The sequence below is a fragment of the Xiphophorus hellerii genome, chromosome 5, assembly GCF_003331165.1.
Source record: "Xiphophorus hellerii strain 12219 chromosome 5, Xiphophorus_hellerii-4.1, whole genome shotgun sequence".
NCBI classification, from domain to species: Eukaryota; Metazoa; Chordata; class Actinopteri; order Cyprinodontiformes; family Poeciliidae; genus Xiphophorus; species Xiphophorus hellerii.
Genome location: NC_045676.1, coordinates 26,677,422 through 27,249,861, shown reverse-complemented (window position 1 = coordinate 27,249,861; position 572,440 = coordinate 26,677,422). Strand labels below are relative to the sequence as shown.

Genomic DNA, 572,440 nt, shown 5'->3' with positions numbered 1-572,440 from the left:
TGACCTCAAATTGAAATTCTAGAAATATGTTGTATCTCTTAGGTTTTTGAGCTTGTGTAAATAAAATATATATATTCCGCCTGCATAGAACATCCAGCAGTTATGAGCAGGTTTTGAGCAAGACCAGCATAATGGAACAAAAGGCGACTTTTTATCATTAAAAAAAAAACTACAAAAAAGGTTTGCACATTGCTGCAACAGTTTGACGCTGTGGGTCAGTGTACGCACTGTAGTGCTACAATACGTCAAGCGTCACACATTAACCTAATCCAGGCCTCATTTCCGCAATTTGTTTGAAACATTCACTAAAAACAATGAACTTCAAACTGTCTGCTTCTGGAAGCATCTGAGCCTTTATGGAGCGAGTTATGCACAGCTGCAAAAAATAAACATAGCAATGAACTGATGTGTTGTTCATATCTGATAGATATATGAGAGTACCCACGCATGACTTGCTGCAAGAAACGCTGCTCTTGCAATTGATACGTTGTTGGCAAGCTGGTGTTAATCATAATTAGGTTTCACTTTGCTCTTTTTCTAAATATTATTATTTTTTCCCAATCGGCATCCCAAATCTTGTCGTCTAGTCAAAGTCCCCCACCCATTGAGCTTAAACAGACACACATGTGGGAGAGCCGAGCAGCCAAAGTGTCAAAAGCTAAGACACTGGAAAACGTTTGAGTCATGCTCTCTGAAGCGAAGAGTCAGACGTTACATCAGTTCTTTGTAAGTTCGCAGTCAAAAGTGGAAACAAAAATCCAACTGAAGCTGAAGAAAAAAAATAATAATATGACTATTGTGGATTCACAGTTTGTGTAGTGCAGCTTAAGCATCTTTCTATCTTTATAAGGTCTTCAAAATGGTGCAGCCTACCAGATTTCCCAGTTGTTATGACGTCATAACCATAATTTACAATTTGCAATATTCCATAATGAATGGCTTACTATATGCTGTGGTATTTTCTCTAACTCCTTTCTCTGTTTGCATTGGGGAAAAGCCCTGTTTTATTGTAATCACTATTATTTTCCCTCTGAACTCGGGTTTAAAAAATTAAAAGAACAGAGATTAAATATAATGTCATGAGCACAAAAACCTCACAATGTTGAAATATAGAAATCTTTTCAAGTAACGGTTTCATTCCCTGAAAGTTTAGAAACAGATGTACAGCTAAAGCCCTTTGTAAAAAGTATTGTAAAAAACTTGTCAGTTATCACCAACTGGGTTCACTTAGAAAGGATGCGGTTCATATTTGTCAGAAATGATTTGCTGTGGATCATCATTGTTGTGCCTCAAAACAATAATTTCAACTAAACCATAGAATTACTGCAAATGTTACAACCAAATGTTTCTCAGGACACTCATTCAGCATCGTATGTAAAGGCAGCTTTATTTTTTGCACGTTTTTCACACTACACATCAAATATTGCATATACTAGTGAGTATTTATGTCTCTTATTGGGCAGGTGATAGGCTGTAGTTTGGTCCTCAGGTCTGAATTTTAAAGGGGAAAATGGTCAGAAGAGGCAGGTCAGGTCAATGGCTGTGCTTCCATTACAAATGTGCGCAAACCTATATTTGTCTATATTCTGCTAATGTCAAAAAACACTATTTTGGAATTGTGTTGTTTCTACCAAATTTCTACTAAATGAAATGAAAATCAAGCATGAATAAGCTCGTTCATGCGACCAGTCATTAAAAATCAAGGCAGTGATGGATGTGGACGGTTACACGAGACACATTCATATCTCAGTGTTCATCCTGTATCAGCCATCAGAGGAGTCGTTGTCTGGATTATTTACCTTCCTCTATCTGCCCATTTCCTGTCTGAGTGGTGTGGATGGTTCCACTACGTAGAACCACAGGAAAACAAAGATGTGGCTAAAGCCGATGTTGGCTACTATTAGCATTTTGGCAAATGAGAACGGGTTTCAGAACAGCTAATAGCATTGGCTGTTGGCAAACGTGCTATTAATAGCTTGTTGGCTAATAACATACTAGATAACAGGAACATAAGTCTAACTTCTGCTAGCATTCCCAATAAATGTATTGTTTTTTTCATGGAGTTATTATAATAAAGGTGCATACCAGAGTCCTAATGGACTTTTCGTTGTTGTTTTTTCGGATCAAGAATAATGCTGGTTCCTATTTTCGTGTGTCCAGTGTTGCGGTCATAAATGACTGATGCAATATTTAGTGAATATCCATTAAAAATCTATTTACCAATGTATTTGGCCAGTTGTTTAATTGGTGTACCACTTTTTATGCCAATGTCTGATACAAATGTCAAGAAGAAAGAGAAAAGTGAACAAAATGTATCACAGTTTTATGTTTTCCAAGAACCAAATTGGAGGCTTCAGTTCTCATACTTTGTAGAGCCTCAGCTTTCCCATTTTACCCTCTTGTCAATATCCATTTCAGCATTTTTCTGCATTACTCTACTTCTTTCCTTCATTTATTCAAAGTTGTATTTGTTTTATGCAAAATATGTATTCCATTAGCACACAAAAGACTGTAGTGCAGATGTAATATTGTAGTCTTTCATAAGGTAACTTAAATGTTGTGTATCTTCATTCCAGCTCCCAGTTTTTAATGAGAACCATCAGCCCTCAGTGAGGAAAAAAGTCCACAACCTTTGTGAACATTATACACCAGATTTCTGCTTTGCAAGGCCAAAAGTTAAGTATTCGCCAAACACATTCACATTCATATACTTCTGACACTGAAGTAAAGGGAGGGGGGGGGGGGGAGAACCAAAGCCTTTGCAAAATCAGAAAGAGGACGATTTTTGTCCAAGACAGCAAGACTTCACCAGAGTCAATAAAAGCTAATTAAACTGGCCAGAACAAGCAACTTAAAGACCTCATTTAACCTTGTCTTGCAATTAATGCCAAAAGTTAAACAACCTTTCAGCTATACAAACAGAGAAAAGCTCCTGCCTGCCAATCAAGTGTGACTGACGTATGGTTGCTGGGAGTAACTGGGAAACCTAAAATGGCATCATGGGGAGGTCTAATTGATTTTTTTCCCCCTTGAGCCGTACAAGTAAAGGAACCTCACATCTTCTCACGGTTCAATACAAAAGGTTAAACACAAAGTGTGCTGGGTAATTGGACTTGTAGGGTACTCCTGTGCCACTATGCTACTATTGCACGCTCATAGGCAATTATTTTTGAGAATAAGAGTACATAGAAAGAGAAAAGGAACGAGGCCACACTATATAGCCAGCTATTTATGACAGGAAGCTCTGTCTGCATTTATGTTGATGGACGTTTAGTCTGGAGGACCCCCCAGGCTCAATGGCAACATACTCTTAACAACAAGCCTAGTTTACCAGAGCTGCTACATACCTGCTGTTTTTCCTTATAAATGAATTTTGTTTCACATGGAGTGCATTAAGTCAGGGATTTGTTTGATTTGTTCTCTGTGGGTTCTCATGTGTTTTAATAAAGACTTTTGAAGGTAATGGGTCTTGGTGTCAACCCTGTAAAAACAAAACATAGGTAGGTGACCAGGGCAGGATTTGGTAGACCTTGGCCCCCTGAGCAACAGACGGCTTTGGCCCCACACAAGTTTCGCTAGCACTTTATTTGAAGGGGTGTGCATGACTGACATGACGCTGTCATAAACATGACATAACCCTTTTATGAACGTGAAGGAGTCTTCATGAATGTTTATGACTGTTGTCATGAAGTGTCATTCGGTAAATAATGACACGTTTAATGTAAAGTTGGCACATTTAACGGACTTTTAATGTAAGTCATTAAAATGTTCATTATTTTCCAAAAAATGGAAAGTGGACACTTTTAATAGACTTTTAACCCAACTTTTAGTGCAACCTTGAATTAATTGTGTCATTATTTACCGAATGACAGTTCATGACAGCAGTCATAAACATCCATGAAGACTTCACCGTGTTCATGACAGGGGTTATGTCATGTTTATGGCAGTGTCATGTCAGCCTTATGCAGACCCCCTTCAAATAGTGTTACCCAAGTTTCTTATATTTATACAAGTTACAATTGCAATAAATTAGGTACTTATAAGTTCGTAGGCTTATAGACTTTGACCAAATGACGGTAGTTCTCAAAGCTACCGTTGTGTCTGTCCTTAGAGTCACTACTGTACACCAAAAACAAATTAGTTTGGAGTTTTTTCAGATCCCTGCAGATATTTTCACTCAGATTCAAGTCTGGACTCTGGCTTGGCCACTTCAGGAGATTCACAGAGTGATAAGGATGGTATTAGCCTGATGACGAGTCATGTCTGGTTTCCTCCAAACAAGATGCCTGGCATTCACACTAAAGAGTTCAAATATTGTCTCATTAGTCAAAGATTGAACTCTTTGTCTTGAATTTTGAAATTTGTTTCTCATGGCCTCACATGGCCAGAGATTAAATTGATAGATTTTTTGTACCAAAAGCTGTAGTTAGTGACGAAACAGAGGTTAGCTTCACACCAGCCCAGTTTAGTCTGCTTTAATCGGACTCTACTTCATTTGCCTATAAAGTTAGACTCGTTTTGGGAGACGTGAATGCACAATCAAACTCTAATAAAGATGAAAAAAGAGAACTCTGTCAGGAGGAATGGACCAGAACTTCAGCAAACTATTGTGAGACATTTTTGGGAGGAAACCAAAAATATTTGACAAAGTCATACAGTTCAAAAGCAGTGCTACCAAATACTGAGGAAATATATATATAAACTTCTGATTTTGAAGACGTTCGTAAATAAATCTCTGACATGTTCTTTCTTTCATCATTGTGGCATTTAACAAAAGAAACAATTTTGGTCATCCTAATTAACCTAACCAAGAGACGTTTGGTCTGATTTAACCTTAACTTTAGATTTAGATTTTGTTTTAGAGAAAAAAAAATATCACCATACAAAAACTTCTGGTTTCAAGTGTACCAAAAAATAAGTGTTGGCCTGCGCCAAACTGAAGAGCTAAAATGAGAATATTTTACACAAAAGTAACTTTTTTTTCTAACTAAATATACTTCTTAAGTGAGTTTTCTTTTTGTGCGCGCCCATGTAATCATAGAAAAAACATCCCGGTATTATTGATTTTATTTTATGGTTGTATGGCATCTCATGCATGCAGACAGAGAGTTACCAAAACTCAACTCTGGGTCTCCTATCAAAACACAAAAGTAAACCAGAGCAACATTAATTTTCCTGAGATGCATAAAGGCACCATGCCCAGATCCATGTTTTCGTAGAACTTGGGTTTTGCCATTACCTGAGACAAAAAGACCATTAAACCATTCATCTTGGATTTTGAAGGCCTGACCTTTTCGTTGTTATAAAAGGGAACCTTCCGGGTACTAATCTTAAACAACCACTGCCGATGACTCTTATATGTGTGGTTTAGAAATGCAGATGCAAAGGTAAGAATGAGTAATCCAAATCCAATTAGTCTATGATTCACGCCGTAGTTGCAGCTTCCAAAACGCCCAGAATGGAACCTGTAATCACAAGGGATAAATCTGCTCCAAGCAGCAGGCCAACTCTGATATTTATTTTCAGTTCGGTATGTTTTAGTTGCAGGCTTGTGCATGTGGGGGTGTACAAGTGTAAGGCTAAAGGGTAACTTTGATTTGAGCCTGTTTCCCATTTCCCCTCAATCAGGGGAACCTCTCATCCAATTTCACCCTTTCCCTTCCTTCCACCCCCATTTTCAGCTAATTATGGATCCAGATCACTACCACATGCATGTAGGCTGACACTGATGTGTGTGTGTGGGGGGAGGAGGTGTGTGTGGGCGTGTACATGAATGTGTATTTACTCTCATCTCAAGAGGTCAAGGAGATGTTCTTTACCTCTTCAGCTATTAAAAGGTTGACCCCAGCATCAGTATCAGATCACCAGATTGCCAAATGTTTTCCACATGGTCTTTTCATATCTTTCCACATTTCTTCTCCTCCTCCTCTCACCCTGCCACAGAAACACAATGACACTCAAATGAATGACCTCATGACTGGTAATGCTTTCTCAGAGATCCCTCAGATGTATCACACGGACTGATAGGCTGTTTGCTTTCAGCCAAGCTACCAATTGGCCTTCCTGCATAGAGGTTTGAGGTTTCTTTGGCTGACTTATGGGCCTGGAGCACACAGAATAGGGTATTTGGGGGAAATCAACGCCGGGTGGGTGATTATTGCAGAGGCCAGCGATCTGTTCCAGGAGAAAGAAAGAAGGAGGACCAAAAAGAGCAGAAATGAATTGTAACTTGACCACTGTAATTATGTGGTTTGTCTTTGCATGCAAAACAAATTCTGTTAACAGTTTTGAGCCACTGTAAGTTCTGAAAGCAGCAGATTCTAATAGGGGTTGTCACAATATACATTTCAAACTCGATGCTAAGAAAAATATCGGGTGCCCATTTCAGATGCCAAAGAAGCATTAAATGGCACATCATTATTTATGGAGAGCAAAAAATATAGCAATATGGCAATATTTTAATGTCCATTACTAGGGCTAAACCAATAAGCTGCGTAGAATTCAGCCCTCATTCAGAAAAATATATCATTTAAGAATATGTTTCTCCTTTTTGCCAAAACAATAGACAAGACAGCACTTAGTTTCAATGTTAAATAATGTCAATTACTGTACAGTATATTTTCCTTTTGTTGTAAATTTGCCCCTTATTGTACAGTCTGTGTTATGATGTCAGTGTGTAAGTTATGCTGCCCCTTGTGACGGTTTTCTGTAGCTTCAACTACCGGACCTTTTTTCAGTGAGAGCACAAATATGCTACACCACAGAGTTCAGTTGTCTGACCCGAACCAACTGTGAGTATGAACAAAGTTTATTTTTTTTATCTTAGTTGTTTTATACAACTCTGTGTTATGTTATACTATTTTAATGAGGTTATTTTGAGTTATAAAGCCGTGCTAACGATGCTAGTGCTAATCGCGGAGCTAACCGCTAGCACGCGGCTAGTTAGAATGCTAGAAGGCTAGTTTAGCTCATTGTTGAGCTTCGTTTTTGTTGTATTTGTAAATGTGCATTTTATATTATTCCTGTGAAGACTGTTGTAAATAGTATATGTATCTGAAATATAATATTATATATATATTTAGACATATATATATTTAGACATATATACTGTATATTTAGACATATATATGTATATATATATGTATATACATATATATACATATCAGAGGTGGGGACTCGAGTCACATGACTTGGACTCGAGTCAGACTCGAGTCGTTAAAATCACGACTTGAGACTTGAAAAAATGCTCAAAGACTCGGACTTGACTTTGACTTTCATGCCATTGACTTGGGACTTGACTCGACTTGAAGCTGTTTACTTGAAAAGACTTGATATTTTTTACTCAGTCTTAAAATTTAAAACACATTATTTATAAAGTGGCGTCATTAATTAATGTCACTCATTCCGTATCAATATGCGCAGACCGTCACTATGGTTTTCCTCTCCTTATGTATGTATGTGTACGTAGCTGCAGCACAACCAATCAAATTAACAGGATTTGGACGTTTAAAAAAACGCGGCAAAGTTACAGAGCTCAGGGAACGAAATACGAAATAACCGCTCGAATATGCTTCCGCGAGTAATTTCTTTTGGCTACGTAGGTTATGAACTTTCGACTAAAAAACGAACTGCAACTTGTAAAACATGCAAGAAGAGAATATCGGATGGAGATGCCATGACGTCCAACTTTGTCCGGCATTTGAAGCTTCACAAAGATCGGTAGGTGGCACTTTTCTTTTGCTGTAAGATAGTTGACTTTAGCTAACTTCGTGTTAGCATGTGTACTCCGGGTTAAATTGGTGATGATTTACCATAAATCCGGTCCTTCAAATGCCTCCACAAATAATGTGCACCGTGTTAGCTCAGGAAGCCGGTGGATAGTGAGCGGGGCTCCGGAACAGAAAGCAGATTCTGGACCTGAACACAGGGAACAGAGTCTCTCTGTCCCATCATGATGATGAGCCGGGTCTAGTATCATCTAAGGATGGTTGGTGTATTTGAAGACATCTACGTTGGGAAATTATATTGACAATATATTGTTTTGACAGGTCAGAGAAAAGAGGAAAAAACTGCTGTTCTGGTTCTTTGTATTGTGCTGTGGAAATGTCAGCATTTTCGTCTTTTTTTATTGAATATCAAGTTTAACAGAACTGGGCAATAAAGTGGTCCAATTTAAAGATGTTTTTTACACTTTGTGTTCAGCTACACATGTTCTATCATTTGAGATAAATACATATTTTAAAACGAACAAATGGTCTATTATTTGAATTTTTTGTATAATTGCAAATTATAAAAATAAAATAAAAACGACTCGAAATGACTTGAAATTAAAGGTTCCTGACTTGAGACTTGACTCGACTTTTGCCTGTCTTTACTTGAGACTTGACTCTGACTTGAGGACAAAGACTTGAGACTTACTTGAGACTTGCAACACAGTGACTTGGTCACACCTCTGTTTAGAAATATGTACATTTCTGTCATAAAAACAGCCTTGGGAATTTGACATGTGCGGCAACTGCACCGTCTACAACTGCAACACTGTAAAAATGTTTTTTGCCCAAACACACATTTCTAAGTAGTATTCGGGCCATGGCATATAAAAGAAAAAAAAAAAAGAAGCTGTCAAACAGAAGTAAATTTCTGCCAAAAACTCTGAAATTTAAAGAATATTTTGACACATTCATATAAAAAAACATGGATATTTTCTGGTGTTGAAACCCCAGGATTTTGTCTCACTCTCTCAATTTCTGGATCCAGTTTAACGTATTCACAGGATGCAATACCAAATGTGATTTTGAAACAATAAAAAGAGCGAGACTCTTTTTTCCCCCTCATAAATTCCTGAGTTTACAATGTCAGAGAATATTTTGAGTTTTAGTATTGTGGATTTAGACAATAATCACCTAAAACATTTTTATTTTGGTTCAAATTTATTATTGTGTGAGAATAAAGTTTATCAGGTAAAAATTTTAAAAGTTTTTTTTACCTGTTTAATTTTTTTGTGTTCTCTGTAGGTCCTAAGTTTTAAATGCAGAACTTTTTAATTCATGGGCAGGGTTCCAGTCTGTTGGGTCTCAAGCTATTGCTCCCAGATATTTCTCTAGACTTTGTCCTCGTCACTGAATAAATTACCATTTAAATCTTCATTTTATGAATTAAAATGATTAGTTCTTTCATTTTGGTTGGCCACTGTGTGATTTATTGATGTCAGACTACAGTGCTAATGCAATTCCCAAGGAAAGGTAGCAAAAATTATGCAATATGACCTTTAATTGAGTTTGAGACAGATAATATGACTTAGTGGAGATACATTGTGTGTGTCTGCAAGCGACAAATTTTGCTCTGTTTTAACGGAGCTACACGCGGGCATGCATTAGACTCGGTCAGAGCATTTTGTATTTAAATCAGCACACAGAGTGGGACTGATGATGTCTTGCTGGAGGTATTTTTTTGTTCCCCAACACTCTCTGTGATCTGTAAATGTCCGTCTGTGTGGCGCGTAGACAGGCAGGTGCAGCTCCGTACTACGAGCGACAGATCATGACATGAAAGCTGCCGTCCTGAACAACATGGAGGTCAAATAGCTGAAAAGTAGGAAGATGGGAATGTAGTGGGTTGAGAAAAAAAGGTTAAAAAAAATCAATGAATAAATAGAAACTAGAAAATTTCGGAAGAAATTTAGCCGGGGCCTGCCAAGGCGCGCCCGTCGGGCATGGGCCCGGCGTCGTCACGCTACAAATCGGCATCGACGCTAAAGAACGCCGCGACGTAATCAGTGGCACGCGGAGAATCGCAAGAACGTTAAGTGAGGCGGACGTGCACCATTCAGTATTATAAAGTAAGTATATCAGCTAAAATCAGCAGAAACGCTAATGTTAGCGTCATTGCTTTCATCAGTATGTGGGAAATCACTAGGATATTTTCTGTAATTGATTTACTCCATTCAGTATACTAAACATTGCTAAAAAGTAAAATAAATAGCTAATAGCTTATTGAAGCTAAAATGCTAACGCTAATGAACCTTGCATTGAACTGTTTAGTAACAGTTCAATGCTCATAAACTGCAGGAAGGCAGTTCATTAGCATTTACCTAATGATTGTCACAAATATAAATTTTCAATAACGCACACACACAACATATTACAGTTTAAAAATATATATTGACCTTATGTTAAAGATTTCTACAAACTTTTTACAGGTAAAGTTTACAATGAACCAAAATTACAACATTTAAAGAATACCATAAATTTAAGAATCTAATGTCTTGATATTAACTCTCAACTTCATTCACAAAACTTTTTCGTTATTTATTACACAACGAACATGCATTTCACATAAGAACAAAACAATGAGGTGACGTTGCCTGTCCTTGAACACAACGCTGATCCCTCTTCACCCTGTCACCAACTCACACACATCCTCATTGTGTTGTGTTCTGTAAATAAACAAAACACAAGCAAAATCAATAAACTATATGCATATTCCAGTATACTGAGTTTTGGTTTTACATTCATTCTATTTAAATGTAGTTTGTTTGTGCTTACCAATGTTTTCTGGCCGGATGTCAGGCACCGTTTTCCCCTGGTCAGTTCGTCGATGTCTGGTTTTAGTTCTATTCTGTGGCAATCCGCAAAACGGCGTGTAGGTTTTCGTCAGTAATGCGCGATCTGTGCTTGGTCTTGTTTAAAGTCATTATTGAAAACATCTGTTCGCACAGATAGGTGCTTCCAAACGTGGACAAAACACGAGCTGCATGGAGTCGAAGCTGTGGCATCAAATCAGGGGGCAGTAGACGGTAAAAGTCCTCGATTGAAACATCACGGGACTTCGCTCTTTAGCTTCTTAGCTTGTCGATGTTTCAGTTTTATTCGCTGGGAAAATTAATAATCAGCTTGAGGTGACTCTGCTGCACTCTAGTGGCGAGAAGCCGTAATGTTGGTTGGTAAGAATCGGAAGGCATTATGGGATATGTAGTTTGTAGTCAATTCGTGCTCAAAAACTATTTTAAGTCAATCAATGGGGCTGTAAAACGGTGGTAGGGGGGAGAGTGCCACATAAAATGACGTAGCGGGCCACATGTGGCCCGCGGGCCTTGAGTTTGACACATGTGCAATAGAGGATCTATCTGCTGCTCATGCAAAACAGTCTATTTTAATCCCATGTGTAATAGTCATTGGGTTAAATCAGTTATATAATGCTGAAAACGCAAGTAGTTGATGTAAAAATATTCAAGGCTTTTATTTTGAAATTATTATTATGCTCCATTTTAAAGTTCCAAACTAATCCCATGTGTAACAGTGCTTTGGATGAAAAAGTCATATACGGCCAAAAACAGCAATTACCTGATGTAAAAATATTCAAGGCTTTTATTTTGAAATTTTCATCAAGCTTAATTTTAAATTGCCACACTAATCCCATGTGTAACAATTGCTGGGTTAAATCAGTTATATAAAGCTCAAAAGAGCAATTTTCTGATGTAAAAATATTCAAGGCTTTTATTTTGAAATTTTTGTTAAGCTTCATTTCAAAGGGCCAAACTAATCCCATGTGTAACAGTGCTTTGGATGAAAAAGTCAAATAAAGCCAAAAAGAGCAATTACATGATGTAAAAATATTCAAGGCTTTTATTGTGAAATTTTTGTTAAGCTTCATTTTAAAGTTCAAAACTAATCCCATGTGTAACAGTTACTAAGTTAAATCAGTTATATACAGCCCATAGCAGCACGTAGTTCTAAAGGCCAGTTCAGTCCTGATCTGTTTCAACTGAGGATAGATAGAACTACAATGATGCGTATTTGTAGTCCAAATCAGCAGCCAATAGCCTCTTGAGTTCCGTTGCTATGTTAAATAAGTTTCACACCAAGGTGTGAAGTGTTAGTGAAAGAGCCTGAGAGCCTCAGAAAATCCTGTCGCATGACTTTGCTCTGAAGCACCGTGACAGAAAACCGTACGGTCTAGATAAATTTCGAAAACATTTTACCGGAGCAGACAGGCGTATCAATGTCAGGACCGATTTTGATACTAATCGTGCGATATTTGTGGGCGTGATGGCGATTTCAAAAATGATTTGGGTGGAAAAAGTTGTCTTGATCTCTCACTCTAATCAGCGAGAGAAGCACTCTAACTTTAGGAAAAATGAGAAACTTTGGGTCGCTTAGAGGCAAATTGTGGACAAACCGTAACTGGTATCGACGAGCCGTCTTCACTTTGGAAGAGATCACAGACATATCTACAAAATGAAATTTGAATGGCATTTCTAGGTGAATTTGTGACGACACAGAAAATCCTCAAAAATAGGGTATTTCTAGGATTTTTCCCATTGACTTATAATGGGTTTTTTTTCGCAGTTTTTTGCGAATTATGTCGCCACGTTAAGCCCAAATCCCACCAAAAATAATAGCTCCAATGGCGTGAATTTTCTGCACGTTTTGATACCTCATTTGTAGGTGTGCACCCAGCGGTATGAGCCGCATTAACGGTTACGGAAGAAAAATAAAGAATACTAGAAAAACAAAATTTCTGAAGAAATTTAGCCGGGGCCTGCCAAGGCGCGCCCGTCGGGCTTGGGCCCGGCGTCGTCACGCCACAAATTGGCGTCGAAGCTAAAGAACGCCGCGACGTAATCAGTGGCACGCGGAGAACCGCAAGAACGTTAAGCGAGGCGGACGTGCACCATTCGGTACGATTTAAAATGTTGTCAAGGCTTTTATTTTGGAAGTTTTGTTAAACTTCATTTCAAAGGGCCAAACTAATCCCATGCGTAATAGTCCTTGGGTTAAAATAGTTATATAATGCTCAAAACACAAGTAGCTGATGTAAAAATATTCAAGGCTTTTATTTTGAAATTTTCAGTATGCTTAATTTTAAAGTTCCAAACTAATCCCATGTGTAACAGTGCTTTGGATGAAAAAGTCACATAAAGCCAAAAACAGCAATTACCTGATGTAAAAATATTCAAGGCTTTTATTTTGAAATTATTATTATGCTCCATTTTAAAGTTCCGAACTAATCCCATGTGTAACATTGCTTTGGATGAAAAAGTCATATACGGCCAAAAAGAGCAATTACGTCATGTAAAATATTCAAGGCTTTTATTTTGAAATTTTCAGTATGCTTAATTTTAAAGTTCCAAAATAATCCCATGTGTAACAGTTACTGAGTTAAATCAGTTATATACAGCCCATAGCAGCGGGTAGTTCTAAAGGCCAGTTCTCAGTCCTGATCTGTTTCAACTGAGGATAGATAGAACTACAGCGATGCGTATTTGTAGTCCAAATCAGCAGCCAACAGCCTCTTGAGTTCCGTTGCCATGGTAAATAATGGTCTCAGCAGGTGTGAGCTGTGAGTCATACATGCTCAAACACACAATTGTGTGTTTGAGCCAACACGGTTTACTGAAAAAAAGCATTGGAAACAAATCCTTCTTGTTCGGGAACCGTAATACATATTCGAAAAGCGTTTTGAGCGTATGAGAGGGCAATGTGTCTTCTGCGATAGTCCCGAGATTCATATCTGTACCTCACTCAGAGCATTTACAGTGATGAGAGAAAGAAATGTTGTGCCCAGATCTGAAATTCTATTCAAATACATGGGAGAGAGCCTCAGACAGCCTCAGAAAATCCTGTCGCATGACTTTGCTCTGAAGCACCGTGACAGAAAACCGTACGGTCTAGATAAATTTCGAAAACATTTTACCGGAGCAGACAGGCGTATCAATGTCAGGACCGATTGTGATACTAATCGTGCGATATTTGTGGGCGTGATGGCGATTTCAAAAATGATTTGGGCTGAAAAAGTTGTCTTCATCTCTCACTCTAAGCAGCCAGAGACGCACTCTAACTTTAGGAAAAATGAGAAACTTTGGGTCGCTTAGAGGCAAATTGTGGACAAACCGTAACTGGTATCGACGAGCCGTCTTCACTTTCGAAGAGATCACAGACGTATCTACAAAATGAAATTTGAATGGCATTTCTAGGTGAATTTGTGACGACACAGAAAATCCTCAAAAATAGGGTATTTCTAGGATTTTTCCCATTGACTTATAATGGGGTTTTTTTCGTAGTTTTTTGCGAATTATGTCGCCACGTTAAGCCCAAATCCCACCAGAAGTAATAGCTGGAATGGCGTGAATTTTCTGCACGTTTTGATACCTCATTTGTAGGTGTGCACCCAGCGGTATGAGCCGCATTAACGGTTACGGAAGAAAAATAAAGAATAAAGAAACACTTTCTCCGACAATAGCAATAGGTTCCTGCCATTGCTTTGCATGGCAGGCCCCAATTAAAGAGACGCTTCTCTCCGACAATAGTAATAGGTTCCTGCCATTGCTTTGCATGGCAGGCCCCAAATACACCCCCTATTTTTCTATCGGAGTCGGTCTTGTCTTTTGTCTTTGTTTTTTTCCTGTGTGTGTAGACGTGTTTGTTGTGTGCGTGTGTCTTCTTGCCAGTGGGGGCGCTCTCGCGCCGCTGTGGGTCTAGCGAGGAGAACGAGTTTCCTGGCTCTGCGCATGCGCGGCTCAGAATAAACGAGCTCTGCCAGAGTAACATTGTTTCAACTCGCTTCCTCTGTGATCCACAGGTAAGATAGAAGGCCACTCTCATAAGCCATGTAAAATGATCTGTACATATATAAAGATTAATTTCTGAGTCTATTGTATAACTTACATGTATAATTTGCAAAGTTTTGTATTGCCGTTGATTTGTGTCGGCGTGTAGCTTGCTTTTTGTTGTTGGAGCCTTGGGGATTTTTAAATTTATTTATATCACTTGATCGGTCAGTATTGTTTGGGTAGCATTATAATATTTTTGTTTCTTATAACAGTGTATTTATTTGTGGTGGGCTTGATCTCTTTTGTGGCCGCTGTAACAGTTACAACTGACAGACGTTAAAAAAACAGTTGTAACTGACAAACGTTGGTGTTTACTGTGTGTTGTAGATGGAATGTTTTGTTCAGTTGGGTTATGTTAATTTAGGATTAGATTTTCTTAATTTCTTTTGCTATTATGTTATTTTATTTGAGGATTTTATTTTATTTTACTTTATTTTATTTCTTTGTGGAAACTCCGGATGTTGTTGACTGCATTTGAATTGTATTGTGGTTGTGTTTGTTTAATTGAAAATGCGCGGCTCAGAATAAACGAGCTCTGCCAGAGTAACATTGTTTCAACTCGCTTCCTCTGTGATCCACAGAAATTGGTTGCAAAGGATTCATGTGCCTTTGCACCGCTTGATACTGGCTCAGATTCCCCTAGGTCTGGTGCCAGTAACAGGAACAAGCAGAGGGATGCAGAGGCTTAGCGACTCTGGTAACTATCCATCACCAGGAGCGCCCACACAGGGCTGGAAGCTGGAGACTCCGAGGTTTGCTATCGTGAGGGACTGATAGGGAGTAAAATAAACAGGAATTTTAACGTGAGCAATGGTTTCTTGAATCATAACTCCCATCTTCCCGATTGTTATTTTCAAAAGAGACTTTTAATCTGAAAAACAAGCCTCATCCTAATTTACTAAATGTAAACAAAGTGTTCAATCAATTCGAATGTGATTTGATGAAGGCGATGTTTGACTGGTCACGTTGTGTTTTTTATCGGCATTCAATTCTCATGTTTAAAAGAAACAAAGGCTTTAAAACATCAGTATGTGTGTAAATAATCCACACAATGTGTTTCACTTAGTGAACTAAAATGAAACTTTTTGGTAATGTGAGTGTGATGATGATGTTTCTCTGTCACAAACTACAACTGTCTTTTGATTGTCCTGACGAATACTGCAAACTGAAACAAATTGTTCTTATAGTAATGTCAGTCTCACGTCATTCTGTAGTGAAAATCGGTTTCCTCTGTACTTTTGAAATAAACACGAACATTTTAAAACGTCCTCTTGACAAAAAGTTGAACAATAATAGGTTTAGCTAACTAACATGAAGGATTTATATACATATTGTCACGCCCCACTCATAGGCGATGACAAAAATGGGAGACAGACCAGCGGATCCATAGACACAATGATTTATTTTATCCAAAATATGCGCTGGGAGAACTGCTCAGCCATTCCGAGAGAGGCGTGTACCAATGCTGCTTGTCCCGGTCTGATCCGGAGGCCAACCAAGCAGGCCCAGTACTGACAGGACGTCAGTATTTATCAGCCACCCGGTGCGTTCAATTAACAGACCATCTACCTGTTTTCTGAAAAGAACAAAGAAAACAAATAATGTACTAGAGACACCTACTGGATAGGAGGGGATTGTCACAATATGCACAAAACATAATGTAGAGCAGGGGTCTCAAACTCCAGGCCTCAAGGGCCCCAGTCCTGCAGTTTTTAGATGTGCCACAGGTAGAAAACACTGGAATGAAATGACTTAATGACCTCCTCCTTGTGTAGATCAGTTTTCCAGAGCCTTAATGACCTAATTATTCTGTTCAGGTGTGGTGCAGCTGAGGCACATCTAAAAGTTGCAGGACTGCTTCCCTCTGCATCAGGAGTTTGACACTCCTGATGCAGAGGGAAGCACAGGAGAAAAAAAAAAACAGCCAGGAAGCCAAATAAATATTGTGAGTGAAACTGATTCTATGTGAACACAAACTCAAACTTTAAGGCCGATTTGTACGATTTTCTTTCTTGCAGTTCTGGCAGGTCATTCCCACTTCTGGCCATCGGTGACTAACACAAATTACCTCCTCTGTCTTCTGTAGAGAGAGCTGCATTAGCCGGACACCTGCTGTGTTCATGAAAAATCCGAAGCGTTTCTCAAAACGTCTCAGAAATTTCTTTAAAGATTTATTATATTAGCGGGTCATTATTCCATAATAATGGAATAACACCATCAGGAATGCATGAAATATTTTAAATTGGGCCTTTTTTTTGTTGTCTTTTATTAGGTCTGTATAATTTTATACTGCAGACCCTGAGCAGAAACTGGAATGGGATAACGCTGAAAGTGGGGGTTGTTATGTCATTCAACCAGTGACGGTGTGAAAGAGAATTAGCCCCAGCAGCAAGTCATGTTGGATATGAACATTAAAGGCTTCAGGCAATCAGGACAATAGCTATCTGTGGAAGGCACAAAGTGAAAAATGCATGCAATGGTTGGAGATTTCTCTTCGTTCTCTTTTCCCAACGCTGCTGTAATCCTCTGGTCTTTGTGCCTCCATTTTCGTCACAGCTCAACACTTCACATATCTGTCATGTAAAAAGGTTCCAGGCGAAGGAAATGCTTGAATTTTCTTGCTTATGCCTGTCGTTATTCAAATCAGGACGGAAGGAAGCTCAACCAGAGGAAAAAAAAACAGAAACTGTAACGTAGAACAAACAAGAAGACATCGTAGTGCGTCAATGGGAGTCTCAAAAAAGTCCTGTCGGCTAGGGGTATGAGCATTGGGGTTGAGAGTTGCTAGAATGAAATGTAAATATGAAAACTGAGACACGTCATAAATGTGAAAATATGGCAGATGAAGAAAGAATAAAAGAAAAGAAAAAACAATATCCTATGCAATCCTCAAGAGTGCCTGCATCCTCGGCATCTTTTATAGCACAGTCTTTCCATGTGCCTCTGCTGCACCACACCTGAACAGAATAATTAGGTAATTAAGGCTCTGGAGAACTGATCTACACAAGGAGGAGGTAATTAAGCCATTTCATTCCAGTGTTTTGTACCTGTGGCACATCTAAAAACTGCAGGACTGCGGCCCTCGTGGCCTGGAGTTTGAGACTCCTGAGTTAAGGCATCTCGTGCTGAAATAAAATACTATATTTTACTGTATGTCTGTGAAAGAACAACAAAAAAATTGGAAATACAAAAAAGGATTTTGAAGAAGGATATAAAAACCACAGAGTAAGAAAGTAGCAGCAAAGCTTGAAAAGTTACAAATAGAGGCTATTTATTGCTAAAGGCTTCCAGTCTGTCACTCTTTCGCTCACATGCTGTTTTTTGCTTCAGTCGGTTTTCTTCCCCTTGACTGGCAGCTCAACCAGAGGGAGTCTTCGTGTCATCAATGCCACAGATTCTTTTTGATGGATTACTGGGGAATCTTATTTGTAAAATACTTTTGACAAAAAAAAAAAACAACAACAAAAAAATAAACTATTTGGTATTTCGACACTTCTCCGTGCCTTTCTAGACACTTTTGGCTCTACCTATTGCAATTTTGGTCTTGAAATGAAATAAACACAATTGTGTTCTCTCCGTGGGCTGCCAGCTATTGTGGTGGAGTGGTTTTAGTGTCTCAGTCATGTCTCAGTGGAAAATGGAAGAAACACTGTATTTGCCCTGCAAACATCAAAAGTTATTTTTTTTAAGGTATTCTGTAAACAGAATTTTAATCAAATCAGAAATGGTGTTTTTAGATTTCTTAAACCTTTTGCACAGTCCTTGTTTTAGAGATTATTTCTGGTTTACTTCCCCTGCTCCAGTCATGCCTCTGCTGTTTTTTTGTTGTTGTTGTTTTTAATAAATAACCCCCTTAAAGATTTCCTGAGTGAATTTTCCCCTTTGACGTTGTGGCTGCTCCGAGATGAAGCCCAGCATCCTTCAGCTAACGGGATCTCGATTGTTTCCTCACCCTATCTCAAGTTTGGGGGCCTCGTGCCCCTGGCAGGGTCACCCAAGGCAGATAGATCCTAGGGGAGGAACCAGACAAAGCGTAGCCCGAAGACCCCTTATGATGAATAAGACCTTTGGAAACCGTGACGTGGGTCCCCCTTCCCAATGGGCTCACCACCTGCGGGAGGGGCCAAAGGGGTCGAGTGCAGTGTGGGGTGGGTGGTGGCCGAGGGCGGGTACACTGGCAATCTGATCCTCAGTTGCAGAAGCTAGCTCTTGGGACATGGAATGTCACCTCTCTGATGGGGAAGGAGCCGGAGCTAGTATGTGAGGCTGAGGGACTGCGACTAGAAATAGTCGGTCTCACCTCGACATATGGCTCTGGTACCAGTCTCCTTGAGAGGGGCTGGATGTATTTCCACTCTGGAGTTGCCCACAGTGAGAGGCGCCGGGCAGGAGTGGGCAGGCATGCTTGTTGCCCCACATCTTGGTGCCTGTACGTTGGGGTTTACCCTGTTGAACGAGAGGGTAGCCTCCCTTCGGCTATAAGTGGGGAAATGGGTTCTGACTGTTTGTGCTATACGCGCCGAACAACAGTTCAGATTACCCACCCTTTTTGGAGTCCTTGAAGGGGGTACTGGAGAGTGCCCCTTCTGGGGACTCCCTTGTTCTGCTGGGGGACTTCAACCCTCAGGTGGGTAATGACAATGAGACCTGGAGGGGCTGGTTGGGAGGAACGAACCCCCCATCTGAACTTGAGTGGTGTTCTGTTCATGGACTTCGGTGCTCGTCATGGATTGTCCATAACGAACATCATGCCTCCCTTCTTAGGCTGCTACCCCCACGACCCGACGCCGGATAAGCAGAAGATGGATGAATGGATGTTTCTGTGTTACACAAATCAATCAATTTCACAATTCTAATAGTCTGCTTCTAAAACCTGCAGGTCAAAAATAATTTTGTTTAAATACGTCTGTGCGCCACTTAAAATACAATATATCTAAGTAAGTGGCTGTAAAATACTAGTCTAAACAAGCAATCAAAAAAAAACCCACAAAACATATTTTTAGCAAATAATGAGGTAAATATATAAATATTAAAGCAAGATATAATAAATTCATGTCTTGTGTGAGGAGTTTTAGCTTTGCATGATGGAGACAAAGGAGACGTGGGAAACTAGTTATTTGGGGGCCTTTTAACAAAGTCCTCTCCATGCTATGACCTTTAACACCGGGCCTATCGCCTCCTCCTCTTCCTCGATCAGCGAGTGTGTGTGCGCGCGTTTGTGTGGATTGGCAGGTAAGGAATTGACTCTCATTGTAAGCTCCAGTTTGTTGCAGTTCTATTTGAAACGGTGACTAATTAACTTTTATAGGTCTCCCCATATTTGGACCATTGCTGCTCTGTTGTCTCCCGGATTTCTGCACGTTACTAATCAAAGTCGGACTGTGGTGGCGGCTACACGCCCTGATTAAGATGGTGTTTGGAGTGCGGCATAGGCGCGCCCAGTTCGCCTCCTGCTGCGGCGTGGCCAGAGGGCCACACCTGGTGCTGATGATATTTTAACTTGCATTTTCTATGTTTTCTTTCTTTTGTTTCCAGCCCTTTTTGGTTCTTTATATAACTGTTTATTTATTTGGGCTAATTCTGTTTTTCTTTTGTTGTATTAAGTTTATGGTTGTTGCATTTATTACTTGTCTTTTTCCGCTGGCAGTTGCTGAGGTCCGGTGGCGGTGTTGGTGCGGTGGCGGTGTCTTCCTCTTCTGTGTGCCGTGATTCCTGAGTTTGGGTTGTCTCACTGCGTCTGGTGCTTTAAAGGGTTTTTGTTTGGTGGATGCCGTCCCTATAGTGGCCCTTTCTGCCGGTAACCTCAGCTACTGTAGTTTCTTCTGTTTTCTTCCGTTTTTTTTTTTGTTAGGATTAACTGCTTTTAAAAACAAGAGTATTTTAAAAGAATTTAATAAACAGCTTTTTGCACATTTGAAAATGTCTCAGGTGTCTACATCGATGCATGACCGAACCTGTGTGCCTTAAGAAGAAGGTAATATTCCCTGGGTGAAATTCCCAGGGTGGCGCTGTGGAGCACCTTATTTGGGTCCAGAAATTTAAATTACACAATATTCCTGATTTCAATCTAGTGCCGCCACATCTGCAATAAAGGTTGTGTTTATATATATATATATAGAAAAAAAGCTAAAAAAGAAAAAAAAGCTCCCATCAGTGATAAGCTGCTGTGATCAGAGACTGAGCCTCCCAGGAGGTGCCGGAAGGACCCTCATTGTTTACGCTACAGGGCGGAGTCAGGATGCAGAGCTCAGTCAGAAGAGCAGTGAAATACACTTGAGTCACTATTTGTCCTACTGTACTTTGTATTTTTATTTTCAGAATCATTTTTTATTTTCTCCCGTTCTGATCCAATGACTCGGGTTGCGGTGGGGCGGTGTTGATCTCCGCAATTCGGGCACGGAAATCCGCCTTCAGTTCGTATTGATGATTAAAATTATTTTGCTGTACAGTAGTTATTTGTAAAAAAAAAAAAAAAAAAGTTTATAGAGTACTATTATTTGTTAAACAAATGTTTGGGCCTGTAAAAAGGTTTTGTTCTTTGGTTTCAATGTATTATGGAGTATTTTATTGTATAATAATTATAAAAAAAAAAAGGTCATTACTTTGCGGATTTTGCCTATCTGGGTTCTTTTTAGAATGTAACCCCCTTGAAAAATGAGGGTTCACTGTACTGCTGCAGGAGCAGTGATGTCATGGGGACAAAGATCATGACATCACTCATGACATAGTAATGACATAGACAATGACTTTGACATAGTCAATGACCCTGACTATGTCAAAGTCATTGAGTTCCAAGAGTTCCAAGGTGAGATTACTTTCTGTGATTTAGAGAAGCCAAACGATTGCTATCCAAAACCAAGAAGAAAATGAAGCGTTCAACACAAGATTCGCAGACCAAGGCCAGCTCGGATCAATTAACTGATAATAGTCCCCGATCCCATAAGAAACTTATGAAAAGTGCGGGTGAAAAAGCTAGAGACACAACAAAACGGCAAGAGGACAACCGAACAGAAACTTATCTGTGCAAGGAGAGACTACAACAAACTGAAAAAGATTTACGGAAGCAACTACAGATCACAAGTTTGCAGAAGAAAGAAATAAAACAGCTAGAGGTTAAACAGTTTAAACTTACTAACAAATATGAGGGGATTTTGACTAAACTTGAGGAAAGTGAAACTAGAATTCAGGAACTAGAAGGTCAGTTAAAAAACACGGAACAAACTCTTGCAGATAAGTCATATTCACTCTTTACTGAAATCGGACGGAGGCGCGAACTGGCTGAGCTAGTGCAACCACTGAAGAGGTTCAAAGAACAAGCGCTGGACGCAGAAAAACAGGTGAAGGAGCTTACGGATGACAACCAAAAATTGAAATTACAGTTAGACGCGTCTATCCTAAAAGCAAGCACATTTAAAAATGAATCAGAGACCCTTAAAGTTGAGCTTAAAAAACAGTCAGATGTCATGAGAGCTAAACAGAACACAATTGGCAATCTTAAGACCGCATTGGATGCAAAACAAAAGGTAATCGAAGCTCATAAAGAGGAGATTAAGAGACAACGCAAAGCTGCACAAGACACAGAAGTGGAAGTGAAAAGAAATCGCCAGATTGAAGAAACAACAATGAAGCGAATAAAGCACAAAGATGAAGAAAATTTGAGCCTACGAAAGGAAGTCACGTCACTACACAAGTCTTTGTATGATTTTGAGATGAAGTTGTCAAAACTAGATTTGCAGTACCAAATCCTCCAGGAGAAATCTGAACAGGCTCATACAGACAAAGCAATCCTGGAGAAAAAAAACCACACACTGGAAATTTCTACAGCGAGTCTTGAGAGAGAGGTTGTTGAAACCCAGACACTGCTAGAAAAGTCCCAGCAAGAGAATGAGTTACTTAAGAATCAAGTGGAGCAGGTCAAGATAAAGCTGGCTGAAACGATTCAGAGCTCCAAGGAAAGTAAGATCAAATTTGAAAAAGACCTCCTGCGTATACAGGAGGATTATATGAAACTGAATATGGAGAGAGAAGAAGCTCTGACAAAAACCAAAAGAGCCACAGAAGGAATTTACTCTAATGAGAAAAAAATTGGAATACAGGCTGATTTAATTCGTGAACAGGAATGTAAGATTATAGAGTTAAATAAGGAAGTTCTGCGACACCAGGAGAATGCTCAGAAATTTAAAATGGTTAGAGCAACTTATTCAAAGGTGCAAAGGTTAGGGTTAGATGAAGAGAAAGGAGATATTATACTTCTCCCAGACACCGACAGGAAAACGGAAAAACTCAAAATGTATCGCGCTGAGAACCGCAGAATGTCCAAAACACTGGAAGAGAAAGACATAGAAATTGAGAATCTCAAGGTTCAGGAGAACAATCTGCAGGATGTGGTGAAAAATCTCAAGTCTAAGTTAGACTATCTGCCGGACGATACATTGCATAAAATCCAGGTGAGTAAGACTGACATTAGAGCTCTCAGAAAACAGATAAAAGCCCAAGAAGCAGAGATAAAAACGTATGTAGCAACAATAAAACTGCAAGATGCCAACATCAAAGAATTGACAAATAAGCTTAAAGAGATGTCATTTTCAAAGAAAGATGATCTTCCGCCAATTAAGTCAAGAAATATCAAACTGAAATCTCAGGACACAAACCCAAAGTCTATGAAGAAACCCCAAAATATTGTTTTTCTTCCACCTCTTCTAATCACTCCATATGAAAAAGCGAAAAAGTAAAAGGATGTGGTTGTTAATGTTTGACTGATGGAATGATAGCATCTGAGAAAGACGTAGGCAGGACCTCAGTATGTGGGGGAAGGTCGTGGAGAACATGTGGAGACAAATTTTGCCATATGGGTGGATTTTTGACAGTGGGAGCATTTTATTCACTTTTTAAGAGGGGTGGTCAACTCTCATTATTTGGGGGGGGGGGGGGGTCCTGCACGACATGTGGGGACAAATCAGGTTTTGTGGATGGATTTTTGACAGGAGGAGCATTTTATTGACTTTTCAAGAGGGGTGGTCAACCCTCTGTGTTTGGGGGATTCCTGCAGTACATATAGGGACACATTGGGCCATATGGGTGGATTTTTGACAGGAGGAGCATTTTATTGACTTTTCAAGAGAGGTGGTCAACTCTCATTATTTGGGGGGCAGAGGGTCCTGCAGGACATGTGGGGACAAATCAGGTTTTGTGGATGGATTTTTGAAAGGGGGGAGCATTTTATTGACTTTTCAAGAGGGGTGGAGAGACTCAGACGGAGAAAGACAGCGATTAAAAGGGTTTATTGACATACAGTACAGACCAAAAGTTTGGACACACAGTTGTGTCCAAACCTTTGGTCTGTACTCTACATGAATTAAAGTTCTTTGGCGCTCGGGCCTCGGCTGAGGACATCGGGCTGTGAATTGCAATGAGCTCGGATGAGCATTCCCGATGTAGGTTAGGAAAGTCATCCCCCAAAAAGGGAGCGCTGAGGCCGGGGAATTCCCGACGAGAAAAGTAGGAGCAGGTGGGAGAAGCTACGCTAACTCGGGCTTACGGGCTGGGACTTGAGTCTGTAAAAGGCGACATTGCTGTGAAAAGGGGGAAAGTGATGTGAAGCTGGCAGATAAAGGCCAGCTGGGGATGGCGCTAGGCGTGGAATGGCAGGATGCTGGTAGATTAAGGCCAGCTGGGGTGATGCGGTGATGCAATGAGATGGTGTTTAACAGGTGCAAGGGGCAGGAAGTCCAGTGCAGGGCATAATAAAGTTCAAGAAGGAATATATTGGGGGCTTGGTTACAGTAAATGAGTGCGAGATGCTGTAGAAAAGAGGTTGGTGATCCACCTTGGCTCACTGCTGGGAGGGAGGCTACTATTTATTAATTTATTCATGCATTCATTCAGTTAAAAGCCCTGAAGCATTTGAAACGCATATGAATAGTGCCTGCAAGTTCGGGAAGAGGATAGACTAATAAAAGTTCCTGCGTTTCCTAGCTTTGCACATCATGAATGCTACGTCTTACCCCGAAAGCCCGAGGCGGGCGTAGCGGGAAAAATTCGATGGGAGGTGCTGATGAGCGGGTTCACAGCGGCTATGCGGAAGTGAGAGAAGCTGTTGACGTGGCTGAACCAGAGCGATGAAACGGTGGAAAGGCGATGCGATGAACGGCGGTGGTGAAATGGAGAGATGATGAACGATGAGCTGGGAGGGTGACGTAGATCGGTGCAGCGAGACTTTGGCGGGCCCAGCCAGGGCCTGAGGCGAAGAAAGACGGGCCGGGGATGTAGACGGTGGGATTATGTGTCCGCCCTTACAAAAAAATCACATGTGACCACATGAAAACCACACATGTGGTTCACACAACTTTGTTCATGTGAATGATGTATGAACGATGTGAACCACATGTGAATCACATGTATATGTGTGATTTTGGAACGTTTTGTGGTAAAATCACATGTGTATCACATGTGAATCACATGTGATGCACACATTTCCACATGTGGAAATATGTGTTATAAATATAGATACAGTATATACAATTATAAAATAATGATTATCTTTTTATGGATGGTTCTCCCCCCTTTATTGCTACATTCCTAACTTTACCTGAATTTAATAAAGTCAGAAAACAGTTGTATCAGCTGACATGAACTTTGCATTTTCTCCACTTGATCACAATAACTAGTAAAACTACAGGAACTAGTGAATTCTCCACTTTAAATGGCCTCTAGATGTTTTTCACCCTGTAGTGAAAGCTTATACAAAAGATGAATCATTCTTTTTAACCCATACATGACTTATTTAGAAATGCTTGTTGGATCTGTTGGATTTCTGTTGAATCCACCCTTAGCTTGCGTTAAAATGACATGTTAGCTCAAAACCTAACACAGCATGCGGTGTCAAACTTGTAACCCAACCCCGTTGTGTTAAATGACCCTGAGCTACTCTGGTTGATATAATATCCAGCAGTGGGTGGAACAACAACCTGAAGGGGTTTACTTTAACCCAGCTGTTTTATGGGACGTTATCTCCTCGAGTTTATTTTATCACTGTTGATTTCTCCTATGTTAAAACATTAGGAACTCATTTTGGAAAGCATAGTTAGCTTGTTGCACATACTTGAAGTTTGATTTCCAAAGTTAAAACATACTCAGATGGAGGGATTACTGTAATGAAGAGATGTCATTGGCTTGGCTTCCTTACACTGACAACGTTTTAATATTAAAATGATCAACTGAACTGTATATTACTACAAATGAGCTGAAGTGAATTGTATGTTATTGGATTTGAAGGTGACCACAACTAAGCCAAAAAATATTAATATCTTTGCGATGACTTCCAGGAGATTCTTTTCGTGGTCAGTAATGACCCTCAACCAAGGCTTTAGTCTAATGGTGCTTTCACACCAAACGCGTCCGACGCTTCAAGTTCGATGCGCGTGCACTTTGAATGCAGACGCTTGACATTTTGCTCTACATGTAGCGTTTCACGCGTCTGGTTTACGTTCAACGCCTATGTGGAGGCTCGTCGTGGGGACGTCAGCTCTAGCGGTTGTTTTCCGTTGGACTCTCTTGACGCTTTAAACCAGAGGTCTCAAACTCCAGTCCTCGAGGGACGCAGTCCTGCAACTTTTAAATGTGCCTCTGCTGCACCACACCTGAATAGAATAATTAGGTCATTAACAAGGCTCTGGAGAACTGATCTACACAAGAAGGAGGTAATTAAGCCATTTCATTCCAGTGTTTTGTACCTGTGGCACATCTAAAAACTGTAGGTCTGTGGCCCTCGAGGACTGGAGTTGGAGACCCCTGATTTAAACACTCCAAACGGCCCTAGATGCCTCCACATAAACTGTGAATGTAAACAAAACGCTTTCGGCGTGAACAAACCATAACTTTACCCAATTTCTCACTTTAAGTGACTCCATTTCTTTTATTTTTAGCATTTTAGCAGTCATTCTCCTATTTCCAGGAGACCTTTACTGAAAAAGTCCCTTTCAGATTGTAGTCAAGTAATGAATGAACATCCTGGCTATTCACATCACACCGAGTTGATCCGACACGATTAAGGGCCATGGGCGCTTTCAGATCCCACAACTGGGATCAGGAAACCAAAGAGGCGTGGCTTACAACTCGTAGCATCTGAATGATGCATGCGAGGGTAAATTCTCCACAGGGCTGAGCTCTGTGTCGTGGTCCTTATGCAGGATCATCAGAATGTCATTGTCTGCATAAGACTCTGCTGATCGATGTATCTTGACCATCGGAAGGACCAGAGGTGGGGACTCGAGTCACATGACTTGGACTCGAGTCAGACTCGAGTCGTTAAAATCACGACTTGAGACTTGACTTGAAAAAATGCTCAAAGACTCGGACTTGACTTTGACTTTCATGCCATTGACTTGGGACTTGACTCGACTTGAAGCTGTTTACTTGAAAAGACTTGATATTTTTTACTCAGTCTTAAAATTTAAAACACATTATTTATAAAGTGGCGTCATTAATTAATGTCACTCATTCCGTATCAATATGCGCAGACCGTCACTATGGTTTTCCTCTCTCCTTATGTATGTATGTGTACGTAGCTGCAGCACAACCAATCAAATTAACAGGATTTGGACGTTTAAAAAAACACGGCAAAGCTACAGAGCTCAGGGAACGAAATACAAAATAACCGCTCGAATATGCTTCCGCGAGTAATTTCTTTTGGCTACGTAGGTTATGAACTTTCGACTAAAAAACGAACTGCAACTTGTAAAACATGCAAGAAGAGAATATCGGATGGAGATGCCACGACGTCCAACTTTGTCCGGCATTTGAAGCTTCACAAAGATCGGTAGGTGGCGCTTTTCTTTTGCTGTAAGATAGCTGACTTTAGCTAACTTCGTGTTAGCATGTGTACTCCGGGTTAAATTGGTGATGATTTACCATAAATCCGGTCCTTCAAATGCCTCCACAAATAATGTGCACCGTGTTAGCTCAGGAAGCCGGTGGATAGTGAGCGGGGCTCCGGAACAGAAAGCAGATTCTGGACCTGAACACAGGGAACAGAGTCTCTCTGTCCCATCATGATGATGAGCGGGTCTAGTATCATCTAAGGATGGTTGGTGTATTTGAAGACATCTACGTTGGGAAATTATATTGACAATATATTGTTTTGACAGGTCAGAGAAAAGAGGAAAAAACTGCTGTTATGGTTCTTTGTATTGTGCTGTGGAAATGTCAGCATTTTCGTCTTTTTTTATTGAATATCAAGTTTAACAGAACTGGGCAATAAAGTGGTCCAATTTAAAGATGTTTTTTACACTTTGTGTTCAGCTACACATGTTCTATCATTTGAGATAAATACATATTTTAAAACGAACAAATGGTCTATTATTTGAATTTTTTGTATAATTGCAAATTATAAAAATAAAATAAAATAAAAACGACTCGAAATGACTTGAAATTAAAGGTTCCTGACTTGAGACTTGACTCGACTTTTGCCTGTCTTTACTTGAGACTTGACTCTGACTTGAGGACAAAGACTTGAGACTTACTTGAGACTTGCAACACAGTGACTTGGTCACACCTCTGATATATATATATATATATATATATATATATATATATATATATATATATATATATATAATCCTGACGGACCGCCAGGCTTTATTTGCACCCCCAGAAGGTTAAGTGTTATTTGTTATATTTATATTACGTCTTTTTAATGTTTGCTATTTTTAAGATTTTATAGTTGGTGTTTAGGTTGTAAGTGTATTTTTTCTCACATTCACAGGAATACAAGTTCCATTTAGAGCTACATAACTTTTTTATGCAGATTTTTTAAAATACTGATTGTGTAAAGCTAATTGAATCTACATAAGATTCTCAAAACTAGGAATCAACTGGATATTTTAATAGCAGCAAACGGTAGCCGACGTGGTTTGAATATGAACGGAGAGTACGCTGTACATGGATACTCATGTGCATGAACAGTTCTGCTCTTCCACATCTGTACATGACCTAAGCGCCATGAGGATGACAGGCACTGAGAGAAGCACATCGGGGTCCATTAAACTGCTCCCACTAATCATAAAATCCCCCCTACTGTCTCTCCCACTCACTTTCTCTCACAGTCAGGCTCCGCCGGTCGAGTTTTACTGGCCTCAAGGCAAACAATGCAAGCTGTAAATTACCAGACGTTGACAGCAAAGTCTGCAGTTAACCAAAGCGGAAGATTTTATCGCTAATTGTTGCCACTAATTGTGAATCAAGAGGCTCAAATTGGTGTTCAAAGATGGGGCTGGCTGTAATTACAAGGACATAAATTGATCAGACAACCACCTGCCCAATAATGACATGGTTCAACTTTTGCCTTCGAGCAGCTCCTAGCTGTCAGGTAACTGATAGAGAACATCTGTTTTGCTACTAAAAGGGAGGGATTTTTGCAGTGTTGGGGTGTGATTGGTCTGCAGAACTCTTCAGGAAACATCCATGAGAATATCTGCTTGGAGTTTTTCCCAGCAGGAATCAAGACCGGCCTCTGTCACAGTGTTACTGTTGCTAGCTACATCAACACCATGGGCTGCCGGTGGTTTCATTGTTGCAGTCGTGTTAGCAAATGTATTTAATTTGGACATTGTTTTGACACATTAAGCAAATGGCAGATGTTTTGTCCAGTTTGAGAGGCCAAAACCACATTTTTATGGCTGTTTGTGTTCTGCAAAGCAGACCATTATCAAAATGTCTCTTAGCAAGCAGTTTAGGAAGAAGGTAATGATGTAAGTGTCTGACTGGTTGAGGTGTAAATGATTTCTCACCTCTGTATGAAGCCAAAGCTCGTTCTTTCAGAGTAGAAATTCAACCCCACCCACTCTGATTGTTCCCATGCTTTGGGTGGGGTTTTTTTTTATTGCCGCTAACTGCAGTTTATTTAATTGAAACGATTGATTGAGAGGTGGGTTTTTTTTTAAGTAATGGCAGAAAGTTAAATAGAAGAAAGCCAAAAGCCTGACCTTTAACAGATACAAAGGATGGGAAATTACACAAAGGTAGGAAGAATAATTTGCCATTTAGACACAGAAAACAGAATCAGAAAGAAGAAGCTCCATCCACTTAACAGCAACCCAACACAAAAACCATTGAAGAAGACATTGAGCGCAACTTCCTCATTTAGAAAATGTAACAAAAAATGGAGTTGTGTCAGATTTTAGTGGTTGTAAGATTTCTCTTTTACACCAGCCCTCTGTAGTCCACTTTAATCAAATTCTAGTTTGTTTGCCCAGAAGGTCATTTTTGTGGGGATGTGTGGATGATGCAGACCAAAAAATATCAAACTCTGGACCATCTACAAACATCAGTCTTGGTTTGATTGAAGTGAACTCTGGTGCAGTTTGAATGCGTATGTGGATGCAAGCGGACTACCGTCCGCTCCAAAAGCAGGAAGCAGACTACAGCAGAGGGCATTCTGGGTAAATATAAACAAAACAAACGCGAGAGTCTAACGCTGGTGGGAGAAATGGTTTGTGGTCTTTTACCAAAGACAAGAGAGCAATCCTACGTCCGCTAAAATCTGACGCCACTCCCTTTTTGTTTACATTTTGTGAAGAAGTGACACTGCGCTAATATCTTCTTCGGATGTTTTCCTGTCGTTTCCTTCAGTAATTCTTGGTGCAGCGCCCCCACAGGCTAGGGACGTCACATGGGTCACGTGTAACACCATGGTACTACTGGCGGAAAAGACGAAGAAGACGGCAGGAAGTGGTAGGAGGATGACAGTATGACATGTTTTTTTTTTTTTTTTAATGGGTTACCGAGTGGACAAACTTATTCATGTGCTGTTTTAACTGCGTTTCTTATTTAATGGAAACACATTTGTGAAATTGTTTTTTTTTTTAACATTAGCAGAATATTGACAAAAGTTTTGCAGACATTTGTAACGCAGGGCTTCCACATATCTGTTCAGTCTTTGCGAAGTGCTTTTATTACTCCAACAGCTTCTTTTTTCATACAACTACAGTTTATCATGCAATGGGACATTGAGGCACGCTCCAAAAAAGAATGTATTAGAGAAAAACAAAACAATAATTTTATTACGGTGTAGTACACATAGGCTGTGGAAATGACGATACATTTTAAATGCTAGCTTTTAACATCTTTAATAGCACAGTATTAAAACATTTATTAAGGCTTAGCAATGTTAATTGGTAGTACTTTATGACTACAATATCTGTTATTATTACTGCTATTTATAAATGACTAAGATCTGTCATGTGGCTCTTCGAGATGAGACCAGCAAACCAAGAAGCTGTTGCCAACTTTTCCATGTATCATTATCCCCCATGTGGCTTTTTGCTGCCTCACCGGATGTTTCAAAAGCAAACAAAACATAACAAAAAAAGCTTCGCCGGCCAAATATAACCCCTGCCGTTTCTTCTTTCTTTCTTTGGGAAATAAAGTCTTTGTCTACTTTAGCATGTCCGTCAGTCTGGTTTTGGCTTTTCGTTACTCTCATGTGGAATGTGCCAGTCCACCAGAGGCTTCGCAGCCTCGCTCTCAGAGCGGATGGGAATCTTCCTCAATTTTGCCCCCAAATTGTCTTTAATTACAGGAACCCGCAAGTGCGGAGCAGCAAGTGGCCTGTAATTACTGCAAATGAAAATAGAGCCTGTTTGTGTTACTCTGAACAGATTACTTAAGACAAAAGGTGTCAGGCCTGGAGCATAAAAACAGCCCTGCCGCGTTCTTATTTTGGAGCCCAAGCTCTGTTATTTGGTGGCCAGACATGTATAAATGTTTAAGTTCTTCAGGGCAGCGACATGAATTCGACTTGTAAATGCAGGAAATGAGGGAGAAAATCTAAGAATGTTTCTTTGGTTATATGGAGAGACCATGCCATCACAGGAAGGGATGCAAACTCTCTGCCTTGCGGCGTTCGTCGTCATTTCATGAAAATACATTTTTTTTGACATTTTTGCGTTTGTATTTTATTGCTAGTCTATTTTCATTTTTAAGGAACATGAGTTGTGCCTTCTCTGATTTATGCTGACCTTGCTGACCCTGTCAGTTTTGGCCATTTCTTGGTCGATTTGCAGTGAGATGTTCATAGCTTGTAATATTGTTTGATAGCCTGATCATAACCCTAAGCTTCTCTACAGTTTCATCTCTACATCTGTTCTCTACAGTGACCCGTGTGCCGTGTTCTTAATGTTCTTTAACAAACCTCTGAACTGTGAGTTGAGATTTTTCGGTTTTCACACCTGATAGTCCTGTAGACTTGGTTTGATTGTGGACCAAAGTTGCAACATTTGTTGCGTTTTCATCCGGTGAGGGTCACTTTCACATTTCATTGTGTCAAACCAACCAAACGGTTTGAAAAACCTGTTCACCTTCTCGCCTGTGGGGGCGCTGCACCAAGAACTACTGAAGGAACCTCTCAAGAAGACATGAGCGCAACTTCATTGATTACAAAATGTAAACAAAATTTCAGTAGTGTCAGACTTTAGTGGTTGTAGGATTTCTCTTTTTTCACCCTATGGATGCATTCACACCAGGCCTGTTTAGTCCGTTTTAATCGAACTCTAGTTTGTTTCCCTGGAACGTTTGGGGAAGTGGGAATGCGTTGTCTGACCAATAAAATTGAACTCTGGTCCGCCTAAAAGTCAAGGTTTTGGTTCGGTTGAAGTGAACTTTGGTTCAGTTCGTATGCTTCCACGAATGCCAAGAAACCACAGAAAGCTCCAAAGGCAGGAAGCGGGTTTTAGCGCAGGGCATTCTGGGTAAATACAACCAAAACCCACGCAGGAGTTTTAACACTAGTGGGAGAAATGGCTCGTGGTCTTTTCCCGGAGACAAAAGAGAAATCCTACAGCCTCTAAAATCTGACGGGACTCCATTTTTGTATACATTTTGTGAAGAAGAAAGTTGCGTTCAGTGTCTTCTTCAGAGGTTTTCATGTCATTTTCCTCAATGGTTCTTAGTGCAGCGCCACCCCAGGATCGTTTGACAGTGCAGTGAGAAAGCAAACCATTTTACCATCAATGTCCGTTTCATTTCTTTTGCCTCCCAGTGTGTAGACTAAAGCTAAATTTATGCATCATTTTACTTTAATAGCTATGAATTAGTATTTAAAAGCACGTTTCAAAAGCGCTCCATTCAGTCGGTCTTCTTAATTAACACCCTGTGCCAAACCAACTGTATTTGTAGCATAAATCTCTTCAATCCTGCCTTCAAAGTTTAGACTGTAATGTGACAACCAGAGGAAGTGAGTAACTATGGCCTAAAGTACTGAAGATAGACTTAGACTGCTTGCGGTTTCACTGTACAACATTGTCTGTGCGCATGTTTCTGTCTTGATTTATTTTATTTTTTATTTTCCCCTTGGTGTGCTTTGAAAATCTCTGGCCTGGACGGAGGTTTGAACATGCAGCCGTCCCGCTGCTGACTTCATTTCATACGAGTGGCGTAAGTTGAGGTCAAGAGGGTCCTGCCCTCTTCCTCCTCCTCTGTCATCTCAACAACAGCTGCCTGGCTTCATGTGAGCTCTGCAGCACGTTCTGCGGCACATTTTTGTGTCGGATAAACGTACACAGATGTTTACATCAGTGTAAACACAATGAGGCATGAGGAGCAGAGGTGGGGGGCTTGACGTGGGGATGCGTAGAGAAAAAGGAAAACTGGAAAATTGATTGTGTTCTGATGAGTAAACACAGATGTTGAGATTCTTCTTTAGATTCTCCAACTGTTGTGTGGTGGTGCATGAAGACGTGACTACATCCCAGCGTTTTACAGTTGAGTCATTCTGAGACACAGCTGCTAAAAGAAACACTTTAAATTATTATTTTAAGATGTTTTTCAAAGGAACATGAAGTTGTACTTTCAGCAGAATGAACAGCAGCAACACTTACACTTTACTGTTTGGCTATGTTCACACCGAAGTTGTTGTAGTCAAAATAAAACTAATGAAATGAATACTGAAATTGAGAAAAGTTTTTTTATTAACTGTGGTAAATAAAAACGGTAGTTAATGGGGGGGAAACTATAACTGACTAGAACTGACTAGAACTATATTGTACGTTTACAAAACTAACTAAGACATACAAATCATATATATAATATCCTTAGTTTTCTTGTTTATGAATCTATTTTGAACTGATGTGAAATTGATTTTTTTTCCCCCCACACATGCAGTTTACATCAACTGATGGCAAATTACAGTACTCCATACTCCTCCTGGTGGCGCTTACGGTAGTCTGAAAAATGGCGACAGCAATAGTTGGGTGAAAACACCAGAGTCGGTTGGTTGATCAGCAATAACTTAATACATGTTTTGAAAATAGTATTTTCTGCTGAGTAATCAAGTCAAGTCAGGTTTATTTTTTATACATTTCAGCAGCAAGGCACTTCATGATGCTTCGAATTGAAAACGCCATGCAGTCAATTGAACAGACGTTATATTTTGATGAGTGCCATCACCAAAATCATACACATCAAATATATTGGTCAAGGTTTCATTTATTATGGTTCAAAAGCAACTCTTAACATGTGGGTTTTTAGTCTTGATTTAAAGGAGCTCAGTGTTTCAGCTGTTTTGTAGTTTTCTGGAAGTTTGTCCCAGATTTGTGGAACAAACAATAATAACTAATAGAAACTAGCAAACATTCTCCTTAAAATGAATTAAAACTAACTGAATGAGACAAACAAAAAGTCTCAATGATATAAAACTAAACTACAGTGACAAACCCAAAACTATTACAATCCTGGTTCACACAACAGGTCGTGATGCTCAATTTCGATAATATTTTTTTCTTTCCTGAAATTTGATTTTCATGTTGTTGTTGCGCGGTCGTTTGTGAATGATGTGATCTCGGTCAGACTTGAACAGTTTGTGCTCACAAGAAGTAGGTAGACGTCACACAGCAGTTTATGGAAGTAATAATTGACGCCGCCATCTATGGATCGATTTTAAACTTTATTCAGCTATGGGAGCAGACAGGATTGTCACAAAATGATAACAAGATGAAGGAAGCTAACTCAGTGAAATCACAACTGATACGGATGGCGTCACTGCAGCTCCTGCAGAGAATGTGTAGAATGGTGGGACTCTGATGTGAAGCACAGCGGAACAGACTTCTTTAATCATTTCATAATTATGATTTTTATTTTTCAGCCTATGTTTACGTCTGGTCTCGCCTGGCTATTTTCATGTCCGTGCTTAATATGATCTCTCTGTGTGTAGGGGCGGTATAAATATAGTTATTCTGACATGTGTGCTCACGGATGGGGGTCCGGGAATCTTTTTTTTTTTTAAACCTGACTTACATTTCAACATCTCTTCACCGTTTCTATGTAACAGGGTTTCTGTTGAGTGAAAGCAGAGAGGCCGAACTTTCAGGGGTACAGAAATATAAATATGCAGAGTACGTGAGATTGTGTAACCGTTTGAAATTAATGGCTCAGGAAGGATCCTGAGAGCAAGAAGTATTGTGTTGTTCAGTGAGAACGGTGTTGCATCATTTTTAACAGCCCCTCTGAGAACAGGAAAGAACAAAAAAAACACAATTTGCACCAGCAGAATATATTAGACTGTCTCGACTCTCAGCAAGAGCAATAAAAACCTCTGGTAGGGGAAGTAAAAGAGATGAACATAACTATTTTTCTATTTTTACAATAGAAAAATAGTTATGTTTTCTATTGTTGATAGAAAACATAACTTCTGGTTTATTTGTTTGTCTTACTTTGACATGCGTTGCCATTTCGTAGCCAAAACATTCATGCAAATCATATCTCTACTATTAACTTTTATTTCGCCAAGTAAATCCAGTTGAGATTGAAAATCTTTTAAATTCATTTTCTAATTGATTCGAGCGGTGTATATTCATCAACATGGCAATTCATGGCAACGTAAATATGCAGATATGAGCACAATAGCTAAATTTGACCCATTGTCCTAAAACTTACTTATTTATTTATTTATTTATTTTATAAGAGAATCCTGGAACAGCATGTGCAGTACATGATGCAGATACAGCCATTCTATATTCAGTTCTTTTTATGCATGTAAAGAAAGTAAATCATACAAAAAATGTATTTCTGTGATTAAGAAGACTCATTATTGTATTTTTGTGGAGTTGTTACATTACGGCCTGACTTTACAGTTGACCAGCAGATGGTCTTTGACAGCCTTCACAATGAGGCTAAGGCGCAGGAGAAGGTTATTGTAGCTGTACTCAATCATAGAGTGGAAGAAAAAAGTGCGGCAGAAAAGGCAGAAGACTGTGAACGCAGACTGGGCTCATTTTCACTTGAATTGCAACAGCTGTACATAAACACTAAGATAAGCTCATATTTCTAGATATTAACATATTCCTTCACTGCGTCCGTGCTGGTCGTCCGAACTGCACAGAAGGCGAGGACAGAAACACGCTCACAGGGAGGGTATAAGTTTGTTTTTACACGTTTACGCGCATTCCAGTGGCCGTCAGCGCTGAGTGATTTTAGCTCTTTAAATGGTCAAAGTTAAGAACCGTATTTTCACTGCTTACCAGAAAGAGAGAGACAGACACGGGCTGATTGCAAGCTCGGTCTCCTCCTGTGATGAAAACGTTCTGGCTTACAGTGCGCAGGCTGCTGCCAACCTCTGCGTGGACACAACTTTTGTGAAGTTTTGTTGTTGCAGTCAGGAGCTATGAATGTGAGCTGCTCCTGCTGTGATTACACGTAGCTTTGGGCATGCAGAACATTTTCATACATGGAAGGCAACGAGTCTGTTTTAATCTCCACTTTACTTCAAAGTACTTTTGAAACAGAGGCAGTATTAGTTTTCACATTTTATGGCACAGTTAAGTAACTGATATCTTCAATTGTTTTAACAATACAATATGACCTAAAGGAAATTTGACTTCATAATTTAATGCCTTGAAATTGGGCTTCTGTCTCTTTAAGAAGTTCCTGCTCTTTCTTAAACTCCACCTTCAGGCAGTCATCAAAATATGGTTCTTCTATTAACCCTTTAAAAACATTTTTACCAGCTTTGAACTAAGAAGTAGCTTGTAAAATGAGCTCTAATGGTGTTTGCTAATTGCTGCTGGCTAGTCTGAAGGAGCTGAGTTGGGGATTTGCAGGGGAGGGCTGCTCTGTGAGGCGAATCCATCCAGGAGTTTTGAACAGTTGAATGGTTGCCATGGGAGATTAAAGAGTGCATGAAAGAGTCAAGGCAACACTCCAGGTATGTTTTTGATGAGAGACTAACCATAGAACAGGATATAAAGCTCATATAGTCGATTCAACATAAACCTGCCCCTTTAAATATTTTCATTTTGAACAATGAAAAACCTGCAGTATCCAGAACTATACTGTTTGTGGTCTGAACCTTACACTCTGAAACCTTGGCTGATTTTAAACAAGTCTCAGTGTGTTTGTCTTTTATCTTTTTGTCGAAGTCAAAAATGGTGCACACAAGCAGGTCTGAGAAGTGCTGGTTGCCATAGCGAGCAGTCAAACACGTTTACAACCTGCCTCGTCCCCCTGTTTGCTTCCTCTTTCCCGTGTGCTGTAAACACCGGGATGCAACAGTTCTCACAGCTTTTAACTTCAGCCAGGCATGCTGACAAGTTTACAACACCACCTTTCTCTGTTGACCAGCTTGTCCCTGTTTGCTCTGAGCACATAATTCAGGTTCCATTTAGTTCCAGGCCGCACGCACGTGGGGTTCTCAGCAGAGGCTGCGTCAGGTGTCTGTGTTTGCAGATGACGCTTTATGGTTCTCTTCAGAGCACCTGCAGATGTTTAGCACCAACTTGGGTCGTCTGGCAGACAAAGACGCAAACAGGGAAAAGCAGGCTGGTGGGCCATCGTCTGGTGGGACAGTCGCAGCCTGAAAGAGGAACTAGTTCAAAGAAAACTTCTCCCATCATATCGTTTCGATAACCAGGTTATCCTAGATAAACCTAGAATATGTTTGGGTGCTGTTCATCCACTGAGCATAACGTTTAGAGAAAAAGTACTTCCTCACTTTCACCTTCACCATGCTAGTATCAGCTATTGTACAAAATGACTAAACATGAAAAAGTAGTCTTTCAATGTCCTATAGAGTTCACTTTTTCCTACTAAGGTTGTACCTCTCTTGGCCAATAAAATATATATAATTAAAACTAAACGTTACACCCATCAACTAAAAAGACACACACTTTTTTCCTCACTGTCTGAAATTAAATCAGACCAAACTTGCTAGAATTAGCAAAAACTATTTCTTTTTGCTAAATGCCACATGAATGATTACTATCTTCTTAAACAATGAGGGAAACCATGGGTAATAATGCCATGGCTTTGAAAACTTCTGATGGGCTGTTTGAGTTAATTGGAAGTCCACTTGTGGATGTAGTTTATGGCCGCACCTCAAAGACACTGCTTTCTTGATGGACACGATTGGCTCTAATGAGGTTAGGATCTCTAACCTGGTTAGGTAAAGACTCTAACCAGAAAGTTAAAGAATTTTGTTTGTCTAGAACCTTACCTATGGTAAACACTTCTCCTAATGACAGAGTTGAGCTGCTTATTGAATTCAAAATCCCCATCAAGGTTCACACCAGGGTTTCTGATATATGAGAAGAGAAAACAAGGAACCTAGTCTGGTGAATGACCACCCTATTGTTTTATGTTCGCTTTGTCCAGTGGGTCTGGACCGTTGGCTATTGAGAAACAATTGCTTGGTGGAGGTATGGACTCTGTTGACGTTTTATCGGATTGTATGTAAAGCTCTGGCTCGATCGTTAAGGAAGCTACGCTATGAAGCTTACCTGAAATTGTGTACATTGTAAGCAACCATCCCCCACTGCATTGGGAGTAAGGCAACAACATCTTTTCCCAGCAGTAAAATGTCTTAAACAGTCCTCTTGATCCCCCTTTAACTGCTCAGTATTTGGAAGTGTGGCCAACATGGATGGAACCATTAGGGACACAATTTAATTGCACAAGAAAAGACTGACAGGAATTCATTTATTCATTTTTTTTGAATGTTCATGACTCAAACAGATGTGTCAAGATGTGCCACGCCTCTTCATGGATGAAGCCCACACGGCCCTTCATGGATGACGGGGTAAAAACAATGGTTGGATGAATACAAACAGAAAAGAGATCATGCCGAACTCATCTATGACATAGTGTTTATGTAGGACAGTAATCACGTTGCTTTTACAAATTACTCCAGTTTCTGGTAAACTGATGTGTAATGGATATTTTGGACTTAACTGACAGAAAACTAAATGGTTTTCTAACAAAATGTGGTTTGAGTTTGATGTCTTAACCGTTGGTCTTTTTTTTTTTTTCTTTACACATTCTTTGTGTCAGGGGTGTAACTGACCTTGTGTGCTGTTATTGTTTTTCCATTTTCTTTACAGCAAAGTGTGAGGGCTTGATTTTTTTATGATTTTTTTTTTGGTCTAAGGTTTTAGGGTTAACTCCACATATTGCTTGTTTAGTAATCTACTCCCATCAGTTATCCTTTTCCCCCCGTTTTTGTCTCTTTGAATTTCAATAACGAGAAGGAATGAGCCTCAGGGATACAGTGGGCTTTGGTCACTGAGTCACACCTTAAAGCTGCAGTATGTAACTTTTATTAAACAAACAATATATGTATATATATTTCACATATTTGTTGGAACTGTTACTATGTTGTGACAGTTTAGTATGAGAGAGAAAATCAAGGTCCTCTGCCTTCTCTCAATGCTAACCAGTCAGAGCCAGGAGGATGATCACTGTCAAAACATCTATTTTTTTAGAATAAAAGTTACATACTGCATTCAGCATGGCGTGTTGTCATAGCAGTGTATCTCTTAAGTGACATGGGTCTTTTAAGACCCTAGTCTTGGTAAGGGTTGATAAACTTAATCAAAGATGGAGACACACTCCAAAAAATAGACCAAATAGCCCCCAAAGCTGATAAACCCACCAAATCCAGTCATTACCATTTCATGACCGGACGTGCATTTCAAAGTATTCAGAGCGATAATGACTAGAGAAAATAATTTAAGCTGTAACTTTTGCTATAAAAAGGAAAATGAAGCATAGAATCTTGTTTCTATAACCAAAAACTCTGCCGTGTGTCACAGTTAAAACAATACGATCCACGCTAGCTGTAGTTAGCAAGCACGGCTCGACTCAGCTGTTGGGAAAGAAACGTTTTAAATGTCACATCTGAATGTAGTCTTTTAAAAAAAAAAAAAGCTAGTTTCTGTCTCTGGGAAAGTTTGTTTGTCCTCAGCAGATTAGACAACACTATGAATTAAGACACGATGTATTATGGTCGCAGCTTCAACAAAACAGCCAGTACAGATGAGCCAAATTAGTTTCTGTTGTGCTGTTCACATCCAGCTCATCAGTTGGCGGTTACCTTAACAAAGAGCCGAACATTCACCAGTGAATTTAAATCATTTGAGAGAATGTGGTTCTCGTTGCGGCCATGTTTGGTGGTTTCAAACATGAGACCACCCAATCTTTATTTCTTTCATGTCGGCTTCAGATTAGTTTGAAGTGTTTTCTTGTGCATTTGTTTCATTTTACATCTGGACTCCACCATTGCTTTGCCTTTCTTTTCTTTTTTAAATTTTTAAAAAAAAATTTAGATATTACTTTAGGGAATGTGAGGTTTTTAAGTTGACGTCTTTAGTATGTGAAACCGACAGATCTCTGTCAAAACATGTTTGCAAGGCATTCATTATCACATTTGCACATAAAAATTTACAGCGTGATGAAATATGTATACATTTTAAAAAAAATCTTTTGACAGCACGAGCTCTCAATTAGCTCTTTTTATGCGAAGAACAAATTTTTCCCTGGTGTTCCTTCCAGACAGAACACAGAACTCACACAGGATCTTCATTTCACGCATACTTCTATTATTGGCAACAGATCCACCTTCAGGATAAACCTCGGAAACGTTCCTGCTAAAAGCATAGGAGTGATTCAGCAGTAAGACGCTGACGGCCCGCTGCACTTCTTCGGGCCAACATTTGAAAGACAACACTGGTGAGAAAACAGTCCTGGCTCAGATGGTGTATCTGCAGCACGGACCACCCACCCCAACAGGGTTTCTTTTCTTCTTCTTTAGAAAAGGAAGTAAAAAGAAAGACAGGTAGATCTAGATTAGACTTATCAGATTGCCTAATGTTATTCTCAGAGCTGATAAAGTTGCAGTGTGTGGCTGCTATTTGCTGCTGTTCTCAGCTTAAATGACCCAACACGTAAAATCTATGTAGTTACAAGCTGATACTGATGAAGCTAACCTATTGGGTCAATTTTTAAATAGATTGTCTTAGTTTATCCCTTTTGGTTTAGATGACTTTAAAATGATTTTGCCACACTTTGCCGTGTTTTGGTTTTTGCATTACTTAGCTTGGGTTTTCGTATTTGAATTGACTTTTTTAACTACACAGCAAAAACACCAAGTGTTTTTTGTGTAGTTTCTACGCTGCAAAAACACAAAATCATCTTATTTCAAGTGTGCTGAAATATTTGAACTACACTGCCCAAACACAAAGTCTTACCAAGTAATCTTGGTCTAGTTTCTAGTGCAAATATCTTATTAAGCTTGAAATAAGACAAAACTAAGTGACAAGTAACTCTTTTTAAATCAAGAAATAGGAACTTGTTCTAAGTAAATCAATCCTTAATATTGATGGAAAAGTTCATGTTCCATTGCCAGACATTTCTGCCAGACATTTTCTCCATGTTTTAAGTTAATTTATCTGCCAGTAGAACTAGGGTTAAGGAATTATTTACTTAAAACAAGCTGAAGTGTCTTGCTGAAAAGTTACTTTTAAATTAGTTTAACTTATTTCAAATGTACTAGGATATTTGCACTGGAAACTTGACCAAAATTACTTGGCAGGATTTTATGTTTGGGCAGTGTAGTTCAAATATTTCAGCACACTTGAAATAAGACGAAGCCAGCTTAAAAGAAACTTTTCAACAAGATAAGTCCACTTAAATATAGACCAAAAAAAAATACTAGTTACACTGGCACATTATTTTCCACTTAAAACAAGATGTTTTTCTTGTTTTAAGTGAAAAAATTGTATCTATACTCAAGAATTATTGACTTAAACTTATTTATCTGGCTGAAAAGTTACTTTCAAGCTAGTTTTGTCTTATTTCAAGTTCACTGAAATATTAGAACCAGAAACTAGACAAGAATGCTTGGTAAAATTTTGTGTTACTGCAGTAAACTCCAAAGTGTTGTCCTCTCTCCAGATTTTTTACTTATATAGACATTCAGTGGGAGAAGCAAAGAGGCACTCCGTGCACCACCTCACAGACTGAAACTCATTTTGTTTCTAATCTCTCCAAATTTTCTCTTCCAACAATAACAAGACTCAATCCTTCCTGCCCGTCCTCTTCACCTCCATGTTACGGGACTTTCCTCCTTCACTCTGAATACATTCTGCTACTTCTGGATGTTCACCATACCAAAAACAACTCTTTTTACTCCATGCACACACCTGTATTAGTATCACAGGTTTCTAAGCAATAAAAGCACATTAAATTGTATCTTTTGCTGAGTTTTTAAAAAAATATATTTTTACTTTAAATTTCCATTTTTTAAAGTTATGAAGTGGTGGAGCACTTTAGGGATTTCTTCTCCTTTTGCCTTGTTGGTCACAAAAAGAGTTTTAGACCAAAAATGTTGAATATCAAACTAAAACAACCAAAATAAATATATTTTATAAGGTTCATTTCATGTTTTTTGGGAAAAAGCCTATAGAAACCAACCTGGTCCTTTGTGAAATGCTAATTGACGCTATGCTAATTGGCTGTGCCAACTTTGCTGACAACAACTGCCATTAAAGTGTTTGGGATAACTGAATATGAGTCTGTAGTTCTGTTAATGCTGAATTCCAATTTGTTTGCTGAAATCCGGTATGTTTTACACACTACTAGTTAAATGTGACTGCAATCAGACTTCTGTGTGAACGGTTCACGACCCCAAAGTGTGAGCAGAAGACAGGACGTAAAAGTCAGACACGTCGTGATCTATGGATCGATTTTAAAGTCATTCTGAGCCGACAAGATTGCTACAAGATCGTGGGAAGCTAATATAAAGAAAGCACAACTAGCAACGACGTCCTTTTGTGAAGCGTTGACTGCATCTCCTGGAGAGAAGTCTGTTTGGATGCGTAATCGGAGCTATGAGTGGTGGGATTATGATGTGATGCGCTTCACCCATACACACTTCTTTCATGGTTTCAGACTTTCAGAACTGTAATTTTCAGCCATCGTTTACAACAGATTTACAGCATCCAGTTTCTTCTGGTGCAGAATTATGCACATTTCTCGTCAATTACGTAAAAGTCGGATAAAGTGCGACATGATCTTTCAGTCGAGTCAGATTTAGTGTTTCATATGGACATGGCACAAGTCAGATTTTCGGGGGGGTTGATAGATCGGATTAGGCCTCTCAGACTGCCTTGACAAAGTTAGATAGAAGACAAAAATGATTTAAAAAAAATCTAGTTTGGGTCGCGTTTTTTTCTTTAGCGGCACTGGAGAGTTTCAATTTCATACTTATGTGTTGGGATGGCCTAGTCAAAGTCCAGGCCTAAATCCAACACAACGTTTTGGAAGATTTGAAGCTTAACGTTTTCCCACCCACGCCGTTAAGCTGTTTTACAAAAATGAACATTTTTGTGAACACGAACAATGAAAGACGTGAAACAGAAACGGAAGCAAAAATATAGCTGCAAGTTTTCATTTAGTATCCATATTCATGTCACACCTTTAAATTTATGTGCAAAAAAATTTTGAGTGTTTAAAAATCAGCATCTGGCGCTTGGATGTGTGTCTATTAGCGTCATTACTGATGCTGTGACGACATTTCCCAGCTATAAGGACTCACCTCTGTTTGGGTAGAGAGGCGATTCGTCACGTTGTGAATAAATTGAAAGTTAAGATTGGGGTCAGGCAAGCAGCTGTTATTGGAGACAAATATTAGTGACACTGGTCCTCCCTCCTCCTCAGTCCTCTTGGCTCTGTCCCAGAGAGATCGTGGGAATATACACCCCCCTATAATCTCCCGCCTGGAAGCAAAAGTAAATAGATAAATAAAATGGGATAAAGTAAATAACCAAAACAAAAACACACCACATCTCGAGAAATTCAGCCAGTCAGCATAGAGTCTATCCTTTGACCCAGATAAGAAAATGTTTGACAACTGTGTTATGGTTTACTGTAATTCTTTTTTTTTCCTGGTTTCATGAAACGTTTGAGGCCAGAAAATCTGTTCTGTTGTTAAAACCCATCTACTTTTTAGTGCACATGTGAATTGAGATTTTCCCAAAGTACTTTGCGTGTGGTTTTATGGTTTTGGCTATTTTTATTCCATTCTCTCACTGACTCTTAAGATAAACTATCTCCATGTTGTTTACCCCTTTAGTATTCCATTGAGGCTTCTCTGTCCTACCAAATCTGCAAAGGCATCATTTATGTAACAATTATTCAACAAACAGTTCAAGAATTGGTTCTGATCTGGGGAAGGGGCTGCATTGTTTTAGCATCTCGTCAAAAAAGTGAAATTTGAATAGTTTTAATAGGGTCACTGATCAATACTGAATAATGTAACGTAATATTTCCACTATAAACAAGCAAACAAATGTTGTTGCTCATTTTGCAAATTACGGTCCATAATTACACCATCTCAAAAAATTAAACACAGCTTCGGACTTAATACTTTACAGTATATAGTCATATTCAATAATGTCTTCAAATGAGGCCAGGTTGTCAAATTATAAGCATCTTTTGAAAGATACCTGTTAAAGCTTAGTACCTTTAACAGATACTAAACTTTTCATTAATCCCACATTTTGGATTAAATATATATATTTTTTAACATTCTGACATAATATTCTATGTTTTAAATTTCATGTTTTCATTACCTGCAAATGGAAAATCAATAATATTAACAGAAACGAAGGCTTACAAACATCCATCTGCATGTAATCAATCTACTTAACGTCACTTTGTCATAAAGGTCCTGAAATAAGTGGACGCTTCAGTAATGTTCAAATTTATTCAATAGGTCTGTAAACAGCCAATGTTGAGTTGTCGTTTTTGTGATTATTGTGTATGACTTTGTGAGAGTTGCAAAGCTACGTATATGTCAATTTGTCGCTTTTCAAATAAAAAGCTGTCCTATAGGAGCCAGAACGTCCCTTTGCCACCCACACCGGTTGACTGACAAGTAGTTAACTAATTAGAGGTGCAGGATGAATACAAAAAGAAGAAAGAAGGAAAAAAAAGATGGAATAATAAAAAAATAAGACAACATCGGGCGACCAGTTTAAAAAAAAAAAAAGGTACTCGGTCTTTGCAAAAGGAAAGTCTAATTTATTTTCCTTTTCCACCGTTCATTCACTGCTTTGAATCACACACACATAGGTGTCTGAGAAGACCTGCAAACAAAACACTAATTGGAAACAAATGGTGCCTGTCGTGTGTATGTGCAGAGAGAGAGAGAGAGAGAGAGAGCGTGTGTGGGGAGTTTTCTGTGTGAACCAGCAGTGGGGAAAGTGTGGGCGTCGTAGCTGGAGGGGAGCGGGGCAACTTTCCAGGACTTTGGAGGGAAAGCAGAAAAGGAGGGCGAAAGTGAAGGAGAAGAGGAAGCAGAAGCAAGGGGGAGGGTGAATGAGGGATGAGGAATTAAGGATGTAGGAGGTAAAAAAAAAAGGTGAAAAATGACTCTGTAGATCTAAGTGTAAATATTGAGGCAGCGTATGAACGTACGCGGGGGCCACTGGGGTTAAAACAGGACTACCATCATGGTGGAGGAAATAAAAGCAAGCAGCTTTTAATTATACAAAGGTCATGTCCTCGTTTTCCCTTTGTCCACTCTCCTCTCACAGATGGAGGCATTGATACACAGCGCCGGTATGAAGTGACTGTGTTCCCTTCCACTCCACAGACACATTTCATGCCACACGCCTCCTCTCTCACGCTGCGGCCACATGGGCCGGAAGAATCCAGATCTGGAGCCATCCACCTAGACACACACAACTACAACAAACACTTACATCGCGCAGCCAGAGTCGAACACAAATACCTCGACCATTAAAGAGAGCACCTAAATACACACTGCAGCAGCCAAGCTCAACAAGCGCCACCAGCCTCACACACAAACCGAACAGTCGTGTTTATCTGAGGCCCCGGACTGTGGATGAGGGGATTTCCAGCCTGATGCTGCACAGCTGCAAGACGACACCCAGCGCACCGCCAACCTGACGCAGAGTGATGAGCTCATCAGATCGGGAGCGACTGAGAAAACGCGCCGAAAAGCAGCTTCAGTGTTGATTTCAACAAATACCGCAGGATGTTGTGTGAAAAGACGCGGGGTGTTTCGGTGTATTTTCTGAGTTTGTTTTCAAAATCTGGGCTGACTAAGAGATTCGAGCGCCGCGGTTTGAATGCGGTTGAGTCCAGATGAATCAACTTTTTGAATTTTTGTTTTGTAAAAGGACGACCTCCTCGGTATTTGTAAGTGGCATTTAAAATGTGCCCTTCAACAACAGAGAAAAAGACCCTCCGAAGACGCTGAAAGGAGTGACACTATCCATAAAGAAATGAGTCCTGTCTGTGTACTAAGGTACAAAAACCTTCATTTTTGGATACATCTCTGATTAAAGCACAATTAAAATATTTAACAATATCAACCATTATATATGAGAAAGAATTGTGTGAAAAGAACATCTGGAAAATGTCAAGTCATCAGGAAGAAAGTGAAAGTGTTACGAAGAACACAAGTTGTTCTTATCGTTACTTTATTGCCTGGTGCTTTACTCAGACATGCTCATTAAACTGTAAACAAAGTAAATAACTAAATTGGAAAGCTTCGTTTTGATAATATTCAAGTCAACACGGACTAAAAACACAGATTTAAACCTTAATATTAACTTAATATATAAACTTAATAACAAATTATAAAGCACGTAGTTTAGTCCTTGAACACTTTACAGTGTAATCAACATCAAACCCCACCGTGCTGTAAACAAGAGCACGGTGGTGCTTTTGCTAGCTCTCCGGTTACCATGGAGATCTAGCGTTGTGCTAAATAACTGCTAAAAGACAAAATAACCCATGAAACCGCTAGCATTTTTATTAGCTTAAAGCTAATTTGCCAAAACCCACATGTAGAACAAAAAAAAATCCCATATCCTTCAATACCTTACAACATTCAACATGAAGTCATCACATTCGGAAATAATAAAAAAACGTAAGTAAGAAGCAGTTTTAAAGTTAATTTAGCTTGGTTGCTACAGGCGACGGCGACATAAAAACCACTTCCAGTTCACCGTCAGGTCACTTTAACCCTCCAATCTAGAAGGTGGCGGTAATGCAATTTTAACTTGTTTGACAACTGTCATAAAAATACAAGAAGAAGAAGAAGTCCCTTCAACCACGTGTGAAATAAGGTTTGGAGCTCACTAGTGGGGTAATGAGGCTCAACCAGTTCCTGTTTAGGTTGCCTGTTTCTTAGATTTGCTGGTAAGTATGCAGCATGTAAGTAAGAAACTGCTGGTGTGTTTTTTTTTTTGTCCATTTCCATAGCAACATCTGACTCCAGTTGGATGTCCAAGCAGTATGCAGCTTCTTTTTATGCAAATTGATAAAACAGTAGGTCTGCCTGCACAGGAGGCCTGTCCTGAATCCGTGGCTTACCTCTGAACTAAAGCCCACAGCCGTAATGTAAGGGGTCGGGGCTACCATCATCCATGGAAAGCACAGTGTTCAGTTACCATGGAGACCGTGAATGCTTCCTAGTGGGGAAACTTTGCTGACCACTGACAGTTTACGCTCTGCTGCTGTGTTGGGTGTCACAAAATGCGATTTAGGTGCTCTCTTTAATTGTTGAGGTACATCTCAAGTGCTGAAGGAAGTTATTACTTCAAAAACTATTTAAAAAAACCTAACAAACATCATTGTGTTGTAACATACAGTATCTTTCTCATATATGTGAACTAGAAAAGTAAAGTACTTGTTAAACAAGTAAAGACCATAACATTTCTCGTGGTAGTTTTGAATCTTTCCTTACCCACTTTGCAGATCCTCCCAGGAGGATAATCACAATCTACTTGGATGCTAAATTGCTTCAGTTAGAATTATTGGTGTAAAGGGAGAGTGAGAACAACAAGTTTTCTTTCTTTTTGCCTCCGCTACTGGCTACTGAGTTTTTCTCTTGAAGGACTTGCAGAACGTTCTCACCAGTTTTGCCAGCAGGAGAGCTTAGCGGCCCTATAAATCGCTGGCCGCGCCGTGTGTGCTGAGCTTCCTCCACCTGCAGCCGTTGTTTTGGAGTTGATGAAAATTGGAGTACATGGATTTAAAGATTTGATGCTTCAGTTGGATTTCGGTTGAGGACGCATTGTTCGGTGAAAAGAGTTGGAGGAGAAGGTGAAGCTACTTCGAGCATGTGCTTCTTTGGGAGAACAGGAAAAGAGAAAAGCCTCGTCCCTTTGATATGCAGATAAAGAAGATAAATCTCAAAGCACAGTAAATTTACACAGTAAATTCCAGTGTAATTAAAAATAAAACCCTTGGTCTCTCAGTCTGTGTTTTGTCCAGCCAGTCCCCTTTTCTTCACTTCTCATCTTGCACAATCCAGTATTTTTTGCACTTTCTTACTCAGCATGTTTTTATGAAGTCTTTCATCCGCTGCTGGTGTTTTGTTTTCAGAAACTGCACTCCAGAGCTGCCAGAAAACACTTAAGTACTCACATATGCCTAGCATTGGATCAGCATGTCCGCTGCTTGCTGTGAGTTGCCTAACCGTTTCAGACTGTGCAATTCGAATCTGATTTTCATTTGTTAGAGCTCATTTTACTGGCACAAGCCAGTAAACACAAGCCCCTGATTAATGCCTTTCAGGTTAAATGTAGGTCACAGCAAAGAAAGCAAGCTAAGAAGGTTAGAAAACTGCTCTTAAGTAGATCTTACCTGTCTGTGGATTTTTTTTTTGTCAGGCTCCAAAAAGAAGAGACCTGGAAAAGGCTGTTGGAAGCCATAAAGCAGTATGTAATCGAGCAGTGGTTGCAGAACGAACGTTTATCTACCTGTGCAGCAAGCTTTGGCCAGCTCTGGAGCAACAGCATACGACTTTCCGCCATTTTGTGCCTTTAAAGAATACAGTGGCCACTGCACTGTGGAAGCTAGCTACTGGCTCAGACTACAGGAGTGTTGGACAGCTTTTTGGAGTCAGTATCATGACGACGTGTATTTGTGCGCAGGAGTTTTGTGCTGCAGGAGAGACGTTGTTGGTGCCAGAACAAGTCAGTTTGCCTGATGAAGAGAGGTTTAGAGAAATGGGCATGTATATTGAGAACATGTGAGGGCTCCCACTCTGTGTGGGTGCTATCATAGCCACATGCCCATCACAGCACTATCATACTGAGTATTTTAATTTAAAAGGTTGACGTTGCTGTTGTGGATCAATCAATCAAGTTGATTTGTGTAGCGCATTTCAGCAACAAAGCAGTTCAAAGTGCTTTACATCATAAAAACACAAAAATACAAAATCATACAAGACACCACACAGTCAACAATTGTGAAAACCAGTAAATGTTTTATATTTTGCAAAGTGTCATCATTACACATCACAATGTTGGTCAGTGTTTCATTTATTATGATTCAAAAGAAACTAAACTGGTGGGATTTTAGTCTAGATTTAAAGGAACTCAGTGTTTCAGCTGTTCTGCAGTTTTCTGGAACTTTGTTCCAGATTTTTGGTGCATAGAAGCTGAATGCTGCTTCTCCATGTTTGGTTCTGGTTCTGGAGATGTAGAGCAGAGCCAGAAGATCCTGGAGTTTAGGGAGGCTGACATGTGAGGATGCTGTTGCAATAATCAATGCTACTAAAGGTAAACATTGGTAAGGGGTTGTGCTGGAATGTGTTAGCTGGATTGGGGATTCTGCACACCGCCAAGGTTCTCAGACTGTCCACGCTGTAGAGGCTTGTCAACCAGGCAAACTTATTCCCAGCTCCTATCAGGAACATTGGCACAGTGACTCCCAGCTATTACACCCTGGATGACTCAGTCTTTCCATCCCTATACTGACTCTTAAAACCATTTCCTGACTGGAAGACTGACAGCAGAACAACAGACGTGCAATGAAAACTTTTGCAGCCCAATGGTCGTTGTTGAGAATGCTTTTGGTTGGCTGAAGGGAAGATGGAAGATGGACTCTGATGTCCAACTGGTCAGGATTACGTCGCTGACCTTCCTGCCACAGGAAAACCAGCAACAAGTCACCAGACCAGAAACTGGCGACTAGGTGATAAAGACTCACAAGACAGAAGCTCACAGCCTTACAAGAAAAATGGAATAAAAACGGGAAACTTCTCAAATATATACAGTACAGACCAAAAGTTTGGACACAACTGTGTGTCCAAACTTTTGGTCTGTACTGTATGTATATATATTTGTGTGGTTTCAGGAACTGACGATCTGACCCTTTTCATGGTCAAGCTTTGACCGTGACATCTGCTGTCCTCGTCCTGAGCATCACACCAAGACCATGAGAGGGTTAAATAACAGCTCCTTATGGGATGAACACATATGCACACCACTCTTCAGATTTGTACAAAAACTATGGAAAACTATATACAATTGTCTTTCCATTTATAGTTTGCGCTACCTTGTGTTAATTTATTACCTAAAATCCCAACAAAAACACCTTAGAGTTTGTGGTTATAATGTAACAAACTGAAAAAGTTTAAGAGGTATTAATTCTTTTGGAAGACATGTGGAACCTTGTATGTGTGCGCTGTTTTGTTTCCAGTGTAGTTTCTGACCAGTTTTCATAGGTTTTGAAACGGTAACAAAGTTTCTCTTAATGGCAAGAATTTGTGTCGATTATATGTGAAATAAAAAAATGTAGCTCTCGTTTCCATCTGAGAGCAGGATCATTTCTTTAAGTGCTGACCTCGCTGGTGCTCTTTTGTCAACCACTGAAAGGTTACTTCTTCTGTAAAGCGGAGAAAATGTCCCTCTTCAAGTGGAAATTGGGTACACAAGAAAGGTTAATTGTGCAAACTGTGACAAAGTGGCTGCTAGAGTCAATAATGCATTATGCTTCAAGAGTCTCCAGCGATGGAATATCCCCGCTAACCTCCAGCTTCTCCAAAAAATTAACAATTCAGTGGCCAAGCCTGCGGTTGCTCTGGGGAGCTTCCAAAATGTCAGTTCATTTATGTGCATGCAGCGGGATTCAAAAACACACAGAAAAAATAAACCTATAAAACAGAGCCTCTGAACCACTAATGCTTTGGAATTGGATCAAACTCTTGCCACAAGTTTTCCACACCACTTGATTACTAGCCATTAAGACTTGCCAATGTAATGATGAATGTGATTATTTGGGAAAGTCATGGAGCCCGTTGGTGTCTTTGGCTTGCACTTTTACAGCGGAGAGGGAAGAATAAAACTGGAGAAGTCATCACCAGTGAGCCTCAACAACCTTAGAAGTAATTGAGGCTCAGCTTCACAGAGAAACGTTGAGTTTACAAGTCCAGATTTGTTTTTGTTTTGTTTTTTTGAAAAACGGCATGGTGGGGAAAGCAAAAATGCGCAACAGTGGAAATGCTCAGTTGCTTTTAGTTTGAATTCAATTGAGTCCCTTCAGTCATCTTCTAACAGATGCGGGTCAGGTAGATGGCAGAAGTGACGGTGAAAATTAAACGTTTAGAAAAAGTACTATAGTTGCAAATGATGGAGGTAGCGTATCAACACATTCTCCCCATCTGCAGATTGTCGAAATACAAGAGCGTCTCAATAAATTAGATAATTGAAAAGTAGCTTTTTGGTAGTGATTCACTGCAAAAAGCACATTCATTGCACACAGAGTGGCATATTTCTAGCATTTTGTCCAGCTAATGAAAACCCTAACATCTGTTTCACAGAAAATGTTAACATTACAGAAGACCAACATCTGACTTTTAGAGACAAGGCGTTAAGTTACAAAGTCATGTTTGAAATATACAGCATTTTTATATCAACTGTAGAATAACTTGATTGTGCAAAAAAATGTTTTTATATGGCTGAAAAAAAAAACAGAATACTGCCCCTTTAATGATCGATTCATCTGATTATGTTCACAAAAAATGCATGATGTTCTACTTAAACACAGACCCAGGACGTTTTACAAAGAAAACATCTTTTCAGTTTCAACGTGACGCCTTTTACACACATTGTTAATCTAAACAAAACAGTGAGAAGAACAACAAAAAAAAAAAAAATCCCCAAACACATCAGAAGATGTGCACGTAGTCACTAATTTCATTTTCCTTCACAGGAAATACAAACACAGACAAATACAAGAAAAGCTTCTGTCACGATGAATGAAATCTTAGTCAAACAACACCGGTGGTCTTTTCGTTTTATTCTGCGTGCAGGGAATACATGTTTCAACCCAGTGCCGAGAAAAAAGAAACCTAACCAGTGGCGGTGCCCCCAGGGCTGCATTTTATGTACACATCTTCATGAAAAAGGAAAACAGACTCCATGCGAGATGACAGATAACATTCCTCTCCTGTCAGAAACTCAAACACTTTTCATTTCCCCCGCGTCGCCGAGTGTTGTTGTTTTTTTGTTTTTTTTACACGCACCCAAATCTCAAATCCACTGCATTAAAAGTCAACCTGTGGCATTTAGAGCACTTGGGAGGTTATCCTCTGAGCAGGTTTGAACTTTAGTTTCTATTTCCACTTTTTCCACTGAACCTTTCACTCTGACACAGTTGCACTTCCATGTTATGTCTGCTTTCTTTGTACCACAAGTAAAAAAAACAAATAAGATTTAATTATAGCAGCTTGCATAGCTCTTTCTGCTGGGCTTGCAATGGACTTCCCGTGAGAGTTGGTGAAGATTATATGTTAGGCTTCTTAGCCTGATAATCGTTTTAAAACAGATGCCACTTAATAGACCTAATGCCAGATAAGAGAAAAAGCTTTACAACACCACCACTTAGTATGAACCAACCAACCAATTCGACCCTTTTTTACATTCATCTTAATTCTTTCTGGCATTTATTTTGTAGTGATTTCTTTTGTCTGAGCCATAACAACAAGACATGTTGAACGTTGCTTGTATCCTCCAGCACTTATTCGAATTCTCTCTATTTATACCACACCAAAAGCCGTCCATCCATCTTCCGTATCTGCTTAATCCGTACAGGGGCACAGTTAAATAAACTTCCATCCGTCTTCTATTCCAGTTCAATCTGCTGCTTGGTGCTGCTGCCTATCTCCAGCAGTCAGTGGATGACAGGCAGGATACGCCTGCAAGGGGAGAACATGTACACCAGCGATGTGGAGTCAGGGGAAATATAAGCTTTTAGTCTGGATTTTATACACCTGTACACTGATGTAAACCCCATGCAAAAAAAAGGCCTGAAGCCAGAAGCCTCTTGCTTTATTCTTAATTTTAAATACATTTTTATCCCTGTTGTGACAAAGCCACCGGGATTAGTCTTTCTCCAGATGTTAGCTCTATAGACGTGCTGCATGTTACCGGTTAGCTAACTTAAACACCTGCTCTACTGATGATCTGTCAGAGAGTTGGTGTTTGGGTCGCCTTACGTTTTAAACTGAACAGAAACACAGAATTCCGCAGCACATCTACATGTTAAGGTTGTCAAAGTCAAGCTAGCATAACTGAGCTACGTCCCTCACTATTTTTTTAATCAAACATTTTAACTGACGTTTTAACTCCGACCTTGTTATGCAGTTGTCCTAGTGTTGACAGTTAGTAGCAAAGCAATGCTGACCTCTTTCTTTACGTGTAAATATAAGAGATTTGGCGTGTCATGTTGACAACTTGAGAGCTAAAACCAGTGGTAGTCATGGTCAGCAAGCAATTTTATTGCCCTTCTGATTAATTGATTGTTGGTGTTGTTAATCCCATGTGAATCGGCCATGTCAGTAATGTGTAAAGTAAATATTAACCAGCAAATTACCCACTATATTTTTGCTGAACTCTGAGGTCCTGTGATAATACTGATCCAATGCGTATGGGCATCTCTGAGATTTGGACAGAAATGGGTAATAAAAAACGTAATAAGGTGGTTTTTTTTCTTTTGTCTGGATGTATTTGACGTGTTTTCTGTTCTATTTTTGTGTTGGTTTTTTTTGTTAAGAAAGGAGGCTGAAAACCTTTCGGGACCTGGGGCAACAAAACCCTGTTGACCCGTAAAGTATAGCATCAAAAAGAGTGGGCTGAAGAGAAGGCGCAAAATAAGATGCAAATGGGTTCTCACAACACTCTAGCAGCTTTAATGACCTTTGTAATTTAAAAGTAATATTTTTTGTGCAAAGTTAATAAGAGCCTCTGCGGAGGGCCTACAGAGTCACATGTAGTTATTGTAGCTGCAGATTTCAGATTCCGGTTTAAGCACATTCACAGCATATCACGCTGCACTTCAGTGCTCAAAATGACAGAACCAAGTCTTTGCTTCTCTGTCTCTGCCGTTCAATTCAGTTGATCCTCCACAAGTACAAGAAGTTTGTTATGAAGCCACCACTAACATAAATTACAATAAGTGGTTTTGAAGGTTTTAAATTTGTTTCGACCAAGAATGAGAAAATTGCCATTTGAAGATATGTTATTTTTTTTCTCAACATAATGTTCAGCTTGGTGCCTGTGTGGCTGAGTGTCCTCGCTTCCACCACAACACACAGCTTCATGAATACAGAGAGCCGTTTCTTTGACAGTCAACATAGATGCTTAATCATTGCAGAGCGCTTTCTGTGGAACGCAGGAATCTAGAAAGAGCACTTACTCCGAAAGTTTCGGTTATAGTTTAAGATTTAAACACTGTGACATGTCCAATGTCAGCGCAGAGATATTTGCTTGTTATCCTTGGTCTGCAGTTCTCAGTATTAATCTTGTTTACCGAAAAAGAAAAGCCAGATGAGAAAGACAAGGCTAAAGAGACAGCCTCAAGATTGAAGTCTGGCGACAGTTTATTAGTTTCTACTGAACACGTGGACGCGCAAGAATTTCCTCTCCTCTGATTCTCTTCCAGTTGGTCCGCACAAAGAGAAAAATTCGCCCCCGTAGCAAATGTCATGCCAAACATTCGAGGAGGTCACAAATGCTTTGCATGTCAGTGGCAGCGGGGTGGGGCTGAAGACTTGGTGCAATCATGCAAATATCCTAATGAAAAAAATCACAGCAGTGAGTCACTGAGACTCCTGCTATGAAACTCTTAACACAAATGTTCTTCCTAGAACACTCAGCATTTAATGAGACTGCAGTTAAGCTGTTTTCTGGCACAACGTCCCACTAAAATATTTGAGGCTAAGGTTTAAGGTCAATATTAATGTGTTCACAAATGCCTGTTGGCTTAGAGGAGCTAACTTAATTAGCTTCTCCAAGGTAACATGGTTAGCTTAGAGAAATCAACACAAACCACGTACTGCTTGTACCTACTGCTGCCAGAACTGAAAAGATAATTTATTTCAATAATTCGATCCAAAAGTGAAAATCATATGTCATAAAAATGTATGACACACATGGTGGCTAAGGTTAAGGTCTAATGTTAATATTAATGTGTTAAGAAATTCCAAATACTTAGAAAAGCTAACTTGGCTAGCTTAGAGATGTTTAGAGATTCAATCCCAGTTCCTGTTATCCGGTTAATAAATGAATTTAATACAGATTAATTTCATACAATTTGGAATAAGGCTGTAGCATATCAAAATGTGGAAGAAGTGAAGCGCTTTCAATACACGATATATAAATTTATATATATTTATTTGCTCTGCAAGAGACCGTTTGTTTACACAGCGAGACATTGCTAACGGAGTTCACCCGATGCATCATGGGATCAAGGAATTAGGTGGATACTGACACTAATAATTTTAATAATAAACAAAAAATAACGCACGTCTTTACTAATCATCTCATTTGTCTTAAAGAAGATATCTGATGCTGAAGTTTGAACGGTAGTTTACCTTCCAGAGGAAGGTTGAGCGATGAAACCGATGATGACTGTGGCTACACTGTGCGTGCCGAGGGGAGCGAGAGAGAGCGACCTGTGACCTTTGGTGTGTGGGAAGGGGAGCGCATTGCAGTCTCACCGCGGTGAAATAACATTCAGACGCAGATGAAGCGTGACGGGACTGACAGTGGTGGGATCGGTCGTTATTAGCGACAGCTAATAAAACCGTAGCTTTTATTTCTTTCCTTCCTCGTGGAGAATTCATATTTACAAACCCATGACAAACGAGTCTATAAGGATTTGAGAAAAACTACAGAGAATGCGTGTATAGGTGGAGGGACTGGATGGATTTTATGCAACTGTGGATTTGGAGCTTAATACACAGGATAGTGATGCGAAATATGGGTTTAACTCTATAATGGCCAAGGTCTCTGGCTGGCCGTCCTGTTAGAGAAAGGATGGAGTTGGAGTTAGAGTTGAGTGTTGGCCCGTCTCTCACACTAGCCGCCTGATTAAAGCTGTCAGGGTTGTGTGAAAGCTAAAGCCAGCAGTTTGCTTCGATAGGGTTTACTATTGTTGGACTTTGTCTCGGGAAATGAAAGTGACCACCCAGTTCTCTGCTCACAATCATTTTAAAAACGTTAAAAGGTTTTTGCACATTTGCACTTTATTCTTCGTTCCTCCCAAAATTAGTCCTGTTCAAAGCGGGTGACTTTTATAAAGAATATGTTTTTTTGCAAATTTGTTCAAACTGTCACTGTGTCGTGACAGAATAATATGAGACAGACAGTCCAGGAAAAATTGAGCTCCTCCACCTTTTTATTGTGATATTAAAAAATTTTTTAAAAAGCATTCAAATTACGTGACCAGAACGAAAATGAAAAATGTGAGATAAACAACATAAACACAGTTTAGTTAGGTATTGATAGTACAAAGTACTGAGAAAAAAATAAAAAGGAAACAACCAGTCAGAGCCAGGAGGAGGGTCTTAGCACTGTCAATCATCCTTGTATACACGCTGCTCCTTCTTGCTCTCCGCTAAGCTGCAGCTCTTTCCCCACACCTCAACCTGCCATGAATACACAGGCTAGTTAGCATAGCCACCAATGATGGCAAATAAACATTTTTTCCTGGAACAAGAAGTTGTTTCTCCCCCATTTGGACAGTGAGCAAGCATGATTGACAGCGCTAAGGCCCTCCTCCTGGCTCTGATTGGTTGTTTCTGATTGAGCTGTGTTTTTCTGCAGATGGCAGTAGGACCACAGGAAGGAGGCAGACATCAATTTATTCAAGACAGTAGAAGTTTTAACAAATATGTGAAAATCATGTTGTTCACACTGCAGATTTAAGCATTTCAATGACGACCAATTCAGATCGGTTCTCCTTATCCATTCTTTGGAAATCTGTTTGCATCCTGTTACGTTTGCATTCAAGAAAAACAACAACACACTCCTTCACATGTAGCCAGTTAGAACTAGATTTTCTTTCGCTCTCTCTTCCAATGGCTGGGGAAAACAAATTACAAAGATTCAACTATCACCATCGCTATATTTCTTTAAATAAAACTTTTTCCTAACCTGTGAAATGTAATGTACCATTTGACTTTGTTATCTAATTGTGCTAGTGTTGACAATTAGTATCATAGCACTGTATTACTTTTTTATATATCATGCATACATTTAAGATTTACTGCCTTATGTTGACAACTTGACAGCTAAAAATACAGTCATTATTGACGAGAAGCCTTTTTCCCTCCGGCGGGGATCATGAGCTTGTGACGTAACGTTGAACCATACCTATAAAGTTTTGTATGGAACTGTAAAAATAATCAAACAGACACAGATAATAATTTGTGGCAACAATGCAAATATGGCAATGCTGTTTATTAGCAACATTTAAAAAAAAAAAGCTGTACCAGTAAAAAATATCCATCAAGAACACACCTTCACTACATCTTACTTGGATTCCAAGTTCCTGTATTTAGTCTGGCAGCATCTCCTTCGCTGCGCCGTTCTTCCACGAAACCCCCAGAAAGCATTTCTTAAGACCTGCAACAGAGCGGCTGATGCTGCAGAGGAGGAAAGCTGGACAGGTTTAAAGAACACAGATCTTAGAGACAGAGAGAAAGGGAAGGAAGGATGGGAGGCTTGAAATGTAATTTTCAAAAAGGGAGTTTGATTTCATCTCGCAAGTATTTGGAAAAGAAGAGAGAGTCAGGCTCCAGGGATAAAGGCTTTCCTTTGTGTAAACTTTCCGCTGTTTGAAAAAAAAAAAAAAAAAGAAGGCACTGCTTTAATTCCTCTTCGAGCATGAACGGGAGGAGCCGCGGCGGAAATGTCTGGGGCAAGTCCCCGGCATGGTTTTGATTTTTAAAAAAAAGAAAGTTATGAGGTACTTGCAGGAAAAAGTTGCCAGAGCTTTTGTGCATTCACAATTCCAGCCGTCAGTCAGCTCTCTGCCCGCCTGCCTGCACCTCCGAGGAGGAGGAGGGGAAGGGTCACCAACACGCCAGATGAGAAAAGCAGATCTGAGATTAGGTGCAGAAACACTACGCAGACAGCTGATTAATCTCACTGCTGGATTTAGGAGCAGAAGTTTAGGTTGGAATGAGAAATGCGTATCAATTTCTCGGCCTTGGGTTTGGAGGGAAGTGGGTGGATGTCTTCAAAAACTAAAAGGGGAAGCGAGTTCAGCTGTCTTCTTTTGAGGAGAGTAGGGTTAGGGTGACCTGGAGCGCCGGGCCTGTGCTAGCATAGACGACAGGCAGGTTGGTGGTGTCAGCGAATTCAGACAGAAACCGAGCTGCACAAAAAGAGCGAGAGCTGGTTTTGTTTCCGAGCTGAGCTGTGAGACCGATCTGAAGAGAGGACGGCAACTTAAGGGGCAGGATGACAGCTGCAGCAGTGCAACATTAACGCATGCGACTGATCCGAAAATTTTGACGAGTGACTGTCGCCTCCTCGCACAAGGTCCATAGGAAATGAATGGAGAAGGACATTTCTAAATGAATGTTTTAAAACAAAATGACTTCCTTTAAATCTTCCTGAATAAAAACAACCTGGAAACCTGAGGCTCTTCAGAGATGTTTGGTTTGAAATAACAAGACATTTTTATGTACCAAATGTTTCAAAACTTTGGTACATACAAATGAAATAAAATCTCAAACTGGCACTTGCCCAGGGCGGCATGAGAAAGGGGTGGGCCACCCAAGAGCTAGAAAATAAAATAAGTCTTATCTGTTAGTTGTCTTCTGAACAAGGTTGCTTCTACTTGAATATACTTTAAGAAATCAGGAGCAACTCGTTGCACCTGTTGGGGTTAAATAACTTGTTGCCAGTTGATACAAAAGCACCGGTTCAGTAATTATCCAATTGGAGGCTGATACCTATTTGCTTAGTTAAATCCAGGTGGCGGCCAGGCATTGTATTTTATTGTGTTTTCAAGTGATAAACCAAGAAAATCTGGCATGTAATTGTAAGAAGGAACATGATTCCCAGTTTTCACAGTTTCCCAATAAAAATCGGACAGGCGTGCTGTGATTTTCTACTCCGTCTCCCTTACTTTAAAGATCCCTGAATAAAACCTAACGGGGCCGCCTGCCCTCAGGAGTCACCTCTTAAATAAACAGCCTGCTTTGTTTCACTTGATCCCACTATAAATGCAGCGGTTTATTAGAGAACATTGGAGAACAAACAGCATCATGAAGACTAAAGACAAAGGGAGAATTGGTCAACAGGACAACTAATAGTTGACCTTCATTGAGAAGTGTGACAAGAAAAATAAGAAATGTTATTAGTAGCTTCCCAAAAGTCACGCAGGATAAACAGCAAATATGTGAATAAAGATGGTTAAATTCAACAAAACTCAACTGAACCTAAATGTAAAATGTTATACGTGGTGGAAAACGCACAGTGCAGATCAAGCTCAACACAGAATCCCCGCAGTGAAACACGGTGGTGGCAGCATCTTGCTGTGGGAACCATTTCCTTCAGCTGAAGCAGAGACTCAAAGACGGAGCAATCCTGGAGGAAACCAAACGAGACGAGAGTTTCGTCTTCAAACAGAAAAAGGCCCTAAGAAAATAGTGGAAGTGTTTCGATCGAAGCCTATCACTGTGCTAACAGGCTTAGTCAAAGTCCAGACCTAAATCCAATTAGGACTTTGAGATTTCAAAATATGTTTTTTCCTCCTTCCGGTCTGAGGTTCAGCTGCATGCCAGATGTACTGAAAACGGTTTTAGGTAGATTTGAAAGTTCAACTTTGAATGTAGTAAATGGGGGGGAAACACACTAGAAACACATTTCTAACCACAAAATATTTAATTTGTTTTTGCTTTGCTTCTGAAATAAATCCACAACCAGCTGCGCAGTTGTACACATGATTTTAAAAGCAGCCTGGTCTCACAGTTGGAGATCTTTAGAGGTTTCTCATCTAATTTGCCACCCACTTTTCCTACTGGTGTTATCTCTGAGTCCCTATTAAGAAATTGTATCTGTGTCAGTAATTAACATGCTGACATGTCTGAGCATAAATACATGAAAGGTTTCCTGTCGCTGTCGCATCAAGCTCTCAAACCTTTTAAGGTGGTCTGCCTCAGACTGAGACCAAATCTCTGACTGTGTTTTATTTCCCCAACGTTTCAAGCAATTTACTTCATGAGTGCGTTAAATATTCCAGCACGGAAAGTGAGGGAAGTTCTTTTATTGAAAGGTTTCAGATATTCTCGTCAAATCAATCTTCAGTTGTTTCAAACTAGAGGCATTATTTTGCAGTGTAAGTTATTTTTTTTCTCCCTTTGTCGCAGTTCAAGATACTTTGATAGGATTCTAGCCAAAATGCATCAGTATTGTTGTATCGACACGCCTTTAAAAACACTGTGACATATGATCCAGCTGGCGCCTTTGTTTTTAAGGGGTTCTGTGGATTTGTCGTTAGCAGTCAGTGTCTTACATGAGCATTAGGGAGAACTCAGAAGGATTTGATGAAACAAAAAGAAATTCAACCCGGATAATGGAAGTAGAGGCACAGAGTGTTTCGGAGCAGATTTCTGCCATCTTAAAACATGTCCAACTAAAAGTTGTAACTCACAGCGGCTCATGCGGAAGCCGTTTTACAGACCCGCTTCACACGACGAATGCAGAAGTAAAGCAAAAGCGTAGAAGAAAAACTTTGATTTGTGTATTTTTCTTTTACATTTAAACAGAATCAAAACGGGAAGATCAGCCCGTAGCGACGCCCTGCTGCCTCTTCAAGCAGATTCGTCTCGTTGCCGTGAGTTCGGTGCTGGCAGCGGAAACATCTCTGGCTGGTTTCTGTCGAGACGACTAATAACGGATGTTGCTATTTTCTCAGCAGGAAACTCTTTCATATCTCCTCTCAGCAGGTCCCACATGACCTGAGCTGAGCTCCAATATTCAGTCTCTGACTTTTACATTTTCCCACGGATCATAGCACCGCGTGAATGCGTTTGCTAAAATGTGACTAACATTTAGTAAATAAAACCCTTAAACGGATAAAAGAAATCATTGGTAAGCATGCGTTTAGTCTGTTTTCTTGGATTAGTATTGAATTATTTTGGTGGCTTGTAGGACTTGATTCTTAAAAGCCTAGAAACGTCTATTGAAGGTCATAAAAGGTCAATATTTGACTTTGAAGACATTAGCATGGATTGTTGAGGAACTCGCATATAACGATGGAGAAAAAAGAACAAGATTAAGAAGGAGAAAAAGGTAAATCAGTGTGAGGTTTGTCGTGGAAAAAATACTATTTCCAAGCACTTTGAAATAGTATTTTTGTTCCAAGCCACGGGTTAAATTTTTTTGCTAATAACAATGTGAAAATTGCAGCTTGCGTGATTATTCAAACCTTCAGGTAAATACATTTTACAACCACCTGTTGTTCATTCTTCTATGTAAAAAAAATAAAAATAAATTAAGCTCAAGTCTAGTAAGAACGGATATAAACTGTCTGTGAACATCAAGTTTTCAAGTTTTGACACAAATTTCCCAGCTGGATTCGGGTCTGGACATATTCATGACTGTAACACATCAACATGCTTCGGTCTAATCCGGATCTGGGCTTTTTACATAAACCTTTGACCAGGTTTATGTGAGTTTGTAGTAAGCGTAAATCCCATTAATTCCTTAAGTGCACAACCACAAAGCAGTGTGGAGAACACCCAGGTGTGTTGAAAGGGAGCGCATTATGTATTTTCCAGGCTCTTGATTTAAGCCACGGTCAAGCATCCACGTTGCTTTCAGTTGTAATGAAAACGTGGTACATATCAAAAACAACTTCAAAGAACTTTCCCTTTGCAATTTTGCCGTATCTAATTGGGCCTCTGTCTCTTTAAGAACCTCCTACTCTTTCTGACACTCCCCCCTTCAGAACGTCATCACAGCAGTGTGTCTCCAATGTAATTTACAGCCGCTCTTACGGTCGCTCTGGTTCGTAAAATGAGCTCGGCAGACGTGCAGTTCCACCAGGTGTTTGCTAATTGCTGCTGCCGCTAGTCTGCTGGAGCTGAGGATGAGGGGGCAGTGCTTGACTGGGGACTGCAGTCGCAATTCAAATACTATCTTTTATCCAGAATAATATGATAATTGAAAGGTGAGCCTCTTGTTCAGCCTCTAGCGGTCGATCTTCCAGGATTCCTCTCTGTTTGCTTCCGTCCGTCTTTTCATCAACTCTCACCAGTTTCTCTGTACATCTTACCAGAGTTTTCTCCTTCCGCTTATATATACAGTATGCGGCGTCTCGGACATGGTTTGTGGTAAGCTGATATGGACCTTCCAGTGGCTTTTTATTTTTAACGCTGTAAAATAAAGGCCCTGTGTGTAGACTTTAACTGATAGTTGTCCTGTCAGCAGATTGTTGCAGCTGAGCCGCGGATCAAACCACTAATGTTGCCATGCATGACTCCGTCCTCTTGGAGAGCTTCAGGTTTTATTTGGTTGATTGTTTCCACCGTGGTCAGTCGGTCTTAGTGTTGTTCGTTGTTTTCTGAATTTGATGACTGTTTGGATCAACACTGAATTTGAACCAAACTGAGCATGTAGAAAAACATGGAGCTAGATTGGGCGTTCTGGTGGATCTTCAGCTTTACTTTGAGAGCATGGGAAACGCTAAAGATGGACTGGAAACGCTGCTCAAATTTATAAATATATTTTTCCCGCTGATACCGGTTTGGTGTGTTGACTTCCTTTTTGTTCGGTTTCAAATCTTTATTATTTATAACTTTCAAACTTTTTTTCTGTTTCAAACTTTTTTCAACTTCATTTTCTTCCAGTTTCAAACTTTTTTTTTCTTACATTTTCAATATTTCTTTTCAGTTTCAAGCTTATTTTCAATTTCAAATCTTTTTTTTCCCCCCCAACTATGTTTATGGTTCCAATATAATTTTTCAACTACAAAGCTTTATTTTCAGTTTCAATACCTTTTTCGGGCTCAAATGTTTTCTCACTTTCAAGATAATTTCTCAGCTTCAGACTTTGTAACAAGGCGGCCTTTTGCGGCTGGATTTTACAGTGAGGATGAAAAGTTGAGTCAGAGTCAGGTGGAGCAGCAGTGGTTTATTCTTCTCACGGCATCAATAAAATCATTTCACAGGTGAAGCTGCCGCCTTAAATAGTCCCAGCTGTGAAGGACCAAACCACCTTTAATTCACAGGGGAATCTCAATTCACCAATCTCCACCTATTAAAAACAAAATACCTTTTACTAAATACAAACATTTCCATTTACTTTTTATACATTTTTTATGTCTTATCATTACACCATAAAGAAACACCACAAAACCCATAAACAATTCCCCCCCACACTTTTCAGTGGCCTCTCCTGGAACCTATAAATGGTGTCTTTAAAAGTGCTTTTAAAGTGCTACCCAGTGACTTAAGTAAAAAACTGTTTGTTTTCTCAGTTCCAAACATTATTTCTCTCTCAAACTTTTTTTTTTAGTTTCAAAATAATTCTTCAGTTTCAAATCTCTCTTTTTTTTCAGTTTAATTTTTTTTTCTTCTTTTGAACAAGCTTTTATGGCCCCAATTTGGCTCCATAGAAAAAGAATTATTTCCTAAAACAAATTTGTATTTATTTCTGTATCATTTAATGAGCCTCCAGAGCACAGTAAGCAACGGAGCGGATAAAGAACCAGTTCAACATGAGTCAGTGTTCATTCAGCACTGGAGTGTCTGTGTGTGTCTCTCACATAGCTGACCTTGTGTGTTTGGTCTCCGAGGTAAACTCATTATGCCCTCGGCGGACTGCACCTGCTAGCTGAGTCTCTTCTGCGCAGAGTCTTAACAGGATTAAACATTTCATCACAATCAGTCCCAGGGACACAGATATGAAGTCTTTGTGTCTCTTTGTGGAAAGAAGAAGAAGAAAAAAAAGTCTCATATTTGCGAGGGGCGGCTCCGTCGTCGTTTCGGGGGGCTTTGCAGATCGTTTTATGTCAGGGGAAATTAAACTTGTGTCCGTCAGTCAGCAGGCTTTAAGCAGACGAACAGAACTGAAGTCCAGATGTTTAAAAAAAAAAACAACAAAAAAAAACAAACGGGTGAAGCTGAAGAAAATTACATCCTAATAAAATAAAGGCAACTGTATTAGTGTAATAAAATATCGCAGACACGAGACGGTCTCCACCCTGTATGAAAAATCATACACTTTTCTTTTGGTAAATGCTTAAAGTGGACTTCAAAACAGTCTGCATACAGTCGGAGCTGTGATTCATGGTGAGCTTTTATTCCCCTGAACTTTGCCCAAAATTTTCCTACCCCACCCACTTCCACTCGCCATCAGCAGGGAAAGAGAAGCCCCAAACCATGTTGGGTAGGAAAAGACGGATGGGTTTTGAAAAGACGAGCGGCCAAACCACGGTGAAAACGCAAAAGTCCTCCCCGAGTTCAAAACAAATATGGGTTAGGGTGAATGCCCACTGAAAAAAAACAAAAGAAACACAGCAGGAAAGTCCAGAGTACTTAAAGCAGCCTGACAGCCTCTGGTCTAAACAAGCTAATCATAATGTACGACATATACAGCGAATGGGCGTACATCGTTAAAGGGTAGATTTGACCTTGAGTTTTTAACTTGTTTCAAATTTAAGCTTTATAAACATCCTTCTAACCCATTTTGACATAAAGATCTGGATCCAGCTGTAAGATTAAGGCTTACTTTGTTGTCCGCTACAGTAGAATTGCATCAAATACTTTAAATCGAACCAGAAACCCTGAAACTCTTAGGATACCTAAACAAAAAAACACTCATGATCAGCATTTCCATTGTTTTTTTAAGCTAGTTGAGTAACTCCAGAATGCAAAATACCTAAAAAAAAAAAATTAAGATAACAGAGAAGGACTTCCATTTGGAATAACAATATTAATTGGTGCAGACAGAAAACTGTTGTTGGTTGGGTATGTTTGCACTTTGGATTATTTCCTTGGTTGTTTTATGCTCAGCTTCTTAGTTTATTCTCGCTTTTCCTTCAATCTTTGATTTCCCCCTTGGTTATTTTTTTATCTCCTCGTCAGTTACTGTCATGTTGAAGTCAGGTGTATTCAAGGACAGCACATCAAGCAATGCTACAGGTTGAAAACGTGACGTGAATTATTAGGCCATTGTCGACGTAGCACTGGAGAATGATGTCAAAACAATAATTACCGAGACTGTTCATCATGACAGGATTAATAGCAGGTAAGACTTTGGACAGGAAATCCTTTTGTTTTTTCTTTAACTAGTATTCTTAATAATAACCCCCAAAATGCTACTGTTATACTACTTTTCCACCCTGTAAAGTTACCAACAATTACCAAGGCTTTAAAACAAACAAAAACCTCGTCATAAAAAAGAGCAAACGGGTCCAAATTTCTCCTCATACATTTTCATCTCCTCCTTCCTTCCGGTTTATCCCCTCTTTCCTGTTTTCCCGTCTTGCTGGTCTTTAAGGCCTGCTGCACACGTGCCCTGAAAACAAAGCAAGAACGAAAACAACAATAAAACAGGGCTCTTTGTTGTGGGAAGCAATTCAACAACTCCACCGGCATCAGTTTGACGATGAGAGGGGAAAAAACCCCGGCGGGGACGCTTAAAAGACGTTTGTTCGCTCGGTGGAAGAACGACAGAGGTGGAGCACGGGAAGATAATTTCTATAAATAATTCTGAATAAAATCATGCCAGAAATTCCCCTGGACGCAGCCTCCGGGGCTGCAGTCTGGCTTAAGAGGCAAAGGATATGACTGATTTAGAGAAAGTCTCATAAAATGAAATTGAAACATGCTGACAGGAACGAGCAAATTTAAACCGGCGAAGGCAGAGATGTCTTTGGGAGAATGAGAGGAGCCGCGTAATTAAAGCTGACAACGACGTGAGACGTGGAGCCCGAAACGGAGCAAAGGTCACGTGTCAAAGAGGCGAGAGGTCAGGGGGAAATAACGGGCCCGCAGCAGTCAAGTGTTCGAAGAAGCAGCATTAAGAGTAGATGCGGCGTAAAACCCGCTTATACCGAAAACTAAAAAATGTGGAAATAAGCTACATATGTTTGTCAAAAAGAAATTTAAAACAATTACAGGATGTTTTTATGGAGGAATGAGGGGATTTGTGTGTGTGTGTGTATTTACAACCTAAACTCCATCTCTATTCTAACTCAAAGATATTCTGTCAGCACAGAGGTATCTCTGGTAGAAGTGGCACCACTCCACTGCAAAAACACAAACTCTTACCCAGTAGTTTTGATCTACGTAGTTTCTAGTGCAAATATCTTAGTGATATTAAGGCAAAAGCTAACTTTTCAGCAAGATATAGGAGCTTTCTTTAAGTCAAAAATGATTTTAGATTGTTTTCCCGTGTTATAAGGGAAATAAGGAATTATTGACAAGCTCCCATATCTTGCTGAAAGGTTAATAAACCAAACTATGCACACACTTGAGATTGAACGATGTCTAAAGTTGGTTGACGTGAAGCCTCCGTATTGAAATTGAGTCAGTGTATCCTTCATTCTTTTTAAGCTCTTAAGAATGTTTCTTTGCGCTTTCAATGTAGAAACTTCTAATTAACAACCCGTCTCTTTCCTTTTGCAAATATGTCATGTGGCGGAGTCCCGTTCCTCTTCGCCACTCTTCAAAACGCGAGACAAAAAGAGCTCAACTTAAAACATGTCTTCAGCTACAGTTATAATTAAGATGATTTTCTAAATGAGCAGGACAAATTCCAACACGACACTTTTTTTTAAAAAATAAAGGTGACCCATCTTTTTGACTAAACTGGTCTGAAATCAGATTAGCATCCTCCCCAAATCTACAACAGCGAACCTTTTTGTTGATGATTCAGGCATTTCCCTCGTTTACATCCAAATAATTCCCTCCTGTGTGATCTGGCTGTTTTTACAGTGGAGGACTGAAAATGTCGGCTGATGTAAAATAATCCCCGCTCTGTGCAGTCATCTCCTGTCACAACATGACCCCGCCCGACCCTGAGGCTCTGCTGTTGAGCCGCAAAGACAACAGAGCCAATAAACTGCTCCTCCGCTCACCTCCTCGTTCCATCTTTTCTGTTTTAGGCTTTTACAAGTTTTTGTATATAGAAACTAGAATCAAAAGGAAGCTGGTTGTGAAAAATTATACATGATATTTAATGTAAAGCTGCAGTATGTAACTTTAAAAAAATTGGTTGTTTTTTTTTAACATATTTGTTAAAATTATCACTGCGTCATGACAGTATGAGACAGATGATCTGTGGGGGAAAAAATATCAATCAGGAGAAATAGCTCCCAATACTAACTGCCGAGATAAACCGCTCAGTCAGAAACAACCAATCAGAGACAGGAGGCGGGTCTTAGCGCTGTCAATCACCCTCGTGCTCTGCCAGCTACAGCTGGTTCATCACAGCGTAGCCAGACACGAATGCTGGGGCTAGTTAGGATGGCCACAGATGATGGGAGATGAACAGTTTTCTCTGCTATTAGCATGTTTAGCAGTGAGTACATGGGATTGATTGACAGAATTGAGACCCGCCTCCTGGGTCTGATTGGTTGTTTCTGACCGGGGGGCAGACGTCAACAGTAGCTCAAGGAGGAGGTGGAGGAAATTAATCTATTCACAGAGTATCTGACTGATATTACACTGTGGTAGTGTGGACTGGTGGTAGTTATAAAAAAGGTTAAAAAAAAAATTTTTGTAAAGTAAAAAAGCAGCTTTAAGCCTATAGAAATTAATGACAAAATTGTAAAATTTCTTTTATTTATTTATTTTTTTTACTATTCCCTTTTACGCTTTAAGTGCCATTCAAATTGAATCTTCATTGCTACTTACAACAGAAATGAAACAATTTCTGGTGAGCATACCTAAAAAATAGCAGTCATTATCTGGGAGATAGAAAAAAAAAGAAGAGTGAAATTTTGGGTGGGCTTCCTCTAACTTCTGCCTCACAGAGGATGGAAATCATTAAGGTTTCTGGGTGAGACGACTCCACAGGGCTGCACGACGAGATGAACAGCAATTACAGATCATTTAATTAAACAATGTGCATTTTGGAACGACCGTTTCCAAATGGATTTTTTTCTCCCTCTCATGAAAGTGAGAAGTAAGAGCTGCTAAACGAGACAGCGTGGGAAAACATTTTGCACGGACCTACAAAGTTAACATCAATTGCGTTTTTTTGGGGTCTTTCATTTGGCATAAAAGCAAAGCAAGTCAGTAAGACAAGAAGGACAATTCTGTTTTATTTCTTTTTTTTGTGCTTGTCTTTTATGTGTTTTAGCATAATCGCAATTTAGCACAGTCAGTGAGCCCATCGCTCATAGCAAGTCACCGCACTGACGCATCAGGAAGGCCTGGAAACAGTTTTCCAAAGGTCAAACTGAACCTCAGAATGGGGTGTAGAAGTTTTAAGTGCCTTCATGACAATCTTCTCTTGGTTTTGTTTGAATGGCCCGAAATACAGAAAATATCCAATGATTAGAACAATCGCTTAGTGATGTCTGAGGAGAATGGGAAGACTGGTTTGAGAGAAACAGCAGCAGCTCTCATAAACGGTCTGGAACCAAAACATGAAGAATACCAACTCTGGAAAGCACAACGTATACAGTTCTACAATTACAGTGGTGCATTTCTTCTGAGCAGATGCTTAGGACAGGTAAATGTGTGGATGAGCCATAACTTTCTTCAGCTGAACAGAAACAAAACTGAACTTTTTATCTTTGGACCCAAAGAGGAACAATCTAGGGTCAATGCTCAGCTTCAATTATTACAGATAGAAACCAGCAATCAGGCCCAAAATGGCCCATGATGGACTCTGACCTTTCAGACCCTTCAGAGTCACATAAAGACAGTTACAAAGTCGGCCTTCTATCACCTGAGGAACATTTCCAGACTTAAAGAACTAATGTCCCAGCAAGATCTAGAGAAACTCGTCCAGAGGTTTATTGTTAGTTGCAATGATTAGTCCAAGTTTCCTCACAGGTCTGCTTCATAATGTATAACTGTTTTATATAAAGTACTGATGTATTATGAAAATATCTGATGTAAAGCACTTCGACCTGCCTTGTTGCTGAAATATGCGATACAAATTAACTTGACGTCACATGTCGAACCTTGAAGCAAATTAGAGCAAAGAAAGAAGAAAACCAGCTAGATTTTCTAAAAAGTTACTTGAAGTAGCAACTTTCCTGCAACGTCCGCTCTTAATGGAATGGAATATTGCTGCAATTAATTTCATTCCCTCTCAATTCTTTTTCCTCTTTCGACAGAAGACACATTTGACCCGATTTTTCTTTGTTTAGAGTTTTTAAAAATTTTTATCTTTACAAGCTATTAAGCACAAAATAAACTTCATTTGGACATCTCTCTCCTCTAAAGGAAACCTCAAGCCCTCGGCCTCTTGATCTTTATTGCGTCTTTCTGAACTTCATTGCACTCAAAGGTCGCGCGGGCCTGGAGACGCGTGCGATAAATTAAGCTGGTTTCACAGTGTTTTTGAACATTTTGTTGTTAGAAGCAGCAAAATGTTGCTTTTCTTGATGCAAGTCCATTAAAGCAACGTCACAACAGTAACCAGTAAAATGTTTCTTTGGGGGAAGAAAACTGTGAATGTGTCAAAATAAGTTCTATATTTCACAGTTTTCCAATCTCCCTGGGTAGATTCTTGTCAGTTTTGTGCAAAACTCGCTTCTTGCTGAATAAAAATGTTTTTTGGGTTTTTTTGTACGTTTTAAGTAGTCTTGAGCTTCAAGGATTTATAGTCGTTTTTAATGTGCTTAAAAAACATCCATACTTCTCGTGTTTAGTATTAAAATACGCAGGTAGGCCAACGATGACATATTCCGAGACAAATGCTTCACACGTGGAGGCTATGGATGTATTATAGTATGCTACGTGCTTTGTACGCACGCTAACTCTGAACCGGGGGGGATTTTAGTGGCTTGCAGGGTCCAGTTAAGCCGCCGTCAAGTCCAAGAATCTGTCTGCCGTTGGATTTCAACCCATTCATTTATTCATCTGCGTTCCTCTTTCCAATAATCCATCCATCCACCCATGGCAAGTTTTGACTGCTTCCATTACAAGCAGATTGTTCAAATAAATCAAGCCTCGCTCTCTTTACGTTTTTTTGTGTGTTTTTTTCCCCCCCCCCGACTTCTTTCTCTTTTCTCTCGGCACCCGGCAGCCGTCCAAGTGGAACAACGTCTCTAAATAAAAAGCACATTGAGAGGCTGATGAGGATGACAGACTGTAAACTGGGAATTTGTTCTCCTTAGCAAATAAGATTCACCTTTTGTACAAAGCATCCATTGGGGTCGGGTTGGTAGAGTTAGAAACCCTCTTTTTTTTTTTGATAACATGTACATATTATTGTGATGCAAATTACAAGAAGCACCAATTTGACTACTTTGTATCACAAATAGTGAGTTTGTTCATCGCATTTCAATGCACATAACAGGTCAGATCATTAAGCTGCAGTACGTAAGTTAAAAAAAAATAATTTCTTTTTACATATTTGTTGAAACTGTCACCATGTCGTGACAGTATGGTGAGACAGGTAAACTGTGAAAAAACTCCCCTGCCTTCTCCCATTGCTGACTAACTAGAAACAACCAATCAGAGATAGGAGGCGGGTCTTAGTGGTGTCAATCACTCTTGTATGTGTTTGCCCTTCGTCCATTACAGCAGTGGTCCCCAACCCCCGGTCCGTGGACCAATTGGTACCGATTCCAGAAGAAAATCCAGTAAAACCCCCAACATACCAAATGTGAATTTAGAATAATCAAACACGGATGACGATGTAGAAGCAGCAGTGATAGTTTGTGGAATCATTTTAAGCGATAAAAGACGTAACAAAAAGAAAAGGCGTTTGATAAAAGACGGAAGGATCAGCCGCTCCATTTGCTGCACTATGATTTGGAGGCGAGTTATGTTTTTTCATAGTTAACCATTTTAACTGAATAAACATCCATGTTTATTAAGCCCATGATAGTTTCCACATATCATCTCCGATGTCCACCGGACTCTCGGCTGCGCCATGTCAGCCGTTTGGGATTCCCCTCCGTGCTTATTACGTCACCGTGTTTTCTGATTGGTTCCCTGTCACATTCAACATGTTGGGGAAACCAGGACAAAAAAATGTGAAATTGTGCCATGTGAACTAGGCTTTAGCTTACCCACCAACATGCAGGAGCCTTATCTGATGACTTGCAATAATATCTGCTTTATTTTTTTTTTTTTTTCAGCTTTGAGAACAAAGCACTGTAACAAGACTGGCTTGCTTACAGGGAAATGTGTTGTAATATAGTGAACTCTGTGTGCAAACAGCTCTAATGCTACTGTCTTAATTTGTTATTCACTGTACTAACTAGTCATATTCAATATTCTTAAGTTATCCAGAGAAAAATGTTCAATGTGGGTATATATTCATCAGTCGTCATTTACTGAAATAGCTTTTGATGATTATTACTGAAAAAAAAAAGAATTAATTATAAAATTATAATCAATCAAGACTGATAAAAAATTATAGTTTACAATGAAAAGGGACTAATAATTGATTGTGGAAGTGTATGCTAGATTTGTGCTCTAACCACAAACCAAACAACAATCTCATGTAAACCCGTAAATCCACCACTAAGTCATTAAACGCTTCAGTAAAAATGCATCAATGACCAAACAACACAGATGATAACAATAATAAGTCATTTTAATACTGTCCTGTTCTCAGCATTGGTAAAATATATACAGAAATGCTACAAGTGAAACTAACAAACAAACAAAGAAGACAACGATAAGAAAAGACAAGTTTCCCTAAACAAACTGAGAAGGTACTGTTAAAAAGCATGTGTAAAAAAAACGTATTACAAACAGAACCTGCTATTTTCACTGGCCAAAGAAAAATGGAGAATCTTCTAGTTACAAATTTTGTAAAACTGTTTAAAAGAAAACGGGAAGACAAAACTGGTGATGGATGGTCTTGGTTTATATATACTGTACATGTACAGTATATATATATATCAAGATACAGAAAAATGAACAAATAGACAAAACTTTTAAAAAGTAATGAGGGTTTTTGACAAATTTAACTCCAATGAAGTTGATATTTCAGTTTATCCAGTTTATACAGTGTGGCATGGGGCAAAATAAAAAACCTTTTAGATGTGTACAAAATCACAACGCGACTCTTTAACGTTTTCACAATGACATCGCTTTAAAAACACATAATTGCTCTCATTAATTTTTTTCCCCCGCCATGAAAATTAAATAAATAAGTATGACGGAAACCCCCAAAGTGTGTCACAGTCTCGCTGCACGTCACAGAAGCCCACTCTTGCTGTGTCGGGGTTGTTATTGTTGTTACTCTGTTATGGAGAACAAACACAAACATTATTTTGAGCTGAACATGTTATACATCTTCAATAGAGAAATATTAATAGTATTAATTACAATTCTATTTCGATATTAAATTTGGATTAAAAATGCAAACTTGTGTGCATTTTTAAGTTTGTGTTTTATTGCTACAGGTGTGCTTTGATAAGGTCTCGTGAGAATTAGACTGGTATTTATCTTTACGCAAACTGTAACTTAGGGAACTTTTAAGTGATGTTAACAAAGATGACAAGCAGTAAAAATAACCATGACGATACATCTTTTTTTATAGGGCAAATGTGAGATTTCTGAGCAAAAGACACCCCAAAATCAAACTGTATTTTAATGATTGAAAACATGAACAAAAAATCATTGCTTTTCCAGTGGATAAGTGATTTTAGCGTTACTTTTTGACACATAAAGCTATTGTCTCTCTTAAAACAAGAAGTGACCACCTGGTGCAGTACTGGTGTACACAGGAGGACAGTTACTTTACAATAAAACGATTTGTTTAATGAGAATATGTCAATTTACATATTCCCATTAAATATTGAAATATTCCCATCTGTTTAGTGCCTAATTAACTTGGAAAAACGATATACTCCTGATAAGAACTATAAAGTTAATCTATGCTGAAAGTATGGGTGAGCTACGACAGGTCTAGACGACAACAGGTCTGTTCCACCCCACACTCAAACAGTTTCTCTTTTGGATTATAAAACAATCTGGACTAAAATTTTGGATTTGGAAAGAGGGAGAAAGACACAGTTAATGCCATGGAAGTTTATCAGGTTGGAGAATGTGTTATTTTACAACAGTTTTTTTTTTAAACGTTTGTTGTACCCTGCTGCTACAAAACATGTAAAGCATTCAACCCATTACTGGTCTTTGTAAATGGTCCTTCTGCTGTTTTGCCGCAGTAATTAGCTTCTGATGCTACTCATCTTTCTCCATGTCTGAGCCAAATGAAGGAGTGAGTTTTACTACAACTAGAGTCTGATTTTATACCAACGTTTTACCTTTGTTTCCATCCACCACGTCTTGTATTAGTGTAAAATTACATTTTATGGTCAAAAAGAATATTATGGATAATGGCCTCTTTTCACCAATGCCTACTCAGCGTGGCTCAGCTCGGCTCTACATGGTGATGAAGGTTTTCCACTTGTAATGGTTTGCTGAAAACGCAACGTCAGGGGGACTAGGGAGTCACTAGAGTAACTCCCCTACAATAACTTGACCCACCATTTATAAAAACTCACATTCACTCTATGTGAAGTTTTTAAGTTACCACATTTCTCCTGATTTCTTCCCCTTCACTGGACAAATTACCTTATAAAGGTTTTTGATAAACTTTCATTTGAGCCGGGACATTTTGATAGCATCGCTTATGTCCTGGGTGTACATTGCATTATGCTCTGTAGTCCAAGTTTTCTGTTTCAAACTTAACATGATCATATTTCTGTTCTTTGTTTTTCAAGAACCGATTTTCTTGATTCTGGACATAGAATATAGTGAAGGTGTCTTGAGCTGAACAAAAATAAAGAGGAAAAGTTGACATGATCAGACATAATGACATTATGCCCTTTGAGCAGAAACAACCATTGCTTCATCTCTCAACAATATTAATACTAAATGACTATTTACAAAAAACGCAGTAAAATTTACAAAAAATGCAGAAAACCAACTGGTAAAACAGCCTCTCTGTAACGGCACAGAATAATACAAATAGAGTCCATTTTACTTAATCTTTCACAGTAAATTTAATTCCAGAGAAGCCAAAGGCTCTGCCATGTAGGAAACTGTGGTGGTTCTGGAGAAACTGCAGAATCCCAAATCTGTGTTGGCGAGGTTTGTTTTGTCCTTACATTAGACAATGTCAACGCTTGATCCAGACTTTGAACAGCGGTTATAGTCTGTAACAATTTGCAAAGTTTCCGAACATAACTTTGTTGTTGCTTCTCCAAATCTTCGCTTTGTAGCAGTCATCACAAAAGAAACAAATGCAGTTTTCAGTGCAACTTTTTTTTCCAATCCCTTGCAGGTACTTGAAAGTCCATTGACATTAAAATGTATGATTCAAAAGTCTTCATGTCTTTAAACCTCTGGCACTTCTCCAGTTCAAGGCACTTTTTCAGTTTCAGTATTCCCATATCCAGCAACAAGATTAAAGTCTTTCTCTTTCTTTTAAGCAAAGAAAAAAAGTAGAGTTATAGTAGGTCACTGCTAGCTGGCACTGTCCACTACAAAGACCCTTCTAATTGATTGCACTTGATTTATTGTTTGGATTAGATGTTCCACTGCCATCTTCCATTCGCTGAATTTTAATCACGTCTTCTTCATTGTCCCATAGTGGTTAAGCACATTTTGAATATGCTGTGATCTGAAATCTCATTGTTTTGAGTCTCTTAAATATATAATCTGGTATGTTATTTCATCATATGCACAACAAAGGACAGAAAGTGCCCTATCTCCAATAGTGGACATCTGATATGGGTACGAAAAAAACTAAGAGAGATATAGCAGGTTCAGAAAGTCCCAATGGAAACTCTGCTTAGACTCTGCTCAGCGTTAGAAATAAGACGGCTTCAGTGTTGCTTGATTGTTATTTGATGGACAGTGTCCTTGCATCAAGGGTGCTTCATAGTCCAAACTTCCATTTTGTTGCAGTAATGGAGGGAGTTGTGGGGTCTGGCAACGATCTGCCTCAGGCTGTTTGAGAGGTAGTGTACCATTGACTCCGTTCTCTAGATGAACCTTTTTACCCTCCAAGTCTATTGCCTCAGGATCCGTTGAGCCCAGCTCTAGCTCCATTTCTGAATTTGCCTGCCTTTTCTTCTGTACACAGATGATTGTACCAGCCACCAAAACCAACACCAGGACTAATGCTAGGACCGCCAGCGCTGCAATGAGATTCTTTGTCATAGGGGTGTCTAGATCTATCAAATGTTCTACAAAGACAGTAGGACTAGTGCGAGCCTCTGTACAGGGACCCAGTTCTACAGAGCTGTTACCTTTATAAATGATCTTTTCTCCAAGAGGACTGACACAGACCAAGTAGGTACAGTTTGGGTTCAAACCTCGTAAAGTGTATACAGGGTAGTATGTTGGCAAACTCAGCATTTGAGGGCGACGGTCAGGGCCAGAGAGGTTACGATAGGTTAGCCTGATGCCACGAATGTTAGGCCGTGTCCCGATGAAGCGGTGCAGGTCAAGGAGTATTGATGTGGATGTCACCTCCCGTGAGCTGATCGCATCTAGTTTATCTGGCATTGCTGAAGTCACCAGAGAGACCTCTGTTTCAGATTTCTGCGGGACCTCGGGAATTTCACAGTAGTCTCCAGATGATCCCGAAGAGCACAAACAGTTGAGTAGGCCATTCGGGTCAAAATAGCAAGTCCCTCCATTCAAGCAGATGTTTTGTGGGCAGAAATGTAACTCGTTTTCCACAACAGTAGAGCTAGGAGACACTGGAGGATCTGATCCGAAGGATGGGTTGTCTGTTATGGAGGAAAAAGTTTCATCACTAGGTGGTAGAGGGGGAGGGATAGCATTAGTATGGGCGGTTTCTGGAGAGGTGGTAGGGATTTGGGGAACTGGGGTGTTTTCTACCGGGGAGCCAACAGATTCTGTTGTGGTTAGTGGACATCCAAAGTCGTTGTGCTCTAATGCCGAAAGTGTCTTCCCAGCATTAACGAGAGGAAAATGGCATCTGGTTTCCTCTGGTCGCTTCAAATTGACTTCCTTCTCTTTTAGCCAGACAGGGAACCAGGCTAGTGGACAGAGACAGTTGAAGGGGTTCTCGGCTACGGTCAGTTGTGTCAACTTTGAGAAGCTTTCAAAAAAACCTTCAGGAAATCCCTGGAGATTAACTCCGCTTAGATCCAATTCTTGAAGTGCAACCAGTTGCTGAAAGTCCCTCACCCTCAGCTCAAAAAGTGGGTTAGCAGCCAGGCTTAGTTTCGTAAGCCCCTTGAGGGATTCCTGCTTCAGGGCTTGAGGGACTTCCTTTAACTGATTCATTGACAAGTCAAGTTCATGAAGGTTTCTCAGGGAGGCTACAAGGTTTTCATCCAATGACGGTAGCCCTAATGAGGACAATTTTAGGGCTTCTAGATGGGGAGTATGAAGCTGTGAATGTTCCAAAGATGGGAGTTTATTGTCACTGAGGTCTAAAAGAAGTAGCCTGGGGAAATTGAGAAAAGGCAGGGAGGTGAGCCCGTTTCCTTGCAGCTTCAACTCCAACAGCATCTCTAAACCTTCAAAAGCTTCCCAATGAATGCTCTGAATGAGGTTTCCATGGAGATACAGCCTCTCTAACTGGCCCAACCCTGAGAAGCTGTCTTTGGAAATGTGAGTTATATGGTTAGCAGAAAGGTCTAAGTTCTTCAATTTAGACAGCGACTTAAAAGCCATGTCAGGAATTTCCGCTAACTTATTCTGGCTCAGGTCCAGTGACAGCAACTCGACAATGTCTTTGAAGTCATCTTGGGCCAAGGTTTCAATATCGTTCTGAAAGACGTATAGATGCTGGGTGGAGATGGGGACACGGGGTACAGTGCTGGACCGCCTGTAAATGCAAAACACGGAGTTTGGGGAGTTGCAGGAACAGGATTCTGGGCAATCAGTGGAGAACACCACTTCAGAGGCCAGTAGGAAGCATACGACGTAGAGGAACATGATGACGGCAGCCCAACGCTCTGAAAAACATAAAACAGAAAGAAAAAGGTTAATTTTGATTTGCTGGTTGAGCAGGTCATATTTAAAAGACATTTTGAAATTATGTGTGAATGCTTTCCTGTCCACATTTTTAACTTTAGGTACAGCCGTAGACCCAACAATTGAAATGCAGACTTCTACTCATTGTTGGAAACGTACTAAGCTAATTGTTGGATAAATTTGATCCAAATTTGTTGGCAGGAAATTTTCTGCCAACAAATGTACAATAATTTTCTGGTGAAGCTGTCTGACTTAAGAAATTGCAAGTGTGTGATGCAGCTTATATGGTCTTGTAAAAGTTATTATATTTAGGAGATGTTTGTACTTTTAGTTTGTCCCCAAGCCAAAACCCAAGTCAACTTCATCAAGCACTATACCCTCTGTATAAATTAAACTGGCTCCACCAACTGTGTCACACAGCTATTGTCTGCATATTGATTTTTAAATTATTTCATTTCTTGCCCTTATTTTCCTATTTCTGTAAATGTTGGACATAGCAGCACCTATGCCTTAGGTAATGCAATTATTTCGTCAGTACTTCAAACCATTAGATGTCAACTCATATTTTTCAGCTTTTCTGTTTTGATCCTATTTTTAATCCATTCATTTTTTTGCCAATGGTTTTACTTCGCCTTCTGTGTTTATCCTGGTGTTTTTCTTGCAGTTTCTGAAAAACGCTTAATAAATAAAAACTGATCAATTGATCGCTTGATAATTCCGTCTAAAATGCCATAATTTAGACGTAAAACCAGAAAACCAAAGCGTTTGTACTTTCTTGACCACCACAGCATGCCGTTACTTTCACTTCCTGAATCAAAGTAGCAGCTCTTTGGTTTCAGACCAAATGAGAGCTCTCTGCTGGGATGAAAATACATTTAGATTACTAGACTTTCACTATATGCGGTCACTTACTGTTTATGGAACATTAGAGCCAGTCATTTCAGGATGCCAGAGTACTACTGGCACACACCGAGTAATTTGATGACAGGAAAAGAGAGGAAATATAATTATGTGTTAGTATCAAAACAGGAAGAGCAAGAGGAGAAACTGGGACAGCATGTTATCTTATGAAACTTAGTGGAATATTAAAAAAAAAAATTTTTTTATTTGTTCCTTTACTTATTGTAGTTTTACTTATTGACCTATGACCCTATTTTAAACCAGACATAGTAATTAGACACGCAGCTTTTCATCTACAAAGAAAGTAAATTTCACTTGAGGATTCAATAAGAAGCTTTTCGTTTGTTTTAAGTAAAAACGACACAACCATTATTCTTTGAACACAATGTTAGTTGCCAGTTTCAGGACTCGAACGGTGTGTATGCGGTTTTGAATGTGTCCACGAGACGTCAAGATGGCAACACAAACTTTGACTGACCTCCTCTGACTGACTAGTTATTTCAACTTTGCACTTGATGCTGACCTTCACATGGACAAGTGTGAACCAAAACCCAGCTACACTGCCGAGCCAAAAAGTGTAAATGTAAAGAAATATATAGAATTAGCGTCATGGAAATGATGTGACATTAATAACATGGTTTTAGGTCCATTTTAAGAATGACAGCCAGAGCATTTTGTCTCCAGGACTTGAGTAGGGTCACTACAAACTCTGACTTTTTTTGTTGTTGTTTGTTTGACAGTATTAGAGAGGGATTAATAACAAGAGTATTGACAAACCAATTATTTCAAGGCGTTTACACTGTGTAAGTATTTGAAAATTTATGACAACAGATGCTTAAGTGGAAAATATCATGTATTTTCTAGGAACACCGTGTCATTTAATAACACAAATATAACTTCAAAGAAATTTGACTTTGCGATTTAACGCCTTGAAATTCGGCCTCTGCCTCTTTTTTTTTTTTTTTTTTTTTTTGTAACCCCTCCAGGGGGTCTTTTTGTGGGCTCTAGTGTCCCTTTTCATGAAGTAGGCTGACAGGAAAGGGGGAGGGAGAGGGGGGAAGACATGCGGTAAATGTCGCCGGGTCCGGGAGTCGAACCCGCGACAGCCGCGTCGAGGACTTGAGGCCTCCAAATGTGGGTCGCGCTAACCCCTACGCCACCACGGCACGCCCCGGCCTCTGCCTCTTTAAGAAGCTCCGGCTCTTGCCAACACGTTGCCTTCAGCATGTCATCGCAACAACATTCTCCATGAAGTCATTTTCAACTGTTCTCCTAGTTTCACCAAGTGTTTGCTTATTGCTGCTGTTGCTAGTCTGCAGGAGCTGCCTGAGGAAGGTGAGGGCTGCTCTGTAAGGCGGAAGCTGGGCTTTTAGATTGCAGCTCCAAGGAAGAGCTTTATGGAAACAGGTGGCGCTTTGTGAGCAAGCCACTAAACGGCAACTAGCGATTGAAGGATTTCTCAAAAATGCATGAAAGATTCAACACAACAACCTGGGTATGTTCTTGATGATGGATCAGTTATCCATGGTGCTTTTTACACCACACAAACAGAATTACAGAAATACGTTAACATTTCGATATTTGTCTAAATCATTGATACTTGTACCATAAACCCGCAAATTAAATCTTTTTGTTTTCAACGATCCCAAATTTATTGTGACAAATTTCAAATTCACAAAGAGATCACAGCAGTATAAATAATACACTTTTCATTTGCAACATAAAAGAAGCGTTATCTTCTTAACAACAATAAGGAGACCAATGAACTTCTAAAGCCTGCAAGTCAACGAAAAGATGCACAAAACCACAGGGTACAAACATACATCTCAAGGTGCTGTTTGGACACGTCCCCTGCTTCAGCAGCAGGGGATTTGGGGTCTTTCAACCCATATCCCTCACACACATATTACTGCATATGTTTCCACAAGCGCATGCATAAACTCAGTCCACTACACAGCTGGATTCTGTTACCCACAGTTCACTGCAGCAATCGGTCACTGTGAGACAGAATGAGAGACCCACATAAACCTTCATCCTCCCCTTGTGATAAGACAGAGACAGTGGGAGAACAGAGAATGAAGTCTCCATCTGTGTTTCTCCACTATCTTTCTGCAAAGGAGCAGTATTATGTGTTTTCCAGGCACATAGTGCCTTTTTGTAGCACAATCAAGTAACTATTTTAACTTCAGTTGTTCTAAAAAATGCTGTGCATGTCAAATAGGACTTAAATGAAATTTGACTTGGTAATTTAACGCCTTGTAAGTGGGCTTCTGTCTCTTTAAGAGAATCTTGCTCTTCCTAAAACTCCGCCTTCAGGAAGTCATCACAACATGGCTCCTCCATTAACCCTTTAATGGAGGGTTTCCATTCACCAGCGTTAGACTAAGAAGTAGCTTGTATAATGAGTTCGGCAGATGCACCAGCTGTTTGCTAATTTCTGCTGGCTAGTCTGAAGGAGCTGACAAGGGAAGGTTGCTCTGTGAGGCAGAAGCTCAGTAGATTGGAAACTGTGACTCTGGGGAGGAGCTTCACCTCGAAGGTGGAGCTAGGTCCACCCAACCGTTTCACACAGCTGAATGGTTGCCATGGGAGATTAAGGGATTTCTCAATCATGCATGAAAGAATCAAAGTATGTTTTTGATTAGAGAACAAAATTATAACATAATGTCAAGCTAAAAAAAAAAGAAGTTTATTTTACATAATACTGCCCCTATAATGAAGACTCCCACTGCGCTGTGTGTGATTTGCTACAGGACAGCTAACGGCAGATATCCTGCCAAGAACAGGGCTTTAGGCCAGCTAGCATTACAAAGATTATGAAAGTCACATCAAGCGACTAGGTGAGTAACGTGACTTTACAGCATCTTTAAATCACTAGAGGAAATCTTCAAATCAGACAATAAAAGCTTCACCAGTAAAGGAAGGCAAAAGGTGAAGAACTGAGAGCCAGAGACAAAGAAGCAAAGCTGGGATCATAAATTGTGTTAAGAGAGTTTACTGGGAGGTTACTTCATTTTCTTTCAGAATGAAATGGGGACTTGAGTTATTGGCACCAAATTCCCAAAGTGAAATAAAAGCTTACCAGTCAAATCTGTTTCACAACTTCCAATCTTCCTAAAACTCTTGGTGTGTAAGTGGTGTGTGAGGAGTTAAAGTGCGACCAGGATACGTGTGCTGTTGCATAGGAATGTTTGCAAATAGGCGCACAGACATATGTGTGCGCCACGCATACTCAACCCACAATTATCTTACAATTCTCATATTGTAATCGTATAGCTAAAACAGAGCCATAAATATTAATTTATCATTTAAATATTGGAATATTATGAAGTATGGAGTAACGCTGTGCTTCCCCTCCCCCTTCTGTTGCTGTAAGAAAAAGAAAATCAAATTTCACCATGAAGCTTGACAGTTGGCAGGGATTAGTTCATACATGATACAAGCTAATCTGTGGATTATGTGCTAATCGTCTGACCAGCATTTCCATCTGAATAGATGAGTAGACAGAGCCATTTAGATAATACCTGTCTTGTGGTAGATAACTTGTTAAAACACCAGGTCTTTGAAGTGCTTGTTTACAAGTGGGATGATGTAATACAGCTCAGACATTTAGAGGTGTTGTTGACGTATTCTTTTACAGAGACTTTGGTGTCTAGCAAAGAGCGGTTGTTGGTGTCTTGTCTATCAGAGTTTACTTTCGGATGGCGTCACTGAAACTTTATGTGTTTACACTTGGATACCGGTAAAAATGCAGGAGGAACACTAAAGTGTTGCCCCTCCCCCCACCTGTTTCTGTAAACTGCTGGTCCCTAGCAAGAAATTGAGCTTTTTGGAAATGGTCAAGAAAGACATGAGATGTTATGGTGTAGAACTTAAAGGAGCCCCACCTGTCACTCTTATTAAGCTAGTAATTCATAGCTTCCTTTTTCCCTGTATTGTAAACTCAGAGGCCCATTACACTTGGTTGAATTGGGAAAACCATCAGAACATACCATATTTTCCAGTCTATAAGTTTCTCCGGAGTATAAAACTATTTTATTTACAAATTTGACCATGTTGGTGACAGGTTGTGTTAAGTTAGCTTCTTTTTAACAAACTCTCGAAAACTATCAGCTTTCTCTTGAAAATCTGCTGGAAGTATTAATGTATGTGCTCTAAATCAGGGTGGTCCAGAACGGCTCCACTCTGTCGGTGTTCTGATGCTCTCATCATTGCTCTTCAGATTGTTCTACAGTACCTGGTGAAGTGCGCAGCAGAGCAGAGACGCCTGCAGTAAATTCAGGGATTGAGCAAAAAAAAACACGCTGTCACGACGCTGCACTATAACTCGCAGGACGAGTCAACCTATGAATAAAACTGTGACTCCCAGTCTGGAAAATGCGGTATGCAAGTTGGAAAGTTACAAGAAAATAACAGCAGCATAAGTTTGCTCATATCTGCAGACAGTGTAAAAATCTCTTTCTTCAGAATTATGTCAAATCAATCACAAATAACACAAATCAAAATGGGAAAGTAAAGCAAGACAAGGCAAGTGAAAAAACAACATGTTGATCTTCATATGTCAGAAATTAACTATCTATCGCTGTGTATCGGTACACAGACTATGACGTGTCCCTTGTGGCACAAATTAATGACATGTTGTGTGAGACTCTTTTATTTCTTATTATTTGAAAGTAATCCTGGTATAGTTGTTCCTTCGCCTGATTAATCCTGATCTAATCTGAGTTTCTATTGTGCTTCCTCCAGGCTTTTTACTGTAGGCCTCAGTCACTCTAACGCCCACACGCTTCTACTCTACAACAGGCGAGTTGGGAAAAACAAAGACAGAGAAACCGAATTCACGTTAAACAGGCGGAAATGTAAGAGACGGCACTGATTCTAGACAATGACTCACAGGTACAGTTCTGTTGAAGCCAGAGGTTTGATGCCAACCACCATCAAACCGGATTGGCGACTAATCTGTCATCATTTGGCCGTGGCTCCAGCCACGCACTGGGGATTCCTTTTGTCTGACTGCTTTGCTTCTGCTACTGCTATGATGAAAATGCATTTAGATGCTCTGCTGCTCCTTGTCACACTGCAGTGTGTACCTCTTGGTGTTTGCCGCCAAACCCTTTCACCGCCCTGCTAATAAAGTGAATGTGGTTCACAAATACAGAGCGTTGGGAGGAATGCTTGTGTTCCTGTGGGTTTATTTGTGAGGACTTGTTCATTTTCTCACCTTACATGCGAAGAGGTGAAAGCCCCTCGGGCAAATTTAAGGCCTGCCATCTATTGCCAGTTTGACTCTGTCTTAAATTTCGCCTTGAGAATCACAGATCCTTCATGCGGCAACGTTTTTGGGACAAATCTGATCGACACCAGCTGCATGTTGGTGTTTCTGTCCTCTGAAAATGAGCTTTCTGTGACGACTGCAGGTGTGCGTGTGTGAGTTTTCTCATTTCATCAGTCTGTCAGCAGCTGGATATAAGCATGTCACCTGCAGTTGGCTGCACACAGGTGTGCTGGCAGAAGGTAAAACCCTGTCAAACATGTCCAGCTCTCTCTATGCCTGTTCTTACAGCCTGTGTTAAATCTGTCTGTGTCTTAAAGGGGCTCAGAATGTTTTTGATTGATTTTTTTTTTTTAGCTTTACATCATGTTATAATATTATTCGCTCGTAAAAAAAAACAAAAAACACTGGAGTGTTGCCTTGATTCTTTCATGCAAGTTTGATAAGTCTCTTAATCTCCCATGGCAACCATTCAGCTGTTCAAAACGCCTCATGCCAAAGGTGTTTCCAAGCTTCTGCCTCACAGAGCAGCCCTTCCCACTCAGCTCCTTCAGACTAGCCAGCAGCAATTAGCAAAGACCTGGTGGAACCGAACATCCGCTGAGCTCAATGTAGGAGCCACTTCTCAGTGCAACGCTGGTAAAAACGTTGTTAAAGGGTTAATAGAGGAGCCATGTGAGATTTTCAGCAGAATATTTGGCAATTGCATGTTAGGAAGAGTAACTGTGACAGTTAAATGCGTTGAATTTCCATGTTTCCCATGTGATCACATCTCCAAAAGTGATAACTAAAAAGAAGTAGGACTGCAAGCGGTTATCAACGGGTTCCTCGCCCGACCCAGCAAGTCCAATCCCCGTTGCATCGCCCCTCCACAGGCTTTCCTTTGTTTTTCAAAATCTAAACACCTGGTCCAAATCCACCCGTTATACGCAATATATGTTAAACGTTGGGGCAGCGAGCATGAGTGGATACAATAGTAGGTTTGATTCCAGTTTCCTCCATTCATGTGTTGATGTGCCCCCTGGGCAAGGCACGTCACCTCAAGATGCCGACTGCTCTGCATATCTATGCTGTATAAATTCAGTCTATTTAACATTTCACATATGGATCTGTGTGTCAACATTTTTTTCATGTTTTACATTAACATGTACTGTACTTCCCACATCTGAGCCTTGTGTTAACATGTTACAATGTAATTTTCCCGTGAAAAATATGTCAACATAGTATTAAGGAATATTTTTTTAAAATGTTCAACTTGTAGGAAGATTTTCCCATGTTTTCTATTTTGCTGTAAGATATTATTTTTACCTATGAAAACGGAAAAAGCTTTTTCCCATAACTGTTTTTATTGATCCTCTGGGATCAGTGATCTAAGTTTTGAATTTTGAACTGAATTTGAATTTCTCATGCAGGCAAGTATTCCCACGTTTCCAAAGATACTAGAAGAAATCATTTTCATGAGTTTTACTCATCTCATGTTTAAGTTCAACATTTGGTGGTTGAAACACAAGACATATTTCCTCTTCACTGTATTTGTTTTCGCTTTCCCTCTAATAAAAACTCTTAAAACTGTAACATGGAGACATTGCTCAGCAGTCTGTTGTTGACCCATCTGGCCTCTTTAGGTCCGTCAGTTCCTGACCTGTCATCACTTCTCTTTATAAACTATTCCCATCTGGGAAAGGCATCTTATCTGAAGACCGTTCTACTTAGCGAACCTGCTTGCTTTCATTTCTGTCCTGCTGCACATTACCGTTTTCTTCACATTCAATATATTCAGTTGTCACCACTGCGGATTCATCCGTTACGCCTCTCCGTCTATCTGTCGGTTCCGTCAGTGAGGACTGATCACTCACTGACGATCACCTGCGGGATGCTTGGCCAACAGGGGCCCCTCCATGCTTGTTTAGACCCAGTCTCAGTTTCCAAATTCTGCCCTCTGGCAAGATAGTGAATGGATTGGACTGAGGGGGGGGGGGATGAGCGGGGGTATATGAAACATTCCCTCTGGAATGGTACAAGCCTAGGCAGGCATTGCAATGCTTTTAACACTTGGACAATAACTATGCATTCAAACAACTCGGCTTATTTCAATTAAGACTTAAGCCTCAACATTTAACTTTACTATACAAGATACTGATGCCAGTAGATAGATAGATAGATAGATAGATAGATAGATAGATAGATAGATAGATAGATAGATAGATAGATAGATAGATAGATAGATAGATAGATAGATAGATAGATAGATAGATAGATACAAATTGTGTTTTTTGACATTAGAATATGAACAATGACTTGAGCAGATTTGTAATGGAAATGCAAACTTCATCTAACTGAATAGGCATGCAAAGTGTGGCAACACTTGGATTATACTGTTTCTATTGCTTTTTGTGTGCAGATTTAGGTTTTGGGAGGTGGGAAACGTTACCAAGGCGTATTGTCTTTCTGATGACAGAAAGTCTGTGGAGTTTACTCAGAACTTAACTGACGGCTCAGCCAAAAGAGGCGGGGCTCGCCAAGGTCACGGGTCCGCCGCTGAAATCTGCAGAGTAATTTGCACTGGAAATTTACACGCATGGCAGACCTGCACCGGAAAATCAGGAACAGTCAGAGCTGTTATTCAAAATCACACGTCTCCAGATTCAATTTGTTTGGCTCAAACGAGACTTTACACCATAATGAATGCTGCGCCCGCTGCACTCTCCTAATCTTCTACGCGCGCAGGCACACACACACGCACACCCCCACACGCATGCAAACAGGCTCAGAGATCTTTACCAACCGTCCCCTGCAGCTGGAACACCTCATTAACCCAGTGTGTGGATGGATTTACCGCTGAGAGACCTCGCAGGAACAGACACAAGGTCCACACACACACAAATATGCACATAATCATAATTGGATTACAACTGAAAAAGGAGTTTACTTTCTAAAAATACAAGTGAGAATAGCTCAGAGTAGAGCCATACTCCTGCAGAGGGGTGTTTTGTCGTGTGTGTGTGTGTGTGTGGGACGGCTGTTTACTTTGTCACTTATCTATTTGCTCTGACTCCTGACAGATCCCTTAAAGTAAACACACACACTCACACACATGCTCCTTCTTGTCTCCGCTGGAAGGCGAATCAATTAGCGCAAACTGAACCGCGTTGTGTTTGTTTGGTTCTGTTAAAGCCAGTGACCTTGACTGGTTCATGACCCAGAAACAAAGGCTGCATTATTCACAGCAACAGAAGGAAAAAAAAAAAAAAAAGAATCAGATTTTTAACTCTTTACGCTGAAGCTCGCAGCACCGTGCCGACCCGTATGCGTTGTTGCGTTTACAAGACGGGGCCTGTTCCCTGCCGCTGTAATTCACGGCTCTGAAAAGCGACTGCAGACACGGGAAATGTGTGTTTTGGAGGGCGACTCTGCTGGGGAGCCTTTGTGTTTCTCCCAGAGAGGGAAAATATGGAGCCTATTGAAGTCTGAGGAGAGTCTGTCATCTGATGAGAGATGGGTGACAAGAGAAAAAAAATAATCGCTTGCACAATCGCAGATGCATTTAGGCATACGCGTCTTAAATTTAGATCGATGATGACGCCACAGCTTAAAAACACACACACAACCGTCAGAAGGCTTATCTCTGCTACCTACCATTAGTCATGACAGAAGCCAGGCACTCCCTGTTTGGCACTTAGTTTTCTATCTACTGATAAACTTAGAATGGCTCTTCTTATGTAAAAAAAAAAAAATAAAATTTATATTTCTGAAGTAATGTTAAAGTGACCTTGATACATTTACAGTATCTTTCACAAACACTCCCACACTCTGCTAAAAAGTACAAAAGCTGCCCTGTGAGTGATTTAGATGCTTCAGGTTAAAGGTCAAGTTAACATTGTCTTGCTCACTTTTTTTCTTGTCTTGGGAATGTAACGTTCAGCTGAAACCTATGCAAACAGTAGAGTCACACACACACACGTATACATATATATGTATATATACTGTATATCAATCTGTGTATATATGTATGCTTGCAGTTGACAGACACACGAGTTGCAACAGATTGCACGGTGCATCTATTTCATACTCTGCTCTACCAAAACTGTTCCCTTAACCCTCCAAATTCAGATAATCGCTCCAAGTCTCCAGGAGTAAGAATGCAGCACCCAGGCATGCAGGGCACTTTTACAAACATTAGTGAAAGAATGGGTCACTCTTCGGGACTTGGAGAATTCTAACGTCGGACCATTAAGGGAGGAAAACCATTGCAATAAGTGCACTGGACTTACGGTCAGTAGAGACGAGTTCTCTGCCTTTCTGTCTGCTAATCTGGTAACAGAGCAGTCTAGATTAGGTGTGAATTTTGTTGCAGAGTTGATTATGGTGCCGGGATGTTTGTCAGCAGTCGGGCTCGGCCCCTCCGTTTTTAATGAATGGAACTCTTTATGATGCGGCATACCGAGACGTTTTAGGCAATGTTATGTTTCCCGTTTTATGTGAAGAGTTCAGGAACGGTCCCCATCATGTCCCAACATGAGCAGACAAACTGGCATGAAGGAGGACGTTCTGTGTTGAAGAAGCTGACTGGGCTGAACAGAGTTGATATGCGTTACTGGATTGGACGTCACGTGACTTATTGTGCGCCACACATGCAGCATCGGGATGCATCAAGTGAGGAATTTCGGTGGTCGAGAAAAATGATGCAAAGAATCCGAAGAAGGGACGCAGTGTTCGGCTTTGAATTGTCAACATTACAACAACTAGATAACAAGGTCCAAGCGGATCACATTTCACAGGTCAGGAAAAGGTTTCACTTTAAAAATGTCGAGAAAGTGGGAAGTAGCTCGGTTACGCTAGCTTGACTTTGACAACCTTAGCATGTAAATGTTGGGTTCAGTAAACACTAAAATAAGGCGACCCACATACACACTCTGTGACAGGTCATCACTACAGCAGGTGTGAGCTGTTAATGATCGCCACATAAACATCAAGCCTGAAAACATATAACTCCGATGACCTGAACGTTCAGCTTTGTGGTTTTTACGTCCCCTTTTTGTGTGTGGGAAATGTTTTTGTGCTTTTCAGTGTTGATTTCTGATGCACTTGAACGTCATCTCTGCGCCTGCAGGTGAGCGTTACTAGTTGCCGATGTCCAACCCAGTAACATATATCGGTGGTCCTGACCTCGACTACAGGAGAGACTCACTTATCCAACATCAGTGTTTGTCCTCATATTTCTCTTTTCATTCAGGCCATGACAGCGAGAGAGAGAGAGTTAATCTGTCAGCAGATAACAGGAAGGCTCAACATGTAAAGTTGTTGTTTTATCCTTTTGAGCTTTTAAACTTCTGTTTATCATGAAACAAGTTGGATCCGAAAATGTTGACAGCCTTTTGGAAATAAAATTTAAGGCTCTGTATTCCTTACTTAATACAGAGACTGCTGTTTTAGCAGTCATGCTAACCATGCTAATCGCTAATATAAAATGCTATATTCCGCTTAAGTGGGAAAGTCTGTAGTTATTTTGTTTTCTGCTTTTGAAAAATTGATAAAATCCTGTTTTCTGACACACGGTGCAACATAACCTACCTGGCAGGGCGCCTGCAAAAACATATATAGAAAACTGTATTCAGATCGTGTTATATCATTACTGTTACAGAGAAATTTGAGTAAGCAATAGCTTACACTAGCAGATCAAAACTCAGAAATTGGCCACAACATTCAGATCCATGTATGTCTACAAATTAGAGTTATTAAAGAGTTAAGGAGATACTTTTTTCTGTTTCTTCCCCCCCCCCCCAAGTCAATTTTTGTTCAGAGACTCTTCAGCTGTGGGACTTTCTAAGTCTGCTAGCGGTGAATTTCCAGAAGATCAGCAAAACAAAGTTATTACAATTTAAAATCATTAGTCTGAGCTTAAAATAAGCAAACAGCAGCCAGTCATCACATGAACCCGCAGAGAACAGATCAGGCAACAGACTGACTAATGGACATTGCTGAACTTTTATCCCTTTTTTTTCTTGACTGTCTGAGACAAAGCTTCAACCAGCGCTGACTTCGATGCCAAACACGCCGTTTCATATGCTAGTGGTTAAACCCCGGGCCCCGCCGCGCTCCGTGGGGTGAAACTGGACTCCGAGGTAGAGACACGTGAAGGAATGGCGACGACACGCTCGACTGCAGACCAGGCGCTGAAACGAAGAAAAAAAAAATCCCGGAGGGCTGGGGCGTGGGCTTCAGGGTGATTTTCTTGGAGTAAGGAACGGGGAGAAAACGGTGTTGTGTTTGTATAGATAAGGAGGGCTGCATTCGCAGACAAACGAGAAAAAGAAAAGACGAGCGTAAAAACATTGAACGCAACAAGTTTATATAGCAAGAGAACCCCACATGAACTCCCCAAACTAAACAGAAAAACAAGACTTTATCAAAGGGGTGACGCTTTTTTTTTTTTTTTCAAACAAACCCTGGAGCAAAACAAGTCTTTGATGAACAATGTGTAAGAGTCTCTGTGTACCTGCGGTTCAGCCAGATTTCACTCACACCAGCTTATCTGTGACTAAGCCGGCAGGTACGCCTGGAGAGGTGCAAACACGACGTGAAGCATTTACACAAACACCTCGTTTCCCACCGGGCAGTCGCATTGCTTGCTGTAACCAATCTTTTTTTCTTTTTTTTTCTCACTTTGTTTTTGCCTTTCAGACCAGTCTTGGATCTAAATTTTGCTCCTAGCCTTAACTGGCTGCTTTTGGCAAAGTGCGAGTGCACATCGTTCCTTCCACTCAGGACGACATCTGCTATGGATTTGGTTTGGAAACTGCAAACAGTTACCGTGCATGAACACGGCTGGAACATCTTTGACGACTTGGCCGCTCTTCAAACTGCGAACATCAAGTTGTTGTTTTTTTATTGAGTAAAAGGAATATTATTATCAAATTACGTCAAAGTTTTGGTTCTGCACACACTCTGGTTTGCATGCTCACTTGTGAGCCCAGGTAAAGACGTTTGGGGGTTAATTACCAACAACACAGATGTTAAAATTTTCTTTTAAGTCTTTTCATTTCCTTTTGATGCTCCAATTTGTTCTCTCATTTGTTTTTTTAGAGAGATATTTAAAAAGACATTAACTATGTTAAACTATTCTTCTCTTTTTGATCATTTACAGACATATTTATTTCCAACGATGCTCAAATCTCAGTTTGAATATCTTTAATTGATTTTACATTTCCCCTTTTTTTCCATTGATTGTGTTCCTAATCCTCAGTTGGACTCTTGACCAAGGCTTACATCAAACAATTTGAACATCACGCAATTTAGAGTCACACAAATCATTTTTTCTTACAGTGGACTACGTATAGGTTGGGGAAGGCTAGTTTAATCTTCTAATTTTCAAAGCCGGACATTCAAAGGACACTCAAAACTAAATTTATGAATGATAGGGACAAAATATGTCATGGCTGTCAGTAAAAAAAAACCAACCAAAACTGCAAAATCACAATGGCGTGACGACAAAATGACCAAAACCTGTTTGAAATGTAAACTGTTGAATAGAAACATCAACATCATTGTGTCATTTATTTTCTGTTTAGTATTTCAATGAGTTCAATCATTATTATGATTTTTTAAAATTATGCTTCACCTTGTTTTTTGCCAGGTATATAGTGACTCATTTTTAAATAACATTTCTGCTGTTGTTGCTCATCTGTTTTACTACACTGATCAATATTGGTGGTTGATATTGTGAATAGTTTATCTTTTTCAGTGTTTGATAAACATGCACACTTTGTACACTTTTAGAAAAGTGATCTGACTCAAGTCTACATTACATGATTATTATTAGTAGTACTATTATTGTTGCATGATTGTCAATCTTGTTTTTTATATATCTATTGTTTTTAACACTTTAAGAACTTTTTTGTGTGAATTTTGCAGCTGTTACACCTGAATTTCAATGAAACAATGAAGTCGGTTCCTGTTCTGTTCCATTAACCAATCTTTGATCCGACTCAAGATCCACGTTTTGAAAGCTAGTAAAATGCGTATTTTTCCAGGCAGATCTGAACTCAAAAAGAGTCGACATGTAGCGTAAACTATGATCAGGAATCTCATTCCAGTCACTTTGAAAAATGGCAGCAGTTACGTTTTAACGAGCAGGAAGTTCTGGACCAACGATCAACCCGGTCAAGACCCAAGGCAGATCCTCTGAGTTTATTTTCCGCAGTTGATTGAGGCTGGAAAATTGCTCCGTTAATCTGCGCTGCATTAATTTGTCCAATGCGTCTCATCTGTCATTCTGGGAGCAGCCTGGTGTGTTTTGGCCCTATCAGAGCCACGGAGTAATGTTTCTGCAGCTGACCGACCCGCTGACTGCTTGGTTTGGACCTGCGCTGGTCTGTCTGTGTTTATGGAGAGTCTCGCATTAGCCAAGAGCAGTTACAATGTCCTGATACGGCACACATGACAGGCAGAAACCAACCAATCACGCTCCTCTCATTGGGAAACAGAAATTGGCAGGTATATGAACCTTAAAAATTTTTTTTTTAAATTGGCTTTGATAAGACAGCTTCAGTTTTGCCTGTGGCAATGTTCAAAACTTGCTTTAGATTTCAAGTGAGATCATTGGAAAAAACCTTTGGAACAAAAAAAAGGTTGTGCCAAAGGTTGCGCACAGTTTCTGAGTGGGATCAAGTTATTGGTGTGGGAAGTACAGGTTTACAAGCCCAAAGAGATACAATCGCTTAGAGTGGCAACGAGGTGAAAATTTCTACTTTTGAAGTCGTTTCGACAGATAAAACCTGGTGCTTATATGCTAAACCAAACATGAATGTGGAGGGTTGCAGTCATCTCCTTCTGTTCCGCTAATGTTCCTTCAAGTCAACAAGAATTTCATTATTTTCTATCAAGAAGCAGAAACAGATAACTGGTCTCGAGCCGTTATTTTGCAAGGCAGATATCATTTATACCAAGCCAGGGTTCCAAACAAACAGGTTCTACCAACGTGCATGTGCAAGACTTGTACACTGAGTTGTAATTATTCTGAAATATTAATTATAATGTCATTTGGCATAATGTGGAGTAGATGTCTTACTTTTGTATTTTTAAATGTGGTTTTAAAGGGGCAGTATTATGTAATGTAACATACTTGCAGCGTTGCCTTGATTCCTTCATGCATGTTTGAGAAATCCTTTAATCTCCCATGGCAAGAGATTATGCCATGGGAGTTTTGCACGGTGTGCAAAACAGCTGACCGGTGTGCAAAACGCCGGTGTGCAAAACGCCTGGGTGGAGCTAGCCCCGCCTTCGAGGACGAAGCTCCTCCTCAGAGCTGCAGTTTCCAAAATGTCGCACCTTTCACCTCTCTTTAACTTCCCCATTCAAACTCCTTCAAACTAACCAGCAGCAATTAGCAAGCACCTGCTGAGCTCATTATACCAGCTACAGTACTTCTCAGTGCAGCGCTGGTAACAACGTTGTTAAAGGGTTAATAGAGGAGCCTTGTTGTGATGACTTCCTAAAAGTGGAGTTTCAGAAAGAAGAGTTTTTAAAGAAACAGAGAAGTAAAATTTAATGTAAGTCATATTTTATTAAAGGGACTTTAAACTGTGTGAGTGGTAACAGAAATGTTTAATGCTTTTGAAATTAACATTTTAAAAAGACAGGTAGCAGGCAATATCTAAACTTGATATTGCATTTACTGCATTCATTTCATGTAAACTTCTACGTAGTCGATAGTTCAATTTCAGTTTCGCAAATACATCTAGGACATTTGCAACATTCTGCACTCACACTCCATCCTGAACACATTTAACTTGCGAGTTTATGTTTTCCACTGTCAACACTTGAAATGTTTCATTCTGTTCTGTACTCTATCGTCCTTTAAAGCTGCTGTTGTCCAGCTTTTGATCCACGTGACGGCCCTCTGAAGTGGCATTTGGTTCTCATCTGTGAACAAGACGTTCAAATTAAAAACGCCACAGACATGCCCGCCACCACAGCTCTCCACACTGGTTTCAGACAGAACAATGGTTTCTCTAGCCCGGTCAGATTGAAACGATGCGTCCGACACCACAAATGTAGAGAAAACAGTAATTAAAAGTTGTGTACCATATTTTTTTTCTTCATTTATTACACACAATTGCTTGTAAGCACAGACTTAAAATGTTTTCTTCTTTCTCGGATTTTGCTGAACAAAGTTTTTCGGTCTGCAAATGCTGCATTTGGTAGGAATGATGAAGAAATAATCACAGTTTTGTTGGCACGAAGCAGTGTTTGCATTCAGAAAGTGTCATGCAAAAGTACTCTGGCCTTAAAATGTTTTTTTTTTATAAGGCTCTTACCGCAAGCTTCAAAGTATTGTGTCGCGTTTTAATTTGATTGACCACTGCAAACTGCAGTTCTGATGTAAATGGAGAATGTTATTTGTTTTTTTAATTTTCTGAATTGAAAAGTAAATGTGCAAATGGCAGAGAAACAACTTACAGTTCCAGGAAAGCCATTTGTCCACCCTCATCTGTGGCTATGCTAATTAGCTTTAGCGTTCATGACAGGCTGTGCTATCAGGAAGAAGCTGTAACGTAGCAGAGCGCGAAGGAGAGGGTGTGAGTGGCACGTACACAGGAATGATTGACGGCGCTCGGACCCTCCCCCTGGTTCTGATTGGTTCTTTCTGACTAAGTGATATATTTCCGCAGTTAGCACTTGAAGAAGCCAGAAGAGCTCAATTTTTTTTTTGTCAGATTGTCTCATACCATACTGCTGACATAATGATAGTTTTAACTGATATGTAAAAAACATATATTTTTTTTTATAATAAAAGTTACATGATGTAGCTTTAAATCCTATATTGGTTTCAGATTTTAACATTTTTAACATTACAAGTATCGCTGGCATATCTACTGTCACAGTGTCTTGGCTGCTTCTTGCTCCGTGACCTGCAGGTTTTTGCTTTGATCTGTTTATCTTCCTGCCATCACCACATGTTTGGGCTTCCAGCCAAATCTAAACACGGCAAATCCCCCAAAACGCACACTTTCTGTTACGCAGGCAGAGGGGACGCGTATTTGTTTTCGCCATTCAACTGTAAGTTTGACTGATTGTAAACGTCTTCTGTATCTGCGCTTCTTCGGCTTCACCGGTATTTCTGCGGGTCGACTCGTTCGCCCTTCGACCTCTGACCTTTTAATCCACAACCAGCTGCAGCGAGGCCTCAGAGGAGGACTAAGTGATTCTGCTTGTGAGTGTTTGAGTGTGGCGATGGAATGAGAAAACGTGAGCGCATTCTTCTCGTTGTGAAAAATCGAATGGTTTAGTTAAATAACGAACTGCACAGTGTTTCAACACCCCAAGGCTGAGTGTAATCACTAAACTTAGATAAAAAATATACCTGAAATGACTGGAATTAGTTCAGCACAATTCTGTCACACTGTGATGCAGCTGATACTACAGCTGAGTTAATATTCTTGTCGTAACAGGTCTTGTCAGTCTCTTTAAATGAAATTAGTCTAATTTCACTTGCAAAATTAGTCTTACTCCTTAAACTTCACTTTTTAGGTTACAGCTATTGATTTTAATGTTTTCATTTGGATAAATGAACTCAAAGGAAAATGTTATTTTTTTTATTTTATTTTTTTTTACAAATTTAAATCTTAAAATGTTTGCTCAGTACGATTTAGCATACATTCAGAAATCAACCTTGTAGTAAACACAACTTATCTGTGTTTAATTCCAGTTCTATCAGGAACATTGTTCCTGATAGAACTTGTTGTGAGAGAACATTGGTAAAATAACAGCATCCTGACAACTGAGGAACACAGCAGTCAGATCAAGGATGTTGAGGAAAAATTGAAAGAGTTAGGCTACAAAGAAATATCCAAGAAGAAGGTGCACCGATTGCAGTTTTCTGGTTGATCGCCAAGCTTTAAGAAGCCTGACCTGCCTATTCCGATTTTAGCCGATACTGAAAACAGCTGATACTGTTTATCCGACGTGAGGAATGACTTACATTTGCACGATTTGTCACTGAATAACTAAAAACTCAGTCAAGTGGATGAAGTTGGTTTGGTCAGAAAACACCAAAGGCAACCAGAGTTTAAATGGTATGGGTTAGATCAAGGCGTTAGAATTAGCGTAGTCAAAGTCCGGGTTTAAATCCAATTGAGAATTTGTAGCAAGACTTGAAAATTCGTGTTCACACACACTCTGGATCCAATCCGACAGTGATTGGGTGATGTTCTAAAGAAGAATGAGCAAAAACGTCAATGCCTAGGTGTAAATTACTGCTAGAGACACACCTCAAAAGACCTGGAATGCCACTAGAGCAACAGGTGGCCTGAATGCAGAGTTTGAAACCCATGTCTCCTGTTGTTCCCAGGCTGTGATTAAGTGAAAAAACCCAAAAAGGTTCAGGGGATGTGAATAGTTTTGCAGTGCACTGTATTCTGCTATATAACAGGGTCCTTGTAAAATTGGTTTCATACCTGAAGCTCTGTCTCATTAACATATCACACTTCCTGACAGCAAGAAAGTCCAAAAGATCCAACTCTCTCTTAGTGTTCCTGTCGGACCTTTCCATCAATGCAGGTTATCTTTGGTCACACTGCATCTCACCTTACCGGTCGGGCCTTTTTGGGTTTGTAGGAATATCACAGGAATATCACAGGCACTTTGGAAGACCTCTGTCTTCCAAAGTGCTTTGTCAAAGTCCTACAGCCCCAAGGGAGCTGTCGATTTACAAGCTGAATGGGGGGGCGTGTGCGTGTGTGTGTTTATGCGCTAAAGGGTGCTTCGAAGAACCCAGCCTATTGAATCAGGATGAAAGGGTGCATGTGCATACCACCAAGCTGTCTGCCTCGAGGACAAAAGCATAGTAGGGCTAAGGAGAGGTGGGGTAGGGGGGAGTCTTCCTGTAATCTGTCACACCTCCACCATCCCAGAACCATACGCCCCCAAGAAGTGTTGCTCCTCTTTACAGACTTGAGTGTGATGTGTTTTCTTTAGCACAAAGAAGGATAAATGGCCAGCTCCGATTAATGCTGAATGAACAACTTCTTCTCCTAGCCCTCCTGCGGTCTTAAGAGACGGGGTCATTTAGACCCCACAAGTTTTTTCATCTGTGCGGCGGGGTCTCGCTGAACCCGCGTGCGCTTTTACAAGTTTTTTTTGTGTGTGTGGTTTTGGAAACTGACGTTCTGACGGGACAACACCCCTGCTTTCTGACCGTGACATTTGCCGCTCACAATCAACTTATTGTATTGCCTTAAGTTGTTGTAAAAAAAAACAAAAAAAAAACTGTATAAATCTTAAAAGAAATTTGACTTTTTCATGCCTTGAAAATGGCCTCTGTCTCTTTAAGAAGCTCCTACACTTCAACAATGCTCCCAATGCTAAAAGATTAGCAACCGTTCTTAGTAGTGCTAGCTCATTGCTGCTGCCACTAGTCTGGAGGAATTGAGCAGTGAGACGCCATTTACGTACTCTCAAAATGGCTGCCATTGGAGAGTCAAGGATTCCTAAGACATGCATGAATGAATCAGCACAACACTCCAGGTATGCTTTGATGCGGGGAGAATATTATCACAAGGCTAAATGAAACACCTCCCTAAACTTCATACAAAGTTAAAGAACAATATATGTTGGATATTTTCATCTCTATGATTCAGTAAATGACATTGACTAGAAAAGACGCCAAGGTAATCTCACTACAGATTGAAAGCATCCTTCCCGCCTGTTCCAAATGTTAAGAGATGTTTCTGACTCACCCTCCTGGTCCTCCATGTTTTCAGAAGATGCCATGAGGATAACTTAGAGGAAGGTAGTTAAGGACACGCTTCGTGGGTTAGTAAAGGAGTAACAACCCCTAAACTGTGTCTGCAGAGGCGAGGAGGCAGGGCGTGCGCTCAGACATGACTGCGGTTCCAATCCAGTTAGCACATAAAGCCTCGAAGTTTGAAAGTCTGAAATGCCTTTGGTGTCAGAGGAACTTGTAAAGATGTAATGTGAGACATTTCACGACTCTGAAAACGGACACAAAACTGGCTTACATCCCTGATGATTTAAGACACGCTCTACTAGAGAAAATTCATATTATAATAGGATTTAGTTGAAACAACAATCAGCTGAGGACAGTGGGTAGAAGCAGCACTGCTGCTGTCCACTAAGGCACATGTGTTAAAAAAACAACTCAAATGTTCTTTTCAATTCTTGAAAATTAGAAATTGTAAAGCTGGAGATACTAACTAGTCAATGTTCAGGTTAACCCGCCCTGCACACAGGGCAAATTAGAACTAGATCTTGAGTGGGTAAGCTGCAACGACAACGCTAGACACAAACAAAAAAAATCACAAGGCTGGGTGCTGTGGTGACATAGGGGTTAATCACAACCCACATATGGAGGCCTTAGTCCTTGACGTGGCCGTCGCAGGTTTGATTCCTGCCCTGGCGACCTTTGCCGCATGTCTTCCCCCTTCTCTCAATGCCCATTTTCCTGTCAATAAAGGCCTCTAGAGCCAATAAAACCTAAAAAAAAAAAAAATCATGAGGCTGAAAATGAACCTGCCAATTGATATTAAAATAGTTTTTTATTTTCAATATCAAACTAATGTATCTCCCCTAAACCACATTACCAATGTGACCGTCTGATTTCCCAATTGAAAACAGCACAGAAACATTCAGCACAAGAAATCTTCACGGTTACCAGAGAAAGTTGACTAAAAGCAATTTCTGCTCTGTTGGGAAATATATGAATCTGCAATCATCTTATTTCTAAGGATGGAGAAAAAACAAGAAAGTGATTTACAAAGTTATATTGCAACTTCAGAGCATGCTCAGAAGGAAAATCCCCCTTTTTAAGTGTATGGACGAGGTCTGGTGAATCAGAGGCAGAGGGTTATATAATCGCTGCAGGTCAGCTCATTCTGGGTGATCTAGGTTTGGTGGATTACTCCAGGAACTGGGACAAAACACAAAATGTGTAACCCATTTCATTGTAACCAGATCTTTGATTCATTCTGCTCCACTTAAAGGGGCAGAATTGTGTATTTTCCAGGCACATAGTGCCATTTTATAGCACAATTAAGGAACTGTGTTCTTTCAGTTGTTATAAAAATGCTGTATATATGAAACACGACTCAGAAGAAATTTGAAACGTTGTAATTTAATGCCTAGAAATTAGGCCTCTGTTTCTTTAAGAAACGCCTGTGCTTTCTGAAACTCTGCCATCAGGAACAACATGGCTCCCCTATTAACCCTGTAATATCGTTCTTAGCAGAGTTGAACTGAGAAGCAGCTCCTATGATGACTCCAGCTGATGTGCAGTTCCTCCAGGTATTTGCTAATATTTGCTGGCTAGTCTGAAGGAGTTGAGTGGATGAGTTTAGGGAAGGGCTGCTCTGTGAGGCTGAAGCTCGGAAGCTTGTAAACTGCAGCTCTCAGGAGGAGCTTTGACCTCGAAGGCGGAGCTAGGTCCACCTAGGCGTTTAGCACGGCTGAATGGTTGCCATGGAGATTAAAGGATTTCTCAAACATGTATGAAAGAATCAAGGCAACACTCCAGGTATGTTTTGATAAAGGAAAGGCATAACATGATGTAAAGCTCAAAAAAAGTAGATTTTGTATAATGCTGTCCTTTTAAAGAATAAATAGAGGGGACAGAAACTTAACCAGGACATGAGAGCGAACACTTGAATTATATTTTCCTAATCAAAGTTTAGGAAAAACTTTAATAAAACCTGAAAGCCAAGAAAAACTTTGCACCAAAGATGTAATGGAAACATAAATTACAACACGTATACCGAGGCCAAACGTGAGTTACAGGCATCAGAAAAACAACATCACCCGCATTAGTCACTGATGTTATTTCCTATTGAGAAAAAAATGGTACAGTGACCGAAACCTGACCTAAGCCGAGGAGCCAGCTTGTGTGTATCAATGTGTGTTGAGCACCACAGGGCACACTTAAGCTTACAAAGAGAAGGGATTTTTTTTTTTTTTGTTAATGTGACTGATAGCAAATAAAACCTTACACACACACACACACACACACGCGCGATTCAGCGCATCAGTCCCATCTTCTTCACCTTGTACCTCTTTAACTTCCCTCGTGGGGTTATTAACTCCCTGATTGGTGAGCTTCCCTTTCGGTTCCGTCCTGTTTAGTTGTCATGGCAGCATGACCAGAACACTTATTAGCTGACCCCGTGGGATTAGTCCAACTTTGAAAACCTGGAGGTTGAGGGCTGGGAGGGTGGGTTAAGCCTTCACCTCGAGCTGCTCGCTGCCGCATCTCACAAAAACCTTAATTAAATTGCTGAGGCACCGAGGCAGGAATGTTTGCTCTGCTCTCCGCCTCTACCTTTGCCGTCCCTCTGCCTCCACCTTTCTTTGCTTTTCCCATCCTTGTGCTCCACTTTAGGCCTTCTTTCAGGGCCTCAGACTCCTCACACGTCAGAGAATGAGGGCGACAAGTTGTGATTTAATGTAAAAGCTGCAGCACGAAATGAAAACGGGGCTCTTGAGTCTGATTAAATGCACAATTCAACCATACTGCCAATACATCATAATAAAGTGTAGATCTACAAGCCTATAGACAAACATTAAAAATGTATTTTACTATATAAAACATGAAAATGACACGTTATTGTGAGTGTAATAACAAATTACCGAAAAAAAAGCAAGTATATATCATAATTTATGATTATTTCAATGCTGATTTGCCTGTTTGGTGTTGAAGAACGTAACCTGTAAATTATATCATACAACGTTCAAATTCACAAAAAAAATTTTATGTGTTTAAACTTCTTCTGTTACATGATGAGCTGCTTAAACCAGAGCTGCACAATATCTCAAATTACAGCCATCAGCTCTCATTTTATTGTGTTCAGTGATTTAATTGCAAATGACTGCATAAATGTAATATTTTAATCATGATTAATCACAATTAATCACGATTAATCAGGCTAATCGTGATTAGTGAGATTAATCGTGATTAATCAGATTAATGTCAGTTGATTGGATTAATCCTATCAAGCGTGAAAAGAAAAATCTGCAGAATGTGCCAATTTTTTAAACCTGATTAATCGATTAATCGTCAGAATAATCAGTTACTGAAATAATCGTTAGTTGTGGTCCTACATCAAAGATATTGATGATGACTGTAGAGTCCATCTAACTAGCCAAATATGGGTAACATGGTGAGCAAGAACTACATAACACTGAAGATATCGCATCTTACCAACTATTGCTTGCAAGTAGTCACATCCCAACAGCGATAAATAAATTTATGTTGAAACTTTCCTAAGATATAATTGAGACGCTGACAAAAACAGAAAACAAAAACTACTCTCTTCGGAAGATGATGACACCTGTTGCTTTCACACCTTTTCCCTTCCGTACAACTTTCCATTATGGATGTTTTCCATCAGTTATGAAATCTATACATGTTTTACTTTTAAAACTGAATAAGTGAAATAAATTAGCTCTTTGATAATATTCTAAATTCATTAGGATTCACTTTAAGTTTTAGTTGAAGCCTTAAGATACCAATATTCAGGGAAAACCATAGATAGCTCTAGGTGAAACCAACAACTCTTTTTTTTTCGATTTCATGTTTTATGCATCAAATGTAGGGCCAAACATTAGTCAGAGCCTGCTATAAACAACACATTTACACACAAGACATGACAGAAAGATCAGACCCAGCGCGAGCGTCCGGCAGACAGGCAGGCTGCCTCTGCTGCCTCGCGCGAATCACGAATAAAAGCTTCCCGCACGAGGTGATAAGAGAGCCAGAGGTCAGGCTGGAGCCGCGGAGAAGGGGGCAGATAACAGCCTCTAATCCGCAAAATTCAACACCGCCACGGTCTGAAGAAGCGATAGAGATAAGAACTAATCGTGTTTCCACATTTCTCCGCGGGGAGCCCTCCTCCTCTCGCCTCCTCCCACCAAGAGCGCCCGCTTGACCCGAGATACAGACCCGTCCACCGGGTGCGGAGGAATGTGAGGCGCCGCTGCTCAAGTCCCCCAGCCTGGAAGTCGGTTCTTGACATGTGAGCCGAACAGAGCTTTGTTTTCACACTCTCTTGTAGTTAAAGTTCACCCAGTTGTTGATTCGCTCTAAGTATAATTGATATCACAACATCCTTGTTCGTTTGATGTATTTACTCGGCGTTAAGCGTCATTAATAGTGCAATATTTCTACCGATAAACAAGAAATAGGTCGTTATTGGACTCAGTGTGCGCTCACAGTTTTCCAATCAAGCGGAGGTTTAGAAGAAGCTTACCTTGGGAAAGTATAATCCAGAGCCCCGCTGGAATGCAGCTTCACTTCCAATTCCTTATCCACAGTAAGGGGGTGGTTGGGAGGGTTATCAGTAATAAAAAAAAAACAATAAAAAAACACTGAAGGGAAAACCTTTTTGTTTTTCTCGCAGCACAGCGCAGTTAGCTCCAGCACATCGCTTAAAGTGAGCCGAGAATCACTGCAGCGCTCTGAAGACTCGCATGAGCTCCGCCGGACTTCAACAAAAGCGCTCAGTGAAGTGAAGGAGGCGAGAAGTTAAACAAGCTGCGGGGAAGTGGGAGGTACGGCAGGCCGGGCGCGCGCGTCCGTGGGCGTCCCCGTTTCGCGCTGCACCTGCACGAGGCTTTTCCTCCGTGTTTTATCTTCTTCTCGTTCATTACTGCCTCATTCATTACGGAAGTAATCATTAAAACACGTAGAACATCAGTTTACAACTCATGTCCAATTTTTTGTTTTTATTTTTTATGTATGTTAATAATAGTCTTATTATTTGCATGTGATGTCGGGTGTCTGTGTGTGTTTTTAATATTCTGCAGAACAGCATTTTGCTGTAAAACACCAATTATTCTGAGACAGGCCCAAATCTTTTAATCTTTTCCTGTTTAAAAAAAAACCTAACTAAATAAATACATACATTTACGCATTAATTACAATATATTTTACCATATTTGATATAAAATGGCTTTGAATAAATAGGTAGCTCATATCTAGCTCACACATATCGGTGGCCTGGCTTCAGAATTGTTTTGTCATATTATTTTCTTCCATATAGTGCTTTAAAAGAGGGTCACAAAAATTAATAAATGTTTAAAAAACATTTCATTTGCCTGGTATCTTTTGGCATTTTGTCATGTTTAAAACACAAATTTCAACTGACTTTATTATAATTTTATGAGTGGAAATGTGTGAAGGAATTTGAATGAAAAATACATTAAAGCTGCAGTATGTGACTTTTATAAACAACATCCTTTTACATATGTGTTAAAACTATCACCATGTCGTGACAATATAATATGAGACAAATAATCTGTGAAACGTTGGTGAGAAACAACCAATCAGAGCCAGGAGGAGGGTCTTAGCGCTGTCTATGAAGTTGTGTATGTGTTCTCACACCTTCACCTATCTCTCTGTTGCAGCTAGTTCCTCACAACAAAGCCTGCCATGAATGCTAAGGCTAGTTAGCATAGCCACAGGTGACGGCCCATAACTTCCTGTAACGGTAAGTTGTTTCTCCGCCATTAGCACGTTGGGCAGGGTGTACACGAGCATGATTGAGTCCAAAATAAAATTTAATTGAGAATCTGTGATAAGAGTTTAAAATTGACGTTCACAAACGTTCTTCGTTAAATCTGACTGAGCTCAAACTGAAAGTTTATTCCAAAATTTCCAAACTTGAGATACTAGGATGTCATCAGCATAATAATAATTTGCTAAGTCGCTGTTGGCATCACTCAAATCCCCTCTGTGTTGATATAAATGAAAAAATATTATTTTGTAATAAAACCCACTTGTATTTCACCTGTTTTTACCTTTCAAACATCTTGTGTCAACTGTTCCTCCCTCCCTCCGCTCACTGCTCACATTTCACTTTATTTCCAGTACAGTCTGCAAGTTTGCTTTTCCATTTTAAGCAGGTTTATTTATACACAGTCTTGGGAAAGTTGCTGCAGGTGTGCTGCTAACCAAACATTTCCTTCTGTCAACTAAGGTTGACACGTGCTGAAAAGCGAGACACTAAATACGTGTCCGTGTGTGGTGTGTGTGCGTGTGTGTGGGTGAGTGTGTGTGTGTGTGTGTAACAACAACACACTGAAATCTGAGACTGGCATCGCTTTTCCCCAGCGCTCGGCCTGGCGAAAGGGTTTCATCAGCATATCAAGCGTGTACACACACATGATCACCCCAACACATGGTGTGTATATATGTTTGGGTCTGTTGGCGCACAGCCGCTGACGCACATGAGAACCAACTAAAAGACACAAATTAGACAAGAAGGCCATAGCGTGAGTGGATAGCATCAAGCTTCAGTCCTGTATCGCTTAACAGTATAATGGGCTCAGCTAGATCTGCAGTTCCACCAGGTGATTGCTAATTGCTGCTGGCTAGTCTGAAGGAGCAGAGTTGGGGAGTTTTGTGGGAAGGCTGCTCTGTGAGCTTTGAAACTGTAGCTCCAAGGAGGAGTTTCGTCCTTTAAGGCGGAGCGAGGTCCACCTAGGCGTTTTGTACGGCTGAATGGTTGCCATGGGAGATTAAATAATTTCTCAAACATGCAAGGAAGCAACACTCTAGGCTTGTTTTTTGAGTATACAAAAATGGACTTTTTTGTATACTCAAAAAAGTCAATGTTGCATAACGCTGTCCCTTTAAAACAAAAACAAAGAAACCTCATCGGTTAGCCATCTTTAAATTGGAAACTATAACACAGGGGGCAACCCAAGTATTCGTGAGAATGTAGAGCACGCAACCTTCAAAGTGCGACATTCCACAGTTTTTAATTTCCCTTCAAGTTATGCACATAATGTCATCTTTGTTAGGCTAGTTTGTAGATGAATGAATCTTATCTCCAGACAATGAGATTCTAAGGCCTTGGGTTGTTCCAAGACAAGGTCCAGTGTGTCTGTCTGCCATGCACACACACTCTGTAGCTCTTTTCTAACTGAGAAATCTGCATACTGAGTGGTTTTACACTGCAAAAACACAAAATCTTACAAAGTCATTCGTTTCTAGTACAAGTGTCTTAAGACAAAACTTACTTACAAGTAACTTTTCAGCAAGATACAAAAGCTTGTTTCAAGTCAATATTTCCTTAACATTCATGAAAAACTACAAGTCCCACTGGCAGATTATTTCACGTATGACATGTCTGAGATCTAGAACTTTTTAACCAGTATTAAGAAATTATTTATGTGAAACAAGCTCCTATTTCTTGCAGAAAAGTTACTTATAAATTAGTTTTGTCTTGTTTCAAGTGTACTTAAATATTTGCACCAGAAACTAGACTAAAATCACTACATAAGATTTTGTGTTTTTGCAGTGTAATTATTCATAACGATGGTGTCGCACCTGTGAATGAATGAATTGTCATATTCATTTAACAAAGATTCACTTCTTCTAGTTAAAATTAAAAGTGTTTAACACACTAATATGTTTCCTTTGCCAAGATTTTATTCGTTTTATTTAGCTATTTTTTTTACTTATTCACTCTTCTGTAAGATATGGACAAGTTTAATTTAGCGTCTTTAAAATATATTCAAACTTTTGAAGACCAAAAGACATCTTTCTTGCTTCCTTGAATTAACAATTAAGAATTGAATTTTGATCGTTTCAAACCGTTGAAACAATCTCAACGCTTTGAGATCGGTCCAATCTCCAAATTGAACCAGTTGACCTGCTGCCCGCTGCACAACTCAGCAGCCTTCGGTTTTTGCCTTGCAGGTCCGGCTGACCGGTGGGATCGGAGCAGCCTGGCTGCTGGCTGTTGTCATGGGGACGCGTCAGTGTGAGAAAGAGGAACAGATTCTGATGGGACTGCGAGAAAGCAAACACAGCTATCCGACAGGTATGTTTGGCCTGCTGTTTGCAGTGGAACTCTAAAGTGGGATTTTCTCATGGGAAGAAATCGATACGAAACGCCGACGCGCCTGAAATCAAATTGATTTTTAGATTAAAGGAATCCATAGAAAGACAACAAAAAAGAAAGTTTTTTCAGAAATATCAAATTAACAAAAACATACAAGCCTTTTTAAAGAACCCGAAACACACACATATGTGATTTAACTGTGAGAAACCCCCCCCCCCCCCAACTAAATAAACCAGTGAGATGAACAAAGTTGTGTGTGACAGTTCAGAGGAGGAGGGCTGCTCAGAGCGTTTATGTGATTCACACAGTCAGAGTTGTGGAAGATTTGACCCTTCGCAGGCTTCCCCAACATAACGGAAATGACTTCTTCTACATCTCGCACCGTCTCTTCTTTCTTTCAAGAATTTTTTTTTAAAAAAGCTCAGCATTTAGCTGTGCATTTTCATGGTGCTTTTCACACATCCATGAAACTCAGGATGTTTTTATATATAAGGCCCTCAGATGCCTGGCCACGGATTTTGATGATATTTTTGACATTGGAGGAGTTCCTCTAATGCAAGCTGGTGCACAGAAGGGAGAAAAAATGCTGCAGCAGAAAGTAAACATGAAATAACGCAAAGGAATTTGGGCCTGGAGATACTCTCCCCGAGGGAGGCGGTCAAATTTAGTGTTTGGGCCTGAGCCAGGAGAAATAAAGGGAGGCGAAAACAGCATGCAGAGGGTTTTTTTTCCCTTAAATCCTGTTTCCTCATCTCTGATTTTATTAGATTTTGTGGAAGTTTTGTAAAAGCAGTTGCATAACCCTGGTACCCTCTTATTATATCTTACATGTGATAGTGTAGTAACCTGTCCTTGGACAAAAATAATGAATTTCTGGCCCTGTAGACCTTCACAAACACGTTTATGTTGCTGCTTAGAGCAAGAGACGTTTTGAACTTTGCTAATTTCATCAAAGTGCTCATTCTTTTAGAGTTCTGTTCTTGTCAAGCTTGATTTCTGTCTGTATTCAAACGTATATGAATACTTCTCTGTTACGTGATTTCACACTTCAAGTGGTAAGCTTTAAGAAAATAAATGGAGTCCTGGATGTCATTTAGTACAATAAAATTACCAAATTTCTGGCAGAAGTATGACAAGCAAGGTTCAGGCTAAAGATATTGCCCATACTTATTTAAAAAATAAATATAAACCTTTTTTTTAAAGCAATTTGTTCTTTCATTTCTAACAAACCCCAGAGGCCTTTGCAAAAAACACCCATGTTAATACTAGAGATGTGCGATAATTAATACTTTTGTATCGATCCGATAATGCAGAAAGAGTATCGCCAATACCGATACTGATAACTTCTTTTTAAGTTTGATATGTCAAACCTTTTTTGTTTTTTTGTTTTAATTATTTTGTCCAAACCTGGGACAGAAATTGCCCAAAGTTTGTAGGTGTAGAAAAGATATTTTAACATGATAAACAGTAATAACAACAACTAAAAAACAAACTGCAAAGTACAAATAGTTCTCTTTTGAGAGAAAATCAAAACAAAACTAAATCTTTTTGAAGTGCAGTTGAGAAACTGCGGTGCATAAATAAAACACGAGGGAATCTGGATTATCTGAAGTATGGATCTTACCATGTTAGCTATTATCGATCGGATACTGATACCAACCTAGTATTGATATTATTTTAATAATAAAGTAAAGGGGGTTCAGTATTTTTAGAATCATTCTGTACTGGAAGAAAGAAAGCACAAAGAAGTACAACTTTTTCCCTTTTTTCCCTCTACCTTCTTACCTAAATGGAACATTTTAATTTCCAGTTTTAGAAACTTTTACCAAAAAAAATAAATAAATAAATACATTTTCTGAAACGATCTGCCCTCTTTGAGTACGTTTTTCATTTTAACTGCTTACTATAGCACTGATTGAATGTCAGATGAAAATTAATAACATAAAGACACAAGAACGGATGACAAAGAATGTGCTTATGACCTTAATCGCGTTTGGTTCCTGCAACAGACTCTAAAGTCCCTCTGTGTTGCGTTCACATAGCCTTTAACCTCCCTGTGTGGACCACAAGCAGATGTCAGGGACGTTCCTCTCCGCCATTTTTACTCAGAGCCGAACGACGGCAAGGCGGGAAAACAAAACTCTGCAGAGAAAACACACAGAGAATAAAAAAAAAAAAGTGTATGAAATCTAAAACTTAAAATGACAAAGTGCGACACGTCGCTAAATACGACGCCTGAAACAACAGCTGACAGTCGGTGTGAAAACAGGTGGGAGTAAATTCCTGTCGTGATTATAGGGAGGTGGAAAAGAGCGAAGGATTTGGCTGAAGTGGCGGCTTTTTAAAAGGAGCCAAGCTAACTTTAGAGCCCTTCGCCCTGATTTACTTAATGAGTCATTCCTGTTCGGTTTCAGGTTCCTTCGTTTTCCACTCAGAGAAGATTGTAACCCAAACCATTTTAAAAACATCGTCCAGACCAGGCGGATAGCCGGAATGGTCCGCTAGCTCACGTTAGCTTGCTATGCTAACGTCTCAGTTTCTAAGGTCTCAGAATCTCAATAAAGACTACAAATATTTACTATGGCTGTAATCAGTGCCATCACTCCACCTATGGCACGTACATCGTAAAAAAAAAAAAATCTGTATTTTTAACAGTAATAAGCAGTAAAATTGTGATAGGAAAAATTCATAGACCGTACAAAAAAAATTTTAACTGTTGAATTGATGGGAAGTTGCCGTAAATAAATTAATCAATGAAAACAGTCATTTTGACATTCATTTTATAGATTGTTTTCTTGTTCATTTTAGGGAAAAGCATTGTTTTTTCTCTCTCTCTTACAGTTAAAACATTTTGTTTTTTGTTGCAGTAAAACATTGGCTCTAGCACCTTTTTAACTGCAAAATCAACAGTGACAATGCCATCTAATCGTCTAAATGTGAAAATTTAAAAAATGTTTTACCTGTAATTTGTTTATGGGGTTTTTTTTTTGTTTGTTTCGCTTTGTTTTTACAGTGTAGGGCACCAAATGCCAAGTGAGGCAACAAAAAAAACAGGCTTGTGAAAAATCTTTGTAATTAATCATAATAAAATAAAATACAATAATAGAAGGTCACAATAAAGGTTTGTGTTTTTAAATTTGTGTAGCTAAAATTAAAAGAGACAGTTATTATTTTCCCAAAGTAATAATGAAGTGAGAATCTTCTACTGCCCAAAGCGTAATGCTGACTGTTTCTCCGATGTTTACTGTGAGTTTGAATATTGGGAGTTTTGACGGCTTCCCTTTAAAAGCTCACAATGGGTTCATTATTTACTCAAGAGTTTCTAACAATCCACGGTGGTCTGCATGCGTCTCTGCTTACGTTTAAGCACCTAAACACCTGTCAGGAAGGAAAAATGTGTTTTTCTAATGTTTGAATTCTAAAATAGTTGCATCGGTTTTGACACGTTTTTGTGTTGACAGCACAGATTAGGATGCGTCTTCAGAGCATCTGGACTTTCAGACTTAGACTAAAGAAGACGGATGGTGCTACACATCATTTAGCTCAGAAATGTTAAAGCGAGTAGACGACCCCGGCGTGACAGACCTAATCATTTGGCTGCTGCACAATTTCTAAAATGATTCATTTCCTCACTCTGTGTTTGTTAAAACACCACAGTAAAGGACAAGACAAACGTTTGCACTGTCAAAACACAAAGAGCTATAACTCAGCTAGATGACCACCATTCACCTAAACACCATAAATCCCCCCTTCTTTCTGCCCAGGCATGAATCCTCCTACTCGTACCGCGACCAAGACTGAACTCGCTAATGACCCTGGATGTAATGTTTCTGCAGAAATAACACTACTTCTACCACACTGTTAAAGAAGCAGTTAGTACGACGTAATATTGACTTTTTTGAGCACTAAATCATGTTATAATGTTATTCCCTCATCAAAAACATACCTGGAGTGTTTTTTATATGTTTGAGGAAGCCTTTCATCTCCATGGCAACCGCCAAGCTGTGCAAAGAGCCTGGGTGGAGCTAGCCCCGCCTTTGAGGACGAAGCTCCTCCTAAGAGCTGCAGTTTTGAGGTTTCCGAGCCTCCACCTCACAGAGCCTCACAGAGAAATCGCTCCCCCGGCAACACCCCCGCTCAGCTCCTTAAGACTAGCCAGCAACAATTAGCAAACACCTGGCGAAACTGCACATCTGGGGAAGTCATTATAGGAGCTGCTGCTCAGTGAAACACCAGTAAAAATGTTGTTAAAGGGTTAATAGAGGAGCCATGTTGCGATGACTTCCTGAAGAGCAAGAGTTCCTTAAAGAGACAGAGGCCCAATTTCAAGGCGTTAAATTACCAAGTCAGATTTCTTTAAAGTCATGCAATACAGCGTTATTGCAACAACTGAAGGTAGCATAGCCACTTGATTGTGCTATAAAATGTGGCTGGAAAACACATTAGACTGCCCATTTAACTCTTCAAACAGCTGCTAACCACCCACATTAACTTTAACTACCATAAGTCCCATAATTACATCAACAATTGAAAACACATCAAAAGTAACCAAAATGATTAGCAATTAGACTCATCAGCTCCAAACAATGCCAGCATTTTTTAGAGGGGCAGTATGTTTTCTGACCACATAATGGCATTTTATAGAGCGGTCAAGTAACTATGCTACCTTCAGTTGTTATAAAAATGCCTTATGTGTTGAATTCAACGCCTGGAAATTGGACCTCTGTCTCCTTAAGAAACTCCTGCTCTTTCTGACTCTCCGCCTTCAGCTTATCATCACATCAACATTCCTCAATTATGGGCTGACAAACTTTAGTCCAGAGCGCTGGACTGATCAATAGTTCATATAATGAGCTCAGCAGCTGCGCAGCTCCACCAGGTGTTTGCTAATAGCAGAAAGGGTTCTCTGCAGGCTGTTGGTGAAGAATAAGTGATCAAATACTGATTGCTCTTCTGCTCGTTCCAGCCGCAGAAAGCTTTCAGAAACTAACAGAAATCACTCGTCTGTGGTGACTGATTGAAAAAGAAGCTCTGGGTACAGTTTCTTGTCTCAAGGCCAGTTTAAGTAACATAATTTTCTGAATAATGTATTATATTTTACTTATATCAGTTTTACTTTATTTATGTAACTACAGTGGATTTTGTTTTTAATTTAAGAACAGAATTTTAACAGAATTAAAATTTAAACCGTCCTACTCACAAACGTCTCTGAAAAATCGCTACGTTTAGTTATCAAAGTGTGATTTTGCTCTTATCATAAAATTAATTAGTCAAATAAGTATTCTGATACCGTGGGTTACAAGAGCAAGCTCGTGAATAAAAGAAATAAGCTACCAATATATATATATATATATAAAAAAAAGAAAGATCAAATGATTAATGTTAATTTCAATCAGGCGGGGTTCTTGAGAAATTTAAAATACATTGATTTCACATAATGCTGCCATTTCAGCGTCTGTATGAGAGCCTGAACATCGGGATGCTCTAAATCTGAATTCTTGCACTCCCCGCAGTGTTCTGGCTGAACACTGCGGGGAGCGGGCGGCCCGCAGCGCGGGGCGGGGCTCGGCCGGGCCGCTGCGGGTTCTCACAGCCCGCTCAGCGGCCTCTTTTTGACATGGATCGTGAGAACCTGATTGGCAGGGGTCCGCGTGGCGAAGAGCAATGTGACAAACCTGCTTTCATCGACGTCGGAAGGTCAACGTGATTGGAGAAGCAGCATGTGTGGAAGCTGCTCACGCAAACACAAACGTGTCCTTTTTTTTTGACCCGTTTCTTCACACATGTGGAGCAACTGAATGTTTTCTTACCACATCTAGAGACAGAGAGGAAGATGAGGGAGGTCAAATGCAACTCATGCGGTCTCTATAGCAACAATTTATTTGAAGTCTTTTTTAACACGTTCCTACAAAGGGTGCCATAGTTGTGGAAGATGCTGAATAGATAAAACATAGAATATGATGTGATAGATCAGGGGTCTGTGACTTTTCCAAACCAGACAGGCGGGGGGTTTTTGAGTCCTGCTTGGAAAAAAAAAAAAAAAAAAGTAAATATAGCCGCAAATGTTACATAACATTTTGTGAAAAAGCAGCTTTAAAATTTTTGCCAAACGTATAAGTTTTTTTTTAAAGAACCACCATTTTATTCCTGTTTTTATGCTTTGAGACTAAGAAAAACATAAAGCACTTAAAAGAGGACTGATACATTTTCTTCTTTGTGGGACGACAATAAATAACTGCTAAAATCTGCATTTGTTACATGTGTATTTTTAAAAATGTGTTGGCTCTGCACTTTTTTAGCCAAACATTCAGTTCTAAACATCTAAACCATATTAATGTGTTCGAGGTCCAGTCAAAGGTCAAAGCTAAATCCTGGCGGGAATCTGATGCAAGATTTGAAAACTAATGTTCATAAATTTTTACATCCAATCAGCCTGAACTTCAGGTGTTTTGGAAAGAAGAACGAGTGAGTCTGAGAGCTGCTTGTTGTGCCTCTGATCCAGGAAGTTCTCCCATCTACCGTCTTTCTTTTCTCTCCTTCACCTTTCTGATCGTCATTAGACATTTCATCCTTGCAGCTAAAACCAAATTATAATTAATTTAATTACTTGTAATTGCAAAAGGGAGTGAGGTTGCCTACAAGCGTTATTTAAACCTCCTGCAGTCTTAGCACGACGCTCAGGAGGGGCACAGAAAATGTTACGAGGAAACCGGTGGGTTGTCCCGTCAGACCATCAATTCCCGAAATCACACAGAAATACAAATCTCAAAAGCGCACGTGGGTCAGTGTGAATCTGCTGTATGGTACACAGAGTAAAAACTCATCTCTTAAAGCAGCAAGAAGGTTAAAATACTTAGTTGAAAATAGTATCTTGTGTTTGTTTGACCACCAGGTGGCACTGTTAGCATAATTTAAAATTGAGACAGCACATGGTTATCAAATTACTGCAGGTTTAACGTCACTGGACTATTGCTCTTTGGTTAACAGCACACATAAAACTTAACATTTTTTAGAATTATAGATATTAACCGATGGCCAATATTCCCATTTTGTTTTAAAAGTTTCAGTACCAGCTTTCTGAAAGCGTCACCCTGTCAGATTCTAAGTGCAATAAAGTTATTTCATTTAAACTTGGAGCCTGTGAAATGAGCTTTTTAAGAGTATATTTATATGTAAAAAATAAAAACGATGGAGTGAGTGAGCGAGAGATTGTGCCCGTAGCCCAAACAGAGCCAACTGAAGTTTACGACCCCATGGTGCAGTCTGTTTTCAGACGGTGATGGAGAGGGCAGCCAGTCTGCCGGCCGGAGAAGAAAGAGGTTGGGGTGGGGGGAGGACATTACCGAAACACCTGGTCTGAGCAAAACGGAGCCTTTCCTGTGCACAAATGGGCTTTTAAATGCTCTGATGTGACTTCAACCCTGAGTACTTTCATGATCAGGAAACTCATAAAGAACTGAACTAAGAGTGAGCTGAACGACTGTGTGTAAAAACACGTGTAAAAAAAGTGCAGTGGCAATAATATGGCACTGAATTATGTAGAAAATCCAACCTTCAGGGAGCAAAAAGAAATACTTTAATAAACTCACCAGTGTTACTGTTATTGCCTCCCCTGCTGTTAAGTTACACAATCCACTTTTGCCAAAAGGACTTTCTAATCCAGTTATAAAAGAAAAAAACTTTACATGACTTTCAGTACTTTATCAAAGAAATGTATTTATACCCATACCACAGAAACAATAGTATGCACAGTAGCACCTTGCAGCAACGTCAACGGGAGAGAAGATGAGCAATTTCCTCGGTCGTGTGCACAACTGGAAAAGTCTGCGTAGTGTTCTCTGTGTGTTTATGTCTAACGCTACCTAAAATAGTGAGACAACAAGTGAACCTGAACACTCAGCAGACGCACATCCAAACACAACAGTCTAGTAGACAGAAACAGGATGTGGGAGGAAGACGTAGCCTTCCATATAAAAACAATCTGATGACTGAGCCATATAATATTTAAAAAATTTCAGATAGTACACAAAAAGTCCAAGACATGACAGCAAATCTGTAATCCAGTCATTAACAGAATGCACAGAGGCTATAAATCAAATCATTTGTCATTGTGTTTGGGAATGTTTCTTAAAGTATAGCATTGTCAATTTCATCAACCTCCAATTATTATTGCAAGTCATAAATGAGGTCTTAAAAGGTCCAATATGAACTACTTTTTTATTTTTAGGCTTGGATTTAGTTTCACCTCTTGACCACGTCACAGTATTATTATTATTATTACCACTACTATTCAGAGGTTGGGTTAACGGAATGTTTTCCGTATTTGACCGGTTATTTTTTTTAAACGACGGGAAAATTTGAAGCCCGTCGGTCATTTGACAGGTTATAGTGCGCATGGACAGACATAGACTTCAGGCAAAGATTTCATCGCAGAGGCAACTAAAATCAATCAATTAAAAAAAAAAAAAAAACTTTCTGAATATCATCTCATGGACTCTGAACTAAATGCGTCTTTCTGACCGGGAGCTGACAGCGTGTTGAAGAGTTATGGACCGGACGCTTTGGACCGTCTGGGTTAGGAAGCGCGTTTCAAACCTTTGGTTGAAATGGCGCCTCTAATTCCAGTCGCCATTACAGAGCAGAGAAAACTAAGGAGAATATAATGTTGTGTTAATCTATTTATAGTCTAAACAGAGGAGCCGGCAATTTATCTTGAGGAAATAAATAAAGGTGAAGTTAATTAGACCGTAACATGCGCAGAGCGCTGCACAACCAATGCGGACTGCAAAGAATTAAACTTGACTCACTCTGCAGTTTTAACAAGTGGAGCTGGAAAACGTTCCCCTCCACGCCCAGGAGAGCAGATTTCTCTGCAGAGGAATTTGTGAGGCTGTGCTTTCAGACCCCAGCGGGTGAAGTGCTGGTAATTTAAGTGGAGTCGTTTAATTTCATTCATTATAAGTTATTGGGGCCACAGTCAGTGGTTGTTGTCACTACGGAGAAAAGGTTTATGTGTGATGGAATCTGGATTCACGCTTCAACTAGGCGAATAAAAATAAATAAATTAAAATGCGGCTGAATGGCCTATGGTAATATGATTATAATTTGACGGGTAAAAATAGTACATGACCGATTTTTTTTTTTTTAATGCTGTCGGTCAAAATGACGGAGAACAAAAAGGTCTAGCGTGACCTCTGCTACTATTTCTAAGAGATCTTAAGAAAAAAAAAAGAAAACATGATCATGTCAGCCAAGGCCTGTGTCCCTCTTTCTGTATCGACAGTAACGGAAAAAGTTTGACATGTTTCCTCAGCTGAAGCTGCAGCAACCACTTGCGTGTCGATGTGATTATTCTTCCAAGTGGCTGAAAGGTGTTAAAAGATGTAACGGCTGTTTGTGAAGCAGTCCTGAGAGTTGAAGTCAGTGCAGGGCAGGGTTAAGGCTTTTATGCAGTGCTAGCCTGCCCCCTTCTGGTGTGGTGACAAACTACTGCTGTAACAATAACATTCTTAATTTAGTTAATCCTGTAAACCTTATAGGTTTTTTATTTTATTTTGGAAAAAGAGTTTGCAGGAAAAGATCACAGAGACGTTTATTCATTTTAAAATTCACTACATATTTTTACTCTAACCTTCCAACATGCATCTTCTCCACCTCGAAGTCTAAGTTTTGTTCCTCCAATTCTATCCGTAATCACTACTTTGTGCCTCATAGCTGCCTACATTTCCCTTAAAGATTATCAGAGTAACCTCAGAGTAGGTGCAATTTAATAACGTCCTAGAAAGTCATCTTCAAGGACTCTCTAGTGAGACTCACAGTTAGCTGATTAGCTGGATTAATAGAGAGCTGTAAAAGCAACTGCATATAGTCTCTTGTGAATGACATTTAATACCAGCTAATATTTTGTTGTATATCATGGATTTGAGTTGTTTTAAGCTGCTAAAGTTAGCTACAACTATCAGAGTGACTACCTGTTAGCTAGCTACGTTAGCGATGTCAGCTAGCTAACTCACTGCAAAACGGCAACAACTAGTAGGGAAACTTTTGACCATCTTTCAACCCAATACACAGACCCTATACAAAATGGGAGTGTGTCTTATTTAACAGGCATGCCAAATTTGATGTTTGTCCTAAATGTGCTTCATTTCTTTATTATTTTAATTTTTATTCCTTTATTTAACCAGGTAAACCCCGTTAAGATCTAGATCTCATTTTCAAGAGGGACCTGGGCAAAAAATTTGCAAATACATAGCAACCTGGTTAACAAGATAAAAACAATTAATACATATGCACAAGTATAAAACAATAAACAATTTAAAAACAATGACACTGTTTCATAGAATCTTGTTGCCTATCTTTAAGAACTGCTCGAAATACAGTAAGTCCAGTGAAATCATTTCCGACATCTTAAGTTCAGACTGCAACTGATTCCACGCTGTGGGGGCCAACACACTGAATGCCTGCTTCCCTTTTTCAGTTTGAAAGCGTGGGACATGCAGAAGAATAATGTTATTGGAGCGTAGAGAACGAGAACTGACAGTTCTATGTAGGAGAGTGCATAAATATGCTGGGGTTCGATTTATATATCAGGATCATTAAATGATTGTTTCTCCGTACACTTAAAGGAGGCCATTCAGCTTTTGCGTACAAATCACAGTGATGTGTCAAACGTCGACTACCGGTCATAAATCTTAAAGCGCAATGATGCACAGTATTTAATGATTGAAGGCATTTGTTCGAAGCATTCATATATAAAACATCTCCATAATCCAAAAGTGGCAGGAATGTCGCTGCTACCAATTTTCTTCTAGTGTAAAACAAGATCCATTTCGATAATAAAACCCAATCTTCATTTTCAATGTCCGTAGTAGATTTGCTATGTGATTTTTAAAAGAGAGTTCATTATCTAGAATAAAACCAAGATATTTATAATTACTGACAAACTCGATTTGTGCTCCTGCAGCAGTGGTAAGCAATAGGGAGGTTTCTGGTAGTTTTCTAGCATGTGAGAAAACCATTGCTTTTGTCTTATCCACATCCAAAACCAACTTCAGAGTTTGTAAGTTTATATTTGGGCCTCCATAATCTGTTACTGCAGTTTAACATGCATGGTTTTTAGCAGTGTTGTATAGTAACGAAGTAAAAATACTTCACTACTTTACTTAAGTATATTTTGGAGTACTTCATACTTTCCTCGAGTATGAAAATTTTTGATGACTTTCACTTTTACTTCACTATATTTCCGAACTTAATTGCGTACTTTTACTCCGATACATTTTCAATGTGTGGTTTAGTTACTCGTTACAAAAAAGCGAGAGAGAGAAACGCAAGTGTTTTGACCCCACCTGCTGATTGACTGCAACAAAGTCGGTAGCCTACTTGCCTGGGCTTGTTCATCACCACCAATAGGATACACCTGTTTCGCTTCTCCCATTAAACACAAAGCAAGTCTCGCAATCAGCAGCAGCCACATGGAGGAGGAGACTGAGACCACAACGACTGCAACTACGTCGGACACGGCTCCAGGGGAACCACCAGCTGGTGATGAGAGCCCATGGCCTTATTTAAACACAATATACTCTTTCGTGGGTGTTAAAGATTCGTCGTACCGCATGCAGTGTATGTTATTCCTGGACGAAGATGTGGAAATTCTATCTTACAAAAACTCCCCGTCCAACTTGAAGAAACACATCGAGGTAACGTCTTATGAAATGGTTATAATCCTCCTGTTTCAGTAACTATAGCTTGGTCACTAGGCACTACTGTATTGTGAAACGTTGACCATAAATGAACTTTGTTTGGCATTGTTTCAGTTCCACACGTGGTGTATTTAGCTGAGGCCTAATGTTGACTGTAGCAGGCTACCTAGACTCCTCTGTTCAAGGGGGACAGAAGCCATAGCGATAGCAATTTAGACTAAATTTAACGAATATAGGAAAGGCATGCAAGTTCAAAACCAGGTTTACAGATGCCAATAAGCTGCATTTCCCTCCCAATTCTTTTTTTCTTTTGCATAATGACCAGTTGTGTGCACCACCTACTGACTGTAGCATTGACTGATTCACTGATTTGTGAAGTAGAGTAATCGTAACAGCTCTTTTTCTTCATGTTGGCCGCATTTTCTGTACTATTTATTTTTCTCATTTTCAGCACTGACCTTACTTGAAGGGAAAACTTAAGGCTTACAAAAACTTTGTATTTTCTGTCCTGGAGGGTATACTAAGAAGCTGGTTCAGTTGTAAAGCAGGTTAAGTTAACCTTGTGCTATAGGTAAAGCACCTAATTTTCTTAACTAAATGATGCCTGCAGGTATATCTATTAGCAGGTTTAATTTTGCCTGCACTTGGTTGTGTACATTATTTTAAGTGTATTTGACAAGTTTACCAAAATATAAAAAATGTCATTCAAACTGCATTTGCTTTGTTTTACTTTTTACTTGTACTTTTCATTACATTACTTGAGTACATCCATTTTTACAGTAATTTCCATACTTAAGTACAAGAAGTTTCAGATACTTTAAGACTTTAACTCAAGTAACATTTCAGTCAGTGACTTGGACTTTTACCAAAGTCATATTTTGGAGAGGTACTTATACTTTTACTTGACTCTGAGATTTCAGTACCTTATACAACACTGGTTTTTAGTAACCTGGAATACACTGAAAACAATCTATGCCTCCAAAGGGAAGAAAGTTCAAAACTCTACACAGATAGCAGCCAAATACAAACTGAAGGTAAAAATATTTGTGTGCACAGAAGAATGACTGCTCTCTATACATAAGTTAAAAAAAAAAAAAAAAACTTACTTCAAAGCCTAGTAAAATAATTTAAAACAACATTAAGCCCTTTTCACACGGGATTAGTTTTACTTATGGACCAATGCTATTTGTAATAATTACATGGATTGTCTGCTTTGTTAATCCTGTGCAAATCAACGGGAAAAAAAACATGGACAGAAATGGGTGGGATCCAAAATGTTATTAGACGTTTTTGTTTTCCTGGCTACATTCTTATGGCCATAGGAATGTATTTGGCTAAAAAATGCATTCTTTAGCCAAAAGCTAAGAACCAGCAAATCCCTGTTGACCTGTAACGTACAGCATCAAAAAGAAAAGGCCGAAGAGTAAAATTATTGCAATGGTAAGAATACCATTCCTCTGTTTGTGACCTTCCACATAATGCTTATCCCATGGGGATAGGATAGCTTCCTTCTGTGAACCAGAATGAACCAGAAACTTTGCCAAACCATCCAAAAATAATCAATATTCAAATCAGGCTCAGCAGTGAACTCCCTGCACGATCCTCTGCCAGTAGATTTGCATTTGTGACATGCTCGTCGTAGTCGTGGCGATCACTTTGGAGAGATTGCATCTGCTCAGAGGATGCCTGGGGATGACCTGAAACATCCTCTGATCAGGAGGGTTGGTAGGAGAGACACCCAAACGATTCAGGCACAAGCCCAAGTATGCATCTTCAATGTAGATGGGTTTGATGTGAGGCGAGACACTCAGGATCTTCTTGGGTAGATCCAGAGACATGACGTAAGCCATGCCCAGAGGGTAGGGGGGGTACACCGGCTCGGCGATCACATGGCTTGGCATGTAGAACTTGTTGAAAGGGTTTCTTGAAACTGGGCTGTGCCACCAAACCAAACCCGACACGTAGCTTTCCTTAGGCGTCTCCGGGTCAAGTAACAATGCAACCAAATTATCAACATGCAGTAACATATCCGAGTCAATTTTTATCATAAAGCTGGCCTTGGCGCAGTGCTGAGCCAGCCACTCCAGCATGACCATGGTCTTGATGGTCAAGTTGCGGTAGCTGTCCTGGAAGTTACTCTGGATGAGATCACGATACCGCTCGCTCTCCTGTTTCAGTCTCGCCTGCTGCTGGTTGGCATCAACCCCTCCAGGTAGCCCCACTATGAAGACAGTCTCAACCAGCCGACCGAGGACCATTTTCTTACCCCCCCACGTCCTTCGGATGGTGTCCCGACCTTCCAAATTGGCAGGAGCAACGGGAACCATCAAGATCAGGAACGGAGTGGCGGTCTTGCACGTTGGAGAGTTATCCATGATGAATCTGTACTTCCGTGGGTAGGCCACATGGTACGGGCCTGGGTCCTCCCACTTTGGCTCAGGCAGCGAAGAGGCCGTGGCATTGGACTTTTTGTTTGCTGGTCCATACAAGTGATCAGGCTTGTATTCAAAGGTAAGGTAAATGATGACCACTGTCACTCCTACCAAAACGCAGATGAAGATGTCCTTCAGTCGTCTCTTGTTGTCCATTAGAACTGCATGTATTAAAAAAAAAATGTTATTGCAAAACTTTCAGAGCAAAGCATGTGTTAAAGGACTAAGTTCTGAGTAAAGAACATACTATACTAACACTTCATTCTTTGAAAACACAAAACAGGTTGGCTCAATATTTCCAGGAATTGTCACTATTTTAACATCTTTACATGAAAATACTTTTAAATTGTGTAACCAATGAGCACTATCCTTAAATTCAGGCTGGTCAACGTGAAAAATAAACTAATCAGATGTTAAGTTGACTGACTGTGAAGCATTTCCAGTTGGAAGTGGTTTCTGTTGCCTGGCAACCAAAACTCTAAACCAGCATAATCTGATGGTGGGAACATCAGCAGACAAGTCCATCAGTGGAAAGATTAAAATATGTCCTGAAACTGAATTAACTTAAGATTAGAGGAGCAACATATGCCAAACAAGAGGAAATACATTTTACTGATGTCCATTAGGTTTTAACTCCTGAAGCTTTTCCTGAGTAAATCATCAAAAACGTATTTCTACAAACTCATTTTTGAACATGGAAGTATAAAAGTTAACACGTGAAAATGTGATTAATAATGTTAAAGTTTGATCGTGCTTAACGTAAACCTAAAACAAAAATCTTAATTCATACATGCAAAAGTTTAACAAAATACCCCCACGGCCACTTTATTAGGTACACTTGTTAAATTGGGCCACATAAATAGAACTTCAAACTTCAACATTTGTGGGCTTACATATTATTTTAATCGGTCAAGTTGCACATACCTGTTAATGCAGCTCTCAGCCAATGTCCACGAGCCAAACCACATGAAGAATGTCCCAAATGAGCTAAAAAATAAAGACAAGAATGTCAAATAAAAGAACTAAATTTAGGGTCTTGTTAAAAAAAAGTATTAAATACAAAGAATAATTTAAGGCATTAATCATATGTTTTGAACATATTTATACATTTATAGTTAGAAAACTGGAAGTAAACAGTCCTGACAGCCAACAATATGTAAACTTTCTGTTAGTTATAGCGTTTGATGGCTCGTCTTTAAGGAGACAAAGTTGCAGCACAAAAAACAACAAGTAACTCAGGAACAAAGGGGAAAACTGGTTTTGCTTCAACTGATGTAAATAACTTACTTCACTCATATGGACCTAATTTCTCACTTTCTTAATCTTATCTTTAAACCGTTTCCACTGTACACACACAGTTAGGACACACGCAGTGTCTTCTCACACAGTGACATATTTGTGGTTGATGTCTGTGTGGCGAAAAAGAGATAAAAACCTCTGTGCCACAACAGTGGGAGAAACAAAAAGAAAAACCATCAGAGTCTTTTCTGCACTCGTTTCACTAAACTTCAGTAAAATACGTTTCCAACACCTTTGAAGCATGCTACAACTGATGTGGAAAAATGTTTTCGATTTGAGGAAGCAACACAAGGTTGTGGAAAAAAATTGAAAAATGAAAACAACAGTACCTCTCGGCAAGTTATTTTTTTCCTCCACGTCCCAGACAAGCGGTTCTACAATCTGATTCTGGAATGAACACATCATCTAAAGCACACTGGTTCATAAACAGAACTAGAACCTAGCCTAAGAAGACCTCAAGGAAACAGACGCCTGCCGGCTCAGAAAAACTAAACTCCTCTTGCTTTGACTTCCTGCTTTGCTTGCCACCAGATCATAGGAGAAATATGGCAGCCTGGCGGTTCTGGGTGGGACGCTAACCAACTCTTGAAATGTTCATCGAAACCATTTTCCTGACTGGCACTGAACTCAAGATCTGCTCAAGAGCCAGTGATGCAAATCAGACAAGCTTTCCTGGTTGGCAGGGGATTCAGTTGGTTCCTGTTCATTAAAGGTGCAGTAGTCAACTTTTATAAAAAGTATGTTTTTTTATATATTTGTTGAAACTGTCACCATGTCTTGACAGTATAATATGACACAATCTGTGAAAAGATGAACCTGCTTCACCTCGTCCCTGAGCTACTATTACCGTCTGCAGAAACACCAAAACAACCAATCAGAGCCAGGGGGAGGGCCTTAGAGCTGCCTGTCAATCAAGATTATGTATGAGTAGCTAAATGTGCTAATGGTGAAGAAACAACTCACCGTTACAGGAAAACCGTTTATCCGCTGTCATTGGTGGACATGCTAACTAGCTTTAACATTCACAACAGGCTCTGCCAACAGGGACCAGCGGAGGTGAGTAGCGTGTATACGGGTGTGGTTGACAGCACTAAGTTTTATCTTCATTGTGTTCATGAGTGAAGTTCAATCATCTGCATTCAGTAAATAACCGCAGTATGTTCTTGCAGAATGTTCTTTTACTAAATTTTCCAACAAAATTTCAAAATATGTCAAATACTAATGTAGTTTTTTGTTTTTTTTTTTTTTTACGTGTTGTGTGTATTTTTTTATTTTAGTGCCATTTGTAATACAGAAACAAAAAAGGGAAAATGTAACAAACAGCAGAGGAAAAAAAGTGGACTTGAGTGGATTTGGCAGAAACAAAATTCCTCTCCTGCACCGTTAACTATAACAATTAAGGCAACACAATAAAACTCAACTATGAACCAAGGAGTAACAAGTCCTCGAGTCCTGTCATTCATGGTAAAGAGCTGTTCAAAAGAATCAGATCGGGGCGTGCCGTGGTGGCGTAGGGGTTAGCGCGACCCATGTTTGGTGGCCTTGAGTCCTCGTCGCGGGTTCGACTCCCAGACCCGATGATACTTGTCGCATGTCCTTTCCTGGGACACTAGGGCCCACAAAAGACCCCTTGGAGAGGTAAAAAATAAAAATAAAAATATCCGATCGTTCGTGATTAACTAGTGAAGAAAGTGCAAAGCCAGATATGTGATAATCTCCATTTACCGGTTTGTTAGTGTCACGACCTTCCCCTATCGTTCTGAGCAACAACAAACAAGACAGAGACAGGCAACAGAAACATGTTTCCTCCATAAGGTGGTCAGTGTTAGACAGTACTCTGTTACCTTTAAGTTTGAAATTCCTGTTATGAAGTTGGACTGAAATACAGGTGGTTACACACTTTTAAAGCTGTTGCCAGAAATGTGACCATACAATAAAAACAATCCAGTCAAAATATACCCAGGTGACATTTCAGAGTACAAAAAATGTATACCACCCATAACCTGTGGAGAGCTGCTAGGGGAAACTGATGCTTTTTCTCCATCCAAAAGAGTAACCCAGCTGTTTAAGCATCTCATCAGGAAGCCTCCGTTTGGAGATTTTATACAGGGTTATGAAAAAGTGTTTGTCCCCTTTACTGACTTTTTTTCCATTTTTGTTACATGATTTAGACCAAAGTCATTTTAAGATCAGAAAGAGATAACTTGAAGGTTTTACCCAGTATTCTTTGCAGAGTTGTTTTAATCCCAAAACACTGAAGAGCTCCTAGCATAAATGGCCTGTTTGAGAAGCTGTAGCCTAACTTTAATCAGAATTAAGTTCAGATATTAACCTTCGTTTTTTTTTTTTTTTAAATCAGAACCTAACCAGTGTACTTGCTGGCGGGCTTTTCAACATTGTCCTGGAACCGTAAAGAGCAACATAAAATAACTTACACAGCAATAAAAGTCAGGAGAAAATCATTTTTGACTAAAAAAAAAACTATTTTGACAAAACTTCACATCTATAACCCTATTACATATGTATGGATTTTTTCCCCCTGCACTGGCCGACATCGCACAGCTTTGCACGTAAAACGACATTTGCTGTTTAGGTTCAGTGCAGCAACATAGAAAAATTGTACTTAGAAAAGAAGGAAGTAGGTAATGTATGCTGCATCTAATCGGGTTTTCTCTAAGAACACGACCCCAAACTTGTGTAAATCTGAACACGGTTCCGGTGTTTTATCCTGCACTCCGATAATCGGAAGCTAACCGAGTTATATCGTCAAACAAACCGTCGGTAACTTTGTATTCCGCTCCCGTAGCTTACCTCTGTGTTCCTCGCTTTGTTTTTCAAACACGCTTCCTCTCTTCGACGTCTTCTCCGGGGTACAGAAACGCACCCAGCAGACGGGAAGTCATGTTAAAGTAGATGTGACTCTAACCTGACAAGGTGGAAGAATAAAACAACTGCGAAAGGTGTTGCTACCTGAGAGTTCAAACCCTTGTGAGTGGACAGGACACGCCCCGCCCCGCCCCGCTTCCTTGTCGGCCCCGGAAAACACCAGAGCAGAACCGAACAGCTTTCACAGCAACACGACTCACTGTTCAAAAGGTTTAAGCTTCGACGTAAAACTATGGAAGCCTCTTTCCGCCACTTTGACGGAAAAAAACAAAAAACAACTTTGAGTCGTCTTCGACTAATATCTAGATTGGCTTTGATGTTCTGAAACACCGGAGAGTGACGAACATGTAAAAGAAACAGGAACACTTTTTAACACCACTGTAGACTATATATATACAACTCCTCTAATATACAGGTAGACTATCAACTTCGATTTCAAATCCCAGTCGTGCAATAACCTTTTTATGCCGCTAGGTGTCAGGCTCATCTTGCTGTTTTTACATCTTTGTTTTGATTTGACTTTTTGTCATTTATCCAATGTAATAACGAATGTTCAAGTGAAAAACAAATGAACACCATTTCTTTATATTGTATTCAAGTCAAAGTGGAAAACAGGCATGTTTAGCAGTCACGTGAGCTTTAATAGTCTGCATTTTATTTTGGCAAATTGGTGCGCTCTGTAATAGGAACGCTAATCAGCTTAAATGCAGACTTACTGATATTTTGTTGTGGATCATAAAGAATCATCAGTCGTTTCTTGAATGAATGTGATGGTTCTTGTAGTTATTACAGGGCCATGAACAAAATCCTTTATTTTTTAATGCTTAGTCAGAATTGCTCCCTTCCTGAGGAAGTCTGCACCCTATCAGCCTTCCTGCTCAGTTCTCTCTGGGAACTGGCAGGAAGTTGACCACATTCCAGATCTTCTGGTCAAGATCTAAAAAAAAAAAAAAAATCCAGGAGCTGATAAATATCTGAACAAAAACAATGAATTGTTGGATCAATTTCCAGTTCTGCCAACCATCAAAGTTCCTCTCTCAATACACTTATATGCAAGTCAGTTTTTATACTCGTGATAGTTAAAGTGTGGTAGAATGACAGCTGGATACAGAAAAGGCATTTTTGTGGAACTTTCCAAGCTTGATACAGATATTATACACCAAGACCTTTTCTTTTAACGTGCTACTGCACAACGCTACAACCCACTTGGCGGATTGTAACTTCAGGTAGATGTAAACAGGATCTCCTTACTTCCTTACAGAGGAAGTGATGTAGCAAAGACTTCAAGAGAAAGCTGCTAATTACGATTCCGATTCCAAACTTCGCATGGCGTTTGCTGCATTTGAAGCCGACAGAAAACACAAACTCGACTAGGTTAAACCTTTTGCTACATGCAATAGTTGCAAAAGTTTTTGAGAAACACAAATCTGTCAGGCGGATGAAGAAGTGAAACAAAAAAACACACAAAAAAGAAAGATTATCTTTAGAGTGAATATATTCAAGTGAACTTCAATGCTGCTCAGTGTGACACAAATCTGAAACAAAAGATTCCAGTGTAATAACATTTAAAAAAAATCATTAAAAAGTAATATAAAGTAAATCAGATATCACTATTAAAGTTTGTTTTACGTGTATTTTGATTAGCCAGATTCCTAACAGTGAGGTCCAGGCTTCTTATAGTCTGTCCAATAATGGATCAGTTGTTCTGAAGAATCAAGAATGTATGTAATGACCTTAGAGAATTCACAGCGATCGTATCTTGTGTTATAGTCCCTAAACTGAGAGTAATCTGGAGGAGATGTAAGTGAAAGTCCGAGCTTTTTAATGCACATCCCAATATAAGCATCTTCTATGTTAAAAGGCTTGACAGATTTTGAGACGTCCACTAATTTAGCGGGAAGGTCGTTGGAAAAGACGTACCCCATGCCCAGGGCGTATGTGGGATACAGGGGTTCGGGGTACATCTCCTCTGGAACGTACCACTTGGAGTTCTTGTCCCGGATAACGGGCACATTCCCCTTAAGCATTCCTGTCAGATAGTTCTTTTGGGGGATCCCTGGCTTCTTCAACATAATCACCAGGTTATCGACGTTCAGGAACATGTCGGAGTCCACCTTCATGGCGTAGGCGGCTGCAGGGCAGCGCGTGGCCAGCCAGTCCATGATCACCATGGTTTTAATGGTCAGGTTGAGATACGTGTCCAGGAAGTTACTTTGGATCAGGTCATTGTGCTGCTGGTTCTCCTGTTGGAGCTTCTCAACGTCGTGTGTTTTATCGAGACCCAACACGAACAGAGTGAGCACCGTCTCGCCCTGAACCACTCGGTCTTTGCCCCACGTTGCCCGGATCGCGTCCCGAGCCGCAACGTTGCTTGGCGCCACCGGCACCATCAGGACCAGGAAAGGCGAGTTGACTTTGCAAACCTCGGCGTTCTCCATGACAAACCTGTAGTTGTGTGGATAAGCTTCATGGTACTGAAGGCGTTGTTGCTGTGTAGTGTGTGGCTCTGTGTTTTCATTCATATCATTTAGCGCAAGTCTGTGTTTCGGGTGGACTCGATAAGGCGGTGCATTACCCCGAGGAGTTTGGACAGAAAGCCAGCTGCAGGTATTTTGGAGAGAAACACCTTCCCCACGTGACAGTGTGTTGTTGCACACAGTGTAGAAGAGACAGAGGAGCAGCAGGCAAAAAAGAACCAGGAACTGAAACCAAAAGCGAAGTGACGACTTCTTCTCTTGACACAAAGGTTTTCTGTAGAGAAAAGAATTAAACTGGTTAGCATATTTGGTGAGGAGCTCCAGGTGTTTACAGCTGGAATCCCTCCTTGCCATAATCTTTGTCGCGCCACAGATTCTGGTCTGTCTATCTTATTTTATTGTTGTATGTCCATTTTTGTAAATTGTCAAGAGACCGCAGATGCAAATTAGCTTTTGCTATTATGATCTGGTACAGCACATCAAACTGTGCCATCTGTTTGAGTTGTTCCGTTTCCAATACAGTTCATTATCATAAGTCTAAACTCCTGGGCTCCTTCAAGGCCTTATTATAACCCAATTACAATGAAGTAAAATATAACTACACACACTTTTCATCCTATATTCAACTGAAATTACTACAAACTCAAGATATTTAATGTTCAAATGGACAAACTTTATTTCATTTATTTAAATGTTGATGCCGGGAACACTTGCCAAAAACTTTGTGCCCGGTTCATGTGTACCACTGTGCTACATCACCTTTCCTTTTTGGTATAAAATTGCAAGATTCCTCGCAATTGTACATTGAAGATCATTGTACCTAAATAGTTGGACTCAAAGTGTTGAACCCGTCCCCATCCTTCCTTGTGAATCACTGAGCCTGTTGGAGATGCTCCCCTCTAATACCCAATCACCTGTTTACCCTGTCCTCCAGAGGAGTGTTACAAACAAGTACTTTTTATTGCATCCCTCAACTTTCAGTCTTTTCTTGCCCCTTTCCCAACCTGTCCCAGCAAAATTTGAACTTTTTATCGAACTGAATTTTCTTCCATAAACTAAAGCAACCAATACATACAGTAAGTGTTTCTGATCATACTCATACATATAATCAAGCAAAGGAAACAAAAATAAAACATTTTTCAGGGTAAAAAGTGCTGAACTTCTCTAATTTCTAAATGTTTGTCTTCTGATGACACTTTTCTTAGGGCAACAGGAAACCCCACCCTGACTAAGTTGGTTGTATTTAGCAAATTATGTTCTCTGAAAAGATAAGGCCCATCTGTTATTTGCCACAGCATCAGTACATCTGTCATGCTTCCTGTTATTTGTTCTATTGCTGCGAACAAAATGATAGCCGTGCTTTATCTAAAACCAACGTTTGTCTTTTGTTAATTTATAAAACATATTTTTCAGCATATACAACTTTATTTACTAAGCATTATTTTTGATGATAGGTTATTTTTCTCATAACGCGCCCTCCGCTCATCTCCAAAAAAATGATAGGAACTCAACAGTTTACAGTGTCACGAACCACCTGCAACGGAATGTAAACTCAGAAAGAAATATACAAATTTAAGCATTATCTTACTTATGTAAAGGATTGCGTTCTCGCACGTCACCGAACATTTCCAGACGTTGCCGTGATCCATTCTGAGCGGAAAACATGAACAAGATGACACCGACTTCGGCGGAGAGCCACACCGGGGGTCCGGGGAACCCGACCGAACCTCGAGGCTCCTCACCGGTGGAGCCGCAGCCAGCAGGAGTCCGACAGCGCGCTGCGGGACTCTTGACTTCAGAGAAAAGCCTGATAAGGTTTTTTGCCTGCACCGTCGTTATAAGCAGTTAGTCAGTCACGGCTGGCCCACCCGCGCTGAAAACACCCTGAAAGCCTCAACTGTGGAAGGAAGCTGTGCAAAAGTACAGCGCTGGCGTGGCCTACTGGAAAACCACAAGGGCGAAACCTGCAGTAATTTTAGCCTATACAACAGGATTAGTTTGGGTACAAATCATTTCAATAACTATAAAAATATAACAATTAAACAGGATTCAATAGACACTGCCACCAAACATGGGTTTGACTCTCTCTCTCTCTCTCTATATATATATATATATATGGCAACACTAGATGAAACACAGGAATATTGTGCAATTTAAAATTTCTGGACCCAAATAAGTTGCTCAACAACGCCACCCTGGGAATTTCACCTTCTTTTTAAGGCACACAGGTTCAGTTATGCATAGATTGAGACGTCTGAGACCGTTTCAAATTTTCAAAAAGCTATTTATTAAATTCTTTTAAAAAATACTCTTTTTAAAACCAGTTCTTTACAACAAAAAACTAAGAAAAACAGTAGAAACTACAGTAGCTGAGGTCACCAGCAGAAGGGCCCACTATAGGGACAGCATCCACCAAACACAGCAAACAAAAACCCTTTAACTGGGAGTACCAGGGTTTTCGACCTCTCCCCTGACGTACCGAAACAGGGTCAAAAGACCCTGAGTCCAAACTGACGACTCTGATGGCTCAAATTAGCATCCCTTCTTCAATTGTAAATATGACCATTGACCATCAGGCCAGAAGGTAGGAGTGTGAATAGTCCATGTTGGGGGTGGGTGCGATCTATGATGGAGGCAGCTCTACAGTAGACTCTCCTGTAGGTAGTGCTCTTCAGTTTAGTTTTGAAGCATACATGAAGTGTTTTTGGAGAGATGTGACCTTTTGCAGCTGATCCATGATGTTGTGCTGCATTATCCAGGTCATTTTGCCAAATGTACATAGAGTTTGCAAAACATACAATCTGTTTCAAGAAATATGCAAAGGTTTTTCTAAAAGAAATTAGTAATGTTTTTCTTTTAAATAAAGCTAAGTGGGTTTAAAATGACAGTTTAGAAATAAACTAACCAAATTAATTGTGTTGATCCACCTCAAAAAAATCATGCAAAAAGTGTAAGCAAAAGAAATCTGGGAGACTTTGCACATGCAAATTTGCATGCAGCCTTTTGTGCTGTGGAGGATAAATAGGTGACTGCTTCACCTATTTAGTTCACAAGAACTAATGGCATTTATTTCAGTCATAATCTTGCGGGTTTCAGTCATAATCTTGCGGGGGGTGACCAAGGTTCCATCACTATGTGACAGCTGGTCAGCAAACCTGGCAAACATGATTGACATGGCAGCACTGAATGCACATGTGCTTTATCAGGCATGCATTGGGGTGCAGGAGAGACGGGTGGACTTCCTGGTTGAGCTTGCAAAAGAGTTGGGTAACTCTCATGTGAGTGAGAAGAAGGCACACAAGGAGAAACTGCTTCGGCAACAACCTTCCACACCCAGCTCAGGCAAAAGGGCGAAATGTCAGGTCAACCATCGATGCAGGATGCGTGTCCTGAGGCCGAAACATCATCAGTGACCCCTCACACCCCCACCATGGACTGTTCTCCCTGCTGCCCTCTGGAAAGAGGTTCTGCAGCATCCGGTGCAGGTCCACCTGGTTCCGAAACAGCTTTTTCCCACTTGCCATCAGACTGCTGAACTCTTAACTGGACTGCACTTAAAATCTGGTCTCCACTTTATACCTTGCACATGTACAGAGCTAAATAACTTCTATTTTACTGTCAGTCCTGCACTTTATATTTTATATTTAGATTTATATTCATATTTTATACTGTATTTTATTTTACTCTGGAGTAACCTCACAACATTGGAACCTCAAACATTGTCCTGAGCCGTATGCAACGAAATTTCGTTCTGTATACACCCTGTGCATGCAAAATGACAATAAAGTCAGTCTAAGTCTAAGTCTAAGGAACAATTGTGCAACTGTGAGATGCGTTGAGGCCATTACCAGGGTAATTATAAGGTAATGGCCTTATTTACAGAACAAAAGCGCCTGCTAGCTAAAATCCTTCAGGTCAGTCGACCCATCTCTGGGGTCCAAAGGTAGAAATATTAAATGACCTTTCTCTGGTACTTCCAGCACCAGACGCAGTGAGACAACCCAAACTCAGGAATCACGGCACACAGAAGAGGAAGACACCGTCACCACACCAGCACCGCCACCGGACCTCAGCAACTGCCAACAAGAAAAGACAGTTAATAAATGCAACAACCTTGAACCTAATACAACAAAAGAAAAACAATGTCAGCCCAAATAAAAAACACAGTTATATAATGAACTGAAAGGGTTGGAAACAATAACAATAATACAAAAAAAACATAGAAAATATGTGTTAAAATATCAGAACCAGGTGTGGCGCTCTGGGCGCGCCGATGCCGCACCCCAAACACCACTTTATTTGGGGCGTGTGTCCGTCAACAGTCCGTCAAACGTGCAGAAATCCTGGAGACAAAAGAGCAGCAACTGTCCAAATATGGGGAGAAGTTAATTCGTCACCTTTTCAAACAAACTGCAACAAGCCGGAGTTTACAATGAGCGTTAATTCCTTACCTGCCAATCCACACAGAACGAGGAAGAGGAGAGCAGCACAGTGGCGTTTTACCTACGATCACACTTAAATTTAGATTTTCTGACAAAGAAAGAAAAACAATGGCAATGGTTTTTTTTGTTTTTTGTTTTTAAGTATGATTACATTTGAGTGAGGCTGTCGCCGTTTCAGCAGCAGATGTCACCAGTGAGTAATGAATGAAGCATGAATTAATGAACCTTTGGGCAAAGCAAAGGGCCGGAAGGCTCTGTTGCTTCACGAAGCTTCATTTGGCCATCGCTGGCACATGCCAAACAAACACGGCACTGTTGGCAGGGTTGCCAGGTCTGACAGCTTCCTGGGTTCATTTATCAACACTCTTAACTCTCCATAGAGTCTGCATCTTTCTTTAGGTAACATAAGTTTATCTATAAATTGCTTATTTAAAAAATTTACAGTAAAGTTTTGTCAAGTACCATACCATACCAACTTTATTTATGGAGCACTTTATACACCGACAGGACCACCTTTGTCATCGTATCTACAGACTGAGTGTTTTTATTTGCCTTTTATCATTACCTTAGGTGCTACGTTTAGACACTTATTTTGTCTTGAGTTGTACCTAAGAAATGCACAAATTAGTTTGTGCATTTGTGGACAAACTAGTGGGAGTGTACCACTACACTCCCACTACACTTGGGAGTGTAGTGCTTATTGGGTCAATCATAAAAATACAATGCAGGCTTCAAACCTGTGAAAGGAGGCAGCAGTCTCCATCTTTGCAAGTTACTGATTAGTTTCTAGTAGAAAAACACTCTGAATGCTTCCTGAAAGACACAATGCTACTGCTTACAATTTGCATTTTTGACGATGAAGTGGGTTTGGTGAGCTCTGAAAACGGATAGTGTGTTTAGCTCATCTTAGCAATGAAAATAACTTAACACGAAAAAGCTTCCAGTTAGTAAAACATGCAAACAGCAGGAGCACTTCATTTATATTTAATATTTATAAATATAAATATTTATATTTAATAAACTCTTAGCTCTTAAATGGAGTTAAGAGTGTCTATTTATCAACACTCTTAACTCTCCATAGATTCTGGGTCTTTCTTTAGGTAATATAAGTTTATCTATAAATTGCTCATTAATAAAATGTACAGTAACATTTTGTCAAGTATGACTTTTTTTTGTTTGTTTTTGCACCGATAAGTCAACAGATATCAATTAAATGTTCAATTTAGATTTAATTTCAATGCAAATCATGAACTTCCTGTTGTTTTGATGTTTCTGCTGCAGAAAGCTGGACCAGAACTTTATTTCCTCCTTAGGATCCTGAGTTCTGCAGATCATCACCAACTTCAGCTGTTGTATGTTTGATGGATCCGAATCCAGGATGATCCACAGTACATAAACAGCAGTTTACGGACCTTCAGAACCAGACCCAAACAGCATTAGCGTCTATAGGTTCCCTTCTGAAACCTATAGACGATGCTACAAAATATTTAAGGTTTTTTGATATAGGCAGCATCAGACGCTAACGGTTAGCCGCTGTTCTGCCTCTGAGAGACCCGAGGGAAACGCGTTCAATCGTTAGCGTTGAACGCGTTTCCATCAGCCGGAGCGTTTGAAGCTTCTGAAAATCCGACTGCTGTTAACTGATCAGAACCAGGAATCTCTCTCGTGTGGGACCCACAAGCAGAAGGATGCAAAATCCTTTCTGTCGTCTGTCAGAAACTGAGCACAAGCGGCCCGTTTCCACTGTTGGATGGGGTTCTGCTGGCTGGTGCGACCCAGCTGACCCAGGGAGGTTGATCTGGCCTCATGAGAGGTTACAAATAAAAGCTACGTTGTACTTTGAGTCCCATCAAACTACTGCCTTTACTTTCAAAGAAGCTGAGGGATTGGTCGGTTAAAAGACAATCTTAAGATTTAGACTATGTATGTCTTAAATACCAATAAAAAACAAAAGGTAAACCACAACGGCAACCGGTGAGCTCATTCTCTTCATCTTCATTTTCATTTTGCAGCTAAAATCCAAAGCATTGATGGCCGAATTGCATTTCTTCTTTTAGGAGAGCAACTCGTCGCTGCTGTCCTCTGTGTCTCTCTGTATTGGCTCCAGAGAGAAGCGGATAAACTCTCCCGGCGTTTTCAGAAAACAAAATGCCCTCTTGAAAGTTTTACGCTGTGTTCCAATTAACTCAGAAGTGGGAACCCGGCGCTGGATTCGAGGTAACAGCGTTCTAGTAAAGAAGTCAGAATTTCAACATGGCGACACAACAGCTCTTACAAACATTTTAAGCTTTATTTTCCATAAGCAAGCACCACATTAAATTTAAGTTTAGAGTTGAAGGTACTACATGCAACATTGATTTTTTTTTTTTTCTTACAAGTGCGTGTTGGAAGCTAAACTTCCTTCTAACAATTTCAGATTTCCCAAACACAACTGATTAACAACAAAACAAACTACAGTGTTTAAAGAAAGCTGTAGATAAACAAGGAATCGTCACGTCACCAGTTTGAGAGTATTTAATACAAAAAACATAAAAATCCCGTATGTATAATTACCAATAATGGTGGATATGAAACTCTCATCGTTTTTTAGGATGACCCAGTCGAAATACAGAACAATTAGAAACAAATCTGGAGAACATGCGGAAAATTGTAGCTAAAAATAAAAACAAATCAAATACAAAACTCACAAAACTTCAAAATCCCAGGTACATCGTTTAAAATCCTTTGACAGGAACACAGTTGATTTATGTTTTTAGTTCATTGGACACAGCCAATATAATGCAACCTTTTCTCTGTTAGTCGTAGTTGAATTTATTAGTTTATGTTGTGCTAACTTCAAGTAAAAGTCTTTGCCCTTTTTTCATGTTGACATGTTAGTTTTGGAGTTTGACATCCATTACTTGATAAAGTGCCGGCTAGCATCTCTATTTAAATAACAGTCAGTGCATTCTATGCCATTTCCATTTTTAAAATATAACAAAGCCACAGAAAAGCATATAAAACCATTTTAAGTAGAATTGCACAACAATTCCAGTAGTAGTTCACATCCTGCCGGATCAACTGTAACATGTACTACAGCTTTGCTTCACGAGATTTGAAGCAAAAAACTATTTTCTTTTTAAAAGTTTATTGCCGTTCCCCTTTTCAACCTGCAGAATATCTAGAAATAAGTTACACGATGAGGGATTTCACGCTGCATCCGTAGTGCGAACGGCTTTAGCAGTGAGGTCCAGGCTTCTTGTAGTCTGCCCAAAAGTTTTTCAAATTTTCCGAAGAGCCAATAATGTACGTAATGACCTTAGAGAATTCACAGCGATCGTACTTAGAATTATACGCCTTAAACTGCGATGGGTCCGGTGGAGACGTCGGCGAAAGTCCGAGCTTTTTAATGCACATCCCAATATAAGCATCTTCTATGTTAAAGGGTTTGATGGATTTCGAGACGTCCACAAATTTAGCGGGAAGGTCGTTGGAAAAGACGTACCCCATTCCCAGGGTGTATGTGGGATACTGTGGGTCGGGGTACATCTCCTCGGGAACGTACCACTTGGAGTTCTTGGACCGGACAACGGGTCTGTTCCACATGAGCATTCCTGTCAGATAGTTCTTTTGGGGGATCCCTGGCTTCTTCAACATAATCACCAGGTTATCGACGTTCAGGAACATGTCGGAGTCCACCTTCATGGCGTAGGCGGCTGCAGGGCAGCGCGTGGCCAGCCAGTCCATGATCACCATGGTTTTAATGGTCAGGTTGAGATACGTGTCCAGGAAGTTACTCTGGATCAGGTCGTTGTGCTGCTGGTTCTCCTGTTGGAGCTTCTCAACGTCGTGTGTTTTATCGAGACCCAACAGGAACAGAGTGAGTAACTTCTCGCCCTGAACCACTCGGTCTTTGCCCCACGTTGCCCGGATCGCGTCCCGAGCCGCAACGTTGCTCGGCGCCACCGGCACCATCAGGACCAGGAAAGGTGAGTTGACTTTGCAAACCTCGGCGTTCTCCATGACAAACCTGTAGTTGTGCGGATAAGCTTCATGGTACTGGAGGCGTCGTTGCTGTGTAGTGTGTGGCTCCGTGTTGTACTGAAGGCCTCCAGGGGTTTGTAACGTGTTCTCTTTCATTTCATTCAGAAAAGCTCTGTGTTTTGGGTGAATCAGATAAGCAGGTGCATCCACTTGCCTGCTCTTGTTGAAAAAACGCTGGTACTGTTTCTGAAGCGATAACTTTTCGGACCACGACAGGGTGCTGTCCGAAAAGGCCAAGAACACGACGAACACGAGCAGACACAGCATGAGCAGTCCCCGAAACCAGGAGTGAAACGCAGGAGGCTTTTGATGATGCAGATGTTTGGCAAACTGTCTGGAAAGAAAAAAAATAAAATTTAATTAAAACTCATTAACATTTCATTCCTAAATCAATATAAATACATCATCAATTTTCAATAGGATTTCATGCAATCTACCAACACTAAGTAGGGCATAATGGCAAAGTACAAGAAAAACACACATTTCACTTTTTTGATTTAACTGGAACTTTGTCCAGTAACCGCGTTCCGTCCCATGTGCTTAGACGCCCCTTTAACCTCCTTAACGACACTTTAACTTCAGCCCCACATGTCCTGGGTACGGTTCTCTGACAGACTTTGTTCATCAACACGAATAAATAATCTTCCTCATGCACTTTGTTACTTGTGGAATGCCACACGGCTCAGTGCGTAGCAAAAAACACAGGATGAATTCATTTTCTGCCTTTAAATTAAGACATGACAGAGGCTGTGGTCATTGGACAAGAGGCTGCTTAGCTAGTCACTTACTCTAGGTGGCATTAAATTGTCCTCTGGTAATGATGCAAAGAACTTTGGTGTTATTTTCGAGCAGCACATGTCGGCTAAGGTCAAAGGTCAGATTCATTTATGTAGCACAGTTACAACAACTCAAGATGCACAACAAAAAAACAACAAAAACATGTGAAAACGCATAACACTAAACCAATTAAGATAAAAAATTAAATATTTGACAGAAAAAACATCTTAAAGGGCTGTTCAACTAACAAAGACAAAGGTAAAAAGTAGGAATTGATCATCTTAATCTCACAGATTTTAACACGTTAAAATTTTAAACGCATGTGAAGAAAAATTTAGGAACAAAGTTTAAATAAATTTGAATGTACACTTTATGATGTTTCTATTAAAGGTTTGCACTCAGTTGCAGCTCAACAGGACACATGCTCTTCTGATCCTCCTCAAAGAAGTGAAGAACAGGGTGTTCAGCGGTTAGAAATGTGAGACATGGCTAAGGTGATAAGCCAAGTTTGTAGAAGTTCAGTTACTAGTATCTGTTTAGCCATCAGCAGAGAGGCCTTTTTGGATAAACGCCTAAAGTTGAGCTGTGAATGTGTGTGCAAACCTGCTCCACTGGAAACTTACAGATAAGTAACGTGTAGATTTTTACCTGACACTTGAGCCAGGAGGTGTGACTAAGTAATGTGTGATGTATCCTATGTAGATGAGGGGACGTTCAGCCCCAAGTCAGAACTCATCCGATTCTCACTGAGATGTGAGCTTTGTATGTTTTCTCCATTTGCAAATGTTAGTTAAAGCTGTGTTTGTTCTCTTTTAAAGCTGAAGTTTGGTCTCGAATTTTGTGCAACTTAACACGCAGTTCTTTTTCTTTTCTTTGTTTTCCCTCTTCTCTAAAAGTCTGGCTGGAAAATGTGTATTCACACGCTTCTGGTACACCCAAAGGACGCACAATCTAAATGCTCAAACCACAGCGATGGTGAAGATGATCGAGGAACTGAAGGCTTTTTATGTTCCTGACAGAACCCTGTGGTCTCAGTCTGCAGGTTTGCCGTTGGTTTCTAGAGCTTCTAAAAGTAGAATGTGAGGCAGGTAGTTTAGCTGTAAGTCTCCTTCTGCGAATCGAGCTTCCAATTTCAGCCTGTGAGACACTCTTGACTATTTTTAACCCTATCCTTAATGCTTTCTTTTTGATAAAGCTTAAACTTAAGAGTTATCCTGAGCTCTCTCTGTAGTTATGCTGCTAAAGGCTTCTGGAGGACAGACTGACCACTTGTCCTACTTCTCTGGAGTGAAAGAAAAAAACAGTCATCAGTCAGATTGAGTAGTTTTACAAAGGGAGTTGTCTCTTAGCCGCACACATGCTAGCATGCTATAATAAGAAGGGTACAGGACAGGCGGCAGATAAAAGCAACACAAACTATGCTTTCAAGATGTTAGGTTCTGAAAACCCAGAAATATTAAATATCACATCCTCATATGAGTCATACTTTGACTTCTATAAATGTCAACCTGTACCAGCGTACTGCAGATTAACTGGAAGGCCTCACTAAATATATTTTAAAGATTACATCTTTTCACTAACTTAGAAATGTCAGTTAATCTGTTTCCTCTTGTGTCTCTGAGATAGAATTAGACTGAACAGATCTGCCCTTACGGAAGGGAAACATTGTCACGATACCAGACCTAGACTGTCTTTCAATATGGGGACCGATACAGATGTCGGTGTCAGATCGGTGCATTTCTAGTAAAGTTCCAAAAAGTTTGGGGGTTTCTTGCCAAATAATGTTGACAAAAGTGCATGACCTTTCCATCTTTCTACATTGAATGAATGAAACTGAAATCCTGTAAAAGCTTTTAAATTTCGACAGTAAGCTTACACTTCAATGACAAAAAGCGTCCTTTAGACAAGTTTGGTCATTTGTGTCAGCTTCATTTGACAGATCTGAAGAGCTAAAGGGAACAAAGATGATAAATAGTGTAGTGGCGATTGTTTGTCAAACCAAACATCCAATAAAAAGTTCCAACTGCCACTATGAGGTACTGGGGTCCAGATTCTTCACGCAGGCACAAAAGTTTAATGTCCAAACTTGTTGATTATCTTGGTTGCTTTTATTTTTCTTTTCAGCAAAACACTTATAACTTTCAAACTTTCCTTTGTTACTCCTGTCTACTTCTGTCTCTGGTGCCCTGTTGCACTGGTGCTCTGGTAAAAACCATAGGCCCCAAACCCAAATGCCTGCTGGTCCTTTACCAGGCCCCTACACTTATAGAAAGTGGATTGATCCACCTCACTTCCTGTCTTTAGAAAAACAAATAAATAAGAACAAATAATAAAAACAAAAGATAAAAAATAGAATTGACAATTATTAACCTGCAAATAATACAAAAACTAGAAATGTAAAAATAAACTAACAAAATTCAAATGCATAAAGAAATAAAGAATAAATAGCTCCAACACTCCGGCCCCTAATTGTGAATACTGTCACAATTACTTAAAAAGAAAAAGGAGCTATTCCCTCAAACATCTCCTTAATTCCTCAGGGTGATGCTTCCAGCAGCAAAAGAAGTTTGGTCACAGGTCTTTCCAAAACACTGGTCTTGGTTTGTAATCGCACAGAACGCACCAAGCCCTTTGCGTCCTGGTTTACACTCAAGACTTTGGCCATCATCCATGATCCTCTTGGGGCTGTAGAGTCTGCAATTAAAACAACATCTCCAGGAGTGAGACATCTTTTAGTTCTTGTCCATTTTTGTCTTTCCTGCATCAGAGGTAAGTACTCAGAAAGCCATCTTTTCCAGAACAGCTCTGCCATGTATTGTACCTGTTTCCACCTTTTCCTGACATACAGATCCTTTTGGTTGAACAGTCCTGGTGACAAAACTGGTTTGTTTTTCAGCAACAACAAATGGTTGGGTGTGAGTGACTCAAGATCATTTGAGTCATCTAAAACTTTGGTAATAGGTCTGTCGTTTAATATGGCTTCAACTTCACAAAAGATTGTTTGAAGTCCTTCATCATCCAAAACTTGTTCTTTAAGAACTGAGACTAAAATGCTTCTTATGGAACGAATCAGACGCTCCCAAACTCCACCTTGGTGAGAGGCTGCTGGGATGTTAAAGTTCCATTTGATTCCATCCTGCACAAAAGCATTTTGAATTTTAGCATGGTTCAGTTCAGCCAAACTCTCTTTCAGCTCTCGATTTGCACCAACAAAATTTGTGGCATTATCAGATCTGATGGTGGAAACTGGGCCTCTTCTACAGATGAACCTGCGAACTGCATTTATACAGGAATCTGTATCGAGGGTGTATGCAATTTCCAGATGTACTGCACGGCTGGTGAAACAAGTGAACAGAACTCCATACCTTTTCAGGAGACTTCGTCCTCTTTTAACACTTATAGGACCAAAATAATCCACTCCAACATTTGTGAAAGGAGCGGTGGCTGGCAGAACCCTTTCTTCTGGCAGATCTGCCATCTTTTGTTCAATAAACTTTCCTCTGTTACGTCTGCAAACAACACAATGAGAAATTATTTTTCTGGCAGCTGAATTAGCATTTATTATCCAATATTTTTGTCTTAACCTTGACAGCATATGAGCTCTTCCTGCATGTCCCAACTGTTGATGAATATGGTGTAAAATGAGGGTAGACATATACATATCCTTTGTCAAAATTACAGGATGCTTTGCTTCTACAGGCATGGCTGCTTTATTCAACCTGCCACCCACTCTGAGGACCCCAGCATCCAATACTGGGTCAAGTTTGTATAGAGAACTTCTCTTGGATACTGTTTTAAGGCCACTAGTGATTAAAGCTATTTCAGTTGTAAATTTCTGTTGTTGTGCAAACTGAATAATAGATAGTTCTGCCTTGGCCAAGTCTTCAGGAGTCAGATTTTCTTTCTTCAGCGTGGTCTTGAACCTTTCCATCTGCTTTTCCAGTTCTTTCTTTTGGTTTTCTGGATCATTTTTATTCAGGTTTGCAACAGCAAACTCTTTCCTTTTCTTTTCTCAGTTTTTCCTCTTGAGCTTCGATCAGATGTTTTTTGTCCAACGCGGCCAGTCTCTCCATGAGCGCTGCCTTTTCAGCCGCAGCTTTAATGCGTGCAGAAGAGGTAGATGAAGTCCGAGACTGCTGTGAAGATGTTTTTGAACGTGGCTTTACACTTGAAATATTAGAGACACTGTCTTCAGGATTTATTTCATCCAGATCTGCAACCTGATCATCATCAACATCATTTTTCTGTTCAGTATATGAATCTCCTGCTTCATGCAACCAAACCTTTACATTGTCCATAAAATCAGAGAATGTCGTCACCTTGGACTGAAAATACACAGATTGCCTTTTCACTTCTTCTTCTGGTAATGGCAAGCTTAAAAAGGATTCATGTAAATCGGTTGCATCTTGATAGCATTTAATAAACTTGACAAAGTCAGAAGACACTTTCTTAACATTTTCTTGTGACGTCATTAATGCGGAAATTTTCTCCACTAATTTTGAAGCTTGTTTACACTTTAAACTTCGTTTTTCTTGACATGTTTTTATGTAAAACTCAAAACCCTTTTGTGTGAATTTGATGTTTCTTTTCTCTCGCGACATCTGAGTGTCCTCCTCTTTGCTCTTTACATCAGACATTTTTAGCGATCCTTTGAATTATTTCAAACATTTAGAAGCAGCATAAACCACAAGGAATCCACAGGACAAAGCACAAACGTGTCTCTTTGTTTAAAGAGGTTGATTCGTGTGAACAAACATTTCCATGATGGGCGTCGGCACACGTCTTTATCCAATTAAGCGTCAACTTGTCACATCAAATCATCTCATCAGTCTTTGCAGTGAAATAATGTCTTTAAACTCCAGTAGTTTCACCGTTTTCCTGTACGGCTTGAACAATATTGCCACGTACCAGCTTGATGAATGAGTGACGTGTCGATCCAGGCCTGACGCTTGATTTCAACGACGATCCAAAACCTTTTGTTTGACGGTAATCCTTGAGATCCATACATCCAACATGTCCATTAATGCGGGATTATTCCTTTTAGTCCACGAGTTGGTTCCTTACTTGATCCATGGGGAGGTTTTTACTTGATCCATGGGGAGGTTTTTACTTGATCCATGGGGAGGTTTTTAGTTGATCCATGGGGAGGTTTTTACTTGATCCATGGGGAGGTTTTTACTTGATCCATGGGGAGGTTTTTACTTGCTGTAGTGGCGATTGTTTGTCAAACCAAACATCCAATAAAAAGTTCCAACTGCCACTATGAGGTACTGGGGTCCAGATTCTTCACGCAGGCACAAAAGTGTAATGTCCAAACTTGTTGATTATCTTGGTTGCTTTTATTTTTCTTTTCAGCAAAACACTTATAACTTTCAAACTTTCCTTTGTTACTCCTGTCTACTTCTGTCTCTGGTGCCCTGTTGCACTGGTGCTCTGGTAAAAACCATAGGCCCCAAACCCAAATGCCTGCTGGTCCTTTACCAGGCCCCTACACTTATAGAAAGTGGATTGATCCACCTCACTTCCTGTCTTTAGAAAAACAAATAAATAAGAACAAATAATAAAAACAAAAGATAAAAAATAGAATTGACAATTATTAACCTGCAAATAATACAAAAACTAGAAATGTAAAAATAAACTAACAAAATTCAAATGCATAAAGAAATAAAGAATAAATAGCTCCAACAAATAGTTACATGATTCACTTTGTTCCCTAAAAGCGTCTCTTAACTCTGATCTACCTTTGATCAGCTTTAGACAAAGGACTAAGTGCCTCGTTTAGACACTTTGTGTCAGACCTGACAGTTCGGTTGACTCGGCTTGATTGGGGACCAGAATTACAAGTCATTACATTTTCAGCAGGCGTGGTTCGCTTTCACGCTGCGTCCAGCGAGCTGAGCCCTTTGAAAAACTTGCTCCCCTCCTCGCCTGCGGAGGCGCTACACCAAGAACAACTGAAGGAAACGTCTGAAGAAGACACTGAGCACCACCTCCTTCTTCACAAAATGTGAACAAATATGGAGCGGCATCGGATTGCAGCGGTTGTAGGATTTCTATCTTGTCTTTGGTACAAAGATCACGAGACATTTCAAACATTAGCGCTAGGCTCACATGCTTGTGTTGGTTGTTTTTACCCAGAATGCTCAGCATTTTTACCCCTACTTCAACCAAACCAAGACGCAGAATTTTAGGCGAACCAAAGTTCGACATTTTTGGTCTGCATCAGAGTTCGATTGCGCATCCCCAAACGTTCACGCCTCCCCAAACGTACCAGACTCTTTTTGGCAAGCGAACTAGAGTTCAAATAAAGCGGACCAAACAGGGCTGGTGTGAACCCACTGTAAATCTCTTCCAGAAACACCTTTGTCTTCCTTTCCTTTTTAGTTCATGGGAGCTGGACAATTAGCCCAATTATGTCACTACTTCTTTTGCTTTCAGCGCTTATTTTATTCTGGGTCATTGTGCTTTCATTTTTTTTTTATGTAACTATTTTGCCTATTTTACTTGTGAAGCACATTATGATGTGTAATGGTGCTACACAAATAAAGACTGACTGTGCATCGCTAGTCATACACGTTGTTCAATGCTAGCTTCCATGGGGGGAAAAAAGCTGTAAAGAAATGATAAGACATTACACATCACCAGGGGAAGTGCCTTCTCACTACAGGAATAGGATGTTGGCTCACACACCCAGACACAGGCTGCTAGGTGACGGTTTCAACTAGTGATGAAATGGTTTCTCTGGAAGTGTTTCAACACCATGACAGAAGATCTTACTGTCAGTGCTTCCATGTCTTATCTTATTTATTTTTTCTTTAAAGTGCAAGCAAACTTATCGCAGATCAATGCACACGATTTCACAGCATCAAAGTTTAGCGCGTAGCAGGTTTTACTTGTTTAGTCAAAACGTACTTACATGACAGAAAAAATTTTTGTTCGATGTCATGAGCGTTAGCTAGGCTAAATAGTTTTTTCTTTCAGTGGTCATCCCATTCACTGTTTCCTTTTGTAATGTCTGCACTGTTTTTTGTGGAATACTTCAGGACAAATCCTACTTTACTAAACATTAAAATCATAACATTTTAATATTAAAATCATCACACACACGCACACACAATAACAGCTAAACACAAGGAAGTTACTGTACGTCAAAGAGCATCATTTTGGAAATGCATGCAGCTTCAGGGCTGTGGTGGGTTGTGAAACGCCACTCTTTGCAGCGTGACAGTTGCAGCTGTCACTCTGCAACCGCATGCAAGCTTGACATAAAAAAAAACACAAAAAAAACATAATTTTTCCCCTAGACATAATAGTCATCATTTTCAAAAAAGGCGTGTGGGCTGAAACGTGATGTAGAAAACGGTTTTCACCCGATTCTTGGCTTCATCACCACATGATGCAGCGATTATGTCAAAGTTCTATGCTATTATAACCAAACCAAAGTGCAGAAACGCAACTAAACAGGAAGCGCGTGAAATATGAACGACGTCGGAGTGGAAATGTCACGTGACTTGCACCGCCATTATATGCCTGTCACAAAACAAAAGAATCTACTTTTCTCTGCTCTAATAAGATGAACAAGTTTAATTCAAACCATTTGATAGAGACTTTTCTCCTTGACTCAATACAGATTATTATCTCAAACAGTGAAAAAAATGTCTTTACTTAATTTTGTTGCAAACTGGAACTAGACATTTGATAGCTGGGCTCCCTGGTAAGGAAAATGAAAATACATCTACCAGCATATTTGATTTTCAGTAGATTAAGTGTTCAGGTTTACATTTTAATCTAAGTCAAACCAGCTGTAACTATGGTACCCAACTGACTTGTTGCTACCTGTTCTTAGACAGCAATAGAGAAAATTCAGCACCAGAGTTTAAATGTTTTCACCCGGTTATGGATTTTATTTTGCTTGTTGTTTTTAATAAACACTGTCCAAACCACTCTGCCCCTTTGTGGAAAAGTAATTGCCCAATTTTTTGTAATTTTTATGTGGAAAATTTGTTCAATTTCACACGTATATTTATCTTTTAGGCCGCGGCTGTAGAATCAAGACATGTCTTCTTTCAAAGAAGCAGACTGACAACATGAAGTAGGCACAAAGATCTCAAAAGCCAACAAGTTACTCCCGGACCTTCGGAAATACGAATATGTTTGATCAGCAAAGGGAGTGAGATCCCTTTATGCATAAAGACCAGAAACGTTTTAAAGCCATTATGGACAACAAGTAACAGTGGTGAACCTAACAAAGCTAAGAAAACAGAGAAAAGCACAAGGAGCGCCCAACATTCCATCCTGGGCCACACTGCCAATGAGCAATTATGAGTCAGTGGTAGTTATTCCTCAGAGGTAGAGTCTGGTTGTTCTGACTCTCACCATTCTTTTCTCATCTATCAATACATCTGTCTAAAAGAAAAAGGCGTGATGATGAACATCAGATTTTGGGTTCTTAAATTTGTTCAGCGTTTGAAATAAAGTAGCATTTTTGTTGATAGACGATCAAAATGTGTGCAGTTTTCTTTGGCTCCATTGTGTGTCATGCTTCTGCTGGTAAAGTGCCAAAATATGCTTAGATTAGTTTCATTATGAGAACTAAAGCAGTTGTGCTCAATCAAAAAATGAAAGCATACCAATGAAACATCGTACAGTAATTTGGTCCGTTCAAAGCAAATGTACTTAAAAGCTAATAAACTTTTTTAAAAAAAGCAAACAAACATCTAAACAAGAAAAACAGTTAGCTGAATATATTTTATTAAATGTACGTAACTCATATGTTAAGGTGCACGTTTTGTTTTACATTTGCGTTAAAACTACAACATAGCGACTGAAAGATCAATTTTGCAAACATGATTAACTTCTACGGACCTGTTTGGTGAAAGCTACAACCTCCTGAAGACTAAGAACATTAATAAATGCTTAAAATCGACGTTTAAAAGCCGCTTGTACTATAACGGAGCTGGCATGGCCTAAAAATATTTTAAAATGGTTTTTTTTAAATCGCTTCAAAAATATTAAAGTCGGGCAGAGATGATTTGACCAAGTTAAGATTTACGTCTGATTTTTAATGTTCTGCCGTTTCTGTGTGTGGAGGAGACAGAAACATGTTGAACTGCGATTCCTTCTCCAGGTTTGTTTTCTAAAGGTGAGTTTTTTAGCTTCTGTGTCAGTGCGTTCAATAATTCAGAGTCCTTACCTTCTCTGGCCAAGTTCTTCATCCGAACCAGTGTTTTGGTCCCCCATGGCTGCTGCTGCTGCGAACCGACCCGAACCGACCCGAACCGACCCGACCCGACCCGACCCGACCCGCTCCGGGTTCAATTGTCGCCCCTCAGTGTTGCAGCCTCTCACCCGCGGGACTCTACACTAACGGCGGCTCGTGAGGCACGAGACATTTCTATGGCCAGGTGGAAAACTGGCCATTGTCACCGTGGGAGTGGACTGGTGGAGGTATACCTGGCGTGGTGAGGGAGCCGGAGCAATGAGGGGGAACTGGTCTTCAACTTCTGCTAACACGGAAAACGAAAAGAAAAACGCGAGGGGCGTGATACTGAAGAAAAGAACACACCTATAATTTAACTTGAACTTTTCTAAACCAAACTTTCGATTACATTCGGCTCCCAAAACGTCCATTCCTGCAGACTGCGCTTTATAAGGTAAGTATATGATTTATGTAATTTTTTGGGGCTGAGTGAATTTTATTATTATTATTATTATTATTATTATTATTATTATTATTATTATTATTATTGTGATTGTAGACTAAACTGTTTTTATACAAATATGAAGCATTGGTATGAGGTTTGTAAAGTTACGCAGTAAACTCTTAACATTTGGTTTATTTGGGTGCTCATTTTTCAAAGTCACATTTTACTCCCGAGGTTGTAAATGTCAGCGGCAAACTTAATATTTACTTAAGTGAAATATTTAGCTTACACACCAAGTATTTGACTTTCAAGTTCAATATTTCTGCAACAAAAATGCCAGTCTCACTTTAACACCAACAGCGTTCACACCTGTCCAAACTACCTGGTGTTAAATTAGCGTTTGTGAAAGTGTTGCAAAATTTACACCCTTTTTTTTTTTTTTTATTGTAAATTTTATTGTTTTATATTCAACTACACCGATTTTCTTCAGTCCATTCATTAACGTCACAATGGCGTTGATGTTCAAATACAATGTTAAAAGTAGCACCAGTGTAGTGTTACTCACAAAACCAAACTAAACTCTGGACTTTTTTTGTAAATTCATATTTTGAAGCTTATGAACTTTCCAGTGCTTTGTCTCTCCCCTGCTGCTACTTTTTTTTATTAGTTATTATTGTTTAGTTTCTATTAGTTAATAGTAGTTTTTAGTTTTTTCATACTTTGGTTCATTTTTAGGCCAAAGTGTTGCATTGTGATTGATTGGGTAATGAATACTCAACAGAAGACACCGTTTTCAAAAAAAAAAAAAAACGGATTCACTTATTCGCTCTGGCGTTTCCTCCCTGCTGCTGACGCTCGCTAAAGTCTGAACGGCTTCATGTTGCAGCGTTCACAGATGGCTTCTCTCTTTGAAGTAATAGAGAAACGGATGTTAGAAAGCAGAAAAGGAACAAACTGACAAACAGGACATGTCGAAAAATAACAGTGACTCATTTATTGTGCAGTAAAGGTAACAAGGGCATTGAGATACGAGGGTGATATTAAATACAAAATCTTCCAGGAAGCTGGAAAGCTACGCCCCAGTAACTGTCAAAGTTTTTTTTTAATCTCTTTTAATTGGTGAGTACTTTACCAAGTAAAGTACTTGATCATTTCCATAGTCTGGCCCCATAGATTAGTGCTAACAGTGCTAAATTACTTGCATTCGAATATTAACTAAAGTTGTGTATTTATATCTACAATTGCCTGCAAACTCAAAGGTCACAAAGGTCACGCACTATTTATACTTCCTTGCACAGGTTAGGTTACATGTTTGTTGCATTTTTTTGCACAACGTAATTCTTGGATGAGATTTTAGTCTGCTCACTTGAGCTCCTTTCAGAAAAAGATGTTTTAGAGCGCATGTCAAAATGTTCAGATTTATCGTTTTCATGCTCGATTTCAGTTATTGATGGTAATAAAAAAAAATTTTTTTTTAAAAAACAGATTTAAAAATTACAAAAACTGAATTTTTTTTTCCTTCTACTTTGTCATAATAGCACAAATAAGTATCAGGAAATCAAAAATGTGATTAAATGCAGTCATAGTGTGCAGCTCAGTAGTTATAGATCACACTTCTAGTGACTTTGTCCTACAGATCTGAACCATAGAAAATGTTTGGCCAGCTCAGTAAAACGAAACATAAAGCATCACTGTGATCACTCCGCACGCACTGGAAAATATGCAGTTTATGCTTTTGGGCAGGATCAAGCTCCCACCCTGAATATAATGACATCATTCTCATATATCCACCTGAACCAGCTCATCATGTTCTCTGCTTCTACGAAACGGATTAGTCCTGAGTCTGAAAGGTTTGTTGCAAACAAGGCCTGCTTAACTGGTACTGCACCTTCTCAGGTTTCATACGTTCTTCCCCAGGCAGGGAAAAAAGATCCTTCACAACTACAACGCATAAATCATAAAATCGTTAAAAAAAACATGATATTTCTCTCTTCGGTGATTCTTATTTGTGTGCATCGTGACTTTACTGCGCGATCAAAGAGACAAAAACATCAAAACAGGTTTTGGGTCTGACTGACTGTTAGCACATGCAAATTTTACATTCTCTGAGCAGTAAATTAACTAATATTTACTCTATCTGGGTGAAAAGGCATCAGTAGGATTATTCCCTTTAAATGCAGCAGTGTTTGCTTTGTCATTTAACCTTTACAAAGTTAAAAGCTCCAAGTCTAGTGAGAATTATATTTTCTTCTTAAGAAATGTCACAGTAATGCTGTTAATATAATATACAACGTCAAACTTGTAGTTTCACAAACAAGGTTTAGGTGCACAGGTCTGCTTTTATTGTGGATTTTCTTCAGTCCATTCAGGATTATTTAGACAATCTCACATACATAGATAAAAATTGGTATGTTTTTACTGAAACTTTCAGTTCTAAAACCTGAGACGACCATTACCAATAATCATGATTGATTCGAGCTGCACATTGTTTGTAAAAAAACAAAAACAAACCATCATCCTCCTAACACTTTCTGTTGTCTCATTTGTCGTTTCTGCCAGCAGTAACATCTGGCTGTAGATCACGTGACTCGTGAAATTTGAAAAAAGTGTTTCCGTCTCAGTTTCCATCCATCCACCCACCCACCCACCCACCCATCCATCCATCCATCCATCCATCCACCCACCCATCCATCCACCCACCCACCCATCCATCCATCCATCCATCCATCCATCCATCCATCCATCCATCCATCCATCCATCCATCCATCCATCCATCCATCCATTTTCTCCCGCTTTATCCGGGGTCGGGTCGCAGGGGTAGCAGCTTCAGAAGGGAGGCCCAGACTTCTCTCTCCCCGGCCACTTCTTCCAGCTCTTCCTGGGGAATCCCGAGGCGTTCCCAGGCCAGGCGAGAGACATAGTCCCTCCAGCGTGTCCTGGGTCTTCCCCGGGGCCTCCTCCCGGTGGGACGTGCCCGGAACACCTCACCAGGGAGGCGTCCAGGAGGCATCCTGACCAGATGCCCGAGCCACCTCAACTGGCTCCTCTCGATGTGAAGGAGCAGCGGCTCTACTCTGAGTCGCTCCCGGATGACTGAGCTTCTCACCCTGTCTCTAAGGGAGAGCCCAGACACCCTACGGAGAAAACCCATTTCGGCCGCTTGTATCCGTGATCTCGTTCTTTCTATCATGACCCGAAGCTCATGACCATAGATGAGGGTGGGAACGTAGATCGACCAGTAAATCGAGAGCCTCGCTTTTTGGCTCAGCTCTCTCTTCACCACGACGGACCGGTACAGCGACCGCTTGACGGCAGACGCTGCGCCAATCCGCCTGTCGATCTCCCGCTCCCTTCTTCCCTCATTCATGAACAAGATCCCGAGATACTTGAACTCCTCCACTTGGGGCAGGACACCCCCACCCCGACCTGGAGAAGGCACTCTACCCTTTTCCGGCTCAAGATTTGGAGCCACTGATCCCCCTCTCAGTTTTACTAAATAAATCTATTTTAATGTATGGCAGAAAAAAGCACCTCATCATAGCCTAAAAACATGTTGTTTTTTTAAGAAATTGGCATTCAGTACATTTATTTTCATAATTTCAATTTGCACAGTCATATTGTCTATGGAAACACAGTCAGTGACAGAAAAGAATGGGCTTTACGCATTGCCGTTTTACAGAAACTGTTTTGGGTTTTTTTTAATAGCATTTCCCAGAGCTCTCCAGTAACATGAATCATCATGTTTTTCAGACTTGAAAAGCTCATGTTGCAGGTGAGAGATAGCACCCACACCCACACTTCTCACGGGTGCCGGTGCAAAGGTCAACCAGCATAAGGTTAACAATCATAAAATGTACTTTATTCTAATAGAAAATGATGCTATCATCGTGATACATCCTGACAACGTGCTTAATTAAAAGACAAAGTATTTACTTTTGAAAATCAAAAGAGTGAGAGGTTGTTGGGCCACACCCGGTCTGACGTCCTTTCTTTCTTTGCTTTTTATTGTGTGTGAGTACAAAGAGTCTGGTGTTGAAGCCTCTCTCGTTCCATCAAAAAGCATTCAGCACCTGAGAGGAGAGACGCCGAGAGAACGCAAGTCAGTGAATGAAATGACGTAAATCGATTTGTAACAGTAAATGATGGAGCCTCTAAAGCTTTCCCGCACGGCTAATAATCCATTTGATGAGAATGTTTCCCTGATTGGATGATTTACACTTTATGATTTAGACGTTGGTTGCGGTGACGAAAAGATTATGAAATATCCTGTGATCCATCCATCCATCTTCTTCCGCTCATCCGGGGTCGGGTCGCGGGGGTAGCAGCTTCAGAAGGGAGGCCCAGACTTCCCTCTCCCCGGCCACTTCTTCCAGCTCTTCCGGGGGAATCCCAAGGCGTCCCCAGGCCAGCCGAGAGACATCGTCCCTCCAGCGTGTCCTGGGTCTTCCCCGGGGCCTCCTCCCCTGTGATGCCATGTTAAAACCAGGGAATGTGGTGCACAAATCCAGACTGTTTCAATCCACACTGAATCATTTCCATACCAGAGAAAACAGCAAAACAAATGTAGCAATGACAAGAACAGTGCTCAGTTAAAGAACGACCTGCAGAGGTCTTTTATTTACTCAGATGATCCGATATGAGAACAGGCATTCTGCCACTCAGACCTGTCGAAATTCTTCACATTTTATTCCCACTGCAAATTTAATTGTCTTTCAATTAAATTTTTACGATAAGGCGTCAAGGATAAAGCCTCTCATTACTCATAATATTCTGATAACAGAGGCACTCTGTTCTGCTTTCAGCTCCTCCAGACCGAAACGTCGCTTAAGTACGACTTTTCAGGCAAGCCTCCATCAGCTTTTCGCTTCTGGGGACTGGAGATATTCTCCATTCATACTTGCAGAGCACATCAAGTCAGCTGGATTTGTGGAGGGTGTGATTAGTGGCTCTCTCGTAAGCAGGTTCTCCCTCCCCAAGTCTGTGAAGCTCCTAACATCCTACTTTGAATCTCTCGGCTGTCTTGTCAAGTCTTGGTAGATTTGCTGATTTATTTATTTGTTTTGAAACATCTCTGTTGGATACGGAGCCAACTGGGGGAAATGGGGGAAAACGTTTTCTTTTGCATTCCCTCGCAATAAGCAAATATCGCTTATGTATTGCCGGTCTACTTTGTATACAGTCACAAATGTCGATTGAAAATTTAAAATAAATACACATTTAAAGAGCCTCAGTGAAAACGTGTTTATTATTCTTAACTCTTTGGTGCAAAACACTGACTGAAAATCGATTTATTCACTGCATGTTTATGTCTGTTTGTGTCAGATTGAGATGGACATGAAAACATCCCTTAAACTATTCAGACTAGCAACACAAAAGAGACACAATCAAAACTGTCTCATTATCCCCGCGATAATAACTCAGAAATAGTCCAAATAGTTTGGATGTACTTACATACTTACATTGATCGTTTACTCATTTGTTGCCCTTTGGCTGTTTAAAGGAAACTTTGCAGCATTACAGGACGCAGGAAAACTAAGATCGTAGATTCATTTTCTGTTTGAGACAACATGAGGATCCGTCATTTGTAACTTAGGAAAGGGCGAGGCACAAAAAATATTCAGACTTATTGGACTGTGCGCACATTTCCTTTATCCGTTCCAGTTAACGTGAAATAGCGCGCAGCCGGCGGTGCCACGTGGGCCCCGATGTTTCCGCCCATCAGATGACATCAGGAGTTTGTGACTCCTACAAGCTCGGTCCATCTGCTGAGCGTTGTTTGACTTCAGCGAAACTAAAAATAAAACAGAGACTATCAGTGTTGTATAGTAACGAAGTAAAAATACTTCACTACTTTACTTAAGTATATTTTGGAGTACTTCATACTTTCCTCGAGTATGAAAATTTTTGATGACTTTCACTTTTACTTCACTATATTTCCGAACTTAATTGCGTACTTTTACTCCGATACATTTTCAATGTGTGGTTTAGTTACTCGTTACAAAAAAGCGAGAGAGAGAAACGCAAGTGTTTTGACCCCACCTACTGATTAGCAAGTAGCAAGTAGGCTACCGAACAAAGTCGGTAGCCTACTTGCCTGGGCTTGTTCATCACCACCAATAGGATACACCTGTTTCGCTTCTCCCATTAAACACAAAGTAAGTCTCGCAATCAGCAGCAGCCACATGGAGGAGGAGACGGAGACCACAACGACTGCAACTACGTCGTTCACGGCTCCAGGGGAACCACCAGCTGGTGATGAGAGCCCATGGCCTTATTTAAACACAATACACTCTTTCGTGGGTGTTAAAGATTCGTCGTACCGCATGCAGTGTATGTTATTCCTGCCCGAAGATGTGGAAATTCTATCTTACAAAAACTCCCCGTCCAACTTGAAGAAACACATCGAGGTAACGTCTTATGAAATGGTTATAATCCTCCTGTTTCAGTAACTATAGCTTGGTCACTAGACACTATTGTGAAATCTTGAGCATAACGTTACCTGTATAAATGAACTTTGTTTGGCATTGTTTCAGTTCCACACGTGGTGTATTTAGCTTAGGCCTAATGTTGACTGTAGCAGGCTACCTAGACTCCTCTGTTCAAGGGGGGACAGAAGCAATAGCAATTTAGACTAAATTTAACGAATATAGGAAAGGCATGCAAGTTCAAAACCAGGTTTACAGATGCCAATAAGCTGCATTTCCCTCCCAATTCTTTTTTTCTTTTGCATAATGACCAGTTGTGTGCACCACCTACTGACTGTAGGATTGACTGATTCACTGATTTGTGAAGTAGAGTAATCGTAACAGCTCTTTTTCTTCATGTTGGCCGCATTTTCTGTACTATTTATTTTTCTCATTTTCAGCACTGACCTTACTTGAAGGGAAAACTTAAGGCTTACAAAAACTTTGTATTTTCTGTCCTGGAGGGTATACTAAGAAGCTGGTTCAGTTGTAAAGCAGGTTAAGTTAACCTTGTGCTATAGGTAAAGCACTTAATTTTCTTAACTAAATGATGCCTGCAGGTATATCTATTAGCAGGTTTAATTTTGCCTGCACTTGGTTGGGTACATTATTTTAAGTGTATTTGACAAGTTTACCAAAATATAAAAAATGTCATTCAAACTGCATTTGCTTTGTTTTACTTTTTACTTGTACTTTTCATTACATTACTTGAGTACATCCATTTTTACAGTAATTTCCATACTTAAGTACAAGAAATTTCAGATACTTTAAGACTTTAACTCAAGTAACATTTCAGTCAGTGACTTGGACTTTTACCAAAGTCATATTTTGGAGAGGTACTTATACTTTTACTTGACTCTGAGATTTCAGTACTTTATACAACACTGGAGACTATTATCGCTGCGCCAGGTTATGCGCATTGATAATCGGGCATTGAAAATTGCCTAGGCGATCTTAGCCAGACGTCAAAAGCTAACGTGAAGAATCTACTTTGGATGAAGCCAATGTCTCTGGAACAACACTCAAAACTACTTCCAGAGACCTGCTTTCAGCAGCAGCATGTTACTGTAAAAGTATTTCCAGCATAAACATTTGCATGCTCAGCGCTCAGGTTGAAGGTTTTTCATATTAGCAAATGAAGTTCAGGGTGATGGCCGTTTTTTTTTTTTTCAAGATGCTATCTCTTTTAAAAGTTTTTGTTGGCTCTAGTGGCCTTTATTTGAAAGTAGTTAGACAGGAAAGAGGAGGAAGACATGGGGCAAATGTCGCCAGGCCGGGAATCGAACCTGCAACCACCGTCGCGAGGATTATGGCCTCAATACGTGGGTTGTGCTTTGCCCCTGCGCCACCACAGCACCCAAGGTGCCATTTCGTTTTGAGCCTTTTTTTAAACCAGTTATTGCCATAAAATGTTACCCAATTTAATGACTTCAATGTCACATCGTATGTTCTCAACGTCCTATTCATACAACTTAGAAGTGATGTAGCAAACACAGAAACTGAGAACTTTGCTCACACCAGTCATCAAGATGTGTGACACAGACTGAGAGACGGTCGTCTTAACGGTTAGCATTAGCTTCTGCTCATTTTCTACGTGTAAAAACCAAGTTTTACAAAAAAAAATAAATAAAGTGGGAGACAGGCCATTTTGATTTTCTTTCTATGTTTTTATTGACAGATCATCAAAAACATTTGTTGTCGATGAAAAGTGTTGCAAAGGGCCCTGATGTCTCGATAACATCTGCTGTCAGATTTTTAAAAAAGAAAAGAAACTTCAACACTTGTACACGTGAGTAAATAATTCTCAGTTTATATAATTCAGATGAAACACAAGGCACTTGGAAAACGTTTGATATACTGGTTACCGTAAAATCATGTGCAAACAGGATAAATGAGCGCAGATACTGGCCGCCTGTGGCCATTGTCGAACTGTTCTTTTTTTTTTTTTTTTTAAGAAAAAGAAATGTTTCCTTCTTCCTTTTAGCATCTTTGGCATTGCATACGTTGTAACTGGTGCCTCAAATTATTCCCTATATTTGAACAAAAGAAAGGAAAATAATAATAAAATGTACCCATTTCAACAGACAAAGTAAATAATTGCGATAGTATTAGCAGTACAACTTTGGGCACACTGGCAGTGTGTGCTGATTTAAGTGAAACATCAAAATTCCTAACATGCAACTACATGCAGATGGGTTTTAATGTGGTTGATTGCTTGTTTTTTTACACTCTGAGGATGTTCAAGATATCCTTCAGTGTCTTAGAATCTGCTTTTCTTCATATTAACAGTCACTTGAAGCAGATGTGCATTTACACACACACACACCTTTGTCTTTCTTGATGATCAATCTGTCGTTGAAAAGATGCTGGGCTGATCCTGCCTAGATCGTTGTCTTTGAATGCGGCGACAAATAAGCTATTGTTAAAAAAATTATCCCTAAATACAGGAGTTAGCCATAACCCTACATTCAGTTGCGTCAAATCATTTTATTTTCCTGCTTGTGATCTGAAAAAGAAAAGAAAATCACAATGTCGTCTGTATAATGATGCAGTTTCTGACTCGCCATTATGAAAATGTGCCAATTCGATTCCGAGCTGTAAGAGAAACTAAGCAACGATGCAGCTGAGATCCACAGTAGGAGTACTGATAGGTCAGTCGAGCATCTAGTTGAGTTAATCATAAATTATATATTTAACTAGACCTTCTGGGACTCTCCAGAGGGCTAATTAGTTTCCTTCTAATAAGGCGCTAAGGTGAGCATTTCACACACAGCTGCTTTTGTTTGACACAAAAACCAAAGACGCGCTGTTACCATGGCACAGGTGTTCTGTAGCACATGGAAAATTTAGATTTATAAAAGTTGTAAAGATGTAAACGCACTGATCTCCCGATTAATCTCCAACCTATCTCATGAATATTACATTTTCCCCTTTTAAAAGTACTGTAGTTTCTACAGCAGATACTTTTTTTCGCTTGAACACCGAGATGCAGCTAATATTTAACCAAAGGGTTTCGAAAGGCTGGACTGCTGCGTGATGAAGAGGATGGCATGAGACCAAATTGACGTTGAGAGCGTCAACAAACCTTTTCAGACATTTTCTTTTGTTCTTCAAAGTTAGTGGGCGTGTCTTTCATTCGGATGCTCTCAGTAGTCTGGATGTTACGGTAATTCAAATCTGCTCAATTTGAATGACAAAATAATCAATTAACTTAAGTAACTGATGCTACAAAAGTACCTTTTTGTCACGTGGTGCGTTTTTGCTTTTTCTTTTTACTCCCAGATAAATTCCATACTGTAACTATATTGCAAGTGTTTTGCCACTGTTTTGTAAGTGCAAAGACGCAGACGATTTGTCAGGCAAACGTCTGTGATAAATGTAACTGGAAATCATAAGAAAATCAAGTAAAGGGAAGGGATATACGGTACTGTGCAAATATTATAGACAGGTTCAGAAAAAATGTAATTAGAATGTTTTCAAAAATATAAAGGTGAGAAATTACGAAGTCAAATTTTTTTCCAGTCATAATTGATAATTGATGCAGTTGATATTATATATATATATATAGCTTTTTTGTAACAACTGAAGTTAACACAGTTACTTGATTGTGTTATAAAATGGCATTATTTACATGGAAAACATATAATACTGCCCCTTTAAAAACCATGTGCAAGTGTACTTTTGGGAATTGATGCTGCTTTGAAGGCAAACTCAAAGAGAACTCCCTCTTGTATTCTTGAAAACATTCTTGTCCAGACATGTCTGAAATGTTTGCACTATGCCGTAACCGAGTAAGTTCATCCAAATCTCACAAGTTTTCTAAATGTGCAATCAAGTCCATGCTCAGATGTCATTGGGTTGCATTAAAATCTGATGCAAAAATCCACAATGCTCCTCCAAAGCTGCGATGTTCACGGTGGCTCTCACAGCTTAACTAACAGCTGTTGGCTTTAGGAAAAACGTGTTTGAGGGAACAATCACCCAAGACAAAGAATCCCCCGGTCTGGGTCCCTCTCCGACAGACAGGTTAAGAGCCTCGCCCTCTTTTTTCCCCTCGTTCTCATTGTCCCCCTCTGACTCATTTCCTGTCATCCGGCCCAGACCTCCCAGAGCTCCCAGCCCCAGGATAGACGCAGCAGAGAGCCTGAGGTGCAACAGCGCAGAATCGGAAAGGCCGAGGGGACTGATCCCACAGCGGCCGCCTCCACTCATGGAGAAGATGGGTGCTCCGTGGTGATCCAAGGCCCTGGAGTGGCAGAGAGCAGAGAGGGGCAAGGACGTTCCAAGGCCGCCGAGAAGAGCTGCTGCTGTTCCTGGAAGGATGACGTGCCCCCCGCCTACGGAGGACAGCTCGGCGGTGTTTTGGTGCCCAGAGAACCCCAGCCCCATTCCAGTCCGCAGCCTGGGAGAAGGACCCGGCTCCTGGGCGACAAAGTGGCCGTGGGCCTTGATGTGCTTCCGCAGTGAGCTGGGATCCGTGTAGCGTTTCAAACAGCCCGCCATCTTGCAGCAGTAAGGCTTGTCCACGTAATGGGTGCGCGTGTGCTTGAAGCGGTCGCTAGAGTTGGAGTAGCGTTTGTTGCAGCCTTCATATGGACAAATGTAGGGCTTCTCGCCTAGAAGTAAGAAGAGAAATAGCAAAACTTTGTAAGTAAAGCCTGGTGACCCGCCGGGTTTACAATACACTGGGGGGAAATCTCGGATTTGTTCAATAACATTAATAAACGAACAGCAAGAAATCAACCAGACAGTTGTGGAGAAGCTTAAAATAGGGTTCGCTTCTATAACAATATGCTTTGAATAGACTGAATAATGAGGAGCATTAATAAGAGAAGCAGACCTATGTTAACTCTAGAGGAGCTGCAAAGATTCACAGCTCAGGTAAGTCTATACATTAACAGTATAACCTATAGCAGTGCACTCTACAAGTCTAATCATAAAAACCTCTGTTGCCACAATGAAGGGCATCACACATCAGAAGTGAAGAAAATTATGATTTGAGTCATAAATTTTGTTTGCTTGTGTTTCTGCTTTTTTGTTGTTTTCTGCAGGTCCAAGTGACCTGCAAAAAACAGGCCACTCCATACAGAAGATCTTCCATCGTCAGTATGGAAGATCTTTGGGTTCTTCCCTCCCAGTCACTTTGCTCTTGGTTGTCTCCCTGGCGCTAGATTGAATACTGTTAGAGGAATCTTATTATCCAGAAACAGCCTTTGACAGCAGCATTGTTTTATCAGTTCTCCAGCTAATTATACATACTTTTATAACTCACAGAAGGCGATGAATAAGATAAAGAGTTATAGTCAGGTGGTTTAGGTAGCTCTAACCAGGGAATATAGTTTGCTTTGATTGGTGGTTTTGGCAGACACCTGGACTGGGTGAAACATGAAATTGGGGGCTCGTCCGGGATTGAAACCTGGAATCCTGAACACAATATCTCCAATTAGAAACATTATGGCTGCAGCGTCATGCTGTAGGGATCCTTTCCTATAGGAAAGACAGGAAAATTGGTTGGAGTTGATGGGAAGATTGTTGGATCTGAATGCAGGGTAATCCTGGAAGAAAACGTGCGAGAGGATTTTTCCTGGAGTGGTGCATCAGAGAACGGCTCTGAACATGCATAAACATTGCAAAGGAATTATGTAGATCTATGTGTTACAATGACCCAGAGCAAAATTTTAAAAAAGTTATCTGTCCAGTCTGACTGAACTATTTTGTAAAGAAAACTTGATAAGCATATGGTGTGTAAAACATATATATATATATATATATATATATATATATATATATATAGATATATATATATATATATATATATATACAGTATAAAGGCAAAGCTCTAAGTGCAGCATAAGTTGTTCAACAAAGGGTTGACTCAAGGTGGCTAAAAGAAAATGTATGTATCTTACACATATTCTTTTGTAAACAGAAAGAAAATGTTGCTGTCGCATCAGGTAGGTAGGCAGACATTTAAGTTTAGACAAGCAAAAAAATATACCCATCATAGAAATAATGAATGAAAATGTTACAACAATTGAGAAAATTGTAACAACTGGTCATTGTTATGGTTCAATTCAACAAAAGAAGTTTTGTAGGAGGATGTAGAGTATTCTGCAGCTGTCCAGATCAAGATTACAAACAGAAAACCCGAGCAGCTGGAGGGCTAGCCAACAGGAACTAATTTACTTTAAATATTTACCCAAACAAACTCCTGAAATGCCCTTCTAAGAAATTAAGACGGATGACAGGTTCCAAGAAAATGTGCCACTGTTAACATTATTGTTAACATTACGAAAGAACAATACAGTGTACTGCAATGACAATTTAATGCAATGCCAAGCATTACAGTCAATGTAATGACAAACGCTTTGTGGACGCATATCTAGGACATGTCAAGAAGTCTCACGATAAGTCTGACATGGCATGTTTTCGTCCTTTGAGCATTCAACCCGTGTCCAGTGTGTCCAATGCGACTGACGCTGGACATAGTCGGTATCCTGCCAGGAGACGTAGCTACTGATGCCAGTCAGCAGGTTGTCAAGCTGGGGTCTTTGAGATAAAAATAGTGCTGATTGTGACCCTCGTCAGTGTCCAGCTAAGTTGTGAAGCTCACCAAACTAACCACACCTCTGAACTTTCTCGTGAATGCAGACACACAGGCGTCCGATTACGACATTCTCTTTCTTCCAGTAAATAAAACCAAGACACTTTCTTAGCTGTTCCACTATTGTACTAAGAGGCTGGGAGAGGGAAAAAAAAGCCATGTGGAACGCCTGTCACTTTGCTCAGATGATTTTGATGCTTGATATAAAGCGTCTGACTTCAAAGTGGACCATTTTTGACACGCGACACATGTTCACACTGAATGCAGCACAAGGGAGCAGGTCGAAGATAGTCCCTTCCTGTTCCAACTTAATGCTCATCAGTTCACACAGAAAGATCCAACAAGGCATGAATGAATATTGAGTGTAAGACATTGACTGGCCTGCAACCAGATCTCAATTAGGTAAGGCACGTTTAGCATGAATTGGAGCAAGGCCAGACCTTTTTGGCCCAACATCAGTGTCTGGCCTCACAAATGCACTTCTGAAAGAATGGTAGAACATTTCTAGAAAGACTCTTCAAAATCTTGTAGACATCCTTTCCATTGAAGTTTAAGCTGCCGTCAATGCTAAGGAACATAATCTTTACAGTGCATGTATGCATAAAGGCAAGAAATCCAATACTTTTGAAATACCATATAATGCTAATTTGAATAGTCTTTCGCATTTCATATTCAGTTCGTTTAGACTTTAGGGTGGACGGGTGGCTCACCTGTGTGGGAGCGGGTATGAATCTTCAGGTTCTCCAGACGTGAAAAGCTCTTGTTGCAGGTGGGACAGTGGTGCGGCTTCTCGTTGGTGTGGGTGCGGATGTGAATCAGCATTTTGTACCTGCAGCGCAAAAAACATAAAGTTACAACCATAATATGTGTGCTTTGCTGATGCTGCAGGCCAAAAAGATTTGGCTTAAAGAATTGCTCTTAACCGGGACATGACCTTTGGTGGGATACGGTAGGTTTGTGTATTCAAATACTCTCAAATGTTTAATCCGAGGGTGTAGAAGATAAGTCTACACCCAATATATCCTGTTTCCAACAGGACATCAGGTATGAATAGCTTGACCCTTTGTCCCTGTGTTTGTGCACAGTACCTGGCGTTGAAGCCTCTCCCGTTGCGAGCGCAGCCCTCCCACTGGCAGCAGTACCCAGAGTCTTTCTCAGGCTTGACGTGGAAGTCGTTAATGTGATCTACCAACTCCTGGAGTGAGTCGAAAAGCAGGCGACACTTGAGAGGAGAGAGATGGAGAGGACAGAAATCAGAGAGGGATGTTGTACAAGTCATTATGTGACAATTACTGATTGGTTAAGTCAAGTCCACCGTATTTGTACAGCACATTTCAGCAGCAAGGGAGTTCAAAGTGCTTTACGCCACAGGAACATAAAATGTAGTTACTCATTATTAAACACGCAATAAACTGCCATCATAAAAATCATAAAGCAAGCATATGTCAAATATGTTGGTCAATATTCCTTTTACTGCTGATCAAAGGCAACTCTAAAGAGGTGACTCTGATTTAAAGGAAGTCAGTGTTTCGGCGCGTTTGCAGTTTTCTGGAAGTTTGTTCCTGTTACATTGTTGGAGTTGTTTTGGGTTAGACATTAACAGTATAACCTATAGCAGTGCACTCTACAAGTCTAATCATAAAAAACCCTGTTGCCACAATGAAGGGCATCACACATCAGAAAGGAATGTTCTTTTGATTGGATCAGCCTGGTTTCTGTTTGACTTTATTTCAGCCCTTAACTAGTGATTCCGGTTTGTTTATTTCTTGTGTCTAGTTATTCTTTTATGTTAGACTTCATTTCCTAGTCCCCAGTGTACCAACACACACCTTGACAGCTCCAGATTAGAAGACTATAAAACACTGAATGCTGTTTCTCCATTTTTGGTTCTGGTTCTGGGCAACATTCACCTCTTCCAGCGTTTTCTCAACCAACAATTGTTTTTCATTAAAACTGCATCTTACCCAGGATCCCCCAGAGATCAGCTCTCTTCTTCAAGACATATGAATGTACCAGAAATGGTTTTAACTACATATTTATACTGCATCCATTACCTTGTACCTCAACGTGTAATCTCAGTAATTCACATTTTAAATCAAAACACAAACAAATAATGTTTATATGTTAGTATCCTTGCGTAATCATTTCTATTTACATTGACTCCTAATTTTTCATTCACATTTTTTGATATTCACTATTTTATTCCTCCATTTTTATTGATATCAAATATTTGATTAGATTTTTTTTAGCATTTACTTCCAACTCATTTCACCATGTGCTTTTTAGTATTTCATGAACTGAAGAGCAATTGTATATAGTACAGCCTAACTTTCTAACTGTTGAATGAACAAACGATGGGTATGTTTATTCAACCTGTGTCAATGTTTAGACATTGTTATCAAATATATTATTTTTGCTACACTCAAACACTCTTCTAATTACATGTCAGTGGGAGGTGTTGGAAAATCTGCTGGCTGTTTTCTTTAGACGTTTTTTCAAAGCGAGTAAAAGTTCACAATGTCCCAACCTTAGCAAATATATATAACTGATCTTACAAATAGCAAACTTTGCTCAAAGTTCTCCAACATGTTACGCATAAGTTTCAGTTCGGCATTAGTTTCTATTAAATATAATATTTAGTGCTTAGTACTATTTTCTTTTTCTATTTATTTGACTATTTGATATTCATGTTATTATTATTATTTGCTTATACCGCCACCCAGTGGCCAGAGTTACAGCTGCAGTTTTTTTCCCCATGGTAAAAAACTGCCATGGCTTTTAACCATTCCCACTGTCCCTAACTCCCATCCAGCGAAACCACAGCCAAGGGAACAGGCTTGGCAGAATCAGCAGGGAAAGAAGATCCTGTTGAGCTTGACTCAACAGGGTTAAATATTGAACTCTGTTGGTTCAATATTGGTTCAATATTTAACCCTGGTTAATATTGGTTAAAAATTGAAAGATAACTTTGATCAGATCTTGCACAGCGTGTCAAACGGAGCAGGAATTGTACCTTCTTCCACCGACAGGCCAGCTGACCTTCCTGTGAGGGCTCGGGGGAAACGGCCTTCTCTCTGTGCTGGCCGATGAACACGGAGGAGGAAAAGCCGTAGCCCCTCTGCAGGCTCCTCATGGGGAAGTAGAATGGAAATCCGGGCTGGGAGGCTCCACCTTCAACACTGTGATGCCAAGACGCTTCCTACCAGAGGAGACGATCGCACAGAGAGAGGTTTGAAAGTTCACACAAGCTGCCTCCACATCACACTAAAACTGAGTCATTCTGTGAACGGAGAAAAAGTTTCTAACTTTAACCTGTTCTTTTGCACTTTTAAGATGCTTTAAAAATCTCTTAATACCTCCAAGCACTGTTAAGAATCGGTTGAATTCAGTAGGAACCTTTTTCCTCTTCTTCTTCTTTTTTTTTTTAATCCAAAATGTTACAGCCAAACAACACAAACCTAAGGAAATACTGGAAAAAAATCCATCGCTTTCTTTTTGCTAATATGGAACAAATTTATTTTTATAGTCAAAAAACACTTTTACTTTTTGCGGCATCTACTGCCCCCTACTGTTAGGCCTGATGTCTGACAGCGCCAAGAATTGTTTTGACCCTGTTGAAAACATCCAATGTAGGAACATATCAATTAATATCTTAAAAAGAAAAAGAAACAGCAAAAATAATTATTCCTTTTGAAAAATGACAGATTGATCAAACTGATTTAAAACAGAAACTGAGGATTGGTTTTTGGAGTGGCTGAGACTTAGAAAAGACGAAAAGGAATCTTTGGAAAAAACCTCTCAAAGTTGTCAGTGAGAGATTTAAGATTTAGTCTTCTATAAAAATACATGTTTTATAATTCATCTTTGACGCACGCCTACAATTTGATTTATCCCTGATCTCTGAACAGCTGGAATCAGACAAATCAAATAGCATGTTTCCCAATTTAGAAGAAGAAGTCAGCGGTTAACGTGACACACGTCAAGTGGATTTCTGCTCAAGTTTACTGGATCAATCAAATGAGGACATGGATCTGGAGATTGTTTGTGTTTTGTGAAATTTTGCAAAGAGCATTTTTCATTTATGTTTGTGAAACCAATTTAAAGGCAAAATTCATTTAGAAGTTTAAAGGTGCGACTCGGACTGCTGTGCAAAAGTGACAATTCAAAACAAAATCCAATCAGAATTTCCGATTGTATAATTTAATGTTTAGAAATGAATAAAATAAGACATAACATGACATACTTTACTTAGACTAGGACATAAAGTGATGATGAAGAGGAAGTATCTTTATAGCTGTAGTTTCTGTGTTGTCTGGGATTTGCACACGTATCTAGGCAACAAGTGGCCTGTTTTGGTGTACACGGCTTGCAAAACTGCATTTTAAACCACACATATTGTTCTTTTATCTAAAAACTCTGAATTTTATTGCATAATCTAAGTATGTTTTACCTGACTTGATCTTCTTTGTTCTTTTCTTTGTTTTGGTGCAGCTCTGCAGAAAGCAGCTGAAGCACTGGACGTTACATTTTCCTGACACTCAAATCCAAGAGATTAGTTGTTGAAATAAGAGATTAGCTTTTTCTTTGGGTTTTGTCCATTGGAGCCACATTAAGATTAGTTTTTAAATCTACCTACAGGTGTTTAAAAAAACCAGCAAAATGCAGAATCTACCATTTCATAATTTATCAAACGAAAAATGTATTCACAATGCACACGTGAATTTTAATTAAGTGTATGTTTCTTTGAAGATGACGGTATTCTTGTAAAAAAAAAAAAAAAGATGAAGAAAGTTCAAAATGAATCCTTTAAAACCAGTTAACATCCATTCAAAACCTCAATCTATAGAATTCAGTCTTCAACTTTTATATGAAAAATATGATTTTACATATTTGCTAAAACTGTGAGCAGTTTGAGACAGATAATCTGTGACGATGTCCTCCACCTCCTCCCTGAGCTACTATTGCCTTTTGAAGAAATGCTCCGCTTCCGATTCGTCCCAAATTATAAACAACCAATCAGAGCCTGGAGGAGGGCCTTGGCGCTGTCAATCAACCTCCTGTACATGCTGCTAAATGTGCTAATGGCCTAGAAACAAGTCACCGTTACAGGAAAACCATCGGTGGTCCTGCTACCTAGCCTTAGCATTCACAACACGCTCCGCCAGCTAGTAGAGAGCAAGACGGGAGCTGGGAAGGGGGTGACTGACAGCAATAAGACCCGCCTCCTGGGTCTGATTGGTTGTTTCTAGTTAGCACTGAGAGAAGCCAGAGGAGCTCAATTTTTTTTTCACAGGTTACCTGTCTCATGCCAAACTGTCACAACATATAGTGACAGTTTCAACACATATGTAAAAATATACATTTGTTGTTTTTTTTTTTTGTTTGTTTGTTTTTTTTAAAGTTACATACTGCAGCTTTAAAGTCAACAGTCAAAAGCTAAATACACATTCAGTGCTGCCGTGGCCGTCTGATGTGACTGTGTGCACGTTGCTGTGTGTCATTGTGGAAGCAGCGCCTCTTACCCGAGAGAAGAGGTGAGGCTGCGGGCTGCTGCTGCTGCTGCTGCTGCTGCTGCTGCGAGGGGACTCCAGGGGCGAGGGAGGGCAGGGGGACGAGGGGGAGGACGGAGATGGAGACAGGGAGAGGGCCCGCTGAGAAGACGGGGACATGCTGAGGTCCATGGCTGGAGGGGTGAAGCAGCAGCCGGGTCGCTCCTGAGAAGACTGGGAATCTGGATGGGAAAGTTTAGAGGTTAAAAAAGATGGCAGCTTGTCATGTTTTATGTTAGACTATACAGCTTGGGGCTTTATGATCACATTTACACTAAGTGGTTCCTGCGGGTGCTTTAACTGACCTCTGACTTTTAAGTGTTTCAGCTTTAAATTCTGTTTTTGTTTTTTTTTTGTCGTTTTTCTTTCTCACCTCAGTTGACTTTGACTAGTCAGACTAGTTAGATAGAATTTCGTTAAACTTTTCAGATTTTTTTTCCCCAGCCTGTAACTGTTAGCAGATTTATTCATACTGTTGTTTGACTTTAAATGTATTAATAATTCCAGACAATCAATATCCCATCGAGCCGAACTGAATAATGACGAAGAATATTTTTAGACAATTTTACACACCAAAAATAAATGCGTTATCTTTGTAATCTTTCTGTTTTATTTAAGGCGGTATCAGTATCATAAGTCTTAAAAGTCTTTAACTCCTGACTGCCTGAATTCAATTCCAGTTACATAAAAACAAAACGTGTTTTGGTTGTTGAGCCAATACTAAATTAAGTAGAGATTGTTCATTTGAATGTAGCATTTAGTTCTAGTGAATAAATAAAAAAATGAGGAAAATCCTCTGAATTCTGGCGCATAATAAAATGCACTGCTTTACAAAAGACAGAACACATGTGCATATTCAACACTTGGGGGCGCCATATCTCCATAGATTTGCACATACATAAAAGTAATAGAAGATTTCTTCATGATTAAACTGACAGATAATTTCTATCATTTTATCTGGAGTTTGTGTAACCCCCATTTTCTGATGCTGCCCTGGGCAACTTCCCAAGTGGCTAACGCAGTCATTCGGTAAATTACAAATATGCATTTAAACAAACTGAAAGCACCTTTTGAAAATAACCTTCAAGCAGGTATTAAACACACTTTTCATTAAGTCCACATTTCTATATTAACTTGATTGTATTTTTTTATTGGTCTGATGTAAAACTCTTATCGAAAGTGACATGTTTTTATTAGCTGTAGCCAGAAAATCCTTATAATTAACAGAAATAAAAGCTTGAAGACATCAGTCTGTGCGCAGTCTACATGATGTGTTTCACTTAGTGAATTTAGTTACTGAAATAAATGAACTTTTCAATAACATTAATGTGTCGCTATTTCACAAACCACCACTATTTACTATGCTCATTTGCAAAACAAGTCATAATTTGGCATAACTTCAATCACTAGATATCAGGAAAATGTTTTTAGTACGATCCTTGGTTTGTGTATAATATGCATCAACAGGCTTTAGTTGGCATTAAAATCCGAAGTGATATAGGGCTTGTCAGTAGGGTTAATACTTAAATGTTAACAAGTCGGAGCTTGTTCTCTGAAGTTGCTTTGAGTCACTTAGATTCTCATAAGCTCAGAGTTTTGATCCATCTTCAGACATGTTGGAATTTAGTACTTTAAAATCACATTAACATATTTTTTTTTTCCTTTTGTGTTGTTGAGATAACACTCCCTATGGGAAAAAATTACTTTCACAACAGTTCCTTAATTCATGATTCACCACATATTTCTTTTGATGATCGGAAGGAGTTCCTTTTTTCTCTTGAACTATGCAACTGATTCACGTGGCCCTTCTTCTTTTTTTTTTTTTTAAACTATTTATGGTTCCATCTGTTTTTGACCGGAGCACAAACAGCTTGGATGCACATGTGGGGACTTAGTTAAGCAAACAAGAAGCACCTGACCGCAATGTGGAGCTGCATAGACCTGCTGCCTTTTTTGTTCACAAAAGTAAACAAGTGAATTGTTTAATTATAGTATAATTTAAAGAACAAATGAAAAAGCAATGTGTCTCTTGCTAAATGTGTTTGATAGAATAGTGAAAAGGCTCAAGTACATTATCTGCCATACTTGAATATCATGCTGCATTTGTCTTTCCAATTCTGAACACTAGATAAGAGAAAGTAACCACATATTATCATATTAAACGTATTAATATTTTATGGATATCAATAAAACTTCCGCAGTATCGATCAAATTCATTACATTGAATAACGCTGAAAAAAATGATGCTTTAATACATAATGAAGAAAAGATATTTCACAGTACTATTGGTGATAAATAACCTAAAGTTTATATAAATAGATATATATTAGCTCTATGTCTGCCCCAGTAAGAATATTAACATTAATCAAAAATATAACCCTACATCCTTATTTAATAAGGATTAATTCCACATAAAATACTTATAGAAATATCTGCACAATCTTTTTTTTTTTTTCAGCCTTACATTGTGTTCACATGTCACAGCTGCCATTTGACAAAGTTTTTCCACTTCTTTCTAATTAGCTCGAAAACGACACTTCTCTCCGATGTAACAAAAACCATTCTCCGATTCGGTTTCCACCTCTGCCCCCGGTGCAATCTGGACGTGCCTCAGTGCTTAGTGGGAAGCCTGGTTTGGAGACAAACATATGATTCTGTCTGCGTCAGCTGCAGTTTTCTTTGGGCCGCTTCACGTCGGTGTCACGCTCGGCTCGTTAGAGCCGACGCTTCCAAATCTGCTGACAATCCACCTCTGTGTGAGGACAGAGAGGAGCAAACTTCTATTGGATTTGCAATATTAGGTTACCGGAGAAGTGAGAACAGAGAACCGGTTTTGTTAAAGACTCACTGTGACACCGGGCGTCATCAATGCCACGCGGGCGCCTGACTTGACCCAATCTGTCTATTAACTGAGCTTGTAGAGCTTCAGGCGTCCTGGTTGGTTACCTGGTGAGGAGGGCGGCGATGGGAAGGTGGTGCACTGCAGGCGTGGCCGTGAGGCGTGGATAGGAGCACAGATTGATGAGGGACAGGACCTCTTTCCAAACTTCACAGGACCGCCTGTTCGTCCAGAGGGAAGCTTCAGGTCCAGCGGCTCGTCCAGAGAAAGCATGGCTGCTGAAGACTGGTGCCCTGAGACGGGAAAATCAGGGGCTCGTTTTACAAAGCACTCAACACAAAACAAAGGTAATTAAATCCTCAGCGAGAAACACTTTGAAATACTTTCAGCTGAGGCATAAACAACATGGTGGTGTTTGAATCTTGTTTTGATATTTTAACGGTTGCGACCTTGTTTTCCTCCACATCTGTATCACATGTGTGTCAACTGGTTAGTCTTCCACGTTAAGGACATTTTTAAATCACTTTTCTGTCTGCAACAATGGATTTCAGATCTCATAATGTGCAGCAGCAGCTGCGTTTCCATTGACCACATGATTGTCCAATTTGACATTTCAAAAATAAATTTGACTAGTGGAAACAAGGCAATTTCGAAAAAGTTTTTTCAATAAAAATTTTGGCACTAAGACGTATCAAAGTTGGTTTATTTCGCAGAACTGCACTGGAAACGCTTTTTTTTCGCATTAGACGAGTCACGTGATCGACAACTGGATGTTGAAGATGACAAGAAGTGGTTGGAGGTCGATGGTAGGAATCTGGTTGCAGCTGTTTGTATCTGGGATCTTGCTCTTTTAGTCACAAACCATATCTCATGAACATAGAGTAGGGTCAGAAAATAGGCAGAACGAAGCAAACCCTCACTCCATCTGTCCATCGTCAAAGGAGGGAACCCTTTGGTAGCCCACACCATCCGACACCCCATGAACAAGACACTACAATACATGGCCTACTAACTGAGGTTAAGACTAACTTCCCAGCAGCAAGGAGCAGTCCCCCTTTTTCCCAGTTGATCACAACAGCCTCATCCCTCCTCAAGTTCTGCTGCACACCACCTTAGGGCACCCTGAAGGTCACGACTTAAAGATCCCAACAGAACTACTTCATCTGCAAATGGCTCATTTTAAACCTTGAGGTTACCAGATACCCTCCTCTCCACGGCAAGTGTTGAGATCCTGTCCATAAACACCACAAACAGGATTTGGGCATAAGCTCGAGTTTATATCACGAATGCAGCCACAAAATTTGCCTTGCTTAGACAAGGACCTGATAGTCCTTAAAGGCATCCCCCCTTATGCCCCGTACTACCACAGCCTCCCCACTAAATACCTTGGGGGGACAGGGTCGAAGGCCTTCTCCAGAACCACAAAGTGCATGTGGACCGGAGAGCTGAGCTCCGGTGAAGCCGTCGGCATTTTCGCAAGAGATAATTATCTTGTCCACTGTTCCGAGGCAGGGATGAAAACCGCTCTCCGTCTCTTGAATTTAAGGTTCAGCAGACGGTCAGAGCCTCATTTCAACTACCATAAAGGAGTCGTCTCTAAGGAGAGTCCGGGTGGGATGGGGTACCACGACCTTTAGACACATTCCTGGTCCAACACACCTCAATCAAACCATTTATTTATTATCACAACCTCATTTCCCAGGGGTCTTTACAAGTGGGACCCACTTGTTATTGGAACACAATCTCCTACCCCCTTTCCTACAGACTGGTACCACAGGATTGGTCTGCTTCCTCTATATGACATTCGAGAGGTGTCTCAACCACTTCTGAGGTCCTGCCATCAATAGTTTAATTGGCCAACCTAACAAGCAATAAGTTATAATTGCAGTTTACTAGTTTGTATTTGTGAGCAAACAGAGCTCAAACTCAAAGATTAAACTCACAGCATCAGATTGTTGCTATGGTAACAAAACAATTTAACTATGAATATTATTCTTTGAACATTTACAAAGTAAACTTTCCAGATCCATAAAATCTTACATTTAAATGTTAAACAATTTTAAAAAATTGAATTTATGTATACTGAAACCATTAAATCAAATTTAGCAGCACTGATTATCTCAATAAACAAATGTTACATTTATGTATCTGTGTTCTGTGTTAAAATATCAGCCTTTATGGGGCCCCTGAAGCCCTGGGGAGCCTTATGGAGCTGCTGACTTAACTTAGATTAAACAGAAGTGCAAATAATTGATATTCATTTTAATTGTGTTTTTTTATTTGTTGTTTTTAAGACTAGTTGTGGGTATAAATATCGTTTCACTGGAAATGTCTTCCCGTAACATATAATCACCCAGTAATATTTTTACATTTCCTGTCTACTTAACATCTTTAAATACAAAAACACGGTGGACCGCCGGTGGACCGCCTCGGCGCCCCGACCACCGGGCTTAGCAAGTTTTCTGGGGGAAACCCTGGAGTGTCCTTCTCCACATCCTATATACATTCCTCCAATGACAGAGATTTTGCTTCTGACATTCTGGCCACCCAACCCAACACCCGAGTCCCTCGGATTCAACCCGATGCTAAAGCTTCCTTCCTCAGCCCGACAGCCATGTTAACACAGAAACCCGTAAAACACAGGCAAATGAACTTACATGGCTTCCAAAAACATTTTACCTTCCAAATAAAGGGAGTTTAATTGTGTAAATGTTGACATCCCACAGATTTTCTCCTTCTCCTTCCAGATCTGAAGGTTTAAGTGTGAGTGTTGACTTTTATCCCAGGTCAGCCTCTCATTCAACAGGATGAGGAAAATCTGATTCATAGGTCAAGCCACATGTCTGGTGAGCAGCTCTCAAAACAACTTCATTCTCACACTCAGGGATGTTGGCCAATCACAGGGCTAGTTGTGTCAGATTTGTGCTAAAAGGGATAAGTCACATCCAAACAGGGATGTTTAGAGAACAAATTATTTATTTAGCACAGTGTTTAAAGTAAACATGCTTTCTTGATATACAACAAAGTATGTCTTTTCTTTACTATGAAGAACGTACAGTTCTGATATGGGCGACGTGGGCAACCACCCAGGGCGACATGAGCGCCGCCCAAGCCCCTTTGTGCTTCACCAAACCAGATATAAAAAAAAACAACAGAAAAACAGAAAGTAAATAAATTCTTTATAACTACTTTTAAACTCAAAAAGCTGACTAAGTCAATTTTGTGTTTATTAGAACCACAAAAGTAAACAGTTCACAGTTTGCAGCTTCTAAATGTCTTTAACTCTCCTGGAATAATAAATGTGGGAGGCAAAAATATGTATGCAAAAAACAAAAAGTACATGCACATGAATTATACAATTAATCCAAAGGTTACAAAGCATTTACAGCGTAAATGACTACAAAAGAGTCATTTATAAAGAAAGAACCTGTACTCTTTGTTAATGCCACACAGCTCATTACTCTAACCTAGTAAGGTTAGAGTAAGTTTCTCAAACTTCTGAGAAAGGTTTGAGTTCCTCTAGTGACGCATCACAGAAAAACACATCTGTCTCTAAGTTTCTGAGGGAAAACCTTATGATAGTTATCGTGATATTAAACTGTTGCTCTGCGTTTCTGCGGTCGGCCCTTAAGTGGCTCGACAAGATTTCGCAGTAGTGTTTTCATTTCTTAAGGTTGAACCCTGCGACTGAGGCATGAGCCAATCAAAACGATCTCTCGGTCCATGACTCATGGCTGCGCTCTTGTCGAACAGAGTGACTCAAGATTCGGATATCGGCTTCAAAGCGAAAGCGTCACGGGGGAGAAGCCAAAAACGGGAAGAAGCCGTGGTAAGGTGGAAAAATCTTGCAGGAGAGTAAAAATGGTTAGCAGCTGCTGGAAAAGCTGACAGCACTGATGGGTTTAATCGTTGCAATTTTACGTGGTGGTGATAGTTCCCCTGTTAATCCTGTTAGCGGCCATCAGTCGCATGCATGGAGGAGAAGATGCACTCTGCGCTTTACTACATGTAATCAAGTTGCACGAACGGTGCAACATCTAATCTTTTGCCTGTTTAAAATGCATCATGAAGCTGGAGCCTCCCCAGATTTTATAGGGGCAGTAGTGTGTATTTTCCATTAACATAGTGGCATTTTATAGCACAATCAAGTAACTGTGTTCAGTTGCTATAAAAATGCTCTATATGTCAAATATGATAAAAGAAATTTGACGTAACTTTAACGCTGTGAAATTGGGTCTCTGTCCCTTTAAAAACTCCTCCTCTTTCTGAAACCCCACCTTCAGGCAGTCATCACTACATCGCTCCTCTATTAACCCTTTAGCAGCGTTTCAATGGAAGCAGCTCGTATAATGAGCTCAGCTGATGCTCTGTTCCACCAGGTGGTTGCTAATTGCTGCTGGCTAGTCTGAAGGAGCTGAGTGGGCAGAAGCTCAGTTTGGAAACTGGAGCTTCGTTGTCGAAGGCGACTCTCGGTCCAACCAGGCGTTTTGCACAGTTGAATGGTTGCTACAGGAGATTAACAGATTTCTCAAACATGCGTGAAAGAAGGCATAACACTGCCCCTTTAAAACTTTTATACTTTTAACTCTGTGCTCATTTCTCCCTTAAGGCGTCGAGATGAATTAGTTAAACGGTTTTATTGAACACTTCTGGTTGTCGTAAAGTCATATTGTGACCATAACAGTACCGGCAGTGATTGCTTTGACTGAACAACATATCGACAATATATTGTTATTGCAGTAGCAGTGCTAAGAACATGTCCAAGGACATTGGCCTGTTTGGAACCTAATATTCACCACCTTTTATATTTAGTGGGTCTTAAATTTGCTTCTGTCCCAACTCTCTGAGCTGCCTCTCGTCATTTATGCAGGGTTCCTGCACAGCTTTCGTGGAGAAAATCCAGACTTTTCCAGACCCAGTTTTCCAGAGATTATATTGGAGAGAGGGAAAAGAGTTTTGCCTTTACGTTCTTTAGTTGTGCAGACTGACGTTTCTAAAAATGTATGGAGGATTGAAAACACATGGAACATGGACGTAATCCGTCTCTCGACCAATCGGCACCAGCCTGAAAAAATGGAAAATGGATGGATGTCGTGATAAGACTCAAAGTCACAAAATATCCCCTGGAAGGAGATTTTTACTCATTTTGAGAGTTTGAGAGATATGGGGTAAGTTCAACCTACACATAAAAAAACAACAACATGTTTTATTTTAATGTTAGCGACTTCCCCTATAATTTGGATTCAACTGAATTTTCCTTCAGGATGAAATCTCAATGAAAACATAATCGGAAGCTGCAGAACACTGGAATTCATTCACCGTCAGAGTTTCTATGTAATCTCTCCCATGCCACAAAGCAGGTGAGTGAATGCAGGATTTATGAATCCTTGAAATTAAAAAAAAAATCCTCATTAGGGTTAGAAGTAACCATAGAGAGAGGAGACTGCTAAAGGAATCTCTCTCCCAGGATTTTTATCTTATCGAGGGCAGCATTTTTCCCTCCCTCACACTTTGCAACACTCTTGCAAGCGGTAGACTGAGCACTCAAGCTGGTACAATCACAAGAAACAGCCCAGGGGAGATTAAAGATTCTTGGCCGTTACTTTTTATGGGGGGAAATGTTTAAGGTGGCACTCACATTTCGAAATTTTCCTCCTCTGAACTAAACCTACTCCAGAGCGTATTACGTTTTGAGGACAAAATGTTACGACGATGGCACCGTTTAAGAAGAAAACTGACTTTGTGATTCTGCAAAAACTGGAAGTTGACCTGCGTTTAAACCCCCATCGGCCCGCATATTTTCTATTAGATGAAGAGGAAAGCTACAACAAAACGCAGCTCTAAAGAGAGAGAGAAAAAAAACTCATTAGTCCACCATTGCTCACATTGTTGACTAATGCAGCCCAGTCCGCCATGCCAACTTTAGATTACACTCAGATGTTTATTCCAAATTCCATCCTGGAACGTCACAATAAGACCAACGAGGCAAAGCAGAGGAGCGACAATCCAGCCTTTCTAAAACGCAAAGAAGCAAAGTCAGAATTTGAGCCGTTATTGCTTTGCTTTTTCTTCAAAATTTGCCAGCAAATCTGTCTTGGAAACTTTTTTTTTTTTTTTTTTTTACTTTTACTTGAAACCCTGCACCCCAAGTGGAAAAGTTTCAGCAGCCATCTGTTTTTTCTGGACACAAGTTTTTCAGCCTCTTAAATGGCGCCAGACACCTATGTTTGAACGTAGGTTGTTTTTTTTTTTGCTTTGTTTTTTTTTTTTGCGACACAGCTGCTAAACCTCGACTGGGTGTCCCGCTGCACGGCTCGCTAATGACAGCTGGCAGCGACGACGTTCATGATTTACTTTTTTTTTATATACTGGCTGGATTCGAACCAGCAACCTCCCAGCCACATGCGCGCCTCCTCCCTCGGGCTCCCAGAAACTCGCTGTCGCCACAAATTCTTCCGCAATCACTGACACAATCCCCCGGCAGAATATAAGGCAGAGGCTAAACCACAATGAAGTCAGTGTTTAGGGTCCCGGCTGCTCTCTTTGCCAACTTCTTCACCGCACTGGTTTCTCGTTCCGCTGCAACCTCGCTGACTTTTCTCATGCGCACACTCGCATACGGACTGCTGCTTGGGAGCACCGTTGCGGCACGCACATATGCCGTCGTAACCTTCGCCACCTGCGTCCAGACACGCACGCCCACCAGAGTCACGGTAGGCCGGAAAGACTCTCAGCAATGCCTAAACCTCTAACCTCCAGCAGCTTTCCCCCTCAAAGACCTGCAACATATCTAACAACTTCCATCCCTAGCAGAGCACAGACTGTGACTACGAGAAAACCTGCATTTAAGAATACTGCATTTGGTCCTGCAAATGTGCGCTCTCAAACGCTAAGGCCTGCAAACGTTTAGGTGAGCAGATCTCTAGAAACATGCGCGAGGTTAGCTTTGAGACACCACAAAGCACATGAGCCTTTTTCTCATGAACTCCTACACAGTTAAAACATCCATGACATGTCACACTTAATGGAGTCCTCAGGTACGACGCACACACTCATCAGGCTTTCCTCCTCTCACAGGAAACATTTGCTTCTACGGTCGCCCTGGTCTGGCCTCTCCCTCCCTGTAATTTTTTTCTACTCCCTCCTCTCTTGTCTTCCCTCCCTCTAACTCCTTCCTGTGGTTTTCCTCTCCCAATTCACCAGCAGAGCATACCTCTCCTGTTCCCCGCTCCTCCCACTCCTCTCTCCCCCCCTGCCGTCCTCTCGCCTCTTTCACATACTTTATTCTCCAGTGCATTTTTAACTCCCTTCTTTCATTCCTTTCCAGTTTCTTGGATCATGTGTGTGTTTGCAGCTTTGCCTGTTGCTTTATGTACATAGCGCCACATGTAATGTTTTATAAGTGAAACTTAATACGTTCTGTTAGAACTCTATAAAAGTGCGGGACGAAAATGGTAAAGATTCCTTGATGTGCCAAGCAAAGAAGGGTTGAGGGAGATTGGGATCAATGACAGCTCGTCAAGTCGTTAAAAAAAAAAGTCAATGTTCAATTTTTAGAAGTGATGTTCTTTGATCTTTCCAGTGCAAGTCCTTTTAAGGAATTTCAGAATGTCCCTGCAACTGCAAGGATCACGGAGGGAGGCGCGGGGCCTGTGTTTCTGTGATCTGAAGGCATAAAGAGGCAAGAAGAAAGAGGGCATTTATAAAGGTCCGAAGTGTCCGCACGAGACTTTGAAATTGGATACCTGCTTGAAGAGTACTGGGCACAAACAAAAGGACTAAATGAGTGGTAATGGGCAGAATCACGATGGGAGTCGTGAAGGGGGGGCAGTCTGCTCAAACCACAGAGTGAGGAGAAATAAAGTGAAAACATAATTCAAGCAAGGCATAACTTTTGGAAGCGAGCAGACAGACTAGGGAAGTGGTGTGTTATTTCTTGCGTGAGATATTGTAACCCAGTGAATATAATTTCTGAATGAGTAAGACTAGAGGGTTTTCATTTTTTTATGGAACAAGTACCATCATGTCAAGTCCAGGTAGTCCAGTCATTTTAAAACTGGTTGGCTACATGACTTGCCATTTTTTCAGTTTGTTGTGTTAAGATTCTATTTATCTATCCATCCATCCATCCATCCATCCATCCATCCATCCATCCATCCATCCATCCATCCATCCATCCATCCGTCCTTTGCCTCCCTAATGACACTTTCCAATCACTCATTCTGGGGTATTCCAAGATGTTCTCTGTTCAGAAAAAGCATATAATCTTTCGAGAAAGCTCCAGGCCCTGCCCATGAGTCTTCTTATTAGTTGATCTTGCATGGAAAACCTCCAGGGGTCGACGTCCAGGACTCATTCCGATCAAATACCCAAACTACCTTAGATGACTCTCTTTGAAGCCTCTTCTCTGAACTCATCCCTGGCCATCGTACAGAGGAAGCTCGGTTCAGCTGCTTGTATCCAAGATCATTCTGCCATAATCCATATCCCACAACATGGGCTGGTAAAAACAGAGCTTTGCTCTTTGACTCACCTGTGTTTCTCAGTGCTGCATTTGAAGCCCTGATCCTCCAGTTGACCTCTGGCTCCATGCTATCGGTAACAAGACAATAAGATACCTGAATGTCTCCATTTGACTCAAACACTCGACATTGACTTGGAGGAAGCAGTCTACCACTTGTCTTGTTAAGAACTATTGCCTCTGATGGTCAATCTTTAATTGGTGGAAGGTTGCAGTTGAATTATCCACCAAAGCATAGATTGTTTTCCATTTCTCCAAGACTTTTCACAAACCATTTCCAGGGTAGGGAAAGGTTTTCCCCAGGGTATTATAATTGAGGGGCCTGCTTGGAAAACCTCCTTTAGAGAAGCAGATGTCCAGACCACCTGACTTCTCACCCCTCATCTCCATGACTGAATATGGCCACCATTCAGAGGAAGATCGTTTTAGCTGCCAGTCATTCATTCTTTATGTTATGATCCATATTTCATATTCATAGGTGAGGGTTGGAACCAAAGCAGATTAGTAAATCAAAAGTTTGGCAACAGATCAGAGCAGCACCTGCATCTTCTGATCCAGAGTTTGGTCTGAAACTATAGAAGAAGTGTCTCTCATTTCACAAAAAAAAAAATCTATTCTAATGTCAGTGCTTGAGTCATTGTAGAAAACTATTTAATTATCCAGTCCACTCATTTAGAAGCGGAAATTTCCAGAAAGGTCGATAGAATCTGAAATTCCAGTCTGTGGTTTTATCACCAGCACCATAGTCTGAAAATCCTACATGGCTACCTGCCAATGCATATAAAAATGAGTGTAGATGAAAGAGAAAATACAGATTTGTTTGCACTCTCCGCAACATGTCACTCATTTAGTTGTTCACACACTCAGTATGCTTGCAACTTCTATCTCTAAGCATGTTGATCAAATGTCTAAAAGCAAGAAAATGTTTCTGGTTTAGGATGCTAATAGTAACTAGTTTAGAAACAGCTTATAAACAAATCCCACCGCGTTTCAAACCTGGAGCTGAAATACTGTTAAGTTGGGTTGAATGTAATTCCCAGATATACAAGTTGACAGTTTAAATCTCTATCCAGTGTGTTTCACTTTCAAGGTCTTGATAAGGCAAACGGCAAGAACCACTAACGTTTTGGCTCGTCCAAGTCCCGGTGTTAGCGAGAACTACGGTATAAACGGACTGTCTTTTATTATGTCAGGTCTGTTTCTCAGTATGATGTCAGTGCCAACGTCCAGGATGCTGACCTTCCCTCATGACGTAAAATATGGCTGCCACAGGAAAACAAGCGATAGAGGAGGAGGTGAAAACCTCAAACAGAAAACGCAGGACATGGACTCCCACCCTTTCCTCTCCTCACACTTTTCCCATTATTTGTCTCAGTTCTTCCCTCCCACCCTCTCTCCCTCTGGCTCTCTTGCATCTCGGCAGAGCTAAATGATGCAACTCTGCAGACCGAGTATGCAATAGTCACCAGTAGAGCCTGTAGATTGTCTCGCACTGACACTGGCGTCTTCACCCCTTAGAAAGGGAGTGGCGGAGGTTGTCAGGGCCAGAGGAGTGGGGGAGTAGCCTTACGAGAAGGGGCCTATTTTCCTCTTAAAAACAGTTTTACTGACCTTCCGCGCATTTTAAAAGACGGTACAGCAACTTAAAAGGTTAAAATCATCCAACAGAGAAGCTATAAAACACAAACCGAGTCAAATTAAGGGAGAACAAATTCTTTAAATTCAAACTAAACTTAAACAACGATCAACAGGATCACCACATGTTTTGATTATGAAACAAGCTGAACTTGAAAACTGGTAAATTTAGCACACCTACACATTACATGTTAATGGAAAACAACTTGTTGCAATAGACAAGCTAGCGCCAAAGAAACATGGACATATTATCGGGTGTGTTGAAACTAGTCGAATTATTCTTTTCCTAGCATGTTAACATCTGGTTAACATCACATTTTCTAACTACAACCGTCTTGTGAGACATTTGGAAACAGTGCTGCAACAGGACTCTGAGTATTTCAGGTTGTCAAGTTATGCCACAAAAACAACAGCAAAAACATTGTGTACTGGCACCGTTTGACGCAGTTTTAAAGTAGCTTTTACTCTGAAGTCAAAACTTCTGAGATTTTCTTTGGACAAATAAGAAATGGACACCCACATCTCTAGATGTTGGTGTTCTGAGTGGGAAAATTGAATTCTTGAGAATCAGAACCTCAAAATGAAACATGGCCTCCTCTATCAAACGAAAGGAGAGATGTAGGCAAAAAAACAAAACTGTTTCTTTGCACTTCTAAGTGTTGTTTCTCATTAAAATATTCCAAACTGCAAAAATTCATTTTAACAAACGCGTCGCTGCGGCGTTTGAAAGTACAACAAGCTCAATAACTATTAGCATGTATTGCTAATGGTGGTTAGCCTGGTCGTTGCTCAGAGCAAATCCCACTGGCTTCTGAACTTAGAACTAATAAACAGTTGAGTTTATTGACATTCCCACATTAAAGCCCTGACTTCAGAGGTAAATGGACGACCACACAGGCAGACAATTTTTATGCTTACCAAAGGAATATAACAGTTTATTTTCTACTGCCACTAAAGGTAGTCCACATGCAACCATTGGAATCTATGACTTTACCTAATGACAACACAGATTGGACCTCTTAGCCACATGAGGACATAAAAATATTTACGCATTTTTATAGAAAACTTTCAGGGTGAGTATTTCAGTATTTTTAACCTGTTAAGATGCAAAAGGTTCATGAACTGAGCTAAGGAGCGCAGTGTTCCAGCACGTAACTCTTAAACGGCAGGACATCCAACACCACAACACCACAACAAAGAGAGTCGAGAAAACATCAGAACCAATAGAGTCAACAGCGTGACGCTAGCCGCTTGGACCTTGGGGACACGCACACGGCCCCATTCGTTCTGTTTTAGCTCAGCCAGGCAGCAGCATACTGAAGTGTACAGGTTTGAGTAGCGCTTCAAATTGGGCACACAAAAAAAGACCCGCATGAAGAAGTAAAGAGATTTTTCACCAGAATGTCAAAACACAATGAAGATAATAATCTTTATTGTCAATTAAGCTATCCACAAAAAACAGCACACGTTGCTTTTCATGCATTTCTGTTCCTGTTCTTCAGCTTATCTGACCTGGTATTTTCCCCGCCTGTTGTGTATTTAACCAAATAAATCCAATACACCTCTATTCTTTCTCTTGCTCGATTTAACCCTGTCATACTCCGTGTAATTCAACAGACCCAAGGTCGGTGTGAGCGCTTTTAAGATGTGCAACAGGTAAGGAAATGAGCAGCGTCAGTTTGGTCAACAATCACTCGTGTGCTTGAGCTGACAGGCGATAGTAAAAAAAAAAACTAGAACTCTCTTTTCACAGGAAGAAACCTCCAGGAGAACCCGACTCGGGAAGCACCCCGTCTTCATCAACCAGCTGCGGCGGCGAGGACAGGAAAGAGACACAGACGGACACAAAAGCACGGAGCAGACTCAGGAAAGGCGACAATCTGCCTGGACTGACTGGAGGTGAGAGCGCAGGAAAGGGCCACAGAGAGACACAAAAGCACCAGGACGTGGATGCCAACTGTGAAAAGGGAAAATTGCGTAAGGTGATGTGGATGGAGAGAGCAGATCAAGGAGTGGTGGCCACTTTGTTATGTAATGTGACGCCGCAGACCCACACAGCAGCACAAGCAAGAGAGGTTACTAAAAGCCATTCATAACTACATAAAAGGAAATTATAGATTATAGGATCGTATGGACAAGAATACACATGTATACTATTAGTTTGGTAATATAATGTAAATATAATATAAGGATGTAATGTATAAAACAAAAAGTGTCGATCTAAGCACAGAACCCTGCTGAACTCCATTATTGTGTCTGGTTGCATTTTCACTGGCCACATAATTTGAAAATAAATTCACTTTACTGAACCGTGCCAATTTTGGAGAAACCTCTCACTTTTCGATAAAACGTTTTGGTGTTGGGATCAGGTGGTTATCTGTTAGATAACATAATGTAAGGATGTGATGTATAAAGCAAAAACTTATTGATCCAAGCACAGAACCCTGCTGAACTCCATCACTAACTCTAGCTGCGTTCCCACTGGCCATATAATCTGACACTTTGAAAATAAATTTGCTTAATGGAAGCACATCAATTTTTTCCGCTAAGAATTTTTTGCCACTGCACTGACTTGCCTTTTTTTGATTTTTTGCCATATCACAGTTGGTTTATTTTGCATATCTGCGATAGAAACACTTTTTTTTTCCGCATCACATGAGTCACATGATCGACAACCGGACTGACACAAACCACAAAACAAAAAGAAAACGGAAGATAATGTTGCATTTTTTAAGGCTTATCACATGAACAAACTTTTTTATTTGCTTTCTTTATTTCGTGGAAACACCACAGTTGCAAAGACATTAGAGGAATATTGACAAAGATTTGCGCACAATTGTAACGGAAACACAGGAACTGCTGTCTGAAAAAACCTGTATTTACTTGAATGAATTAATGTACCTCAGATTATATCTGCACTATTTTGCATGTTTACAACAATAAGAAGTTAGACCATGACATGTCAGCTTGAACCATTTTGTCTTGACAACAATCAGGTCTAAATCTGGTTTGAAACGTCTCAGAAATAAAAGGCAATAAGCAGTGTTTTTTAAAAAGAGAAAATGCCCTATATTTTACAGATGCTTTCCTAATTAGTCAGTAGTTCCTCGACGCCTAATAAATTATTTTATGTCTTGCAAAAGTTTCCCTACTCTTTAGTGACATACCTACGTTTTTCGCATTGTGTCACAACAATGTCTTTTTTTTGAAGAAATACAGTTTGATAAACCAACACAATGTTGTGCATAACTGTAGCGGGAGGAAAATTATACATAGCTAGCTTTCAAAATATGGCACTCCGGTCAAATGAGCCCAAAATGACACTTCGTGGACTCCGTGCAAAACGCCTCCGAGGTGAAACATGGCGGTGGCAGGATTATGCTGTGTTTTCCTACAGTCATAAAAACTAATAAGAGTTGGTGGGAAGATGGACGGAGAGAAACACCCAGATATACTAAAGTTCAACGCAATCATTTCTTTTCTTCTTCTTTGTGTTTTTAAAGTACCCCGAGATGATATGTTGTGAATTGACGCCATTTCAACAAACTGAACCAAACTGACCACAATGCAAATGAGGAATCAGAAAAAAATCTGTAAAAAATTATCTCTACACGCGTGTGAAGCTCATAGAGAGAAAACAGAAATGCTCAAAAACAGTTTTTCCATATTTTTCTTTCTAAGATGGCTGAAAGCATTGCCTCCATTTTCCTATTGTGCACTAATTTGTGTTGCTCCATCCCACAAAATCCCAATAAAGCAAATGAATGCTTGTGGGAAAAGCGGTGAAAATGTGCAGGAGGCATTAATACGGCTGCTTTTAGCGAAAGTTTAAAAAGTGAAGGTCAGAACCTGAATTCTCCTCAGTATCAAATGGTTGCATTTAAAGAGCGGAAAATGATCACAGATCGCAACAACTCTCACAAAAACACTTACGTAACCCGTAACAACAGCAGACCTTTGTTTATTTCTGTTCTTAAAATGAATTTTCTCTTAAAAGGAAAATAAATCACATTATTGCTGGGTGTTTCTTTTCTCTCTCTCTCTCTCTCATCTAAAAAAGACCATCAATGTTTCTTTGCAACCGTTGGTCAGAAAGGTCAGAAGTCGTCATCTGTCCCCTGCAGCTTTTCTTACAATTAGTGGAGCAATAGTTATTTCCCAACCACCGATGATTTTATTCACAGCCACTACATGTTTTCTTGGGGGGAAAGTAATAAAAATTAAGACATAAAGAAAAGAATGAAGGGAGACAAATAGCAAAAAAAAAAAAAAACACACAATCTCTTTGCACTGAAAATGGAAAAGGAAAGGAAATAAAAACCGAAATGAGGAAACAAGTGAATCTTTCCAGCGATCGATTGGAGCCAAACAAGGCCAGGAATAGCCTGAGTGCCGGACGCGATCGCAGTTTTTGCAATATTTTCTTTCCACTTCCATTCAGATTTGCCTTTGGGTTTTTTTTTTCTCTTTCCGTATTTCTCTCTCTTTTTTTTATTTCCTAGTATCCCTCTTTCATTCCTTCTGTCATCCAGACCCAGAACACATAAACACATGTGTCTCACATTCCTCTCTGCAGAGCAGATTCACCCAATTTATTTTCACTCTGTGTGTGTGTGTGTGTGTGTGGGTCTCCTCGTGAGTGTGTGTGTGCCAAGCAAGTAAATAATAACCAATCCCAGCTGCGTACTGTAGCCTGTCCGTCTTGTTTTCGGTTAGGAAACGTAGACGAAGGTTAAAGAAAAAGACTCCATTAAATATGGGATGGATGGATGGATGGATGGATGGATGGATGGATGGATGGATGGATGGATGGATGGATGGATTTTTTTTAATTGTAAAAAAAAATCTAGAATTACAAAATAAATAATTTTTAATTTGTATAGAAAAATGTTTTTTCTAGGACTTTTTTCTAAGTGATTATTTGTAATTCTCTCCAAATGCAAAGTTGTTATTTTGAAAATACATCCCTAGTGTTAGTCACTAGGGGTTACTTAATGCCACAATTTTTTTTTTTACCTGCAAAAATCTTCTTCAGTAGGGACTGGATATTCCTGAATTGCTTTTTCGTCTGTCCGCCATATTGGATTTAACAAAAAATTCTTGCACTTGCAGCGGATGGCCAGTAGTTGGCCGTGTATTGTATGACGCACTGGTTTCCACTTCAGTTGTCTCTGTGCATTTGTAACATAAAAGTCCACAAGAAACACAAGAAAACGGCTTTTAGATATCTGTCCACTGCAGTGACCGCTATGCATGAAAGCGTTAGAATCACACATGAATTAGTTTGTTCACGCAACAAGTCATCAAAAACCCTCATCGTCCTCCAACTACTTCCTGTCGTCTTCTTATTCTTTGTGCTCTGCGCCAGTGGCAACATCCGGTTGTGGATCACGATGTGGAAACGTGTTTTCATTGCAGTTTTGTGAGATAAACCACCTTCAATACGGCCAAAAATCCCAAACCTCGTCCTAGTGCCAAAACGTTTTATGGACAAATGAGTTTTTTAGTTGTTTTTTTTTTTAATTGGTGCATTTCCATTCAGCAAATTTATTTTCAGAGGGTCAAATCGCGCAATTATATGGCCAATGGAAATGAAGGTTCTGTAGCTTGAACCACATCGTTCAGTTTGGGCTTCCCGTCTTGTAGATCCAGACTGTTTCAAAAAAATGTTGTGAAGGGAGATGATGTTTTTGATTTTTGACGGGTGAGGAGAAATCTGCCCTCTACTTTCATAGCTCTCACCCACACGTCAAGCTTAGGATCTTTGGGTGGAAAGTAAGAGCGCTCACTCCGTTCCTTTTGGTAGGTTGCCAAAATGGGTCCAGGCATTCTTTTGACAGTTAAAAAAGTGTGGGTTTTTTGGTGAATAAAACAATCCATTTTCTGTTTTCAGCGATAGAAGTTGCTTGCTGTTGCTCCAGATGACAGACCGTCATCCACATATGGTAGTATACCTTTGTGGGGGAATCATTTCCAAAGGTCTGAAAAGTGGATTTTCTTATCTGCTTTCAAAACGATGAAAAGATGGATTGTTATTTTATACTTTAGAGTTAAAAGAAGAAGAAGAAGACCAACAGGCCAGGAATGGGTAGGGAGTGGAGAGGCAAATATGAAGGGGTGGGAGGGCGAGATGGAGGAAGGGGGGTGTTGAGTTGGGGTTTTTGGAATTCGGTCTGTGTTTGGTTTGGAAGCGAAGACCCCGTCTCTGGGCTCTCTGGAGGATAATGGAAAAGAGAGGGAGAAGAAAGAGAGGTTTATGGATGTGTGTGTGTGTGTGTGTATATGCCCTCGCAGGTGGTCGGTACAAGCTGATGGAAGGGGTGGGGTCTCCATGTGTCTCGAAACGTGCGCGTTCGCTGAACCGCGTCGACACGCCGGCCTTCAGGTGCCGCAGCAAACAGATGGGAGTTGTGACCATGTCAGAATGAGAGCGCGGAGACGCACAGAGGAGGTGAATAAGACATTCCTGAGACGGCGGAGGAGGAGGAGGAGGGAAAGGGGGATGCAGGGAGTCAGTGGTTAGTTGGTGGTTTGAAACTAAGAGGAGAAAAATGACTGCCGGGTCCAGGGTTGGGCCCAAAATTGTTACCACAACCAGCCAGCGAGCCAGGGGGAAGCAGAGGAAAACACAGTCAAAAAAAAAAAGAGCTATATAGGAGGAGAAACGAAAAAGGGCCTCCACCTCCTACAGGAGGGCCTGCAGACTCCGTCCTGTGCCGCAGGGGGAGAAAAAGACGGGGGGGCGGGGGGGGGGGGGGGGGGGGCGGTGCTTTTATAGCTGGGCTGAACCCACTGAACCCATCATGTACAAACAGCAGAGAAAGTATGGAAACAACAGTCACCCAGGGAGCTTCCAACGAGGGGGTTCAGGTTAGGGACCAGGACTGGACATTCGAGAGCGATGACAACAGAGTGTCATTGTAGCCATTTTTAAACAACTTACTTCAACTGATAAACTTCATTTTGCTTTGAGTTTGTGGTTAAGTCTACCTTCCTTCGTCTGTCAATGCGTTTCTTTGCCTTTTGTCTAATTTTCGGAACTATTTTTCTTCCTTCATATCGTTTCAGTACTTTTAGTGTCTTGCCAAAGTACACAAATAAATATATATACACACATCGATATATATATATATATATATATATATTTATCAAAAATGACTTTAAAAAAATTTGACTTGGTAATTTACACCTTGAAATTGGGCCTCTGTCTCTTTAAAAAGCTCGTGCTCTTTCTGAAACTCCGCCTTCAGGAACTCATCACAACATGACTCCTCTATCAACCCTTTAACAACGTTTTTACCAGCGTTGCGCTGAGAAGTAGGTCATATAAACCATGCGTTGGCCAATTGGTGCTGGCTAGTCTGAAGGAGCAGAGTGGGGGAGTCGCAGAAGTTCGGAAGCTTCAAAACTTTAGCTCAGAAGATCGTTGAAGGTGAATATCTCAACGGTTGCTGCGGGAAATTAAAGGATTTCTCAAACAAGCATGACAGAATCAAAGCAACACTCCAGGTATGTTTACGCTGAGAGAATAACATCATAACATGATGTCAAGTTCAAAAAACTTGATTTTACACATTCCTTACTTCAACAACACTGCTGCTTTTTTTTTTTTGGCTTATCTTTTTTCTTTTCTATGTAGATTTTGGAAGAAGTTTACTTAGGAAAAAATATTGCAAAATTCCTCACAAATATTTCTAAAGTAGCACAAACAAAAACCTGCGATTTTGATGTCACAAAAACCAATCATGAAATCCTGGAGGGACTGCTTAGTGAACAAACAGCCTCCTGAAAACCAAGCAGCAAACAAAACAGGGAGACAGTTTAAAGCAGAAACAAATGCAAAAACCACTAAAAGAGTCATGGAAACTCTCAGGTGGAACAACATGTTGACAAACCAGCTATTACCGTGCTGTCCACAAAGCTGGCTTTCATTGACGGGCGGTGGAAAGAAAAATATAAGAAGTCCCATTTGTAGTTTGCTACACGCCATGTTGGGGACACAGTGTGACCAGATTAGATAAACAATTCACCCCAAACACATCAGCCCCACCTCGTTCGACCAGTGCTGTGGGAATGCTTCTCTGCAGCGGTGAAAGGGAAATTGGTGAGAGACGATGGATGGAGCTAAATACTGTAAATAGAGTTGAGAGTGTCCTGGAGGTTCACTGTCCAGCAGGGCAACAACCCCTAAACATGCAGCTCCGGCTGTAACGGAGTGGTTTAGATCAAAGATAATTCTCGTACTCGGTCTCATTGAAAATCTTTGGCATACCTTGGAAACCTTGCTGTTCCAGAGTGCTTTCCTTCCGATCCGAGGTTGAGACTTTTGAAAAGAAAAATGGGCCAAAACTTTAGTTACTGGATGTGCGAAGCTGGTAGAGAAATACCCCAGGTAAGGGGTATTGCTGTAAAACGTAGTTTTCTAATGTGTAGCAAAAGTTAAAAGACCACATTCAGTCATTGGTCTATCACATGGCATTTTGATCAAATATATAGAACTTTGTGGTTGCAACATGATGCAAAATGCAGGGGGAAAAAACACTTATTGGCACAAGATTATGTCACATCTATAAAATTTATGTTCTGTCTTCTACAACATTTCTTCCCTAAATCCTACATTCCTGTCTCTTTCTTCACTTGTTGATTGACTTCCAAGCACTTCTCTCTTCTTTCTGTCTTCTCCTCTATCTTGTTTTCTGCATTGACCTGACTCTTTACTAGGTACCAACACATTATCCTTGTATCGACCGCACAAAAGCAGACCGATCCCATATGTACCAAAAGAGGAGTGTTCCCCGCAGTTGGATAAGGGCGGTAAGACAGACAGATGGAGGAATGACAGAAAAGGAGATTGCTTGGCTCTGGTTCTTTAAGGAAAATCCACACAACTGTGTCTGGCCCAGCCTTTAGAGAGCTACATGATGCAAGGAGGCTGCAACCTGCACATTTCTGGCTTTACAAGAATCGCCCCCACACAGCCAGCTCTGGCCACCTTGTTGCAAAGTTTGGGGAATTCTGTGGTGCCGATAAACTCATAGGTCATTACCAACAAACGCCCTGCCTTTTGGGAATAAGTACGGATAAAATTCACATGTGCTATCCTCGAGGAGGTGTTAAAATTTTCAGGAGTGATGATGTCAGAGATTGGGGAAGTCCGTGTTTGCCCATCTACCGACCTTTATACATACATTAGATGCTACCGTTGAAGAAACACCTTAGACAGATTGGGTTGGGATCTCAACAAAGGTGTTTACTTCCCAATTCACTTATTGTAAGCCTATTAACAACTTGATAGCACAACTGTGTCCTTATGGCTGCACATTATTGGTTACCGAGCATTAGTGTCACAGCAAAAAATGGATTACTGCCCCTATCAGGAAGTTCAGTAAGCTGTTGAATCGTTGGGCGTATTTACTTCACACACAGTTGTTCAAGTTTGACTTCATCTCCATTAAGGGAATATTAAGATGCTTGAACGTGGTGTGTGGTTTCACACACTTCATGTCAGATTAGAATAATTAGCAGCGGTGGGACCAAGCCATTGTTTTGGTAAGTTTCAGGTCTCAAGTCTTTATCCTGAAGTCCTGAGTCAAGTCTCAAGCAAAGACAGCCAACTCTAAGTGTCAAGTGCCAAGTCTGAAACTTGAAATTTCAAGTCTTTTCAAGTCTTTTTTTTATCATGTTAAATGTAAATAATAGACAATGTGGGTTTTTTAAAATCTGTGTTTATCTCAAATCGTGATGAAACAAGTTCAACTGAACGTACAAAATATTTTTAAAAAGTCATTCTAAAATGCCATCTTTATGTTGTCTAGTTAAACTTTACGTTTCCAAAAGAATAAAATAAAATTCTGTGAAAAACTGTCAATATGATTTCCCAAGGCGGATGTCTTCAGATAAACGACCCGTCCTCTGATGGAGCTGGACCCGCTTCAGCGTTATGATGGGGAACCGATAGAGAGAAGCTCCTTTTCTGAACCCGCTTTCTGAAACGGACCCCCGCTCACCATCCACCGGCGATCTCGAGCTAACAAGCTGTATGTTTTAAAATGGCGTGACAAAAAGAAGCATATACATTAAAGCCGAACGGCATCATCAGGGCAGCCATTTTTTTCCAAGTCAAAAGTCGGACTTGACTCAAGTCCGAGTCATACGACTCAAGTCCACACCTCTGATAATTAGAACCTGAAAAATTCTGAATGAATGTTCTTTTATATAAAATGCTAAAACTGAAATCTGTTATAGTATCACAATAGCAATGCGGAATCACATTGCTATTGTGCAACCATAGCAATGCGGTTGCTATGGTGATTCCCACTTTTTCTGGGGAGCAGGGCAGATAGGTAGCATCATTCCTATCACTAGAAATACAAGCAGAAGCACTGAGAAAATTTTAGGTTTTCACAAATCAGGTATTGTATAAAAATTATAGCTTATAGAAAATTCCCAGAAAGGTAGCTTTTTATCAACGCAGGTTTTTTATTTTGTATGACTGAGACACGAATCTTAGAAAAGGCTGCGTTTTCAAAACTTTTTCAGTCAGTAAAGTTTTCTTTGTTTTGTTTTGTGTTTGAAGGGAAACAAAACATCCCTAATTCTACCCTGCTTTGAAACAACACTAGTGGGCCAGGAATACAAGCTTGTGGAACTCCTTTTTTTATGGCGAGCAAGCATAAAATGTGAACAGTTGCAAATGTATCGTTCCCAAAAGAATCCGCACTTTTGGCACTGTTCTCCATAGAAATGTCTTTCTATACCACGAAACTGTACGAAATCAAATAATAGAAAAACAATACAGAATGGGAACCAAATTTTCACTTTTTTTTTTTACCTTTATCTTTTTTTCTACTTTTATGTTACCCTTTTTTTTAAAAGAAAGAATGGATTTTCAAGGTGAGTTTCATCTTCTAAACAAGTGTAGCGTAACCTTTAAGTTGGATTTACATGTGTACATATTTAAGTAGCCTATACTTCATTATTGATCAAGTGTTTACCTTTTAGGAGCGCCTCCGTTGCTTCTGTGGTTTGTTAGGAGATGCTGTCGATGTCTTCGAGAAAAAATAAAAAATAAAATTTAAAAATCAAGCCTGTTTGTGTGGCTCTCCTTGTAACATCTCCCAGTGAGCTACCAGTTGCAAACCGGTTCTCTTTAAAGATTAAAAAAAAAAAAAATAGAATTAGTGTCTCTGCAATGAATAAAGTGGTCAGTTTTCAGGTAGGTAACCAAAAACCTTGTCGAAGAAATAGTTCTGTCAAAATTACACTGCTAAAAATTAGAAGAAGAAGAAGAAAAACGATTCAAAGGAAAACAAACACAAGAAATACTGTCACTCGGGTTTGAGTGATGTGAATTTGAAGTCGTCCACAGATAATAAGGCGGAGGTTTTTCTGGAGGTGCATCGCCCAGTTGCGACGCTGGTCAACTGAAGCAGAGAGGAGCGGGGAGCGGAGAACAGGCTATCCGAGAGGAGGAGGCTGACAGAGGGCGGAGAAGAGGAGGAGACGCGGCCTCTGCCAGCTGTTCTGACTCTGGGAGTGGGAGGCAATAATACATACCTTTAAGTTGCACAACGTCTTTCAATCCAAACGATTTGGAAGAATTTTAGAAAAATATGTTTTATCAACGCTCCAGATGTCAAAGGAAGAATTTTCACACGACAAAGATGCATCCCAGACAGACTCCGTTTATTACAGAAAATCTGTAGTTCGGTATCCAAGTAATTGCTTCAGCACGCGTTGCCACCCTCTAGTGGTTAAAGCGCAACACTACACCAAAAAACTTTACAAAAATAACTTCTTTTTTTTTGGTCTGTCCCCCCCAAAAAATAACATAAAATTGTTGTTTTTTTACTTTAGAGGAATGTTTTTTAAAGACATTATTCAAACGCAGATGGGTTAAGAGATATAAAATCATACTTTGCAGACCTCTACTTTTGATTTGACTCAAGGTAAACCATGTTTTGCATAAAGCAGACTATTAAATTGGAAAGGTTTGTGCTATGTATTATTATTATTATTATTATTATTATTATTATTATTATTATTATTATTATTATTATTAATTATTCCAAAAAACAGTGGCATTAATTTGGGGGGAAGGAGAGCTGCCAAAAATTAATCTACCTGTTGAAACTGTATCGGGATAAAAGAGACCACACTCTGGCAATAACCTTTTCTTTTTGGCTGAAGTTGAAATCTTTACTAGGTTTTAAGTATAATCATCCAATTTAACAGAAATAAACACTTGACAACAATCCAGTCACTTTTCAGACTCATATTACCTGGTTGTTCAGTCAAGTCCACTCAGTTCTTAGATCTATGCAACATTTTGCAGAACATACGGAAGCCACTGGTTGCCAAAGAATTTCTAACCTACTGAAGGTTTCAATGAGCCCATTATGCGGAAGTGGAAATAACACGATGAATAACGTGGATGTTTGTACAAATGCATGGAGATACACAAGGTGAACATTTTCCAAACACATAGCAAAGGAAACTCTAAACTGGTTTTAGAGCAGGGGTCTCAAACTCCAGTCCTCAAGGGCCGCTTTCCTGCAACTTTTAGATGTGCCTCTGCTGCACCACACCTGAATAGAATAATTAGGTCATTAGCAAGACTCTGGAGAACTGATCTACACAAGGAGGAGGTAATTAAGCCATTTCATTCCAGCGTTTTTGTATCTGTGGCACATCTAAAAACTGCAGGACAGCGGCCCTCGAGGACTGGAGTTTGACACCCCTCTTTTAGAGTAAGACAAATAACTCTTAAACCAGATTGGGACAGCTCAGTGGTTCCCACATCAGCCATATCTCGCAACCCACCACCGTAATTATTGCATGCATCGCAACTTCTGCATAAATACTTGCGGATTGTGCCCACACACGCATATCTATTTATGCATTTGCAACATTTGCTGAAACAAGGAAGCGTTGTTGGACTTTAGCTGTTTATTGAACTCAAGCTCAATTAAAAGGTTGCTCATGTAAACTCTGTTGTCTCCTAGTAATCTTTAAGTCACTTCAGAATCATCATCATCACTTTAGTTGTTTTGAGAAATAGACTGATTGAACTCCGTAAAACAAGAATCTTCTCCCAATTCATGTTCCAAAGTTGTGCTAAAACTAGTGCTGTCCAGCGACTGAAATATTTAATCAGATTAATCAGATTGTTCAGGGGACATCTGACAGAAAAGGAAGATTTTTTTTTATTTCCTAGTTCTTGGGTGCCCCTCCTCTTTCTGATCCCCTGGGCAACTGCCCAAGACGTTATAGGTATATTCAAGAAGGTATAGAAAAGTCCCTCTCTGTTCATCAGAGAGACATCTTGGGGATTGAATCTGTGTCTGTGGAGGTTCGTTTTACCAAATTAGCACTTTGTATTTGCTTGTGTCCAGAATGTGTGGGATCTGCAGAAATCTTACCTGCCCTTTTCCTGACACTAAGACCTGTACAAGTCCTGTCAGCATTTTTACAACCATGCTTTATAATCGGCCCAGACTGTTTGCTGCTTCTATGTCGGAATTTCAATATTAAAAAAACTACAACGTAACTCACATCTATAACAGCACAAGCATCTTTATGATGCGTTTTACACCTTTTTCCCCATAATAGCTCTGCACCAAGAAAAAAAAAACCTAGTCTTTGTTTATTGACACGTCTCAATAAACACAAGAAAAAGCATCTCTTAGATGTAATCTGAATTTTGAATCTAAAAACATTCCGTTCACTAAGCAACTCGAGGCGCATATGTAAAACGGGAAGGAAGAGTCATTTCAGTATCGTGGTTAAATCTGGTTTGTTCGCCTCATTTTCTTCAGCAATCTATCTACCGCAAGAAGACCTACGGCACTTCGCAACACGACTGCTGTCAGTATTGGTTGGTGAGTTGCATTTCATATTTTCCATATCACCGGTTTAAAAAATGTATTTACTTTGGTTTTTTATTCTGTTTGTTTGTGTGTTTTCTCTTACTAGAAATTGAGGGAATACTTTGGCCATGCTGTTTTTAAAAGCTGAACGAATGTTTTTGGGCTTCGTCCTCTGTGTCTCAGGTCTGAAACAGAGACTGTGTGCAGTAAGATGGAGAAACAAACTGATTCTTTAGCTGACATCTATTGTTGTGTGCGTGTGTTAAAGGGGCTCTGGGAGCAGAGAGAAGCATCTGCGTCCTGAAGGGTTCATCCGTCAATCTGACTTGCTTTGCCGAAGATCCAGCCGCGCCCAAGAGCTGGTACTACCTCAAGGAAAACAAAACTCTGCGTGTAATGAAAGAGATTTCTGCGATTTCTGCGAGTGTCACCTACAACGTAACTGAGGACGGGACTCTAACTATCAGAGATGTACACAAGAGTGATGAGTACAGCTTCTGCTGCCGAGAATCCTACGGGGAATGCGTGGAGAACAGAACGAAGCTCCACGTCGCAGGTACAAACAAGGTCTATTTCTTTAATACGGAAGCTTATTGCAGGCTACTTAAGTATATTGATATATAGGTACACCTGAAATCAAATGTTTTTTAAAAGTTTTATAAAAAGACAGAACCTTTTTCACACCGCCTGATGTTAATTTAGACTAAATAAATGTTTTGAAGCAGCTATGATTATCAAAAAGATTTGCCTTGCTAAATTCCAAAATGCTGAGAGATCATTGTTCTTGAGAACTTTTAAGCTGTCTGACTTGGGTCAAAGGTTTTGCATTAAGGGAATTGTAGATAGAAAAAAAAAATGGAGAAATACATTTTTGTATTTTGAGATTAATCTCAGAAATTTTCTTGGGAAAAAAAATGCTCAGTTTCTCTTTTTAAACTTGAAAAGTTGAAAATTTTCTACTTTTTGAAATGATCACAATGATTTTCTTTAATTCCAAAAGTTAAAAAAAAAAAATTCCAGAGATTGATCTACAACATTTCTTAGTTATTTCTAGTAAATTTTTGATTTCTCAAACTCAGAAATTCCCATGTTTTTGTTTTTTTTTAGCAGTTTGCTGGATTTTTTGGCCAATTCCTTCCGACAGAACTAGTGTAACTGAGCTACGTTTTCAGGACGCCTACCTTACACAAATGTTTTTATCTCTGTCAGACAAATATTCTTTTGGACAGACATGAGAACTTTGTCATTTGGCCATATGCTGTCATTTCAGACCTCCAGGTAAAGGTGTTTCCTGCCTCAGAGGGACAGAAAGTGAGTCTGATGTGCTCAAGCAGCTGTTCTCTGACTGAAAGCCCGGCAGCCTTCATCTGGTACCAGAACGGAGAGTTCCTCTATGAGGACTGGTCCCCCTGGTACCAAGAGCTGGTCAGCAGTGATCAGGCAGTCAGATACTCCTGTGCTATCAAAGGCTACGAGGATCTCAGAGCTCCTGACGTCTCAGTGGGTCAGTGACACCAGAAAAATTGATGCAACGGGTGAAATAAGTAGTAAGTTGTGTAAAATGAGACAGGGAAAATGTATTGAGCACACGCAACAAAGAAGGTGGATAAAGGCATGGAAAGCCAAGATATAAATTGAAATCAATCAGTGATTGGAAAGCCATCCTGGTGGCTCTTGACAGAGGAGTGAAAAGAATCAACAGAAGAGTTGTCCAAAAGCCAAAGGCCACATGAGGAGAGTTTCAGAAAGATCTGAGATCAATGATAACCATCAACAGCCGTGGCCCGTATCCTCACCACGCAGGACTCAACTTCTGAAGAAAGAGCATGCTGAAGCTCTTTTGCTGCATCACCACAAATACTGGCAGTATTTGTTCTGCCACAAATACTGGCAGAACACAGTCTGGTCAAGATTGAACTCTTTTTTTGGCCTTAACTCACACCATGTTTGGAGGACAAAATGCACTGCACATCACCCCAAAAAAACACCACACCAAAAGTGAAGTTTGGAGGAGAAATATCACGGTGTGCGGCTGTTTTTCTGCATACGGTACGAGCAAGCGTCAGGTAACTGAAAGGAGGATACATGGAAAGATGTACCCAGACGTTCTAGAGAAAAATCTGCTGCCCGTCTTCGAGAATGATGAAGTTGAAACAAGGGTGAACGTTGAACGTTTCAGCAAGACTGTGATCCCAAACCCAGAGCAGAGGAAACTCTCAATAAATCTGCTAGACTGGTTTCGCCTGGTTTGAATTCAATTGGAAAAATCTTAAAAGTCAGAGTTCATAGAAAGAAACCCACCGGACCTTCAAGATTTAAAGACTCTGTGTGCGACTAGTTTCCCTTCTCCCTTGAATCTCGTCTTGAATCAGTCATTACCAACACAAGCTTTTGGTCCAAAGTATAAAACAAATGAATCGTGTTCAATACTTTTTCCCCCTGTCCCATTTCACATTAGTACACATAACTTTATTTCTGTACTTATTTGTTTTGGTTTCTTTCTATGTAAGGATTACTTTGGTTGTCACCGACACCTGCTGAAAATGTCATATCAGTATTTCCTGTAGGAATATGTTTACTATGAAAAATTGTGTCGCGTTCAACCGTTGGATTATTTAAGTTTGTTTTTTTTCAAACAAAACCAATGAATGCATCAAACTACAACTGGAAAATGACGGCATGTTTATTTCTCTACAGACTTCATCCATGCAGACTGTTTCGGTGTGACGTATTCAAAAGCAGAAATGTGTCCGGAGAAACTGAAATCGGCCGAGGGGCCGTGCTCCATCACGTACCCCAGAGGTGACGATTCCTCGCAGAAACACACCATCCAGTCTAACATGTAATTAGTTTGTTTATTCCCTCCTGACAGACGTACGTGTTCAAATGCTCGCTGAAAAGGATTATGTCACGCTGATCTGTAACACCAGCTGCCCCGCCGCTGACGCTCACACCGCCTTTACTTGGTACTGGAACAGAAAGGCTTCCATGGACTGCACCAGTCAGGACATTATGCTATTTAAATCTGACGACTATGTCTCCTGCACTGTTAAAAACAATGAATATATGCACTCTGATGAGATCAGTAAGTAGCTTTTTTTTTCACAAACAAACTTCTTTTTTTTTTTTTTTTGTGCCCAGATGCTTTCTGAATGGTGCAGAATAGATATAGATAGAAAAAAGAAAAGGAAGAATACATTTCAGCCAAAACATTCAGACGTTTTGAGATTTATCTCAGAAATTTTCAACACAATCTTGGAAATGTCTGAGCCCCAAAAGTCGACAATTTGCGAGGAATAATACTCAGAAATTTTCTAGAAATTAATATTTGGACATTTCTGAAAAGTCAAAAATTTGTAAAAAAAATAATTAAAAAAAAGCTCAGAAATGTTCAAGAAAAAACTTGAAAATTTCTGTGTTTGAAAAGTGGAGAAATTGCTAGAAAAACATCAAAAATTTCAAGAATAATCTCAGAATTTAAAAAATAATAAAATCTTCGAAATTTCCAAGCTCCAAAAGTTGACAATTTGTGAGTAAAAAAAACAGAATTTTTTTTTATTGATCTTAGAAATTTTCTGTAAAAAAAAAAAAACATAGAAGATTTCTGAGTTTCAAAAGTTCTGATTTTTTTTTTTTTTCTTGCTAAATTGTCGACATCTGGCGCTCAAAAACGTCCCAAATTTTCAAGAAGTTCTGGAAGTTCCAAAAATGTTTTACTTTTGAAAATCAGTTGAAAAAATAAAAGTTGAAATTCTTCTAGAAAATCAAGGACATTTTTTCTGGGAAAACTTTTCCTACAAAATGTCTGAGATTAATCTAATAATTTGAGTTTTTTACTTGCAGACTGTCGGCTTTTGCAGCTCAAAAATTTTCTTGATTTTTTTTTTTTTTTTTCTGTTGACAACGGCCCGTAGTGATCACTTTTCACTAAATATTCTCATTTCATTCTTCAGGCACAAACTCCGGTAACGTGAATTATGTCAGCAGGAGCTTGTGCATGCTGGAAGGAGCTTCGGTAAACATTTCCAGCAAATACACAGAGAGTCACTCAGCCCATTCCGACTTGTTATCGTGGTATAAACTAAAGCGAGACATGAAGGAGGAAGCTGACGCCACCATGATAGAAGCTGGAGGCCGGGTGGAGCACCACAACATTAATAATTATGAACACACGCTCACAATCAACAACCTGATGAAGGATGACTCTGGTGAATACATGTTCACTCTCAATAAGTATCAGAAATGTGAGCAGCCTGACCTGCTGGGAGCGATCCTGGTGGTCACAGGTAATACTTGTTTTTTGTTTTTTTTAAAATAATTTTTCATTTATTTATGTATTTGTTTGTGTGTTTATTTTATATTTAGATCATATTTAATTTTCTTGTAATTTCCCACTTGTGTTATGAATGTTAAGGGTAACATTTATATTTACTCATATTTAACACTTTGGATAGGAGTATCTTCACAGCAAATAATCAATCAGTTAAAGAGGGAAATCACACTGACAAACAACATCCTGTAGGGTTTTGGTTAACATTTGAAAAACTCTCCATCATTTTCCTTCAACTTCAAGGCCACGTTCCACATTGTGTTGGTCTATCAATTGAAAACTCTATGGAGCCAAATTGGGGCCATAAAGTTTGTAAAAAAAAATTAAAAAAAATTGAAACTGAAAAAAAAAAACTGAAACAAAACCTTGAATCTGAAAAGAGGTTTTGAACATGTTTTTCAGTCTGACATCCTTTTTTTCAATTTCAATTTGAGTTTAATTTTTTTTTCTTTTTTAGAACAAACTTCATGACCCCAATTCAGCTCCCATTAAACTCCTGACGTTTGTAGTTGAAACGTGACAAAATGTCAAGAGCTATGAATGCTTTTGCAGAATGCTGTAATGTAGGAGTGCACAATATATTGGCACCAAAATCGGTACCGGCCGATATCAGTCATTTTTTTAAAATATCGATATCGGTTCGATAAATAAAACTGGGCTGATACAAACATCCGATATTTATTTTTATCCGTGTCTGGTTGATTTTTTTTTCTCCCAAAGGTGTTGAAACGGTACTGAAATATATATAACATCAGTAAATATCAGTTATCAGCCATAATAGAAATATTAATATCAGATATCGATATCGGCCAAAATTTTCATATAGGTGCATCCTTACCGTAAGGGATATGAAATATTACAATACACCACCCTGCCAAACTTGTATGCTTTTGCTTTTTGACCGTTTCTCATTAGTCTCCCACGTCTCGACGTGTTTCAGGTCTGAAGGTGACCGTGACTCCCTCTGACGTGGTGACAGAAGGTCAGAGAGTCACGCTGACCTGCAGCACCAGCTGCCCTCTGAGTGAGGAGACAACCTACATGTGGTTCTTCAATGAGCAACCGCTGAGCCTCAATGGGGGCCACAACAAGCACGTTGTTCTAAACCCAGTCAGAAAACGGCATGCGGGAATCTACACCTGTGCGATCAGAACCCCCCAGACCATCAACTCGAGCGTGGAGATTCTTACTGTCAGAGGTAATTCAAGGATTGGCCGTGTAAAAGTATATTCCGTACAAATGCGGAATCCATTAAACCAAGTGAGTTGCGCTGAAATCAAGCAGTTTGTGTTATTTATCTTTTCCATAGAAGGAGATAAAACTGCGATTGTAGCAATGAACATAACAAAACTGGTGTTTATATTGCTGTTTCTTCTTGTTGGATGTAAGAAGTACCTGATGCTGAGGTAAAACACCTTCAATTATTCCATGTATTGATGCCTTCTTACCATTACATTAACACATTTGACTTTCATTTTTACGAACTAAGAAAACGAAAAACTGCAACTCGCACAGCCAAGCCGAGTGAAAAAGTGGAAATGGAAGAGGTGAGGACAAGCTCTCAAAGCGAAATGGCTGCTTTTGTGTCTTTCCCTCGGCTAAGTGTTTTGTTTTTTCTCACAGGTGACGCCCCAATATGAGATACTCCCGTTTATGGCCCGATACCCTCGTACTGAAGGAGAGTAGGAAGACAAGACAGCAGGACATTGCGTAACGACTTTACTTCATGGGCTGCGGTATTCGAGATAAGCCCTGAAAATAATGTACAGAGGTCATAAAAAAAATGCAACTTTAGATGCCAAAGATAAAGCCTTTTCCGTCTATATCGCTTCTTGCTTATGGGCCGGATGTAACTTCTTTGTCTGGAGACACGTTCGAACGGCGATGTTCAGATCAAGAAAGATGATCGTAACCTTTCATGAAACAGGATTCCACGAACCGCTGCAAACTAAGTAGTAGAAATAACATCACATTTACTGAGGTTTTGCAAACCCTCTGTTAAAAGTATCTGAACAATTGAGACTTAAATAATGGAGACAATGTTTATCTTCTGCCATTTAACGTGGCATTTCACTAAAGAAAAACAAATATGTCAGAAGATAAAGATTAAGAGAAATGAAAAACACACAACAGCCTGATTAAATAGGTGTGCACACCCTTAAACAAGTACTTGTTTAAAGCACCTTTTATTTCCGTTTTAGCCTTTAATTTTTAAGTTCTCTTTGCATCTCACATCTTGACTTAGTCGTATATTCCTAATCTAGCTTTCAAAGTTTTCTCCATCTGAAAAAGAGTAACATGATATCCTGTTCCTACCGGGCATGCAGTGCCTTCGTGTTGTTTGAACTTTTGGTCAAGCGCTTCCAGTTTGGTTCCTCCAGACCGTAGCGCTTTCTTTTCCAACCTTTTCGGAAGATTTTAGCTAAGTTTTCTTCGTTAGCAAATATTCCTGAAATCGAACCCTTTTTCTCAGTCCAGACATACAGAGCAGATTGTTTTCACGTGTGGAAATCAACCAGAGCTTGTTGGAAATTGCTGCAGCCACTTTAGCCGCTTAGCATGACAGTTGATGTTTGACATTTTTTTATCAATTCAGAAGGAAAAAAATACAAATAAAAAACGTTCAGTGTTTTTAAAAAAGATTTTCTCCAGTTATTGTTGATTGTCTTCACTGTGGCAAAGTGTACATAGTGGATTGTTTTGTATTCTTCTCCTGACTGATACTTTTGTACAGTTAGATATTCTTAGCATCTCCATAGTAAACCACGGCTGCATCAACAGATGGCAAATATGAAAATTTAAGGAATTGATGAAAATTCAATCAGGCTATTTGGTCAAAATGGTGCTTAAACAAAGCATTCCCTCAGTTTTTAAATCTCAAAACTCTTGAGTTTTAACAGGATTGTGTATGCTGATGAAACCCAAAAATATATTTCTTGTTAAATTGTCCTTTAAATAACTACTCTTGTGCTTAATAACATTGTTTTTAAGTATTAACCTGTTTGATATCAACAGATATTTAACTTAGAACCATTTTCAACCATTTTGTAAGCAGTTTATTGTAACCATTCATTTAATTTGCCTTTGGTATCAATAAAGTATTGTTGAGTTTCAATTTAATTGAATTTTAGACAAAACAACTCATGCACAAATCTGCTAGTGTTCCTTCTCTGCTTACAGTATGCATCATGTACAATATTTATATTTATGTATGACTGTTGCACTGCATTTAAATCACTCAGCATCAATCAATGATTCATCGGTGCCTCTGATAACTGTGTTTTGGTTAAATTTGATAATATACAAAACTGACTTACGTGGTGTACGTTCAGACAACAATTATTTCATAAAATTTATCTGAATTTCAAAATGCTTAGAGTATTTGTAGTCACTTTTGCCTTGCCAAAGCCAATTCTTGCATAGAAGGGTTTTTTTTATATTTTATTTACAATAATATCTACAACAAGTTACATAAACAGTAACTAATGTCAAGGCTTAAGGAAGGCAAAAGGGCAAAAATTACAAACAGGAAAAGGTTAAATACAGCAAATTAGGGCAGATTACATGAGAAATTCTTTACAAATCTAAGCTAAGAACTACAATACAGTCTTCACAACATTTTATTTTTGTACTCTCTGGCATAGAAGTTGGCAACAATGCTGAGGAGGAGCTTTGCGTAAGTAGGCAGTTCTTTGTGTAAACAAGCGTTTAGGCACCCCTTAACGGCTGCCACGGGAAATTCAACGATTCCTCAGACTTGCATAAAATACACAAAGAAGTACTCCAGGTATGCTTTTGACGACGGAATAACAGTATAACATAATATAAAAAAAATCAAATAAAATAAACGTGGACTTTACATAACACCCCTCTTTGGGCCTGGTTGGTCACGTGGTTGGACTCGCATCCCGTTTTGTGTGGAGTAGCCGCTCCGGTCAGTTTGCTCCATCCTGTCGCAGAGCAACGGCGTCGACCTGCTCACATTTGGCCGTTGGATTCAACTGCGCTTTTTAAGCGGTGGACTAAAAGTACCATGGACAACAGAGGTTACGGTTCTGGTAAATATCCACAGATCGTGTAGTATTTTTGTTCTTTAAAAAAAACAAACCATTAGCTCTCTGTGTTACCGAGTAGAAAGCAGCTACATTGTGCTAGCTGTGGTTATGCACATTTGTAGCTTCCCAGCTAAGCTAGCCAGGCCCGCTAGCTGTAGCTTTAAACAAAGAAGTTAAATATTGCTAACGGACGTTGTTTTTCGTTCTGTTGTCCATAATTAACTTGGCAGTTTTAATTCAGACTTACGATATGTTGCTAGTTCTACCATAGGCATTTTCGCTAGCATGAACGTGACAGCACCGTTGTGGTTAGCCGTCACGATTCTGCTTTGCTGTTATTTATTTTATTTTATTTTTTTTAGCTGTGAGTAATATGGTGGTGCTGTGTGAGGATTACAGTGTTCAATATTTAGAACAGGGGCGGGCATTTAAAAAGCCTAAGTTTAAACACTGAATGTTAAAATGGCCGCTTCAGTGCACAAGGGAAATTTAAATGTATCGTCGGGTCAAAAATACTTGTTAGGTCTTTTGTGTTGGTCACGTATTGGTCCACCATTTGATGACGGTTATTATGAAATTGAATATTTTTTCTTTACTTTCCCTCCTTTTTGTGCAATGATATTTTACAAACCAGACTTAAGTAAACCTAGGTTTGTTGGTTTCCTCATACTTACTCATTTTCTTTCTTTCTTTTTTGCAGGTTATTCCAGTTGGGGAGGCGGGAGCTCAGGAAACAGAGGTGAGGAAGTTAATAATCAAACAAATCTTACTAGCAGACTGAAGTGCATTGTTACACATTCTCATTGCTTAAGCATATTTAGTGTACAATTAATGCCTGCTACGGTGCGTGTATGACAAGTACAGTTGGGCAATGTGCTTCAAACTAAATCACATTTACCGGAACTGAAGAGAAGCTAAACTGATGTACAGCGATGTTTTGCTTAGCAAATAACTCACAACATGCTTGTTTGCATCATTATCAGCTTTCATTTGATCAGTAATAAATCAACTGAGGTGTTTCATCTTATTACAAAGCTCAAGAACACGGCTCGACGTTTAAGCACAGGAAAAATAAGCACTATGACTCGACAAGAACAGTAAACTGTTGTAGCGAAGTGAAACAATTATTAAAGGGGCAGTGTTGTGTAAAATCTACTTTTTTGAGCTTTACATCATGTTATAACGTTGTTCCCTCATCAAAAACACACCTGGAGCGTTCCCTTGATTCTTTGATGCATGTTTGAGAAATCCTTAACCGCTAATCCTTAATCCACAACCGTTCAGCTGTGCAAAACGCCTGGGTGGACCTAGCCCCGCCTCCGAGGACAAAGCTCCACCTCTGAGCTGTTCCTCAAGCCAAGCTTCTGCATTGCAGCGCACCTCTCTCTCTTTCTCTCTCTCTCTCTCTCTCACACACAACTACCTCACTCAGCTCCTTCAGACTAGCCAGCAGCAATTAGCAAACACCTGGTTGAGTTGCTCATCTGCTGAGCTCTTCATATGAGCTACTTCTCAGCGTAATGCTGGTAAAAATTATGTTAAAGGGTTAATAGAGGAGCTATGTTGTGATGACTTCATGAAGTCGGAGTTTCTTAAAGAGACAGAGGCCCAATTTCAAGGCGTTAAATTGCAAGGTCAATTTTGATTTCTGCAGCATTTTTATATTAACTGAAGTTAACATAGTTACTTGATAGTGCTATGTTATAGCACGATGTGCCTGGGAAATGCATCACACTGCCTCTTTAAAAACAAATGTCCAAGCCATTTATTAAGGGATGTTGGAGTAGGGATGATTCTTGTTTTTGTTTCCTTTCACTTTTGAAGGTTCTGGTGGTTTTGACATGTATGGAGGAGGAGCAGGAGGAAGTTATAAAGACTCCGGAGCTGGAGGATACGGAGGTGGCGGCGGCAGCGGCGGCCATCTGAAGCGAGGGCCGTCAGGGGGATCTATGCTCACATCCTCTGGCACGCACGCAGACGCAGTCATTGCCAAGATTAACCAGCGCCTGGACATGCTCACACAGTTAGAAGGGGGGTTTAGGGGGTCTCGAGGAGACAGGTAACATTGTTTTTCTTTTTAGTTAATTTATTTTAGGTTAAATACCACAGTATATATTGTAATGCACAGCATAGGAATGGTTTGAAGGATACCTACTTATGAGTTCATCTTGATAAATTAGAATTTATTTTCATTATTCAATTAAACTCAGTCTTTTGATTACACACATAAGGTAAGCTTTAGTTTCTTTAAATTAAAAAAAAAAAAAACTTCATGTATCCCAAAGACAAATAAAATGTTGATGTAACTCATTAATACAAAAATTCTTCAAAGTTATTGTTAAATTAATCCAAAGCAAAAATTTTTGATAAATTAAGAACCAAAAATCTGAATATCCCCTAAGACCAGTAAATAGGTGTTATTACAAAAATGTTGTATTATGATTTACAATCATGGGGATAGTTTGCTAATTTAAGATATGTCCAGTAGACGGCCATTGATATTCTCCACAGGGTTTTAAAAAACATGAAAAAGTTGAGTGGAAGAAAAAAGTCTCAATATCAAAAAAATGCACAGAAGTAACAGCGATAATTTTCTTGGAATTTAAGTGATTACACACACAGTGACGGAATGTTACTGTGTGAGATGAAGCTGTGTGGTAGTGTTTAACTTTGTGAATGAATTTCCTGAAATTAGATTATTTCCAGTCCAGTTTATTGAGCTGTCTGTCGATATTAATGGGGTAAAATTTGCTTTGGCTGGATTACAAATGATCCCATTAAGCTTCCTAGTGCCACTTGGAACATTGACAGGAAGACCCTGTATCTTTTTTTTATTATTATTTGATCTTTAGTGATTAAAAAAACAGCTTTAAACACTTGTCTTTGTGTAGCGCCATGGGCTTTTGTTGGAAGTGGATATATAAATCTTTCAATTTGTTTAAAAAAAAAAACAAACTCTTTTCATCTGAAGTCAGGCGTTCCTTTAAGTTTCTCCCCAGACTATTTTTATTTTCTGGTCCGTTTCCCTCATCCTCCATGTGACCTAACCTGTGTTCCGGCTTTAGGTTACCCAGAGCGATGAGTTTACCGCTTTACAGAGACATTATTTACGAATGACAACCCCTTTTTATATAGATTATAAATATATCATCCCATTTCTTTGGTGTTCTGTGTAATCTGCTCACATCTCAGGATGTTTCACCGCTTGCCCCTGTCTGAACACGTTGCCGGTGGAGTTTTCTTTCCCAGCCTTTAGCCAGTAAAAACCCCAAACTAAATTGCATTTCTTTAATCTGCAAGAGTTTAAAGTCTAAAGGCTGACCACAAATTGAAAACTCGCTAGTTTCGGATCATCTCGTTTTGATCTAATGTGGTTCTTGTTATTTTATTTTATTTTTAATTTTTTGCATACATCTGGATGTGACAGGACACTCTGAGAAAGCAAGATGATGGAGCAGAAGGAAAGAGCAGGTGGAGAAACCTCCATCCTGGCTTGCCCTCCCTGCCTGTCTCGCTCTCTGCTGTGCTATCAACCCTCTTCCCTCCCTCCCTTCCTGCAGGTTTGACGAGTACGAGTCTTTCGACTCGCGCCCCTCCGGGCTCTCCTCCTCCCGAGATCTCTACAGATCTGGCGGCGGTAGCTACGGTTTTGGGGACAGCATGCTGATGACTCAGCGAGGCGGCTCCGGCTTCGGAGGGGGAATTGGGCTCGGGGGAGGAGGAGGCTTTGACAGCCCCTCCTCCTCCTCCTATGGCGTCGCCAAAATGCGACCGAATATGAGAGACTCCTTCGCCGGTGGCCAGGGAGGCGGCTCCGGAGGCGGCGGATGGGTCGGAGCCGGCCGACGTTCCCCCAGAAGGGGCGGGGGCGCCGGGGCCCGAGGAGCCGCAGGAGGGTTTGGCGGCCGCAGGTCCGACCCCACCCCACTAAGCGGGGGTTTGCGGGGAAGCGGCGGCGGGGGCCAGTCCCACCGGGGCCACTCTCCAGGAGGTGGTAGAGGCAAGCTCCCATCCCTCCTGTCCAACCGCATGTACCCCGAGAGCGGTGGCTTCCAGGGCTCTGCTCCGGGGCCTCAGGACTTTCCCGGGAGGCATTTTGGAGGGGGGCCACGAGGCGGTCGCCAGCGAGGCCGCAAGAGACCCCTCATCAAAGTAAGTACCTCCAGCCAAATGAAAACCCCTCCCACCCCACCTCAGATGCTGGGCGAATGCTGAGCCCTTTCTGACTCCCTCCTTCTTTTACTCTTAACTGGAACATTAGCCCAACGTGCTAATCCATGCTAGCTTTCCAACTACAGCAGTTTGTGAAATATAACACAAATAATAGTAATAACAACAAAAGAAATGTTTGCACTTCTAAAATTCATCTACTTTTGATTTTAAAGTGGCCTGAAAAGTTCAGTGAAGTGCAACAAATTAGTCCCAGCTGCTTAATGCTTTCTAATTAGCTACAGGTTGATTATTTTTCCACTGCAATTTTTTTTTTGTTCATTTGTTTTTAAATATATACCATTTTTAAGTTGAATATTTTAAAGAAACATTTACAGTCTTGTCAAAAACTGCATTTTCATGTTTTCAACTAAATTCACACAGTACTGCTTACTATCTAGGTCTCTCTTTTTTTCTTTTTTTTTTCTCTTTGTCTGGTTGAAGTTGTGGGTGACCTGCACTAATTGTTAAGCCGGAATGGGGCATTCATGAACCGTCTGGAAACTAGAAAGTTATTGGAAAATAAAAGAAATTTGAACTCCTGAGTAGGCATGGGCCGGTATGAGAAATGTTCCTGGAAAAGTTTGGAATTTCATGTGCATTTTCCAGGTCTGGATAATTAGAGAAAAGGAGCTGTATTTCCAAACTTCATTTATTTTACTCTCTAAAAAGTGAGATTCAAACGTCAAGTGTCTTGGTCCTTCCTTCTTGCCGTACTCATTTGTCCGCTGAATATTTGAGCCATCTTTTATCAAATCATACATCAATCTTTCTTTCTTTCTTTCTTTCTTTCTTTCTTTCTTTCTTTCTTTCTTTCTTTCTTTCTATCTCTGTTCATCTTGTTGTTTCTCCTTTCATGTTTTATATCATCTTATCAAACCGTTTATTTATGTTTTTATTTGCACTTTAAAGTTATGCTAAATTGAAGAACTGGAAATAATTTGGGTCTGGAAAAATCTAGAATTTTCTCACAAATGAGCAAGATTTTTATGGTGTCGAGTCCAAAAATCACAATTATATATTCCATTATTTCATTTTTACATTTCTACTTAAATCACATTTAGAAAATTTACCAGTCTGTCATAAGCCATAAGCTGCGTTTCCTTTGGCCGTATAACTGTGTAAATTGGTATTGCAAAAATTTATTTTCTTAATGGAAATGCTTAAAAAAAAAAAATTCCCCCAGCGGTCTCAAAATTGGTGTATTTAGCAAAATGTGATAACTATTTTTATGACTTACCACATTAACAAACTTAATCACGTGGGATTTTTTATTCATTTATTTTTCTTTGCATTTCTTTTTAACGGAAACGTCTCAATTGCAAAATTTTCGGCATTAGCGGAATGTCGACGAATTTTTGCACACATTTGTCATAGCAACACAGCTAATATTTCTTTGAGCATTTCTTTAAATGTCTGCCGAGTAAATGGTAAGGCAAATGCAGCTCTTTGTTCCATAAACTCTGCTCATTTCTGTCACTTTTTCTGGCATTAAAGGGAGTTGAAGCAGTAGAAACTTTTATAATGGAGACTCTTTCGTCATTGTTTGAACCCAGTAACCGGCCCATGCCTAAAGAAACTGAAAGTCAAATGAGTTCAAAACGCAAATGTGTAGTTTGCATGCCTCGGCCGCATTTCTGTGAGGAACTCTCAAGACGATGAGGACAGGAATGCAGTGCGGGTTAAAGTCCAGAAATGTGTTATGATTTTATTTTATCCTGTCGTGTCGTTTTAATTTGGCTTCGCAGCAGCAGGTGAAGCCGCAGCGTGACGGACAGAAGAAGAGGAAGACCGGAGGCGACGAGCCGGAGTCGAAGATGAACAAGACGGAGGGCGAAGAGGCGGAGGGAACGCAAGGTTACTCCTCAGAAATCCGAGACATGATGATGTCACGTTTTAGAGAAATGTTCGCAGTCTTGTCTCATCTTTCTGTGCCCATTTATTTATTTTATTGTAAACAGAAGAACCAAAACCGGAAGGTGACGACAACAACCCGGAGGCTGCTACTGAGGTGAATAGGGAAAGCTTTTTGTCTTGATGCTCCATCCTATTTTTCTTTTTTATTTATTTTTCTGAAATCCATATTTATCTATTTATTATTCGTTTACTTTGACTGTAATCAAATCCCCGTGTAAACAATTTGACCCCAGTGTGACCTGCATTCAGAACAAAGATGTCACACAGCACTGCACATCGAATTAAATATGGATGCCGCCATCTATGGATTATATTGTTTTGCCTTATAAAGTTGAGCAATTTTTTTTGATTCAGCCATTGCTTGCAACCTAATATATAACATCTGGCTTCTTCTGGTGTAGAATTATGAGGGATGTGTCATGTTAATGAGGTTAACTACAAATGCTTGCAAAACTACTTGATGTGTGTGTGATCGCACAACATAAAAAATTGGCACAAATTGTTTATTTTTTTCTCTCTTTTTTTTGTGAAAAGATTTTAAAGTGGCCTGTCCTGCTGCCATGAAAAGTGTAATACGGGTCACATTTAGCAGAAATTAAATCAGAGTTGGATGCTATTGTGTGCGAACACAGCACTTCACACTGGTGCACATGAAGTATTAGTTCTTGTGAGATTAAGATCAAGTTTAAACAGTAGCACACAAAATTAGGAATTACTGTGTGTGTCACAAACTAAACTTGATATTTTATCAAATGTATTTTCTTTAATACAGGAAGCGACTCCCTCTGAAGAAGGGAAAACCGGTAATTCCCAATTAATATTTTTGTCAGAATCCATATTTTTGAAGTGTGAACCTGTTTTCATTCGTGTTCCGTCTGAACTGTTGATCAGCTACGGCCAAACAGGAGGAGAAGAAGAAGCCTCCGACCCAAGGACAGGAGAAGCAGCAAAAAGCAAGAAAGAGAAGAGGCTTCATGGACAGGTGAGGGGCGGGGCTTAAATAAACGAATCTACTTTCTTTTTCTTTATTCTTTACGTGAGCAAAATAGGCTTTTTCTTTATTGGAGATGATTGAAAATTCTTCATTTTCTGGATATAAGTTTATATGGCGCTTTTTTTTGTTTTGTTTTTGCCTGACATCACCAGTTTTGATTCGATATTTTCTCTCTCTCTCTCTCACGGCAGGTTGATGTTTGCATGTTCCGTCTGCAAGTTCCGCTCGTTCTACAAGGAAGAAATGGACGCTCATCTGGAAAGCCGCTTTCACAAGGACCACTTTAAGTTCCTCTCCAACCAGCTGTCCAAACCAACCACAGACTTCCTGCAGGTGGCGTCGCATGGCCATGAAGTTCATTCGCAATTTTAAAAAGTGAACTGGGTTCCTATTGATCCGTTTCCTTCAAATCCTCATAAAAAATGTCTTGCGTGCGTCATTTTGTAGGAGTACATGCAGAACAAATTCAAGAAGACGGCAGAGAGGGTCGGCCAGTTAGAGAACCACAGCGCCACCATCTGTCAGATATACAGAGAGCAGGATCTCACCCGGGGTAAGCGCTTCCTTCGGCCTTCTGTGCATCAGAACGACGACGCAGCAGCAGCAGCGGTGTGTGCTGATGTTTTCTCCCGTGGTTCAGAGCTCGGAATGGAGCACTTCATGAGGAAGGTGGAGGCGGCGCACTGCGGAGCCTGTGACCTCTTCATTCCCATGCAGCCCCACCTCATTCAGAAGCACATCAAGTCTCCAGACCACAACTACAACCGGAAGGTACGCTTTTACTGAAACCTGACCCGATCATTCACAGTGCTGGAATTGCATTCGGCTTATTGTTTCACGCCGTGATTTTAAGCTTTTCTTTCTTTTCTTCTCAATGGAGAAAACGTATTAAAAAATAGTTTTAAAGATCTTCAGATTTTTTTGGTTCCATCTTCTGCTATAAAGTTTTTATGTTTCTAGATCTACATTTTTGGTATACTTGCAACTGTTTTGTGGAGTCTTATTAATATTTTTCACGTAATTCCTTTGTTTTTGTGGCCCTCCGGGTAAAATCTGTAAAACCGTTGTTTTTAAGGGCATGATGGAGCAAGCGAAGCGTGGCAGTTTGTCAGTGGCTCGAAGCATCCTCAACCACAAACTGATTGGGAAGAAACTGGAGAGCTACCTCAAGGTACGTCAATCATTTTTTTTATTTACATTGATTCTATTCTCTTTTTTTTACAGTTTGATTTTTTTCCCCCTATTTTATTATATATTTCATTTACTATTTTTTATTTGCTTTTTTTTTTTTTTTTTTTTTAGAATTTTTTACTTACTATTATTATTTTATTCACTTTTATTATTTTATATTTGCAATTCTATTTTATTACATTTTTTATATACCATCTTCTGTTTAAGTATTTTTGTACTGTTATGTTATGCATTATAATTTTAATGTTTTATTTACTGTTAAATTAACTATTTTGTTAACTGTTATGTTTATTAACAATTATGTTTTGTTTACTATTTTAGCATTTTATTTACTGTTTTCTGTACTATTAGATTTGTTTGTTTACTATATTTTTTATTTACTACATGTTTGATCAACTTTTAATAAAACACATAGTTTTATTAACAGCTAACAATCATTTTTCATCCATTATTACTGAAATGTGAAATATTTGAAAATGAAAAACTGTTTTCTATTCATAAAGTAATCACGACTGTAATTTATTTTCTTATTGCTATTGTAGTAAATGTGCATTGAAGTATTGTCTCGTTGCCAGGGTGAGAACCCATTCACTGGGAACCAAGATGAGCACGACCCGGAGGACTCCATGGCGATGGACGTGTCAGAGCTGGAGCACACCGGGGAGGCGGCTGAAGGTCAGCCAGAAAACCCAGAGGTCAAAGATGAGTCTGTGGCTGAAGGAGAAGCTGCTCAGGAGGCAGAGGGGGAACAACCAGCAGCTGCTGCTGCTGCTGCTGCTGCGGGGGAGGAAGAGGAGAGGATGGAGGATGAAGAGCAGCAGCAGCTGGAGGAAGAGAACCAGGAAGAGGAAACGCAGGAAAACCATGGAGTAGAGGAAGGTTTCGAGATTGGCGAGGAGGAGGACGAGGGATACGTAGTGCACGACGAAGGAGAAGAGGGATTCCATGGCGACGAGGAAGGAGCGGAGGAATGTCAAGAATGAGCTGGCCTTCCTTCCTGTGAGCGTTTTAATGTGAATATATCTGGACCAGCTGCTGAATCAGTCCAGTTAAATCAGCTGTACATACTTCTGCTGTTTTTCTTTGGCTTTTGTTGCGTTAGGAATACGTTTTCCACTTCAGGTACTACTATCCACTAAGCTCGACTAAAAGTGGCGACGTTCCTTTAAGCAACTCTGATGCATGACTGTGTTCCAGTATGTTTAAGATTAATTTGTAAAGTAGCTTTTTGGGGACAAACAGGTGGCCTTGCTGGTTCCAGTCTTAAATCAAATAATAAATGCTTGCGCTGTCTTCACTCTCAATGCAACAAACACTTGGATTTCTTTTTTTTAATTTAAACCTCAACGGCAATATTTGTGAAAATATCAAACTTTTCTCCTTTTTGTTGAATATTTCTCAATTCTTTTACAAGCTATCAGTATTGTAATGTTCCAAGACTTTTGTTTTATTTTATTTTTGTAGTTGCATGGTGACCCAGAATTGACCTATTTGTGATCTGCATTTGAAATTTTACAGCAATGGGAGCTTTTTAATCTTCCAGTGAATTTAACTGTTGACATTCAGAATAGATGGAAAAAAAGATGTGACTATTTGTTTCACCTGAGAAATAAACTTGTTCAAAACAAATCTCTGATTCTTTGCCATCTTTCAGGATTGTTGTATCTCAAAGTGTGTCTCAATTAAACTTAAACTTAAATAGTTCCTTTAAACTTTGAAGTCTTAGATTACTTTTTAAACCTACACTATGGTTGAGTCTTTTGGTGCTCTAATTTTTTACGCAACCCTTATTGATTGCTTGAGTTTGACCTATTGATATTAAAAATTATGTTGTTTGGATTTGAGGTGATCGTCTCAAGGTAGTATATAATTAAGTGTACGGTGGAATGTTTTAAGGAATTATCCCAAAATGCATCATGCACATTGATTAGCCTCTTTTTAATCTGATACTCCAATAAAATCTAGATCAATTTACCTTCAGATGTAACCTTATTAGTAAATGGATTCCATCTGTTTTTAAGACATTTTTCACACTTTAGAACTATGGACAAGGTCATTTGGTTTGTTGTGCAAATTTCCAATAAAAAATTAAAATGAGTGCATTTTTAAAAAAAAATGACATTTTTACTAACAATATTATATTGTTTTTGTCTTTGTTGGGATCATAACTGTCTTTGTTTATTAAATAATGGCTATTAGAGCATAATCAGCATGTGTGTTTATAGTTTTTCTTTTGTGAAATTACAACTGAAAACTTGTCCTTGAGCTAAAATAAAATTAGATTCTCTAGTCATCACAATCTGGAGATGATAATGTGTGTTTTTAATTCATTACCAGTTGAATTTATTGAATAAGGGTTACAGGAGCTTTTTTGTCAGCTATTTGTTTCAAAACCAAATCTGCATTTATGTCACTTGGAACAGTGACATAAATTGTGAATAAGAGTAATTAAATATATAAGCATGCGTTTATTCACTTTTTGTGTTGTGGCTTGGTCTTTTGCTCTCAGGAATGTATCTGCAGCTGTTGATTTATTGTTCAGGCAGTTTTCTTCTGGCGCTCAGTTCGTGTAAAGTTTACGCCAGCCTTTTTTCCGGACGGGAGCTATTACGAGGTGTTGCGTGATCGCACCAGTGGGAGGAGCGAGCCTGTAGGTGACATTTTCGTCTGACACACATTCGCCCCGCCCCCTTTACGTCTGGCGTCATCGACGTCGAACGGGACTGTTTGTTCTGGATTTGGGGCGAGGAAGGTCTACGGGCGCTGACAAGCAACTGAACAAGGTAAAAATAGACTTTAATGGTCCCGTTTGGATGACGGCGGCACATCAAACGAAGGCGTACGACTGCGGGGGTCTGCTAACGTGTTTAAAATAGTCTTCGCTGGCGTATTTTCCGCGCTGTCAGTGAGCGCTTCAGCAAGCGGAGCATGAGCCGTCCTCGCAGGCCTTGTACCGGTTTGGCTACACGGGATATATGTCGTCCTGCCTCGCATTTGTGTGCGGTTTCGTCTCCTCGTGCACGTTCTGTGTCGTATCTTCCACGTGTGGGTACTTTTGTTGAGGTGAATTACGTGACAGGTGTCACTCGGTGCTGTCAGTGTACATGTTAGCGGCAGGTCGCTGGGACGCTAGTCCATTAGCTGCTAGGCTGTTTGTTTGTAGCCCCGTAGGCCGTATTCGTGACATAAGCTACGTCCTAATGGGTGCGTAGATTATGCACTATGGCGCAGAAACTCATGTGAAGGGCGACGTACGGTGGTTCGAGAATACCACCAGTGCTGTCGGAGTGGTATTCTAAAACGCTGTTTACGTACACAGCTGTCACTTTATCACGGTGAACACGGCGACCCACAGTCATGGAAGGTTAGTGAGGAAAGGCTTGCAGCAAGCTGGGTTTTTAAGTTTCTGTTTGGGTCAAATTGCGTTACGAATTTTAATAGACAAAATATTATGGTGGTATTTTTTTATTACCTCAGTGTGTGGAGGTTGTGGCCTTCTTTAAAGTACGCAATGTATTCTTTATCATAGAATTTTTTTTATTTTTTTAAGTAGCGCTATGAACCTAACCATATTTAAAAATTAAGTGCTATATTAAACATTGTGCTATTAATTTAAGAGTAATTCACAATTTGTCGCTCTTAAAATGCCTGATTTGACTAGACTTTGCAAAATTGTCTCCTTTTGACAAAATCGTCATTAGTAGGTCAACAAATTATTGGTCTGAAGTTATAGTATGTTATTGAAAAAAGGATTAAAAACTTTCAAATGATACCAAGATTGTGTGCATATTAAAGCTTTAAAATGAAATTCAGTGTTGAAAGCTGAAATTGTGAAATCTGTAGAATTATGAAAACCAAATCATACCAAAAAAATGTTAGAATGTGACTCATCGTCATCTTTATTACAGACACAAATAAGTCCACATGAGAATAAAAGGAAAATGATCATTTATCCAGTTTATTCAATCCATATATCATGGTTATTCTGTGGGATAATTTTGATATTTATTTTTTATACATTTCCAGCAATAAAAACAAGGACTAAAATGTTTCCACCTTAAAACTAAGCGTGAACTTTAAAAGTCAAAACGCCCAACAATTATTAAATTGCTTATTAAATGGCTTTCTGTTGAGATAATTTACAAGGTGTGCTTGTGACAATACATAACCGTAATTTTTGTTTTTTTCTGAGCTAAAAATGTTTGAAAATAAAGAATTAAATTCTACTTTAGTCACAAGTAGTTGCATAAAATGGCCAGCAAAAAAGTAGACCATTTTAAATATCCTTTAATGACGCACACAATAGTGGAGGACTGAATCAAAATGTACAATAAACACCTGCTGATGTAGTTGAAGCATTTAAATAAACAAGCTTGCTGTTGTTTTATAGAATGACACTGAACATAGAGAAAATATACATTGAGCAACGGCAAACAAATGATAATAAGATGTTAACATCACACTTATACATTTTAATATCATCCAGCCCTAACTGGAAGCTAATGCTAGTTAATTTGCCGGGCGATTGGCATTGTTGGCTAACCTGCTCTAAGCTAAAAACACGCACTGCTCCAGATTTTGTGCTTGCAATCTTTTGATTGCCCTAATAACTGTAATAGACGGGACTCCTGTTATTTGAACGATGAATATGATGCCTGTCTTTCTCATAAACAAGAGAAATTACTTTATAATGATTCTATATTGAAAGAAGAGCAAAGTGCAAAGCGTCACCACTGCTCCAAACTTTAACTTTGACTTTTATGAGACTTAATAACTGAATGAACAGTATGTTAATCGTTTTGAAGCCATACCTTTTTAGAACTGTGGTTGAAAATAGAAATGACTGGAGTAAAAATTATAGTCAAATTATGAAATAGTTTGTTCCTATTTTGGTGGAAACTGGATTTAATGTTCACTAATTAATATTGTATGTTTACCCCGTTCTGTTATTGGATATTAAAAATTCCAACTTGCAATAGCAAGTAAATGAGCTCTCAGAAATTGAGAGATTTTAGCTGCATAATAAAATTAATGTATTTATCAGGAAACCTGTCTAATTAAAACTCTGATTAGATTTTTTTTCTAACACAACTCGGTCTGCTGGTCACAGTATCGTGTAATTATTCTGTTTTCATGTACTCTAGATTGCACCACCATTGGTTAACTCAACGTTGCTCTCTTTGGTTACTTAACGACATCGGACATGTCTCGTCTTAGACCTCGGACGCTCACTTTTGTGTCTCTCTCTCTCTCTCTCGCAGGTTTGACACTCGCCTCTCTATGTGTTGTGGTTTCCCTGAACTCACAGCGTGTCGCTGACAAGCATCCCGTGTTTCCTCAGAAAGGTGCCACCTCACCAACTGAGATATGATTACACTAGTGGAGTAGACCACAGCGGCACAGCATCAACCATGTGAGTTTCACAAAGATCGTTTCTCAGACCAGGTCAAAATTAGCAACACAAAAGTGCAGGAGATGTTACACAATCTGGGCCAGTGATTTATTCAAGTTTAAAGCATAAACGGAGAGGATCAAGAACCTATTACATTGAAAGCTGCAGAAAAAGTTAGCTCTGCTGTCATCTCTAGCATCATCTAATGAAATCCAAAGTTTTCGCTTTGATGATTTAGTCAGGCCAACTAAAAGTTTGCTGTTCAGTTGCATCGGAGTGACGACTGGCTGTTACAGAGTACTTAATGTTGTAATGGTGTGGTCTCCTGGGAAATCCTGCATGGAATTGATGCTTGATCCAAGACCAAGCAGTGCTGTGTTTTTATTTTAAAGGGACAGTTTTATGTAAAATCAACTTTTTTTTTTAAGCTTTACATCATGTTATATTGTTTATTCCCTCATCGAAAACATACTTGGAATGTTGCCTTGAGTCTCTCATGCATGTTTGAGAAATCCTTTAATCTCCCATGGCAACCATGCAGGTGTGCAAGATGCCTGGGTGAGCCTAGGCCCACCTGGTTCCTCCTCGGAGATGCAGTTTCTAAGCTTCTGAGCTTCTCAGCTCCTTCAGACTAACCAGCAGCAATTGGCAAACATCTAGTGGAACTTGAGCTCATTATATGAGCTACTTCTCAGAGCAACGCTGGTAAAAAAAAAAAATACTTTTAAAGGGTTAATAGAGGAGCAATGTTGTGAATATTTCCTGAAGGTGGAATTTCAGAAAGGGCATGAGTTTCTTAAAGAGACAGAAGCCTAATTTCAAGCCGTGAAATTTCTTTTAAGTCATATTTGATGTATAAGCATTTTTATAACAACTGGATGTAACATAGTTATGCTATAAAATAGCACTATATGCCTGGAAAATAAATGATACCGCCCCTTTTAGCTAAATGAAACAATTGCATAAATGTTGACATTACCTTTTCCTGCTAAAGCTTACCAACACTAACTCCAAAGCTTTACACATTCAATATTCTGAATGCTAGACACTACTGCTGTAATTTTGAAAGCTATAGCGAATCGGATTAAACACACTGACATTACCTTATCACTTAAATTTTGAAATATTTCCATTGTAGATTGAGGACTTGTATGGAATAATTTAGTTTTAGCATGGTGTTTTGCATGAGAGACCAAATGCATCTGGATTTAGTTTAATGCCTGTTTAGTGCTGGTTTGTTCTGATATGGCCACTTTTTATGCATGTTAATGCAACATCACTAGTACTACGTCAAAAAGCAAGCTGCAAGTATCAAATTTTTAGTAAGCTCCCCTCAGCTTTTCACAAATCGGCAATGGAGAAGCTCGAGTTCCGCGCTCATGGGAGTTTTCACATCTAAAGCTGGCATCACAGAACCACATGGATGCAGAGTGGAAATCAGCAGACTGGATTTAGAGCACTACATGTAAAATCTCTGTCTAAAAACGTTAAAAAGTTTAAACCCCATCGGTGACGTGTGACTCCCTCTCGATTTTTTTTATTTTTTTATTTCCACTTCCAGGCGTCACCTTTACTGAAGAAACTACCATTGGTTGAGGTCCGGCGGTCTGATCTATAGGTGCACGTCACCTCAACAAGTCAACCGTATCTTTATGGAAAGAAATGAGGCGCGTGGCGCACTCCGCTGCATTAGTCCCGGTGTGTTACGTTTTAAATCAGCCGATCAGCCGCTCACACACACTTTTGTGACGTCTCTGCATCACACCTTCAAACCAGACTACACGTTTGGTTTGACACATAATCAAACCATGTGTAACCATATTTGACATGTAAACCACGTCTGGTTTACCCATTAAACCAGACTTGTAAACCAGATGAGATGATAGCTCACCTCATACAGTAGAAATGAGATATTTACATACATACAGTACAGACAAAAAGTTTGGACACACAGTTGTGTCCAAACTTTTGGTCTGTACTGTATGTACACAAACATTTTCTTTACTGACTGTTTAATAGGATTAAATGCCTGTTGGAGATCATTTAGAATTACTGAAATTCAAGAATTCAAAATATTTGATTTAAATGGAACCACATCTGTTATTATTCTATATCTATATTTCTATATCTATTATTCTAAGAAGATCATATTCCTATGATCTTCTTATGAGATCATACGAAGAACAAAACGAAACAGTAAAGAAGAAGGTATAAAAATACTCTTGTTTTTAGCACACGAAAAAATGTTGCCAACACTGCCAGAATTTAAAAAAAATGTTTTTTATAGAATTTATGTTAATATGTGTATATGTACAGTATATATATATAAGTGGACCAGCATAGGGCTGTCACTCCCTCATGTGGCAGCTTGGAGGTTTTATTGAAGTGTTTGGGTAACGCTGCAGTTTTGTTTTTTTGTTGTTGTTTTTTTGGGTGGGGGAGGATAATCAGAATTCACCCTTGCTTTTTACAAATAATACATTCTGTGAGTTTGTGCCATGCTTTATGCACAATGAAACTTTTTGCTGCTTTTTTGTTGTTTTTTTTTTTTTTTTTTGGCGAAGTTGAAATTACGGTTACTGACATTATTGTCTTGTGTTTGCATTTTATCTGGAGTCGAAGCTATATTAACATCTTTGTGTCCAAACCAGCAGTAATATTTGTTAGTAGGGTTCCACCAATTCACTTTTTTTAATTTTTTTTTTACATCCGATACCGATACAGACATCTGAGGTTTAATATCGGCCGATCCGATACAGAAAAACAATGCTGAATTGACAGGGGGGGGGGGGGGGGGGGTTGTGTTGTTTTTAATACAGACATAAATGTACCGAATTAAAAATTAATTTGCTAGCTCTGCGCCAGTACAGCACACTTAAATACACAAACAGATTCACAAGCTTGATCAAACATGTAAAAACATAACTTTAATTTGTTCACTCGATTAGTGCAATTAGGAGAAGAACAGCCAATCTAAAATATATAATAAACTGAAACTGACTAAAGCAACAGGTAAAAAATAAACTGCAGCAAACCTTCTTTCAAATGGTTCAGAAAGTGTAATTAGAAATTCTAAATGTAAAGTAAAATAAATAATAATGCATGACGTCACTCAGAGCATAAAGCATAGAATTAGATTGTATAGATCCGCCCTTCTGGATTGGGCACCATGTCACCAATACCCAATGTAGACTTTATTTTGATATCTGTATTGGTACAGATGTTAATATCGGATCGGTGCATCTCTACTTATAATCAGCACTTTTTAGTGAAGTTTAAAAAGTTCACAGCTTTTATTTTGTCATTTTCTTTAGTCTTGTTAATTAATGAAACACAAAGTACATAAAGACAAAGTTAGCTGCAGTTTCTAGCTCTAAGTTGTAGCATTTTCCTCAGAAAGTTGAGGCTTTTTGTTTCTGTCGCCAGAAGCCTTTAGGTTTTGAGCAGAAAACCAGCAGTAAATTATTAAAATATCTGCTCAAGCGTTGGCTTTCTGTTAGTTTTGCGTCTTTCCGTCAACGTCAGTGCCCTTGATGTTGTTTCACAATCGTCCTTTCAGAGGGTCAAAGGAGGAATGTAATGGCCTGAGGGGGTTCCCCCCACTACAACCTGCCCCTGCCAGGTCCAACCCATCTCACCTGTCTGCTCGCTCACTGCAACCCTCTGCTGTGATGGGAGACGGACTGGAGGCGGGCAGCAGCCAGCACCTCCCTCCCGCCACGCCGCCTCTCCCCTTCAACCCTCCTCCTCCAGAAACATGGAACCCTTCCAGACCCAAACGACAGACCAACCAGCTACAGGTAGCTTCACTTCAGCTCGTCTTCATGTCCCCATTGGCCTGCAGTTCCCCTCGAACCAATAATTTTCTTTTTGTTTTGTCTGTGCTCTTTTCAGTACCTGCTTAAAGCGGTGTTGAAGACATTATGGAAACACCAGTTTGCATGGCCCTTCCAAGCACCTGTAGACGCAATGAAACTTAATTTGCCTGTGAGTCGTGTTTTCTTTATTTTTTACGTACTTGAAGTCGCGACGTATAGCCAGTGTTGCCACAGAAGCTGCTGCCAAGTTCATTTCACATGCGAACACCACACAGCCGTGCAAATAGGTGGCTTCTACTCATAAACAAATCAGAATTGAAAGATTAAAGTAACTTAAATAATTAGCTGAAAACAGATTAGTTTGTTGGTATAAATATGACTACTTTAATCTTGTTTTTGTTCCCGTAGTAGCTGGACTTTTATTTTGGATTAATAATTGTGAAAATATATAGTGAAAGCTTTTAGTTTTAGTGGACAATTAGTTTAATTGATCAGTTTATAAACAAGGCAATATGGACTCGGTTTTATTATATTTTGTGGTACTTTTTTGGTAACAATAAAAGTGGCAATAAGAACAATTTATTACTACTTTTTCATGTAGGTTACTGTGTGGCTGCGACTGTGTTACAGCAATTATAACCCCACAAACACAAATACTGCTCTTGAAAAACATTCCCATTTGTAATATGCTTCTTTAGGACACCAGTCACATTAAGAAATATGATTTGTACTATTAAACTGCACAAAGTAACTGCATTTAATCATATTTTCAAATGTATTGCTACTCCTATTGAACATACAGTGGAGAAAATAGTAACAGTAACAATCCTGATAATATGGACGGTTTTTAATCGTAATTTAATTTGGAATTCATCAGTCCACCTTACACAGAGTTGTCAATTTCTTTACTTTTCTCCTGTTTGTTTCCCCCCAAAGGACTACTACAAGATAATAAGGAGTCCTATGGACATGGGCACCATAAAGAAACGTCTGGAGAACAACTACTACTGGAATGCCCAGGAGTGTATCCAAGACTTCAACACAATGTTCACAAACTGCTACATCTACAACAAGGTTAGCCAAGCTCACATTCTGAAATCACCCTTAACCTTCACGAGCGACACATTGTGTTCTTTTTTTTTACATTACAGAAAAACAGGGCTTTAGTTCATCTGTTATGAGCAAAGTTTAAAAAAAAAATTAAGAATAAGTTTGTGTACCACACAATATCTTGCAAAATTGTTCCATTTATAAACCTTTTGTCACTTCGCAACCCCAAATCTCAATGTGTGTGTTTGGATTTCATTGTAAAAGAATGCTTTCAGTCTGAAATGCGCTCTGGTTTTTATATCGTCTCTCACTTCTTCAGCCTGGGGATGATATCGTCCTTATGGCCGAGGCTTTGGAAAAGCTCTTCCTGCAGAAGATCACAGAGATGCCGCAGGAAGAGGCGGAGATCGCCGTGGTCAATAAGGGTCGTCGTGTAGGGAGGCGTGAGCCCTGTGAGTAGATTTATCTTCAAATACACATTTAATCACAAACATCTGATTTCTGGCAGATGTAACATGGAAAGTAGCTGAGAAGACTTGTTTTCATTGATGTGTAAATGGTGCTAACCTGACTCGTTAAGCTTGTCAGGATACATACGGGCTTAAACTTGCCTTTGTGGAACGAAATCCTAATGGTTAAATCAGGTTTTGTTTGTTTGAAGCGCTTCAGGTCTGTAATTTCCTGTTATTTGAAATGATGTCATTTGTCTTACATGTGTAAAACACAGGGTTCCTGCTGATCCTAAAAAGTCTTGACAGGCATTGAATTCATCGATCTAAAAATAAGGCCTTAAAGCTGCAGTATGTAACTTTTATAAAAAATATTTTTACATATTTGTTGAAACTGTCCCTAATTTGTGATGGTATGGTAGGAGACAGATAATCTGTGAAAAATCGAGCTTCTCTGCCTTCTCACGTTGCTCCCAGTGGTAACTAGAAACATCCAATCAGAGCCAGGACACTGGTCTTCACTGGGGTGTATTTCAAATATTTAAATGAAAAAACTAATCAATAGTTATCTATTGACTGATTATACGTTTATTTCGTGCTATGTTTTTCAGCCAAATTGTCCAGCCTCATGTTAAAAAAGCAAGGAGGAAAGGGTTCCCCCAGTGTATTATAAGCCTGGCAGGCCACCAGGCTTTACTTGTGCCCCTACCAGGCTTAGCATTGCTTATTTATTTAAGTCTTTTTAAAATGTTTGCATTTTTTAAGATTTTATAGATGGTGTTCAGGCATTAATCTTCCAATCTTTCAATAACACATGATTATCAAGTGATGTTTTTAAATTTCCTGTCAACTTTAAACATTTTTTAACTCAAAAACACAACGGCCCGCTGGATGAATGACTGCCGAGCGCCCCAACCGCCAGGCTTAGCAAGTTTTCTGGGGGAAACCTTGGAGGAAATATTTGCTTACTTGGGTGTTTTTTTTTTCATTTGTGTTTACTGTGAAGTTTGTCTTAAATGTTATTTAAAGTGGCATTAAAAAAGTCTTGAATTTAACTTGCCTTAAGCTGTAGGAACCCTGAAAACAGCACTCCATTTTTTATTTCTCTTCCCTCTTGTCCTCACACATCCATCCTTCGTTCCAGCTCTGATGACTATGTCGGATTCAGGCCAAGACTCATCCTCTCCGTCAACGACCCCGCATACGAGAGGCTTTTCATCGCCCTCAACCACTCCACACACCCGTGGCACACCAACCCTCCCCTTAACCCAACCTTTACCTCAGCCCCTCGTCCAGCCCTTAACCCAACCTTTACCTCAGCCCCTCGTCCAGCCCTTAACCCAACCTTTACCTCAGCCCCTCGTCCAGCCCTTAACCCAACCTTTACCTCAGCCCCTCGTCCAGCCCTTAACCCAGCCCTTAACCCTGCCCTTAACACTGCCCTTAACCCAACCCTTAATTCACTCCTTATCTCAACCATTACCCCAAACCGTACAGCAGGCTTTAGCCCAGCCTTTAGTCCAGCCTTTAGTCCAGCCTTTAGCCCTCTCCCAAATCCAGACACAACACCCGCGGGTGCCTCCCACGCCTACAAATCACGCTTCACATCTTGGACCCCAGTTTGCCCTCTCTACCCCAGACGTCCTAGGCCCAGGCATGACGTCTGTCCCCCCTCTAGCCATGACACACCCAGGCCTCCATCCTCCACCGGTGCTGCAGAGTTCCCCGGCCCTCATCAAGGTAACCAATGACTCCACATTTCATTGTGTTACATGCATCTAAATATTTCTGTTCTGACGGAAAACCCCAACTCCACGTCAACAGCAAAAGAAAAGCCAGAAGAGGAAAGCGGACACCACCACCCCCACCGCCAACGACCAGCTAAGCGAGTCGCCCCCAGTGTCCGACGTGACCCGGCCTCGCCGAGACAGCGCCCGCCCGTCGAAGCAGCCCAAACGGGACTCGTTGCAGCCGGACTCCCAGCATCACATGGGTGGAAGCCTGGAGATGGGCGCCACGGCGACGTCCAAGCGCCAGGATCAGCTCCGCTTCTGCGCACGACTCGTTAGAGAGATGCTGTCCAAGAAGCACATGGCGTACGCCTGGCCTTTTCACAAACCCGTCGACGCCAAATCTCTGGGCCTGCACGACTACCACGACATCATCAAGCACCCAATGGATCTCAGCACCATCAAGGTGACCTCTTTTTATTATTTTTTTAAAGTCTGGGGTTACTTGTGCAATAACTTTTTAGGATGGAGTGAATCAGCTTTGTACAGTGTAATCCAGATATTTACATACTGTATAAGAAAAGACATTATCATTAGCTGCGTTTCCATTACAAATGTGTGCAGAACTTGGTTGATATTTCGCTAACGTCGCAAACTAATTCATTGCGTCATCATGCTCCTACCACTTCCTGTCGAAGGAAGGGCTACTGGAGGAAACAAAGTGGTTCTTTGTTTCCTCCAGTAGCAACATCTGGTTGTTGATCACATGACTCATGTGATGTGAAAAAGTGTTTCCAATTCAGGTTTTGCAAAATACGTTAATGTCATCACAGCTGAAAAAACACCTCATTCTAGTGCAAAAAACTTTGTATCAAAAAGTTTTTTTCTAAATTGTCATGTTTCCATTAAGCAAATTTCTTTGTGCAACTATATAGTGAATGGAAACGCAGTTGGTGTCTGACATTAAAACACTTCTTCAGGTGTGTGAGGAGAATCAAAATTATTTCTATTTGTCAACGACTGGAATATGTTTTTAAACTACTTAAAATATTTTTCAAATTTAGAGATTATGTACTACTTATGTACCCCTTTGAATAATTTGTGAAAGCCCAACTATGATGTCAAGGCTTTGGAACTTACTGATTGGTTGAATCTATTGGTGGGACTCAATTAAGTTAATTGCAGGGTTTGTAATTAATCTCATTTTAATCCGAAATGACTATCTAGAAAAAGTACTGAATAATTTGAGTTTGTATAAATAATTTCACAATTCTAAATGACCTAAAACAGGAAAAGTTGATAGATTTAATGTTAGACTGTGTGAATTTCTGTTGACTCGTAATCTCAGTTATACATTAATTTGAATCAAATAATATTTTTAAATGTTTTATCCTAGGTATTTCGATCATTTTAAATGGTTTTTGTCTCCTTCAGAAAAAGCTGGATAACAGGCAGTACAGAGACGCAGAAGAGTTCGCTGCAGACGTCCGGTTGATGTTCTCCAACTGTTACAAGTACAATCCTCCAGATCACGACGTTGTTTCCATGGCGCGTAAATTACAGGTAAATACAGCCGCACGCAGGGAAGAGAAAAAAAATCAGGCATTATGAATTTATTCATCTGATTTTAAAAAATCAAAAACTCTGAAAGACTCCAGACAAACACAACTTACAATGTGCTGCTACTTGATTTTACGGGAAAAAATGTTCTGTTCGCATTATTTCTGGTGAGATCACCACTAATAGTTATTTTCAAAACGGTAATCTGTTGGCTCATTTTTAAAATAATCAAGGTATTCTACACGTTTGTTTTTTCCTGTTTAAGACCGCTTTTTATTTCAATCTATTTTTTTACAAAGTGAATTCATTTTTCTATCCCACAAGATAAAATGTACACAAAACTTTACTCTTTAAAAAGTGACTTATATGTGAAAAGCACCATTGCAGCTTGACACAAATAAATATGTGCATTTCAGTGTAATGGGTATTTAAAACTAAAAATCCTAGAGACTCAAATTGTCAAAAATTATGAGGCTTAACTGGAAATGAACAAGTGATAAGTGTCTCGTTGGAGTGATACTCCAAAGAAAAAATTATTTTATAATGTTGCTTGTGAAATTTGAATGACATGCACATTATCTACACTAATAAATGCTATTAAAGAGAGACGTAGAAATTTATTTTGGGTTTTCGTGCATATATACACAAACTAACACGATAACAGGAAACTGTAGCAGACGATCGGTCTAACTTGAACTTTAAACACTTTCAAGAGACAAACGACTCATGTTGGGGGTTTTTCTGTTTCACCTGCACTCTGCTGCAGTTTCAACTTCAAAACATTCAACATTAAAATGGTTTTATTCCTTATTAGATGGTAATTAGATGCTCCATCTGCCATGTTTGTTTTGATGTAGTTGCCCAGAAAGGGAACACATTCTCTCCACACAGCACTTTGTAGGAAAACTGTCTCAACCTATGTTAACCATAAAAGAAGAAACATAAAATATTCAAGCTGAAAATCCTCTGATTCCGTTTGCAACCCAGTTTCCCCGTTCATCTTTACTTGCGCTGCACTGACTTCACCTCATTTCTTCACTGGGTTTCATTTTTATTTTCAAGAATTTCTGCATAGATGTTTGTGGAAGCTTTAATTTTTTGTGTATTGCTTTTAATGAGTCCATAACATTTTATTTCAAAAGCACAACATAGCACCAGTCTGCTAAAAATCTGATGCTTTAACGCCACCTTGTGGAAGCAAGCAGGATGGCCACAGGAGAAAACGAGACAGTTATTTATTAGAACATTTAATGTTACAATTTAGTTTTAATTTCTTTACAGATCTGTACCGATCCACTTTTTTAAACTTCCAATACCGATATTTGAGGTTTAGTATCAGTCAGTCTGATACAGAGAAAAAGTGCTGAATTTACTTAAATTAAAAGAAAAAGAAAACATTACAAAGTTATTAACTCTTCATCAGTACACCAATAGTTTCACAAACTCGGTCAAACATGTAAAAATGACACAACTCTAATTTGTTTAATCGGTGCAAATAGGAGTAAAATAGCCCTTTTAAAATAAATAATAAAGTAACTTAAAATGACAAAAATAATGGGTTGAATGTCTTGGTCAAACATGTAAATATAAACTGCAACAAACCTTAATTCAAATGGTTCAGAATGTGCAATTATCCATCCATCCATTTTCTGTTCACCCTTTGTCCCTAATGGGGTCTGGAGGGTTGCTGGTGTCTGTCTCCAGCTACGTTCCAGGCGGGAGGCGGGGTCACCTGGACAGGTCGCCAGTCTGTCGCAGGGCAACACAAAGACATACAGGACAAACAACCATGCACACACACACCCCTAGGGAGAATTTAGAGAGACCAATTAACCTAACAGTCATGTTTTTGGACTGTGGGAGGAAGCCGGAGTACCCGGAGAGAACCCAGGCATGCACAGGGAGAACATGCAAACTCCATGCAGAAAGACCCCGGCCGGGAATCGAACCCAGGACCTTCTTGCTGCAATTAGAAAATTTAAATATAATGTAAATAATAAAGCATTTATTATTTATAAATAATAAATGCTTGAGAAGTTTGAGAATCACTATTTCATGAAGCAAGTCCAGAATGGATGTTTTCTGTTGTTTCTTGATGACGATAAAGTCACAGATTACGATAACCCCAAAAGAAGCACTTGGACATTAGAAGCCATGAATGCATCATTTGAGGTTGTCCAAAAGTGACTGGGTCAAAAACACAACTTGAATGTTCACTGCATAAACTCTATGCTTTATGCAGAGCACAAAGCATAGAGTTAGACTGAATAGATCTGCCCTTGTGGATCAGGCACATTGTCACCGAGATCTGGAATTTATTTCAGTATCTGGACCGATACAGATATTAATATCAGATCGGTGCCTCTCTTCTGATCTGACATCCAGAAATTATGTTAACACTTTAGGATTCATAATAAATCAAACGTCCTCAGTCCGTCTGAGACGAGTTGTCTTGAAGTGGGAAACTTTTTGACCTGGAAGTTCCTTCTGCTGTCCTCCACCAACAGGACGTGTTCGAGATGCGCTTCGCCAAAATGCCAGACGAGTCCGAAGGGCCCACGCCGGTCCCCACGCCGTCGTCGGCCCTCCTCTCCGTCCCCCCCACTCGACAAGCCCCTCCTACGTCTGCTGCGTCGGAAAACGACAGCTCGAGTTCCTCCGACTCCGAGTCGTCCAGAGGAGACTCGGAACAGGAACGACAACAGCGACTGGCCGAGCTACAGGAGCAGGTCAGAACGGTGCTGTCCAACCTTTGTTTTTTTGTTTTGTTTTTTTGTACATTAAAATGTCAAAACTATTTATGATTTTCGGTAACCCTGTTGCAACAAGCAATTAATCACATGATAAATTAAAATGAGCTCAAATTTGATTCTGATAATCAATGTTGTCTGAATTATGTTTACTTAGACTTCTTAGTTCCTTTTATTTATGGTTTTATGTGGGTTTTTTCTGCTTTATTTATTGTATTTTACAATATATTTGTCCAAGATATTTCTGAATATTTTGGATTTTTAAAATAAACTGAATTCCAGGGTTGAGTGTTTTTTATAAAATTATGCTTGGTAGTATTTGAGTTAGAACTTGCATTATTATGCCATTATCAATATATTTACTGAATATAGTGGTCTCAAAACAGCAATACAATCGCAGTAGTTTATTTATTATCCAGTTAGATTTATCTTAATAGGTTCTGATAAGATTATTAAAAAAAAACAAACATATTTTTTCTTGCATGTTTCAGGTTGAATATCTTTGTCTAGATTTGTTTTGGTGTGTGTATTTTCTGCAACGTTAGAAAATTGTTCACTCTTATTTTACTTGGGTTTTCAGCTAAAATCACTGGATATTCACATCTTGTGGTGTTTTCTGACCTAATGTGTGTGTTTTTGAACCTCCTAGCTTAAAGCTGTTCATGAGCAGCTGGCGGCGCTCTCCCAGCCACCGACCAGCAAGCCCAAGAAGAAAGAGAGAGACAAGAAGGAGAAGAAGAAGGAAAAGCATAAAAAGAAGCAGGAAGCTGAGGAACCCGCAGAAACCTCTCCTCCCGCGATGCTTCAGACTTCTAAAAAAAGCAAGAGTAAAGATCCCGTCACGATAAAGGAGAAGAAGAAGAAGCCCAGGTACGTTTTCCTTTGCAGAATTCAGCCACGATGTCTCCGCTTGAAGTCGGACTAAATCAATCATTTGTCCATCGCAGTAAGAAAGAAGACGTCAAAAACAGCCGGCCAGCTCCGCCCCCTCCGTCAGGACCCATCGCTCTTCTGCCTTCAGCTTCTCTGGAAGCGGAGGACGACATCGGTGTGTTTAATACGGAGCAGAGGCGAAGCATGACTGCTTCTGGAAACATCCAGAATATGACTTCATACAAATATTTACATTTCCAGACTCATTTCTGTCCCATCCAGTTTCACGTAACAAGCTTGTATAAATTTATATCTAAAGTATTTTTTTACATTTTAAAATGAACATAAAATATATAAATTCTTATTTGTGGTTAATCAAAGACTCAGTGTAAACCTCTGTGATGTTTTTTTTTTCTTCTTCTTCAGATCTTGGCTCTTCCAAGCCGATGTCGTACGAGGAGAAGCGCCAGCTGAGCCTGGACATCAACAAACTGCCCGGCGACAAGCTCGGCCGAGTCGTGCACATAATCCAGACGAGGGAGCCGTCGCTGAAAAACTCGAACCCCGATGAGATCGAGATCGACTTTGAGACCCTGAAGCCGTCTACGCTGCGGGAGCTGGAGAAATACGTTTCTGGCTGCCTCAAGAAGAAGAAAAAACCATCAGGTGGGTTTTGGAACGAAGTTCTGGTTGAAAAAGATGGACATCAGAAACCCGTTCTGTGGGCACAGGCAGCATTAACTCTGTTGTCAAGAGTTTGTCTGGGCGATATGTTTTAAAAATAAGTATCTGATTTCCTTTTTTTATTTCTTTAGTCAGGGTTTTTTTTCTCACTTAAAAAGAAATTGCAAATGACAGAAAATATTTTCAAAAAAGTGGTTTTTGTTTCAGTCATCCCTTCTGTCTGTTCAAAGTCCAAATAATTAGAAATTGCAAAACAAGGTTGTCAAACAAGATGGCGGCCCACGGTGTGCTGACATCACTCTGAATTATAGAAACTCAATGAATGCAGTGGTGAAAAATATTCACAATTTTCTACAATTGAATCTTTAAAAACCAAAAAAAATTGTTGAATTGATAAAATTGATTATCAAGTGGCTTACGGTCTTTTGCCAACGACAAAAGCAAAATCCTACAACCGCTAAAATCTGACGCCTCGCCATTTTTGTTTACATTTTTTGAGGAAAGAAGTTGCGCTCAGTGTCGCTTCCCTCAGTGGTTTTCGGTGCAGCGTCTCCACAGGCGAGGAGGGGAACAGGTTTTTCCAAATGGTTTGGTTCATTTGGCACAGTACAGTCTTCACTTTACATTTATTAATTAAAACTGAACTGTCTTTGATCGACTCTGATTCAAAATCTACAATACTTACACCGCTGAATTATGAATTATTTTGTTCTGTACGGATTATTTAAACACAGTTCAATTTAGGATTGAACTAATCCTAAATTGAACTCCATTAAATACTTGTCTTGTTTTGCTGAAGTTGTAAAAGTTTGATGGCTTTTGTTGCAGTAGAGAAATCTCTGGAAATGACCAAGGTAAAGACAGGATCTTCATCTTCAGGCAGCAGTGACTCCTCAGACAGCGAGGACTCTGAGAATGGTAGTGTCTTTACTTCACTTCTGTGTTTTTACTGATTGGCATCCTCAATTATTCAGCCTGTAAATGTTGTCTTTCGTCCTCCCTTGAATCTCATTTGTCTCGTGTCTACAGGGCTGGTTCCCAAGCAACAGAAGAAGACGTTACCCAACAAGGACTCCAAGAGAGGGAACCACCAGCCGCTCCCTCCTCCTCTTCCTCCCATTGGGATGCTCCCAGTCGCCCCCGCGCCTCAAACACAACCCCAGCTGTTCCAGCCCAAGCCCCCGTTTGTATCCGCTCCCTCTGTCCCGCCGCTGGACTCGTCTCAGCTGCTGTCCTCGGGATTCGACCCTCTGGCACATTTCATGAATTCCCACCTGACCGAGTCAAACGCAGAGTCCGGCGCCGCCGTTGCCACCGCCGGGGCAGCTTTACCCCCGGGCCTGCTGAATGCAAACGCGCCCCTCAACCAGACGCCGACTGACACGCATCCCTTCCTAAACCAGCATCCCATCGTTCCTTCCCCAGGTTGGTATTTCGAAACTGCGGCTTAAGCATATCCACATAGCAGCCTAAATTATCCTTTAAAGGGGAAGTTTTATGTAAATTCAACATTTTTGAGCTTTTCATCACGTTATAATGTTATCCAATCATCAAAAACATGCCTGGAATGTTGCCTTGATTCTTTCATGCAAGGCAATATGCTTCTCCGCCATATCGTCCAGTCTGAGTCGAAACCCTCATTTCCGCACATTGCTACGTTTTTAATAGAATATGTCTTGATAGATTGTTGGATTACGCTTTAAAGATTGTCCCCTCTTTCTTTGTCTTCCATGTTTGCAGCCCTCCACAACGCTCTCCCCCAGCAACCATCCAGACCTAGCAACCGCGCTGCGCCTCTTCCGCCCAAACCGCCGCAGCCTCCTCCATCCTTGCTGCCTACCCTGCCTCCTCCGCCACCCTCCACCCCCGCGCAGCTCCAACCCACACTTCCCTTGAGCCTCCCGCAGCCAGTCCACCGCCCACGCGTACCATCGCCGCCGTCGCACGGCATCCTGGGTACCCTCTCGGCTCAACCTCCTCAGGCTTTGCTGGAGGACGACGAAGAGCCTGTGCCGAACAGCTCCGAGACGCCACCGCTCAGCCAGGTTCATAACCTGCTGCAGTCGCTGCAGCCCCGGTCCACCATACCGCCGCAGCTGCAGCCGCTGCACACACACTCGCCCGGGCAGGCCGCTTCCCAGCTCCTGCAGTCGATACACACGCAGGGCTTGACGGCGGCACCGCCTACCCAGACGCAGAGACACGTCCCGGCTCACGTTCCCCAGCTGTTCCCGAATTCCCAGGCGGCAGCGTCCCAGCAGCTGAAGGGCGCCGTCTTGCAGCAGAAGGTCCAGCAACTCCAGCATCAGCAGCAGCCGTCCCCACACAACACAGCAGAGGCCTTCTCAACTAAAGGTACCACATTAAACACATAGTTTTTTTTTTATTTTGTTAAACCTTTATGTAACCAGGTAAGTTGATTGAGAACAAATTCTCACTTTCAACAGCCTCCTACTCAGAGAACATTGAAGGGGCAGTATTTTGAGCTGATAGTATTACTCCCTCATCAAAAACATACCTTGCTTTGATTCTGTCATGCATGTTAGAGAAATCCTTTAATCTCCCATGGCAACCGTTCAGCTGTTCCAAACACCTGGGTGGACCTAGCTCCGCCTTTGAGGACGTAGCTCCTCCTCAGAGCTGCAGTTTCCAGGCTTCCACACAACAGAGCAGAACAGAACAACTCCACCACTCAGCTCCTTCAGACTAGCCAGCAGCAATTAGCTAACACCTGGTGGAGTTTCAGAAAGAGCAGGAGCTTCTTAAAGCGACGGACGCCCAATTTCAAGGCGTTAAATTTCGAAATGAAATTTCTTTTAATTCATATTTTATATATATATAGCATTTTTATAACAACTTCAAAAGGTCAATATTGAAGTTATCATACTGAGCTTCAATGTTTTTTGCAGGTTGTTTGGTTTCCTTCTTAAATATTTTCTTTTTCTGACGTTTTACATGGTTGAAGTTTTATTTTATTTTAACTTGTTGAAACAGCTGAATACTACCAGCGATACTACCACCACTAAGCTGGAAAGTTCCACAGCTCTTAATAACATCAGGACCTTGATTCTAATAAGATACATATGTTTGGATTTTTACATGTAGTAGCTAGATATTTTTTTTTGTTTAGTGTTGTTGGGTTTCTTTTAGTTTTTTTTTTTTTTTTTTGTTAAAGTTCAGTGTAAATGTTGCTTAAAATACACAGATTTTTCTTTTTCGACCACCCTGGGGGGGGTAATTATGCTTTGAAAGACAGTTGTCATTCCGGCATGCATCCATACGGTGGTGCTAGAGAGCTCGGCTGTAGATAAACTGAACTTCTTGCTCCCTGTGTTTAGGCTGCCTGCGTGAAAGCCCCTCTCCTCTAATGATGCATTCGCCTCAAATGCCTCAGTTTCATCCAATGGGACAGCAGTCACCTTTACAGGCCAAGAAGCATGTAAGCAAATCAGGAACGTTGCGTCACTGTGTCGATGTGTGGCGACTGCACTGAGTTCTGTGTGATTCGGCTTGGCGTAGGAGCAAAGGTCCAACCTGGTGGGAGTTAAAGAGGAAAAGCCTTCGCAGTCTCCAGGTCTACCTTCATCACCTTTCAGCCCTGCAATCCGCCAAGACGCACACAAACACGACAACAAACACAGTGAGTGAAAGGTTTATTCTCTGCTAAGGAAGGATAAAACGGCGTTTCTGTAAGACTGGTCAAATCCAGAGACAATTTTAAATGTTTAAGTTTTATAGATGTCAAAATGAAGCAGATCTGAGTCCAAACACTTTTTAAAAAGTGCAATATCCCTTTAATACTCAAATCTGGAGTAGGCCTGAAACGATTAAACGGATTAATCGACTAATTTAGTAATTGATTAATCGTTATCTGGATTACACAGACTAAGAAAAAGTTGCTGGAAAAGCAACATAGAGAGGATTGAGCCAAAATTGTACAAAACATTTGTGCATTTTGCTTTCAAGATGTTAAAAATTCTTCATCTGTAAACATATTTTCCCCAAAACTCCTCTAGTGGCATAGTTTTACGTTCCTCTGGTTGCATTCTAAGCAATGAAATGTTGATTTCTTTATTTTTGATTTAAAAAGGGAACTGAATTGTTTGTTTGAGTACTTTAATGTATTTATAATATTGTATTAAAAAAAGTCGTCCTATGTAGTTAAAAGAAAGCAATTTTTTTTTATCCGATTAATTGATTAATCGTCATATTATAGAATAGTCGATAACGAAAATAATTAATTAGTTGCAGTCCTAATCTGAAGACAACATAAGCATTGCGTTTCAAATTAAATGGCATGTAAAGGTGCTAAAATGTTAATAAAATGTAACTAAAATGTTAATACTCTTAAATATCTGGAAATTTGAGGGGGAAACCCATAAAAATTTAGATTTGAGTTTGCAAGAGTTGGCGTTGCTCTGGTTCCTCATTTCTCCCTAAATGTGTGTTTAGGTTTGGACATAAAGCCGCTGGATGGTTCTCGTCCCGTTTTTTCCCGCCTCCCTAACTCCCCGTCGCCGCCCGCCTCCCAACCGGAGAACAAAATCAAGCAAGAACCCAAGACCCCCATCGCACCCAAAAAGACACCGGTACGCAGAAAAATACAAAATAAATAAATAAAATTGTGCCACACCCAATAAAACTGTCCTTATTTCCCACTAATCTTGCTGTGTTTCTGTCCCAGGACGTGAAACTAAAGAACATGGGCTCCTGGGTCAGCCTGGCTCATCGCGCCCAGTCTGCACCGACGTCATCGCTGCGCTCGTCCAGCGACAGCTTCGAGCGCTACAAGCGCGTCGCCATGGAGAAGGAGGAGCGGGAGAGACAGCTGAAAGCCCAGGCGGAGCAGGCCAAGAGAGTGCAGGAGATGCTACGGTAAGTAGGAGGGACATACGGAGATGAGTGCACAGAAAGCAGCTCACTCCAGATGATAAAGAAATGACTCAGTATTGGCAAAAAAAAAAAAAAAAAAGAAGCGCCCCACAGGGGAGGTGAGGAAATTTTGTTCTTTTGAATTCCCACGCAAAAGGTTTTCATTTCCTTACAAAACTTTTTTGTGTCGCTTGGCTTAATTTTGCATCGTTTTGAAAAGTGGTACCAGGTACAAACATGAACTTGATCAAATAAAAACATAACGCTGTTTCCTGTTTCCGTGTCACAGCCGCGACGACGACGACACGACGGAGCACAGTCGCCGAGGGCGACAGTCGCCCCTCGCTCCGACCCCTCCACCCGTCTCCTCTCCGCCCACTCACTCCCCTCAGCCTCCCCCGGCTCCCGCCAAACAACAAGCTCCGCCCCCTCCGCCTGCGGCAGCAGCTGCAGCACACAGCGCTCTGGACCAGCAGAGGGACCGGGAGCGCCTCCGCGAACGGGACCGGCGCTTCAGAGAGGCCGTACGCACTTTTGCTTTTTGCTTGTTTCTCATATTTTTTCTTTAAATTGCGTTTTTTTTCCTCCTTTTACCTATTCGGTTTTCTCTGCAGATGGCGGACAACATCGACATCAATTTCCAGAGCGACCTGATGGCGATTTTCGAGGAGAGTCTTTTCTGAAAAGGAAAAAAACAAAGCAAAAAAAAAAAAAAAGCACGAGACGAGGACACGATAAGTTGCGTTTGCAAATGTACAAGCGTCACGAGAAACAGAGCTCTGAGATGCATGGTTGCCGCCGTCGACACAAACCCACATCATCGACCGGACCTAGCAGAAACCTCTCCGCCCCGTTAGCTTGTTGTGATTGGGAATGTAGAGAAACGGCTTTTCTCCACCCCGGGTTTCCTGCTTGAAGTTCATTGGTTACTTATTGATCTCCAAGGACGACGGGATAAGCAGTCTGAAACTTTTAGCAGAGAATCGAAATTGAATCTTCTTCATTATGTTAAATTATAAACTGGAGCAATTTCTTTCTTTTTTTTTTTTTTAAATTTCTGGGGAACTGTAGCTAACAGGAGAACAAATAGAACAGCCTGCTTTGCTTTTACTTTTCTCCTCTCCCCTCAGATTTTCGCTGGGGGAATCTGGACTCTTGTGGTTGAGTTTGTAAGGTTTTCGTCAGCTATCATTTAGAAGCTTATTGTTTTCTCAGGATACGGTGTGTTTTCTGTTTTTTTTTTTGTTTTGTTTTTGTTTTTTTATAAGACCTCCTTTTACCTCCCACTTCCCCCTCTGCAACAATCAGGAGTGACCACGGAAGAAGCAACCATGTTTCAAAAGTTTTCAAAGTGCGTCCCTTGCCTTAGCGCTCTGGCCTGTAAACTAATCACGCCCTACAAATTATACATATTATATATATATATAAATATATATATATAAAAATAGATACACAAATATATATATTATATATGACAAAAAAAAGAAATAAGTCATTGAAGAATATGAGAGGGATGTCGTTTGTGGAGAGCAAAGCTCGTGTCTGTGTTCATCTCTGAGCTATGGTTTTGATTTTGTAGGCTTTACTGTAAAGAAGAAAAACAACAAAAAAAAAACAACACTTTTTTATGATTCTATTGAGAGGATTGTTTCGTCTGTCTTATTCTCACATTTTCAGTTTTTGTTTTGTGGTTTGTTTGTTTTTTTTTTTTTTCTTAACTCTATGCCAAAACAAATCCATTGAGTGCTGAAAGTTGTTTCACGTTTTTTACATGTAAATTGCATCGTCTCTTCACTTTATATTAAAGACTGTCATCATTGCTATTTAAAATTTTGCTTCCCCTCCCTCCCCTTCTTCCCTTTTAAATCGAAAGTTATGCAACAGGTTTTCTCTTTCTTCAAAAGGAGTTTTACGCGCCTAGGTCCCATCATTTTGTACTTACGGGGTAAATCTGCACTCAAGTGTTTTAGTCTGTTTTTAATTTTTTTTTTTTAAAGATATTTCTTTGTTGTTTTTTTTATTTTTCTTCTTCCCTTCATGTGGATATTTTTAGTCGGTCTTGCCCATCTCGCCTGCCACGATCATCACAGTTTCAATAGTCTCTGATGGACTTCTCTTCACTTCGCCCTTCATCACTCTTACCTCGCGCTCGTCGTCCGCAGCGAGAGCGTTTTGGATTTTGTGTGCCATTGTGTTGATCTGGAAGCGGGAGATTTTCCCGCTTCCTTGAGGTTTGGCTCGGAGATCCAGGAGTGTTTTCTGCTCTGTCGTTTACTGTATTTTTTTTTTTCTTCCTTTTCTTTTCTTTTCTTCTCATCTTCAAGGTGTCCTATTTCTCCTTTGCTGTTTGTCTTTTCTTTCGATTTATTTTGCCCAGAAAAATGTGTTGGTGAATGAGGCATTGAGGTCAATAGATTCATCTTCATATAATGGAGTACAGCATCTTTGTTTTTTTTTTTGTTTTTCTAAGAAAAGTATTAAAATATTTAAAAACCTCACCCTGGTCCTCACCCATTTTTCTTCAGAATCGGCCTTTGTCACCGAACAGAAGCACAACAAAATTCGTTTCGGTACAGGAAAAGATGAACAGCATAACCCTCGGCTAGACGGGTGACTCGCAAAATGTGGGAGAGAAAGACAGTCAGTCATTGAGTCCTTTTTTTGAAAATGCTATTTTCTGCTCTTGAGAAACATCCATTTGTATTACACTTCATTAATATGTGATTTTATATCAATAAACTGCACACAGTAACTTGTTTTTCATCATATTTTCAAATTCGTTGGTATTTATCGATGGACCTTTCTGGAACAGGCAGAAAGGTCTGCCTGGAGACCTTTCTGAGAAAATAGGAGAACATAGCAATATTGACAATATGGACATAGTTTGGATTTTTTAAAAACGTGATTAATTGGAGATTGAAATTCTTATAAGAAACTTATCGTGATAAACGATACAATAAATGCCCACCCTAACGTCCAGTCGATTTATCTTGAAAGATCAATCCCATCACTGCTGTCAGGAATTTCTAAAATGAGTTGACAATCCATTAAAATAAATGTTGATTTTGAATATAATGTTTCTGTTTGCATGTAACTGAGTGCTTGGTGCTCTGTACGTCTTTACCCAGATTCAAATCCAGACACTTGGAGCCCCACAATGAGGAACTGTGCTCTGCAGTGGTGTTAAAGTCGAGCTGAGGCAGCATCTGCTGGGGTAAAAAGAGGAAATATGGAAAGTAAAATGAGTAACATAAAAAAATATATACATATAAAAACACAGACGACCAGCTTGAATTAAACAATAAAGAGTGGAGTCAGTTGGAGTGATTCAAAGAGCAAATTAATATATTTTCTAAAAGCTTACAGTAGTACATACAGTACTTGTACACTGATTGCAGTGTACAAGTATGTACATAGTTGCTAAGTAAGCACACATTTTCACTTCATTCTGCAGCAGCCGAAATTAGAGCCCAGCAAACGAGAACGCGTGAGAAACTGTCTGGTGGCTTTGACTGGGCCGCTTTAGTTTTCTAGAGACCGACGCTGCTAAAGGAGAGCCGGGGAGGATGTGGAGGTTCAGACCAGTTGCAGGCTGGTGAGAGGCGTCAAAGACAAATTTCACACCCAAGATACAGAAGCTATTACTGTGCTTCCTTTGCTAAAGAGAATCATGTGTTATCACAAATTTGCTCGGCGCTCAGAAAGATTAGAGAGAAAAAAGAAAGTCGACCTTAGGCAGATAACACCCGCCGATCGAGTCACAAAATATATTTTACTCAATGTTCCTCTGTCTCCTGCGGTGACGACGAACGTTTTTATTTATTTACGTGTTTATTTTTTTTTTACAGGTTTTGACTTTCAAATGAGGGGCTGTCGTGGTTTGGCTGAGCTTTTTTTTTAAATGGTTTATCAAAGTTCAAGACGGACCGCAAACTTACCAGAGACATCAGTGACTCTGAGGAGCAGCAAACTGCCAAGATGACCTCGGGATTTACCAGGTGAGAGGACGAGGAGAGTTCAGCTGTAAGATAAGGGACGCCGCTGACCTCTGCACTGCTGCACATGAGAAACGTCTTAAAGGGGCAGAATTGTGTGTTTTCCACCCACATAGTGCGACTCTAGAGCACAAGCAAGTAACTATGTCAACCTGAGTTGTTATAAAAATTCTTTACATATCAAGTATGACTTAAAAGAAATTGAACGGCTCGGAAATTTACCTCTGTCCCTTTAAAAACTCCTGTTTCTTTCTGACACTCGGCCTTCAGGAAGTCATCACAACATGGCTCCTTTATTAACCCTTTAACATTGTTTTTTCCCAGCGTTTCTCTGAGAAGAAGCTGATGTGATGAGCTCAGAAGACGTTCCACCAGGTGGTTGCTAATTGCTGGTGGCTAGTCTGAAGGAGCTGAGTCGGGGAGTCACTAGGGAGCTGGGATTTGCCATGCAGAATCTTGTAAGCTGCAGCTCGGAGGAGGAGCTTCGTCCTCGAAGGCGGGGCCACGTCCACCCGCAGCCGAATGGTTGCCGTGGAGATGAAAGGATTTCTCAAACATGCATGAAAGCATCAAGGCAACACTCCGGGTACGTATTTGGTGAGGGAGCGACATTATGACGTGACGCGAAGCCGAAAAGAATCCATTTTTACATGATGCTGCCTCTTTAAAAAATAGAGTTACGAGAGAAACGCCCAGATTTGGTTGTCATCTGTAAAACGCCGAGGGTTTGCGGGATTGCATGTGTCAGAATGGGAACTGCCGGTGGAAGCAAAAGTTTTCAGAGGCGATTTAGTCAAAGAAAAACATTCGGAGGCAACAGGTTGTACTGTGTGTGTGGCAGGAGGCTGTTGAAATCTGGCTTAAGAAAACTGTGTGGTCGCGGCAGAGTCACATGACTCTGAGAGCAGCAGCTCTTCTCAGCCTTTGACTTTCGGTGTCAAGTTTGTTCTGCCTTCTGCCTAAACAGGAAACTCTATTTTTGCACTGCTGTTTCTCTCTTCTTCACTGTATCTACATTTTCTTTATTCTCACTGATCTGGATTTGTTTTCACCCTCCCTCCCACCTGAAATGAAAGTCAGTACTTCTCGACCTTCATGCTCAAATCACAGCGTTCTGTGCCTGCAAACCCCTTTGTGGGAGCTCAGCAGATTATTTGCAAGAAGAAGCAGAAAGAAAAGTTGCCATGCTTGTCAAGAATTTGAATTGGACATATTCAAATTGTAAAAAAAAATAAATAAATAAATTAAAATGTGATTTCTACATAGCTTTACCAAAAAGAAACAGAGTCAGCGATTGGAGGATGTGCTTAGCTCAGGCAAACCACAAATCGTTTTTTTTTTCCTTTTGTAGGAAACTAGAAGAATCAAAATGCGGTCGCCTTGCTTTACCACGAACTGAACGTTGTCCCATTTCAGTCACTTGCATTTATGCTTTTTTTTTTTTAAATTTTAGGTAACGAATCAACACAACAATCTGCATAGTTGTAAAGCGAAAGAAAGAAAAAAAAATCGTACGTGGTTGTTTATTTATTTCACAAATTACAAATGAATAGCACGGCCTCCATTTTTATTCCGCCTCTCTGCTTTGCAACCCAAACTGAAATTGTTTCCTTCACGCCATCCTCTGTCTCCAAACGTCGATTTTTCGAGCCTTACCACAATGTCAGGGTTGGTTTAGGTCATTACTTGGGCTGGACCGCTGGAGCACATGAATGTGCTTCGATCTAAAACATTTTTGTTGCTGCTTTTCATTTTGAAATTGGCCACGTTTAAAATGTCGCACTACTTTGTGTTTGAACCTCGAGGAAACAGATTCAAACACTGGGCCCCAGATTAGGGGCCCAGTGGATTAGGGCCCCCTGAAATAAATATTCCGACTTTAATCTAATTCCTCTGAATTCTCACAAATCGTCTGAGATCAAAGTCAGAATTATGAGAAAAAAAGTCATAATTCTTTTTCTTTTTTTAGTGACCCTAATCTCCTTCCGTACCAACAACATAAAGGCAGGAAGGTGACAACATGTTCTAAATTTAGTTGGAGCGCAACTATTGCCGCTATTCTAATTTTATTTATTTATCTTTTACAGTTGGAGGAGTGCTATAAATCTCACCTTTTTCCCCAACACCAGGCGCACGCAGAGGCTGATCCAGAAAACAGGGCCGAACGAGTTCCCAAGTTCATATTTACCCTCACAATCTTCTGGCGCGAAAACCGAGTTCTCTGCTCGCCGAGTTCCTGATCTCATTTAAAGCATATTTCCCCTTCCTTCCACCCTGAGCAGGAAGGATGTGTCCATCTGGAGAAGAATGGTGGAGGAGGCACCTCCAGCGAAGCGCCACCACCGGCGGCTTGGAACAAACACATCTGGGCCCGCCTGCAGGCCCCCCAGTGTTCCCGCTACAGCTGCGCTAAAAAGAGACGGCGGGGGGGGAGGAGACGGGAGGGGAAGGCTTGGAGATCGCTGATCGTCACGGCCTTTTCCCTAAAAATTCACGCCAGATGGCAATAAGCAACTCCACGTGTGATTTATGGACACGCAATCCAATTCGAGCCTTTCAGCGCGTTGCACAAGACCCCCATATAATTGCGTGGAAAGCACACACACTTTATGGCTGACACACACTCTGCCGCTCACACGCAACTTGCCCTCACGCTGCGCCGTGTGCCGCACATGGTCGCCTGTGGGAAGCGATCTGGTTGTCGTTTGGGCCTCCGCGTGTATTTCTGTCTCTGCTGTTTACACGCTCGGCGCCATAAATCAGTCCGAAGCGCTTCAGCTTCGTGGATCCTCGAGTCTTTTCCTTTTCCCGCATCCTGGACTACAGCAGGACTTCCTTTTGTCTGTCCAGACCTTTTTTTATTTTAGTAACAGAAGTTTAGATTTTTTTTTTTTTCTTATCGAAAATGTACCAAAATAGAAAACCTCTAAATGCAAAGTGTGGGTTTATGGGGTTTCTCCAATGTTTTTAAGAATTGCCTTAATAATTCAATATGTAATTGTACAACTAACAGAAATCTGTCTGTTTTCATTTTGAGCTGCATTTATTTTTTTTACATTACATTCAGTCCAGAGAGACAATTATCAGAAGAATTTTGTTTATCGCTTGACTCTATGAGTCATTCAGACGTTTATAAGCAAACTCGAAGCTATTATTTCCACATGTACAGATAAGCCCAAAAACATTCATCTGCATCACAGATTTAGAAATCCTCTTAATTCAACCACTTAGTTTGTTTCTGAAAGGAAATGAGACAAACGTCTCTCAATAGATAATGAAACAGTTTAAATCAAGTTTTGAAATAAATAGTTTGCCAGCAGTTAGTGACATTTCATGGCACAATCAAGTGACTAGTTTACCTCCAGTTATTATAAAAATACTGTATATATTGAACATAACTTTAAAGAAAGTTGATTTAACACCTTAACATTGTCACTCTGTCTCTTTAAGAAGCTCCTGCGCTTTCAGAGACTCCGCCTTCAGCACGTCATCACATCAACATTCCTCCATCATGCCGTTTACAATCGTTCTAGGAGCGCTCTTAGTGTCAGGATTGGGTTTTTTCTGTGTTGATTTGAGTTTTTCTGTGTGTTCATTTTGGATTTCTGTGTCTTGAGTCTCCGTGTTGTCCTGTTTACCCCTTGATTGTTCCCAGGTGTTTCTCGTTCTGTGATTACCCTCAGTGTATTTAATGCCACCTGTGTTTCTGTGTCTTTGTCGGGTCCTTGTCGAATGTGTCGTACCAGTCTGTCGTTTTCTGTTTAGCTGTCCCTTTGTTTACCTGTTGCTACCAGTGTTAGACTAAGGACAGTTCTAGAGACAGATCTTTTACTCCTCGTTTCACTTGGATTAATGGACATTTTTGAAGAGGTGGAGTGGAACAGACAAGCTGCATTTGCTCAAGTATTAAATAGGCCCACTCCACCTCGACCACAACTCACCATTTTACAGAAGTTCATCCATTCCTCTCCGCCTGGTAGCATGGTCTGCCCCAGTTAGTGGGTTATCTGCCCCAGTTAGTGGGTTATCTGCCCCAGTTAGTGGGTTATCCGCCCCAGTTAGTGGGTTATCCGTTATGCCTAAGAACCTTTTGGCAACAAAAGTTGAATTTGTCGCAAACTTTTAAAATAACCCATTGCTGTTCATTTGTGTTTCATTCCCTCAAGATGTTTAAGTCACACATTTTATTAGAACATCTTTCTTATCCTGGACGGTGGCTCCATTTCCAGGGCCTCGAGTTCAAAGCCATAGATTCAATGTTTCAAAGTGTTGCTGTAATCTCTTTTTCTGCGTAGTAAACCATCTGCTAGTGGATTATGTCCTATTTTTAAGGCAACACTCTGCTCTCCAGACATCGCTTGATGGCAACTCGTTTGAAAGGTCTGATTCTAGGTAATAGGGGATATAACTATAAATATTAAATTCAATAGTAAACTGCTCTGACCAACCATTAACCTTGGCTGTGGTCATTTAATGCTCAAATATGGGGTATTTGCTTTGTCCCGTTGTGTCAAACAGGTGTCGGCGGGACAAGAATAGGACGTCTTCATCATCACAATGACCACAACTGTTGCCCTCGAGGCAGCTGTCAGCAACCCTGAGAGGAAATGAGGGGATCGGAAGGCACAAAATGACAAATTATATTCTATAAATGTTCAAACTCTAACTGGATGTCACCTGTCTGATGAGGAAATAAGGTTGAACAAACACTAGAGACAGACTCCTGTCTGCAGAATACATCATGTGGCTGCAGACAGGACAAGGTTATCAACACGTGTTGGTTTTTTTTGTTTGTTTTTACTATTGTCACTCTGTCTCTGTGTACAGTGCAGAGATGATGTTATTTCCTTCTTATCTCTGTCCTTCCTATTCTCCACTCCTTTTCATTACGGCTCACTCATTTGCAGAGAGGATTGACCCTTGTCTTCCATAAAGTTTATTGCTGTAATGAGGAGCGCAAACAGTTTCTGAACAATGAGAGAAAACAGGACAGCGGGACCTGGTTTCGGACAAGCTTTACCTGTTTCTGTCTTACGAAAAAAACATATCTATAAAAATATAAATGGCCTGTCCTTTTGATGATAACGTTTGCTGCGGTTTATGTGTCAAACATCTGAATTAAAGATGAGCCAGACAGTCATGTGTTGCTGGACGCTGGTGAATCGTTGTAAGGCTGTCATGTGTAGCAAACACTTTGACTAATAATTACCAGATATGGTCCAGATGGATCATTAAGATCATCAAAATGGTAATCTAATGGTGGTAAACAATGTGCTTTTATCACGGCATCAAGTTGTTTTTATTTGTGTTAAATAAGAAGTTTCCAGTCATTTTACTGCTACTTTTAATTTCCCATTAGTTACGTTGTATTTCGATACTTAAATCTTTTTTCTTCTTCTACTAATTTTTTCAGATTGTTTTTCTGTACCATACTTTAAAAACATCAAAATTAGAAATAACAGCAAACTGACTGAACTTATGCAGCACTTTTCAAGTCATACCGACTCAAATAGCCACACGGACAAAGCTGCACTTAAAAACAACTTTATGAACCAAAATGCGGACTGGCAAACTTGGGGTACATTGCCTTGCTCGAGGGCACGTCTAGAAGCGACGGGGGAGGAGTCTGCAATCAAACTCAGCAGGCAGCAGGAGACACTGAACCGGATCGAGGCTGCAGGTCCGGATGGTATCTGTGCAGAGCAGCTCTGTGGGATTCTGCAGCACCTCTACAACCGTAGCTTGACCCAAGAGAAGACATCCTGCCTTGTTCTGGTAGCAAAGAAAACTCGTCCTTTAGCCAAGAACGACTGTAGATCTGTTCCCCTGATATCCCACATTAAGGGAGGCTCCTGTTGGCCCGCCTGAGAAAGCAAACCAGCACATATCAGGACCCCCTGTAGTTTGCTTATTGCCATGGAGGTGGAGTTGAAGTCACCATCAGTCACCTGCTTCAACAAACCCACTGTCTGATTTGCTTTGTCAGGAACTCCAGAAGACAAAGGTGGAGGCCTCAACAATCGCCTGGGTCCATGACGACCCGACAAAGAGAGCGCAGTTCTTGATACCGAAAGGTTGCTTAGCACAGGGGCACCACAGGGCTCTGTACTCTGATTGTTCTTTTACAATCTCTACATCTCTGACTTGCGGAGCAAAGCAGACTCCTGTCATTTGCTTAAATACTCAGATAACTCAGCAGTTGTCGGGTACGTCAGAGATGGTCGCGAAGCTGATTACTGAGAACTTTGTGGGACGGCGTGGAAACGGTCGTCTCATCTTGAATGTGAACAACACAAAGGAGATGACTGTACATTTCAAAAGAAACGGGGTTAAGTCAAAGACAGTTTCCATTATGGTAGAAGTCGTGGAGGTGGTTGAGGAATACAAACACCCTCAGTGTTCATCTGGACAACAGACTGGAATAGAGACCCATCAGTGAAACTGTCTAAAGAAAGGACAGAGCAAACTGCACTCCTTCAGGAAACATAGCTCCTTTTCTGTTGGCAGAAAGTTGCTGCAGATCTTTTATAAATCTGTTGCTGAGAGTGTCTTCTCTTTCCATCTTGGGGTAGTGACATCAGAACCAAGGACTTAAGACCAACCAATTTGTTAAAGAACACTGGTTCTGCTCTGGGGACTCAGGAGATGATGGTGCGTAGAAAGATTCTTCATAAAAATCAAGAAAAATACAGACTACCCTGAGCATCCTCTTTGTGAGACTGTCACACAGCAACAGTGTCTTCAGTCAAAGGCTTCTTCACATCCGATGTGATAGTGACTGCTACAGGGGATCCTTCAAACACTCGTCGTGGCGCCCTGACAAACATCTACACTTTTCTGCAGATGACTGTCGACAGTATTGATGTGGACGGTACAAAAAGTCCAGAAGTTTTGGAGCAATGAGCAAAGTTCTGTTGTACCTGTTGAACTTGGAAGGTACTGAAATGTCGTCACTTTTGTTTTGCTCAACGATGGCCACAAACCTCTTAAAGGTTTTCTTTTTCTTTCACAATTAGCTTTCTTAAGCTGCATATTTTGTAGATCTTAATCCATCATATAATTAAAGGTAAGAAAATTAAATCTGACTCTTTTTATCGAAACAAAAACACCTTACTCTTTGGTTTTTCTTTACGTCTTTATAGTCTTTTGAATAAAAGCCAATGCGACTACACATTGATTTGATTTAGGCTTCAAGGAGGCCAATGTTTGCAGAGATAATTCATGCACTTGACTTTCTGTAATGCATCTGACGGGTGTAGTAGTGTTCTGCATGAATTTAAGTTTCCACGTCTTGTGTATTTTATGAAGAATAAAGCATTTTTGCGGCATATTCATGCAGGAGGAAGTCACTATTTGTGGTCGGATCTACATTGCTATTTCTGTGTGCCAACTGCATTTTGCACATGTGGTTGTTTGTGTAGGTTAGGTGCAGTGCTGGCTTTGTACAAAATTATCCTGTTGACGTCTTTGGTCTGGATGGTTAATACCTCAATAATGCTGTGTCGTGCTAAGCCGTCCAGTGATTTATAAACTGACAGAAGTATTTGAAAGTCTACTCTCTGAATTACAAGAAGCGTATGGAAGAACTCTGGAACGGGAGTGACGTGCTCCATCTATCTTCCTAGTTTTAGTGAGAACGTGAGCAGCAGCGTTCTGGTTCAACCGCGTCTGACTGACTAATAGACACTGTTGCAGGAATCAATGTGACTAAAGAGCCGGGGTGAAAGTAGAAGGGTACGGTCGGGCACTGCGTACCACTAAAAGATTTGGCGGGGGAACGCAGTACAGGTAACACCGGCAAGAGAGTGGAGTGGCTGCTGTAAAGAATCAGTGAGCTGCACGTGGAGCCGCGTTGCACCCACTAATCAACCGTGACTGAGTGGTTTTTCAAGAACAGTCTGAATTAAAACATGACGTAATCAGTTAATAAATAGCTGATTTTTCCTCATTTCTCATATTGTTTCGGAACAGTCCGTGCTTCGCTAGAGCAGGGATGCAATACGTTGATCTTGGCAAAACGTTTGTAACTTTATGAAAGAACAGCAAATTTTTAAAAAATCAACAAAACGTGTTCAAATGAATGACCCAACAAAAATAATAAAATCAGTAATTATGATTTCAACAAGGTGTTGTGCAATTCTGTGCATTTCAGTCCCATTACCTAAATAAAAAGGCAACTTTTTTTTTACTAGGAGAGCAGGAGTTTAAAATTAGCTCATCAAACACAGCTGTGTTCATGAAAGCGCTTATTAATAATTGCAACATAAATATCAAGCCTAATATTGTAAAGGACTGAATGTTATGTTTTTAACGTTATCACTGCTGTATATATATATATACTGTATATATATACATATATACAGTATATATATATACAGTTTTGTTATAGTATATATACACCCTCAAGAATGTAAAACTACTTTCACCCCTACTAAAGAGCCACATTGATTCTTTAGTCATGAGATTCTCTTAGTCTTCAAATGTCCTTCAGGTGATAGAAGACTGACTTTGAGGTTGTCTTTATGTGTCTTTGGATGTTAAGGTCTGAGTCCACCACTGCGCCTAGATTTCAGGCCTATTTGCTAGTTTCTAACTGTAATGACTAAAGCCTCATGTTGACGTGTTTATGGTTGAAACATCAGTGTAGCGTTTTGTCCTTAGTTTTTCCTGGATTTTTCATTTTATGCCATATAGAGAGGAAAAGCAAGTAGGCTGTTTGTGAAATATGTGTGGGCTGCGTATGCCCTGCTTGTTCAAATGGATCACAACTAACTTCGCTACGACATTCCTCTGCTTCCTTGGCCGACCATTATCACTCATAATCCACCTCCCACTTTCATCCTTAAATTCCTCGCTTTCCCTCCTCACGTCGCTCACTCCTCAGCGCGCCTCTGATTGGCTCCTCCATCCCGTCGTCACTCAACAAGAGGAGAGGTGGTGGGCGGCGGCAGGCGGATATGGAGCTCTCAGATTGGCAGAGGCAGCGCAGAGCTCCAGGTACCGCTCCCTTGTGAAAGTGAACCGGGCTGACAGAGAGCAGCAGCAGCAGCAGCGGCGGCGGCAGCGCAGGAGAGTGGCGCACCCTTTCTGCGCCTCCTTAGCGGATGACTGTGCGCAGGTTGCACGCGCTGAAAACTCCCGGAAGCAGCAGGAAAGTTGAGGTGACGCTGACCGCTTTAAAGTTTTTTTTTCTCAGAAGAAGAAACTGAGCGGCAGTGTAGAAACCTCCCACACAGCAGTTTCTGTTGAATTTCGAGCCACTTCTTTTTCTTCTTCTTCTTTTTGTTTGTCTCAGTGCTCAAGAGGCGTTCAGAGTCCTCAGGTGATCTCAAATGTAGGTACAGCCTGACCTACATTAGAGTTGAACAACTCCACGAAATTTGAACTGGATGTACCTGAGGGACAAGTTCATAGTCGCAAGGAAAAGGTGAGTTAATACTACTTTTTAAACAGATTATTATTATTATTATTATTATTATTTTATTTTCTCGTCCGAAAATTAAATTGTGGGGAGAAACTTTAAAGTGGGGTTGAATAATGCGCACGCGTGCAGTTTAATGGTGTTTGAAGGTCGATGTGCTGAACCGAGTCTGGATTTCATTACAACCTGAACGTCTTAACTTGCTGCCTGTTTAAGCCGCAGCAGCCAATTCATCGTATTTCACCCCCCCCCCAAAAAAAAAACAACCAAAAAAAAAGAAAAAAAAGAAACGTTATCTCTTGAGATAAGACGTTTCATTTTTGTTTCTTCCTTTTCCCGGATGAGTCTTGCACATTCCGCCAAAAGACAACACAGCGAGCACACAACGGGTTGAGAAAGACGGGGGATCTGTGCACTGTAAAAACTGTTATCAAGGTTATTAAACGAATCTGCTTAAATTAAGCAAATTTAGCTCAGACATTTTGCATAATTATCATGATGATTCTTGCAGGATTAGCTAATTTCGTTTAATAATAAATCCTGACTAAACGTTTTGATTAGAATCTATGATGATTGAATCAGCCAGTAGCCATTATCTTACATTGTTAGAGAACTGTAAGGCTGAGCTTAGTGGCCTATCAATAAAACTCTTCAAGCTTAAAATAGCATCTCAATGCAAAACATGTTGCTGAAGCACAGATGCCCCCCAAACAACATAAAATTAAAAGTTATTGGTTAGTAAAATCCTGATGGGTGAATCTCTACTTATATGAATTGATCCTGGTTTTGGGAACCTCCTGATGGGTCTTATTTGCTAATCTCAAGACATTTCCTTTCAGAAGATTATAGAAAGAAAAAAAAAACTGCTGTAAATCACACGTTTTCATAGCTGATTCTTTTCTTTAAAAAATTCCCAAGTGGGTAAATACTAAAACTCTGTCTCCCACAGCAACTCTTTCTACCTGAAATAAATTGACTTTGTATGTACAAACTCTGCGACGGCTTGAAATGTCAAAGTTTGCAAAAATAACCAACGCACCAAATCCGTACCTCTCCCTACATTCAAACCTAAAAGAAAACAAAAAAGTGAACTCTTTCTTCTTACGAATAGCCACATAAAATTTACTGCATAAGATCCTTGACAAGAAGTGTACCTCGTTTTTATGTAACGTAGCCTTGTGTCTTGCTAACGAGCTAAATCTGATGGATTACCCGCTGTGGCGGGAGAAGTCACTTACTCCTTTGTTTGCATTGTTGCATAATTAAACAGACGAAACCGAACCTGGATTTCCAGTTATGTCAGCTTTCTGTCTCTACAAGAGGGAAAAGTCCCCGAGAGATGCCAGACCCCCCGGTGAGGATGAGCAGAGTCCGAGCCCTTCTGAGGAGTCTCGGAGAGAGCCGGCTGTCTCTGGCGCCGCATTTGCTTTGCTTCTCCTCTGCTGTTGGAGACAGGAGGAGGGAGAACATACCTGGGTGTGGCTCCTCACTTTAATGACCGGTTTGCATTCGAACTGGTGTTTACTGATCCCAGCTGGTTCATTCACACACAAATGCAGGCACGTGATCCGCAGACAAACCCCACAGCCATGCAACTCCTCGGAGCCGCATAAGTGACACGGTGGACTCGGCGCGGCCATAAAACGTGAAGCTCGGACATGAATGGTTCGAGCTTGAGGTGCAGGAAGATGTTTCATTACTGGCAAAAAAAAAAAAGGTTATATGTGAACAAACGTTTGCATGTTCACAGATTCTGAGTGTTCAAACCACTGCAACGTGGGGGAAGAGTAAGTAAGTGACAGGAAACGATGAGGGTGTCTGAAGTCGGGGGTTGTGAGGTATTTGCTATGTGACCCTTGTTTGTTTTTTCTTCTCCTCTGAACTTCCCCATTCCTAATGCGTGGGTTTTTGTACCAGCGTTCTGTGGAGAATAAAGGTAGCTTTCATGTGCAGCTGATAGGTGTTGAGTTAACAATGCAGTTGTTTGTTTGCCCTCCATGTTGACTCTTTTAAGGTGCTGTGGGATTTCTCAGCACACCCCGAGGACTTATCGTTCATTTTAAAATGTCAATTTAATAGATTGAAGAAAGCCTTTTCCTCAATTCTGCTCCATTTATCTGTTTCATTTTAGAATATCCATAGTTATGACTGTGTTATGTTGTGACTAGACTTTTGTTGAGGTGCATGTTTGTTTTTGGTTTTTTTTCTTTCTTTTGATGAGGCAGAGTTTAATTTTATGGTTAATTTTATGGTTATCACACAATAACATCCCTTTGCCTAATTGTGAAACTGTTTAGATTTGGCTGATATTTTTTATTTAGGGATAATTAGTGCGGTTTTCTGCATGGCAGATAACTATATTTGTAAATTAGGGGACAGTAGTGGACAATATCTATGTCTGTGGATTCTATAGAGAAATGCAATTTCTAGTTCTGGGAATTTTGAATGGATTCAAAGCATTCAAAATCATTTTTAAAATTTGTTTAAGTTGTAAGTCTTTGCCTATTTGTGAATGTATTGTACATCACATTATACATTCACTCATCCTGACGACGTTAGCTTAGCTTAGCTGCTAAGCTAACCTAAAACGGGTTATTAAAGTTTCAGAATTTAATGCACAAACCTATTTTGTTTAAATATATACAAAAATAGTGTGGAATTTGATACAGTATGGAACGCTATAAAGCTGTTTTAAATAAATGAACTAGTTATTTACACTCTTTTCCTTCTGTCAGTCACATAACTTGGACTGGTTTCTGAATCAAAAATGATTTCCTAATTGAAAATGGTTTCTTAATTGTGACCATAAAAATCTGAATCGAATGGCTGGACACTAAAAGATTCACATCCCTCATGTCTGGTGTTGAGACCATCAGAAATTTGTGTCAGATTAATAATCCCTTGTGTTTGCGAATCTTTGATTCGTCTATAAAAACTACAAACCTTTGACAAAGATTTCATTTGGCTTTTACTTTTTTCTCTCACTTAAGTGTTATCCATGTAATATACTTTAAGATGAGACAAATATAACTTTACCACATATACCGAAACTGTTTTTGAACAACAAACTCATGCAGCCACGTGTGGAAAAAGTATCGACCCCCTTGTTAAATCATCAACTAGCTAGCTTGATTAATTTGCTTCAGTTCCTCTTTGCTAAACCTCAGTTAGCTTCCTTGTTATCTTGCCGCCTGAGTGAAACGCTCGTCATCTAACTTGGTGTTTTCTTTTTAAACAGAGTTTTATTTTTCTGTTCTTCCTCTGAGTTTGATTCAAAACACTTGATTGATCCCGAACATAGCTAACTCTGAGTCTTCCTCAGTGACGGCATGCACATTGAAAAAATGTGTTGTTGTCATGAACTGGCAGTGAGTTGCATGGTGCATTCATGGATCTGCTAAAGGTTAGATTTTTGGAGGGTTTTTTTTAAAGAACTTATTTCTCCGTGTGTTTGTACTGTATCACACAGATTATATCACTTACCTCAGCAGCAGCGCACAGACTGACTGATAATACTGAAAAATGCCACACACTGACCTAGTTTATCAGCCATTTGCTACATTGGCCTTCCTCTTGTTTTTAGCTGGTTCCTAGTGGGCCTGTCTCACCATGACATTCTTTTGGGCCAACAACTTGGAGTAAAAATGGTCATTTCTGAAAATGGGTGAATCGTTCCAAAGCACTCTGTATTCTTTCTTCTGCCTTTGATATGTTTCTTGATATTTCAAGGTTTTGAACTGACATCCGCTACAATAAAAGGGAGTGACTGCAGCTGTGTTCCCATTACAAATGAACTTTGTTCATATACCTCTAATGTCAGGAAAACTCAAGTAAGAAGCGCAATTAAAATCACACATGAATAAGGTTGTTTACACGATAAGTCATTAAAAATGTTTGCCGTTATCATCCTACCACTTCCTTTCTTTGTCTTTTCCTCTAGTAGTAACATCCGGTGACTCGTGTGATGCAAAACAAAGTGTCTCTATTTCAGTTTTGCGAAATACGCTAATAAAAACCACTTCATCCTGGCATTAAAACTTTCGAAATTGCCGTGTTCCCATTAAGCAAATTTATTTTTATAAGTCCAATTTGCGAAATTTGGAAACGCAGCTAGAAACAGACTTGTTACAAAAACATTCTTGATTCACAAACTAAAAACCATAAACCTCAAAGACTTAAATACTTAAATGAACTTTTCTTTCTCTGAATGTTGCATTTTTCTCTATACGCTTTTGTATTTCTAGAGCAGTTGTGCATATTGTGCTGCTGATTAACGTTTGACTGGTTGGGTGCTACCTTGTTTACCCTCAATGTTGACTCTTTTGACCGTACCAGCTAGGCATATGGCATGTAGCTAATGTAGGTAATGTGGATTTTCAGTGTCATGCAGATAGGGGCGGTTCTGAGCCTAACAGACTTGACAGGCAACAGGTGCTCTTCTTCTACACATCGAAAAGACTGAAAACAATCTGAAAAAACAAAAATGCAGTTGGAGCAGAACCGTTCAAGGACTGTCTCTTTGGTTGCCAGATTTTTTTTAAATGAAAGGGAAATAGAGAAAGGACTTTTTTTTTCCCCCAAAGATTTTGGTGGCAAAGTGCAGGCACATGGAGAGAAAAAAATTTTCAATAAAAATTCAAATCAAAACAACGTGACCTTATGTTAATTTGTTTCTCTTGCTGTTACATTGTTGAATTGATTAAAGCATAATAAAAAGCTTTAATTTGTTACGTCCAAAATTTAAATATGAGCCTCTAGCTTGGATTTTGGATTTGTAAATCCAGCCCTGGGGGGGAGTACACGCAGTCATGAAACTCAAGAAGGAAATATTCCTCTTAGTATAGTTATTGAGTTTAAAATGTTAATATTATGACAGCGCTTGGAAAGAGAGTTGTCTCTTTCCAAGAGACATGTCTAAAACTTTAGACATGTCTGCACCACTGAACCGTCACACCAAGCAAGGAGAGAGCGTTAACCAGAAAAGCAGCCAGAAGGCCAGTGGGTACTTTGAGGGAGTTTCAGAAATCCACAGTTCTGGTGTCAGGGACAGGACATGCATTAGTCATGTATTCCACTATTCTGGCCTTTTATGGAGGAGAAGCAAGAAGAAAGTCATTGTTTAAGAGGATGGAAAAAAGGATATGAGATGTCCTGTTTGAAGTTTGCTGCAATTCAATGGACCACAATCATGGGGAAATAGGGTGTTGAGACCACAGCTGAACTTTGCTGCTTTCATTTAAATCTAATACTGTGTGTTAATTCATACCATGAGGCACTCTGAAAACACAACACTCTCACTGAAACACAGTGGTGGCACTATCATGCTGTGAGATCTCCAGTCAACAACGGTGGTAAATTTTCCATTTGCAGACGCTCTCTGTCTCAGTCACATCTGGCTGAGCTTCACATTGGTCTTGTCTTTTATGAGCTCGATAGATTACAGTTGTGGTTTTAACAGTCTGTCGCAATAAACCATAAATTAATCATGATAAATTAGAACGTGCTTCATCTTTTCCGCTCCGATTCTGGTTTTTTTTTTATGGGCAATTTTGTTTGGAGACTTAATAATCGATTTCAGTTGTGTATAGGTTTTTATTTGTTTTTGGTTGTTGTTTTTATTTTGTATATTTAAAATGTCTTCCAGTTGCAGTGTGGAGTGTTCTGTACAAAATTAGAGTTTATTAGTCTTTGAGAAGAGGAACTTGCATTACTATGCCATCAACAATAGTATTGTTTATCTCACATGTAACATGAACGGTTCAAGAAGTTAAGAGCCTGTAAGCAGCTTAGTAAACCTCATGCAACATCTTTCTATTAATATACTTTTTTAAAATAAGTGCATCAATATAAATAAATTTAATAATGACTCTTCTCTTTAATCTGGCTTGACCTCCAGCTAATAATGTAACCGATAATGTGATAATACTCTGGGTGTTTGCACTGCAAATCAATTTAACTTGCTGTGCTTGTTTTTATGAAACATAACGTCTTCAACTTGAACTGTTTAGCTTTTTTTATATTTTTTTTTTTACATAAACTAAATTCAGCTTCCTCTTTTATGTTCTCACACTTATTCTCTGACAGTAAAGATAGACTTTATGATTCTTGCTTTCCTGTGTTTGGCGTCACTTCTGCTAAATTAAGAGCTAGGGTTGTTCTATTTACCACACTGTCACGCTAAGTGGAGTCCCCTACACTATCTGGTCTAGAAGGTCACAGTGAATTTTGAGAGCCAAAATATGTTCTAGCATCAGGACCGTGTGTGTGTGTGTGTACCATGCATATAGTAAATTGTGGGGACCATTTTCCTGACATATATTACGTTGTGGGGACCCACTGCTCCTTATGGGGACCGAGTTCACAATGCTGTTTTTGGGTTAGGTTAGGATTATGGTGTGAACTGAGTTTTGTTTAGGGTTAGATGTGTAAGGGAAAGAGTTGGGCTGTAGAAATGAATGGAAGTCAATGGAAAGTCCCCGCAAAGATAGCATGACAAACACGTGTGTGTGGGTGAAAGTTGCTCTGTGTTGGAAGAATGTAATTAATTAATGAAAAATGTTTTGTCTTTCCTCATTTTATGAGCCCTTCTCATGTCGTCAGCTTTATAATTTAAGTTAGATGGTTAAGGCTGAAAGCTAAGGATCAGCATTGCCTTAGGTTACAGAAACAAAGAAAATGTATCTAGCATGAGCTGTACTAACATTATGTTGTTGTAGTAAGAGAGATGTGAGTTTGATCCGTTATTTCAGATCTGATGCATCTTTATTGTCGCTAAAGTTGTGAATGTCGGTTATATAAGAGCAGCTTGGAAGACAGCGCTCTGGTTGGTGCTTTCACTTCCGGCCGCTGCCGCTGCTGCTGCTGCAGACTTTTACAGTCATTCTGCAGTCGTGCTTTTGTTTCGCTGAAATACTCTGATTTAGTAATAATCTGATTAGGAAAACGTCTAATTTGTCTTTCCTCCATTTTCGTTCAACTTTATGGCATTGTCTGTCCCCTGAGTGCTTGGTGGACAGACCACGAGTCCATAAAAGCAGCAGAAAATTTTCCAGTTGTTGCCACTGTCAGAATCCTGTAGCTAAAAACCTGCTGTCTGCGTATTTTTCTGATGGGAGTGGAACAACAAAATCAATAATCATCGGGAAATTGTGTGAAATGGCAGATTCAGATAGTTCCCAAAAAGGAAGATGGCTAGTCTATGAGAAATCACGAGGTCTAAAGTGTGGCCGAGATGATGTGTTGGTCCATTTACTATCTGAATTACATGAAGAGATGATAAAAGCCTTGAACGTTCAAGGACTAGAGGATCTGAAGGACAACAAACATGGATATTAAAGTCTCAATATTTTAGAAAGTAATCATTGGTAGAAATAAAAAGCTAAAAACTGATGTATGAAATCCTTATTATGTTTAAAAGGACACCAAACAACTGCACATGGTACGGGGGACGAGTAAGTTCAATAACAAACATCTGCAGCTCAAAAGAAGAATAAGACTAAACTCTACACCTAAAGTTGTCTCCAAAAACCGTAGCGATGTCACGACGTGCCAGTCACAGAGTTGAAAAAGAAACATCCAGGAAACGCTGTTGTCACCCAGTTTCATCCAAGGTCCAATGAGTTGGTACAAAAAATAATAATTTAAAGCAAAAGATCTGATTGTTAAAATCATAGAGATACAGACCTGTTTAGACTCTGGAAAAAGACAACCAAGTGGGCAAAGGTTATCCAGTACGCAGCCGCTGTCTACAAATCTTTGTGTGCCGATGGTAGGGAGGTGATGACAAACGTCATAATGAGTAAATCGCCAAAGTGAGAAGAATCCGAGTCAGAGCTTGAGGACGACGCCATTCTGGGGATGTGTACCCCAGATTGTTCGTAGACATCTTCTACATCTACGAACAATCTGGGGTAAATTGGTCTGTATTGTAAATTCGTCCCACTTCACACACAGAGAAAGTTCAGGAAAGTGCTGCCTCCTCTTGGCATTGACTTCCTCCTGCACGTTTCTGCAAGAGATTATTGGCATTTCTGCTCAAACTGGCTACCTCAGATCAGAAAGCTATAGCAATGCATTTCCTGAAACATGCATAGCTTTATCTTTTGTTTTCTAAACATATTGAATCAACAGCGCAAGAGTAAAGATTTTAAGGGTTTCTACAGGTTTGGTAGGTTCAGTTTAAGACCTCAAACCATGATGAAGGAGCTTGTTCTCTCCAAGGTGTGGCCGCATGATATATGGAGAATATATTCTCAGCATGTGCAATACTCATACCGCAAACAATTGTTTGGAGCGCTATAGTTGTTGGTTAACATATGCCAACTGCTACGGCCTTGCATTTTTCATGCTAATGTAATATTGAGCCAGATAGACAGTGGAAGAAGCCCGCATTGCTACTCAGACCAGATATGATGAAGCTTTTTCCTTTCACCAGCTCCAGCATGCCTAGCTGTTCTGTGGTACCAAGGAATGCACTGATCTTATCTAGTAATTGTACTGCATCCAGATTTCATTGCACTTTTTGCTTTTGTTTTTAAATTGCTAAAGCCAAGTACTCACCTTTTCTTCTGTGTTGCTGCTGTTTGCAGCAGATTGAACACAGAGCACAGGGTCTGAATCTCTGAAACAAAGTACCAGAACCAACAGAAATCAGGTTGTTTTCCACTTATCTGACCATCACATATACTTAGTTAATGATGTATAATTTTCTGTGGATCCTCTTCTGTGTCCTGCGATGCAGAGGTGGATAAGGACCACTGATTCTGATTTCTGAGAAGAAAAGAGTCTAAATTCTTTTTTATTTATTTATTTTTTTCAGTGACCCTAATCTTCTTTCATGCACTGAAGTTTACTGAGATTCTGCTCTGTATTTTTTTTTAAATGTTGAAGTTATTTCACTCCTAAGACAGCTTTCATGTTATATGCATTTGTTTGGTAATATTTCATTTTCATCCCACCCTTTTAGTCTCCTCATTTCTTTCTGTTTTTGATTTGACGCGTCTTTCCACATACCCTTGGTGAAGGAAGCTGATCACTAAAGATTCCTCCCTGCGAGTGTGTGTGTGTGTGTGTGTGGGGGGGGGGGGGGGGGGGGGGGGGGTGTGTGTTTGTAATACCTTGTGGGGACCATTTTCCTGGCACTATGTTATGGGGACCCATTGCTCCTTGTGGGGACCGAAGCCTGGTCCCCACAAAGGGAAACACTGTTTTTGGGTCAGGGGTTAAATTTAGGACTAAGGTGTGAATTGAGTTTTGGTTAGTGTTAGGTATGTTAGGGTTAGGGTAAGGTTTAGGCTGTAGAAATGAATGTAAGACAATGGAAAGTCCCCATAAAGATAGCCACGCAAACGTGTGTGTGCGTGTGTGTATGCTGCATACTGGTTCTGGATGTTTGGATTGAGATGGAGTTACATAGTTGGATTGCGTAATTGCGAGGCGTGTCTCAGGATGCTTGGAGCTGCTCCGCTGTTCCCACTGCCAAGCGGGCTGAGCTTGGATCTGAGGTCGCTGCTTTGGGTGTCATGGGAGTTTGGAAAGTAATGTCAGACGATGTTCGTGACTCTAAATGCAAGTTTACCGTAAACAGAAGATTACAGCTTGTTCCGGGTCTCAAAGTGAAGATGGAGTTCTGCTCGGAACCGTGGTCTGTTCCCTGAATCCGTGAAGTTTAGTTTGTGTTTGTCTTGTTTCTGTTAGGCTCACGCTCGAATGAGATTATCTCACTGTGAAAAATGTTGTCTAAGATGGAACATGGTATTTGTGCAAAAAATGTCAAAGTTGTATCCCATGATCAAATTTATTTTTGAAGAGATAAGCAACAATTATGTCTGCTGCTTCAAAAATAAACTTAAGTGTGACAAACAGGCAAAAAGAGAAAAAATAGGAAGGTAGAAAACACTTTTTCTCACCACTGCATTTCACAGTTAATATTAGTTAGTAATTTAAATTGTAAAATAATTGACTCAGAATATTATAATCTAAAAGATTTACTAGATGAGCTTATCAGGCAAACTGCTAAATCACAATGAAACTTCTCCATTATTTACCCATCATAGTCGGTGTCTTTTGTAATATACTTTTGACATTACAAGCCTTGGTAACAACACATTTACATTTGTTTGTGGATTGGAAACATTTAGTAAAGGAGTATGTTTTCCTCTGGTAAAACAAAAAACTCTGTTCATGTTAGAATAGAATTCAACTTTATTGTCATTGCACGTCACAAGTACAAAGCAACAAAATGCAGTTGAGGATTTTATAATTTTTGACCTTTGCTTATACTTTAATGCACTAGGAGGCCAGCATTTCTGTTGTACCTGTTATAAAGACATTAAAGATCCAATTCTACTGATTTGACTGCTATTTTAGAGTCAGTGTACTAAATACATTAGTGTTAAAGTTTGTTTTATAATTAATGCTTGTGGTTGTCTCTCTAATCTGGTATTTTTTTTCTTTGCAGACTTCCCTCATGGTGCTGGAAACGCCTTAACAGGTGACGGCTTGGGACTTTGGATCTTTTTAGTCGACTTTCCAACTCATGGCAAGCCGACCTCCAACCTGCCGAAGAACACAGCTGTAAACGTCGCCACAATCTTTGGGCTCTATTGCCCGTCGACTAAACGTCCATCTGTTTCAAGTCTTCTCTGACGCCATGTCCAGCACAAATTCTAGCGTCACTGTATGCTACTATAATGAAACTGTGGAATTTTTTTACAATAACACCAATAAGACGATTTCTCCATCCTGGCGCAAACGGGACTATGCGGTCGTCTCTTTGGGACTGCTTGTTTGCTTCATAGTTATCTTTTCAAACCTTTTGGTCATATTGGCCATTTTCAAAAACCGCCGCTTTCACTTCCCCATCTACTACCTGCTGGGTAATCTGGCTGTTTCAGACTTGTTCTCAGGTAATGTCATTTTAGCTGTTCTCTCATATGATTTTATTGGAATGACTAGTTATTGTGAATTTTATGCAAGCCCAAGTGAAATGCACTGAATTTAAGAAAATGTCTGCTTTTCCTAAAATACTGCACTCTTTATTTCATAATTAATCTTCCATAATTGACTTCTTTATAATCACACCTTAATAGATTATTAATGCTGGAGGTAATTTATAAATTGTTGGACAAAACGCCACTGATCTTTCTATTTGTATATCTCGTCATCAGAACTAAAAAACGTGTCAGATTGTAACATGTATTATTGGGACAGTATAGTAAAAATTATATTTATATAGTTAATTGAATGTATATCATAAATATTTTCTTTAAATTTCATCTGATGGAAATGGAAAGAAAATTTACATTTTAAATGTTTCAAACATTTCAAATTGCTTAGACGTTTTAAACAAACACTTCAAATTGTTTAAATGTTTTAAACAAAGTTTAAAAATGTACCATGTTTTTCCTAACTATTATAGGCACACTTTAATTTTGAAATTAAAAGGCAAATTAAAAAAATATTGTATTTAATTTTAAGTTTTTATCAGAATAGTAAATAATTTCATTTAAGTGCATTAAGGTGAACTAAATGCAAAAAATAAATTTAAAAAAAATTAATTAAAGGGTACGAGACAGCCAAAAGTTGCCAGGTATTCAGCTACGTAAGCCATGCTGACATCAGATGTCAATATTTGACAAAATGTCCACTTAAAACCAAAAAAACTGTGGCAAATTTTATTCCACAAAATGGTAAAGTTTCTACATTGTACAGGAGGAAATTTAGTGAAATGCTTGATTTCAGTGTTTTGTGAAATGGAGGAGACTGGGGTAAGATGAGCCATTTTTTATATTTACTTCAATGCCACCGTAGTTTGTTAATTAACTTGTACATCTGCCTATATTTCAGAATGTTGTGCATCTCTTCAACCAGTCGGAACGAGTGTAAACATAACTGTTTAGATAATACTGCATTTCCAAAAAGAGTTGGCTGATGACTCGACGTACACCGTCCATGTTTTCAAGTGTGTTTGGGAAGTGAACATTAACATTTGGAGGAAAAAAAAGCACTAGAACTGAATCCTTGTTTTGGAATCATAGTTTACCCCAAACCTACCATTTCTACTTTATTTGGGCCCACACTTAAAATGCTACACATGAGCTACGGTACCCCATGTTCTTTCTCATACATGGTACAATTGATATATAAAACTTATGTCTAACCACTTTAACCATGAGGTTCTTACCGCCACACATTTAATTAAATGATCCATTATCTAGTCACATAATCAATGGTTTTTTTAGAAATCACTTCCTAGAAGCAAGGGAAGGCTCAACTTACCTCAGGCTCTCCTACCCTGTAGTGTAAATCCTCTTCTCCACTAGAGCAACTTTACATTTACTCAGTAACATTTACTTAAGTAAATGAATGCTAGAGTGCCTGCAAAAAGCACTTACCCTATTTGATAACATTGCATGGTTTTGTCTGTGAATCATTTTTTGGCAAAATATTTGCAAAAGCAACAAAAGGGCAAAACATTTAAGGTGGTGAATTGGTTTTATAGGCACTGTATGTTCACTAACTTTTGTAAGGCTGACTGTGGTGAATTCGTTCTCTGGTAAAAAAAAAAAGAAAAGACGTTAGTAGATTTATACATGCTTGTTCCTGCATGACCTAGGTCACTGACCTAGCCACTAGTGACATAACTTATCTCTAAAATTCATTTAAATGTTTATCTCTGGTTCAGTGAAAAGGATCCAACACTACTGGGTACAAGGTACAACGTATCCAGGCAGAGCTGATACCTGCTGAACCAGTTGGGAATTTGCCTCAGAGCCATTTTGTTGTCGTTAACGTATGCCACACCAGGGACACAGGAGTGTCTGGATGGTGTCACATCTGCAATGATAAATTTGAATATATCTGCTTTTAAATGGAGCTATGAAAACACTTGAATGTTTCATTTCTCAATTATTTAATCGTCACTACTTTTTCAGGACACACAATTCTAGATTTAACAACATACTGATTTTTAAAAAAATGCTATTTAGGGGCACTGTACAGGAAAAAGTGAACAGTTTTAACCCAGGTAAATAAACACAGTCCTATTCAACGCTGTTTTGCAGTGTGCTTCAAACCTAATAATCCCCTTAGTAAAGGTATCTACATGGGTTTGCAAGAGTATTCCAACCCATTCTCACTCCCTACTCGTCATATATTGACGCAGTGGAAGGTCCGTCGGCATCACATGTTGATGCGTGGGGTACCCCTTTCGCGTCAATATGTGACGTGAGAGGTTTTACCCTATGCCTTACCGTAATTTTTGCCCTAAACCTAACCAAATCGTCGGGTTTTGAAGGTTCGGCAGTCGTTACGAGAACCCTTCGCGTCAATGATCCACGTAAAACATGTGACCTTCCCAAGTCGTCACATATTGACGCGAAGGGAGTACCCTTCGCATCAATATGTGACGCATGGTCAGAGTGAGAATGTGTTGAGTATTCACATCCCCTGTACGTGTCGATATCAGATTATAACCATAAACGTCAATAGATTGAATTGGAATTTTATGTGAAAGACCAACACAAAGTGGTACGCAATTGTGAAGTAGACAATTATACATTATTCAAAACAATCAACTGGAAAATTAAGTGTGCAAAAGTAGTCGGCCCCCTTTTCTCTGAGTGCAACCAGTTGCTTTCAGAAGTTGCCTGATGATTGCTAATGACTAAATAGTGTCCAACTTGTATAAATACATGTTGGTTAAGAGAATATTGGGGAGCAAACAGCATCACAAAGTTCAAGGAACACAGCAATCTGTCCACAAGACAAGTGTTAGTCATCACTGCACAAATGTGGCATTTATGAAAGCTGGGCAAGAAGCCATTGTTAAAAGAAGACCATAGGAAGTCCTGTTTGCAGTTTGCCAGAAGCCATGTTGGACACAGCAAACGTGGAAGAAGGGGCTTTGGTCAGACGAGACCAAAACGGAACTTTTTGGCCAAAATGCAAAACGCTGTGTGTGGTGGAGAACTAACACTCTGAACACAGTCACTTTCTAAGGACGTCATTTAAACCCTGTTTCCAGTGGTTTTCTAATCGGATTTGCCACAGTAAAGCCCAGCCAGATTAGTCTTCCTTTACAGATCCTACGCGATTATCTTTTTTCGTAACCCCTTCAGGGATGGTACGAGCCAGGCCCAGCAGCGTATTGCACGCAAGCGGTTTGATTATCAGTAGACTGCATTCGTTGATTGGCTCATGAATCCCTCCTCAACCAGTCTGCGACAAGACCATATAAATTGGCGAGATGACGAGCAGCAGATCGATAATTCCATGGTCAAACCCTGAGGCCTAAACCTTTTTATCAGTGGGTGCGGAAGAGCCCAAACAGCATCAACTGAATAGAGCATCCCACAATAGATAAATGCACTGAGATATTTCGGAGAAAATGGTCGGTCGGGGTACAGGCACACATTAGTATCAATGTAGCAACGACAAGGCCTGCCCACATTCCCACATACATAGTGAGGAACAGACTGCCAGTGGAACCTAGAACCAAACCAGACATTAATTAGAATGACACTTGACGATTGAGAGGGAGGCTTTAGCTGTTTGAGTGACTTGTGTTGAAGTGGTAACACCTGAAGCTTTCATAACACTGGCGCTTCAGGTGTGGAGTTGGACGATCCTAACCCAGACTGTACAAAGACGAATAATCTTTTTCTTTGGATGCTCCAAGTTGCAACAAAAGACTACTGCTATCCAGAGTTTCCCCCAGACAACTTGCTAAGCCTGGGGCCCTAGGGCAGTTTTCCAGCAGTCCGCATTGTTTTTGGGTTAAAAGATTTTCAAAGTTGACAAGAAATTTAAAAATATCACTGCATTGGAAGACTGGACGATTAGTACCTAGACACCAACTAGAAAGTCTTAAAAAAAATCCAAACTAAAATAAATAAACGATGCTTAGCTTGTTGGGTGCACAAGTAAAGCCTGGTGGCCCGCCAGACTTATACTACGAGGGGAAACCTGCTATCCATTTGGCAGAAAGCAGTTTGTGTAAAGTGTTTTTTGTTTCCTCACATGGAATTGCTTTTAAATTGACTAAACTTAGTCAAATGCAGTGTTGGTTTGTCAATTTGTAAAGAACCCGGTTTCCTTTTAAATTCAAAGATATTTGAATATAGATATAAGATATTTCTGAAAGATATTTGAAAGAAATGGGGGAAAAACAATTCCACTAACTGGTGCATACTTTTTCAGACCAGGGGAAGGGAAAACAACCTTCGTCTTCAAAAGTGATAACCATTTTTGGGATGTGATTAGTAATTTCTTGCAAATTTTCTCCTCAGGCCTTGCCTACCTCCACTTGATGTTTCACACTGGCCCTTGGACCATAAGGCTATCTCAGTACCAGTGGTTTGTTCGCCAAGGGCTAATCGACACCAGCCTCACGGCCTCCGTCCTCAATCTGCTTGCTATTGCCATGGAGCGACACCAGACCATCTTCAACATGCAGCTGCACAGCGAGATGAGCACGCGGCGGGTTTTCATCATCATATTTTTCATCTGGATGGTGTCGATTATTATGGGCCTTTTTCCCACAATGGGATGGAACTGTCTGTGTGACCTGAAGAGGTGCTCCACTATGGCGCCGCTCTACAGTCGCAGTTTCCTGGTGTTCTGGGCGCTTATCAACTTGATCACTTTCTCCATAATGGTGGCCATCTACACCCGGATCTTCTTTTATGTGAGGCACAAGAGCAGGCAGATGTCTGAGCACACAACCCCGACCAGACACAGAGAGACCGTTCTCGGCTTGATGAAGACCGTTTCAATGATCCTAGGTAAGTCAGAAACGCATGTTAAATGTGTTCAAGATGAACTCCAAATTGTGTAAAATTATCTTTGAAATAGTGATTATTTCATCCAATTACTTGGTTTCCTTGGATATACATAAGTATTAAATAAAACCAGTTACTTGGTTTGAGAGGCAACTGCTCCTTATGAGAACTGAAAATAGTTGCACTGTTTTGTAAATGCCTTTACATGTCTGTGCTTGTCAGGGCAATCCTTGCTTCCCCAACATCCCTGCATTCACTCCTTTCCTCTCACTCAGCTCTTGTTTTTTGTTGCCTTTCCCTTATTTATTTATTTTTTCCAAATTTTCCCTGCCTCCTTTGCCGCTCCTCAAGAGCCACTGAATTCATTGAATTCCTTAAATTTTTAAAAAAGTGTTACAAGCCTTTGTCCTGTCACTCAGCAGCCGATTGACCTGTAAACTCTCGAGCGCGACCGGGCCAGGAGCTGCAAGCATAATTCCAGTTCTGTTTTCAAAAGAGGCTTGGATGACAATCTTGGGCAAGCCTCGGCTTGTAGTCCACGCCATGCATATGTGTACTTTCAACTTTGAATAATTTGCATTTAACGTTGACTTAATTGGTGTCTTAAACCTGCAGTAGGAGGGAAATTTTAGCTTAAACTTAGAGGATAGAGCCAGGTGACTGTGACCACTGGGGGTTTGTTTGGCTTTCTAAGGAATGCATGATATGTTTAGTGTCCCAGTGCTTACTACCACATTCTTTTACCATTTCTGTCCAGAGTTTGCATATATTAGTGCTCAGTGTGCCCCATGTGTGCACATTCCTGAGATCCCTAATCAAGTATTATGATAATAAAACCTGATCGTACAGACTAAACCCATTCCACAAGCCGGCATGTTCTGCGTCTCTCGGCCTGTTGGTCCGCTGTGAGTCCGTCAGGGAATTTCTAAATCACACCGTCGCCTAGCAACGTCTTCACCTTCTCGTTAGCATAACTTTTGTCGATTTTTAAGTTGAGGATCTTCTAACATCTTTGATTTCTCCTCAACAGGCCTCTTCGTGCTCTGCTGGACCCCGGGCCTCGTTCTGCTGATGCTTGATGGTCTCTATTGTGAAACATGTAAGGTGCTGAACTACGAGAAGTACTTCCTGGTGCTGGCCGAGTGCAATTCTTTCGTCAACCCCATCATCTACTGCTTCAGGGACAAAGACATGAGGAAAACCTTCAAGGAGCTGCTGTGCTGCTTGTGCCGCCGGGGCAAGGGCCCGTCTGATAATGACTTTACCACCCTCGAGGTAATGTCTGAAACCAACGAAGATGACAACACCAATCACAAACAGAAAAACTATTCACAATAAAGACTGCTTTTGTTTTCAAGTCAGACACCTTAGCCGAGCGCTGCTAGTAACTTTTGGGCAGTTTGATTGTGTCTTAGCCCATTTTACTGGAAAATCTAAACACTAAAGTAGAAATGTCCAAGTACAGCTGGAGTACAAGCAAAGAAATCTCCCAGGAATATCAGTTTTTACATTCTAAATAATTTAAGTACTTTTATATTTTGGATTTGTAGTCCTGACTTACAAAAACCCAACCAAACTGAAATAACCTGTTAATTTGAACAATAAGAAGCAGATGCTAATGTTAGCATTGTTAGCAACTAACCAAATTTTAGTTCTAGCAAATTTGTGTTTTATTGTTTGTTTAGAAGGGAGTTTGTAGAAGGTATCTGGTCTGAATAGCCATCCAATATAAACGGTAATTTGCAGTTATGATTAAATTCTAAACAGGCTGATTTTTATGTAACGCTTTGCTAGTCGCACTGACCACTGAAATGGTTTTCCATGCTAGCTTTCACTCATTTACACATTCATACACCAATAATCATCACATTGCAAGAATACATGCTAAAACATGCACAACCCCAAATTATGTCGGAAGATGACTTTTCTGTCTTTGCTGGAAACTTCATGTTTTTGGCAGCATTGGGTTTATTAATTAACTTTAATTTTTTTGTAAATTAAGCAGTCATTCTGTCATTGCTTTTGCATCCATAGGCAGTCTGTAGATTAAGTTAGGCTTATTTTCTTCTAATTTTAGTTCAGTTGTAGTGAGTACGCTTTAGTTGAATCTTTGTAGAGTTGATTTTTGATCTTTGATTTGCTTTACTTTTTGTTTACCACATTTAATCTAAGATTTTCATTTCAAATTTTGGCTTTAAATATACATCCTAATTGCATTCAAATAATGTTTAATCAATGGGTAACCAACGACTTATGAGCTCTTTTTCTTTTTTTAAAAAAAACTGGATATTTACAACAGACATTTTAAAGATGTGGACTCTGATTTAAATTAAGGACATAAAGGGTTAAACATCTTGAAATTAATCTGAAAACTTTATTTGCTATGTATTTTCTTTATAAAATTACACATTAATGCAATGAATTGTTAATTTTTAACATTTTCTTCTTTTCTTTTGAAACATCTTCGTCCACTTCTTTAGAGGTTGCTGCAGAGAGTTAGCTGGAGGCAAACTCTTTAATTCCAGTGTTTTTTTTTTTATGTTTAATCAAATAGCTGGTGTAAGCGTGCGGGATTTGGTCTTTCTCTGGTCACATTAGTTCAGTTGGACATAACTTCCACGCCGTTGACGTCATTTCCTTTTTCCGTATCAGCTAAACCAGTGGTCTCCAGTCCCCAACCTTTTTATCACCGCGGACCGGTCAAGACTTGGCTATTTTACTGCTGGTTTCCCTAACTGGGAGCGAGAACCCAACCTGTTGAATGTTGAATGTGACAGGTAGCCAATCAGAAAACGCAGTGATGTAATAAGCACGGAGGGGAATCCCAAACGGCTGACATGACGCAGCCGAGAGTCCGGTGGACATCGGAGATGATATGTGGAAACTATCATGTGCTTAATAAACATGGATGTTTATACAGTTAAAACTGTAAACTACAAAAAAACATAACTCGCCTCCAAATCACTGTGCAGCAAATAGAGCGGCTGCTCCCTCCGTCTTTTATCAAACGCCTTTTCTTTTTGTTACGTCTTTTGTCGCTTAAAATGAGCCACAAACTATCACTGCTGTTTCTACATCGTCATCCGTGTTTGATTATTCTAAATTCACGTTTGGTATGTTGGGGGTTTTATTTGATTTTCTTCTGGAATCGGGATGTTCTGAGTGGAATCGGTTCTGTGGTGTGTTGCTCCTGCCGTGTGGCCGGAGACACGAACCGATCGAACCTGTTGGACTTTTATCGGCTCTGTGGTCACAGAGGTTTGGAAAATCGGCCGATAATCCTTAAATCGTGCCGTGTGAACCAGACCTAAAACTCACAAGCTCTTCTCTCATCCCTAACGCTCTCTGACTCTGGTCGCTATGGTAACGTTTACATATCCCTTCAAAATAAGATACAGTAGCACCACAAAAACGAACATTTTACTTTCGTGAAAATTTTAACTCACGATAACGACTAATGGAGCCCTGAGCTTATTTCTCTGCAACCAGACGGTCCATCTGGGAGAGATGAGAGACAATAACACCAGAAGTGTTGCTGATGCTCAAGGTTCTTGGTCTCTAGTGGAGAAGCAGTTTGAAGCTTCATTCCCTCATTAACATCCGGTCACCAGATCATGCAGAGCTTGGAATGTGGGAATCACCTGGCGGGATAAATTCATTCTCCTGTTTCTTCTCTGGGCCTTTTCCCTTTGTAAAGAAACTTTCCAAAGAATCTGATCTGTTTCTGACTCATTTTGCTGCTTGTGGCTCAATGTTGGCGCAAGACGTAACCGAGAGTTAAAGGATTTTCAAAATAAAAGATCCTCCAGACTCAAATAATACATAAAATGGAAATATTTAATTATTTCTTGCACGGCCCGGTACCAATTGGTCCGTGGACCGGGGGTTGGGGACCACTGAGCTAAACCACAAGAAATAGTTTTCGTCTAGAGGCATAAAATATTGCAAAGATTATGTTTCAGTCGCAAATTCTTTGATAAAATTGCTTAAAGCGGTTTTGACAGTGGGAACATTAACCCTCCCGTGAGAAGGAGACTGGTGTTTCTGTTCTTTGTAAGCGAACAAAGAAACAGCCTGAAGGCTGTTCAGTTTTAGCATAACTCTACTCCTGTTGCCTCGCGTTTAGCCTCGTTGTTGTGATCCGTTCATCCTCTCCATGCACGACCCGGTCCACTTGCCTCGGCTCCATTTTGTTCAGCCGTTTGCTTGGCTTGCGAAGCGTCCGAGCCCCTCGGCCTTTCTGTGAAGTGCGTGTCGAGTTCTTGCATCTTTGTTGACTTTTGTCGATGCTGCTTATGATGAGCAGGAGAGCATGAACCAATGACAGACTGTATGGCTTAACAGGAAAACGATTATTACGCTTACCTGTCATCTGCTGAACAGTTGATATGCATCGGTAAGTAAAACAGGTTTCTCTCTGGAAACTTCTAACAGCATTTCCGTATCCTGACTTCATTTAGTATGCCTCATTAATACTTGAAAGTAAGGTTGTATTGATTTTCTAAGGCTGATTTAGTAACGCCATTCAGATTTTAACAAATACTTTTTTTTTTTTTTTTTTTGCCTAAATAGTCATTAAATGTACCGACAAAGTGTCTAAGATGGCTGCGGTGGGGTTCCTGTTCACCGCGAACATGCAGACGTCACCTTGTTTATTTTCGGATAAGATCGGCAATAAGATCTTGGAATCTCATGGAACCGTTTACATTCATGACTGCTATGATTTTTAATGACTTATTTCATAAACAAGCTTATTCATAGGAGATTTTTCTTTTATTTCTTATTAAATGGAACGGCGAAGTTGTGGTGTTTCTTTTATATATTTTTTTAAATTAGCAGAATATAGACACACATTTGTAATGGAAACGCAGCTATTTTGATTTTCTTTGAACTTATTTTGTACGCGGAATGTCCCCCATCCACATTTCCATCACACCTGCAGGCGCTTCCTGCATCATGTCTGCATGTCAGAGTGCTGCGCTCCAGGGTTTTTACCATCTAGGTGATCTTCTGTACACCCAGCACATTCTACTGTAGATATTCAGTTACTCTGCAAGTACCGACTGGCCTCAGCAATCCACTCTCAGGATTAGTCATACGTCCTCGTAGCAATATTTCCATCCGCACCTCTTGCGGTTCACGTCGACCTAATTCAATAAACATGTTTTCTCTCGGCAGAAAAAAGTCCGGAGGTACTTTGACTAGACCTTTTAAGGGCTTTACTGCTTTGTGCTCAAACCAAGCCTCCTTTTTTTATTATTATTATTTGCTAAACTCACCCAAATTCCTGGAAGCATTCCGCTGCCTCATGCTAATGTCACTTAGTTGATCGTCACCACAACATTTCTGCCTCATCAGTGCAGTGTTTATGAGTCTGTGTGTGTGTGTGTGTGTGTGTGTGTTCTTTTGTTGCAGTGTCTTAACTTGATCCAGATGTTTACGGGGTTTTATACCAGGTCACGCTTCTTGCCACACATCCTCTGACTTGTTACTCCGGCACGTGCGTTGTAAACATGCCCTCGCGCAACACGAGCAGGAAAATGCAGTCACACGTATCTCGTCCGTGTTCACATCGACGTGTTGACGTGAGGGCGCCAGGAGAATGTTTTCTGTGTTGTTGGGTTTTTTTTGTGTGTGTGTTGTTGTTGTTCAATGTCCAGATCAAAAAGTGGAGGCTGGACAAAGACGAATATCTCTCGTCCTCCGTTCTGCTTTTGTTGGCAAGATCTGCACTCCCTTGTGCAATTTAAAGAAAACTGTAATTCATTTATGACAACCACATTTGTATAGCCGCACAAAGTCATTGTCTATACTTCAGTTAAGTCATTAATACACACGTATATATACTTTTTTTAAATATAGATATTTTAGTGATGGTGTTGGGATTTCATTTTATATTCATATTATTTTTGTAAAAACATTACAACTATTGAAAATAAATGTCCAACATGGCTACATGTGTGTTTTTATTTCGTTGTCCGCCTGCTTTGTTTGGTTAGGACTTCTTTTGTTACATATATCAATATCTCACACTGAGATATTTAACTTTCATTTTAAGATGGTTCACATGTCCGCTGTGAATCGTGGTAGTGGCAGCATCATGCGGACACCTGGCTGGGACGGACCCTAAGACACACACCTCCAGAGCTCCATTTGAAACCTCTAGATTAAATTATGCCCATGTTTTTAAAATGGCCCAGTCCAAGTCCAGATCCAAAGCGTTGTTGAGAATCTGCAGCGAAACTTTTACGTTTGTTTCGAAGATGCTCTCCTGCCACTCTGAGTTTGACAGGTTTTGTGAAAAAAGGAATTGTCAAATTTCTTTCAGTGTCTTCATGTGCTAAACTGGTAAAAAAAAAAAAAAAAAATCCCTCCTCCAAAAAAAAGAAAAAAAAAGTTGTAGCTGTAAGTGCAGCAGCAGATGATTCAGCATGGAGGGGGAAGTGTGTTGAACGCATGACAATGTTTTGAAGTTTTTATTGGTAAAGCAAATGAAGACAAATTCCATCTCGCTTTCCTTCCACGTCGCAGTTTGGCTTTACGTTGGTCTGTCACATAAAATCAGCATAAAATGAACCAAAACTTCTGGTTGGTACATTTTAACGTTTGAACGTCTTTCTTTCGTTTTTCTTTCTTTTTTTTTTTTATAATGACATGCTGCAGCAAAGAAACACACAATAACTTTATTAGCTGATAACAAACACTGAGGACAACAAAATAACTTTAAAATGTCTGTAATCTCTTATTGAGTCCATGTTCACCCAGTCTTAACTACTTTGGGTTTTGTTCTCGTTTCAGTCAAATTTGGTTCTGAATCCAGATGCGGTTGGATTAGTTCTAATATGTATGATTACACTAATATTATTACAGTCCAGATTTTAAAAAAAAAATCAACCATTTAATTTAGTGTTGGATCATGAATAGTGATAACTGTCATAAACTAAAGATTGATTTATTTATTGCTCTTTGGCGCCCCCTTGTGACACAGCACCCTGAACAGACTGTATTTTAAAAGAAAGCGCAACTCTAGCAGTTGTGTTGTTTGTTTGGTTGGGTTGGGGGGTTTTTATTTCATGTCTTTCTCTTCTTGGGTTCTTTGCCTCTTTTTGCTGGTTTGGACTTGACTAACTCCCTCTCCATTGTTTTTCTTTCTTTTTCTCTCCATTCCACTTCCACTCACGCAAACAACCTGTTATGTCTCCTCCTCCTCCTCGTTCTTCTTCTTCTTCTTCCCATCTTCGCCTCTCCTGCTGTCTGCCTGCAGGAGTCGAGGCTTCGCACCATCCGGAAGGCGACGAAGACCAACGGGACGCCGCTCATGAACCACGTGTCGGAGGATCACGCCGCCGCCTCAGACGGCTTCCACTGACACGACCTGAAACGCTCCCTTGACGGTATCTACCGATGTTCGAGTGCTTCAAGAGAAGATGGCGCGCCTTTGACCAGCAGGCGGACATGAAATCCGAGCGATTTCAATCCTCCTTTCAATAGACTTGAACTGTCTCTGAATGCGAGCTGCACTCCGGTTTTAGAAGCACTCCACAAATCAGCAGCAAGAACAGCATGATGGCGTGCAGAAGAAGTGAAAGGACTGTCACCAAGGTGGCCATTTTGAAAAAGACCAATGCAATGTAAGCCCTGCCACACTGTGCTTATGTGCGCGCAAAAGCTGCTACATCAACTCGTTAACCTCTCTTCCTGTAGATTAGAAACATAATTGCTAAAGCGAAAAACGGTAGCTTAAAAATCGCTCCGAATTACGCTTTGTGGGACATTTAATACTTACCATCTCGCCTTGATTTCATAAGAATCCAGATTACAAATAGCTAGTTTATGAAAAACTTTTTTCCCCTCCATCGTTTCCCGCTTTTTCTACAAAAAGGCAGCTAAAAGTTTGCGACGTAGCATAGAGATGATGATGATGATGATGTCTGTTTGCACCAGAGATTATTTTATAAAGCAAGCCATTAACTGTAAATAGTTAACGTTGTAACTTATCACTGTTTTTTTGTGCCGTCTTGAAACCGTCTCGTTGTTGGTTGTTAATCTGACATTGAGCTCGCAGAGGAAGGACTTGCTGACACATTTTCCTTTTTACTGTTTTTATTTTACAGTTAAGAACTAGATTTTTTTTTTTTTTTTTAATGGTTTATTGTTTTTATTTGGGAGATTTCATCAGTTAGAATCAGAATCAGATTTTAGGAGCTACATTTTAAATTTTGTTTTAACTTTTTTTTTTTTGTCCCAGTCCAGCTCTTTGCAACAGTATCCACACCCTTTGAATTTTCTCACATTTTGTCACCTTACAAAACACAAACTTCAATATGTTTTACTGGGGATTTTATGGGATGCATCACCACAAAGTACTGCAATATGAAAATATGTAAAAAAAGAAAAGTACATGTGTATAGATTTCATGGAGCATGTTAGCTGCGTATGGATTTCTTCTTGCATCTGTTCAATAAAGGCCTAAATGTAACTAATTGTGTGAGTTTTGAAGGGAAATGGTTGGGTTTGATTTTTTTGAGGAGTTCAGATGAATGCCACACATCTCGTATTTCACTTCCCCTTTTCACATAATGCGACTTTATGTTGGATTCTCACACACAATCCCAGTAAAATGTATACTTTGTGGGTTTTACGTGGGAAAAGTTCAACGCCTGTGGATACTGTTGCAGCGTTTTTGAGTTTTAAAAACTGTTTTTACACATCAGGCTGGCTCACGCACAGAGGGCCTCTGTGCGTTTTTCTTTTTCTAACAATTACCGCTGCAAGTTTTTTGTTGCACGGTACGTCTCTGTACTCCAAACTTTTTTTTTTAAGGGCTGATTTGAGATGATCTGTTTGTTTTGTGCTGATATCCCAGGAGCCGCTCGGCTTCGTGCAAAAATCAAACCGACGTTGCTTCTACTTTATTTTATTTTTGGTATCAAGCTGTGCAGCAACCAGGATTAGAAATAAAGCAAATTACATTTAACATGAAGTGAAACTGACAGGCTAATAAGTCACAAACTTTCTAGTTTTTACCACAGCTCTTTGTTTGGTTAGTGACGATATAAATCTGTCATTAAAAGCTTTAAATACATGTTTGTCTCTTTTCTTCCAATTAAAGTTGTTTTGTTCTTTTTCCCTTCAGTTGGCGTTGGTTTCTGACTGGCGTCTGGGTTTCATGATGTCCTTCAGTTTCTGTAGAGATGTTTTGCCTTCATGCGTTTCTTTCAGAGGAGCGACCTCTGGCTCCGCGCTGAGCTCCTTCTTGTTTTCCGGAGAGAATGTCTTTTTGATCTTGTCTCCCACTCGACCGAGCCCGTCTCTGTCCTTCTGCTTTTGTCCTTCTGAAGCGTTTGACTCCTTCCTCTCTTTGCCGAGCGAGAGGACCTTCGTCGACTTGGGCGCCTTCTTGTCTCGTGTCAGAGGTATCGAGGCGAACTTCTTCTTGGGTTTCTTGTCCTTCTTCAAGTTCTCCAGGTGAAGTTGTTTCAGAATGCTTTTCTTTTTGCTTTTCTTCCTTTTCTTCTTCGGCAGCGCCCTCTTCAGGTCCCTGAAGGCGTTGCTAAAGGGCGACTTCTTTTTCTTTTTCCAAAAGAAGATTTTTTTCAGGGAGGAGTCGCCCATATCTGTGGAATGAAAAATAAAAAAAATCAGAGGTAAGTTGGGTATAATTTAAAAAACAAAACAAAAAAAAAACGCAATGAAATAAACGTATCATGGGGATATATCAGCTTGGCCAATTATAATCTCTCTTCACCAAGGGCGTAGGTTTGGTCTACGTTTTGGTGGGACCTTACAACTTACTAAACTAATTAATGTAGATTTTCGTTTATTTTGTTTTTGTTAAAGAATACATATGTTTGTTTTTTTTTAATTAATATGGCAAAAATTGGTCGGGACTATTTTATATCCCTTGAATATTGGTCGTGACATGTCACGACCGTCCATACCCAAACCTACGCCCATGCTCTTCACGTCTGACTGGACTTTCGTTCGCTCGGATTCCCGCCAAAAGAATTTCAACGAGCCAATCAGCGAATAGAAAACGTTGTGAATGATGACGTCGGCATAGACTAAACGGAACATCAACAGTGATGAACACAAATGCAGCTAACAATCACAGAACATGGAACAAATAGTTTCTAATGTTAAAAATCAAATCGGTTGCAGGTATGATTTGAGTAGTTATAGGTTTGAATTTAGTTTTAAGGATTCTATATAAATATTGGAAAATGTAATCTGGAAAATATGCTTTTGTTGAAAATGTTTGGAGGTATGAATATATTCACGCTAAAAAAATGAAATAAAATAAAGTTAGCACCATATACAAATTCTGTTTGAACGAGATCAAATAAAACATCCGTTTTGGTTAAAGTAATATTCAGATTATTGGGGCCTGCCATGCAAAGCAATGGCAGGAACCTATTACTATTGTCGGAGAGAAGCGTCTCTTTAATATTCTTCTTCTTTATTTTTCTTCCGTCACCGTTAATGCGGCTCATACCGCTGGGTGCACACCTACAAATGAGGTATCAAAACGTGCAGAAAATTCACGCCATTGGAGCTATTATTTTTGGTGGGATTTGGGGTTAACGTGGCGACATAATTCGCAAAAAACTACGAAAAAAACCCCATTATAAGTCAATGGGAAAAATCCTGGAAATACCCTATTTTTGAGGATTTTCTGTGTCGTCACGAATTCACCTAGAAATGCCATTCAAATTTCATTTTGTAGATACGTCTGTGATCTCTTCGAAAGTGAAGACGGCTCGTCGATACCAGTTACGGTTTGTCCACAATTTGCCTCTAAGCGACCCAAAGTTTCTCATTTTTCCGAAAATTACAGTGCTTCTCTGATTGATTAGAGTGAGAGATCAAGACAACTTTTTCAACCCAAATCATTTTTGAAATCGCCATCACGCCCACAAATATCGCACGATTGGTATCAAAATCGGTCCTGACATTGATACGCCTGTCTGCTCCGGTAAAATGTTTTCGAAATTTATCTAGACCGTACGGTTTTCTGTCACGGTGCTTCAGAGCAAAGTCATGCGACAGGATTTTCTGAGGCTCTCAGGCTCTTTCACTAACACTTCACACCTTGGTGTGAAACTTATTTAACATAGCAACGGAACTCGAGAGGCTATTGGCTGCTGATTTGGACTACAAATACGCATCACTGTAGTTCTATCTATAGTGAAACCCTCAGTTGAAACAGATCAGGACTTAACTGGCCTTTACAACTACCTGCTGCTATGGGCTGTATACTGATTTAACTCAGTAACTGTTACACATGGGATTAGTTTGGCCCTTTGAAATGAAGCTTAACAAAAATTTCAAAATAAAAGCCTTGAATATTTTTACATCATGTAATTGCTCTTTTTGGCTTTATTTGACTTTTTCATCCAAAGCACTGTTACACATGGTATTAGTTTGGCCCTTTGAAATGAAGTTTAACAAAAATTCCAAAATAAAAGCCTTGAATATTTTTAAATCAGATAATTGCTGTGTTGAGCATTATATAACTGTTATACATGGGATTAGTTTGGCGCTTTGAAATGAAGCTTAACAAACATTTCAAAATAAAAGCCTTGAATATTTTTACATCAGCTACTTGTGTTTTGAGCATTATATAACTATTTTAACCCAAGGACTATTACGCATGGGATTAGTTTGGCCCTTTGAAATGAAGTTTAACAAAACTTCCAAAATAAAAGCCTTGACAAAATTTTAAATCATACTGAATGGTGCACGTCCGCCTTACTTAACGTTCTTGTGGTTCTCCGCATGCCATTGATCACGTTGCGGCGTTCTTTAGCGTCGATGCCAATTTGTGGCGTGACGACGCCGGGCCCAAACCCGACGGGCGCGCCTTGGCAGGCCCCGGCTAAATTTCTTCCGAAATTTTCTAGTTTATTTATTTAGATGTTAAAAATCAGCTAAATATTCCTCTGGTGTGACATTTCCCACCAGAATATCTTGGTACAGTAAAAATCGTTCTTTAAAGACGATTATTAGATATTTCTTTCGGAGTAAATTTTCGGTTAGCTCAATAGCGTTAAATCGCTAATCGTCACAACCAAACGATTAGCGATTGGGTCAAATTCAAAACCTCAACTGAGACCACGCCTCCAGGAAGTGATAGTGAACTTTTGTAAGAAGCCAACAGAGAAGGATAAAGGGCTGGTTTCTTTACCGGCCTAATAACATACAGTACAGACCAAAAGTTTGGACACACCTTTTAATTCAATGAGTTTCCTTTATTTTCATGACTATTGACATTGTAGAGTCACACTGAAGGCATCAAAACTATGAATAACACATGTGGAAATATGCACTAAACAAAAAAGTGTAAAACAACTGAAAATAGCCCTTATATTCTAGTTTCTTCAAAGTAGCAACCTTTTGCTGTGATTACTGCTTTGCACACACTCTGCATTTTCTTGATGAGCTTCAAGAGGTAGTCACCTGAAATGGTTTTCACTTCATAGGTGTGTCCTGTCAGGTTAATAAGTGGGATTTATTGCCTTATAAATAGTCATGAAAATAAAGAAAACCCATTGAATTAGAAAGGTGTGTCCAAACTTTTGGTCTGTACTGTATGTACTTGAACTGAAATCGAGAATGTTACAAGAAAAAAAAAAATCAAACAACCTTTTTGGATTTTACATAAAGGTACATGGAGTAAATATTCAAAGCTTGCGACAGAGTGAGACGACTTTCAATGTAAGACTCAATTTACCATCCAAACACAGGAATAGCCGCAGCGTTTGCTTAAACAAAGCAACTTGTTACAGAATGAAACCGACTCACCTCAGTCCGGTCGGCTTCGATCCTCCTGAGATCAGCCTTCACACCTGTCTGAGTCCGTTAATACGCGTATCATCGTCAAGAATCGATCAAAGATCCGCCCTCTCTGTATCTGATGGAAAGATCGACCACGAGACACCTTGACTTTATTTCCTTGATGGTTCCCGGCTCAGAGAAGAACCGAGAACAAACCGGTTCCTCCGCATTCTCCAGGGCTGACGCCGCTTTCTGCTCCAAAGACACGGAGAACAAGTTTGACCTCTAGATGGATGCGCGTCTTGCACATAAAGTCATGTGCGAAACTGCCAAACTGCACTGGAGAAATGTGCTTTGTTGGGATTTTATGGTACGGTGGAATGAAACTGAAATGTTGTCCAGCATTTTTATTTTTTTTACAAATAAAAACCTGAAAAGTGTGACATGCATTTGTGTTAAGGCCCCCTTTACTCTGATGCCAATAAATAATATCACGTTAAACCAGTTGCCTTCAAAAGTACCTGATTAGTGGGCAGAGCTTGTACTTACTTCTCACGATACATTCATCTGTTCGGTTCCACTTCGTCTTAGAGCCGAAAAAAAAGAGAGTACATTTCCACCAGAAACTTAATCAACACTGAAACAGTTGTTTTGTGTTAATGAAGTTCTGACCCATTTACAGCCACGTGCAGCATACAAAACCTCTCGGGAAAGAATCTCAGTATTTGTCTATAAACATATAAGGACGTTTTTGAGATTGAAAAGTTTAAAATTTGCTAGGAAAAAAACCCCTGAAATGTTTGGATTGATCTTTTTTTAGTTTTCAAACTCAGATCTTTTCCATGTACAATGGCCCTAATATGCCGTCGCGGTTCTGTAAAGGCTGGGTGAAGTTTGCTGGAGAACCTTAAACATCATCGTGGATAAAACGGGTCAGAGAAGAAGCTCGCTGTTTAAATGGGATATAATATCATGCTATGCTATTCGACGTTTTGAACATCTCACAGAGCACTGTTTAATCCTTCAGCAAAAAAAATAAAATAAAATCTTGAACTTTTTCACAATCTAATTCATGTGTTTTGAAAGGATCTCAAAAAGTAACAAAAAAGTAAGGCATATTTGAAAAGTGACACCAAAATGTTTCTTTTTTAAATTATTCTAAATGTAATAAAGATTCGAAAAGTGTGGCGTTCACCCTTTATAGTAAGTAATTTTAAAGATCTCATCTGATTATGAATCGATTAGAAATCGTAGTGAATCAGGACGATGCGTGTTTGATGAAAGGTGCCCTCTTGTGGAGAGATCGGGATACTGCTACGGGAATCTCCCCAAACGCAAATCTTCAAATTTGTCACCGAGGGCGTTTATGTTTCGCATTTATTAAGAAAAAAACACAGAAAGGATAAAAAGTGTCCGACTTGACGTCTATAGGTGTCAACGAAGCAAAAATAAAGGATTTGATGAAGATATTGAGCGCAGCTTGCTTTCTGTCAGAGATGTGACGTTTCGGGGGGGGGGGGGGGGGGGGGGGGGGGGTGTTTTCAATCATTCAATCATTTTCATTGATTGACGTGAATCGGTGTCTTTTCCACATGCAGTGATTATTAATAAATTCCAACCGTAAGTGACGTAGGCTATACCCGCAAATTTATTTAAAACATTTTTAGTTCTTAAGCTTCCTGTGTGTGTGAGCCCGTGTTTGCATCACAGGGTCCTCCTTCATCACTCCTCCTCCTCCTCCTCCTCCACCTCATCCTCCTCCTCATCATCCTGCTGCTGCTGCTGCTCCTTCTTCCTCCACATCGCAGCCATGGTGGACTCTCCCAGCGCCATGAAGAAAACCTTCACGGTGCCGGAGATCAAGCCGCTGGACAAGTACGACTTCGCCCGGGCCAGGATGTGCGCCAGCGTCCGGTGGCTGCTGTCCAAGTCGTACGGCTCTGCAGGTACAGGTTCCCCCCATCACCGGGGGGGCGCCTCTTGGGGTGGGGCGCTTTAATGACTGATCCCGCTATAAATGGAGCTCTGAGTTGTTGTTGTTGCTGCTGTTGTTGTTCTCCTGGGGGGGAAACCGTGAGCATCTTTCCGTTCTGCGTCCTCCTTAGTGAAGAAGCCCGGACGGACTGACGCTGCTCCAGCCGCCGCGGCCTACCGGCGTCCCCCTCCTCGCTCCCCCCCGTAGATGGGGCGCTGAACTGCTGCGAGGCTTTCATCCAAGTATTAGACGTGAAAATGAGGCTTATCAGGAGGAAATTCCCCCCCGTGGACCGTGACGCGTGAAGGAGCTGCACGGGCTGCAATGCAACAAAGCCCATTGTGAGACTATGAGAGTCCGTCCGTCCGTCCGTCAGGCCCGTGGAGCGTTTTTAATTTATTTCTACCGAGTCAGTCCGAACAGAAGATGCTTTATTTCTGCCTGTCTCCGTTAGGAACCGGGTTTCGTGCGCCGCACATGGCTGTAAATGGGTCACAGCTTCATAATTGTGTCAGTGTTACGCACGCACGCGTGGTTCCTGCGGGAGCGCGTGCTGGTTTACAGTGAAGGTGACACGGTGAGAAAACGGAGTATTTTTCTTTCTTTGTTTGTTTTTAAGGAAACATCTGCTACAAAAGTCAATTACCATAACGGAAATACAAAAACGTCCATGGAGACACATTTGCGAAATCAGCATTTCGCCTTCATTTGTTCTCCACAGATGCGCGCGCGCAGAGTGAACGCAGTCTGCTGCAGCCTCGTCTCATTCTGCCTTTCTGATGCCTGGGTGACGTTTTTCTTCCTATCGATCAGTAACGTGGCATCGATCCGTCATTCGTTTTCACTTTAGGCTAATTTATGATCCGTCCATCCACTGGTCTTACCTGGAATATCATCGAAAATCTTTTCATATTCTTCATTTATTCAAATTTAATTCACTCAATAAATATGAATAGTATAGCAAGTAAAAGAAATCATGAATGAACTTTTTATTAGCATAAAAAGAAAATTCAGAAGACTGTTACAAAATACACAACAAAACTGAAGCTAATTCAACACTAGCCCTTCATCATAATGACTTTTCAAATGCTCTTAAATGCAGAAACAGATTTAGTTTTTTTTTTTTTTTTTACCTCTCTAAGATTGTTCCATACACGGACACCTTTAATTGAAACACATCTTTCTGTCGTTTCTGAATCTAATGTTTTAGTTTAAGATATTAAACGGGCGGTGCTGATGACAAGTTTAATATCCCGATAAATTACGACATGAGTTTTTCATATCCCTCGATGTCGATAATTTTGTCGAAATCAATAACTGAAACGTTGCCAAATTTGGGGCATCCCCTTTTCCTGTTTTATCCACAATTTTCTCTTCACACGGTTACATTTTGTTTATTTTGAAGCAGTTATGAGTAAAGGTGACAAAATCTGAAGCTGCTGCTGCCCAGGTTACTCAATGGGTTGCTGCTAGGCAACCATAGAAAGAGTTAGTTGATACAGCCAACCTAGCTTAGCTCACTGGGGTCAATATTTCAGTAATCTAAAACTAATAGAAAACATTTAAGCAACCTACTTGCAAACTGTTTGCAGACTGTCTGATGTAAAATTCATGAGCAGTAAATATTGTGCTAGTTATCAGTATTGGACCAAAGAAAGTAAAGCCGTTGCAAGCCTTTAAAATTGTGATGCTTTTGATAGATCAGATAGACTCAAGAAATTGTAGCAGCAGCTGCGTGGGGGGGCCCAATAAAATCTTTTGTCAGGGGGTCCAAGATTCTTGGCAGTGCCCCTGATCATATCCTCAGCATGATGCTGCCACCACCACCAGGCCTTATAGTAAGGTTAGTAAGTTAATCCTTGATTGATTCAAACTCTCTGCTTGTCGTAGTGATCAAGTAGCATGTCTGACCATGAAAGCTCTTTTGGGTTCACTTGTGAAGGTAACAGATTTTTCTTGTCTTGGCCAGCATGACTTTATTTTGAAAAATCCCACTGCTGTTCCAGTTGTTCTTGGACTTTAATTACCCAATTTTCTTTCATCAGAGGGCGACAGATTAGTCGCTGGTATTTTGGGTTGATAAGCCTGAAATCTGCACATTATAGAGGCTAAATCTGAGGCTTGACCCAGCTGAGCTTTTCTCTTTCTGGCTTCGTCAGCTTGTGAATTAAAGACGTCCTTCGTTCATCATCGGCTGGTTGTGTCAGGGTCCAAACTCTGCTGCGTAACACGGTGATGTCACTGTATTTTACACTCTAGTAAGGAAAAACACACAAAAAAGGACCCGGCTTCTTCTCATGCAAAAACCATTACATTTCAACTGTAAAGGCTTTTATAGGAATCTTTTATTTGATGTAGATAATGGGACTGGAGGAGCTGGATTTGTGGTGCATAGAAGATAAATGCAGCTCCTTCATGTTCGGAGACCTGAGCGGTCTGGAGAAAAGATTGCGTAAATACTCGATCTTTCCTGGTAATCATGGGACCTTTTTCGCGTAATGACGAGATCTTATCTCATTTCCGAGATCCGTAACTCGTTTCTCTCTCCGTAATTATAGTTTCTTTGGCGAAATGCGATGCGCTTCAGCAGAAATGTGCGCTGATGGTGACATTAAAGCACTCCTTCATTTGTGGCCCTAAACATGAGAAAAGTAGACTTTCCCACAACATGGAATCTACAAACCAATCCCTGCTGAGAATGAAAACATGTTTGTTTTCCTACGTCTGTGTTTTTTGTGCAGTGCCTCAAAATGTAACTCATTTCTTGTTAGTGTTGTTTACATCATGGCCCGTGCTCTGCAGTCCCGTCTCACTGCCTCAGCCCTGGTCGGGACAAATGGCTGCACGGTTTCCATGGCGACCAAAGGCCCCTTTTTGCCCGTGGAGCAGCAGAAAGAGCAAGACAGCATCCCCCCACCCCCCGCCTCCGCTCAGCGGATCGTGTCACTCGGCTGTAAAGTCCTGCTGATGAAGGGCCGCGGTCAGAGGATGAGGGGAAGGCGGGGCTTACACGAGGAAACGCCACGCAAATCAGGAGAGATCAAATCACGTCTTGTCCTCGTTAGATGTCACGTTCTGACACAAAACAGCAGCTGCTTTGGAAGAGCTGCAGAGTCTTGAGATTTCGTTACCTTCCAGTTTTAAGGATCATCCAGAACAAGGAATGTGGGTCATGAAAAGATCCACTCACACTGCTCTGAGATGACTGCTCTCTCTGTCTGTCTGTCTTACCAGAGTTGAGCTGTTCATGCACATGATGACATTATCCTCTCCTGACTTTACCGTCACTGTCAGGAAAATCGCCTCTGGCTTTTTTCCAGAACTTACTCCGTTTTTTTAATCTTTCCTTCTCTTTTCTTTTCTCTCCTTCCACATCACCCAGCGCAGCAATGCTGCAGTTTCAAGTGCTCCAACCTGCAGCAGAGCCTCACCAGGGATTTCCTTATCAGAGAACAATGCAGAGCTGACCTTTTTTTTCCTTCTTCTTTTTACGTCTCATATCTGCAGAAAGGTCAAACATTTCCTCTATCTGCACCAAATTACTGGGCGTACAATCATAGATAAGTACCTTTATTCTAAATAGCTGTAATGAAGATTTTTATCATTTTTAGTGAACTCGTTCAAATTTTTATGCTATCTTTCATTTTTCAGGCACAAAGAGTATTGCTCTCCTTAGTAGACATGATGTCATCACTGTTCAGCTTCAGCCTTACTTATCGGTTAGCTAACAAGGACAAAACAGGAGGTCTCTTTATGTACTTGGCACATTTTAGAGTGAAATATAACATATATAAACTGACATAGATCTTAATACATCAACAAATCACCTCTTTTGTAGAAATGTATATTCAGAATGAGTTTCTGTTAGTTTACGTGTCCACAGTTCCTTCGCTATTATTGAGCCAATGATGATATTTCATTGCTTCTCTGTAGGAACCAGCAAATTAAATTTGTTTCACCTAAAACATGCTTTAACAATCCCCCGCCCAAAAAATTAGAAGACCTTCCATCATTTCCCGTCTCTAAAGGCGCTGTATGATAAACAGTCTGAATTTGCATCATACTTTTTAAAGTCATCGCGATCACTCAAATATTTCCTTGGACGTGTTTCACAAAGCCCAAACGTTCAGCCTATTCAAGAAAATATTCCTGTGTCGCATCAGCTGTCTTGTTTTTTGCCATTAACTAAAACAACTCAGTGAACCTCCTCTATAGTCTTTAATGCAAGTATTCATAGTTCTTGAACTTTTCCATATTTTGTCACTTTACAGCCACAGACATACATACTGTATATTTCAATGGAATTTTATGTGGAAAAACCAACAGAAAGTGGTGTAAAACTGTGAAGCGGAAAATAAATTATTTTTTACTTTTTTTAGTTTTTTACTAATAAAACAAAAACACCTTCCCCATTTTGCTGAGTTGCCTTCACATGTTGCCTGACCACTTGTGTGTAACCTAATCTCAGTACAAATACTGAAAAGTCCAAGGCTAATGAATACCTTTGCAAGCCCCTGTAGATGAGTTTCTTGATCATCTTCTGATTAAGGATCCTAAATCTGACTAGAAGTTTGGTCTATTTCAAAGTTGTGCGTCCAGACGGACTGTCTGACTCCAGGTTCTCTTTACTTTGCCAGAAAACGTCCCCGTGGAGCTCCGGGAGCCGCTGTACAGGGACCAGTACGAAGAAGAGCACCTGAAGCCGTCTGTCGCCAAGCTGCTCCTCTCCCCAGAGATCTACTGTCGAACTCAGGCCCTGCTGGCTCAGGGGCACAAGGGCCCCGCTCCGGCGCCGCAGGGGCCCCCGGCCGACAACTCGGCTCTGCTGCAGTTCCTCACCAAGAAAGGGTTCTGCCCGAAGGTGCAGGAGGCCGACGTCACCGAGGGGGACCTGAGCAAGAACCCCATCAACACGGTGAGTCTGAGTGTGCTAGGTTTCCAGAGAAGGGCAATGAAAAGAAGGAAGAGTTGAATATATATTTATATTTACGTAAGCATTTACTGTTATAACGTGAACTGTGTCAAAGCCAGCGTGTAACTTTGCATAATATACCAGGGATGCGCGATATATCGGCGCCAACATCGGTGTCGGCCGATATTAGTTATTTTTTAACATAGCGTTATTGGTCCGATCAATAAAGCTGCAATCAATATTTATTTCCACCATGTGTCCCTTTGTTTCCGGAGGGGAGTGAAGGAGGATGATCATGTGATGTTTGTTTGGTCGTGTGACGGTCCACGCATAGAATATCGGTAAATATCGGTTAGCAATACTAATATCGGATATTGATATTGCCGCAAATTTTTATATCGGTGCATCCTCACATTATGCTGCTATAGTACAAAGAAAACATATCTGCATTGCTTTCACAAATCAAAAGTGATCAACAAAATTTGACAAAATAACAAAAATAAACCTTCAATTGAAAGTGAAAATGATTTCTACAAAATAAGGGCATTTAATTCAAAACACGTAACATGAAATGAGTGACTGAATAAATATTCTCTCTTCTCCTAATCCACATCTAGTGAAGGGAATCACTTATGTAAAATATTTTTGTTTAATCATCATCCTGTAGAAATAAGTTTTCACTTTGACATTGAAGGGTTTCTTGGCATTAAAATGTTGTTGATCATCAGCGATTTGAAAAAACAATAAAAACCAAGAACATCGATCAGTTTGCTGCCAGTGTTGGATCCGTTTTCCCTCGGTACTGATCAGACTGTCGTGCGTCTGATCGATGCAGAAAGCGCATCTGGCCCTCATCGACTCGCTGATGTCACTGTCCGCCAAAGAGACGACCGAGCAGGTCAAGATGGCGGCCGAGGCGGAGCAGATCGGCGTTGGGGCGCCGTGGGAGAACGCTCTGCTGTTCTGGGTCAACCGGGTGAGGTTCCAGTACCGACCAGAGTTCTGGTTTCTGTCTGGTTTTGTAATTTAAACCTCAAAGTTTATATTGGTGATCACAATTTTAAGAGGATTTGTTTCAGTCAGTAAAGGGACAGTAGTTTTATATGAAGAAATGAAGAAGATACAATATCTCAGTCAAAGAAATATTTAAATTATTTTACTACAAAAAAAAAAAAAAAAAAGAAAATTGACAGTTTTCTGTTAGGCTTCATCAAATGTACTTTAAAAAAATAAACTTTTGGCACAGGTAAATGTTCATGACACTATAGAAGCCCATTTCTGTCATAAAAGAAAAAAATAAAAGTCAGACATCAAGTCATAATTCTGAGTTTTTACGTCGTAATTATGAGTTTTAGCATCATCATTATGAGTTTTAAAGTCATACTTACAGGAATAAAAGTCATAATTATGAAATTTAAAGTTATAATTTCAACTTTCAAAGTCATAATTATAGGTCAGAAAGTCACGATGTTTCTCAAAGAAGGCTTGCTCCAGTACCTCATAATTATGACTTTAACAGTTGCAATTATGACTTTGTATCTCACACTTACTACGTCATATCTCAAAATTATGACTTTGAATCTCATAGTTATGACTTTGAAAGTCAAAATTATGACTTTTTATCTCATAATTATGATGTTATATCTTATAATTTTGACTTTAAATCTCATAATTATGACTTTGAAAGTCAACATTATGAATTTATATCTCATACTTTAAAACGAGTTGATCATAAAAGCCCAGCTGGTAACAGGTGATGTGTGAGGAAGCCTGTAGTTGATTCCCTGATTGATTTTGCATGAATCCCTCATCCTCTGAAAGCACATGGTGACAGTGGAAAAGAATGTTGACAAATAGATGGATGGATTTAAGGAATGCTTTTCTTATTTCGGTAATAACTTTGTGTTTGTTTCTCATGTGTTTTGCACTTTCAGTTGAACCAGAAGTTAAGAGAAAGCACAGAGGAAGAGGAGCTTCCCAAGTCACAAACATGCACCGACCTGCAGCCTGTTCAAGAATCGGTAAAAAATAAAAAAAATAAACTCAATTTTTAAAAAGCATGTTCACGTAATACCTTCACTGGCCTTCATCTGCTAACCTCAACCATCACCAAACACTGTTCTAGCCACACTGTAGCTGCGTTTCCATTACAAATGTGTGCAAAACTTTGCAAATATTCTGCTAACGTCGAAAAAACACAAATTCGGAATTGTGGTGTTTCCATTAAGTAAGAAAACGCAAATAAAATCACAAATGAATAAGTTTCTTTAAGTGATAAATCGTTAAAAAAAAAAAACCCATAATGCGCCATCATTCTCCTGTCACTTCCTTTTGTCGTCTTCTTCACGGTTTGCGCCAACGGCAACATCCGGTTGTTGATCATGTGACTTAAGCGATTCGGGGGGGGCGGGAGGGAATGTTTCCATTGCAGTTTTGCGGAAAAAAACAAACACTTCACCCTAGCGCCAGAACTTATAAAGAAAACTTTTTATTTTTTTAATTGCCGTGTTTTTATTAAGCAAATTCGGTTTTGAAACATCATGCGGTCGATGGAAACGCAGCTTGTGTCGTCTAACGGCCAACACCGCGCCTAAAACCATAGCTAAAGATCCTTACTGTTGCTAATTGCTAACATTTAGCGACGTCGCAGCTTCTAACAGCGGCTTCGGCCTGCTTGTGTCTTTTCTCCTCCCGGTGGGGCCTCTCTGTCTTTCTTTGCTTCCCGGCAGTGTCAGTCCAACCGCTGGTACTGGAAACTAGTCCCCGTAAGTGTCCTCCTCCTCTCTTGTCCTGTTCGTGTCTCTAAAACTGTCTCTGTCTGCTGTGGCTGACCTTACTGTGCCTGCTGCAAATGTCGCACATATTTCTTATGTGTCCTCCTGGGAAACAGTTTTTTTTTTTATTGATTTATTTATTTTTTTGTGAAGGATCATTACAGTGAAAACATCCTCTGAGGAGTTAAAGGGAGCATTTGTTTGTGTTACGTGATTTGTAGGCGCTTCTTGTTACAAATGTTTCTGATGTTTCTGATGTCTACGTTCAATCATGGGATTAAGTGAGTGGAGGGAGAGAATGGGGGAGTTAGAAAGAGAAGATGGAGGTGAAATGCAAAAGTAGTCGTGCCCTCTGAACTCTTCCACATTTGTCACATTACAAACACAAACATCACTGTATTTTTTTTTTTTTTTTTTAGCGGTTTTATGTAATAGACCAACACAAATGGTTCATAATTGGAAGAAAATGCAAAAAAAAAAAAAAAAAAAAAATTCTCAAACATTTTTACAAGTGGAAATAAAAATAAATTCTAAAACACTTCATTGAACAACTTCTTAATTCAATACATTTACCAGCCCTGCACATTTAGAAAGTAACATTTTTGCACATTCAGAAAGATTTTTTTTGAAGACTTTTCCACAAATTCTTGACTGGATTTAGATCTGCATGTTTTTAGCCACTCTGGTTTAGCTCTGGGTGTGTGTGTGTGTGTGGGTGTGTGTGTGTGTTTAGGCTCGTTTTTCTCTCTAATGAGTTTTCTTTTAGCTTTGTCCTTTATTTAGTTCCACCCAGTTTTTCCCCCACATACAGTTTTGTATACAAGCCAAAAAGTCAGAGAATCTTCTTTGAGGTTGTTTACTAATGTTCTCTAGCAAACCTTCAGAGGATTGCAGTATTTGTAGCTAGATGAAATTACTAGAGGTGTGTGATGCTGCATATTTTGAGATAAATTAATACAGGACCAGTATCGCCAATACTGATACTTTTTACTGATGCCAATACTCTTTATTCAAGTATAATATGTCACGATACTTCTGCTCTTTATGTACTTTTGTGTTGTTGTTTGTTTTTTTGTTAAAATCTATCACAGAATTTGCACAGAGTTTATAGATGTCTTATACACACTTACTGTATATAAACAGAAACAATAAAACAAAACATATTTGTGTGCAACTTCTCCTGCATAAACAAAGTGCAAAAAATGATCATTTAAGAACAAATCAAAACAAAACTTTTTTTTTTCCTTTTGAGGTATAGAGTTGAAAAATGACTATGCTAAAAATAAAATAGAATTTCAAGAGGGACTCTGAAACTAAAGTATTGATCTTATGCTAGTATCAATCCGATACTGACACCGAACTTAAAACTTAAAACTATAAATCCGCCCACCTCTAAAAATTCCACACAGGTGAAATCTAGTTGCCAGTCAGGAGACATCAGAAGGCAGCTGGTTGTACTGGTTTTATTTGGGGGAATCAGACTAAAGTGGGTCGTACTGGTAGGTATCTTTTCAGATTTTTATTTGTCCAAAAAATTCAAAACCCTTGAATCATTTTGCCTCAGCTTTACAAATATATCCCACATCGTATTGGCCTCCATCACTGGCCAAATGTGATTATGATGTGACAAAATGTGTAAAAGCTCAAAAGGTCTGAATATTTCCACGTGGCCCAGTACCTCCCTCTCTTCTTCTCTCCTCCTCCGCCTTCAGGAGGTTTCCATAGTGACCGGCCCCCTTGTCATTTATGCCTGTTTCCCTCTCTCTGCCATCCCTCCCCATCCAGCATGCTATCGCTTTTTGTTTGAAGGAGTCGGGGAATAAGCCTCCTGTGGTAACGTATTACACCTCGCTCTTCTCTCACTCCCATCCGACTGACCCACCGATCCATCGCCACACCACTCACCTTCGACCCGACTGACTGACCTCTACGGTGGCCCTGAAGTGCAAACGACGTCAACGAACCACTAAACACGACTGCACATTTAAAAACACAACCAGATTTCCAAAAACACAACAACATTAACTAAGCACAAGTACAAATTAAGAAAACACAACGACATTAGAGAAACAGAAGAGACTGGACGACTCCACTTCTGTCTTTAGAACCACAAAATAATCTTTGTTTAGAAAGACGGGAAGTCAGTCACAGCGCTATGTTTTGGTAAAACTGCGAAAAAAAACAAAAACAAGGCTGAGCTTCATAGTATGTCCTTACTCAAAATATTCTTGGATAGCTGTGGCTACGTTAGCATTCATATTTTCAACAGACACGCTAAAGCCAGAACAACTACTGGTTCTGAAGCCAAAAGTAGTGTCATCCAATCAGCGATGTCTGAGGTTTCCTATTTTGCTCTACCATTTTGCTAATGTCGTTGTGTTTTGTAGTTTGTAATTGTGCTCAGCTAAATTTGTTATATTTTTGAGTAGGTCGTATCTTTAAATTTGTAGTTGTGTTTAGCAAACTGTTGAAGCGGTTTGCACTCCAGGGCCACCGTAGGATTTCGCACTAACAGCCGCTCCAACCCCGAGGTTGGACGATTGGGATCTAAATCATCTGCTTTCAGCACAGCTCACTCCCACTCATGTTTCTGTGTTAGAAAGCCGTGCTAAAGGAGGCAGATCGTCGATGTTTGATGATGGAACATCTTCAACCTCCTCCAACAATGCGGCAGAAGTTACAGTCAATGCACTCAAAGTCATGCAACATCTTTTTTTCCCCCCCCCCGTTTGTCTCACCTGGACAATAAACCATCTCAGCAGTAACATTCACGTCTTTTTAATTTAATCTCAAAGACTTTAAACTACCAGAAGTGGTCCAACTTTTCTGTTTTCGTTGCATGGACGCTGGATAACAAATTCTTGTTTTTCACGCACATTTTTCTAACCAAGGCTGTTTTCATGACCGTTTCTTTTCACGATTGAGCTTTGCCCGGCAGCCATTTGGTTGGTGTACGTGTGTGTATGTTTGTATTTATTAAATGCGGCTTGTGCTTTGTTTGTGTGGGATTTCCTTCTAACTGCAAATTGCCTGGCTTCGCAGTTCGAGTCATTGCTTTTGGTTCTCATGCGATGGAAGGCTGGTTGGCTGGTTCATGTCTACAGGGTTCCTACCTTCAATTCCTACACGGCCAACAGTTTAAGCTAAAGTATTCTTAACCCCGCACATTTTCAGAGTTCTCTGTTTTCCTGGAAATAACTTTAAACAAATTCCAAACTCTCCCAGACTGCATGGGAACCCTGTAGTTTATTTATTTCTTTTAAGCCTACTTCAAAGTTGCACTTGTGCTCAACACAACTGATTCCTGTCCTCTCTGAGTTCATCTTTCTTTATCCTTCCTTTGTCTCTGTTTGGGGAGCTCTTCCTTTTTTAACTCCCTGTCCAAACATCTTTTGCTGTTCTGTCTTGTTCTCCTCTAGATTCGCTATAGAAAGGACAAAGTGCAGTCCAAGCTGACTCCCACTTTCCCTTTGGTTTCTGCGGTCAAAGATCTGTCTAATGGCTGCGCCGTAGCTGCTGTTCTACATTACTACTGCCCCAGCCTGCTACCTCTAGAGGGTACTAACAAGAACATACACCGCAGTCAAAAATCAAAAATAAGAGACTCGATCATGGTTTCTTGCAGTAACATAATCTTACAAGGATTATATGAAAAGGAAAAAAATAACGTGTTGGAAAATCTGCTTCTTTTGGCCAAACATCAAACTAAGAAAGACAAGAAAACATACCGTTCAACTAAAGCTTATGTGTTTATATAAGTCAAGCATTGACAACAGAAAAATGCATATTGGCCAACATCTGATCATGTACACACCGCAAAAAGGCTAAATTATTTAAAGTACTATTGGTCTAAATTCTAATGCAAAGGTCTTTGTACACTTGAAATAAGACAAAATTAACTTATAAGTAACTTTCCAGCAAGATATAGAAACTTGTTTTAAGTCAATAATTCCTTAATGTTGTTGAAAATGGACTTGTTCTGCTGGTAGATTATTCCACTTATTACATGGATGAATTGTTATGTTACATCTGCAGGTGAAACTAGTAGTTTTTCATCAGTATTAAAGAATTATTTACTTAAAGCAAATTCCTATATCTAGCTGAAAAGTTACTTGTTATTTTTTGTCTTATTTCAAGTGTACCAGGGTATTTCCACTAGAAACCAGACAAAAAAATTACTCTGTAAGTTTTTGTTTTTGTCAAAGTAGTAATGGAAAGGTTTAAAACGTTTAGAAATTCAACAGAATCCATGAATCACCACCATAAAGCACACTTTCATGTGTTGCTGTCTGCTCTGGTTCCAGATGTTTGTCTGAAGGACACCATGTCTGTGGCCGACAGCGTCTACAACCTACAGCTGATCAAGGAGTTTTGTGAGAGCAACTTACAGAGCTGCTGCCCCCTGGCTGTGGAGGACCTGCTGTACGCGCCACCAGCTCTGCACGTAGGCATACAGATCTGTCACAGTGATGATGATATTGCTAGATATCAAATATAAAGCACCCTGCAAAGAGCTTGTGTCATCTGCGATTTCTAATTATTTTGTTGCTAAGCTAGCTCTCTTTTTGTTTCTATGCTAGTTTCTGAGCTAGCAAAGCCAGACTTTCCTTTAATCATTTAAAGAGGTATTGCTGAATTTTCTTCTGTTTCCAGATTTTGGACTTTGGGTGCCTTTCCGCTTATTCCTAGCAGCTGGCTATTTCTGTGTGGAATCTATTAATAAATGACAAAGTGGACAAGTGGAGGGCTAAGTAGACATCAAAGTATAAAGAAATGCTGGTCTAAAATTTTTGCACAGTGCTTTATAGATGAAAAAAGTGTAGATGTTCTCAAGTATATGTTTGTATGTACAAAAAGCCTCTTGGAGAACAACAGTCGGGTGGGATGTGGTCGACTTATTGCTTTTCAGACGCACCGGGATGGAGAAGGAAGGATCACTTAGCGACCGCTAGTTAGCAATCGACATGAGACCTTAGCAACGGATTTAATGGGAATGCTTTTTGTTGTGGTCTTTGGATAATGTCAATCAGCAATATTTATCATTTAGACTGACAGTATTGTAATAAATGGCAGTGTAACTATTTATTCCCCTGCAGCTGAATATGATGAGCTTCATCGCAGAGCTGCTGGACTGGTTTGAGGTGAAGAAGCCTGATTTTGTGAAGCCCATCCAAACCATTGACCTCACAGGTTAGTGCCTCCACCACGCTTCATTTGCTTTTATCATGGCTATGTGCGTGTTTCGGTAACACACACCCTGTATTTGCATGTGTATCTTCTAGATGTCTCAGGATTACTTGACTGTACAAGTCCTGTCATTGGGAACAGCAACAGGTACCAGCTTCCTGTTAGACACACTTGATGCATTTGATATTGGAAACCATTTCATTGCAAAAATCATTTGCAATTGATAAAAACATAGAAGCGATTGTTACTCTAAAATCGCGGAAAACTAGTAGATACAATTGTATTAGAAACGCACTTCTGCTGTCGTTTGGTGAGACGTCCATTGTGAAACCAGAAGCTGCAGTGAATGCTGTTTTACCTCAAATGAGGGAATAAAAAGTCAATGGGAGGTCCTTCGTCTTCTAATTCTCTCAAGGCATTTCAGGTGCGAACGTATAACCGAGGCTTTAGACTTCTCACGTTTTGACATCCATGGCTTTCATTTGCATAGACGGATTCTACAAGAACATTTGGAGCAACCTGAAAAGAGCGTTTCGTAGATTAAGGTTCAAATCTTAGGTGTGAGTGAAGTCTCCTTTGTGCTTAAAGGCAGTCAATGTAGAGGGATGATATTAAACTTTCTTTTCTGTTTCAGGTTATTTAAGAGATGTTTTTTTATGTTTGCTTGCTATGTGTAAATTTGTTAAACGTAAACACTCAGAAATGCTAAAACCGAAATAATGGAATGTCTCTAACTCTCTCATTTCTCTGGTAGTGGCTCTCCATCGTTCATCTTCAAACAGCCTTTTGTGCCCATCTCCTCCCCAGTGTCTCCAGGTATGATAATCTACATTTTGCATCCCAGCAACATTGTACACTTTCTTACACTTTCATTGATTGTGTTTAACAACCCTTAGCAGAAAACAAGAGCTGGACAAAGAAACAAATCAGGTAGGTAAAAACGAAAGCTTCTTTTTTTATTATTATTGTAAATGTGTCATATTCGTATTTTAATTTCTTTACTCTTCTTATGTTGGCTTTTGTGGTTTCTGCTTCTCAAACGCTCGTTGGCATCCATCTTTGTGTCGTCACCCACCACTCCGCAGTCGTCCTCTGTCAGCAGTGACTTTCAGCATCCCATTCGGCCTGGACAGTGATGTTGACATTGTCATGGGAAACCCAATAGATTCTGTCTTTCGCTCTGTCAGCACCGACAACCTCGCCACGGGCATCCCGGCTCTGAGCGCAGCGGCAGCAGGGATGACTCGCGTCCCCTTCAGCCCTCCGGAGGACTTGAGCCACCTGGTCAGCGCCTCTGCCCCATCACAGCGTTCCTCCTGGGTGCCCTATGCACAAACGGCGCCGTTGGGAGAGCTGCCGACCATCGAGGAGGCCCGGCAGGTGGTTCACATACCCGGTGGCAAAGATAGAAAGAAGGGAAGATCGACTGAGAAGAGTGGACGCGATGGGATTACAAGCCGGCCGGAGCCAAGGCTGTGTCCAGAGGGAGCTCCTGCAGGGTTCTTTCTGCACTCCGCTGAAGAGGACGGTCCCCTGCTCAGCAGCTCGGCTCCCTGTCGCTCTGGCGTCCAGCACCGACCGGTCAGAGGGGATGCTGGGAGTGCTGAACGACAAGGTCGGAGAGAGAGATCAAGAAAGCACTCTGATATGTCGCGTGACGATGACTCCGTCTTGAGAGATGGCAGCATTGACTCATCCGAAGCATCGGATGACGCTCCCAGAAACGCCCCCGGGAATATTCGGCCGTCTGCCGGCAGGGAGAGTCACAGCAACAGCAGCCCACGCATGACGAGCTTCGCCGAGCGCCGAGACAACAGACGGAGACACCCCGCCACTCCCGGGGAAGAGTTGACTTCCGCTCCGACCCCAACGACCCCAACCCCAGGCACGCCATACACTCCCTCCACACCAGTGTCCAGTCAGCAGGGGAGTCCGGGTCTCAGAGGGCCAGAGCCGGGCTCTGAAGCCTGGGAGCTGGGTGCCCGGCTTGAAGAGAAGCGCAAAAATATCGAGGCCCAAAAGAGACGCATCGAAGCTATTTTTGCAAGGCACAGGCAGAGACTTGGAAAAAATGCTTTCCTTCAGCTGAAAAGAGAGCAAGGCGAGGGGGGAGTGGAGGGCGCAGAGGAGGATGGCTTGACCCTGGAGGAGCGTCTGACTCGAATGGAGGAGCAACTGAAACAGGAGGAGGAGAAGGAGACGGAGAAAGACAAGCCGCCTGTTTCCAACCCTCCTCGTTTGGAGAAACAGGTCACCTTCTCTGTGGACAGTAAGAAAGCAGACGAGAAAGAAAAAGGAGCAGAGATGGGAGAAAAAAAAGGCACAGAGAAAGGAGGGGAAGGTGTCATTGTGGAATACAATGAGGTGGTGCAGAAGTTGAGTGAAGCCCTGCAGTCTCTCCAAAAGGACATGCAGAAACTTACGGAACAGCAGCAGCAGCTCATGAGCAGCCAAAGACCTAGGAATATGCCCAAAACCACCCCACGAAGTAGTTCCAAAACTCCTCCTCACACACCAACAAAGACACCACCAAGAACACCGACCAGGACTCCCTCCAGGAGCGCCACTAAGGCCTGGGTGATCCCTGCCGCTTCCAACACCCCACCTGCTTCCTCGCCATCCCGCCGCTCCCACCTTCCTTCCTCCTCCGCCTCTCCCAAAGCGGTCATCTCCAGCTCATGCCCAGCTCCTCGAACAAAGCTCCACTCCTCCTCCTCCTCTCCTCGCAGCCCCAAACACAGCACCCGTCCCCACCACAACCAGCCCCACCCACGGCCCTCTGAGCTCAAGTTTCCTCCGCTCAACCGCGTTTTGACGCCAACCCAGAACGTGGACACCATCCCGCACCTGCGCCGTGTCTCTCCCAGCAAGTGTCAAGTCCAGACATCGTCTTCCTTCCGCATCGGCGGACCTCGGACCCCTCAGGAGCCTCCTCAGCCCATTCAGCCGCCGCCGCTGCCTGACGAGAGCACCTCAGACACGGGCTCGAGTGAGACGCCCACCCAGTTCAGCCTGGAGCTGGAACAGGAGGACTCGGAGTCCGTCGGGGCCCTGCCGGTCTTGGCTCAGTTCAGACAAGAGAGGCCGAGGGCCGCCGGAGGCAGCAGCTCCGGCGCTCCTTCTGAGTGCTCGTTTGAGAGCGACACGTTGTCCCTTTCTGCTGCGTTCAGCGCAGGAGGTGAAGGAGAAAGAGACGACGGCCCTAGGCAGCCCTGCAGCCTGATTGGGGTGTCTCTGTCATCTGTTGGAGGGCCAGAAGGGGGCAGCGACGAACCGACTGATGAGGGCCAGGAGTTTTCCTCTGATTCCATGAGTGACCACACAGAATCTGCTGCCGAGGCTGCAAGAGGACCAGTTCCTCAACAGCAAGACGCAACAAACCCACTTAATCGAGCAGCAGAGCGCAGCGATGGGCCAGAAGCTCAAACAGAACCAGCAGGGGAGCACAGCGGATCCACCGAGGCAGCAGAACCAGGTGGGGAAAAGAAAGAAGAACATGGGACAAGAGGAGGAGTCGGGTTCTTCTTCAAGGTTAGTGTTTAAAAATGCTGCACAGCAACAAAATCACAGCAGTTCAGCATATCTGAAAGCTCAGGAACAAATGTAGTTTTCTAAAACTCTGCTTTCCAGTGTTTCCCTGGGTTCCTGTTTACTTGCTACATGTACAGAGTTTGATTAGATATTTTCCAAGCCTGAATAAGAACGGAAAAACAAAATGTAGAATTTGTAGTTCCCCATTTTATAAAGCCTGTGGTAGACCAACGCAGACTGATTCATAACTATAAAGTAGAAGGAAAATTAAACTTGACTTTCAACGTTTTATTTTACAAATAAAAGTCTGAAAAGATATTCTTAACTAAAATCCAGTGCAACCAACTAGTGGCTAATTTAATCTCAGTATAAAGAAAGCTATTTAATTCAATTCAGTTATTTTTATATAGCACCATTTCACAATAAGTGTCGCCTCGAGGCACTTAGCAAAAAAAGTCATTTCAGTTCAATCACACATGCATTCCAGTTGATCCTAATTATCAAAGAGTGCATTAAGCTCAATTAGTTATTAAAACTACAAAGTACTTCTCAGTGCAGACGGTTGTAAATGGCCTAATATAAGAGGACTGTTGTGATGATGTGCAGGAAAGAGCAGGAGCTTCTTAAAGAGACAGAGGCCCAGTTTCAAGGCGACAAATTTCAAAATCAAGTTTCTTTGAAGTCATGTTTGACATATATAACATTTTTATAATGACTGAAAGTAACTTAGTTACTTGATTGTAGTATAAAATGGCACTACGAGCCTAGAAAATACATTATACTGCCCCTTCAAGGTTCCTGGTTTTCTGTTAAAGTTTTTTGCATTTTGCCCGTTTTAGGACTTTACCAGTTATGTGGATGATGGCGCATTTGTGTGTTTGCAGGAGGATGTGCACAGTGAAGGGGAGATGGCTCAGCGGAGAGCTCTGCTGTTAGAAAGGCAACAGAAGAGAGCAGAGGAGCTGAAACGGAGGAGACAATGGCATGAGCAGGAGAGAGAAAACAGGTGGATCCTGTGCAGACCTATTATATAACGCTTAAAGTCAAGCTGCTAACGTAACATAAACCTTCCTCCTTCTGGTCCTCAGACCAGCATCCTCTGAAAGGAGAGCGGCGTCACCCTCCAACACCTCGCCGTCCCCCACCCCTCCTGCCACCCCCGCACGCCGCGGCGACTTCACACGAGGGGAGTACGAGCGGCGGCAGCAGCTGAGGATCATGGAGGACCTGGACAAAGTCCTGAAGCAGAAAACGGCCAACCACCCGGGTCGAACGGCCACGAAGAAACCCCGCTCACGGCCTCGCAGCATGACCCGGGAGGAAACCAAGCTGTCTCTGAGTCCAGCCAAAGGGGCTACTGGTAAAATAAGAAAGAAAGAAGAAGGAGGGGAAAAAACGAGGTAGCGGCGTGTGTCAGTTGTTAGAACTGACTGAACTTTTGTTTCCTCAGGTTCTCAGCTGACGAAGGTCTACTCACACTCCTCGCTAAACCTTGCAGCTACAGATGAGCCTGGAAACAACGGCGACTCCACGAAGAAAGCCCAGAGGTACGCCGCCGTGTTGGACAGTGCTTTACGCCTAAACCTCAAAATAAGACCCAATGTTCTAAAGTCTCTATTTCAAGCAAAAAAATAGAAATGTTGATTTTTCATCTTTCCTTTTTTTTTTACTCAAACTTTAGAAATTCTGTCTTGGAATTTTATTGGATAGGAAATTTGCATATCATTTCTGCCAACAGGGTCACAGACTATCACAACTTGAAAAATCTTGGCTAAGAATATCTCTGCAATTTACTGTATAAGATTATTCCAAAAGGAAGTGCATCAAAATTTATTTTGAACTTTTGAAAATGTTAAAAAGTTTCCAAGTTTTTTTCTAGAAAATCCCTGAATTTTTTGCTGTAAATTTTCTCCTTCTCTTTGTTCTATCAACAATGGTCCCAACACATCATTTCCAATAATGCTGCAAATACATCAGATTTAGCAAAATGCTACTTTCCATATTCAATGATGAGGGAACATTTGCCGCTGAGGCCCCCCGGCCCTCCCCGGGTCTCGTCCCTCCAGATGAACCGGGTCGTGTAATGAGACGAAGGCTCAGCGTTCTGCTGTTTGTCTTCTCTCCAGCAGCCGTGTTGGTTCACCTTCGCCATGTGTGACGCCAAGCAGACCCATCAATCAGAACGGAGACAGAGACTGGGAGTCTGGTTCCAATGGGACCTCGCCTGCCCCAGAATACACAGGTACAGCGCTAAACGGTGCAGACATGCATTCAGTGTTGTAAGAAATATTAGCGCCACGTCAGAGTCTCCTGCTGAATAACTAACAAATCAAGTCTGGTAAATGTGAGTCGCTTTCCTTCCGAGGGAACAAGTCCTGTCGTTTCTATTGGTCGGTTCTGTTGTTGATCAAGTCAGACATAATATCACCTGAAGATGTTGATAAAGTCGTCTACTTTTCCCACCTGAACGTAAATCTATAAAATAATAAACTGGCGTGACATCAGTTGTTGAGGCTAGCAGTAAAGTACAAACAAAATACTCCTACTGATAAGAATAAAAAGGAAAAACTGAAGATAGATCACAGAATTCTTTTAAGACATTAACATTTTAAATGAAGGTAATAGTAATAGTCATATTTAAGAATTTATCATCATTTAAGGATAGTTGTTAACCAGACATTCACTTACAAGTGTGATTAAAGCTTCATCTTCATGAGCCATGTGCAGACCTGGCTGAACTGATAAGTGATGGAAAGGGCAATATTATATTCTCCAGCCACACAATGCAATTTTACAGCACATTCAAGAGCTGGAGTACGTTAGCTTCAGTTGTTAAAAAAATGCTATCAAATGTAACTTAAATGAAATTTTACTCTGTAGTTTAACACCTTAAAATTAGTCCTCTGTCACTTTAAAATCTCCTGCCCTTTCTGAAACTCCGCCTTCAAGAAGTCATCACAATGTTTTTACCAGCGTTGCTCCGAGGAGTCGTTCGTATACTGAGCTCAGCAGACGTTCCACCCGGTGTTCGCTAATTGCTGCTGGCTAGTCTGAAGGAGCTGAGTGGGGGAGTTGAGGAGGAGTGGTGCGCTGTGAGGCGGAGCTAGGTCCGCCCAGGCGTTTTGGACGACTGAATGGTTGCCGTGGGAGATTAAAGGATTTCTCAAACATGCATGAAAGAATCAAATTAACAGTCCAGTTATGGTTTTGATGACGAAATAACATCATTACATGATGCAGACCTCAAGAAAAGTTGATTTTACACAACACTGCCCGTTTAAAAATAACAAACACAATTGCAAGTTTGTCTAAACTAAATGTTTTCAGGCTCTGCACTCACTGAGTGATGACAATAAGATTCTGAACACCAGTGAAATGTGAGGCGGGGGTCTTAGTGAGCGAAGAAGAAAGTAAAAGGTGGAAACGGCGCATGTTTGAATGCCGTCATTTTCAGTTTTCAGTCACAGCTTTCTGTTTTTCAGGTCCAAAACTCTTTAAAGAGCCAAGCCTCAAGTCCAATAAGTTCATTATTCACAACGCTTTGTCGCGCTGCTGCCTGGCCGGAAAGGTGAACGAGTCACAAAAAAACAAGATAGTCGAGGTGGGGGTTTCATTTCTTCTTTCTGTTTTTCTTTTAATTTACAGAAACTCTTCTGATTGCGCGTAAAAAACCGGAATAAAAATGTTCATTTCTTCACTTTGCTCCTCCTCCAGGAAATGGAGAAGAGCTCCGCCAACCACTTCCTCATTCTCTTCCGCGACTCCAGCTGTCAGTTCAGGGGCGTTTACACCATGAACCCCGACACCCAGGAGCTGGTGCGGCTGGCGGGCGTGGGGCCGCGCTCCGTCAGCTCCGGCCAGGTGGAGTCCATCTTCAAATACAGCTCCGACAGGAAGCAGTTCAGCTCCATCCCGTCGAAAACCATGGGGATGAGCGTCGACGCCTTCACCATCCCCAGCCAGCTGTGGCAGGGCGGCGGCGGCAGCGGAGCGGGAGGCGGCGGCAGCAGGAGGGCTAGCGTCACTAAGAAGGTGGCCGTCTCCAAGTGAGGACGACTGTGCTTAGGTTATTTCAGTGAAAAAGGATAAACAGCAAAGTTATTTATGTGAACACAGATGGATCCTCGTGTGTTAGATTTTTTTTTTTTTTTTTAAGTACAAGAAAAATATACTTCTATTCCCTTTACATCTTTAAAAATGTCCACTGTGCAAATATAGCAGAACAGAAGCGTATTCTAAAAGAGGACATGGGGCATTTCTTTTAAAAAAGGTTGCTGATTTACTCAATGTAATTGTTTGAAGTTCAAACTTGAGCTTTTTTGTTGAAAGAAAAACGAACACTTTTTATTTGCACATAAAAAAAAACAATTTTTAGATAGTTTCTGTTTCTCTTGGCCTCAAAAAATGCCTTGCAAGACAGATCGACTGACTGAACTTTTGATTTTTTATTTATTTTTTTACTTTGACGTTCACTCTCCCAGTACCTGTTGCCATGTGGATGAAAGCACATTAAATAGCCATAAACAAGAGATGCAGAGATGAAGTTGGAGGACCTCGTTCGGATGTTATTTATTTCTGGCAGTTTTTGTAACTGCAGCATGAATGATTCTTTACTCTATGTGGTGAAATGATATCACAATGTAAGCTTGTGACTTAATGAAGCTGACCATGTGTGTGCATTAGATGCTGATTTTAAAAACATGTTTTTGTACAGTAAACTTTCAGCATAATACCGAATGATGTGTGAGAGGAACCCGGACTGTCGCGCTCTCAGGTGGAGATGAGTGCTGATAGCCGACCAATAAATACAAACTTGGATCCGAGTGGATTACTTCATTCTTTTTTTCTTATTTCAGAAATGTGAGGCATTTTTGAACACTATAATAAATCTCAAAAAGGAGAAACCAAAACTGAGTCTGAGGAGTACATCACCACAGCCCTCCTCAAGCTTCGTTTTCAGATTGTCGGGGAAAAACAAAGGTCAATTGAATGGAGTTGATGAGATGAGTAACTGATTCAAGTCAATAATTCATAAGTGTTCAACAAGAGTGTACCACTTTATTGCGCCTTCCTCAGAAGATTTACCACGTAGCTCTGAGATGCATTGCTACAGAATAATTGTTTTAAAGTTACATACATACATTTTATTGCATTGGTTTGGTGCAGCGTGTTTCTCTGGGATCTTTGGTGCAGTTTCAATACTGTTAAAGAACATAATTACACATTTTTCAAGAACAATGCCAGTTTAACGAAAGCAGAAGGATTTGTTAAACGGTTTTACTTGAAGCAGAGTGAAGTGAATAATACTTTTCTGTGGGAAAGACAGATTAACTTGTGTAGGCGTTCTTTTAACCACGCTCAGTTTTGAAGAAAAAAAAAAAAACCAAACAAAAAACAAGCATTTATGTTACTGTTTAGTTATTTAGTTACTGTTAAGAGTTCAAAACGTTGACAAATGACTTAATCTAATGGTCGCAGATTTCTTTTAATTACCATTGATTGGCTAAAAACTATAGACACATCGAGGATTTTAAATAATACAAATGCTGTCAGAAATTAAATGATTTTAAAAGGTGCTGGACATGTATTGCTATTTATGTTACAGAATTTTACAGGGGAAAAAAATAAATTTCTAACTGAGAATTCAAGCCCTAGTTAAGTTTAAGCGCCTTAAGCAGGACTGCTTACTTCACTGTTAGATGGCTCTTTCCTTCCCTGGAAGCTAATTCAAATAATAAAATGCAGGGAAAAAAAATGCTAAAATGTTATTACTTTAAGTTAACCTTTAGCGTGATTATTTATTTATTTGTGCAGCAAAGATCCCGTTGAACGCGCACGCTGGTTTTACAATGACTGCACTGACATGTCGCCACACGTACTGCTGTACGAGTGAAGAAGAAGAAAGTCGGCGATGGAGCTGTGCAGAAAGTCGAACTTCTTCGCATCAAGACCGTTCACTTTCTACAGACACAACGGTCTACTGTAGGTAATCTCTGCATTGTGTTTATCAGGTTAAAGCAGATACCCATTGAAGTCCTAACAGTTAAATCTGATTAATATAGTTTAACCTCACATCTACCTATAATGCAGCAGTTAGATAACTTGGGAGTGACACAGTGAACAGATGCTGTGGGTGGAGCAGGAACAAAGCTGTGGTAAAATGAGAGCAGATTGCATACTGGAGAAATAAACAACCAAAGAGTGCGTCGCTTCTGTATATCTAACGTCGATAGCTTCAGTGTTGCTAATGGGCATCGTCTGGTTGGACCTCGGTGCCAGGGTTAGCTTGTGTGTCCACAGAGCCGCCGGTCGTGATGTTCCACGCGCCGGCCTCGCGCTCCGGCTCCAGCGAGGGGCCGGCGGAGGCGTTGGCCGCCGTCGGGTCCTCTGCCATGAGGGCGGAGGACGGAGGGTGACTGAACGCGGCCTCGGTGCGAGGCTCGGACGAATTGCTCGCCGGGGTTTCGGACGGGAGGACGGCCGAGGGGTCGGAGGGCAGCAGCGCGGAAGAAGAGGAGTTAAAGGTGGTGTTTGAGGACAGGTTGGACGGAGGGAGGTAGGGCGAGTCGGACAGCATCTCTGACGGCGAGTCCGCGAGCAGGTGGGGCGGCGTGGGGCGGGGAGTGTGTGCGGGAGTGGGCTCCTGTGGGTCTGTGCACACCGGTTCCCCTTCAGCCACGTACCACACCTCGTTATGCCGGTTCAGGAGCTTCAAGGGGCTGCAGACACATAGGGGAGAGCAAAACAGGAGTGTGTCGAAAAGAATAAAGATGGAACCCGCTGGAACAAACGGGACGGGAGAGGCGCGCGTCCTACCTGTCGTAACCGACCCCGTAGTGATAGGTGTGGTTGTAGGAGGCGCGAACTCGCTCCAGCTCTTTGGTCAGCAGGTGGGAGTGAAGCCTGGAGGTGACCGACAGCATCCAGCCTCCGTAGCTCCTCACGTACACGTCCATGTCCGGCATCGCCGTAAAATACACCTGGGCAGCCAGAGCGAGGAAAACACTAGTGAGCAGCAAAAACTACAACCAACCCCCGGCGCTGAGACCTTTAAAGCGGTCTTCCATGTACGACGGCGTATCAGGGCCGAAAAAAGGCCCTAATACGAAAACGATAGAAAAAAGGGACAGAATGTCCGTCAGAAAAAACGTCAGAAATTGTCAAGAAAAACAAGGGAACCTCTGAGTTTGAAAAAGTCCAAAATTTGCCAGAACTCAAACTTTGAGGTTAATCTCAGGAATTTTCTAGAAAAACGTGAACATTTTATGATTTTTCAAAGTCAGAAAATCATGTGACAATTCTAATGAAACTTCATTGGCTGCCAGTGCATTTCAAGATATTGGGATCTCTTAACGGACTGATTCCAATCTACATCTCTGGACCTCATTAGGGCCTTGAGGCCCACGGATCAAGACCTGCAATATAAATAAAGTATTACTTACACCTAAAAAAAAGATTTAAAACAGCAACGGCAGCAAAAGGAGGTTCTATAAAGTATTTCATTGGAGGGGCTGGACAAACATGTGCGCCACTCTTTTTAAGATTTTTATTTATAAAACCTGTGAACCACTTTCTATCCACTTAAAAATAATCCACTACTTTGTGCACAAAAGCCCAATAAAAGCCGAATATCCTGAATGAAAATGTGAATATTTTTTTAAAGGGGTAGTATTATGTATTTTCCAGCCACAAAGTATCATCTTATAGCACAATCAAGTAACTAGGTTACCTTCAGTTCTTATTAAAGTGCTATATATGTATCAAATCTGACTTAAGAGAAATTTAACTTTGTAACTTAACACCTTGAAATTGAGTCTCTGTCTCTTTTAGAAGCTCCTGTTCTTTCTGAAGCTCCGCCTTCAGGAAATCATCACAACATGGCTCCTCTATTAACCCTTTAACTATGATTTTACCAGAGCTGCACTGAGAAGTAGCTCGTATAAGACGTATAGGGCCTTTGTCGACAGAAAAAAATAAATAAATTTCCGCCAAAAAACTAAGAAATTATGAGAATAATCTTGGAATTTTTCAATAAAAAACGAGGACATTTCTGAGCTACAAAAGTCCAAAATTTGCAAGAAAAAACCTCAAACATTTTGAGATTAATCTCGGAAATTTCCACGTTTTTTTTTTTTTTAGAAAATTTCTGAGATTAATCTCAAAAGGACCAAGTTTTTGGCAGAAACATACTTGTCCTCTTTTCCTATCTACTATGACCCTGAAAGGTCGTCGTAGCTCAGCAGGTGTGCGGTTCCACTAGGTGTTTGCTATTTGTTTTGCACAGCTGACTGGTTGCCACGGGAGATTCAAGGATTTCTCAAACATGCATGAAAGAATCAACAACACTGCAGGTATGTTTTGATGAAGGAATCACATCATTACATGTTGTAATGCTCTAAAAACGGTTCCTTTCAGGTGCCACCATTACTCCGGTTGTTCCTCTTCCTCTGAGTGAAACCTGGTCTGGCGTCAGACTCAATTTTCTGCTTCGGTGCTTCCTATTGATCTCTAAGCAAAAAGCCCTGATCGAATTCTGCACCGCAGAGTTTAACCTGCAAGCCGACAATCGCAAAAGAAACCGCATCCTTCTGCAGTCCCAGCTCACCTTGTCGTTGGTGGGCGCGGGCGGCTTGTCCTGATAGGCCGCCGGCAGCGGGAAGTTGAGCGTGTAGACGGCCGGCTCCCACAGCTTGGTTTCCTCTGGGACCTTCACCAGGACTGGGGCGGTCATCTCCATCTTCACGCCTAAACCCGGAAACCCCCACACAGCCACAGAAGGAAAAATCAAATCAATCAAATGAAACGGTGTAAACGCGCCCAGTCGCACTCTTCCCCTCGTGTTCTCACCTTCGTCGTTTGCTCCGTTGATGTACTGGAAGAGTCTCCTGAAAGCCAGGGCTGCTCCCACTCCCATGAAGTAGGCTTCGGCGTCTGTCGACACCCAGCGAGTGGGGGTAAGGTGTCGCACCTGAACACACACACACACACACTTATAAATGTCAGGAGAGGAAAAACAGAAAAAGGTGTGTTTTCGCTTCTTGTTGGAGGTACAGACTCACTTCATACTCGTCCGTTTTGCAGACCAGTTCATATTCCAGACATTCCTTCGACTCGGTGCAGAAGCTGGTGTTGGTGCTGGGTCTGCAACGCAGTGGGGGGGGGAATCATTTACAGTCAGGGTGGGCAATATGGACTTAGAACTTCGTCGTGATATTGTGGCGCTACTGCGATAACGATAAAAAGAAATTATATATTCTTTTTTTTAAGCTGTGACTGCTCGACATCAAACACAAATATTTCTCTAGAAAAACATTCCCGTCTAACATCGTCTTCTTCAAGGCAACAGTTAGTTAAAGAAGTGCGATTTATATAAACTACACAGTAACGGCATTTAATCGTATTTTCAAATGTACTCATTTGATGCTCTCGTGGAACAGTAAACATTAAACAGAACTTCTCTTATAACACCGTTTTCTATTTAACGTTAATTGGAATTCATCAAGACAACGCTAAATGAAAATGCTGATCATGATACATTTTTCACGATAAACGATACAATAAACGCCCGTCCCTAATTTATAGTCGGATTCAATAAATTAGAATATATGCCCGATGAGTCGAAAGTGCCTTTTCAAAATAGCCTTTTTAGTGGATATTAAACATATTTCATTGCCTGTATAGCGTTGGGAGCCATATTTGTGCTAAATGTGTTCAGCTGATTTTCCTCTTAAATACACATTTGTGAATTATTTTAAACTGTAAACACGTGTCCACTTAATAAAATCCGCATGCAGAATGCTTCAGGAGGTCTGTTAGTCCATGAAACGTTATGGCTAAAGGGAAATAAAACTAGTCCAGTCTGGATTGTACATAACTGTGTCAGTGATTCACTTTGTTTATCAAAATCAAACACCTTAAAAAAAAAGGTGACAATTTATACACTTTCAGATTATGACTCACCACTAACTTTTTTGTATTTTAGCCCCAAATATATCCCTAACAGTTGTGAGTCTTTTTCTATCACAGCTTTTCCTTCCACTAAACCTTCCATTATGATGCTTGGATGCATCACTCTGAGAACAGTGTCACTTTTAGAACAGAATCACTGAAATAATTTAGTGTTTCGATTATAGTTCTAATGATTTTTTTTTGATCGATTTGCGCCGCATCTGTAAACACTCCAAGACAGTCGCTGTAGCTGGAACGTTTTACGAGATTTTCCCCAGCATTGGTTTAGAGTTCCGGTTGAAATCGTGTCTGGTCGTGATCCACGTCGCGTTCGCATTAAACAACCGAAGCCGTCGACTTACCCCACGCTGCTTTCGATGGAAACCACCAGGGCCAAAATAGCTACGGCAATGATGGCAGCCCTGGAGAAGAGCACATAAAGATGTTTCTTCACATAAACATTTTGTTGTTGTTGTTGTTGTTTTTCTTGTTGCTTTGGTTCAGGCCACGTTGAAAAAAGCTTTAAAGAAGTAGCTGCAAATGTTGCACACGGCGTTCAGAAAGTGGAAAAGCAAAGAAAACATGGCGGAGAGTTAACGAAGAAAACAAAGATGTAAAACTAAAAAAAAAAAAAAAAAAATGTCAAAAGAGGAGGAGGAGAGAGGAAGGTGTCAGTCAGGAACGAGGCTGCTGCTGCTGCTGCTGCTGCTGCAGTCAGGACTGGGTTTCATCACTGCAGAGATGAAACTGGACACGTGGTCCTGTTCCTGCTGCACCGAGGAGAGAGGGAGAGAAATCTGCTGCATCATCAGTCTGCCCTGCAAACCAAAGGCGTTTTAAGGTCAGGAAGGAGCCGCGACCAGCAGGACTCCATCTTCCTGACCCGAGTATGTTTGGAAAAGCTTAGACCAGCAAAGAATGCCAAGAGCTTTAAAATGTATAATAATAATAATAATAATAATAATAAGTAATGTCTCTAAATATGACTGAAGCATCAACGCGCCGTTTCAGATAATGCGCAGCGACGTACGCATACAAGCGCGCGCTGCTTAAGAAGAAGAAAAAATAAATAAATGACGCAAACGTTAACTTTACCTGCACGTCAAGCCGAGGGGATTCAACAACATTAGAAATCAGATGCACCTTACTGAGGAGTTTAGAAAAAAAAAACATTCAATGTCCTGATATGTTGTAAATACTTACATTGTGACTGTCCTGGGTGTGTGTAGCTATTTCCCACCTGCAAGGAGACCGCAGTGTGCTGCACCCGGACAGGAGCTGGAGGATTTAATGCAGACGGAGAGGGAGGGGTCCGGGGCCGGGGCCGGGGCCCGCCTACAGCACACAGGAAGGAGGAGACTGGCAACCGGAACCTCACCATTAAAAATGAAAATATCTCCCATCAGTCACACACTGCAAAAAAAAAAAAAAAAAAATGTCATAAAATGGGGTCACAAAGTGGGTCCTGGAGAGCCGGCATCCTGCATGTTCTAGTTCTCTCCCTGCTGGTACCAACAACCTTCTCAGCAGGTCAATGTTCTCCTTAGGCCTGTTAACCAGCCATCATTGGATCCAGGTGCGTTAAACCAGGGACAGAACTAGAACATGCAGGACGCCGGACCCTCCAGGACCCACTTTGCTCACCCCTGCTTTAGTGGGTCATGAATCAGTTGGGTTCCAATGACTTCACAGCTGCGTTTCCATGACAAACGTCCTGTGCAAATTTTTGTCAATACTCTGCCAATGTGGGGAAAAAACCCAAACAAAACAAAAACAAACAAGTTCACAATTGCCGTGTTTCCATTAAATAAGAAATTAAAATAAAACCACTGACGAATACAAGATAAGTCAACAAAAATTATGGCAGCAATGGCAGGGATGAAGCACCGGCCGTCAGATAAAGCTTGAGAGCGCTAGATCTGAGCTCTCTCCCAAATAAAGTGTTTGTGTTTTTTGTTTGGTGTAACACCTTGCAGACCAAGAAATACGCCACAACCTTAAATGTTTATTCGTGGGATCCAGGAGGAAGACGTGGCAACATGGCGCCAGTCCGCGGCGGCCTCAGCGGCTCAAGTTCGTTTTGTTTCCTTTGGTTAAGAACAAGCCGCCATTCAGCCACGGCGCTGGCGCCAATCATCCGTCAGCCAATCAGAGGAGACGAGCGACAAGCCCCGCCCACTTGAGCGCAGCTACGTAGCCGGCGATTTTACAGAAGAGACTCAACGCGCTGGAGCGATAAAACGACCTTTTCTGAGCTGTCTGATGCTGTGAGAGGTCTGGAGAAGCCACATGTACACTGTCCGAAAAAAACAAAACAACACAAAAACAAGCCATTATCCTCCTACCACTTCCTGTCGTATTCTTTGTGGTTTTCGCCAGTAGGCTACTTATATAACATCCGGTTGTTGATCGGATGTTATAGACGTGGCACGTATGATACGAATGTGTTTCCATTGCAGTTTACGTCTATTCCAAAAACCCACCTGATCCGAGCGCAAAAACTTATCAAAAAATGTGAGTTTATTTTTTCCCCCCCAAGTTGACGTGTTTCCGTTAAGTGAATTTAATGGATTTTAAAGTAAAGACTGAGCTGTTGCTCATTTATTAGAATCAGCTTACATTTGTCAATATTGTTCCAAATATTTACCATATCAGACACTGATTTTGTCATCGCTACTCCCAGTATAATGTGTTAAATAGTGATAGTGGGAAGACTTCTGGGAAAACATCTCACATGTATTTAAGTTGCTCAGAGGCCAGGAGACACATTTATGGCTTGAAAAGCTAAAGGGAATTTTATCTTCATTTTTCAAGTAAAGGGTCGTATTACCCGCCAACTGTCTTTACTGGTCATTACTGGTTTGCCCATTACATCAATTCCAGCTATTCCACTGTTTTTAATTAGAATGGCCATTATAAAATTACTATGGCAAACTTCCACAACCTTCACAGATTCCTGTAGGAATGTTGAATCTGTTACCTGTTCCATGATTTTACGTCTGTTTGTAGCATCGTAGTAAAACTTCAGAATTTTTCTTCCAAATCCTAAATGAATAATAAGTGTCTTCAAGACAAATGCATGTTCGACATTTATCTTGCTTTGTACAAATCTAAGAAAAGTTTAAACCCATTTTCATCATTTTAGTCGGTTGTGATTTAGTCTGCATGACCCCGAGATCTTCCTCCAGGTGAGACCAGACCCCAGGTCAATTCAACCTTAAGAAATAAGTAGATTATTAGTAATGTATAAAAAAAAAGATTTAATTCCCAATGACGCAGCGTAGAATACAAACTCATTTTGGAACAGAGACAGTGTCAATACAGAGAGCCTTCTGCTTTAACTAGGCCTCGTTCTGTTGGCCTGTTATCGGTTTATCCAACACTATGTGAGACCGGTGCTGGTCTTATATGCTTTAGTGATGTAATGAAGTTTGTTTTTTTTTAAATAGAGCAAGGACTCAAAATCGTACATCCATAACAAATCACTGTAATCTACAAAGTCTATAACAAGTCTATTTTAATGAAGAGATCTTCCTTTCAAGAAAACTGATTTAATTTCGCTGATCATATTTGACATTCCATTTTTAAGTGGGTTTAATGTTTACACCGACTCGCACTTTTTCAACGCCATGTTGACAATTTTTCTGTTCAATATTTGTTTTTGGGAAAAAATCTAAGTTTTGAGAGACTTTTTAGGAAAAAACTATTTTTAGTCCTTTTTGAAGGACTTTTTCCTTCTTTTTTTTTTTTTGGACAAAAAAATCCAGAGATTTGAGAAATTTTAAAGAAATATTCTCAAAACGTTTTTGCGCCTTAACCCCTCTTTACACTTTTTCGAAGCCTTACTTTGTTAAAAAAAAAAAAAAGATGTTTTAAGTTTTGAGAGAAGCCAAAATGTTTTAGAAAACCAAACTTCTTTTGTCGCCTCGCCCCTTACGCCTCTTTGATGCCTTGTTGACAGCTTTTCTTGTCAAGATTCCCCCCCTGACAACAAAAATGTCTTAATTTTATTGAATTTTTTTACATTTTTGCGGCTGCAGAGTGTTGTGCAGCTCCGAGCAAACTGAGCAGAGGATGAACAGGAAGTGCCTGTCACGTTGTAACTCTACAGCGGCGGTAATCGCTGCCTCATTACAATCAGAACAGCCCCTCCTCCCCCAAGGCTCTAATTAAACTGTAATATAATGAGCCATAAATTTCTTTTACTGTTTCACACCTGGGTGGTTCAATAAAGACTGATTTTATTTATGAGGCTTGAGGAAGGACCGTTTTGCTACAGGCTAGTTTGGTTGATGCTAGGAAGGCATAAACTACATGTTTACATGTTTTTATTTACATGTTCTGACAGGGCCGTGCAGAGACCTTTGGAGGGGCTGGAGCTCAAATTTAAAAAAGGGGCACATTAAACAAAACTATACGTACAACAACACAGCAACGACCCATATTAATTAAGAATCTAATTGGATCCTATTATATCACTGCCATCATGCGGGGAAATGCAAAGAAAATCTAGTCTATATTTTCCCCAACAGGTATAAAGTTGCTGTTTCTGCTGCTGACAGTCCTGGAGGGCTGAACTGATCTGAGATTGTAGCTGTTCAACAGACCAGAGGAGAGAAGGTCAAAGGTTATAAAGTTATGAAATAAGCAAATTTGCTGCTATTTTACTCATTAAGCCCTAATAATATCTATTTAACCTCTAGAATAACTTGGCTGCAGACTGATTTATAGATCCAAAAAGCTCAAAGGGGTTAAATCTATATAATAGTTTGATGTTAAACCTCTAGATCTAGAATTATAAGACTGGGATATCAAGGCAAAGTAAACTCAGTAGCTGCTGGTAGGGGCCATTCAGGGGCCTCCAGACACTCTGGGACCTCTGCACGTGATAATTTGTCAGAAGAGAAGCCGCTGCTGAAGGATCCATCTGTGAGGGAAATCACCCTGAGGCCCAGCAAGATCAGAACATTCTCACTCAGGGTCACATTTAAACAACCAGTCACGTCCATCAAATTGGCAGATAAATGTCCCTCTGTTCCAAACTCACTTAAGTCTGCACCGAAAGAGATTAGAAAATGATTTTATTTATACCTGCCTTTTTACTTTTCCCACTAGAAACAGGAATTTCAAGAAGAAACAATAGAAAGTCACATTCTCATTTCTTTAAAATTTCCAATAACACACATAGTTGCTCCTCCAGCAAAATCCAGAGGAACAGCTGAGAGAAAAGTTGTTGGCTTATTACTGGATTTTGTTTGAACCCGTAGCGTGTAATCTCTAAGCAATCCATTTTTTTCTTTTATTTAAACTCACTGCCTAAATAAACTGCAGCTTTTTTTTTTTTTTTAGCCAAGGTAAAGGTTTAACTACTTTAGACCTTTATTTTCCCACCATTACTGTCACATTTTAGTAATGGCGCTACATTTTGATTTTAGTAATATCACTTGATAATCATGCTAAAAATGTTCTGCTAAAATGCAGACATAAAATGCAAGACATTATTTTTTCAGAAAATAATTTCTGAAAAATTATTTTCAGAAAAGCAATCCCCCAGATTTCAGCTGATTGAAAGAGAACGCTCCAGGATGCTGAAATGAAGCATGTTTTTAAGATAAAATTCACAAAAGCGACTATAGAGGTTAGAATATCAAGTAATTTCAGTTGTTTTAAAACTAGACTGGTCGACTTGAATTGAGATGAATTGGTTTGGACCTGAAGTTTCAGACAGAAGGTACTGAAAAAAAACGAATTTTTTTTTACAGTAACATACAGCCATAGCCCCCCAAAAAACTTGAATTAATTCTCTAAATAAAAGCCCTGAAAAGACTACTTCAATATGAATAAAAGTGCTGGTGAACAGCCCACAATACTTTCTATTCAAAAATGTAAACATTGTTTTACATAACTCCGACTGTGCTGAAGGTTTTTGCAGTTTGCATTCGCTTAGTTAGCATTACCAACCTGTCTTCACAACACCTTTTGTTAATCCACCCATAATATTCCTCCTCTGCACCATTGGGTTTGCAGTACAATGCTGTTAATGCTAACGCCCTCTTGTGGCAGCGGTAGAACATTACAACTAGACGGCTGTAAATCAGAGGTAACTATGTTCATTTGAACACATTGAAATGATGAAGGAATAATTCGTGATCATGAGCATCACTGACAGATGTGGCTTGTTACACTTATTAGAAATAAAATTACACTTCTCAGACATTTTCGAGTCTCCCCAGCTTGGAGAAGCTAAGCTATGATTGTGAGTGTTTTTCTGGAAAGTCAGCATCTGATTCAGAATCCTCTGACTTGTCTTCACTGGATTATGCTGCACTGCTTAAAACTCACTTTTTACAGCTTTTATTTTGTCTGCAAATATTAAAATATGCACTTCATTCATCTAAATCAGCTCCAGTTTAGAATGCCGATATGAGAGTCAGGGTTTCCCCCCAGTGTATTATAAGCCTGGCGGGCCACCAGGCTTTACTTGTGCCCCCACCAGGATAAGCATCGCTTAATTAAGTTTTTTTTTTAAATGGCTGCATTTTATTAAGGCTTTAATAGTTGGTGTTCAGGTATTAGTCTTCTAATCTTTCAATAACACATGATTATCAAGTGATATTTTCACATTTCCAGTCAACTTTAAACATATTTTAACTCAAAAACACGACGGGCCGCTGGATGAGTGACTGCCCTAGTGCCCAACCACCAGGCTTAGCAAGTTTTTCTGGGGGAAACCTTGAGAGTTTAGAGAGACAAGCAGCGTTTGTCTGTGGGTTCTGTCAGTCACACGAATACCAAAATCAGTCCAACGGTTTGGACTAAAACCTGAGTTGTGATGAAGAATATCTTAAGTTAAAAAAACATTCCAAGCAAAGATACAGATTTTTAAAGAATTATATCATTTAGATATCTGTGATGGACTGACGACCTGTCCAGGGTGACCCCGCCTCTCGCCCGTTGACAGCTGGAGGTAGGAACCAGCACCCCTCCCAACCGCAATAGGGTAAGGGTGAAAGAAAATGGATGGATGGATCATTTAGGTATGTATATAAAGAAGAATAAGGAAGTCTGAAGCACATTTCATAATAAAAATCTGCTCATTTGCATCTTATGTCATTCTTATTGCCTCCTATAAATTAACTCTAGAGTTTTTATGCTGCTGGATCCACCAGGTCGTTATGTGCCAATAATTATAAACCTATTTACAGCACCAATAAGCCGGTCGGCCCAGTTCCGTTATTTTGCCTGATCGCTGACCGGACGGTATTTACATGTGAAACCGATCTTCACAAAGATCTGATGATCAAAATTCGCCCCACTGTTCCAATATTCAGGACTTTCTGACGAAAAAAAAAGAAGTTCAGAATTTGCAGTTCAGCTTTTCTAATAATCAATAATAGGTCAGAAAATTGCAATCGGTACACCCCTAGTAATTTAAAGTCAAAGCAATGGCTTCATTTGAATAGAATAAATGTTTTATTGGCGCAAAACTGAAGAGATTCTTTCCATTCTGTTCAGCGGTCCAAAACTAACCTCAGAGTATCCAGACTCCACCATTTCAACTAAAAAACAACTAAAAATCAAATAAAACTCCTCAGAATGAAAACAAGTAGCTAGCACTCATTCAGTCTTCTCATCACACGTCTGCTCCGTCTGGTGGGAGTAGCAGCAGCTGTCTCCGTTCGCACACGTTCCCTGGAGAAGGAAGCAAAGCCAGATCAGAACGGATAAAAGCGGGTCGTGGTTCCTCAGAGGCGGATCCGACCTGCTTGAACTTCTTGCAGGGGAAGTTCTTGAGCTGTGACGAGTCGGTGATCTGGTTCTTCCTTTTGTTCTGGAACTTCTTCCTCTTGTCCTGCAGGTCAGTAGAGATGCCGCCCCTGGAACAGACGGAAACAATCGACACGATAAACTCCGGTGGTCGGCCATGTTTTACTGGTGGAATCAGACTGGAACAAATGACGACTTAGAATTTTTTCTGCGTGACTAAACTGAATTGTTTGCATATTTCTGCATAGAAATGCTTTCAGATTTATTAATTAATGGGGTTGACTGTGGGACTATGATCTGATTGTCACCAAGGTAACCAAACGAAGACGGACCAGCCTCTTTTCACGAACTGAAAAACTTTATTTTTACCTTCAGCCTCAAACAAGCAAATGTGTAACTCATAATTTTAGATTTATCAAAGTTGTGTTATATTATTAAACATCATCATTTGGGTTTAATTCTCATTGAGAATTTCAATTAACATCAGTGAATCTGGTGTGATTGCACTTAAATAATCAGGGAATCTCAATAGATTGGAATATTATTGTAAAGTATTTTTTTTGTAATGTAATTACAATACAATCTATTATGTAGACTCATTGCACACTGACGTACTTCATGTGTTTATTTCTATTTCCATTATTTTTGAAGATTATGGCTAATAACTAAACAAAAGCCAAACCCAGAAATTCGGAAAATTAGGATATTAAATTAAAAATATGTAAATAGTAGAAAGAGCTACAAAATCATAGGGAAGACGGCAGACATGGCAGAGCACCGTTTCAAAGGATATATTTATGGAAAGTTTAGTGGAAGAAAAAAGTGCAGCAGAATGAGGTTAATGATTTTAACTTTTTAAATTGAATTATAGGGGGAAAAAAACAAACCCTGAGATGCGTGTGGATGTGTGAGTTTATGTGACCGACCCTGCTTTGGCTCGAGCTTTGGGCCCCCAGAAGGCCTGAGGGTTCTCCTGGAACCGGGTCAGGTGGCGTTTACGAGACTGAGGGTTTGCATCCTCTCTCACGGTGAAGCAGGCTTCTAGGCTAAACACACACACACACACACATCATAAATACACACAAGTCATTTTCACAACAGAAGGAAACATTTTCCAAAGTCCCGACAGGAGCCCATCCACTGGACCTTCTCATCGGGTCTCGTCTCACCTGGGTTCAGTGGAGAGGATCTTGAACGCAGGACTGGTCTGAGACAATTTCTCCCTCTTTACAGGATTCGTTTTCTCCTACCACAGACAAAAACGGGGGAGAAAAAAAAAAAAACCACATTATCACGTGATTCTTTAACATGGATTTCTGTTGGGTTGTAATAATCGAAAACGCGTTTTGTGAAGCACCTACCCAACATCTCATGACGTCCCAGATGACTCCAGGAGGAGCGTCCGTCTTCACCGCGTTTTTACAGGCGTGAGCGAGAGAAACCCTGTGGCCCGCGTGGAGGAGAGCCGACCTGCGGGAGAGCAGATCCAGTCAGTCCGAGACGCAACATCAGTTTAACCATCCACACCACTCAGATTTAGTCGTGTTTGTTTCCTAATTTAGTGTGTTAATATGGAAACCCAAACCTTTTCCTCTGTTCATTGACCACATGATAAAACTAATTATTTTTCACAGGTAGCTCAAATAAGATTAAATGCGCAATCTTAAATCTGTTTTTCATTTTTCACAGCGCTCTGCATCTTTTTTGCTCCAATAGTCTTCCACATCTGAGGATTTTAACAAGTCTAATTTGAGACTTTTTTAGCCATTTTAAACAGCATATTAGCAGCTTGTTAGTGGTACGAGCCAGTGGCAAAAATGAGAAGATACAAAGAAAGCTAGCTAGCAACGGTATGTTAGCAGCTAGTTAGCGGTAGTGAGCCAGTGGCGAAAACTAACGTGGTCCAGCCAAATTTGCCCTTACCCATGACAGACACAAAAACGCTAGCTATCTAGCTAGCTAGGAAGAATGTATTACCAGCTAATTAGCGGTAGCCTCAACCGCATCCAGTCACAGAACGCAACCAAGATGTCTGCAGAGTCAAGCTTTTGCCTGACAAAAAACTACATATTAGAGTACACAGCTCTGGAAAAAACTAAGAGGCCACTGCACTGAACCCCATTGAAAACCTCACAGTTATTCCAAATAACTATTGATTTCTGAACTCTTCCTGAGTGAAAACGTTAGTGTTGTTGTTTTCTTTGCATTATTTAGGTCCGAGATCACTGCATATTTTTCGTTATTTTGACCATTTCTCATTTTCTGCAAATAAATAATACATTTTTGCTTGGAATTTCAGAGACATGATGTCAGTAGTTCATAGAATAAAAGAACAATCTTCATTTTACTCAAACATAAACCTATAAAGAGTAAAATCAGAGATACTGATCATTTTGCAGTGGTCTCTTAATTTCTTTTCCAGATATGTTTATGAGACTAAATATTCCTGCCATGAAAAAATGTCCCACCTGATCAACTTACATTTCTTTTTAGGAATTTAAGGCCTTCATTTCAGATACATGAATTTAAGACTTTTTAAGGACGCACACAAACATCCCAGACTCCTAAAATGGTCCATATTAGATTGTTTTAGGGTACTTTTTGTAAATCATAATTAATCATGCACAGTTTTTTTTCTAAAAACAAGCTCCAGAGCTATAAAACTGCTGTCTCCTACCTAAACTGGAGCAACGGCGGAGTGTTACAGTGTATTGTGCTGCTCAGACTGTCCACTGTGTAGTAGAGAGGAACATCTTCCAACTCCTGAAACAAACAGAGAAAACATTCATCATCAACATTCACCAACCACACCAGCGCGGTCACACCGACCGGGTGAGGGGTTACCTCGGTAACCATGCTGAGCATGCCCTCGATACGTTTGGACGTTCCGAATCTGGACGGGTTCCCCGACACGGCCTCTAAAACCTTCTGGACGAAGTCCAGGTCGTGGATGGCTTCGGCCCAGAAGGGACCGCCCAGCTACGAGACAGAACCAAAAGATTGTTCAAACGCCCAGGGCGCCTTTCAAGCTTCGCAAACACAAAATGGCGTTACGAAAGAGTAACACCGCTCTGTTGAGGTCTGACGTTGCGTTAAGGGTGTTGATCTCTATGTGCTACCTGGTGTCTCTGTCCGCAGTGCTCACACTCTGGTCCGACCGGCGGTCCAGTGGCAGCAGAGTACTTCATGCTGCAAGCACACCATTCAACTTTAACACTTAAATAGGAGGGAAACCGTCTTAAAATGTCAAAAAGATGCAACCTACACATGTTAGGAAGTGCAACGAAGATGCTAGTTTAGGTATTCCACATTTAAAAGCCGATACAACCTTAGAAAGAATCGAGAGGTTTGTCGTTTTAAGAACAAGGACATTGCATACTTCACAAGAACTCTCAGGAAGTCTTCATTGGTTTCTTCCACCACCACACACACACACACTTCATATTTCTCAGACACCATGCAAAAGCAAAAAGGAAGAAAGGTTCTGCCCAGATGAAGTGTCAAAGACAACCAGAACAGAACAACAAGAACAGAATGATGCCAGTTTTCCCCTGAAGCCCATAGAGAGAGAACACATTTCTGTTTTGCTGCCTCAGCTCTTCAGCTGAACATCTGCAGTTTCAGTTTTTATCGTGTGTCGTTCTTACTGTTTGCCGCTGCTTATTCTTCTACCCAGTCTCTGCATGTGGAAGGAGCCGCAGCCGACGCAGTTGTACACCAACGCCTGTTTACTGCCACGAGAAAATGGGGAGACAAACGGACGTCACTTCTTTCATTTACATTTCTGTCAGATTAACTTTTCTTCACAAGTCTGGATGGACATAAGATGTGTGTTAATAGTGGTTTTATATATTGACATGCTTCAGTATTACTTTATTTGTCAATACTGGTGCTAATAAATATGCCTGTCACGATAAATTTTACAGAGCGATTAATTGTCTCTTGCGACAGACTGGCGACCTGTCCAGGGTGAACCCGCCTCTCGCCCGGAACGTAGCCGGAGAAAGACACCAGCACCTCTCCTGACCCCACTAAGGGACAACGGTGAACAGAAAATAGATGGATGGATTAACTGTCTCAAAAATTATTGCGATAAACGATAATATTGTAAGAAGCCATTTTTACACTGATTTAATGGAAATGATGTAATAATGCATGCGATTTCCTGCCAAAGATAGATACACTTTATTTTCCAAAAGAACACTAAACACTGGAACTGATAAACAAAATAAACAAAACAACCACAAACAAAAATAAAATGGATTCTCAGTCTCCATTAACAAAAAACTCACTTGGAAAAAAAAAACTAAACAACATAAAGCCAAAGTGGAAATAAATACTGCATTCAACCAAAAGAGTGCAGATTATGAAGTCTGTATATTATGTTGCCCTTCAGTAATAATTAGATTTAAATAGAGAAGATGGGCACATCGACTACCTGATGCAATAATTCACACTACATGATTTTTTGCTCCTATTTTTCCCCTTACAACAATCTTAGAACGTTGGTCTTTCTAAGATTGTCGCTTACGATTTCATAACCGATCATCCCGTAGTGTGTGGTGTGTTATGGTAGATCGCTGCGCTGATCTAAATCAGGGTTTTCCCCAACTGGGCGCTTTAACGCAGCCTGTTGAATGTGACAGGTAGCCAATCAGAAAGCTCGGATTCTCCTACTGCTTTCTGAGGGGAAATTACAGAGGGGAATCCCAAACAGCTGATACAGTGGACATGATACTGGAAACAACATTAATGTTTATTCAACATGCAAAGAATATAGAAATGACAAGAGGAGGAGTTGGAGCGAAATTGCTACCGCAGTTGATAAACCCGGTAACTTTTCAGCTGTTCTTCGTTAACGTGACATAAATAGGTTCTAATGATTTTCATTCAGTCAGGACTTTACGCTGACACTAGCCACACGCATTGCAGGTAGATTGTAGTAAAGCATTGATTAATGCCTGGTTTTAAAATTAGTTCACTGGACTTGCAGCCATTATTTTGTGCCCATTGTTGGACACCACACGGCAGGACCGAACCCGATCGAACCTTATACCTAGGATTTCTGTCGCTAATGTGTGGTCTGTCAGGGTTTGAAAATGAGCCGACAATCGGCCGACAGCTCTAAGATCGTGAAGTGTGCGCTGGGCTTTACACTGAGGAAATGAGGAAGGGAGGAGTCAGTGGAGAGCACCGGAGTTAAGCCTTTTTTTTTTTTCCATTCAGTGTCATTAACAGAAAGAGAAAAAGGCCGGAAGAGACGATAATGCCGATAATTAAAATGACGTTGATAGTTTTAATTTATCGTACGATTGTTCATCGCGACAGGCCTACTAATAAACCTGTTTTTCTGCTGTTCCAGTTTGGGGTTTTTTTTATGTTTTCACTTAATTTTATTTTGCAGTGCTTTTTAACAGTCGTTGTTAATAATTTGTCTATCATTTTTTTTCTTTCAGCATAATTTCTTGGTTAAAGATTTCTTTTCTTGACAGTCTTAATCTGAAAAATTATTTATTTTTCTTAATCTGTAACAAATAACTTTCATCTTATACAGCAATATACATAAGCTAAAAACAAAATGGAAAAATGAAAATAATAATTAGGACTCGTACAGGTTTTCTTTTAGGTCAAAACAAACGTATCCAGGCTTAAAACTCAAAGATCTCTTTTTAAATTGGGCAAAGTAAACAAGCCACCTAGTTTGGCTTTGGGCCATTAATTACTACTAGTAAAAAAAATCATAAAAATAAAAATTATTATTACGCCATGAAAGTTAATTCAACTCTAGCTAAAAAAAATTGTGTTATATTTGATAACAGTGAAATTTTAAGAACTTTAATTGATTGAAAACCAATTCACAAAAAGTCTCGTTGTTAAAAATATGGCACAATGAAATGCATTGTATTGTTTTGTTTCTGATAAAACCATGTATTTCTGATGCTATTTATTTTTATAAATAATAATACATCTGTAAAACCAAACCAATCAAAACGTTTGACAAAAAAATCGAGTTGAGATATTTCAATTTAAAGATACAGGATGCAAATTGAAAATATATAGGATTTTTTTTTTTTTTTTTGTAGAAAATTCTGGTTTTGTCTTTGGAAAAACGGATAAGCAATGAAGTTTGAAGGCTTAATTTTCCAGAGATCTGGAAAACGATAAAAAACACATTTCATTTTTTTCCTGGTCTTTTCAAAACAGAAAAAGTTAAAGACTAAAACTTCATCATGTTAAAATAAGCTAACAATAAAAATACTCAATAAAATCAGCTAAAACATATCAAGCTCAAACTAAATTGAGTTTGATATTTATGTAAAAAAAACACATAAATTAAGATAAAACTTATTTTAAGAAAATAAAAAAGTTGAAACATAACACACTGGTTTATTTGTAATATTTTTCAGTTTTTTGCTCGTCCAGTTCTGTTTTCGTCACTCCTTCCAGATTTGGGTTCTGCACCGGCCCAGTTCCAGGATCGATCATCTCCCTTCGCACAGCTTTTATTCGGACAGCTAACAGGTTTGTGTGTGTGAGAAAGAGACAAATGGACAGAAAAAGTACCTGGCAGAGTTCTTGACAGTAGCCTGTCCTGTGAAGACTCTAACAAAGACCCGGATGTAAAAGTCGGCGCTGACGGACAGCAGCGGCTGGATGTACCGCTGGTACACTCCGGCCCGCTGGTCCAAACTGTGGAGGATGATACGAAGAGCCTGCAGAGGAGGAAACAACATCTATTTAATATTTAATGTAGATTAGAGATGCATCAACTCAATCCGGTGGAGATCAGAAATGGCTAATCAGAAAATCAAACACCTAAAAATCCTTTTTATTGAGCATTAAAACTAACAACTTCCACCGTTTCTTCAGCCTTTACACACATCGACAGTATGCACTTTAATGCACTTCTTTTGAGTTCAATAAATAAAAAAATTTTTTTGTGAACTTTTGAGACATGGTTAAATGAGTGTAATATTGTATTTGTGTTGTTTTTGTTGGACATGAAAGATCAAACCTTAAAGATCTCCAGAAGCTGGAATCAGTCAGGAAAAGCTTGACTGTTCAAAACAAATAAATAGAATAAAAATAAGAAAAATAAAATAAAAGACACACCTTGTGGTCTAAAAGGAACAAACTGGCAATTTAATTCTACGAGAAATAGAAAAATCTCCTCTGATTTGAGGGTTATTATCTAAAACTTCACTGAAAAAAAAAAAAGAAGAAGAAATGGTTTGTTTTTGTTTTAGGTTCAGCTTCTGACAACTTTCAGTGTTACAGGAACTGGCCCGTTTTTATACAACACAATCACGACCGCAGCGCATCCATTTTCCCATTTCAGTGAACTCACCATCTCATGGCAGTATTTGCTTTTGATGGAGACTGAGCCGTATTTGCTGTAGCAGGTTTCCCCGTTGTTTCCCGCCATCACGGCCATGTCGGTGCACGTTACGCACAGCAGGCCTGACGGAGAGAAGACGGTCGGCATCGATCAGCAAAAGATTCCAACGAAACACACTGCAGCGTGCTCAATTCAGCTGACTCCACAATCTATAAATCATGAACAGATTTGATGCCTAATAAAAGGTCCAGCTGTGTCTGTTTGGTTTTTATTAGATTTGGGAAAGAGAATTTATTTAAGTAATTTTACAAGTAAAAAATTAGTAGTAGCTTTGTGTTACATCTGTACAAAAATAAAATTCCCATTGCTTCATAGAAAAGAATATCATTAATCTGATTTGATACTTCAATAGATCTTCAAAATCAGTAATCTGACAGAAATTAAATCATAAGGACACTTTATACTTTATCAGCGGATCTTATGGAAACTCAACATTTAATAGGATTGCACAACTAACTAACTAACTAATAAATAAATCTGCACAACAGTCTGGAAATCAGCTGGTAAATTTAATGACTTTTCAGACACAAACCAAAAAGTTGTCATTTAAAAGATCGGTGATCAGCTAAAACCTGCAATCGGTGAAATGGAACCGAAGCAGACGACAGTCTGAACAACAACTCACCTCCTTCACTGACAGCCTGCACTGCTGCGTCCACGAACGCCGCCGGGCTTCCGTAGGGATCCAGATCGATGACATCGTATCGCTCTTTCTTCCCTCGCATTTCATACATTAGCATGCTGGACACACACACACACACAAAAAAAAAGGAATGAAAATTGCTGAGAACATTTCATATTCTGAAATGAAACTTACAGAAATAGAAAGAATGATTTAATTGAAAGAAAAAAAAGGGGGAGATCAGAGATCAGGAGATGAGTCAGGTCACGAAATGTAAAGCTCAACGTAGAAACACGGAGCAACAGCAATGAAGGAAATCCAGACACATAAAAGCAGCGGCCGGGTAACCTGGCATCCCTGCAGCTGGGCTGCAGCAGGTGGTCGACCCGGTTGTACTGGGCGTTCCGGGCGATCAGCGCCGCCGCTTTGCTGGAGAAGTCGTTGGCGGTGACGCTCTGCAGGCCGGGGACCTCCAGAGCAAAACGCACCGAGCGCAACCCGGAGGCCGCCAGGCCCTCCAGGACGCGGAGACCGTTCTGCACATTGGAGGAGACGAGCGAAAAAAAAAACCCAGAAAAAAAATTAACATCCGCAGACAATAATCTGTACTGGTCATTTTAGTCCAGAAACATGATTTACTGGAATTTTATACTAATTGAAACAATGGTGGACGAGGCAAGATAAAAAGGTTTTTGATATTTCAAGAAAAAATATCTAAATAGTTTATAAATTAATTTAAAAGGATTAAATGCTATTTTTTTTAAAATCAAGATTTTTAGCTGCATTTCTACTAGCTTGTATTTACTGCTGCCAACTTCCTGTGCAGCATTCTGCATTGAAGGCCAATAAATGAAGTTTTTCTGAAAGAAAAAGTCACTCTCAAAGTGTTTTTTTTTTCTTTAAAGAGAACAAATCTACAAAGAATAAAACGAACAAAAAAAAAGCGCTCAATTAAAAAAAAAGCAAAGCGCCAACTCCAACTAGTTCATCTCCTGTGAGAACTGGGACAGTATCTATCGTACAGTAAATGCTTTCAACTTTCAGGAAATTCTCCAATTACCTCTCCTTACCACTTGGGGCCACCAAAGTGTGAAATTACCTAGTAGATGATTAATATAAGCAGCTTGATGGAAGCCTTTATTAAAAGAGGTTTTACTCTTGAAGCAGTATGTGGGTGTGTGCATGTGTGTGTGTGTGTGTGTGAGTCTTTTTCCAGATAGGATGACTCCTCCCAGTGGAAATTAGACCACTCAGTGTGACAGACTTTATGCTTCACTTCAGAAGCATTTGCATCTCCACCAGTTCAGTGTTTAAAGGCTCTAATTTAGAGCACAGTACAGTAACCTTGTTAACTTCAGTTGTTATAAAAATGCTATACATAAATATCAAATGACTTAGAAGAAATTTTACGCCTTGAAATTGGGCCTCTGTCTCTTTAAGAAATCCTGCCGTTTCTGGAACTCTGCCTTCAGGAAGTCAACACAACACGGCTCCTCTATTAACCCTTTAACAACGTTTTTAACCAGTGTTGCACTGAGAAGTAACTCGTATAATGAGCTCAGGTGGCACAGCTCCACCAGCTGTTTGCTAATTGCTGCTGGCTAGTCTGAAGGAGCTGAGTGGGGGTGGGCTGCTCTGTGAGGAGGAAGCTCCGAAACTTCAGAAGTTGCAGTTCAGAGGAGGAGCTTCGTGGTCAAAGGCGGAGGTCCACCCAGGCATTTTGCACAGCTGACTGGTTGCCACGGGAGATTAGGGGGTTTTCCAAATGTACATGAAAGAAACTCAAAATAAAGTTGATTCTACATAACACTGCACCTTTAATGCTTCATCACTACTACAGTAGCTCCTTTCCATTCAACATCTATCAACATTCCAGGTTCTCCATATGCATAATTTAAACAAAAAGCAACAGCAGAAACATGTGTTTACTGTATGCTGGTAACATCCACCATACTTTTTATATTTTTACCAGTGGGAGGTCGGTACATACCTCACATTTTTCCCCTACTCTTGCTGTAACTTTGGGCTCCTCTGCACCGTTTTTCTCCGCCGTCTCGGCCTCGTTCGTCTCCTCCGACAGAGAGACCACCACTCGCTCTTTTTCTCCAGGAACGAGCACCTTCACCCCCCGCTGAGCCAACAGGTCTCGAGCAAACTCCGTGATTACGGCACAACTGGAAAAATGAAACAAAAAAAAATATATATAAAAGCGGAACCAAGTAGCATAAACGCCTTTGTTTTGAATATTTTCCACATGTTTTGTTCCAACACCGAAGTTGCCTTACGTTAAATCTCTATTAAACTCCTGGACCGGGTTGTAAAACACCTCGTTGGCGTTGGGAAACAAGATGGCCGCCTTCCCCTCCTTCACAACGGTCTCTCCAGGTAACAGCTCGACGGCGGTCGGTTCCTCTGAAACATGCGTCGAATCAGAACTAATCCCGGACGAGTGGTCAGCGGCGGACACCTGGGGGTCCATAGAGCTCCGGCTCCTCCGACACGTCTGATTGGCTGAATACGAAGGGGAAGGGTGGAGCCGACTGGAGATGATGAGAGGGAGCCGCCGGGCCGTCCGCACCAGCATGGGACGCAGCCTGCGAAAGGAGACGTCTGTCACAAAATTCACTGCATTGTATTAAGATTTTATTTGATACACAAATTAGAGCATATTTCTGAAGACGGTGGAAGGAAATTTATGCATTTTTTAAAAAACCTTTTTTAAAAAAGGCATCTGAAAAGTGTGGCGTGTGCGTGTCAATACTTTATAGAACCACATCAAGGACCAATTAAACCAGCAGGTCTTCCGCTACCCAGATCTACGCATCTAGAGAGTAATTAGCAAAGTGCACGAATGATTAGTCAGCAGTTTTGGTCACGCCATACTTTTCCCATTCTCAAATATGCTGGACGACAAAGTAACCAGTGGGACGCTCAAAGTTTTTGGCTTTGTTTCAGAACCTTACCCAATAATAAAAAATAAATATATAAATAAAAACAGAATATGAAAAAGTGAGAATAATGAGTGACATATAAGCAACTTATAAAACAATAAGATTGTAAATAATATAAACAACGAATTAACAAGGATTATGTGACATTAACACTACTAGAAATGAGAATTTGCGTCTTTATTTCTATGTTTATAGCCAATTCAGGCAGGATCTGTTCCAGATATGAATGAGGTCAGTAAATAGAAACATTTAAAGATAAAATGCCACTAAAAAAAAACCTCAAAAACTACAACGTGTCACGGAAACAACCGGAGTCCGTTTTCATTATTTCCAATGTAAGACACCTGCTAATTAGTGTATTATATTAATTAACAAGCGTTTGGGGGGGGACTATCGTATAAATTGTGAAAATCCAATTAAAATTATTTTCCCTTTACCTTCGTTTCTTGATATTCTCTTATACATGACCTTCGTTTAAATTCAGTTTGGTGTTTTGTTTTTTGTTTGCTTTTACGTAGAACTTACTTACAAAGAGTCTGTAAATTTAAGCGACGCCATGTGTGTTTTATTAAACGGAGCAACTTTTTAAGCAAGCAAGCAAACAAGCCGACTGCTGTCATACTTCGTCTCACATAAATGATGCTCGTCAAGCTTAGCAGGCAGCAGTGATACAATTTTATTTATTTATTTACCTGCGACGCTTCCGTCTCTCGGACTTCTTCTGTTCTGCTTTGTAAAAATGCCTTTCTGTCCCACAGTGTCGGTGTCTTCAGTTCTGCTGCGTTGCTTTGCTTTGCAATTTACTCAAACTAGCACATGGGAGCAGCCATGACTCGAGCGACAGTACGGAAGCCTGTTCGGCTCAAAGAGAAGGTCTGAACCATTTGGTTGCTCCGTTTGTATGGCAAGTCGATTTACCATATAATTGACCATTCAATACTTATTGAAATAAGTATTCAAATACAGAGACACGCCTTTTCCCCCCCATCCACATTCCGTCTTGCATGTGCCTCAAAGATCATTCTCACCAGTGTTGTATAAAGTACTGAAATCTCAGAGTCAAGTAAAAGTACAAGTACCTCTCCAAAATATGACTTTGGTAAAAGTCCAAGTCACTGACTGAAATGTTACTTGAGTTAAAATCTTAAAGTATCTGAAACTTCTTGTACTTAAGTATGGAAATTACTGTAAAAATGGATGTACTCAAGTAATGTAATGAAAAGTACAAGTAAAAAGTAAAACAAGGCAAATGCAGTTTGAATGACATTTTTTATATTTTGGTAAACTTGTCAAATACACTTAAAATAATGTACACAACCAAGTGCAGGCAAAATTAAACCTGCTAATAAATTGTTCCAGTTTTAAAGAGTAGCACATGTTAATGGTTTGTGGTTTTGAACTTGCATGCCTCTCCTATATTCGTTAAATTTAGTCTAAATTGCTATCGCTATGGCTTCTGTCCCCCCTTGAACAGAGGAGTCTAGGTAGCCTGCTACAGTCAACATTAGGCCTAAGCTAAATACACCACGTGTGGAACTGAAACAATGCCAAACAAAGTTCATTTATGGTCAACGTTTCACAATACAGTAGTGTCTAGTGACCAAGCTATAGTTACTGAAACAGGAGGATTATAACCATTTCATAAGAAGTTACCTCGATGTGTTTCTTCAAGTTGGACGGGGAGTTTTTGTAAGATAGAATTTCCACATCTTCGGGCAGGAATAACATACACTGCATGCGGTACGACGAATCTTTAACACCCACGAAAGAGTGTATTGTGTTTAAATAAGGCCATGGGCTCTCATCACCAGCTGGTGGTTCCCCTGGAGCCGTGAACGACGTAGTTGCAGTCATTGTGGTCTCCGTCTCCTCCTCCATGTGGCTGCTGCTGATTGCGAGACTTGCTTTGTGTTTAATGGGAGAAGCGAAACAGGTGTATCCTATTGGTGGTGATGAACAAGCCCAGGCAAGTAGGCTACCGACTTTGTTCGGTAGCCTACTTGCTACTTGCTAATCAGTAGGTGGGATCAAAACACTTGCGTTTCTCTCTCTCACTTTTTTGTAACGAGTAACTAAACCACACACTGAAAATGTATCGGAGTAAAAGTATGCAATTAAGTTCGGAAAATATAGTGAAGTAAAAGTGAAAGTCATCAAAAATTTTCATACTCGAGGAAAGTATGAAGTACTCCAAAATATACTTAAGTAAAGTAGTGAAGTATTTTTACTTCGTTACTATACAACACTGACTCTCTCTAAACAAATAATGTTACTTGCCATTGCTGTTTATATTTAAAATGCAATGCTTAAATGCAATAACTTGTTTTCAGTTTCTTATATCCCATTGTTGTAAGTCAAAGCTTTTAGTTTGGGTTGATCATTCCTGTGTAGCGTCATTTTGAATATGCAGAAAATAAGGAGACATGTTGGATATCTGATGAAGACCTGGATAGAAAGCTATTTTACCACAGAGAAAGTGGAGTTGATGTTATGCCTAAATACAACTGCAATGAAATGACACTTTTATAGCAAGGATTCAATTGCACCTGTTGTGTCATAAATGATACATTAGTGTCATGCAATATTCAGGCACGCTTTTTCCACATTTTGCCACACTTTCACAGCACATTTCAATGCATTTTATTGGGACTTTGTGTTATAAACTAACTACAAGTACTCCACAATTGTGAAGCTGAAGAAAAATGGTTTCTAAAATGTTTCACATTCAGATGCAGGCCCCATTTACATTGTTATCCCCAAATAACATTGACTTCCACCAATTGGAACAGTGAAATAGCTTAGATCAAACCCATGCAGTCAATTAAGGAAATCTGTAGCAAGACATTAAAAACTGGAAAACATAAAGCAGTAGTAGAAAAGATAGATTTTTTTTCCCTATGAGAAATATAAGTTTGATACATTGGATAGCTATAAACATTTGTATTTTAAATATCTGCAATACATATTAAGTGGAGTGTTTAAACCTCGAAATGACAAATGTAACACTTTTGAGAATTTTGGGTCCATTTAATTTCAGGTGACTTGGCCGACATTAAATGCTACAACGGTCTGCCTAAGTTCCTCCACACAGGGGCCGCCAATAGAGCCGCAGAGAAACTGCATGACGTATAAAAAAAATAGAGTGAGAGGGTTCATCAGTCAGCAGGAATCTGGCCTACTTTTCGCCCAGTAAACATGCATAAAACACGTCAGTCTGCTCTCATGAATAATAATTTAATATCCCCGTGCCTGCAGATAGCGGCGCATTTTAATGAAAGGCTAAACATAGCCTATAGAATCACCACAATTTCCCAGATTCAGGAAGTGTGGGGCTGAGAATATCTCTGCAGAAAGAAGATAAGGCCACTACATTCCATAAATGTATTGTGTTACGGCATGACAGTGATGCCTTTTTATTGGACGAGTCGCCTGAACAGAATTCAATTTTGCTGCCTCTTTGCCTGCAGAGTCCATGCTCTTTCAGTGCCCACAGAGAAATGACAAACTGTTTCGCTAATGCGTTTCTTAATGACTGTACATATTTAGCACTTTGTCTTGTGTGTCACTAGAGCGTGACAAAACAGCCTGAATAAAAATAAAACAAAGCAGAAAAGGCAGAAAATAAAACTTCCCTTTAACCTTCGGTTGTCCAGCAGACAGCCGAGGTTTTCAGTGAAGCCGGCTGGTGTCTAGAACTTTAGTGCCTTCTGTCACAACGCAGAATCCATCCAAAGAGAGCAACAGTAGAGAAATAGTCAAATGTCCTGCCAGCGCAACATTTCACCACGGTGGCACAATTTGATGTGCTGTGTTGTTTTTGTGCCTTATTTAACCTTTTAGAGTTGGAGCCAAAAGTGAAAAAATGTGGTTTTGACCTACAAAAACACATTCCTCCACGAGGATTTTAACCCTTTCATGCATGAATTATGATCCTTTGTGTCAGAATTTTTTTTCCATTTAAAAAAATTTTTTTCTTAAGGCATAAAAAAAGGTAGGAAAATTTTTCTGTAAAAATAATTTTTTATTTTTTTTTATTTTTATGTGATCAATTGTAATTTTGTCCAAATACAAAGTTGTTATTTGAAAAATACATCAGTAGTATTGTTCCTTAGGGGTTATCTGATGTCACAATATTTTTTTTACTTGCAAGAGTCGTCTACAGTAGAAGGAGGGACCGGGTCGGTTCTCATGCTTTTTTGTCTGTCGGCCATATTGTATTTAACAAAAATAATTTCTTGCATTTGCAGCTGATGGCCAGTAGTTGATATTTTATGATGCATTAGTGTCCACTTCAGTGGTCTGTGTGCATTTATAACATAAAAATCCACAGGAAGCACAAGAAAATGGCTTTTAGATAGCTGTCCACTGTAGTGACCACTATGCATGAAAGGGTTAAAAGATTTCAACCAGGTCTGGATGTTTTCTCAGCAAGGAAACACTTCTGTCTCTCTGTTACACCTATTTGTTCAGACGTAAGAAGCATACAGGAAACACTTGTCTCATTTAGAAGACAGACTCCTGCACTTTCCTCCGTGAGTTTTGGCTCCTGTTTAATATGTTGTATCAGTTGGCAAACATTACGGTTTAGTTTCATCCCTGTGTTACCTCACCTTGTCCAATAATGTGCCTTCACTTAGTGTACTTTCTCTTGACAAATAGCAACAACATTAAAAAAATCTGTTGTTTTACCTCACAAAAGTAAAACAGTTTAATCAGTGTGTGTAGACTTCTTGTCGACATCCCTTAAAGTGGAAAAAAAGCCCCTCAACATTCTGCTTCCACCACCAGAGCTGAAAGCTCTTAAAAGTTTTCCTATTTGCAAACTTCTTCTTTGTGGCAAACCAGCTCAGTCTAGGTTTCCCCTGACCTTGAAAGCGTTCTCCAGGGGAGACGTTTGACCCCGGTTCCTGGGTCGCCACTGAACCTCATAACCCATTTCCTTTCCCCTGACAGACAACACCTCCAATCGTCTTCCAGGCAGATCGGCGGCACGTCTGCATTCCCAGATTCAGAACCTAACACGGAGAAGCGGCGTTCCGTTTTTATGCACCTTTAAAATCTGGAACAATCGTCCAGAAAACTGCAAAACTGCCGAAACACTGGACTCCTTTAAATAAAGGCTGAAAAAAAAGCCACCTGTTGTGAGTTACATTTGATTCTAATAACTGGAACATTGATCAGAGTATCTGAGGTTTATTTTCTTGATGATTTTGATGGTGGCATCTGACAAAATGTCCCGTTTGTTGCTTGTTTCATTGTGTTATGATCTCATGGTGTAACCACGTTGAACTGCCTTGTCGCTGAAATGTGCTACAAACTTGACATCCGAACACCTTCCATGCAGTTGTTGTGTCTGCTTGTTAAAACTGTAAATCTACAATTCTTCTTCTGACATACTTTTGAGTTTTGCTGACTTTCCCCGTAGTTGCTGTCAAGAAAATGATTTTCATCCTGACAAACGGAATGTGAGGACATAAACATCTACAAGCACGCGACTCCGTAACCCATCCGTGATTTGCATCACCTGCCTTCATACTGTACACGCCTCTCCACACAAACCGGAACATCTGGATGGGGGCGCTGTGACAATGGATGCCCAGAGAGCGTGGCGCTATACATCTGACACAGGAGAATTATAGAGTTAATAGTATTTGGCATGACAGGGAGAGAGAGCGGGGAGCGCAGTGCCGCTCCTGAGTGCAGTCTCATCCTGTTTAGTATTCACTGTGCGCAGCGCCTGGAGGCCCTGGAGGGGCTTCACCTGCCCGGAGTCTAGACGCTCTGTTTCACGCAACTGAGAGGATAGCGGGGCATCGAACCTGCGGCCCCCCCGGCTTTCACCGTCCTTTGGCTGGGCTAGGGCACGAGGGAGTCGCTCCCACCGGCAAAAGACAAAAGTGAGTGTGCGGGGCTTGAGTGGGTGGACTGGTGGTGGGTGGGGCTCAGACAGTCGGGTCGGCTGGGGACGCTGGCGGCACGTCTTACCTGCTTCCTGCGACGCCTTTCGGCTCCTATCGGTCATCCTTTTAAAAGTAATCAGATTACTTTACTTATGTGCGGTTTGCTGATGCTGCCGACCTTCCCGCCAAATTTAATTTATACACACACAGACATATATATATATATATATATATGAGCAAAGTATATATATATATATATATATATATATATATATATATATATATATATATATATATATATATATATATATATATATATACTTTGCTCACATCATTAAGAGTAGAACTTCTGCGCTTTGTTTCATTTTCGGCTAGATTTTCCCTTTATCGCCACATGAGCACATTTCTTATTATCCGACAATAAGACACTAATGCCGTGCATCGATAACCTCCGTTGTCATCTCAAGCCGGGTTAATGACAGGAAGTAGTTAACTCACCGAGATAATTCCAAGTCATTGATTGCTGGAAGTAAAGGTGCCATATATCAGTTCATTACAATGGCTCCATTGGCAAAACGGTACGGCAGTTTTGCCATCCCCCCCCCCATTCTGTCCGTCTACCTGCCTATCTATCAGGTCGATCAGTGGCTCTGTGATCAGTCTGCAACCCCTGGGATGGATGGGAGGGTTAAAAAAAAAAAAAAAAATCCCGGCTTTGCTCCTCTCTGTTCCCCCCTCCTCGATAGTTCTGAGCTCCAATTCTCGCCTGCATGCATGCATGCATGCGTGTGTGTGTGCGTGTGTGTGTGTGTGCGCGCATGAATGGTGTGCTGCTGCTGGTTCACAGCATACAGTCAAAGTGAATGACTGTCTGTGGCGAGGCGGAGGGAGGGAGAAACTAGACCGCTTCTTCTTCTTCTTCTTCTTCTTCTTGTGCGCCGCTCCTCCATTCGGAAGAAATTCCAGCAGAATCCAGCGGAGGGGTAAGTTGAAGGGTTTCGGATCAACTCGTACCCGGCGGTTCGGACTCATCAGCCGGTGCGGGACGGAGACGTCTTGTCCCGTTCCAGCGCTGTGTTTTAGTGAGGGGCTGGGGAGGCGTCCGCATGAATCTGGCTGAACAGGGAGGTATGGTGGAGGCTGCTGAAGTGAAGGTGAAGCTACTGGGAGTCTTTTCGTTGTTGTTGTTTTGTTCTGAATTGGATGGTAAAGTTGTGGTAACTATTGTGGGGGGATGGGCACATGGGGACAGACCAAACTTTAACCACTTCACACCGGCTTCATACTTTTGTCGCGCTGCCCCCCTCCTTCAGTGGCGCCGCCAAGAGGGGGGACTGAGGGGGGCAATTATCATCCCCAAAATTCAGTATAATATAATATAATATAATATAATATAATATAATATAATATAATATAATATACAGTGAATGATTTTAAAATAGGAGGGGTCAAATGTTTATAGGTTACAAGATTTATTTATATTTATATGTTTTCTTTGTGGGGCCCTATTTTTAGACATATGCCACTTTTTCTGGCACTGCTCCCAAATTTCATAAGACATCAAGCATTACCTGCTTGATGTCTCACCATATGTCATAAATTATGGCAAAATTTATTAGGGATGCACAATATATCGGTATCTATATCAGTATCGCCCGATGTTAGTCATTTTTTCATGACGTTGGTTCGATAAGTAAATCTTGGCCAATTGACAAGCGATGTTTATTTCCATCTTGTTGCCAGTAACGGTTATCAGCCATGACATCAAGATTAATATCAGATATTAATATAGGTCTGAAATTTTATATTATTGCAATTATATTTATTCTCGGAATTTCTACATTTCTACACTCTGCTCCGGTTGTAAGAACCAGGAGATGGCTGTGAAATCAGTACTCAGACAAAACTAATTTTACGTGTAAGAAGCACAGATTTACAGATTTACATATGAAAAATCAAGCATAAGTATAGTGGATTCATATTTAAGCTTGAGTCAGTGGACAAAAGGTTTGTGCAGGACATTTCATTGCTTTATCCGCTACCCACGGCTTGAGCTGAGTGTATATTTTGTGTCTTATTTGACCAATTACCTGAGGTCATCATGCACCCAAGTACCCCCACACCCCATCTCCAGCAGTCATCCTGTGATGGATGAGGTGCCAGGCCATCATAGGGCATCACACAGGACAGAAAGTCATACCTGCAGGCAGCTTACAGAGGCCAGTTAACCTGAGAGTCATGTTTTTGAACTGTGGGAGGAAGCCGGAGTACCTGGAGAGAACCCACCAGTGGCGCCCCCTAAGGGGGGTGTAAAGGGTTCATGGCCCCTTCCAGGAAAAATGTTTGCCACCGAGAAAAGCATGAGTCATCTCCTTCAATCAAGAAATAAATGTAACAAATAAATAAATGTACATTTATAAAATTTTAAATAGAATAACAATTGTTAATACAATAAATATATCTTAATTTTTTGTTGTTGTTTGTTTAGCTGTGCACTCAAAGTTTTTACTGGCCTGGTTTGCCCACCCATACAAAAGTTTTCAGAATCCACACGTTCATGGAGAGAAATCCATGAACGACCACAGACTGGGATTCAAAACCAAGACCTTCTACTTTGAGTGAAATGACTACAGTGCTACCAACTGCGCCATGCAGCTCATTCCCAAGATTCAATCTAAGTTTTTTTTTTGTATCATTATAAGTGGCTCCCGTGTAGCCCCCCCTCCAGCCCCCCTTACAAAATCTCTAGTGGCGCCCCTGCTCTCCTTTCTTTCGTCGGTGAGTGGCTTTATGAGTTCCCGGCTCATCTTTCTCCCGCATTCCTGAACTTCCTCAAAAGCAACCTTGTCTCTTTGTGTCGTCAAGCTGCAAGTGCAAACCGCTGCCAGTCGCCTAAAATCGCAAAGTGCAGTGAATAAACCGGCTCGGTTGAGTTTTTCTTTCCTTCCAGCCATTCCCGTAAACATTTCTCTCCCCTCCTCTCTGCCCTGTTCTCCTCTCGCCATGCCGCGGATCCATCCCTCCGTCTCGCCCACAGTTGCAGCGCATTTGTGTCCCGGGATGACCTGTTGATGTCGGTTAAAGATGGAGTGCCAAGATCACCCGCTATAAACTCCTCCCCGGTTAAAAAAAAAAAAAAAAAAAGAAGAAGAAGAAGAAGAAAGAAAAAAAAAATAGTCTGGAAATTGGAGTTCTGCCCAGTATCGCTTCTGTGGTTGGCCGAGATTGCTTATTATAAATAATTTAATTGAAGCAAGACATCATAAGCGACATCTTGGACGGGACTAGCTCGTCTCCGAACCGGATCGGTAGCTGCTCCGCTGTACCGCCGGGAGGAGAAGGACATCGCTCGGTGCTGCTGGCGCGGAGGCGCGGGGAGACCACCGGCCCCCTCCACGGTTTCCAGGAATTTTTTTTTAATGTCCCCCCCGCTTTTCCCCAGACGACAAAAAGAGGGAAATATTTGGCTGCATTCTTTAAGTGAAGTTGGAGCTGACATTTAAAATAAAAGGGAGGGGGGGAGAAAAAAAAAGCTATATTTTGAATCCTTCCTCCGCTGCTGCTGCTGCTGCTGCCCCCTCCCGCTGAACACGGCCGGGTCTCTCACACCGGCCCGGGCCAACCGAGCTCTCCTAAATCCTACCGGGCATCGAGGCTGGCACACAGCGGGGGCACCGACAGCTTTCTGGCCGCCCCGACTTGCCCTGCTTCCCCGCTGGTAGCGGGACTCAGCCTCCGAGGTGTCCGCCGGCGAGACTCTGCTAGACTTTCACGTAAGATGAATTAATGAATAACTGATGTGCATAAATGATAAGTGGTCTCTGAAGTTTGAGCGGTGGGGGAGGCTACGCTGTAGCCACATTGTGCCGCTCATCTCAGTCTGCCCTCAGTGTCGGCGAATGCGGCACTTGCCGCCACAAACGTCTTCCAACACGGAATTTTATTTTATTTTATTTTTATTTTTTTACGTGATTAACGGACACGTTCGCTACTTCAACGTGAGAGACAGCTCCTTTCTTCTGACCAGTGTTAGCTTTAGCTTTAGCCTGCTGCTTGCTAACAGGATACCTTTTAACCTCCCAAAAGTAGTAAACTCACTGAGATTGATGCTGATATCAAACAAGTCTAGTAATTACGACGTTCCAGCAGAAATAGTGCATTATCTGGACACACTTTTAATATTTGCTTGCAGCACATTGAAGGGCTGCATGTGGGGGGTTTTGCATAAAGTGCTAAAAAAAGACACTTTTTAAGCACATAGACACACACACACCCACCCAATCACCCCCCCCCCCCCCACACACACAGACAGAGAAGAAGCCACACACAGTAGAGCATTGAGCCAGAGCATGTAATGGGTCGCATGTTAACTGCGGGCCAAGGGTCAAGTGTTTTGAATTAACTCTCCTTTATGTTTCCTGCAAGTTGTTGTGACCTTTCTGACCTGTATGGGGGGAGAAGGTGGTGCATGTAGGATGTCCATACATCTGTGCCCCTGTGTATGTTGAAATGAAATCAGTCAAGCAGCCTGGATGTGAAAAAAAAAACAAAAAAACGTGTCCTTGCAAATAAACAAAATGCTCCGCATCGCTTTAAAAACGTTGTTGATTTTTATTGTGAGGCATCGGGCAGATGAACTAAGTTTTAATGAGTTATGGGTGTCAACCCTGCCCCCTTAAAATTTCAGCCGTGACTCATATCATTCCTACGGTTTCCTTTTAATGAGGTTTTTCTTGCCACCAATTGCTTATGGATATTTACTTTATGTCCATCTGCAGCGCTTGTATTTATTTTGCTCAGAAAAAAAAAGGTATGGGGAAGCTATCCATTTCTGTTTAGATGATGTCCAGTATCAGCACTTGGATGCCAGTATGATTAACTCCGTCTGACCTTCTGACTGCATTTAGACATCTTTAATTGGACGTCTGTTCGGCTTTCACTTTTCAGCCGAAAAAGGCAAATTTGGTTGGAGGGAAAAGAGAAAAAAAAAAAAAAATCACTGTCGTGGCACTCTTAATTTCCACACTGTGCTCTCATTATAGGTAATGCTCATTTAAAACTATAGTTGGCAAGCTTCAAGCAGCAGCTGTCGGCTTTTACAAGAGCCAATAGCTCAACTATTAAACATGGTCAAGTTATTAGCCTGTTCCACCTTTGTTATGCTGCAACTAGAGTATCAAAAATAACAGTAAATAAATGTAATAGATAAACGGCTAACTTTAGTAATAAATCTATAATATTTTAAAAGCGGTAAGAAAAACAGCTTTTTTTTGCAGTTTTTTATTGCACTTGCTTTGTCTTTATAGCTGTCTGTTTATTATTATTATGTCTGCACATGAAAAAATATTGGCCCCCACTTACAGATTTATTTTTCTTGCTCTTTTGTCTCACTTATGATTGTGAGACAAACTTAAAGTTGGAATCAGTTTAAATTAACATTAAACTAATTTTAATAGTGGACAAAAAAAATAACCCGAGTCCATATAAAATTCAGTTTTGAAGTGATTATTTGAGTTATTCCTCTTGTCGTTGGGGTTGTCGGCAGCCAAAGTAAAATCCAAAGTACTTTTTGTCACTTTTGTTGTCATTTTTTGTGCCATCTTCTCTATGATAGAAATGTCTTTGGGTTGATGTGCTTTTAGAGCTGTTCTAGCTTTTGTTTACGCTCTTTTACGACTACGGGTGCACCGATTGCAGTTTTCTGTCCGATCACCAATCTTTAAAAAGCCTGTCTCCCGATTCAAATTTTGGCTGATACTGATTGTTTTTTTTGCCAGAAAAGTTGCTAAATAGAACGACAAAGTTGATTTTCAGGCCTTTACGGAAGTGACAAGGATCGGCGGATGAGATTGGGTTACCATGTAAACATCGGCTGATCGCAATCGCCCAAAAATAAAGGAAATCAAGGCTGATTTACTAGCATCTGATTTATTAGCTTCTCTATTTAGTACTTTACCTGCAATTCACTTGTATCTGTTCTGCTATGATACTCAAATGTCTCCATATATATATATATATGTACTGTATGTATGTATGTATGTATATGCAAATAAAGCTGGCTAAACTATTTTCAAAACTAACACACAATTCCCTGATCAAGATGAATTCAATAACAGATGGCAAACAAAGCCATCACATTAGTCTAATCCATGTCTTAACAGGGAAGACAGGGTACAGTAGGGAATCTGTTACAGAAGTTACTGGTCTACAAAAGTTAAAAGTCCCAAGAGTGCAACAGTCAGAAAGAGACTGGCTAACTAAAATGCCCCCATGGAAGGAAAAGATGAAAGCCACCAAAGAGCAACACGAACGCCCATCTCACATTTGACTTCAGCTTTATTCCAATCTTTGTCAATGCTAAATATTCAGTGGACTGAAAAGACAAAACAGGAGCTTTTTGTTAGTTCTGGAGCATTCTAGTGAAAATCTGCTCTTAACTCCACGTTAGACGCCGTTGCACGACCGGATTCCTTCTTTACGACATAAAAAAAAAACCCCTCATTGGCCGTTATTGCAAAGTTTTAATGGCAGTTGGTGCCACAGAAGGGTGGCCCAACTAGTTATGTTTAATCAACAATTATTTTTTCCCCACATTGGGCCAGTTTGGTTTATATAACCTTTTTTTTTCCACTTCCATAAATAAAATCAGAATCTAAAAAGTGCATTATGTATTTACTCTGGTTAATTCTCTGATTTGATATTTAAAAAAAAAATGTGTTTGATGATCTGAAACATGAAAGTGTGACAAGGTAGATAAAATCTGTAAGGGGGCAAATAGTTTTTGATCACATTGTATTTATACCTATAAACTGCAACACACATCGACTATCAGCCTCTGGCACATTTGTTGGCTTGACAGCCAGAAGTCGTAATGAAGATGTCAGAGAGAGGTTAGAGATTTTTAGTAACTTTGTTGCTTTTCCAATAAGTTCAGGAGCAAAAAACAGTCTTTTGTTTCCTCATTCTTCATTTTCTATTGGTCGATAGAGGTGATATATTACTTACTCACTAAACTGAAAAAAGTCTGAATTTCTCAGTAGCATCCTGTAAATCACAACAGTAAAACACTGTAAATTAAAATTAAAATAATAAAAAAAAGTATAACCTTGTTAGATTAACAGTAAGATGTTGTAAATAAATAAATATCTATTATTTTCAATGTCATAGCTTGTTAAAATGATCATTTTGCTAATATTCGGATTGCAAATGCGACAAAAACAAAACTGCAACACAGAATTCAAAATTTGACAGGCATGCATAAATATTTTACTTTTAAATATTTTCAATTTTCAAGATCAAGTAAAAAAAAATAGTTCACTAAGATTATTATTTTACTGACAAGCCATCATTTCATATCCCAAAATGAATTGAAATTGTTAACACAATAACACATTACGGTAAAATTAGCGACATAATTGACTTCCTTACTGCATTGTATCGATTTTAAATAAATATGGGAAAAAAACCCAACATGTAGCACTACCAGTTATACTGCACTCTCATCCTGGTAAGTTCATTTGAATAATGAGTGTGTAATCTTGTTGCGCAACGTCCCGTCAGTTTAGGACAGTAATGTAATATCTTGCATTATATTATATTAAAAAAAAAAAGAAAGAAAACATATGAAGGAAGTGCTTTCTGGTTATAATAAGACGTGTTTACTCTCTTGCTGACTCAGTTGCCTTGTGATTAGATTGATTAAGAGGATTTATTTGATGATTAATTGGTTAAAGTGTTAATGATCGTCTACTCTCTGTGCTGTGTTGTGTAGGCGTAAAGCAGCAGATCATGCCTAGTCGGTACGCTCCGGACAAATTTATATATATTTTTTTTCCTCCAGCGTTTATTGTTCATCTGGGGGAGGCTTGCTGAGTGTGCATCCCGCAGCATCCTGCCTCACGTTTACACCTGGTAGCTTCCCATCACTACCGCCTTGCTTTTTGTAGCCAAGGAGCAGCTTTTTAAAGGAGTTAAGACCAAAAAAAAAAAACCCCTTCCTGCTTTCTGTATACGTTTTATAACTTCATTCGAGCCAGGAGGAGTTATATGTGATGCTTTTATGTATCCTATACGTGAGAATGTGTGTGAAGTTAGTGTCCCAGGAGACATTTTGTGTTTGGATGACATGGAAGGATTTGCAACCGGAGACTTTGTCGTGCGTTTTTCAGATTTATTCGGGTTTAATTTAAGCCACCGCATAAACAAAGTTGCATTTAGTGCATAGCTGCATGCTGCTATACTGATTTGGGTTGTGTAGGAATTTAAATCTCTGCCTCTTTCCACTCTATGTTATTGTGAAATGATGGCTCTACACATCTGTTTGTGCTTTGACAGGTTTATTTGATTTCCCCCCCAACCCCAATGCTTCACTTCTCTTCTAAACTTTTAGCTGTTTTCATGAGTTCTCCGGTAACTTTGATGAAGGTAAATCTATTTGTGTTTGTTCTTTCTGAAAACAAGATGGTGCGATTCAGTATGCTGTTTTATTATGATTGTTTTTTTTCTTCTTTTTCTTTAACCTTTTTTCAGGGCATCTTTCTGCATTTGCCGTCTCTCTTGGTCACTTCGGTGCTACATTATTGCCAACTTGTTAGACTTTAGAAAACAATTGGAGAAAGATTTTAGTTTTAAGAAATTTGCTCTGAAACTTCCTGTTGGTGGCTTTGTGGCTTTTCTGTGAATGGCGAAACATGGAAGAATTTAAGATGAGGCTGACAATCTCTGGAAGATTTACTCGTACCACAACTAGAAGTTGAAACACCTGCACTGCTACTTGACATTCTATTGGCTATAATGTTGCTGGTGGCCACTGGTATCAGGACCTTGTTAGACCTGGAGGCCAGTGCTGTGTTCTGATGGAGGGATGATGAACAATATATTGTGAATATATTGTCACCATAATTTCATTGTGTACAATATTCATATTACAAAAGACTATTTGGAGTGCAATAATTGTGGGCTTATATATCCCAAGTGTTGCCAACTTGCACTTTACATGCTACTACAGCGGACGCGGCCTATTTGCAGTTCGATATTCGCAGATTCACCTATTTGCACGTTTTTTTCTGTGGTATATAACTACAAATTATTTGTCGAAAAACGTTTTCAGAGGGCGTCTCAAGTGCTCACAGATTTCAGCTATTTACAGGCGGTTGTCGTCCATAACCCCCGCGATTACCAGGGGTCCGCTGTACAAAATTTAGCCAGTCGGACAGTATCTTCTGGCAGCAGATGCCCACATCAGACAAAAATAACTGTGCTAATAACTAAAGTGCTAAAGGTCACAGAGTTGCCATTGCAAGATTTTCTAATATCCTACAGCCCCTACTTCAGCTGTATACCGCCTGTTTGTTGAAACATGTTGAGTTGTGCTATACCCAGTGATGGCATAGTTACTTTGAAAAAGTAACTTTAATCGGATTACTGATTACTCCTTGAAAAAGTAACTCGGTTAGATTACTGACTACTTGATTTGGAAAGTAACTAAGTTACATTAAATGTAACTTTTTTAGTTACTTTCAGCAGCTGCTAACCAACAACGCTGGGAAAATTACATTGATCTTTGCCAATACTTATAATGGTAACATCAACAATGTGTCTCTACTTATAAGGTTGAACTGAAGGGGAGATTTTTTTATGGTTACAGTACAATAAAACGTTAGTAATTTGTGCATGTTTTTGTGTGTCCACTATTGTCTGGAAAACTCTAAGAAGGATTTTAACCCCCTCGCCCCTCCCAGCCTCCAGGTTCTGCGTTACGGCCCTGTGTTTGGTGTCAGAGTGCAGAGCTCCTCCTGCGGCTCCACAGTTCAGATGGCTGCTGCACAGATTTGTGACACTTATCTTAATATTAATAATCATAATGGCGTTTAGTTGCACAACTTTACGGACTCGTTCATTCGTGGCTGTTTTTACGTTTATTGCGCTGTTCATATTAGTCTCGATGTTTCCAATGTTCTGGATAGCTCAACGTAATTGACAGGTAATATATTAACTTGACATTAACAAAGACACAGCGGGACGGATCATCCAGGAAATGATGGACAGGGAGAGCCTGACTAAAACTAACTGGAGGTCAGACACATTCTGGGGTTTATGTCTGCTTATTTCCAAGCCTATGAGCAACTTCACGTTCAAAAATGAGCCCAAAAAGCTCAACCCACGACTCATTAAATTTGCTAGCGACTTCAAAAAGAAAAAAAAAAGCCCACAGCCGCTTATAATAATCGGACTTGGCGACAGAAACTCAAAGTAGTTCCTGTTTTTCTACCAACAAAATGCGCATCTCCCTCTTCCCTCCATTGTTTACGTTTCTGATACCGTCGCATAAAAACGGCGATCAGTCGACAAGACGCGTAGAGGAAATAAAATTAAATTCCAAAAGAAAATAGTAACGCACAGTAACGCAAAATGATTTTGATAAGTAACTGTAGTCTGACTACTGGATCAGACTACCGTAGTCTGATCCAGTACTACAGTAAGGCGTTACTGACCGGTACCCCAGTTTGTTCATTATGATATTTTTCAGTCATACATGTGGAGAATATTTAAAACACTGATGTAGTCAGGCGTGACAACTGACTAAGTTGGGTTTAACCATATTCTGGTGAAAAGTTTATATGCACTTACCTCTTAGACTGACAAAATAGTTCTCGACTTTAAACTGGGGATTTTCACCCTGGCGTGATGAAATAACTAGGTCACCATTTAAAAAAGAATGACCACTAGATGAAAGTCACAGTTTGTGACTCTTTAATCTACAAAGAGTCAAAGTTATACTCTACTTATATTTGGTTGAATATCCTCTAGCACTGAAATCACACACTTTGTATATCTGTTAGCAAGATCTTTGCATGTTGCAGGCTTACTTATCAAAATTGGTAGAGTTCATTTAAATTGTTTCAGATCGAAGTATAGTACATAAAATCTTTTACGGAGTTATGGGTGTGTGCCGCTTCAGAAACTTGTGTGTTTGCCAACTTCATCCGTGTCGACAAAGAAAGAACATTCTGCTCCAAAATTAACACATGAGCTTGGCTGGAATTGTAATTGCTCACACTGAGGATCCAAATGTCTTCTGGAAGAAACTTTTATGGTCACACAAAACAGACTGAGTTATTTGGCCACAATGACAACAGGCATGTTTGGAGGAGACAAAATATATGTTTTCACACCTAAGAAATCTGGAATTAGCCGCAACCATCGTAGCATCATAGCGAGGGTCTGTTTCTCTGCCAGTGCTAATGGTGCATTGCATGAATTCTTTAACTTTCCATCAAATTGACGGCGAGGCAGTTAAAACTAAGGGCACAGTTGGAACAGGACCGTATTCCCAAACACATCAAAACTGGTTTTGGAACTAATTAAGCATTCTAACACTAAGCTTCTGGACTGGGCCTGACCTTCAGGCTTATTAAAAATGTTTAGACTATGTCTCAAAGCCAGCCCTGTGCCAGGAAATCAGCCAACTTAAACGAACTCTATTAATTTGATAAGACAAGTGGCCAAACGTACATCTAGAATGAGAGGCAGGACCTTGCTTATAGTTGGAGAAAGTGTACGGTTTCTTTAGATCTTGCTTGGAAACATTAATCAAATGGGACGATGAGACCCTGTGGGGATAATGAGAGAAAAATCCAATATAGATTCAAACTTCCTTTTTAAAAAGAAACCTTTACATTTTATCAGTTGACTGCTTTTCAGAGCTGCTCATGTTACCTTTGTCTGATATTGAAATTTCACAGATGAACCGAAACATTTAACCACAACAAAATCGTATAACTAGAAGAAATGTGATATTTAGGTGTCCAGACATTATCAATGAAGAAATATCTCCTACAACTTCCTTATCTTCTATATTTGATACAGCTCTCTTTCAATTCTGAATCGTTTTTCTACTATTATTTTTTTTTCTGTCTGTTTAGTTTGATCATTTGTAATGTGTCTGTCTCTAGCGGTTTTATGTCCGTCCATCTGTAGCAAACTGAAGTTATTATCTTTGGACCATAAACAGGAACAATCTGGAGTCAGCGTGCAACTTCAGTTATTACAACCAGAAACTAGCGATTAGGTCTGAAATCTGGGAATGGTGATGGACTCAGACCTTAACCTTCAACAACACATAAAGACAATTACAAAGTCATTCTTCTATCACCTTAAGGCCATTTCTAGGATTGAAGGACTAATTTTGCAGCAAGATCTAAAAACACAAAGCGTTTAGGACCAAAACACATTAGAGATTTAAATCAATTTTGCAGACAACTCAGATCTTCTGGTTGACATTTACTTTGCATCCCCAGAATCAAAAACAAACATGGAGAAGCAGTATTCAGTTTTATCTGGAACAAACTTCATGAAAATTGCAAAACTGCCAAAACACAGAGTTCCTTTTAATCAAGGCAACAAAAAAAAATCCACCAGTTTAGAGCTGCTTTTCATTAATAATAACTAGAACATTGATTAATTGTAGTCTGTATGGCAACTTTTTATTACTTCTCTTTATTTTGCCTGAAACATAATGCTTTTTTTGTTTGTTTGTTCACTGCGTTATGTTTTAATCGTGTAAAGCTCTTTGTTACTGAATTGTGCTACACAAAAACTTTTCTCGATTAGCTTCTTATCATCATTAAGTTAGTCCTTTTCCAGGACTAACTTAATGTCCTGGAAAAGTTAGTCCTTTTCCAGGACTAACTTAATGTAGAATATTAGAATTTGGTGTAGAATATCAGACAATAAGTTGTGAAAATTGTGAATTTCAGTTAGCAGGTCTTGTCATCGCCGCTTGCCAGAAATACAAGAAGATCTGAATAAATCTGTGAAGCCTGCTGTTTAGGTTGCAGGGTTTTATCTGAGAGTTTTGCTCCCAGTGGAAGAGAAAGGCTAATCAGTTAAATATTTTTACAGATTAGTGGGATGTTTGGGGTTGGAGCGGGGTCAGATAGAATGCATCATTGCTGTGCTCCAAATGCTCGCTGGTGTCTGCCGAACTTGGCCTGCATCCATTGCTCGGAGGCCACAATCTTCCATATGACGTATTTGTTCAGCGGCGTTGCGGCTCACCTTTATGTTCCCAGCTGTTTACTTCTGTTCCCAGCTACAGTTTATATGTGCTGTGCATTTACAAACAAAAATACAGTCCACTTTAAAGTGACGCTTTAATGATAGATATATTATTCGCTTGGAGATCTACGGTTTCCTTCCTTTTGATCGGAGACCCTTTTGTTCTGTGGGGAAGTGAAATAGACAAGTTACGTAAGCAGTTTTTGTTCTTCACATAGAAGAACTTGATCAAAATAAATGTCAAAGTAAGGCAAAAACCGCCAAACAGTTCTATAAAGTGAATCAGATGTAAGGAAACAGGGTTAGGATAAAGATAAGAGCTTATATAACTGGCCCTGTTGCCTCCAAATTCTCTTTTATTTAGAAAAAAAGAGACTTGAATCAAAGCTGTTTACCAAATTTTTAATTCATTAATCTTCATGCACGTAAGCAACCCTTTCTCTTTATCTCAAGTTGTCTTGCTCTCTTCATTTCCATCTGCTTGTCATTTTGCTCTACTTTTCATGTCTGAAGATTTCTTGTATTGCTTTGTCTTTTTTACCACCTCGTCTACTCTTTGCATTTGTTTTGCTTCCTCATTTAGCCCCTCCTAACCCTTCCCTTGGTAATCTATCCACAACATGCCGTTAGCTTCTTGTTCCTCGCTAGTGATAGCCCACATGTGATTTGACAGCAGTTTAGCTAATTAGCATTTAGCTAATTTGAGCTTTAACGTGTTTTTTTCCGTAGTGAATGGAGTATGTTACTATAGGTCAACATGCTAGTTATACCATGTATGCTAACTGTAGCAATTTCGAAAATAAGAGCATGTTAGCAAATTTTGATATTAAAGCTGTACCTCATAGCAGCCCAGGAGGAAAGTCCAGCAAAACAGTGATATCGATTTGGGGTATCGGCTTGACATCAGTATCGGCTTTGGGAAACCACTAGTTTCCTTGTTTTATGTTGGTTTTTAAATATGGTGTCTGTTCAGCACTTTTGCTCAGTTTTGCTCTTTTTGAAAAGTTCTTAAAAATAAAGTTGCATCAGGTTGGCTCTTACTCCAATAAAATTTGTCTATTTGTTTGCCGCATGTACGCCCCTGACTTTCTTTCTTGCTGTGGTAAATTTCGCAGACCCTGTGGTCCTGGGCAGAGCGTTATGGCTCAGACGCTGCAGATGGCGATCCCCAACTTTGGCAACAATGTCCTGGAGTGTCTGAACGAACAGCGGCTGCAGGGCCTCTATTGTGACGTCTCCGTGGTCGTCAAGGGGCATGCCTTTAAGGTCAGATTGTATGAAATATTTTATTCGCCAGTATATTAACAGTATTTCTCCATAATTAAGACTTCAAATAGTTGTTTTGTCTAATAATTTTCTGTAAAGTTTTGTTGAATTCAATGTCTTTTTGTTTCGCCTCATGAAATATGTAGATTAAGAAGTAGTTTACATTTTAATTGAATAATTATTTTCAGCTTTCTTTAATGTGGATTTACATACAAAAACACTTGAATTTCTTCATATTTTAGTCACATTACAACCTCAAACTTGCATGTATATTCAAATGGGTTAAGATTCAAAATTCAAATCCAATGAGAAAGTTAATAGTCTTTCATCAGATGATGGGCACATAACAACCTTCCTTCTGTTTAGCAGTAAGAACCAAAAATAATTGTGATAGGGAAAAAGCAATTAATCATTTAACATTTTTAGAGATAAGAATTATAAAGTAAATAATTACCCATAAAATAAGTAAAATAAAGCGAGTATTAGTATTAATATTAAAATAAGTAAAATATAGTGAGCATTTGTCCCTCCCAAAACATCCATCCTGTGGTGCAAAAAGTGTGTATGCACTATATGCGATGAATGGGGTGCTGAGCTAGAGTGGGCGCCAAAACGATGGTGGAAATAGAATAAAATATATTGAAATTTGTGGCTATTACATGACAAAATATCAAACAGTTCTGTGTGTTTTAAAACCATACCTTATAAAACATGAAATTTGATCACCTTAATTGTTTGGCAGGCATTTTGGCAGATGACATATTCGCCATTAGTGGTGTAGTAAATGTGTCATAATCAAATGGATCCAACATTGTTCCCATCAGTCTGTTTATATATTCAGCCTGAATCGCTGTGTGGTTTGAACCTTGACGAGCCCCCCGCTCCCCCCACACTGTTTACCCCTCAGGCTCATCGTGCAGTTCTGGCAGCCAGCAGCTCCTACTTCCGGGATCTGTTCAATGCCGGCGGGAAGAGCTCTGTGGTGGAGCTGCCGCCGGCTGTGCAGCCGCAGAGCTTCCAGCAGATTCTGGCCTTCTGCTACACGGGGCGCCTCAGCATGAACATCGGAGACCAGTTTCTGCTGATGTACACCGCCGGCTTCCTCCAGATCCAACAGATAATGGAGAAAGGCACAGAGTTTTTCCTCAAGGTGACTTCAGAGTGAATGAATGAGCTAAGTATGTGGCAGTTGTGTATGTTCGTATTGTCGAGCATGCTCAAAGAAAACTATGTTAGTTACCGTAATATAATTGCAATCCCGATACATGATGCTGTTGTGATTTAGAAATATCTGAATGATGATAGTGACACTGCACGTAGCAGTGGCGATCGGGTTTGGAATACCTCACTGCATAGATCTGTTTATTGATTAGAACCTTTTCTCGCCAGCTTGTCATTTAACTTTTAACTGGAACACACATTGCATTGTGCTTAAAGTATGTGTACAGTTTAGAAAAGTCTATAAAAGTATAAATATGCCTGAGGTCTGGGTAAGTGTGGAAAGATTGGTATTCCTGGTCCCATTGTCTAAAAGTTTCATCCATCCGTCTGAATGTCCCCAAAAGCTGTCCATCATCCTATCCATTCAGAAATTATCCATCCATCTGTCCGTCCATCCAAAACTTATATACGTATCATCCATCCATTCAAAAATTACCCACCCATGCATCCATCCATCCATTTTCTCCGTCCATCTGTCTGTGACTCCAAACATTACTCAGTTGTTCATCTTTTTCTCCTCCACCCCTCCATCATCATTCACAAAAATCATTGTGAAAGTTCTACGAAGGACAAAACTCCTAAAAATGTTGAACTATTAAATCATAAAGCATAAAATCAACATACTGTGCATGGATCAAAGTTTCATTTTCCCAATCCTCTCAGGTCTCTTCCCCAAGCTGTGACTCCCAGGGTCTCCATGCCGAGGAGACTCCGTCCTCCGAGCCCCAGAGTCCAGTCACCCAGACAGTCGGAGGGGTGGGTGTGGGTGTGGCTGCAGCGCCTGTAGGAAGGCCTGCTTCCTGTCTGACGCCTCTTCCCTTGGTATCCAAGGTGAAGTCGGAACAAACGGCCACTACGCCTCAGCAAGTCCCTCAGCACCAGCAGGTACACTCTGACCAAAGACCTTAAAACTCGCTACATTCTCATATTCTGCAGAAAATTATATAAAGGGAAAATGATTGAAGAACCTCAAGAGTAAGCGGGTTACAAAGCATTTTTTCAGTATCCATGGACGGTTTGTGTTGTGATCGTCTTAGTAATTAAATGATTTCTGACACTTAGCGTTAGCGTTGGTGGATTGAAAAGTTGAAAAAGTGCTGTTGGAACTTTAAAGTGCTTTTTCTCAAAGGATCCTACAACAAACCTTCATAACATCAATTGTTAATCTCTTTTATTCACTGCTTGACACCCCGCACAACAGACTTTGACATGTTGTCGCGATTTGTTCCGTTTCCTTGGTAGTCGTGAGCATTTGATGAGCTGCTAAACGTCTGGGTGTGATGATAATTAACCGGCTGTACCTCCTTCCTCCCCGGCAGGAGGGCTCACCCTACTCTGTGGTCTGCACCCCCGTGGCCAAGCGGCTGTGGGAGGGGGCCAACCGGGATGGCGGCGGGGGGTCTGGAGGAGGCGGGGGAGGTGGAATGAGGAAGGCTGCACGCTACTCGTCCTCCTCCTCTTCTTCCTCGTCTTGTAACGCAGCGACGCAGGATACGTCTGGGCGAGGCCCGGCGACCGGTGTTGTGATGGGAGCCGGCGTTGGCGGTGCCGCTTTAGTGGGAGGAGCTGGACTCAACACTAACCACAACAGTAACAACAACAATGTCGGCACCCCTGAAGGCACCAGCCCGGGCACGCTCAGCATGTACACGAGTGACTCGCCAATCAGCTACCACGACGATGAGGAGGAGGACGAGATTGCGGACGAGAGCGCCGAAGAGCAGTACAGACAAATCTGCAACATGTACACCATGTACAGCATGCTGAACGCCGGAGCGGCAGGTGAGGAAATGAATAGGCCAATGTGTTCGGATCGTTTTAAGCTAGCAAGTGTAGCATCAACACTCTTCTGTAACGAACCTGTTGCAGAGTGAAGAAGCGGCTAAGTTAGCTATCTTTGGGTGCATTCACACCTCTTAGTGCTCTGGTTCGCTTGCCTGGAAAGTCTGGTTCATTTTGAGAGTTTTGATCTGATTTCCATTTGAGCGTTTATTGATTTTATTGTTGTCTTTTTCTTTAGTCCTTTCCATAATTTGAATGGTTGTTGATTTTATTTGTACAGCACTTTGTTACAGCTGTTGTCTTAAAGTGTGTAGTGGAAGCAGTAGTAATCAAGATTTTAATTTAAGATGCAAAAAAAAAAATTTTTTTTTACTATACTAAAGCTGACAAATATTCAATAAAATTTGTTGCATTTTAGAATTTTTTTTACGCCACTTCCATCCAAAATTTGTAATTTTTTTAAACCCCTCCTGCAATTGAGATGGGAACCAGTTTTTTTTTTTTTTTTTACTCTGTGCGTAGTCCGGTGAGGTTGCACTGATCCCGCGTACGCTATTGCGAGATTTTTTATTTTTTTTTGTTTTTGTGGTTTTGGACACTGGCGGTCGCCTGCTGTCCGACCGTGACATTTGCCGCGCTCCTCCTGAGCTGTCGCATTAAGACCGTGGAGGGTTCTGGAAAACATTTGGGAGAACTGAAATATTTGCCATGTTTTTCAGATCTAGGTAGGAAGAAATATTTTCACAGTAACAATAAATCTCCCTCTGTCTTCAGTGGTTGGAGAAAGGGTGGACGCTTTGCCAGACTTGGCCCCCGATTCGGGAGGCGGGCGTGGAGGCAAAGGGGGGCGGTCCCGGCAGGACCTGGCGTCGCTGCCGGCCGAGCTCATCAGCCAGATCGGCAACCGCTGCCACCCGAAGCTCTACGAGGAAGGCGACCCGGCGGAGAAGCTGGAGCTGGTCAGCGGCACCTCCGTCTTCATCTCGCGTGCCCAGCTCATGAACTGTCACGTCAGCGCCGGCACCCGCCACAAAGTGCTACTCAGGCGGCTGCTGGCGGCGTTCTTTGACAGGTCAGTGGCTGAAATCCTTCCTGTTTGCTGCGATGCCGAGGCCTTTTATTGCTGTCAACTTTCTTAGTGGGTGGGGAGAGGGAAAGTGAAGCAGGCGAAGACGGATCAAGTGAAGAAAAGCTTTTTATCAAAGTACCTTCTAGAAGGCTTTAAAGATGAAACGTTTTGATGACGGATTTGAAAAATACTGTTTCTTTCAAATTATTTTTCTGATGAAAGGTGAATTTATTTTGAGTGCGACTCAAAAGGTTGGGGACCACTGATGTAGGTGACAAAATCTGAAGATTTTTGTCTACATGCAAAGGGCTGTGTGGAAGAAAACAGTGCTCATGCAATCCCCCATGGTGGAACATGCATTATGCTGTGGGGATGCATTTTATCAGTGTGGTTAGAAAGATGGATGGAGTTAGAAGAAAACATGATAGAAGCTGCAAAGGACATGAGAAAGAAATAGAACGAAATATAGAAAGAAAGAGAGAAAGAAAATAGGAAAATTTAGATTGATCATAATCAATACAGTTAAAATTTTACCAACATAATCCCAGATGCACACCTAAATTTTCATAAGGCTGTAACCAGCAATTATTTTAGTTATTGATTAGTCAATCAATTTATCAATAAAAAAATGGCCATATTCTGCTAGTTTTTAATTTAACAATATGCATTTTTTAAAATATAATATTAGAAATACATCATGAGATGCAAACACACATATAGTTCAATTTCTTTTTTAAGCAAGAAAGAAAACCTGTTTATTGCATAAAATTCAATAGCAGCACTCCTTTGGTTGGACGCTTTATCATTTGCAGTAATGGATCCATTTGCAGCTAGAAAAATACTCTTAGCATCATCACGTGAAAAGCTCTATTAGCTTGACATGAGATCAGCACAGTGTAGGGCTGATTTGTTAATCATCTTGTGGATTAACAGATTAATAACTGGATGTCAAAAGGTGCTTAATAGGAGATTTTTTTATTTCAGAATTTGAACTTGGTGAAGCTAAAACTAGGTCACTTAAGCAGTTAAGCTATTTACAGACAGAGGGCCTTTTTTCATCTTAAATGCAAAATGTATCATTTTTTGTACAGTTTTGGCTTAATTACTGCTGTGAATATGGCAAATGACTTTTTTTCAGTCTGTATGTCAGAGTTAACGATTAATCTATTACTAAATTATTTGACAAATTTTCCAGTGGTCGATTCATCATGATTAATCTGATTAATCGTTTCAGCCTTAAATTTTTATTTGTTTTGAGAACAACTTTGGGGATTTACCAATCAATCGGTTGACCAAGAAATGAGACGATACTTAAATGTGAAACCGATCTCACCTACTTCCACGAAGGTCTGAAAATTAGCTAAGAGAGGGCTGACTGACAGCCGTTTTCACATGTGCTGTTAACAACAGTCACACCACTTTTGCATCTTAGCGACTTTGTTGCTATTTTTTAGCAGGTTTTTAGACAAAAAGAAAAAAATCGGTACTGGCAGGTCAGGCTTTGTAAAATCAGTGATTGGCCAGAAAATTGCAATCGGTATACGCCTTGTCCTTTTGCTACCCTTGAGCTTTTTAGAACTTTCCAAGCTTTAAAAGTACCATGAAATATTAATTTTCTGCATTATTGATAGTTTTGTACCTTAAAATTAACCGATTAGAGTTTATGGAATCAAATATGTGAATAAGAGGTTACAGGGATCTTTTTGTTTCCTTTTCATCTGGTTAGGAGCACACTAGCTAACAGCTGTGGAACCGGCATCCGCTCATCGACCAATGACCCCAGCCGGAAGCCGTTGGACAACAGAGTGCTGCATGCGGTCAAATGTGAGTCTTTACAGTATCATCTTTTTTGTGATATCTTGGCTTTTCTGTCACACACTCCATTTGCTGTTAAAGTGATTCCCTCCACGACTCTCCACTTTTCTCTTCTTTCATTTCCTCCAGTCTACTGCCAGAACTTTGCACCGAGCTTCAAGGAGAGCGAGATGAACGCCATCGCGGCCGACATGTGCACCAACGCCAGGCGCGTCGTACGGAAGAGCTGGATCCCCAAGCTCAAACTGCTGATGGCCGACAGCGACGCATACTCGGCCTTCCTGGCCGACAGCGTGAAGATGGAGGCCGACGTGCTTGGGGTGGAGCAGGGCTTCGACCCTACCTCTCTGGAGGCCGTGGCGGCGGCCGGCAATAACAGCGAAGCGTCTAGCGGGACCATGTCGGCTGACGCCATGCCAGGGGCCGGCGGAGACGGCAGCACTTTGTTTTGAGCAAACGATTACATGGAGGCAGATCGGACGGACTCATTCGTCTGCGGTAAAGAGTCGAGAACATTGGACCGCCGCGGTCTCCATGACGGTTGTCACACAACAACCCCCCCGCCCCCCTTCCCAGCTGCCAGGTGGCTGGGAATCTGTTCCTTCTCTCACAAGCTGCGTTTCCATTGACCATATAATTGCGCAAATTGGAATTACAAAAATTAATGAGCTAAATGGAAACACGCCAATTTTGGAAAAAAACAATACAAAACACGTTTTTCAATAAAACCGTCTTTGTGCTAGGATGAAGTGGTTTTTCAGATTTTTTTTTGTTGAAGTTGGCGTATTTCGGAAGACACTTTTTTCACATCACACGAGTCACGCGATCAACAACCGGATGTTAGCACGGCGGAAAATTTACGTAGGAGAAGACAGGAAACGGCTTTTCCTGTCTTCTGTGGATGATGGACATTTGTTAACGACTTTGTTTTGTTTAACGAACACGCGTGACCGGACGTATTCACGTGTAATTTCAATTGCGTTTCTTATTTAATGGGAAACACCGTCATTGCGAAATTATGCTTTTTCGACTTCAGCGGATTGTCAAAAACGTTTTGTGCGCATTTGTCCTGGAAACGCAGCTACTGTTTGGTCAGTTTCTTGTACTTTCCTTCCTTTTGCTTGTTTTTGTCTTTCTCTCTCAGAAGGTTCTCGTTCTTCTGACAGAGACCGACAGAAAGACGTAGAGAAAGGTCGCAGAGTAAAGAACGTGAACCCCACTACCCCCCCAAAACCGAACACACACACTCACCTCTTCATTCCTCTGCAACCTTTCTCAACTTTTAGTTTTTCTACTTTTTGTTTTTAAAGCTTTTATTGTCACCAAGGCTCTTTCCCTTCACAATCAATCACCGACATTCCCTGGGGAGGGCTGTCAGTGAGGGTAATCCTGTTTGGAGAGAGCGATATTTTCCCTCCCCCAAACTCCGGTAACACTGTTGTTTTGATATTGAATGTATGCGAGGCGAAGCGTCCGAACTACAGTGTTGTAAGGCAGTGACGACTGAAAGATTGTGCTGAGCCCCTTTTTGCTTTGACTGTTTAGTATTTTGTGGCATCGATGAGGTCGAGGGTTGTACATTTTCGATGTGTATATTGACAGTTTACAATCTCCTGGCCCCGCTGACTGAAACCCCCAACACCCTGTTACAAAAAATCTTTTTGTTTACATTGTTCTTTTTATTATTATTATTATTATTATTATTCCCAAGGCTCCTGGGGGTGGACAACAATGCTACAGATTGCAGTCAAAGAAATCTGTTGGCTATGAATACACTGTTATTTTATTTTATGTGGTACAAGTACAATCAGGCTGTGTTTTTGTACGGATCTGAAGCGGAAGACGCATGTTTTTATGTTTATTGTTTTTTTTTTTTTTAAATGTTCAACTCCCCAAACCCACCCCTCTTAAAAACAACCAAATTTTTTAGCTAATGTCCAATTTTTTCCAATGTTTACCACCCATTTGAAAAAAAAAAAAAATTTAAAGAAAAATTCCAAATTGTAAATACCGCAAGTCTCCACCTCTTTGAGCTCACTAAGCTATTTTGATGTGCATGTGATTGCTTTGCTAAGTATTTCTACGCCTTCAACCTTTTCACATTTTAGTATTAGCAACAGAGACGTAAACGAAAGGTGTGTGATTATGAAAGGAATAAAGCACATGGATTTCAACATTCAAAATAAGTTTTTTTGGTGCTACTTTAGAAATATTTACAAGGAATTTTGTGATATCTTATCATTAGACCCCTTTCAAAAGCCACATACAGAAGAAGAAGAAAAAAAGAACTTAACTAGCTTGATTTAATTTCTTTGGATTTTCGAAATTGCAAATTTTCTGCAATTGCGAAATTGGAAAAGACTGGAGGATTAAATGACATCTTAAGGCAGTCACATCCTCTAGCTTTTATTTAAGGATAGTAAGGAAAGGAAAGTAATAGCAGGTAAATACAAAAGCATGCCACACTAACATTAAAATTGTGTTTATTTTTCCTTCCACTTTGCAGTTTTGCACCACTTTATGTTGATCTATCACATGAAATCCTGATGGTACACAAAGATGTTTTTACTTGGAATGTGACCAAATGTGGAAAGGTTTAAGGAGTGTGAATACTTTTTGCAAAGCACTGAGTGTGTGAGGTCCTTCTTATCTCGCGTTTGAATTGAAATATTCGCAGCTGCGGCGCTAAGAGCGCAGGTTTTCCCTCAGGCGTTTTCTGGCTGGTTGTGTGCTGGGATTGACAGAAGCGCGAATACTTGGCAGGGACTATGTGTGTATATGTAGGGTTGAATGTGTGTGTGTGTGCTGCTGGGAAGAGAGAGAGAGAGAAAGAGTGGGAAGTCAGACGGCACGTTTTCACACACGCTTGGTCGATTCATTCACTGCTCAGATCTGCACTCTAATACACATTGGGGCGCTGCCGGTCCCATCGGCCACAGCGCACCAGGGAAACATGGGAATCCAACGAAACGCATCGAAGTGATCAGCTAACGTAGATTTGTTTCTGTGTGCGGAACATGCTGGGAACACTTTGAAAGTTCTTTGTTAGCATTTTGAAAAGAAAGTTGCGGTATTTATTTACTAAAGATGCAACTAAATATAAATGGGAGATCAACCAAAAAAATACATTGGCATAGAAACAGATGTTTTGGCTGAATATAAGAATTTAAATAAAGGAAGAAAAAGATTTTTTTTCAAAGAAATTAACAAATGACCTTCAGAATTTAAAGCTCGTCTAAATAGTTGTCAGTTAAACCCCGAAAGGGTTTTTTTTCCCTTCGTGATTAATTCGCCAAAACCAGTAATAGCTTTTGACTATGCCGACTATTATTTTGGACGTGAAGGGCATTGTGATGTGTCAAATAAACCTCGAGGATCTCTGATCTTTTAGACAGAACACAAAAGCCAGGGCGACGTTGCCAAAACGCGGGATTTCAACGAGATTTAACCTCAGACCTTCGATGGCCATTTATTACTTAAAAAATAGATATTGCAACAATCAAAACATTTGAAGTTTATGTTCATATCCATCTCAAAATGACTGTGTCTGCTATATTTTATTATATTTTAAGTAGTTCTTTTGTTTCTTACATAGACCCAAAACCGGTGAAACCTCTCCTTCATGTGAATGTCTGATGAATTCAACACATGACGTTTTCATACGTGTATTTGCCAGTATTAAATCAAATTTTAAAGATGAGACACGTATAATTAAAATGCTACTGCTAAATATTGAGATTTTAAGCTAACTTCTAAAAAATATATTTTAAATATGATAAAATATAAGACTGCTCAGTGGAGTTAAGGTACAAAAAATGTGTGTTTTGACGGATAGTATTCATGAACACGTATGCTGTACTGTTATATTCAAAACGTAACACTATGATGTTATTAATTTTCCACCAACATGTGCTACTGATAACCTTCACAACACGCACAGATAAATAAGTTCCCCTATTATTGCAGCAGCATGAAAGAAAGAAAAAGAAAAATCCAACCTTTAATTGAGGATAATTAATTCAAAGAGCAAAGAAAGTGTCAAGAAATGTTTTTAGCAAACTCACTTAAAGATAAGAGAACACGGTATTCAATTAGAGCTGATGTGTGACTGTCTCCATATAACAGGAAATGGCCACAAGAAAAGACAAACTCGCCAAAGTAAAACTAAACCTTCCTACAGAGCAATAATGATAACGTTTAAAACAACAGGAACGGTGACAATCGATAAGAGCTCAAGTTCATCTCGCACAGTGAGGTTGATGACAGCAGCAGTGCTTTTAACATGATTTTTAAACATACTCAGCAGTAGTACAAACGTTTAGTGTCACTAATCTTCATCCGTACACTAGACATTGAAGGTGCTGTACGTGCGAAAAGACAAACAGCAGCGTAGTGACCTCATATGCATATCTAACATATCCGCCATGTTTATTTATCCAAACTACTTGGCTAGATTGCTGTGACTAAGAACAATAAGCTAGCAAGGTCCATTCCTTTTTCTTATGCTTGTTTCTGTTCAATCCTTTCTTTTAGTTGTTTTAATGGAGCTGTTATCCTAAGCACCTTATTGCCTGTGTGGCAAAACAAAAAACAACAAGTAAATTGCCTGAAAGTTGACTAGGTAGCTTGTGGCCGTCAACAAATCTTTGGGTCTTCCCCACACTTGACAAGAAAGAGACGAGCGAGAAAAAGAATCATCTTGAATCTCCTTGTCAGACTGAATCAGTGTTGTACAAACACAACCCAGAGGTTTTCCTCAGACCAGAACTGACAGTTTCCAGATCAGTGTTAAGAAATAACAAGGTCTTGAACCCCGTGGTTAGAAAATACATTTTGGTCAAATTATGGGAAAACTTTTCAGACTTCCCATGTATATCACCAGGAGTATATGGGGAACAAACCCTGAATTTGAGGGCACTGTTCACACCAGCCCTGTTTAATCCGCTTCAATCAACTATGTAGTTCATTTGTCTGAAAAAAAACAACAAAAAAACCCAGGTTCATTTGGGGGGATGTGAATGCGTAATCAAACTTTGATGTTGAGCAAAAAAAGCAAACTCTGGTCCGGCTACAAACCAGGTCTTGGTTCAGTTGAAGTGAACTCTGGTGCGGTTTGAATGCATATGGGAATGCCGAGCGGACCAAAGAACGCTTCAAAAGCAGGAAGCGTACTATAGCACAAGGCATTCTGGGTAAATATAACCAAAAGAAATGTGCTTGCTGGGAAAAAAAACCCATATTTGATATACAATAATGATTACCTCAAAATATTAAATGGCTCTCCTATTACAACAAAAAAGTGATATTTGACATTTTCTCCGAATTGGCCAGTTAATTCCCATGAAATTCAATGTAAAGTTTCAGGGAATTTACCTGAAATTTTCTGCCACTTTCCACCATTTCATTTGTTTTCATATATATTTATGTATTTATATAATGTAATTTTTTTTTAATTAATATTTCTCTATGAATAGACCGAGAAGCACAAAACGCACGTGGTACAAGCTAAGCCTGGGCGATAAACCAAAAATGAACCGAGACCGAAATTTATGACAACGGCCGACATCATTTTGCAATTATTGGCATATTCAGTATTTAAAGGAAACGAAAGTGGTTTATGTCTTTTTTGGTTGTGTACACGGTACGCTATGCTCATGTTCCTTTAAGACGCTGCGCTACCTGTACAGTCTGTAGTCACGTGACTCCACCCCATCTAGTCGCCAAAAAGACGTGAAAGAGACTGTGAGGTTGAGGAAATTGAGGAAATACGAATTGTTGAAGGTAGAGCTGGTTGAGGAGGAAAAGGAACAGATCATTCCCCCCTCAAAAAAGCATCAATCATTAGGCAACATTTTGGATCCAGCAAGGACGTTAGAAGTTATTTCAAACTTCTAAACTTGTTCAGTTTGTTTATTGGCTCAATAACAACTAAAAGTACAAATCTTTCTTAATTTATTTAGCCGTAGTTTTAACGTTCATTAAAATTGCAATAAAAGTAACTGCGAAAAACCGGTCCAGAGGGATTATACTATCAATATAACTGACTGCGAAGTATTTATCACATTCTTTCATTTCGGTGTGGGAGGGGCAGTGTTATTGTCCATTTATCGTTGTTGAGGTGAACGCTCAGTAAATCACGGTACTGATTTTAGGCCTTATTGCTCAGTCATAGCACAATTTACGGCAACCTAGCCGAGTTCGGTACCTGAAGGACGGCACAGATTTGATAAAACATTACAAAGTAGGACGAAATGAATCAGGAGAAGACTTAGGGGAAAAGGAGGGCACAATTTATTATTTGCCATTTCTAAATCAGCTGTTTAAATGAAATCCAGTGCTGTGTGTGTAGAAGCTCCTTAAACGGGGGGACGAAATATCTGAGGGATGGCGACGGAGGAAGAGGACAGGGCGAGTCTCCCTAGAGAGGAGGGACGAACGAATAGACGGGGAGGAGGTTGAGGTGGTGGGAGCAGGCACGCTTGGATGATTTTGGTATGAATGCATGCATGCATACTGCCTTGTGTGTATAGCCTGTAGGTGTGTGTGTGTGTGTGTGCGTGAGAGAGGACGAACAAGGTGTGGGTGTGTTTTTAGCGTGCGTATGCATATTAATGTATGGATGTGCTCCTCTCGCTTCCTTCCATCTCCATTTATGGCATGTTAACGTCTGCCTCCTCACGAGGGAGAGCACGCGCATGCGTGTGTGTTTGTGTGTGCGTGTACGTGCCCGTGCGATCATACGTCCGTGCTCGGTGTGCGTCTCAGATCTATGTGCTGCGTACGTGTGTCTGGCTTCGCGTTGCGACTGCGCATGTCTGCCGCTGTGTGTGGGTGGTTTGGGTGCTTAGCTCTACAAGGTCTGTGTGTATATCGGCGTGTGTGTGTGTGTGAGAGAGAGAGAGAAAGTGGGTGGTATATGCACAGAGGATGAGATAAGTGGCTGTTTTTTTTTGTTCCTCGAACAGAGTGGCATACCTTTCTTTTTACCCACATCTGCAGTATGCGTGTATTATACTCAGCTGAAAAATGTAAAGTAAATTCAAAGTAAAAAAGCAGAGCAAAATCATTAATTTTTTACATTTTAAGCTCTTCGCTAAAACAAGAAGCTTGTCCAGGCCCTGGTCAGGCGTCCTGAAGAAACCTGCAGACGCAACTTCCTGACAACTCCCTCCCTCTCTCTCCTCTTTGTTTACATCTCTTTATTTCTCCATACGTACAATTCTCTCTCTCTCTCTCTCTCTCTCTCTCCTCCTTTGTCTGTTCAGCAAACACACACACACGCAAAGGAAGGGAGCTGAACGGCGTCGGTCCCTTGTTGCTTCATTACGCGCGCCATCGTTTTCGTCTCGACTCCATTTTCTTTACAGAATGCAAATCCCTGCCAATATATGTGCATCCTCGTGTGTGTTTGTGTGTGTGGGCGGTCTGTCTACAACAACAGATGGAGCTGCCAAATAGGTTGCTGTCTGTGTGGGAATATGTGTGTGTGTGTGTGTGTGTGTTTCTGTGAGCTATCTGAATGCAAATCTGAAAGGTCGCCAGGCGTAGGTACGTATAATCAGATGAATCAGAGATGATTTTTTTTATGCTTATTGCACCTCCTAATAATCAGAGTATTGACGAAGGAAGGCACCGAGTGTCCCACGGCGGCCGTGTGCTGACCAATCGCAGGAACGCACAGGGAAGAGACGCAGCCAATCATGAGGTGAATAACAACCAGACTGTTAAAGCAGGTGACCGAGTGGGTTCAGACAATTATTCTAATTATCCTGGATTTGAGCAGAAAGACGAGGAAAAGGTGGCGCTGTGCCGCGCCTCCTCCCGAGGAGGAGATGTTTGTTAAGAATCTCCCAGGACAGATGAGGCATTGCGGCACTCTGCCGTCACATGAGCCAAGCTTCAAACCAGACAAAGACACAAGAGTGAGAGGAGAGAGAAGAGGCTGATGATTCTTTTTTTTCCCCCCCCTTTCTCTCCCTCTCTCTCTTTTTTTGGTCTGCTGTAGGAAGATAAACACCTCAGTGCTCTTTTGTTAATGCTGCAGGATTTAGTGTGGTGGGAGTAGAAACAATAAAAACCCAGGGATGGACCGATCAATCCGCCAGAGATCAAAATCGTCCCAACTTTCCCTCGATCGGCAGGTCGGATCCTGAAAAATCGGAATCTACTTCCTGTTCGTTAAATGCATCCAAACTGAGAAGGTCGTCCATTTTCAGTCCATAAATGCATCAATCCCACAGGGTGTACTAAAATAATTGGGGTGCATCGAGCATAAATAGGGACAATCTTAATTCCTCAATCTACTGTTTGGTTCAAAAACAACTACCTCTGTCTATTAACCCTCAGCACATTCTTGTGTTTTACGTTCATTTTGTGGAAAGACAAAAAAAAAAGGCAGAAACTTTCGAAACGGGAATCAACAACTCAGACCAACTCAGCAAAAAAAAATTAATAAATAAAAATCTGTGCAGGAAAAGCCCAGTTGGTGCATCTGCACAAAAAAATTAAAGCGACTCCAAACGGTAAACACAGCTTGCAGAAATGAAATTGGTCAATTTTATTTATGTGGCACATTTCAATGACAGGCCAGTTCACAGTGCTTTACACCATCAAAATAGAATACAGTAACCAATTATGAAACAAGCAATAGCCACTACATTTAGTCAAACGCCGTCATAACGCAAAAATACATCAAAAATGTTGATCAGTGTTCCAGACAACTCTAAACAGAAGTGGCATTAGCCTTGATTTAAAGGAATTTCGTGTGTCAGCATTTTGGCAGTTTTCTGGAAGTGTCTTCCAGATTTGTGGTGCATAGAAGCTGAAAGCTGCTTCTCCACAAAGCACTACAGATCCATCCATCCCGCAGTTAATTTCCTCTTAACTTGTTTGTTTGAATTCTTCTCCCCTCTGTCCTGAAAAGTTCTGCTTGTAAAGATATTTTTTTTCCACAGCTGGAAAGACCGTTCAGCCATGTTGGCAGTCACACCTCCCAACTGTGGTCTTTAAATTAAACACCGTGTTTGTTCTTCGTCCCATTTTCTAACGTACAAGTTAGAAAATGGGGAAAAATTATGAATACGTGACTGAGCTGCAGGGTAGGGAGTTATTGCTTTTTAAAAAAAAAAAAATCTAGACTTGTTTTTAAAAAATGCATTAGAAGACAATTAAAAAAATTTCCTTGTTCTTATTACTGCGGGAAACTTCCTGAAATGTCCAGTAAACCAGTGTCAGTTTACTTTGGCTCATATTAAAAAGTAGTAATCATGTACACAATTCTTGAGAGAGGTGCATTGTTCACCATAGTCACAGGTGAAAAGAAAGTACACCTCTTTTCACTCCTAGGGTTTTATGCATCAGGATCTGATCTCAACCAGGATCCTCAAATGTGCAAAAAGGAAACACACACACACACACACACACACATTGGACTGTTGAATAAAATAAGCCAAAACGATCTGGTTTCGAAAAGAGAACGAATCTTTCCAACATTGTTCCAGTCTTTCGAGCTCTACAGAAATCCAGATCCAAACAGCCCTCTAAAGGACCTGCAACAACATTTCAGTCAATTTTAGGTTTTGCCTGGGTGACTTCAACATTCTTTTATTTTTCTACATGTGCTATGTTTGGCATCGGCGGACTGACCCACTTTGGGCCAAGTTTTGGCTGTTAGACGGCCTCCATTTGACTCAAGAGTTTTATGATGGACTTGGAGCTCAGGTCCGGTAGCCACAAAGCCAGAACAAACGATCTGCCACCCTGCATGACACGCTGTATGAGCTCTTTGTGCTGGCAGCTCTTCTAGGATCTATTCTATAGACAGAGGGGAGAAGATTTTCACTTGGTAAGAATTTTTTTTTTTTTTTACTAATTGGACTAGGGGCATGGGGAAAATATCAACCTTGATTTCCTTAATTTTGTGAGATTGGCGATTGGCTGATACATGGAAAAACAAAATTTTCCACTGACCTTATCTACCTGTATCAGCCAAAATTGGAATCGGCTGGCCAGGTTTTTTTAAAGATCGGTGATGGTCAGAAATCGGTGCCCCCCTAGTTTGGATTTTTAAGACATTGTACGTAGTTATAAGAATAACCACAATCCTAATTCTCTGATTCATCACCAGAGCCTAACAATACATCAGTAAATGTTGAGTGATTTTAAGGGCTTCAAAAATTGGTGGACTTTTTTTTTCATGACGAAAAGTCATTGTTTGCAGCTTTGATTAAAATATTTGAAAGTTTTATTTGGAAAGAAGCAATAATAAGTATTATTTTATGTAGCAGAGTAGATGGAAACTACTGTGAGACAAATTGACCTTAGTGCTGTTTTACTGACTGTTCATTGGATTAACATCACCTAGACGCAGGTAAGAGAGCAAAGTAAAAGTAAACAATGTTACATTTTAAAATGGCATTTCAACAAAGAAATATTTCCAAAACTTAAGATAAGTCATGCATCTGTGTTTTATTAGAAAAAAAGTTAATAGGAGTTTGTTGTAACAAACATTTAGACAGTTTTTGTCTGAACTACAAAATGCGTAATTAGAGATGCACTGGTCAGTTTTTGACTAGCCATCACCAATTAACGTAAATTAAATTATAATCACTCTGTCTCGCCTTCCTGCCATAATCGGCCATTAATTACGCATAGTAGAACAAAATGTGACATCACAGTGTTAGAGCAGTTTTTGTTAAATACGATGTTCCAATTACTTTTAAACCAACAGACAATAAATATGGAGTTAACATCTTAAACTGTCTTTACATTTCATTTAAGCAATACGCTTGATTAGTGCGGTTTGCATTACTAAAACTTCTGTGAGTGTGTTAGAGGATTTCCAAAAGGCTGCCAGCATTTCCAAATCCAACATGTTTTTCAACAGAAGCGTTCAGACGGAGCCGTTTTGCTGCTGGTTTAAGTTTTCTCCTGAAAGTCTTGCTCTCTCTTAATTTCCTGCAGCCAGGCTCTACATGTAATAGTACAATTTCTTACATCTGTGCTTCCTCTGAAAAGAAAAAACACTTCACTGATGCAAAAAAAAATTTTCTTCACTCAGCAACAGCGGTACCACTGAAGATAGTTGTAATCACGTCCTTGCAGCTCTGTGATTTGTGCTCGCTGAGCAGATCCTTTTTTTTTTTTCTTCTTGTTTCCAATGGTCAGGGTGAATCAAACTGAAAACCACATCTCTAATAGGAACTTAGGAATTGAATCTCCTAGTGCCATACACTGTTAATCGTGTTGTTTGCCCTTTTGTAGGGAAGCTATTTAAAGGCAACGTTCTGTCTCGCGTTTGGGTGGGCCAGAGGGTGTTGTGTGTGTGTGTGTGTGCGTGTGTGTGTGTGTTAATGTTAAATTTCATTTTGCTTTTTTTGTTTCAGATTTGAGTCTTTAGTTATCAAGCTATTTTTAAAAGAGATGCTACTAATATTTCATCTTTTAACGCCTGTATGTAGAGTTGCGTAAACGGTTGATACACGGTTAGGTGTAAAATAGTTTAGAAAAAGAGAACCACATATTTTTACATTGAAATTGTATGACTGAGTTGCTGTGGGCATTGTGAGGGGGATATGGGTTGCTGGACCAGATGTTTAGTTTTTACTGTACCAAGGATTTTGTCAGTCAGGGTCAGGGGATGCGCCAACTGAGGAATGTATGGATATAGGAAGACAAAAAACTGTGAGGCTCACTTCAAGTAAATTCTGCAAGTCTAAATGACTGTTTTAAACCAAATTATGTCATAAATAAACATGTACTCACTCTTAAAAGTATCAATTGACCCAGTCAAGTTTACAATAACTGGTTCTTGAATCACCTTTTTCTCAAAGCATAAGCTACCACTGCATGAATGTTTAAAATCCTTCTTTAAACGCCACCTAGTATCAATTGACCCAGGTCCAGTATCAAGGTCCAGGCTTGGAGGAATGAGGGGGGCAGGCCTCAACCACTGCAGCAACTTCCAAAACCCACCAGGTGGCGGGAAGGAAGGGATCCCAAAAAGCGGTGAACTATGATTGTAAAAGAGTCGATCACTGTATTCATCCAAGCACCTTAATGGCGGACGCCATAGAGCCTCCGCCGCTATTATCCGACACTACAGGATACCCTCCAAACATGTCCGCCAACAACGCCAAATAGATTGAAAAATACTGACATGAATTAAAAAAAATTGTTTTAAAAAAACCCAAAACAAAAGAGAGCACTCCACTTGTTTGTTTGTCCGACGTCTCCATCCGTTCCGTCAGTCTGCATTGGTTAACTCCTGATCTCATCCGACCCACAGATAGGGGGAAAAAGTGACTTGTAGAGAGTGGGAGAAAAATAATAAAAAATAAAAGCACCTTCTGGGGAGCGCTCAACTTTCCTGTAGAGCCAAAGCCCTCTGCACCTTTCTGAGCACGCTCACTGTTGTCACTTCCTATCTGTGGTTTATGAATGCTGGCATCTGAAGTGGGACTTTTTGATTGGGGAAGGGGTAAAAAAAAAAGGGTGTAGATTTAATATGAGGAGTCGTTTTCTATGTAAATTCCTTGTTTTTATCATTTTTACTTTTATGTACTATTGCTGTTTATTTGATTTCTTTCCCCTTCTCTCTTCTCTGAAAGATGTTTATTGTTGAAATGATGAAGGATGAACAGTTCAAGCTGTCTCCCCCCAGGTGGGGTGAGGATTGGGGATCGGGGAGATCGTCCAGATGGGTGGAGTGAAGCAGGTGATGATTTGAACAGGGTTCTCACACAGGACTGGAAATCCGCACAACATGAAGAAAAACCCACCTCCTAATTTCAGCTGACAATTGATTGAAATCTTTGATGATCTGAAGAAATCATGCCATCTTTCAAAAAGTGTTTTTCCATTTTAAAAAATGGACTCAAAATGAAAAAGTCCAATTCTACCAGCAAGTGTTGAAATCGTGTCTTAATGCAGCTGATAATCATTTGCTGACAGCCACCATTTCTCTATGCAAACATATTTTCGGCCTCAGATTTTTACAAAACCACCCCCCAAAAAAACAAATGCCCGTCTAAGAGGCACGGAGCTACACTGTCCAGTATTCTTTCAATTATAAACAGACATAGATATTGAGTTTTAATAAATTTACAAAACATTTTGACTCCTTTTTATATATACCAAAGCAAAATTTAAACATTCACTCCTTAGTGTTTCAAAACATTTTGGCGGAACGTAAAGGCCACCGCTTAATCTGTTATTTAAAGTGTAAATAGATAACACTTTTTAATTTTCTGGATTGAATCCTGTAAAAATTACAGTGGCTTCGCCGTCAGAAACCTTGTGTGTGCTTTCGACTTACAAATTTGGTAATGAAAAGGTGGAAAGTGTCCAACAAAGACATGCTTTCAACACTTGATCCCAGTGTAACTTACAGAAACAATGGGTGGATTTTTTTTTTTTCCTGTGTGGGAACCTGTTTGAAAACCGCAAGGAACGTCAGTGACGGCGTGATCACGTGTGTATAATGAAACAAAAACAAATCTTGACTTGAGAACTGACAAGAGCAGGAAGGAAACGCAAGACCTTCTTGAATCAAGATGGCAATACTTAGGCGACGTCTTTACAGCTTATCCCTCCCTCTCTGTCCTTCTCACCGTCACGGCCTTTTTCTCCCATGGTCCTCGGCGGTTCTGCTTTGACCACCTTCACCCGCCTTGTGGGACTCCGAAAATCTTCACAACTTCCTTCTGTTTTCTTCTTCTCTGTGGTCTTTTTAATCCACGTCTGTTTACTTTGCTTTTTTCCCCCCCCGACATCCCCGCACACCAGAGACAAAACACATACTTCTATATATAAAGCTCTATACACTGTATATGTACACATAAAAAAAAAAAAACGGGAAAACCTCTGAGATGCAGACGCTCTCCCACGCACCTGCACACCGTCAGGATATGTGTGTGCGTCTTTGTGTCGCTGATGCAGTTTTAAGACAAAAAAAAAAAAAAATCACCAGTTTACCTCTGGAGCTCTCAGCCATAGCAGACTTTTATCTCAGCTCTGCAAGCAGCTTTCTGGACTGCTGTGGCTGCCGTTACGAAGCAGGTTAATATACATATATATGTATAAAAAATGTTGGTTTGTTTTGAGGGTCAAAACGGCCATTTTGAACACACACAGTGCAGGGCTTTTACAGAAACGGGACGCAAGCTGAGAGTTCATGTCAACTGTCTTACCTCAGAATCATACTTACAGAGCAGGGGAAGGGGCGGGGCTTGCACAGGACCATAGCAACCATCAACAACCATTTTTGAAAAAAGACAAAAAGAAAGAAAGAAAGAAAACCACCTCTTGATTGTCTCTGGTGTTGTTGGGCGAAGATAGCTTACAGAACTTCTTCTTTTCTCAGTTTCTGGTATAAATATATAAATATATGAACTGTACATTGCAAAATAGAAGCACTATCAAAGTTTGATTGTTAGGTGTGCACTCGCAGCATGAGGTATTATTCTTTATTACTATTCATAACTCGAATAAATGAAAAGGTGAAAACAGATTTTTGAAGGTTTGGAAGAAAAAAGAAAACCCCTGAAAACACAAAATAATGCAGTAGCATCCATCAATGTCAAAGAATATACCCACCCTTCACCCCCACTCCACACAAACACACCCAAGACCTCCTACCCTCTGTGCCGCCTCCTCCATGCAAGCCGATTGTTCCTTACACCCCGAACTGCCCCGTGTCCACGCCAGTTTTCCCCTCGTGTTCAAAGTGCCAATAAACTTTGTGAATTCCTAACTGTGACCCAGAAATAAAGATGATTGCACATTAACTACTGTAAAGAGGAAAAGAAACCAGACTGATGATTAAAAATGAGGAAAAATATGGATATCCTAATAAAAGATTTGTAATAAAACAAGACTGAACTGAACTGCTGAGTTGTGTCTTTCTGTTTTTGTGTCAGTTTTTCTCCTGGTTGAGTTCATTCCCAGTTGTCCAGTGAAGGGTAACCAGGACCCAAAAGTGGTTTATGCTGCAAAATTCCTTCTGTGTCAACCTATAATTTTTATAGATATGAGGGTGTGAAAGGATAGAAAATGTGAAAAGCTTTTTGTTGGTTGGACTGTGGTATTTGTAAGACCTTTATACGTTAAACTTTTAGATGACGGTGGCAGAAACCATCGTCACGATTCTTGTTGGAGCTAAAGAATGTGAAGGAGCCTGGTTGACCTTTTGACGGCTTTCCTTTAAACATCTCACAATATCTTCAAAATAGTATTTAAAAGATGGAGAAAAAAAGACGAAGAAATCATCCGTTAGTGTTAGTAAATGTTTGACACAATTTTTGTTGGATTTGAAGTGTGTGCCAAGGATGCTAAGCACTCCTACCTTTTTTTGCACAAGTTTCCCAACACAAATTGTGTCCTAGTGGTGCAACTAGGCTATTACAATAAAATAAGTAGTAAATGTCCAGAGGTCATAATGTGATTGAAACACTGCAAACTAGGGATGCCAGATATATTGGCATCAATACCGGTATTGGCCTATATACAAATATTGATATCAGTCCAAAGTTTCATATCGGTGCATCCCTATCGCAATAAGTTTACAGTACATTTTTGAGGTACTTTGGTTGAGCAATTTAAAAAAAACATTTGCACCTAAATTTTGGTTTTCATTACCTCCCGAGTCATAATTATCCATAATCAAGAAATAAGTGTTGCAAGAACGGCCTGATCTGGACAAATTTACACGTGCCATATTCCTTCTATTTCTTGCTGATGGATTTAACTGAACTCCAGAGGATGTTCAGTACCTCTGAGATTTTTTTTTGCATCCATCCCCTGACTTATATTTTCAATAAACTGTTCTCTGATTTGCTTCGAGTGTTCTTTTGTCTTCATGCTGTAAAGGTAGCCAGGAATCCTGATTAACTACTGAAGGGACCTTCCAGGTATTTTTTATAATATAATCATTTGAAACACACTCTCCACTCAAGCCAATCTCCTTTCACCTAATTGTGAGACAACTAGCAGCAATTGGCTGGACTTCTGTTGAAATATGTTAGTGACTTCAAAGGGGGTGAATATTTATGCACTTATTTTATGCTAAATGTCATTTTGTAGAAATCATTTTTTACTTTATCATTAAAGGGGTAAAAAAAAAAAAAAGCCAAATTTTGTTCATCATGAACAATTTGTAAAAGCAATAAAAAAAAAAAAGGGGTGAATACTTTTTATAGACACTTTAAATACGCCAGCCTCAGGACAGCGGCCATGTTATTTTCAGAACTACTCATGCTTCGTCCAGGCACTGGGGACCCGCACTCTGTTCATTCCAGCTAAAGCAAATGCAATTTCACACGACGGTTCGGCTCTCTAGAGAAGGACGTGACGAAGTCTCCATTTTGATAAGTGCCTCTCAATTAAAACTCACTCGCACGGCGTCTTCCAGCAAGCAAAAGCTTTTTACATATATATTAACAAAAAAAGAGATCACAGTAGGAACCGAGACTCAAAATACTGTATTCATTCAAACATACAGTTCAGTCAGTGTACAAGGTCGTTCTAAATGAATTTGGTTGCTTCATGGAGAACAAATTGGACGACACAAATTACACCAAGAAGATGCAATCAGACAATGTTCAGGGATTTTTACCGGATCAGACCGGAAACTGCCAACATGTAAAAAAAAAAAAAAAAAAAAAAAAGCCAGCTAAGGACCATGAACAGTGACAAAAAAAGAAAGAAAAATCATATTGCTTATGGGCACAAAAACTACTTCATTGTCTCGTCAATATGTCATAGTTTTACAAAAACAAATGCTTGTTTTCAGCTGTCTTGTAGGTAGATGAATCCTGATGGCTGGCAATTGTTCAAGACTTTTAATAGCAGTTTTTTAACCACACACCACTCATAAGAATCCAAAATAACTAAATAAACCGTTTCGATTTTAATTAAGTTTAAAGTAACCTATTAAAGCAGGACTAAAGCCAATCTTCAGTTTTCTCTATCACATTTTATCTACTACACTGAATCGAGTGAAGGCAAATTTGATAAAAACAAAGAACTTGATACTTTAAATACAAGTGTTTCTCAGTGTATTATGCAGTCAAATTAGATGCTTGTGGGTACTGAAATATGTGCCTCAAGTTCTGTTAAAAAGAAAATATTACAGACACTTTAATGGTTACTGACATCCAGTTGACCCCAACAGATCTTACAGGTGACACTGAAGTGCAAAACATGTTTTGAGGAATTTTACAAATAATATTTTTTGTTCGTTTCTTTCCACTGAACATGTAAAAAGCATACATTAGGAGACATAAAAGCACCAAGAGGACTAAATCTGACTTGGCTCTGGCAGTGGGAAGGCTTTTATTATCAAGCCAAAACTTCATAGAGAATAATGTATCCTGACCCAGTTGTGGACAAATGGTATGCAAGTTTGTTTTTCCTCAGAACACAGACCCCAACAATTTCAGATTAAGACATTTGGATTTGAGTTAAAAACAAAAAATTAACCTACAGAACACAGTACAGGAAAATGAATTTACTTTCAAAACACACACAACATACACGCGCATTGTGGTTAGGATACAGCACTTCAACACGCCTTAGTGTCGCCTGAACAGACAAAACAACAAAACCCCTCAGCATCCAGCAGAGGGCGCCGTGAGCCTAACTCAGGCCCGCACAAAGAAGCATCTTGCCCAGCAACCATTTCTCTCCGCAATTAGCAGACGCTTTTAAATAAAAGAGGCGAACCCATTCGCTCCGAGCCAAGGCCGTCTCTCATCAGCCAGCGAGAGTAACGAAGCCCCGGCCAATCGCGCGAGTTAACGTGTGACGGCGTTGCGGAGGCGCGTGGCGGCAGCCCCCGCTTCACCCGGCCTCTTTCAGGGCGGGAAATAAAACGGTTTTCTGCAGGAATCCGTTCGTTTCCACACCAAACGTGAAGTGCATCTCTCTCTCTCCTTTTTGTTTTTTTTTTTTTTAAATCAGTGTTTTCAGTTATGCTTTCCTCTTCGACAAGACGTGGCTGTGACCGAGGCTACCCCAGGCCCGGTAGCTTAACTGATCATTTGCAGATAACTTGTCATTCTAATTAGCAGGTAGGCACATGAACATGACGCACGGTTCAAAAATAGTATAAAAATATATTTAAGGCAACAGCCCGCCACTCTTTGTGTTGGGTTAAAACACCAAGAGACAGATTGTAATGAATTTAATACTTAAAACATTTTACCAAAGTACCTCCACGAGTGTCTCCGTTCTCAGTGACTGCTCTACATAATCTCCAGAAGCATGAAAATGTGCGGATTTGTGTTTTTAGCCCAACACTTAGCATCAATAATCGCGACGCACAAATATGAAAAACATAACACCTCCGGCGTTCTCTCAAAGTTCTTCTTCTTTCCACCAGATCCGTTTAAAAGCAGATCTGAGAATTGCGTCCTAACCTTTCAGTGCAGCTCGCAGTTTTCTCCTCGGTGTGAGTGAAAGGAGTGATTTTAGGAGGGAAAGGAAGAGGAGTCATTCTTCTTTCCATCGTTTTCTGTCCATTCATCCTGACAGGTGAACATCGTCAAGAGGTCAAAGGTCTTCAGAGAGCAAAGAAGAGGATGAGGACGACAATCATGATGGCGACCAGCACGCCGATGGCGCACCACTGTCTCCGACCTGGAGGGGGCAGCAGAGGGGAAAAAAACTATTGCTACAGTCTGCTGGATTTTGCTTTCCTCATGGTTTCAATGTAGTCTAGAAAAGTATAGAATTAAATCGGACTTTTTTTCCTGGTCTGATTTGCCATGGAAAAAATAAATGTAACATATTTATATTCCCACCTTTTATTCCCTATCTCAATGTGTAAAGGTTTGTGTATTTCCTTCCTTTCTTCCTGAAGGAAACCTTTATGTCTTGGTTCCTCTCTTTCTTGTTGTGCCCTTTCTTTCTCTCCTTGTTTCTCTCTTTCCTTCAAATCTTTCCTCCCTTCTTTCCCTGCTCTCCTGCCCTCCCCCCTGGTCTTTCCTTTTTATCCTCGTGTCCGTCCTCCTTTCTATCCTTCCTAGTGTCATTTCCTCCTTTATGTCCTTCCTAGCTTTTCTTAATTCCCAGCTTCTGTTCCTCCTTCCTGCCTTCTTTCACAATCCCTTCATTTCTTCCTTGTGTCCTTGCTTCCTTCTTTCTTTCTAATGCCATTCTCCAATCCTTCCTTCCATCATGCCTTCTTTCATTCTAATACTGTTCACTACCTACCTTCATTCTTTCTTTCTAGTGACATTCACCAATCCTTTCGTCTTCCTAGTGTTGTCCATCCGTCCTTCCTTATGTCCTCAATTGTGTACTCCTTTTCCTCCATTTCTTCCTCATCTCTTTCTTGTGTCATTCCTTCCTACCTTGTCTTTGCCTAATCCCTTCCTTTTTTCTGCCCTCCTTCTTGTCTTTTCTCAAGTTCCTTGTTTGTGTCCTCCCCTTTATATTTTGTTTTCCCTTGATTCCCTCATTTGTTCAGTGTGTCCTTTCTTTTTTATGCCCTTCCTTTTTTCTATCTGTCACTGTGTCATTCCTCCTGGCCTGTCGTTTGTTCTTTCATCCTTCTGTCCCTTTTTAACTTTCTTTTCTTGTATCCTCCCTCTCTCCCTTCCCTCCTTTATGCCATCTTTCAGTATTTTGAGGTTCCTAATGTAGAGTCAGCTTAATTCAGAACTTTGCCATAATTTCGTAGAAAATCTTTGTATTTAAATATTAAAAAATGTGTGGTTTGAGTCTGGAAAAGCACGATAGGAACTACTTGAAGATCAACCTCGAGTCTCGAGGGACAGAGTCAAACGCCGTAAAATAGATTGTTTTGGGAGAACGGCTTCCCGAATCCCAAGAAGACGGCCAGTAAATGTGTTTGCTTACTGCTGGTCATGTGAGAAACCTTCTCCAGCTTCTTCAGGACCGAATCCATGCGGGATGACGTCTGGTCCATCTCATCTCCAAAATCCCCCAACATGCTAAAACAAAAGGAGACCAGATAAACAAACTAAACCGAATGATGTCAAAACACAAATATGTGAAAGGAGCCAGCACAGAAATCTGGTTGTGAGCAGAATTGGGCAAACTTAATCCGACTGGTTGGAAACTAAGAACTTATTTTCTTATATGCCAACAGATTGTGCTGCATCAACACCCACTGTGGAAGTTATTACAGCTCACCTGCTGCTTCGTGTTTGATCAATCATGTTGGGGTAGAAAATATTAGCAATGTCCAAGAATTCACCTCTGCTCCTGATACGAATAATTAACTACCGATCACAACCACAAGGCTGCTTCATTAAAATAAATGTTAAAAATTATTCATCTGTTTTTACCAGTTTATAACAATGGACAGAATCTTTAATGCATACACCTAATCTGGAGCTTTCCTTTTGCAGGTACTCCAATTTAAATATACCAAGAACAAGAAACAATCTTTAGATTTTCCTAGCTGGATCACATTGAAGCTGGTTATTTGGTTAAAGTTAATTTACAGTAAAATGCAACAAATTCTTGAGAAAGTGGAAACCATCCAGATGAGCAGCATTCTGCAGTCAGGAGGACTCACACGGCCTGCTCGTCGAGCTCGTCTCCGATACGCCCAGACATGTCTTTGAGGACTCTGATGCTTCCCGACACCAACTCCAGCTGCTCGTCCTGCTCCTGTATGATCAGCTACACACACACACACACACACACACACGTTTCAGTCTCACCACTGACTAACATCCGCTTCCAGGATGTTTACTTTAGCAACCTTCTACAGTCGCCTTTCCCCAAACTCCCGCACATAACTGTGAACTAAGAGCTCATCATAAGGTGATGTAGGTATTTTATTCAAATCTTTTTCTTTGTCCCTGGAAAAAATAGCAATACAAGTTCTGATTCAGCTCAGAAACTACATTCACTGCGTAAAGGACGAGCAGCATTTTTTTCGAATTCATCTCTGACTTTACTACAGGCTTACAGGAAGTGGAATGATGACACGCTTGAATTGTTGAACACCTCTGTCAACCCACACCACAAGAAGAACAAAAAAAAAAACCCCCATCTAATTCAGTCTGACGCTGAAAGGAATCCTTCACTTCATTCACAGCGTGAAAGCAGAAGCAGATCTTTAACCCGCAGTTAGTCCCACGTCCTTTACTCATCTTTTTCTCCCTCTGTGTGATACCTTTGATAACATCTCTTAGTAATAAAAAAAAGAAAAGAAAAATGTCAAAAAATTTGAATCAGGAAGGGTTGATTTTCTTTTAAGTTGGGTTACCTTTTGTATAAAATACTGTGTATGCTGTTACATAAAGAGTTCACAAATCTCCTTAAGTTTCACATGTAATGACACAGAAATTGATTTTAAAAAATAATAAAATGAAAAGTATGGTGATATTTTTTTATAGAACCTCAGAATGACCGTATCTGTGAGATAAAGGTGGGCGAATCGATCCACAACATCTAGAATATTGATACCCATTTGGCATCAGTATGGTAAGGTTGACGCATCGGTTTCACATTTCCTCTTGAAATTCTATTTTTGTCGTTTTTCAAACTCTGCCTCCAAAAATATTTTATTTTGATAATTGATAAATATTGATAAATGATCTTTTTTTTTGCACTTTTGGGGAAAAAAATGGGTAACACTTTATTTGACGGGTTGTGAATAAGGCTGTCAGGACGCCGTCATGATCATGAGCAAGTCTTCATGAATATTCATGACTGTTGTCATAAAGTGTCATTCGGTAAATCATGACACTTTCAATACATAGTTGACATTATTCAAAATGTCTTTGTTATGACAACCTGACATTAACCAAGAAATCATGATCTGACATAAATTTGTTATAAAAGTATTACTGATTAAACTTTTAAAAATTATGTAGCTTTATGTTATTAAAGCTAAAGTTTTGGGGGTTTTTTTCACCCCTCCAGGGGGTCTTTTGTGGGCTCTAGTGTCCCTTATATGATAGTAGGCTGACAGGAAACGGGGAAGGAGAGGGGGGAAGACATGCGGCAAATATCGTCGGGTCCGGGAGTCGAACCCGCAACGGCCGCGTCGAGGACTCAAGGCCTCCAAATATGGGTCACGCTAACCACTACGCTACGCCCTTAAAGCTAAAGTTTAAACAAATAGTTGATTCTTTTATGTAGAATGTGCACTTTCCACAAATGTTTTAAGTTATAGAAACGTCGACTTGATAAAAACTTTAACCCTCCGTTCTCTGCTCTGCATCTAATTCTTCCTTCAAATATTCCCTTCTACTCGCCCTTCATGTTGCCTGCGCCTCCATTCAGCCTCTTCCTTTACCTGCTGCTGCTCCTGCTGCTCCTGAATGTACCTGGAGTTGGCCGACACCAGGTGAGCCTCCAGTCCAGTCGAGCGGTCCTGTTCCTTTAAAGCCAGCAGGCCCAGAACAAACGCAGGTAAGATCCAAATACGCAAAAATAACACAGGAGAAAAACAAAGCTGCGTCGTTCTTAACAATCCACGGAGAAATCTGTGGATTGTTTGGTCTTTTAAAGGAAGCGCTGACCTGTCTGTTCTTCTTCTCTGCCCGTTCCACAGCAGACGGGCTGGACAGTTCATCTTTCATCTCCTGCAAGGAAACATTTTTCCATTATTCCACAAATAGCAACACAGCAATCATTTTAAGAGTTTGCCTCAGTTCACAAGTTTTGTTCATGAGAGTTTTCTCTCTGTTGTCCCAGTAAAACCAGTACTAAGCTCCTCTCTGAAAGTTGTCTCCTTTGTCTCAAATGACTTTGTTCTCCTCAGATCTATTTTAGAAATGGTTGCTCTACTTTTGAGTGGTTCTCAAAGCTGACTCACATTTTCTTTTCTTTATTTAGGTAAAGAGTTCCTCAACAGATGCGAAAACAAATAAAGTGACGTGTATCGAGAACTCGGGGTTGCTTACAGTAAAAACACAAAAGTGCTGTGCAGCTCAAGTCAGTGTGTTTTATTGGCAATACTTAATGGTAAAGTTACTGCTGGCCTTGTTCGCGCAGTTCTCTTTTTTGGTCATGGCGACCCCATCGAAGGTGATCGTCTGCTTTGAAAGTAGCCACACATTTGACCAAGAGATGACGTTTGCACACACATGTAAAAATAAAGACATTTACATAACATCTAAACAAGAACATCTAAAACTAAGTGTATTTTCAACGTACTAAACTCCAGGGTTTCTACAAGTTCTCCAGACAGTTTTCTGCCCTTTTAAGCTAACTTTTGATGGATAAGTACTAGACTTTATTTAATAATTTATCACTCTTTGAACAAGAAACGTATGGGTGGATAAATGAGGACACACAAATCTCAATAACATCCATTCAAATGAGACTGCAGAGGTTCTACAGACAAATTTGTAGCGATGAAGTTACCTGAACCGACTTCCTGGTGCGCTCCACAAAGTCTCTCCTCTCCTGAAGTTCATTGTCGCCCAGCCGGAACTTCCCTGGATTTGACTCCACAATGCCTGAACCAGTTAAGGACCTATCAAAAATGCCTGAAAAAGTTTACATTTCGACATATTACATTAAGCCTTCCTTTTGTTTCAAAAATGCTCGAGAAAGTTGTTTCTCAAGCAATTATGCTCCAATAAGCATAACTTTTAAGAACAATATCAGTCTGGTTTCTGAACCAGACTGATTCAGAAACCAGTCATACTCCTCATGGCTGGTTTTCCTCATACATTTCAGGCTTAACTCAGTTCATCCAGTTTAAATTCCATTTTTCAGTTTGTTTCCAGTCTCTGGAGGTGTGCCCCAGGATTCCCTATTAGGGTCCCTGTAATTCATTATCTACCAAGATCCCTGTTGGCCACATATTCTTCAAATATTTTATTGCCAGGCAGATGACACCTAACTCTACCTACCCACCCACCTCACAGCCGAAAACACACCACTTCACACTGGAATTTTCCATTTTAACTGAATAATTGTTTGTTGATTCTGTTTCTATTATTTTTGGATATTTTTTGTCTGCTTTTGACAAGTGAGGGTGAGTTTTTTGAGGTGCGTCCTCGAATAAAATTACTATTTTTTATATAAGAGACGACCTACTCCTGAGAATCTATAGCAGCTGACATAATTGGTGCTTCATTTAAACACATATATAAAGCAGAAAGACTATTATATCTGTTTAAAAAATAAATAAACTACATGTTTACATATAACATTTGTGAGTACCTCATAATATGTTTCCCCATGTCTAGTCTACTAATGTGCGAGGTTCTGGATTTAAAGGATACTGATGGTTTCACTGAGGTCCTCCAGGTCCCAATCGATGGCCCTCAGACAGTTCCTCAGCTCATTGGCGCTCCAGTCCAGCTCATCTCGGCTTACCTGAGACCACCGACACCAATGCTCACCAACCAAACGGCTACGCAATGTTTTAAAACTCTGAATTTCTGGTGCAATTGCGACAGATACTACAGGTTCCTCTAAAAGACAAAGAAAACTGATGAAAAACACAACCAGATTTTTTTTTTAAACGGGTCACCATTTTCTCATTTTGTCCTTTTTTAAAAAATAGTAATAATACATTCTTCTATGTATTTTGTAACGGTTTAATGCCATGAATGAACACAAAGTCATGCACAAGTATGAAATAGAAAGGAAAATGACACCCGATTCCAACACGACATTTTTTTTAACACAAAGAAAAAGCTGAAGGTGTGTTGCGCGTTTGTATTAAATCTTTTCTACATTGACAACCCTAAATTAAATTCAGTGCAACCCGTCAATGTTTCATGGATGTAGAGCAGGACCAAAGAGCAGAGAGTGAAAGAGAACATTTGAACCATCGCTTCTGACAATCATAATGGGCAAGCCTCCAACACCTCTCTGCCCAGCTATTCACACCAGGGAAGTCTGCTTGTTTGGGTCGGACCAAAAGTTAACTTTTGTTTTCTTTCGTTTGGTGCAGTTTGCTTTCACATTGTGCTTTTTTTTCTTTTTTTTTACAAGTGGATAACAATTTGTAAAATCACAGACCTGAAAAAAATCAAACACAGAAGTCCAGCTTGCTGCATTTGGGTCCTGGTATTACAACTGTGATACCGTTTGGAATCTCATGAGTGGCTCATTAAGCACATTTTTTGCATCGGGATATTTCTAATTTCGGTAAATGCGCCTTTCTAACAGACACACAACACGCAGGCAGAAAATGCCGGATCAGGAACAATTTCAGCACATACAGCAGTAGCGCTAGCGACACTGCAGGCCTTGTTTTTACCATAATGCCCAGCAACGGTGGCTCGTGAAGTCCAAATAGATGTATATTTCCCACAATTGGTTCAGAGGGCGGCCTGTGTTTACACCGGAGGCAAAGCACACCACAATTTGTTTGGAATCAGACTGAGACCAAGTCAAAAAGCATGTGTTGGTTCAATTGCATGGTCCACAGAAGAATTCGCTGGAGTGTATTCACACCTGCACCAAAGGTCCAGACCGACAGTCCATTTAAAGTGAACCGAGTGCGTCAGGTGTGAATACACTCTTAAACAGGAATGGCAAACGCAAATGAGGTGGATTAGCAGTGCTGGTGTCGACCTGGACATGTTACTGTGGAATATCGTCCTTGCTGCCCCTATAGTGAGCTGTTAGCATGTCACGACAAGTCATGAATCTGTCATACAGCAACAGTCTTAGGTCAGAGGCTTCTTCAGAGTGGTTGCAAGACTGACTGCTATCAGAGACCCTTCCTGCTTACAACATGACCATCCACAACTACTCTCTCAAGAACAGCTCACCTGTGTCCCCTCCTGTAAGAGTTCTTCCCATCGATCAAACAGACCCCGAGCGCGAGACAGGGCCTTCTGCACCTCCCTGGAAACCAAAGACACACATGACACAAGCATTACAATGCGGAACATAGGTGATTAACTGCACCCTCCATAGACACTTGGCTGTGTACAGATCCGCCTCTAGTTAAAAAAAAAATCACTTCACCACACTCACTCGCAGCAGCCAGGGTAATTACATTTCAAGCCAAGTAAAACAAAAACGAACCACGTTATGTTAAGCGTGTCTTTTAATAACATTCGCAAGCATAAGCACATAAACTATCCCTGCGCCACTGTGTGTGTGTGTGTGTATACAAGCTAACTAGCTAGTTACAGCTAGCTCCGTGCTAATTCTTCTGACATAACTTAAATAAAAGTACCCCGAAGAGTCATTGTGCGGATTATTATTAGTAATAGTTTGCATTTATAAGTAAACGTCTTCACGAAAAACAGGTTTTCGGTTTCTTTTTTGCTTATTTCTCACCCCTTTACGACGAAAAACGGGTCCTCTATCGACATTGCTTCCTTCCTCTGTATGTCTAGCGCATGCGCACGGCTGAGGCACAGGCAGACGTCCGCCCCCTTCTCCTGACACGTAAATGTAAATTAAACGCACCTACGTAACACAATGACATCTGGTGCTGGTTCACTAAAGTTTATTCTACCTTTAGATATTAGGAAACTCCGGGAAAACAGGCATGAAGGGGGAAAAATCGGTAAAAACGGGAAATAAAATTCAGAAATGAGTTTAGTTAAAATGTTTACACTTGAAATACAACATAAATAGGCAACTAAATGGCTGCCAGTAGTCAGTATGCAGCCTTTATTTTTTAAAGATAAAGTTGTTTTTCTCTCTTTTTTTTATTTTTGAATGTGTTTATTGCAGAACCCTAAAACATAGAATATGACAATATTAGTATTGAAATGTACATTTCATTTATTTTATTTTTATTTTTTACAGAATCTGGACAGAGTTTAATTTTCGTTGTCCTTTTCCTTTAGGCTGCTCATCACAGCCTCTGATCACCAGCCTCCATTTTCAGAAATTTCAGTCTCTAGACAAGCAAAGTTGATGTTCACATCACTTATCAGATTTTTATTTGTGAATAATTCAAAAACATATTTTTCCCTCGTCTTTGACATACAGTATACACTACTCTGAGTTGGTATGTGGCATAAAATCTCACTTAAAAACATCAACTGAGCCAATGGGGGAAATGTGAGTGAAAAAAATAAAAAGGTTTTAATACAGTGCATATCAGTTTACAATACATTGGGAGGAAAAAATACGCCACGCTCAGCAAATCCTCCAAATCCCCATCTGCATGTTTCTCACCGCACTTCTTCGCATCCTGTCCCACCCATTGTCTTTGTTCCTGTGGTTTATTCTTTCAAATCCAACCCAAGCTGTCCCCAATTCCTTCCTCCTGTCTTCATCCTGTTTCCTCCTCTTCCATCCCAACACCCTGTAACAAAAGCTGCAGCTACGAACAGCCATTATGTCTTAACAAAAAAAAAAAAAAAAAGTCGGAATTGCCTTTCTTAAGCTACTGTTTAGAAATATTCCCTTTTATAATTCTGGTTTCTTACTTTAGTACCGCCATCATAACAACATAAGATTATTTATTGTTTTTTTTTTTATGATTTTGCACGTCAGGTTAAAAAACAAACAAACCAACAAAAAAAAAAAAAACTGACGCATTGTAACATTACAAAATTGTGTAATGAAAAACTCTACTCTCAGGCAAGTCTTTAGAATATACTGACACCTTAAGACATATTTGGTAGAACTATGTTTTAATGCAATAGTGTAAACTATTAATTACTATTTAATATATAACTATTTTATAACTATTTACGTACTATTAATTAATTATTTATCCAGTTTTCTACATTCCTTGCGGAATCTCTTGAACTTTTCCATGTCTGGTCGTGTTACAAACACAAACTTCGATGTATTTTATTGAAAGTCAGTGTGTTTGGCCAAGGTGAATCACGGCGTGATTTTCAAAATGTTTTATGGATAAAAATTGAAAAAAAAAAAGTAGGGTTAAGTTTTAGACATACCTTCCAGGTCAACACTTTTTTGCTGCTTTTACAGCTAAGGAGCACCTTTGCACGCAAAAAGACTGACATTTTTACCTCAGCAGGACTTGGACTGAACCACTGTACTACTCTGGTCTACGTTATATTGCTTATGTTCATGCTAGAAGGTGAACTTATGCTACAATTTCAAATATTTGGCCTCTAATTTCAGCTACCTAGACCCTGCTAAAAAAAAAAAAAAAGAAAGAAAGAAGAAAAACCTCCTCTCAGCATGCTGTTGCCTTGTTAACCACCATGTTTTATAGTGGAAATTTCTTCCACTTGTTTGGATATAAGGAACAGATTTAGTTGTCAAAGCTTAACAGGAACTGCCTTCAAAAAGGAGGCGCGTCTTTCTTTGCTAATCGAAAATAAAATGCCAGTTGCAAAACCAGAATGTGAAGTCAAACAGGAAGTCATGCTTTCAGACCTGCGCCATTACAATCGTGAGATGGTGGAACACATTACTTTCCATGTACTTTCCCCGAATAAAACATGAGAGTAAAGCCTTCAAAAACTTCCTAGAATTTTGTGAAAGAAAAGTTGAGAGGACAGAATCTGTCTTGTCCTGAGTGAAAGTTTGATAAATAACTTGATATCTTTTTTTTTTTTTTTTAGAACATATTAACTCCTGGGATTTACAAATATCATTTCTGTCCAGATTCGTGTGTTTCTGCTCAGAGGAAACCGTCAGCCATCCCCAACGACGGTTATGTAGCAGAGCAGAATATCATCTCTCTTGGGGGGGGGGGGGAAAACACCTGACATGAGCAAGTGGGCCACAGCAGAACAAAAGAAACTGGTGCAGAGATAACAACCACAGTAAGAGAGGAGCGCGTCTAAAAATAGATCCATTACGCAGTGGCGCCCTCAAGTCTTCCTGGTGTCGTCAGCTTAGGAAACCAGGAATAAAACATGACTTCTTCTCTTCCTGTAATACAAAGAATTCCACCAGCACTAATCTCCCCCAAATCAACGTTTCCTACCACCTAAACCCTTTGTAGAAATTTGTGTACGTAGATGGTGATACTTAAGCTGAATGTCAACCAAAATCAATCATTTCTGGGCTTCTAGTTCTAATGCAGTAACAGCAGCATTATTTGTAGAGAGTAGGCAAGCTGTATAGACTCCTCTGGTTACTGCGGTGTGAAACACCTTAGGAATAAACTCATATTTCCTTAACACTTGTTTTTACACTTCAGTAGTTTGTAACGTCATTAATTTGTACAATATTCTTTTGAGAACACATATTTGAATTTGGATCCCGTGAACCAATTAGCCAAATGTGTTTGATCATGATCTTCTGAGAGACCTAAGACAAACCATTATCAATATTCATTGGCGATTTTGTTTAAAACCTCATAGTGTTCTCAAAAATAATTAGGATGCCACGCACCCGAGGTTCCAGCCCCACGGCATCACAGACTCTCCCCCGTACATCACAGTGGGCATTAACACATACACACATATTTGTTGTCTTGTTTACGCAGGACCCAACTTGAAATGACTCAGAGGAGTTACGCAAACCTCATATGTTTACGTAATGGGAAGACAATTAATAAAAAGGTCTTTATTCGCCCCAGCTGTTGCTCACAAACACTTGGTAAACAAGTACAGTCTAATTGTTATTATGGAGACAAGGTGGCTCTGTTTGCTGCAGTTCTCCAACACTGAACTTTCAAGATTATCCGTCATGTTCACTGCTAGGTGTGACAGGATAAACTAGTGTCTGTGTGCACCCTAGTTGGTAGCGGCTAAAAGAAATTGGCTACTGTGTCACATTATGGTTATATTCCTGGGTAAAAGATTGTTAAGGGGTTAAACTGCTACTACAAGTGTTATGACTAAATAATGACTTAATTTATAAAGCACTTTCAAACAATGTGCTCAAAAGTTACTAGTAGATAAAGTAAAAACAAATGCGGAATAAAACAATACTGTTAGAAAACAATACAATTTAAAACAGAATTATGGCACACAGAATAAAGTGAATGAGTGGGTCTTTAACGTAGCTTTAAATACCTCTACAAAGCATGCCTGCATAATTTTAGCAACGTTGATAAAAGGACCTTATTCATACATCAAGTCTAACCACGCGCACGAGTTCTTTACCTTCTCAAAGCAACTTACGACAGTCGTCAATTTTCAGGGTGATTTTGGGACAAATAGTGATATTTTAGAGGGACATTGACCATCGAATCTGTCTTTTCATTACCAAGAAGCAGGAAATTATTATTAGATTGTCAGGCACTAGTTTGATGGACGTACATCTAGTTTTGTCAAGTCAGCAACGCTTCCGATGGTTAAAAGCGAATATAGCTGCAGGTCATCGGTACAGCAGAGAACGTAGAAAGAGACAAAGAGGCAGAAGTCAGAGAGAAAACAGCAGCGGGGCCATGTGCAGACCCTTGATGGACCCCATGCCTATCGGCACATCTCCGAGCGCTCATTTTTAAAACTCACATTCGCAGCTCTCCCAGACTGAGTCTACTGGAAAATGATCCGGTGTCAAAAGCAGAACTTAAATCTAGCAGCAGCTGGTTCTGTGGAGTGGTTTGATTTAAAAGGAGACTGAAAAAGTTGTCTTTAAGCAGCTTACCGGCCCACCTGTCAACAATCTGTTCGAGCCATTCAAAGACTTTAGTTGAGAAAGAGTGTGAGAGTGTAAGATGGGTCTAAAGTCAGCGAGTGACTCAAACTCCAATCCAAGGTTGTTCAAAATTGATAGTACCACCACAGATTAAAATGAAAAGGTGCTTTTGACGAGTTTAAAACAATTGCGTTTTGCCCAAATGAATAAATTCGTCCAATTGTAAGATTATGCTGCTGCAATAAAGGATTAAATTAGCCTCTGGCTTTTTACACGTCGTTAGCTGGACTGTAAACAAATGCGGCTGTTTCTGCAAATGCATGTCTGACTGCATAAAAATTTAAACACCTTTCCATTTTCTAAGGTTATTTTTATTTCCCCCTCACTTCTGGTAAAAATTACTAGAAAGCTACAGCTGGGGTAATCGTTGCAACAGCATCCGTGTTACTTGTGTGGTTGCCGGTAGTGCGCTGTGGCTTTTCAGAACTATTTTTATTGAATCAAACGAAGGGCTTTCAGAGCAGAGCGTGACTCATCGAAGCCAATAAAGTTGGTCACCATAGCAGAAAAATAATCAGCTGCAACTGATTAGAGGCAATTGCTCCTTTGTAAATTTGTATGCAAGCAAGTTTCCAATCCCTGTTAATTATATGCATTGATGGAAATATGCACTGCAAAACCGGTTGAAAAAAAAAAAGAAAAAAGAAGACAAAATAAGTAGGGATATAGAGATAAGATGAACCTCGAAACTCTCTGAAATTCTGCTGTTGTTTCTAAAAGTCTTTATTGTTTCCCATGTTTCCTCCTTCAGTGTCTGCCAGTAAATGCCATGTTTCTGCAACTAGGTCAACTCCCGGCCCTACCAACCAGTGTTTGTTCTTCAGAGAGAAACACAGCTTGGAGAAGAAACAGGCCCCACCCTGCTTCTGTGTGTTCATACGCTGCGCCGCACATTTGGCCGCAGGCAGAGGCGGTGCAAGGATAATAACACACAACACCGTCTCTATGGCAAACGCCTGGCTGCAGACCTAAAGTCAAAGGCTTCGCTTTCGCACATCACATGCAATGTAAGTCTCCAAAATCTACCGCTCCAGGGGAAGAGAATTTTCAAACCTTTCCACAAAACAAAGCATTTTATTTCCAATCATTTTTTTCTGTCCACAATGTGGATTAAAGATGCATCTGCCCTTGATCCACATTTTCTACAACGTATGAGCAGAAGCATTAAGGTGTAGTGTGGCGTTTGAGTTCAGCACTTTTGTTTTTATCATATGCGAGTTCACAAGTACTGCTGTCTGAGAGGTTTCCATGGCTGCAACTTCTTTTTTCTTCCTTTTCCCAACACTGAACAATTGCTTGGCCATTAATGCTTGTGCTGCTTCTTGGTGGTGCATGATTTTTAAAGCTCGCATAAAGAAAAGAAAAAAACAAAAAACAAAACATGGAATTAATCTGAATAGTTTGCATTTTGATTTTCATAGATAGTCTCTCTGATGGTTGCACTATTTGGAAATGAATCACAAAGTTAGTCACAAAGGAGAACAACATTCAAGGAAGTAAAAATGGTTTCAAAGGGTCAAGTTTGGGAGGTGCTGGTGTCTACGTCCAGCTAATGTTCCAGGCGAGAGAGACGGGGTACACCCTGGACAGGCCGCCGGTCTGTCGCAGGGCAACACAGAGACACACACACTCACTCACACCTAGGGAGAATTTAGAGAGACCAATTTACCTAACAGTCATGTTAGGTAAATTGTGGGAGGAACTGTGGGAGGAAGCCGGAGAACCCGGAGAGAACCCACGCATGCACAGGGAGAACATGCAAACTCCGTGCAGAGAGTTTGGGTCCGGGAATCGAACCCAGGACCAGGACCCTCTTGCTGCAAGGCAACAGTGCTACCAACTGCGCCACTGTGCAGCCCATCTCTGCTGCCATAAACCCGAATTAAAAATACAAAAAAAGCTAATCAGGATGAATCTTCAGAACCTGACTGCTTGCTAATGAGGCCATTTGACTGAGGTGAGGTTGACTATACACTAGCACAACAACCACTGAAGGCTGGAGTTTGAGACCCATGATGTAAAAAAAAAAAAAGAAAAATAGAATTGGAAAGTTCAATGAAACATGGGACATTAAAAAAATGAGCGTCTTGTGCACTCGATAAAAGCAGCCTGGGGTCCCCTTTGCTGACTTAGCGTTCTTAAATGATTTATTTTCCCGAAAGAGGCGAACGAAGGCAGACTCGCCAGACTCGTACTCCTTGAACCCAGCCGTTTCGCTGCCTGGTTACCTTTTATTTACACCGGCGACAACTCCAAATATGGAGCTCAGATGACGCCATCACTGTTGCTGTGCGCGTCCTCCGGGGAGGGGAGAGCGCGCGCGCACTGGCCGGGAGGAGGAGGGCTCTGCTTCTGCGGTTTCGAGTCAACGTCACGGCTTTTCCACTGAGCGCGCGACGTTTTACTACCGGATAGTACATATAAGGAAACCGTGTGTCTGTGTGTGTTATTCTGCGTGTGCTTTTCTGTGGCAAGTGTGTGTGTGTGAGAGAGAGAGGGGCAGAGTGACATGGCGCAGCGTGTGTGTGTTTGACAGAGAAAGAAAGTCCCCGCAGTAACTGGAGACACGTTTTTCTTTTCTCCCACGTAAATTCTTCGAACCGCTGGCTGGGTTTTCACCAGAATGTAAACACTGACTGATATCATTTCTTTATGGTGCATATCCGAAAGAGGAACTCGTACTTAGAACACATTGCAAAGGATAATAATGATCATAATAATAATAATAATACAATTCAAATTATGATTTTTAATATTACTATTGTTAATATTAAAATCCTAATTGTTATTGTCTCTATTATTAATTATTATTATTATTGTCGTTATTATTATCAATAATAATAAATATTATACATGTATTATTATTATTATTGTTGTTGTTAATAATAAATGAATAAATTATAACATGCCTTATTAAGACTGCGGTTAAATGTGTGTTAGAAGAAGTGAATTAGGCAATACAGTAACTTTCTATATGCGTGTATAGAACTTCATATGATAATATAATATAATGTCATTTCGTGAATAGCGTGAATTAAGTACAATATTTCAACACAGGCTGATACTGTATCTTCTCAATACAAAGCTGCATCTGCATCATCTCTCAAAATCGCGAAGGGAGGAAATGAAGAAGGAAGAGAAAAATGGCTGATGATGCAACCTTACTGAATTTAATTAAATTAGTCAGCTCCAGCAAAAAAAACAAAAAAACAAAAATCTAAATAATGACACGGATTAAGTGTGAGAGAAAATCGTCAGACGGAACAGATGGTGTGTCTGAGTTGGTGTGTGTGTGTGTGTGTGTGTGTGTGTGTATGTTTGTGTGCGCCTGGGGGGTGTAGCCACAGCAGGTGTGGGAGGCGCCTGCTTGTCACTAACTGAGGAATGAAGTCCACTTTACGTCATAGACTTAATAAAACGCCGCCCTACTACTCGGGTACTCTCATTTCTCCGAGCACCACAGAAGACCGACTGGTGAACAACAGAAGCTCGAACTCCGATATAGATTAGAAACTGAGAAGTGAAGTGATATTTAGAGCCAAAACAACCATCACTGCCGTTGATACAAGTGTTAAACCGTGCGTAATTACGAGTGTGTATATATATATATAGGCTATATATAGAAATCAAACAATGAGTGCCACAACAGCAATGGAAGTCAACATCGAAGCCAGGCGGATACTGGCCGTGTCGATAAGTAAGCTGTACGCCTCTCGGACTCAGAGAGGGGGACTGAGGCTTCACCGGAGCCTCCTGCTGTCCTTGGTCATGAAGTCTGCCCGGGACATCTACCACTCCTCCCGGGAGAGCGAGGCGCCGAGCGGAGGGCAGTCAGCTCCGGAGGAGCCGATGGACACCAGCTCCAGCCCGGTGCTGCCGGAGCCTCAGCCGGAGCCCCTGTCGGACAGAAACTCCTCAGAGACTGCCCCAGAGGAGTCGGACAGTAAGGTGGATGACTATGATTTCGACATTATCGAAGAAAAAGAGAACCTGAGCCCGGCGAGGCAGTCCAGGAAACGCCGGGGCAAAGCGTCGGCGGCGCCCGACTTCCTTCCCAGCAAGAGGGCGAGGCTAGAGCCCGGGGAGGAGAGGTATGACGCTCCGTTGGCCAGCTGTCGCGTCGGGGCTGGAGAGTCCCTGGCCACTTTGTCTCTGAATCAAGTCATACCTGCCTTCTGAAAGAAAGAGACAAACTAGCCTCTTGTTGGACTGTTTGAAATCGAGTGATTGTCAACTCCGTGTACGCGCCGAGCTGACCTACATCAGCAGTCCCGGGACAAAGGGATTACAGGTGCCACGGAAGGAGTTGTCGGCCAAACTCGGTGTGCCTGCCGGGGCAGGTAAAAGCCCCGAAGAAAGACGGAGAAAGACAACGAGGAAGGAGGCCAGAGGTCTGGAAAGTTTGAGGAAGAAACTGAAGGGGGGGGAAGTTGTGGTTTGCGATGCCTCTTGTTTCCCTATGACTCATCTTCAGTTCAATGACTCCAAAACAAGTGGCAGCTGCTGAGTCAGACCGTGTGTTTGTGAATCAGCAGCAGCAGCAGGGTGCTCATCAGAAGAAGCAGAAGCGGTGAGCCGCTGACCACAGGTCGACCCGTGCAGAAACGCAGAGGCCAGACCCGAAATTCAGGGAATTTCTCCCCCCTGCCTTCATGACGGGAAACCCAACGCGAACACTGAAAGAGGAAGGGCAGCCGAGGCTCATTCAGCTGCTCTTGTGGACTTCGTGAAATCAATACTACTGCTGCTGGACTGTCCTACATCCTGCATTCATATGGTGCTCTAACAAACCGGGCTCGTGCACGTCGGACTGTCAACACGTGACCCCGTTTGGACATTTTTTTAAATTTTATTTTACTGTGATTCATCTTGCTCATGTCTGACCCTTGAAATACCATGACCTCACATGTCAAGCTGCTTCATAATTATGTGATGAAATCAATGTTTATGTTTTGTAATAAACTTGTCGAAAGACTAATCGTCGGTCGTCTCGATGTCTTCATTTCATCTCAAAACGATTAGATGGAGGAGCTGCGAGATTTCCCGGTGTTCCACTTTTTCTTTTCTTTTTTTTTTTTTTGAGAGACCACACAGCTCACAGGGTTAATCCTTTATTAGAGGGTGGAGGCTGGCACGACTCGGCACCAGGAATGACTCGGTGCTGTTAATCTCCTGCTTACTAAAAGACTTCCCCTCGCAAACAGCTTCCCTCGGCGTGTCGTTTCCTGTGGATTAGGAAGGAATTCGGAATCACATCCTTCCTTCCCAATATGATCTCACCCTGATTTATGACGGGGGGTAAGAGAGAGAGAGAGAGAGAGGGGGGGGGGGGGGGGGGGGGGGGGTAGTATTAAAGTTATGCAACGTGCCGTCAGAGCAGCTTGTGGACCAAACGCCACTGCTGGGGGGGAGAAAAAGAGCCATAAAGTTAGCAGGTGGTGTTTACAGCCCGAGGCCATCTTCATCATCCACTTCCTGCCCGCCTCCAGTCTACACCCTGAAACTCGTGGATGGTAATTATGGCGTCGGTCTGGTTGGCCCGGTTGCTTAGGTTATCGTCATTAACGGAAGGGAAAATACGTTTTTTTTTGTTTTTTTTTGTCCGTATGCTTTTAAGGCAGCAATTAAAAATGAAATTAGCACGTTTTAAGCAAAATACAAAAACTTGTATCTGGTAATTTGTGATGTAGCGTAAATAAAGTTAGTGGATATTGTAAAAGCTTATTGAAATTTACTAAATACCTAGACAGATAAACATTTTTTAAAAAGTTAGAGCTAAGCTAACATTATTTAGCACTGTGTGCTTACTAAATACTTTTCAACTCTTGGCTATCTAGTCATTTTTTTTCCTGCATGACTTATTCCCTGTACCAATTCAATTTGATCACATTCATTCATGGACTTCTTTGTTTCTCATTTGCTTATGCGTGTTGATTTTCTGGAGTTTGTCAGAAATATAGTCAATAACCGTGTTCAAAAAAAATAGATTTATGGAGAAGAAGTCGGGCATTTTCCCTGCTGCATAATCATAAGAGTGTCATCAGCAATTTTGTTTCCGCTGTGGAGCTTCAACAGCAGCCACAGCTGAAACAAAGTGCTGAACATCTGTAATAAGTAAGAGAAAAGAAGGCATAAAAACTAATGACAAAGCTAATTTAAAAACTCAATTCAAAACACAATAAAACCAGATCAAATCAATACAGCGTTAAACATGAACAGAACGCCCTTCCTGTCCTGATGTCTTCAACTCCTCAGATTTCCCTTCGAGTCACATCAATGAGCAAAACTGACTGACTGAAAACAACTCCTGTTTTGATAAGGCTATGCCCACACAGATGTTGTTTACGTAAATCTTCCGGCTCTATCACTCCCTGGCTAAAGCATTCAAAAACAAAAGGCCGGGATCTGGGTCAAACCATCTGGGCGCTCAGCCCTGCGATGTTTGCTTTTGAAATCCATCGAAATCCCTCTTCAAGCTGCAGGGAACGCGATGGCGTTCGTCAGTCTGCCGATCAAAAGCGAAAAAAAATCGTCAAAACAACAAGATTGGCTTAAGATTGTTGTGACCTGTGTTACTAAAGTGAGAAGAAGAAGAAGAAAAAGAAAATGTGAGAAAAACCAAGGCTTAGCCCTGGCCCTGAACAGTCACGGTTAGTCACGAACGCACGCGCTACATCATCCAAACAGTCACATTCTTCATCACAGAGGAATTAAGAGGATAAAAGTCGCTGGTGTTAGTCACCCTCCCTCTCACATTTTTCATGAAGCCATAAAACCTACAAGCCCCTTCCTGTTTGAAGCGCTCTTGCATTCAGTCGCCAGGAGGCCTCGGATGCACAATGTTCACATCGATTTGGCAAATCGATCTGCCTCCACTGCTCCTCGGGGAGCCGCTCGTCTCGCAGCTCCAAGTCGTTCGCGGCCAGACTCGACAGAAGCGGTGTTCAGAAAACAACGTGTCCCTGGAAGACGAAGGAGCTCCATCCAATCAAACGTCATTGTGTTTTGAAAAGAGGCCCACTCTGGACGAGTTCAGCGTCTCCCTCTGGTTTCATGGAATGATCAGTTCATGAACCCAGGTGAAAATGTTCCTTGCAGGAAAGATGATGGGGATTTGTTATTTTTTCTTCCACCTCTCCATCTCGGGATGCTTCAGCAAGAAAACAAAAAGCCTCTCTCATATGTTCTCTGCATAGTCTTACTGAAACACTTCACAGATTTGTCACTTTCCTCTGTCTATTACCTGGCTTGGTAATTATACACTTCTTACTGCTGCAGCTCCTAGTAACAAAAAAGCTTCTCATCTGCTTTAGGCTTTAACAAGCTAAAGCAGACAATCACTAAATATGTGATTGTTGTTTTTTTTCAGGGGTGTGAAAATATTCAATACACATTTATTTTGAAAGGATTCAGAAGAACCGCAGACTATTCCTGCCTACATATTCAAATAGTTACAGTGCCTGACGAAAGCGTTTGTCCCGTTTGAATCTTTTCACATTTTGTTCCGTCACATCTGCAAACGTCGAGCGTTTTTTATTTGGTTTACATGTTAAAGACAAACAGAAGGCGGCACGCTACTATAAAGTGGTGAGAAAAGGTTGCATGGTTTATAGATTAAAAAAATAAATAAAAATGCAAAAACTCCCACCCGGAAATAAAACCCAAAACACCCAGTAGCATTCGGAGGCCTTGGAATTGGTGATTACTAGACACAAACTGTGTGCAATGTTGTATGATTGTTGCTCTTCTGTGAAGGCCTCAGAAGTTTCTCAGAGAAAATTTGGCGATAAAAAGCAGAATGAAGACCAAGAAAGCAGCAACAGGGTTAGGGATGAAGTTGTAGAGGAGTTTCAAGCAGAGTTAGGTTCTACAGTACATTGTCTCATCAAACACTGTCCAACCAAAAAGTAAATACAGGTAATATTTAAAACTTCAAGAGTCCGTCCGTTCTCCTTCCCTCCCTCCCTCCCTCCACTTTATCTGGGGTCGGGTCGCAGGGGTAGCACCCTAAGAAGGGAGGCCCAGACTTCCCTCTCTCTCCCCAGCCACTTGTTCCAGCTCCTCAGGAGGAATCCCGAGGAGTTCCCAGGCCAGCCGAGAGACATAGTCCCTCCAGCGTGTTCTGGATCTTCCCAGGGGCCTCCTCCCGGTGGGACGTGCCCGGAACACCTCACCAGAGAGGCGTCCAGGCTACGCCTTCAGCAAGCAATTATTTCTTAATAGACGAGGGTCCACACCCGAAGAGAATGACATGGAGAAACGTCCAACACAACTTTTACAGGAAGCCCTAACATCAGCGCCACATCCTGCACTGCCACCCTCATGTCTGAATGCTCACAACTGAGCGGAATAATTTCACCTCCCTTTGTGATTCACACATTATTAGGCGATGATTAGAGGCGGCTTCCAGCATTTGTGATGGAAATGTTTGGGGAAAGAAGCTTTAGGTCTGCGAAACCGTAAAATAGCTGGAAATTGTAGTTTTGGAGCGAACAATGCATTTTCTTGGCAACAGATTGTAGCTGCAGATAAATTCCACATGTGCTGCCAAAGAAAACATTCATGCACACAAGGTGATGCAACATTAGCAAACTCATAATGTAAGAAGTGTCTCAGGACATTGGAGACGTTTTAAGCGAACAATCTGTTTGTACAGATGCAGTAAAAAAAAAAAAAGATTTCCTCTAGAGAGACAAAAACATCTGACTGACCTCTGTAGGCTTTTCATTCATAATGTGGAGTTATAATGTACAATATAATAACTGATTGTTGCACAAACATATTCAAAATTTAAGGTTCTAATAGAAATTCACAATGCACATTTTCCTATCCTTTTTGTTCATTTCAAATTTTCTGGATTATTATAAAAAAATATATATATATAGGGGGAAAAAACAACCCTCCAACATCCCCCCTGCATAGGAAAAATATTCTTCTCCTAAATTCTTGTTGCGTTTTCAACAGAGATGTTTCCAGCAACAAATTCCCTGCCCAGATCCTGCAAAAGGAGAGGCTGGGGGGAGGGCGGCATGATTAAGATGCAAGAGAGCAGAGGCCAGACAGTCGCAGTGACGTGGAGCCCTGACAGCTTCGGAGCTAAAAAAAGAACAGGACCGGAAATGTCACAGGATGCGTGCATTCATCCATCCATCCACCGCCGTGGTCCTGCCTGCGATGGAGGCAGATGAACAGAGTGACGAACAGAGGAGCCGGGTGCAGATGTGCGTAGGTGCAGACACATTTTATCGCTGCATTAGATCGGCAATCTTATGCAACAAAACCCCTTTTTTTTTTTTATTTGAAAGAGGCGTTAAAATGTAAACAAATGATGCATATTAAAAGGCAGCACAAAGGAGCACAAGCCATGAGGTCACAACATATCCTACCATGGTTATTTGTTCAGAATCAAATTATTTATGAGGTGGTCTTAAAATTGTGTCTGTTGTGGCAACTGTATAAAAATGACTGGATAGCTAGAGTAACGTTGTAGAAGAGTTATCCTTAGAGACGAAGTTGCTCAAAGTGAATCCATTTGAATTTCCTGGCTGTTTTTTTATTTTTTAATAAACATTAAAAGTAGCTCTCTATTCCTCTGGGTCTCAAATTCTGTTAGAATAAAACCAAATGATTTTCAGTTCAAATACATGGGAACCACCAATAAAATCAAGAATCGTATTTCATGTCAATCAACTGATGTATGTCTGCTACCAATGATCTAAAATGAAACAAAATACCACAAAAAGAACATTTAAAAACATTAATCTACGCTAATTAAAAAGTTAAGCGCTATCCTGAGCTATTGAAGGTTGAGGCTAAATTAAGGGTTTTATTGGGTGAATTTTGATTCCTACTAGAGATGCACGACCCCGTATTAATATCTGTATCGGTCCCAATATTGAAAAAAATCCTAAATCAGGAATTGGTAACAATGAGCCCAATCTATTCAGTCTACTTCTAAACTCATAATTGCACTTTCTGAACCATTTGAAAGTTTTTTTTTTTACATGTTTTACCAAGGTAGCCAACTTGTTGTTTTGGTCAGTTTCAGCTCATTACTTATTTTACATTGACTGTTATGCTCCTATTTGCACTGACTGAACTAATTAAAGTTGTGTTGTTTTTATGTGCTTGACCAAGCTGGTGAAGATACTGATGTATTTAAGTGTGCTGTACTGCTGCAGAGTTAGCAAGCAAATATGTAATTCAGCAACTTTTCCAACATAGCTGACTGGGCACCGAGTCATCGCTCCACATCTTACTGAGGTGAAAAGAAGGTGATAAAAACACCGTAAATCTTCACCAGTGCAGACAGAGCGTCTGCATAGTGCAGCATGAGATCAAGTGTTTTTACTGCGTCGCTGCTGCAACGTTTCAGTAGCGTTGTGAAATTTTTGTAGCAATGCCTACGTACAGTATATATCGCATCTCTTAAAAATTCATATACGCTAACGAAGCTCGGCTAGCTAGGTTTATGTCTTCACCTTTTAGTGTTTAAATCAACTTGCGTTCAGTTTGCATGAACGTTACCTTATTAACATCACTGAGTTAAAAATGTCAGTTTTTCTGACAAAGAAAACGTAAATCTAAAAGACTTTTCGTGAATGGCCTTGACCTTATTGTGAGATTCAATGATCATGAAGTTGTATCGTTGACTTGTGTGTTTATCTGGGGAAGGAGAGGAAGTTGCCAGCATTGTTGTTTGGAGATAATACGTGAGGATGGTGTTTGTGAATCATTTCATGTTTTCTTTTGGTAGAAGGAAAACATCGTGTACTTTCTACCCAATGTAAACGGTAGAACGTAAACGATGATGCTGATGTCCACGTGGGAGTGTATTTGACTGCGTGCGGCCGCTGCGGAGCTGGCAGACAGGAAGTGATGCACTGATGCCGAGAGGCGGCTGAAAATGTAGGGGGATACTATTTTAGGACCAAGCTGCAGAAGGACGGGGCTCATGAAACATCTGATTGGGTGTGTGGGTGTGTGTGTGTGTGTGTGTGTGCATGCTGTCGTGGGCAGTCTAATGGCTCGAGGTAATGCTTTTAGTGACCTTCCAGCTCAGATAATTTTATCTTTTCAGCCAAATCAAATTGAACATGCTTGCGTGTTTTCGTGCTCTTAGTGTGGGTTGACTGTATGTTTGAGTGGGTGCGGAGCGGACAGGTCAGCGGCAGCAGAACAGGAGGAGGACATATTGATTCAGTAATTTATTAAAAGAATGGGGTTCGATGAATAAAGTAGGAATGGGGAGGGGATGCCACAGACGTGAGAGCCGGGGGGAACGTGTAGAAGGCTGCGCATGAATGTGCAGGTGAGACGCATCCATCCACAGACTGTTCTCAACAGTGACGTAGCGCAAAACAGGAGGCAGAGTCAATTTCTTTGCAAAATTATTTACATTTGCATCTTCTAAAACTTCTGTTACTTGCCTAAAACTCAACCAACCAGATGAGCAGCCCTTAAAATAATGATATTCACCATTTCATGTGGCTTGTTTTACAGTTAAAGGGGCAGAATTATGTTAAATTGACATTACATGAGCTTTACTTAACGTAATGTTTTTCCCTCATCAGAAACATTCCCGGAGTGTTGCTTTGCTTCTTTCATGCATGCTTGAGAAATCTTTTAGTCTCCCGTTTTTCAGCTGTGCAAAGCGCCTGCGTGGAGCTAGCCCCGCCTTCAATGATGAAGCTGCAGTTTCCGAGCTTCCGCCTCACAGAGCACCACTCTCCACTCAGCTCCTTCAGACTAGCCAGCAGCAATTACCAAACACTTGGTGGAACTGCTGAGCTCATCATACAAACTAATTCTCAGTACAACGCTGCTAAAAACTTTGCTAAAGCGTTAGCAGGGGAGCCATGGAATGACTTCCTGAACGCAGAGTTTCAGAAAGAGGAGATTTTAATTTAGAAATTCGCATTTAACTGTTACATGCAATAAAATTAAGTTAGTCAAACTTACTTATTTACGTTTGTTTAACAAGACATCTAAATGAACTTAGTATATTTCCTTGGATAAAAACTTAATTCGACTGCATGTACCAAATTAACAGTTTTGTTTAAGTTCTCCATTGTTTCTTTTTTATTTTAGGGCGCCTTCAGGTTCAGATTCACTTTATTTTGGCAAATTAACAACACTACACAAAAGAAAACTAAACAAAATACTACTTTACAACCAACAATTTACCAAAAATGAAACAGGCTGAAGCCAAAGGTTATGCTTGCCTATCCTATTTAACAGCCTACAGCTTCTCCATTTAAATTCAAACATGAGTTCAAACGGCGTCCTGATGTCTGTAAAATAACTACAGATACTTTACTATACTTAAATACTCCCATCTAAAAAAACACGTGGAGAAAAGTAACATTTCCAGCTGCTTCCATTCTCTGATTCTGTGTTTTACGCAACCACTGAAGGACCAAACGTAGTACTGATGTTGCTTAAAGCTACAAATGGCGGCGGACGCAGACACAGCGGCTTTCAGCTCTCTTGGCAACCGGAAAAGTTGCGCATACGAACGGGCAGATTTTCTGAAAATGTGCTGGAACTTTGGCAGCTTAATTTTAATTTATCAGTTATTTTTTAAAATCATTTTCTTTTTTTTTTTTACCCCTCCAGGGGGTCTTTTGTGGGCTCTAGTGTCCCTTATATGACAGTAGGCTGACAGGAAACGGGGAAGGAGAGGGGGGAAGACATGCGGCAAATGTCGTCGGGTCCGGGAGTCGAACCCGCGACGGCCGCATCGAGGACTCAAGGCCTCCAAATATGGGTCGTGCTAACCGCTACGCCACCACGGCACGCCCTAAAATCATTTTCTTTTATATACTTAGCCATTAATTATTCATTTGTCAATTTCCATGGCGGCGTTGCAGGGACGCAACAGCTTTCAACCCTCTTAACAGCCGGACAAGTTAAACATAATTGTGGAGCAGTTTTGCTGGAGACGGGACACTGATGTCATGTTGATGTGACGAGTGGCTTCCACCGGACTCGTTTCATCCGCAGGTGATGTCGGGACCACCAGGATCCACGTGGATTATGGTCGGACTCGGAGAGAATCGTCGGTGTTTTGAGCAACATTAATAGAAGCGATGAGGCTGGGGAGTTCTGCAGAGGAGGACGCTCATGAACCATCTTTCCAGAACCTGCTCCTGCTGCTCCGACTCGTCACAAACGCCGGATCCGCCATCAACAGGCTGAAGAGCAGCTCCTTGAAATCTCCAGCTCTCGATCGTCCTGCCCACTATAGACACTATTTCCCCCCAGATCACACAAGTCTTATATGTTTAGACTGTTTGTTTATAAATGTCATAAGAACAGCTGTACTACTAATTTTGTTGTACAGTTCACTCTACAGTAACAATAAATCAAATCAAAATCAAATAAATTAAAATAATACTGACGGCTAAGAGGTGAAGCAGAATTTATACTTACCTCCGCTCTGGCAGAATTCAGGTGTTTGGATTGGAGTTTTTTCCTCATCTTTAATTTGCAGAAGGCTGGGTTCATCACATGCGCTTTTTAATTCCCCCGGTAGGGTGCCGGTTCATTAGATCTTCAAGCTCCTGCTCTCATGCAACACTTCTTTCTCCTCAAAGAACAAATTGCCATATAAATCTCCACCTTTTGAGCTCGTATTTAAGGTGGAGCTATCACTACTTTTTTCTCGACTTGACTGCATCATACAGTTGGTATGATACAATAAAATATTTGCTACTTTTTGGTTTCTTTCTTTTATCCATTTCTACATTCTTTAACTTTGGGTATAGAGATGAAAACAACTACACTATAACTAACATGGCTGAGCATAGTTGAAAAGGAGAAAGTGTACAAATGCTCAAATATGCATCTTTAAGTTTATTGTCCAGTCCAAATCATTTAGAATGCCCTCTAAATGTTTAGCAGCGGCTAAAATTAGCTCATGACATTATGAAAAACATAATTTCCTCATAATGAACAATAATACCAGCTGTTCAAGTCTTGTAGGAACCTGTGAAGACTGCCGGCAACACCACAAAAATGCTGTCATGTCCGATGCTAAACGTGTAAAGAGTGTTCAGGGGTTGGACAAAAGAAGCAGACTGAAGGGTGGGTATAATGCATTCTCTCTGGTTTATTCTGGTTCGTTAGGAAGAATTCAGTTTTAAATTACAAAATGCACTTTTAGAAACAGCAGGATAGAGAAAGAAACCGAGGAAGAGAAAGAGATGGTCAGAGAAAGGGAGAAAAAGAAGGGACTTCATAGCCAGAATAAATGGGAATTAACATCACCAGATTCAGGTTCAGGCAACTCTTTACTCTCAAAGGGAATTGTTTTTCATCAAAGAAAAGCTATGTATGCATTGCTCCGCTATTTAAAATCCTCTGTTTCTTTTTTTTCCCACCCCCCTCCTAAGGTTAGTTAAAGTCTTATCTAACTTTGCTGCCCCCACGGTTTGCCCCCCCCTCCCCCTCCCAGTGAAAGAACTGGCAAATATAACAAACAAACATTCTTTGATTTCATCACCAAAATCATTTCCATTTTTTGTCATTGTTTTTTTTTTTTTAATTATATATTTTTGTTCTTTTTTTTTTTTGCAAAGATTTTTCACATTTTTTGTTTTTAAAAATAGAAGAAAAAGAAACACATTGCTCTTAGAAACATCTATCTCTATATATATATATATATATATAATTTTTTTTTTACATATATATCCTTTTTTCTTTATATTTAATTTCTTTTTTTCTTTTTTTAAGTTCCTGAAGTTGATTTGTTAATCCCACATAGTGGCATGCACATTGCACATGCAAATCTGTAATTAAATACTTCTTTTTTATCTTAAATTGCCATGTATGCTCGGATATTTCTTTCCCCACCACGTCCCCCCTAACTTGCTGAATGAATCCTGTATGGTTTTTCTAGTGTGGCACTGGTTCGGTTTCTACTGGCCCGAGTGTTGGATGGTATGCTTTAAAATGAGATGGATGCTTGGCAGTTGCTTCAGGGAGTTCCTCCTGCCGCGTCTCTGCACAAGAAACACTACTTTGTTCTCGCGTCCTTTGACATGTTTGACCATTTGTAGGAAACTGTTCACCTGAAACCTGTGTTTATTCAATTCTCTCTCAAAATTTGTGTGTTTTGAACAATTTCCTCTGGAAGATTTTCACTTTTTTTTTTTTTTTCTAGCTTAGCATCATTTTTGGTGGATTTTGGCTATCAAACTATTTTCTTTTAAAAGTTTATTCCTCAGTTTACCTAAAAATATTGGAAGACAAAACATGCCAAGTCTGATAGTATCACGAACGGGAAAACGAATAAACATGATCTGTTGTTCAAAACATTTGGCACTTTCCAGTATTTTCTTTCTTTTTTTTAAAAATAGATCTGCCTGCGGCGTCTCTGAGAATGAAGTGCCGAGGACAAAATCCCTCGAAGCAACTAGTCTCAGCTGAGCTCGTGGAAACAAACGGAGAAGACGAGATTAAGGATGAAAGACGTAGAGAGAGAAATGGAAATGGAGAGGGGGCTCTTCAGAGAGGCGGAGGCGACAGGAAGAGACACTGTGAACGTCCGTGCAAGGTTTATGCAGCCAAACTTGTTGCTTCAGAGATCAGATTAGAAGTATTAACCTTCAGGCCTTGTACACATGTAGCTGGATCTCTATTAAAAATAGCATATCTCATGTTGTTCAAAAAAAATATCGTACACACGGGATCCGTTTCAGAAAAGTTTTCAGCCACACAAACGAGCTCAGATCCAAACGTGAGCGTTGTTTTAACATGCCAAACACATAGGGGGCAGTGTAGCGCAAAGCTAAAACCTACATCAGCCAATCAGATTGCTTCAAAACAACCTGTTGGGAATTAAACATGGCGGCAGGAAGTTGGACGGATGTGCACGTTGAACTACTTTTAAATAGCGTATTAGAATATAAAGACAAGAAAACACAAGACGAAACACAAATAGGAAGTTTTCTCAAATCTCCATTTTGGAGTTTTTATAAATAATTTTTGATATTAGATTTTTTGTATGGAAGAAAGGCCAGTTTGCATAAAGATGTATTCATTTTCCTACATTTCCAGCTACGTCTGGGCTAGGGCTTTATTTCAAATAAGTGCAAGGCAGTTTGCAAAAAATCAATAAACGATATAGATGCCTGCTACATGTAGCTGAAGAAATTTTCAAAACCAAAAAATAATTAAAATGGTTTTTTTTATATAGAAAAATTTCTGAATCCTAGAGCCCCCAAAATGCAGGTAAATAAACCAATTCCCACATTTATCAGCTCTAAAGCATTTTTTGGCTCCATAAAGTGCAAGAAACACACAGTCATGTTTCAGACAGACAAAACCCTCACAGAGAAATCACACCCACGCAGACAGGCATTAACTCACTCAGTCTTCTATGTCTCACTGACGATGACAGAATTAAAAAAAAAAAAAATAACATAAAAGCTTACTCCTGCTACCTAGTGTTCACAAATGGTATAACATGAAGAACGTGTAAGGAGTGGGAATGAGGAAAATAAATGAGACAGCAGAACAGAATTACTGATGATGAACACAGTGGAGTTTTTTCAGAAACTTTATGGAATATCTACACATAAATTACAGAGCCAAAATGTACATCTGATGACATGAGACATGGTGAGAGGATGAGTAAGACACATCACAAGATTATCAACCAACTCCCCCCACAGTTCAATCTTTCACACATACACCAACACACACACACATTTCAATGGGACTTTCCATTGACTTCCATTCGTTTCTACAGCGTAAACCTTACCCTTATCCTAACCATTACATATCTAACCCAATCCAAAACTCAATTCACACCGTAGACCTAAATCTGACCCCACAAGGGGAAACAGCGTTTCCCCTTCTGGGTCCTCACAACGTAGCATGTGTCAGGAAAATGGTCCCCACAAGGTATTACAAACAAACGCGCGCGCGCACACACACACACACACACACATTTCTTACCCATCCAGTGTGGGAATGAGTAAGGGTGAGAAACAGAGGAGATGATGATGCAGTGATGAGCACGAGTGGAGAGAGTCATCATGTTCTGTACAGTGTAAGGCACTGAGGGTTACCTTCTGCAGCTGATGGCGTGACGACACACTTAGACACGCATGATAATGAACGGATTGGCACACATCACTCACACAATAAGGGCTGAAACATCTAATCAATTAGGCCATTAATCAAATAAATTAAAAAGTTAAACAGCTGATACATTTCCCTGGTTAGGGGTGAAAAATTGCTTGCATTCTAAATTGTATCATTACAGGTTAAGTTAAAATTTTGTATTCGTGGGGGAAGAATTTGTGTGTATTTTCAATGTTAAAGTATGCTTTATAAACTTTTGGTTACATTTTAACGCAAGCTGTAACAGGAAAAAAAGTGTAGTTCAGGCTATAGAAAAAAATCCCCAAATTTTAGCTGCTGTGAGAATTCAGCTTAAAACTAAGATTTTTTTTCATTATTTGTGAAAAAAAACATGGTTGTATTCATATTTAATTAAAAAAATTTAAAAACAACCCATAACAAACGCATTCAATCCAGGGCACAGCTAAAGCCGTGCTACGCTATAGAAAATCCCCTCCAAAAATGTTAGCTTAGCATTGGTGAATCGGATCAGATCTGCTGTGAATATCTAGCTTAAAATGAACACTTCTTTCATTATTTCTGAAAAAAGTGTATTGGCATTTAATTTGAGTTGGCAACTCGTTAAAAAAAACAAACAATGTGATACAAATGCGGTACAGTTGTATTTAAAACCCTGGGCACAGTTAAAGCAGTGGAAAGCTGCTTTAGCTGTTTAGCTAAAGCACCAATGTTAGCTTAGCTTTGGTGAATCAGATCAGATCTGCTGTGAATATTTAATTCAAAACTAAAGTCTTTTCGTTATTTCTGAAACATTTATGTATTGGCATTTAGTTAAAAAATAAAAAACATCCTAATATAAGTGCGGTACATTCAACCTGGGGCTCATCCAGAAGCAGTGCTAAGCTAATGAAACTGCTGCTCATCTCATCAGCAGTTCTGGAACCTGTGTGATTTTGGTCGTACTTGTACACAACTCTTTCCCGTCAAGCGCATTTTATACCAATCACACGTTAATTCTTTAGGGACGTTTCACACCCACTTTGTCTGTCTAGGATATATATTTATTTTTCTAGAAGAAAATGTAAGAAAATTGGCTTAAAAGACTAATTTCAGCCAGTAATGGCTTGAGTTTCTATTTTAAAGTTTAATGGTGACAGTGAGAAGAAAGAGAAAGACTCCCATCAAATCCTTCAATATCGGTGTATTATCAGCGCAAGGTGGGTTTCTACATCATTCTATATATCTAGTCCATATTAAAGCTTGTTTTGTTTCCCCCAAAAAGGATCTCAGATTTTTTTTTTTACTTCGTTTTTTCAATGTCTGCGTTAGTGTGAACAGAGAATGTAACTTGATTAAACAGTTTCAGCCTTAGTAAACGTGACCATAGTGAACACGTTGACTCACACACACACACACACACCCCCACACACGCCCACACACACACACAGTCACAGAGTAAAACGTCTCCCTGTCACAGCCGTAGCCCCGCCCCTCTCAATGTAGGAGTAGATGAGGATCAGGTGATGGTGGAAAAATGGCGACTTGAGCGTGAGCTTGGAAAGTGGTCTGGTGCCATTGTGAAATTGTGTATCAACATCACTGAAAGTTCTGCTGCCGCTCCCACCCGAAGCAGTTCCCCTCCAACATCAGCCACTCGTCTTGTTTTGGCCCCCGCTCCAATGTCCCGCCTCCTTACCCACGTACGCATGCACACACATATGGTGCTGTACAAAGGGGACACGTCAGCGTGGCTTTAGCTACATAAGAACAACTTTTGGCAGCACTACTGTACATTAATCCCCACTATGTAGTGTAGTTTTTTATTTTTATTTTTAAAAGAGAGCCCTTTTTGTGTTTTTGTCAACACGTTACCTTACAAATGACCCACTGACACAATTTCACAGCCGACTGAGCGGATGGGTGGTACGCTTGTTAATTTTGCCTTCATCCCATGGGGAAGAAGAAATGAAAAGAGAAAGATTACTCAGATATTAACAATAAAGAGTGACAGAAAGCAGACATAAAGACAGGCGATGACTGAGGAAAAACCAACAACCTTGCATTCCCCTCTAAACTGTGTTTCATAAAGCAACTAGATACTAAAAAAACAAAAAACAGACAAAACAAACTAGATGTTTGCCTTTTTCCAAACTAATGGGATAATAAGTGTTTTGGAAAAAGCTCACGCACACAACATGCTTTCACACAAGGGCAATGTTGTGTGTCTGCCTTTTGGGATCCGCTGTTACAATTACGGACGAGCAAGTGGAGTCAAAATGAAAGTTGCGTCGTTTCGGCGGCGTTTCTGCAGGCTTTAGATGGAAATGTAAGAGCTTGAAGTGTGTTACGATGTACTTGTGGTGAAAGGAGAGGGGTGAGATCAACAACAAGATACCGTGCCAAGTAAAAACCATACAATAACTCAAACCGGGAGCTGCCTGTTCTGTAGCAATTTCTTCCCTACGTGGTCTAACTAGCTACCTAGCTCTAGAGGGACCTGAGAAGTAAGCAAACGGCTTCGCACCTCTGTAAACCTCTAAGTACATCATCAGGAAACTGTACGCAGGACAACTACGGGACGGACATAAACTGGAGCCATGCCGAAGCCAAAAGGGGCTAGCCAGCTAGCGGGATCTGGATGGTCGTTGAGTCTTCAAAAGTCAAAAACCGCAAGGCTCAGATTGAAACTGTGAGGGTTTTCTTTTTCTTTTTCATTTTTTGGTAGCTGTTACAAAACTGAGTGCCTGAATGGGAGATATTAAATAGTTCAGCCCATTCTGAATGTGCATCTAGCCTAGTCTCTCGACTTGCTTCCTGACCGTGGCCCAGTCTCAAAATCGTCTCAAAATCGTCACACTCCCCGTTTTGAATGCTAGCATGGGAGCCGGTGAGATTTGATCTTAAGGCGTAGCGTGGTTGATCACGTCGACTGCACAAGGAGGGGGCGAGGGGTTACTGATGAGAGCAACTGTGACTGGGGAGGCAGGTGGGGCGGGGCTCATGGGGGGGTGATGAATGTGACTCAGATACAGAAGGCACTGTGGCTCTGTAGGGGGCTTTGGAGAACAATCCTCACCTGCTGCAACTTCTTGGATGGTGAGGACAGAAGGTTTCATGGTAAGCACCCCTTCGCTTCCACCGAACTGACAAAACATAAGCCCCGTCCCCAATCCGATTCACCATGCTATGCTTAAAAAAAAATCACGGCCACTGAGGCAAATAATCTCACGAAAGCAGAGAAATATGAATCAGGGAGAACGGATCCGCCACGGGAAAAAAAAACGTACATCTGCAACAGACGGTACGTGAAAAGTAAACCTCGCTGTGGATGCGACGTAGCGTGACGAGGCGAAAACGTGGTGTCTGTCTTTACGTCATCTCTTGCGTGCTGATTCCTGTTTGATGGATTTGTTTTTGCAGCGCTGCAGGTTCCCCTCTGGAGATGTAAATAAGGGCTGCATAGAGTCAAAATGTGTCTGTGCTGCGGTTTGTCTCGGATTTCTGCAATTTGCGTGGAGAAAGTAGCATTAGTACGCAAAATAAATAAACATCTGCAATTCTATTTATACTTTGTGTTTTATCTATAACTACATCTAGAACAATACATCTATATTCATCTTCAGGTAATAAACTAAGTCTGTCTATGCTCTATTCTTTTAGTCTAGAATTATTGATCATTCAATAACTGTCATCCCTCATAACATAAGGGGTTAAAATACTATTCCAAGGTATTTCTCTTCTGTGGTGTAATGTTGGTCTTTAAAAAGCTAAATGAACAGATGTTAAAGCAAATGAATTGACAAAAAGCTAGATGAGAAAAAATAAGTTGGTTGCTAAAGCATTTTTTAAAAATGTTTTTTGTTTAGGCAGCGAAAGATTCCGACTTGCTACAAAGTCACTGAACTGGGCCGGGGTATCTTCACGGAAAGGGCCGAAGGAAGGGTAGGTGGGAAAATGGAATGACGAATGAAAAGATACGGCAGCTCTCAGGGCGTATCAGTGTTTCCTGACGAAGAATCGGATTTATGTTTATTACAACTTTTATAGAAAGTGGAAAGTCGACTGCAGGATGGTGAGAGATCAGGATGTGGCCAAAAAACCACCGCCCGGTGGAAGGGGAAAAATAGATGCAGATTACTGCCCTCTAGTGGCCAAAACACCGTCTCAAACACTGACTGATGCCAACCCTGTACCACCAATGCTGTGTTTTCAGTGCTGGCAACTAACCCCACAGTTAAACTACAGAGCTAAAACAAACAAAAAAGGATTTGAGATTCATAGATTTTTTTTTTTGGCAATAAGTCGGACGATGTCAACCTTAGAAGAAGAAGAAGAAGAAACATGTAAAATCAGCTTCCACATTCTCAATATGTTGTACTCCTTCTCTTTAAACATTACTGATCTTTGGGTTGGCTTGATGAGACCCTACGGGTCGCTGCAGGACAGGTACTGAGGCTCCTCTGACCTCTGACCTCCACTATCCTGGAGAGACAATGCATCTGCGCTTAGAGCTGTGTTACAACACGCAACTCTGCTGAGTAAACGTTTGTAAAACCATCATTTCCCAAAAAAACAAAAAAAAAATTGCACGAAGTTTATCGGGAACCCGGTAGGCATCACTAAGCACGGGATACCAACATAAGGGATGGGAAAAAAAAAAATAAAAACTAGATGAACACGGCATATCTGAACTCCAATCAACATGACAACAAGTCTACATCAACGGTTCTAACATTCAGTCAATCGTCACCAGTATCATCATTGTCACTCAATCGCATTGACATTAATGAAATTAAATCATTATTAATTTCTGTTATCATCAACAATAGCAACTTCAGAGTGGTAGAAGTTTCCTTCTGTCTGCTCTCTCTCTCTCTCAGTGTGTGTTTCTCAAAAGACAGGACATCTGAATGACCCTGTGAACGTTTTACTTTCTTTTGCTCGTCTGTTTGCCAGGCTGCTGAAGCCGAGTTTTCAACAAAAAACTGAGACAAGTGAAAAACCTGTCAATCTGTTAAAGTCTGTTTCAGGTAAAAAAAACAACAAAAAAAACAACAACAAAATCTTTTTAAAAATTACTCGACACTTGAGTCAGACAAAAAAAAGTGTGAGAGAGAGAGAGAGAGAGAGAGCCTGAAAAGATAACTTCTTTTGTGAACCTAAAAGTTAAAGTTTCCTATAAAGCCCCCCTGGTCCCACTCCCACCCACACCGCTTACATTTCCTCTCTAGTATGGATTATATCAATCATGCAGGTTTCCATCGATTTTTGAACTCTGAAAAAGAGCAAAGGAGGCTGAGCGAATGCAACAGAAGAACCAAGCTCCGAATGTCCGAAGAAGAACAAGAAGTAATCGACAGAAGAAATACTGAAGAAATTAGTCTGGTTTTTCTTTTTTTCTCCCCCATCCCTCCTTTCCTGTCTTCATGCCACCCGCCAACATCTGTGATGTCATTTCCTGTCAGGTCCCCGTTTCTCTGTATGCTGGGTTGATCAACAGATAAGGGAAAGGATTGACAGAGTGACCAGTCCCCTTCTCCAGTAACCTGGGCCCGTCCTCCCCGTGCGTCTTTTCCAGGAAGTGAAGCCTACGTTGGGCGTCACCGCTTTGCATCCGCCGCCGTCTGGACAGGAAGTGATGTCACAGCAGTTCCATCCCCCATCAAGTGAGTCCGTAACAGTAAACAGAGATGATAAAACTCATCGAATATCATCAGCCAGCGCTGTGATTGGCTGGGTTTTGCAGTATAGGCGGAGCTTCCTAGGTTCTGTCCCCTTGGACACAGAGAGAGAAAATAAAGATAAAGTAAAAGTACTCCCTTTATTTATTTTTTAAATTGTCACTGTCACGTAAAGTTTCACTGTCTTCTTCATTGTTCAAGTTTCATTTTCTGGAGGCATAGCTTGGCATGTAAGGGTTAGTGAGGGGGATCCTGGCTTTTTATTACATCATTTTTTTCCTATCTAAACGTGTCTGTTTTAGAGCAGAGTCTAAGCGGTGTTACTCCTCACTTCAGCTTATTTTCTGTTTTCTGAAGTAGTCCGGCCAGTGAGAGCTTGCGCACACCTAAGCAGTCAGGTGCCAGTCCGAGCAAAGTACCTGTTAGGCCTTGAAACGATCCCGTCACATTGTTTTAGAACCTCATGCCCTTCATTGGATCTCTGTTCGCTCGACTCTCTTTTCCCTTTTAGCCTAGACCTCGATGGTGTAGGCTGGTCGTGGGACCTGTAGTTCTGAGAGGCAGAGGTGAACCTGTGCCCTGGCCTTGCCTACGAAGTTCTCCGGACTTTCTCGAGATTAGCATAACCACGTGCTGCTTTGTCAAAGATCAGATTTTTCTGCAAAATGTGTAAAAGGCTCCTAGCAGCACCACTGCCCCTCTACCTCCACCCTTGCATCGTTTTTTTTTAGAGTCTAAAGGGGGAGCAGAGGGGCTCTCCAAAACTTTACCATCACATTGTTCAAAGTTTACATATGTGCCAGAGCACTGGAGGTGATGGTTCTTATCATCTTCTGCTGTCTGCATCTCATGCCGTCGCTAGCACCAGTCATCCTCGTCCGTCTCACTGTAAGGTTCATGCAGGCCCTTGCGGGGCCCTCTGGCATGGGGAGGCCTGTGGTGAGGGTGCGGTGCCCCTGGCGGTCCCCTCCTATGCGGGGAAGGTGAGGATGAACGGTAGCCATTAGGAACCCTACGTGGATGCGGGTGAGGGGCCGGCGGGGGCCCGTGACGAGCAGTCCTTGGTGAGCGTGGGTGTGGGTGAGGGTTTCCACCATGCGGATGAGGGTTGCCATGGGAGAGGCTCTGCTCGTAGGCGGGAGGCTCATGATGCCGCTCATACTCGTAATCCCTCTCGTAGAAGGGCCCGTCACCCTCCAGGCTGTCCCCCGGCGGGGGGCCGCTCCAGCGGTTCCGGTGCGGAGACCGAGGTGACCCGTGGAGCGGCGAGTGCGGCGACTGGTGCCGAGGCGAGCGCGGCGAGCCGTGCCTGGACGAGGAGCCGCCGTGGTGAGGGGAGGCGTGACGTGACGGGGTCCGGTGGTGGTAGCCCCGGTCGTGGTCCGGCGGAGAGAAGTGTCGAGGGGATGGGGAGCGCAATCGACCCGGGCCCGGGGGGCCGTAGAGGGGCTTTCGGACGGCGGGGGAGTAGGTGACGTGCGGGCGTGGGACGGCAGGAGTCTGTGGCAGCTGGCGGCGGCCTCTCCGTGGAGTGCTGGTCCCCGAGGTGGAGGGGACCGGGCTGCCACTTACCGAACTACTCCCCTACAGCAAAACAGTAAACAAGGAAAATCAAAACACACCACAGCAACAAGACCAGAATAGAACACAGCAATGGATACAGAGAGATAAAAAGAGATAGATTGGATTAGATTAAGATAGATAGAGTTTGATAAAACATCAATGAAGCAACAAATTGAAGGCAATAAACAACATCAGATTGCAGAAAAGAGGATGAAGAAATAAAGAGGAACAAAAAGAATTAAAAAAAACAAAAAAAGGAGGAGTGAACAATGCGGACCAAAAAACAGCTAACTCTGGTCCGCCTAAAAGTCTCCGTTCGGTTTAAATGAACTCTGGTGCGGTACGAATGCATATATGGATGCAAGTGGACCGGAGACCGCAGGAGCGGACTATTGTGCAAGGCATTCTGGGTAAATACAACATGAAGAAACGCACGTGTCTAACGCTAACAGGAGAAATAGCTTGTGGACTTTTCCCATAGAAAAAAGAGAAATCCTCCAACTGCTAAAATCTCTTGCCACTCAATTTTTGTTTATATTTCGTGAAGGAAAAAGTGTCTTCTTCAGAGGTTGTTGTGTCCTTCAGTGGTTCTTGGTGCAGCGCCATCACAGGTGAGGAGGTAAACAGGTTGCTCAAAGGCTTTGGTTTGTGAAAGCAAACACCACCACCAGGAATTGTAACAAGTGTGCCAATTTTGTATCTGAGTCTACGGGTTTACCAGATGAGAAAAATGGAAGCGCTAACAAACACCTATCATAAGACGAGGTTTGGTAAAACAATGAGGAAAATAGAAAACCTACTGTATATTAAATTGAACTCTGTCAGGTAAAAAAACAACAACAAGGTATTCTACATGCATGGGAATTTAGCAGACAAACTATTTGGGACTGTTTTTGGTAAGCTGCTGTTAAATCTTGGGGACTTCAGAGCTCACCTGTCGGTGACCTCTCCCGTCTGGCCCTTCGCTGGGGGACCGGGACCAGTGGCGGTCCTGGGGTTGTCTATGTGGGTAGTCATGGCGATCATAGCGCTCCTTGTCCATTGAGCTGTGATGGCGGTGATGGTGGTGGTGATGACGCCGGTCCTTGGTGCGCCCGCGGTCCCGCTCACGCTCCTTGGGAGGCAGGTCACCTGACTGTGTGGTGGTGCTGAGGTCTGTACCCAGACCTAGACATGAAATAGATAGGATACCTGTCAAAGTCAGACATGAAGGTTACAAAAGCTTTTAGTTCAGGCACCAGTCATAGAAGAAAGATTCTTGATGCTCTTACAGAAGATCATTGTTTCTGTTTCACAGAAGGAAGAGGGTAGACTTTAAAGCACAAGCACATAAAAATAACACTGAAAAAAATCCATGAGACGTAGGAAGTCGAGTGGATTTCAAAAAGAACTATTCCAGATTAATTTTGCAGGATCTAATTACCTCATATAAATACTGATGTGGCCTTTGTTCAAATACTGTCCAAAACCTTTTTCTTGCTGTGTTCCTTGGTCTTCTATGTTTTTGGTGTCAAGAAACTCTTTTGAGTAAAGAAACTCTGAATATAAAGGCAAACCACATAGTTTTGTTAGAGGTCCACTGTGAATGCAGCTTTCTGGCCCATCACAACTTTTGAAAAGTCTGACCTGCTGATTCTTAGTTTGACTGGTACAAATGATTTTGTTGCTAAATATAGCAACAAATTCACTAAACAAGCTAAATATAGCAAAAAAAAAGTCACTAAAAAAATGCTAAATGCTAAATATAGCAACCACGATGCTATATTTAGTCTGATTCCCAGACATTTGTGGAGTTAAATAAGATCTGTTTCTCTTGAAAGTTTCGTCCGATTCCCAATCTCCCAAAATTAAGGAAATCTGGTCCGATTTATCGGTGCACCCCAATGTAAAAACTTAAATCATGTGTAATTTTTTTTATAGTTCATAATTATATAAACTATATTACAGCCATGTAAAACTAATTTACATGGCTGTAAATTAATTTTACATGGGGACCGACATGAATTATGGGGACCGACTAATTCATGTCGGTCCCCATAAAATACATGGAAGTTGGTGATTGTGTTGCGACAAGACGTGGAAATGTTTGAAGTGTTTCGGTGCTCCTGTAGGAATTTTGTAACTGAAATTAAATATCATAGGAAATCCTGAAGTTACACATTTGCAACTTAAGGACAATAGCTGACATTCAACATGTTCAGAGTTCTGCTGCCTTGTCATTTTTCACTTTAAAAGGTGTTGCAAAAAAGATTAATATTCCATTTTCTACAGCTGTAAAACCCCCCACAGACACAGCATCACTTACTTAACGTTGGCTAATCCTTAAAATAAAAAATTAGCAGTCAACCGAGTCACCTGTGTCGGCGTCTGTGTATCTGGTCAGCGATCGCTGCGAAGTGCGATGACTTCGGTCCCTGTGCCTGCGCCCGCCGCCGTGTCTCCCCTCCTCGGACACCACCCTCTCCAGAGAGTAGTCGTCCAGCCTCACGCCGCGACCTGAGCGCCCGTGGACCAGACTGGAGGTGGAGCGACGCATCGGGCTGTTGTCGGTGATGGTCTTGAGTGACAAAAGAAGATGAGGGTCGGAGATTTTTGGAAAACGATGGCAGTGAGAGAAACACAAAGGAGAGAAAAGAGGTAAGCTAGTTATTACCTCCTGAAAGTTGGAGTTTATTCTCAGTTGTGAAAGTAAGGACTTGTTTATTTGGCTTTCCACGGAGATGAACGTGTTAAACATCTACTCATATAAATTCTATAGTCAGCAGCTGCAGTCTCGGTGTGCGTTGGTTACCTACAGCCGGATTTATTTTCTACACTCCTCAGCTTTTACCTAATGAGACGTTTCAAATGATAAATCTCCACTAACTCTTTTGCCGCAACACTTGCTCATTTACTCATGCCTGGAATCCGCACAGAAAACAAAATGTATGAGGGAAATCATCCCACATCTTCACAAAGCATGAAGGAATGAAGTGAACAGAGATATTCACCGACAGGCAGGACAGAAAGAGGCAGAGAACTAGCAAGAGGACGAGAAAAACCCCCCATGCCTCACATGCACATCGCAGAGGATTATTGCACTTCATGGCAGCCACGTCAAACTCGGCTAGCAAACAAAGAAAGCCATTCTCATCAGATAGACGTTCTCTTAGAAAAAGTGGTATCTTCAAAGGAAAATTACACTCTTTAAATTACTACAACTTTCCTTGACAATGAAATGTATTCAACACATTTCAGTCTTAATAGAAAACAAGTGTAAGTATTGCTTTTTATTTTTGCTTTAAGAGTAAGAGTCATAAGTGTGCTATCTTTTGTTACTTTGAAAATTTTGACATATTTGTGCAAATGTGTTTATTCCTGCAGTATTTCAAGTTCTGCAGTCAAATTTTCCTATTGGTTAGGACGCTACAGTTTGGTTGTCAGCTCCGCTTAGCTCCACACTTGGCCACGCCCCCACAGCCTTTTGGTCCCGACCACTTTGGCAGAATTTTTCTAAACATTTTTTGGGGTTGGGGTTATGCTTTCACAGGAACGTTTAGTTACACTTTAAGATAGAAAGTTACTTCGACACCAGACTCTGCGTCAATGTGTTTGAGTTTATAGTTATTCTCTTTTTTGTCTTCATGCACAACTTGGTGGGTTGCCGGTTCAAATCCTGCTCCATCTGTCTCAGTCATCATGTCTTTGGGCAAGACACTTCACCTCCCATAACAGCATAACAACACACAGAGTGTGTTTATGGTATTTTTCATGATTTCTCCAGACAAGCATTTGTAAGGTCAAACACTGATGTTGGACAAGAAGGCCATCCATCTATACCTTCATGGATCTTGTTTTGTGTCATTTCAGAGAAGGAGTGGGACATATTCAAGCTGTTCTGACAAAGTTGGGAACATGACATTGTCCGAAATGACGCTGAAGCATTAAGGGTTCTTGAATGGGTCGAAAAAACATCCACTCCAATCCACTAGAACTGATTTACACAAGTTCAAAGTGTCTGAAAATGTATTTACACTGTATGAACAACATCGTATTTTTACTTTTTGCTTTCAGATGAATAATAATAATAATAAAACTATTTAACCATTTCTTTAGTTGACTTCATTGAGAAAACTGAACTGTACTGTAATGAGTATAGTTTGCCAATAAATCACTACAAGGCTGAAGTTAAAGTTATTATTTAAATGTTATTTAAATGTCTTCTTTTTAGATGACATCTACCATCATGCACTTTGAGCAAAAGGTCTCAAAATGTTTGCGCTAAGATTTAAGCCAAGCATGACCAGGAAAGTGCAGAGTTGTGATCATTCGGCAGTTTTAAGCTTTTACAAACTTTTTCACAGCAAAGAAAGCAAAGTTACAGGAGACGGGTTTTGTAGACAGACAACATGCTAAGGAACAAACGTGAACAAAAGCTACTACAAAATATGGCATCATATTGAAGGAAGGGACTCTCCAGAAGCCGTCTACGTCCCTGTGTACATGCACACTTAAACAGCCGCGAGTACCATGGCAAGATGCGTCATACCTGCCTTTTCTGGCAGTTTTATTTCAGAATAAAAGCTTTTTGTTTTGAGATCGGTCTTGGCAACATTTCTGTTTGATTAAGAAAGACGGTTTTTCAACTATCTAATTTAATTGATCTAAAAAAAGAGGTTATATAATGTTTAGTAGTCCTATTTTTACTTCTGCATAGACAGATGTTTTTATAGCTCATAGGATTTCAAGGCAGACACGGGTTACCAGAACAATTTCTGCACCATTTAAATTTTTTTTTATATTAATCACATTTTAAATTTCCTTTATATGAAAACTTCGTATAAATACTGTATTGAAGGGAGAAAAAATAATTGTAAGCAGGATCTCATCCTCTTCATAGGACTGTCTCGGGAAAACAGAGTATCTTCAGTCAGAAGCTTCGTCAGATTCGCTGTAATACAGACTGCTACAGGAGATCTTTCCTGCCAACAGACATCGCTATCTACAATAACTCCTTGAAGACTGAATTAATGAGTTACAACATTTAATTTGCAAATTATCCCACTAATTTGTTGAGATGGCTTAAATGGAAAGCTCTTTCTCTGAGGTACTGCAAATGAAAAAAGGTGTCCCTCAAGGTTCTGTGCTGGGTCCATTACTACTCTTTATTTATTTACATATTATTTATTTAAATATTTATGCAGGTGACATTATTATATGCTGCTTTCAGTCTGTACAAGATGCATTTGATGAAATGCCACAACAACTTTCCCAGCTGCAACTTGCTGCGAATGTAGAGAAAATAAAATGTCTGTGTTTTCAAAATGTTAAATCTTGACGAGGGGTGGACAAGAAATAGCGTTCGTGACTCCTTTTAAATCTCTAGGACTTTTAATTGATGACTTTTAAAAGGACTGCATTCAGTAAATTGGAAAGGACTGAAAATCCTTTCAGGATTTGATTAGAGAACTACGTCCTGCTTTTGCTTTTGTGTGAAACAGAAATTAGCGGATTGAACTGATGCAGATTACATGAACGCTTCGCTCCATGGAAGATGGTGTACACCATGGCGCGTTGAGATTTATTACCATCTGCGGTCCTCTCACTATCCTACTCTAAAACTGACTGGACATCTTCATCAGTAAATGGTATGAGTTCATTTCTAAAACCAGTTCTCCTTTGTAACAGAGATCTTTGATCTCAATGGGTCTAACCTTGGCAGATAAAGGTTAAATGAAACAAAAATCATGCAACATCCCCTTTCATCGGCTCTGCAAGCTACAGCTTCAGTATGACCACAAAGTCTTGGCCAACAAGCTTCTCCCCCTTGGTCTCCTACTGCGCCCGTCTGCTGTGAAACTCATGCATGACCGACGACATGCCGGCACACCGCCAACATAGTCCATGCTTTAGTCGAACCAATCAGCAGAGATGCAACGCAATTGAACACACACCGCTGTATGCATAGCCCCATTCCACCCGTCACACACACAGACACACACACGCACGGAGGACATACAGTCAGATGCTGCGTGCGAGCAAAAACTCCCAGCGAAAGTCAGAAGTCAGCAAACAATGGCTGTGAGCGCAACACAAGCAAATATGGGAACGAGAGAAAGTAGGGCGAACAGAAAGAGAGACGGGGGAAGAGAGGGAGGGGAAAAATTAAATCAAACTAGATCTGAATAGTGTAGCAAAAAAAAAAAGTTCCAGTTTGATTGAAGAAACTTGGGAGTCCCAGGTGGGTGTGTCTCATATCAAGAACACCAAAAGATGCTGCCATTAGAAAACAGCCAAAAAAAAAAAAAAATCAAGCTAACTTTAAGTAAAAGAAATTTGAAGTTGTATTCTGTGCTTGTAGAGCAGATAGGTTTTAAGTTGAACTCTTTTGATAACAATTCTCTTTAGATGCCTTCCAAGAAGCATTAACAGCCTATTTAACAGTAACATGGCAATGTATTTAGATTATGTATTATTAATAATGCAGAGCATCAAAGTCTTCCCTCATTATCAACTTTTTGGGCTTTTGGAGGCTCAGGTTTTCTCTGTTTAATAAGCTACAATGTTTTATAGAAATTAATTCATGAGTCAATCCAGCGAACAACTAGTAGTAAGAACTGATTTTAAAAGTGAATGAACTTAACGAGGCTTGAAAAATGTGCTCGTATATCAAGCTAATATCTTAGAAAACTAACTTCAAAAGATAAGGAAGAGAAGCCTTAAAATAAATCCACAAGACGCCAAAACCTTCAGTCTACTTACTTAGAGAGAAAATAAATTTTAAAAAAATTATTGTTTTTAGCTATAGTTGTTATGGTCTTGTTACCGTTTTCAAAGTTCTAAAGATAATCAAACCTACAGGATTACATGTTCTGTCGTCTTGACATTTAGCGTGGCATTTACAGCGATTGTGGAAAAAAGAGTCACTTTTTTTAAAACGATTATTCAAAAAAAAAAAATAAATAAAATTTGATTATGCAACAGCAACATTGTAAGGCTTGTTGGTATAGAGCACAGGTGTTCACAACTAAATAATTAGTTAATAAAGTACTTAACAAGCTAAATATTTAGTTCGGAGGTGAATATTTAATTTGAGGATTTGAGGGTTGAGGACACAAATTTGGATTATTACTTAAATATTTAATTATTTTTCTTCATAAGCTAAGCATATAGTCTTGAAACTAAACATTTAGTTCTAAAACTAAAGATTTAGTCTTAACTAAATACTTAGCTTGCCAAGTAAACATTTCGTTTGGATCTAAAAATTTTGTTTGAGGCTAAATATTTAGCTTGTTAACTAAATATTTAGTTAGTAGGCTAAATATTTAGCCAGCTAATTGTACATGTAGTTTAAAACTGATATTTACAAATTAATGGTGAAAATCTAACTGCAAAAAATTAACCCGTTTTCTCACTCATTACAGGCTAAATAACTTAAACTATTGCTGCAAAGTTTTTTGACATGTGTAACTGCATAAACGACAGCCCACATGTTGGCTGCCAGCAGGAGTGGAATGTTTTTTATCATTTCTAAGCAACCACTGACATTATTATTCTACTGTACATATTAGGCACTTGTAATGTAATAATCTTTAAAGACAAAAGAAGTAAGAAAAATTGCTGTAACAGTGAGAGAAAGGCAAACTGACACCAAGTGAACTTTGGTTGAAGCAACCCGCCTGGCACTCAGAGGATTGAGATGATGAACCTTCAAATTACAATTTAAAATGAACCAAAAACAAAGAGACGGAGGAAAGCAGAAGGGGAAGACTGGAGTCAGACAGGGACGGAGAGAGAGGTACATACACTGAGGTTATTTCCACGGGGCCTGTGTCTCCTCCGCTGCAGAGCAGGCAAACACACAGATGATACGTAGAGAGGAGCAGTGAAGCACGCACACACACACACACACACACACACACACACACACACACACAAAGAACAGGCCAAATGCGGCACAGTCACCAGGGCCGAAAGAAGAAACAGAGGAGACAAAGAAAGAAAGAATGAACGAATTTAGAGAAGAAAGACAGAAAGAGTAGAGGGAGAGATGGGAGAGAATGGATAGATTTGATTATGTGGCAAGAAAATAAATAAAAAGAACACAGTTCAGGTTTGGGGGAAGAGGACGATCAGGAAACAGAAAAAAAAGAGAAAGAGAACCCAGTTAGTACACAGAGACCAGAGTGCAGACCGTGGACAGAGGAGTGTGTGCCGTCCAGGAGACGGCAGCTACCAGCGTCCACTCGCTCACACTCATGAACACACTTACCAAAAACACCACGAGCTCTCTGGAAGGCAGAGCAGCGTTAGACGACAGTAAGGCACAGAGTGTAGACACACACACACACACACACACACACACACACTCAAAAATCTTGTCATTCACTTTCAGGAGGTCCGTTTTAGGCATTGTGAAATCTGAATATCAGTTTTAAGTTAAATATGTCCTGCAGACAGACGAACTAAACTCTATTTGAAAACAAGCTGCAGATGTTTCTGTCTAATAACGCTAAAGATATTTTCTAACATTTTCTCCCATGTCCCCTGTGTCAGATGTTGTGTTGAAGCCGTCATCCACAGCCAGGGTTTATATTTTTCAACTATTTATTCTACTATTTAAAAAATAAAAAATAAATAAAAACTATATATATATACAGCATATATATATATAAAAAAAAATTCCCTTCTCACCCACCGCGGGTGGTATATATATATATATATATATATATATAAATAAGAAATAGTTCAGTAATAAAAATACTGGAGTGACAGCAACATGACTTCATGTAGTGGGATGTTGGAAGATGGCCGTGGTTCTTTTTCATGGACATGCATTGGCGTGTGTGTGTGTGTGTGTGTGTGTGTGTGTGTGTGTGACTGCAGCCAGAGGCTTCGAAACCCATGCAACCACACAAGGCAATAAATAATTAAGAAAAAAAAATATGTTTATGTCAAGGTGTGACTTTATTGACTCAAAGCAAGTTATATGAGTCAATATAACTTGCTATACTTTTCTGGATTTGTACAGATGGTGCATGGCTTATTGAAATTGGAAATACTTTTAATTTATGAAGTCTTTCATATGCACCCTGCATGTTTGTATGACTCATTTTTAGTGTATGAATGCTGTTGCTATAACTACTTATGTTTTCTAAACTTGACTGGCAAGTTTAGAAATATTTGAAAACAGACATTTTGTGACGTTTTTTCTTGTTGAGGTTTACCAATCAATCGGAAAGTCAGATAAGGAAAGTCAGCTGGGAATTATCAGGCTTCTTTCACATTTATTCTACATATTTTTCAGCATGAAGCAGCAAAATCTGTCAGTTTTGCATAAATTTGTCAACTTGTTCCTCACTAAATGATCAAGAAACACTAAATAACGGTGAATGAGCATGGAAAACGTTACCTCTGGTAACAGCTCACACAAGACGGACACACCAAGGATTTAATGGGAATGAACTAATAAATACAGAGAGGGAAGGAACATAATTAGGGCTGGGTGATCAATTAATTTTATCGATTAATTCAATTTTCTATGTCTGAAGATCTCCATTTAATTTCACCAACAAACTCCTTGGGTTTCCACAGTTCAGAGGAAAATTCACCATCTTTTGCTAGAAGAGTGTTTGTTACAGCTTCTGTTTATTGTGACTTTAAAGTCAGGCCATTTCACAAATATTTAAAATATGTTCAGTCATTTGTAATTTTTTCACCAAGGAAAAAAGTAAGAAAAAAAATGGTTTAAAATGGGAAATCAAATCTGGCACACATAACTGTGAGATTTTATTTTTAAGCGTTATCACCCAGCACTAAACCTTATATAATTTACGTAAGATGTACAAGTCATCAGTTTGGATGAACTTATTTAGTTATATCAAATAAGAAGTCAAACTGCCGACTGGGAATATTGTTTTTCTAGATATGCATCTCTATACATATTTAGGCTTTCTCGTCTTTAGACCCATTTAGAAAACAAAACGTGAAGTCAGGAGGTGATGAAGGACATGCAGGTCAACAAGGCAGCGGGAAATGAATGAAAAAGTCTTTCTCAAAAAAGTTGAGTCTACATGATCGAAAACATAATTTGCAAAAAAAAAGAGGCAAACTTCATAATCTAACCAATAATAATGACTGTTACAGGAATGACTAGGCATTCTGTAAAATATCAGAATGCTAAATATTTTGGGGCCGAGTATATTTCCGACTATTAAAATCATTCCACATAATAATGAAAACAACTCAATTCATCACAGAGTGCTGCTAATGGGTTTTTGTGCTACGGTCATTGTCAGGCTCGTCTCGCTCGGGACGAGAAGAAAGACTTTGACGATTCACTTCAAACCAATAACTGGCGCCGGCGACGGAAAGCAGGGATGGAGAGGTGTGACGGTGGAGGTGGGATGAACGTGCTCACTTGGTTGTCTGCCGAGAGGCGGGGCATGGAGAGCGTCCGCCCATGCCCGTCCACTGGGTGACAGGGCTCAGTGTCGGAGTACCCGTCCCGCCCCATCTCCCTCATCTCTACAGTCTGCAAAACACAATGAGAGGGGGGGGCGTGACCGCCGTCTGCTGAGCGACTGGACACTGACACGGTGTTTGGCTCGCTGACCAACCAAGGGAGGTGGAATGAACTCAAACTCAACAGGGAATTGATTTATTTTCAGAAAACGTTAATATTTCGACTCCATTTATGCAACGGGGAGTTGCATAAATTAGCTGTTGCAACCTGTTGCTGTGTAAAAGGAAAAAAAAAAGACTAAAGGATGACACGGTACAGCGCGTTGCCGAATAGCTGATTTCCCTTAAGCAATTCCACATTTTTTGACAAACTTTAATGTATTTTTATTGGGGGATTTTATCTGATAAACACGCAGGGGTTCGTAGTCATGACGTGGGAAGAAAACAACAAAGTCCAGACTCAAATCTTCTTCAATCTCTAACACAGGGTAGGAATCATTTTTATAAACGCTAGTTTAAAGGGGCAGGATTACATAAAATCGATCTTGAGCTTTACATCATGTTAGAATGTTATGCTTTCATTAAAAACAGACCTGGAGTGTTGCTTTGATTCATGCATGTTTGAGGAATCCTTTAATCTCCATGGCAACCGTTCAGCCGTGCTAAACGCCTGAGTGGACCTAGCTCCGCCTTCGAGACGCCTTCAAAAATGTCAACCAGCCACCTCGCCCCAAGAGAATCATGTTCTGGTCATACAGAGACGTCTTCTTCAATCGAGACACAAATGTGAAACTCAATAAATAAATACATTTGAAAATAAAATTAAAATATTAATATGCATATATTTTTTTTAGCAGCTAAAATATTTACTGGTGTGGTCTGGCCACCCCTTGAACATTTTCTGGGTGTGGACGGGACGTCATATGGTTTTCTTTGAGTAATATTGATAATCCTCCAAACACACCAGATTTGTAGAGAACACAACTAAGAGATGTCAGCAGGTTTTCCAACCCGAACTGCGGATCTCTGCAGTTACTCTACAATTAGCACGAGCTGTGTAACAACTTCTCTAGTTAATGGCCTCTTTACAAAGCCTTTTTCTGTCACATTGGCAAAAAAATGCTTGTTTACTAAAAATAATTTTTTAAAAATTTGTGATTTTGTTAGATATACAGTGTATATACGTATACATATTTTGTCATTAAATTGGACACTGCGCTGTTTTTTTTTATTCCTTGTTTTTTGTAAAATGTCAACATCCCACATAAGGAAACATATCCATTCTCTTATCCGCAAAAGTTTTATTTTAAAAAAAAATAAATTTTAAAACCTAAAAACAGTTTCATAAATTTGTTCCATACTCTTTCCATTTTCAGATGGTTCCCTTTCTAACATCTGTATGCAACCACTGTAAATATACCGATATTGAACGTAAACATCTGAACGCCACACTTTTCAGATTTTTACGTTAATTATGCTCTACTTTGTCCTGTTTAACACATAAAATCCCAATAAAATACATAAAGTGTTTGGTGACAAAAATGCAGGAAAGTTCAAGGGGATGAATACTTTCATAACAAACTGTCAGTAAAAAAAAAATAAATCTTTTAATGATAAAGCATGTGATGTAGGTTTATGTATGCCACTATGATGCAGGAGTTCAACAACTGACAATGAACAAACTATCATTATTTTTTTTTTTAGAAGCACAGACATTTTCATGTAAAAAGCTGCCAACCAAAAGTTTCAAGTTACAACAAAAATGGTATCAAGTGTCAAACGTATTATTGTGCCGTAAGAGACAAAAGTCTCTTATTGTGGGATAAAGAAGAAAAAAATCAATCTTTGCTCATATTACATGTTCCAAAGTAGAGCTAAATCTGAGGAGTGGAAGCGTCAACAAACAAGTGAAAGCAAGGCGCAGCGCGGAGAGTGAAGGCGCACATCACAACAAACGTCCACGAAGTCCAAACCAGCATCTCGACGAGAGGCAGCGTGAAGAGACAAGGCTGAAGGACACGAGGTCAATGTGAGTAAAAATAAAATTAACAAAATTTAAAAACCCACTGGACTCAGAATATGATTGGGAATATAATGAAGGACAAAAAAAAGACGACAGACGTATGGAGAAGTAAGTTTGCCAACAACCTCTTAGCTAAGCTAATGTATTTAAAAACAAGACACACTACGTGTTTTCAGACCTTTAACGGCGTTTAATTTCTATGAATTGTCATATGTGTTGCAACAGCAGAAATCCTGAGCAGGATTTCCATTAAAACATCTGGTAATGTTTGAATATGTCGTTACCCACCCAACGCTGCTCCGAGGCGTAGAATGTACGATTGGAGAAAAACGTTTGCTTTGCTCTAGAGTCACGTCCTACTGCGTGTTGCCACGGGTTACTAGGTTGGGACTCGTCGTACCTGGGGATTGTGGCGGTTCTCGTGGACGTCGTCGGGGTAGGGCCGGTCCGGGCTCCAGTTCCCGGTCTTTTGGAACATTTCCTGTGCTTTAGCCGTCATCCACGATTGGCTTTCAGTCAAGCCACCTTCAGGAGGTCTGGAGTCCAGACACACATACACACGAAACATTCAGCTACAGCTTTCACTTCAGCTTGAATAAATGGACTTTTACATCACAGTCGTGTGAAATATTTCACTGATAGGCAAAATATGAACTAGGGATGTTTGTTTTTTTTTTAGAGACATTTTCAAACTGCTTAGTGCATCCAGAAAGTATTCACAGCACTTCATTTTTCCACATTTTGTCGTTAGTCTTATTCCATATTGTATAAATCTCAAAATTCTATGCAGAAATTATGACAGTGTGAACATTTTTTTATTTGAGAAACCAAGAAATCACAAACTTTTTCACAGTGCTGCATTTTTTCACACAGAAAAGTGTTTAAATATCAGAAAATCTAAAGAAATTAAAATTCTATAATTGTTAGTAAACAGTTCTTTTCAAAGTCAACTCTAAGAAGGTTTTTAAAAAATCAATCTTACAGATTTAAAATAAATTTCATGCTAACTTTCAGGGGATCTTACACATCTTCAAGTTTCACCCAGGTATGTAGCACCCAGCCTTATTGGAGTTGATCATTTTTAAACTCACTAAAAATGCTCGAAAAGATGCAGGAAAGTGAAAGAAAATGAAAGTTGTTACAATAGGAAGCAAGTGTTGATTTGTCTTCAAACACAGTTAAAACCGATGTAATTTTCCAATAGTTCCAGCAGATGGCGTTGTTTTAAACACTATCTAGATTTATCATCCGGCACCACAATCCACTTCAGGGCAGGAACCTGAGGAGGTTCTCGTTTTGAAACGGTGAAACAAGAACACACAGGAGCACATAAAACACTCCCCCACTTCTCATCCGGTCCACTCACATGCTGTTGATGTTGTCCGGCTGAACGCCGGGCAGACCGTTCTGGCCTGGCCCCGCCTGGCCCTCCGTGCCCCCTCCCTCAGAGGGTGGCTCCATGCGCTGAAACATTAATGGCGTTCGGTTCTGTGTGAGATACATGACATGGCCTGCAGGCTCGCATCAGGCACACTCACAGGGGAGGAAAAACACATATGACACAAACACAGGATGCACTCGCAGCATGCACCCACACGGGGGCGCCATCGGCAAGCACATGGCTGTGGTGGATTTCGAAAGGCAAAGCTGGCCACGGGACAGCTGATCCGAGCTCCTCTGTCCAGCCTGAACCGTTTGTTGTTTGGGACGAAGGAGACGTGTCGTGTTCAGGTAGGGAGCTGATCTCAGATCTGCGTCACTGTGGAGCTTCTACCTTAGGAGTCTGAGTTAAGATTGCTCTTAATTCACACGTTTTAGAACACTACAATTTATATATATATATATATAGAACTATGACATGGGAAAAAAAAGAATGTACCCAGAAATTTTTAATTGACCGAACTGTCGATTTTTCATCACACAAAGTTTCTGAGTAACATGCAGTTTGGTGGAAGGTTGATATCTGATTCTATACTAGATATCCATCAAGCCGTTCAAAAGAGTGTAGGGTAAGACGCTTTCTACACTACACCTTCGTTAATCGGCTGATCGGATACTTGTGCCAAAAATGTGTAGAAATTACTATGAATTAGGGGAAGGCCTGATGTGATCTGCTGGTTTTATTAAAAGGGGTTGAGCCTGTATTTTAGTCTCTCACCTATGTAGCTCATAGCTTAGCAAAAATGACTCGGGTTGGTGTCCAAGACAAGAAAGTCCTGATTGGGAAATCCACAGCAAAAAATTCTTCTTTTAGGCCTAAATGCCAAAAAAAAAAAAAAAATCAAAAAATATTTGGATTTTTGATCAAGAAGCAGAAATAAGGCAGGTTTAGGAAAACAGATTTTGTCTAAATCGGTTAAACAACAAAAGCTAACCGACTCAACATGCATTACCCGAAGCCAATTAAAGTCTAGAAGTTAATTTAAAAAAAAAAAATCAAACATCTCACATCAACCACCTATCTAGTGCAAGATGTTTAAGATCTTGCCGACATGGGAATTTGTGTTACGCTGTAGCTGCGTTTCCATTGACCATAAAATTGGAATTGCAAAAATAAATCTGCTTGTTGAAAAGACGCCAATTTTGTTAAAAATTCCGTTTTTTGCTAGAAGGTTTTTGCGTGAGGATCAGGTGGTTTTTCGGCCGCATCAAAATTAGTGTGTTCCACAAAACTGCAAGGGAAGCACTTTTTTTTTTTTTAAATACAAAACACAAATCACATGAACAACAACTAGACGTTGCCACTGGCGCAAACCATGAAGAAGAAGACGACAGGAAGTGGGAGGAGGGTGACGGCACAGCGTGTTGTTTCTTATATCATTATGAAAACAAACTCATTCACATAAGTTGTGCTTCTTATTAATGGAAACACCGCAGTTGAGAAACGGTGTTTTTTTAAACATTAGCACAATACTGACAAAATTATGCGCAGGTTTGTTTGGAAACGCAGCTAGCGAGACATAGGGCACTGCAATGTTCATTCAACATTCCACCAATAATCACAAAGTAAACCAAGGAAAAAGAGAAGATCAAAGTAATAAAATCAGGCCTCGGTAGTTCGAGTTAAAGGTGAAGGTCAACCTGGACCGGCCAAAGACGAAGAGCTTGATAAGACATTGTTTTATCACCCTCCAGATGGTTCGACAGAGACCATGAGAAGGACAGAGACGTGAGGCAGAGAGATAATAGACTACAAGACAGAAAGCGAGAGACATCAAAAACCAGACAAAAATGAAAACTCTGACGACCGTCAGAAACGTCAAACGGTGGCGGTGATGATTTCCTGTAGTGCAACAGAATGGTTGGAGGTACAAACAAATGGCTAAGAAAGAATCCACGTTCACTGTTAAACACTGCCTTTCAGTTTAAATAATAAATGCATTTCCTAACACACTTTAACTGATGGGTTTCTCTAAATTTCCATTGTGTGTAAAAATATAATATTTAGTTCTTAATGCTGCAGACTGCAGGTTCTTGCCATCTAGTAGAAGTGTAGTGTTTTTACTCGAGCTGGAAACTTGGACTCATCTTTTTATATGTAGTAGCTAACACTTGTCCTGCAAGCAATAGCTTTTTTTTTTTTTTTAAAACAAAACAAGAAATAACTCCTAAGAAAAACACTCCATATGTTTTTTCTTTTTTGAACGAAATCTGTGTCATTTGTGATTTTAATTGTCTGTGTTTAAAAGAAAGATTTGGTGGATTCGCTTGTTCAGTAAATAAAGAAATACAGTTAAACTATGAAGGGTGGTACAATAGGATCCTAAACATCTAAAATCAAAATAAGATGCATTATTTTTATGAATAATTTATAAAAAAAAAAAATCACATTGCCATTCACTAAAATCGACACACCATCCTATCGAGTCTGATATTTTTTAAAGGTGGATTCATCCTTGCATGTTGTGAGTTAATGAAACATGAGTGTGGAAAGAATAAAGTGAGCTGACATAGAAATGGACGCACCAACAAACTGGACTAACATACTCTCCAGTCTCCACTGCGTTGCATTTTGTTTGCAAGAGAGAAATTCCTCCATGGAAAAGTAATCAGAGTAAATGTGGGTCGGATCAGGGATTCTGCAACCTGCAGCTGCTTGGTCTCCTTTTCATTTAGACGGCATTACAAAACGCTGCGTTAGATTTAGCAGGAATGTCTTAATAAATGATTGATTGAATCAACATGGCTTTTTCTACTGTGTGTATGTTTATTCTGCCACGGAAATAAACATTTTAAACATTTGAATAGTTGAGGGTCACACAGACGGCGGCGCCATTCACAGCTTTTAGAAATTAGTTAGCGTAATGAATTAACAAATCATTCTTATAAGATTTCTTTTAAAACGCCTGCTTTTAACCGTTAAAAGTAAAAAAATAAAAAATATTGAGCTCTTAAGACAAGAACTGGAGTTTCATGATTATATTGTTACTATTTTTTTAAGAGATTAACGAGAAAGCCTCACATCTAGTATCACGTGTTCACCATAATCCAGCATATTTCCAACTTAACCCGAGGCAGAGACTCAAAAATTCATTTATTCCTGGTCAGTGAAATAAATGTGAATGCAGCCGCTTGGTGTGGAAGTTGTTCTAGAAGGAAGGAAAGTCACATTTTCAGTATCAGTCAGGAGTGTAATAATCCGCATTGGACTTTAATTTCAGCGGCTACTGGAAACTTTAGGCGAAAAACAGAAAAGGTAGAAGTATTTCAATTAACAAGTTTGTGTTTATCAGTCCTTAAACAATTGTGGATCTTTATCGTTAACGCTGAGATTTTCGAAACGATGTCAACGACAACAAAGATTGCTAAGACTAATTCAATACTGACAGCTCATAGTTGTAGGAGGTGGGTTTTGTGGCTTTAAACAATTTTTTAAAAATAGCTATCTGTAGCATGAAGGTTGCAAACGCCTGACAGACCGAAACCTCACGAAACGTTTCAAATTGCCAAACGGAACCAGGACGTTTACGATAAGAGTGGAGAGATGTTTCCGAAAACACTGAGACAGTGGGAAGCGAGTGCATCTCGTAGTCGATCACTAACAGGAAGGGAGGAGCACTGGCGATGAGCAAAAAGGTAAGGCCATGTGGTATCATCATCAGCATCATCATCATCATCATTATGTTCAGAATTACCAACGAAAACAAAGCAAAAAACAGGGGGGGGAAAAAACACAGCGTTACTGTCAGAGCATGGAAAAGAAATGAAACCTAAAGTAGCATGAAAAAGAAAGGGTTGCAACTATTTAGATAAAGTCAACTTGCAAAGATTAAAGGCAACCAACTGAGCAACATGATGCTATAAAGAATGCCAGGATACATGCAAAACAACAGAAAAAAGGATAAGAGCATCTACTTAAAGCAAGGGAAAAGGCATCTTTATACAATTTATATAATTTAATGTTTTCTTTTCCATATTTACACATTTTCCCAGAAGCATAGCAGTATCCTACAAAGATGCCTAGCGAGAGCAGAAGAATAAATCTAGTTTTGTGCACTTTGGGGCGTTTTCAGGGATGTCTGGTGGGGGGGGGCTGCAGGGCAACAGGGGGTCTACCTGTTCCTCTCGCAGGGCTTGCAGCTTTTTGGTCTTGCTCTGTCTGTAGTATTCCATGATCATCATGGCAGCGTAGATTTTGCCCACCGTCAAGTCTGTGGCTGCTGAGAAAATGACAAGTTACCCTGGAAGATTAGACCCGAGCGAGATGGGACCCTGAGCTGTGAGGGGGGGGGGGGATGGGAGTGGGAGACAGGACACAGAAAAATACAACAGCATGCAGGACGCACCGGCAACGGTGGCCGCTGTGCCACACTGAACTTCGATAGGATCGGAGCTTCAGTTAAAGAGTTCAAATGCCAATTAACAACTTTTTGCCTTGTAAATAGCAAAAAAATAAAATAATTAATTTATGTACATAGCTGATCTTTGTCTTACGTACAATGGCGGACGGAGTCATAAAGAATCCAGCGAGTGATATTATTTCAAAGTGTCACAAACATTTCAGTGTTACAGATTAGTATAAAACACATATTTGTTTCTTAAATGTGTCAAAAATAAAAGAAAGGATGACCAGTGGCCATGTGTGGTGTTTTAAGATGTGGTGTGGTGTCTTAGAAAGTCTTAAAATTATGCATCTAAAATCAAGGCCTTAAAATGCCATAAATTTAACTTAAAAGATATGTTCATTTAACGGCTTTCTGCATATCTTCACCGGCTTCCAGCTCTTTCGTCGCTCTGAGGAAGTCAGCTGTAACCGCTGCTGGTGCGCAACAAACACAATATTACAATACGGTACAGTTATTAGCACAGTAAAGCTTGTAGTCTTTTCACAGGCAGAGTTTGTACTTAACACTGTAGCTAACATTGTTTTTTTTGTTGTTTTTTTTTTTACTTTGTACAGCTATACTCTAATAAAAAAAGGTAACCGTTTATCAAGGCTGAGGACGATTAAGCCACCTCACTAAGAAACGCTTAAACCCAGAATTCCCAGAAAACAGAAGCTCAATCTTTTTTCTAAAAACTCCAGCCATGTAGTTCCAGAGTTTGGATGGCACACAAAAACATTTAAAATAGAAAAATATTGAGCTTTGACGTTTTTTTTTTTTTTTTTTAATTCTCCATTGCGTAGGAAAAAACATCGTTTCAAAATTCACGTCCCGGTTTTCAAAGTGGCGTGGCTGCAGGTCCGCCATATTTACATTTATATAATCCTCCTACTAACTTTTATTTAAAAATAGCAGATAGGTTATAATGTATTCAATCATGCATTTAGCTGAACAAGAAGAATATGCTGATAAACATGCAAGATCATAAATAGTGTGTTTGGCCCATCTTACAAACAAAATGAAAAATTAGTATTGCATTCATCTAAGATGATCAGCTGAGATCAAACGCTTCTCTGGTCTTTATTTTCCTGTAGTGAAAAGACTTCTATAGAGGATCTTCTATAGCGGGCACCTCTGATACCAGAACTGAGTGAGTGGGTTGAGAGACAGTCAGTGAGGGTCGTAGTGTTTTTCTGAGTGAGTGCATGTGAGTGACTGTGTGTAGTGTACGCTGAGTTTACCGTTAATTATAAACTAAGAATTCAGTACTGCTCAAGAAAGTCTGCAATTGTATTACTCAACAAAATGTAGAGATGTTATATATTCTTGAAGATTTTGATGATGGCAATTGACAAAATATTATGTTTATTGTTTTTTTATGATTGGTTATTGTGTTATTTTTTTTATGGTAAAGCATTTTGAACTGCCTTGGTGCTGAAATGTGCTTAGCAAATAAATTTGACTTATTCCAGTTTAATTTCACGTTAAGTGACTGTAATATAGAACATTTCCAACAGTTAAATATTTTCATTTAAAACTCTACTGTTGGGAGTTGTAGCACATGGCAACATAACGAGTCTAGTGAGATTTAATTTCCTTTGCTGTTTTCCGATTTAGATATTTTTTATTGCAAAATGTGAAAATATGTGACTAAATGGCTTGCCATATCCCCCCTAACACTTTCCACATTACGAAAAACTTTGAGCTTCTGCAAACTGTTGATTAACTTTTCAAAGCCAAACTCTGACACTCTTTAAGTCTAAGTACATTTTGGACTCATTTATAGACTTGTGTATAAATTAATATAAAATAAATATATAAAATATATATATATATGAAACTGTGCTTAGATCATATTTAAACTACTTATCTCACTCCTATATACTGTATATATATAACTTTCTATATGTAGAAATTTTATGTCGCTTACGTTTATATTTGGTGTTAGAAAATGGATGGATGTTTATATTTGTATGTGATAAATAAGGTAATTTTATTTATGTAGCACATTTTCAGCAACAAGGCAGCTCAAAGTGCTTTAATATTCATCACTTTGGATGGAGTGGCTTGACAACAAATAAGCATTTTCCCTTTAGTGTCAATAAAATATATTCCGAATCTAAACAACATGATGGCGGGCCCTCGTGCTCATGCATGCCATCAATTGTAGGCACTGCTGTAACTGTGGACAATTACAGAAAAAGTCTTCGCACACTGATTTTTGTTATTGTAGCTTCTAAACTATAAAATGCTTGTGGTCTGTGTTGTTTGACTGCATGTCTGTGCACCACAGTTTGACACAAACACATACAGTATATAATTGTACCTCGAGTGTCTTCGCATCACTTTGGCTAGCATCTGCCATTAGACGGTAGTGTATGATCAATTGTGAGATGTATGCATGTGTGTAATAGCCAGTGTTCGTGTTGCATACGTCTGATCAGGAGGTGCAAAGCAGTGAATGACACCGACTGGTAGAAGCTGTCCTCTTGGTGAGTCAATGATCGGACACAGATACACCACACCACTATGCCCACCGTGAGTTGCTTTCCTGCGACTTACCCTTGTGCGGAGTAACCAGCAGGTCCAGAGTCTTCTGTGATAAATTTGGCCAGATAGCCATCATCTCCTTCCTCAGCTCCGCGTCCATCTGGTGCTTATCTGCACCGCCTGGGTGAGCCAGCGACCGAGCGTCCACGTACACATTGAATATTTGCATACACAAGCAGACGTCCGATTAGCACAGATTAAGAAACACACAAACCCGGGGAGAGAGGATGCAAAAGGGAGGCGAAATGCTACAATTTTACTAAAGGAATATGCCACATCATTTCACACATGTACACATTCACCCAAAAATGAAGGAAGTAATTAGTTCACGTCAGGCACAGATGCAATCTGCGAAAGTTTTTTTTTTGGTGAAAGAGAAGCCAACAGAAACTGCAACACCACACACATTGTTCGGATTACTTTGAAGGAAAGTGCATCCCAATAAATGCGATATCATAAAAGTAATGAATTTATTTCATTAATTCAGTTCAAACCTGAGACTCATATGTAGATTCATTTACACACACTGATCTAATTTCTGCTCATTTTGTTGTTTTCGGCATACCACTAATAAAAGCTCAAATTTATTTGAATACATAAGACCATTAAATAATAGATATATTTTGAACACAAACATTGTTATACCCTACGCAATCATGGGGAAAACCACCGATTGACAGTTGTCAGGCAGGTGCTCATTAACACCATCTACAACAGCTTTGTGCAAAGCTTTTCTGAGCCTAGAATCGATTCTTGGGGCCCTGACACACTAAGGAGGAATGGTGATGATGATATAAGACAATAACTGGCATTAAAGTCCATAGATGTAAAAGCAGCCTGCCTAAAAATATAAAGTCGTCAAACTACTGAACCATTGCAGTCTCTGCAACGTCTGATCTTTATGATATGCACACTTCAGAATGTCAAGCAAATCTGAAGGTACCACCAGCATCAGCTCATTTTACCTGGATTTCAATACCTATAGATGTACTGGTTCTCTAAGACCTGACATACAAAGAAGAACATAAGAGATAGTAGTTGAAGGATCATGGTGCGGCATGTTTTTTTATGACTTATTGCCAGAACAAACTTATTCACGTATGATTTCAATTGGATTTCTTATATAACAGAGACATTGCAATTGTGAAATTGTCTTATTTTGACATTAGTGGAATATTGACACCGTTTGCCGCCCATTTGTTTTGGAAAGGCAGCTACAGATGGATCCAGGATATGGGTTCGCCACAGTCAAATTCCTTGTGTTAAGCCCCCCTGAACAAGAGACAAAATCAAATATTCTACTTTGGGCTGGACTGTTGTTCACTGGTTCACCTCTGTTCAGCAAAAAGGTAACTTTTCCACTTATTTATATTAAAAAAATGATCAAGATGCCATAGCCTGGGGAAGAGTAAGGAGGCACAGTATCCAACTTGTTTGAGGTGCAGTGTAGAGAATCTATTAAATACAAGTTTTACTTTTTTAATTTATTGAGATGCACTTGCACAGCTACACAGACAGGAGGGAGGATAAATGTCAAGTCATACCCTTGGCAATCTTTATATCCAGTGCTGTCCTGATCAGAGCCATGAGGGTGGAGTTAAAATGCACTGTGTTGTCGTCGGCAACAGGCAGATCCATGCGCAGGAGCCTCTGTGGAGAACCAGTCAGGATGAGAGGATGAGAAAGGGAGGTGTCCTCGCTAAGGTGAGGTGTACCTGAGTCTCAGGGATGGGGAAAAGGGGAAGGACAGGGGTCGGGGTTGAGAGAGCTCCATAGACAACAGCCGGTTGTAGCTGGACTGGATTCATTTCAGTTGCAGATTTTATTTCCTGAAGCGGGAATGACTGAGTTTCCAGTCAGTAATCTTAACTTGGGTCTTAAGTGTCCAGCTGTATCAGGAAAGGTTGAGGTTCCATGTTTTAAGGATGCTATGCAGTTGTGGTAATTTTATGCAAGGGCAATTGCTTGCTAGAACTTTAATAAACTTGTAAAAAGTAAGTCCCGGTGTCTCCTGTTTCTCCAGTGATACTCTATGAGACAGCACAACTATCCAATGCTTCTAAGCAACTGTGAGAGCTGCAAAACCACAAAGAACAATCAGAGCCAAAATGGCATCCGACCCAACCTGTGCCCATGTTCCCTATATGTGTGAATGCTTGTGCGCATTTACACATTTCTGTTGTTACACACATATAGAATTATATATATATGTATATGACAGTTGACATACACCAACGTGCCCAACTCCCCACCACCCCCACCCAACCCTCTCTGACCACTAAAACAAATATTTTCACAGACTGCAATTAAGAGAACTTAATTGGAGTCCTTTGGAGACAAAAAAACCAATTGACCGAAGAGCAATAAAAGTATCACTGGTGTAGATCTGCATGGATTCAGGAGACAGCTATGGTTTCATTTAACCAAGGCACCTGCTATTGAGCTCCCCCTACCTGTAAGGAGGTTCCCTGTCTTCACATATCTATGCTTGGTAAAACAGATGGAGAAACCCGCAGATAGGATGAAGCAAGCTAGGCCAGCTTGGGTCGCTTGCTGTACCTATCCTGATCAGCTGGCATCCATCGGATTTACCTACGAACATGAGCGTTGGGCACTCACGATGGAGGGCACGACATGGCGGCAGGCCTGTGTACATGAGTGTGTGCGAGTGTCGGGCATGCCCAAAGCCAGGTGATGTGGCAGGCAAAGGGCATCGGCCAACATTCACAGCGCTCAGCAGGCAACAGCCTAGATACAACCAAGAGCCATGCGACAACAAAGTGCAAAGACTTCATGCAAACACCACACAACACACCCCAGTAAAAATCCCACAAATGCAAACAAAGCATGCAACATGCTTTCACTTCACTCTCAATATCAATAAGCCCCAACTCATCTACCCTACCCACTACCCCACAACTTTAATCAAAACTTTTACATGACAAGCAGCCGTGCATCCGCGCAAAGAGAGTATCCTCAACTCACAGGAATTACCTTTCCGATTCAAATATCTTTTTTTTTTTTTGCAGCATCTACTGTTTTACATTCACTGATCCTTTGGTCAAAGTCAAATCAAACAGCAATGGTACCACTTTATGTCATGTCAAGATCTCTCTCAATGCCAAACGGTGCATTGTCTTAAGTGGGTGTCAGAACTAGAAGGGATCTGAGTTGTGGCATTGCCTAAAAGGAGAAAAAACTTAGGGGACATCAAAAAGAGATGAATGGTATTCTTTCTATTTTGTTTTAGTTTTGTTTTGGACCAACCAGACATTGTGGTAATAGCATTCTAGGATAAGGGGAGCAGATTATAGAGGGGGGGGGGGGTGCATGATGGGGACAGTTAGTAGAGCTAGACTTCGTCAATGTAGGACTGCTAATGAGATGTAGTTACAGATAAAAAGGGAAGGCGAGAATGAGGAGGGAGAGAGAAGGCTTGTGGAAACACTGAAATAATATAAGGAGAATAAAAAGATATTAATAATCTGGAGTTAAAAGAAAGTGTAAATATGTGTGTGTGTAAAGAGAGAGAAAAAGAGTGGTTGAATATTACAAAACACCACAAGTGATAAAGACAAAGACTAAAAACAACACTGACATAGGTCAAGAGGTCAGTTCAAGAAGTAGCAATAATTGGTTACTACGGTTCCTTTGATTGCCAAGGGAGAAGCCTTGTGTCCACTAAGGATTACATCAAGAATATTGTGTTGGCATTGCAAGTAGCAGCAGTTTGAAGCTTTCCATTCTCATTTCAGATGCCCTCTGATTTCAAAGGACTTGGAAATGAACTTTTCTGTACAAAAGTATTCACTATAAACTGTACAGGCTAAAATATGTAATGAAGTCAACTTCAGAGATAGGCTAACCACTCTGGAGAGAAAACAGTGGACAGATCACAAAGAAGGAGTACAGTAGAAACATGTGAGCTTGGGTGATCAAAGGGATGATGAAATGAAGTTGGACTGTGATTGTTGACAGACAATTAGTTGCAGAAGTAGACAGCAGAGTGACAGAGATAAGAGATTTAAGGATGAAAAATGCAACAGAAATTAAAAGACGACCCACAACTTTTGAGTAACAAGGAACAGCAAAGCAAATTTTTGATAAAGCAAAGTAGGAGGAAAGAAATTAAAGGACCAAGTTAGCATAAATAATAGAGAGAGAGAAAGAACAGCAGTGCTGGCATCCAGATACAATAAAAGCCAGAGACACTAAAGGGTGTCGGTTTTGTTTAATCACTAAAACAAATAATGGGGAATACACCAATAACCTTGTAAACATCAAAAGGTACTTGGTCTTGATAACTAAGTGTAAGCTTTAGGAAATATATACCTGTTTCAACTTAAATGAGTATTGAATGTCTGATCCTCATTAAGACAATTCTTGGCAAAGCAGGCTAGTTTCCACAGAAATCATGTCCACTGCCATCTTAACCTTGGTCACAGCTTTAGGCCTTGCCACCAAAGTTTCAGCCTCTACCTTCTTAGACACTGCAAGCATCACACTTAAGTCTCTGAAGGCTTAGCTGCTGATACCACTTCTTTGGCTTTTGGTGGTCTGGCAGATGTCCCTCAGAACTTGAGAGACAATTATGTATTTTAAGTCACCAAGTGTCAGATTGTCAATGCTCCCTGTAGTCTTTATAGATGCCCCTCACCCTATTCAGTGACAGACCAAATGCCCACTCATCCTCAGTTGTTGGGTTGCCTCTTCTACCTCTCCTAGGCCCAACCTTAATGATACACATCCTAGATCTGCATCTCCTCATGCTTTACTTTCCACTGCCTTATCCCAAGCCACCTCAGCTTCATCATTATCTCAAGAGACCTCCGTTTCAGTTTCACAAGCCAAGGGCCTCTGTCGTGTCTAAAGCTGCCTCAACTTCTTACATGTTTCAAGCCACCTCAGTCTCTGCCTTGTCTTAATCCAAATTAGCCTCTTTCCTACAACCTCCACACTACATGTCCCTTATCTGCACTACTTATCTCAAACCTCCTTAGCATTGTCCTCATTTCACACCACCTCGGTATTTGCCTTTGCCTTATTATAAGGCAACAGTCACTCCCTTTTCTCAAGATACCTCAACCTGTTTCATGTCTTGCACTGCCTCTTCCAAATTTAAAGCTACATCAGCCTCTGTCTTATCTCAAACCAATTTAGCTGATTCTGTGTCTCAATTCCCCTTAGCCTTCTCTCCTCACTCCTCCTTGCCCATCAGCTGTTCCAGATACAATTCTTGAGGCAACCCAGAAGGGTCAACTTCAGCCTTCTGTTTCTGATAAGGGGGTTGGAGATGACCCCCATCTCTATGTTCTAGTTGCAATTGTGACAGCCGTAATTGTGTAGTGTCTCTTTAAGATACTCTAGTATCGCTAATGATGTCACAAGTATGCGCCACTGCTTCTCCGTAGAGAGCCTGGGAGAAACGTGCTATGGTTGGACACATGAACCGAGACGGACATGTTAGCTCTCTAACTTTTTAGTAATGTTACGGGTTGTTTAGACTCTGCTCATTTTCATGTCTGATAATATAGCAGCCGTTCAACCGGGCTTTGTAAGGTCTTTGTAAGAGAGTGTTTATTAAAGGACAACACTGTGGAATTCCCAGTACCAGTATGGGTGTGAGTTTTTGACCGTTCTGACAAGTCTGCTGCCTCCTCTCCTCCCTTAAACACAACCCAAGCGTTACACAATCAAGAGGGTTGATGACAATCATGTTACTATTCCTTTTCATGAGGTCTAAGACAACAAGACTGCAAGTTTTTGGCCTCATCAAAAAGATCAAAGTAAACCTACCCCCACTTGGGACTTTTCTTGTGCTCCCCAGGGAGGTTGACTTCTACTACTCCTTTGCCTGTTTATGTGGCCCATGGACCACGCTACAGTGTTTTAGTATCAATCTCATAGCTTCCACATTGCTGTCCAGAACCTCTGGAAACAAAAATTCAACAGTCTGAAGACCAACCTTCAGAGTTCTTTCAGCAGATCCTGTGCCACATAGGCATGTTGATGTAAAGGACATTGATATAGGGCTCTCACTTTGGATTTTCAGCTTCTTTTAAGACATTATTGTTGTGTTAGTGAATTATTGTTTTCTAAGTCACTCTTTGTTTTGTTCTGTTTATTTTTTGCTTCTATGGTACCTACTGTTGCCTTGTACTTATTTAGTCAGTCTTCACTTCTAGTCAACCTCCCTTGTTTGGCTCCAATACCTTATTCCCTCTCAGCTATCACCACTATGGTATCTAGTCTCACATGGTCCTCATTCTCCCAGCATTTATACCTCCTGGATTCCTGAATTCACTTTTTTCTCCATACCCGGTTTTCATGCCTGTCACTCTCTTTGGTTTCCCGTTTTGGATCTTTGCTTATGGTGCTTACCTGCTTGTATTTTTCCAAGTCTAATCTTATGCCGCTTAATGTCTTTACAACCAAACAACATATTCAATTTGCTGCTCCTTACTGAGCATGTTAAATCATTAAACTGTGTGTTAACCTTGCTGTTTTACTGAACCTGGATGGCAGTAATATAAGGACAGAGCATGGCTTTAGAGAAGAACAAAGACAAAGATGACAAAGACAAATTAAATGCTGAAAAGATCAACCTAAAAAACGTTATCCTGGTGGTCATAGCCCCAAGAAGCCAAAAATGCCAAAGTTTGCCTTAGGTTACCAAATATAGAAAGCAATATTAAAAAAATTAAAATCATACCTTGATCAAAAATGCCAAGAAGCTACTAGGGCCAAAAGATTCTTAAGTTGATTTTTGAGTAAAATTCTACTTACAGGTGGACGTGGGCATGTGTTTATGCCGCCAACTGTGTCATCCGCAGAAATAAGAGTTGCAGAAGACTGAAGACAGAAACACTTACCGGTCCTTCTGTAACTGCTTTGTAAGCAGGTAATCAAACTGTGTGAATATCACTTGTAGATTCTCACTTTCACTGCTGCTTGTATATTAAATACAGTAGAAATGACCAGATTTAAAAATAAAAAGAAGAAATATCACTGTCTTTCAAGTGTTAACTGGTGCTTTTGCTATGCAAAAACTGTAGCCATAAGCAATATTAATGGAAATCAACAAGTCACAGTTTCCAATTTTCCTTTTCTACAAGAAACGATCGAAATTTGTATGTTAAAAAAAGGGATAAAACAATATTGTGGTTAAATACAACATTTAATTCATAATTCTTGTTTAGAAGTTATTTTTGAGAAAAGTCTACCTTGATTTAGTTCTTCATTAGACAGGCAAAATAATTACCATTTTAATAAAATGGTATGTAATAAAAACCATAACTACCATTTTATTTTTTGTCGCATACACATTTTGCCGATTGGACGTGTTTTGCTTTGTTCGTATGTGTGAGTTTGCGTGTGCGCACGCACGTGTGTGTGTGTGTGTGTGTGCAGATTGCAGAAGGACTGGCAAACCCCTCCTGCATTCCCTTACTTCTGCGGCATGACTGGAGCAAATAAAAGAGAGGACTCACTACCACTCCACTATCACTTCACTGCACAACAAAAGCCCATCCCTCCATCCCCGCGGTCGGAGAGAGAGAAGAGAGGACAGCGCTCACCACCACCACCACCACAACCACCACTAACAAACAATGAAGAGAACACCACTGGGAGGAGGTGAGAGGGGTGAAGAAGTGGAGGGGGGGAGAGAGTGATCAGGAGGTGGAGGAGGACAAGAACAGCATTGTTTCAGCTGGTAAAAGAAAGGTTCTCCCCAGCGATGGGGAGGTGTAAGGAGAGAAATGGGGGGGAGAAAAAGGCGGAAAGAAAAGAATGAGGGGAAGGAAAGAGGAATAAAGAGGGTTGAGGTGGCTGAGGAGGGTGGAGGGGTAAGGTGGGGGGCGAGTCTACCTTATAGGCGACCCGGGCGGGACACCTCTTCCCGAGGCCTAGCGGCGGACACATGTGTCTTAGCATCTGATACATGTCTGTGTAACTGATCCGGCCGCTGGAGTGGCCACAAAACACACACACACACACACACACACACACACACGCCCACACACAGACAGACGCATACGTCACATGGGCACATGCATTCAACACGCGTACATTGACACATTCAACACACAAAACGAAGACAAACGACGTGAACATGAAAGGAAAAAAAACAACAGAACCAAGGGAAGGAATGGGGGAGTATTAAGGGGAGACACACAGAGGTGTGTTAGGGGGCGGAAACACGAGGAGGAAAAAAAACGAAACCGACAAAGGAAAGGAAGGGTGGGGGGGAGGGAGGGGGACAAATACACAGAGGTTACTGTTTTGGTCACTGTGGAAATGTGGTTGCTGTGGCGAGAGAAAAGAGATAGAAAGAAAACGATAGAGAACAAGGGGGTGTTTTATGTGCCCTTTACAGTCTGGTATTTTCATAGAATTGTGGAGGGAGGAAAAGGAAGGTGGGAAGAAAGACCAGGATTAGGCAGGGAGGGGTTTCAAAAGGAGGTGTAGTTGATGTTAAGTTAGTTAGTGTTGCGTTACCGTTCTATACGAGGTGAAAAGGGAATGATTGCTCGGTTTCTTATGGTCTTAACCCACTTTCTCCGCTCGGATAGAACTGACAGCGGGGCTTCTAGCAGGCAAAGAAAAGCGCCACTGCAGAAACCGAAGTGAGTCACTGTGACAAGTCAATGCAGTCTGGTGTTGAGGCTGCGCGTCCACCAGGAGTCTCCAAACGCAGCTGCGCTTCCAGATGCTCAAGAAGCTCCTTCACGGAATTCTGAAGGGCTTCAAAACCCGGATGTAGACTTGATTAAAAAAACAAAACAATATATTGATATGTAGTATCCCTTCGAGATTACCTGCTATCCATACAAAATTCATTGCTGAAAACTTCAAGCTCTTCCTTTACTTGTCACAAAGCAAGCTGATGCTTCTTTTTTTGACATTGGAGTTTGGATAATTCATTTACTAGTCACAGGATATATAATTCTTTCCAAAAACATCTGTCAGCTCAGATCGTTGCTGAGAGATTACTGGTGGACACAAAAACTTCCGAAATCTTTCCCCTAAATAACACACACACCCACCCTGCCCCCTTTTCCTTCTGGCCTCTTTAACTAGCAATACAAACAGATCAGGTTTGGTCTTGTTATTCTGGTATGTGTGGACATAAACTGTTATTTGTGAGTGTAATAAGTACAGTAATGGCAACATAACTTTGAAGGTCCATCACTATAAAAATGTGGAGAAGCCCCCGTATCGCGTTACGGCCAACCTTACATGGACTCAGATGGCACCAAGAAAAAAGAAAATCAACAGGAAAATGTAGAGTCTGTACAAAATCTTAAAGGAAGTCCTGTGGGGTGGGCGAAAAATTCAATGGCACTCACCATTTTCTCATGGTGCACTGTGACTGTAAGAGCTTTTGAGCATGCACCAAACATCTGTGGTGAGGCAGCAGCATGGCGGCAGCTTATTATCGGAGTCATGGCTGCCGTGCAGAAGAGCCTGGTAGCAGCAGGTGAAGTTGATCTATAAGGTGGCGTCAGCTTGGCTCAGTAATCAAGGACATACCTGTCAAGGCTCCTTTTTTGGCCGGGAAACTACTGTATTTTACTCTGTCCCGGTGTGCTTCCATGTAAGTATTTTCCCATAAATTTCCCGTGTTAATACGTCGCCATCCAACCCTGCCCCCCAACCGGAACTTTTTTCAGTTGTAACAACAATGTTTAATCCATTGTTAACATGTCGCAACGTGTTAATGGATTACGCCGTAACATGTTAACAATGGATTAACACCATTGTTGCGTTTAAAGGCTCATGCCGCCTTTAAACGCAACATGAGTGCCGGTTTTACACCTGTGTGGCAGCGACGGAGACGTACTGCTGCTGTGCAGGCGAGTGTTCAAATCATGGCAGCAAATCAGCAAAAGGCAAAAACGTTGCAGTTTGTTTTTACCCCAAGCTAACAGAGTGAGTTGAGTAATGCTGTTGGATGCACATAATTTGAGCTATATGATGACCAGCTGATGCCAATATATCATGTTAAGCTTGTTAATATGAATAGGCTGCTCATTTTGTTATCCATGTTCAAAAGTGGATAGTACTGGTTACATTTACTTGAGTGACGTTTTGGGGGAAAAATGCATATGAGTAGTTTTACTGAACTGTAATTTTTTGTTTGACTTGAGCAAACATTTATTGCTACTCCTACTTGTGTAGATTAATTTTGCATTTAAAGAAATAGACTTGGAAACATTAGATCCTTAGATTTCTGCAAGGTATGAGCTAATATTTCTGCAAAGTTGAGCGTAATTACTCAACATTTAATTATGAAAGGTTACATAAAGGTTTGTTTATGCATTTATATTAAAGTAGAAGTTAGCTTAGTCTGACCCCTCCCCTTCTGATGGCAGCAGGGGAAGGATAACGATTTCCCGTATTCTCAAGTCCAAAACTTGACAGGTATGATCAGAATTTGAAGGAGTGGCAGCCATCATGGCGGCCTCATGCCAATAACGCAAAGTGACGCTCACTTAGGGCCAACAGTGCTCCAACTAGCCTCATGTAATACTTTTGGGGCACACACCTCCAAACTGCACATGCAGTTTGCTTGGAATCGAAGTTCTTTTGTGCAAAATGTAATTGTCCTGGCATTCTGTTTAGTGATGATTGGATAAATCAACCAGCAGCGGCTGACTGGGTTTATATTTCTTTAAAATTGTTGAACTGCTCTTTAAGACAACTTCAGTGCCTCTATGCTGTCAGTTCTTAGAGAGACATGTAAACGGCAGAAATTTGTGTGAATGATTTCTTCAATCGCTCACAGAATATGCAAAACGGCTGGACACCGCTCACTTGTTTTCTGTTTGACAGCAAATGCTGAAACTCAGCATTGAGGTGGAGGTGCAGAAACCTCTCAAATTTATATGATTGCGATTGTTTTCATACTGAAATGATCAAAATTAAGTTAAATGAAGTGACGCTTGAACAGTCTGGGAGATCTAGAAAACCATATGGTAGCCTTAGTTCAAAGGTCAGAGTACCAAGATCAAACCTTCCCTGCATGTGCCTCTATGAGAATCCTGTCTCCCTAACCCACTCCTCGAGTCAAACAGATCAATGCACATTGCTCAACCATTTTCTGCCCAGGCAAAAATTAGACAGCAAGCAGAAAGAAAAGACACTGACTGGTTGAAATCTAAAATCTACTGCTAACAAATTTAAAAAAAAAATTAAAATAAGGACAATAAGTGTCATTTTTCCCTCCCCCAGTGTTCAATCAAAAGACATTAGCAAGTGCAGTGTACCACTTCATGCTTCACACACCATTATCAGTGTGTTTGTGATCGTATGCAAGAGAGTGTGTGTGCATTTCTGCATTGTCCCAAACATTCTCATCATCATGTCAGAATGCATAAACAACAGACCCCCTCCCAAAACAACAACCAAAAGAAAAGATTAATGATTCAGTGGTGAAATGAATTCAAAACAACTGGAAAATGCAAACCCGAACAGAAAAGTCAAACCAACGGAAATAATAATAAAAAAAAAAAAAGAGAAAAAAAACTACGGAAGAACTTGTCTTAAAAGTGATAAAGAGCAACACTCATTCCAGTTTCTTAAAAGGCGAGCAGGTTGCGTTTAAGTTTGTGTTTTATGGGTTTGGTCCAAACCTTGCAGGCCACCCTATGTGGGCATTTCTTGCCAAGGCCCAGAGGAGGGGAGATAACTCGCAATAAACTGTACATATCCTTATAATGTATGCGCCCGCTGCAAGAAAAATACAAGGAGGGGAGTTAGGTGAGGGAGCATACAAAATCCCAAAAAAACCCATAAACAAAACAAAACAAAAAAAAAGAGTGGACGAGAAAAAAAGAGGAATAACAAAATATAGAGAAGAGCTCTTATTCACTGAGAAAAAAAAAAATCAGAAACACATAATAAGGAAAAGGCAAAAAGGGGTGGGTAACATTTATGTCATTGGCATACAACATTACAATAAAAATAAAAGAGAAATCGGAGAAGCTAAAAAAAAAGTTATTGTTTAGCCTGGAAAACATTTTTGCTCAGACTGCGTCGACGCGGCGTTTCATCAACCCACGTCTGCCACGAGCTCTTTGTCCCATTTTTGGGATGGGAGGAAAACGTCAGCGGTGAGGAGAGCAGACAAATATCGGTGCAGCAGATAAAAAACAGTGGAGTGTAGCTGCGTGAGAATGATTGGTCGCCACTCACCAGGCAGCTGGGTCGTACTCGGCCCATATCCTTACGTATTCGTCCAAGTGGTGCGGCCCCAAGATGGACGAGTCTCTGGTGAGGTACTCGAAGTTGTCCATGATGACGGCCACAAAGAGATTCAGCATCTGGGAGAGAGGAAGAAGGAAATATCCGTATGAGGTTTTGTCCAGGTTCGGTTTAACAACAAGTCCAACGATTCCTCACCAGGAAGGAGCAGAGAAAAATAAAGGAGACAAAGTAGGTGTAGGCGAAGGTGCTGCCACACTCCTTCCCGGTACTTCCTGACTCTGGGTCGCATTTCTTCTCTCCCAGGCATGCCAGCATGATTTCATGCCACGCCTCACCCGTAGCACTTCTGCATAGAAACGGAAAGACACCACTTTCATAATATGCTAATATTTCATTGAGCGCATCTCAATAAAATGAATATCACTGGAATGTCAACTTATTTCAACAATTCAATTTGAGAAGTTAAATTCACATCTAGATCGTAGCGATTTACTTTTTGGCAGAATTGATGATTATGACTAACCGTCTAACCAAAACCCAAAATTCAGTTTCTTGGGAAATTGGAATAATTAATAAAAAATTAAGATCATTGAAAGAAAAAAACAACAACAGTAAGACATGATGTTCTAATTTATTGAGATGTCCTTGTAATATCACTATAACAGATTTTATATTATTTATCAACACACCAAGACAGACAAATAGAAAACTGAAACATCTCACCTGAACAGCAGCATTAGGGCCATAATGAATGTTCTGAAGTTGTTATGCTCGTTGATAGCAGTTTCTTCCTCTTCGTCAAGAGCTATGTTTCCAAACAACTAAACAAAAACGCAATAAAAAAGAAAATAATAATGTCTATTAATGCCAGATTAACAGACATTTTATGTTCGTGCATTTACAGTCATGAAGAAAACCAAGTTATACACTTGCTGTCTCCACAGGATTGCAGAGACAAAGTACCAACGGGAGCTGCTAATTAAAGAAGTTTCATTACTTGAGCTTCAGCGAGCATGAGCAAGTGAAAGCCAAAAAACCCAAAATACATCAGTGCAAACAATATGATAGCTATTAACCTGTAAATTGCTATGAGGCAATTTCCAAACTATTTGAAGTCCATCATTCTTCAGAGAGATTATTCACAAGTTTTGGAAAAAAATTCTAATTAATGCCCATTCTTTCCACCAAATTCACCTCATAGTCAAATATTGCAATGTTGCTGTACCTTTGACTCTTTGCGTGTTTCATTTTTAATTTAATGGCCTTAAAATTACAGAAGACTGGAAGACAAGTATGGTTTGTTCCTTACAGGTTGACAGGAGAAAGGCTGTGTTATCCTAAAAGATATAATAAACCAATAAAACCTAATGGCATTCAGGCCCCTGACAGCGGGGTTTTCTTGAATCTAAAGTTGTTAGTTTTGCTATGAATTGGCAAAGGCAGTAGGACAACATATGAATTACACAAAGAAAAACTATAATTTTCTTGGGTACGTTTTGTGCTTTGCTAGCTAGAAATGAGAAGATTAATACAAACTGATATGTATTGATTATCTGACATTACCCAAAAGATAATTTGGGGTTTCACACATAATCACAGATTTACTGGACATAATAACAATACACATAATACTTTATGCATGATTACATTTCCAAATGTATATCACATTTAAGTCCAATATGTCCTCATGAATGGATCCCCATATTCTGATTAAAGATCTCTTAAAAAATGTAATAAAAAATTGGACTTTTGAAGCTGCCTCAATAGCAGGTAAAGAGTTTTTCTTAATATTTTGGGGCAACAAAGTATATACATAGTATATAAGTATATATATATATATATATATATATATATATATATATATATATATATATATATATATATATGTCTGTCAGCAGAACTTACCTGCATGCCAATGATGGCATAGATGAAGAAGAGCATGGCTATGAGCAGACACACATACGGCAGAGCCTAACACAGCAGGAATGAGAGATATTTGTTAGTTTCATCTCTCATATTTTCTACTCTTGTTTTTTTATTTATTTATTTTAAATTATTAAATACCTTGAAGGACTGGACAAACGTCCACAGTAAGATCCGGATCGTTTCTCCCTGTCTCAGGAGCTTGATGAGGCGAGCCGCCCTGAAAAGCCTCAGGAAGCTCAAGTTGATGAAATTGTCCTGCGGCACAAACATGGCATGTTGTCAGCGTCACAAAGCGACAGTATCTTCACAAACATCCGCTACGATAATGAAGGAACTTAACAACAACAAAAAAAGACAAAATAAACAGTGGAGGAAAGAGAAGACCAAAGAGGAGAAATCAAAAACCAATAAAACTCATCTAACCTCAAACATACCGGTACTGAGATATAAGTGAAAATGAAAGACAGAGGGGGGGGGGACAAAAAATAAATAAACTAATAAATAATTAAAAAGTGGGAAAGAAAAGAAGGTGATCTCTAATTCAAAGAATTTTATGGTCATCATCCAATCTTATACAGCATTTTTTTATATAATCAAATGCACTGATCGCTGATGCAAGCAGGCTACATACAGACTGGAGAACTTTGCCTGTCAACCACATGCATGTACACACACCCCTGGTGAAGTGTACATGCCCACACACACACACACCCACACACAATCACACATAGGGCAAATATATACTTCTTAAAGCAAAGACCTGGAGTTTGGGTTGCCTGTACCACCAATTATGTCGCTTCATAATTCTGTTTGGAAATATTTTTTATGCTCTAAACATATTTATACTTTTGTAATAATTATGATGCTTATTTATTATACAGAAACAAATTTAAGAAAAGAAACACTAGCGAGGTGAAAAGAACCCACTTGATTTTTGATCCAGACAATATAAAATCTTTTACACATCAGAAAATGCACCATGCTTCTCTGTGTGGAAGTGGTCACTGAGTGAAGAAGACTCTGTTAGCTACTTCCCTATCATTCTGCTTATTAAAATGCTGTTAAAAGGAATTGTGAAGAAGCTTCTAGAAAGAACACTAAATGTTTTTTATGTCGGCTTTAACAGCAACAACAAAATGTTACATGTTAGCAGATAGCAAGAAGCTAAATGTAGGACGGAAACATTTCTCTTTACCAATGAATCGGTTTCTATTTTAAGACGGAAAATGCCACATTAGGAAATATTTGCACTTTTGGAAATCTCACAGCTACTTTACAACACAGATATGCTATCAGGAATGCTAACTGTACACTGTGCTAATCCTGCTAGTTGTCCTAGCATTGTGCTAACAGGTTAATATAAAGATGCCACAAGCGGTCCATTACAAACTTCCAGGTCGGCTTTTTCGCATTTTGGTGGTTGACAGACAAGGCTGTAAAACCAGCATGAGAGGGGAGAAGAAGGAGGGGGAAGATGGAGGGATTAGCATGCAACCTCAGTGTAAGCATGACATGGCATGGCAGCATACTTCTTGATAGTTGGCCCACATGCAGACCAGAGAGAGCCAGCAAGACTGAGCCCATTGGGAACTTTAAAACATGCACCAGTAGCTGCACTCAAAGCTTTTTTATTCTACAAGATGAGCATTGCCTGGTAGGCTTTGTTAGCTAAGGTCATATTTAATAAATTAGAATATGCGTTCTGATGAGGCTCACTGGTCAGATTAAAACTTCCTTTTGTAAACGATCAACCTTCATGCAGCTGTTATTCAACATACTTTTCATTAAGGCTACAGTTCTGTATGAACAAATGTGATTTTTTTTATTGCTCTACAGTAATATTCAAACTTTAGATGCTATGTTTGCGTTCATAATTAACAGAAATAAGGGCTTTCGAACATCCATCTACCTAAATGATGTGTTTCACTTAGTGAGGCTTGCATAAATAAATGAACTTTACAATAATATTATAATTTCTTGAGTGTGTTACTATTAAAAAAACAAAACACACCATTAACTATACGTATTTGCAAAATGATGTGTAATTTAGCGTAGCTTCAACCACTAGATACCAGCAAAAATATTTTCAATGTAATCCTGGGGATATATATGAAATGCATCAGCAGGCTTTAGTGGGCAGTAATGCTCACTTAGTGATACAGCTAGTAATAAGGTTGCTGAAATAAACTGACTTTTCGATAATATTCTAATTTATCGAATGATTGTGCAAATGCTTTTGGATCCCCCAGTATACTGAAAATCTTTCACTCAAATTTAAAACAACATAAAAAAGGTTTTAATCACTAAATCAAGCCAAATAGGCCACACTCTCTTTTTTAAGTGCATCTTTTTTAAGGCATGTTCCCAACTAAGGAACATTTTCCAGGAACATTTTGCTGGGGCCAATTTCCCCTGGGTGGAAGTTGGCACCAAAAAGGCCCTTAGTACTTTTGATATTACACTGTTACTAGAGCCGTGTGCCTCGGCTCCAGGGTTCACAAATTTGGGGGATAAAGGTTCAGGGTAGCATTGTGCTATCCCCTTTTTGCGTTTTTCTGCATGGCAGACATAAAATATTTTAATTCTTTAAGAAACTAATCTATAGCCAGTTAAACAGGTGGCCTTATTATTATTTAGTCACAGGATTAGCTATTTTAAGAATGGTACTTTGGCTGTTGTTCGGCCCCTACTGTAGTAATTTTTCAGATGCTGAAACCTTCAAACTGCATCTTGAATTTCCTGTAATCCATTTTGGTCATATTGGGCTAAAAGTTTCTCAGATTCTAATGTGATATAATTTACCGCGGACACAGTTGTTTTCCCACATATAGTTTAAAGTTTACATTAACAACTCGACAGTTTGAGAGTTGAGCTTAATAGGACTTATCCAAAAAGCACATGCTGTGGGGGTCAAGGGTCAACGCATGAGAGACAGGGTTGCTGAGGGTAAGAAATTAATCGGGGAACCGCATGACAGTGCAGCAGGAAGCTTTGAAAAATAAATTACAAACCAACCAGATTCTACATGTGCGAAGATGTAGACAGATGAATGGTGAGGAGGTTTTATTTTTAGTTTTTTGTTGTTGTTTTTGGTTAAGTTGAGGTAAATCGTGATTGGGTTAAACAGATTATTATTATTTTTTATTTTTTTCCGAAGAAGGAGGTGGTGGTTGGTTTTGGGCCATGATGGGCGAGGGGAGGGGGGACGGGAGGGCCAAACACACACCATCACCATCATCATCACAGCACCACCACCACATGGCATGGTGCAGCATGGATGTATAACACGATGAAGGATTTCATAGTGCATTTTGATTGGATGGATTATATCAGAACAGGAAGGAGTAGAGGAGGCAAAGGGCGCCAACAGAGTAGATAGGGTTAAAGAAAGCATGTAAAGAGATAGAAGAGGAAGACAGCATCATTATAGGAGCCAGTATAAAAAAAGCACTGAAAAGCAACAACAGTTAGGTTTTAATAAACACATTCAGCTTCTCTCTGATTCCACATCACGGGCTAATCAATACACTGTAACAAAAATGATTAAAGCTTGAGCAATACATAAAAAATAAAGAATACATCTAGACTAACTTTTACAGAAATTGCTAACCTGGTGGTAAATGTAAACAAATCTCACAGTGATATCCTGAAAACACGGCTAGCTTTCTTTTTTTTTGCATGCTAACATGGTAATTTCTAGGTGAAAATCTGTTTGGAACTCGGCTTTTTTTTTTTTTTAACTACTCTTTTACGCACTTCACACTGTACGTCCCAGAAACGAACTGGTTTTCGGTAGCAACACATACAAAGATTTGCAAAAAAATGTAAACAGTCATCATTCCGCACCTGGAACCGGCAGACATTTTAATCTGCTTTACTTATGTGGTTTTTTTTTTTGTTTATGTTTCTTTTAGAAACACTTTAGCTTTTATCTGGACATCCACAAGTGTGCTATTGGACAATCAAGCCACAACACTTACCCAAAACTCTGTTACCAATATGTCAGTAATGCTTCCAATGACTGACACAAAATCAAAAACGTTCCAGGCGTCTCTGAAGTAGTTCTGAAAGACAGAAAAGTGGGAAGGCGTCCATAACGACGGGACAAGTTAAATGGCGCACGCCTTTCAGGGACAGGAAAAAAAACAGCTTTTTTCAGAAATAATTATCTTCTGAAAATTATTTCAGAAGCTATTGTCTTCTGAAATATCCCGCTTTACGAATGAAAAATGGTCTGAAACACAGGAATGCATAGAGAGGCTCGCCCTAGATAAACGAACAGTTTGCAGGTGTGCATGTGGGCGTGTGTGTGTGTGTGAATGTGTGTGTGCGTGATAGGACTTACCAAGGGACCAAAAGCAATGATTTTCAGGATAGATTCCATAAAGAAGAAGGCGGTGAACACAATGTTCAGGTACTTCAGCACATTATCGTAAGCTACATTTGCTTCGTAATGCTGTTGACACACAAAAAAACCAAAGAAAGACAGAAAAAGAATCGAAGAGATTCATAATAAAGTTTTGTGCTGCTCGAGGATAAGACTGCGTAACCTTTTCCGTTTTCATACCTTCATCATGAGGACGATCGTGTTGAGTGCAATCAGAGCCATGATGCTGTACTCGAAGGGAGGGGACACTACGAAATGCCACATCCGATACTGGAAGCTCAGTTTGTTCTTTGGCATGTGGCGAGTCAGAGGTTTGGCGTTAATGGCGAAATCTATACAGGCTCTCTGAAGAAAGATAAAAAAAACCCCCACAGAACATCAGAACAAATACGTCCGATAAGTGTAGAAAAGCTTCCCAATCGTTCCCTCACCTCGTTCTTTTCTAAGCTGTAGTCTTCCATCATCTTATCCCCTTGCTCCTGGAAGGTGATGATAATGAGAGCCACGAAGATGTTGACAAAGAAGAAAGGGAAGACAACGAAGTACACCACGTAAAAGATGGACATTTCCATCCTGTATCCCGGGCTTGGGCCCTGATCCTCATAAGTAGAGTCCACTGAGTGCTTTAACACTCTGCAAGAGGAGGAGTCAAAAAGATTAGTTAGAAAAAAAATTTGAATATTAACATAAGGTGAGAAACTGATAAAAAAAAACAAAAAAACACGCTATTTGCAATCGTAACACCCAGCAATCGGATCAGGTTTTGTTTTATCCAAACATCTGTGATTTTAGCTCCTCGAGGTCAACACTTTGGACCCCAGCCTCTAAAAACGCTTTCTTCTTTTCAAAATAAAAGCACTCTCGCGTTCAGCTGGTTTTGTTTTTACACCAGAGGCTCGATCACGGCTAAGAAGTGGACATGCATTTTGTGCGAATGGCTCCAAGATGCTTATCAAACTTTGTTATTCGATTCAGTTCAGTTTGACTGTGTAGCGGCAACAACAAATGTCTTCTCAAGGCACTTTATAGAGAAAATTGTTTCAATTCAATCATTTATTTATACATTACTGAGAATTTGTCAAGCTGTTCCTGCACCACAACTTAATTATTAGAACTGATCCAATATTTAACATCAAATCATCCAATTATACATAGGTGATGCGAAATAGAGATTATTTATCTCAAAAAGCATAACAATGTATGTATAAAAAGAATACAGCTTTATTCTTATCCAGAGACAAACACAGTAAGCAAAAGCAATATACATTTTATTATTCTTGAAGGAAAAAAAGGAAATAGTGTCTGTGCTGCTTTATGAACGCCATCTTGAATCGAATCAGCTTCATCATAAACAGTTTTGAAGGTTTTTCATTGTTTTTTTTGTTTTCCTATGGTAAGTGTGGACTGTCCACTCACTGTGGCCACCCCTCTCCGGTGGAGACGGTGAAGAGGGTGAGCAAGGCCCAAGCCACGTTGTCGTAGTGAAAATCGTACTTCTTCCATTCCCGCTTCTCGGCTTTTACCTCGTCTTTTTCATAGACTAAATATTCGCCCCTGCAATGTTGAAGAACAACAAATTCCAGCAAATATTTCGATGTTTTTAATCAAAGGGACGACCCAGAAATACCAAGTGATTGCCACTAGGTGGTAACACATGAACAGCTAAACCTTAACACGTCTTAATTTTTATAAATCCTTCAAATGTCTATAACAGTAGAACAAATCCACTGATTGGAAAATGACAACCAAAAGACTCAGTTTAGTGTAACTTTGCAGGAAGACGAGCAATATGGACAGAAAGGAAGTGCTCCGATACTCGATTTGTTGTTTCCTAACCCACCTGCAGTCCCGCGCAAACTCTTTGGATTCGTCTGTGCAGTAGAAGAAGCGACCCTTGAACAGCTGCACAGCCACAACGGCGAAGATGAACATGAAGAGCATGTAGACGATCAAAATGTTCAACACATTCTTCAGGGAGTTCACCACGCAGTCAAACACTGCCTGCAAGGTCACACAAGAAGAAGAAGTAGAAGAGGAAGTTGTTGTGACGTTACAGAGGTAGTAATAATATGAAATATAACAATAAAAACTCTTATTCACTTGATAAAACCTATGGAGAACTAATCCCGCCAAAATTGGCAACAAATTTAGAAAGCATTAAAACGGCTTCAAAAAGGTGCTAAATGTTGCATTCAGAAAATATAAGATAAGAACGTTGCCAACTTTTTGATTATGCTGTGTGACAAATTAATTTTTATAATTTAATTGTACATTTTATTTACAATCTAATTTGTTATTTGTTGTTTCATTTAGTTATGTTAAAATGTTCTCAAGATTTTCCCCTATTTTCTGATTTGTTTAATTATTATTATTATTAAAAAAAATTAAATGTGGTTTAATATGATGCACATTTAATTTTTTGGAGTGAAGATACATAATGTAGTTCTAATATTTATTTATTTTTAAAATAATATCCCATAACATTAAATATTTTAGCGTATTTGCATATTTTCGCCCATGCAAACAGAAAGGACTCTGGAAAATTGGAGGAAATTAATTGTTTTACTTAAAAATAAACATTGAAATCTTTTCATCAAAAGAAAGGGGAAAAAAAACATTTAGTCGTTATTTATAGGAAGTAGGAAGAATCTGAAATCAAGTGAAATCGTTATTGGCGACATAAACTCATGACCTGTGCAACGCTAATATTTAGAGACATATCTGAAAACTACCCACTGAGTATTCAATTCAATTCAGTTTATCTGTGCAGGTCCAATTCACAATAAATTCCTCGAGGAATTTACAAATTCAACCACGTGTGTTCTAATTGATCCCAGTTATCAGTTGAATTCATTATTCAAAATTAGTTTCAAACATTTTCTATCTAAAGAAATCCAGCAGATTGAATGGAGTCACTGCAGCGTTCACTCCTCCTGGTCGACGGCGACACACAAATTACACCAAATTTTATGAGTGCGTCAGATTTAACTTTTTCATCCAGATATTGTTTGGTTTAATCTTTATCCTTCTTGAATACTGTACAGGCTGCCACCCTCTGATGCACAGCAGATCCATGCCTTCTTCTGCACAGAGCTCATGTCTGAGATGGCAGTCGTCTTTGCTGTGTTTGCAAGAGATCAATTTTTTTCACAGATGCCGAAGCAGCATAAAAAGATTAGCAAGGAGTTTGTTTTTTTTTTCTCCTTTGGTGTCTAACATTGGGTTGCCGTGTGGGGAAGTTACTACAGTTGCAGATTAATGAAAACTAAATTCCCCTCATCCTGCACGGACTAATGTAGAGTTGTGTGTTTTTATTTATTTTACAGTCTAAAAACTAAAAAATAAATCATAAGACAAATAGTCATCCCTGTTGACATGCAATTTTACACAATTTGTTTTGAAAATGAGTCGGTAGTAAAAAAAAAAAAATCTTATGGTTCATGCATGTTCTTAACAGCTATAAAAAGTTAAAGGATCGGTATTATGTAAAGTTGACTTTTTTGAGCATTACATCATGTAATCTCCCATGGCAACCATTCAGCTGTGCAAAACACTTGGTTGGACCCAGCACCGCCTTCGAGGACGAAAATAAAACCTCGGAGCTGCAGTTTTTGAGCTTCCCCCTTACAGAGCAGCCGTCCCCCACTCAGCTCCTTCAGACTAGCCAGCAGCAATTAGCAAACACCTGGTGAATCTGCTGAGCTCATTGTACGAGGTACTTCTCAGCGAAATGCTGGTAAAAACGTTGTTAAAGGGTTAGCAGAGGAGCCATGTAGTGATGACTTCCTGACGGCGGAGTTTCAGAGACCAAGACTTTCTTAAAGAGACAGAGGCCCAATTTCAAGGTGTTACATTACAAAGTCAAACTACATTTATGTCCTATTTGACATATGTAGCAGTTTTAGAACAACTGAAGTCAACACAATTACTTGACTGTGCTATAAAATCGCACGCTGTGCCTAGAAATCAAATACTTTCCTTTTAAACAATAGATGCTAATTTGGAGCTATTAAGACTTTTTGTACAAGACAAGAATCAAACAGCTTCACATGAAAAGATTCTGAAATAAGACAAATCAGCACAGCTTTTTAAATTCTACCTTTAACTTGGGGAGACGCTTGATGGTCTTAAGGGGACGCAGCACCCTCAGCACACGCAGAGATTTGATTGTACTGATGTCTTTGCCTTTGCTGCTCCCCCTAGTGTTTGAGCATGGAACAAAAACAGCAAAATTGAAATGTTAGACAGCAGAACAGAGGCTTCATTACACAGATGAGCCACAAAGGGCTCTCACCACACCCTTTTTGCTTTTATTTAAAAGATAACACATGACGCATTTAATTTGTGTGGGCAATCATTGCTGTGTTTTTTTTTGTTTGGTGTTTTTTGCAGAAAAATAAACAAGTCAAACATGAAACCAGCGGGGAGAGAACACAATAGGTTTGTCTGACCTCTTGGTTTCATGGACATCAAGAAGCACCATCATCAATGTTTAATACAGTCTTCATCACCGTAAATCACTCATTGCGCAGCGACAGGCAACTCCCTGGCAGAGTGCCCGGCCAAACCTCTTTCTTTCTTTTACGGTGGCACGCTGTTCGACTCTTCGAAAGAAGTGAACATTTCTGGATGTGAAAATGGGAAGTCGGCCCTTCGAATGTCGCACCACTAGGGTTACTTAAGCATAATCCTACGATTATCTCCACATGGACGTGTGTAAACAGGTTTTTGTTTTCCACATAGCTTCCACTGACTTTTTTTCTCTCTCCAAGATTTCAGAAATCCCACATATCAATGCACTTCTGTGGAAAAAAGGGTAAGATAAACGTCTGGAAATGGAGGCTATGCGGGAATATTTGGACCGGTGATGTTGCTCACAGAACACAAAACCTTATTCCACGAAGAAAATAAAATAAACGAGTCGTAAAAAGGAGCAGAAATAAATTATTAAAAGTTAAGCCGACAACGTTAACGTTAAGTTCCTGAAAGAGGGTAAAGAAAATTTGTATTAAGGTAATAAACAGAACACTTAATATTTACAGTAAGTGGATGGGTCATTCTGAAGGAAAAAAAAAAAAGCAGAGGGATGTGGACACCTGCCAAGTCTGGGCTTAAAGACGGGTCTATCAAGGCTCCCTCTAAAACTACGAACTCCGTTCCTGCGACAGAAAATTAACGACAGATGAATTTAGCGCTGATTGATTGAGTCGGAGTCTTGGCAGCTTGCAAGTGTCGCCGTGTGGGTGTTTGTGTGTCCGCCAACGAGCGACTCAGACGACAATCAATAGACGTTGCTCATTTAAGTCTGAGCAGCATGGAGGTCTCTCGATGAAAGCAGCTTTAGAGTGTTAGCGTAAAGCCCCGGAAGGTCAAAGGTGTCAAACGCTCCCTCACATTCCTATGTGCGTACACTAAACATTGACTGTAGAAATTATATATATATATATATATATATATATATATATATATATATATATATATATATATATATATATATGTACTGTACATACATATATATAGCTCTGGAAAAAATTTAGAGACCACTCCAAAATGCTCAGTTCTCTGATTTTATTCTTTATAAGTATATGTTTGAGTAAAATGAACTTTGACATCATGTCTCTCATATTCCAAGCAAATAATGCAAAGAAAACAAGTTCATATTTGTTTAGAAACAACAACTCTAACGTTTTAACTCAGGAAGAGTTCAGAAATCAATATTAGGTGGAATAACCGGGAGGCTTTCAATGGGGTCCAGTGAAGTGGGCTCTTTATTTTTTCCAGAGCTCTATGTATATAATTATTATTATTATTTTTTTTAGATCTTAGCATAAATAAATTTGATATTTTAATTACTTAAAGTAATGTTTGGCAAAAAAATAAAAAGAAATAACTAAATAAAAATAGTTCTTGAAAGCCAAATTAAATTTGCAGTCCCTTAAGTTTGGGTTTGTCAAACCAAACATCTGAATGCAGTCTAGCTAAAAATGATACTGAGCTGCATAAAGTGCTCTAAAATGCTGATCAAATTGTTTGCAAAGCCTGTTAAGCTTTTCATGCCCTGGACATTTAGTCAATTTGCTGCCAAGTTTGCTCATAAATGCATCATTATTCCATCCAAATACGGGAAATGGACAGATCACCTCACATGTCTGCCAAACTATAAGCTCAATTTCAAACCAACACATTGGGTTTTCCGTCCTTAGTGTTTTGTACCAATGTTCTTAAAACAGTTGAGTATAAGTATAAGCTTCTTTGAAGTTAGATCTTTCTCGTAATTTATTCTGCTATTACAGATATTCATTAATTCTGTGTGGCTAGATATGTAAGGAAGCAAGTATACACATATTTTTTGATAGACTTCTTCCATGACATTCTCAATTGAGCACTTTCTAAATAAAATCTGGGATTTCTTCAAATTTTTCCAGGTGTCCCCAAAGACAAAAGAAAAAAAAAAAATTACAGACGTGTAAAAAAAACAAACAAACCCCTCTCCCCCAAAAATAAACACGTGGAAGTGTTTTGAGTGTGTGTTTCACGGTGACAACGGAAGGTAGTGAGTGGCAGCGAAACGGCGAGAATGAGCACAAAATGGTCCGAAGAACAAAGAAAGAAAGAGATAGTAGCCAACGTGATCGGGTTACTGTGTGCGGGGAGCAGAGCGGGAGAGGACAGAGGAGGAACTTTACCGGGTGCTGCTCCTGTCGGGGTTTCACCGAAGGTGGTGACAGCAAAAGTCAGGGTGAGAGCGACAGAGAGGAAGACAGAGGAACAAGGAGGACACAGAGAGAGAGAGAGAAAAAACACACACACACACACACATACGGAGAGACACACAAACACAGAAACACACATTGAAAGAGAAACCGACAAAAGACAAGAGAGAAAGAGAGAGAGAGAAAGAAAGAGGGGGGTTAGGTAGAAAAAGATACATCTATATGAGAGACAGACATAGAAGGAAAGACAGCAAGATGGCTACCTGATTACAAATATACCCCAGCCACCCTTAAATGGAGGCTAAATTTTTTTTCCCATAATCCCCCTCAGACTGCAGGATGTAATTTCCTGTCTCCCTTGTTTTATATAACCTGTTTGTCTGAATTATACAGATCCTTATGGGACACTACTGAATGATCATATATACGATATTTTTAAGCCGATTATTTGCTGAAAAGACCAAAGTATCCTGCTTAGCAGTAAGCAATGGCAGCATATTTAGCTAAACATGGGAAAGCTGAAATACCTAAGCTGATGTTTTCCAAATACTAAAATCAACGTTACCAGATTATCTGCCACATGAAACAAACAAAGAAACAAAAAAAAACCATCCATACTTTGTTGCTTTACTGGTATCATAAACTGTACAGTTACATTCTTGCTTCAATGTTTGTTTTAAGCTCAGGTAACACTCCCAACTTAACTTAAACTATGGCACCATTATTCTTGGAAAAAATGCAGTTTGTTCTATCAGGATTGCTTAAACCTGATGCACTTTCCAGGATCCACAAACACAACAAAAGACAAATTTAATCTAAATCCTTCCTTTCCGTGGACATCCTCTGCTTTAGCGCTACTGCAAGCGCAGGTGAAGGACTAGCTTTGTAATTGGAAGTGAAATCTCAATCGGTGCATCCATTTTCACTGACTCCTATCTAATCAGGCCATAATGATCAATTAGGCCGGACCCTCAGCACAAATTGTCCTCGTTATAGATGCAGCACCTAGAGGAATTCGCATCAAAGTTCCTTAGCATGCACAACATCTGCACAGAAAAAGAGGATTGCTTTTTAAACTTTTACAAGGAGATCCTTTCCAGGTTTGCTTGACCTCAGAGCAACATTCCCTCATCAGTCCTGAGTGGACACTCAAGAAACCAGGATGTGTGTGTGTGTGTGTGTCGTCCCACACACACATGCTTTTAATAGCACAAAATGGCATTCTCACAGAGGACTGTCGCCACATGCATGGTAAAGTCACACGGCTTCGAAACATTCGGCGTTTGTTTGGAGAATGCCGGAAGCAGTACAGTGTTTATAACACGCACACAGATATGAAGCTATTGTACTGTTTCCATGCCAACAAAAGGTCATCTGTACAATGCTTCGTCGAGCTATCTGGTTTCATAAAAACATCATGCTTCAGAGCGAAACTGCAGGTGTTTGTGGGCTGTTGGAGCAGCGCTGTGTTTAGGTGTAGCGCCGAAGCAGACGATGGGAGGCAAGAAGAGGCGAAGCTGGGAGGGTAGTTGCGATGCCTTAGCGTCCTTAGAGGGAGCGACTACGGTGTGAGGGCATAAAGGACAGGAAGAGTACGCCAAGTAAGAAGGTGAGAGGAAGAGGGGAGGGGGAAGGAAAGCAACAGATAACGGAAAGGAGGAGACGTTGATTTGTCAACAGGAAGTCATGCGGTGCAGGGTGGAGAAGTGGAGTGATTTTCAGATTGCTATAACAAACCTATCAGCCAGGGGGCAGTGTAGATTAGCAAGTCATACTGTGATGCTATTTTTTTTTTTTTTAAATATCAAAGCCTTACCTCATTTAAATGATTCCAGATATTTTTAGAAACCTGTGATTTCTAAATTTGAGATGAAATAAAAGCTTATGTGTAATATTTGTAAAGCCTAAAGCTAGTAACAGGTTCACCAAGATTTTAAACTGTTACAGAAATATATGCTTATCAGACTGTTCTTGTGGTCCTTGACATGAGATGTTTTGTCTGGTGTAAATAGTTTATATAACCCATTCCAGTATTTGCTGCTGGGCACTTCTGGCCAGCTGGCTGAAAGAAGCCTGCTATTTGTGCACCAATTGCAGGTTTCTGGCCGATTACCGATCTTTAAAAAGCCTGACCTGTCGATTCTGATTTTGGCCAATACTGATTTTTTTTTGTTCTTTGAATTGTTGCCAAATATAGCAAAAATTTGCCGAGTTGATAACAGTGGGGTGACTATTGTTAACTGCAAACATGCAGTCAATTGTCACTCGTCTGTCAGTCAATCGTCACTCGCAGCAGAGAAAAAGAAGACCGTGGTTGATTTTTAAACCTTTGCTGAGGTAGAAAAGATCAGTGGATAAAATCGGCTTCACATGCAAGTATCAGCCGATCACAGATCTCCCAAAATGAAGGAAATCTGGGCCGACTTATCGGTGTACTGCCATAGCCTACTGTTATCCTAACATACTTACAAAGTCAGCTGTTTGGTTGTTTTCCTGTTTTCTATCAACTACTCAAACTTTTATCCAGTATGAAGTATCAAAAAGTCCCTATTAAATTGACCAGAAAGTGGGAAATTAAATCAAACTCTAGTTTGTTTGCGTAGAAAGTCCAGTTAGTTTGGGGAGGTATGCAATCGAATTCTGATGCAGACCAAAAAGGCGACCTCTGATCCACCTGAAAACCTCAGCCTCTGTTTGGTTGAAGTAAACTTTGGGGTGGTTCGAATGCTCATGTGACTGCCAAGTTGGACGGGAGACCGCTCCAAAAGGAGGAAGCGGATTTTAGTGCAGGGCATTCCGGGTAAATACAACCAAAACAAATGCTTGAGCCTAAAGCTAGTCGGAGAAACGGCTCATGGAAATCCTAAAACTGCTAAAATCTGTCTCCACTCCATTTTCTCTTACAGTTCGTGTCGCCTTTGGAGGTTTTTGTGTTGCTTCCTAGTGGTTTTTGGTGCAAGCAAGGAGGGGTGAACAGGTTCTTCAAATGGTTTGGATTGTTTGACGCAGAGCAGTGTGAAAGAGAACGGCACCAGCTGAAAATGCAGCAAATGCTGCAATCTTGATCCCGGATCAAACCGAATCTACCGGACTATCAGGTGTGAAGACACCCTAAGAAAGCCTGGCTTCTGTGAAGCAAAATGTGAAACGAAATAAAGGGGTGATAAGTACTTTCTCACAGCACTGCAGTTATTTCATAAATCTACGGTGTTTCAGTAAAACAAATCATTCCACCCGCCACACCCTACCCCAGCATGCTTGCCTTTTCCCCTCCCTCCAGCTGCACTTTCCCAGGCCGTGCAAAGGAAAGAGAGTTAAATACCTGTGCCTCCAGGTTCGTTAGAGTCACAATTGGGTATCAGAGTGTGTGTGTTTGTGTGTGCGGGTTTGAATGTGTCCTGGTAAAGAAAAGGAAGGGTAAGAGGGCGAGTTGATGTCCTGCTGCCAGCTTTCCTCTGTGTGACGTATGGATAGCCTGGGCACTTAAAGGGTTAAAGGTGTCTGGGATGCCCTCACCCCCACAGACGGAACGACTGAGACCTCCAGCAAGGAGAACGCAGAGGGATGAGGAGGTAGTGGTGTGGTTAGGATAGACGTGACGTGTGGTTCTCGTAATGGTTCTCTGTCAGCTGGTTGCTTAGATAAATGTTCGATGGAGTTTGAAACAAGGAGGATTGTAAAAAAGAGAGAATCGGATATGGATGAGAGATGTGGTCCAGGGGAATCATGGGACATGGGTTCTGCTCCTAACATACAGCAGAAGCGTCAACCCTGACCTAAACCTTTAATGATCACGAGCTTAACTTGATTCTTCACCTTGGGGACGATTAGACATGAACTGTCTTTGACCAACGGATTTATTCACATCTATCAATCAATCACAAAAAACATAGAATTTAAAAATTCGCTAACAATTAACAATCTTCTACTGATGTGACCAATCTAGAGCACACCATACTTTCCGAAAATGGCTAGTTTACCAGAGTATTACGAAATAGTTTTTATATAAAGAAATTTATCTGTGCCTGAGGCAAATGAGAGAACAGACTTTGAATCATTGGAAACATTTGCATGTGTAAGTAATAGATATTTTTTCTGTAATCAAATTAGCTTTGATTAATTTAAATTTTTTTTAAAGAAGATAAATGTAACGCGATTCTTACAGAAGTGTGCGTAAAACCAAAAGTGGTCAGTCAAATTCTGAGCATGACTTACAAAGCTTAACTTCCACTTCACGCCAAATAAAACACAAGTTACATAACTGAAATACTTTTACAAACGGATTGCTTTCTTGAATAAATTCGACAATGTAAACCTAACGCAACTTACTGGGATTTTGTCAAAGCCATCAAGTTATTAGTTTTATGCCCAAAAAACATGTTGAAGAGGACGACACTTTATTGAGGATGGAAAATTCAGCACGCAGATCAACTCGACAGTATTCTACTTGCTGTATGTTAGGAATAAGGCTGGCGAGAGGGGAGGGAGGTGTGTGATCAGTAAGGAAAAAGGCTGTGGAGGGTCTAAGAGGTGTAGAACAAGGGACTGTAGGACCAGAACTAGATATTTAGATGCAAGAAAAGAGGAAGGGAGGACTCACGGCCTGGTTGGAGGAAATATCAGGTCGGCATGATTTGAAAAATAGGGGGAAATAAGGGAACAGGAGCAAGGAATATGAGGGGAGCAATACTGTTCAAAAGGAACAACTGGTGAGTGATGGTTTATAAAACAGTGGAGGGACAGATGTAGGGTTAGGTTTTCCATGTGTTGGGAAGAAAGAGGAAGTTAGAGATGGTGCCACTACACTCCAGAAACGTATTTGTGTCTCAGCAGTGGGAATATTTGTCTGATGACGTTTGTGGAAGTTAAAACTTTCTTTGAAACGTCAGGAAAGCTCCTTAGAGCCCCAAAAACAAATCTCAAGAAAAAGCAAACTTCAAGGAGCCAATTTCCTGTTTCGGAGTGTAGAAATGAGACACTCAGATGAGAAGTATCGTGGCCACGTTTTAGTTAAAGATGAGACGGGGTGTCATCAGATGAAACTGGGAATGATACGTAGAAAGACCGCTTGATTGAAATATGTAATGATGACCGATGAGGAAACTGAGATGGAAACTGGACATGAATTACGTTACGCAATGAAGAAGAAGACGTGACCGCAGTCAAAGAAGGTGGGTTCATCGAGGACAGAGATGAATAGAGCAGACAATACCCGAAGAAGAGAACAAAGAAAGACAGAAAAAGAATTAAAATAACACAGAATCAACAGTGAGAGGAAGAAAGAAAAGGCAGATAGCAAAGAGGAAGAGGATGAAGATTTCTTAAACATATCAGGTAAAGACAATAGCAGAGAGAGAGAGGAGAGAGATCAGGATTGTCTGGGTAACTGAGTGTACAAGGCTGTGTAGCCTGGGCCTTTCTGTGGATGGTAAAATGCGCGTGTGTGTGTGTGGTGAAGGTGATCAAGAGGAGAGTGAAGGGGTGGTGAAGTGGGGCACTTACGTGAAGGCAAAGGCCACCAGAGCACCACTAACCACTATAAAGTCCAGTATGTTCCACAAGTCACGAAAGTAAGACCCTTGGTGGAGAAACAAGCCGAGAACGACCATCTGGAAGACACGAAGAGTGTTCAGAACAACACAAACACAGACAAGCACACGCTAGGGTTCCTACACATTCCTCGCTTTATCACGCCAGACTTCTTTCTACTCAATTTTTTGGAATATAGAAGAGATGCTGAAAAAACTCCTCTGGTGGTTGGAGAGGACTGATTTTCAGGTTGATCGGCCCCAATTAGAGATATTTTAACTACGAATGAACAATTAAAGAAATAGAAACGATGCTTAAATTTGGAAAGAAATATTCAGTTAGATTACGTCTCTACTTGTTTGAGGATTTAAAAAAAAAAAAGAAAGAATCTCTAAATGTTTTAGAACAAGTATTGACAGTAAAATCTGCAAACACAAATGTTTTCTCCATACTCATCGCAACATGGGAAAGAGTGAAAGAAAATTCCATACTTTTCCAAATTTTTAAACGCAGTGTAGGAACCCTTTCATGTCGATTTCAGATACAAACTTACACACACACGTCCGCGCACACCCACACACTTCACTCCACATTTAAAAGTTAGAATATATATGCATATACTTATTACAGACATAGAACACCCACAATCTCTCGGTGATACTTTGTTACCTTGATCAACATTTCAAATGTGAAGACTCCTGTGAAAACGTAGTCAAAATAACGCAGCACCTGCAGAGCAACACAAGACCACGAGACACAATTATCAATTTGAAAAAGGGAAAAGGAAGGATTAGATCAAAAACGTTGATGAGTCTAATCCTACAGCTCATGTCAATGAAAACTTTTGATCTTTGTTCCTTGTATCAGTTTTTTTTTCTTTACAGCAGCTGCGCACCTAGCTTAAAAAATATGTATATATACATATATATGTATATATATATATATATATGTAAGTGTAACCTACAACATCGATTTAACTTTTCTTTTTATTATTTTAACCAAACATACGATACAAAAGCAGTCATCTATAAGCTCAACACTGGGAAGTTTCCATACTGAGCAGTTTGAGGAGGTGCTAGTTAGCTTTAACAGAATAGTTTCTATTTTCTGCACCACAAATCTGGAACAAACGTCCAGAAAACAGCTGAAACACTGAGTTCCTTTACATCAAGGCTAAAACCACGCCTGGTTAAAGTTGCTTTTGGACCATAATAAATGGAACACTGACCAACATATTTGATGATTTTGATGATGGGACTTGACAAAATGTAATGTTTGTCACTGGTTTCTCAATTGGTGACTGACTGTGTTGTTTTTGTGATGTTTTGTTTTTGTGGTTTTATGATGTAGAGCACTTTGAACTGCCTAGTTGCTGAAATATGCTACATTAATAACCTACCAAATATTTTGATATGTTAAAAATTCAGGTTGTAACAACAAAATTAGAAATTCTGACATCTTTTAAGTAAGCAAATAAATGTTGGACTTTGGAAGACTTTTTACTTTTGGTGTTTTATCGACAAAACGATGTGGACACGAACACATGAATGCCTCACGTTGTTTCGCGGCGAGTCGGGCTTGACAGGGTCCTCTGCTGCCAGGGCGATGCTGCTCATAGCAATGACGGACAGGATGCTGAACTCAAAATACTTCAGAGTCAGGATGTAGTGACAGCACTTTCGAAACCTGATGCAAACACATAAATGCGTGCAGGTGTTGGCGCAAAACGGTTTGCGAAACACTTTCCTTTTTTAAAAAATCGATACCAAAAGGGCATTTCAATGCTGAACGCTGCATAACACAACATTGCAATTTTGACTCAAATTTAGCAGAAAGCTTCTCACGGATTGGTGGTAGACATTATGAAGCAGGAACTATAGGGAGGCATGCGCTTAGCGTTGTCTTCGTCTTCACCCTCGTCCTCCTCCTCCTTCTTCTCCTCGCTCTTCTTCTGGTCAGTGTTGGCGTTCTTGTTCACTGAGCACAGAGACGAAGGTAAGCAGAGGGGGTAAATAAGTGACAGGCTGACAGAAGGGGATCGGACTCTCATAATGCATGCAACACCAGCATTGATTTAAGGAACAGAAGTACATGAGGGTGAATAACAGTGTTGGCCAATCTGGATTGGTGAATTGTCTGAAATTTGACTTGCCTGTATAACCATGAGTACCTGTTACCTGTAAGGTTTGTTCAGATTCTTTGATGTGATCTTCTGTGAAGTTATTAATAAGAGTAGAAAAACTTTCTATGCAGCGGGTTTGTAGAAAATGGAAAAAAAACAAACTTGTAGCAATGGAAGGCCCAAGAGCTGGTCATTGATGACCAGTTATTGAAAACAAATCTGATCTAATGCTGTCTGAGTCACAACATGAAAGTCCTCAAAAGCACATTTATAAAGTAAAAGAAAAAAATTACTTTTAATGACTGAAAACATGTCTTGGTTACACAGCCCTTATTTTTCAGTTACCATGTCCCCAAAATCCTCGAAATATAACAAATGGCAACTTAAATTAGTAAATGTTATCGTTAAATTGCAACAAGCAGCACTGTAGTAATGATATTTTACTAAATGTCATAAATAGGTTTTTGCAAGTTGGGGTGTGATACTAAATTTAACTCACAAGACTGAAGAATTCATAATACAGAATTTACAAATGCCTTAAGTGTCATGGACCCATGACTAACATGTAAGCGATTTGAGGGTGACAGTTAAGAGGTTAAGAGGCAAAACAGGACAGTTAGAAATTTTTTTGTGAAATCTAAGAATTCCCCTTTTTTTTTGGTTATCTTAAACAAAGGTCTCACAAATCACATAAGAATCACAGATTTTAAAGAATCTGCTATTCTTTAAAATCACAAAAATGCAAAAAAAGAAATTCACAGATTTAAAATCTCTTTTTTTGTGCAAAAATGAACTAAAGAATCTGTGATAAATGTAGAATATTTCACTCTAGGTTTTTATTCGGCATTTTTAGTTTTTTTATTTTATTTTATGGGGCTTGTTTTTTTTCTTTTTAAGTCCTTTAAGTAGCTCCAATGCACATGCTAACTTTTTGGTTTCTATCGGCCTGCTGCTAACTGTCTCACAACACTTCCAAATGATTTGTACATAAGTCGTCGTTATTTTCTTCTACTGATTATGCAAAATGCAGCCAGAAAAACAAGTTAAAAGCGGCCTCTTCAAGGATTTTGTAATAGAGTTTTGTGTGACAGTGCAACAAAAAGTCTTTTTCTAGCCAACTCTATCAATGCCATTGTGCAATTCAAGAGCTACTTCCCTCCTTACTTCACAATAAGAGTCTTAAACATAAAAACAACAGGGTTTCAAGCTTAAAATACGTTTTTATTTTCAACTCTACTGCACCTAGCTGCACGCCCATGACAATTACCTTGCAAGATTGCGTTGGTCGAGGGGTACGGGTACACAGGGGGCATGTCTATCGATGTGTAGTCGGGTTTTGCCATGCTGGTCAAGATCAGGCTGTCCATGCTGTGAAGCAGGGTGTGGGTGTCGGCGTCCTGGCAGTTCAGCAGGTTGTTGAGATGGTCCGGATGGTCTGGGTGATCAGGTGGGAGATCATAAGGGTGCTCTTGGGCGCTGGCCAGCTTGCTGTTGTTGCGGAAGTTGTCGAGGTCCTCGTTGTACTGCTGTATGGGCCGTGTAGTTGAGAGGCTGGGGCAGGTGCTGTGATGCTCCCTGACATGGGCAAAGGAATAGGCACTGCACAGAAAGACACGCGAATAGAGCAAAAATGAGAAGAAAATAGAATCATTAAAGGTAACTTATTATTCATTGTTGTACAAGTTAAGATAGGTCAATGGGCTATATAAATACAACCATACATGTTTGAAAAGCAGAAGTGGCTCCTTCTGCAGAACCAACAAGAATGCAGCAAGTGGCTTCTGGATGGTAAGTCAACAACAAAACACTTGTGTTCCATTATACAGCTCATGCAGCAGTAAAACCAGCTGCCCAAATGTGCCGGAGAATGTTGGGTTGCTAGGTGACGGGCTAGGTTTTTGAAATGGCATTAACTTATCAAAAAGTTTTGTGTTTCTTTTTTCAAATCTTGGGCTGCTTTTGGAGGCATTTGAGACCCAAACGGAAGAACAAAAACATGCAAAAAGTGAATTTTCAATAAAAGGTTCTCTTTGAAGAGATAAGATTAACATGTGATAAAGGTAACATTTTGTCATCATTTTTTAAGTATCTAAAAATTACAAGGCCTAAGAGTTTTAATAAAACCATAGTGGTCCTTCACCAGTCCTTAAGGACCAGAGCCTTGAAATATGTTAGATGTTTCTGGCAATGTCATGAGGTTCTGCAGAAGTAAGTAACTAATTAATAGATTCAGGTGTTTTGAACCAGGACTGAATTTGACACGTCTCTCACTTTGACAAAATCAAGTTATATTGCCAATTGCGTTGTACCTCCAGACTCCTGCATGAAAAATAGATCCTTCCTTTTCCTTACTTTCTGACACGATGTCCCCTGCATCGTTCCTGGTTGCAGTGCCGATGTCGTCTTGCCTTCTGTCCACCCTCTTCCTCGCTTTTCTCTCCGTCTCCCTCTGTTGCTCTGCACTGATGTCTTCTGCCCTCATCCGCCTCCCTGGCTGCCCTGCGGTGCTGCCTGCACCTCCTCGTCTCACCGTTGCCGTCTGCGCCTTTGCCGTGACGGGGAGAAACGCTACGAGCCTCCCTGCACTCTCTGTTCCTGTGCCGATGGCCCCGATGACTCTGGTGGCTGTGCTTCTCTTCATCCCCGTGGCGCTCCACGTTTCCTTCGACGTTACCCAGAGACGTGCAGCTGAAACCGTGGCCCATGTTGGTTTCCATCAGCTGGGTTGCATCCACGCCGTCTGGGTTGGTGGATTTCTGGTGGTGATGGCGGTGGTAGTGGCAGTGGTGAGCAGCGCGGCGGCGGTGGTCAACATCCTGCCGACGATACTGCTGATCTAGCGGCAGCTCGCCGGGTGGGGTCTTGTTGGTGTTGTTGTTGCGATTGTCCTGCGGGTTTACCACCAATGGTCTGTCCAGGTGCGTTTTCACATCACCACGTGCTTTCCGTGGGAATGACACCTGAGTGGAGTTAAAGAGTAGAGAGGTTTTTGAAACATTCATAATGCTAAAAGCAGATCTAGTTTTGAAAAACACATTTCAGATGTTTGAGTCAGTGGCGGAAATTAAATAAAACTGAACAAGTCATGTGACTGGATGGCAATGACAACAATATCAAATCAATGAATAACAAGCAAGTCATCTTACAACTACTACTAGTACAACTGAGACGTATTGCACGAGATATCAATTGACCTTTGGGTCGAAGATGATATCTGAGCTGATCCAACACATGCTGGACTGAGGAAAGATTGGGCGAATCGTCTGATCATAGAAAGATTTTAACTTGTTGCAGGAGTCACAATAACACACTCTACTGTTAGTGTACCCCAACTAACCATCAGAGGAACCTTGAAGTCACACCTTGTGACGGCCAACAACCCCATGAGTACAACCAGTGTGGCTCTCTTCATCATTAGCAGCATCGGTCCTCTCCCGGCGGTGCCACCACATATGTAGAGCATACCCTCCAAATGCTCTGTCTCTGCTCGTGTGAATGATGGCCTTTAAATTTATATCTATGAACCTGAAGCATAGCGGACGGCGGTCGTTGAGACACGGTGAAAGATGGCAGAGGGTGTTACAAAAGACTGAGATACGTGTAGCTAGATTTGATAGGGTTTTGTAATGCAACCGTTTTCCCTTTGTGCATTCTGTCATGGGTCACCAGAATCATCACATCATGTGGGTGACTTCTTCCCTCCTAGGTTAACTGAATGTCAGACAGCCTCATGCAAACCCAGAGCGGAACAGATTTTAAGCTACAGTAAGTGATAAAGGTATCTAATGAGTCTGCAAGACAACCATTGGGACTGAAAACCGTAACTTGCTGTTTTTGACTGACTGTTGAATATTCAGCCTGTATCACTTCAGCTTGACTAATGATGCCACCATTTGTGCCATCTGGTGTCCAAGTCAAGTCCTTGGAAACAGATTGTTTTTATTGGTCTGTCACTGTGCAAAATTACATCCAGCTCAAAGCATTCGCTCAGGTACTTAACTTCTTTTGTCATTAACTGTGCATTAAGAAAAGTCTTACTCAAACAATCAGTGTGTAACCTTTTGGCGTATCTATTGATCAACTTATTGGACTAATGTGTTATTGGAATAGCCAACACAAGACAACACAGTGTGCTTTCGATAATTTGTAAGGCTTTGAAAAGTTTGTTAAAATTACCATTACATCCTTCACACTAGGCCTTTAAAGACTGCATAACACGTCTAGAATATACAGTGGGTACGGAAAGTATTCAGACCCCTTTAAATTTTTCACTCTTTGCTTCATTGAAGCCATTTGCTAAAATAAGAAAAGTTCATATTATTTCTCATGAATGTACACGCAACTTCCCATGTTGACAGAAAAAAAACAGAGATGTAGAAATCAGAAATGTAAGAGTGAAAAATTTAAAGGGGTCTGAATATTTTCTGTACCGACTGTATAGCAGAGATGCACACTTCAGCAAACAGAGCAGCGTTTTTATATTCCACGTAAACAGTTTAAATTTAAACTGTCATGTTTTCATACAGTTTGCTGAGCCATGTCCAGCTGATCATCTTGCCTCGGATTCATTTCTGACCCGCTCCAATTTTGAGTAGCCTGCCACGTTTGAGTGCGGCTCTCGGGCTTCCTCAGCGTGGCCCACTTTAATAATGCAGCTTCAGGTCGTCCCATATAGCAGCGCAATGACAGTGATTTTTCACAAGCTTAAAGTTATATTACACCCTGGAATTAAAACATCTGTGGAGCCAGCATGACCCAGAATGAACGGTGGCTAAAAACTAGGTCAGAACCAAACATTCCAAGATAAGTTGTTAAAATAAACTCAAAATTTAACTTTAAATCAACAAAAGTTGCAACTGGTGGGAGAAAACGGGGGGGTACTTGCCTCCTCTCCTTCTTCTCCCACCTTCCAGTCATCCTGTTCCAGTTCATTGTAGAGAGCCTCACGACTCGTCATCAAGTTCTGCCGCCGAATCTCGCTGGTTCTCTGTTCCCACACAGACTTATTGGGCTTGGTGTGGTTCTTCTGCTGCTCCTTCCTGTTGTCAGAGATTGGGATGAAGTAAACAAAACAAAAAAATGTTCCGGGGGAATTTAGGAGGAAAACAAAAGTCACAAGAAATTTGAGACAGAAGACATCCAGGGGGATGGTAAATCTGAATTAGAAGATGAGTGTTGTAATGAATAAGGGTGTGAAGAGCGGTAAGATTGAACGTGACGTGCTCGCACGCTGCACAGAACCTGCGCAATAAATGGCTGAAAATGTACTGGAAATCTCAGAGGCTTGAAGAATCACAGTAGAAATATGCCGCATGCGAAAGGTACTGTAGAAAATGTGACCTTAATTCTCAATATAAAACTAATTTCCCAAGGTAAAAATGTGTTAATCTTTCCACAGCAGCAGATTGTGAATGTTTAAGTAGCAAGCTGCTTGAAATCTTGCAGTCAAAGCCTCGGCTAACTAACTACAGGGCCTGAAGAGTCTCCAAAGTGACTTTGAAGGAGGCGGCAGGTTTGTTTGAGCTCCGTTTTGATGTCAGCGTTTCTCTTCTGCAGGGAACAGAGTTTAGACTGTCCGCCTCTCGCTTTTCTATACGCCACAAAGCCCTGAATCTGTTCTTTTCACTCCGCGAACAATTGCCTCATCATATTTTATAGGACGGCGTGTCACTTTGCGCGTGAGGGAGTGTGCTGTGTGTTTGTGAATGCCTGCTGCCAATCACTAATGATGAGAGGCAGCTGCAAAGGACAAGCAGTTCACGTGGTTTATGTCTTTCCTGTGCATGTGCATCCTATTTTAGCAAAAGAGTAAAAGGGACCTTAGCTTTGCGAATGTGAAGGAATTTATTCATATAAAAATCGTAGGATTTTATAAGGAAATGCTTGTAAAAATGTGGACTCGGTGATAAAAGCCCTAAATTCAGTTTCTTGCAAAATATGAATAATAACCAAGATCAATTAAAAAATATTTTTATTTAAAAAGAAAATGCCATCATGCCCAAACTACACAGTACATGCACTCAGTACTTGTGTTGTTTACATGTAAAGGGATCAACCTGCAATGTTGGAGCTGGTGTTTCAAATTTTCTTGAAAATATCTCCTAGATTCTCTATTTGGATCAGTTCTGCAATCAATCACAGGTCAATAAACCTGCTACTGGTATTTCTTTGGTAAAGTGTGCAGGTGGAAACTTCTGCTGAAAAAATGAAAAAAAAAAACAAACAAAAAAAAACAGCTTCTCAGCAAGTGGAAGCAGGAATTTCTGTTTTTAAAGAGTGTTTTTTTTTTTGTTGGTCTGATGTAATTTTCATTATGATTAACAGAAATAAAGGCTTTCAAACATCCATGTGTGTGTAATTAATTTAAATAATGTGTTTCATTTAGCGATAAAGCTCCTGAAATAAATGAGCTTCTCAATAATATTCTAACTTATCGAATGGGTCTGTAAATGAACAGAAGTAAATGCTGAAGAGCACGGATGGACCGATATGAAAGTTTGGGCCAATACCGATATCCAATATTGACATTGCTGTTGTGGCCGATAACCGATGTTGACTGGTATTATATTTATTTCCTGATCTTAGCAGCATCGTCGTGCAATGAATAGTTATCGCAGACCAAACAAACACCACATGGCCAACCCTCTGCCCCTCCAGAAACAAAAACGACAAAAAGATGAAAGTCAATAAGATGAAAGTCAAACTGATACCGATATGTTAAAAATAAACAAAAAACCCCACTAATATCAGCTGATACTCATATGAATGCTGATTGTGTGTCATTAATAGCTTCAGTTTTTTCAATTGAATAACTGAAATAAATTAAATGTCAATATTATTCTAAATTACTTGGGTGCACCTGCATAGCCACTGCATTTTACAAAAACCTTTACACATACTGTATCTGTGTGATTAATTGTACTCACGCAGCAATCGACAGGTTGGCAGCAGACAGAGGGCTGACCTCTGCCACCTCCTTAGCCTTCTGCAGTGCCGTCTTTTGATTGGCTGCCTCCTCCTGCTCTTCTTCGTCCTATCAGAGAAATATTGGTTCAAATTTCAAAACTTTGTTCCAATGAGCAAGACACAAATATACATGACACAACAGAACACATGAACCTGAAGAAATAAATTTGAAATTATTAAATGTGATCACACATTGAGAAGGATTGTTCAAAAATTAACAAATGAAACCAAAACAACGAGTCAGAAGATAATATGTTTTGGTAATTCTGAGTAGGTTTGTCACATTGGCATAAATATGTGATCTACGATGTGAAGAAATTATTTGCGAAGCTGGAAAAAATTAACTCAATAAATCCAAAATAACAGTTTATATGAGGGATTCTGTACCTTAGTCAGTTCCTGGGCATTGGCCAGATTGTCAACAGCGATAGCCAAGAACACGTTCAGCAGCGTGTCTGTGGTGGGAGTTAGGGAAATATTGATGCTGCATTTCAAAAAGCTAGAGATTAAACTAAACTAAAAAAAATATATATATATGTACATATAAATAAAATTAGGTTCCACCAAAGGAGTCCTGTGGTTGCTAAACCAAACCAAAATCAAAATGAAGTTTAAAAGCAGAACATACTATATGTACATATGAGTAAAATTCTCAAAATATTAAAATGATTTATTTTTAAACTGTATAAATGACAAGTTGACTGACACATTTTTAATAAAATAAACATAGCTAGCATATGAGGGCAGGATACAGTTGCCAAAGAGTGTGAGGACGATGAAGAAGATGGAGAAGACCATTCCTTTGTCCTTTACTCCTCCCTGCGACTCAATGCCGTCGTACATCACCATGTTCCAGTCCTCTCCTGTCAGGATCTAAAGAGAAAGGAGGAGAGGAAACTTCATTTCATCAATAACATAAAAATAAAATAAAAAAAAAAACAAAGAAAACTAATCTGCACATAGGCTGACCGAGACAGAGTTTTGTTTGTGTGATTTTGAGTTGAGCCATTCCATTGTAGCTCCAGCTGTACGTTTTAAAGTCGTCATGCTGCTGGAAAGTAAATAGTTTACTATTTTAATGTAAAATCTTAATAAAATGCATTAAACTGTGTGGCTGTTGCATAACAAAATGTTAATTTCAGGGGTTATGGGTACCTTTGGAAGACTTTGTTAATGTTACAGATACGCTGTAGGCAAAAGTAACTCTACGAAGGCATGCGTTGTATTTTCTTTACTTTGAAACCTTTTAAGTTGATCTCCGACTGATTCATACACGTTTCTTACTATATGTAATAAAAGGACGTCATAACTTGCTTTTTCTTACCTGAAACACCGTCATGATTGCTGCTGCAAATGTATCAAAATTGGTAGGAGGAGTTCCTTCTTCAAAGTTGAATCTGAGAGGAAAGTAAGAAGTAATTCCGAATCCAGCAGTAATAATAACTCCCAAAACAGAAGAAGATGTAAAGTTTGCACCGATACTGACAGTCCTCCGAAGAGCTGCATCCCCAACAAAGCAAAGACCACGATGAAGAGGAAGAGGAGGAAGAGCAAGCTGACAATGGACTTCATGGAGTTTAACAGCGAAACCACCAGGTTCCTCAGTGGCGCCCAGTACCTGAGGAAGAGGAAGAGGAAGGTCAGAGTGGTGGAGGGAATTTAGTGTTGAGGAAGCAGAGATGCTAAGGAGTTGTAGAGAGAAAATAAAAAATTTGTCAATAAAAATAGAAGAAGAAATCGAAACGCATGAAGATAACAGTCTAAACAGGATGTTTTTTTCTGTGGTTAAACAAATTTTTGCAGTGTAGCAATTTATGCACAATTTTTGCAAGAAAAAAAAGAAGCTCCGTTAAAGGAACACTCTGCCTTGTAAACATATTCCCATGATATTTTGGCCTTAATCGCATTACCTCTCCAGAAGTTCCTGTGACCTACCTTTTCAACCTGCGTTCTCTTTTTTCTTTGCCCTCTCTGTTTTGTTTTTTTTGTTTTAGTTTTACCATGTCCTAAGTCAAACGCGTTTTACTTCTGATACTTAGAATATATTTAGTCTTCATTTGTCCTCTGTTCTTACTGTCCCTGTGCGACCCTGATATGGGATCATTTGGATTTCAGGACTTAAATCTTCCTGTGACCTTTACCTTAGGGCGATAACAGTTAAAGTTCCAGAGAGAGTAAATTCAAGGTCTGTCCACCTTCATAAAACCGGAACAGCATCTGCTCACGTCCGTTCGAGATTTACTGCCTTTGGATTAGGAGATTTTGGATCTCTAATTTCAAAACGCTACTAACGTTACGGCAACAATCTACGAAGAGAAGAACAGATCAGATCTATTAAGCTTCCTGATACCGCCATTAAGATTTCAGGCGTCTGTCTCAGGTTGCTTGTATATGAGAAGAATTTGACAAGTGTTGAACTGACAAAAGAATTAAAGTGAAATCTAAATAACTAAGGATTTTTACTTTACTTACTTGGTTACTTTGAAGATACGCAACAGCCTGAGAGCTCGCAACACGCTGATTCCAAATGATGTGCCTGGTTTTATGGTGGCCCACACAACCTCAAAGATGCTACCAACAATAACCTGGAAACACGCACACCCACACACACAGAAAAACACAAACAATACATCTCCACTTTGGTTATTTTGGGAATGTAATTGAGCTGAAGTGCAAAATCGTCTCTACTCGTCTAAAGCGCAAATAAATGCAGAGCGTTTCAGATGTGCAGACTCAAACGTCTCTGTTTGCTGCACTTTTCCAAGTGGCCATGGGTGTTTTAAATGCACTAGAAATACAACTTCAGGAAAACAACTAGAGAACAACAGTGTACACACTTAATAAATACTTTATAATCTCAAAGAAAAACCCACCAACCAGGTAACTGAAAAAATGTGCTTTAGTTGAATTCGATCAAAATCTACCAACTTAATTTCTTAGTTTTAGATGTGCTTAAAAATAGCTGCTTAGAAACAATCAAATATTAATTTATTGTTATTTTCTTGCATAGTTTCTAACTGCAACAAATGAGGAGTATTTAGTAAATTACTAGTTGGCAATCCTCCGTGTCTTCTTTGTGGAAATATTTGTTCCCGTATCATTTAGAGGAAGAGAACGAAGGACGCCGAAACGTTTAACCAGCTAGAACACTACTTCCTGTCTTGCCATGCATGTTGACGTATCAAGTTACTAAGTGTGAGAAAATGTGGCCGATCTCGTAAAGTCTTTGAAGTTTCTGAGTTGTCGGGATAAGTGAAATATACAGTAAATGGTAAAATATTTCTTAGGCAATTTAATTGAAAAGTACAGCAACTTGATCCTTAAGCATGGAAAAAAAAGTAAGTAAAACAAGATATGTTACTTTCACAGCGACATTTATGTACTGTTTTATTTACTTGTATAGTAAAGATTAACTGATAAAAATTCACCGCTCTAAGTGGCAACATATTAGTTAAAAAAACTCAGAAAGTAGGGTCAGTTCATGTATAAATACAAAATTAAATTAAATTAAACGCAATGTATTACTTTGTTAAGTTAATAAATGTTCAAGTCACAAAACATTCATTACCTGAATTAACTAGAAGTAGGGTGAATTGATCCTTAAGTGTATAAGTGACAAATAAAACCAGACAGGACACATTACTGTTGCTTTGAGGTTTGATTTTTATCCCACATTTAAGGATCAACTCACCATCTAGCAATAAACCTTCAATGCCCTACAAGCGGTCAAACATTTGTGAACTGAAATGATCTGAAAGTCGGGTCTCGCTGTTTCAGTTCAAGCATCTCTCATTCGGTGGTGAGTGAATCTTAAACGGCGCAGACGGAGCATCTGCATAGAATAGAATGAGATAAAGAAATCTCATTCTTGATTCGTTGCTGTGAGATTTAAGTCGCTGTTGTGTCGCATGTATGCCACCTTAGAGTGGATGTGTTCATTTTCCTTGAAAGAGCCTGGAATTTTAAAAACAAAACTCACAAGCAAGACGGGTAAAATAGGCTACACTGGTGACATGTTTTGAAGCACTGTTTGGAGCTAAATATGAACAAACTTAAACCTGATCCATTCAAAAAAATATGAGCCGTTACACGAAGCGAATGTGTGTGTGCAGGTTTGTGTGCACGTCGGGGCACTCACCACACAGTCGAAGCAGTTAAATGAGGAGTGGAAGTAGGGCTGGATGCCCAGACCGTACATTTTGATCAGCATTTCAGACATGAACAAACCGAGGAAGATGAACTCTGCATAGACTGGAGGAGGGGAGAAGAACAGGAAAAGTGAGGAAGGTGTGATGTTTGTAGAGGAAAGGGAAATAAATGTAGAAAAAGGAGGGGAAAAAGTTGAACAGGGAGTGGAAGTAGCAGCAGACAGAGACAAATGTAAGGAAAACGGAGAGAAAGTGCAAATAAAAGCAGAGGTGAGGCCGAATACAGTCAGAAACGAGCGTGCATGAGTATTTGACAAAGACTAATAGGAGTAGAAGTCAATAGTGGCGTGAGTGGAAGAGTATATGACAGCGTCGTGATAAATGGACTCCACGAGGAACTCCAGCTTCATATGCTAATGGTGTTGGATAGCAGCCAGAGACAACAAGGGGATTCTGCTGAATGCGTCTCGCATGTCAGTACCAACAAAACCGTAGCGCAACTACACAGTAAATAATCTGGATTATTTAACCAGATCAGGCAAACGATGTAAGCAAAAAGTAAGAAAAATCTACAAAAGCACAATGAAAGTGAAAAGTATCTCAAACCACACGTTAAAAACTGAATCACCGCTGAATGTTGCACTGCTGAGAAAAGCAGCTGTGTGCTTTGTGACCAAAGTGTGGCAGCTGAGGAAAAGTTAGCCAGAGCCGAGTGTGCGTTTACTCACAGAGAAAGTCGGAAAGAAGCTCTGGCTGGTTGTAATGCACCACGGCCACACAGATGGTGTTGAGGCCCACCAGGCAGAGCACTGTCCAGTAGAAGGCCTGCGTCTTCACTATCTTCCGGATGAAGAATCGCATCCGTCGCTCTTTTTTACTGTAATTCGTCCCGTCCTTACCGCTCTTTATGCTGGAGCGAGCAAATCCTACGGGCAAGAAGGGCAACTCAGAGGGGCCGGCGTTTGGAAAGTCACACAGTCAACAAACTGACAGCAATAATTTGGGTCATGTAGCGTGTCATCAGGCTTCAGTCATAGTGTCACCATGTTATTTAGTCATGGTGACATTAATAACATTTCACCATGAATGAATGTGAATGAATACTATTCATTCACATTAAAGAAGTTTAAAGTTAAACCTTTATATATTAGCTTTAAATGTCACAGTTTAAAGCTAAATATTTAACTATGCTGTTCTATATATAACTTACAAACTATATATTGAGTTTCAAACTAAATATTTAGCTATAAATAAAGTATAACAGACTAAAAATTTAGCTAGCAAGTTAAATAATTTGGCCTCAAGCTAAGTATTTAGCTTGTTAATTAACTAAACATTGAGCTCCCGACTAAGACAGCTAACCTAGCTAAACTAAGCTAGCTCATGCTAAATATAAAGAGAAGCACTGAACTAAATATTTAGATTAGAGGTAAATATATTTAGTCACACACTAAATATTTATGTTGAGGATAAATATTTACCTTGCTAGCAAACCAAATGTTTAGTTTTCAACTACATATTTAGTTTGAGGTCAAATATTTAGCTCAAAACTCTTTATTTAGCTTGATAGCTAAATATTTACTCTGGAGTTAAATATTTACCTTAGCTTGAAGCAAAATACGTAGCTTCTTAATTGTGTTTTTACTTTGAAACTGTGGCATTTATAAATAGGGCAACCCACAAACTTCATCATCCACAGTTGATGAAATATCAAGTGCACCATTCACAAAAGATAACCAAAAAAAAAAACTACTTTAAACTTTTACGAACGCTTCTTTTCTCCGTCTTTTTAAATTCTGTTAAAACATCTCAACTAAAATGATTAATAACTAAGTTATGAAATGTGTATTACCATTTTTTTCATTTTCCTTACCTACTGCATCTCCTATGTTGTCCTCTCCTTCCTCTTGATTCAACAGCTCTGTTTTGTTATTTCTGGTTTTGATGGTTGGCCTTCGTCTCGAACCTAGGGAGACACAGGAAATGAAGATTGGTTATTCATCCCACTATTTTCTGAAATGCCAGTCTCTCGCGTCTTCTTGCTTGTTACATTTATTCACTTGTTTCCACATTTAAAGTACTAGTCAGAAATCCAATAACACAGTACATTTATTCAGATGCCATCTCTTGGAGACTTTAAATGAAAAGTTACACATCAGAAGCAGTACAAAGAAATCTGTTGCGTTTCAGGGACACATTTTGATGCCGTGGTCACCAAGTTCTCTTATTCTAAATTGCTATAATCTCACAAAACTCTGGAGGTGGAACGCGCAAAAAGACGCAAGGAAAAAAAAAAAAGACAATCAGTTACCATCAAAGTTCCCCGTGCCGTCTTCCTCAGCCAGAATCACCTCCTCTGTAAAAATGAACGAGTGCTAGATGTAAATGCAGCAGCCGGAGCTGTGCGCATCGGAATGAAACGTGTCCATCAGCATGAACTGACCCGCTTTGCAGATCCACTCCAGGTATCCGTTGAGCTCTCGCTCGATCTGCTGCTGCCGCCTCAGCTTGAGGAACTCGCTCCTGTTCTCCACCCGTTCCCTCTCTTTGGCAAATTCGCTGTGGAAACATTTTACGTCACGTTCTTTCTTGCTCCACTCGTTGTGACATCACAACGTGCACAGGAGCAACGCGGAAGGGAAACGTGGAAGCTGTTCGCGGAGCTACAGGCTGAAAGAGTTCGGGCCATACCCTGAAAGCACGCCCAGCACCAGGTTGAGCATGAAGAAGGAGCCGATGATGATGAGGGGGATGTAGTACATCCAGTTCCACATGCTGCCCTCCACGTCGTTGCTCTGCAAGAGAAAAGTCACACGAAGGATTCAGCAACGTGTAATTTCAGGTTTCACATGGGGCATGAAACTTGATGTGTAATCTCAAAGCTTTCTTCCGGAACAAAAATTCCAGTGGCTTTCTTTGGTTTGACATGAGAAGTATGAGGTTTAAATGCATGTGGCCCCGCTCTGCTCCGCTCCTATCAACCACACATTCTCCCTTTACTCCTCCTGCGGTTACAACAAGAAACAAATTGGAGCTGGAAGACGTTAAAAGCTAAACACAAGAGAAAGACACTATTAAGCATATTAAACTGAGAGCTTATTAACAATCATATGTTGCGTTTACTTGGGAAGTTGAGTTGGGTCGGGCAAAACGTCTCTGCTTTGGGTTGGATTTTTTTTTAGGTCTGATCTAACGTAGAGATGGAAAATTTCATGGGCTTCTTATAAATCATCAAATATTTTCAATATTTTCCGTTTTGTTCTCAACTTTTCTTAGGTGCCGTTTGCCAACAAACGTTTTGAGCCAACCGTGCATCATTTTCTACCCACCAGGGGGCGTTTCAATCCAGCTTTTGAACCCGTTTCCTATTTCCCAAAGTTTACCAACAGAAGGTTTCCCTTAACTTCTTCTTTTACTTTTTGAGTGGGGTCTTAGTCTGTCTTATTTTAAAAGAATCGACTCCCTCCGAACTGTAATCAAAACCCTTCGACAAACCGAAATGTAACAAAGTTTGCAGAGCGTAAAAAGCAATAAATTACATTTTACAATAGATGTCAGGTGTGTCGATTTTGCGTATATGTAGTTTTTTTTTTTAAAGGTACAAGCAAACCAGAAAGCAGGTGCTTTCTTTTTATTTAGGAAAAAAAAAAATCACAGTCTTTGTCCAGTTTTGAGTTGCAGCTCATTTTTCACTCTCATTCATTTGTTGCTCATTGTGGACGCAAACACAACGACTTTCGTTTGCCTCCACCACTAAACAGACTCAACTGACAATCCGAAAAATGACCTTAATGGCGATATCATCTTTCCATTTTTTTATTTAAATAAAACTCCCAACATGGATCTGTCACCTGGCCACCGACTGCTGGTGTGTTTGTGTGCATGTGTCAGGTTTATCTTTATCCAGACGGCACAATGCGGGCTGCCACATGGCTATTAAACTTTCATCGGTTTCCTCCTGACTGCATGTGTGAGTGTGGAAGTCAGGCTTCATCCATCAGAAAAGATGTTAAATATAGACAGACCAGAATAGGGACCTGAAGAGAGGGAGGTGAGGCAGGGGGAGAGGGATGGTGTCTAAAAGCAAGAAAAGGGCAGATGAGAAGAGGTCAAGCTGACGAAAACGAGGAAAGATGGGGAAATACATTTTGGATAAAGTCTTTAAGCACGATTTTAATTTACATTTTTGTTTTTCATTTAGACTTAAGAAATTTAAACCAAACTCCTATTTTCCCACATCTTTGAGAGTCCATAAGTGTGCGCCAAATATCTCCAGATTCTATTTTAATAATGCGTATTGTTGTGATGCCACTGCAAATACTGATGAGATCATTTAAGATCTTTTTCAGGAAAAATGTGAAACTCCAGCTCACTCTAGGAGTCAAAATTGTTGTTGTTTTTCCAATTTTCTTTGATTCGTTTTTTATTCAGGATTCTGCACATATAACATGTCTACATTGTCTAAAACTAGTAAATAGTTTGTTTTGAGTGTTTAGGCTTTGATGTTGTTAATTTCCCAAAGTACGTTTTTTTTTTTTTTTTTTAAATCAAACCACAGGAGATGTAGTGGTCAACATTTTTTAAAATACTTTGGCATTTGGGTCAAAGCTAAAAGATTTGAGAAAAAAAAAAATCAGATCACATTTGTTAAGTTTTAGAAAGACATAATAAATCGCTGGTCTATTTTTTTTCCCAGAACAGTAACAAGAAGGTGATTGCAGAATCTTGGAAGTAGTTCAAATAGTAGCGGAGCGGCTGTTTGGAAATGAAATCTTCAGGGCTTGTTTAGAATTTAAGTGCATTTCTTTGTTTAAAGAAAAGCTGAGCTCAGTGTTTATTTTTTTTTTTTTTTTAGACATACATAGTAGAGCATGTCTGTCCATCCTTCCATAGTGATGCACTGGAAGACTGTCAGAATAGCGAACAGGATGTTGTCAAACTGAGTGATGCCGTAGTTTGGTCCAATCCAGCCACTTTCACACGATGAGTCGTTGGGGCACAATCTGGAGGGTAGTTTGGGACCACATGGGCGATCTTCCACTTTCTCCTCTGGGTAAAGAGGGACAAAAGACCAATATTACCTTCAGTTGTTATGAAAATGACATACATATCAAATGCGACTAAAAAGAAATGTAACTTTGTATCTCCACGCCTTGAAATTGGGCCTTTGTCTCTTTAAGAAGCTCCTGCTCTTTCTGAAACTCTGCCTTCAGGAAGTTATTACAACACGGCTCCTCTATGAACCCTTTAACAATGTCTTTACCAGCGTTGCACTGAGAAGTAGCTCCTATATTGAGCTCAGATAACAGTTCCACCAAGTGTTTGCTAATTGCTGCTGGCTAGTCTGAAGGAGCTGATATTACCATTTATTTGGCAACATGGATTATTTAAGTCTGACAAAAATGCTTTTCACAGCACTATATGCACTGTGAAAATGTACTATGTTGTACATTGCCTACAAAAAAGACATTCCTACCACTAACTTTTTCACATTTTCTCATGATGCAAACTCGAGCGTCAACGTATTTCATTGGAATTTTATGTCAGACCGACACAACGTAACACGACTGAGGAGTGCAAACAAAAGCACTTGTCAAAAACTGACTCAATCATTTGTTGAAGACTCTTGTGCTGCATCATTTTTTAGAGCTCATTTCACACAACAATTCCACTGAAAACATACTGAAGTTTGTAGTTGTAAAAAAAAAGAGAAATGGGGGGGAGGGGAGCTTAAGATGTATGAATCAGTTTTGCAAAGAACTAGCAAATCAGGTTCAGAGGAAATCAACCAACTGGTCTATAGGTGTCTTCACATTGGACCAAATATACAGCATTTATATGCTTTTTTGATGATTGGATTGTAATACTCAGAGATGCATAGAAAAGTTCGTATTTATCTTCTGTTGATTTACTGTCCCCTGGTGGCAGGGTTGAAGCTAGGTTTTGTTTGCGTTTTGCCTACAACGTGGCAGAGGGACAGAGTTCCCACTTTTGTTCGAGCCTTGACGTATCTCTGTCCGTAAGTAGCTGTATGCTGTTGTACTAGAATGTTTGGCAGAAAATAATTAAGTTTATCTGCTGTTTATAACGTTTTTGTGTTAGCGCAGCCGCGGTAATGTGTCCCAACCGCCTTCGCAGCGATACGTCGCGAATTTCTAAGTTCATTTGACGAGCTTCGCACTATTTTCTTTTATTTATATGTTTATTTTAGGACCAAATATGTATTTGCGATGTTCAAAATGTTCACGTATATATATTTTTTTTACTGCTAATTTTTCGGTTTTACATAAAAAGCGCAGAACACAATCAACGCCTGAAGTTTAGTTTTTGTTAGCTATCCGTCCAGCGCGAGGACAGAACAATGGCGGATACAATGGCGGACACGGTCACTTCTCATTTCCACTTCATGCTTACTTGTGACGGGGTCAGCGCAGGTTGTATGGAACTTTCCCATGTAGAACTCCAAGCCGATGATGGCGAACATAAGGATAGCCACGAACAGCAGCAGGCCGATCTGAAGCAGGGGGATCATGGCCTTCATTATGGACTTGAGCACCACCTGCAGGCCTGGATGACAGTGGGAAATACTCAGAAGAAGTTTGGAACAAAAACACCAAGAGGAGGTTCAAATAGGTGAAAATCTTTGCAGTGAGGTAAGGCGTATTACTCTACTTTATCAATACTCCAGCGTATCTAGTGCTAAAATCTCTACGTATTGACTGTTGACTAAAGATGGGGAGAAAGCTAAGCCAAGAAAACGTCATAAAAGTGCTTAAATCCATTTATCCTGAGCTATAAAGGTAATAGTTAAGCTAAATGTTGGCAGCTTATGCATAATCAGGTGAACGGAAATGGACATTTCCTTTTTTGGATGTCGGTTAAAAATTTTTTTTTTCTATTAGAAATAAAAATAAATCAGTCACAACTTACTGGGAATTCCAGACACCAGTTTTAGGGGCCGCAGCACTCTGACAGCTCGGAGCGTCCTCAGGTCAAGCTGAGACCCCACAGACGACAGAATTCTGCACAAACACAAGAAAAAAACGAGGGCGGTACTTTGTCAGTGGTTCTGTTGGATCACTGGGTACGGCCGAGCAAAATCAAAGTCTTTAATTTAATTTCAGTCGTCATGAAGACAACATTCCTCGTCTTCATGACGACTGGCATTAATCTTTACAATTCAATTACTTGAACGTTCCAATTCGCTCCTGTTCCAACCTTTCAGGAAAACTCAGGTTCTTGGAAACGGGGAAAACGTGATCTTTAAATAGCACTTCTGTAAAGAGATCTCTTGTGGATGTTTGGCATTAAGTGGAGCAATTTTTTGTTTTTCCAGCTTGCAGGTCACACGTAAAGTTTGAAGATGACAAAACGCCACGTTAGTTTTTCAAAATGTTTGCTTTTTACCATTTCTGATCCGTCTTGTTTTTGATGGTCATACTCACTTAAAATCTATTTTGTTCCATTTTTGCCTTTTTTCCCTCCAGATATGATTTATTTAATTTTACTTTACTAGTGAACACAGGTTTATTTGTGTGGCACATTTCAGCAACAAAGCTCTGAAACGTGCAACATTTCCCATTTCAGCACTTTAAAACAGAAGAAACAACCAATCAGAGCCAAGAGGCGGTTTCTTAGCGCCGTCAATCAAGCTTGTACATGTGCCGCTCACACCTTCTCCCCCTTGCTCTCTGCTACACTACAGTTTATTCCCGATAGAGCCTGAATTGAATGCTAAGCCTAGTTAGCATAGCCACTGATGGAGGCAGATAAACGGTTTTCTTGGAACGGTAAGTTGTTTCTTCACCATTAGCAGATTTAGCAGCACGTACATGTGAATGTGAGTGATTGACAGCGCCACGCCTCTCCGCCTGGCTCTGACTGGTCGTTTCTGACTGGAAGTGGTGCGTTTCTAGGAGGAGGTGGAAGAGCTTCATTTTTTTTAACTTATTTTCTGTATCATACTAAACTGTCACAACATAGTAGCGGTTTTAACAAATATGTAAAAATCTTTTTTTTTAAATAAAGGTTACATAAATGCAACTTTAATGTGACACATACAGTGTATGTCTGTGGATTGCCTGAAGAATCTAGGTACATTTGTGTAGACTTTACACAAATGTAGCTTTAAAAATAAAAGTTTACTGAAGTATTGACTTATGGAGAAGTGCTTATAAACCTATGAAGAACTTTCTACATTTCTATTTCAATAACATTTTGAAAGACATGTACAATTTTCTTTTCACTTTACAACTATGCACATTAAATCCTTATAAAATGAATGAAGGTACACGAACACCGTCGCGGTGTATGTGAATTTCATAAAGGAAGGTTCAAGTGAGTGAAAAGCTTCCTGTTACAGGACAAGACAAATGACTCATTCCATGCATTATTAGACACAGTTTCAAAGTAAATATTTTCTATAATTTAATACGAGACCATTTAACTGTATTTTGTAGTGCAGACTGTTTAAAATGTTGCAATTTTAAACATTAAGACTGCAAATGAAATAAAATAAAACACAAGTTTGAACTCAAGAATAAAATAATTTAAGTGCCACATTTTCAAGATGAAGGCATCTTCATACAAAATAACCAATATTTTGGGGTTTTAAAGAAACCTGGCTTAACTGCATATTCTCCTGTCTTTTAATTTTTTTTTTTTTTTTTTTTTTTACATTTCCCTGTGATTTCCACCCTGACTCTTTCTCCAGCTCTTTTCAGGTTTGTTGCTAATTCCAGTAAGAGGTCATTTATTTAGAGACACAGCATGGCAGCCGAGCCACTCGTTTCCTCAATGGATTTTTAACAGCCACAGTTAAAGGCCATACTGCGAGCCTCAACAGACCAGACCTCAGCAAAATGACCAGACTGCATCGCTCTGACACGACACCACGGTGTTTCATGTTTTCTGAAGCCGCTTCTGTGTTTCTGCGCGCTTGAGAGGGGGAAATTCAAAGACAACTTGGCTCAATCGACATCACTTTCGTTAGATTATTAGTTTTTAAATACTTTCTCTTCCTTTTTACTCGCATTTCAGTGCTTTTTTTAAAATGCCGTATCTCTCAAATTAGGGTCCATGCAAAGCCTACATGTGCAGCAACCGTTCCCTGCTGCCAGACAACTCAATTCTTCAAGAAGCAGTTGTCCCTAGCAACAGCCGAACCAGCCCGCAGTACACGCCCGTGGCCAGTAGATGGAGCAGAGTATGCCAGGGAAAAAAGTAGGAAGAGAAATGTGGACAAAGAACTTCCACAAATAATAATGGAAAATACATACATAAGGAGGAAGTGTGAGAAAAATGTAATGAATGGAAGACTAACACAATGTCTTAGGTATAGTTGAAAGAACACAAAGCAGAGATAACAACGTGTGATGACTTGTGATTGTAAGTATCACCATAGTGATTTCTTTGATTTATTGCGCTCTTTTCTGATTGAAGCTGTCAGGAGTTTGAAGGAGAAATGATTGAACAGGCAGAGAAACATCATTAATCCAAACTACTCCGCTCACAAACAAATGTATTATGTCGACTACTGAATTTCTACATCGGTGACAATGTAATGAATGAACCGGTTGTGCTGCGAGATATGAAAGAGATTTGGTGATTTTGAGAGGTGCAACAGTAACAGCTTGTAAATCTTCGATATGAGACGTAATCAGCAGAAAACCAAACCGCAACCTGACTGCTATTGGTTTGGCAACAACACAAATGTTGGGCAAGAAAACCTACAGAAAATAAAGATACATGTCGCAGTACTCCTTAGTCCTACTTCTGCGTAATAAACTATATGAAAATGGTAATAGATGGACAGCAATAAGATGAATAGAACAAATATTTACTGACTAATGAATAGTCTCTGAACACTTGAGTAATCCACTGGAAATCATTTGATCGGCAATTTGATAAAACCTTGTTCGACAGCAGCTACTCCCTTACACATGCAAAGTGATGTCTTTCTTCTAATTTATCTGGGGGTTTCGGTTTCATCGGTTGATGTAGCCTGTGGTTTCACTTTTCTGTGCTGTGTTTTAATTTAATATTTCTATTATGATTATTTCTATCATTATGTCTCATCTTTTGAAGGACTTTGAGTTACGTTCATGTTTAAAACTTGATTTAAAACAAAAATTCACTGAATTAAATGCGTACAATCAATGGCTGATCACAGCGGCGAGATGAGAATAAATATTTCGAATGCCATTATATATATCTTCTTTGTGTGTTGCTGTTAGAAGACAAAATCGGAGTAAGACAAAAATCAGCAGTCTTACAAAAGTTTTAGAATATATTTATCAGTGTAGGTAAGGTTTCTGAAAGAAGGCCTGTAGTTTTTAGTGTCCCTGTGTATTACTGTCATATTAAATAAAAACAATCGGCTCTTGCTTAAAAGCACAACATAAAATTGTAAATCAAATTTAAAAAAACCAGTGGGTATGTTGTCATGACGGTTTGGTAACACTGTCCATCAATTACACAGTTTTTACACGTCTTCAACAGCTAACAAAAACAAAACGGTATCTTAAACTCTTATTTTGAAAGGCCTCACTTTGTCCATTTTATTAAAATCTAAGGCTTTTTCCTCACTGACCTATGCTACAGTAAGCATGCTGTGGAGACAGATGGCTGAATGTTTCCTCCTGTCAGTAGCTGGCATGTATCTCTCTCTCTTTTGAAGGCGCGCTTCAAAATGGGCTTAAATATAATCATTCGAATGCTTTTGTTTATTTTTGAATATAACAGAGAATATATAAACACAAAATATCACAGAGGAGCTCCGTCCCTTTGAGACTGCGCCGGAGAGTCCTTAATGAAATACCAATTGTGAAGAAAGAAAGGCGGCGTCCCCTTAAGAGACGGAGAGCGTGAAAAAGAGTGAGCAGACTGAAAGGGAGTGATAGTCCTGTGTGTCAAAAGTGTTAGATCCGACTGCTGAGAAGGAGAGACGGCGCGGCTCGTAAGAGAAGCCCAAGCAGGCAAACAGAGAGACTCCAGAGATGAAATAAGGCCGGGTTTTCTCTGCAGTGGGGAAAGGTGTTTGGATGGTGATGACAGAGGCTCACGCTGCATGGAAACACCAAACTGTTAGCCCTGTAAAGCAGCACAAGCCCTGCAGAAACCGCGCTGCAGCGTGCTAACAGTGTGTTGACCATCCATGAGTTTTCCGCATGTGTAAAACGTGCGTTTAAGAGGGGCCACTGTTCAGCAGCGACACTTTTTGACTGGAGGAAATTCAGGTTAGCACCGAGCTAAGGCTGCCCTCGTGAACTATCACATTCAAACTGATTAAATGTTTTGACTAAGTCAGTATTTCTTTTACATAAGGCTGTAAAAATATTTTTTCCAGGTGTTCCACACTGAGAAAATTAAAAATCTTATCATTTTTAATACATGGTTACTGTAATAACCATAAAATAGGCCTTGGATATGAATGTGCTCACCACGGCAACCCTTTAAAGATTAAGCAGGTATAAAAAAAAAAAATGGATGGATGGATAAACTCCAACAAAATAAGACGTTAGTCAATGCTACTGTAAAATGCAAAACAGATGTCATGATAGTGAACCATCTCTAATTTGCTTTTCTTAAAATTAAATGTTACTGCTAAAAATCTCACAACTGTGAAGCTCTCAAATGTCAGAAAGAAAACTGAACAAACATTTCATCCCAGAAACTAAAGGTACCCAACTTGGTCACTTCGACTTTGTTTCCATTATACACTATGCTAATTTGTACGTTTTGTGTTGTGTGTGAGTTTAAGCCTTCTGTGACTTTTTTGCCCACAACATGCCATCGTTGAATTTACAACTTGCCTCTAAAGAACCTAGATAGGTGATGTCTGATGCCCCTACCACATTGTCAAAATAATCAATATCTCAACATAATTGATACTAGAAAAATTACTCATTCAAAGACGCTCATTTACATCAAAATCTACACAAACCGACAAATTTGCATTTGCCCAAGTTGTCAGATTTCCTCCAACAGCAATTCTGCAATAACAGACGCTGGGTGATACATACATCATACGTACATCACATTTTCAGCAACAAGGCAGTTCAAAGTGAAGACTTTCCTTAATACCGACATAAAGTTTGAAATTTTAGCGTCATGACAACCAGAGGTTTGAGGCGAGAGACTGATTTGATTTTGATAACACGATAAGATCAGGTTGAGCTAAGGACATTAAGGTCTATTAATGTAGCCGATGGGAGGTGCATATAGAAATGATTGCATTGATGACACAGTAAGGCCTTTGTGATGCTACTTATTCAAAACACCGAGTACAGCTCTGATCCGCAGCGTCTGAGTTTCTTCTGCAGCCGTCCTGATGAAGACCCACGGCTGATGATGACAATGGAGAGCCCTGATGAAGATCAGAGGTCACATGCTCCCTTCACTTTGGCCAGGCTCTCCTTGTTCACAGCATTGCCATGGCAACCGGCGATTCCTCTCTTTTTGCAGAGTCTCCACGGTTACCGATCTGCTCTCATTCACAAGCGTTGCCTAGGAAACGCAACCCCTGCTCATTGATGGAATCTCGGCATTGGCGCAGCAACGGGCATAGGAAGTGGATCTCCTGGCAATTGATTTTTTTTTTAACCCATCAAAACCCGCTGCATATCCCACCCACAAACACACACCCCCACACACCAACACACACACACACACACACCTCCCTTACTTCGCCCTCTCACACCCTGTTCTGACAGCAGCTCTGGTGCATTCTGGCAAATATACCTTCTGCACACATAAGCACAACTTATCCTTGCTTGCAGACATCAGCCAAGCTGTTTAAGAGCAACGTTAAGCCACACACAGACACACATTCCCACACACACACGTTTGATCAGATATGGCAGAGTTGGATGCAGCAGACAAGAGTTGTTGAGCTTCTGTAAGATCTACGCAAATGTTTCTCTTATACGCACAGATATATAGCATAAATTGTATTTCAGAACTGGAATATTATTCGACCGATCAAACCTCAACACTCATTTTAAAGTTTTCTTCTTTTTTTTCAAATATTGCAAAATCCCAATGATAATACATGACGACAATTACACCAAACAAACATATGAAAAGCACAGGACAGTCATGAAAAAATAACATTATTCTGGGGTTAGTGTCTGAGGACTAGCAAAGGTATGCCTCCATCCAAGTACTCTGCAACAGCACAAAATCTTACCAAGTATTTTTGGTCTATTTTCTAGTGGAAATGTCATAGTACACTTGAAATACCACAAAAATAACTTACAAGTAACTCTTCAGCATGAAATAGGATCTTGTTGAAAGTCAACAATTCCTTAATATTGATGGAAAAAGTATTAGTTATTAGTGAAATAATCTGCCAGTGGAACAAGACATTATAACTTACAATGTGGGAAAAATGTGTCGTACATGTATTTCACTTACAGCTGGTTACTTTTTCCCTCAACATTAAGGAATTATTGACTTAGAACAAGATCCAATATAGTGCTGGAAAGTAATTTATTTATTTTTTGCTTACTAAGACATTTGCACTAGAAACTAGACCAAAAATACTTGGTAAGATTTTGTGTTTTTGCAGTGTGTGCATGTGTGAGTGCCACTGGGTGAATGTGGCTCTATTCAGTACGACTAGAAAGGCGCTATATAAACGTACATATATATTCAGTCCATTTACTATTTATTATTTGTTTGGTAATTTGTTGAGAAGGGAGAAGCTGGCAAAGCCTGAGAACACCATGCCAACTGTAAAGTGCAGAGGTAAAGTATCAGGTTGTCAGAGTGTTTTACGGCAGGATGGACCAGTCCACTGCACACAGAGGACAGCGTCCAGAGGAAAGGACACCTTCTGACACATCGACTCAAGCCTCCAGACAGGAAGGTAACGTCAGACACAAATGGGACTTCCGAATGACGATGACCCTGAGCATACCGCCAAATTAGTTACAAAGCGGCTTAAAAGCAACAAAGTGAATGTTTTAGAGTAGCCACTTGAAAACCCTGGTGCTGTTGAACCCGTGCGAGAGCTAAAACAGTGCGAAAAGCAGGGCGGCCTAAAAACCTGACTGCACCAGTTCTGTCAGGAGGAATGGGACAGAACTCTGAGCAAGTTTTATGACAAGATTGTACCCATAGTTATGGCTACATGTGTTTTTAAACAGTGCACATGAAACATTGAGCTTCAAATGAATGTTATTTTAAATCTTAGAAACGTGAAAACCCCACATTTACTTTTTCTTCGTTCAGATGACAGAAAAGGTTGTGGCTCGGCTACGTGAATCATCACTTAATGCTGCAGAAAACGGCCGTGTTGATCCTAATAGGCGGTGTGTGTGGTTGTGAGTATGGTGTGATTGTGTCTCATCTTTTCACTGTCAGCACTATTAGCAAAAAAAACAGCACAAATGCACCGACAACATGCATGCGCATACATGGGCGATGTGTGCATCATGTGGAAGTTGTGTGGGAGAGCCATGTGTCACCACAGTGTGAGCTCCTGTCCAGTCACCGTCTCCCACTGAGTCCTCGATGTTCGACTCCCTCGCTCGCTCGCTCGCACACGCTTACGCTTCACATGCACGCACAAGGCAGAATTAGACCACAGACGATGGAAATAAAACACACAAGTTAGAGGATTTCAACAGCGTGTTTCGGGATGCAATCAGTAAATAATGGTTGAAATTTAAGGAAAACCTCTGTCACCAACTGAGGAAGTCTCCTTTTGACGAAACCTTTCCCCATAGGTTTTATACTGTAAATACAGTCACAATAAAATGCACTACTTTCAAAAAACTCTTATCAATGGACACTTTGGAGCCTTAATGCTTATTATATACACCGATCAGACATTATGATCATCACAAGTAAGGTTAATGACAGAGCTAACCTCTGCATTATTCCACCTGAGTGGAATATATCAGGCAGCAAATGAACACTTTGTCCTCAAGAGTAATGATTGGAGCAAGTTTGACACGGGCCAAAGAGTGGTTGCTAGATGAGCGGGTCAGAAAAATCACCAAATCTTCACCTCTTGTGGTATTTTCCCAGTCTGCAGTGGTTCATTTCTATCAGCAACAGTTCAAGAAAGAAACGGTAGTGAACCGGTAAGGGGGGAAAGTCAAAGTCAAGGCACTTTATGTTTTCAATTTTGGTCCTCTTTGCTCTGTTGCAAAAGAAAATTGTTCTGGGGCAGTTTGAGGAGCACGACGACTTTGAGGTTTTGACTTGGCCTCCAAATGTCATACATTTCAATCCGGGGAAGCATCTGGGGACGTGAATATAAAACAACGAGCTAAAAACCTAAAAATCTGGGCCGGTATCGATATCCGACCAAGTACATACCACATGCCCAAAACCCCTCCCCTTCTTTTCCTGAAACGCACACACAAACGGCAACAAGGTGTACATAGAGATCGGTTATTAAAATTGTTCGGTCGACACCAATATCAACACCAACATATTGTGCATCGCTAGTTGCTAATATAGTTGTGAACGACACGGCAAACTTGAAGAGTCTGTGGCCTCAACCTGGACATGCCGAGGTAAGTTAGGGATGTTTTAGTAGCAAAAGAGGCGCAGAGTGTTTTCCCTAAATAGTCTAAATAAAATAAAATCAATATTTAATGTGATGATAAACTGCCTTTTCCAAATCTTAATCCTCTTATCAGGCTTTGTGATAGTTATTTAACATACAGAAAGGTTAACTATGTCGTTTTAAGAACTCGATACTGCTTTCATTTGCTGTTGTCTGATCCTGTTTGTGTTTTAATATGATCTTTGCGTATTCCAATGATAATAAAACTAAGATTCAATAGGAAGACTGGTCTGACAAAGAACTACTGCTGTTACAATGTGTTGCTGCAGTGTAAATAAAAAAAGTCTCATATGACTGTATAAACTTTTCACTGCTTATTACATTTATAGAAATAAAGGTAACTAATTGGATATTATATATTCAAAATGCATTTTTGACACAATCTGGAACATGGAATCACCTAATAAATAAAAGCTATCAACTTTAATTTGATTTAAATAAGATGCACTACATGTACGCTGCAAAAACACAAAATCTTAAGTATTTTTTGTGTACTTTCTAGTGCAAATATATTAATACACTTGAAAAAAACTAAGTCACAATGAACTTTTCAGCAAAGTATGGGAGTTTGTTTTAAGTCAATAATTCTTGAATATTGACAAACATTGACTTACGACAAGCTCTTAAAACTTGTTGGAAAGTTATTTTTAAGTTAGTTTTGTCCCATTTTTCCAAGTGTACAAAGGTATTTGTACTAAAACCAAAAGGACAAAAATACTCGGTAAGGTTTTGTGTTTTTGCAGTGCACTCTGTTAGAGTAAATCTACACTCACCGTCCTTTTCTACACAACATGCTGCAGTGCTTAAAATCTTTGAAATGTGTTGAGACCAGTGGATTCACAACTATGATTAAATAAACTGAATTTCTAACCCGCATAGTGAAATGCGCATGAAACGGCTGGTTAAAACTGGATTCTGTGCCACGTTAATGTCGTCAACAAAGACATTTTCCAAATGTGCCGCTTGTTCTAGGCCTTCCCCAGGAAGTCCGAACCATTTCCCAGTGGAAAGGCTCATTCATCAGAAACGAGGGGAACTCGGACCGGCCCAGGGACTTGTACACTTTCTGCCGTCAAGTCCCAACCCTCGACGCTGCATTTTGCTTCTCGTTTTATTTCACTCCGCAGTTTTTTTCCCCGGGTTGTCGAAGCTTGGCAGAAGAAAGACAGAAGCACTCACTCACTTCAACATATTCTCCACCCTTTCCCTCAGTCTATTTTCTTGTAATATTGCTGATCTCAGCTGAGTGCGAACACTCAGCTGATAGACTCTTTCACTACCCCCACCACAACTAAACAAAAAGTTTAACCCGCCACCATTTCTTTTTTTTTTGTTGTTTTTTTTTTTCTCCTCTCTCCTCATCCTTTATGTACCTTGATGCTGTGGAGAACTAGAAGAAATTTAAAGAAGGTCTTAAGGAAGGAAAAGTTCCTCTCCTTGTGAATTCCCAGATTCCTGTATGCTGGTAGACAAGCTAATTGGCCTGATACTGGATAATATTGGTGCACATTACATTAAAATTTCTGCTTCGACAGTCATTCCTCTGTCAACTAATTGTACAGAAATGTGTGTTTTCACTCACATGTTGCTAAAACTACAACACTTTCCGTGTCTTTAATCCTTTTTCATTTTTATCTCCCTGATTTTCTTCCTCTCAGTCAGACCAACCCAACAGCCCACCCGTCCCTCGTTTTTCTGCCAGAGGAATTCACAAGGACACGAAGTCTGGACTTTTCTGTCTGCCACAAGCCTTTTCTACCAAAGACGCGTGGGTTGGTGTCGCCGTGTATGTCATTTCAAATGGTTAAACGTGCGTGCAGCATGCGTTTCCTACTGTCTGCAGAAGTTCAAGATTGAATTTTCCAAACATTATTTGACCCCATGACATAATAATGTTGTGTTATAACTTATTATTCGACATCCTCCCATAGTCCCAAAACATGGACTCTAAATAGTCCATGTTTTGGTCTCTATATTGTCTTTAGGTATTAATGTGTGTATGAGAGTGTGTGGTTTTGTGTCTCTATGTAATCGTACCGTGACCCTAAAAGGTTAATTGGGTAGACAATGGATAGATGGATATAATTCTTTAGGAATTGCTGCTTTAGAGCTGTAATATGACATCATATATATAATAACAATTGTATATTATTGTATTGCCTATGAATCAGTCTTGTCAACAGCTAGACATAAATAAGGGCAGTGCTCGTGAAGTCGCTTCACTCAAGTACTGCACGTTATTTCTTTAAAGTCAGATGTTAGCAAGTAACTTGGGTAGAAGTCACAAAAAGACTGATCTATTGTACTCAATGCGGTTGAACTTATCTGTATTAAGATACACGAAAGCTTTTGATCAATGCGATTCATCGATACTAAAATTTTCCCTCATTTCGTTCCAACTGATCAAAGTTCTTTCAACGAGACTTCAGAGAAACTTCAGTGTCGATTAGATTTGTTTCTGTGTTGCTGCCGCGCTCTGTCAGTCGCCTCGCTCCAAGAGTAAACTAACCGCCCTTCGCTCACAAGAAAGACTAATTCAGGTATTTAGAAATAGTTAGTGAGGCAAAATAAAGTCGTCGCTTTGAAACTATTTTGATGGCACTTATAAATCTTATTGATGCCATCTACTTTTTAAAGCAGCCGACTGCAGTTTGCTACCTGAGCAGACAGCCCAACTAATGGACCAGCTGATGCCATCTTATCGTAGTTTATTTCTGCATAATCAATGTTTAATAAAAAGGTATAATTGTAAGTGGCAATTGAAAACTACTGGTAAATCTAGTGGAGGTTTCATCCGTATTTTTGCTTAAGTCTCTGCATTAAAGACAACAGTTAGTACATGTTACAGCTGACATTAAAATGCTGCAATAATCAATGTTACATTATTTTAGTAGTAGTAGGAATAATTGACTCTTTTAATTTGAATGAAATGAATTGATAGGTGTCATTTTCTTTAAGAAAAACTGTAAAACAGGTACATTTTCTTTATCATAATTTGATAATCTTATGCCTTATGATCATATACTCAAAGGAAGTCAGAAGTCTGCCAAAACATTTTGGTTTTTTTTTACCTATTAAGGCAAGCAGCAAACGCTTTTTACCATAACCAACCAGCTGGCCTAACATTATTTGTCTGTAGGTGTGTGTTTCTGTCTGTGACTATTTCTGTTGACAAGGGTGTGTGGGTGAGCACAAAGCACCAAACGCTGAAGCAGGCCTTTAACAAAAAAAAAAAAGAAGTGTTTTGTTTCTTTTTTGTTTGTTTTATTTTAAGTGGCATGCATTTTGTGGTTCCTTGAAAATGGCAGGGTATTCGCTCAGCAGCATTATCATCCTCAACCATTTTAAAGAAGGAGGTTCCATTTTAAACGCACCAAACTAAGTATACAACTAGCCTTACTGAGGCAGCAGCATAAAATAAGAAAAAGATGCAAAGACACAAATGTAAAGACAATAGTTAAAGCACGTCTGTGAACCACCTAATCCACAAATCAACTAATAACACAACAACAACACAAAAACTAAATATTTGAGTATGTTTACCGGAAACCTGTCCATAACTCAAGCACTTGCACTGGTTACCACGGTGAAATAAGTCAGACTTATCAAATAATTTAGCTTCACCTTAAGCTCAACTCTTGGACTTATTTTAAAATTTCTATGACATTAGTAAACCAATAAAGAAATCAATAATAGGGCAGTTTACCAAAAGCTACAGAACAAAATAGAAGCTAATACAAGTATGATCATGTTTAATTGCTGTTGATGAAACACACTACATAAAGTCTTTCAACGCCAGCACATGCTTGTCCAGCCTTACAAACTATACATTTAGATGCAGCAAATACCCCACAGGGCATCGAGCTGCAGGGTGCAGGAGAATGTGCAGCGGCGTCACGAGGCTTTAAATGACTGCAGAGCAATAATGATAATGGAAGTGATGGCAAAAGGACAACTTTCAATGAAGACATTCCTCTCTCTTCGTCTCTCTGCTTCGCCTGCTGAACTTACAGTATTTCTTCCAAATGACTCCATGGCCGTGTGAACATTTTAAAATGTCTGACTGCGTCTTCACAGCCAATATAAAAAGACACGACAAGCAGAAAAAAAAGCAGAACTCCTTGTTCTTTCACAATTAAGAGCTTTCCATCTTGTATTTGGCTATTTATTAAACTGGAATGGCTAGGGAGCAATACAGCTGGACAAAAAAAAAAAAAAAAAACGTCATTCTTCTACTGATGACGCAAAGCCAAGGTGTGATTTGTCCCTGCTGTGAGTCAGAGGTTCCTGTTTCTACCTGTTCTGGGGTCTGATGTCATTGAGTGTCCCGGCCAGATGAATCGCTGTAACCCACTCACAGCGTCAAATAAATTAGATGACCTCATTCTACTTTATTATTATGTTGTTATGCTTGGAATAGCTTTACCATTGACAAACCTGCATGGGGGAAAAAAATACCACTGACCTTAGAGGAGTTCTTAATTCTGCTATGATAACTTTTTATAAAATACAAAGAGAAATCAAATACTGTGATATGCAAAAAAAAAAAACAACTGTAAATGTCCAGCAGTTTCATGGATCTTATACAGCAGGAGAGACAAAGACCATAATTAAGGTCATGCTAAACAGAAGGGAAATTGACAAGATGCATAGACACATCATTTTATGTAACAAAGCAAGAAATACAGATTAAGTTGTGGGCAGAACAGACTAGCAGTGCAAGCTAGCCTAGCCAGGATGCTACGAGAAGTAGCAGGCAGCAATGTTAGCTAGCATAGCAGTGCTAGCTATTCTAAAACCATTCATAACAATCTTACATGTAATGATATTCCAATGTTTTCTGCTTAAAAGTCTTTATAAAATTACTGGTCATGAGAAAACATCTAATAGCTTGTTAGCACACCTCTGCCGAGTTACGCGCATTGCGGTACATAAAAGTAAGTTATCAGAGTACATATTTTTCTCAATAAGGAGGAATCCAAACTTTGAAAAGTCCCACATTTTTAATGTTTCTTTATCCGTCTCATATCAAAACCTGCTAAGCTAGCAAACTAAGCTAATGAAGAATTTGTAGCCGAAATAACCAGAGAAAACTGCGACTGCAGTGAATCTCGGCCATGTTAATGATTGAAAAATAACATAGAAGTCATTCGAGGATCTGAACACATTTTGACTCAGAATAAAAATAGTGGTCCCCTAAACCAACCGTAGTCATTTTATAGAGCTTTTTTTATGCTGTGTTCAATTCGCTTTTCAAGTCAAAGGTCAGATCTTGGAATTACACAACATTACATGGGTAACAAGTTGAGTGTGTTCTGTTTGCCATATGGGATACCAATGCAATGTGTTCAGTGTGATGCTAACCAAGAATAAAAAGGTGTCGGCTGTACATACAGTACATAACATTGACTTTGATGACTTTGTAGACACTAACGTATAGTGCAAGACTGTGTTTTAAAGCATGCAGGAATTGAAGAACTGCTATTACTGCTTAATATTAAAAGACTTGGGTTGGTATTAAACTACTGCTAGTCACATTTACAGTTCTGCAAATATATGTGAAAAGAACTGTGTGTGTTTACTGCGCATACCGTTTCCTTGAGTAAATAGTTTAAAATTCACCTAAAATACACTTCCTAGCTGAGAGATGACAGGTGCTTAAATCTGGACTACTTCTCGGTGAAAACCAGTAGGGGAGTAGTAGGGGCATCTTTTGTGTCCTTGTATTGATCGACGGGGCCAGACTCTACTGTAAATGATTAAATTTCATTGTGATGTCACTGCATGGCAAATAAAAATCAATGCGCTGACGTTCCTGAATGCTAAATACTTTAGTCTCTCTGCCTCTGTGTCTCCCTGTGTGCGCGTCTCCACCCCCCCCCACCCAAACTCTTGCTCTTATTCCATCCTCTCATTAATTCTTGTTCCCATCAAGTATCTCCCTCACCAGCGTCTTTGCCAAGAATGAAGTCAGCACACTTGCGCGCACGCAGATAAATGCACACGCTCTTCACAGCGCCGTCAGAAGCCTGCACAGTCACGACTCGAGCAGCACAAGCACACATTCTTCTAGAAACCATGAGAGAAGATTTTTTTTAAAAGACAGAAATAAAGTGAGAAAAAGAGAGACAGACACTATTAACACTAAACTTTGAAACTAAATTGAAAATCTTAAGTCTTTGTTAAATGCCTCAAATGTTGCCACGTTTGTTGCGTAACGTGGTGTGAACGTGCTTTGCTGAGCTCTGATGAATTATATGAGTAGGCTAACCTGTATCCTATAAATATTTTTAGGGTGTTCTCAAACCTGATGGCTTGGTAGACTCGGCTCGATTGGGGACCAAATTTGCGACGTTTGTTACATTTTCAGCTGGGGTGGTTCGCTTTCACACTGCGCTGTGTGAAACGAACCAAAACCCTGTGAAGAACCCGTTCCCCTCCTCTGAGAACTACCGAAGGAAACGACACAAAAACCTCTGAAGAAGACACCGAGCTCAGCTTCCCTCTTCACAAAAGTAAACAAAAATGGAGCGGTGTCAGTTTTTAGTGGTTGTAGGATTTCTCTTTTGTCTTTTGCGTCAATCTCTAAATGGGATAAAGGGACATAAAGACTGGTGCTGTTCTGTGAAGGACGCTCATATTTATGAATATTAGCGAACAAATGTAGGCGCCACAATAAACTATATATAATGTGGAAGAGGCTGCTCTGGTCAGATGAAATTAACTTACTGACCTATGTGAAAAACTTAACATGTGACCAACATTGCACATCGTCGTCATTATGAAGCACGGTGTTTGGAGCATTATGCCATGGGAAGGGTTTCTTTAAATCGTGGTTAAAGCTGCTTACAGCTAAATCCTGAAAGAAAGCTTGACACAGGCTAAGCGTAATACCAGAGGAATCGTCTAAAGTCCTTCTAGTTTCTTGTGCTGTTCTGCAGAAAAGGGGCGGTGTGCCCAAAACGTTACCAATTAATGAAGTCAATATCCATTTTTTGTTTGTTTTTCCTAAGCTTCCTTTTGTCACATAGTCTTTTTTTAATCATCCAGATTTAATTCGAAGAGGTTTTTTTTGCCCATTCTTGACAGGAATTGTCTGCACGTCGCTGCATGGTGGAGGGCTAACATCCCAGCAGCCGACTAAAGAGTATCGGCTGGGCAAATTGAACGTAGAAAAGCAACCGCACCAGCCAGCCATTTTCCTGTAGATGTATAAAATATTGAGAGGAATTCATCAAATGGAAAAACTCGGGGCTAAAGGGAGGAATCACGGGCGGAAGCACAGGAGCTCCTTTAGCGTGTATTTATACGCTCTTATGTGAATAATTCTACATGAGTAAAAGCGGTGTGTGTGTAATGTCACCATAAAACTCGCGGTCTAGACGCCGGACGGTCGTCCTGTATGTATGTTTAAATGACTCTAAAGAAAGAGATGGTGTGTGTGCGTGTGTGTCGGTATCCACCACGAGACCCCGGCAGTGTGTGTTTTATAGGCTGCGCTGAGTGATTGATCATAGAGGGCTGACGAAAGCAGGTTACTGCAGCGCTTACACACACACATTCATTCCCTCTCTGCATTTTTCATTTCTCTCTCTCTCCTTATTTGTTCCATCTCCATTTTGCTTTCCCTCCTCCCATCCCTCTTCCAAACCTCCCTCCCTCTCTCTCTCTCTTTTCCTCCATACATCACTCTCACTCTCTCCGTCCCCACAGCCATCACTCTCGTCCTTCCTGCAGTCTCAGGCTTTGAACTGCTCCATGTCCTCTTCACACTGTCTATAAGGGGAAAAAGAGAGCAAATACAGAAAATCTTGTATTTCCTCGCTCTCTTTCTGTCCTGTTATGCAGAGCCCAGGGGAACGGAGAGACGCTGTCACATGATTCCTTCCTCTACCTCCTCCTTGTTTTTCTTCCCTCTGTTATATAGCTGCAGTAGTACTCTACTGCTGCTCTGGCAAGGGTCTTCGTTCGGTCTCAGAGGGCTTCCTCTGCCTCTCTCTCCCCACATCGTGCAACATCCATCCATCCATCCATCCATCCATCCATCCATCCATCCATCCATCCATCCATCCATCCAGTCAGAAAAAGAGCTGCGTTTTAGTGAATTTGAAGCTGCGCTCGTAAAAAGGGGCTCGCACCAAACTGTCAATCAACTCTTGCGGCATCTTTCAGAAAACGCTCGTACCTCTTGAACCTTTACACCCTTTTTTCTTCATGTTACAAACACAAACTACGACAACAAAAGGAGGCAAGCGGACGGAACGTAGTAGGATTTTCAGATCACGAAAAACAGGAAAGCACGAAGCGCCTCTGTCAATACTTTGGAGAACCAACTTCTGTTCCAATTACAGATGGAAATCTGGCTCAACATCTACCGGCTGAAATTTGAGACTGAAATTTGGACTATTCTTCTTCTTGCCAATTGGAACGAGGTATGGACTTTGACTTAGCCGTTCTGAGACTCGATATAAAACCCGTCGTACCACTGGCTGTATATTTGCGACCATTGTCATCTTTTAGCCTTGCGATGGCTAAAAGATGCTAATGAGCCATTTGATTCAGGTGTGCTGGATAAGGGAGGCGTCTATAACAGGTGCAGGACTCGATTTTGGCATCTCTGATCTACGCTGCTGCTAAGATGCAAACAAGTGCACCTTTTACCACTTTAATGGCTTTGACTTCGGGATATTAGAGTAAAGAAGTCTGAAATAAATGACTCACTTTTCAGATTTGCAAAGAAACCCTCCCCCCCCCAAAACAAGACAAACTATTTTCATTCCTCTGTACAATCATGCAACATTTGTGCTGTCTATTCACAAAATCCCAGTAAAACACTTCAAAATTTGTGGTTGTAACTCAACAGAATGTGAAAAAAATGTAAAGAGCGAATACTTTTGCATGACATTGCAGCGACATTTCAACACACCTTTCGATACAGACCTTTACAGAAACAACAGTTTGAAGGAAAAGGAGCCTTCAAGCCTTCAGCAAGGACACAACAATTTACTAATCATCACGTAATCCAACCGTACTCTATGACCGCACACTCCAACGGCAAAACGGACAGTTGTCCTGGAATCAGAAGGTTGCAGGTACGACGCCCACTTCTTCTGATCACCTGTCAACGTGCTCCTGTGCAAGGCACTTAGGCCAACTACATATTCAGTCCATTTACAGATTACACTAAGAAGTTAAAACTTGAAGTGATCGCTGGGGCATTTTATGATCGTCTTGATGGTCAGGATTTAAAGTGACCATCCAAACAGGAAGGAAAGAAGGAAGAGAAAAGGGAAATGGAGGGATTCTTGCTTCCTATCTGTCTGTCATTGCCATAACAACAAACCTGCTCCCCCCTTTTCTTGGAAAAAGTGACATTTCACTTTGCCCTGGTTGCTGCTCCCTGCAGGGAGGCTCTGATCCAGCCTCTCCATGAATGTGTGTGTGTGTGTGTGTGTAGGGGTGGGCGTGTGTGTGTGTGGGTGTGTGTGTGTGTGTGTGTCCTCATTAAAAGGAAGACAGCGACTGAGGGGGAAGTGGCCCCATCACACACACACCTTGTCAAACAAGACCTCTGCTGTGGCTGCATTAGTCTGTTTGATACCAGAGGAAGGAGAAAGTCCTTTCCTACAAGAGGTTCACACACCAAGCCAAACTGTAACGTCAAGAATATTTCATATGTTACACGAAAATATTCTATAAGTCAATTCATTACACGTGTTTGTGTTTGCCTGCTTTACTCTTTATATACTTATAGGTGAAATAAGGTTCAACATTAATAGAAATAACAGTTTAATGCTCAAAACCTAAAAATAAAAAAACTAATTTGGGAGATATAAAACATAAAGAAGCATTTCATTTTCCAAAAGGAGAGAGAATTTATGTACCTTGTCAGCGATAAAGAAACAACAGCAAACATGAAATCTTTACAAAAAGGCTAAGCAAATTTTTTTTTTAAATTAATATTTAAATAATCATAGCACTGAACAATTCATGCAATCAAAGTAAAACTTTAGAGGTTTTGCTCCAGACTCACCCAGTGAGGACGACCACGAAGTCCATGACGTTCCAGCCGTTCCTCAGATAGGAGCCCTTATGTAACGCAAATCCCAAAGCCAGGATCTTGATTCCAGACTCGAAACAGAAGATGGCTATGAAGTAGGGCTCCGTCTCTTCCTGCAGGAGAGGATGATGGGAGGATGGAAAAGGAGGATAAAATAACGTACGCAGCATGAATGTAAAGGTGAGGAAGACGAGAGTTGTTTTATTTTGTTCAGACATATAGATTGGTTTTAATTGAGTCTGTCACAATAAGCAACTAATCAGTTACATGATGAATTAAAATGAGCTTGATCATTTCCATTCTGATTAATATTTTTTGTTTTTTTGTAATTCATTGCTGTGGTTGTGTGGGGGTTTCATTCCCCTTTCATGTATTGTTTCTGGTTGTGGCGTTTTATTTTGGATATTAAAACTGTCCTCCAGTTGCAGTGTGAAGTGTTCTGTACAAAATTAAAGTTTATTAGTCTTTGAGAAGAGGGAAAACTTGCATTTTTGTTTTCATATCATCATTTTAAACATATGATTTAAAAATTAACACAAAACAACAATATTATCGTTTATCGCAATAATTGATGGGATAATTTATTGTCCGGTAAATTTGATAGTAACAGGCCTGGTTTTGATTAGGACCATGTAGTGAAAAATGATAGCTTTTGAACGTTAAATAGCTGCATCTAAAAAAAAAACAAAAAAAAAAAACATTTTCCACATGTTCAAAATAAGCTACTACATGTCACCAAAACAAGCAAAAACTAACTTCAGATCTCAGCTTGTGTAAAATGTTTGCAGTCGTAATATTTACGTCTAATTTATATATCATCATCATTGTTTGCCAGTGCTTTCTGCTCTCGCAACCTTTTGAATATACCTGCGTCTATTCTCCGTTGCGTGACCGTGTGTTTGCAGAGCTTTGAGTATAACCCCATCACTGCGCTCAATAAGTGTGTGCACGAGGTGTGTGTGTGTGTGTGTATGTCATAAGCGTGTGTCGTTGTTGTTTTACCAGTCTTTCGGACAAAGGCGTCTTGTCTCCGTCAGGAAGGTGCTGTTCCAGAGCTAGGACAATGCAGTTTGCTATGATGGTGGTGAGGATCATCCATTCAAACGGAGTACAGCTGGAGTTAAGGGTCATTTCACGATGCAGAGACATACTTTCATACATATGCTCATTATTAGACACATTTTGACATCGGAGGGATTCCCAGAAAATCTAAAAGTTTCATAATGTCTGTGAACACACCGAATCTAACTGAGAACTGCAAAAACAGTCTTTGGTGAGGAAATAGTTTCAAAGTGGAGAAGTCAGCTGTTTTAAATATCAGCGAGTTGTTTAATAATGAAGTCAGCGAGAGAACCGAGATATCTGCAGTTCATTCTGGCTGTGGGAGAACAAGACTTTCATCAGGCAACAGGAAGGCTGACAGGAGCTCCCACTCATGGAATATTCTGGATTAGCAGGCTGGTGATAATCTCAGAGCTAAAGCGACGGTTTACGTTCTACATGCAATACACATAAAGCATGCTGCTGTAGCCGCTCTAACCAACTTAGGATGCTAATGACAGCTTCTCAACTCCATAACAATTTTATTAAAATAGAAAAATCTTTTTGTAAAGTGGCCACTGAGTTACACACACAGTGTGACATCACCTCTACTCCTAAAATAAATAATTACTGACCCTATGACATTGGGAAGTTCCTAAAAAGTCACCAGAAACAGCTCCACTTCAATATCAGCACCTGAAATAGACAATAGCCTTAATGCGGCAGAAGATAGCGTTTATGAAAAATAAGTTGTTGTTTTTTTTAATATTTGGTAAAGATGTCACTATGTCCTGACAGTATAATATTTGACAATCTGTAAAAGAAAAGAAAAATTGAGCTCCTCCGCCTCATACAGCCATCTGCAGAAATACACCGCTACGGGTCAGAAACGACCAATCAGAGCCAGGAGGAGGGTCTTAGCACTGTCAATCATGCTTGTGCACGCTCACATCCCTAATTAATATAAATAATTACATCACATGCATCAATGCCTGCTCTCTCTTGTGTATTCTCTAAGTTTAATAATCACCAAATAGTTGTAGTTCTCACTAGGATTGTATCTGCAGAGGACCTGGATGTTCAAGACATATTTTGCAGCCTTTTCTTCTTTCTACTGACATTGTATGAGTGTAAGTAATTTGTGTCCATCCACCCCTTCATCTCTTTCTGTACCTTCATGCATACCAACAAGGAATCTCCTGCTTAAGTGTTGATGTGTTAAAGGACCTACGATGTTATCTCCACTGAGTTCTGAGTCTGACTTATGGCCTCATGTAGAGGGACACGTGATCCCAAACCTGAATTTCTGATCCACTTACCGCAATTTCACCCAAAGACCAAGGGCTCAACTTCAATCTGCCATTTCTAATCAAAACGGTTTCATATTTTTGTCCAAACCACTCCGATACCCGAGGTATTAGGCAAATGAGATTGTCTTAAGAACAGGAGAGGTGCGACACAAAGTTGACCAAACTGAAAAGCTTTTATGCCTCGACTAATAAACCAACAAAACAGCAAAAAGGTTTTGATAACATTTCACACAATAAAAACATAAATTTTTCACTGGCATGACCAAAATGCAGGGTTTTTTTTGTACTGCTAGACGTCTTTGACACCGATATACATTTTGTTTCACCAGCTTTGAAGAAATAAAATCTTCTGAAAATGGTCCATTAGTTTGTGACCGAGACCAGAACCCTCAAACAAACGCACACGTCGACTCAGAGAGGTCGGACCGGCTTTTCACAGCGCTCCGTCGACTACCGTGTGTTCCAGCGTGTTGCATTGTATACGTGTGTTTGTGTGCTCCAAGTGGTGTGTGTGTCCAAGCCTGAATAATGGCTGCTGGAGGGCCTAAGATGACTGGATACATCTAGACAGATCAAGCATGTGCCTAATTGTCCAGTCATTATCCTGTTAGTCTGGACGCGTGTGTCTGTCTCCTTGCATGTTTGTCTGCCTATGCGCGGCAGGAGTACGTGTCTATCGTCGCATTTACCAGATGCAACGCTGACACAGACACTACGGCCAGAGGACGGCCTGAGCGGGAGTTTGTGGGTGTGTGTGGGTGTGTGTGTGAGCGTGTTCTAGCAGGCGAGCGAGGAATAAGATGCTGGTTGACATGAGAGGATGAGACAGGTTGGTCAGGGGAGTGCACACTAACAAGACAAGGCTGAACTGCATGGCACATGCTGGCTGACAAAAGAAAAGCACACACCTGTGTGTGTGAAACATGGCGCAGAAAGCTAAAATATGCCCACATGCGCAGAAATATCATCTCAAATTACTCCAAGATTCAAGTTGAAGTATTTTGGGAATCAATAGTAACCTGCCACAAACTTCAGCGTAACGTCTGCAACAGACCAACAGAAAATTGTGGTGAGGTAGAAAGAACATTTCTTTTATTGTTTTTTTTTACAAATAAAATCCCAAAAATTTGGATAACATTTGTATTCAGCACACCGAGACAATATCCTGTAGAACTACCTGTCGTTGCATAATCTCTTTTGAAGTACCTCTCTACCAGTTTGCACATCTATAGATTTTCCCGTTAACTCGAGCTCCATCACAGTAATTTTCAAATCTTGCGATAGACTTTTCATCCAGACTTAGATCTGGGCTTTGACTGCACCATTCTAGCTCATGAACAGACTTTAAGCTAAAACAGACACTAAGCATCTGCCTGTATGTTTAATGCATCTGTCCTACGGAAAAGTGAACTTCCGTCTTTCGGTGCCTCACCTACATCCACCTTCCCTTCACCTCTGTATGAAGGAAAGCTTTTCTGTCACTGCTAAAGTAAAGTATTCACACAACAGGAAACTTCCACCACCATGTTTCACCAGGGTGAGTGTCTTGTACCTTCTGGAGATCTTTGAAACAGAGGACTGCAAGATGACAACTATATGTTGGGATATTGATTTATTACTTAGCCCTACTTTAAGGGGGACGTATTATGTATTCTCCACACACATACTATTTTATAGCACAATCAAATAACTTTGTTACCTTCAGTTGTTATAAAAATAGTGTATGTATCAAACATAATTTAAGAGAAACTTGACTTCACAATGAAATTAGCCATAAATAGAATTTAAGAAACTCCTACTCTTTCCCGACGCTCCGCCTTCCGCATTTCTTCCCACCAACGCCTCCACATCATCTCTCTTACAGCTGTTCTTAGGAGCATCGGACTGAGAAGTGGTTTGTATGATGAGCTCAGCAGCCACGCAGTTCCACCAGGTGTTTGCTAACTGCTGCTGCCGCTAGTCTGTAGGAGTTGAGTGGGGGGGAGAGGACAAAGAGGGTTGCTCTGTGAGGTGGAAGCTCAGCTTTGGGGAAAAAGGCGAGGCTTTGTGAGGGAAAACATTTAGGCACCCCTGCATGGTTGCCGTGGGAGATTCAAAGATTTCTCAGAGATGCAAAAAAAAAAAGAATCGGGGCAATCGGGCATATTTATGGTGAGAGAATAACATAATTACAAAAATAATAATTATAACATGATATAAAACGCCAAAAAGTCATAGTACATAGTACCTCCATCCACCTTTGAACTTCAGCTGTTTGTTTCTTGATCTTCATGATACGGTTTGTTCTCTAATGTTCTCTAAGAAACCTCAGAGGCCTTTGAGGAATAGACTTTTATTCTAAAATTAGTTATTCAGTTGTGGACTGGTCTGTGGGCCTGAGACGTGATCATCTCCTCTCTCCCGGGCGGAGGCCGCTCCTTCCTAGGCACAGAGCAGCTAATATCTAGGCAGCTCTGTTAGCGTCTTACTGAAAATGAGTTTAGCACAAGGCCATATGCCGGCTCTTGTGTAAAGGCGCTCGTGACTTTTTTTTTTTTTTACTTACTGAGAGTTAGCAACCCCATTGCTATGGCAACAGGTGTGATTGTCATGTAAAGTAAGATCTGGTGTTAGTAGGCCTGTCACAATAAACAACAAATCAATTAAGCGCATGATAAACTAAAATAAACTCTATAACTTTCCTTTGCTTGATTTATCGTTTTTCTTTTTTCTATCTTTCTACCAAAACTAGTCTTCAGTCTGCTGCTTTGGTCTCAACTCTCTCTTTTTGAAAGACAATTTTGTCAACAGAGACTTCATAATTCATTTAATCTGTTTCTGTTATTTGTTTATTTTTGTATATTTAAAATGTCTTCCACTTTCAATGTTCATCAGAATTTAAAGTTGATTGATCTTTCAGGATGTGTTCTTGCATTGTTCTTCCATTATTACTGTCATATTACTTGAAAATTGTCTCAAAATAATATTTGTTATTTGTCAAAATTGTATTTGTTATTGTGACAGGCCTAGGTGTTAGTTCACTTAATTTAGAAGAGGAAAACAGAAAAGTAAGATTAGCACTGGAATAACTGCATTTCTTCATAACAGTCAGTCATGAATACTGGACCAAATGAAGTTCGTCTCACAAGCACGACATAAAACTGAAATTATAAATGAGTTGCACAAAATGTTAAAAAATGAATAAAAAAATTGACTGGTGGCTAGCATAAGTCTGTTTCCATCTTGATCAGGTCTTACCGTGACCATCTGTTCAAAAACTCAAAAACATTTTCCAAGCACTTGATGCAACATCTTACTGGCCACCAGATCAACAGTCAAAGTTAGCTGCATTCAGTGCCGCAGTCGGGAGAAACCCAGGCATTTAAGAAGCCGTTTAAAAGAGAACTGCATGTACAAAGACACGCTGCGCACATAGTTCAGGCTGTGAGAAAGCGAGGGAGAGCAAGACTTCCAGCAGGCAGAAAGTCTTGAACGGGGAACAGTGGAAATGTGGTTTAGTTTGTTGTTGTTTTTTAACAGATTTTCACCTCTGTCTTTTATTCCACATTCAGAAATGTTGGCAAATTTTTAGAAATCTGAGCATGAAGGTGAGAATATAAGTTCTCTAAACAGATAGTAATGTCTGTTTTAGCGATCCGAGTCACACTAATCATGCTAACCATTGGCATCATATGCTAAAGACGGTTAAAAATGTAAACACCAAAAGGATTTTGACCTCATTTAAAAAAAAAAAAAACGTTTTAAAGCAACTGATCTCTTACACACCCTTGTGCATCGCCTCTGCTCCCAGCGTAAATAATTAATGACGGCTCACTGCAAGAAGTTCTGAAAAACTTTTTTTTTTTTTAATATCTCCTTATTCAGAGAAACCTGAATCAGCAAAAAGCCTCCCACAAAATAACTGAGACCATCTCCACTCCAGAGCTACATTTATAAATATATTGGCTCTATTAAAGCACCATCTGGTAATTAGAAGTCCTGTTTGAAATGGAGAGACTAACTAATTATTTTACCGCTGCTTATGAACACAATCAGAAGTATGAGATGCCAGTTGCTTAAGATTATGTGTTAAATCATCAGAGATACCAAGCCATTTCTTTCTGAAAATAAACACGGTGGCTCCTGCTGTGGAGAGAAAAACTAGTTCATTTCTGCTTTTAAAAGATAATTAAAAAAAAAAAACCATGAGAAACTGACTCAAGTTTACCACCGGAATAGCTCTGAAAAACTTTAATTGTTGTCGAATGAAACTTTGAGGATGGACTCTGGGGCTGAGATTTGAGCCGATTAATATTTATACATGTTCATTCACTGAATGAGGAGGAAGTTGTGCCGAGTCACCCCGAGCCAGTTTAAAGCTCATTTTCTAGGGCAAAAACTTCCTTTTTAGGGAATTAATAACACACAGAGTGCTTTTGGGGATTAGCAGATCTTTGGCCAGAACGGAGGATTAAAAAAAAAAAAAAAAAAGCGTCTCTTTATTTTTGTGTATTTAGGTTTATTTGGCGCTGAATGTGTTTCCCCCCATTATTTCCTGATAGATTTGTCATCCTGACAGACGATTTGGGAAAAGGCAGAGTAACTTTATTAGAGTTGCTGCACATATGTTCAGATTTGGACATTTTATTGGAATTCATCAAATCAGTTTCTGCTTTGAAATGATGTATTATCCTGCTTTTGCCTTTCAAAGCCATTCTACAGGCCATTTTTCTGTGTGCCTGTGAGGATCTTTGTAAGAGGACATGTCTGCCACAACATTTATTATTCAGCAACCTGCTGAAAGCCAGAGGTAGCAGTTCCTGTGTGAGAGGACACATCTCTCCTTTCTCCTCATTTCTTCACATTCGAGCAAAAAAGCTCGTTTTCTTCTCTTTTTTTAAGCCGTTTCACCGTTTCCAGCATTTTCCGTCTTGTGTTTTTACATAAAAAACATTTTTCTTTTTTTTCTCCCTTTTCTGCTTTCAGTAGTTTGTCATGTTCCCACCGAGTGTTGTTCTTTTTTTTCTTACGAATTTAGCCCCTCGCCATCCGAAACAGGGCAATTTTTTTGGGGGGGTAGTTTTTCTTTTTTAATAAATGAGACAGGAAAAAAGAGCCTGAATCTGAAGTAATTAAAAAGCAGACATATTTGGCACATGTGTTACTGGTGAGCACTGCAAAAAGATGTGTGTGTGTGTGAGTTCCTCTCTTGTTAATTAAAATAACTCTCTAATGGCTAAAACAGGTCCTGCTCTGCCAAATACACTCACCTCTCTCTCTCTTTTCTCCTCCAATTCTTTTCTTATCTCGCTATTGCAAGCAGCAAAAAAACACATAATGTATATATATATATATATATATATATATATTTGAAAATTATTCAAATATATATATATATATATTTGAATAATTTTCAGACATTCACCAAGCATTCCTGGACTTCTTCGAGGGTTGATTTGTAAATTTTGATCAAAAATTTTGGGAAAAAAAAGTGCTGTAGGTCCTTTGAAAAGACGTGGGGGGTTTTGTACCCAGCATAAAATTTAAAAAAATTAAAAGATTATTCCCCTTATCCATCAAAACCTCTTTCTAACCTTTATCTTATTTTTACTCAACTCAAAAATAAAAAAAAATCCTTGATCACCACATGAATACACATCATGTATACCACTCATGTGTTTTACTGCAACTGATGCGACCGTCAATGAAATATCAAAGCAGTTACACAATGACATCAGCTAATCCCACCCTGCAGGACGGCTGCCTCGCTTCCAGATGCTGGATCATCACTGAGCAAAAACTAAACTTGTACTAATCACTTTTTGTCTGAATAATTTTGGCACATAATTATCTGGACACTTGGGGAGACTCGTAGATTTCATTACTAAATGGTTTGTTGATCCTTTAAAATGGAAAAATATTACAAAGCAGCAGAGAACTGGGACTCCACATCACTGATCTCAGTGTATGCAGACTATTCACACCTGTGGCCTGTAAAAAAATAAAAACAGTCAAGTGCTGTGATATTGCCACAATATCCACTTAACTTAGACCCACGTAGGCCACTTGCAATAAACAATAAATCAATCAAGCGCATGATAAATTAAAATGAGCTCAGTTGTTTCCATTTGCATGATTTATTGTTTTTCTCTCTTTCTATCAAAGCTGGTCTTCAATTCGATGCATTGGTCTCAACCAGCCTTTTATTTAAGGACAATTTCTTTCTGAAGATTTCATAATTAATTTTATTTGTTGTTCCTGTTGTTTTGTTTATTTACCTTGGATATTTAAAATGTCTTCTAGTCCCAGTGTTAAATGTTCACTGGAATTTAAAGTTTATTGATCTTGGACAGTGTGTTCTTGTGTTGTTACATTACTGGAAAATGGTCTCAAAACAACAATATTGTCGTTTATAGCAGTAACTTCAGGGACTATTTATCCTTCAGCAAAATTTGGGTTTTGTGACACGGCTAGACCCACGTGAAACCTGTTTTTTTAATTATTTTTCAAATACAGTGGAACTGCAGAGAAACGGCCTGATTGTTCCCGTTTGTCTTTGCACTGACTGCTCTACTGTTTGGGTCAGAACATTTTCACTTCGTCACATCGCTTCCTTTAGGACATAAACTTGTTGTTTTTGCTCTAGTTTTAGAACAGCAGCAACACCATTTTTTCCCCCCCAACTCCACCCTTTACAAGTTCTTCCTGCTTTTCCGCACACTGTGTTCTTCCCGCACGCGTCCGACGTTACATCTGCGATCGCAAAGGTTTCTGACTGACGAGTGTCAACATCACCCCAAGCCTGGTTACATCCAGTATTATGATGGCCAGGCAGCAACTTTCCTAGGTTTATTTTGAGGTTAAGAGAGTGGAAAACAAAGCGTTCCCATTCCAAAGGTGGAATTTTTTTTTGTGCGTGTGTTGTTGTTTTCACTGTAGATTATTTGTCTGAACACTTGTTGCCTTTGACGGCAATGCCACAATTATCTATTTACATATTGAAGCTCCTGTCGCCCGGCAGTTATAAAAGTGTCTGCTCTAAATCTATTCATGGACACCATCAACTATTTGCCTGTTTAAAATTCCTCCTCTGTCCACACCCGTACAAAAACCCACCACAAAGCCACCTACAGCGATTTAAATTCCTCCACCTAAGTGTTCCTGTGAAAAATGTCCTCATGCATCAGTTTGCTTGTGCATAAGCAAGGTGTGTGTGTGTGTGTGTGTGTCGGCGTGCGCGCGCGTGTGTGTAAGTGCGCGTTCACCCAAGTGTGTTTGTGTGTATGTTTTCAGCTGATGAGGCATTTTGGCGTGGCGCTGAGGCTGTGCTTTAGGGGAGCCTGATGAAGGGGAGATTTTAAATCACACCAAATGAAGCTTTATCAAATAAATGAAACTGTGTAGCACTCGACTCAGCAAGAGTCAGATCCGTTATGGGAGTGATGCAAGCACTCTCTCTCACTCTCTCTCTTTCTCTCTCTCCTTTTTTTGTTTCTTCTTCTGATCTCCGTCACAAACGTCCATGACTGGAAGCAGAAGGAGACGGTGTTCAAACACGGTCAAATTTTCTTAAAAATTCTCCTTCGGTGAGAATTTGCTGACTCATACGTATTTCTAAAGATCGTTGGAGCTATTTCCGGACTAAACATAAAAGACATTAAATGAAAGAAAAATGCCTTTGTAGATTTAAACTAGGGGTGTCCAGAGCCGATACTGATATCGGGAACTGGCCCGATATCAGCCGAATAACGAGTATCGGATTTTATCGACTTGCATCTAAAATCTCAGATATAATCCCACCGATAGAAGCAGTCCATTCCAGCATGTAGTCCATGCCAGAATTTATACCCCACACACAGACCCAATGTTGAATAACAAATGGTTGAGTTGTTCTCATGCCTACCGTTGTTGACTATTGTTCTCTGTTTGAGTAATTTCACTTTATCAAGCCTTTTCTAGCATTCCACACTACAAAATAAGTAATAAAGGTGTGTATGATCCATCCTGATATCGTATCGGGTCAATATCGATATCGATCAGTTCTCAAAACTACAATATCGGAGTCGAAGTCAAAAAGCTGCATCGATACAGCTCTAATTTAAACATAGTTTTTTTTTTTGCAGAAAGGAAAATGGATATGTTATGATTTCTCTCCTACCATCTACATCTAGCAAATAATGCTAAAATGTAGCAAAATATGGAAAACAACATGTGCTGTATAGTCTGGTTGTATGTGAAGTGCAACAAAAAAACAAAAAAAGTTTCCTGTCATACACTTTTTTCCTTTTTTTCCTACTTCTACGTTAAAAAAATAAAATAACCAAGTTAATGAATGTATGAATGAGGAAGCTGAAACTCTAAATTATTTAGCTATTTGATGCCTTAACAAGTAGTCAGTAAAAAGTAGAGCAGCAAAATATATCAAACTGTAAAGCCGCAAATATATGTGACATCCTGATCACAAAAGAATCGCTTGGACAGTATATCTAATAAGCTGTAACATCTAAGGTGCCATAAAATTAGACTGATTAGATTTTACTGACTGGAATAATAAAGTTCACAGAGTGACGAGGGAAAATTTGGGTTAATCACAAATAATAATAGATATTAAAAGTTTTTCTGTTTTAAGTAAAAATCATTTGACTATGTTACACATTTTTATGTTGATATCCTGAAATGCTTTGGATCGATATAAAAAAGAAAAATCAATGTTTCAGTTTGAGAAGCCTCTAGGAAATATCCTTAATAAAAACAAAACAAGCACACTAAATTCCCCCGTCTCATTCCAGGGTGCAGAGGGGGCCCTCGCCCAGGGCAGCGTTCATGCAAGAACCGCCACTGCTGGAGACGACGTCGAGCCTTTCATAGAAAATTAGACATTCAAAGCAGCTACTTCAAGAGAAGTCCCCGTGACCTGACCGGAATCCATGTTTGGGAGTTTTAGAATATTCTGCAACGTAAGATTTAGCTGAGAAAGTCACAGATATAATTACTAAAATCAATTAAATACTTAAAAATCGCAAGAGCCCATGCAATAGCCAACAACAATGATCAGCTGGCAAGACTCTGCAAAGTCTATTTCTGTGCTTCTGTTCGCCTCGTGCCGTTTCGGGGGTTTTTCTGCTTTACTTGAAGGTTTTATTTTTATCCCATATGCTGCAGCTTCTGCTACAAAATGCAGTTTTATCTACAAGCTTCATGTTTGATCTGTTCCTCCACTTTTTCTTTCAAGCCGTACCTCTAGTTTCCTTTTCCGCCTTCCTCTCTCTCTCTCTCTCTCTCTCTCTCACCACTAATAATCACTCCAGATTTTTCTCGCTGCTTCGTTCTAATTCAGGTGCTTTATCCCCTCTCCACAATTCTGCTCCATACTTCAACACAACAAACTGCTATCTTTAGACTTCAAACAGAGATTAAAAAAAAAAAAAAAAAAGTATTTCTCAGCTCCTTTTGTTTTACTGATGCCTTTTAAGCTGTTGTTGTTGTTTTTCTTTAACAGGATACCTGCTGTAAACTGTGCCGGACGGTTATGAGCGACACACAGATTTGCACTCTCAGACAGCGTAGAGACAAACCCGAATCACTCCAGCCAATCTACCGCATTCACCATCTCCACGCTGACCGCAAAGCCAACATCCACGCGCGTTATGAATATGACCACAAATTGTTCGCGCGGACCTCGCTCACAAAAACAAACGCAGTGAAACGCAGGCGCGCTCGCGGCGTCGCCCCTGATGCAACTCAAGGAAAGACCGACAGCTGGACCTGAACACATCTGATTTATTCATTTAGAACATAACCGGAGCACGTGAGACGCTCTGAGATTTGATCCGTAATGGAGTAAATGCTCGTCTCATCTTAATTTGGCTCCCCTTTCACTTACCGACTGCAGCGGCGAAAGCTTTTAATGTGAAAGGACGGGCTCTCCACCCAGGGCATTTTGACGCCGAGGGGCGGCATCAGCAAGAGAGTTTTACATCGTGTTTCTTTTGTCGTGTTCAGAAAATGAGAACCGGCTGGTTATGTTGTGTATTATTGAGTTCAAATGGGAGAAGACAGGCATGCAACTCAGCTAGCTAGCCAGCTAACGATGCTAATGTTGGTATACGGCTCAAATTTCCAAATCAGCAGAAAACTAAAAAGGCTACTTCACTGTTTTGAAAGGAGTCTGAGCTCAGCTGGTCCTCTTCAGTTCAAACAACAGTCTGATTAAACCCAAACAATATTATTACCGTACGAGATTCTTTAAGACGCAGTTTGAGTTTTACAAAATCCAAAATGCGTTTTTTTAGGTAGGCTAGATTTTAAATGATGAAGTTGTTTATTTTGCTCAGGCTAAAATTAAAAGTACTTAATTTGTTTGATTAAAAGCTGAACTGGAGATTGTTCTAATTTAAGTTGAATTGAATTTGATTTTATTCATGTTTTCCATTTGCTCTTTGTTTTATTGAAATTTTAATTGTAAGGAAATAGAGAAAGAATGAAAGACAGAAAGGAAAAGAACGGATTAAAGGAAAGGAAACAAAGAAAGAAAGGAAAAAGGAAAAAAAGAAAACCTTTGACATTTAACTTATTTATATCACAGTTACAAAGAAAGAGAAGAAAGAAAATCGAAACAACTCGCATCAAAATCCACGTGATAAAAAAAAAAGTAAAAACAGAGTTAAAGAGAGCAAAAGAAAGAAGGTCAGAAAGAACTTTGTGATCTGATACGTGTGAACAATGATTAACTTTGGCATTAATTTTTATTGAACTTATTTTGCAGGTGAGACATAAAACTCCCTTCTGACCATATTAATTAACACATATATAAATACAATCTTCCATAAATGAAATATAATTGGCCAACATTTTTTTTTTTGTGAAATTTATCTTGGATCATGTTTTTTTTTTTTGCTCGTCGTTCATCAGTTTAAATAAGCTAAGCACCACAAAATGTCCTCTGATTGCTGTCGGTTGACAGAATTAACTACAAAACCCCCCCCCAGTATTTTGAAGTTCCAAACGCAAAAAAAATAAATTCACTTCATCCTGTCATCAGCTGAAATGAACAGACTGCATCTGCAGAAAATCAACCTGTCAAATGACGGCTTTGACGAACATAGGACAAATTCAAAGCCACTCACAATTTAAGCCTATCTACCGCACGTCTAGTGAAATAAAAACATCTCTAGCATCTCAGAGAATCACCAAATCTGCGCCTCGCTCCTCGATTCTCCCTCCGTCTTTATCCCTTCCTATCGTCTCTGAGCAAAAGGCCTCTCTCTTCCTCTTCTCTATCAATCTGGGGCTCTGCTTCTGGTTCGTTCCTGCTTCCCCCTTTCCTTCCTTCCCCTCCTGCCATCATGCATCCTTAACTCGGCTCGGCAGATGGCTGCAGCACCTCCTCACCAGGACGAGAGGAAGGGAGACGACAAAACCGAGGCGAAGGGGGCGCAAGAGGAGAATGCAAAGAAAAGAGAGGAGGAGCAGGAGGAAAGCAAAACACAGGTGAATGATGAGGGAGCAAGGAAGAGAGACTGATGAAAGATGAACAGAACAACAAACAAAGAGAAAACGGTTGGAGAAGTCAAATTATGGCGGAAGGAAAGATAAGAAATGGCAGAAAGAGGGAAAAAATGAGTCTGGAAGTAGAGTGGAAAAGGTAGTGAGGAGGGAAAGGAACAGAAGTAGAAGTAGAAGAAGAAGAGAGTTGCAGTATTTTTATCATTCTGAGTGAGTGGGCTCCATAAAAGTAGGTTACTGTCAGCAGACAAGGAGAGGCTCACACACACACAGGGCTACATGTACCATCTCCATTTTAGTTCTGCTGAAGCAGCCGCAGTATGTGTGCATATGCTGTGTCTGTGTGGGCGTGTGTGTGTGTGCGTGTGTGTGTGTGTGTGAGACAAAAAGAGCAAGAGCCTTAAGCATCACTGAGCCACCAGCTAAGCTGTTGGTTCCAGCATGAAAATACCAAGTGGTTTGTTTTAAATGGCATTGTGAATATTTCGGAGGCAGAACGCTTACGCCCTGCAGGCCAACCGGTGACGACGCGCCGCCAAAACGAAACGGATCAGCCTCGTAGGCAGAGACAGTTCTCCGACTAGCTGGTGTTCCGTTCGAATACAGTCACTTCTTCAGACTCCAGCAGAATTACAGGCGAAAAAGAAAAACTTTCTGACCAACGAGGTGTTTGACGAAATGTTCGAAAGCTTTACAGCGGTATTGTTTTGCTCTGTTTGTTGCTATGTACAAGCGCCGAGGTAAAATGGGCTTGTGAAACAGGACGGAGGTTCTTGTGTGGGCTAACGTCACTCTGAACTGTGGAAACGTAAGGAATCCGTTACTGGAAAAGAAATTTTTGTTGTTGTTTCATAAATTATTTTTGGGACAGAATTTGCCAAAAATATATCTCGATTTATCAATAAAACCGATTTATTGCCCAGCTTTGCAGGGTTTCCCCTAGAAAACTTGCTAAGCCCGGTAGTTGGGGTGCTAGAGCAGTCACTCATTTAGCGGCCCGTCATGTTTTTGAGTTAAAAAATGTTTAAAGCCGACAGGAAAATTGAAAATATCACTTGATGATTATGTGTTTTTGGAAGATTGGAAGATTAATATCAGGACAACATCTGTAAAGTCCTAAAAAATGCAAACATTAAAAAGAAAATGTAATAAATAAACAAGTTAAGCCTGGTGGGGGCACAAGTAAAGCCTGGTGGCCCGCCAGGCTTATAATACACTGGTGGAAACCCTGCTCTGTATGGATGAATTAGGACTTTAATCACATTAAAGTGTGTTTATCTACCGCTCTAAATGTGTCCAATTTCTCCCAACAATCTAGATAAGAACTAGGACACACTCCTCCCCCCCCCCACACACACACACACACACCATACGCTACGGCGCTGCCGCTTTCTCTAAATTCCATTTCACAACTTCTGAGTCAAGTTCCTGAGCGGCCTAAAACACACATCTATCCTACTTCTTCCCTCTCCTGTCTCTCTCCTCCTCCTCCCCTCCCAGCTTCCCATCTTCCATTTCTCCTCATTACTCACAGTCCTCTAAATAAAAGCAACCTGCCACGTTATATCAATAGCCTATATCCTGTGTGTTGTGCCGCCTGCAACTTCGAGCTGCCGCATAGAGAGCGGGCGGGCGCGCGCGCGCCCCGCGTGCGCCGCCGCTCGCGCGCGTTGAGTGTGAATGGCTGATAAATGATGAATGTCCAGGAAATGAGAGAGTACAGCGTCGAGGAGAGGCAAACGTATGACATCAGCAGCTACTACATTAGTCACCGAATCATTTCTGCAGAGTAGAGCACTGTGCCATTACTTAGTAAACACGCACACACCGATATAGGCTGGAGCAGGTGCACACCGAGTTGTATGCACAAGCGTACAGTATATATTGTTAAGCATTGTGAGGATGGAAAAAAATGGTAGCAAACAAAAAAATAACCAGGGAGTGAAATGTGTTGGCTAGATGGTTTTGTACTGAAAGACAAAAAGTGGCTGTGCTCATTCTCTAGTGACTCATCAACCCATTAAATCTCTCAAGATGTGTGATTTAGAGTCGGACTGCATCCACCTTACAGTTAACACACACACAGATTAGCATGAGCGCGCAAACACTGCGCTCATGCACCTCCGAACTTTTAACTTTTTTTTTTTTTTTACACAAAAACACGGTGTGGACTTAGCATGTTTTCTGAGGAAAACCCTGTATATTGTTAATTTATTTTAATTTTGTTTTAAGTTAACAAGGTTTTTTTTAGCAGTCTGCTGAGAAAGTGCCTGGAGGAGCAACCTGCTCAGCGTCCGGAGACGTACTTTACACACGTAGCTAAAGAAATCAAAATGCCCAGGAAAAAGAGAAACACAACGCAAGCGTAGATGAATGATTCTGGAAAATTAAGATTCTGGTTGGGGTCGGGGGTACAAAAGGTTAGAGTTGAATAATGGAAACAGAGTTTATGGTGGAAGACTGCTGGTAACACAAAGCAACCCAGATTAAAAATGTATCTTTTCACGAAAATGTATCCTATTGTTTTTTGGAACTATATCTGTATTTGAACACAGGATGTTATTCCCGTTTGGGAAAACTTACTCCGCGTATTGTGCTCACAGAGCCAGGCAGGGCGCTTAGCTCTAACAGGGAGAAAAAAGCCTGTTATTCTGCCGGCTTGTCCCGCTTTAACGCTGCGTTCGAATAACGCCGTGCTCAGGTCTGCTGCTGAAAAAGCGGCCTAACTTTAGCTCTCTGTTCCCCACATGATTTTGACATTGGCTTCAAGGGGATTTAAGAGAAAAAACTGATCTCCTCACAAAACCCAGCAATTACCGGGGCGAGCTCAAACTGCGGAGTACCTCTCCGGAAGAGACAAGCGCCGAGATGTGTGGTTCAAATAATTAGTCCACTACCGATCCCTTGTCACCAAATAGTTAATTAAAAGCTCGCTCACTGTGGGTATATGTGTGTGTGTCCAGAGGATTAAAGGATGCAATTTTAATTATGTCTCCAACTTTCCCCTCTCTCTCTCTCTCTCTTTTTTTTTTTTTGTCAGCTTGTAGCAAAGACATGGTTGAAAAAAAAAAAGTATATCCATTTTCACATCCAAATTAGTGCGTTCAGACAGGTTATGTGCACGCAGATAGAGAATGTGATTTAAGTTACAGAGACAGAGGAAGCTGTCAGACTCAACGACTTCACGTTTCTTAAGAAGAATCCAGGAAAAGTATTTAAATTAATACGGTTTGTCGGATATAAAACGCATTTCACCATCAAAACGATAATTCCCAAGAACCTGGCAATCAAATAGACAAAACTATCAATTTTCACAAACATTTAGCTTACATGAAAACTAAATGTTTATAGTTTACGGCTAATAAGACGTCAGCCTGTAGCTCTTTTAGCTTCCACTTTATGACTGTCACAGGAAGGGAAAAGCGCAACAGTCTTCTTTCAGCAAGCTGACTGGCAATGCACAGGAACAGGTGGGGGAGGGGAAACACGGTTATTATTCTGTGCTGGAGAGGAAACTCCAGACGCTTTTTCTGGCATCTTAATAAAAAAAAAATTGGATTTACAGGAAAGGGGGGATTTTAGCAATTTTGGTACCAGAACCACTTTCAGGAGTTCACTGGAACCACAGCTTACATTTTCTGTTTCCTCTTTACCTTAGAGAGTTAGTGATTTTTTGGGGGGGCAACCCTTTCTTTTACAGTCTCATAATTACCATGTAATTACAATGTAATTACCATGTAAGTATGTTGTAAGTTCCAATGTATTACTGTATAATGAAAGCTAATTTTAGTGTTTATTTGCAATCAGATTATTGTTTAACAGTGCTTAGATTACCCAATATTTACCAATGGCTTGTGCAGTAAGTTAACACATATTACCATGTAACTACCAAGTATGTACACTGTATTAAAACAAACTTTTTGCGGGGTAGTTACAATAAAATTAGTGTTTAACAATGCCTAAATGACCAAATATTTACCAAAGGCTCACTCAGTAAGTTGCCACATATTACCAGGTAAGCGTTGCCATGTTGTTACCTATTAAGTTGCAGAGTATTACCATGTAATTAAACCTAATTTTACAGGGTTATTACAGTCAAATAACTCTTTAACAGTGCCTAAATTACCCACGGCTTGTAAGTAAGTAGCCCCATATTAACGCTATTAAATTTAAGCTGACAAAGAAAAGCTTTAACTTTGGAGATTTTAAACAGGAAGTACCATGTAACTCTTCCTGTACAGGTTTCACGTAACCTGTTCATAAACGTATGGCAAAAAAGTAATGAGTAATTATTAAGTAGAACATCACATATTACCCAATTAGTAAAAGGAAACTGGACTGTACATGAAAGCCCGTCTTGTTTCTTAGATTTTTAAATGAGATTTTACCAAGTTAGCTCAGTACAAGATACCAAACTTGCACAAGAAATTATGCATAAATGCTCTATAGCATAAAAGCTTTGTTTGTTGAGTCCCCCCGCCCCACTTTGAGGTGTATATTTTAACCCCAGGAAATTGTGATGAAAACTATTTTTGTGAGATTGCTGTGCTGAAAATCACAGCTTGAAACTTTTCCTAGGGGGCCAACAAAAAAGGTTCAAGTTTTAGTTAAAATGTCAGTCAAATTTCATGTCATTTTCACAGCAACTTTTAAGTAGCGTAATTGAATTGTGACGTTATGTTGAACAGTTGTGCAAGTAAAGCATTCAATAAATGACTAGACTTGACAAACATGTGTTGTTTTTAGCCGTTTCATGAGCTACAGACCTGAGAGCCCTAACTACTCTTGGCCTAATTGAAGCCATGTCAGATCTCCTTACTGCCTTTCTCCGCAGCGCGCCACTCTCCTTCTCTGTTATCCACTCCTTCACCTCTGCATCTTTGCCTCAGGGTCGCCTGATTGACAGCGGCGGTGACCCCCAGCGCCCGGGCCCTGCCGCCCACGGTCGGCAGAACCAATCCCAGAACTCGGCCAAGTGACACGACGAAGCGACAGGCTTGGCAGCCTGCTGATGTTTGAGCGTCCTGGACGGCTGGACTGGACTCTGTGTTGGACTGGTGAAAAAGCCTGACTGCCCATGAAGAAGATGTTGTTTTCTCAAAGAATTATGGCAGAATAATTCATTGTATGTACGAAAAAAAATGTAACACTGGGAATAATAAATTGGTGCTTTGGATGAAATTTCTGGCAAAGTTTAGGCAAATTGTTTTTGTGGTGAACCCAACATCTGATGTACTGTCTTTTAATCTGTCTTCTACCTACAGTTTTGTTTTTAAATAATGATCTGCTTTCGTGTTCTCATAATATTGGTCTGTTCTCTTGTTTTCTCAGGTAAATTACCAGTTTTCTCAAACAGTATGTGTTTCTTAGTTTTTACGATTTGTTTACGATCAAAGACCGTACAGGGTTTCCATCTCTGTAACTCGATGTGATCATTAAACGTTGAGACATTCAGGCCAAATTATTAAGTTCGCGCAGGAGAGCAACTTTTAACTGACAGTTCACAACATGTAGCACGCCGCGCTATCAAGAAGTCATATCAAAACATAGGAAAGAAAGAAAATCTGACAGTAGCCCGTCGTTTCAAATTTCTCTGTCAGAAAAACATTAGCAGCTGGAGCAAGAAATGTAGCTGTATGTTTCCAATGAGACTTTGATATATTTGAGAGTTTTAGTGTATGGTAAAGCAAGAATTAGCTTTAAATTAGCTTTGCTGAACACTTGTTCTTTCTGCTCATGCGCAAAAATCAGAATACAATTCACTCACACAAATGCATAAACACAAACAGCAAACACACACACACACACAAGCATCAAACTCACACCTACACACATTTGCCCCCACACACACGCAGATAAACACATACAGATGCCTGCACTTGGCTCTGTTTCAGGGGAGAGGCGCCCTGGGCTGCAAGAGAAAGCAACCAGCTCAGATCAAAAACACACATATGGAGCCTGTCACAACACCTTTTAGTTTCCGCTTTTCTTTTCTTTTTTTGTTCCCTGCATATTCTTCGCCACCCTCTCTGCATATCGGCTCTCTTTTCCCTCCTCTCTTGCCTCCGATCCGCTCTTCGCACTGCAGTGGAGAAGAGGAGAGGACGAGGGGGAAACGGAGCCAAACGATCGAGAGCCGAGAGGAGCGGAAGAGGAGGAAGAGGAGAGATGGGCCGGGGAAGAGATGACGTGAAAGAAAGAAGAACAGATGAGGGGAATCAGTTTTTCTTTCTTTTTTTTTTGCAGTATTCCAGTTGTGCTGGAATACTGCCCACTTTTCAAAGGCACACCTCAGCATTCCTCCCATCTATTAGACCTCAAATAAAGTGCTCTTGCTGTTCAATTAAAAATAATTACTTTAATAATTGTCATCAGGGAGATAATTCCCAGCATACGCGCTACTTTGATAATCAGTTCTAGTGGCGGACTTAAAGACACAGTGATGTTCCTTCTTTCCTCATTGTGTCTACTCTGAACCTCAGTCATTTTCTGATAAACATTAACATGCATCACATTGAAATTCTTCATTCCAAGCAAAAGCATTTCTCTGCACAGCTAGCAAAACTAGCCGCAAACAACAAACTGATGAAGAGCAGGGCCGGTCCAAGACTTTTTTTCATATCATACCAGTTTTATAATGGCCGTTGATTTTAACCTTAAAAGAAATATTTTAACTGTCACTTTGTCATGACAGATTGGCATGAGGCAGACACGTATGCCCTGTCCCAGTGCGAACTTGAAAAAAACAATCCGAGCCCAGAGACGTGTCTAAGAACCGTCAATCCCCTCCTCTCTCCAACTTGCTCTCTGCTACGCTGCAGCTAGCAATGCCTGTCATGAATGCTAAGGCTAGTTACTAGTTAGCATGGCCACTGATAACGGTGGATAAACAGTTACTCGGAAATGGAAAGTTATTTTGCTACCATTAGCACATTCAATGTGAGTACATGAGATTGATTGACAACGCTAAGGCCCGCCTCCTGGCTCTGATTGGTTGTTTTTAGTCGGGAGCGGTGCATTTCTTCAAACAGCAATAGCAGCACAGGAAGGAAGTGGAGGAGTTTGATCTTTTCACAGATTATCCATCTCAAACTAGACTGTCACAACAAGGTGAGAGTTTTAACAAACAATGTATGTAAAAATATATTTTTTTTAATAAAAGTTGCATTCTGTCCCTTTAAGTTTATTATAATATTTTATTTACCTGAAAGTAACACTAGCTGATAAACAATGAATTTGCAGTAAACAAGCTAACAAGTTGGATAGCTTGTATATCCCAACAGCAGCAAGAAATAAACATATAATTTTTGTAACAACTATAAAAGTAATATAGAAATGCATCATTTGTCCATGTGTAATAACATTAAATTTGCATTTTCAACGTTATTTTACATATATATTTTTAGAGATTTTATCATGGTGCTCTTGGAGGCCTAAGCAGCTGCTAAACTGGCAATTGCCTCAGGCTGGCTGTGGATGAAGAACAAAACAGAAATGGAGCCGAAAAACCACTTCATCAATTATTAAACCGATATTTTGTATCGTATCGTCTTAACTGATGTTTGATATCAATTATCGTGTGATTATTATTATCGTGTCCAATTGGGTTGGGAGAGAAAGATGCATGAGGAAGCAGCCATGGAATATCTTTGAATGAATACAAACAATTTTTTTTTCCATTGTTAAGAAGCTATAATATGGACAAGTGGCTGGAACGGCAGATAATGAGGAGAGCCCTTACTTCCTGTGAAACAACCACTCCAGTAAACAGTATTAGATTGCAGAGCACCAGTTGTCTTTGAACTTACGGAGGGTTTCCAAATGACGGAGAGCACTGGGGAACTATTGTTACTACACAACAAATGGAAATGCACACGATTGAGACCTCCGTACAGTGAACAAAGTGCCACGTTACAAAACAGATTTCAACCAGTCCCCTCAGAGGCAAAATGCCAGATGTATTTAGTATATTTATCAAAAAGGTGAGATAAAATTAGAGAAACAGGTGATCATCAGAGAAACAATGCCTTTTGTTATTAATGATGTTTTTGGGGGGGGGGGGGGGGGGGGGGGGGGGTTTGTCAGATGGGTGCAGACGTTGTGCAGGTGCTCTAAAGAAACGCTGACCAAACACAAAGAACGCGAATCTATGAAAGCTACGAATACGCAAATCTTAAGAGGAGATGGTTGGTTTTGAATTAAAGATATACTCTCCAAGATGACTATTAAAGTCCCGATTTGAATATTTACACATCCTGCTGCGAAAACAACAACAAACCTGTTCGTCGTTGGTGTTTTAATGTGTGTGGATGTTTGACTTTGCATGTGGGATGTAAACGTGCCCGACCGTGTCCCAGACTCTCCTTCACATCTGACGCTCCTTGTTCGTCAAAAGAATAAAGCGAGGGGGGAAGAAAAAAAATAGAAATCCAACTGTGCTGTTCACCAGTAGAATATTAGCACAAACACAAACACACACGCCAACACACCGGCTGGCTAAAGGCCAATCAATAATTCACAGAGCGCAGATTGAATGTAGATCACAGACTCAACATGGGGGGAAAGCACTGTGGCTGTCCACCTCTATTCTCCTCAGAGATTGTCCTCCCATCTCTACTTTCACCTATTTTAATATATTTTCTCTGTCAATTCGCATTGAATTTATTTATTTATCCGTTTGGCTAGTTTTGCGAATATTTCCATTAAGTCGCATAAAGCTTCCAGGCCTACAAGTTGGCAGGTTTTTTCGGCGGTGGTGAAATGTGTCTGAAATGTTGCTCAACATCCACGATTGCAACTTCTCGACGTTAATCAAATAATCATTTAGCAAGAAGCATTCTTACTTTTTCAGCAAAAAGGGCAGAGTTGGATTTTAACATCGTCACATGACAAGCGGCTCTTTAGCCCGATCGTCGCTGAGGTGTTGGTGAGAAAGGCAAAGCCTGTAAAGGTTCAGCCGAGGTAAGTTAACCGAGAGTCCAACGTGGTTCTGAGTTATCCTACGCCAAGTCATCATATTTTCTCTCCGCTCTAACAAAGCTGTTCACTACACCCATCTGTAAGCACATGTGACATAAATATCCGTAGCAGGGTGTGTGTAGTCCTCGTGCAGCACGCACACACACACGCACACACACACGCACACACACACGCAGGCATCGTTTTAACAGTGCAGGTTCCTGTTTGGGTTTCATCCGTTGTGAGCATGCGTAACGTAGGCCATTATGTAGAAGCTGGCCTCCTGGGACGCAGTCCTACATGCGGAAACTATATTAGGAACAAGCACATCTCCGAAGGGAGCCGGAGTTGTTGTACGCACATCTGCAACTAAGAATAGTTGACCTTCAGTTGGGTTTTTATCAATGCCATTTATCACCTTCAAACACATCTTTGCCTCCGTCTTTCTTTCATTTGTCACTGGCTTTCTAATCCGTCACTCTCCGCTTTGCTTTTCGTCGATCCCTCCGTTTATGTTTCCTCTCCTCCAATTTCGGAGGCGAAAAGCACTCTCTCCGCGTAACTTCTCCGGTTATTCTCACTCAGATAGCCGACTCGTACGTACGCCGGGCATCAGCGCGTAGCACAACGGGAACAGCCGGCACACAAAGTTGAGGAGAGGACAGCAGGGGAATCAGATTTCACCACGGTGTGATGCAGACAGACACTCTCACACACACACACACACCCACACACCCTCACGCCGAGGGAATAGCCTGTAAGGATCACATATCGCGAGTAGAGTTCTGTCAAAACAACCATATGGTGCTGGGCTGTCGAGATGTTAAAGACCAATACTTAACATATTGGTGATTTTATACACAGGTGTAATCTATTTCTCAGCTCAAGTTTCTTTTTCTGTTTTAGTTTTATTTAGTTTTTAACTTCACTAAAACAGCATTTTTTTCCCCTTTTCCCATAGCAGGAAAGTCAGATTAAAGTTTAGACAAGAACCAATCAGAATTCTGTTGCTGATTTCCAATTAAGGCAATTGTGTACCTCTTAAGAAGCTATGAACTTTTAGCTTATTTTAGGAAGCTAAAATAATGGCATGTGTGGTTTTTTTGGGTTTTTTTCTGTGGTTTCTGCCAGACACACATTTCTTTTAGAAATTGAGGCAATCTCAAGGTCAAGGTGTCAGACTAGTCACTGTGGAGAAAAGTATCACTATTTCGAAGCTATGACAAAATCATTTATGAAATTGAAATTTTAAACTGTATTTAGCATTTTCTGTTAGCGATTTATAGGATTGCTATAAGGGGCAGAGCATTTTGTAAATATATAATATAGATCACTGCCAAACTTTGAGGTTTTTAAACGGCTGCCATCCTTTCCAAATTCAAAATGGGATTGAATGACTTTCTGTTGGATTGTAAGGAGCCTTCACAACTCATACGGAAGCATTTTGGATGATTTATACTAAAAAATAAATGGTGACAGAGTGACGGACAAGACTGTAAGGCCTGTAAAAACAAAAAACGCAGCTGGGTATTTGGCTAACAACGGTGAAGTTAGCATCTCATTTGTGGATCTCAACCTAAATCTGACTCTGAGGGTGTTCTCACACCTGATGGTCCGGTGGCGTCGGTTCGACTGGGCACCAGCCTACAACATTTGTTACATTTTCAAGCTGCTGCGATTCGTTTTCACACTGCATTGTTTCAAACGATTAAGGTGCTTTGAAAAAACTCTTCCCCTCCTCCGAGAACCACAGAAGGAAACGACATTAAAACCCCTGAAGAAGACACTGTGCCCAACTTCCGTCCTAATGAAATGTAAACAAAAATGGAGTGGTATCAGTTTTTTTTTCTTTTTTTTCTCCGAAAAAAACTCTTTATCCGAAGAGTTTTTGCGGCTCGTATTTTTTCTCGACAGTAGGCAGACAGGAAGGAGGGGGAGGAGAGGGGGGAAGACATGCGGCAAAGGTCGTCGGGACCGGGAGTCGAACCCGCGACGTCCGCGTCGAGGACTAAGGCCTCCAAACGTGGGCCGTGCTAACCCCCTGCGCCACCACAGCACGCCCCGTGGTATCAGTTTTTAGCAGCTGCAGGATTTGATGCGACAAATATTTTACATAGCTAATCGATTTGTTAAAGAAAAAACTGATTTAAAAAAAAAAAAAAAAATTATTCCACAGCAAAAGCAAAAGGCCATAGACGAATCACAGAAGCGAATTTGTGACTGAAGAATCCAAAACATCTAACTACAGGACTACTTTACTTGGTGAAAGTATCGTTACAGACCCAGTTATGACTTATGGTGTTAAAACCACAGATTGTGCTATTGTATCACCAGGATATATTAGGATACATTGCAGAGAGAAAGAGATTGCACAGTGAAGCGTGAAAATCCCAACTGGGGCTTTTTTTTTTTTTCCTGCCAACAACTCAGCTCCACTGACTCGGCCATGCGTGTGTCTGAGAGCGTGTGTTTGTGCTCCAACGCCCCCTGAGGTTAGTGATACTAGTGAACAGGTGTTATAGTATCACCTGCTCCCAACACACACACACACACACATCCACACACGCCCACGCACACACACCCCTACAGACACACAAACACGCAGCGCGCTCGGAGCGCCATCAGCCGGGAGCGTTGCTCCAAGCTGGGCAGATGAAGCCAATCCACAAGCTGATCTGTCAGGTTGTGTGTGTGCTCGTGCATCATGCGTGTGTTTATTTAAGCTTACGTAAGCGTTTAGTCAAACTCGACCAACAGACGAGGCACGCTGCTAATTTCGGGCCTACCACAATCTGAGCCTTCAGGCTGTTAGAAACCCTTTTGTGGAAAAATAGAGGGTTATCGTTTTTCTATGTGTTCAACCACTTAACACACGACAGGAGAAAATTGGCAAGTTAGTTCCGAGATGAGAGACAGGAAGACGGATGTTTTAAAAACACACAGAATTGGGGATATGATTCGTTATGAAACATTACAGGAACACAGAATTATTACAAATGGCTAGGAGTGTCCAGATCAGATATCAATATCGGATATTTGGTCAGATGTCAGACAAAATCTAAAATCTTCGATATAAGCATGCCAATGTTATAGCACTCCACTCCAGCATTTAGTCCGCCCCAGGATTTCTAACCAGCACCACTTGTATTATTAACTTATTAGTTAATAATAAATGGGTCACTTGTTCTTCTACCTATTGTTGTCGATTATTATTTTCTGGGTAGTATCACTTGATCAATGATTTTCTAACTTTCCACATTACAAAATAAGCAATACATCTCTGCACGATTCGTTCTGATATCGCATCGAGTATCGGTATCAGTATCAGTCAATACTGAGAGCTGCGATATTGGTATCGTATCGGAATTTTGAAAAGCTGCATCAGGAGACCGCTAAAAATAAAAAGTGCGATGACATTTTCCTCTCTTTACTCTCTTTTCTTTCATCACAATGTCTCCATCAACATACCTGAGTGTCATCGTGTGGATCTGTAAGGGAGGACAACCAAAGTCCAGACTTCTAATGCAGCACCTGAAATAAACCTTAAGCAGCCTCCTTTGCTGTTGTGATATTACAAACACTAATATTGCAATGATCTTTGCAACTACCTCCAATCAAAATGTCAACACGCTATAAAGAAACGCAGGTTTGATGCATGTAAGGAACGTGAAATATGCCTCTTTTTTTATTTGTTTCTGACCTGCCAACGACCGCTCCGAGCCAATGACTGTTTAGAGCATCATCAGTCTGAAATTAGTCCTTTCTGTCCCAATAGTTGAGAGACTTGCATAGCTAATTGTGGCACCAGTTCCTGCGATACAACACGACAGGATTCTTTTGTACTGTGGCTTTGAAAGAAGTGCCAAAATTCATAACAATTTATTCTGTTTCAGCTGCCCAAAAAAAAAAAAAAAATAAATAAATAAAATAAAGCTTCAGCCTGAAAACAACCAGAAACACAAATCTCTTGAGTACAAATATCCAGGGACAACGCAGCATTTGGTCTCCTAAAGGCTAGAAATAACTCATTTGCAACATTAACGGTAGCTTTTTTTAAATAACCTTTAAGCAGGAATAAAACATACTTTTCATTAAGCTGAGATTAGTATAATAAAAATGCCTTTTTTATTGATCTGGTGTGATATTCTGATGCTTTTGTTTAGCTGGAAGCAGAAAATCATCATAATTAATAGAAATAAAGGCTTGAAAACATCAGTCTGTAATGAAATACTCCATATATGACATGTTGACGTAGTAAGTTAAGTTGCTGAGGTAAGTGAACTTTTCAATAGTATTTTAATATTAAGTAAGTGAACATTGCAAACTCGGACAATTTAAAGCATATGTTAACACACAACTAATACTGACTTTGCAAAATCTCAGTATTAGTGGTAAGTTGTCTTTTTAGTCTTTTTAGACTAAAAGCAGACAAATACTAAACACACAGCATTTCTGTGGATTCTACAAAACATCAGAATATACCAGAGAGGATTTTAAATCTTCTTTGGCGATAGATTTTGATATTCCAGCATTCCTCGCGCAACACTTTCTTGTTTGAAAATATATTTATCGTTTACATTTTAATAAAACCGACTTGCTGAAAATACTTTTTCATTCCAAAATAAAACAAAAATGATTAAAGTATGCTTATTTTTAGGGGGGGGAATGGTTGGGAATTCAAGAATTACACATATTTTTAAGACTGAATATCAGCTCTGTACATTTATTACATTTAAAGAGTCTTGACGACAAACTATTACTGAAAGCGATCGTTGTTTTTCAGTGTTTGGTGAAGGTTTTTGGTGTCCACTGCCTCTCATTTTCTCTCTCTTTCTGTGTTACTTAGTATCTACCTCTCTCCACATGTCCTTTTCCTCACGAGATACCAAGCAGCGTGGCCAGGATCCAGCTGAGCAAGCGTGAAACTCACACAGACAATGACCGCTCAGAGCAGATGGTCAGAGAGTGACACAGAATGGAAAAAAGAAAAAAAAAAAAAAGAACAAGCACAACATTCACATAATAATGCTGTAACCATATCTGATGGTCCTTGGCCAACAAAATAAACAGTAATGTCTTTGTTCTCCAGAATAAAGACATTAATAAAAGGAGACAAAAGCAGGAATACTTCCTGTTTTTTTTTGAAAGCAGGAAGTGAGAGCTCTTGCTTTTTGCAGTTCTAAGTAAGATAAGAGAAAATAGTGAATAGCGACCAACCAACCCTTTATGTGTTCTGCCATTTAGAAACTAGAGACACCAAAACATCAAAAATAAGATTAAATAATTTTCAACTTTTACATGTTACATAACAGCTCTCCTATTACAATGCCCTTCAGAATCATTGAAATTCCTGTTAAAGATAGTTAAAAAAACAAAACAACAACTATTAAACAACTATTCCATTACTGTATTTTAATCTCACACATGATTATTTTTAAATCCAACATTTAGCTTAAGTACATTTATTTAGTGGTGGAATTTACGTCACATTGAAAGTTTTTGTTTCATTTTTCACAAACATTTGTTGCTGCACTTTTGGAAACAATACTGAGGAAATAAATATAGTTTCCCCTCCTTGTTTTGGCTTTTAGTAACCCATGACTTTTTGCTTCCCTGGGGAAAAACGTCATGGGAAACTAAAGCCCGTGTCTTTTAGCTGCTCTTCAAAAATAAGGAAGCCAGCAGAATATTCCATTCATGCTAGTTATCAGCTTACCCGAGTCTAATGCTAGCCAATACAAAACTAATGATAGCTTATTTGTGCTAATGGACGGTAGAGGAATTAGGAGAACCAGTCGGTGACCAGCCAAGGCATGCTAGTTGGTAGCTTCTCCAAGGCTAATACTAGCCAGTCCAATGCTAATGCTAGCCTATGCTACTTGGAAGTCTATTTAAGGATAATGCTAGCCCACGCAAGGCTAATGCTAGGCTATTCATGCTAATGGACAGCAGAGGAAGTAACCAATCCAGTGGGTGACCAGCCGAGGTAGCCGAGTCATGCTAGTCACCAGCCTTTCCAAAGTCAACGGAAGCTACAGGTACGTGAGTGACGGCCACCCAGTTACCGGCACCAGATGAAATAAAGTCACAAAAAAAGTTACTGGCACCAGCCTGTCATTAATCAGATCAGTAGCTGGCTTTGGAGAGGACATAACTTCCCGTGACACGGAAGAATCCACCGATTTAAGTTTGCTGCTAATACTGCGACGTAGGAAAACTCATCAAACATTTCTGAGGTTAGCCTGAGTCCAAATTTGAATTTCTTTGCCAATCCACGGTTACAAAAACAATCACTAAAGTCAAACATCAATGAAGGAGACAGAATGGAGGTAAGAGCCCCTCTATAAAAAGCTGGTTGCTACAGTGGTCTAGTCAAGGTCCAGTCTCTGAATTCTCTAAAATCTGAGCCCTATGGAGATTAAGCTTAACTTTTATAATACCTTACATATTTATTTACTTTTTTTATTATTATTTCCATCCACTTTTACACTGCAAATTATGATGCCCTGAATTAACTAAAATAAGGAGAGTTTGGCAGTTGCGTAAAACAGGTAATCATATTTTTTTTAAAAGTGGAAGAAGATGGAGGAGGGTACATTTAAAGAAAACAGGTTACAGGGGGAAGAAGAGCGGTGGAGAGGCGAACATGAAAGGAGCGTAGAGAGGGAATGTGAAAGTACTGGCGAAGGGAAGGGAGGTATAATGAAGTCCTTTGGGCCTCGTGTGAAAGAAGCCACAGCATCTGGCAGCCGACACAGCCCGGCTCTGCACAGATGGTGGCATGATGGGATATGCTCAGTTCATTTTCAGATCAGAAAGTGAACATTGTAAACACTTTAACCTGCTCTTAATTGATTCAATTTTTAATAATACTTTTTTTACATGTCAAAAAAGTGAAAAAAAAAAAAAAAAACTGCTAAGATTTTCAAGACCGATTTCACTTCCAGTGCAAAGTAAGATCCAGAGCTGCCTGCGGAAAGTACTGATGTCCGTTTTATTTTCTATTTTTCCGTTAATCTGAGTAAGTAAGCAGTTGTGGTGAATAAAGACTGCCTGAAAATGAGCGACAACAGAGCAGAACAATGAAAGTCAAACTTCATGGTTCTGAAGAAGCTAACCGTCCAGAATGTAGTTTGAGCTAGCATTTAATGCTAGTGTGATCTCTCAGGGAAACATGTCTAGTGTAGTAGTGACACAGTTGATGCTTCTCTCTTCAAATCTTAATTTAAGGGAGGATGGTGGGGGGAAAAGGGTGTTATGTATTTGCCAGGCATATATAGTGCCATTTCATAGCACAATCAAGTAACTCTGTACTTTTAGATGTTTATTTAAAATAAACTTTTTTTGAGCTTTACATCGTGTTATAATGTTATTCCCTCATCAAAAACATACCTGGAGTGTTGCTGATTCTTTCATGCATGTTTGAGAAATCCTTTAATTTCAGCTGTGCTAAATGCCTTTGAGGCACAGTTCCTCCTATGAGCTGCAGTTTCCAAGCTTCCCAGCTTTCACCTCACAGAGCAGCTCTCTGCCATGATTCCCCTACTCAGCCCCTTCAGACTAGCCAGCAGCAATTAGCAAACACCTGGCAGAGCTACGCATTTACTGAGCTCATTATACAAGTTACTTCTCAGTGCAACGCTGGTAAAGACGTAGTTAAAGGGTTAATAAAGGAGCCGTGTTGTGATGACTTCCTTTCAGAAAGAAGCAGGAGTTTCTTAAAGAGACAGAGGCCCAAATTCAAGGTGTTAAATTACTAAGTAAAATTTTGTTTAAGTCACATTTGAAATATTTAGCATTTTTATAACAACTGAAGGTGGCATAGTAACTTGATTGTGCTATAACATGGCACTCTGTGCCTGGAAAATGTCCCTTTAAGTGCAATTTGATTTTCCATCAAACACCTGAAATTGGCTTCCGTCTCTTTAAGAAGCTGCTGCCCTTACAGACCTTCCCCTTCGGCTTGCCATCAAAACAACGTTTCTCCATGCCGATGCTGTTTACAACCATTCTTAGGAGCGTTGTAGTTGTATATTACACTCAGCAGACTTGCACTTCCACCAGGTGTTTGCTAATTGCTGCTGCCGCTAGTCTGGAGGAGCTGAGTGGGGGAGGCGTTTCTGTGTGAGGCAAAAGCTCAGCTAAGAACTGAGGCTCTAAAACGGAGTATGAGCAAGCGTTCAGGCACCCCTGAATGGTTGCCATGGGAGATTAAAGGATTCCTAAAACAAACATGAATAAATCAAAGCAACAGTGGGGATGTTTTGACGAGGGAATAACATATAACATGATCTAAAGGTCTCCTTTATTTGCTACCTTTATTTTTATTTTTTTATTTTTTACCTTGATCTTTGGCTGCTTAGTTTTGTGATTTTGTTCCTACTCCCTCTGCTTTTTAGGTCTTAAAGTATCCAACATACACTAATCTGTGAGTTGGACCATAACTACAATATCAGGAAGCTCATAAGATACTTCTGATCTTGATACCAGCCTTGGTACTGCCAGCATCTCCATCTGATTGTTTAATATCCACTGGTTCATTGTCTACCAAATACTTAAAACTACTGAAACCTGCTAGCATCTGATCTACGCTTGCTACTAGTTATCAGTTTTATTGACACATGAAGAGTTGTGTCTTTCCTGTCTCTAGTCAAAATCTATTTGTATCTAGGCAACATACATATGTAGCTTAGTTTTTTTCTAATACGTATCTTTTTTTCTGCTTATGCCAAATTTATTTTATTTTTTTAGTTTTTAGACATTTTCTTGCTTGTTCTACTGCTTTAACTCTTCATTAAATCTTTACATCACTTGACATAAATCTTAGTTCCCAGACAACATGTCATCTTGGTACAATAATGGAGTTCAGAGTCACTTTCATCCTAAGCACCCAGGTACTTTCTTTCACCACAACCCCCACTGCCAACACACACACACGCACACACACACACACACACACACACACACACACACACACACACACACACACACACACACACACACACACACACACACGCCCACACACACACACACATGTTTGCATGGCTACCTTTGTGGGGACTTTCCATTGTCTTCCATTCATTTCTACAGCCTAAACCTTACCATTATCCTAGCCCTAATCATTACATACCTAACCCTAACCAAAACTCAATTCACACCTTTGTCCTAAATCTGACCCCTGACCCAAAAACAACGTTTCCCCTTGTGAGGACCAGGCTTCGGACGTTGGACGCTCTTGGCAAACACGCCGCAGCGACCCTCAACGCGCCTTCACATCGACTTTGCATGTGAACCAGAAGCACCTGGCGCTCAAAACGCGTTTGGCGTAAACATGTGTGACATCAACTAACTCGCTCACTCTTTGGTTACCTAGCAACAACTTGTTGAGTAACTTGCAGCAGCAATGAAAGGTTTAGCCTTCATGCCTTATAACTGCTTAAACACAAAACAATACTGCCAACTTTGGCAGCATTTAAAAACAAAACTATTCAATAATTATCTGTATCGGCTGATACGAAACATATTGCGATACATTTTTCAGCCCGTCTCCAGCCCCAAATTGTATAAAATTATTTAAGACATAAGTAGGCCGCCGTGTTCTCATAATTAGCTTTCAGAGTTTTTTGTGTGTCGTTTTTCTGCTGGATAAACCATAAACTACTTCTAGAGAGTCAGTGGTAGTTAGAGAGCGGATACGATGGGAAATAGCCATTTCCCTTACCTACTGGTTGCGTGGCGCTATAAGCTCTCGTAATGCTGACATCAGCACTCAGCTCTGACAGCAACCAACACACATTCTCACACACACACACAAGTTGCTAACTGGGTAAATGCTCTAGAACTCGATGCATCTTCATCAGTGCGACTAGTATCGTCTTCAGCAGAACGATTCATTCAGAAGAAACTCAAACAAGAAAGTGCATCGCAGAAGCTTATTGCATACACACGCAAGCATTTTAAATGTCAAATCGAAACACAACTCCGAACTTTCATCCGCCACATTAAGGCCACACCTTAAGCCGAAGCACTCCAGCCAAACACACCCCCGCCGGTACCTTGGTGGGCCCGCTGTGAAAGGATATGGCCATTCGGTGATTTTTTTGGCGTACTTCCTCACCAGGTTGTCTTCGCTGAAGAGGAAGAGGGAGCGGTTGACCGTTAGGCAGCTCTGCCGGACGGGTATGGGGTTGTACAGGGCCATGGTCCGGGCTCTCTGGGCCATCGACTGCTTGTACATCCGCTGCGCTCCGGGGGGCCCACCTTGCCTGCTGCCGCCGCGGCCGGGCCCCCCTTGTCCGCCGGCACCCCCGCCACCACCGCCACCACCACCTCCTCCTCCTCCGTACCTGTTGGGTAGCTCGTCTCCAAAGCGCGCCATTCTGCAGACACCAAACGCCAGAGGTTAGGAAGGAGCCGGGGGGAAACCTCAGAGTGACACCTCCACATGCCACCACCCCATCAGCCTCGGCTCCAAAGACACATGCAGAATGGAGGTTCGGGTCTGTCTCTCGCTTTCGGTCCTTCCAGCTCTATCTAGATCTGTTTTATTTGTTTGTGTTTTTTTTTTGTTTTTTTTCCTTCCCCAGGTCTTCAGCGCCAAGAAGACACCTCCATTTGTGTTGGGAGGACGAGAGAAGAGGGGAGGGAGGGATGGGATTAGAGAGAAGAGAAGGAAAGGAAAGCGAGTTATCGTGTATTTTTGGAATATGACGGGATATGAAACACGGCGATGTGTTTATATAATTTCTGTACAATCAGTTCTCTCAGAGGAAATAAATGAATATTTTATCAAGGCATCGCCCTCTCTTCTCCTCTCTCTGTCATGCTGTTCTTATTTCATTATATTTGATCAGGAAAAGCCGCTCCAACAAGAAAAAAAAAAAAAAAAGTCAGCAGTCGCTTCTCGTTTCTACGCAGGCGGATGAATCGATCACCTCAGACGCGATCAGAATGCATAGCTGTGCATTGAGAGAAGTAGTATTGCATCCATCTCCAGCGAGCAGGCCGGCTCCAGACTGCGTCTTTTCCCTGCATCTTGTCAGGATCTGCAGTTGTCTTCCCCCCCCAACCCCCTCTGGTTCCACCTTCTCTCCTCCTCCTCCCCCGAACCCCCCTTCTACTTCTCCCTCTTCTTCTTTTTTCCTCCCCGCCAACACACACACACACTCAGCCGGATAAAAATAGAAATAGATAAGAGTGAAATCTTTAATAATTCATATCTTCTTGTTCCATATATCCGCAGTGTTTGATGTGGCTCCCGCTGCCACCTTTCACTGCCGCCGCCGCGGCTTTCCGCGCACACGCAAAGACGTCAACCGACGGGGGGCTTCCCCAAAATCCGAGCCTGGTGACATTTGTTGATATTTGGTAATGGACGGTGCGGCATCCCCCCTTCCTCCTCCTCTTCCTCCTCCTCCTCCTCTTCCTCCTCCTCCTCCTCCTCCTCCTCCTCCTCCTCCTCCTCCTCTTCTACAAGGCGTCGGTCACTGATTTTTGGGCGTGATTGCGCTCACTTGGAGATGAAAATAGTCCGATCCTCAAGTCTACCAGTCTATCTCTTCCTTGCGTGAAAGAAATTAGAAGAAGAAGAAGAAGAAGGGGAAGGAAGGAAGAAAAAAAAAAAACCCGAGTTGATTAAATAAAGACAAGACCAAAAAAAATAAAAACAACAACAAAATAAATAAATCAAGAGATAGTGTCCACGATAATCATCTATAATCCAGAGTTGGGGGAACAAGAATCCCAGACAAACAGGATCCGGATGATGCCGGCAGCATCATCACCACCATCATCAATTCTCGGTCGAAAAACGCGACGACGGCGGCGGTGCAGGTGCGCCGGAACAGCAGCTCGCATCTTCTCCTCCACCGCCGGGCAGAAACCGAGCACCATCCCCGCCCAGCAGCATCGCCTCCTCTCCTCTCCTCTCCTCTCCCACCTCCCCGCCTCCCCGACGTTCCTGAAACCCGAAAGAGGCGGCCAGCCAGGTCCGACGTCGCTTTCGCGTCTCCCTTCCCCCGTTGCCGTTTTTGCGCGCGCTACCTTTTCCCTTTCCCTCTTTAGGATTTTTTTTTTTCGGCGCCCCTCTCACATCCCCCGCCCCCCCGGCTCCTTCAAAACCCCCCCCACCCCCCACGGGGAGAAAGTCAACCAACGATAGTCAGTCCGACTCCGGTGCGGGGAGGGAGACTGTAAACGAAAGACCCCTTCGAGTGGAGATGCTCCTGCGGGTTTTTCTTTTGGGGTTTTTTTTCCCCCCCTTCTTCTTTAACGCGTTCAAGTCGGGCTTGCGCCGCGTTCCGAGCATCCGATCGGTCTGACGGGAACCGAGCGCCACGCGCAAATCCGTGGCCGCGCCATGCAGCGCACGACGCACGGCGCCTCCCAACCCGCTCCCCAAAGCGCGCCGCAGTTACGCTCCGACGGCTTCACCTGTGCGGCAAGGTGCGACGTCCGGCCTCACCTTTCAGTCAAATGGAAACTGAAAAAAAAAAAAAAAGAGACGCCAAATCATCAAACATTACTTAAGACCTCAAGAAAAGAAGATGTCCAATTTGATATATTTGAAGTTACACATGACTTTTTTGTAGAAGCAATCGCCATAAGCGGAGGGAGTGGCTGATTGGAATAACCTGATATGGCAAATTAAAGTCGATCGCAGTGAAATTTCCGCTGTAGCAGATTTACAGGGATCCTCTCACACGCTGACCTCACCTAGTGACTGGCATGAGTTTTTGGGGGGAAACGTCTCTCTGCCAGCGTTGCACATCTACAGACTCACATTTCAGCAATTTTTTTGCCACAAAAAAAAAAAAAAAAAGTTGTATTCTTTTCTCATTTCACTAAAGTCTTCTGTGTTTTATGTGAATCATACATGGTTTGCACAGATCGTTGTCAAAATGATTAGCAGATTTTTCAGTCTATTTAATAGAATTGGTAGCAAAAGTACCAGTAATGTACATATTTTAAAAAATATATTTTGGTTGTAAATTGTTTTTATTGTTTTCCTAAATAATTGTCCACATATACCAACAAGCTATATAAAATTATATATATTTCCATATTTTTGCCTGAATTTAGTCTTTTTTTTCCTTCTAAAAATAGAAAATATCAATAGATAAGTGTTTGCTTCTTTACAAATGACAAGCTTTCTAAATATTTGTTATCTTTATAAGTTATCTTTTTCCAGAAGGTTGTGGAATATTTGTGGCTCTAAAAAAAAGACAAAACAAAAAAGCTTTATTTAGCTGGACTGAATTCAAAAGTGACTTTTTGGGTCGGAAATGTTGCAAATACCCAGTCTGTAACATTACATCTTACTTAAAAAAAAAAAAAGACATTTTTATTGAGAATATGTGAAAATATGTGGGAAAACCCGACGGGAAATAAGTAGCTTTGCATGGCTCTGCAGTTCACTGCGGCTCAAAAGAAGTTAGAGACACTTTGTCCTTCCATTTCCATCCTTGACGCCGTTATGCAAGTCTGAATCCACTGCCAAATCTAACGAATGTATGTTCAAATGTCGCTCCCTGCAAACCGTCTTTGAGTTAAAGATGGAATAAAATCTAATTCAAGACATCCATTCAGGATTGTTTTTAGCCAGCGTGATTTTGAATGGTCTCCCAGTTAATAAATGTCGTAAAATGTCTGCCAGCCAAATAAGCAGAACTAACTTTCAAGAGGGAATAAGACAAGAGTTTTAAGCTTTGTCCTGTTTTTTTTTTGTTGTTTTTGTTTGTTTGCTTGGGTGGAAATGAAAAGAAACATGTTATTTCTCCTTCCTCCAAGCTATTTTTGAAGCTTTGGCTCAGGCTTCCGAGCTGCTTTGAAGCAATCCCTTGAGCTGTTGGGCGAGGCTAAAGAGGACAAAACGGAGATGGATCTGTTTGCAAAAAGTGTGTTTTCTGTCATAATAAGTTAAAGGAAAAGGACAACAGCATGTTAAATGTGTCGCAAGTCAAAGTAAGGAAGCAGTTGAAGGAGGCCTTGTGAAAACGAACCAACCCGGTTGACGCTGTCCTTGGTGCTGAAACATCCACCGACAGATTCCTCTGAGGTTTTTTTTAAAAAAAAAAGTTTTCTCTTTTGCAGGTGCCATCCAAAGTGCTGAGCAAATATAAATGAGTTTAAAGCACCGTATGTCGCCGTGCTTTTTCTTTTGGAAGCAATTACCTGCATTGTGCACAGGTGGGTTAGTTATTGTACCTCCCACCATCTGTTTCTTCTCAGAAAGCCGTTTTCGAGCTCTACCCGCCGTTCGTCCCCCCCCCCCCCCAAACCTCCCGCACCAGTTTTGGCTGTTCATCACCCGGAGTTTGAAGCTCTGTTTCCACTCCAAAGGGCTGTTAGAGGAACTATGGAAGTGGGCCATATGGCGGATATCTGGGATGCATCATCCGAGGCCGAGCCACGCATGAATATTTTGCAACCAGACGGAGTCTCAACAAACTCCACGGAAGAGGAGCGCCCGGATTGTGTCGGGACGAGCTTCCCGACGTAAACCTGCGGTTTGGTTTCCATTCTGCACAGCATCTCTGTCTTTGTTAACATAATACTTGGGTGGAGTGAATTTTAGGGCTGCAACTAAAGATTAATTTTATCCGATTAATCTGTGATTAAATGATTAATAGATTAACCGGATAACAAATTTTGCCAAATTCTACAGACTTCTTTCATTTATCCACTTCAGCCTTTTCTAATACAAATTTTGAAAAGCGTCACAAGGTGCAAATAAACAAATAACTCAATTCCTTTCTCCAATAAGACAATAAACATTTTATTGCATTCTTTCAGTGTATCAGTTGTCGCACAGGGTGCAACAAAATATACTTTTAGCATCAGCATGTGAAAATCTCAACCTTTTCAGCTTGACTTTACACCAATACAGTTTACCTGTTTATTGCGTCTTGGATTAACTGATTAATAACTGGCCAGCAAATGATTCTTAAGAGGAGAAGTTTTCCGGTATTTAAACAGGGTGAGGCTAAAACTGCCACTGGAGGAGTTCTGGCTGGAACATTATTTACAGACAAAGAAGGTTCTTTTTACCTCATATGCGATATATATATATAATACTTGCATAATAATATACACCATGGTCCAAATTATTATGCAAGTGATATTTTCTCAGATTTTCCAATGACAGTGGTATTCCTTGCAGCATTCATTGTCATGTATGAAGATGATTTTGCTACTGAAGGTTCGGTTCTTCTTTTGGAACCATGAAAGAAAGTGATCAGTCAGAAAGTCCATATACTTTGCTGAGGTCATTTTCACACCTTCATGGACTCTGAAGGGTTCGACCAATGATTCTCTCCCCATGATTTCAGCCCACAGCATGACTCCACCACCTCCTTGCTGACGTCACAGCCGTGTTGGGACGTGGTGGCCGTCCACCACCAATTACTGCGTCCATCTGGACCATCCAGGGTTGCACAGCAGTCATCAGTGAACAAGTCTGTTTGAAAATTAATCTTCATGTTAAGCTGGACCCACTGGACTGTTTCTGCTTGTGAGTTCTGGTTAGGGGCCCAATAGTAGGTTCATTCACCACAAGCCTCTGGAGGATCCTCCACCTTGAGGTTCCAGAGGCTCCAGCAGCTTCAAATACCTGTTTGCTGCTTTGTAAGGGCATTTTAACAGCTGCTCTCTTAATCTGATGAATGTGTCTAACAGAAACCTTCCTCATTATGTCTTTATCTGTACAAACCCATCTTTGTTCTGACTCAGCCACAAATCTCTTCACAGTACGATGATAACGCTTCAGTTTTCGTTAAATATCTAATGTTTTCAAGTAGATTTCCTTTAACTGAGTTCACCAGACAAACTAATCAACCAGCTCTCTGAAATTAATTATAGTGATTCAAAGAGCCTTGACAAACAACACCATCTAGAAATTTAGTAACATTTTATCTTTATGACACTTCAATCCAATTTGCATGCTAATTTGGAACCCGATATACAGTATATATATAGTTTTATATAATTTTAGTTTTATAGTTACAGTTTTGGCTTAAACGCTACTCTGAATATGTTGATCTGTGTAGCAAATCGCCTTTTTGAGTGTGCACTTCAGTTAACAATTGAAGATAATTTCAATAACCGATTAATCGTTTCAGCCCTAGCCACTTTCATATTAGTATCTAGAGAAGGAAATTCAGCTGCCTCACATAGTCGGATTCTCATTCCAGTGGACCACAAAAATGATCAAAATGTGACGACATTGTGCTGCAGTTTAGTCTAAATACATAACAGGGACTTCAAAATTTTACTTATACAAAAATAAAATGACGATAATGCTCATCAAACTCTACATCTCAGAACAATGCTGGCGTCTCTTTTTCACGTCACAACGGGATCGTCGCTCATCTTCTGATTCACGGACCGACTGCGATCAGGTCCGGCTCCTGCTGTCAGCAGAGGAGAGAGCGAGTGGTAGTGGTGGTGAAATGGTGAGACGGGGGAGTGGAGTGGAGTGGGGGTGGCGCTGCGGGACGAGATGGACTGTGATTGAAAACACGCCGCGGCCGGATGACAAACGACGCTCTTATCGATGACCGCCAATAATCGGAGCGATCGAGTGGCAGCTGTCTGCGGCTTTGCGCTCTTCCCCCCCCCTTGTTTTTTTGCCTTCTCGTTCTCCGGGATGCCCCTGCTGCTCTTCTTCCCGCTGCATGGCCACGCAGCTTTCCCCAACCCGTCTCCATAGGAGAGTGCGTGGGTGTGTGTGTGTGTGTGTGCGTGTGTGTGTGTGTGTGTGTGTGCACTGCTGAGGGAATCTTGCCGAGGCCCTGATGCGCAGCATTGTCATTCAGGGAGCGTTCACACAGGCAACCCCCTCAGGAAGCCCTGGCACCTCCCCCTTAAAACACCCCCACTCTCCCTCCACCCACTCCTCACCCTGTCTGTTCTCTGATCTCGCTCAGCAGGCCGAAGCCACGGAGCTGACGGTGAGGTTCAAACGAGAGGGGAGGAGAGGAGAGACGGAGAGGGGGAAAGAAAAGCAGAGTCGCAGAAAGATTATTGCCGGTTCATATTCTGCAACATTTCTAAATCAAGATTCAGGCCAGACTGATTTTGGAAATGATTTTTAACAAAATCCAGAAGAATTGTTTTGGTTGGAGGCAAAAATCTTCAACCAATTACATTTTATTTTGACTGTACTTTTATTATTTATTATTATAATTATAATTATTATTTTAAGCAAAAAGCAGGCAATACAGCCTCCGGGATTCACCAGAAAGTGTGGTTCACTGTAAACTTGTTCAAGACACAACCAGTTCTTGGCTGCCCCGCCCTTTTCTAATGCAGCCCTGGGCAACTGCCCATATCAAGAAACACAAGTGCCTGCATTTGTTTAACCTGTTTAGCTTTATACACACTGGACACTTTGGCAGGTGTTTTTTTTCTTCTTTTTCATTTGTGAGCCACTCTGTATAAAAGTTTTAGTCACACGTTGAAAAAGCACAAAATCTTACCAACTATTTTTGGTCCAGTTTCTAGTAAAAATATCTTAGTTCACTGGAAATCAAATAAAATTAACTTACAAGTAGCTTTTTAGGGAGATATAGGAGCTCGTTTTAAGAGAATACTTCTTGAATATTGATTAAAAACAAAGAACTACTTCCAATAGCAGATTTTTCCAGTTGTAATATTTAAATTTGTCCGATGTTATAAGTGAAAAAATCCGCCAGTGGAACTAGAACCTTTTTTTTAAATCAATATTCATTCATTATTGACATAAAACAAGTTTTTAGGTCTTGTTGTAAAGTTACTCGTAAGTTAGTTTTGTCTTTTTCAAAGTGAAAAAGACAAAACAAGTTTTTATTTGCACTGAAAACTAGACAACAAAAACAGAAATGTTGTTGTGATCCTGAAAGCCGAGTGTCAGCAAGAATAGGAGCTTCTTAAAGAGACAGACGCCCCAATTCCACAGCATTAATTTGTGAAGTCAAATTTCTTTCAAGTCATATATGATCTATAGCATTTTTATAACAGAAGGTAACATGGTTACTTGACTGTGGTATAAAATGGCACCATGTGCCTGGAAGATACATAATACCGACCTTTAAAGAAATGCTGTTTGTTCGCTAATGTTTGCCAACAAACCTCTAAGGACATGTGAAAGCAATTGGTAACACAGACTCTCTTAAGGGTGTCTAAGTGAACATAATTTTGGAAAGCGATGCATCACTTTCCTTCCAATACGCACTACTTTCTCTTGTTGCGTTTCGTGTAATTCTAATCAAATACATCATGGTTTGTGGCTTTTATGTGACAAATTGTGAAAAAGTTAAAAAGCTGTTTTGCATTGCCTGTAAAAAAAAACAAAAAAACGCACCAACGCTCACAGCAGAGGTCCAGGACTCATCTCTCTTTTGGTGGTTCAACATTTCTGCCGTTTTTCAACGCGCCCTCCCGGTCAGATTTCGGGCCCGCTGTGATTTATGTATCCAAGTCGGTGTCAGGCTCCGCCGTGACCCCTTCCGCCCCGGCGATTCCCCGCCGTCCTGCCCCGAGCCGAGCGAGGTCCTGTTGTCATCACTGCTCATATCTGTCAGCGCCGTCCCCAGACCACACCGCTCCGTCTCTCCCGCTGAACAGCCCGGCTCTTTGTCCTACAGCCCTGCGGTCTTTCCTCCACGCGTTTTCAGTGTGCCCGTCTCTACCCGTCAGTGAATTTTTTTCTTTTTCCCCAGTTCTGCTTTTGTCCAGCAAAATGTGTCACAGCGACAGGCCTAGCTGTTTGGCACCAACAGACATTATGTATCAAAATCAACTATGTATTTCTCAGTCCACTCGCCTCACCCTGTTATGTTTCTATTCTTCAGTGTTTGGCTGCTCCAATCACGCTCATAAAGTGTTGTTGTTGATGTGTTTGTTTGTTTGGTTTTTTTTACCTTGACTGGTTGTCTTTACAAAGGTGATCGTCGGTTCTTATCCAACGCTACCTGTAACGTAACCGCAGCGCAACGGCCGACTTGTTTCAGGATGACAGTACAGACATTTCGCCTGCGGACTCGCTGCACCGTTTCCCGGTGTTTGAGACGTTTGCATGCAACGAGAGCGTGAAAGAAATAAAGCCGGGTTGTGTTGCTGCCGAGACATATAGCAAGCTGATGTGGCATCCAAGCTAATTAGAGGATTGCTCTCCTTCTTTCTCTCTCTCTCTCTCTCTTTTTGGCTCATACCCACGCCAGCTCAACCTGTATTAATTGATTGGTTAGTTAATGGAAGTGGAAAGGAGGAGCGCAGTGGGGAGAAAAAGGATGAGGAAGAGGAGTGTGCTGGCCTCAGCTAATGGCCCTTGATTGGGTGTGTGGAGTAAGCATTCTGGTCATAGAATCAGCAGTATAGAAAGCGAGACGAGAAATTAGGGACGGAGACAAGGACGAAGCAGACCGGAGGAGAGAAGGGAAGGGAAGCTAGGAATTGTTTAAATTAGAGTAAATGGTCCCGTATGCAGCAAAAATGAATGTGTATAAATTTCTTTTTCTGAAGAAGATCATTTACAGTCATGATAAAAACACAAACCCCTAAAGTTTAAGGGCTTAGCATATTTTGTATGCATGTTTAAGGACTTGGAGGTCGGCTCTATTCTTGAGTCAGTTTTTAATTGAGCTTTAATCAATTTTACACTGCTAAACAATATGATGGCAAGGCAAAAAAATATTTCACATAAGGTCAAATTTGAAAAAAAAACAAAGAAAAAATTTGTTTTTTTTAATATACCGTCTACATTTTAGAGAGTATCTAAATAGTTGCTGAGGGAAGACTTGGTTACCTCAAAATGAAACGGTGTGGTTTGAAAATTATGGTTTTACGTGTCTAATCAATAAATATTGATCCTCATCCAGCTTATTGGACAGTAGCTTAAAAAAACTAGAACAGCAGTTATCAACGGGTTCCAAGCGCCTTGCAGTGCGCTCTGCTCCCAACATCCCACCAGCTTGGCTTCACTTTGTCTCTTAGCATCTGGACCGAGTTGGAAGTTTTCAGGAATCAGAATCTGTGTCATGTCATGTTTGCATCCCAGAAAACAACAACAAAAATTACATATTATAAGGGGCAGTGTTATGTAAAATCCACTTTTTTGAGCTTTACATCACATCATAATGTTATTCCTTCATCAAAAACACACCTGGAGTGTCGATTTGATTCTTTCATGCCTGTTTGTGAAATCCCTTAATCTCCCATGGCAACCGTTCAGCTGTGAAAAACGCCTGGGTGGACGTAGCCCCGCCTTCGAGACGCAGCTCCTCCTCGGAGCCGCAGCTCCCAAGTTTAGCAGCTTCCACCTCACAGATCCCTGTCCGCTGGGACTCCTCCACTCAGCTCCTTCAGACTAGCCAGCAGCAGTTAGCAAACACCTGGTGGAGCTGCCCCATCAGCTTCTTCTCAGTGAAACGCTGGTAAAAACATTGTTAAAGAGTTAATAGAGGCGCCATGTTGTGGTGACTTCCTGAAGGCGGATTTTCACAAAGAGCGTTAAATTATGAGACCAAATTTCCTTTAGTCATATTTCATATATGCAGCATTTTCATAACAACTGAAGGTGACATAGTCACTAGATTATGCTATAAAATGATACTATGTGCTTGGAAAATATGTTGTCCCTTTAAAAAATAGAAGTTTCTAGGATTTAACTTGAAAAGTATGAATAAAAATAAATACATTTATTTTAAAATGTTTGTCAGAGGCACAAACATTTATGCCACTGGTACTTTAGCAACATTGAGACTGTGCTTAAATTAAAGTTTGTATTTTATTAAATTGCTATACATAAAGAAAATAAATGCATTCTTTTTAAGACTGTTTATACATCTTTAGTAAGGGTGCCAACAAATGTGTCCACCCTAATAGAAAAACACCTTCATAAATTAAACAGAAACCCTCAAAAGGTCAATCCAGGATCTTAATACTTTAGGGTAGAAGCCAAAAATGCTCACTTCAGGAAGGCACAGAACATGGCAACCCGCCAGGATCTGAGGGACAGCCAACGGAAAGGCAAGTCAGGCACATCAAGCCCATATGTCCCAGGTTGCCCACCGAGGGGCATTATCTATCCAGCTGGATAAATGTTACACTCACAGCAGATACCATGCAAATAAGACTGGTAAATAAACTCGTTTCTTTTTATAACTCTTTCACTTGGTGAAAACTGCCTGATTTAAAAAAAAAAAAAAAAAACAGAATGATGGCTGCAGCTGAAAGAGACTCTCCCCCAACCGCCTGGCAGTAGAAATATTCAGAAGTAACTTTAAAAAAAAAAAAAAAAGCTGTCTGAAAGTCTCATATCCAAACAACAAATATTCTCAAATAGATTTTTTTTTTTTTTTTGTTTCCAAGAGAATTTTGTTTTTCCTTTTCGGCCATTATAAAACCTCCTTGAATGATTGTACATGAGAGCAAATTTGGATGTAGCATTTCTTCATTATTACTGCTTGCAGCACCCTCTCTTTCAGTGATGGGGAAGTGGAGAAAGCACCATGATTAGTCATTTCAGACAGGTGGAGGTGCGGGAACCGCCGCTCGTCACCGAGGGACTGAATTAGGAATCCCAAGACTCGGACTAATTAGAGGAGGACAATCAGAAACGACGGTGGGTTTGAGCGGCTTTTCCTTGAATGCATATTTCTTATGGAAAACGAGCCTCATCATTTGGCTGGCTTTTGTACTTGCTTCATAACGGAGATCAAGAAGTGGGGAAAGGATCAAGAGGTTGGTTATTATTATTATCATTATTTAAATTTTTAGACAGAACTACTAATCCACCAAAATCTACAAGATATTAGAGCGAGTCCACTGCAATAAACACCTTTGTTGTCCAACATATGCAGTCTAATACAACAGTTTTATTTATAAATGTCATTTGTTATCATGTCTTTGTCACCAACACTGTGTCATCTGCACAGCGGTGTGAACATATTTATAGCGTTCCACCTAAACTTTCAGAACTAGGACGCAGCAGCGATGATTCCAGCACTACTGCGTCGAGTCATTTTTCTTCTCCTGACATAGGCCGACACGCGAAGCCCAAATTCTGCACGAGTCCCAGTTTGCAATGGGCACACAAGTTATCAGTGCGCATTTGTGAAGCCCGCGATAGGGACGGCAGCGACAAAAGTTGACCACTTTTTTTTGTCTTTTTGTTGCTTTTTTGTGTCGCGTCGCTAACCCGTCTACGAGCTCGAAATGCCGCATACTCAAATTTTGGTTGTCACCTCATTAAGCAAGTAGAATGAGACGAGAGGAAGTGACGTCCTTAAAGCTGCAGTGTGTGACTTTAATAAAGAATTTTATTTTCATATCTGTTGAAACTTTCATTGTGTTGTGACAATATGTTATGAGAGATAATCCATGTAAAAAAACAAACAAAAAAAAACTAGCTCCTCTGCCTTCTGCTGTGTTAACTAGAAACAACCAATCAGATCCAGGGGGCGGGTCTTAGTGCTGTCAATCACCCTCAGTGTGGTCATTCCTACCTCCACCTCTTCTAGCAGAGCCTGTTTTGAATGCTAAGGCTAGTTTCATGACTTCCGGTGACGGTGGAAAGACGGTTTTCCAGTAACAGTAAATGTTTTCTCCACCATTAGCACATTGAACAGCAAATACACAAGAGTGATTGACAGCACTAAGACCCTCCTTCTGGCTCTGATTGGCTGTTTCTGACTGGAAGCAGTGCATTTCTTCAGATGGCAACAGTAGCTCAGGGAGGAAGTGGAGGAACTCGATCTTTTCACGTTATCTCTCTCATGTTACTCTGTCACGACAGGATGACGGTTTTAGCGAAAACGGACAAAACATATTTTGTCCACTTTGTGTAACTTTGAAGTTACATACCGCAGCTTTAAAGAGCAAAGGGTAAAATGAGAAGACAAGGTGGAGATTAACTTGAAGTTCAAAGGAAACAAGTCAATGATCAATCCAAACAACTACATAAATCATAAAAGAAACAGAAAGGAGGAAGAAAACCAAAAATATGACAAAGGAGAGTGAAAATACAGTGAAAAACAGCTGATAAGAAGAAAAGAGTAAAATAAAATATGGAGAAAATGGTGTCAGAAGAGATAAGAGAGAGAGAGTGAAATGGCAAACAGGACACGTGGAGAGGAGCCAGAGAGAAATTGAATGGGTGGAGGAAGGTGAAATGGAGAGAAGCGAGGCAGCGAAAGGACAGGAGGGTGAAGACAGCAAATGTAAAGGCGGGACCTGGGGAGAAAAGAACAGCATGTTCCCATCGTTCCCAGCTCCAACCCCACAGACCACTGGGTCAAGCCGGACTTTGAATGCGCTCCGACCATCACCGTCTGTTTGAATTGAACGCTACGTTATGAACATATACAGCTTTTTTTTTCTCTTTTACTTGGCTATCTTATGTTAAACACATCATTCCTTCCAAGAGTGTTTGAATGTTTTCATGAAACACTCAGATAATGAAGGTTAAAGGCTTTATTAAGCAACACTTCAAAATGGGGTGAGCTAATTGGAAACCTTGTTGGAGGGTTTCATTAAGACCCCGTCCCAGCTTCAGTCCTTACAAGCAAGACCGTCTCCTTGTGCATTAAGTAGAACAAGCCGCAGACAAAACTTTCCTCCCGTCTCCTCCTCGCGCTCCCCTGTTGACCCTCATCTTTTTATAACTTTCTGTCCTCCTCAGCTTTAGCTCGGCGTTATCCTCCTGGCCTCTTTCTCGGCTTCTCTGAATATCTTTTCATCTTCCTTCGCTCTCTTTTTCCAGAACTGCACAAGACCTTTCAGAGGAAGTTTAATTAGTTCCAGGAAGGAAACTTAATAAGTTGGTTGAATCGTTATTAATTGTATTAAACTTTAGTATTTATCCAGAGCACACTACGTTGAAGTGCTTTTGTTCAACAGGAACAAGTAAGTTGGTTACGGTTGATGGAAACCTGTTTAAGGATACAAAACCCTTGAGACTCGTTTGGAGGAATTCCTTACTGAAGGACAATGTTCCCAAATATACAGCAAGACAGAGAAATGGTTATTCATGCGTTTGAACAGTCTAATCAAAGTACAGACCTTGAATATTGATGTTGATGATAATTCGCTTCAGTTAATCAGTCTGAGCTGTTTGGCAAAGTTGAATGTGGAGCCACTGAGGACACTTTACAGATTTTTATTTGTAAGAATTGAAATGTGTTATTTCCATTCCACCTCAGAATTACGTTATATTTAGTGTTGGTCACAAGGCTGGGTGATATGGCTTAACAGGCCTTTTTTTGTACCAAATTTGATTTCCAATTTTAATCAATATTTTTTCTTCTCACTAGTCTTTTTCCTTAAAAAAAAAAAAAATAGAAACTACATTTGAAAAGTTTGTTTCAACCATTCCTTCTGTGAATTTCAAGTCAAAACGAGCAGAATCCGTAAAACATCCCTCTGAACTATGGAAACCCAAGGAAGCAACTGAGGAAAAACAAACCAGAACACAATTTTCCAGAAATAAACCCCCCAACTAAATCTTCAAAAACTGAAAATTTGCTCACTCGATCGAACTCGATCTTTTTCACTTGATCGCCCAGCCACAGTCGATCATAAACTAACAAAGCTTTGCAGTGGAAACGTCACAGAACGGCTTGAAAAAAAGATAAAAAATAATTCAAGTGGTGCGATTACTGTAGCTGTAAATGGGGTTCACTTTCAGCGCAGTTATGATCAACTTTAGCTCACGATAAAATGTTTTATGCATCAGCAGAGCTCCACATTTATTATGCTAAAGTGAGTGCTTCAGCTGCCGTGACAAGTTTCCATTTTTAAAATTCCCGTTCCCCCATAGAGAGCCTTTTGTGAAGGAAATGATGGATGAGCGAACAGGGTCCTGCTTCCCGATTGGTTAAAAGGTGAACGCATCATTTAGATGACTCACTCTTCCTCTCTCACTTGCCGCTGCCCTCTCTTTGTAGCTGGCCGACTGCCAGCCACTCCCATTTAATCAGAGCGCCACCTTACCCTTCATGCCTGTTTTTCTCAATGAAACCTTTACTCTGGGGACACTCATGGCACGTAGACTGTTCTCGAGTGATATACCGGCTCAGAGGACTTATAGACTTTAGAGTTCTGATGGCCTTCGAATGCGTACCGCTGAAGACTCCACGCAGAAAGATCACGAGCTGGGATTCGAACGCAGTGTCACAATACAACCGTTGTTCGCCTTAAAGTGTCAATATCAAGGATCAAACCAACAATTAAAAACATATAAAGCAACTGAGAATGTGACGAACAAGGCGGGAAAGGGGAACCAACTCTATCGAGCCACCATGCACAGCGAGGGCAGCGGCCTGTACAGCTTTGCATAACATTTCTCAAAGAAATGTGTAAATTTATGTGAACCAAGTACGCATAACTTTAGCTAGTTATGCGTACTTGGTTCAAATGAAAAAAAACAAAACATTAAAACATTGAGTTTTTAACCAAACAACACTCCAGGTTGAAACAAGGGATGAAAATGTGATTTCTCGTCATGGTGAAGAATTTGTTATTCTGTTGGTCCGTTTCCTTTTCATAGGCCTTGGAAACCATGTTAGACTGCAGAGCGTCATACGTCTAAAGCCTAGATGTCTGAATATCTGAGAACCTACTACATTTTTATGTGTTTTGGCCTTTCATCTACACAAAAAAAAAATCTATGTTTAATGTTAGTAAAAATAATGATTTACAAAAGCTCCAACCAAAGGGGAGATTTTGTAATCTCCCCTTTAGCATTTATGAGAAAACTTTGTATCTGTGTTTGCATGAGTCTATATGGCGAAAACGGAGATTTAGGGTCTCGCACATTACAGTCTGCACCAAATAATCCACCAAATAATCCACCAGCATATCCACCTATTTGCTTTGATACAATTCCCAATTGACATTGTCCTATGTTTTATTATCTTTATATTCTAAAATGCTAGTTCTACCCATCTGTCCACACAATGAATCTCCAGGCGCCATGTTTAATTCCTAACAGGAAGTTGTTGTGAAGCAATCTGATTGGCTGACATAGCCAATAGGTTTTAGCTTTGCGTTGCACTGCCCCCTACAGGTTTGGCATGTTTAAAACCACACTCAGGGGCGGATTTGTGCCAGTCCGTGCGGATGAAAGCTTTTCTGAAACCGATCCCGTGCGTACGATATTTTTTTTAAAACAATGTGTCGGAGATATTTGCTTTTATAAAGATCTGAAACCTATAGAGAGCCCGAAGGTTGAGAAAAGAAAAGAGAGGATAAGAGAGTACCTGGGCCTCTGGAGAATTGTGTGCATGAATGGTTAAAGGGCTCTTTCCCAAGGGAGTAGCTATGCCATTACAGAAAGTCAGCAAAGTCACCAAAGACTATTAGTTAATTGATAGGATTTAAAGTGTTGGCAACTGTGAGGACAGTCCATAAAAAAAAAAGAAAAAGAAATTTGGTGTTCTTTTGAAAGGAAAACATTCAGCATTTAAGCTCAACATCCGAGCAGAAAACAAGAAAAGCAAAATAAATTAAAAAAAAGACAATAATTTTAGCATTTATGGGTAGCTCAATAATACCGAGAGTCCATTTACAAGCATAGTGGACAAAAAATGTGCTGAAAATGCAAAGCTGTTCTCACAAGCAGAAAGTGCACAGGGTTTAATGGAGATTGTATGGAGGAAGTAGCCAAACAGCCCCTCCTTCCACCAGCCACTGTGGAGGCGATCTTCTAGAAATCCTTCACGTCTAAGTCCTCTGCTTGATTTACAGCACCTTTACTGTAATATGAGGTATCTGTGTTTTATTATTTATTTTTACTGTGTATATATATATATACAGTGTAAGTGTCGATTACCAGCCGCTGACTAAAGAGCAAACAGAGTGAGGACAAATGCAGGGGTTTAAACGCTCTTCGTTTCTCCTCGTCTATGTACATGAGTTAATATATTTATTCACATATGGCCATGGCAGTGGGCATTAATGCATGAAGAACATCCACTTCTCTCTGTACAGTTCTATGCTTGTTTGAACTGCTGCCTAGTGCGTGGTCCGCCCCGCAGAGAGAACCGCCGAGCTCCCAGTGGATTTCTCCTCATTAAAATAAAGGACGAATCAATGATTTCTAAAACTTCTATTTATCCAGCCGGAGGAAATTGCTGAGCTTTCAGGGTTTTCTTGCAGAAACGCTTTACAGCTTTCTGCTGCAGATTTGTCACCCTCACATCCTACATGTAGAGTCATGATTCAAAATAAGGAGAACGAAAAATAATGGAAATGAAGCGACAACCACGGAACACGCTTGATTGATTTATGAAGTTTTTAAAAAAATCTGGTTTAAATGACAGAACATTTAATTGCCCAATTTTAGATTTTTAAAATAAATTTGCTTAATGGAAGCACACCAATTTAAAAAAAAAAAAAAAATACTTGTTTTTTGATTAAAAAAAAAAAGTTTTGGCACTAAGATGAGGTGATTTAAAAAAAAAATTGGTCCAACAGAAACAATTTTTTGCATCACACAAGTCACGCGCCCAACAACTGGACGTCGCCGCTGCCGCCAACCCTGAAAAAGAATTAGACAACAGGAAGTGGTTGGAGGATCGTGTATGTTATTTTAATGACTTATCTTCACGTGTGACTCTTAATTGTGTTTCTTGTTTAATAAAAACACCACATTTGCAAAATTAGATTTTTGTCGACAATAGAGGAATATTGACAAAGTTTTGCTCACATTTGTAATGGAAACATAGCTACAGCTAACCCACCACAGCAACACTGACAGTTCACTGGCAAACAGAGCATTACTTCAGCCTCTTCCACACCGCATCCAGAGCTGAACAGTTGACCTGTGGTCAGGTGTTGGTGGGATGTTCACAATACCTGTGGATTTCGTGGGACAGATGAAACCTCCAGCTACCTTAGCAGTGTGAGATTTTAAAAAAAATTATTTTTTTTTACAGGCACAGCTTGACATCATACGTACCTACGCATGAGATACATTTGACTTTAATGGGTTATTTTCTAATTTAATCCAAGAGCTACATTTTTAAACATCCCTGTGGCAGCTGGTGGGGGCCGTAGAAGATGTAGCAGAGGAGGGGTAGAAAAATTGAGGTAGGTAAAGTTTTAACTTTTGCATATAAGTTTTAGGAGGCAAATATATGTAAAAAAAGAGAAATTGTCCAGAAGAAAAAGGGCAGGCGCTCTAGCACCTCCTAGTGGCTACCTCTGCGTTGGCACACACCTTTCATACCATGTCCAGATCACGTGGGGGAAACCCCTCCCACTTCAGTACATGTCACGCCCCTACCTGCTCCCTGCATCCTCCATTTTGTTTTTACAAAAAGGCCACTGAGCTGGTGCTACATTTTTCTGCAGACAGCCTCCTCAGTGGACAATGTTAGAAATTTCTTCCAGGAGTTTTTAGCCAATTGACAACCTTTGTAGTTATTTAGTCTAGAATCGTGCAACTGTATATAATTTTTTGCCATCTCTAATAAATATTCCTTAAAAGTTCCCATGTTGGATGTGCTGTGGTGGCGCAGGGGTTAAGCACAACCCACATAAGGAGGCCTTAGTCCTTGACGCGGCTGTCGCAGGTTCGATTCACAGGTTCGATTCCCGGCCTGATGACCTTTGCCGCATGTCTTCCCCGTTCTCTCATTACCCACTTTCCTGTCAATTAACTATCAAATAAAGGCCACTAGAGCCAATAAAGCCTTAAAAAAAAAGATTAAAAAAAGTTCCCATGTTGCCTGTGGATACAAAAACCAGATAGTGGAACTGGACTGACTGAAGCGAAATATCAACATAACTGTCTGAGCAGATTCCTGCATAAAATGTGCCATAGATTTCTGATCAATCACACAATGCATTGCGCAGAGTTCTGTCAGAATAGCTCGATCTGGGCTTGGTGTCGAGAACGGAAGGCGGACGCCTCACTGTGAATAAAATGACGCCATTTCCGTCACAAGACTACATTGATGAGAGACAACTTCAACACCTCAGAGGGAGTATGTTGGAGTCTTTAGAGACACGTGTAACAGAGCAACAGTAAGTCTGGAGAAACTGCAGGGACCCATAGATCTGGTGTCATTGATAGGACTGAAATATTCAACTGTGAAGAAACAACATATTGGCAATATAGCTATTGTAGCTATTTATCCATTTAACAAACCGTAAAGTACTGTCGGTAGTGTACCGGCTGACTAGACAAAACCGAAACTGCTTGGCGCCTCCTCCTTATGGTGGTGACCAGCTTGGTCTCAAAATGTGGGACCAGTCAAGGTGGATTTGTGAGGCTGATTCTGGTGTGCAGCCATCTTCTCCACTTATAAGTTCTAGTGTTGGTGTGACACTGGAGGTGGTCTCTGATAAACCTCGCGCTCTGGGGCTCAGCTGGATCCAAAGGTGTGAGAAGACACAGGATCACCCACTGGTTGCAGAATCTCATTTCTTAGCATTTAAATGCTAAGCCTTGACCACACCATGAGGCTATATCCACCAAAAGCAGTCTTCATATACCTACAAGTACAAGGGAAAACAAACAGGCTCTCCAGCAGTAAGTGATTTATTGCCAAGCGGCATTGTAACAACAAACCAAAATGACCCTTTTCTTTTACCAAAATGCAAAATGCTACAAGTTGAGGGAAACTGACATTGCACATCATCTTCATGATGTATGTATGCTTTTCTGGGAAGATGGAGGGAGCTAAATACAGGACAATCCTGGATGAAAACCCTGTCAGAGGCTGCAAAATGCTTGAGATTGGGGTGAAGGTTCACCATCCAGCAGGTCAACAACCCTAAACATTCATAGTCCAACTGAGAATTTGTTTCAAGACTTGAAAACTCATGTTCACAGAAGCTCTTCTTTCAATTTGACTGAGCTTGATCCATTTCGGAGAGAACGGAGGTCACACACTGAAAAGGCGGTAGAGACAATGTTCTGAAGGCTGTGTTGTAGTTCACAGCTTCGCCATCAGGTGGCGCAGCCGTTTTGTGAGTAGTACTTTGTCCACATGAAAAATGCTGTTCAGGAAGCCCTGCAGGTCAGCAGACATTGTGTTCGCAGGTAGTTTTGTGATTTTATTAGAGTGTGCGTCCATAAGAGTGGTAAGTTACAGTCTATTTGTGTTTAAGTAGCCTTACATGTGTATTTTAGTACCTTCTAGCAAAAACCTAGCAACATTTTCTGTTGCTAGGTTTTTTCCAGAATAAGTGATGGCCAGGCTAAGCTAATTTCTGCTTTTAAAAGGTGAATCATATTATGTTCAGTGGTTCTCTTTTACATTATTTAACATTAATAGTAACAAGAAAGAAGAGTAATGTGATTATAATATGTTTGTAACCTACAAATGAGTGTCAGTGTTTATGGTAGATTGTAATTTGTGTTTATTTATCTTTCTTTACCTAGAACCACACACACACACACACATCAATCCACCTGAACCTTCCTGTGAAGTGGGTGTAACCTGCCTACTAAAGAACCAAAAGCATCACCTGGCCTCGTTATTTGCTCGGGGTCATCTTGGCATCTAATCGGTGCACATTCTGCCATTTTCGTTCCGAACACCAGACGTGCTGACGTTTGGCATCGTAACAGACACACTACCAAAGACCACCAGAATTAGAGCTAAAGGCTGAACTGCACAGGATTGGCTCCGGGAATATTTAGGTGCACACTTTTCAGGTTTTAGTTTGTAGAACCAGGAGAACCATGTATCCTTCAAACTTAAGCAACGCGTCATGACAGTCTATCGTAAAACATGCAACAAAATACACCAAAGTTTGTGGTTACAAAACAGTAAAAAGGTCAGGGCTGTGAATTAGTTTGCATGGCAGGGGCTCTTTCTGATTTATCATAAATTTCACAAAGTAATGAGCAAATAATCCTGGGAGGTTCACTCCAGAACACACTGTGCCATAAAAATATTTTTAAAAAATTGCGTACGAATGCCATTTATGTTTTGGACAGCTGACGTTTGGCTAAAACTGCATCAAACAAACAAACTGATCAAAATGACTTTTGAAAGAAAGAAATCAAAGTGCTGCAGTGATGCTTTCAAAATCCAACAATCGATTTAAAATAAAAAGCATTACCTTTAAAAAGTGTTTATAAACATATTCTAGCATATTCCAGATGACCTGAGGAGTGGGCCCAAACCTCGAAGCTAGCATGTCTGACACAGGAGGCAGTTATTAAGTCTTTGATGTTATGAGTGTGTCAACAACAATACTATGTTTATTAAGGACTCTGCATTGTTGCTTAATCTGTTTTCATCAGTTGCACTATTTTATTTTAAGCCTGCATATATCTCTATCCTTAATATCTGCACTGAATAATGTTGAGAACAGCAAATAAAGGGGAAAAAATAATTTTCAGAACTAAGATATGTTTTGACTTTAAATAGAATCGGATGCCCTCTTCTTCTTCTTTTTTTTTTTTTTTTTTAGCCCATTACAGCGTTGATACATACAGTAACTGCGGTATTTATGTGGCCCGTCGGAAACAAACTGATCCTGAAAGAACGCTGCTGACACCTGGTGGCAACGGGAGGTATTGCAAATGCAAAGACTTGAGTTTTTATGTTACTGGATTTATAAGGTATGAAAAGTTGTCAAAAAAAAAATCCAACGATTGGATGACTACATATAAAACAAAACAACATAAGCCTACCAATAGACACTGTCTCCAAAAGTCACCACACTGAAAAACTTTGTAAAAATATACTAATTAAGTAATCAAATGAAGCCTATCCAAGTACACATGCTAAGTTTATTAAGTTGTAATATTAAACGAACATAAATACCAACTTAATTTGATTACGTGTAACAAATGAACTCAATTGTTTTAAGTTGGAGCTTTATGCTGTCTTTTCAGTGTGTTTTCCTGCTGCAAAAAACGAGAGTTTATTTATGGAGCATTTGAATGGATTGAGATTGAACAGTTTCATTGTTCATTTCTTTAAGCTGCCTTTTCTAGTCAGGAACAAATTGCATAATTACAAAATGCAAGCACACTTTCCTGCTTCAATGTTGCAAAAGATTAAATTATTTTAAACTGATTTGACTTCGTATTACACGACTATAAAAAGAAAAAATAAAAGATAATGTTTCTGATTATTTCTGCGCTGGTTTGATTTGAGTGGAAGTTCCACTCCAAACAAATTAGAATATTTAATGTTAATATTCTAATATTATTAATATTCTAATAATAACATTAATATTTTGTGGTTATGCCACAAAAAGTCTTATACTACTGCCAGAAGACACAGATGGCACAGAAAGAAACAATGCGCACCACCCACTTCTAATCTCAATTTAAATATCACCAGTTTACCAAACATTCACGTTTATAAATTTTGGGGGGAGGATGAAACAAGACCACGCAGAAAAGCGGACCAAAAAAAAACTTTGTTTATGATTTCACATAATATCTAAGCTGTGTTTATTTATATATGCTGACACCTAGCGGTGTACCTGAATATGGCACCATCACTGTGCAATATTAGATTATGTTAATGAGAGCTACAATGCTCTCTGCATGTTTACATATCAGCACGATTCAGTAGATAATGACTGAAAAGATATTTTGGCTAAAATAATATAAAATAAAAAGACTATTTTTAATACTCTGCAGTATATTACAGTACAGTTTGCTATGTTAGCATTTGTCAATATGGAATTACCTGTACATTTTTTATATTTAAAAGCAAAACCAATTGATGGTGGGTGAGGTCTGTGTGTTCATTGCATAACACTCCTCCATGCCGATGCTCCTTAATATTTCCACTCTAAATGACTCAGCTTCTGACTCAGCACGGCAGACAAAACTGCTACAATACAAATCACAACTGGATTCTCCGTTATTGTGCTCAATCAATCTCTTCCCACCATAGAATATCTGTTATTATTTCTCATAACTCTTTCACTTACGGATGAAAACTTCTGTGACTTTCTTTTTTTCTTTTCCAAATCTCCTCGGCTCATATTATCTTCCTCTCTCTGAAATTTAAAAATAAATAGCCGCATACTGTACAAAAATCAGAATTTATCACATTATATAGTTTCTTAGAAGGGTATAATACATTTTATAGTGTCAGTTTTAAAATGTCAAAAATAAGCTCATTTTAAGTTTTCAAATTTAAAACAGAATGAATTCAAATAAATTATGGTAGATCTTTTTTTTTCTTTAAATATAATTTAGTTGGTTTCAGGGTGTGCTGTGGTGGCACAACCCAGGTATGGAGGCCTTAGTCCTCGACGCGGCCGTCGCAGGTTCGATTCCCGGCCTGGAGACCTTTGCAGCATGTCGTCCAATTCTCTCATTACTCCCTTTCCTGTCATTTCACCATCTAATAAAGGCCACTAGAGCTTAAAGAAAAAACAAACAATTTAGTTGGTTTTGTTTTTAGCAGAAAAACACAAGAAATTAAATATAAATTAAACAATATTTTAAATACCCCTTAAATGTCGCCTCAAAAACAAGTTGCATGCAAGTCGATGGGTCTGTGAAGACAGCGGTGTCCTCATGACAGCTACACAAAAATACAACTGGTTAAAATAGGATCGACAAGGTAGTAAACGTCAAAAGCGAAATTGAAATGTAAAAGTTTTTTTATTTTTTATTTAAGAAAAGTATTCTACGTCTCGACTTCGAACAAGTTATTGTAAATCTAACTACAAACAGGCCGAAACCCTGTTGGAAACAAACTGCTCGTAGACTCTGAAGTTGGAGTGATCGGGATTTTTCTCTGAGCTCGTCATTTTTACACAAAATGAACGGAGCGCGCTGCTGACCCCGTCCACCTTGTTCAGACGTCTGAGCCGCGCCGCTGAAAGGGGTTTTGTAATCCTGTCCATCGATGTGGGCAGCGAGCCCACTTGCGTCAGTGACACTGGTGTGTCAGCATGACGCATTTAGACCTGCAACACCTTGCGCGCGCACGCACGCACACACACACACCCCTGCACACACACACACACACACGTCTGTATTTCCATCCACATTAGGACTTTGCATTGACTTTCACTCGTATTACTAGCTAATTTAAATGAATGCACACATACAGAGTTTGATAAAAGGCGTCAGCCTGCATTTGACTGATTACCACTAAGACACAGAGGTGGACTTCGGGTGCCCTCTAGTGTTGGTCTGTATAACATGAACCCTTTCTACTAAGGAAAATGAATAGGGCCTTTTTATATATTAGAATAATGTCATATTTTTACCTATGATTTAGAAAAACAACAAAAAAGAAAATGACTAATCATTGTTCATTCAATTTTTTTTTATTTTTTAATGTACCAGCTACTTGTTTGCAAATGTGAAGAAAATATTTTTAAAAGTGCATCAAGATGTTCTGGTAAAGTTATTAAGAAAGTGTATTGTCTTAGTTCCTAACCCAGCAGATGTAGCCAGATTCTATTGTTTTTGTTTATGACTAATGCTTGCTGCATTGTCATGGAATTCATGAATTTATTTATTTTTATAGATAAATTACAATCTGGAGTTTTGTTGTTTTTTTTTTTTTGCAATGAACTCAGTAAAAAAAAAAAGAAAGAAAAGCATTGTTTGGAGTATTTGTTTCATTTTAAAAGATATTTTACCAACTTCATCACATCCTGCAGGAACGTTTTCAGTGACTTCTGGTTTTGCTTAATTAGGGGCCTGGGCCCTAAGTGTATGCCACACTTTTAGGATTCTTATTTGCAGAACATGTTAACAAAATGTGCTGTATTACTCTCTTCCAAATAAAATACAGGTTTATTGTTGCTAAATAACAAAATGGTGAAACGTTTGAAAGGCCTTCTGCCTACGTTTGTTACTTAACGTTTAGTTTTGCAGAGCATGTTCCTTTTAGCCTTTAGGTTGAATTTGATCACCAGCATTTCCACGCCAGGATCCAATCAGACAAATGCTCCACATCAACCACCACCTTCTTCTGTTTCAGATTCTTGACATTTCTGCCCATCTGTATTCTGCTTTCTCCGTCAGATTTGGTGTCTGTGTGTAGATTTCTAATTTAGTAGCCCTTGCTCTGGCAGAGCCTCTGCTTTCAGTTTTGGCTGAACAGAGTTCATTTCATTCATCCAACCCTGACTGGTGCCAGCTTCTGGATCCTTGGCTAAAACCACACGGCGTCTCAGTGTTCGCCGAAGAGCAGAGGAAATGAAGGCAGCCGAGGAGAGGAACTCTCCGGTGACCGTTGCTTCTTGCGCTAAACGTGGATATAAATATGTAGCGGCTTGAATAGAGATCTTTCCACTGACTCACTACTTTAGTTTTTTGTTTTTGGCTAGACTTTTATTTTTCATGCAAACATTTTAACTCAAAATGTAAAGGTTTGTAGAATATAAATATTGAAATTTATAATGTTTGCCTTCTTAGTTATTTTGAATTTTAAAATATATTTTTTTTGTGCGTTTCAACTTTTTTATTTGCATTCAATCAGATGTCCTTGTTGCAATTGGAAGAACATTTACTACCACAAAAAGCAATGAAAGTTGAGGATTTTAAAAAGACTTGATCTATAATAAAATGTAATGAAGATCAATTTTATAAATACTTACATATATATATATAAATAAATAGTTAGTTTGTAGAATGTGTTCCTTTCAATACATTTAGTGATTCTCCATTAAAAAAAGTGGTTGAATAAAGTGCAGTCTACGTTATTTTCTAACAGCAGTATTGCAAAAACTGTGTAAATATTTACACCGACGCCTTAAAAGACATTAATATCGCAGCCAGATTTATGCCTACAGTCAGCAACATGCGTCTTCTGACTGGAAGTACAATTAGTTCCAGGTTGGTTATGACAGAGTCAGCGACGTGGCAAAAGGTTTCCGGCAATATAAGCTGCAACATCAATAAAGGAGTCTTGATTTCTATGAGTGATGAACTGACCTTTAATCGACCTTTAGTCACTAATCGTAATTTGAGTTAAGATGATTTACTTTTGTCAACAGGAAACAGCAAAATTGAAAAGGTGAACTGCAGATAAAAAATTGTCGAAATAAATTCAAAATAGCAACAGTAGCAGCTGAGTTTCCATTACAAATGTGCACAAAACTTTGTTGGTGTTCCGCTAATGTAAAAAAACAACAACAAAAACAACACAATTTTGCATTTGCGGTGTTTCAATTAAATAAAAAACACAATTAAAATCACACATGAATGAGTTTGTTCACTCTGTACCACCACTTCCTGTCGTCGTCTTTTCCACCGGTGGTAACAGCCGGTTGTTGATCATGTGACTCACGTGACGCGCGCAAAGTGTTTCCGTCGCAGTTTTGCAAACTGCGCTAATTCCGATACAGTCGGGGGAAAAAACCCACCTCATCCTAACGCAAAAGCTTTTTTCTTTCTTTCAAAATTGCATTCTTTCCATTGAACAAATTAATTTCCATATTTCCAATTTGTGCAGTTTGAAGGTCAATGGAAATGCAACACCGTGACTTTCTGGTCCTCAAAATTAGCAAACAAAAAAATAATGCAAGAAACGGGGAGACAAATAAAAGTGACGCAAAGGTAAGAGAAGAATGGAGAACCCAAACACAGACCAGACGTAAAATCCAGAGTCAGGAGGCGTAGCCGAAAAGAAGTGGTGCACGTAATTAATAATAAAATATAAAACTGGTTAATGACAGAAAAACTGAAAGAGGCAACACATAAAGAGAAACAAGAACCCAACCAAAATGTAATATTCAAACAAATCTACAAAACAAAAGAGGAAACAGTCACCTTTAAAAAAATCTAAATATGAGAGGAAAAACTTAAACCACATTTCTCCTCAAAAACATGAGCCTTAAACCACGACAGAAACTATGACTTGTAAGAACTAACATGGATGATTCGAAATAATATAACAGCTGTAAAGGAAATGCAGTCACAAAAATGTGAAGGACAAGAGCAAAGTGACCAAAAACAAAGAAAAGAGTGGACAGGAAAGACACGACAGCTGAAGGGTGAAAGAAAGGTAGGAAGAGAGTAACAGAGGGAGGGTAAATATTAAAATGACTGATGTGCACTCTCTAATCTAAAGTGCAGCTGGCAGCAGAGCCTCATTGTCAGGCCGGTGTAACAAACTGACAAAACCCTGGCACTAATGCAACGTAGCAGAAAGACAGCCAACAAGGCAGAGCTGCAGACGGAAAGAGAGAGGGATCATTTCCCTTCTTCTTCCTTAACAACAACCTAAAGACAGACTGCTGCTCGTACAGATCCGGTATGAAACACCGAGGCCAGGAATTCTGCATGATTTGGAAACATGTTTTCTGATCAAGCTGTTGTCGTTCACTTGATTAGCGTCACCATTAGCATTTTGTTCAGGGGTTGTTAAATGGTTTGTTCAGCAGCTCCTACAAAAACCCAACAATGGAGTAAATCTGGCCTGCATGCAGAGAAGAGGCAGGCGGATCGATCCAAGAGTATCGATAAGTACCAAGTAGGTATCGGTATCGCACCGATACTAGCGTGGCAAAAACGATACTTTGGTTTCAGATTCCCTTTTGAAATTTTAGTTCTTCGTGTTGTGGCTTCTCAACTTTCATATTTTGATTTTCTCGCATATTATAACGTTTTCACTTTGTTTATTCAGAGAAGAACACACAAATTAGTTTTGTTGTTCTATGGCAGCGGTGTCAAACTCATTTTTGTTTTGGGCCAAATCAAGATCACTAAATCAGGATTTTGTGATTCTTTTTGTGATTTTTTTTGCAATAAAAATCAAAGTGTTTGTGGTACTAATTTGGAAATATTTGCGATATCTGCGCTCGTTTATTACGGTAAACGCGAATTTTTATTACTCGCTGTGTAGATCGTGGACTATAATCTGACATCAATTAAGGCTGAGGCAGCAGTTCAACAGTTTTTGAGAATTTTTGAGAAATATCTGCACTAAACTCCCAATTATGTGTTAGCGTCAAAAAGTGCGGGGGATTTGTTGAGTTTGTGTGAATCTCGACGATAATTCTCATGAAACTGAAGGGACTGATTGATATAATTTGGCAGGAAAACAGATAAAAACTACACTGATTTGATTTATAACATAATATTTAAGACTAAGTTAATGTTTAGTCTAGAATGTAGAGGGCCACATAAAAAGTTATGGCGGGCCAGATGTGGCCCACGGGCCTTGAGTTTGACACAAGCGTTCTATGGTTTCCGATTATCTTCAAGTATTTCGTACACTAAAACTTCTTCTAAGGTTTCAACAATATAATTCAAAGAAAAATAAAAGCACAAAAACACCCCCTGATGTCAGAAGTTTTATCTGTTGATACTGATACTTAGTATCAGTATCACAATACTGGCGCTGTATTTATTTGGTATCGGATCAATACCATTTTGAAAGGCCAGCACCTGTCTACCCATGTGTTGTGTTATTTGTCTTTTTTTTTTTGGATGGGTTGAACTGAAGCAAATTGTGTTGTGCTCCTGTACGATGACAACAAAGGCTGATTCAATGTGAAGTATCGAACGCCTCTAATCCACCGGGGATTGACGCAGATGAACACTTTAGTTGTAAAGGTGAGATTTTCACAGACAAGTAAAATCTTCTTAAAATAAGAAAAAATGTTAGGAACAAAATAGTTTTTGTTTTTTTAAACCATTTTTCTGTTTCCATTGTAATTTTGTAGCCAATAGAAATCCCGAACATATTTCCCCCCCTCTGCCCCCATTGATTAGATTTGGCTAAAACAACAAGCACTGACCCAAACTGTGTTGCTCAGAGTGAATAAAACAATTCTTAGCCCCAAAACAAAAACAGTCGACCACCAAAAATTGGGAAATTATATAAGAAAGTCATGGAAGGAATCCTTTTTATGTTTTGGATCAACATTGGTTTATGGATTACTCTTCAACACAAATTTGACTACTTTGTTCATTTCTTTAAAATTTTGCATATTTAGTCATGTATTTTTCAATTTTTATCAAAAAAAAAAACAAAATAGAGGAGCTTTGTGGCCCACAAAGAGGAGTTATTTTGGAGTTTAAGGCATAAGGTTTAAAAACTATTGCTCTTTTCATACTAAAATAAACATTCATAAACAATCCTGTTGGTTAGAAATGTGCCATGTTAGCTGTTTATTAGCTTCATACTTTTTGTCCCGTTCCATATGAAAAATATGAGTATCAGATGTTGATCCAACATGAGGTTCGCCAAGATGTTTATAGGAACCAGAATTTTACCCAACATGCTTCAGTTTCAGTGAAAAAAACAACAACTCAAACGGCTAATGTAGCAGGTTTAGCTAACATGCGCTCAATCACAATTAGGGAAGAAGGCAGAGAACAGCTGAGTGGATGCAGCCATTAGTGGAGATCATTATAGTTGACAATCACACAGAATGTGACTTTATTAAGAAAAAGGGGGATGGAGAGAGAGAAAGAACTGGAAATCTGTCGGATTCTGTGGACCGGAGGCTAAAACCTGTCAAGCCCATCGACCACCTTTCCATCTGTCCATCTACTGGATGACACGGTAAGTGGAGTTTTAACCTGCCGCGTTGGATTAAAGTCAAATCCATCCCCCAGGCGTCGCTGACACACCTGGTCTGATCTTCAGCTTGGTCAGCAGCTGTCTGGCTGCCCGTCTTTCTGCTCAACGGTTTGTTCCAAAAAAAAAAAAAAATAGAAGAAGAAGCAGCAGGGGAGTATGGAGGACTTTCTCTGTCCCCGCCCGTCACCTCTGTCACAAACCTCAACGCTCGGCGGGCTCAAGGACATGTGATGGACGAAGTCGGCCTCTGCCGGGGTGTGGTGGGAGGATGAACCCAGAAAGCCGCTGGACCGTCTGTGCTGACCGTTCTGCTTGTTTACATCGCTGCTATAGTTACTTTCTGTATTTATTTACATTTTTATATAACTGCTATTTTATGACTGATGAAATTTTAGATCATTTCGACTCTGCAGACAAAACCCGCAGAGTCGGACCTCCACAACTCACAACTGGAAGGGAATATTTACGTTTACTGTGGAGAATGTGGGTTGTTTAAAAGAATAAATAAATAAAATGCTTGATTTTTTAATATTTGTTTTGACAAATAATACATTTATTTAAAAAATGTAAATATTAATAAATGACAAATAAGAACTGTACATTGCTGACATGAATTGTGACTGAAATTATAAAAAGGATTAAAATATTTTTTTTAACATTAACCATATAATGACACCGTCTAACTTTTATATAATTGATTAACACCAATCAATTTTTCCTGGTACTATGTATGAAAGTCAACTTTATTTGTAACTCATGAACTGTGTGTTTTGCACACATACAATATTCTCCCTTCGCAGTTCAACACGTAATATTTCTTTCTTTAGATAAGACAAGTGAGAGACAAATGAAAACTTGCTTGTATACTGGCTTCAAATTATATCCAAATCCACTTGAATGATTTTTACTCCTGTTATTTTCCCATAAACAATGCAACATTTGCATTCTGCACTTAATTTTTTCACTTATCTTCCGTTCTAATTTTCAAAAAGATAGTAATGCTCAATTTAGTAGCTGGTAATGACTATAATGGATGCGGTTATGGCTCACACTTACTTATCACTGTCAAATTCACATTCACCTAATATTAAAAAGAGTGCATTAAACTTAAAAAAAAAATAAAATTATTACCATCGCTACAAAAAAAAAACACTCCAAGCTGTGGATTTCTGTCTAACAAGAAACTCAGACAATAGTTTTCAAAACGCAGATAATAAATTAAGCTTTTTTTTTATCTAGTATCAGCCGCCCTGAACAACAATGATGTGCCGTTTTTGCGCCCGCAAACGAAAATGCTTGACAAATTGGTTTAGCAACAGCTAGCCGAGGCTGATGGGTCAGGTTTCTCTCATGATGCAGCCGTAGACATACAGAATGAATCTGTGTGTCTACTGTAAACACATAAGCATCAAGCAAATAAAAAGGACACACATTCAATTCAGTAACACTGGAAACCGCTCCAACAGTAACAGCAATACAAGCACTGTGCAAAAGTCTTGAGTCGTCCGTTGGGCTGTAAAGGTTTTACTTCCTTGGTGTCGGGTTTTGTTTTAATCTCTTACAGTTTTCTCAAAATATATTTCTTCAGGTTTTCAGGGGCTATTCCAGAGTTTGGGTTTGGAAACGGGGAATGTTTGCAATCTTGTTCAGTTCAGTAATTTCTTTGACTTTGCTTCGTGCCGTGTGTCTCTTGTGCTGGTCATTTTCCACCTCCGCCATTTTGCATTTCTGCCATTTTAGAACAAAAAGCCCTTCATATCGACCAATTGACAGGTCATACAGCTGATTTGGAAAGCATGCACACCCCTTAGAAAATGACAGATTTTTGTAATGTGAAAAACTATCAGGAAAAGTGTCAAATAAAAAATCTGCAACACCTGGTGTATATAGCCTAATACATACTGCACAATTCGGTCTAGTGTTAAGCTGCAAAGCCCACATGACCTATTTCTTTTATCTCTACCTGTTCACTAAGATCTGTGAGGACTCTTTATGTTTCATGACTGGTTAGTGTACAAACCCAATGGGATATTAATACTTCCAGTCTCAAGGTGGCGCCAATCAGACCACAGGCAGAAGAGGAAAAAAAAAAAAAGAGGAAAAAGTTTATCTTAAAGAAACGGCGTATGAGGAGATTTATTTCTCAGATACTAAAACTGGAAAAAATCACTTTACGGTTTTTCTTCTCTTCGTTCTCTGAGTAGACGGTGTGTAAACCGTAGCTGTTTCACTCCTTAAGAGGCAGTCGTAAAAACCATGCGTTTCTAATTGGCATCTGTTGCTTGTTTGTTGCCTCCATTTGAGAAAAAACAAAACATAAAGATGCAAAAATGAAACCTTCAAAAAGATTACATCAAAATCTGACTCTAAAAAAAGGAATATAAAGTTGCTAGTGGTGGTTTAAACTTTTGCAAAGTACTCTATGTTACCAGGTGAACTAATACGTTGCGTAACCATCGACACGAATCACACTACTACTGTGAAAAATCTTTTTTGAAAAAAGGTGAACATTACTCACTCCCACTGTTTCCTCTTGGCCTGCGGCGTGTTGTGCAGCTTGTGTGCTTGGTGGGCCAGGATGACGTCTCGGTAATCCACCGTCCCGCCCCTCCGGCGAATGAGTGGGACCGTCGGGTCATTGTTGCCGTTGGTGACGAGGGGCGAGGTGCCCTGGCCGAAGGGATCCCCGTCCACGCTTTCGCCGCCGGAGAAAGGCAGCTCGCTGTACTCCTCCACCTTGACGTCATACACGGCATGGTAGTGGGTGGGGTTTGGGTCGACGCTGCTCCCACTGATTCGAGGAGAGTTGTAGCACAGCTCCCGGTGGAGGGCCTGAGAGGAAGAGGAGCACGAGAAAGTGTGAGGCCACACCACCGAGCCCCCATGGTCCTGATAGAGAGGGGAAAGCATGGACCTGTAAGACAGTAAGAGGTGTAGAAAGAGATCAACATCCAATTATTGTCCTTTAAGGAAGATTGTCTCAATCCTTAAAACTGCTATGAAAAGAACATCAACAACAGCAGCACAGGGGAAAGACATGACATTACTTCTTTAGTATTTGGAAAAAATTGCCTTTTAAACACAATTCTTCCCCAAGCTTTTAACTATAACTTCCCGTCTGGTTTGAGGGCTCCAAAACAGGAGCTGCATTTCCATTGCAAATGTGCACAAAACTTTGTCAACATTCCACTAATGTCGAAAAAACACAATTTCACAGTTGCAGTGTTTTCATTAATAAGTATAAATAGGAATCACACCTGAATAAATTTGTTTGCAAGATAAGTCATTAAAAATCAAGCCATGCCATGATCCTCCAATTACTGCCTGACGTCTTCTTCTTCGTGGTTTGCGCCAGTTGCAACATCATTGATGATGACAAAATTCAAGTAGCTATGCTTGCATTCTAGTGCTTTTATACAAAACGTTTAGCTGTTAATGAGACCAGGTGGGAATACAGAGCAAAGTATGCAAAGGAATTTCTAACAATCCAAAACCCTCCACTTGCAGATGCTGGCCAGCTGTGCGGAGGTGTGAAAGTAGCCACACCTCCGCACAGCTGAGCTACTTATTGTTACAACTGGAACATGCCATGTGACAAACTGACTGCCACATGGTGACTAAAGGAAAGACGGCCAGCACACGGTTGTTAGGGCCAACCAGTAGGATATTCTGTTGAAATGCAGACTGAATCCATCAGTTGTTGGCGTCCTTCCTAAAGATGTGCAAAAAGCCTTTAAATAAATGTATTTTTTATTTTTACTTTCACAATGTTTCGACGTGTGTAATGACCATTTGACTGTCCAGTCAACACATGTGGACCTGGACGAAAGCTTATGATGGCGGTCCCACGTATTTTGAACGGGGGTGTCGAAACCCCCTACAAAATACGCGGGTGTTGCAATGTTTTTAAGGGTCTCCAGACCAAAACAAGCAAATTGTCCTCTGCCTTTGGTGCCCCTTGTCATTGATACCATTTGTGGTGTGTGAGGATGGGATTTTAAGGTGTAAATGTGGAGAAGAGGGAGTCCAATTTGTGACCCACAAGGTATCATCTTTGCTTTCCACAAACCTGGTTTTGCTGGCAAGATTCGTCTCACATATCAGATCCAATGAGGTTCTTCCCAGTTTTTCGTAGCCACTTCAGATTTAGTACAAGCCCTACATTGGACACAAGTGTTTTGATTGACAGGGGAACGTATACGTTGTTTGGCCCGTGATTTACGTCGCTGCATGAGCAAAGGCCGGACCTTGCAACTTCCAAACAACGTCGTCTCAACCACCGCAGTGAACAGGCAGACATGGTGTATGCAAACACAGAGCTGCTCAACGTAGAGGGATGTAATCATGAACAGCACCAGGAGCTGTTCAAATGTCAACATTTGGAGCAAAACGTCCATGATATCAAATGTAGTCAGATTGGAAGATTGCTTCCATCTCTTATGGCAAATAAAGAGCTCAACCAAAAAGAAAAGCTCTTGCTTTGCCGGTCTGTTCACATTCTCGCCCTTATCCTACTACGGTAACAAGACTGAGAAAACGAGATCCAGCAGACAAACTGATTAAATTAGCTTTCTCTTTGGCAGGGATCCTCAAATCCAGGGCCGGGATTTGAGGATCCTGGTGCTCTGCAGCTTTTAGCTGTGCCGCTGGTTCAACACACCTCAACCAAACGGCTGAATTATCTCCTCATTATGCAGTCAAGTTCTCCAGAGTCCTGCTAATCACCTCATTACTTGACTCAGGTGCGTCGAAGCAGAGACACATCAAAACCCTGCAGGACACCAGACCTAAAGGTCTTTTGAAAATAACGACCTATAAGCGGGTTTTAAACGTACTTTCCATCAAGCCCCCATTTCTGTTTTTAAGACCAGGATTCTTTTTTATTGGTTTGATGTAATATTCTCATCTTAAATGTCATATTTTCATGAGATGTAGCAGAAAATCAACACGATTAAGTGAAATGAAGGTGTTAAAACACTATTCCTTCATTATAACGTGTTTCACTCGTTATAATGGAGTTACTGAAATAAATGAACTTTTCAAATTTATTGAATGGGTCTCTAGCAAAGAATCATGGCATTTCCAGTAAGGAGACTGTTTTGTGAATATTATGAGTAATGATCCAGTTTAACTGATAAATTGTAAAGGCTGGTTTTACTGGGGGCCTTAAAGGGCACTCGAAATTCCATCATGTCCTTGAATACATCAAATATTCTAAACATGAGGGTACGTACTTTTTTTTTTTTAATGTAAGAGCTTTTTAGCGTTACTCAACGCTGTGCTCAGGTTTTTTTCTTTCCCAGACAAACATTCGGATGGCAGCCAATTACATCCCAACACCGCTTGAGCTAATCTCCGTTTCCCCACGCTGATGAAGTTAGGAACGGCTGGACTTCCACAGCCATTAAGCGCTTCATATCCAACCCATTGGCATATATCCCGTGAATTTTTCAGATGGCGTCCTTAATTAAACCGTTCTGTCCTTAATGAATAGGAAACAAAACGACCAACAATGCGAGTCAACAGAGTGAGAAGAGCCTATTAATAAAGCAGACGTTTAATAAAAATGAAGGACAAACAACAAAGTGGGGGTACAGAGAGACAACAGCAGTGGACGGGAACATAAAGGAGGACGCTCTAGAAAACGATTTGACTTTTTTTTTTTTTTAATTTTCACAAAGCGATTCCAAAATAAGAACAAAAGCTGCAGTTGTTTTTTTGTTCTCCGTAGATGTGTGTCTGTGGGTGAATGTAACAGAAACAGCACTTTTCCTCAACGGTTATCTGCTGAGCACGCATTACACATTATTTCTCCCTGACATAGTGTAAAGTGAAAACTAATTCACAAAGACAGCCGCGCACACACACACACACCCACCCCACACACAGATTTACTTTCACACACTGCTGGCACAATGATGAGACACAGTGCTATGGTAAGGACTTTCCGAGGTGATTGAGGGTGCGGGTGCACGCCGGGTATGTGTGGGAGAACGCCGCAGGTCTAGTTGCTTAAACGGCGGCATCAGAGAGCCACAGAAACTCTGGGAAACACAGCGAGCACAGGGCAAGGGCAAACCGCAGAGCCAACAAGGGCACCGAGGATTCGAGTAGAGGTTGATGGACGCGTAAACAGCAGACAAAAGAGTGAGCGGGTGGGCAGATGACAAAATAAGAAGAAAAGGAGTTTTTTTTTAAAAAAGGGAGACTGAAAGGGGAGGGAGAAATTAAACGCATTTAGCCCAGAGGTACAGTAGAGGTGAGAGCGCATTAATGAAAAGTTACAGAGGCAGCGAGATGAGAGACACATTGGGAGAGATTAGCAGACATGACAGCTGAGTTGAGGAATGACTAATTGCTGAAAGCAAAAAAAAAAAAAAAGGATGCAAGATGAAGCAAAACTCTTTCTCGCTTTCACTCACTGCCCCTCTTTCTCCCTCCAGGCTTGGACAACAGAGGAGATTAGACGGCTTTTGCATTTCTGGTGCAGCAGGGAGCTACAGTCATTCTGTACAGTCATACAGTACAGGCCCCCCATCGGCCTCCTCCCCCCCAAAAAAGAGAGAAAACTGTTCCCCCTCCTCGACTGTGGTGGCGCTGCAGCAAGAGCTACTGAAGGAAAAGACAGGAAAGCCTGACACTGAGTGCAACTTCCTGCTTCACAAAATGTTAAACACAAATGGAGTAGCGTCAGATTTTAGCGGTTGCAGGATTTCTCTTTTGTCTTTGACAAAAGACCACGAGCATATTCCTCCCACTAGCACTACAGTAGACTCGTGCATTTGTTTCGGTTGTATTTACCCAGAATGCCCTGCAGTACAGTTTGCTTCCCGCTTTTAGAGCGATCTCTTGTTCTCTTGCATCCACGTATGCACTCAAACGGCACCAGAGTTCACTTCAACCAAACAGAAATCTAATTCTTCATGAGGATCAGACGTCGCTATTTTGGCCCACATCAGAGTTCAGTTGCACATTGATGCCTCCCCAAGCAAACTGGACTTTCCAGACAAATGAACTAGAGTTCGATTGAAGCGGACTAAACAAGGCCGGTGTGAACGCACCTTTGGGATGATAACTGTATCCGTCTGCTTTTGTCACAAGGGACTGATATTGAGGTTTTTCTCAGCAACAGACAACATGTGTGTTACATATGAAACAAAAGATACGAAATGTGGGGACAAAAAGAGTCTCAGGCCCACTGTCCAGTATGGAAGAGGAACCATGATCCTGTGGGTTAATTTTCAAAGGCCCTGGGCCCTTAATGAAGTGACAACTTCATGGAGCCCCAAATACCAGGAGATGTTTTATAAAAACCTTAAGGACTACATTAGTAAACTGACAATGGAAATTTTGGGAGTCATTTCCACAAGATAATGAACCAAACCTTATGGCCAAATCAACATGAAGATGGCTCAACAAACACAAAATCCTCCTTCTTCCACTGTTAACTCAGACATAAACCAAATAGAAAATCTAGAGCAGAAGAGCAAAGAGAGTCAAAGAGGACACAAGACTCTGAACGACCTATAGAGAGAAGTAAGCAAGGATTTCTCTCCGTAATATCCATCCTTGTTAAAGGCTACAGAAGAAAATTACGCTCTGTCTTATGTGCAAAATTAGTTTTTACAAGGCATTTACAGATTAAATGCCAAAAATTCAGCCACTAGAGGGATTTTGTGAAAAGCAATTATTTCCTAACAAGAGAATTCATACATTTATTTAAATTAAAGAGTAGATTAAATAAAACGCTTTTTTGTGATTATTCTTCTAGGACACTTAACACCTGGAGTGCCAATAAATGTGGCCAACACTGTAATAAAAAGTAGCAGCCGGTTTTCTCCATATTAACCACTTTTCATTTCGGCAAAAGTAGATGCTACGGCTGATTTAAACTACTGTGAGGTACCTCCAATCAATTACACCTTCCTCTCATCCCCAGGATGTTTTCATTTGTTCCTATAAAGTTGCATCTTCCTATTTTATCCCATCGCTTCTATCGTCCTACAATAAGTGTCGCTGAGCTCCAATTGCCTCCCCAGTTAAATCTGGCAGAGCAAGCCTGCATCAGGGTTAGCTAACTGTTGTGATGCTAACTACTGTTCGCAATGGAAGTTGATTGTCGCAATAGAGGGTTGTTGGTTCAATGCTATATGAAATACAGGAAGTATGACTTTCACAGTGTTTTGCATAATGTGGAAGCCATATTGAATTGGAAGTCACATCGGCCGCTAGCCACTGGCTTCCTAAATGCAGATTTCCAACTTTATTTGCCATCTTTTAGAAACATAGCAAATAACACATGAATGTTTCTTTATTGTTCTCCAACAGTACCATCTAAAGACATATTTATACACTTCAGTTTACAATTCATTGAGTAAAACCATGTAGTTATGCTTTTAAAGCTGGCAACTAACAATGTCTAGCTGCTTAGAAAAGATGTCTCAGAGTTTGGCTGTACTTCCTGTCTTTTAATCATTATGTCACCAAGCAGACATTAAAAATATCCTCTTCAGGATCACAATAAACTGCCTGTGTGAGTCACTCAGACAAATGACTAAAAAGACCAGCCAGTCAATCAGTCATTCAGAGCAGATGAAGAGGATCCCGCTCCCTGTTTACGAGCCAAAAGCAGCTTCTGTTCTCACAGTGTTTGGACTCTCTGAGTGCCGATGACCTCTTTCTGCCCGTCAGCCCTCCTCCCCCACTCCAAAAAATACTCTGACCTCCCAGGTCACAGCTCTGTGACTGCCTCACCCGCTGACCAGCAGGTGAATGCTAACAAGCTCCATTGCGTTTCCTGTCACATCAGCTTTGAGGATACTTCGGAATAACACCGGTGAATGTACTTGTTTTGTTTTTTTTTTTCTTCTGCACACCTTATGCATTTAAAACATGTACTTCTCAAGTGTGCACAGCCAATATATTGTACAAGGCCTTATGTAGCTTATGCAGGTAGAAAGAAATTAAACAGATTTGTTGTTTAAAAAGAAGTTACCAACTCTAAAGATATTGTTGGCAGAGAGCCGAGAACAGCTGTGCTTGCAGTCACCGTCAACCCACGTAGGTGAAAAGTAAGGGTCTGGAAGTATGCATATGAATAAAGCAACCTCAAAGGTTATCTTTACTATCACAGAGAAATTTAGGGTGCATCCACACTAGCCCAGAGCTCTAATTTGTTTGCCTAGAAAGTCTGGTTTGTTTTGAGGAGGAGTGAATGTGCAATTGTACTCTGACGCGAACCGAAAAAGCAAACTCTGCTCTGCCAACAAGTCTAGGTTTAGGTTCAGTTGACGTGAACTCTGGCGTGGATGGAATGCACATGTGAATGGCAAGCGGACTGGAGACCGCTCCGAAAGCAGGAAGCAGGAAAAAACACACGCGTGTCCAGCGCTAGCGGGAGAGATGTTTCTCACCGATGACAAAAGATAAATCCCACAACTGCTAAAATCTGTTGCTACTCCATTTTTGCTTACATTTTATGACGGAGGAAGTTGCGCTCATGTCTTCTTCAGAGGTTTTTATGTCATGTCCTTAAGTGGTTCTAGGTGCAGCGCCACCACAGGCGAGGAGGGGAACACGTTGGCCAAGAGTTTGGTACATTTGACACAATGCGGTGTGAAAGCGAACCGCACCAGATAGTCTCCACTTGAACCAAGTCTATCGGACCATCAGGTGTGAAAACGCCCTAAAAGTGGAAGAACTTGCATGGAAGAAATAGGTCAAGGCTCAAAACTACTGTTGGATGTGGGTTCTTCCAATGCAACGCCATTGAGCTACACAGAAATGCTAATGCTGGCAGGCAGAATTTAACCACAGGGGATCAGAGGCGCCTCGGACAGCCATTGTCACTAAACACAGGCCGCCTGCGCATCCACCCTGCAACCTTAAAACTGTATTATGCAAAGGGGAAGCCATAAACCAAGGCTGTGCAGGAAAGCTGCCAAGACTGCTGGGCACAGTTCATCTCAGACAAACAAAAAGACAGTGGACATGTCTTCTGCGGTTTATGGCGCATGATGCATGACGAGGAGGAGAATTAGACCGCAGCATGCAAAGATACTAAAACAAGAACATACATGGTCCCTTCTTGTAAAAGTGCAAACATTTCTTAGTTCTATATATGAATTAAACTATTGGTAAAGTTTTTTTTTTATTTCTAAGTTTACATTTTGAGCTGGAAAGAAAAGAAATATGGCTTTTACTATTTTTTCAGGAGTAAATCTGAATAGGGTTTTGTTGTTGTTATTATTGGTTGTTTATTTCAATAGGGACAATGCACATCACATAGTATGCCATAGTTAGACATAAACGCTAGTTTTCATCTGTAGTTCCTCAAGGTACAATCAATATAAATACAACATCAAGCTTCTTCCAAAAAAAACAAAAACAAACAGTTTTTAATCTAAAAAGGAGAAAATGTAAAATTATATTCATCCATCCTGAGAATAATAATTTCAAAAATTAAAAAAGAAAAAAACAGCATGTAGCAAAGAGGCACGGATGACGAGGAGAGAGAAAAGCTGCACTCGATAGTCCTAATTTAACGCTTTGTTTAATTCAATCACAGATCAGCTCTTTATGCAAACAGCTATGTCTTTCCTGAAGCAGAATAAAGTTTAAATATCTATTCAGGCTAGATCCAAGTCATGGCAACATATTGATTTGCTTTCACTAAGATTTTTCACAAAACATAAAAGCAGTCTTAGCAATGCTGAGCCTTAGCAAGACTCAGCATTGCTAAGACCCTGAATCCAAATCGGCTCCTCAAAAGAGACTGAAACGTTCCCATTGCTGCCATGTGGAAAACTTAATATCTGAAGGTTGGTTATTGTTCTTATGGTTTTTATGGATAGATTGTTTTTCTATTTTAAAGCATCACAAAAGCCCCCTTTCACATACACTAAACTAAACACCCTTGTCCCTTAGAGGGGTTGGGAGTGCTGGTGCCTATCTCCAGCTACGTTCCGGGCGAGAGGCGGGGGTCACCCTGGACAGGTCGCCAGTGTGTCGCAGGGAAACACAGAGACAGAGAGGACAAACAACCATGCACACACACACCTAAGGACAATTTAGAGAGACCAATTAACCTGACAGTCATGTTTTTGGACATGACTGTTAGGAGGAAGCTGGAGCACCCGGAGACAACCCACGCATGCACAGAGAGAACATGCAAACTCCGTGCAGAAAGACCCCGGGCCGGGAATCGAACCCAGGACCTTCTTGCTGCAAGGCAACGGTGATACCAACTGCACCACTGTGCAGCCCACACTAAACTACACTTTACTAAAAATATCATAATCCTGGCCACCCTGTTTGCCAATGAGCCTCAAGTCTCTTACTCACTACTAATCAAGCTTCTCATTTTCCTTCACATTCAGCTGGATTCTTTGGTGGCCTCTCGTTCATCGTCGTTTCCCGGTTCTCCTCATTGCTTCCCATTTCCTCACGGTTCTCTGTTAATTGCATTCCAGCCAGTTATGTTCAGATCCTGATGTAACAAGTTAGCGTTACTTTTAAGAAAAATCTCAAACCACAACCTGCAATTCTGACCAAAAAAAAAGGGCCACACAGTGTTTGTTCTGCCTTTTTTAAATGGTAAATGGATTGAAATCGACTCCATTAGCCGCTACGTTATCGTTGTGGAAGGATGCGAGTGTCCCAATGATCCTAGGAGCCAAGTTATCACGGTCACTAGTGGCCCCGAGAAGGTCATTTGTGGTAAACAAGTTCTAGGTGAGGGCCTGCGCCGTTTACAGTATTTGACTGTAAAATGTACAGGCGATTAATGTGCATCTTACAGTACTTGTCTTTAAGTAAATACACCCAGTCTTGATTAAAGTCATTTTCTCCACAGACTTTAAATCTAGTTATACGTTTGTCGGTGATACAGTAGGTATTGACTTCTTTCTTCATTTTATGTCTTAGTAAAAAAAAAAAAAGATTTCCCTCAGTCACGTTAAACTGCCCAACAGATAAGGGATGAACTGATTGATGAAAAGAGACGGGGTGGGGAGAGACGGATGCTATGTGGAAACGAGAGGGTCACGTGGGAGATGATCCAGAAGTAAACGGCGAGAGAGCAGGTGTGAAAGTGCATCTGATAAACAAGAGTACAAACTCTCACATTCACACGCACGTCCATCCAAATGAATAATCCTTTCTAGCACCAGGAGAAAGAAAACCTCCAGAACTGTGAGAATCCGTAGAAAGGTTGGATACAGTTCCAGTCCGATAAACAGTCGTGTATAATAGATGATTGTCCGGTTAATCTGTTAACTAACCCCTTTTATTCCGTAGTGGAATGAGATTACAACAGCATGCAATTTCAACTATTTTTTTAAAAACAAGATTTTGACGAGTTTGGATTTACTGTGGATTTTGTCTAGTCCACACAGGTTCAAAAATATACATGTCGCCTACTTTTGGTAACCATCAACAAGCATCTGGCCAGCCTGGCTGCTGTCTTCCTGCACATCTCCGTTAGATTCTCATCTCCCTTCAGTGCTCCATCTGGGCTTTCTCCCACTGAGGTAGATTTCTCCGATTTCTAGATCTCATCCGGGCCAATCAGTGAACAGAAGGTTTTGGAATTGCAGTCTGTCTGTATTTTGGCAGTGACAGTAGAGGAAGTGAACAAAACTGTTCAGTTTATTTTGGCAAAGCTTCCCAATTTTGTTTTAGCGTTAAAAGCTACCTCGTTTGATGACAACTTCATAGTGTGGGACCGGCACATTACTTTTTACACGCTGCATTAGCAATTGGGTAAAATTCAAACTTCAACAGAGTACAGAGTGGAGAATTCAGTCAGATGTTTTATGATTTCAGTAAAAACCGTGTCGTTTTAAAAAAAAAATGCCAAAAGACTTTTAACCCGAAAATAAAGCAACATGCGCTCCCAATTCTTACTTTTCATTTGTTGTTGAATCTGGCCTTCTTGCTGATGATGACCTTCCACCAGAACTTTAAAATTGAAAATGGATGTAGCATTTATTTCACCATGTTTGGCCCAACATGGTAAAAGGCAAAAAGATGGAAGAGGTGGGAATATTTCTGGCTAAGAGGTGCAGCAGTACTTTCGAATGACCCGAGCTTGTTGCTTTACATAACTAACCAATCCGACCAGCAGATATCACACTCAGTGAGTGGGTTTCATAATACGCTCTTTGTCAGTTGTGATCTGTCCCCCTTTAAAAGAATACTGTCACGAATCTGAAATTTCATGTCAGGGTAACTGGTTATTTCTTTGTGACATACAGGCCACTGTTAGCTACACTGTAAATTTAGGTCTCTATTTTTTTTTTTTATTATACAGTTAGACACTGTATGTTGGCCACTGATTACTTAAAATTTCCCTCATGTCTTGAACAAAACGTAGGAAAATCTCAGCTGCAGCAACACAGAGTAAATCACTCTCACACTTCTGAGTCGTTGATCAGCAAACGGCAAACTTAATAATGTACAGGAAAGTGTCGGCTCCAGGGTCCGTCTGCTCTCCACGTCAGTCGGATCCAACTCTAGGAAGTCAATAAGATTTCATATTTTATGATGTGAAGTATTTCGGATTCCAACTCTGCTGTTCACCGAAGTTTAGAATTCTATTTTTGTTTCTTTTTTAATTGATACGCAAATATAAACAAATCTTTAGTTAATTTTAACCTCTTCACAAGTTTGACAAGCAATTGTGTCCTTTTGACAACTTTTCCCAGATAAACTTAAATAACTTATTCTTTGAAAAATAGGTACAATTCATATTGGATGGAAAAGCAACATCAATTACCAAATCTTGTCACTGTTTCTCAGTTCGGTTTGAAATTTGGACTTTGACTGGTCCATCCTAACACTATGACGTTGGACAACTAATCCTAAACTTTGAAATGATTATCTTTTTCGTATTTAAAATGTTTTAGACTCCATCCGATTGAACACCGTGCCGGTAACTCGATCACACTGAGGAAATGTTTACAACTTGAATACTTTTGCTCTGCGCTGTAACCTTGCAGTTTGTGGAAGAAGTTGCCCTCGGTTACAGCTTTCCGTTTAAACTGAGATTGATTTGAATGCATTAAAATGAATGGTTGAATGCTGTTGAAGTTGTTTTGTGCCGTCAGATTTAGAAAATGTAAACAAGACAAGCGAAGGTTGGACAGCAACTTGGATGAGACCTTGAGATGTTCCTCGCTACCCCAATGTGTTATTTACCAGTAAGAAATGGAAAAATGTACTTTAAAAAAAAAAGAGTTGCTTTTTTAAAATTTCACATAAAGAACTGGATGCAAAAGGAAAAGAAATCAAGAATACTGTGTAAGTTCATTTAAGGTCAAATAGGACAACGAGTTCACATGTTTTGGTTTGTTTTCGCACAACCTTCATCAACTTTGAGTTTATAGGATGGGTTTTGTTCCTGCATGCATGTCCGGCAAAACAGCAGCGACACACATTGCGGGCTCACCTGTCTGTCAGGTGGCGGGCTCTCGGTGCAGTCCCGCTGGCTCCCGGGAGTCCAGAGCCGCCAGCCGATTCTCCGGTGGCCCCGAGAAGCTGCTGAGCCGTGGAGCGTAGGCGGCTGGGAGCCGGTCGGCGGCGGCGCTGGGAGAACTGGGGCGACGGAGGAGACGCTGAGAGGTGTCCGCCGGCAGAGGACGGAGAAACTCCATGTTCACAGCGAGAACATCCCGTCGGAAGTGATGCCCGGCAGACTCGAGGCGAGAGGCGAGGTGTAAACTAATGGTTGGGCTTCCGGCCGGCAGCAGGACGATATGCCTGAGTCGTCAGAGGGAGATATATCGCAAGTTTAAAGGAGGTGAATTTTTGTCGGGGTGGTTTTAATAGGACTTGTTCTCAGGCACTCCACTAAAGTGTTCCCCCTCTTTAGGTGTCCTCTCTCTCTCTCTCTCTCTCTCTCTTTCTCTCTGCACCTGCAGTCACTTTCTCTTGGTCCCGCCCACCTCTGTCACTTTGCATTGCTAGTCTAATCTAATCTAATCTAATCTAATCTAATCTAATCTAACACTACAGCTCCGTCTGTAAGCAGGCCAAAAGTGCGCTGTGTGACGTTTTCATTTTATTACCCTTACATTGTTTGAATGAATAATAATAGTGTTTTTCTGTTCTCTAAATATAGCCTTATATGTGCCTCTGTCTGAAATACTCCCAACAAATACGATTAGTGTAAAATATGGGTCGCCGTTTGTAAAATTACACAGTAAAAACCTAACAGTGGTAATTTGGGTTATTTAGCCTGTGGTAAGAGAGAGAGAAAAACAAATCCGGGGGTCATTTATTATGTTTTCATTATAATTGTCATTTTCAAACTAAATATTTTAGAAGCAAGCTAAATATATAGACTCAAACTAAACACATAGCTAGCAAGCTAAATATCTATCTCCCTAATGAAATATTTAACTTCCTAGCTAAGTATTTTTATTTTGGAGCTAAGTATTTAATTTGTAAATATTTACCTCCAAATTAAATATTTAGTTTGTAAACTAAATCACCTTGCTGAGTACTAGTTTATATTATTTATATGTATCTTCAAATATTAATGCGAATATTGCGAAGCTAAATATTTAGCTAGCTAAATATTAGCTAGCTATCTAAATATTAGCTAAATATATAGCTTGCTAGCTAAATATTTAGCTAGCTAGCTAAATATTTAGCTAGCTAGCTAAAACTTTCAATATTTTTATTTTAAGCTAAACATGTAGCCTAGAACTTCATATTTAGCTTAGAGCTATTTAGCGTGAAGCTTAATATTTTGTTTGTAAACTAAATATTTAGTTTGAAACTGTGACAGTAGATTAGCGTATAACATGGTGAAATTATGACTTTGAAAAATCAACCCCCATTCTTCTCCTCTTGTGACAGGCTAAATAACCCAAATTATGGCTGTTAATGTTTGACTGTGCAACTTTAAACAGCACCCCATGGTAAGAACCCTTAAACTGTATTACCTTTTTATTGCAGAAGGACATTCTCACATTAAACCCATTTTAGCCTAAAATTGAGGAATAAATGGACTAGAGATCCAAGTCAGTTTCTTTGTTTTTGTGTTATTTAATCAGCAATAAACTCAGGTGCAAATGGTAGCCTGAACTACTTACATGAAACTGCGCATTAACTTTTGAAAATGCTCTGGATGCATTTTAGTCTGTGTTCAAGATGGGAAAAAAAAAGAGAGAGACGCAGAGTCTGTGTGACATGAACAACAGTCTGTCGATGGAAGATGCCGAACTCAGCATCTTCTCTCTCCCTCGCAGAGCTGTTCCCATCCACCAATAACACCTTACTGCTTAAAATTGAAGCCTTGAGCCATACATGGCAGTTTCTCTTGTACGCAAGGGATTCAAATATTGCAACAGTAGTTTAAGATTGCGACCTTGCAAGGATCAAAAACTGAGCCTGAGTGCTATAGTGAGGTGCCTCTACCTGAACTATTGATCTCATTGAGATACAATGACATGTTGGGGTCATTGTAGAGAAATAAAAGAAGAAAAAAAAAGGAGTAAATTTCCTCTAAAAAAATAAGAACTCAGACATTTTGAGATTTATCACAGAAACCTCATAGAAAAAACGTAGACATGTCTGAGCTCCAAATGTGCTAGAAAAAAACTTTGATTAATCTGAGAATCTTTTTCTAGAAAAAAATTGAAAATTGTCTAAGGTTTTAAAGTCAAAACGTTTTGACTTTTGGGAAAATTCCTGCGTTTCAGAAGATGGAAATTTTTTGACTTTTCTAGCTCAGAAATTTTCCAGAAAAATGGAAAATCTCAAAATTTCTGATTTGTTTTTTTTTTTTTTGGTGGAAATTTATTCTTTTATTTTTTTTCTATCTAAAACGGCCCTAATAAGCCGTTGTATAGATAGGATGTTCCTGGCTCCTCCAGCTAAAGCAAACAGAAACCATTGATTGACCAGACAGGCTGGTGTCCTTTAGTGTGCACCCACAAATCATTTTTACAATAAGTACATGTACAGTGCCTTGTGAAGGTATGCACACCCTTTGAACTTTTCACATTTTGCCATGTTACAACAATCTTCAATACTTATTTTATCTGGATTTTAAGAACGACACAAAGTAATGGACATAATTGTGAAATGGAGGGTTCCTAATGCAAGGTTTTCAGTGTTTGTACAAATAAAAATCTGGCATATAAATTTGCATTAGGTCCCCTTTTCCTAAAACTTCTAAAACCATGTTTTAGTAAACTTACTGCGGTAACGGTGGTGGCAGCATCATGCTGTGCGGATGCTTCTCGGCAGCAGGCCCTGGAAGGGCTGGTGGAGGTAGAAGGTAACATGAATGCAGCGAAATGTAATTCCTGGAGGACAATTTGTTTCTGTCTGAAAGAGAATTGCAGCTCTGGAGAACATTTGTTGATCCGAAGTGTGAAACACCATAAAGTGGAAGATTTTAATCATCACTTGTTTATATAGTCAAGAAAATCTGTTTAAGAGTATAAGCCACCACATAAATTATTAGCATTGCAATGTATTATATATATGTGGTTTGTTTTTTTTTTCTGAAATTGACCGAAATACCATGTTAAATCAAAAAGGAACCAAAATGCAGACAGAGTTTCACCAGGAGGCCTGGAGTGAGGAGCGCCGCCCCCTCGCTCCTCAGACAGAGTTTGGGGAAGAAGACGGCGGTCGTTCCTTCATTCACTGAAGCTGTTCATGTTTACAGGCTTTCCACTCAGAAGAAAGGAGAAGCTGAGACATCATAAAAAAATCATTTGTTACAATTGTTTCAACCCAGCTGAGACGTGTAACAGAAGCATCCAGCCAAAGCGACACAGAAATGGTTTGAAGACAACAAGGTGGATGATCTGGAGTGGCCCAGTCAAAGTCCAGACCGCTATCCGATAGAGAATTTGTGGGAGGACCTGAAGGAGGTGAATATTTATACAAGCACTTACTGTATGTATTTTTTTTATTATCATTATTTTTTGGAAAAATCAATTTTCACTTTTACATTAAGGATTTTGTTCTGTTTTGTTTTTGTCATTATTAAAAAGCCACTTGGTTGAAACAGCATCATTCCTGTACTACTCCTATCAAATAAAATAATAATAAAAAAATTCTAGATTTAAAAAAAAAAAAAAATTATTTATGTTTGACTTCATCCTTCAAGCCACAAAAACATTTTTAAAAAATATATATTTTTTGCATTTTTGGGGGGAAAAGGCATGAAGGAAGAGCCAGTCCTTGCATTGCTCTTCTCGCCCTGTTTGACTCCTGACTGTACTGCAGTCACGCAGCGGACATAAAAAAGCCATTTATCCGAGAAGCGTCTGTCATATCAAATAGTTTTTATTCAAGCTAAGCTAATAGAAAAAAATGCTAATTTAATTAAAATAAAAGCTAAGACATAACGATAACAATAAAAAACTGCATTTATTTAAGTAACAAGGCGAGTAGGAGCCAAAGTCCTCTATGGCCCAGCAGCTGGTTTCCCCACGTTTGGTTTTGTATGACTTACAATAACGCAATATTTACTTACTAAATCTGTTCAGTCTTTATTCTACATGGAAGTGGAGATTGTATATGTGTTATGTACTTAATGTCTCACTGATATGAGGTCAGTCTAACAGGAAACGTGAGTATTCCCAATTTCAACCAAATAAAACATTTATTATGAAAGCCACAGCAACCTGTTGTCTTTAGTTTGGTTTTATGAAAACATTGCTGTAGTGGGAATGTTACAATCCTTCCACTAGAGAAAATTGCAAAAACCAGCCAAGATACCTAAAAGCTGCACTCATCTTTCCCCTCAGCAGATATGCAAGTGTTGGTGTATTTTATTATATTTTAGCAATATGGAACTATGTTTCATTTTTTAGGGAGTTGTGACTGGTTTTGGCTTGTGAAAAGATGGATGCATTGATTACAAGGCTACAGATAAACTGGCCCATGGGGACAAATAAAGTTCTTAGAAGCTGAATTGAGGGCTAAATAATTTATGATGTTATGATGACATCTAGAGGCCTCTTGCCCAGCAGTCTTCTCTCAATTTTTCTTCGTCGTTGGGCATATTATGATCAGATTCAGTCCATCACACTAAACTTATGATCTACATAGTCCTGCCACGACAAACTAAAAAGACCTGTAATTAACTTGTATTTTGGATAGAATTTAAGACATTTATAGGTCGCAATTTTAGATGCATAAATTTTAGAAGACATGGTTATTTAAACCCCATGAGTTTTTTTTATTCTGTGCCATCACCGACCTGTTCGCTTTTTTGTGTGCGTATTGTTTCGGAAATTGAAGGTATGACTGGACAACCCCCGCTTCACCGCTGTCCGACCGGGACATTTTCCGCGAACCTTTTCAGTATCTCACTAAGACCGGTCAAGGACGGGGTATTAAATTACCCCGTCGATTAATGTATCTATTAATCGATGGTTGTAACTCCCCGAGATCCTCTCCTAGTTATCAATAACAAAAGGCACCACTGACTCACAAGAGTAGAAGGAAAAACAATCACCACAACGGGCAAAGGGTGTGAGGTTCGACGGCTTGAAAGACAAACGAGTCAGTTAGCAGTT

The 572,440-nt window shown here is 40.2% G+C and overlaps 16 protein-coding genes and 5 long non-coding RNA genes across 64 annotated transcripts; 10 read left to right on the top strand and 11 right to left on the bottom strand.

Annotated features, from left to right (window-relative positions):
* Positions 1-71,709: 71,709 nt before the first annotated feature.
* Positions 71,710-101,795, bottom strand: LOC116719932 (vasorin-like). The gene is made up of 2 exons (XM_032562774.1): positions 101,532-101,795; positions 71,710-77,086 (listed from the first exon to the last, which is right to left on the bottom strand). Exon 2 carries the CDS (start codon positions 77,064-77,066, stop codon positions 74,958-74,960), a length of 2,109 nt encoding a protein of 702 aa, XP_032418665.1. The 5' UTR covers positions 77,067-77,086; positions 101,532-101,795; the 3' UTR covers positions 71,710-74,957.
* A 1,890-nt stretch (positions 101,796-103,685) lies between these two features.
* Positions 103,686-128,484, bottom strand: LOC116719938 (uncharacterized). The gene is made up of 3 exons (XR_004339287.1): positions 128,345-128,484; positions 116,629-116,636; positions 103,686-103,698 (listed from the first exon to the last, which is right to left on the bottom strand). It is a non-coding gene; the product is annotated as an uncharacterized LOC116719938 (long non-coding RNA).
* Positions 117,921-123,647, bottom strand: LOC116719934 (beta-1,3-galactosyltransferase 2-like). 10 transcript variants are annotated; one of them, XM_032562783.1, is made up of 6 exons: positions 123,532-123,559; positions 123,373-123,421; positions 122,287-122,320; positions 120,891-122,190; positions 120,187-120,249; positions 117,921-119,423 (listed from the first exon to the last, which is right to left on the bottom strand). In XM_032562783.1, exons 4-6 carry the CDS (start codon positions 120,964-120,966, stop codon positions 118,408-118,410), a joined length of 1,155 nt encoding a protein of 384 aa, XP_032418674.1. In that variant the 5' UTR covers positions 120,967-122,190; positions 122,287-122,320; positions 123,373-123,421; positions 123,532-123,559; the 3' UTR covers positions 117,921-118,407. The 10 variants fall into 10 exon arrangements, with proteins under 10 accessions (XP_032418674.1, XP_032418671.1, XP_032418675.1 ...); XM_032562780.1 differs by having other exon boundaries at positions 123,373-123,647; XM_032562784.1 differs by having other exon boundaries at positions 122,103-122,190; positions 123,373-123,647.
* On the bottom strand, positions 124,253-127,918 carry LOC116719936 (beta-1,3-galactosyltransferase 5-like). 2 transcript variants are annotated; one of them, XM_032562790.1, is made up of 3 exons: positions 127,793-127,913; positions 127,513-127,717; positions 124,253-126,198 (listed from the first exon to the last, which is right to left on the bottom strand). In XM_032562790.1, the coding sequence occupies exons 2-3, from the start codon at positions 127,587-127,589 to the stop codon at positions 125,100-125,102; spliced, it is 1,176 nt and encodes a 391-aa protein (XP_032418681.1). In that variant the 5' UTR covers positions 127,590-127,717; positions 127,793-127,913; the 3' UTR covers positions 124,253-125,099. The 2 variants fall into 2 exon arrangements, with proteins under 2 accessions (XP_032418681.1, XP_032418680.1); XM_032562789.1 differs by having other exon boundaries at positions 127,513-127,918.
* A 4,151-nt stretch (positions 128,485-132,635) lies between the features above and the next one.
* On the bottom strand, positions 132,636-144,646 carry LOC116719935 (beta-1,3-galactosyltransferase 2-like). 2 transcript variants are annotated; one of them, XM_032562788.1, is made up of 3 exons: positions 144,483-144,646; positions 144,360-144,440; positions 132,636-134,723 (listed from the first exon to the last, which is right to left on the bottom strand). In XM_032562788.1, the coding sequence occupies exons 2-3, from the start codon at positions 144,404-144,406 to the stop codon at positions 133,583-133,585; spliced, it is 1,188 nt and encodes a 395-aa protein (XP_032418679.1). In that variant the 5' UTR covers positions 144,407-144,440; positions 144,483-144,646; the 3' UTR covers positions 132,636-133,582. The 2 variants fall into 2 exon arrangements, with proteins under 2 accessions (XP_032418679.1, XP_032418678.1); XM_032562787.1 differs by having other exon boundaries at positions 144,360-144,645.
* Positions 138,120-139,168, bottom strand: LOC116719939 (uncharacterized). The gene is made up of 3 exons (XR_004339288.1): positions 138,751-139,168; positions 138,532-138,675; positions 138,120-138,442 (listed from the first exon to the last, which is right to left on the bottom strand). It is a non-coding gene; the product is annotated as an uncharacterized LOC116719939 (long non-coding RNA).
* A 63-nt stretch (positions 144,647-144,709) lies between the features above and the next one.
* On the top strand, positions 144,710-162,707 carry LOC116719937 (uncharacterized). The gene is made up of 3 exons (XR_004339286.1): positions 144,710-144,819; positions 160,909-161,108; positions 162,371-162,707. It is a non-coding gene; the product is annotated as an uncharacterized LOC116719937 (long non-coding RNA).
* On the bottom strand, positions 152,922-187,859 carry LOC116719933 (zinc finger protein GLIS2-like). The gene is made up of 7 exons (XM_032562775.1): positions 187,418-187,859; positions 166,375-166,560; positions 163,402-163,610; positions 160,893-161,078; positions 158,968-159,101; positions 158,590-158,708; positions 152,922-155,891 (listed from the first exon to the last, which is right to left on the bottom strand). Exons 2-7 carry the CDS (start codon positions 166,538-166,540, stop codon positions 155,206-155,208), a joined length of 1,500 nt encoding a protein of 499 aa, XP_032418666.1. The 5' UTR covers positions 166,541-166,560; positions 187,418-187,859; the 3' UTR covers positions 152,922-155,205.
* Positions 187,860-190,220: 2,361 nt separating this feature from the next.
* LOC116719955 (sialoadhesin-like) lies at positions 190,221-197,736 on the top strand. The gene is made up of 11 exons (XM_032562822.1): positions 190,221-190,303; positions 190,398-190,474; positions 190,560-190,847; positions 191,562-191,795; positions 192,989-193,093; positions 193,164-193,376; positions 194,245-194,577; positions 195,562-195,819; positions 195,931-196,027; positions 196,111-196,168; positions 196,245-197,736. The coding sequence occupies exons 2-11, from the start codon at positions 190,420-190,422 to the stop codon at positions 196,305-196,307; spliced, it is 1,704 nt and encodes a 567-aa protein (XP_032418713.1). The 5' UTR covers positions 190,221-190,303; positions 190,398-190,419; the 3' UTR covers positions 196,308-197,736.
* A 788-nt stretch (positions 197,737-198,524) lies between these two features.
* On the top strand, positions 198,525-208,616 carry akap8l (A kinase (PRKA) anchor protein 8-like). Its single transcript, XM_032562821.1, has 13 exons — positions 198,525-198,679; positions 199,377-199,415; positions 200,501-200,735; positions 202,237-202,828; positions 204,634-204,742; positions 204,847-204,896; positions 205,575-205,605; positions 205,694-205,784; positions 205,988-206,129; positions 206,244-206,349; positions 206,437-206,567; positions 206,872-206,967; positions 207,563-208,616. The coding sequence occupies exons 1-13, from the start codon at positions 198,655-198,657 to the stop codon at positions 207,968-207,970; spliced, it is 2,055 nt and encodes a 684-aa protein (XP_032418712.1). The 5' UTR covers positions 198,525-198,654; the 3' UTR covers positions 207,971-208,616.
* Positions 208,617-209,682: 1,066 nt separating this feature from the next.
* LOC116720043 (bromodomain-containing protein 4-like) lies at positions 209,683-232,663 on the top strand. Of its 3 annotated transcripts, none has more exons than XM_032563051.1 (22): positions 209,683-209,770; positions 212,249-212,400; positions 215,939-216,179; positions 216,274-216,366; positions 217,134-217,271; positions 217,567-217,699; positions 218,841-219,436; positions 219,521-219,892; positions 220,861-220,989; positions 223,494-223,715; positions 224,386-224,606; positions 224,684-224,784; positions 225,036-225,275; positions 226,125-226,211; positions 226,323-226,718; positions 227,034-227,648; positions 228,632-228,732; positions 228,813-228,933; positions 229,746-229,882; positions 229,978-230,168; positions 230,455-230,689; positions 230,780-232,663. In XM_032563051.1, the coding sequence occupies exons 3-22, from the start codon at positions 216,051-216,053 to the stop codon at positions 230,846-230,848; spliced, it is 4,326 nt and encodes a 1,441-aa protein (XP_032418942.1). In that variant the 5' UTR covers positions 209,683-209,770; positions 212,249-212,400; positions 215,939-216,050; the 3' UTR covers positions 230,849-232,663. The 3 variants fall into 3 exon arrangements, with proteins under 3 accessions (XP_032418942.1, XP_032418940.1, XP_032418941.1); XM_032563049.1 differs by having other exon boundaries at positions 226,122-226,211; XM_032563050.1 differs by having other exon boundaries at positions 209,705-209,770; positions 212,329-212,400; positions 226,122-226,211.
* A 3,662-nt stretch (positions 232,664-236,325) lies between these two features.
* Positions 236,326-241,490, top strand: LOC116720044 (uncharacterized). The gene is made up of 2 exons (XR_004339305.1): positions 236,326-238,552; positions 238,679-241,490. It is a non-coding gene; the product is annotated as an uncharacterized LOC116720044 (long non-coding RNA).
* Positions 241,491-243,117: 1,627 nt separating this feature from the next.
* Positions 243,118-268,448, top strand: LOC116720554 (lysophosphatidic acid receptor 2-like). The gene is made up of 5 exons (XM_032563883.1): positions 243,118-243,587; positions 254,041-254,488; positions 258,872-259,366; positions 260,394-260,638; positions 266,628-268,448. Exons 2-5 carry the CDS (start codon positions 254,233-254,235, stop codon positions 266,730-266,732), a joined length of 1,101 nt encoding a protein of 366 aa, XP_032419774.1. The 5' UTR covers positions 243,118-243,587; positions 254,041-254,232; the 3' UTR covers positions 266,733-268,448.
* Positions 268,449-273,252: 4,804 nt separating this feature from the next.
* Positions 273,253-295,342, top strand: LOC116720552 (calmodulin-regulated spectrin-associated protein 3-like). 7 transcript variants are annotated; one of them, XM_032563878.1, is made up of 19 exons: positions 273,253-274,086; positions 278,753-279,030; positions 279,863-280,003; positions 280,962-281,048; positions 281,757-281,792; positions 283,587-283,634; positions 285,221-285,359; positions 286,106-286,245; positions 286,898-286,991; positions 287,084-287,135; positions 287,743-287,804; positions 287,885-287,918; positions 288,074-290,519; positions 291,404-291,525; positions 291,608-291,879; positions 291,970-292,066; positions 292,649-292,761; positions 294,002-294,120; positions 294,234-295,342. In XM_032563878.1, the coding sequence occupies exons 1-19, from the start codon at positions 273,951-273,953 to the stop codon at positions 294,567-294,569; spliced, it is 4,752 nt and encodes a 1,583-aa protein (XP_032419769.1). In that variant the 5' UTR covers positions 273,253-273,950; the 3' UTR covers positions 294,570-295,342. The 7 variants fall into 7 exon arrangements, with proteins under 7 accessions (XP_032419769.1, XP_032419773.1, XP_032419768.1 ...); XM_032563882.1 differs by having other exon boundaries at positions 273,254-274,086; positions 287,888-287,918; positions 288,176-290,519; positions 292,646-292,761; XM_032563877.1 differs by having other exon boundaries at positions 273,254-274,086; positions 287,888-287,918; positions 292,646-292,761.
* Positions 295,343-295,547: 205 nt separating this feature from the next.
* Positions 295,548-301,781, bottom strand: soul5l (heme-binding protein soul5, like). The gene is made up of 7 exons (XM_032563884.1): positions 301,671-301,781; positions 300,830-300,889; positions 299,579-299,660; positions 299,367-299,487; positions 299,125-299,264; positions 297,336-297,499; positions 295,548-297,238 (listed from the first exon to the last, which is right to left on the bottom strand). Coding segments are annotated over exons 1-7 (1,044 nt in total). The 5' UTR covers positions 301,673-301,781; the 3' UTR covers positions 295,548-296,763.
* Positions 301,782-307,917: 6,136 nt separating this feature from the next.
* Positions 307,918-325,732, bottom strand: trmt1 (tRNA methyltransferase 1). 4 transcript variants are annotated; one of them, XM_032562439.1, is made up of 16 exons: positions 325,605-325,648; positions 318,541-318,849; positions 318,246-318,429; positions 316,604-316,791; positions 316,259-316,374; positions 315,583-315,695; positions 314,799-314,947; positions 311,882-311,965; positions 311,354-311,423; positions 311,079-311,213; positions 310,912-310,997; positions 309,596-309,704; positions 309,404-309,480; positions 309,161-309,280; positions 308,230-308,344; positions 307,918-308,159 (listed from the first exon to the last, which is right to left on the bottom strand). In XM_032562439.1, the coding sequence occupies exons 1-16, from the start codon at positions 325,646-325,648 to the stop codon at positions 308,085-308,087; spliced, it is 1,974 nt and encodes a 657-aa protein (XP_032418330.1). In that variant the 3' UTR covers positions 307,918-308,084. The 4 variants fall into 4 exon arrangements, with proteins under 4 accessions (XP_032418330.1, XP_032418329.1, XP_032418332.1 ...); XM_032562438.1 differs by having other exon boundaries at positions 307,918-308,344; positions 325,605-325,732; XM_032562441.1 differs by lacking the exon at positions 325,605-325,648 and adding an exon at positions 319,899-320,105 and having other exon boundaries at positions 307,918-308,344; positions 318,541-318,865.
* nacc1b (nucleus accumbens associated 1, BEN and BTB (POZ) domain containing b) lies at positions 323,605-360,203 on the top strand. 3 transcript variants are annotated; one of them, XM_032562444.1, is made up of 8 exons: positions 323,605-325,103; positions 339,281-339,431; positions 340,339-340,581; positions 341,316-341,537; positions 341,972-342,434; positions 343,209-343,506; positions 345,230-345,327; positions 345,448-360,203. In XM_032562444.1, exons 2-8 carry the CDS (start codon positions 339,306-339,308, stop codon positions 345,768-345,770), a joined length of 1,773 nt encoding a protein of 590 aa, XP_032418335.1. In that variant the 5' UTR covers positions 323,605-325,103; positions 339,281-339,305; the 3' UTR covers positions 345,771-360,203. The 3 variants fall into 3 exon arrangements, with proteins under 3 accessions (XP_032418335.1, XP_032418334.1, XP_032418333.1); XM_032562443.1 differs by lacking the exon at positions 323,605-325,103 and adding an exon at positions 325,982-326,089; XM_032562442.1 differs by lacking the exon at positions 323,605-325,103 and adding an exon at positions 326,760-328,879.
* Positions 360,204-361,777: 1,574 nt separating this feature from the next.
* Positions 361,778-371,680, bottom strand: stx10 (syntaxin 10). Its single transcript, XM_032563439.1, has 9 exons — positions 371,560-371,680; positions 371,043-371,118; positions 369,540-369,633; positions 368,671-368,765; positions 367,824-367,886; positions 367,598-367,681; positions 365,864-365,970; positions 365,179-365,273; positions 361,778-363,954 (listed from the first exon to the last, which is right to left on the bottom strand). Exons 1-9 carry the CDS (start codon positions 371,592-371,594, stop codon positions 363,878-363,880), a joined length of 726 nt encoding a protein of 241 aa, XP_032419330.1. The 5' UTR covers positions 371,595-371,680; the 3' UTR covers positions 361,778-363,877.
* A 7,555-nt stretch (positions 371,681-379,235) lies between these two features.
* On the top strand, positions 379,236-380,793 carry ier2b (immediate early response 2b). Its single transcript, XM_032564019.1, has one exon. The coding sequence runs from the start codon at positions 379,444-379,446 to the stop codon at positions 379,987-379,989; it is 546 nt and encodes a 181-aa protein (XP_032419910.1). The 5' UTR covers positions 379,236-379,443; the 3' UTR covers positions 379,990-380,793.
* Positions 380,794-390,505: 9,712 nt separating this feature from the next.
* Positions 390,506-525,515, bottom strand: cacna1ab (calcium channel, voltage-dependent, P/Q type, alpha 1A subunit, b). Of its 20 annotated transcripts, none has more exons than XM_032562979.1 (52): positions 524,361-525,515; positions 523,509-523,805; positions 491,636-491,741; positions 490,607-490,746; positions 471,921-472,012; positions 471,405-471,557; positions 469,852-470,039; positions 467,682-467,785; positions 467,434-467,549; positions 467,302-467,346; positions 466,864-466,956; positions 465,719-465,916; positions 464,981-465,093; positions 463,315-463,427; positions 462,329-462,460; positions 462,167-462,239; positions 461,595-461,715; positions 461,230-461,297; positions 460,803-460,909; positions 458,762-458,915; positions 456,229-456,836; positions 455,144-455,475; positions 453,599-453,731; positions 453,311-453,440; positions 452,424-452,483; positions 451,728-451,834; positions 450,826-450,828; positions 446,199-446,210; positions 443,612-443,711; positions 441,353-441,513; positions 440,929-441,066; positions 439,944-440,145; positions 439,693-439,857; positions 439,471-439,581; positions 439,106-439,189; positions 435,264-435,380; positions 435,105-435,170; positions 433,923-434,020; positions 433,395-433,545; positions 433,188-433,315; positions 432,626-432,722; positions 422,534-422,639; positions 421,002-421,109; positions 418,171-418,274; positions 417,658-417,672; positions 413,981-414,102; positions 413,015-413,150; positions 410,548-410,661; positions 407,934-407,969; positions 402,504-402,705; positions 401,083-401,339; positions 390,506-400,169 (listed from the first exon to the last, which is right to left on the bottom strand). In XM_032562979.1, the coding sequence occupies exons 2-52, from the start codon at positions 523,802-523,804 to the stop codon at positions 399,444-399,446; spliced, it is 7,341 nt and encodes a 2,446-aa protein (XP_032418870.1). In that variant the 5' UTR covers position 523,805; positions 524,361-525,515; the 3' UTR covers positions 390,506-399,443. The 20 variants fall into 20 exon arrangements, 19 of the variants coding, with proteins under 19 accessions (XP_032418870.1, XP_032418869.1, XP_032418879.1 ...); XR_004339299.1 differs by lacking the exon at positions 524,361-525,515 and having other exon boundaries at positions 390,537-391,178; positions 391,212-400,169; positions 523,509-524,015; XM_032562978.1 differs by lacking the exon at positions 524,361-525,515 and having other exon boundaries at positions 390,537-400,169; positions 523,509-524,015.
* Positions 523,784-524,312, top strand: LOC116720014 (uncharacterized). The gene is made up of 2 exons (XR_004339300.1): positions 523,784-523,919; positions 524,013-524,312. It is a non-coding gene; the product is annotated as an uncharacterized LOC116720014 (long non-coding RNA).
* Positions 525,516-572,440: the final 46,925 nt, after the last annotated feature.

Excerpts from the sequence above, each read along its gene's own strand:
- LOC116719932 (XM_032562774.1), bottom strand. The coding sequence starts at position 77,066 with ATGTTCCTCTACGTCGTATGCTTCCTACTGGCCTCTGAAGTGGTGTTC.
- LOC116719934 (XM_032562776.1), bottom strand. The coding sequence starts at position 122,373 with ATGGAGGAAACATGTTTCTGTTGCCTGTCTCTGTCTTGTTTGTTGTTG. Across the intron at positions 120,250-122,102 it reads ACCCGCGACGAGGACTCAAG|CTCATTTGGGACATTCTTCA; the intron begins GCCACCAAACAT and ends TTTATTTTTTAG. Across the intron at positions 119,424-120,186 it reads GCTGAGAGCTGCATTAACAG|TTCTAATGGACAACAAGAGA; the intron begins GTATGTGCAACT and ends TAATACATGCAG.
- LOC116719936 (XM_032562789.1), bottom strand. The coding sequence starts at position 127,589 with ATGTTTTCCGCTCAGAATGGATCACGGCAACGTCTGGAAATGTTCGGT. Across the intron at positions 126,199-127,512 it reads GAACGCAATCCTTTACATAA|AAAACCTTTGTGTCAAGAGA; the intron begins GTAAGATAATGC and ends TTTTCTCTACAG.
- LOC116719935 (XM_032562788.1), bottom strand. The coding sequence starts at position 144,406 with ATGGGGGACCAAAACACTGGTTCGGATGAAGAACTTGGCCAGAGAAG. Across the intron at positions 134,724-144,359 it reads GAAGAACTTGGCCAGAGAAG|ACAGTTTGCCAAACATCTGC; the intron begins GTAAGGACTCTG and ends TTTTCTTTCCAG.
- LOC116719933 (XM_032562775.1), bottom strand. The coding sequence starts at position 166,540 with ATGCTTTCTCTGGACGAGCCGCTGGACCTGAAGCTTCCCTCTGGACGA. Across the intron at positions 159,102-160,892 it reads TGGCCTGTCGGTGGAAGAAG|TGTCGCCTGCTTTTCGACTC; the intron begins GTACAATTCCTG and ends TCTCCTCTCAAG. Across the intron at positions 155,892-158,589 it reads TCATACCCGCTCCCACACAG|GCGAGAAGCCCTACATTTGT; the intron begins GTGAGCCACCCG and ends TCTTACTTCTAG.
- LOC116719955 (XM_032562822.1), top strand. The coding sequence starts at position 190,420 with ATGCTGTTTTTAAAAGCTGAACGAATGTTTTTGGGCTTCGTCCTCTGT. Across the intron at positions 190,475-190,559 it reads CTTCGTCCTCTGTGTCTCAG|GGGCTCTGGGAGCAGAGAGA; the intron begins GTCTGAAACAGA and ends CGTGTGTTAAAG. Across the intron at positions 196,028-196,110 it reads AAGAAGTACCTGATGCTGAG|AAAACGAAAAACTGCAACTC; the intron begins GTAAAACACCTT and ends TTACGAACTAAG.
- akap8l (XM_032562821.1), top strand. The coding sequence starts at position 198,655 with ATGGACAACAGAGGTTACGGTTCTG. Across the intron at positions 198,680-199,376 it reads CAACAGAGGTTACGGTTCTG|GTTATTCCAGTTGGGGAGGC; the intron begins GTAAATATCCAC and ends TCTTTTTTGCAG. Across the intron at positions 204,743-204,846 it reads AGAGGCGGAGGGAACGCAAG|AAGAACCAAAACCGGAAGGT; the intron begins GTTACTCCTCAG and ends TATTGTAAACAG.
- LOC116720043 (XM_032563049.1), top strand. The coding sequence starts at position 216,051 with ATGGGAGACGGACTGGAGGCGGGCAGCAGCCAGCACCTCCCTCCCGCC. Across the intron at positions 216,180-216,273 it reads GACAGACCAACCAGCTACAG|TACCTGCTTAAAGCGGTGTT; the intron begins GTAGCTTCACTT and ends TGCTCTTTTCAG. Across the intron at positions 219,437-219,520 it reads GTTCCCCGGCCCTCATCAAG|CAAAAGAAAAGCCAGAAGAG; the intron begins GTAACCAATGAC and ends CCACGTCAACAG.
- LOC116720554 (XM_032563883.1), top strand. The coding sequence starts at position 254,233 with ATGTCCAGCACAAATTCTAGCGTCACTGTATGCTACTATAATGAAACT. Across the intron at positions 254,489-258,871 it reads TGTTTCAGACTTGTTCTCAG|GCCTTGCCTACCTCCACTTG; the intron begins GTAATGTCATTT and ends TTTTCTCCTCAG. Across the intron at positions 259,367-260,393 it reads GACCGTTTCAATGATCCTAG|GCCTCTTCGTGCTCTGCTGG; the intron begins GTAAGTCAGAAA and ends TCTCCTCAACAG.
- LOC116720552 (XM_032563876.1), top strand. The coding sequence starts at position 273,951 with ATGGTGGACTCTCCCAGCGCCATGAAGAAAACCTTCACGGTGCCGGAG. Across the intron at positions 279,031-279,862 it reads GCAAGAACCCCATCAACACG|AAAGCGCATCTGGCCCTCAT; the intron begins GTGAGTCTGAGT and ends TGATCGATGCAG. Across the intron at positions 287,919-288,073 it reads TGGACAAAGAAACAAATCAG|TCGTCCTCTGTCAGCAGTGA; the intron begins GTAGGTAAAAAC and ends ACCACTCCGCAG.
- soul5l (XM_032563884.1), bottom strand. Across the intron at positions 299,488-299,578 it reads GCAAAACGGACGAGTATGAA|GTGCGACACCTTACCCCCAC; the intron begins GTGAGTCTGTAC and ends GTGTGTGTTCAG. Across the intron at positions 299,265-299,366 it reads CAACGGAGCAAACGACGAAG|GCGTGAAGATGGAGATGACC; the intron begins GTGAGAACACGA and ends TTCCGGGTTTAG.
- trmt1 (XM_032562438.1), bottom strand. The coding sequence starts at position 325,648 with ATGGCACCTTTACTTCCAGCAATCAATGACTTGGAATTATCTCG. Across the intron at positions 311,424-311,881 it reads AGAATAAGCAGCGGCAAACA|CATGAAGTACTCTGCTGCCA; the intron begins GTAAGAACGACA and ends GTGTGCTTGCAG. Across the intron at positions 309,481-309,595 it reads GGGACGTCATGAGATGTTGG|GAGAAAACGAATCCTGTAAA; the intron begins GTAGGTGCTTCA and ends TGTCTGTGGTAG.
- nacc1b (XM_032562444.1), top strand. The coding sequence starts at position 339,306 with ATGGCTCAGACGCTGCAGATGGCGATCCCCAACTTTGGCAACAATGTC. Across the intron at positions 341,538-341,971 it reads AAGTCCCTCAGCACCAGCAG|GAGGGCTCACCCTACTCTGT; the intron begins GTACACTCTGAC and ends CCTCCCCGGCAG. Across the intron at positions 343,507-345,229 it reads CTGGCGGCGTTCTTTGACAG|GAGCACACTAGCTAACAGCT; the intron begins GTCAGTGGCTGA and ends TCATCTGGTTAG.
- stx10 (XM_032563439.1), bottom strand. The coding sequence starts at position 371,594 with ATGTCGATAGAGGACCCGTTTTTCGTCGTAAAGGG. Across the intron at positions 371,119-371,559 it reads CCGTTTTTCGTCGTAAAGGG|GGAGGTGCAGAAGGCCCTGT; the intron begins GTGAGAAATAAG and ends TTTGGTTTCCAG. Across the intron at positions 369,634-371,042 it reads TCTTACAGGAGGGGACACAG|GTAAGCCGAGATGAGCTGGA; the intron begins GTGAGCTGTTCT and ends CGGTGGTCTCAG.
- ier2b (XM_032564019.1), top strand. The coding sequence starts at position 379,444 with ATGAGTGCCACAACAGCAATGGAAGTCAACATCGAAGCCAGGCGGATA.
- cacna1ab (XM_032562979.1), bottom strand. The coding sequence starts at position 523,804 with ATGGCGCGCTTTGGAGACGAGCTACCCAACAGGTACGGAGGAGGAGGA. Across the intron at positions 471,558-471,920 it reads ACTGGTGTCTGGAATTCCCA|GCCTGCAGGTGGTGCTCAAG; the intron begins GTAAGTTGTGAC and ends ACTGTCATCCAG. Across the intron at positions 466,957-467,301 it reads CGGCACGGGGAACTTTGATG|GTTCGAGACGAAGGCCAACC; the intron begins GTAACTGATTGT and ends GTGTCTCCCTAG.